At 44.5% G+C, this 576,716-nt stretch overlaps 1 protein-coding gene across 1 annotated transcript; it reads left to right on the forward strand.

Moving 5' to 3' along the window:
* The first annotated feature begins 102,136 nt into the window (after positions 1–102,136).
* PIP5K1B (phosphatidylinositol-4-phosphate 5-kinase type 1 beta) lies at positions 102,137–477,785 on the forward strand. Its single transcript, XM_078675735.1, has 15 exons — positions 102,137–102,589; positions 235,006–235,080; positions 255,261–255,329; positions 291,330–291,460; positions 331,832–331,949; positions 342,742–342,894; positions 345,838–346,137; positions 382,377–382,582; positions 386,339–386,422; positions 388,590–388,638; positions 397,249–397,333; positions 417,490–417,645; positions 426,187–426,325; positions 453,099–453,216; positions 477,010–477,785. The coding sequence occupies exons 3-15, from the start codon at positions 255,261–255,263 to the stop codon at positions 477,010–477,012; spliced, it is 1,611 nt and encodes a 536-aa protein (XP_078531861.1). The 5' UTR covers positions 102,137–102,589; positions 235,006–235,080; the 3' UTR covers positions 477,013–477,785.
* Positions 477,786–576,716: the final 98,931 nt, after the last annotated feature.

Genomic DNA, 576,716 nt, shown 5'->3' on the forward strand with positions numbered 1-576,716 from the left:
TGTGTGGTTGTGTGGTTAGGTGTGGTTGTGTGTGTGTGGTTGTGTGTATGCATGTGGGGTTGTGTGTGTGTGTGTTATGTGTGGTTGTGTGTGTGGTTGTGTGTGTGTGTGTGTGTGTGGTTGTGTGTGTGTGGTTGGGCGTGGTTATGGTTCTGTGTCTGTGTGGTTGTGTGTGTGGTTGGCTGTGATTGTGGTTGTGCGTGTGGTTGGGTGTGGTTGAGTGTGTGTGTGGTTGTGTGTGTGTGGTTGTGTGTGTCTGGTTGTGTGTATGTGTGTGGGGTTGTGTGTGTGTGTTGTTGTATGTGTGGTTGTGTGTGTGTGTGAGGTTGTGGTTGTGTGTGTGGTTCTGTGGTTGTGGTTGTATGTGTGTGGTTGTATGTGTGGTTGTAGGTGTGATTGTGTATGTGTGGTTGTGTGTGTATGTGGGGGTTGTGTGTGGTTGTGTGTGTGTGTGGGGGGGGGTTGTGTGTGTGTGTGTGTGTATGTGTGGTTGTGTGTGTGGTTGTGTGTGGTTGTGGTTGTGTGTGTGGTTGTGTGTGTGGTGTGTGTGTGGTTGTGTGTGTGGTTGTGGTTGTGTGTGTGTGTGTGTGTGTGTGTGGTAGTGTGTGTGCTTGTGTGTGGTTGTGTGTGTGGTTTTGGTGGTTGTGTGTGTGGTTCTGTGGTTGTGTGTGTGGTTGTGGTTGTGGCTGTGTGTGGTTGTGGTTGTGTGTGTGGAGTTGTGTATGGGGTTGTGTGTGTGTGTGGTTCTGTGTGTGGTTGTGGTTGTGTGTGTGGTTGTGTTTGTGGTGTGTGTTTGTGTGTGAGTGTGGTTTTGTGTGTGTGTGTCTGTATGTGTGGTTGTGTGTGTGGTTGTATGTGTGGTTGTGTGTGTGGTTGTGTATGTGGTTGTGTGTGTGGTTGTGTATGTGGTTGTGTGTGTGTGGTTGTGTGTGTGTGGTTGTGTGTGTGTTTGTTTGTGTGGTTGTATGTATGGTTGTAGTTGTGTGTGTGTGGTTGTGTGTGGTTGTTTGTGTGGTTGTGTGTGGTTGTGTGTATGTGTATTTGTGTGTGTGTGGTTGTGTGTGTGTGTGGTTGCGTGTGTGATTGTGGTTGCGTGTGTGATTGTGGATGTGTGTGTGGGTGTGGTTGTGTGTGTGGTTGTGTGTGGTTGTGTGGTTGTGTGGTTGTGTGATTGTGTGTGTGGTTGTGTTGTTGTGGCTGTGTGTGTAGTTGTGTGTGCGGTTGTGGTTGTGTGTGGTTGTGTGTGTGTGGTTGTGTGTGTGGTTGTGTGGTTGTGTGTGGTTGTGTGTGTTTGTGGTTGTGTGTGTGGTGTTGTGTGTGTGGTTGTGTGTGTGTGTAGTTGTGTGTGTGTGGTTGTTTGTGTGTTTGTGTGGTTGTATGTGTGGTTATATGTGTGGTTGTGGCTGTGTGTGGTTGTGGTTGTGTGTGTGGGGTTGTGTGTGTGGTTGTGTGTGTGTGGCTGTGCGTGTGGCTCTGTGTGGTTGGGTGTGGTTGTGGTTGTGTGTGTGGTTGAGTGTGTGGTTGTGTGTGGTGTGTGTTTGTGTGTGCGTGTGGTTTTGTGTGTGTGTGTCTGTATGTGTGGTTGTGTGTGTGGTTGTATGTGTGGTTGTGTGTGTGGTTGTGTATGTGGTTGTGTGTGTGGTTGTATATATGGTTGTGTGTGTGTGGTTGTGTGTGTGCGGTTGTGTGTGTGGTTGTGTGTGTGTGGTTGTGTGTGTGTGGTTGTGTGTGTGTGGTTGTTTGTGTGGTTGTATGTATGGTTGTAGTTGTGTGTGGTTGTGTGTGTGGTTGTGTGTGGTTGTGTGTGTGTGTGTAGTTGTGTGTGTGGTTGCGTGTGTGTGTGTGGTTGCGTGTGTGATTGTGGTTGTGTGTGTGGGTGTGGTTGGCTGTGGTTGTGTGTGTGGTTGTGTGTGGTTGTGTGGTTGTGTGGTTGTGTGTGTGGTTGTGTTGTTGTGGCTGTGTGTGTGGTTGTGCACGCGGTTGTGGTTGTGTGTGGTTGCGTGTGTGTGGTTGTGTGTGTGGTTGTGTGGTTGTGTGTGGTTGTGGTTGTGTGTGTGTGTGGTTGTGTGTGTAGTGTTGTGTGTGTGGTTGTGTGTGTGTAGTTGTGTGTGTGTGGTTGTTTGTGTGTGTGTGTGTGGTTGTATGCAAGGTTATATGTGTGGTTGTGTGTGTGTCTGTGGCTGTGTGTATGTGTGTGGTTGTGTGTGGTTCTGTGTGTGTGTGGTTGTGTGTGTGTGGTTGTTTGTGTGTTTGTATGTATGGTTGTGGTTGTGTGTGGTTGTGTGTGTGGTTGTGTGTGGTTGTGTGTGTGTGGTGTTGTGGGTGTGGTTGTGTGTGTGTAGTTGTGTGTGTGTAGTTGTGTGTGTGGTTGTGTGTGTGTGTGTGTGTATTTGTATGTGTGGTTATATGTGTGGTTGTGTGTGTGATTGTGGTTGTGTGGTTGTGTGTGTGTGATAGTGTGTGTGTGGTTGTGTGTGTGTGGTTGTGTGTGTGTGGTTGTGTGTGTGGTTGTGTGGTTGTGTGTGGTTGGGTGTGGTTGTGTTTGTGTATGTGTGTGTGGTTGTGTGTGTGTGGTGTGTGTTTGTCTGTGGTTCTGTGTGTGTGGTTGTGTGTGTGTGGTTGGTTGTGTTTGTGTGTGTGTGGTTGTATGTGTGGTTATATGTGTGATTGTGTGTGTGGTTGTGTGTGTGTGGTTGTGTGTGTGTGGTTGTGTGTGTGGTTGTGTGTGGTTGTGTGTGTGTGGTTGTGTGTGTGTGTGGTTGTGTGTGTGGTTGTGTGCGGTTGTGTGTGTGGTTGTGCGTGGTTGTGTGTGTGGTTGTGGATGTGTGTGTGGTTGTGTGTGTGGTTGTGTGTGTGTATGTGGTTGTGTGTGGTTGTGTGTGTGGTTGTGGTTGTGTGTGTGTTTGTGGGTGTGGTGGTGTGTGTTGTTGTTTGTGGTACTGGGTGTGGTTGTGTGTGTGTGGTTGTGTGGTTGTGTGTGGTTGTGTGTATGGTTGTGTGTGGTTTTGGTTGTGTGTGTGGTTGTGTGTGTTTGTGTGGTGGGGTGTTGTTGTGTGTGGTTGTGTGTGTGGTTGTGTGTGATTGTGTGGTTGTATGTGGTTGTGTGTGTGTGTGTAGTTGTGTGTGGTTGTGTGTGGTTGTGGTTGTGTGGTTGTGTGTGTGGGTGTGGTTGTGTGTGGGTGTGGTTGTGTGTGTGGTTGTGTGGGCATGTGTGGTTGTGTGTAGGGTTGTGGTTGTGTGTGTGGTTGTGTGTGTGGTTGTGGTTGTATGTATGTGGTCGTGTGTGTGGTTGTGTGGTTGTGTGTGGTTGTGTGTGTGTAGTTGTGGGTGAGGTTGTGTGTATGGTTGTGGGTGTGTGGTTGTGTATGGGGGGTTGTGTGTGTGGTTTAATGTCTGATTGTGTGTGTGGTTGTGTGTGTGTGGTTGTGGTTGTGTGTATGGTTGTGTGTGTGGTCATGTGGTTGGGTGTGTGGTTGTGTGGTTGGGTGTGTGTGTGTGGTTTTGTGTGTGTGGTTTTGTGTGTGTGTGTGTGTGTGTGTGCTTGTGTGTGTGGTTGTGTGTGTGGTTGTGTGTGTGTGGTTGTGTGTGTGTGGTTGTGTGTATGGTTGTGTTTGTGATTGTGTGTGTGGTTGTGTGTATGGTTGTGGTTATGGTTGTGGGTGTGGTTATGGTTGTGCGTGAGTGGTTGTGTGTGTGGTTGTGGTTGTGTGTGTGGTTGTGGTTGTGTGTGAGTGGTTGTGTACGTGTGGTTGTGTGTGGGTATGTGGTTGCATGTGGTTGTGGTTGTGTGTGTGTGTGGTTGTGTGTGTGGTTGTGTGTGTGTGTGTGTGGTTGTGATTGTGTGGGTGTTGGGTTGTGTGATCGTGTGTGTAGTTGTGTGTGTGGTTGTGTGTTTGAGTGGTTATGTGTGGTTGTGTGCGTGTGTGGTTGTGTGTTTGTGTGTGTGGTTGTTTGGTTGGGTGTGTGTGGCTGTGTGTGTGGTTGTGGGTGTGTGTGTGGTTGTGTGGTGCTATAACACATTTGTTGGTCTGACGTAAACCGGGGCAGAGATGGTACTTGTAAAGGCTTAGGAAAACAGAACAACAAATAGCACAAGCACTGCAGAACACTGTGTAACAACCCCAGTTGATTGGAGACGTCTCTTTGGCCGCGCGGCTCACTGAGAACCCCGCGAAAGAGATCGCGGGCGAAAGTGAAAGTGATTGCGGGCACTTAATGGGCATGACGAGGTTTGCCATATGGCGTCCCTACTCCTAAGCACGCGCCCGTGCACAGGCACTGAAGCTCTAGGCCGGCCTTGGTAGCATTTTTTGAGCCCTCACTGAAAGTCTCGCCAGCCCAGCGTATGCGCTGGGTCAGGCGAGACCTAAAAAAGGTCAACGGGAAGATTAAATGGTTCAAACTCATTCAATTAAATACATACATGATTGTGAGAAATACATATATATGTTCTGAACAATAAATGTCAGAGTTACAATTTAAAAGTTTGGCAGTACCTTGCCTCTAAAGCAGCTAAAATGAATAGTTAGTCATGGGTAATCATCAGTACATATTAAAAACCAATATTCTACAACTCAATCTTTTTCAATATGACACCTGTACATTTCACAAACCACTTGTGAGTGGATTGCCTTGCCCACCTATTCAAGGAATTACTACAAAAGCAACGTTTGTTTTGCATAGTCTTGTAACGGAACATTTTAAATACCTCCTTCATATGTTGTTAAGCTTGGGGAAACAATAAATTACATGAATTTTAAACTCTTTGATGTTATCGTAAAATCCACAGCAACCCCCTAGGTGTGGGTTTATGCACACTTGACATTGTTCTTCCTATGATTAAAGCCCAACACCTTAATTCTAAAAGCAAGATAGGAAGCAGATCTTACAAATCTCTACAGCTTACTGTAAGAGTGAGTAGGTGGTAAGCCACAGCTCAGAATGTTTTCTTTCAGCAACCAGTTAGCTCTACTCAGTAGGATTTGTCATTTAGATGTTTTATAAGTATTGTTTTTAAATACACCATATGCCAATCCAATTTGCCATATCTCCTGCATATCTATCAATGTTAGTAACTTAGTATGCAAGTATGAATGTAAACCATGGGGTTATGGGGATGCACTTAAGCTAAGCAGTTAACGTGGCTCTTTGAATTTCTGGTTTGGTGCCAAATCAGGACAAAGCAAGCTTTATTCCCAGGTGTACTTGGTTAGACTGTTCTTATGAGGGGGAGTTAGGTAACCTGAATAATCAGAGCAGATATGGTTCAGTGCCTAACTTGTTTGAGAGTTTCCCCAAGTTAAGCCTCTGCAGCACAGGCCACAGAAATATAACCCTTGCTGCATCTAGGAGTGGCTTTGCTGTTGGGTCTGCAAGGCGAATAAATAAGCATGCAACACATATTTGAAGCCGCCTTCAGGTTTAGCAATGCTCGTTCATAATGATAACTGCCTTTTTCATTCAACCAAACCAAGGTATCTGTAGGCTGGTAATGCAGGACAGACTATTCATACACCACAACCATGGGTTCAAAACTTTTTTGCCAACAACCCAGTTTGTAATTGATGCAGCAACTTCAACATAAAGTAGTGTCATTAGTCAATAGTTCGATAGGTCTGTGCAGGGGCTGTCTTTTTACTGCCTCCCCCATGCATATTAATGGCCCACTCAGCTGTTTTCATGGCCCTTCCATGCTGAGAATCCTAGACAATAACACCTAAAAAACAGTGTTCCAACATATAAGATGTAATAATGCGCACAGGAGGCTACCCTGTATTAGTGAAGTGTCCGAAATATAATTATACACAGATTTTCCTTTCTACGGTTTCACTGAGCTAATGGACACCAACACCAGATCCCATTTATTCCCTCACACCAAGGCCAAACACCGAGGTATCCTAGGTGAGCCCAGGCCATGTCCCCGGTACCACCACTTCCCCACCAAGAGAGACATACCCTCTACCATGCCCCTAAACCTCGGCAGACCACCATTATCTTTTCCCCCTGAAGATTTACTTGCACATCCTCATTCCGCAGCTCGTCGATCAGCACGGCAATGGGGTAAAGCGAGTCGTCTCTGTCAGCACCAGCCATCCTGAGCCCGAGAGAAAAGCACCACTTCCGGCCGCAAAGAAAAAGGCGCGGTGTCTCCGGGACAAGGCGGCAGCAGGGGCGGGGAACCAGTTTGCTGCCTTAGGCTTTCTCTTATTGGGCGCAGATGTGAAACGAGTACTCTTCTGATGTAAAAGTCACCGACGGCGGCCATCTCGAAAGTACAAAGCTGGGGAAACAGCACATGTTTCTGATCTATTGAGGGAAAATAGCTTTGTTAGAAAACTCTTTAAACACTTAACATTATTTAGTATAAGGGGCATAAATTAGGTTGTTTGATTATAAACTAACAATTGTTTCCTTTCATGTTAATCTCACTAACGCAATAACTTGCATTAGTTCGCTAGAGTATCTTCATATCGTTCTTTTACAGCCTTTCAATTATTTTTGCTACTGCTCCCATCTATTGTGCAACTCCAATATGGCCCACTTGTCTCGTACATCATAATAAGGGCTGGTACGAGAGGTGAGGCGTAACTATCCATTTTCAATTATTCCCGACGTTCTGCTAAAATATGAGCAAACAAGCGCGTTCCTTGCGCTAAAATGAGGCAGCAGGGGGAGGGGCGAGAGGAGGGGGCGAGTGAAAGCGTTTCACTTGCAAGAGCGAGCAGCGCCAGGAGTGATAATTGCTGCCATACGGCGCCGCGCGCTCCCGCAAGGGAATCGCCACACCTGCATGCGTTGCCATTGAAGACAATGGAACGCGTGCACGTTTTTGGCAGAAAAGCCAAAGCGATTGCAAAAGGTCTTTTTGCCTAAGCAGCGCATGCGCGCTGCGTAGGTGAGACCTAAAAAGGATTGCTTCATTGAAAAGCAATCAGAATCACAGTGGTTTGCTGAAGCCAGATGGCCACCATCCCTTCGAATTTAGCCAATTGCAGTGCATCGCAATTTGCAACCTACCTCATGCATATTAATAAGGTAGGTCAGATAAGGATCCTCTAGGAATAGTGATTTGCCAATTTAACCTATGTAGATCAGTTTACAAAATCAAAATTGATTTAGCAAAAGTTTGTGCGCAATTTGCAACCACTTTTAATGAATTGATTCCTAGTACATCTGGACCACAATGACCAAAATTTAGTTAGTTACAAATATTGTGTCCTAGTGGTCCACTGAAGTTTATAACAGAAAATCTACACTCAAGGAGGCTATATGCTGCAATATTTATGTCAGATGTTTTTCTTATCAATGTTCTAAAGCATATCTTAGCCTAGCTCTAAGTGTGACTGACTTTGAGATGGATCCCACTGGACCATATATTCATGACCCTAACTTTACAGGCAAAAACACTAATCGATTTCTCAACAATGACTAAAACCCCTTAAAGTGTTGCATTTCAGTGATGCAGACCCAGTTTACATTTTAAATGTTTTACTTCATCTTACAGTCCCTAAGAATTTTATTTTTCCAGATGTATTTCTGGATTTTTTTCATGCAGTGTACCGCTCTTTCATAGCACATGCTGTGCACTGAGTCCCCTTTAAATGTCTGGTTTATTTCATGGCGTGAAAGGGTTTCATGACAGGGTGCAATTGGGAGCTCTGGAGTTGAGGCTAAAGGCAGTGACAGTCTCTCATAGTGCCTGTCAGTGGGCCACAGGGGTGTTCAGACTACATGCTCTTCCAATCCTTGGCCATTGTCAAATATGTGGCAATTTTAATTACTGTTTTGTGAGAACGCATGAAGGAGATGTGCATAGCCCTTCTTCACATGTGCTTACAGGTGAGTGACTGAGTGTGTGTGTATGTGAGAGAGAGCGTGTGTGAAGGTGTAGAGGAAGGGAGGTGATGGCAGGCAGTACAGATAGAAGAAAGAGTAAATAAATAGTGACGAATACGAAGAGATGAAATGTAACAAATATATACAGATAGGAGATTTCAGAATGATGCGAGAGAAAAAAAGGCCTAATTACCTAATAGAGAAAGAGACTGCTGGGGGAAGCGGTGGGAAGGGGTGACAGGAGTGACAAAACACTACAAAGGTCACTACTCTTTCCCTTTGCATTTTGCCCTTCTTCTTCATGGCCTCTTCGCAGCCCTTTTTTCCTGCCGCTGCTGCCCCCGCTGCCCCTCCCTCCTGCTGTTTCCTTCTCCCGCCTCCCAGCTGTGCCTCCCTCCCCTTCCGCTTTTTAATGGCGGCTGCTGCGAAGGTGGCGGAGCAAGACCTCTGACTTCCTGGTCAGAGACCTGCTTTGTCCTCCAGTAGCTCTGCTGTTGTGCCACTGCCCTGTGTAGGCAGGGTTCGCGTCCACTCTCCGCTGGTCTGAATGAATGAATGAACCGATTCTTATCATGCGCAAACTTAGCCCAATGGGCGTCAAGGCGCCTAAGTCAAATATAGCAGCAAGATCCCCCATTCTACAGCCAACTTTCATTGATATGCTCTCTTGAAAAGGCAGGTTTTCAGAGCCTTTTTAAATGTCTCAATTGAGGGACAGGTTTTTATTAGGATAGGGATAGAATTCCAGAGCTTCGGGGCAACCACAGAGAAAGCTCGGGCTCCCCATCTAGCTAATTTAACACGAGGAACGACCAGTTGACAAAGTCCCGAAGAGCGAAAATCTTGTGTGGGGACATAGCGCGTGAGAAGGGAGCCAATGGCGCTCGAGGGGCCTTCTGTCAGAGCTCTGTAGACCAAACACAGAATTTTGAAAGAAATTCTTTGGTGGACAGGGAGCCAATGAAGTTCTTTCCTGGCTGTAGTAGCGGAGGAGGATTTAGGGAGGGCCAGGACAAACCGAGCTGCAGCATTCTGCACTATCTGCAGTCTGTGAACAAGACTTTTATTGGCTTCCATATACAGAGAGTTACAATAATCTAATCTTGATCCTACCAAGGCAACTGCAACCTGTTTACGAGCCTGGGGGGAAAGATACCCACGGATTTTATTGAGTATCCTAATCACACCCCAGCAGGTAGCCACGGTCCTGTTGGCTTGAAGGGTCATAGAGAGCGAGGTATCGAATATTACGCCCAGATTTCTGGCAGATTGGGAGGGGGTGGGGCAGATGCCAAGAGAAGGTGGCCACCACTCATCAGACCAAGCATCTTGGTCCTTCCCAAAAATCAGCACCTCCGTCTTTTCGCCGTTCAGTTTCAGGGAGTTTATAGTCATCCAGTCTGCCACGTACTGCATGCATACCCTGGATCTGGCAGCCGATGACCTGACGGAGGAGTGAGCCAGTGACACCATTATCTGGGTGTCGTCTGCATAGGACACCACCTCCATCCCCTGCGATCTTACTAGTCTTGCCAGGGGAGCCACATAGATGTTAAACAGGGTCGGACTTAAAGCCGACCCTTGTGGCACCCCACACTGCAAAGACTTGGCAGGGGAGAGGTGGTTCCCAAGCATCACTCTCTGCTCTCTTTCCAACAGGAAGGAGTTGAGGAGACTCAAGGCCGACCCCGCGACACCAGCTTCCCTAAGCCGAGATGTAAGAATGGCCGGGGATAAGGTGTCAAACGCGGCCGTGAGGTCCAACAAAACCAAGACCGTGGTAAGACCAGAGTCCACTTTGCGTCGGATATTATCGACGACATAGGTGAGGGTGGACTCGGTGCTATGGTGTTTTCTAAAACCATGTTGCGTGTTGTCGAGGTATCCGGATGACTCAAGGAAAGAGGACAGATGAAGATTAAGATGCGCCTCAAGCATCTTGGCAGGGGCAGGAAGCAAGGAGATCGGCCTAAAGTTTTTCAGAAGGGCCGGATCGAGGGATGGCTTCTTGAGGAGAGGCTTCACAATAGCCTTCTTCCATACCGATGGAAAAGAGCCCTGGATAATAGCCTTATTCATTATCTCAAGCATAGGGGGAAGAAGGCAGTTTCTACACTCTTTAAATTTTTTCAGAGGTAGAGGATCCAGGGGGGAAGCAGATTTAATCTTATCCAGCAACAGATTCAGTCCCTCCAAGGATAGAGAAGGAAATTCTGCCAAGGAACGGGAAGAATCTGTGCCTAAGGAGTCCAGGCTGGAAATGACAGATGGTACAGTTCGGTCCAGCGCTTGGTACTGGGCTTCCAAAGAGGTATGTATATCAAGGATTTTATTGTGAAAGAAGTCGGAGATGTTATTACAGAGTTCTTGCGAACTGACTACGGGATCTGGTAATTGCAGGGAGCATAAGGTGTCAGCGATTTTAAAGAGCTCCCTAGAGGAGGAGAGGGAGCTTGTGAGGTTGGAGAAGTACTCCTGCTTCTCTGTCACCACTCTCCGTTTATATTCCCGCAGTGCAGACTTGTGGGCCTCACGGTCATTCGAGTCCCAATATTTCCTCCAGTTTCTCTCACTGCTCCTACATCCCTGCCTCAAGAGTCGCAACTGATCAGAAAACCAAGGTGCCATAGGTTTCCGGCGAGCAACATAACGCAGAGATGAGGGGGCAAGATGTTCCACTGCATTAGCAATAGAATCCATCAGGTCTTGAGCTGCAGCAGTTGCGTCATTTAGAGATGATGATTCAGAGGTAGAGACAAAAGGAGCAAGGGCCTCATCCGAAATTTTCCTAAAGTTTCGCCTTAAAATAAATGGAGGGGTTTCCATATTGATAGGGCATGTAACAGGAAGAGAAAATTCTAGTGGCACGGCAAAATGACCAGTCCATACCAGAGGAAGTGGGGGGCCAGTAGAAAGCCTGGCATCGTTAGAAAATACCCCATCGAGTATATGCCCAGCCTTGTGGGTGGAACTGTTAACAAGCTGGGCAAGATCGCATGCTCCTAGCGAGTCAACAAGAGATATGGTATCCTTTGAATTAGCCTCATCCAAAGGTGAACTGGCAGTGTGCCGTTTACGGTTGTATTGTTGTGTTTTTCTGTAGCTCTGCTACTGTTGTACTGTGCCTTTTATTGAGTTACTGACACTGTTTTATCTGCTGTCCTTTGCCTGTTGCCTTTGTCCGCTGTGCCCTCTCCACCGCCTTTTTTTCCCACCACTGCTGCCCCCGCGGCCCCTCCCTCTGACGTTTCTCGCTCCCGCCTGCGCTTCCCTCCCCATTTAATGGCGGCTGCTGCAATGGTGGCGGAGCAAGACCTCTGATCTCATGGTCAGTGACCTGCTCTCTCCGCATGCAGCTCAGTTGTTGTGCCGCTGCTGCTGTTGTGCCACTGCCCTGTGTAGGCAGGGATTTCAGTCCGCTCTCCACCGATCTGCTTCTGGCAGTGTGCCTTATACAGTTGTATTGTGCCTTTTTACTTTAGGCTTGCTACTGTTTTACTGTTCCTTTTATTAAGTTACTGTCACTGTTTTCTCTGTTGTCCTTTACTTGTTGCCCTTGTCCTCCTTGCCCTCTTCGTCGCCCTTTTTTCCCCCAACGCAGTTGCCCCTGCGGCCCCTCCCCCCTGCCATTTCCAGGTCCCTCCTCCCAGCTGGGCTTCCCGCCCCCTCCCCTATTTAATGGCGGCCACTCCGAGGGTGGCGGAGCAAGACCACTGACCTCCTTGTCAGAGACTGGCTCTCTTCCCCAGCAGCTCTACTGTTGTGTCACTGCTGCTCTTGTGCTGCTGCCCTGTGTAGGCAGGGTCCGAGTCCCCTCTCCACCGGTCTGCTTCTGGCAGTGTGCCTTTTAACATTGTATTGTGTCTTTTTACTTTAGCGCCGCTACTGTTTTACTGTGCCTTTTATTAAGTTACTGTCACTGTTTTCTCTGTTGCCCTTTGCCTGTTGCCCTTGTCCTCCGTGCCCTCTTCGCTGCCTTTTTTCCCCCACTGCTGCTGCCCCTGCGGCCCCTACCCCCTGCCATTTCCCACTTCCACCTCCCAGCTGCACTTCCCTCCCCGTTCCCCATTTAATGGCGGCCGGTGTGCGGCCGCGCGCAGTGGGCCCGCAGCTGGTATACCAAAGGCAAGCCCGTCTGCGCCCAACCACGATGCAACCAGCACCAGGAGCCCTGGATCTCCGACCCCCTACCGGTACGACTCTGCTACCCTCCTCACACTCAACCCCAGAAGGAACAACAACTGCCAGATGTCAACGCCGAACACCACCCTCGGCTAGTACTCCTGCCGACAATCCTTCTCCATCCACAGCACCCCTACGACTGCCGCACCCATGAGGACGCCCATCCCACCGAAGCCCTGAAGTGCATCCTCCTCAACGTGCACTCCCTGCACAGACACGCTGTAGAGATCTCGGGCCTCCTCGACACCCTCTCGCCGGACATTGCCTTCTTCACGGAAACCTGGCCCAACACCTCCAGAGCCCCCGACATCGCCACTGCCATCCCTGACAGATACAGAATCCAGAGGATGGACCGCCACCACCGCCCAGGAGGAGGATTTGCCATTGCACAAAAGAGCTCCCTCCGACTCTCCACCTCCAGCACAAGCGATTCGTCCTCCGCCATGAACACCTTAATTTCTAGAGCCAGACCAGCCCCGAACCACTCTTTGCGGCACCGTTGCCTACAGACCCACAGGGTCGCGTGCTTCTTTCACCACTACCGATTCAGAAAAGGGGGTGGTGATGAACAGAGTGTCTGAATTAAGCAGACCACTCTTACCCAGTCCAAAGATCAGGGCTTGATCCATCACCGTTATTTAGCTCACTGCCCCATCCCAGCTCAGAACCTGGCTATATGCAAATTAGTCTGTCCCTGGCCCAGTGCATCATGGGAACAGGGCAGACCAAACTACCAAGCCAATTCTTCACCAGAAAGGAGACAAGCTTCCGGGGACCGGTTTCTGGCATTACAGCCGTCGTCGGCCCGGCTTGCTTGAATCCTGATGGAGGAGTGAGCAAGGGACTCATGTCTGAGTATACCCTGCCACACCTATAGTGGCCAAAAACGATTCAGAAAAGGGGGTGGTGATGAACAGAGTGTCTGAATTAAGCAGACCACTCTTACCCAGTCCAAAGATCAGGGCTTGATCCATCACCGTTATTTAGCTCACTGCCCCATCCCAGCTCAGAACCTGGCTATATGCAAATTAGTCTGTCCCTGGCCCAGTGCACCATGGGAACAGGGCAGACCAAACTACCAAGCCAATTCTTCACCAGAAAGGAGACAAGCTTCCTGGGACCGGTTTCTGGCATTACAGCCGTCGTCGGCCCGGCTTGCTTGAATCCTGATGGAGCAGTGAGCAAGGGACTCATGTCTGAGTATACCCTGCCACACCTATAGTGGCCAAAAACGATTCAGAAAAGGGGGTGGTGATGAACAGAGTGTCTGAATTAAGCAGACCACTCTTACCCAGTCCAAAGATCAGGGCTTGATCCATCACCGTTATTTAGCTCACTGCCCCATCCCAGCTCAGAACCTGGCTATATGCAAATTAGTCTGTCCCTGGCCCAGTGCATCATGGGAACAGGGCAGACCAAACTACCAAGCCAATTCTTCACCAGAAAGGAGACAAGCTTCCGGGGACCGGTTTCTGGCATTACAGCCGTCGTCGGCCCGGCTTGCTTGAATCCTGATGGAGCAGTGAGCAAGGGACTCATGTCTGAGTATACCCTGCCACACCTATAGTGGCCAAAAACGATTCAGAAAAGGGGGTGGTGATGAACAGAGTGTCTGAATTAAGCAGACCACTCTTACCCAGTCCAAAGATCAGGGCTTGATCCATCACCGTTATTTAGCTCACTGCCCCATCCCAGCTCAGAACCTGGCTATATGCAAATTAGTCTGTCCCTGGCCCAGTGCATCATGGGAACAGGGCAGACCAAACTACCAAGCCAATTCTTCACCAGAAAGGAGACAAGCTTCCGGGGACCGGTTTCTGGCATTACAGCCGTCGTCGGCCCGGCTTGCTTGAATCCTGATGGAGCAGTGAGCAAGGGACTCATGTCTGAGTATACCCTGCCACACCTATAGTGGCCAAAAACGATTCAGAAAAGGGGGTGGTGATGAACAGAGTGTCTGAAATAAGCAGACCACTCTTACCCAGTCCAAAGATCAGGGCTTGATCCATCACCGTTATTTAGCTCACTGCCCCATCCCAGCTCAGAACCTGTCTATATGCAAATTAGTCTGTCCCTGGCCCAGTGCATCATGGGAACAGGGCAGACCAAACTACCAAGCCAATTCTTCATCAGAAAGGAGACAAGCTTCCGGGGACCGGTTTCTGGCATTACAGCCGCCGTCGGCCCGGCTTGCTTGAATCCTGATGGAGCAGTGAGCAAGGGACTCATGTCTGAGTATACCCTGCCACACCTATAGTGGCCAAAAACGATTCAGAAAAAGGGGTGGTGATGAACAGAGTGTCTGAATTAAGCAGACCACTCTTACCCAGTCCAAAGATCAGGGCTTGATCCATCACCGTTATTTAGCTCACTGCCCCATCCCAGCTCAGAACCTGGCTATATGCAAATTAGTCTTTCCCTGGCCCAGTGCATCATGGGAACAGGGCAGACCAAACTACCAAGCCAATTCTTCACCAGAAAGGAGACAAGCTTCCGGGGACCAGTTTCTGGCATTACAGCCGTCGTCGGCCCGGCTTGCTTGAATCCTGATGGAGCAGTGAGCAAGGGACTCATGTCTGAGTATACCCTGCCACACCTATAGTGGCCAAAAACGATTCAGAAAAGGGGGTGGTGATGAACAGAGTGTCTGAATTAAGCAGACCACTCTTACCCAGTCCAAAGATCAGGGCTTGATCCATCACCGTTATTTAGCTCACTGCCCCATCCCAGCTCAGAACCTGGCTATATGCAAATTAGTCTGTCCCTGGCCCAGTGCATCATGGGAACAGGGCAGACCAAACTACCAAGCCAATTCTTCACCAGAAAGGAGACAAGCTTCCGGGGACCGGTTTCTGGCATTACAGCCGTCGTCGGCCCGGCTTGCTTGAATCCTGATGGAGCTCTGTCCAACACCACCCCTTGTTGTTAAATATTTTGTCCACCCTAAGCGTGGAAGGGTATACTCAGATGTGAGTCCCTTGCTCATTGCACCATCAGGATTCAAGCAAGCCGGGCCGACGACGGCTGAAATGCCAGAAACCGGTCCCCGGAAGCTTGTTTCCTTCCCAGTGTAAGAATTGGCTTGGTAGTTTGGTTTGCCCTGTTCCCATCATGCACTGGGACAGGAACAGACTAATTTGCATATAGCCAGGTTCTGAACTGGGATGGTGCAGTGAGCTAAAAAACGGTGTTGGATCTAGCCCTGATCTCTTGACTGGGTGAGAGTATTCTGCTTAATTCAGAAACTCTGTCCAGCACCACCCCTTGTTGTTAAATATTTTGTCCACCCTAAGCGTGGAAGGGTATACTCAGATGTGAGTCCCTTGCTCATTGCACCATCAGGATTCAAGCAAGCCGGGTCGACGACGGCTGAAATGCCAGAAACCGGTCCCCGGAAGCTTGTTTGCTTCCCAGTGTAAGAATTGGCTTGGTAGTTTGGTTTGCCCTGTTCCCATCATGCACTGGGCCAGGAACAGACTAATTTGCATATAGCCAGGTTCTGAACTGGGATGGTGCAGTGAGCTAAAAAACGGTGTTGGATCTAGCCCTGATCTCTTGACAGGGTGAGAGTATTCTGCTTAATTCAGAAACTCTGTCCAGCACCACCCCTTGTTGTTAAATATTTTGTCCACCCTAAGCGTGGAAGGGTATACTCAGATGTGAGTCCCTTGCTCATTGCACCATCAGGATTCAAGCAAGCCGGGCCGACGACGGCTGAAATGCCAGAAACCGGTCCCCGGAAGCTTGTTTCCTTCCCAGTGTAAGAATTGGCTTGGTAGTTTGGTTTGCCCTGTTCCCATCATGCACTGGGACAGGAACAGACTAATTTGCATATAGCCAGGTTCTGAACTGGGATGGTGCAGTGAGCTAAAAAACGGTGTTGGATCTAGCCCTGATCTCTTGACTGGGTGAGAGTATTCTGCTTAATTCAGAAACTCTGTCCAGCACCACCCCTTGTTGTTAAATATTTTGTCCACCCTAAGCGTGGAAGGGTATACTCAGATGTGAGTCCCTTGCTCATTGCACCATCAGGATTCAAGCAAGCCGGGTCGACGACGGCTGAAATGCCAGAAACCGGTCCCCGGAAGCTTGTTTCCTTCCCAGTGTAAGAATTGGCTTGGTAGTTTGGTTTGCCCTGTTCCCATCATGCACTGGGCCAGGAACAGACTAATTTGCATATAGCCAGGTTCTGAACTGGGATGGTGCAGTGAGCTAAAAAACGGTGTTGGATCTAGCCCTGATCTCTTGACAGGGTGAGAGTATTCTGCTTAATTCAGAAACTCTGTCCAGCACCACCCCTTGTTGTTAAATATTTTGTCCACCCTAAGCGTGGAAGGGTATACTCAGATGTGAGTCCCTTGCTCATTGCACCATCAGGATTCAAGCAAGCCGGGCCGACGACGGCTGAAATGCCAGAAACCGGTCCCCGGAAGCTTGTTTCCTTCCCAGTGTAAGAATTGGCTTGGTAGTTTGGTTTGCCCTGTTCCCATCATGCACTGGGACAGGAACAGACTAATTTGCATATAGCCAGGTTCTGAACTGGGATGGTGCAGTGAGCTAAAAAACGGTGTTGGATCTAGCCCTGATCTCTTGACTGGGTGAGAGTATTCTGCTTAATTCAGAAACTCTGTCCAGCACCACCCCTTGTTGGTAAATATTTTGTCCACCCTAAGCGTGGAAGGGTATACTCAGATGTGAGTCCCTTGCTCATTGCACCATCAGGATTCAAGCAAGCCGGGCCGACGACGGCTGAAATGCCAGAAACCGGTCCCCGGAAGCTTGTTTCCTTCCCAGTGTAAGAATTGGCTTGGTAGTTTGGTTTGCCCTGTTCCCATCATGCACTGGGACAGGAACAGACTAATTTGCATATAGCCAGGTTCTGAACTGGGATGGTGCAGTGAGCTAAAAAACGGTGTTGGATCTAGCCCTGATCTCTTGACAGGGTGAGAGTATTCTGCTTAATTCAGAAACTCTGTCCAGCACCACCCCTTGTTGTTAAATATTTTGTCCACCCTAAGCGTGGAAGGGTATACTCAGATGTGAGTCCCTTGCTCATTGCACCATCAAGATTCAAGCAAGCCGGGCCGACGACGGCTGAAATGCCAGAAACCGGTCCCCGGAAGCTTGTTTCCTTCCCAGTGTAAGAATTGGCTTGGTAGTTTGGTTTGCCCTGTTCCCATCATGCACTGGGACAGGAACAGACTAATTTGCATATAGCCAGGTTCTGAACTGGGATGGTGCAGTGAGCTAAAAAACGGTGTTGGATCTAGCCCTGATCTCTTGACAGGGTGAGAGTATTCTGCTTAATTCAGAAACTCTGTCCAGCACCACCCCTTGTTGTTAAATATTTTGTCCACCCTAAGCGTGGAAGGGTATACTCAGATGTGAGTCCCTTGCTCATTGCACCATCAGGATTCAAGCAAGCCGGGCCGACGACGGCTGAAATGCCAGAAACCGGTCCCCCGAAGCTTGTTTCCTTCCCAGTGTAAGAATTGGCTTGGTAGTTTGGTTTGCCCTGTTCCCATCATGCACTGGGACAGGAACAGACTAATTTGCATATAGCCAGGTTCTGAACTGGGATGGTGCAGTGAGCTAAAAAACGGTGTTGGGTCTAGCCCTGATCTCTTGACTGGGTGAGAGTATTCTGCTTAATTCAGAAACTCTGTCCAGCACCACCCCTTGTTGTTAAATCTTTCACCACTACCATCACTGACCTCATGGCACCCCACACCATTGCCTCCACGGACTACATACTAATCGGAAAACTGAACTTCCACCTCGACAACCGCAGTGACCCCAACTCCACCTACCTCCTGGGCAACCTCGGACTGAAGCAGCTCATCACCTCCCCCACCCACAAGGCAGGACACACCCTCGACCCCATCTTCGCAGGAGGGACCAACATTTGCATCAGCCACACCTCGCAGCCCTTCTGGACAGACCACCACTGCGTACACTTCTCTTTCAATACCACCATCGCTCACAAGCCCACTCCGCGCCTGCCACCAACTAACTGGAGCAAGGTCACAAAGGAGCACCTCAACTCCACCCTCCACCACGACCAACGCCGAATCTTCAGTCAAGGAACTACACCGCTGGATCACCAGCTGCACAGATAAGCTCACACCCCTCCGCAAACCTGACAGACTACGCCCACTAAAGACCACTTGGTTCACCATCGACCTCCAAGAATCCAGACGCTCCTGCAGAAGTCTTGAAAAACAATGGAGAAACAGTCAAGTCAATCACGTCAATCAGCTTTATTTCGATAATAATGAAAATATCATAAAAGCATTACATAAAAACAACAAGATAAAACCATACTACGTAAAATCCAATAGCTGTCAGATAAAAATGATACACTTTCCAATAAATTAGATAAGAGGGTCCAATACATGACCACAATTAAACAAGGAGTTTTAACCTTTTACATCTGATTGACCAAGCCCAGCCTAGGTATTTGGCCATACCACAAACATACAGTGGCCGGGTGTCCGACCTCAAAATTCGCAAAGCGACGGTGTGGTATCTGGTACCCAGCTCCCTGCATACAGGTTTTAGCCACAAAGACCTAGGAGATTTGTAAGCCGGGCATTCAAATAAAAAGTGGGCCACAGACTCCACTCTGGAGGTACAAAATATACAAAAGGGACAAGTTTGCACAGGAATGTTCCAGCGGGCAGACAATGCTCGGTCAAGGGATTTGGAAATCAAGTCCATGTAGGGTTCGCAAAGAGGGACATCCTTGATCCTAAGGAACTCAGTGGATGTCCTGCTGAGCTTGGGGTTTGAATTTAGTTTGTTAACTACCCACTGCCAGTACATGGATTTAAGAACATATTTAGGGGGAGCACTCCTGGATACCCAAGCATCTCCAAGACCCAGATTATGGGGCAGTGTTTTAACATTTGTAAGCCACCCGATTTTTGTCCAGCCGGGCGTTGACAATATTTCCATTAACACCTCCGCATAGCTAGCAAGTTCGGGAGTTCTCCATAAACGTGCCCACAATAAGAGTGGGCGCAGTTTGGCCTGGTCTCTTATCGAGCGACAACCCATATCCAACAGCAAGGGAAGTGTAGGGATGCTATGGGGAAGGGACATTAGGTCCTTTAAAAATTTATTTTCAGATTTTAGGAGATGGTCAGTATTACCTAGTCCCCAGAGTAGAGAAACAGGAAAACCACCAAAGACCAGACCACTTACAAGAACGCCATGACATTATACCCCCAACTCATAAGAGCTACCAAGGGGAACTTCATCCAGAGCAAACGCCTCATCAACTCCAGCAACTCAAAGGAACTCTTCATCCAGCAATTCACCAAACCCCCTAGCGAAGCTACGGACGTCAAACCCTCCCAGAACCTCTGCAACAAGCTTGGCTCCTATTTCCACCTGACAATTATGGCCCTCTACTACAACTTAAATAAATAGACCCCAGAATCCACCCTTCCACCCAGTGATGACAGCCAGCCCAGCATCACCACCTGGACAGCGGTCACCACCAAAGACACCCCCACGACCATGAAGAGCACCCACAGACCCCTGCTTGCCGCCCATCTTCTACAGAGCCACTGCCAGGCCCGGACTGGTCGTTGCGGGCACCGGGCAATCCCCCGGTGCGCCGCAAGGGTGGGGGCCGGTTTTGGGCCCTGGGGGCCGTTTTTGTTACAGGGCCGTTTTTGCAGCATAGCTGCAAAATCGTCCCTGTAACAAAATCGTCTGAAAACCGTCCCCGGCAAAGAGCTCGGTCGCACCCCCAGGGGGCCGGCCGAGCACTTTGCCAGGGCCGGTTTTGGTTCCCAGTCCGGCCCTGGCCACTGCCGGCATAGCATACGAGCTATGCTACATCATCAACGCCAGCTTCGAATCTGGCTTTTTCCCTGACGAATAGAAGCGGGCAGAGGTCAAACCCATCCTCAAGAAATCCTTGGCAGACCCGACGGACCTGAAAAACTACTGTCCCATTTCTTTCCTTCACTTCGCAGCCAAGGTCACTGAGAAAATCGTCAACGCCCAGCTGACGACCTTCATCGAAGAGAAAGCCATCCTTGACTCTTCGCAGCCCGACTTCCGCAGTAACCACCGCACCGAGACCGCCCACCTTGCTGCCACCGACGACATCTGCATGATCCTCGACCAGGGCCACACGCAGCCCTCATCCTGCTAGACCACTCTGCAGGCTTCTACACCATCTCCCACCACACTCTTTCAGCCAGTCTACACAGCGCTGGTATACGGGGAACCGTCCTGGACTGGATCTGCGCCTTTCTCACTGGCAGAACCCAAAGGATCAGTCCCCCACCCTTCCTCTCCGAATACACAGAGATCAACTGCGGAGTACCCCAAGTATCATCGCTCAGCCCCACGCTCTTTAACATCTACCTGACCTCCCTTGCTGCCATCGTCAGACAGCATGGACTCAGCATAGTATTCTACGCAACGACGACAGCCAGCTCATCCTGTCCCTAACGAAGAACCCCGAAGACACCAGATTCAGCTTCCAGAAAGGAATGAAAGACGTTGCAGCCTGGGTGAGCAGCAGTTGCTAAAGCTCAATTCAGAAAAGACAGATGTCCTCATCCTCAGGCCCTCCCCCACCGCCTCCGACAACACCTGGTGGCCCTCGAAACCCCACCCACCGCCAACGGACCACGCCAGAAACCTCTGCATCATTCTCGACTCCTCCCTCACCATGACTTGCCAGATCAACGCCGCTGCCTCCACCTGCTTCAACTCCCTCCGCATCCTCCGCAAGACCTTCAAATGGATCCCCCTCGAAGCCAAGAAGACCATCACCCATGCACTCATAACTAGCAGACTAGACAACGGAAACACCCCTACACCAGAATCAACAAATCCCTGCTACACAAACTCCAGACCATCCAGAACACTGCAGCCAGACTTGTCCTCAGCACCCCACGACACAAGCACATGACCCAACACCTGCGAGACCTCCACTGGCTATTCGCCGAGAAGAGAGTAACCTTCAAGTTACTCGCCCACAAATCTTTCCACAACTTTCGGACCCAAATACCTCAACGAAAGAGTCTCTTTCCACATATCCAAAATAAATCTCCTCTCCGCCAACATCACCCTAGCAAAAAACCCAGCGCATTCTCAGAACCAGAGCAGATGGAAGAGCATTCTCCTACGTCACAGCCAAGGCCTGGAACGAGATCCCATCCAACATGAGTCGATCCCCTACTCTACAAACCTTCATGAAGAGACTCAAGGCCTGGCTTTTCGGCTAACCTGGAGCTGTACCACCCCTCCCGCCCAGCACCTTGAGACCCTCACGGGTGAGTAGCGTGCTTTAAAATCCCCTGATTGATTGATTGTGGTGTGCTGGTGCTGAGGTGGTGCTGTGCTGGTGCTGAAGTGGTGCTGCACTGAGGCTTAGTGATGCTGAGGTGGTGCTGGGGTTCTGGTGGGGCTCTAGTGGTACTGCGTGATAGCCAAGTGGTGCTGCGATGGTGCTGCCGTAGTGGTGATGAGTGACAAAGACTGGTGCTGAAGTGGTGCTGTGCTGATTCTGAGGTAGTGCTGCACTGATGCGGAGGTAGTGCTGCACTGATGCTGTGGTGCTATGCTGGTGGTGATGCAATTAATTAACCTCGTATTGATGACAAGCTAAGTTTGGCATAAGCCAAACTAGTGATCAGCAGGTTACACGCAGATCTATGAGAGAAGAAGCTTAAAACACTGCTAAAAAATGTGTAGTTTGCTTTGGTTTAGATCGTACTCTTCTAAATGGACTTTACAACGTTGTTATGAGCTGCTCTTCACCTTTCCAGGCATTTAAAACTGTTTCCAGCGTACATACCCACCACCCCTTAAACTTAACACTGATCCCCCAAGAAGCCTCCAATACTCGCAGTGGGTTCAGAAGTACATGCTGACTTGCTGTCATTCTTCAATAACTCAGAGGGGAAATGCAATTGGTCTCGTATCTGTTACGGTTAGTGGCAATGTTTTTACTACAGTTTTGTTATTTGCAGTGGAGTGATTATATTTGCATAGCACTATTGCCAGGGCTGATCCACACATGCAGGAATGTTACTGCCAGCAGTAAATCGTGTCTGTGAGCTGCAAGTAATAGATAAAGCGTGGTGCCTGTTTCACAAACTCCGTGCTCATGCTTAAAGTTTGTTTTAGGGGAGCCGTGCCACACACTTTGATGAATTTTCAACATTTACATCATTACAAATGCGAGTAATATCAGAAAAAATAGAAAACATCCAGTAAAAAAGAGCAAAAACTAAATATACCCCAATAAAGGGGAAAACATTATACCAATAAACAATGCTTTTATACATTTTTGTAAAAGGGAAAAAGAGAGGAGAGAGAGGGGAGGGGAAAGGCAGGAAAAAAAATGCAGTAACACGAAAGCTAAAGTTGACAAATACCTATTAAGGGAAAAGATAAAACAACCAAATATTCAGGGAGTATGTCTAGAGAGATAATCAGTTAAGGGAGACCATAGTAAATCTCTTTTGATTAATAAAGGTACAGATGTAGCATGGGCACGATCAAGTCTGTGATGATGGCACAATAAATTCCACCAAGCAGTATAAGCAATGTTTGTTGTATCTTTCCAGTTTGTAGTAATAATTTGAAAAGAAATTGCAATAAAAAAGATCAATAAATTTACGAACATGACAATGAACATTCCATATGGGAGCCAACCCACCCAGAAAAACGTGAGCAATATCAAAAGGAACATCAGTAGATAAAATATTACTAAGTATAGACCAAATACGAGACCAAAGTATGTTAACCCTAGGACAATGAAAAAACATATGTAATAAATCACTGTTATCACATAAACATGACCAGCATTTCTTAGAGTCCAGCAGTCCAAATGTGCACAAATCAGAGGGGGTATAATAAAGCCTATTATAGAAAAAGTAAAAAGTCTGTGTAGTACTAGCTGAGCGAGAAACAGTGTGTATTTTGGACCAAATAGATTCCCAGAGTTGTGGAGAGAAATCATGACCTAAATCCAGCTCCCACAAAAGTTCCAATTTGGACTTGAGCCTATCAGTGGGAGAAGGTGATAGTAGTTTATAAATAGCTGAGGCTCTAAAGGGACTCGTAAAATCTGGCGGGGGGAGAGGGGGGAAGTAACAGAAGAAGAGGGAATGTCCTGTAAAATGATAGAAGATAAGGTATGAGTGAGCGAGTGAAAGTGAGAAGAGTGCTTAGTAGTTATACCAAAGGAATCACATAGATCCTGGAAGGTTCTTAAGGAATCACCGAAGAGGAGGTGGTCATAAGTAATAATGCCTTTATCAATCCATTCCTTCAAAAAAAGTGCTTTGTTATTAATCTTGAGGAATCTGTTGTACCAAATTGGAGTGCACAAGTGGAGGTGAGATGGAGAAGAGAAAGAACGAAAAAGTAAAAGTGAAAGGGCTTTGGAATGCTTAAAAATAGGGGATAGAAATCTTGAAGGAGGCTGAGATAGACGGGTTGCTGTGAGGAAAGAGAAGGGAGCAAGTTGAGCCAATTCTAAAGAGCTCCATGCCGTTGAAGGAAAAGGGAAGGAATCTGTAAGAAAAGGCCAAATTTGTTTAAGAGTAAATGCAGAATGAAAACGTGAAATATTAGGAAAATTGACGCCGCCAAGGTTTTTAGGCAGTTGAAGACGGAAAAGTGAGACCCTAGCTTTGCGATTGTTCCATAAGAATTTCACAAAAAGGCTATTAATGGATTAAAAAAATAATGAGGAAGAGAAATAGGGAGCATGGAGAGATAGAAATTAACAATAGGAAGCAACATCATTTTAATAGTTGATAAGCGGCCTCACCATGAAAGGAAAAGGGGGGACCATCGTTCTATGAGGGATGAGAGTTTCTTAAGGATATCAGAATGATTAATTTTGATGGTTTCTCTAATGGTGTTAGCATAAAGGATACCCAAACACTTGACAGATCTAGGATTCCATTCAAATCCTGAACCCTCGAACATATGAGGAAGGCAAAACTTATTAAGGGGAAGGACCTCTGACTTATCAATATTTAATTTATAGCCAGAGACCAAAGAGTAGTCGTTAAGTAAGGAGAAAAGGGCAGGTAGAGAGGCAGTAGGATTAGAAATGTAAAGTAAAATATCGTCGTCGTAAGCAGTAAATTTGATATCCAAATCTTTGTAAACGAAACCAAAATAGGAGGGAGACCGTCTTGTTTTTTCCAAGAAGGGTTCCAACGCGAGAATGAAGAGGAGAGGGGAGAGAGGGCAAACTTGTCTGGTATCTCTATGAAGGGAGAAGTAATCAGATTGAGTACCATTAATCCAAATAGAGGTTTTAGGGTCAGAATAAAGTAACTGAATATACCAAAGAATGGTGGGGCTAAAACCGTGCCATCGAAGCGCACCAAACATAAAATCCCAATTGATACGATCAAAAGCTTTCTCAGCATCAAGAGTGATCGCAGCAAGAGGGGAATCCAACTTTGCAGCTAAATGAATGATATTTAGAAGGGTTCTCGAGTTATCAGTTATTGACCTATCTTTAACGAAACCTGACTGATAAATGTTTACCAGATCAGGAATAACTGTATTGAGACGAATAGCCAAGATTTTAGCATAAATTTTGCAGTCGGTATTTATAAGGGAGATTGGCCTATAATTTTTACAGAGGGAGGGATCTTTGTCTTTTTTGGGAAGAAGACAGAGCATGGCATGTGTAAAGGAACCTCTAGATTCGCCTGTGGCAAGGAAATGATTAATTAAAGTAAGTAAGTGTGGCACTAAAGCTGTTTTAAAATGGAGGAAAAATTGCACTGTAAATCCATCCGGACCAGGAGTTTTGTCTTTGGGAAGAAAGGAAAGCGCAGCGAGAATTTCTTTTTCTGAAATGAGAACATCGAGGGAAGAAAGATCAACCGGGGTATCAGCGGGTTTAGGGATAGAAAGAAAAAAGGAGTCTATTTGCTTAGAAGAAGGATTGGATTCTGGTGTGTAAAGGGAAGAGTAATAATTAACAAAACAATCAAGAATCTTAGCATCCGAAGTGTGAGGAGAACCCTGAGAATCCTTAATAACAACAATCTTAGATTTCTGCTTTTTAATTTTGAGATAATTCGCAAGCGATTTACCAGCCTTATTACGTCCTCCATTCATTTTAGCATTACATTTAAGAAGCTGGTTAGATGCAGAATCCCTAGAATGCTTGTTATACTTCATCTTAGCTTTGATGAGGGAGGATAGTGAATCAGCTGAATTAGTAGTGAAGTAAAGGTGTTCAAGGTTTTTAATTTGTTTGAGAAAATGAGATGCTTGAGATAGGGCTTTCTTCTTTTTACGGGAAACAAAATCAATAACACAACCGCGAGCAGCGGCCTTGAAAGCATCCCAAAGAAAGTGGAAATCTGAAGTAGTGTCTAAATTATTATGAAAAAACTCGTCCATGAAATGTGTGAAGTGGTCAGTAAATTGTGGATTTAGCAATAGTGAATTATTAAAGCGCCAGCGGCGAGATGCAGGAATGGGGGAGGGATAATCCTTTTCTAAAATAACAGGTGCGTGATCAGAAATGAGAATAGAGCCAATTTCAGAATTAGTCATAAATTGAAAAGCATGGTGAGAAAGAAAAATGTAATCAATTTGTGAGTGTGAAGCATGCACTGGAGAAAAAAAAGAAAATTCTAAGGAGTCAGGATGGGATGTTCTCCAGGAATCAATTAAGCCTCTAGAGGAAATGGATTTATGAAAGGATTTTTGCATTTTATTGGGGACATATCGTGCTTGAGATTTGCGATCCAAAAACGGATCCATTAATTGGTTGCAGTCACCTCCTACAATCAGGTCATCATCCACATTGGAAGAAAGAAGAGAAGAAAACGCATTCCAAAAGGTTAGGTCAACACCATTAGGACCATAAACATTGCAAAGGGAAAGATGAACATTGTTTACAACAGTCTCTAAAAATAACCATCTACCATTAGAATCATGAATTTCATTTTGTATTTGAACAGAGAGCGATTTATGAAATAAAATGACAACACCATTTTTGTTATTAACAGCCGGAGAACAATAAGCTTCTCCGACCCATTGTTTTTTTTTTTTAAAGAACTTTATTCGTGAATGTATACTCAACACAGTGGTGTACAGAATTCACAGCAAATATGTAATACATCACGCTTTTCATTTTTCTCCCATGCTACAGAAAGGGGGGCGGAGCCCCGCCCCCTGGTCCGGTTCCATCCGGATTGGCATACAGCAAGAATGTCTCTGTTTCGATCAGGACGCATTCCTAAACCCTCCCACTCGCTCCCCAACTATCCCACCCCCACCCCACAAACCCTGGTGCTCTCTCTCTCTCCTTTTGGTTTTGTTCGGTCCCCGCTCCCCAGCGCTATCCATCCTCTGCCCGGATTATGTAGCAATAGTTCTTCCGACCCCCTCCATCCCGCCTCGGTGCCCTGTACAACCTACATTGTTCTCTCGGGGCTGTTATATACTCATGTGTCCTGGGACAGGGGCCGATCTATACCCTCCAGCTCTAACAGCATGACCTCCCAGTCTAGTAGCATCGGGGTTTTCCGCCTCCCGCCGTCTTCCTCTTTCCTAAGGGCCACACATTCTATTCTACCCCATTTCACCATGTCCGCCCGCCATGTCTCCATCCTGGGCCCTCTCTGGGATTTCCACCGCATCGTGATGTTCCTAATCGCTAACAGAAGGGCCAGGTCCAAAAACCGTAACTTGGTTTTTAGTGGTTTAGGCCGAGGCCGGGCTCCCACCAGGCAGTACAACGCACGCTCCTCAACCTGAATCTGGGATATCTCTAGTCACGTTTGGCACACCTCGTTCCAGTACCCGCCTAGCCGCGGGCATGACCAGAGCATATGGAGGAAGTCTGCTTCGTCCGCCTTACATCGCGGGCACTGGTGGGAAGCGTCGGGGAACATCTTGTGGATCCGCACCGGGGTGAGGTACGCCCTGTGTAGGATCATGGCCTGAATATATTTGAATTTCACATTTCTAGAAATCCTCCTCGGTGTTCTAAAGCCAATTTCCAAGTCATATCTGTTAATTCTTCCCCTGTGTCCCTCGACCAAGTCGCCCGCAACGTGTCAAGGGAGAGTGCAGCATGTGTCCTAATCCCAGTGTACAGCCAGCGTACTAAGTGGCCGCCAGCACCCATGTAGTGTATCAGATGTACCAGTTCATGCTGCTGTGGGTGGGTGCGTTGTGGAGCCCATGTCGTCCTGATGTAATGGGAAACCGTGGCGTGTAGCAAATAATGTCTGTCTGAAGTCCCCGTTGTATGGACGAAGGTGTGGTGGTCTAACAATTGGTCATCCCCAAAGAAACTGCCCACTCCTTCGATTCCACTTGCCGACCAATTTCTAAGCGCGTATCTGGTAAGTCGCCCTTGCGGGATCGGGATACCCAACAGTGGGATATTATCTGCGTAAGGCAGGGCCGTGGACGTGTAAGCCAGTGCCTTCTTCCAACACAAAAGGGCAGTGTGGAGCAATGGGTGGCATCCACGCGGGATCCTACTCCGGGGTAGCAGCAAAGCGTGCAATTCACCCCGGTCAAGCCGACCCTTCGTCCAACCTATTTCGTGGAGGTTTCTCCCGGCCAGCCAGTAGGACAACCACTGGAGTTGACTTGCATAAAAATAACCTTGAAAGTCAGGGGCACCCAGGCCTCCCTGGGAGGTACTGAGTTGTAATTTCCGCAGGCTAATCCGCCGTCTGCCCGATCCCCATATCAGGGTGATCAACAAGGATTTAAGGGAATCGAAAGTGCGGCGCGGAATACACAGGGGCAGGTTCACAAAATAATAAAGCATGCGTGGCAACATGACCATCTTCGCTATCGCTATGCGGCCCATGACCGATAAGGGGAGTGAGGTCCAAAATCCGATACTGCCCCGGAGACCATTGATGGCCCTAGTGATTGTTGGACACGGCCTCGTGGCGTGGTCCGACCCCGTCCGCCTGGAGGGCCCCGGACGACATCGGCCCTCCATTTACCTACTATCGACCCCCCTGACACGCACATGCACGAACCCTCGGCGCGAGCAGCCTCCCCGGCCACCTACAGCTCTCCCCCTCCCGGGTACCCCAGCCGAACCTGCTCGCCAACGCTGCCAGCCTGGCACCCTGACCAGGCCACCCTTTCCGGGCCGACTCCATCTTGGGACCCTCACGCCCCGAACACGTGGCCACAGCCATCACGGGCCCGGCCCCAACGAAGCCCAGACATTGAGGCACCAGGATCCTCCTAGGTGGTAAAGTGGCCACTCGACCAGATCCCGGAGGAGGAGAGTCTCGATGGGCCTCCCACCGCCCCCGGACGCCTGGTATCGATCGCTCTCCCGGCTCCCTGGGCGCTGGCTCCGCCCCCCTGCTGGGTGTCTGGACCCCTTCATCCCGGCCCCTCTGACCCCCAGGCGCGAGGGTCCGGACATCAAAGCCCTCCAGTCCTATATCTGGGCCAGCCCTGGATTAGGGCGGAAGTTGTATCTTGGAGACGAAGCCCTGCTGACCTTGTCGCGGCTGATCCTGATCCGAACTCTTGCACCTGGAACTATCTTCGAGGCCCTGCTGACGCTGTCGCGGCCTGACCAAGCTGAACCATCTTCGAGGCCCTGCTGACGCTGTCGCGGCCTGACCAAGCTGAACCACCTTCGAGGCCCTGCTGACGCTGTCGCGGCCTGACCAAGCTGAACCACCTTCGAGGCCCTGCTGACGCTGTCGCGGCCTGACCAAGCTGAACCACCTTCAAGGCCCTGCTGACGCTGTCACGGCCTGACCAAGCTGAACTATCTCCGAGGCCCTGCTGACGCGGTCGCGGCCTACACCCTTGAACTATCCACGCACCAGTGGGTGCCAAGACTGTCCCGCTACCCCCTTTCCCCGAGACCACGACATTACGGATCCCTCGATCCTTGCTGCTACCCTGCCAAGAACTTGCGTTGATTACTTATATAAAGATTCTTGTGAATATCCTTCCTGTGTGGTGTCTATCTGTAAGTAGTGGGATTACTCTGCTGGTACGATTGTAGGAGCGGAGCCTCACCAAGGAGGCCTCCCTACGGCGCTCGGCCTATTCCATAGAGAGAGGTGGGACTCAGGCAGACAGTCAGACACCTTCTGTCTTCCCTGGGGTCGCCTTTCCAACATTGGTGGCAAGCGACGGGATCCGAGCCCACGCAAATCGTACAGCAAGTAACACGTCACTACTGACAGAGACCCACAGCCACGATGACTACTAAGGAAGCCGGAACGACCGCAGAATTCCAGAAAAACCTGTTAGAGGAGTATACCCATAAAGAACTTAAACAATTTTGCAAAGACTTGGGTATCGCTACCACCGGACTAAGCACAAAGGACGATTTCAAAGAAGCGCTGCAAACCTGGGTGGAGACCAGAGAGACCCCACCCCAAACGGACGATGACATTGTCCGAGAAGTACCCGTGAGTACCGTCATAGCCCCCATAGAAGAAAGAACCACCAACGGGGACCCGGGCCTCTCCCACGAAGACGCCCGGGAGCGGGAGAGGAGTCGGCTCCATGAACTAGAGCTCGCCCGACTCCGGCTGGACGGAGAACTCCAATTAGCCGAAAAGAAAATGGCCCTCGAACAACTGCGATTAGAGGGAGATCTGGAAGAGAGGCGGCGGCAAAGAGAGTTAGAAGAAAAAAAACTCGCATACGAACACGAGCGTGGCCTCAAAGAACTCGAAATCAAAGCCAAACTCGAAGAGGCTGGCGCCACGGTAGCCCGGAACCCCCCACCTCCTGCCGACACAAAGGTCCACATCCCGAAGGATATCGTCAAGGAGTACTACAAGAATGACGATATCCAGCAATGGTTCAAGGCGTACGAGGTTGCCATGACCGCGCACCGCATTCCGCGAAGGGACTGGGGTGCCGGCTTATGGGGGAGATTCGTCAGCGAAGGAAGAGACACCCTGCTGGAGCTGGCCGACGACGTAATGTCCTCCTATGACCACATGAAGGACGCCCTGCTTGTCCGGTATGGCCTCACCCCGAGATGTACCGGCAGAGATTCAGAGATTGCAAGAAAATCCCCGGTACCACGTGGGTCGAGTACGTGAACTTTTATAGCAGGGCCCTGGAAGGATGGATAAAGGGCAGCAAAGTGTCCACCTACGAGCAGCTGTTCGACCTCATCGTTTGGGAACACCTCTCCAACAACTGCTTTGTCGAGCTCGGACAGCATCTACTCGACAGCAAGCTAACCGAGCCCCGGAAACTCGCCGTCGAGGCGGATCGATGGGTGAACACCCGGGTCCCCCGAACACCGATAGGAGAAACCGGTCCGGGCGGCCGGGGGCACCCCCGCCAGCGGGGAGGCGGAGGAGGACAGAACCAGAGTCGAAGCTTCCCGCCGGCCTCGAGCCGGGGCCCCCTTCCCGGGTCCCCCCCGAGTAACACGTTGCCGTCCCTGAAGAGGGACACCCCGGCCCGGCCGGGGCCCCACCCGAACATTACTTGCCACAGGTGCCAGCGGACCGGTCACTATGCCAGTGACCCCCTCTGCCCCATGAACCAGCGTCCCGGCACCACTGGGCCTCCGACCCGCCAGTTCGCTGCTGCAGCTCTGGGAGAAGAGGGAGAAGAAGACGTAGGGATCTACGAAGAAGATCAAACCGAGTATGAACCGGCCGCCATGGCCCTAGCCTGCCTGGGCAGTAGAGACCTGGTCCCCCAGGCCCCGCTACCGAGCAACACTCGTAAATACCGTCAGTGGGTCCACATCAATGTACGACGGACCGAGGCCCTCCGGGACACGGGAGCCAGTGTGTCGGCCGTCCGCTGCCACTTGGTGACCCCCGAACAGATCATCCCGAACATACGCTGCCCCGTGAGGGCCGCCGACAACTCCGAAACTCTATGCCAGATGGCCCGAATTCCCTTCGAATGGGGGGGAGTGTCGGGCACCCTCAAGGTAACCGTCCGGGACGACGCCCCCGTGGACTGCCTCCTTGGGAACGACCTCGAGAGCTCTCCCTGGGCCCAAGTCGAGCGGAGAGAGCACCTGGGAATGATGGGATTACCAGAGTGGGTCTGTGCAACGACCCGATCTATGGCGGCCCGAGCCCCGGCAGCGACCGAGGCCGCCCCGACCGAAGAACCGGAGTGGCCCGAGCCACCACCCTCTGCCATCCATGAAGAAGGCGACTCCGAGACCAGGCCCTCGGAGCCCGGAAACCACCACGAGCTCAGCGACATCCCCGAACTCGCCCAATGGCGCCAAGAGGGTGGTCCCACCCGAGAACAGTTTCGGCAGGAACAGAAGACCTGCCCTTCCCTCGAGGGGACCCGCCAACAAGCCGCTGCCCAAGCTACCGGGGATACCTCAGGGTCCCACTGGGTCTACTGGGACCACGACCTCCTATATAGTGAACAGAAAATTGCCGAGCTGGGGGCCAGCCGAGTGTTAGTGGTTCCCCTGCGATTCAGAGACTTCCTTTTGAACCTGGCGCACGATGTGCCCCTCGCCGGGCACCTGGGGCAGGACAAAACTTACAGCCGCCTGGTGACCCATTTCTACTGGCCGAAAATGCGCAACGATGTGCATAACCACTGCCGCACCTGCCCGACCTGCCAAGCCAGCGGAAAGAGCGGGGGGAAGGTGAAGGCCCCGCTCCAACCTTTTCCCGTAGTGACCACCCCCTTCGAGCGAGTGGGAATAGACATTGTGGGGCCCCTGGACCCTCAAACCTCGCAAGGGCATCGCTTCATACTTGTCCTGGTGGACCACGCCACCCGCTATCCTGAGGCCATCCCCCTCAGAACCATAACCGCTCCCGTGGTGGGGCGAGCCTTGATGGGGATCTTCTCCCGAGTAGGATTCCCCCGGGAGGTCATGAGCGATCGGGGCACGAACTTTATATCTAAGTATATGCGGTCCCTGTGGCAACAGTGCGGGGTCACATACAAGTTCACCACCCCGTATCATCCCCAAGGGAATGGACTTGTGGAGCGGTTCAACTGGAAACTCAAGGGGATGATCCAGGGTCTAGAAGAGCCACTACGACGCAAATGGGATGTCCTGCTGCCCTGCCTCCTGTTTGCCTATCGGGAGGTACCACAGAAATCCCTGGGGTTCAGCCCCTTTGAACTCTTGTACGGACACCCTGTCCGAGGTCCGCTCAGCCTAGTCAAAGAAGGCTGGGAAACGACCGTCCAAGGCGCACCACCGGATGTCTACCGGTACCTCCTGACCCTCCGAAACCAGACTCGGAAGTTCCGGGCCCTTGCAGAGGCCAACCTGGAGGCCAGTCAGGAGGACATGAAACGCTGGTACGACCAGCACTCCTCCTCCATCGAGTTCGAGCCGGGCCAGCGGGTCTGGGTCATGTCCCCGGTCGAACCATGTGCCCTCCAGGACAAATGGTCGGGGCCCTTCAAGGTGATCGAGCGCAAGAGCCCCGTCACTTACCTCGTGGATATGGAGTCTCCCCGGAACCCCCTCCGGGTTCTGCACGCCAACCGGCTCAAACCTCATTTTGCCCGCACCGAACTAAGCCTGCTACTCGCTACCGACGAGGGGACCGAAGACGACTCCGAGCCCTTGCCCGACCTCCTAAAGTGCACTGAGAAGGACGGCTCTGTCGAAGGGATCTCGCTCTCCCCCGACCTGACCCTCGCCCAGCGCCGAGACTGTCAAGAACTGTTGGGACAATTCACAGATCTGTTCTCCCTCACCCCCGGGGTCACCCAATGGTGTGTCCACGATGTCGACACCGGGGACAGTCAGCCAGTACGACACCGGGCCTACAGGGTCCCCGACCGAGTTCGGGCCTGCATCCAGACGGAAGTCACCAAGATGCTGGCCCTGGGGGTAGTCGAACCCTCCGACAGTCCCTGGGCCAGCCCAGTGGTCCTGGTCCCCAAGGCCGCCGCGCCTGGCACCCCGCCAGAACTCCGGTTTTGCGTCGACTACCGGGGGCTGAATGCTGTTACGAGAACCGACGCACATCCCATCCCCCGGGCCGATGAACTGATCGACCGCCTGGGGGCCGCCAAGTACCTCAGTACCTTCGACCTCACCGCCGTGTATTGGCAGATCGGCCTCACCCCTGGTGCCCAGGAGCGCTCAGCCTTCTCCACGCCCGACGGCCACTTCCAGTTCAAAGTGATGCCCTTCGGCATGAAAAACGCCCCGGCCACCTTCCAGAGACTAGTAAACAAAGTACTGGCGGGGCTAGAAGAGTTCAGTGCCGCCTACCTAGACGACATTGCGGTCTACAGCCTCCACTGGGCTGAGCACCTGAAACACCTCTGGGAAGTCCTGACAGCCCTCCGCCGGGCCGGGCTAACTGTGAAGGCCAGCAAATGCCAGATAGGCCAAGGGTCCGTGACCTATCTGGGACACCAAGTGGGGAGCGGCCAAGTGGCTCCCCTCCAACCCAAGATCGACGCCATCCTAGCCTGGGAACCTCCTGTCAACCAGACCGCCGTCCGAGCCTTCCTGGGGCTCACGGGGTACTATCGGCGTTTTATCAAGGACTATGGGAGCATTGTGGGGCCCCTCACGGAACTGACCTCGAAGAACCGGCCACAGAAAGTGCAGTGGACACCCTCGTGTCAGGTGGCCTTCGAGACCTTGAAAGCAGCCATGTGTACCGCCCCTGTGCTCCAGGCCCCCGACTACAGCCGAGAGTTTGTGGTCCAGACGGACGCCTCAGAACACGGCATCGGGGCGGTCCTATCGCAATTGGACTCCGCGGGAACTGACCATCCTGTGGCCTTCATCAGCCGGCGGCTGCTGGCCCGAGAACAGCGATGGAGCACCATCGAGAGAGAAGCGTTCGCTGTCGTGTGGGCCCTCAAGAAACTCAGGCCCTACCTCTTCGGCACCCACTTCCGGGTGCAGACTGACCACCGGCCCCTCAGATGGCTGATGCACATGCGTGGCGAAAATCCCAAACTGCTGCGATGGTCCATCTCCCTCCAAGGCATGGATTTCACTGTGGAGCATCGCCCTGGCAGTGACCACGCCAACGCGGACGGCCTGTCCCGGTTTTTCCGCCTCGACGAAGAGAGCCCCCAGGAAGATGGGTGACTCTCCCCGCCTTCAGCTGGAGGGGACGTGTGTTGGACACGGCCTCGTGGCGTGGTCCGACCCCGTCCGCCTGGAGGGCCCCGGACGACATCGGCCCTCCATTTACCTACTATCGACCCCCCTGACACGCACATGCATGAACCCTCGGCGCGAGCAGCCTCCCCGGCCACCTACAGCTCTCCCCCTCCCGGGTACCCCGGCCGAACCTGCTCGCCAACGCTGCCAGCCTGGCACCCTGACCAGGCCACCCTTTCCGGGCCGACTCCATCTTGGGACCCTCACGCCCGAACACGTGGCCACAGCCATCCCGGGCCCGGCCCCAACGAAGCCCAGACATTGAGGCACCAGGATCCTCCTAGGTGGTAAAGTGGCCACTCGACCAGATCCCGGAGGAGGAGAGTCTCGATGGGCCTCCCACCGCCCCCGGACGCCTGGTATCGATCGCTCTCCCGGCTCCCTGGGCGCTGGCTCCGCCCCCCTGCTGGGTGTCTGGACCCCTTCATCCCGGCCCCTCTGACCCCCAGGCGCGAGGGTCCGGACATCAAAGCCCTCCAGTCCTATATCTGGGCCAGCCCTGGATTAGGGCGGGAGTTGTATCTTGGAGACGAAGCCCTGCTGACCTCGTCGCGGCTGATCCTGATCCGAACTCTTGCACCTGGAACTATCTTCGAGGCCCTGCTGACGCTGTCGCGGCCTGACCAAGCTGAACCATCTTCGAGGCCCTGCTGACGCTGTCGCGGCCTGACCAAGCTGAACCACCTTCGAGGCCCTGCTGACGCTGTCGCGGCCTGACCAAGCTGAACCACCTTCGAGGCCCTGCTGACGCTGTCGCGGCCTGACCAAGCTGAACCACCTTCAAGGCCCTGCTGACGCTGTCGCGGCCTGACCAAGCTGAACTATCTCCGAGGCCCTGCTGACGCGGTCGCGGCCTACACCCTTGAACTATCCACGCACCAGTGGGTGCCAAGACTGTCCCGCTACCCCCTTTCCCCGAGACCACGACATTACGGATCCCTCGATCCTTGCAGCTACCCTGCCAAGAACTTGCGTTGATTACTTATATAAAGATTCTTGTGAATATCCTTCCTGTGTGGTGTCTATCTGTAAGTAGTGGGATTACTCTGCTGGTACGATTGTAGGAGCGGAGCCTCGCCAAGGAGGCCTCCCTACGGCGCTCGGCCTATTCCATAGAGAGAGGTGGGACTCGGGCAGACAGTCAGACACCTTCTGTCTCCCCTGGGGTCGCCTTTCCAACAGTGATATTACCATCCAGCTGGTCTTCTGGTTTCCTGTATATGCGAATACCCAGGTACTTAAAGCTGGATTGGGCTACCGGGATCTCATAGGCACCAAACGGCATGGAGGGCGGACCAGGTTCCTCACGGAAATAGAATCCCACCAATTTGTCCGGATTAATGGCCAGTCCTGAAATCGTTTCAAAGCGGCGGAAGGTGTCACACAATAGCGTGTGGTCAGCTGACAGGTCTCGGAGGTACAGTAGCATGTCATCCGCGTATACGGATAAAAGATGCGACGTACCCGCCATTGGTATGCCCATTTCCTCCACGTGTTGTCGAAGGGCGATGGCCAAGGGTTCCAGCGCCAGCACGAACCGCAGTGGGGACAGGGGGCAGCCTTGCCTGGTGCCACAATGGATTGTGTATGCGTCCGACACATACCGTCCTGTTCTGGCCCTGGCCGTGGGTTTAGTATACAGCAACCTGATCCACCGCAGCAGCGGGGCCGGAAACCCAAATCGGCTCAAGGCCTCAAACATAAAGGGCCAGGAGAGCGAATCAAACGCTTGTTTGAGGTCCAATGCAATGCATCCCGCCCGCTGTAGCTCAGGTGGTGACGCGGTCATAATTGCGTGGAGGCGTCTCGTGTTGAGGGAAGTGCTGCGCCCCGGGAGGAATCCACACTGGTCACAGTGTATAAGTGTGGTCAGATGGGGTTGGATACGTAGGGCAATAGCTTTATATTCTGTGGCCAGCATGGATAAAGGCCTATAATTCGTCAAGTCCAGGGTGTCTCTATCCGGCTTTGGAATAGATATTACTATGGCCTGCATGGTCGAATGCGGCAGGTGACCTTTCTCGAAGGCCTCCTTATAAATTCGTTCCAGGACCGGTACTAATATTTCAGCATAAGTAGAATAGAACTCGACAGGTAGTCCGTCCATGCCCGGGGTCTTATTTCTGTTCAAGTGTTTGATCGCAACGCGTATTTTGTGTGGGGTGATGGGGCCCTCCATCGATTTTTGTATCTCTGCTGACAGTTGGGGAAAAGGGAGGTCACGCATGAAGTCGGTCATGTATGTAGGGTTGAGTGACTCAGTCCTGGCGTACAGTGCCCGTAAGTGGTCGTGGAATGCCCAGTTAATGTCAGATTGCGTGGCCACTAAGTCTCCCTCCCGGGTGCGGATTTGGGTAATGACCGGGATGTCCGGTTTGTCGTGGATCAAGCGGGCTAATAGCGCCCCAGAGCGGTCCTCTTCCGTGTGCTGTCGGTGTAAGTAGGCTTTGTGATCAATAATGTGCAGTGTCGCAAGTGTCTCAGCGTGCACAATATTTTGTTTCTGTAGGGTCTGTTTTTTACCCGGGTCCTCCCCCGCCTCCCGTTCCAGCTCTGCCAGCCTGCTCTCCCCCACACACAACTTCCGGTGGACCTCCTGCCTGGCACCCACAAGTTTCCCAATCGCCACCCCCCGCACAACCACCTTCATCGCGTCCCAGGCCACCAAATTAGAGGAGGCAGTATCCCAGTTGACTTCCCAGTACTGTGGTAGGGCCTCAGCAAGGGCTGTCTTGAACGGGCCATCCTCCAGGTGTTGGGGGTTGTGACGCCATGTAGGAACCGGAGTCGGGACCCTGCCCCAGGAGATAGTACATTTAAGGGGTCTGTGATCCGAAAAGGTCTTCGCTAAGTATTCCGGGGAGTTCATCAGTGGGACCATCGTGTGGGAGCAGAGGAATCGGTCAATCCGTGTGTGTAGGTTGTGTACGGGGGAGTAGAAAGAGTATTCTTTGTGTGTGGGGTGCCTCTCCTGCCAGACATCCTTTAATCTCCATCCCTCCACCCAGGACTTGAAAATGTCAGTAAGCTTGGTTGCACCAGCCGCCTGCAGGGGTGGGTGTGATCTGTCGAGGGCCAGATCCAGCACAGCGTTCCAGTCCCCACCGAGCACCCAGGGGATACCTGCCCACGGGGAGAGTGCCCTCCCGACCCTTTGTAGGAATAGTTCCTGTTCGTAGTTCGGGCGTATATACAACCCAGGACAACCATTTGGCCATCCAGGTTCCCTTTAACCAGGATATATCTGCCCTGTTCATCCGCTTGCTCCTCTATCGCAGTAAATGGTGTTCCATGGCGCACCCAGATAGTGGCCCCCCTAGAGAACGCCGAATAGGATGTAGAATATATAGTCACCTCTCCATTTCTTCCGGAGCTTCTGAGCCTCGGAGGTTGTGAGGTGTGTCTCCTGTAAAAAGGCTATCTGTGTCTGCTGTCTAAGGAGATAGGAGTGGACCCTGTGTCGTTTCTGCACCGCCCCCAACCCTCGAACATTCCAGGTGGTGACTTTATACACACCTGATTGCTCAGCCATGATCAGCAGGCGGTAAAATCAGGTTTGGAGGTGGTCGTGTGTCTAGGACCCCGGGGAGCCGAACCAAGGAGAGAGCACCTATAAACATTAGCAACATTGCAAAACCAAACTTGGCGCAGCCAGCGTACATAGCCGAGCCCAACCTGAACAATAAAACCATAAGGAACCAAATAGTTGTGCCTACGCCTTGGGGGGGTCGGCCCAGCGCACATGTGTCCATTGTGTAACCATTCTCAGTCTCTACTGGCTCAGCAGTGGCCTGGCAAGGCACTTAATGCTATAGGGGAAGTGAAGTGTGTATACAGACAAATGTGTAAAATCAGCGACAGGTGGCTTCCAGACTCATCCCGAGGCACCCATTACTGTGTTCCTTCCAAGGATGAGGCAGGCATTCAGCCGTGAATCAGTTTTTCCACGGTCCTCTCACCCCCCTCCCGCACATCCCGGATCCCAGTCGGGGTCTATCCCCCGAGATCGAATTAGAACAGAAAAGGATACTCTGCATTAACTGCTGCAAAGAAGTAGGTTTGGGACGTCACTCAGTCAATCAATTGTCCATGAGTTCATCAGCGGCCCTAGGGGTGATTGTAGGAAAAAGCAGCACACTGGTATCAGAGTCTTAGTGCCCAGTGGTATCATCGGAGTCCGTGGTTATTTTCGCCGGGTCCTCCCTGAAGGTGCCGGCAAGGGAGATGGCCTCCCGCCTTTCGTCCCTCTGGTGATTCCGCGATGGTCCGCGCTCAGCATTTCCCTTTCCGGATCCTGACGAGGCGTGGCTGCGTCCTCCCGAGTTCCTATCCATCACTCCCGCTTCTGCCTCCTGGGATGCCTCCTGACTACCGTCTAGCCCCATCACCTCTAGCCACTCCTCAGCGTCTGCAGGGCTCTAGAAGAAATGCGATTTCTTCCCATGAATGACATTCAGGCGGGCAGGAAAGAGCAAAGCGTATTTCAGTTGCGCACTCCGCAGTTTCTTCTTCACCTCCAGATAGGTTGCCCTCTGTTTTTGCACCATATTCGTGAAGTCCGGATAGAGTGACACCCTCTGGTTCTCAAATTGGATGGCGGATTTTTCTTGAGCTTTCCTCAGCAGGGTGTCCCTATCTCGGTAGTTAAGGATACGGACGATAAGAGGGCGAGGAGGGCGCCCCGGCCGGGGCTGTCCCGTCGGGATCCTGTGCACTCGTTCCACACAGAAGTATGGGGAGAGACCATCCGTCCCCACATGCTCTTTAAACCATTGTTCCATGAACTCTTCCGCCCGCGGCTCCTCACATTTTTCCGGCAGGCCAATTACCCTGATGTTATTCCTCCGATTGCGTCCCTCCGCATCCTCAACCCGTTCCATCAGTGCATTCACCTGACCTCTGAGGTCCTGGATAGATTGACCGTGGTCGGCTACCGTGGGCGTAAGGTCCGCTATTGCCAGCCCCTGATCCTTGACCTTATCCGCTAGCTTGCCGTGGTCCGCCTTCAGGAGGGAGAAGTTGTTAGTGAGGTTCCCCAATTGGTGTTCCAGCGCCTGGCGGGAATCACGGATCTCTTGGAGGATTAGGTCCAGTTTGTCCGCCTGTTGAGTGCCCTGTCCTGTCTGGTCAATCGGGCCAGTTTCGTTTCCACCCGCTCCCGCTCCCGTCGGCCCTGTCGATTCTCCCGGCCCCTCTACGTTCCTCTGGCCCTTCCTGACCATATTGCGTCTGGGCTTCTCCCTGGTCAAACCCGGAGTCGGCCCGGCTCCCGGGTTCAGCAGATCAGCCTATAGGGCCAGGCTCTCTGTATGTCTATCGCAGAGGTCTTGCACCGGGCCCCCGGGAAGGAATGGCGACCAGCAGCGCCAACCAGCACCCACCGGGTCGACTCGAGTGGGCTCCAACTCCTCCCAGGAGCCCACTAGGCAGCAAGTTGCACCGCAGCCAGGCCCCTTCCAGCAAACGGCCAGCGCCACAAGCAGGAGTTTTGCCCCGTCCCGGCTCCCTCGTGTGCAAGCCCACGATGTATCTGGAAGTACTGCCCCAGTTCTATGGCGTGCTTCCCGGACTTTACTCTGGCTGCCGGAGGTCCAAGTGGGAGGTGGGGGGGGGAAAGAGCGGCCACTTAGTGCGGGGCGAGTCTGCTCCGGGTCCCCGAAGGTCCGTGCACCACGAGAGCCCGGCCGTCACCACAAGGCCTCCTCTCGGCCGTTTCCCTCAAAATGGCGGCTCTCCCTATTTCGGCTCCTCTCCCCCCGGCCTCCTCACCGTGGTCTATTGGTTACACCGCCTCTCAATGTCCGCCAAGGAGTATGTAGCAGATTCCAGCCTTCGCCGGGGCTCCGGCACCGCCCTCCGATCCGGGCCTCTGCCCTCCAGCTGGTCCCCGGGTCCGGTGTGCCGCGTTCTGATCTCTGCAGCACTCTGCCTCCCGGCTTCCCAGGCCCTGGATCGTAGTCAGCAGCGCGTCCCGCAAAAAGGGCTTTCCCCTGCGTTTCACTCCGCCGTTGCTCGGCGGCTCGTGCTCCGGGTGCAGTGCCGCCTCGGGTCTTCGTCCTTCAGCCAGCTGGTGGTCTCCGTCAGTCCGTATATTCCGGATCAGGCCCGGCCGGGCACGGAGCTCTAGCAGAGACCGTCCGCCATCGTGGCTGTTCGGCCACGCCCGCCCTTCTCCGACCCATTGTTTACGCATCGATGACAAATCTTGTGAAGAAATATGCGTTTCTTGCAAAAAAAGCAACTTGACATTTCAAACGAGCAAGATGAGATAGAATACGTTGTTTTTTAATAGGGTTTCGAAGACCCTTAACATTCCAGGAAATAATACGAAGACCATTCATATTAGGAAGCGATGAGAAAGTAAGAGAAAAAGCATAGAACAATTAAGAAAGAGGAAGGTGGAAGAGAGAAAATTAAAATAGGTAGTGAAGAAGAAAGAAAAGCGTACCATCTTAATGAGATGAATGGATAAGAAAAGTGCCACCACAAAAATGAGAACAAATAAACAAAAAGGAAGAAGCAAAAAGTTACAGCAATAAAGATTGCCAATAAAAGAACAAAAGAACAAAAGAGAAGGGAAGACGAATTAAGACATTATTACCAGGAAGGGAGAGGAGGGAAAGAGACAAAAAGGACAGGAAAATGAATGAATCAATGGGGAGAAAAGAGGAGGAAAAAGGGAGAAACAAGGATAAGGGATGGAGAGAGAAAAAGAGGAGTGGGAGAAAATAACTCCCGAAAAATTGAGTGAGAGAGAGAAGATGACGGAAAGCCAGAAGACTTTAGTCATGAGGGCAGATGTAAGAAGAACAATGAAGTGGAAGTGGGAGCAGCGAGAACAAGACAACCGCACGAGCAGAAGAGCAGAAGAGAAGAACAAATATATGATTACGTAAAGAAATAACAATAGATGAAGAAAAACAGAAAGGTCAAAAAGACCACAAGTAACCAATTAAGACAAATGAAGGGAACTTACCACACAGATGGGGGGGAAGGGCAGCAAAACGAAGGGCATAATACAGACATAATACAGACATCGGAGCAGCACAAAAGTGAGTTGATCAACTAAAACTACAGGGAGGGAACCTATAAAACAAAAGAAAAACAGAAAGTGATAAAGGTAACCGTACAACAGGGGATAAAATACCAGACAGTATGAAACCAACAGACATGAGGACATAAAAGTTAGGATTTGCTGAATTCCATGGATTCCTCTTTATGAGTGTGGATAAATTTCCGAAGGTCAGCCGGATCATCAAAGCTGAAAGTTCTTTCTTTATAAGTCACTTTGAATGAACAAAGATGGATGAGGCCATATCGAGCATTCATTGAGCGAAGAGTAGGTCGCAAATCCAGGAACTCTTTCCGTCGTGCCGCCGTAATTGCCAGAAACCGGTCCTCGGAAGCTTGTTTCCGGTCCAGGAAAGGCATGGCTTGGCAGTTCGGGCTGAACTGTTCCCATGAGGCACAGGGTCAGACTGATTTGTATATAGCCATGTCTGAACTGGGGTGGCACAGTGGGCTAAAGAACGGTGATGGATTCAACCCAGATCTTTTGACTGGGTGTGAGTGTTTGATTGGTTCAGATGCTCCGTCCATCACCAACCCCCTTTTGTACCGCTTTCGGCCGCCATAAGTGTGGCAGGGTATGCTCAGACGTGAGTCTCTTGCTCACTTTGCCACTGGATTCAAGCAAGCCGGGCTGAAGACGGCTGGAATGCCAGAAACCGGTCCTCGGAAGCTTGTTTCCGGTCCAGGGAAGACATGGCTTGGCAGTTCGGGCTGGACTGTTCCCATAAGGCACAGGGTCAGACTGATTTGCATATAGCCATGTCTGAACTGGGGTGGCAGAGTGGGCTAAAGATCGGTGATGGATCAAACCCAGATCTTTTGACTGGGTGTGAGTGTTTGATTGGTTCTGATGCTCCGTCCATCACCTCCCCCTTTTGTACCGCTTTTGGCCGCCATAAGTGTGGCAGGGTATGCTCAGACGTGAGTCCCTTGCTCACTTTGCCACTGGATTCAAGCAAGCCGTGCTGAAGACGGCTGTAATGCCAGAAACCGGTCCTCGGAAGCTTGTTTCCGGTCCAGGGAAGGCATGGCTTGGCAGTTCGGGCTGAACTGTTCCCATGAGGCACAGGGTCAGACTGATTTGTATATAGCCATGTCTGAACTGGGGTGGCAGAGTGGGCTAAAGATCGGTGATGGATTCAACCCAGATCTTTTGACTGGGTGTGAGTGTTTGATTGGGTCAGATGCTCCGTCCATCACCACCCCCTTTTGTACCGCTTTTGGCCGCTATAAGTGTGGCAGGGTATGCTCAGACGTGAGTCCCTTGCTCACTTTGCCTCTGGATTCAAGCAAGCCGGGCTGAAGACGGCTGTAATGCCAGAAACCGGTCCTCGGAAGCTTGTTTCCAGTCCAGGGAAGGCATGGCTTGGCAGTTCGGGCTGAACTGTTCCCATGAAGCACAGGGTCAGACTGATTTGTATATAGCCATGTCTGAACTGGGGTGGCAGAGTGGGCTAAAGAACGGTGATGGATTCAACCCAGATCTTTTGACTGGGTGTGAGTGTTTGATTGGTTCAGATGCTCCGTCCATCACCACCCCCTTTTGTACCGCTTTTGGCCACCATAAGTGTGGCAGGGTATGCTCAGACGTGAGTCCCTTGCTCACTTTGCCACTGGATTCAAGGAAGCCGGGCTGAAGACGGCTGTAATGCCAGAAACCGGTCCTCGGAAGCTTGTTTCCGGTCCGGGGAAGGCATGGCTTGGCAGTTCGGGCTGAACTGTTCCCATGAGGCACAGGGTCAGACTGATTTGTATATAGCCATGTCTGAACTGGGGTGGCAGAGTGGGCTAAAGAACGGTGATGGATTCAACCCAGATCTTTTGACTGTGTGTGAGTGTTTGATTGGTTCAGATGCTCCGTCCATCACCACCCTCTTTTGTACCGCTTTTGGCCGCCATAAGTGTGGCAGGGTATGCTCAGACGTGAGTCCCTTGCTCACTTTGCCACTGGATTCAAGGAAGCCGGGCTGAAGACGGCTGTAATGCCAGAAACCGGTCCTCGGAAGCTTGTTTCCGGTCCGGGGAAGGCATGGCTTGGCAGTTCGGGCTGAACTGTTCCCATGAGGCACAGGGTCAGACTGATTCGTATATAGCCATGTCTGAACTGGGGTGGCAGAGTGGGCTAAAGAACGGTGATGGATTTAACCCAGATCTTTTGACTGGGTGTGAGTGTTTGATTGGTTCAGATGCTCCGTCCATCACTACCCCCTTTTGTACCGCTTTTGGCCACCATAAGTGTGGCAGGGTATGCTCAGACGTGAGTCCCTTGCTCACTTTGCCACTGGATTCAAGCAAGCCGGGCTGAAGACGGCTGTAATGCCAGAAACCGGTCCTCGGAAGCTTGTTTCCGGTCCGGGGAAGGCATGGCTTGGCAGTTCGGGCTGAACTGTTCCCATGAGGCACAGGGTCAGACTGATTCGTATATAGCCATGTCTGAACTGGGGTGGCAGAGTGGGCTAAAGAACGGTGATGGATTCAACCCAGATCTTTTGACTGGGTGTGAGTGTTTGATTGGTTCAGATGCTCCGTGCATCACCACCCCCTTTTGTACCGCTTTTGGCCGCCATAAGTGTGGCAGGGTATGCTCAGACGTGAGTCCCTTGCTCACTTTGCCACTGGATTCAAGCAAGCCGGGCTGAAGACGGCTGTAATGCCAGAAACCGGTCCTCGGAAGCTTGTTTCCGGTCCGGGGAAGGCATGGCTTGGCAGTTGGGCTGAACTGTTCCCATGAGGCACAGGGTCAGACTGATTTGTATATAGCCATGTCTGAACTGGGGTGGCAGAATGGGCTAAAGAACGGTGATGGATTCAACCCAGATCTTTTGACTGTGTGTGAGTGTTTGATTGGTTTAGATGCTCCGTCCATCACCACCCCCTTTTGTACCGCCGTAGGTTTAGAGACATTTTGAGTGATGAACACCTTGTGACCAGACCAAAGCAACTGCTTATGCTGTTTAGCAGAGTGGAGGATAGTCATGAGGTCCGAATAAAGGAGGAAATAAGCAATAATGCCTCTAGGTTTTGAAGCAGAAGAAGGGTTCCTTGGACCAAGACGATGAGCCCTCTGAATGTTTATGTCCAGATGTTTAGGGAAGCCAGTGATGGGAAGGACCTGGGTCTTCAAACATTGGATGAGATCAGACCCCTCAGAACCCTCCGGAATACCATAAATGCGCAAATTATTGCATCGGTTTCGATTTTTCAAATCCTCAGAGGTTTTTTTAAGCAGGTCAACTTCCTTGGTAAGGCTAGCCACCTTGGAGACAACATCCTGAGCGGCACTGATCTTTTCCTCAACATCATTTAATTTCGAATCTGGACTAGACCATTTATCATCCAGTCTCTGAAGGGTAGAAGCAGTTTTAGTCATGAAAGGGCATATGAGACGCAATTCCTCCATAATGTCCTCCAGCGTAACAGGAAGAGGAGACTTAGATGGAGATGGTGGGTCTTTTTTAAGACGTTTAGCGTTAGCTGCAGATTCCTTGCGTGAGGCAGAGGCGGTACCATGAGCCTTAGAGGCGTGCACAGGCTCCATCTTACCTAGTCACAATAATTCCAAAGAGACCAGGCAATAAATAGAAATAGATGAAAAACCACCAGCCTGTAGGACAATGGCAAGAGAACAGAAGCAGCATCAGTTGATGAATGAGGCAATCATGAAAAATTGGGCAGAAAAAGTGTAGAGAGTCAATAAAGTACAATAAGGTACAAAGCCCTGCATGAAAAATGGGTAAAAGTCTCAATTTGGACCAGACATATTATCACTGCGCTTAAGAAGCGAGTCTTACGGTTGGAAGAGGCATTACGCAGGTATGAGCCTGAGGCAAAAAGAATGTCAGTCAGGAAAAAGAGGAGGTACTTGAAAGTTTGCAAAATAAACAGTTTTCCTGTAAATATGTGACAAAAATTCCATCCAGACAGCAGTAGAAATAGCCAGGAAGAAATGAGCAGAGAATGTTAGTTTTGAGGAGGAGGAAAACGCTGCAGTAAAATGCAAAAAAAAAAAATGGCGGACGCTATCGGGCGAAGAGCATTTCGGCCGAAATTGAGCTCAAAAATAGCATTGCAGACTTGAAAAGCATACCCTTGTGAAGGGGGGTACTGCCGATTACATATTCCGGCGTTAGAAGGGCCAAACGCGGCCGAAAAACGAAGCCTTCAGAAACGAGCGCTGCTCGTCATTGTCGCGTTCCCCCTAAAGAAGACACAGGAGCCGTGCTGATAGCAGGAGACACTTCTTTATTCACTGGTGTCTACATCCTAACTGTCCCTCGGTCCTTGTCCCTCCTGTTCCTGTTCCTACTCCCAGCTCCGCCCCCCAACCACTAGACTGCATCACGACACGACATCTCCCCCCTTTCTTAACAAACGAAAATGATTCCCGAAATGTCTATAGTTTCTTGGTCAGCTGTACAGGGCTGCATCCCGTCTGTTTGAGTCGTGAGACACATCTCCATTACAAACTCAAGCTCAGTCTGTTTCTCTTGCGTCAGTAGGGTGCAGTCTGTTGGAGATACTTCGTTGTGTCTTTCCGGCTGTCTTGACAGGAGTATCGCTTCTTGTGATGTGGCTGTCGATGGCTCCGCTAGATGTCGGCTGTCCGTATTCTTTTGTAGTTCTTGTTTGAGTGGCAATTGATCTCTTACATGTGTGGACGTTGTTTTGGTTCTCTTCCGAGCGCCTGCATGCACTTCTATTTCTTGTTGTCTTATTCGGTCAGGGGTAACACTGTCCTCCTGTCCGTGGACAGGCATACCAGACAACATCGGTGCACATTTCCCTTCTAACTGATGATGATGATGACCTCTCTTTCCCAACGTGTTGGCCCTTCTGGGTGGGGTGACTGGGTGGTCCCTTCCCGCCCGGCGGGTACAGTCACCTGCATCTGTGCTTCTTCTGTGCCCCCTTTGCGTAAGCCTTGCTGACCCCTTCAATGGTGTCGGTATATTCTTCACGTCATGATGTTCCTGGGGCTGACATGGCATGTTGTTTTGTGGGGAGTACAGGCATTGCGGGTTGTTGGCCCGAGGTGTGTTACTTTGGATAGGGAAAACGGTCTTTGCTTCCACTGTGTTTTCAGGTAGTGTACACCGTGACCGTTGTCGGTACCAGGATTCTATTGATCTAAGTGATCGTCCGGACATGCTTTCTAAATCGGTCAATGACACACTCCTGGAGTTGATGTTATCAAGGAGACACTCCTCTGGGTGCATCTCTTGAGGTGTCTCTTGTGTTATTGCTGTGACGGGGTTGTTTGCTAGCCACGTATTTATTTCTTTAGTTTGGTCTTGGAACATTCGACTATTTTCTGTTTTCTCCTGATCACGGATGGCTTGAGCGTATGCGTCTTGAGTTGTTCGAGTGCGTGTGTGTATCGGTTTCTGGAGATAGCGTGGCTTGTCCCCTCGCCTGCGTTTGGTCCTTTCCTCATAACCGTTGAGTCGACTGTCGTCGGTCTCCTCTGTGTGGTCTGTGTCTCTGCTTGATGTTTCTCCAGAGTAGTATGTTAGTTCCGGGGATACCGTGACTTGTCCCCTCGCCGGTGTTTGGTGTTTCCATCATAACCGTTGAGTAGACTGTCTTCAGCCTCCTCTGTGTGGTCTGTGTCACTGCTCGATATTTCTCCAGAGTGGTGTGTTGAGTGACTTCTCGACGTTATGTCAATCAGGCTGTCACAATTCCTGGTTGTCCCAGTCTTTCGTATACCCTTATCCATTGTCCTTTGTGTTGGTGACTTATCCATTGTCCTTTGTGTTGGTGACTTAGGGGGTTCCTTGACACTTTGTCTCTCACGATGTCCTGCCTCTAGTCCGCCTTCACTCCCCCTCTCTCGGGTTTTGTTTGTCTTCTGGGTTTTCTTCACGGACCTGGGGGATATCATTTTCCTTTCCTTTGCCCTTTGTATTGTTGACTCAGGGAGTTCCCTGTCACTTTGTCTCTCATGGTATCTTGTCTCTGGTCCGCTGTCACTTCGTCTCTCATGATATCTTGCCTCTAGTCCGCCTTCGCCCTCCCTCTCTCGGGTTTTGTTTGTCTGCCGGGCTTTCCTCGCGGGTGTGGGGGATGTCTCCTTTCTTCTCTTTTTGTTTCCTGCGTCCTGGTGAAATTCTTTGGATGCTTCCCTCGCTGTGACCCGCTCTCCAACTTCAGCTCTCCTGATGATCTCTCTTAGTGAGAACCGCCCTTGAATGATCTTGCGCTTGGTGTCGGGTTTTGAACAGCCTTCAATCACCCGCAGTCGGATTGCATCTTCATTTGTGAAAGTGTCGAAGTGGCAGCATTTCACTAGACGTTGCAGCCGGGTAATGAAGCTTGGTAAGGATTCTAATGGTTCCTGCCGTGCTGCGTTGAAAGCAATGCGTTCATTATCCACGTCTTCCTTTGTGTAGAAATGAGCGAGCAGCGTCTCTCTGAGTTCCCTATATGTCTCTGTCTCTTTTGCTGAAAATGTTTTGATTAGGCGCCGGCCTTCGTGACCCACCAGCTGAAGCAATAGTAGTCGACGTTTGCCCATAATGCACAGCAAGGACATACATCAACACAGCAAGGGGGAGGTACCTGTGCTTCAACAAGTACACTGTCTGAGATAAATAAAAGTGATACAGCAGTGGTAAAAATTGTGATCAATCCAACCAGTGGTGCTATCCCTAAAACTAATATGAAATCAACAACTATGAAATCAAAGCCTCATAGATTGGTTGGCCCTCCAAAGTCTACTAGATCAAACGACCACACGTTACAAGATCGTAGAAAATTTGAAAAGGAGGGGGGCAGCGGCATTAGACGCCTCTCTGCTCAAGGACAACATAGGGATGAGCGTACTCTAACATATGACAATGATAAAGAAGGGGAGGAATTTACTGAAACAGACTTGAGCTCTACCTCGTCTTGTGAATCATTAAGCAGTTCGCAGGAACCGCAGGAATCAGATGACTATCTTTCGCTATCCGAGTTGGAGCAGAAAGGAACTATCAAAAATCATAAACATAGGGGGGGGTCACACCCAAGAGCTAGTAGACAATCGGCTTCGGCACAGAGAGGTCGGTCTATAAAGTTAAATCGGGATAAATTAGCTCCACCACAAAAACAGCAGGATGGAGTAAGACGAGGCGATCCACAAGAAACAATGGTGATTAAGGAACAGGAGCGGGGGCAAGTGCACGGTCATGATCAACAACAAGACTCTCCAGATACAGACATAGATAGATTTGACCTCTTATTCTCTACGCTTAAACAAATGCAAGAAGAAGCCAGAACTGAGAGTAAAAGAGCAAAACGAGCAAATAGGAGAATACAGAGATCTCTTCATAAAGTAAATGAACTGTACACTGAATTTTCTGGTAGACTGACGGAGGTGGAGCAGAGAACTGGTAAAGTAGAAGACGAGGTGGCAAAGTTTCAGGAATTCAGAAAAGGGCAGGAGAAAACTGAGTCTGATATACTGTGGAAAATTGAAGACTTTGAAAACAGGCAGAGGCGAAATAACATAAGACTGCTTGGGGTGGAGGAAGGGAAAGAGGGTGGAGACGTAAGAGCATACGTGGTGGAGCTGTTGAAAGGAGCCTTTCCTGAGATGAATAACTGGGACTGGGATAAAGAGGTCCAACGAGCACACCGATTTCCCCTGTCACAAAAAAAGGGTAATGCGAGTCCAAGAGCAAGAGCTATTCTCATTTATCTTGGGAATTATTTGCTAAGAGAGGAACTAATAACTAAGGCTAAACCGTACAAAAAACGTACATATAAGGACATAACTTTTTTTGCTCTCCCAGACTTCTGTCACACAACAGTTGAGAGAAGATGGCGCATGAGGCAACTTATAGTACCTTTCCAAAATCTAGGGTGCGAGGTTTATCTGCTGTTTCCATCTCGTCTCAAAGTAGGTTGCAATGGTCAGTTTAGAGTTTTCTTCTCTGAAGTAGTAGCACAGGAGTATCTGTCCTATCTCAGGGAAGAGAAAACACATAGGGAACACTCCAATCGGGTTGAAGATACAAGACAAGTAGCTATCATAAAAAAGAAATAAAAACGTTATTGGGATTGCTTAGCTGATCACTATTTGAACAATAGTTATATAATAAGGGAACACTGGAGAGTGGATGAGGGAAAGCCCCCTGGGGGCTCGGCCGTCACATATAGGTCAGGATTGACCTATTTGCCAGTAAGGGAGGGGGGGGAGGGACCTGGGGGGAGCTAGGGGGGAGACAGGATACGGCACGTCATATAAAAGAGAGAAGTACTTCAGTGAATGAAAAAACTGAACTGAGAGAATGGTCAGGGAAACGAAAATATGAAAAGAGAAAGAATAGAAATAATGATGATACAGTACTTATAGGGTGTTGGATAACTAAGATAAACAGGAGTTTAAAACAAAAGAAAGATGGAAAACATTTATTTGGTGAGGGGATAAATATGAGGAAACGGGAAATAAGGTAAAAGGAAACAAATTGTATAATATGTATAATATGTATAATATGTATAACGTGAATCTGTATGGTAACAAAAAAATGAATTATTTATGGGGACTAGATATGTAACGTGGAACGTGTGCGGGCTAAATGATACTCAAAAAAGGTTAAAAATTTCAATGTTATTAAGACAGATGAATGTGGACTTTATCTTTTTACAAGAGACACACGTCATGACTTCACAAGAATTCTATTTAAAACAATTGGGCTATCAGGTACTAGTAAGTTCACAGCAGGGTGTTAAAAAGAGGGGAGTGGCTATACTATCTAGAAATAAAAACCTGCTCCTAAGAAAAAAAGCATCTGATCAATGGGGGAGGTGGGCAATGGTTGAATGTATGATAGATGGGGAATGGACTACGCTAGTAACTGTATATGGATCAACTGAGGATGACCCGGAGATTCTTCAATTTTTAGATGTGGAGCTAGCGACTTGGGCATCCAGAATTATTATGGCAGGGGACCTGAATATTAATGGGGCTGATGGTCTAGGCTTAGGTTCATTCGGTAAATACTCTGGGAGAAAGAGGCGTGTTTGCCAAGCCTTGCAGGGATTAGTGGCAAATAATACTTTATCTGATGTTTGGGGGAAAAAAAATGCTGGAAATAAGGGCTATACATATTATTCGGCCCCACATAAAATCTGCGTACGGTTGGATTATTTTTTTATATCAGATGTACTTATATCAGAATCAACAATAGAAAGACTCCCACGGATCCTGAGTGATCACAATCCCCTAATCCTTACACTACCCAAATCGGCAAATATTCGAGAGCAAAGACAATGGACCTTTGAAAGAGGGTTATTGCCGGAAGAAAAATACGTGAATCACATGAAAGTATGGATTAAAGAGTTTTTTGAGATTAACAGAGATAGCTCTTCTGTAGGGGTAGTATGGGATACTTTTAAAGCGGGGGTCCGGGGAGAAACCTTGAGCTTTAACTCTTATAAGAGAAAACAGGAGCTGACGAGAAATATTGAACTTGCAAAGGCAGTGCTTAAGGCTGAAGAGAAACTAGAGGAATGTATAGTAGGCGGTATCCCTGTAGATAACGTAATCTTGGAACTTGTAAAAGCGAAAGGGGATGCAGAGGGAGAAATCGCTAGAAAGGCTGCAAAATGATATACTGCAAAAAGAGAAAAATGTCATGAATGCAGTGAAACAGTGGGTAGAACTTTAGCTGTCCGAACAAGGCAGCAAGAAGCGTTAGGAACTGTAAGGGAGATTAGGGATACCTCTGGTAGGATTCATACAGAGCCGGGGGAAATAAGGGAAGTGTTTAGAAACTTTTATGAGAAGTTATATGAGGAATCAATAAGGGGAGATGCTACTAAAATTAGAGATTATCTACAGGAAATCCCAGTGACTAGATTTTCGGATGAAGAGGCAGATACTTTAGAGGAAGTCTTTCAGGGTGAAGAAATTAAAAACGCTATTTTGCACCTCCCCTCTGGAAAAGCTACAGGCCCAGACCAGATCCCAATAGAGTTCTATAAAGTATTCTGGGACATCTTAGAAGCTGACATGGTTAGGACACTGCAACAGGCACAAAGTGGAGATTCAATACCTAAGTCATGGGGGGGGGCTGAAATAGTGATAATTTTAAAGAAAGGGAAACCTCCGGAAGAACCGGGGTCATATAGGCCCATTACTTTGATGAACACGGATAACAAAATCTTCTCTAAAGTATTAGCAACAAGATATGCTAAAATAATAGATAGAGTAGTGAGTAATAACCAACATGGTTTTATACCTGGAAGAGGCACCACGCACCATACACGTAAGGTAATAACTTTATTCGATGCCACAGCAGTCTCAGGGGACCCAATGGCGATTATGTTACTAGATGCGGAAAAGGCATTTGACAGGGTCTCCTGGGACTATTTGTGGCATATCCTTGAAAGATCAGGAGTAAAAAAAATTTATATTAAAGCAATCCAGGGGCTATACGTAGATCCTGTGGCCTCTGTGCGTGTGAATGCAGGGACTACAGCACAATTCCAGATTAGAAGAGGTACGAGACAAGGTTGCCCCTGCTCTCCGCTGTTATTCGCAATGTATATGGACCCATTAATTCGGAGAATAGAGATTTGTGATATAATTGAAGCACTGCCCACTCGAACTGGTTATTGTAAAATATTAGCGTATGCTGACGACGTCGCAATAATTACACCAACACCAATGGAGGCTATTGCCCAAGTGGAAATAGAAGCTTTGAAGTTTGGGGAAATCTCGGGCTATAAACTCAACACTAATAAGACCCAGATAATCAAAAACCATAATACCATGTGTACAGATACCCGAGTTGTCCAGGCAGGCACATATCTAGGAGTATCTATCTCAGCTGATTTAGACCATTTAGTGGAAAAGAATTTAGTACCCCTAATTAATAAAGTACGGAGAGATCTAGACAGATTAAATAATCTACATTTATCAATAGTGGGACGAACAAATGTAGTAAAGATGTTGATCTTACCTAAGTTCCTTTATTTTTTTAGAGCAATACCTTTATTATTTGAAGTTAAATTGTTTAAGAAGATAGAAGATATGATCAACAGATTTATATGGGCAAAGGGGAAAACCAGGAGAGCACTTAGATTTATGACACTTCCACGGGAGAGGGGGGGGTGGGCATTGCCAGATTTAAAGTTTTATTACTGGGCAGCAGCCATGCAAAATATGGGTGGGTTAGCAGGGGGTGGAGAATCTGATGGGTGGAATGAGTTGGGATCACTAGCAATTTATGGTTTACTGTTGGGCCCAGAAGCAGAGAATGTTTTTTTAAAATATACTGAAATTAGTTATTACAAAAGGACACGATTTAGAACGCTACTAGCGGCTTATACTGTTTGGAAAGCCTTTACTAAAAGATTTGGGTTGGGGCGGTATAATTTTTACACTAGACTGAGAGGAAATCCAAACTTACCGGCTGAAGTAGTCTCTGATACTATATTTATAGAATGGGAAAGAAAAGGAATTAGAAGGATAGGTGACTTAATGGATCAGCAAGGTGTCTGTCAGTTTTCCGAACTGCAAGCTAAGTATGCAATAGATAAAAGACAATTCTTTAAGTATTTACAAATAAGGAGCTCTTTGCACAACAAACAAGGTGGTGTGGCAGGATTTAGTAAAAATGTAATCATGGAAGTGATCGAAGCAGGTGAGGAATGCACTATAAAGAGATTCTATGCTGAGTTATTAAACTCAAAAGAGGATGATATTGAAAAATGGGCAAATAAATGGAAAGATAGTTTAGAAATCAAGGAAGAAAGCTTCCATATGTCTTTGGAAATGGGGTATACACTGTTATGCTCAGCACCTCTCCAGGCGCAACATTACAAAACACTATACCACCTATACCATACACCGGCAAAGATAGCCCAATGGGGGGGACAGCAGGAACTAATTGCTTTAGATGTGGAAACTCAGAGGTGGATCTAATTCACGTATTTGCAACATGTCCTCACCTGCAGTCACTTATAAAGAACATACAGGGGTTCTTGAACCAAGAATTAGGAATAAATATTCTCCTTACCCCCCCAATTATTCTCTTGGGGATAACGGAGGAGGAGAGACAGCATCAGGATAGATGGGAATCCTTTTTATTCTTAGCTATGGCGGTCATGAGACTTTGTATTGCATCTGCATGGCTGGATCCTTTACCACCATCATTTCACCAATGGCTGGCTAAATTACTATCAATATATAACTTAGAAATCGAGATATATGCAAGGAAAGGGAAAAAGGGTAGAAAAACGGGCAAACAAATCTGGGATCCCATTACCCGCTGGAAAGAATACACTATGGTCTGAAAGGTTTGAAATGCTTGTATAATATATACCTTGTCAAGATGTTTTATTTTTGTTTAAAATATATTTAGATACGTTAATGTTGACCCAACCTGGGGGGAAAAAAAAAACCGTTTGTAATCTTGTTTGGACCGTATTTAATAGTGCACTTACTTATTTACTTTATTTTGATAGAAATATCTATTCTCTTCTTCATTTGCATTTTCCAACACTAACTATTACTTTTTTGCCTTACCCTTCATCTCTTTTAATACACGATATGTTATGTTTTATGTAAATATTGCCGTGCCCTGTATGTATACATGCAAAAAAGAGGGGAGAAAAAAACCTTTCAATAAAAATATTTAAAAAAAAAAAAAAGTAGTCGACGTTTGCTATCCCTTCGCTCGCCGGTCGTTGTGAGGAATTCGTCCAACGACTCCAGCCACCTTGACCATTCGGGACCTAAACAGTGGTCGCTGGTCTGTGCCACTGGAGGAGGTACTCCGATGCAGGGGCTGGGTTTATGCGTGTCTTTCCTCACTGGCATGATGTGTTGCGTTTGATTTGTTCGTGTTTGCTTATGCTTGTTGTTTGCACTCACCACAGCTTGTTCTCTTGTGTTTGCCAATGTATGTTGATGTTTCCTCTCGTCTTTACCACTGTTTGTTTTGTAGCTGCTTGTGCTTGTTTGACTACATTTCACGCGTTTGCTTATGCTAGTTTCACTTGCTTGTGCTTGCTTGGTTACATTTTGCTCTCTTACAGTCGCTCGTGTTTGTTCACTCTACTGTTGTCTTTACTTGTGTTTCTTTTCTTATTCTATCTCTTGTGTTTACGCAGGCTTATTTTATTACCTGTTTGTCGTGCATTTACCAATGCTTGTTGTATGTGTGTTAGTCTTATTCTGTCTCTTGCACTTGCTTATTATTCCTTCTTGCATTTGCCTGTGCTTGTTTCTTTGTTAAGCCTCTTGCATTTACTTGTGTTTTTCTTTTTTTTTTCATTGACTTCAGAGGGTTGCATTTTCTCATGCTTGTTGGCAAATTCCCTAGTTGCCTGATTTTAACATGGCCGCCCTATGTCTTTGATAGGGAATGTCTATGGCAGCCTGACTCCAAGATGGCCGCCCCCCTGAGATCTCGTCTTTCGCGAGATTTAGCTCTTTCCTTATGCTGCAGGCATTCGGCACCCATTCACAACACTCACCAGGTGCGGGGGCCCCTTCCTGAGCGCAGAGGCTGCTAATGTCTCCACGACTGTGGCGAATGGCACAAGGGCATCTGGGGTGAGCTCCCAGCGTCACGTCCGATGACTCACGCCTCAGGGTGAGTTCCTGATTCTTCAGCGCGCGATCGCGCTTCTTCAGCGTTGTACTTGAGAAAAGGTGTGTGCAGAGGCTGATTGTTTGCTGGGTAGGACTTGCCCTCTCATTCACGATCGGTGCAGCCGCTCGTTGTGTGCTTCCCGATTTTCGTGCCGTTTCCACGCTGATTCTCACTTTGGCCACTTCCGATTTTCGCGCCGTTTCCGCGCTGATTTTCACTTTGGCTACTTCACGCCTGGCGTCTTCTTCGCTTAGGCAGGCAGCTTATATCGCTTTGGGCAGCAATCAGAGGCAGCGTGTGAGCCCTTCAATTTTCGCGCTCCACACGCGCCACTCTGACACAGGCTGCAGGCTCTCTGTTTACGGCCGCTTACAGGCGGCAGGGGTTTGAGCGATGTGGGTGTCTGAATGACCATCCCACCCTCGTCGCCAGTGTCGCGTTCCCCCTAAAGAAGACACAGGAGCCGTGCTGATAGCAGGAGACACTTCTTTATTCACTGGTGTCTACATCCTAACTGTCCCTCGGTCCTTGTCCCTCCTGTTCCTGTTCCTACTCCCAGCTCCGCCCCCCAACCACTAGACTGCATCACGACACGACAGTCATCACGGAGCTCTTCAGTGTGCGGCCATCTTGAATCGCCGCGTTGCACGCTCTTAAGCTGTTCCTGCTTTGCTATGGAAATTGATAGTGTGAGAGACGCCGTTCTGTGGCTTGTACCACTGCCAATCATTCAATGACGTGATATTGTTATTCCCTCATGTCTCAGGTTGCACTCAAACCTAAGTGCTTTGCAGTTCCCCCAGAGCCCCATTTGACTGCAAATAAACGAAAGAGGGCAAGAAATTATCTACCCACAAAGACCACCATTTTGTCTAAGTGTTTCCCAACAAAAAGGTGATTAAATCATTGACTGTGTGCTGCAGGCGACTGAAGTGATAATGGATAGGACACTGTTTACCACGCCCCCTGTTTATCAACCCTCAAATCGTTTGCAGCCACAGCAGGTAGCACTTTTACTTCTGCCAATATCATTACAGCCTCTCAAAACTTCTCTCTGGTTCACAAGGCCTCGTCTGGCCTCGAGAAAACGGCACAAGACATAGCTGTCAAGTGGGCTCTTGTCACATGACACATTTAAGCTTTGTTAGCCACAGACACTTAGCATTCTGAAATGAGTTTAATGTTATCATATAAACATGGCCTTAGAACCCCCAGAATGCAACGTGCAAGAGTGACTGGATAAAGTGCCAAGTGAAAAAGAAAGCAGGCAACAGATTACTCCGTATGCATTCAAACAAACTAAAAGTATCTTCAACACTGCCCTGGTGTGCTGAGGCCACCTTCCATGGGTGCGAATTCCCGACACAGTCATCTCGTCCTTGAAACTTTCCAAGGCCGATGCAATTCACACCATTTAAGTTAGACAACAAAACAGACCTGTGGCTTGAAGACAGTGTCGTGGGAGGAGCGGGATAAACTAATATTGGCTTGTACATCCAATGCAGTAGATGTATGAGCCATTACAAGGGACAGTCTATTTTAAACGAGACCCCGTTTGATTGCTTGACGCTGCTGCGGCGTGCTAACTCAACCCATGCCAAATTAATTACAGATTTACCACAACTATGAACAGCAGTCGCTTGTTTGTTTCACAGCAGAAAATAATTATGATTAAGTAGTTTATGTTTTCCTGGAAAGTCTGGCCCCACGACAAAAGGACTTCTCAGGAAAGAAGTAGCGCCCCTCGACTCACTGTGTATTACACACTTTATGTCATTTGTGTTTTGTAAAGGGGTTTTCTTCGAAATCTGACTATCGGAACAGCACCGCATGCTAAAAATCACGGCTCGCGCTGATAGCCTAGCCGATGGAGGCCTGTTAATTCCCATTATCACGACTGTCAAACCCTCCTCGCTCCCTCACCACACATCCGGTATCTATCTCATCAAGTGAATCCCTTCTACAAACATGCAAATGTCACAAAAAGCACACTCCTCCAACTTTCAAATTATACCCCACTCTAGGCTAGGCAGCGAGAGCAGCAATTCCGTGGCCAGCCTCCGCCCACGGTCGAATTGGACTTCCGGCCCGATTTTGTGTAACTGGTGTAGTTTCAGGTGCGAGTCCTGGCGCAAGATAAACAAGCATTGCAAATGCAATAGGTCTCGCCCTCCTTTAAGTTAAAGCAATTCTGTTTATAATTAGGTGGCTTTTTGGCTTTGCTTTTATTAGTGGTTTTCAAACTTATGTACATAACATGCATATGTATGCATATATGTATATGTATGCATGCATTTATATTTGTATTTATATAGATATGCAGATGTATATATATATATATATATGTATGTATGTATATATGCACATACATATATGTAAATACATATGCATAAATAAATATATATATATATATATATATATATATATGTATATATATATATATATATATATATATATGTGTTGTGGTTATATGTTTACGGCTTGGTCCTGCCATTATGGACGCACCGCCTGCAAAGAGCGCCACAATGCCCTGAATCGGACCATTGTTGTGGACATCGAGAGACAGCAGGGGTAATGGCTACCGCCTCAGACCTGCCGAGGTAGGGTTCTGCATCAGCCTTGAAAGTGGGCTGGAACTAATCTGGTAGATAAAGAACTCCTATGGACAGCAAATAGTCAGAAATCACACACTGGAGGGTTTAATTGTATTGAGTTGTATCGGCAACTACAAGTCCCAGAATGCTGCAAATTGACATCCACAAGAGGGGGTCCAATGTGGGCCGAGATTATAAACTGAGCAATTGGGCGTCATGACAATATCAAAATTGGACTATGCTTTTGAGAAAGGTCGCAAAAGACCGAAACGCGTCAGGCTGCCAGTCCTACATTAAAATAAAAAATTAATTACCGGCTTTTGAGTGCGCAGCTCCTTCAAGGGTGAAGGGGGTTGTTATATATATATATATATGTATATATATATATATATATATATATATATATAGATATATACGCGTAAAGAGGTAGAGAGAGGTAGGAAGAGGTAGAGGAGTAGAGAGTGAGTATTAGAGAGTGAGTAGTAGAGAGTATAGAGTGAGTAGTAGAGCGAAGTAGAGAGTAGTATAGAGTGAGTAGTAGAGGGTAGTAGTGAGTAGTAGAGAGTGGGTAGTAGAGAGTGGGTAGTAGAGAGTGAGTAGTAGAGAGTGAGTAGTAGAGGAGTAGTAGAGAGTGAGTAGTAGAGCATGAGTAGTAGCGAGTTAGTAGTAGAGAGAGTAGTAGAAAGTAGTAGAGTGAGTAATAAAGAGCGAGTAGTAGAGAGTAGTAGAGGGTGAGTAGTAGAGTGAGTAGTAGAGCGAGTAGTTAAATAGTGAGTAGTAGAGAGTGAAGAGTAGAGAGTAGTAGAGTGAGTAGAGAGTAGTAGAGAGTGAGTAGTAGAGAGTGAGTAGTAGAGAGCAAGTAGTAAAGAGTGAGTAGTAGAGTAGTAGAGAGTGAGTAGTAGAGAGTAGAGAGTAGTAGAGTGAGTAGAGAGTAGTAGAGAGTGAGTAGTAGAGAGTGAGTAGTAGAGAGCAAGTAGTAAAGAGTGAGTAGTAGAGTAGTAGAGAGTGAGTAGTAGAGAGTGAATAGTAGAGAGTAGGCAGTAGTAGGGAGTGAGTAGTAGAGATTGAGTAGTAGAGAGTATAGAGTGAGTAGTAGAGCATAGTAGAGAGTAGTAGAGAGTGAGTAGTAGAGGGTAGTAGTGAGTAGTAGAGAGTGGTAGAGAGTGAGTAGTAGAGAGTGGTAGAGAGTGGGTAGTAGAGAGTGGGTAGTAGAGAGTGAGTAGTAGAGAGTGAGTAGTAGAGGAGTAGTAGAGAGTGAGTAGTAGAGCATGAGTAGTAGCGAGTTAGTAGTAGAGAGAGTAGTAGAAAGTAGTAGAGTGAGTAATAAAGAGCGAGTAGTAGAGAGTAGTAGAGGGTGAGTAGTAGAGTGAGTAGTAGAGCGAGTAGTTAAATAGTGAGTAGTAGAGAGTGAAGAGTAGAGAGTAGTAGAGTGAGTAGAGAGTAGTAGAGAGTGAGTAGTAGAGAGTGAGTAGTAGAGAGCAAGTAGTAAAGAGTGAGTAGTAGAGTAGTAGAGAGTGAGTAGTAGAGAGTAGAGAGTAGTAGAGTGAGTAGAGAGTAGTAGAGAGTGAGTAGTAGAGAGTGAGTAGTAGAGAGCAAGTAGTAAAGAGTGAGTAGTAGAGTAGTAGAGAGTGAGTAGTAGAGAGTGAATAGTAGAGAGTAGGCAGTAGTAGGGAGTGAGTAGTAGAGAGTGAGTAGTAGAGAGTATAGAGTGAGTAGTAGAGCATAGTAGAGAGTAGTAGAGAGTGAGTAGTAGAGGGTAGTAGTGAGTAGTAGAGAGTGGTAGAGAATGAGTAGTAGAGAGTGGTAGAGAGTGGGTAGTAGAGAGTGGGTAGTAGAGAGTGAGTAGTAGAGGAGTAGTAGAGAGTGAGTAGTAGAGCATGAGTAGTAGCGAGTTAGTAGTAGAGAGAGTAGTAGAAAGTAGTAGAGTGAGTAATAAAGAGTGAGTAGTAGAGAGTAGTAGAGAGTGAGTAGTAGAGAGAGTAGTAGAGTGAGTAGTTAAATAGTGAGTAGTAGAGTGAGTAGTAGAGAGTAGAGAGTAGTAGAGTGAGTAGAGAGTAGTAGAGAGTGAGTAGTAGAGAGTGAGTAGTAGAGAGCAAGTAGTAGAGAGTGAGTAGTAGAGTAGTAGAGAGTGAATAGTAGAGAGTAGGCAGTAGTAGAGAGTGGGAAGTAGAGAGTGAGTAGTAGAGAGTGAGTAGTAGAGAGTGAGTAGAGAGGAGTAGAGAGAAGTAGAGAGTAGTAGAGAGTGAGTAGTAGAGAGAGAGTAGCAGAGAGTAGTAGAGAGTGAGTAGTAGAGAGTAGTAGAGAGTGAGTAGTAGAGATTACACATATACGAAAGACATGCCACACAATTTACATTACATGCCAAGCATAAACACCACACAGGTACATAAACCACTGATTTTTTATTTATTTTTGTTTAAAATTTCTTTATTGAGAGTTTTGTAGGTTTATTTGTACAGTTCATTGGCACTTGGTGCATCAGTATATTTTTGCAGTTCTCATTTTGCGGCAGATGTACATGGGTGCTCCGGCATAGGCATCACATTATAGTACAACTCATACTTAAAACATTTCTCAGTACTGGGAAGTAAAAAAAAAACATCGGTAGTACAGGCTTCAAATCGTAGTTGCACTGACTAAATGTTTAGCCACCTGACCCGTGCTGTATGACCATGTAGGAGAGTTTCCCGAGGGGCTTAGGCTGGTGTATTGCCTCCCACTCCCTTCTGGTGTACCATACCGATTGGTGCCCGTGCTGGTATTGCTGTTATGTAAGTACCTACTCTCTGAAAATGGGGGGCAAACAAAAACCAGTGAACTACAGTAACAGGGGGGGGTGGGAGTGTGGGGGGGTCTGGAAGGGGGTCCCGGGGGGCCGGCTGTCTATATAGTTACGGAGTGATGAGGAACTATTACATAGTGATGTCCAATCGTCTGTGGGGAGATCAGCGGTGTCAGGTTCAAGAGGGCGGGGTAACCTGCCGCGGGCATCGTCCTCGACCGGCGGTCGGGACTCCAACGCGGAGGGGTCCTAGTGCTTGTGTATCCCACCCTCAGGTGTAACTATTGTGTCATAGCGTTCGCTTGTGCTATTGGAGACAGGGGGGAGTGTGGGACTGAGACGGGGTAGCTCCAGGTGAGTTTTCAGGCGCCGTCTCCTGTGTAAATTGGTAAAGGAGTTGTGTCCATTCCAATGATATGGGATGTTTCCGGGTCCCTTTCACCTCTTCCTCCCTTAGTGTTGCCTCCTCTGCCGCTCCCCATTTCTTGAAGGTCCATAAACAACTGATAAAGACAAAAACCTCAAACAGCCAACAAACACACACAGACACATACCACGCCCACAGACAGATAGTTTTACAGGCGGTCCAGACACTGAAAGCAAACTAAAGAGGTGCTCGATGGAACAAAAGTGTATATGGGAGATAATATGCAACATTGGCCATCACAAAAAGTAAAATGCAGCAAACAGCAATACTGGATGGACACTAGCTGGTACCAACAAAATGGAAGGGCGATGGTGCGGTGTAATGTCACAAGGCTTGATGCCCTAACCATGTGCCGTCCTGCTCAGAGTTTCATCGTTCTAGCAGACCCTACATACTTTCCTGCTCAAGTGACCTGACCCCTGAAACAAGTCCCCTGCTAGGTGCTCCGTGTTATGTTTATGTTACTTCAAAGCTGAAATCAACATCCTACTCTAGGCCTCCAAAACTAATGGTCTTCAAACTTTTTACTGTTAAAATAATTTCACCGGGCCCGTCCAGGATTTTAAAAAAACAATTAATTATTCAATAAAATGATATATATTAATGGGTTGGAGAGCACACATTCTGGAAAATATAGACAAAGCTGATTTGGAGCACTGATTTTGAAGCTAGCACACTAGATACATGAAGGGTAGAAGACAACAAGTCAAACATTTCAAGTGAGATTCCTCCCTCCCGGTTAAGGATTAGCCTAGAAATCGGCAAAGGTTGGGCTTGACTACATTACACAACAACTTCTGGATGGATGAGCCATGTACACTTCTCAGGGTGCATCATTTTGCTTTCAGATGCGGTGAATGGACAAGGGATTGACAGTCTGAGAAGGTGGAATCACCTTCATGGTGTTATTAATGCAACGAGGAATAATGGATTCAGAGTAATGAAATCACCCATTATAATGCCATCATTTTCTCTCCTCTTGGCCACTTCCGCATTGTTTTGCATGCTTAGGCTGTGCCCTTCAACTTTCTTCCAAATGGTATGCATTTGTATGTTTTTTTTTCGTGGTTGCCCCATTTGATTTTTTTCTTTGACGTCTGATATTTGTTTACATTTTTACTCATGATCGAATGACTAGAGGAAAGTGCCCTAAGTGAAAAGGAAGAGCTTAATACAGAGCACCTCATGTATTGCCCGCACAAATCCGATGAACGTCATGACAGAGCATTGGTCCGCGTGCATTTGAAGGGACCCATTTACTTACGGGGCTAAAAAAGATTACTAGCATGGCAGACTGTGGCCCTTCTGTGCTCTTGATGGAGCGATGTGAAGAAACAACATTTTGTATACCCCTCGTGACGTCATTTCCTCATAACTGTAACCTTTATTAATTGTGTGGTTTGGTATACTAATCAACGTAGTATAGAATGCACACATAAATACAAGTGGGAATATTAATCTGCTTGCATGAAAAACTATAACTGACTAATTTAGTAATGTTGTCATGGTGTTTACTAATGCAAAGCTTTTATTTAATCAAAAGCGGCATAATTGTTTTTCTGTTTATGTATTTCGTGGCACAAATATGGAGATAGGTGAGTATATCCTGCATACCTCTGCTTTTTAATGTCTATCTCGCTCCCTTGGCTACAGTGGTGGAGTCCTGTGGGGTCAGGGTGGTCTCTTATGCTGACGATACTCAGCTGATATTCTCTTTTAGAGACCACTCGGACTCCACCTTTGCCAACTTCCGCCACTGTTTGGATAACATCTGTGCCTGGATGACCATCAACCACCTTAGGCTTAATACTGATAAGACAGAGGTCTTATTCTTTAACCAGAAAGTTCCAATATCCCCTAGCCTGTGGTGGCCCACCACGCTTAACCCCCCGCCCTCCCCGGTCCAATCAGCACGTAACCTTGGCTTTCAGTTTGATGACTCACTCTCCTGTAAAACGCAAATTAACAAGGTCACCTCAGCCTGCTTCTAGAAACTTCGCATGATTAAAAAGATTTTTCCATACCTCCCTTTAGATGTCCGTAGAACTAGCACTCAGGCCCTCATCACATCTCATTTAGATTATGCCAACAGTCTATACGCTGGTGCCCCTCAATACTTGATTGATCGCATCCAGATCGTGCAGAACGCGGCAGCTAGACGGATTGGAAATATCCCTTACCGTCAGTCGGTTGCTTTTTATTGCAAAGAGCTTCACTGGCTCCCCATTGCAAGCCGCATTCAATTCAAGATTCTCACCCTCGCCTTTCGTGCCATCAACGGTCTAGGGCCAGGATATCTGAAAAAGCGAGTGGTAATATCTCAATCAGTGAGAACTCTGAGATCCAATAATCTACGTCTCCTGACTGCACCTCGCTTTCGGCGATCCAGAATGGGCGGCAGAGGGTTTAACGTGACGACTGCTAAACTATGGAACTGTCTCCCACCTGACCTCAGGTTTTGCCCTTCAGAATCCCTTTTCCGCAGTAAATTAAAAACGTGGCTCTTCTCTAGAATATGATCCTGTCCTCCAATCCTCCTGCCTCCCCTCTTTAGTCGTGAGTTCCTGTTTTAGCGCCGGGACACCCCTTCGGGGGTAGCTGCGCGCTGTATAAGCTACTTAAATAAATAAATAAATAAATATGTGTTGCTTATTTGCTAGGTAACAACTAACAGGGACAACCTTAGTATGGGGGGAGGTAAACAGAAGGGTTATATTTCAATAATTAACATTTATTTGTGTTTGTTTCTATGATAGTTCCCATTCTGGCTCGTGAGGCCTACTTAAAAATTGAGGTTTTCGATTACTGTGACAGTGAAAGATACTGCGCATGTGTGGCTAGAGCCGAGGCTGAATGTGAGCTGCCTGTGCCTGAGCAAGAGAGGTTCAAGGACAGCTTGCCCTGAAAGTCCAGATGACTGCCAACAAAATGTGAACATCTGAATTTAAAAACGTGGAAAGGAACCTCATATAACAAGTTGAGGATGTGACTAGGCTGGACATTCTTTAAACAATTAACTCTTTAATTTCAGCTGATGCTACAGAAAATGAATATTAGAATGATGAGCTGATGCTCATCCACCCTCAAATTGTCCAATCAGGAGTTGAGTTTGTACTGACAGTTACTTTTGTAGATAGATAAAGTTAGTGAAATAGGGTATAAAAAGACGTGACTTTTCTTAAGAAAAAACTCTCTTTTCGATTTCCTCCTGAGATGCTGTCGGAATGCTGATTTTCCTGAGATGTAAGACTTTGAATACATTTTCTATTTTCTTTGAATGAGAAATGAGTTTTAGATGAGGATGTTAGTTAGGGAGCTAGGAGAAAATGAACTTTGGGAACTATTTGTCTTTTGCTAATACTTATGTCCTGAAACCTAAATAATAATGTCTATTTCTGAATCCTTGAAATAAATGAATATAACTGTTTGAGATAAAACTTTACTCTTTTAAGGTTATTTTTTGAATAAAGAATTAAATAAAGCGAATAAACTGTTAGACATGCTAAACTTTGCTTTTAATAAAAATTAGTTAAATGGAGAATTAAGCTGGTCTTCTATTTTCGTTAGCCGAATTTTTACGAGCAGATCCATTGACCATAATGGTGGTGTGTCTGAATAAAATGTCTCATTAATAAAAACAAGCATTGGCATTGCCAATAGGTCTCGCTTGTGGGACCTTATAAGTATTTAGTTATGCAGCACAATATCCTTAGTGCAACAACATCAACTGTTGCATGCCTAAACACTTATAAGGTACAAGGTTTAGCCGTGCAACAGCTGATGTTGTTGCACCAAGGATATTGTGCTGCAAAACTAAATACTTATAAGGTCCCACAAGCGAGACCTATTGGCTATGCCAATGCTTGTTGGGAAGGTGCTGCGGTCTGAGTCATGTGCATTAATGGGGCAGAGAAAGCATTCCATTGACTAGCATGGCACAAACTCTGCCCACAAACAAACCGTAGGCGCCTGTTTTCCAGCCTTACTTGTCTGACTGTGCCAGATGTATCTGCATGCAATTATTTTTTAAGTGTGTTTGTTGAACGGGGGCCTAAGTGGGTGGGCAAATGAGATTTCTCGGTGCTGCGCACCATGCGGTCTTTGTTCCCGAGTAGCGGCCCAAGGCCCTCCGGCACACAAGCCAAAGATGGGCAGCAACGTACTGCTTTCGGACGAACAAAATGTACAACTTCAGCTGAGCAGGAGCAAGAGTGCCTGCGTCTCCGAACACAAATGGCCCACGTTGTTTGTGGCCGGTTGTGTTTTCAAGTGAGCGCACGCTGCTCCTAGGGTACAAGCTATGTTCCATGAATGTGCGGGCTTTTGCCTTTTTTCATAGTTGCAGTCAATTGTACATTTTGCAAATGTGTACGTTATTGTTGCTTGAGATTTGTGTAGGCACAATTGGGCATAAGTATGGCTTTGGAGCGCATGTACTCCGAGCTCAGAGGCTGCCTTCGAAGACTAGAATATGAATAGTTTCGCGGTGGTGTCCTGTTCGTGGGGATAAGGGCATGGCCTGTATTAGGCATAGGGGTTGTAGCGTTGTAACGAGGTCATTGTGTATTTGCCCATTAAATGTGCCATGTGCTGTTCCGCTCCCTCCTGCCTGCTTAACTGGGCGGGGCGTAGTGGTGGGGAGACGACGGGATAGGCATAATTTAAAAAAAAAGAAAATAACAAGAAAGCAAAGCAAATGCCGGATGGGTGCGGGAGAGCCTGGTGGGTGGTGGGAATGCGAGGGAGGAGAAGTGTGGCAGGCGGAATGCCTGAGGGAAGCCGGCGACGGTGAAAGCGAAACCTAACGTGCTGACACGATAAAAAAAAAAACAAGAAAGCAAAGCAAATGCCGGATGGGGGCGGGAGAGCCTGGTGGGGGGGTGGGAATGCGAGGGAGGAGAAGTGTGGCAGGCGGAATGCCTGAGGGAAGCCGGATGGGGGCGGGAGAGCCTGGTGGGGGGTGGGAATGCGAGGGAGGAGAAGTGGTGCGAAAGCGCGATGCGCTTGGAGAGAGGCCGGATGGGGGCGGGAGAAACTGAAAGTACGAGTAGGAGGGAGGCTGATGCGCGTGCTTGTTTGCTCACGTGATTCACGTGAACTTAATGAAAACTGCAGCGCAAGAAGCCCTTGGTTTCACTAGGATTTCGAGCACTTGAATTCTCGCTCCGCTCGATGCGCTTGCGCGCATCGATAGGTCGCGAAACCTAACCATGGTAAAATTCCTTTAAACTGCAGGTGTATATAGTATACATATTTAGTTTTGATTTAGACACTCCGCTATGATCCAGCAGCTCTCCTTTGAATCACACCGATACATGAAGTAGGATGAAAAGTATTTGTGAGTAACTCGCAGTGTTATGGGCCCCACTGATGGGGAATGTATGATTTGGTACTTCAGGGAAAGGTGATATGGTTTTAGGAAACATTTCCGGAGTAGCGCTGCATCAGTAATTACCTTGGTAGCAGAGCATTGGTTGCTATAGAATTAGCTAGGATTATGTATAAAATGAAATATAAGGGTTTTGATGTACAGAATTATGACTAACATCTGTTGAGTTTGTATTACGTATATGTTGTCCTGAAAAGGCTTCCAAGGATTGTGTGAAGCTAGTCACTCTGTCTGCAGGCAGAGGAAGTGTGGCACGTGAAGTCGCACATCGCATAGTCTGTTTCAAAAGTAGTATCGTCGTATACTACAGTGGTATTTGCGCATATCACAAGTTTAGGGACCTTTACGTGTGAAAGGATAAATGCATAGCGAGGTCAGTCTATAAAATGTTATCCTTCAAGTACAGGGATCACTGTGTATCCTGATTTAAAACTTACTGCTGGGAGAGTAATAGAGCTTAACCCGAGCTTGAGAGAAGGGTAAAGTAGAGGAAGTGGTGCTACTTTATCGGCGAGTCTAAAATTCAGTGGTAGAATGAAGTAAGCGCTGTCTACCGGAAATACATAACACTTGTACGATTGAAAATTCTATCACTTTATTTAGCGACACAGACGAATGGAGTTGTCTTGTGTAAGTTACTAACCGATTCAGTTGTATATCTTGTAAATATGGCTTCTCGATAAACCTTGTAAAGGAGGGGTCAGTCGAAGCTGCAAAAGCCGGAGCAGGAGCGGACGTCAAAAGTGTCGCGCAGGGATTGGTCCTTGTGACCAAGACAGAGTAAGGGCTGATTAGTGCATCACGAAAAGCAGCGAAACTATTGTTTAAGCACTAAGGAGGCGTATCTTGTTCTAATTGGTACGCTAGTGTAAACCGTGCCGTGATAGGTTGGTGTTACGGAACAGCAACAGAGGTGTACGGGATCTTTTGAAAGACAGGAAAAAATTATCAAGCAAATGGATTATTATTACAAAGAAGAAAAGGAGAAACCTTCATGGTTTAAGAAATTGAAAAATGTGTTTAAAAAGGACAAGGCGATAGTAACAACAGAGGGAAAATTACTTCCTCTGCCGAAAACGCCTGCTTCCTATATGTTGTCAAAATATGGTTACCATACATGTGTTTGGCTAGAGAATTGGGCTAGGTACACCAGGAATTATGGTGCGTTAGCTTTTCCAGAAGTCGGATCTTTTAATGTGGCAGTTTTGCGAAATTTAAGAGATAGGATGATGAAACTTGAACCAAGACCTAGACCGACTCAATTTGAAGCTCTGGTTGAATGGGAGGATGAGATGCATGAAATGGAGCGAGAGAGGTCGGAAAGACATCTCAGACCAAGAGGTAGATTACGTGGATTAAGGGGAGACACACATGAGAGTAGAATGCGCAGATGGAGAAATGCTGACATGTTTGATGGAATGTGTCCAGTCAGATTAGTGGATGAATATGAAGGGCGGAAATGTACAGAGAAGAGGAAAAATGTGGAAACAGGTAAAGAAGGTTATGGTGATAGTGAATCAGAGGATACCGTGCTGTAAGAAATATTAAATAGGAAACCGCCACCATATCAACCGGGTTCTTTATGGACCACACCTAATGCTCCACCAGTAGAAGATAAAATTAATGAAACTCTAAGACAATTTTCAAATTTTAGAGATATACCAGAAAGAGTAGAAATGAGATATAATCCAAATGCCCCAATGACAGAAACAAGACTTACCGGCACTCCTAAGCAAAATAGCGAAAGAAGAAGTGTAAATGGAGTAGAAAAACGAGTTGAAGAACAACTAAATACTTCTGAATATATACGATCTACATATGAATTGACAGAAAAGATACAAGAGCTTACCAAAAACCCTAGAAGCAGTATCAGTTCCAGTAACAATAGGACCTGTAATCCCAGTGTTTGAAAACCAAAGAATAAAAGAGCCAAGTTTGACAATCCCTTTACAACAAAGTTTGCAAAAGGTAAAAGAAAATATTTATCCAGATTTGTCAGAAATTAGGCGAACAAGTAATGTAAATCCGCCTGACTTAACTTTTAATCAGAGTTTGCCCTAGAAGTATGCAACTGGAGCAGAATCTGATTCTGCTACACCTGAAAAGAGTATAGAGAAAATAGATTTAACACAGACTCCTGTAGGACCATCGGAACAAGAATTAAGTGATTGGCTTAAAACTTTGAAATTGAAAGAACATGAACCTAAAGTACTAGATGTGGCAAGATTAAAAGTCGATATGGAAGAATTAATTATTGGAACAATTGGAGCGGACAGATTAAAAAAGTACCAAGACGATGAACTTATGTTCATGTGTAAAAGTATAACATGGAAAGCAAAGTCTATACATGATCAATTAGAAGGATTAGCGAGTGAATTTGAAATAGAATTCGCAAAGAATAAAACATTGCAGAAATCCTACAGAGTAGACTTTTCAGAAAAGGACATTGAAAATATGAATACTGCAGGAAGGTTGACTCAAGTAAAAGAATTAATTGTACTACTAAGGAGATGGGGAGATGTGAATAAGTGGAGAATAAAATGGGCAAAGAAGAAAGAAGAGGCCAGTGATAAATGTAAATGTGGGATACTTGTAAATACTTGTAAAGCGCACTGTTACTCTACCCGAGTGTCCTGGCGCTGTAGACCGCTGGGGAACCCGTCCTGGTTTTCCCTGTGAGATGGTCCCTTTCTGGGTATTTCCAGGGTGAAACCAGGCATCCCCAGCGTCTGTGGGGGGCCGTTGTAGAGATGAGGCAAGCTTAATGCCCAGACTTACCGAGTGTGTTCCCTGGTTAGAGTAGGCACTGAGGCGAGAATTATCGAGTCCGTTAACCCTGCCGCGTCGGGAATTGAACCCTGGTCCCGGGCCGTTCTCTGCTTACAGGTCTGCCGCTTCTAACCAGTGAGCCACACCTCTCCATTACATTAGCATTCCCTTTGAGAGAAAAAGAGACGGTAGCAAATGAATTCCCTATGCGAGAAATACCTGGAGCAGGATATGTACATGTTCCTTGGAGTAGACAGGATATATTATCATTTACAAATGATTTCCACAGATTGAGAGAAAAACCAGTAGAATGGTTTTGACAGGTAGATCGATTTGTGAAAGTTTCAAAAGTACTATGGGTTGATCTGGATGGATTATTTGACATAGTTGTACCAGCAGATCTGTGGGCTGAGTGCAAGATAACTGTAAATTGGCCGAAGGAGGAATATCCTCAAGACAAAGTAACAGGTGCTCCGTCACCTAAAGTGATGCATAAATATGATCAATTAATAGTGTTTTTGAAGAATAAAATTCCACCAAAAGAAACAGACTGGGTTAAAATAGACAGAACTATACAGGAATCAAAAGAATCTGTGCATGCATTTTATGAAAGACTGTTATTGGTGTTTAAACAATACAGTGGATATGAATAACTGAGCGAAAAAGACATGAGTAATTTTGTGTATCGATTTGTATATAGTTTAAGACCAGAAATTGGAGACATGATTAGACGTAGTTTAATAGGATGGCAATCGAGTACAGTAGATGAAGTGTTGAGACAGGCTAAATATTGTAGTGATGAAATTGAAGCTAAACAAAAGAAACTAAAAGAAAAAGCCATGTGGGCACAAGTGAAGGTAGCAGAACACCAAGTAGCACAATTGGAGAATAAAAATACCAATGCAACTCAAGGAAAATTGAAAGGAAATTTCAACAAAACAAAATTGGTAGGAAATATAGAAGAGCTCAAGAAAAAGTTCCCTTGTCATAATTGCGTCAGAATAGGGCATTGGAGAAAAGAGTGCAAGTATCCACCAAGAGTTAATCCCGACAATACATCATTGAATCCACAGGTGCAGCATGAGGTAATTCAACAACCACCGCAACAGCAGCAGATAGTTACTCAGCAAAGTCAGGTGCCACAACCGCCACTTCCACACAGTGTAAATCTGCAGAGATACAGTTCAGAGACACGATTCAGCGGATGCGAGCAGGTAAACCGATCACCCATAGTGAATGTGAGTCCCCAGTATTGTTTACAATAGGAAGGCGGGAGTGAGTCGGATGAAAGCTTCTGGCGGTGCCTGAGAGAGGGAGAAGAGTGCGTGCTTGGAGCCACTCTTGAGGTAGAACAGTCTGGTCCATTTGTGAATGGAAAGGTGAATGATGTAGAAATAACTTTCCTAGTGGAACCTGGTGCTACCCGTTCTACTGTTAGATCAGTGGAAGTCCAAAATCTTCCTCTCTCGGGAGAGCATATCCAAGTTGTAGGTGTAGCTAATAGACAGATTAAAACCTCCTTAACACAACCAGTTGTAGTAGAAATTGGAAATTTCAAAGACATGTATCGATTTGTAGTGTGTGATAGTAGCCGCGTAAATTTGTTAGGCCAAGATATCTTGTGTAAAATGAACTGCGCAATATATTGTTCACCAGATGGCATAGAACTGCAAACCCCAGATGAAGATAGTTTGTATAAAATTACCATGCTAATGATTGAGGCAGAGAAAAATAAGTTGTTTCCTGTGTTTGATCGAGAAAAGATACCTGATGAATTGAAAAAGGTAGTGAAAGAGCAGGTGTAGGATTTCACAGGAGAGGATATTGGATTAATGAAAGACGTAGAACCTGTAAAAGTCTCTATAAAAGAAGGTGTGAGTTACCCAAACATTCCTCAATATAAAATGAAGCGGAATTAAATGAAGGAATAACTCCAGTAATCAACAAAATGATTGATCAAGGCATTCTGAAAGAGATAGAAAGTAGTCCTTGTAATTCAATGATAATGGGATTGAAAAAGCCAAATGGAACCTTTAGAATTGTACAAGATTTGAAAATTAATAAGATCGTTGTCCCATGTTGCCCAATTGTACCAAATCCAGTAGTGATTTTATATCAAATTCCCCATGATGCAGAATGGTACACTGTGATTGATCTGTGTAATGCGTTCTTTACTGTTCCATTGCACCCAGAAAGCCAGCCAATATTTGCGTTCCGGTTCGGAGATCGTATTTTGGCATGGTGCCGAATTCCTCAGGGGTATACTGAGAGTCCATCTATCTTTAATCAGTTGTTAAAGAAATCACTAGAAAGTTTAAGCATGCCTGGAGAGTCTGTATTGGTTCAGTACATTGATGGATCTCCTAGTGGCATCAAGGACAAAAGATGCATGTGTAACAGATACAGTTGCATTATTGAATCATTTGGCAGAGGAGGGACATAAAGTGTCTCCATCAAAATTACAATTTTGTCAGAAAGACGTGCAATACTTAGGTCATAAGATTGCCAAAGGAATCAGACAAGTCACTGCAGAAAGAATTAAAATGATACAAGGAATGCAGCCACCCAAAACTCAAAGACAAGTAAGAATGTTTCTGGGAATGGCAGGTTACTGTAGACAATGGATTAGTGGATATTCACTGATAGCAAAACCATTACAGAGATTAACCAGAGCAGATATCAGAGACCCTATAGTATTGACCAAGACTGAGATGGAAGCATTTGAACAGCTAAAAACGAGCTTATGTGAAGCACCAGCTTTAGGGATGCCTAACTATGAAAAAGAGTGTGAACTGTATTGCAGTGAACGAGAAGGATGTGCATTGTCAGCGCTAATTCAACTACATGGAAAACTGAGAAAGCCAATTGCATATTTCTCAGCTGTTTTGGTTGCAAAGGCGTTGCCAGGTTGTCTGAAAGCAGTAGCAGCTACAAGCATAAGTCTAGAATAAAGTGAAGGAATAGTGATGGGATTTCCTGTGAGGGTGTATGTACCTCATTCTATGGAAATTCTCCTCACTAGGACAAAGACCCAGTATCTCACCAACAATAGGATGACCAAATACGAGAAGGTAATTCTGGAAGCAGAAAATGTGACAATCACTAGATGTGTCAACATAAATCCTTCTACGTTGTTGTCTGACACCATGGAAACTGAAGTAAGAAATGAGGTTGATCATAAATGCCTAGATGTTCTTGAATACTGTACCAAACCAAGACCAGACATCAGAGATGAGCCATTGCCTGAATCAGATTACGTAATGTTTGTTGATGGTTCATGTCTGAGAACAAATGAAGGTGTTTTGAGTGCTGCTTATGCAGTTTGCACAGTGGCAGATGTACTGGAAGCATCTTGTCTGAAAGGAATTCGTTCTGCTCAAATAGCAGAATTGATTGCTTAGATTTCGGCATGCGAACTGGGAAAGGAAGTCAAGGTTACCATAGTGACTGACAGTCAGTATGGATTTGGGGTTGTCCATGACTACGGACAACTGTGGTCCCAAAGAGGTTATTTAACTTCTGCAGGATTCCACATCGTAATGCCGAATTTGTGAAAATGTTGATTGATGCCATACAATTGCCTGATAAAATAGCAGTTGTTAAATGTGCTGCCCACAAGAAGGGGGATGATTATATCACCCGAGGTAACAGGTATGTAGATTCAATTGCAAAATATTGTGCCAAAAATCTTGCATCCATAAATCGGGACAGAAAAGAAGAACATGTTTCAAGTCCTTTAATGCTAACAACAGTAGTTGAGACATGGCAGGAAGTAAGACAAATGCAGGAAGAAGCTGATGAGGAAGAGAAAAACGTCTGGTTAAAAGCAGGGTGTAGGCAAAGAGAAGACGATGAAATTTGGGTTTACAAAGATGAAAGACCAGTAATGCCTGATAGCATGATCTCAAATATGGCCCAAATGCATCATGGTCAAGCTCATGTTGGAAGGGATGCCATGCTTCGCCTATTTAGACAGACGTGGTACAACCCTACGTTCAAGATGATTGCTGAAAGTCTATGTCAAAGATGCCTTGTGTGTCAGCAGTTTAATCCAAACAGAAAAACAATTGTGAGTCTGGTAACCATAGGACGGGAGGGAGGTCCATTCACACGAATGCAGTTGGATTTTATAGAGCTTCCACCTTGTAATAGACTCAGATATGTTTTGGTGATCATTTGTCTGTTCTCTCGGTGGGTAGAGGCTTTCCCCACTAGGAGAAATGATGGACTAACTGTTGCAAAATTGCTTTTGCGTGAAATCATACCAAGGTATGGATTTCCAGTGATGATCGAAACTGATCGAGGAACACACTTTCAAAACGAACTACTGCAGATGATATGTGAAGCACTGGACATTCATCAGAAATTGCATTGTGCTTACAGACCTGAGGCTTCAGGGGTAGTTGAACAAGTGAATGGGACAATAAAAAACAGAATTGCAAAAATGTGTTTGGCAACAGGACTAAAGTGGCCAGACGCCTTCCCACTTGTTTTGATGACCCTAAGGAGTATCCCTGACAGAAAGACTGGATTGAGTCCACATGAGATTTTAATGGGCAGAGTGATGAGACAAGCATGTGTGCCAGTTGATAAACTGTTTACTATTAATGATGACGTCATACTGGATTACTGAAAAAACCTGACTGACATGGTGACTTCTGTGTTCCATCAGGTGGGAACTGAATCAAACACGAAAGAGAAACATCCAGCTCATGATCTAGTTCATGGAGATTGGGTTTGGCTAAAGGTACACCGCAGAAGAAACTGTTTGGTGCCTCGCTGGCAGAGACCAAGACAAGTTATACTGGTCAGCACCACTGCAGTTAAATGTGCTGGATTGAAGAGATGGGTGCATGCAAGTCACACCATCCGTGTGCCTGAACATGAGAATCCAAACGAGGAAGGTGAAAGCACAACTGATTCTGACTCTGAAGATGAACCAGAGAAAATTCCAGATACTGAAGCTCAACAAGAACGTCAACATCTGGAAGTATCAGATGCGAGCTCTACATCTGAAGGAGAAGGAGAAATTGTTGAAATACCAAATTCTGAAGATCAATCTGAAAATCGAGATTTGGTAGAGACTGACACCAGTAAGGACACTGAGCAATGTGGAGATAAAACTGGTGATCAAGAGAATACTGAAGAACAGTCTGAAAGCTCTGAAAGCAGGAACCGAAATCCTGACACTGGAAAAGAGGAAACAACTCACGACAAGGATGAGATTCCAAGTACAAGGTATGGAGATGTTCCTAACAGAGTGAAAGAACTGTCAAAGGAGAAAGACATTATACATTTTGTCATAAATGAAACTGTTGAAGAGACTGAAAGTGAAACTGATGACAGTGCAGATGAAACTCCATTGAAAAAGAGTTCAAGAAAAAGGGCTAGGGGAGTGGAACATAACACCACGGAGCCCAAAACAAAAAGAGTTTGTAAAGGAGATAATTGGCCTAAAGGAAGTGATGGACTGAAATTCAAACTGATAAACAAAGCAAGAAAACCAGAAGATCAAGTAAATGAAATAACCAGTCAAAAGGAGTTGTTGGGAAAAAGAATAGAAGTTGTTCAAAGGCCAAAAAGAGTAAGAAGACCAAACCAAAAATACAAATCACCTGAATGGTCGTACATTGTTTTACCTCCTATTGAAGAAGTAAACAGTAGCTAAGAGAACTTATACTGCCCAATGTCAATTGGGAAAAGTGAGTAAAGAACTGATTCACAGAAAAAAAGTGATAATTGATCAAAGGTACAAGGTAAAGACAAAACAAAACCTGAAATCCTGACATAAAGAGAACATTGTAAGTGAAAGGTGAAAGCCTATAGATGACAAAGGTCTAAGAGAATCATAAGGCAGATCGCTGTGAGAAAAAAAAATGGCTAATAATGAGCATAAAACGAAATGTTCTATTTTTAGAAAATGGTGTAGAATGTGTTTAATATGTACTGGATTGTTAATTTTGATGTGGATAATTTTTAGCTATTATCATTCCTTTTCATGACAATATAGCAAAGTTGAAACCAAATGTAAGTTCGAATGAACAGAATGTTGCCTCAAAAGCTGATAAGTCACCTGTATATAAACCAGAAAGTCACCAAGATAGATCCATAAGTGATTACACCAGAAACACATTTTCAAGACTGTTATTTGAGTATGTTAGGACCATGGATGCCAGTGATTGTTATGTGTGTGTGAAGTTGCCAGCATCCGTCTCAGAAGGGGTGACCTATCATCACCTTCCACTTACATATGGTGTTACATGTAGTGTGATTGCAAGCTTGTTTTATCAAGCAGGGAAATTAGAATATTAATATTCAAATTCTGATGACATATTTGCAAAATTGAAAGTCATTAATGCAATGAACAAAGTAACGCCTACTAAAGTAATGGGAGAATTTTTCTTAAAAGTGGATGAATTGAGCCATGAATAAGCATTCAGAAATAATTTGACTTGTAAAATGAGAAATGAGGAAAAAGCATTTTTAGATATGGTCGAAGAGAGAAGAAATGCTTATAAATGCAGTGAAAGAATGAACCATGCTAAATCCAAATATTGGACATTTGAAGATGAAATTCTTGATGATAGAGATGTGAAGGTGGCCATAAGTATAAACACTCCATTTTTAGGGAAATTTTGTATCAGAAGAGACAATACTGTGTATGACAATTATTTTGTGGGAGCAAGTCAATGTAAAGACACTTATCAAATAATAGGGGGTTGGGGATTTAAAGGAGGTAAAGATCCAGTTTAGAGGGAAATTAATCCTGGAGAGTTTAATCGAGGCAGATTGTGTTATAGCCAATGGGAGGTTTTCCTCTGACAGCCCTGCTCATCTAACACATAAATCAGGGAATGGTGGTTCGATTTTGGATTACGTGATAGTCGATAGCACATTTTTTAGTTTCTTGAAGGACTTGATAGTGTTAGCTACCGATCTTAGTGATCATAATGTTTTGATTTTGAAGTTGAATGTATCATCTTTTCAAAAAGATCAATGGAAAATCGGGGATGATCTATTGAACTTTGATATTAAAAACAGGAAGTGCTACTGGAATTCCGGGACTATTAAAAATCTGTCCAATTTACTAGAATATGCAGTAGATAACTTAACTTTATGGGAAGGCAGAGAACTAGGCTGCTTTACGTCATTTTTACAAATCTTAAAACTAAAAGCTCAAAAGCCTCTAACAGCTAAGGTAACGCCCAAAATTCCTTCTGATCTTCTTAATTTAAATAAGGAAATAAATAAATTGGTAAGGGCCCAATACCTTTTCCCCACCCCAGACCGTAGACAAAGAATCTTACTTTTGAGGAGGAGAAGAAATAGGTTGAAGGTCAGATTAAAATGTGAGAAGGAAGACGCTCTTTGGTGTAAACTTCGTGAAGCAGCTAAGAGTGGTCGAACTAAGACCTTCTGGTCATTAATCGGGGAGGGTTGTGGGGTAAGATCCAGACCTTTTCCGATATCAATAAATGAGCAGACTTGGGTAGATTTTGTTCAGGGTCTATATAGTAGTAATGGTGAGGAGTTTGACCTCAATAAATTGCAGGAAGATTTATTTCCTTATGATCCTCCTTCCGAATTAGAAATTGAAGCCGCAATTAAAGCTCTCCGCTCGTCCGGTGCCTTAGGCCCAGATGAAATTCCAATTTCAGTATTGAAAACTCATAGTGCCTTATGGGGGAAAATTCTATACCCTGTTTTTAAAGCTTGTTATATTAATGGCATTGTTCCACACTCTTGGAAAGGGAGTTTGTTAATCCCTATCTACAAAAAGGGCGTCAGGGATTCACCTGAAAACTATAGACAAATAGCTCTCCTAGACGCCATAGGCAAGGTTTTCACCAAATGTCTATTGAATTCTATAAATGACTGGGTGACCATGTTCGCAATTCTCCCCCTAGAGCAGACCGGCTTTAGAAAACAACACGGTACCTTAGATAATCTTACCGCTCTCCAAATCTTGATCGAAAAATATGTCACAGTCCGTAGAGGAGGTATCTATGGAGCATTTATTGACTTCTCTACGGCCTTTGATAAGGTGGATAGAGTTTTGCTTTGGAGTAAGCTAATAAAGTTAGGAATGCCCCCGAGCTTATTGAAACTAGTTATCGCACTCCATACAGACACCTGGTGCAGAGTTTTAATGGGTGGTGATAGAGGACTTTCCAGGATAATATCTACCAATAATGGGCTTAAACAGGGCTGCCTGTTGGCGCCCCTGTTATTTTCCCTATATATTGCTGATTTACCTAAAGCCATATTATCTACTAGCAATGGTATTGCCCCTGTATTAGGGGAATCACCCATTGCATGCTTAATGTATGCCGATGATATTCTAATTCTGGATCTCACCCCAAAGGGTTTGAATAGTCGTTTAAAAGGTTTGAACTCCTACTCCGAGGCCCATTTCTTAAAAATTAATACCTCAAAAAGTAAAATAATGTGCTTCTGTGGAAGGAGAAAACCTAAATATAACGATTATTACTGGTCTGTCGGGGGTGAAAGACTAGAAGTAGTTAAATCCTACCCCTTTCTTGGGAAGATAGTCACGAGTAATCTATCAGAAAAAACCCATACAGAGAAAATTGGTAGGAAAGCTCTCGCTCAAGGGAAGAGTCTTATCTCCTTATACAAAGCGACAGGTCGGAGGCATTTTTCCATATTGCTCGAAGTCTATCGGGCAAAAATCCCCGCATCCCTAATCTACGGACTGGAAATAGTGGACATGGCATGCTGGAAATTCTTGGATTCTATTGAAGGAAGAATTCTTCGTAATTTAGCCTCTGTAAATACTGCAAGCTCTACGTCTTCGTTAAGACAAGAATTTGGTTTGCGCAGTGCACGGTCCCAGGCAGTAGCGAGTGTGGTGCGTTGGGTTTTTAATATAGCTGAAGGAAAGCCTGGCTCCCTGAGGTTTCAAATAAAAAATGAGTTGTTGGGTTCCTATAATGTCTACTCCTCTATTGTAAGGAACTTTAGACAGGCAATTTCTTTATTACAGATAGATGAACAAAGTCTTTTTACATTATCAGCTCCCCAACTAAAGTTATCTTTAAAGACTACGTCTTGGGAGTTGAGTTTTAGAGCTGACAGTATGATCCGAAAATCTAAGAGAGGAATGTTCCCCTTCGGTAACTCCTGTGAAATTAAAAAACTTCAGCCATATTTAGGTTGGAATCTTCCTCATGCAGTTAGGCGATTTATTCTTTTGTTGAGATATGATTTACTTCCATTGAATTGTCTATTGTTTAAATGGCATGGTGGTACAGATATCTGTGGTTTTTGTAAACTTTATTCCCAGGATCTATACCATGTTGTTTTTGTTTGCCCAGCCCTTATGGTACACAGACGTAAATGGTTAAAACCTCTGTGTTTTCAGTTGGGTATTTTTACTGCTTATGATTTCATTGTAGCTATGTTTAATCCCCCAAACGAAATGTTTTGCTTTAAACTGTTTTCTTTCTTTAAATGTTTTTTAACATTGTACTGACATTTCTATTTAATTATGTAATTAATGTCGTTTTCTCTTTTTATTGATAAACTGTTATGTGGATCTCGACAGAGTTCCGTTATCATAAATAAATAAAACTTGAAACTCTATCCAGTTTTCCATGGCATATACTTTATATGTGGGAACAAAGCTTATTATAAATTACCAGACCATTGGTACGGGACATGTTATGTAGGTCTGGTCTTTCCTAAAATCTTTCATGTAGATAGAGGTACTAATGGAATACATGAGATAGGTAAACCTTTAAGTCGTAGAAAAAGAGAGAGTGTGATTGAAATAATAGGTGATATTTTTGGAGCACTGATACCAGCAGTGGGAATATCTTTCAATGCAAACCGAATTCGAAAATTATCAACGATAGTAGATCGTTTGTCAATAGACACAGCAGGTGGATTTTTAATGGTAAATACTGAAATGGTTGCTATGAGAGCTATGGTGAAGCAAAATCGTCTTGATCTTTATATAATTTTGGCAAAAGAAGGAGGAGTTTGTGGAATTTTGAAGGTACAACACTGTTGTACCTACATTCCAGGTAAAAGTCAAAACATTGAAAAGTACATTACAAACATTACAGAATTGCATACGGAAATTGAACCACTGGAGGTTGATGGTGTTCTTGAACGACTTGGTAAAGGTTTTTCAGCAGTTAAACATTGGTTTCTTGAAATATGTAGTTCAATAGGTAAGATACAAATCCCAGTAACAATATTAGTATTAATGATTTTGATGTTAAGATTATGTTGTATATATAGAAAAAGAAGGAATGTTAAAAAATCAATAAAGAAAGCAATTCAAGAAAAACGAGAAAGGAAAAGAGAAAACTGAGATATAGAAATGGAGGAATTTCAAGAAAAGGTCTTTAAAGAAACCAGAGAAAAAGATACTAGAGTATACACCATACTATTCTGAAGAACTTGAAACATGTTTGGATAAAAGAATTCAAAATGTTGGGAGTTATTTGGTGATAAGATCACCAAAGGAGGGAGTTGATGGAGCGAGTAGAAGAAGCAAAATTTTGTATACCCCTAGGGAAGTCATTTCCTCATAACTGTAACCTTTATTAATTGTGTGGTTTGGTATACTAATCAACTTAGTATAGAATGCACACATAAATACATGTGGGAATATTAATCTGCTTGCATGAAAAACTACAACTGACTAATTTAGTAATGTTGTCATGGTGTTTACTAATGCAAAGCTTTAATTTAATCAAAAGCGGCATAAATGTGCTTTCTGTTTATGTATTTCGAAGCAAACATATGGAGATAGGTGAGTATATCCTGCATATGTGTTGCTTATTTGCTAGGTAACAACTAACAGGGAAAACCTTAGTATGGGGGGAGGTAAACAGAAGGGTTATATTTCAATAATTAACATTTATTTGTGTTTGTTTCTATGATAGTTCCCATTCTGGCTCGTGAGGCCTACTTAAAAATTGAGGTTTTCGATTACTGTGACAGTGAAAGATACTGCGCATGTGTGGCTAGAGCCGAGGCTGAATGTGAGCTGCCTGTGCCTGAGCAAGAGCGGTTCAAGGACAGCTTGCCCTGAAAGTCCAGATGACTGCCAACAAAATGTGAACATCTGAATTTCAAAACGTGGGAAAGGAACCTCATATAACAAGTTGAGGATGTGACTAGGCTGGACATTCTTTAAACAATGAACTCCTTAATTTCAGCTGATGCTACAGAAAATTAATATTAGAATGATGAGGTGATGCTCATCCACCCTCAAATTGTCCACTCAGGACTTGAGTTTGTACTGACAGTTACTTTTGTAGATAGATAAAGTTAGTGAAATAGGGTATAAAAAGACGTGACGTTTCTTAAGAAAAAACTCTCTTTTCGATTTCCTCCTGAGATGCTGTCGGAATGCTGATTTTCCTGAGATGTAAGACTTTGAATACATTTTCTAGTTTCTTTGAATGAGAAATGAGTTTTAGATGAGGATGTTAGTTAGGGAGCCCGGAGAAAATGAACTTTGGGAACTATTTGTCTTTTGCTAATACTTATGTCCTATAACCTAAATAATAATGTCTATTTCTGAATCCTTGAAATAAATGAATATAACTGTTTAAGATAAAACCTTACTCTTTTTAGGTTATTTTTTGAATAAAGAAATAAATAAAGCGAATAAACTGTTAGACATGCTAAACTTTGCTTTTAATAACAATTAGATAAATGGAGAATTAAGCTGGTCTTGTATTTTCCTTAGCCTAATTTTTACTAGCAGATCCATTGACCATAATGGTGTTGTGTCTGAATAAAATGTCTAATTAATAAAAAACATGGTAAAATTCCTTTAAACTGCAGGTGTATATAGTATAAATATTTAGTTTTGATTTAGACACTCCGCTATGATCCAGCAGCTCTCCTTTGAATCACACCGATCCATGAAGTAGAATGAAAAGTGTTTGTGAGTAATTCGCAATGTATGATTTGGTACTTCAGGGAAAGGTGATATGGATTTAGGAAACATTTCCGGAGTAGCGCGGCATCACTCTCCAAGATGTACAGCTGCATGTCCCTCTGTACCCACTCCTGGTTCCTGGTGCCATCTTCCCTCACTTCACACAGATGGGAAGGAGTGTGACACTGATGCACTCACTCTACACTGACTCCTGACTCCAGATTCACCTGGTTTATGCTTATTCGACAATACTCCCAACACAGAAGGTTTAAAGGGAAATAACAGAGAATCCACCACCTCCTGGTGATAGACACAAGCTCTGCTCAAACCACGGCACCACAAGATAGCCTTTTAATCTTCTTCAAACAGAGCTGGCTCTGCGGCGACGCTGTCACCGTCTCCCACGGTTATCTGGGGCGATTAGATTTACATTTCAAAGGGAACAAGCGCGGCCTGTCATTGGGACGTGAACGGCTTTACAGGGGGGACAGAAGATGTGCACGTGGGGTCTGCCTTTACTGGCGGCGAGAAAAAAAGTCCCCAGTGTATCATGCCGCCAGTAAAGCATCCAATCCTCGTATGCACATCTTTTTCTTGTTTGTCTACCCGCATGCACGCTGGAATCGTATTGATTCCAAAAAGTCCTCTGCATGGCAAAGCAGCGCATGTGCTGCTTTTTGCCAGGCCGAGACCTAATAAAAAAATAAACACGTGATTCACTCAGCCTTTGGGGGCAGGGGCATCATCATTACTGCGGTGCTAGAAGCAGTGAGCTGTGCAAGATTGCACCTTTCAGTTAGCAGACATAGTTAGTCAATGCATGCAGGGAAACTGACTCATAACTCTAAATGTAACTGAGCCGTGCTCTGAGACTCCGGAAACACACATGCAGGAATGGACAAAAGAAATGCGTGCTGCCGCAATACTTAGATGAGGTGGGGCAGCCGCCGTACTGATTATAATTCACATGTTACCTGCAGGCACGGGGCGTCTGGAAGTGGACACCATGGTTAAAGTTGAAAAAAGGTGCAGCAAAGAGCTGGTCAAAACAAGGAAACAGAAAAAGAAGTGCAAGGACGTGATCAAAGAAAACAGAAGAGCAAGTAACAGGGCCAGTCGCCTGGGGCAGGAACCAACTACCAAACGGCGGGACAAAAGTGAGAAACAGCCATTAAAATGAAGGGAATGTCTATAAGCACACAAAGGAGACAACAGGAAAACAGGGGTGTTATGAAAGCCCCTAGAGGAGATACTGGATGTCTCGCAGTGCAGCGCATGCACGCTGACTATAGGCTCGACCTAAAAACAACAAGAGTAACAACCTGGGCCTGGAGCCTTAAGAGGCTTTAGTTTCATGATGGCCGAAATAACGTCTTCTACCACCATAGGTTCATCTAAAGATTGCTGCCACTAATGAGGAATGATGTCTCTGCAGTGAGTCATCAAGTAGCGTGCAATCCATTCTGGGCATGTTGGTTGCTTAGTATATAGATGTTGGTAGAAAAGCCTAAAGAAGTCTGCAATCGCCGTCTCATCCCATATTTCTAGTCCCTCAGAAGACGTTACTGTTTGAACCCTGTCATACTGAGTGCAAGCGAGCAACTGGGACATCAGTAGTTTACTTGCCATGGTAGAGGCAGAGTAATACTTTTGTTTAGTGTGAAGGAAAGCGTACTTCGTCTTGTCCCAATTTAATGCCCAAAGTTGGGCCCTAGTTGCGGTCACTTTACACCAATTATTCTGTGGGATTGATGGTGGTATTCCACTGTCTGCAAGGTCTGTTCTCTGTTTCAATCTTTATTGTTTATATCTAGCCGCTAAGGAACTGAACATGCCTCTAAGAAAAGCCTTTAGTGAGTTCCACAGTACTGTAGGGGCCACATGTTTCGCAGGTACAAATGGATTTCCTTACGCTCTGTTGGCTGGACTGTAAGAGATATTCGTTCATTTGCCAACTGGGGGCCTGGGGCTATGCTCTGTGAAGCCATGAGTTAGCATAAAAGGCGCATGATCGGGCAAGACTATTTGTCCTATTTCTGTGTGTACAAGGGATATTGTCAATCTGTCACATAGCAGGAAGTGATTGAGGAGGGGCGTAAGATTTGTGTATAGCTGATTAAAGGCATATTATTTGCAACCCTTGTGTAAATCTCACCACACATGTCTTAAACCTATATCTTGTAACCAGTCTTTAAGGGGATTAGTAGCTCTGCCCAGAGTGTTATACGGCATTGTGTTCCTATCGACTGAGGCATTCATAACTATGTGTAAATCGTCACCCAAAGATAGTTGTTTTGATGAAGGATTCCTGCTGTGTGTTAGGTGCATAGACCTTTAAGATCGTGCACAAGTGATTTCCCAAACGGGTCACGATGCCTAGCAATCACCTAATTTTGCTGGTGTCACCTCTACGCTTTCCCCGGGAAAGTTCTACTGCAAAGGATCACCACCCCTGCTCACTTTTGCTGGGAAAAGCGAAGAATTTTTGAGGAAAGAAATTAGAGTGGAGCATGTGTGTATCAGTTGATGAAAAGTGAATTTCCTGGAGGAGACAGATGTCTGTCCCCGAGTGTTTCAGTAGGTTAAGAAGGCTAATATCTTACCAGGAGTGTTGGGAACTCTTACATTCAAGCTTATGATTTTGACCATGAGTGCCCAATTCTATGATTATCAGCGGAGACTCCGTAGGTGATAAGTGTCCCTGTGTGTACCCCTCCTCTTCCCTCACCAACCAGGGTGGTATTGGCCACAGCAACCCCATCTTTAATAATATTGCAAAATATATGAATAACAACATAAAACAACAAAGCATGGTAACAACCCATCGTCATTGTGGGTGATCATCTTCAATCAGGAATCTGGATCCTTGTTCCCCACTGAAACCCATACTGCTATTGCACTACAGCTTTCTCATTGTAATGGCAACCTGGACCTTGGGAGGTGGTCGATCAGCACATGGTACTAGGTGATTGGGACTGTGCGGAGTCGTTAAGGTGCCCATTTCATCCGTCACTGTTATGGCAGCTTGTGTTGCTTGAGCTATTTCTGTCAGAGGAGATGGAGAATGTTTGGGGTATTTTTTGCCCAATTGCCAGGCACGGTCTGTGTCTCTTGGAGGTTTAAGTCAGGAACCATCTGGTACTATCTGGTACAGGTGGGTCATCCATGAGAAGTTTTAGGATCTCCCAGGCTTCAGCTGTGGTTTTAATCATATGTTTTTGACTCTTTCAGACAAAAATTAGATGGAAAGTGTGGCCACATTGGTAGGCAGCATCATGAAGGTGAAGGAGATCGGTGACTGTCGTCACAGTTCTAGATCTTTGCAGTGTGGCAGGTGCAATGTCGTTAAATAAGAATAATGTTTGACCTTTAAAAGAGACATGAGGCAAACAACATACAGAGGCCATGATGCTCTCCTTTTCATCAAAGAAAGAACCCCTTGTTAGAATGTCAGGAGGAGCATCTCTGTGCGAGCCATAGGGTTTAGTCCTGTGCATGTGGTCTAACCAATTGGAGGGTTGTGTGGGCGATTGTGTACATGGTGGAGAAGAGGTTGAATAAAGGCATGAATGGCCTGCACTCTGCACCTCGCAGAAGGCCCCGGATCCTAATGTTATTATGATTGGATCTGTTTTCCTAGTCCTCCTGCTTGAGGGTGATGTACTTGTAGTGTTCTTCGAGGGCAAAAAGTAATTATCATGGATTTCTTCTACGCATTTGTCCACTGTGTGTTCCAAGTTATCCATCCTAGATCCAAGTGTGACCAGGTCCTGCTGTATTTCTTTCAAACAGTATTTCAGATCTGTGAGGCGTATACCCACCTCTTCTTTGATTTCTTTCCCCAAAGTATGGTAGAAATGGTTCCGAGATGGGTACATCTGAATCCGTAACAAAACCCTGCTACACGATTGAGTGAGGCTCATGCGATTTTTGTCTTCCTTGTCAACTTCAAAGCCCTGCTGAGATAACATATCTTTGATGAAGGCATCCCATCACTTTCTGTTGGAGGTCATATTGCCACGTAGAAGCTGCCCTGGTAATTGAGATGAAGACGAGGTGCGCTGCTTTAGTGGAGATTGAGCAACTCTCAAGATGAGAGGAAGTTATGTCTTGAGTATCCCTTACCACCCTGAAGATTGCTGCCTGCACCCTCGGCACAGGCAGAAATAGCGGAGTGGGAGCCACCAGATACAGTCCCGTCTCCATCTCCAGACCGTCTAGACAAATTATTTTGAATGCAACATAAGAAGCTGTTCATGTGTGGGATATCTGGGTCATAAATTGCCTGTTCATATAATTAACCTCCCATGAGGTAGTTTCCTGTTCCGGTGTGAGAGGAGGATGGCTGTTTCCTGTTCTATGACCTGACACTGAGGAGAGAGAGGGGGGTGATGGCATAACGGAGCTAGCAGAGCAGCCAGCAAATTGTAGCGGAGCCACAACAGCCACCAAAGGCTACTTCACCCTCCTCCTCTCCAGGGGTTGGCCATAAGATAGCACGAGTGCTTCAGCCATAGTCGGCTGTAGAGAGCCCTGTGACCCCCACGGAGGCAGCTTGGTCAGTACTGGGTGCTGCTTGCGGGGGTGTATCAGTGTGCACTGATCATGCCCCCACCTGGAGACACCGCCATCCCTGTGGCACACCTGAGGTAGCGTGGTGCGTTGTCTTGAGACTGAAGCTGCCAGAGCTTCATTGGCGAACGGGGCCGCCAGCCCTCCGGACCACCGTGGGCCCGCCTAACACTCCGTTGAAGGCGAGGTGAGTTGCACCCCACTCCTGCCTTTCACTTTGACCTCCTGCTTGCCTATCTGTTAATCTGGAGGACGCTCCCGCTAATCAAATTGCTTTCACTATTAAAAAGGCCTTACAAAATTGGAATTTACTTGAGGTTCCCCAAGATGATGGTGGGAGATACTAGACTAGGGGCATAAGTTTGTCTGAGGCCAGTAAACCCTGAAACAAACACAAGGCTGTGTTCTGAACATTGCACGGAGGTGGTTGGCATTCGGCCGGCACAACTTTGCACGCTCCAGAGCCTATTTTGACAAATCATCCCTATATCATTACCAGCCATCTGATTCAATTTTATAATAGTATTTTAAAGTCTCTTCATTAGGGCGGTCGTTATGGCTTTCAAAAAGTTAAGAAATTGTACAATTTTTATGAAAAGACTGGGTACAGCACAATCACTAAGAAAGACTAACATGGGATCAGTACATATTGGTGCTCTTCCAGGGATACCCACAATAACTGAGTTCTTCCCGGCCTCCCCACCATCTGCAAACAGAAGAATAAGATACCAACCCAAAAGGAACATCTGAGCAACTCAGGAGAAAAATTAATAACATTGGGAAAATAGATGTTTTTAGTCAAGAGCGCCATGATGAAGTAAACACAGGACACAATCCGTTAGATCTTTCAACAATAATGGATCAGCAACAGCCTTCCCTCAAGTAGCTTCTACTTATATCCTTAGTAAGGATTTTACACTTCCGGACATAAACTTGAGTCAGGTTTCTCACTCATTAGCTCTCAAACTATTGAAAGAGACTCTTTAATTATTCAACAGTACCTTGAGTAATCCAGTATGTCTCAAACAGAAACTTATATCAATCCCCAGATTTCCTATTACTCTTATCTCCTCACTCCATAAACAAGCAAGAAATGCACTCAGAATCGCTCATTTCCATACAGATGGTATTGGAATCTATAACTGCATTTCTTGAAAAATCCACATTAAACTCAGATCGCACACTGGAAATACAAACTCTTGTATTACGAAATCTGGTGGACCAGGAAAATAAGCAAACTATACCATGTCCATTGCCTGGAAAAGAAGAGCAAAATACCAGTAAACCAGGAAGACGATCACCCAGGCACTCGTCACCAGCCGACTGGACTACGGGAACACCCTCTACGCTGGAACCACAGCCAAACTACAGAAAAGACTCCAGCGCATACAGAACGCCTCCGCACGACTCATCCTGGACATCCCCCACCACAACCACATCTCCGCCCACTTGAGAGACCTGCACTGGCTCCCCATCAGCAAAAGAATCACGTTTAGACTCCTCACCCACGCACACAAGGCTCTCCACGACCTGGGCCCCAAGTACCTCAACAACCGCCTCACTTTCTACATGCCCACCCGCCAGCTGCGATCGACCAGCCTCGCCCTCGCCACCATCCCACGCATCCGCAGAGCCACCGCCGGAGGAAGATCCTTCTCCTACCTGGCGGCCAAGACATGGTACTCCCTCCCCATCCACCTACGGCTGACCCAGGACCATCTCTCCTTCAGGAAGCAACTCAAGACCTGGCTTTTCGAGCAGTAACGGACCCCTCCCCTCCCAGCGCCTTCGGGTGAGTAGTGCGCTTTATAAATCTGTTTGATTGATTGATTGAGGAGGCTGACCAAATACAGGTCAAAAATGTATCGGACAGGAGCATACAATTACAGAAACAAAAACAACAAGAGCTACCCAACCTATCAGAACAAGCAAGAGAGAAGCAGAAAAGATAAGAAGAAAAGGCGACACAATCTACTCACTTCGAAAAATCTTTAGGGATTCAGCGATAGACTGTAAGTCAAATACAACCCCTCCTTGTTATCTATTATTCATCCAAAGAGATGCACCTGAGTCCTTACATCAACCCATGACATCTACTACAGCACTAAATATTACGGGAATAAAATCAACTAACAAAACAAAATTTAAAAAAAAATCCTAACTCAAAAAAGAGAACACAAATGTAAACAACAATGAAGAAAAGTAATAGAAAGAACTGCAACATTTAAAAACGGAAAACCGGCAAAATAAAGCTTGCACAACATGCCTTCTTGCCAATCGAAAAAAAAGGTAGGTGCTTGAAAAACAATCAAATCTTGACTGCACACAAGACAAAGGAATATTTACTACATCACCCAGGAGGGAAGCATACTCACAACTGAATCATCAAGTTCTAAATTGTATAAGTCAAAAACCTCTACAGGTCTACAACTCTCCCACACAATTCACACCGGTAACCAATTATGTTGTTCCAAACACAGTAAAGAGGCATTTGCAGAACCAATTCTGCACTTTAGAGATAGACAACCTTTTTGCTACAGTAAATGATCTTCTAAATCGTCAAAGGATCCTAAATCTCTTACATAATCTTCATCCTCTTCAGTCACTTACATCTCCTGAAATAAAATTTGTATCTTTACCAGCAAAGCCCGATATAGCTATGGCAAGAGTGGAATTCTGGTCATGTGTGATCCCATCAATAGTATTAAATGAAAGCGAAACACTGCATAAAAACGGATGCGATGTAATTGGAGTCAAACCAAAAGCATCTTCCACAGTCTCTGCATTACTCATGGACCTTAATAGGTAAAAGGAACAACACTCTCTAATTAATCATCATAAAGACTATCCACTTCATGCACAGCCTATTCTCCTTCCAAGACAGTTTATGCACTGTGATGTATATGGCTCACTGAGACTTCCGATGCTGGCGTGGCAGCTTCAGAGACTTTTGACCTTCTGCAATAGAGGCCAACATAAATAGTGACAACAAAGATCCCGCAAGTAGGGACTTCCTATTGGGACCTAAAAACATGCTGTTTTTTGTAGGTCCCAGTCCTGATGTCCTTTAAAAGAAACGTCTTTTTTCTCTTCCTGGCACTGAAGCAGATAAATCCTGGTTATCGTCGATAACACAGTAGCCATGTTTTAATCTGAACAAATAAACGCAGTATATAAATATATATAAAAAAAAAAAATCTTTTACTCTTTATCCCTCCACTATCCTTTTTTCAATAAAAATTAACAGACTAACATGTTTCACTTCTCAAATTCCATATTCAACTATACTAATATACTGCCCAAATAACTGAATAACATATCTACTACTCAAATTACTTCATATTTATACTATACTAATTTTCAACACTAATCCTTTATGGGTTCCGGAGTGGCGTGCTACTCGCCAGAAAAGCGCTTCAACGCCCATCAGGGGTAACAAGTGCTATATGAATGCAAATCTTTCTTCCCCTTTTATCCATCCGCTATCCTTCTCACTCCAAGTAACAGACTAATATCCACCACTGAAAATACCTCATATTTCACCATATTAATTCACCACTAATCCTCTATAGGCTCCCTGAATAGCATGCGTCAACAAGCGAGCGATAAATAAATACAAACCTTTGTCCTACTCTATCCTTCTGCTATCATTCCAAATCCAAATAACTGATTAACCTATCCACCACTTAAAATGTACTTGCATGTTTCACTATACTAATTCAACACTAATCCTCTGTGGGTCCCGGAGTAGCGTGCTACCCGCCAAAAAAGCGCTTCGACGCCTCGTCAGGGGTAGTAAGCGCTATATAAATGCAATTACAATACAATACAATACAATACCAGTAGATAAACGTTAAATCTGTATTGGAGTCAGAGACAGAGAGACAGATCTGGAACCACACTCTACCTAATTCAGTAAAAACACCAAAAGACAACCCTTGGTCCTGGCTCTCTGGCAATCTAAATGGCATTAGACAGGAAAGAGGATCTAAACTCCCTTTTTAGCAAGAACATCGATGTTGTCTCTTGGAACACAACAGGGCTGGAACCTATAAAATGATCTCGCTTATTAGAATCTTGTCTTTAAATTGCCTGTATCCAAGAGACTTGGACTCAAAATAAATTCAACCAAAAGGATTAATTTGTTTTCGAAATTACTGCTATAAAGGTTAGGCAAGACCATGTAAAGTGCAGATTAGCAATTCTTCTATCGGAAGAAATTAAGTGGGACTTTGAAATAATCCACGTACCCTGTAAAAATGTACAATGCATTAAGTTAAACACTCCAAATGAAAGATCCTCCTCTGTAGATTATCTACGTTAGACCTGGCCCTGAATTTAACATGCTGCTGGCAAAAAAATTCGACCTGGTAGAATCAACTCCTGCAACACGTAGAAACTTGTAATCTCTATTTATGGGAGATTTAAACGCAGAAATCTCCAAGGCTCTTATAACAGTGGAGTTGGTCTTTACCAACTCCACTAGTCCCTGATTCCATAAAAGCTAACAAACGCTGAAAGATGTTACTAGAACTATCTAACAGAATCAATGGAGTGATCCCGAGTGGTAGAATAGAAGGTGATGTTCCAGCAGCTTTTACAAGAATGGGAGTTTACTTTCTTTCTTTCTATACTAGATTATATTATTTGCAGTTATGATTTCGGATATTTCTGCAATACTGCACCTAAAATAGCATTAAATCTTTAGCCACCATCTTCCTGGTCCCTATGTGAGAGGTGATACTCTTATAGCACATTAACAGTGTAGAATCATATGGAATACCAACATTATGAACAATATGAATGCAGCAATACTTTCACAGCAGTTGCCTCAACCCAATAAAGAAACTAATCCAGTATCAAATTTTGAACAATCTTTCTCTTCAGCACTTCATACACTTCAGAAGCTGAAAGTCCCTAATAATAATTTTTCAATACCAAGAAAATTGAATAGCCCAGCGGACGTCCTCTCAAGAAGGCTGAACAAGCTAATTAGACAGCAGTTTATAGGCTTTTCAGCCTTCAGGAAGAAAGACATTTCTACCTTACAAAAAAGCAGAAGAGAATCAAGAAGATCAGAAAGAGAAACAATGGACAAAAACTGGGTTAATCTGCAGATGACAGTCTTGCAAAATAAAAATCAGCTATTCTGGCGCCTAATTGCTAAAGTAATCGGAAGCAAAAAATCCCTAAATGCCTCTACGGTTCCCCAAAACGAATGGGAAAAGTATATTCTTGAGCTGTACAAAGCAAATCTAGTTGAATCTTGCTACAGAGAACATTTCAATCTAAATTCTTTGAATGAAAATGATCAACAGATAACTGCACCTACTGAGGAACAAATAGAATTATATATATATAAGGAGGGCTTGAGCCTAAGTAGCGAAGGGTCCAGATACGATTCCTGTAAAAGTACTCCAAAGTAGTCCAGTGTTTTTAGCTCCTCTTTTTATCTATAGCTATGCTACTGGCCATATTCCAAAATCATAGACAGGAAGCATTGTTATTCCACTTTTAATGAAAGGCTCCCGTCTCTACCCCAGCAATTTTAGACAAATCGCTCTCCTGGATGCAACTCGCGCCAATTATTTTAGACCTTCTGAAAGACTGGGCTTTCTCCAAGGGAGAGATTCAGCTGGATCAAGCAGGCTTTCATCCTAAGTATTCCATTACCGACAATACTGGACTTTTACAACAATAATTGATATGTATGTAACAACTTAGTCGCAGGTAGATCAGAGTCTTTTTGTAGACGTTTCAACATCTTTTGATAGGGTTGATAGATATAAACTATCGTGGAAATTAAGGAAAATGGGCATTCAGGAAGCTCCCTTAAGGTTAATTGTTGCCCTACACTCATCAACGTAGTGCAGAGTCTCGATGGGGGGGTCAAGGGCTTTGGCCCATACGATCCCTACCTGCGCGCTTCCTAAGAATAAAGAATATTCCCCCTAAAATAGCTTAACACAACTTACACATTTTAAGCTACACTGACAATGTGATCGTTTTTGACCTCGCATCCATAGGTTTACAATGTAACTTAGACGCTCTCTTCAGGTACACCGAAGCAAAACATTTTAAAGTAAATATCTCCAAAATAAAAGTGGTACCATTCAGGGGGAGGAAATATCATATCCACTTTGACTGTAAATTGGGTGGAAAAGCTGTAGAGGTAGTAAAAGCGTATACCTACCTGAGGAGAGTATTTACACAGACATTCGAAAACAATTCCCATCTCCAGCACTTGGAACTAAAGGCTGCAGCCCACATAAGTGCCTTAAACAGATGTTATTCCTCACTCCAGCCAAAATCTACCATTGCAGTGAAAGATTGCCCAGAGAGATTTCAGGTAGTGCCCTTTCTTCTGCAGACTGTTTCCTAGTTATGGAGTAGGACTGTCTACCTATGAAATTCATCAGCTTGATAAACTACTGCAGGAAATAGCAAAGTCTACTACAATTGCCCGTAGGTTGATCTTTGACCAATCAAAAGCACAACAAACGGTAATTTTACATAATAGAATGGCGCTTGATTTAGTCTTGGCTGCCAAAGTTAGTGTCTGTGCATATGTAGGTTCAGAATGATGCACTTTATACTAAATGGAATACATTATCAGATTGTTCAAAAATGTGAAAGTGTAAAGAATGGATGAGTAAGTGGGTGTGTAATAGGTAAATGAGGTACAGATGAGTGGGCATGTAAACTAATGGTGATTGAGTATATTTATTTATTTATTTATTTAGTTATATGTTAAGCGCAACATTCATCCCAAGGGATATCACGGCGCTTTGAGAGTGTTATCCTGAAGAAAGGAATGGCAGATGCTTGAACATTTGAAGACAAAGAGATTGGGGTTGGGAGGCTGCATGTGCCACTACTTATATCCTGGGGAACAACCATGCTTTCAGCTTTTTTCTAAAGGACAGATAGTCTCTTGTAAGGCAAAGATCTAAGAGACGTTCATTCCAGGGATAAGCTGCCAAGTTGAAGAAGGAGCAGCCCCCTGCTCTAACTTTCTTAATACATTTAGTTTTGGCAAGGGCTTGGTAGCGAGATCTCAGTTGTCATGTGGGATGTAAAATTCGAGTTAGTCCTGCAAAATTTGGGGGCCGTAATTTATGTAGTGCTCTGTGTGCATAACACATTAGCTTGAATTTGGCCCTTTGGTGCACCGATAGCCAGTGGAGATAACTCAGGCATTCCGATGCTGAGCTGTATTTGCTTTTGTTACGGATAAGTTTGGCGGCGGCATTCAGGATCACCTGCAGTCGGGAAAAAAGATACTCCGGCATGCCCACATAGAGAGCATTTCCATAATCCAGCTTTCTGGAGAGTAGTGCATGTATAATAGTCTTTCTGCAATTCAAGGGGATCCATGAAAAGAGTTTTCTTAGTAGTTTTAGTGTGGCAAAGCTCTTTCCGCACAGTGCTCGGACTTGGTCTTGCATAGTTAAATCACTGTCAATAAGTATGCCGAGTTTTTTTGCAACTCGTTTGGATTCTGGGGCAGTTCCTAGTGACTGGTGCCACCAGGTGTCATCCCAGATTAGGTGAGCCCCTCCGAAGAGCAGAATTTCAGACCTTTTAGTGTTTTTCTTCAGACAGTGGTCTGCCATCCAGGTTGCCATTGAGAAACAGTTGCCTATGTTTTTTCTGGTATCCTAATGCTTTTCTTCGAAGGCAACAATTAACTGTGTATCGTCTGCATAGGAGCTGATGTTAAAGCCCCATTTAATGACGATTTTGTCCAAGGAGGAGACACAGGCATTAGAAATGTTCGGACTTAAGGATTCTCCCTGTGGAACACCATAGTTGATGTTGTTTTAACTGGAGGGAAGGGGATTTTTTGCGATCTGTTGCATAGAAAGGAATTGAGCCATTGAAGGGCTTTTGAATGTACTCCGTTTTCATGTAGAGGTCTTGAGATACAGTATAAAATGCTGCTGTCAAGTCCAAAAGGATCAAGGCCGCTGCTTTGCCCTGATTAACTAGGGACTGGATGTTATCTGTTACTGCAAGTAGGGTAGCCTCTGTACTGTTGGAGGCTCTGAAACCAGTCTGGGATGGATCCAAAAGTTCACTGGTTTCCAAAATATTAACCAGTGGTTTGTTGACCAGTTTCTCCAAAACCTTAGATAGGTATGGTAGTTGGGAGATTGGTCGGTAGTTAGTGGGATTATGTATTTCCAAGCCGGCTTTTTTTAACAATGGGAATACCGTGATTTCCTTCCAAATGTCCGGGAAAACAGCAGAATCAAGGGATTTGTTAAAAATATGAGTGACTTGCGGGCTGAGGACTGATGCGAGCTGAGAGACAAAATAAAGTTAGGGCAAGGATCAAGCGGGGATCCTGCCTTGACCTTCGGTCCAGGCAGCACTCTCCCCGGCAGCTCCGCCAGTGGTTGCACGCCCTCAGTACTTCTCCAGCAGAGTTTGAGCCTCATGCCCGACTCTGCTTCAGGTGTTTTTTGGTGATTTTCAGTTGTGATATTTTGCGCTATCTGCATTACCGTGTTATTAGGGCTCCTAGCGCTCCTGCCATTGTGCGCCTTATCTGTGTTTTTGGGCATACTGTGTTACCGTGTTAAGCGTGTTAAGCGCTCCTGCCATGGAATCCTTTTCCCGCCGCCGCTCCTGTTCAGTTCACTGCCCCGCCCCCTGACCCAGCCCCACTCCCACCTACGGCTCCACTCCTGCCCCCCTCCCCTACTTAATGGTGACCGCAGCGTGATCAACGCACGCTGCAGGCTCGCAGCTGGAGCGCCAAAGGCGCGCCTAAGACAAGCCTGTCTGCGTCCGTCCTCGACCCAACCGCAACCAGCGCCAGGAACACTGGTCCTCCTGGTCCCCACTGCTACTACTCAGCCACCCTCCACGCTCACAACCCCGGGGGCCATGCCAATGGCACAAGAGCCTCGCCCAACATGACCCAGGGGCTGTTCTTGTACGGACACTGCCGAAGATCTTTCACCACCAACGAGACGCTCGCTGACTCCGGAGGGCCACCGACTGAACAAGCCACTGAAACCCTGACTTGCATCCTTCTCAACGTGCGCTCCCTACATCAACACTCCATGGAGATCTGGGACCTGATTGACACCCTCTTGCCCGACATCGCATTCTTCACGGAAACGTGGACCAACACCACCTACGCCCCGACATCACCACAGCAATCCCCGACGGCTACAAAATACAGAGAAAGGACCGCCCATACTGCCCGGGAGGAGGACTCGCCATCACGCACAAGACCCTCTCCGACTCTCCACATCCAGCACGAGCGACCTCCACTCCAACACGGAACACCTCCACTTCCAGATCCAGACAAACCCCAGGACCACACTACGCGGCACCCTCATCTACAGACCGCCTGGTCTCTGCGCCCATCCCGCAACCATCATCGCCGAGCTCGCCGCACCCCACGCCTTCGCCTCCACGGACTACATTCTGCTTGGGGACCTGAACTTCCACCTTGAACACAGCCAAGAACCCAACTCCACCACACTCCTCGAGAACCTCGCCATCCTAGGACTGAAACAGCTTGTCAGTACCCCCACCCACAGAGCGGGCCACCCCCTCGACCCCATCTGTGGGGAAGGATCCAACATCCGCTTCAGCCACACCACCCAGCCACCCTGGACGGACCACCACTGCATCCATTTCACTTTCAACACCACCACCGCACCCAAGACGCCCGCTGTGACAGAACTGGAGTAAGGTCACCAAGGAGCACCTGAACTCCGCCCTCCTCCTAGACCCCCCCAAAGGCCACGACCGACACCAACTCCACAGCCGGGGAATTCCACCGCTGTGTCTCCTGCTGCGCCAAGTTGGCATCCCTCCACCCCACCGCCAATCAACTCCCGCTGAAGGCCGCCTGGTTCACCACCGAACTCCAAGAAGCCAGACGCTCCTGCAGATGCTTGGAGAAAACCTAGAGAAACCCAAAGACCACAGAAGCGTGGAACAACCACAAGAGTGCCCTCACCACCAGCGTATAAGGGACACCAAAAGGACCTTCATCAGAGACAAAGTCAGGACCAACGCATCCAACGTCAAGGAACTGTTCAACGTCATTCAGCAGTTCGCAAAGCCAACCTGCGAATCATCCGACATCACACCCTGCCAGGAACTCTGCAACAAACTCAGATCCTACTTCCACCTGAAGATCAAAGCCCTCAACAACAACTTCAGCAAGCCAGCAGAAAACAGCACCACACCTCCCACCACCGCCGAGAATCCGACCATCACCTCCAGGAGGCACGGTGTGTCTATGGTCTAGCAGCATTCGAATGTCGTCGGTGGCTGCGAGGAGGGCGGTCTCGGTGGCTTGTCAGAAGAGGGTTGGCTTTTAAAAGAGGAGTAGATTTTAGAGATTTTATCAGTGAAGAAGTAATTATCTAACAATTGTCATGTCCCCCGCCTCTGTCAAACTCATCTCCTCCACCATGAAGAAGATGCACTCAGGAGCCCCAACCGACCCCTGCCCCCCTCACATCTTCCATAGGGCCGCCACTGTCATCGCACCCGAACTAGGACAAACAATCAACTCCTCCTTCATATTAGCCCAGACGACTGGAAGCACGCAAAGGTGAAACCCCTCCTTAAGAAGCCAACGGCTGACCAAACCAAACTGAAGAACTATCGGCCCATCTCTCTCCTCCCCTTCGCAGCCAAAGTCACCGAAAAACTCGTGAACGCCCAGCTGACCGCCTTCATCGAAGAAAACTGGATCCTAGACGCTTCCCAGTCTGGCTTCCGCAGCAACCACCGCACCGAGACCGCCCTCCTCGCAGCCACCGACGACATTCGAATGCTGCTAGACCATAGACACACCGTGCCCTCATCCTCCTAAACCTCTCCACAGCCTTCGACACCCTCTCACATCGCACGCTAGCCGCCAGACTCCACAACGCAGGAATACAGGGATCTGCCCTCAACTGGATCCAATCCTTCCTCTCCAGCAGAACCCCGAGGATCAGACTCCCCCCTTCCTCTCCGACCCCACGGACATCATCTGTGGAGTACCCCAAGGATCTTCACTAAGCCCAATGCTCTTCAACATCTACATGGCCCCCATTGCCGCCATTGTCAGACAGCATGGTCTTAGTATCGTATCTTACGCCGACGACACCCAACTCATCCTCTCCCTCACCAAGAACCCAGAAATCACCAGACTCAGCTTCCAAGGTGGAATGAGAAACGTAGCAACCTGGATGAAGGACAGCTGTCTGAAGCTCCACTCAGAGAAAACCGAGGTCCTCATCCTCAGGCCCTGCCCCTCTGCCTGTGACAACATCTGGTGGCCCTCCGCCCTCGGGAGCCCGTCCACCCCAACTGACCACGCTCGGAACCTCGGCAAAATCCTCGACTCCTCCCTCTCCATGAACCGCCAGATCAACGCCATCGCCTCCACCAGTTTCAACTGCCTCCACATCCACCATAAAACCTTCAAAAGGATCCCCCGCGACTGCAGAAAGATCGTCACCCCGCACTCATTACCAGTAGACTGGACTATGGCAACACCCTCTATGCTGTAATCAACAAGACTCTTCTACGCAAGCTCCAAACTATCCAGAACGCCGCAGCCAAGCTCGTCCTTGGGACACCGCGCCACGAACATATGACCCAACACCTACGAAGCCTCCACTGGCTCCCTGTCGAGAAAAGGGTCACCTTCAAACTCCTCACCCACGCCTATAAATCCCTCAACATCGGACCCAAATTCCTCAACGACCGAGTATGTCTCCACGTACCCACGAAAAACCTCCGCTCCGCCGATCTCGCCCTGGCAGAGGTTTCCCACATCCGCATCCGCAGAGCTGGAGGGAGAGCTCTCTCCTACATCGCAGCGGAAACCTAGAACAAGCTCCTGATTAACATCAGACGCTCCCCAACTCTGCACACGTCCCGGAAGGACCTCAAGGCCTGCCTCTTCAACTGACCCAGAGCTGTTTCACCTCCCCCCCGCCCCACACCTTGAGACCCTCACGGGTGGGTAGCGTGCTCTACAAGTCACTGAATGATTGATTGATTGACTTGACCTCAGTCATAGCTTTCCTAACTTGCTCATCAGAGAGAGGGGCCAAGATGCTTAGGTGAGCCTGTGCTTCGGGTGTGGTGCTAGGTTTTCCCAGACTGGCTTGTCAGAAGAGGGTTGGCTTTTAAAAGAGGAGTAGATTTTAGAGATTTTATCAGTGAAGAAGTAATTATCTAACAATTGTCATGTGAAGGGATCATAGTGTGGGTCATGCTGGTGAATTTACATAGTTCCTTCACTATTTTGTATAGTTCTTTTGGCGAATTGCAGTTATCATCTATACATTTTGCATAGTACTGTTTCTTAGCACTTTTGAGGGCATTGTGCCAGATCTTCAGCTCCCCTTTGAAAATCAGTTGTTTGTTGTTTTCTTTGGACAATCTCCATTTATGTTCTAAGAATTTGCATTTCCTTTTTATCAGTTTCAATTCTGATAAATACCATTTCTCCAATGGTGTTTTCCTATTAGGTTTTCTTTCTAACCTGGGAGCACACTGGTCCAGTGCGTAGGTGATCTCAGAGTATAACAATTCGACCTCTGTCTGGACAGGGAGTGCCTTCGCAGTACTTGGGTTGGTTGGAGAGTAATGGGGAGCAAATGAGTCATAGGTAATGCTGTTTCATATCCTTTTTGCCGCTGGAGACGGTGTGGCAGTATATGTTGGTTTAGTTGGCAAATTAAAAGAAAAGGAGATTAGAAAGTGGTCAGACAAAGACAAAGGTGTGACCTCAGAGACATTAGTGGATTCTTTGTTGGAAAATAGAAGGTCGAGCGTATGCCCCGCAGTGGCATTTATGGATGAGGTAGGGAACAGAAACGGATCCACCCCCTCTGCCTGGGAAGACTCCTGGTGGCCAACCGCACTGGTTACAGCTCCAACACCCACCGACCACACAAGCAACCTAGGGGTCATCCTCGACTCCACCCTCTCCATGACAAAGCAGGTCAATGCCGTCTCTTCCACCTGCTTCAACACCCTCCGCATGCTCCACAAGATCTACAAGTGGACCCCCACTGAAACGAGAAGAACGGTCACCCAAGCCCTCATCAGCAGCAGGTTGGACTATGGAAATGCCCTCTATGCTGGAGCCTCGGCCAAACTCCTGAAACTGCTTCAACGCATCCAGAATGCCTCTGCAAGCCTAATCCTCGACATCCCTCGCTGCAGCCACATCACACCCCACCTGAGAGACCAGCACTGGCTCCCCGTCAACAAGAGGATAACCTTCAAGCTCCTCACCCACGCACACAAGGCTCTCCATAACACCGGACCAGCGTACCTCAACAGACGACTCAGCTGTTACACCCACATCCGCCATCTCCGCTCCACCAACTTCGCCCTCGCCACAGTCCCCCGCATCCGAAAAGTGACATCAGGCAGCAGATCGTTCTCCCACCCCACCACCAAGACCTGAAACACCCTCCCCATAAACCTACGGCAGACCCAAGACCTGCTGACTTTCCGAAGACTTCTCAAGACCTGGCTCTTCGAGCAGTAGCAGCACTCCCTTACCACCCCCCCCCACCCCCCAGCACCTTGAGACCCTCACAGGTGAATAGTGCGCTTTACAAATGCTATGATTGATTGATTGATTGTAAGGGAGCTATGAAAGTACTAACTAAAAGGATGAGATATAGCACTTGGATATTGTGGAGGACCAGACTGTGGTGGCTGGGGCTGAGACACAATGGGAGGGTCTTCCAGGTCATTAGAAGTAATGGGCCAATCAAAAAAATGTGAAAGGGGCTTCTAGGGCAATTTAAGCAGCAGAACAAGAAAAGTAACAATTACTACTAACTACTTTGGTTGTATTTTTCCCATTCCATCAGTTCATACACCTTTTTCGAGGTTTGCGCCTCTGTTTTGTTCTTTCTTCTTTGTGTTTTCCTTCCCTCTTATTAGTAGTTACAAGGATGATGACCCCCTGTGACGGTGTCGAACCATCTTTTGAGTACACCTTCCTTCGGCCAGTAGCCACGCTCGTTTCAACAGCATGTCTTGGTGCTTCAGAACTCGGTAAAATCTCTCAGTACTCTCTGTGTTCATTACCGGCATTCCCAATTGGGGCTTCAGGCAAGGATGCTGTTCTGACTCTGTGAGCATTGTCTCTGTCTCAGAATGTCCCAGAGACGTCAGGATCTTCAGTGTTTCTTCTCTCCCCTCCAGACCCCCCATTTTACCCTCACAAGATTGCACTTGACCAGATTTTCGTTATTTCCCGTGCTACAAATCTCTACTCTTGGTTTGGTGTATTCTGTTCCGAGCACATACTCACAAGCTCCATAATGATTCTAGTGCTCAATGCCAACAAAACGGACGGTAGTGGAAGATGTATTTGGCCTTTGGGGAGGACAAGCTACAGAGAGGTGATTCTAGCAACAGAGATATGAGCGCCCAGAAAAGCCATCAGAAATACTAGTTTGAGATAAGCATCTTTCTAAACCAGTAGTTCCCAAACTGTGCGTCGCGGCACCGCAGTGCGCCGTCAGAAGTCACCAGGGGCGCCGGGCTCTTCTTGGGAATGTGGGAAAGGTACTGCTTTAGTACCGTAAATTTTACCTAATGCTTTTCTTTCATTGGTGATGCAGACTGCCTTGCGTTTGTTTTCCCTGCGATTAATTATTTTTCATACTTTAGCCCCCTTATCGAGTCATGCACTAACCTTCTTTGTAATGTGCATTTGCAGGCCCCGAGTAATTCACAAATAGAGGGAGTCCCAGTCAAGAAAGGGGCTATTAATTCAAGCTAGGCACAAATGTAGAGACTCCGATAGAAATGCTAGTACCACCATATCAGTAAACTGCTATAGACAAAAAACATATCAAAAAGACATATATAAGTTTCTCTTAAAAAATCATCAACATTTTATTAGGTACAATATACAGTTATGTAACACAAATTCATAAAAACAATAAGTTAAAATCACATATTAAAATAGCATTTCATATATACTGATTGTAGTATTCAAGAAGTAGTTGTCGACGCCGCGTTTCGGTTATTTGAGATTAAAAACACCTTCTTCAGGACGATTCTAAATAACAAAAAACATAATTACACACATATACAATGTCATTCATATTATCGCAGTCAACAGGTGGCACTGTATTATACATTTTGATTTCTTTTTTTAAGAAAATTTTTGGGGAATCAGTATATGTACATGGCATCTTAATTCTATCTGAGTAACATTACAGAAACAGTATCATCATTAACTGAGAAAAGTATATCTCTATTCACTAGTCACATTTTATATTTAAACTAATAGTTCTTCCCAAGGGCTGCTGTTGTAACTCCTAGAGATTTAGTGTTGTATTTCATACTTCAAACTAAAACTTTCAAGAGGTACCAGAATATGTGTGAATGCCAGGTGGGGGAGTAACAGAAGCCACACTGATCAGCGTGTGGATTGGTTTAGATGAGGTGTGAAGTGTGACAAAAAGCGCGTGGGCTTAGGCGGGGCCAGGCACAATCAGGACAGTGAGGCCGAGCAAGTGTTATTTCTGCCGTCAGCCACTATTGTAATTCGAAAATCGGGTAAACATGATCATATGAAGCGAAGGCGTCAAATTATGATTAGCTGCAAGTGTTTCTGGAGTTTTGGACGGGTGTTTGAGATTTCTGGTTAACTGTGCTATGTACTTTGTATACTTTCCTGCCACTGAAAATACCATGTTCTCAGTTGCCTTTCCTTATTTTTCAAAGTTAAAAATCCAAACTGCTTATGCTCTATTTATTCAAAATGTTCACCATGCTGTGTGTACTGTAAAACGAAGCACAGCAATGCCGTGGCACACGCACGTTTGAAAACACCCACACATCCATTAAAATGGGCTTATCTAAAAACATGGGTTTTTCAATGTAAGTTTAGAGTAGCTAAAAAACTATTGAATATCGGGCTGCAGCTATTATACTTGAATTTTGTTTATTACAGCCCGGTTTCTCATTTATTACATCTCCTTCTTAATCACTGTACATTCCAGTGCCTGTGGTCAGGCTTACATCATCACCCCACCTAAAAAAAATTGACATGATGGTAGCCGCCACCAATGGCCAAATATGTCAAGGGAGCCACAGGTTGAAAAAGTTTGGGAACCACTGTTCTAAACCCTTCTCTCTCCAGCAAATCACGTAGACCTCATTGTAGCATGACATCATTGATTTGATTAAAATAGGATCATTAAGCCATGTTAGCATGGACCGTATGGCATGATGCATAGAAAAGGAAGCATTCCATTTGGGTATATGAGATTCTGAACATTGGAGAGCATATGGTTAAAAATTGGAATTATACTGATTAAATACAAATACACCTAAAACCAATATATAGCATCAAACAACAACAAAAGCAATTACTGCCATTAGAAAATGTTTCCCTTATATGCAACTTGCATTTGGAATTTTCTCCCAGAATTGCTTGTAGAAAACCATGAAGTACGTTTAAAGTTGCACAAACTATTTCTGAGAAATAACTATTTACTAACTGCCTTATCTTCACTTGAACAATAAATGCATTACCTGCCACAAATGGAAATACGGAATTTATTTTCTTGTTACGTAGCTTTTGGGAGGGGGGGTCGATCCACAGAAGGGGGTGCACTAAATATACATACTGCAGATATCTCTCACTCACATCAATGAATATACGCTTCAATTGTGTACATTTTACATAGGTGTCTGTTCGCTTTCTGGCTCAGAGAATAACGGACATGTAAAAATGACAACTCCAGTTTGCTAAATTGCAATTCTTTCAAGGCAGATGTATGTTTACGAGACCGTCGTGTACATGACGTGCCAGAAATGACAAATAGGGGCGTGGCTGATCATCCTAACGCGTGCGTGGCGCTTGCCACAACCTAGACGTGCCCTCCGTCTGCGTCGTGCGGCCCCAGGCAGGTAAGCTGCCTGCCGGAGCTGCTGCCGCTCCTGCCACGCAGCGTGTGAACGCACCGCACAGTATGTCTCTGTCGTCCGCTCATTGCCTCGGGGGTGGGAGCCTGGTGACGACAAATTACCATCCCGTTTAACCCCCGCCCCTCCCCGCAGGCCACGGGGAGGGAGGAGGCAGTGTGTGTACAGTAGGTGTTGCGTTGAGATACCGGCGCCCCTTGGCTCAAGGAGAGCAGGAGGGAGGAATCTTCCGCAGCCGCCGGGGAGGGCGAAGCGAGAGGCCGGGCGCGCGGTGGATGTGCTGCTGCCCTGCGGTCAGGCTGCGTCTCTGCCAGCAGCAGCAGGAGGACTCCAGACCGGGACGGGAAGGAAGCATCCCCGTGGACAGGTAAGATCCAAGTGAGCTCCGCTGCCCTGCTGCGGCGACTCTCGCCGTGGCCCGAGATCACCGGCTCGGCACTCGGCAACCGCAGCCTAAAATGTGCCCTGATGTTGCACTGCAGGGTCATTCCTTGGTGCAGGTGGCAAGAGGTGCCACGGGGCTTTGGGGGCTGACACCACTGGCCATCACCCACTGCATTGGGTGCTGCCATCGCTGTCTGCAGCCCCATCCTCCCTGCAAGAGGGGGCTGCCACCACCACTGTCCATATGTGACCTCTGCACTGAGTGGCACTGCCACCTACAGCCGGCAACCCTACTAATCCCCTTCCCTCGCCCTGGGTGATTACACTGCTCATTATGCCAAACATGTTCCCTGGGTGCAGACACCACTGCCCATCTTCTACCCCCTGCACAGAATGCCTTCATTGGTGCACACCTACCATGATCGCAGCTATCTTTCCTTATCTTCTACCCCTCACCTGTATACTGTCACTGACCGGCTCCTGTCCAGCAACCCACTGTGCATCTCCTGCACCTTGCCTCGGGAGCTGCCACCCCTCCCCAACTCCCGTCCAGGCCCCATGCCATCCCTCACCCAGTGCACAGCCTCCCCTGTCCACCTCTTGACCCTACGTTGCCATTGATACCTTGACTGCTGACTTCTGTACTTGCCCCCGCCGGCCAGTCCTTACCCCCGCCGTGGGGGCTGCCCCCATTGCCTACACCGACCCTGGGCAGTCACTTCAGCCCCCTTTTATTTATCCCTACGCCCCCGGGTCCAGCCGCCACCCTTGCACCCCCTTCCACCCTGAGTGCATCCACAGCCCCCGTCTTCTGACCCTTCTCCCAGTAACGTCCTTCTTCCCTGCTCCCCCGCCCCACATTTCATCCCAAGGAGTCACTTATTCACTGGAATATTAACCTGCAGGTAGCCTGCAGCGCTTGCCCCCACCAGCCCGCATTCTTCTCCTGCTTCCGGGCATCCGTCCGATAATCAGTGGCGCAGCTGCGGGCAGGGTCCGGGCGTCGGGGTTATTATATCACACATATGTATCGGATCAGCTGTGCCAGCCGCAGAGCCGCGGCGGATTAATGTCTCAATGAGCAGAGTTTAAAACTGCGATGTTTCTCTTGGTAACTGTGGCCAGCGGTGGGAACGGACAGACCGGAAGCCCGTCAAGTCCCGCCTCCCTCGCTGGGTCCTTTTGACTTGCTCCATCCCTCGATTTCTGTCTCTCTGTGGTACGCAGTTTTGGGAATGGACTCTTGCCTGGTTAGTCCCCCACGTTAAATAGAGGAATATATGGGGTAATGAATTTTAACCTAGTAAGACCTAACTTCCACCTCTGAAGTTCCCGTGTACCGACCTATAACCCCGGGGACCCATGGGAAATTCCCCAAACCCCAGAAGACTCCTCATTCAAATTACGGAACACGCCCCTTCTTCAGTAATCAGCTGATGCATGTTTTCACACTGGTTGTTTTGCTGTGTATCTATCTACTGCACGGCTGTTTGTGTCTATCTGTTTATTGCACTCCGTGCACCACCCACCTTCTTCCCCACCAATAATTCTGTCAGCCATGACAATCGTCTGAATAATTTATGGTCAATAGTAATTTTTATCTCCAATGATTGGCGGGTGCAGGGTCCGAGGGAGCTCTCCCCAACTAAAAGAATCAATAGCTACCCGTGGGTGGTCTCTGAGAGGCCAGGGTCACGCGGACTAGACAAGACACGCCCAGCAGAAATAAACCCCCCAAAGCACTGTCTTGTGGCATGTGGATTCGCACAGCGAGCATAGCAACGGCGTCTCCTTCTCGACTGTCGGCTGAGAGAGAATGTGTGTATTGCTGTTGTCTCGGAGACCCAGCGCCAACAGCTGTCTCAATCGGCTCCCAGACCTTCTATTTCTCCTCTCACCTAGAAGGACTTTTAAATGTACGTCTACTAAAAGGACTGGTTTAAAAGGGGTCAAAATACAGATTTCTTCAGCGATCACCAAAAATACACTCTGCTTAGTTTGTGCCGGTGTTTTCAGGTGGTGGGCACCAGTAATCACTTTTGAGGACTTCCTGAGGCATATTTTTCATCATCATACTTTGAGCAAGAGAAAGGCAGTAAATGTGGAAAGAAGGAGGGAGAGAAAGATAGGAAAACAGTGAATGAGGATGGGAGCAGGGAAGAAAAAGAACACAGAGTGATATAAACAGACAAGAAATGCAGGGTACTGCAAGAGAGCGACACAAGGTTAATTCAAGACTATGCAGCCTTGGTATTTAGCAATCCTGGCAGTCGACAGTGCCGGTGGCGGGCTCTTTAAAAACTTTGTTCACCTGCACTTCTATATTTTTGGGCAAATTAAGCACTGGATGCACACTGGCTGCCACTGATTTCATTCATATTAATTCCATATCAACTAGAAGGATGGGCAAGCTTAGTTGGACTAACTTCACAGGGGCACAGCTATTGTTAGAGCTGCCAGTGCAGGGGCACCGGTGGCTAGGGCTTTAAGGGACAAGCTGCAACCCAATTTTGGCTGCCTCACACTATTCACACAGAGGAGAGCACCCACTTTCCTTGCATCCATTAGGACCCATGGCACCCTGTCTGCATGACTAGGAACACCTCCCGAGAATGGGAACGAGTGAATCGTACTAATGTATACCAGGCACAGGTACCAATGATAGATAGATAATATATATGTGTCAGATGAACTGCCCCATCAGCTTCTACAGGGACAACTTTCAGATAATGGCATTCATACAGTGGTAGGAGCATCCTTTGTAGCTAAGTGAGCGCTCAGTGCCCCTGCTGTGTATGTCGTTGAGTTATTTGGAATAGTGATTGCTACTTAAGCACAAGTCTGACTCATTTGTTTAGTATTTGTGACCACATATAGTTTTTTTAGGTCCAGCCTAAGCAGCGCATGCACTGTCGCTCAACATGCTGTATTCAGTCTAGGGCTTACAGCCTGCCTCCAGCTTCTGACTGGCTGTTGTCATTGTCCTTTAGAAAACATTGCTTCTAATTGTATATTGGTTCCTGCTTGTCCCACCTTTTTTCAAATTTTTTGACTTCCATGGATCTCCCCCAGGACTTGCCCTCTTCCACTTGTTTATTTTTTGAATGGTTCAGTCTCTCTGTCTCTTCATGTGAGGGCCAGTTTCCCACCAGTAAATAGGACACGCTGCAAAGGTGGGACTAGCGAGGCATGCCCAGACTCACTTTATAATGTCATCACGTGGTTTCGGGAGGTAGTAGTATGTGAAATAAATGCAGAGACATCAGGGAATGATTCTGATTAGGAGGAATGTGTGTTTTAATATGTGTATGTTGCATTTAATTTACACCTTTGCTACACTGCCGTTGTTGCTCCATATGCCAACAATGACGAAACACAGTTTTCGTACGACAACAGAAACAAAAATAACAGCAGCATCAGGTACCAAACATATGCTCATGATACTGTCCTGCATATTTAGAAATACCGACAGAATAGGGATTGCTCCACTCATGCTGCATTGGATGTAGAGCAACTGGTAGTGCTTAAATGCCTTTGCACCTTGTATACAGAGTAATCAATCCATTCTTATATGTTAAGCACCTTGGGGGCCTCCTGTTCACCTGGCCTTTCTCTCTGGGCGCCCCGCTTCACCTTCACACTCACCCTGCACATATGAGCAGCCTGGCTCCAGCAGCACGCGGCCACCTCTTTTTGGGATGATGTGTGGTTTTGTTGCTACTGCACCAGATAGCCTGGGCCCTCGCAGGTGGCTTCTGACACAGTGACTCTTTCAAGTTGTCATATTCTTGGCCTCCCTGCCAAAATGCTTGAAATCTTATAGCTAGCTGCAGATTTGGACTGAAAACATCTGACCGCATCAAGCACATTTTTACTTGCTCTTATTATCTACTAGTCTGTGATGACAACCTTTCAATGAATGAGCTTGTCAATTCTATCTCTGGGACATGTTTTGATGTGATGTGCATGCTCAGAAAAGCCTTTGATTGGGTTCTCTTGCAAACCAGGAACACCCTAGTCCAGGCATTGATAGTGAGTCGCCTGGACTATGGGAACTCCCTCTTGGTCGCAATGAACAAAGGCCTTTTCTCCAGACTCCAGGTGGTGCAGAAAACGGCGGCCCACCTTGTCAGCAACCTTTGTCCTCTGTCTTCTTCTGAACCTTTATTACACTCCCTTCATTAGCTGCCTATAAAAAAGCGTGCTCTTTTTTAAACTTCTTTGTTTGGTTTTCAAACTTTGCATGGGAATGGTCCATGTTGTCTCAAAAACAAGCTGCAGCCATAAATCGTGACACGCCAATTTAGATCTAGCAAACTACTACCGTTATGTGCTGGTTGTAGTCGTACAGCTAGGTATGGGGGGCGTTCCTTTTCTTTTTTAACCCCCAAACACTGTAACCAGTTACCCCTACAGCTACGTTATTGTTCAGACCTACCTTCATTTAAGAAATCTCTGAAAACATGGTTGTTTAATCTTTATAAGAACATTGGAATGTTGGGAGCTCCATTGTAGACAATGGAGTGCTCCCTGCTTCTACGGACTGGTAAAGAAAGGCCCTCAGAGGAACATTCCAATGTTTTACGAAGGCCTCTCTGAGTTCGAGGGGATTTAAATCCCTTTGAGCTTCGAGGGGCATTGTTTTATTTGTTAGAACATTCTGCCCTCTCGTGGCAGAATGTTCTAATAGCCTTATAGCCCTTTGTAGCAGGGCTATACCGACTATTAAAGCCCTAGTCCCTTATTAAAGTCCCTCACCTTCGGCTCGGGCCTTTAACGCAGGAGCGGGCCTTTAATAGCTGGTATAGCCTGCTTTTGCGGGCTATAAGGCTATAATATTATCATCAAACTCTTACCAGTGTGGACTACTCAAGTATCGAGAGGTCCCCTAGAGAGAGGATGATTCGTGCACTCAGCAAATCTATAAATAAATAAAAGGGTGAAGAGCAAAAACCTGTGTCTTCCATGACCGCACTCCTGTCCTTGAAGCATCTGTCTGCTGGCCCACAAACCAGACTCGCCGTCATTTCACTCACAAGGCTCATCCCTGTAGAACTTCCTCATTCTGGCCCTGCCCTTCAAGGCAGACTTTGGTCTGGATTATGAGTGCTCTGGTTGTTAACAATCCCTTCCCACATGCCTGTTTTTTTATGAAGGGGTCGTAATGGCAAGTGAGTTAGAGTTTACAGTAAGCAGTAATTACCAGGTGCAATAAAGTCCGCACCCCATGCCCCTTAATAAATCTCAGCAGGTCAGACCTGCTGGAATCTAACAGAAGAACATGTCTGGTTAAACCGGGACCTGCTGAGTTTCTGGTGGAAAGCATCAAAAATCCACGTTAGTCCCCTTGTGAACAAGCAAAAGTTGTAATAGGCAAAATTTATGACACCCATTTCATCCCTAGCCCTGGAGCATTTGGTTTTAGTAGTTGTGACAAATATTGCAGCCCACAAGGCCACTCATAACCAAAGCCTTTCTAAAGTTTAAAAAAACTGAAAACCCACCTCTTCTGCCAAGCACTAAGCCCAATCAGTACATCACTTGCCTTTATGTTCTGACTGTTGTCCTGCCCACCAGTCTGCATATCACCCTCCCATTGTAAGCTCTGAGATGGAGCCAATAGGGAGGGTGGGCACTATAAACATGCAGATAAATTAACACGGCAAGCATTAAATGAACACATGTTATTCAACATTCTGTTAAAAACTACAATGCTGCTTGTCAGGTTGCTCTTAAAAGTACCAATGTGAAATGATGTATGGAGTGTTAATCCTGCACAGCACAATTTAGACTAATTTAATGTGCGGGCCACAAAACTGTATTTATACCTCCAAAAGGCACCCACACCCGTATGTCGTCACTCCTTCATAACAAGCAGTGACGCCTGAACAGACCGGATGAGCACTTAGCAAAACCTCCCAACAAAAGAACAAACCAATACATTGTTCCTTTTCACCATGCCAACCTCTATAAACACGACATTGCAAAAGTACAATCAGACTTAAATCAATAGCCACCAGCGGTGACCCACACAAACAGCATGTTCCAGCCAAGGTATATAAATTGTACAATATACAAAGCACATGTAAACATTGTGAACCGAAACCCCACTCCGGCTAATTGAACCTCCTTGGGTGCGATGCTATTAGGATATGAATATGAGCACTCTGTTTGTTGCTAGTGTTCTTTTCCGGTTATTTTTCAGAGCCTTGTGGACTTCTTTTTCTTTTGTTTTATAATTCAGCATAACATAAAAGAGTGGGGCTTTGGTGCACCTGTTCTCGTGTTTGAGGTAGCAACATGTTCAATATCAAGCCAGACCTCGACCTGTTTTGAGGTTGAAGCCTTTGGGTAACTTCAGGAGCAAACACTGGTGGTGTGGCCGGCATGTAATATCCGTCTCCATCTCTTTGTTAAAATCTAGAATTTCTATGCACTTCCTTCCATGTTTTTTAATAATATGTTGATTATCTCTGCATAGGCTAGTACAATCTCTGTTATTGTATAGTGAATTAGTCAACGACACCGTGCCTATTAATGTAGGCACCAACCTCAAATTCAAGCTCTTTCGGTTTTACGCCAAGAAACATGGTCAGGTCAAGAAAATTAAGGCAGAACATTCATGCACTGGTCTCTTCTGTCAGGAGGGTTCATCTGACCTACCCTCCGATGTAGGCAAATTGATACTGTGAACCATGAAAACCTCATCTCTATTTCTGGTTTCACCCCTTGACAACATTTAAATTTCCTGGCAAAAATCACTTAGTTTCCCCACCCTCACTTTACTTAACTGCCAAACCAGATTGACAATCTCTTAGTTCCATCCCTTCTTTGTTCCATCCCTTCTTTGTAACAAGCAATGCACAAATCTGAGCATTGACATTTCATATACTGAGGACTCTCAAAGGGAACCGAGCCATTGGTGACAAACGTGCGTACATTATCTAAATTAATTGCAGATATGTTTGCTTATTTACAGTCCACTGTGATAATATTTGCCACTGCCAACGATATTGAGAGTAAAACTTCTCATAATGTCATGTTGAGACATTGTAAATGTAACATACCACCTAGTGACTAGCTGGTACACAGTTGCACCTGAACAACCCCAGGCTTTCCACCATGCCACCGACACCTGCTGTCGGTCTCTCTGGCCCTTCATCCATCGTACTGGAGCCGGAGGTTGCTCTTTTTCCCACCCCGCTGGCAAGGAATGGAACGACCTCCCCATCCACCTACGAATCTCTACCTCCCTTGCCTAATTCAGGAGTGGCCCCAAGACCTGGCTGTTCAAATACCCTCTCCCCACTCACTGCCTGGATACCCCTCAAGGTGATTAGCGCGCTCTACAAATACTGATTGATTGATACCACCCGATTACTAACCTGCAAGAACCACGACTGGCTGTTTCATTCAGGGAACTATAAAGCACCAGTGCAGCAGTACACATAACCAGCCACTCACAAACGAAGCTCAGATGCACTGTTCAGTACACACAGTGTCACATGCTATTCATGCATGCATGCCCGCGCACTCTGATTGCATGCTTCTAGTCCAACCCTGGGCTATCTGATTGAATGTGCATGCAACCCCACAAAGTCATCACAATGCCGACACGTTAATTAATTCCTATTTAGCACAGTAAAAGAACCATCTTAGTTTTTCTCACAAAACAAGCACAAGCTTCTCACTCTTCAGTGTAGTCCTGCGGTGTGATAGTCATTTGTCTACACAAAAATTGAACTACCCATGTGTTTACTAAACCATATAAGCGCCTTTGCATGCAGACTGGCGGAAATCCGCTTGCACTTGCACTGTACCACACTTTCAGCACCTGCACTGTTGCATAAAAAGCGCTTCGAAACTGAGAATATTAAAGTTGGGCTTCCTCCGGATTCACTTAATTTCCCTCCACAGAGGACTGATGAAGTAAACGTTTTGACTTTTCTTAGAAACTGGAGCCAGCCTTACACGTGTCATTTTGCTTAGTCGTCTTGTTGCCCCCAAGCGCAGTGCCCTGCAGCCATCTGTCGTTCAGCTAGGGCTCCCGGGGCAACCTGTACTCCCACACCCTGGCCTGCTGATAGAGATAAGACGAAGGCCTGTTTATCTTCCCTTTCTTGGAAAGCACGCCCAGGCCTCTGTGACTGAACCTTCTGTCTGCAGCTGCAGAGGGTTTTCCCATGGGGTACAGAGCTGGTAATGGAGATTGTGCCCCTCCTCGTCCTCTTTTTGTACAAGCAGAGCCATTTCGGTATGAACAGGGGTTTCTTGTTTCTCAGAATATTTCATGCAGAGTCCATGATGGCCTGCCTCGAGGTAAAAGGACGGTCTGCTCCTCACAACGTCAGTTATTTTGTTACCCTGGACGAAACCCAAAATGTTCGTGCTTTAGACAAGTCACAGTCCTGAAGGAGGGCCTATATTCATTAACATTGATTCATGTTGGCAAGATTGCTTTTTAACAAGCAGTATATTTTGAACGGTTTTAAAAACCACACTTTACTCTCGCAGAATATCTGCTGATCCAATATATTAAGTTTGTTAAGCTATCATAGAGATTGCACATCACAGTTTTAACTACTAACAAAACAAGACGGCCACATTAAATGACTGTCTGACACTAGAGTGTCTGGCACCTCATAGGTTTGTTAAGAAAACCCTCACACACCAACCTGGTTGGTGTCCTGCTTCATCATCGGGTCCCAGCTGAGTAGCTGAATGCAATCCAGCTGTGCTGCGACACCTGATTACAGTGGAGTTGGTTGAGGTGTAAGTGAATGTGATGAAGTAAGTGTAAATATAAAAATACCTCCAGAATTCTACCTGTCTGACACTCTAGTGTCAGACAGTCATTTAATGTGGCCGTCTTCTTTGGTTAGTAGTTACTTCTAGTGACAAGGACGGCCATCCACCTGTCCTAGCTCTCCCCACTTTGGTTTTTTGAACATCACAGTTTTAGCCAACTTCTGGCATGGTCTCTTAGGGCTGGCTGCAGCCTCTCTGTGGATCATCTCTTCTCCAGGTTGTGTGTTTTTAACCATAATGGGGCTTCATTGGATAAGGGAGAATTTTCCACTTTCCTGATTCTTCCATCAGTGTGATCAGTGTCCATTGAGTTCTGTAACAGTTGCCAGGCACTGTCTTCCAGTCGTCGTAGGTACCCAGACTTACTTTGGTGGGATTTTCCCAGGGGGGGGGGGGGTGCAACAGGGAACAGGATGAGCGTTATTGTGCTCTTCCTTCTCACCCTTCTGCTTGTGATCAATTAATTTTGCAATCGGTGTTGTCCCTTTTTAGATCCGCCCACAGCACCCTTGAGCTGTCAGTAAAAGCTATTTAAAAAAGTTTAAAAGCGGGTTAAGAACCCCCCGTTTACTTACTAATGCTTGCCATTGGTTGGCTTTCACTTCACTCTTGTATCCTTGCTTCCTACTGGTCACACCTCCATCTCCCTGCTGACTTCTCACCTGCTCCTGCATTCTTCCTGGGGCTTGTCCCACGCCATGGAGAATGGACCTGTCACTGCTTCTTGTTTGCAGTCAATGCCCTTCCACTGGCTGCGTGCTGTTCCAGGGATGTTTTTTTACCTGATGCAATGTGCTCTGTAAGAGTGCTGGGTACTATACGGTTTCCTACCCCCACCCTCTGTCATGACACACTTGTGCTCCTTCCCCCTGTCCTTCTCCCCATATTTGTTTTGTTCCACACTCCCTGCCCCATTTGCCCCCTATGTTGCTTGTACCACCACCACCCCAGCGCTGTTTTTACACATATTGCACAGCAGTGCAGGCTACTGTACAACACGGCGTAAAAGGAAAAAACACTATGACATGGTCAATGCTGGCCTGGTCATAGCATTTTTCTTTTCCAAAAAACATTGAAAAGACCAATAGATCTCGCATAGACAAAACCTAGTGGCTTTGCCAATGCTTGTTTAGAGCATACCATGCCTGGTGACAGAGGATGTTCTTCAGCAATTGCCATCTGGCATCGTTTCTAGTGACCTTCCACTATGAAGTTGATCAATAAGTCACTGGTTTCAGTCGAGGTGTGACAGTGTCCCCCTGTCCAACATCACTGTATTCCTGACTCAGTACTGGCCTGATAACCTGTTCCAAAACCTTCCAGTCTTCAGTATGCAGACCACTGTCTTGTAGATTTTGTATTTTTCTAGAAAAAGGGAATTTTGGGACGGATTTTAGTAATTTTGTGGACCTTGCATCTAATTCAAATGCTTTTGAAGAGGGTCTTATTTACTTGGTACTGTGTGCCAATCAACATCTTTTGATACGTGGTGTGCAAACTGCAGGTTGCAGCCTTTTTCCCATTGGGGATTAAAGAGGATTAAGGAGGCCGGATTTGCAACTTCGAACCAAATACTGTTCGAAAGTAATTAGTGTGCCTTGTGTTTCAGTAGCAGGCATAAGTATCCTTGTCTTGTAACTCGTGACTCATACCGGTTGGACTGTTTTGCCATCCCACTTTAAATGTTCTTGTGTGCCAGTACTACTGTATTCTTTGTTCCCGTACGTGTGCCTTTTCTTTCCTGATTTTGGATTCCCCATGAAATGCACTCACTATGTCCAAGCAAGTGTGTTTCCCTTTAGCAGTGTTTGTGTTTTCCTGTTCCAGAATTGGTGTCTCATATTCCCAGTGTCAATATGGTTCCTGTCCACATGTCACTGCCTGGATCCATTGTTAAGTCTCCTCTGTTCCACTATTTGTTACTGTTAAAGTATTTTCTGTCCTGGCATCAGTCCCAGCATCACACTGTGTGTGCCCCCTGTTACAGCATCTGTGTGTTCCCTTTCCTGGTCAACATGATTTTCTACCAGTGTGTGCTTTCCTGCTTTGAGGCATCTATCATGGAACAATTTGAAGGGATTCCAGTTAGTGTATGGATTCTCTAATATTGAGGTACAAATATTGTGTAAAGAATATTGAGGACACAAATATTGCAAAATTAATTTTCTATAGGTTACTATACTTAACTGCAAGTATATGTACCATGAAGATATGCTTAAGGTGTGGAGTTAAGAATAGTAGAGCTATACTTACCTATTTGCAGTTACCTTCTTGATATTTTAGTCCTCGATCTTTTTGACACAATATTCTCTCCACACAATATTTCTAGCAACGATATTACATTAGACAACCCCTTTCCCGGATTTACAGTCTGCATATCAATGTTTGTGTCATCATGTCACAATGAGAGGGTTGCTCGGTCTATATAAGGAGTGGTTTCCAAATTTGTGGTCCTCATTGGCAGTATGCTCCATGGCTGAGTGCCTGTGATGTTTCAAATGAAATACTTTCATTTGCTACTTTGGTGCGTACGATTCCTGTCAGCCTCTACTCTACTCACCAATCGTGGTTCCTTTAGCTGGAATGGCTTTCCCTGTGAGTTGTTCCATTCTAGAGTTTTGCTAGACATTCCTAGTCGCCGCCCTACCTCGCTGGCCATTCGTCACCTGCATTGGCTAAGAGTCAAAAGCCGGATAAAATTTAAGGCATTATGCATCGCCTATAAGGCCATCCATGATTCAGGACCTAGGTTCCTCAAGGATACATTCCGGATCTATTCTCCTCAAAGACCCCTTCGTTCAGCTTGCACCCACCTCCTTCCCGTCCCACGTACCAGAACCACCGGCTGGGGCGACAGACGCTTCTTAGTGGCAACCCCCAGGTTGTGGAATACTCTTCCTTTGTACATCAAAACTAGCCCTACCTTTATCATTTTTCGTAAACTCCTGAAAATCTGGTTATTTAACCAATGATACCGTGGGTAGCCCTCCGCCTCAGCAGTCTGATATGCGCCGAGACACCCTTGGGTAGTTGTGCGCAATAAAAATCTCAAAAACATAAACAAACATAAACATGTATGATGTCCCTCCAGCCAATATCTATGTACTCCTGGGCCCAATATGTACTACCTTCTACCTTTTGTACCAACGTGTGCCTTCAGTGTGTGTCTTATCCTTTTGAAGTTTAGGTCCAACATTGTCCTTTTCTGTTATTTGGTTTGTGTACTGGCCGAGAACCAGTATCTTCTTTGTACTAAGCCTGGTGTACTTTCTGAACCACTGTCTCTTAGCTTCTGCCCTATCTGCCAGTGTGGTTCCCTGTCCCAGTGTGTTTTCAGGTAGCTGCCCAAATGTAATAGATGTAAACTGTCTGAGTGTCAATCTGTTCTTGTCTCACAATCTGCGTTGTCTTCCGGTATTTTCAAAGGCCAAGATCGCAAACCTCTGGAACAGTCTGTATGGTTGATATTTCATCAGGGGTGGTTCATGCCTCATTGCAATCATCTTTGTATGGTAGAGTTCAGAGCCATTCCCTTCTTGAGCGTTCATTTATTTAGTGGCTTACTGCGGATCTTTACTCTGGCTCGTAATGTTGCACTTTGTGTCCCAGTTACATGGTGTTCGTGGTCCCTTTAGGCACTGAAATGAATGGTGGATGTGGACAATGAGTTGAATGAGTGCGAGTCTGGAGTAAAATTGGGGGTAGAGGGGATCAGGGTGGGGTGGAAGCACAGGTTTGCATTGGGGAGAGGTTAACGCAGACCTAATGCAGAAATCAGCTCCTTGTTGCTCCAGCTGATTGTTCATTGATATCCTTCTGGCTTCCCTTTAGTTGAACATGGGATGGCTGTAGTGGGGCCATTCCATGTGAGCTGTCACTTGGAAGAAGCATAGTGTGCTTTGCAGCATGGGGCACCTCTCTGTATCCATAACTAAGGAAAAAGTAAAGTTGGGGTGCATGCTCGAGGGACAGCCTCTGGGACAGTGAGTGTGCCGTACTCCTGCAGGCTGCTCTGTGAATTTATGATGGGTGAGTGACTGTGAGGGAGTAGGGTAATTATATATTTTGAGCTGCCATTGTAGATATTTTGGGGGTGGTGTACTTGATTCAGAGATCCACTGGAAATTAAAAGTGGAGCAGTTGCTTCATTGATTAGTCCTATGCAAGATGCTGATAGGCCAGCTATTTAATCTATTGCCCTGCCAGATTTTTCATGAAAAGAGGTTAGATGCAAGATGGCTGGCGGGTCTCATGCTAAATATTCACAGTTCTATTCATCGACCACCTTCCAGCATAAGACAAAATTAACATGGTATCAAGTTAGAAAGCAGGTGCTATGTGTCTTTGCCCCAATAACTTGGTGAATGAGGAAAACCATAACTTCACGCACAACATTACTTCAAGATATGCATGCAATGTGGGGATTCTTTAGCCACAAATGCTATTGCAGTCTTTCGATTCATAGGGAAGTAGAGATAAAACTAAGACAAGGGCATTCCATAATCTCTGCTCAGTGCAAGAGCTCTCCATATCTGCAGATGTGCTAAACAGCTGCGCCTGGCAGTCGTTACTGGGCGAGCTCAGCTCCAATAACAGCCAAGGGCATTCGTCAGGAATGCTCCTGTAGTCATAGTAGACACCAAGAGCAATCTGTACCCTCATATGAATGAATGAATGAATGAGTCTGCATACAACAGTGTCTGCTTTCCTATAGCCACCACCATGTCTTAATAGTGAGTTATCTGCTCCTTAAACTATCTTCCCGCCGAGCATACCGCTGCCCTCCATCCCACATATTCTGTCTTGCACCTCTCTCCACCCACTTCTTGCACTCCCTTTGTCTCTCCTACTCCCACCTTCATAATCCTTAACCAGCCTTTGTCTGCACTCCTTCATAATCCTTAACCAGCCTTTGCCTGCACTCACCAAGCACAATGCACCCTTCTCGCTCCACTCCTTGCTGCTCTACGCTTCACCCACACCCCTAATACCACACCATGCTTCCTTGTTGCTTACCTTTTGTACACTGTGGATCCAGCATTCGTCCTAATAATCTATTAGGGATCCTCATAGGAGCTGAGCTTCCTCCCATATCTACCCTTTAGCGGAATTAATTTGATGGGATCCTGCAAGTCTGGTGATCCCAGCCTGACTACAATGGCGCATCTTCCAAGTCAAGTCATTCCCTTGACTGCAGGACGTAACAGGAGTCCTGGGCCAAGGGACAAAGCAATGAGGCAGACTATGTGGGGACACATTCAACACAGGTGAGCAGTGGCATCAGTTGACAGGTCTCCTTCTTCAGGATGACCCATTCTTGACCACTGCCCTCCTGGCCAGGCCAAGTGCTTTGGAAGGGACTGCCCCAGGACATGGGGAAGGGTAGGAAGGTTCAAGGTCATTTGGCAAGTGGGAGAGATGAGTCAGATATCTGGCCACATTCAGATCTACACCTACACACCTTAAAGATGCTCCCTACTGATACCCATTATCTACAACCCTGGGGAGTGGCAATTGGAAACAAGCTAATAGTTTGGCATTCCTTTTGGCGGGCAAGTGTAGTCAATGGAACATGAAGTGGGGAAGGATGTTTGAACATTGGGCATGTAGGCAGTGGAATGACTGTTGTAATGCTGTATAATCAGATTTAATTTAGTCCGTGATAGTTTATTGAACCTCTTCAATTTATTCTCACTGGACCGTGATCTCATGATCAACTAGCTATAGTTATTGATCAGAATGAATGAACCTGCTACCAAATTGCATTCAATAACTGAAATCTGCACCAGGATGATGAGGTATAAGAAAATGTGCCGAAGACTGCAACACACTTGTACAACAATGTATGAACCAAAATGAACTTTCCCCGTAATGCACCTGTCATCTTCAACTCAAAGCTTTCATTCATTTAACAAATAGTGTAACTAAGAACATACTTCATCACAATCAACTTTTCTGAGGAGTTCTCCTTCTACAGCCTCCCCTAGGACTGTAAACTCGCAGAAGTCAACTCTTTACTAAAGAACCCATCAGCAGACCCCAGCAACCTCAACAACAACTGACCGATCTCCCTGCAACCACTCCCATATAAAATATTAGAAAACACCATCAACCAAAAGCTCTACTCACAACTGGAACAAAGCCTCCTAATCGACTCCTCCCAAACCAGATTCCGCAGCAAACACAGCACCGAGACCGCCCTCATCGCAGCTAATTGCGACATCCGAGCCCCACTTGACTGAGGCGAGACTGCAGCTCTGATCCTCCTAGGCCTCTCAGCAGCCTTTGATATGGTTCCCAACCACACACTCATCACAAGGCTGCACAACATAGGCCTCCAAAGAGCCGATCTTGGATGGATCGCCTCTTTCCTCACCGAAGAACACAAGAAGTGTGGCTTCCCCTATCATTTCCAAAGGAAATCATCTCAATATATTATCTTCCATAAACACGTATATCCTTTCTATTCAGTCATGTATCTATATATTCTTTACTTTACTCCTACTGTAGAAGAGAGAAAATGTTCACTCTCTCCAATGCACTACTCTGTCTCACCCTATACCTCTCTCAATATATCCTCTACCTCCTCTCTCTGACTCATCACAAACGTCATTCTACTACTGTGATCTCCAAAGTAACATTTTCTTGGCTCTTCCCTCCTCTATCCCCCCTGGTTCACCCCAAACCTCATTTTACTACTATGATCTCTCAAACAACCCTTTCTTTATTCTTCCCTCATGTATCCATCCCTTGACTCAGCCCAAACCTCATTCACTACTATGATCTCCCTAATCTCTTTGCAGAGACTCTTCCATCTCTCCTTTTTACTCATCCCAAACCTCCTCTTACTATGATGATCTCATTACACTTTCTAGATTCTTCCCTCGTCTATCCCTCTATTATCTTATTCAATCCAACTAACAGACTCATTTGATATCCACCACTCAAATTCCCTCTACTAATCCACCACTAACCCTTTTGGGTTCTGGAGTAGCATGCTATGCACCAAAAAGCACTTCAACAGGTAAACATCCTTTACAAATACTGTGTTACAATGCAGTCCATTACCCCACATTTTGTACTCCACAACAACTTTTTCACCGCAGGGCTTTACACAGCAAACCATTACAATGCGTTCCTCATTACAACGCCCCGGCCGAGTTAGAATAGTAAATTGCGGTGTCATGGACAATGCGTTGAAATGGAATGCGTTTTAAAGCACTGCATTGCAAATGATATTGTGGAGTAAAACATTTGGGGTAGTGGCACGCGTTGTAAACACGTGCGGAGTCAAGAGACATATTCGCTTCAACACTTTGTCAGAGGTTGTAGGTGCTATATAAATACAATTACAATCTGTGGAGTACTAAAAGGATCTTCACTCAGCCCCATCTGCCTTCAACACTCATATGACACCTCTAGCCTGCATCACCAAAATCCACGGACTCAACATCATATCCTATGCTGATGACACACAAATCATCCTCTCCCTCTCAGAAGACACCATCAACACCAACTTCAACAACTGCATGACAGATGTCTCCTACTGGATGAAGGACAACTGACTGAAGCACAACACGAACAAGACAGAGGTACTGATTTTCGAAAACAAAAGCTCCCTGTGGGCCGCATTCTGATGGCCCTCAGAACTCGGAGCTTTCCTATCCCTACTGACCACGCTAGGAACCTAGGCATCATTCTGGACAGCAAGCTAGCCATGACGACTCAGGTAAACTCCGCCTCCTCCTTCTGCTTCTGCATCCTCCTCATTCTTCGTAAGATATTCAAATGGCTACCCCAAAACTCAAGATGTGCAACCACCCCGACTCTCAATTCCAGCTGCCTGGACTACAGCAACACTCTCTCACCTCCAACGCCAGCTCACCTCCTCCGATGACCATAGACCATACGGAACGCTGCAGACAGACTAGTCCTGGATCCCCCTAAACTAACCCACATCACCCCCTACCTCAGGGACCTCTACTGTTTTCCTTTACAGAAAAGATGCAAGTTCAAGCTCCTAACCCATGCATACAAGGACCTACACAGCTGCACACCTGCCTAATTGAACCATCGCCTGAACTTCCATCAGACACCTCTGCTCCGCGTCCCTTCCTGTAACCCTCACCCCTGCATCTGACATAGCAGAGGCAGAAGTCGCTCCTTCTCCTACCTAGCAGCGAAGACATGGAACGGGCTACCTTTTCAACTACGGACCTCTCTATCTCTTCCAGAGATCTGAAAGTCCATGAAGGCCTGGCTATTCGGCTAATCAACTGGACCCTGCCAGCGCCTGCATACTCTCATGGGTGACAAGTAGCACTCTACAAATCCACTGATTGGTTGATTACAGCTGAGGCCACCAAATCTCGCCCATTTCTGCCTTACTTGCTTTGGTTGAACTAAAGTAAACTTAGGGCACCACTCCGAAATGGTGGACAAGTTCCAAAGAGTGCAAGGCTTGCTGTCCATCTTCTCTAATATTATGAAAGAATTACATCTGGCCTCCAATTTTGCTTTTTCACTAGTTGCTTGTTATAAACGGTGTGATCTCAGAATCGTTTTCCTCGCCCACAAGATTCTGCACAATACTGCATTTTAACACCGACCTAAGCTGGTCCTTCCTCCCTTTGAAACCAGCAGAATGTGAAAGGTCAGCTTCCCTTCACTATCTTTTCCTGCTTTAAGCAAAATACACTCAGGGCCAGATTTATCATAGTGTTGAGTCGCGGAAGGTAATGCAGCGGCAGCGCAACACTACAATCAGATTTACCAAGCAACGTAAGGCTTGGTAAATCTGTAGTAATGCAGGGCAGTGCAAGTTGCTACCATGCGTTACTCTGCCCTAGGAAGGTGTTCCATGGTTGTATGTGGGTGTTCCCACGTATCCATCCAAGGATTTGGCTCATTTTCAGATTTACCATTGGTGGTAGATCTGGGAATGTGTCGGAATGCTATGCTTTCCCAGGGAGGCATAAAAAGGAGAAATATCTTTATTTCTCCTTGTTTTTTCTCGTTCTATGGGTGCTGCATTCTGCAGCATACGTAGAAAGAGGAAAAGGCTTCAGAGCATTGGTTTTGTGCAGGAAGGCGTCCCTTCCTGTACAAAAACATTCATGCCTGCAATGCAGGCACCCTTGCACCATGGTGCAAGGGTGCCCGCATTGGCTCAAGGCAGCACATTGTGCGCCAGGGCAAATAAAGTACAGAAATCTCACCATATAATGTTGATCATGGTGCATTCCAGCCCTCTCCCTTTCACGCAGCGCAGCAAGGTGTCTCGCTGCGTTGCATGAAATTTTGATAAATTGGGCACTCAGTCTGGGGAAACGCCCCGCACTCTCAGGGCTCTCCTTTTTCGAATTTCATGCCCTTTCCTCTTCGCAGTCAGTCAAACTGTAGCAAACACCCGAGCACCCACCCATTTCATCAAACTTGTGGTCTGAGCTCAGTTTAATTACGACTGTCAATTGTTTTCATCCTAACCCTAATAAGGCAACTGTTTGCTAGTGTAAATGCCAAAAACAGTTTAATAACATAATCTACAAATCCTGTTGTTTCCTGGCAATGTTTTGGATCTAAAGGCAGCTATTTTGGTTTACAGATCTGTGTATGGTTTACGGTTATGCGAGTTACAGACTCAAGTAGCCATTTATCTTTCAGGCCAGTATGCCAACAGTATGCACGGATGCATACAAAGTATCATAAGCTGTGGAACACCTTGATATGTTTAGCTCAGTCAATCATTCTCTTGAAATGGTCTCCATCCGGCAGATGCATTAAGTCAGTTTTACATCTGGTGAATATCATGAAATCCATACAACACTCCTTCAGAAAGTAGTTAAGTCTTTTATCCGTTGACTAAGTGTATAGTGCTCCTGCAAAAAGGTGCATAAAGTGCCTCCTGGTGCATTTGGGCTGGGTCCCTGGAATTTCTCAATGCAAATGACCAAATGGCTCACAGATATGTGCATAGTCGAAGGTCACGGTAGTTACAGTATCAAGTAACCGTTTATCTTTTGGGCGACTGAATCAACAGTATTACATTGTGGCGTTCCTTACTCAGTTCTGGATTTATAAGTGAAATGTTTTGAAAGGTTCATTCAGTCACTGGAATTTGTATTTTACAATGTGTTTTATTGGCCATTCATATACTCCTCCTACAACAAGCTGACATTTCTCTTAGGAATTTGATAATAGGGACTATTTTGCATTATATTTGTATTTTATTTATTTATAAAGTGTTAACCTTGATAAAAGGTAGAACATCAAAGCAGCAGGAAGGCTAGGCAAGAGAGAGCAAATGTGGAATGGCTGAGAGGGGTTGACAGTTACCATGCAAAAAGACTGGGGGGGAAACTGATTCGTTTATGAGGAGCTGAATTAAGATGAGGATAATTTAGCGAGGCTAGACTGGTTGAGTGAGAAGTTCTTTTTCAGTATTGTTGTGAAGTTTGGAGGTTTCTATGCAAGACTTCCCTCATTCCATATTTAGAAAGCAGGAAATCAGTAGTCGGGTATATTGGTGCTTGATGGTGTATTCATTGCTAAATGATTTGTAATTGTTGATATGAAGTTATGGTTGGATAACCAATTCAATGTGTGGAGCAAAAGTGCTAATAAAATATTCCATTTTAAATATTGTCCTCCATACCTATCATATCAAAATGATCAGCAACCACAGTATTATGAAGGTATGTATTTAGAGCTAAAGTATATGTTGGTAAATGTAGATGTACAATCCTTAACGCCACATCTGCGTACCCTAAAAATATAATATTTTCAAGGCTCGTAGAAGTGGAATTGAGAATAGTAAATCTAAACTTACCTTTAAATTGTTACCTTAATGATGGTGTGGTTCTCATTACTCTGCATACAATATTTTCGCAGGATAATATTTTCATTGGAAATATTCTGACATACAATAGTCGAGCGTGAGAGATGCTCATGGGTTTTTTCAGTAGGAAGACATTCCTGTTCTGTTTTAAACAACACCTTGTTTGGACATAAGCTGCTGTGGTGCATTCGGGTAAATTTCTGAACAGTAGGAGTCTGAAAAACATAGTAGCTCGAATGAGCAGGAATTGATGTAAAATGCCCACCATGGCTCAGACTTTGGATAGGTTGTATTAGTGAAAGGGAGCATTTTTGTCACCGCTTATAATTATGGGACATTGGAGCATTCTGTGTAAAATATAAGGCCAAGATTGCGTGCGGTTTTAAGGAGTGCTGGCGGGGGTTTCAATTTAGATACATAATTAAAAGCAAGTTCTGGCAGAACTTAATACAGCTATTTCATGCACCTTGAAAATATCCAAATCTGAGTTGTTTCTGCGGAGGGACGAACCAGTGACTTTGTGGTAACACTCAGCTCTCTGTTTCCCGGGCTTTTTCTTCAATGTTGTTAATAAAGAATGCTATGATATAAATATATACTAGCTTTTCCATAGTGGTGCCTGCCTTAAATTGTACTGTTGTAATATTTAGGGCGATAAATGCACAAAAGGTAAAGGTGATGGCTACAAGAATAAAGTTTTTGGTGTAGTCTAGGGATTGTTTCCTTATATCGTTCATTAGTAACTAATGTTAAGACAGTTGTCCAACCCCTAGCTATTCCTTGATGGATTAAAAAAATATTCAAAAGTCCATTATATATAAAGGTCTGTTGAATCCCCATAATGGTTGTGGTAGGAAATATCAAAGCCAGAATATCAACAGGTCACAGTATCATGACCAGAATGTGGAGGAATAAAATATCTAAGAAGTAAATGCACATAGAAAAGAATGAATTTATTATTCTTAAGTCCACATCTATGTACCATGAACAGATATATATATATATATTTTTTTTTAAGGTCCGTGTATGTGGAGTTAGGTATAGGAAATCTATAAAAACAACTTTACCTTTCGATATTTATTTCCTTGATATTCCTGTAATGATATTTAGACCCATTGATATTCCGGCTTCGATATTCTCGACCCACACCCGCCATTAATGTGTTTCGAATCCCGCAGCCTGCACTGCATTTTGCATTTAACTTGCTGAGCATAAAACCTGTTTCATAAAATGACACTGCTGCTTGATTACCTTTTTCTGAAATAGCAGGTGTTTTTGGAGTGGGTCACAGCTGTGGAAAATGTTCACTATTCCCTTTAGAATTTTTTTTAAACAATGAATATGAATGAGATAAAATGTATTTCGTTGTAGCTAGACATTTTGACAATTGCTCTGGTGTGGTAGACCATCCTTGGACAAGACAGACTTAAAAATCACCTTTGCTTTTTCTGAGAACTGACAACTCCAGCGCAGGCAACTTCTTAGTAGTCGTTTGCTTGATGATATGGGGAGCTGAGTCTTAGCCTCTATATTATAATGTATAATGTATACAATTCGAACTCTCATTCTGTAATGAATTTTTCAGAGATAAATGGAATTCGTATCTGCCTGTAGAATGCCCTAAAGTGCCCTATGGACTCCCAGTAAACTTGTTTTATTTATGTTTTTTTTTGCATGAGCAGTACAGGAAATTAATATTATTTTAATGTGGCTGTGGTCTGCGCCTGAGAGGAGGGCCGATACTGTGGACAGAGGGTGTATTCTATAAACAAAGAGCAAAAGAAACAAAATAGGTACACTGCTCAGTCAAAGCTGATAGAGCTGGCAAGTGCTTCCAAGTAAATTATCTGCAAAACCACACTCGTGCTGTTCTTAGGTTTCCGGTGGGTGACAACTGCTTATTAACTTAATTACAGCAAAATCAGTTAGAACAACCGATCAAGTTACTGCAGTTTGTGCTTCATTAGCACCAGTTCATCTTAGGTTTCAGAAATGTCAGGTCCCTTACTTTGAATGCCTGCCCCAGTTTCCTTTAGGCGTTGCTAACAGTAACACATTAGTGAAGATAAAAAAAACAATGGCTTCCCAAACATAACACAATCGTTTGTAGTATAAAAGGAAAAAGTCAGCGTGGTGGAGTAGGCCCAAGACGACTGCACAGGTGAGAGAGTCTGCAAATACCCACACCAGACACAGAAACAAGCATTGGCAAGGTCAGTATTCCTGGTGTTGTCTGCCTGCCTTTTGGCTTTGTCACTATTTGTTTTGTCGTGGTTTTTGAAAAAACATATTTGCTAGGGGAGCTGCAGGACCCACGCCTATTTAAAATACTTGCCAAAAAAAGTATTTTTTGGGTATCAAAAATTAGACATTGTAGTATGAGTCTCTGAAACTGAAGGGAACTACTTTGAAAGAGCAGGGAGTGTTATGTATAGTGATGTTACCCAACGGCTGAAGTGGGTTGTCCTACAGCCCCAGGCTGTAGTAGGTGGAAATGTCAGTCAAAACGTCACATTTTAAAGACCAACAAAATTACTGAAATTCACCAGTTTTAGTTTACTGAGCTACCTATAATGTGCGCCCCTGCTGTGTCCAGTATGACCTCGCATCACAGGGTAAAGATTGTCTGCAGCATGAGCTTTGTTAATTGTCACAAGAGTTCGGCTGTCTACAAAGTGCTCGGTACAGGGGAACCTTGGTTCACCTAATGGAGCCTGAGCGTGAATGGTAATTTACGGTTTACATGTTGCTGCACCATTTAGTATTTAATTTCATATCAGAAATCTTGTACTGTCATAAACAGCACATCACGGGGTGCATATGACTGATAATTGTAATGTCACTTTAAACTTTCTTTTTTTAGTAAATTTCAAGTTTTTTTAATGTAAAGTTCGATATTATTACCATACCTAACTATAACATCACTTTAACCTTTGTTTAAACAGTGAATTTCCTGGGGGTATTTTAATGAAAAGTACATCTTATTACTTTACCTAACTAACCTCCATGGGTGGCCCACCTTCTGCTGCACAGTACCTTCAGTTCCAACCCTTATTTTATTTTCCTTTTTTTCTAACATTCTTTTTTTTGGGACCCATGCAACTCCTGCAGGTCTACGACAAGTCCCCTAATTTAGGTTGGGGGTGGTCCCTCGGGGACCCCCCACACAAGGGGTTGGGGTTCAGGCGATATCTTCCCTGACCTTTTCTATAGGCTTTTTACAACATTTTCGGGGACTGTTGTTGCGGCCGTAAGGCACATCACGCAGTCCTCCGGCAGGGCCGGACTGGCCACCGGGCAGTTATGTGTGCTGCCGAGCAGGGGGATGATTTCGTTGATGGGGACCTGTGTGTGCAAAACGAAATTCGTTTTGCTTTTTTTATTTCAAAGCGCACGCAGGTCCCCTTCAACGAAATAAGCCCACACCACAGAGAAATTAGCCCCCAGCTCGGCAGCACACACAACTACCCTGTCCTCCGGGACTCCTTCGAACACAATCAGAATACATTTTCTGTTTTTATTTTCTCACAGGAGTCTTACGAAAGCGCTGCGGCCACAGATATCAGGAAATTTTAACTTTAATTTCTCCTTCAAATGTGGTATAGTTCTGTTCAGCTGTGTTTTTTACATCGTTGTCTAATATGCCACATGGAAATTGCATGGGGAAAAAGCATTTTCAGATCCCTCTTTTTCTCGGCCCCCCTCTAGATGGATCACCCTGAAACTTTTCACGAAGGAGCTGAGAGGGAGAAACTCTTTTTTTGTGCACAGTTTTATAAAGATTCGGTAAACAGTTCCAAAGTCATAAGCAAAACAAAAAAACTATTTTCCTACTTAAAGCCTGACCAAACTGTAAGTACACAGTGGTACAGCCACTGTGTTCGTATAAAAGTGTAACCAAGTATGATGTTGGAAACAGTTATATTTCTTTTTACTTAAGGGCGTGCAAGGTTTTTAAGCAGTTTTTCCTGTTTAGTAATAGTTTTAAAATCTAATTCTTTTTTTAATTCCACCCATTGGTGTGAGAGAGAAACTCTTCTCAGGACCGTATTAAAAGTCTTTCTGCCCTTCGTTAAGTTTAAATCTTGCCAGGATTAATCTGAATATGCAACTTGTGATGCATATGTGTCTTTATCACTACTACTAATAGCAGGTGCTGGGCTTGGCCTGATTGACAGTTCAAGTTGCATAATGAAGGTGCGAGGGTGTCTGATGCAAGCACAGAAAATAAGTCCCCGACTGGCTAGGTAGTAAAATACAGCCTTAATTAAAGGTTATTGGGCCTTTTTTAACATTTGACTCCAGTGCCATTGTACCTTCTGCACGATTGATGGCTTTGCCCCTGGATAGCACATTAAGGTGATAGCGGGCCAACCATCACATGGTCCTAGGCTCATCTTTTATCCTATTCTATGTGGGCTCACACACAGGTGATGTGAGCCTGTCCCTGATGAAATGTTGTATGAGCAGCACTGAGCAGCAGGTCAGAAACTGAGAATATGCTGCTGGAAGGGAAACATGTTATTTTTAAAGCAATACTAGATCGTAAAATATTAACTGTAGTGTTAATGTTTTAGAGGAAATGTTATGACCAGAATCATACTGTCCATCACATTGGGTAAGGGGTGACTTACTTTTGTCTAAGTAAGGAAAGGTTGCCCTGAGGAATGTTCTTGAAGTTATTGACACCACCATTGCACGCGCCCTTGCAACAAGTCACCTGTGAAATACTTGAACGGGCGATCAACCAGGAAACTTGCTTTCATATCCCTCCCTGACGGTTCACATCTTGAAGGCGGAAGCTTCGATTTTGATCTCTGGCGTCTGCCATTAGTCTCTTGCTCAATGGCTGACCTGAAGATTATTAACTTTCTGATCTCACAGGAAGTGAAACTAATGTCACATCGTCTATGTCAGTGTGGCTGGTCAAGTTACCACAGCACCTTTCCCTAACAGAGGCTTATCTTCAAACCAGGATGGTGGCAGGGCGCATTACAAAAGCCCATTCCACTTCCTGCAGGCAGGTACGGGTTAGGGACCAGAGCCAAAACTGGTCTTTAACAAGCATTGGTAAATGCATTCGGTTTCACCTATGTGATTTAAAATAATTTTTGTGGGTACGTTTTAAGTTGGTGAGCAGTTGTGCAATACAAGTTAAAAGAACTCCATAAAAGGGTTCTGACTTGGTTTTTGAGAAAGGCAATAATATATTGTACAGTATCTGATGGGACCGAGGGGGAGAGACGAGCGTTAGAATGAGCGGTGGTAAGGGACAGTTTAGAGATTGAGAGAGCTGGAAACAAGTGTATGGAAGTGGAAAAGAAAAGGCAATTGAGAGGGATATAGGTGAGTACAGCTGTGAGAGATGGGAAGGTAACTAAGTGATATAGAGGTGCAAAAGAAAGAGTTTAGACCTGGTGAATGGCTCTTGACAACAAAGGGGCAGCAAGTACTACCTTATTTCTGGAAGAAGACCATAAGATAGGAATTGAAGATTATCAGTAAGTAACTGAGACAGTCCCAGGAGCATAACAAAGACTTACAATGAGTGAGATTTCCAACTGAAGACGGCTAGCTTGCGAAACAAGCCTTGCCACAGGTTTTAGATTAAGCAAATTCCATTTCCATACCAATTTATGGAAATACTTGAATGTTTTTTGTTTTCTTCATATACTGTTACTTAAAATGTAACATATAATTCAGAAACTTTTGGCTTCACGAGAGTTTGAATGAGCGGGATTTTAATAATAAATTAAAAGTGGTATAAAGTGTAACGGAGTGGCAAAATATGTCTTGTCAGAATTAAAAAACATGCTTACGGTGGCCCTGGATCTACAATTATAGTACAATGGATAGAATATGACCAAATGTGTAGTGATATAATATAGCCTGTAAAATATTGTGTAAAAATAATCCCTGCATTCCAATACATGCACCCCAGGCGGAATTATACATTCTACAGCCATCAATCCACCTGTAGTGATAAAGGATTAGTCCTTAGAAAATGTACGACAATACAAGTGGAATACAGTTAACATTGCCTATATATAGACCTAATAAGCCATTTAAATAAAACTAGCAGTGTTGAGGTGACTGAGCAATAATGCAGATAATAAGTTATTTTGACAGTGCGCTTTTTGCTTAGTGCTGCACATAATTATTTTTTATTGTTACTCAATCTGAATTGCCTCTGGTAATGGGACAGTTTCCAGGCTCTGTCCATATAGCCCCATTACTTGTTCCTGCATGTTCTTATATCAAGTACACTGCTGTGGCATTTACCCTGTGATGTGTCTTTTCGTTAACACTGCCTCACCTCCATATGATGCTGCTCTTTTGATGCATGCTCACTTTACCTCATCGCTTCCCCGCACCCTTGAATTCACCTTAGTGCCCTGAAGCCAAGACAAACTGCGCGCTTAGCTGTCAAAATGCTATTCCATCGACCAGTCAGTCATTCATGTTACTTTATACTGGCAATGAAAACAAAATAGAAACGAAAGATAAGAAATACATGCTACATGAATACAGCGTGACCACTGCATGGGTTTATGGGGGGGGGGGGGTCTGACCTGGTTGAGTGCTTCAAGGCGCTGCGATACACTGTCTCACTCGACTCTGAAAGTGGGGTTTGGTGAAACCCAAGCAACCGGCCAGGGTAAACAGAGAAGTTATTAATAAAGACCTGAATTTTCCCTCTGATTCGTCTCCGATGGAAAGGGAACCTAACCGTTCAAGAGAAAGCGCTTAGCGACCCACGCCTCACTGAGAGGAGTGTCCTGGGATCACTGTAGTGTAGGCGCTATTGTTGAAATTGTGCATTTTTTGGGGTTCCCGAAGGGCCTGGCGATATTACTAGAATACGTTTTTCTTAAAAGCTATTTGCTTTAAAAGGTTTTAGGAATAGTCTAGACCCGTGGGGGGAGGGGGGGTGGCGGGTAGCTGAGCAGTTTGCCAGGGCTGGTTTCTGTTCCCAGTTCCGCCCTGAGTGGGGCATGCACAGTGCCCAACATTAGGAGCTGGAACATTTGGAGCATGCACGGTGCAGGGCAGGTGCCTCTTACTGGCTCGTCCGGGACACTCTTCGGAGTAGCTGTGTGCTCTATAAGATTATATAACATAACAAAACATAACATAACGTAGTGCCACAGTCCACCACAGCGTGCATGAGGGGGCGGCATCTGGATAATGAGTGCAGTGGAGTGGCATTGCTAACCCATAACCATGTCCATTATCCCCTCCCAGACATACCTGCATGACGGTGATCACCCCCAGCGGCCAGCCTCCACATCTGCATTGAGAAGAGTAGAAAAAGACCAGAACTCATCATCAGCGCTCCTATGCCACAGGAGCACCACGACACCCCGCACAGGCAGAGCAGCAGTGGGAACGCTTAGCCTAACCACGGCCCCCGGCCCATCATGGCTCCAACTGCTCCAAACTTTCCAGACACTGCCTAAACCCTGCAGCGGGTGTAAGAAACCCTGTGGTCAAATTTGACTCCAATTTATCCTTTGACCCTCCGGAAGAGGATTCATCCGGTCCCGGAGGAGAGCCGTAAATCTATCATTCATGGTCTGGTAACATCAAAACTAGACTTTGCGAATAGGGTTTACTTAGGTTAACCATCCTATCTGCTCCACCTCCTGCAGATCATTCAGAATGCCGCAGTCTGGCTGATCTTGAAGTTACCCACTAGTGCCTCTGTCACGGCTTGCTTGCGCAGCCTTCATTGGCTTCCCATTGTTAGCCGCATCAAATTTAAAGCCCTAATGATCGCCTATAGAGCATGCAAGAATAAAGGCGCCGGCTATCAGAGAATATGATTGCTCCCCTACCATCAGGTGAGAGCACTATTCTTCTCCAATGGACACAAATTCCTATATGTCCCGAGGCTCAGTAAGGCAAGAAGAGTGGTCACTCCTTTTTCTAATTGACCGCCATACTCTGGAACTCTTTGCCTTCAACCCTTCACTTTGCACCCTCTGAATCAGTTTTCCATAAACTCTTGAAAGCATACCTGTTTGACAAGTAGGCACCCACATTGGTTTTGGTTTAATCCTTCAGTGCAACATAAAACAGCTTGCGACGGAACACCTCTTGGGAGGGAGCCACGCGCTTTATAAATCCTATTGTATTGTAATGAAGGGGTTGAGCACCTACAAATAATGTATAGAAACGTTCCTACGTTTATTCTTATTAAAGCGGTTTTCTCCTCACCGGTACAATTCAACCTGATGCATGAGCTGAAAAGCTTTGAAACTTGAAAATGTTGTACTGGCTTCAAGAAATCTTATCATGGCAGCAGGTTGTATATGTGGGCAGTTCTCAAGTAGGTCTATTTCAATTCATTAATGCTCCTCTCTATGGGTTAATAAATTAAAAATTACATTTGTGAGGAATGGCTTCTGGGAATTTGTTGTATAGCTTACACAGGTAGGATACGAGTAGGTAGGTCCAGGGTTGGGCTAAAAAACACATGCTGAAGGAAATACAGAATGAATCGCTGAAATATAGATGTTCCCTGGGAAAACTGTAGCAGCTCCTGTAGAGGAGGGATGTCCCCACCTATTACGTAGATCCTGCTATCATGTGCCTAGCCTAAACTATATTTTAGAGGCCCCTCACCTAACTTTAAAGAGGGCACTATTCTTTTTCCATACGCATATTAATTGTTCTGGCGGTGTTTGGCCCTTTCCAGCGGGCCATTGTTTTGCGATACACAACTTCATTGTTCTACCGCTGTTTGGCTCTTTCCTGTGGGACTTGGTGAACCATTTGAAATGTGTCGACCATGGTTTTGATGGAAATCTTCTGGAACAAGCATTGGCAAAGACAAAGATCTAATTTTTGAGTTTTTCCAATGCAAACCTGTTGGGCTTGTCAGTGGTTTTTGTTGATGCATGTTCAGCAATGGCAAAACCAGAAAAATATGCTTTTTTGCCGATGCTGTGCAGCATCATCAAAAAAGCACAGTGATGCATATACATGTGTGTGTCATCTTGGAACAGTAAATGAAACATTCATATAAAAAGTGTGCCAAAACGCACTCTTTATAGAAAGAAACAGCCCAGGACAGGAAGGAAGTGGAGCAACGATGGAGCGGGAGGGTGTGGGAGTTTTTAAAAAGCGCCAGTGTGCAGCAGGAGTAGCAGTAATGGGTAAAGTAAAAGAGCAGCTAGATGGGCAGTATAACATAATATTTTTTTAAACGGTGCTCAGGACAGAGAGAAGTTGCAGTAGCAACAGATAGGGGTATGGTGAAGAAATAGAAATTGTGGGGATGGGTTTGAGCTTGTAAGCAGCTTATGAGGGAGAGAGCACGGAAACACATGCACTCACCTAGAGTGCTCACTGGAGAAAGAAAAAAATAGTTCCATGAAAATAAACAGTGGAAGGATACAAATTACCCAATGAAAAGCATTGTATTAAAGTTTTGCTCTTGGAAAGGGACATACGCAAGAAGAGGAAGAAGAACCACTAAATAAGAAGTAAGCAAATAAGATTGACAAGGATATCCAGCAAGTGGTAAGCAATGGTCTGTCCCAAAGCCCACTGTAAGTATTGTCCACAGTAGGTCTTTAATAACCCACAGCTAAGAGCTGTCTGTAGTCAAGATCTAAAACTGTGCCCGGCAGCACCATCCAGCCTTGTGGTTCTTCATACATTCAACATATTGGGCATTTTTCCTGTTCTGGGGAAATGTCAGCAGTCCAGTGCATTTTCACGTCCATACACAGGTGTTGATGAGTTGAATCTTGGTAGGGCTTGACTGCCAGTCATTTATGCCTGTGATGTAAAGTGTAGATGTTTTCGTTTAAGAGATAGATCAGGATGGTATGGGTTTTTAGAGTGATTCATTAATCTCCAGATTTTACTGACAGTTTTGGCACAGAATTAACATGGTGAAATCCAGACCTGCCTCATTTTGTTTTAGAATGGGTTTGATTGTGAATTTGAGGCGATGGGAGGTACATGATCTCCACAAAAAATATATATCCTGCCCCCAGGGTGCCTTCAAGTGAGGGTCCGTCCATCTACCCTCTAGGACAGCTGTTCTTAAACTTTTGACATCTGTGGACACCAACTGAACCATTACTGGATTTTGGAGACCCCCCTCCTCCCAATGAGTCATTATTAGAATCCGGGAACCCCTGGCCGAAGCCATTTCAACGATGTGGGCCTCAAAACAAAACACAAAAACAAGTACACACCAAACGCATGTTCAAATATTTTAATATTTTGTGTACTTCAAATTCAAATATAGATTTTTTTCTTAATTATCAATGTTGCTTACCTATGTGTATATCCTTTATTCATTTCAATTGATTACTTGTAATATTATTTAATTTTGTAAAACAGCCGTTTCCCCCCCTGAGTAGGTCACGTGGACCCGCAGGGGTCCTTGATCCACAACCACTTCTCTAGGTGACAGGCGTTTTCTTAGACAAGGACAGATGTGTTGTGTTTCTGAACGTACTGCTTGCTGCCTGAGGTTTCCTCTGTCTAAAGGCACCCGTTGCAGGAAGGAGTTGGCTATAACACCTGCTGGGGAGTCAGCCCAACACATGCATAAGGCACCAGAGAATCGTCAACACCAGAACAGCAGCTCAAAGCAATGCTACTGAACCTTGAAGCTGACGTCGGTGATGCAGGATTTGCCAACATATTATTTACTCACGTGCACAATGCAGTGAATGGCTTCATGATGCCAGCCAGCAGCAATTGTGATTTATCACTGAGGTCATGAGCACAATTTAAACAGAACTGCAAATAAAAACAAGAAGGCTTGCTTAGCTGTATATTAGAGTTCCCTCTTCCTTTCCTGCACTTAGACTCGTGTGTGAAAGGCCAGGTACGTCGCTCGTTTTACAGGGTAGTTTTTTACTAGGAATAAACCAGTTTGGCAAGCTCACATGGTAGGGGCAGACATTTCCTTTTCGACATATGCAAAACTGCCGTGCGTTGGGCGAACTTCTTTCCCCGAGGCATTTGCATGAGGAGAGTTGTCGCGTGAGCAGTTTGTCAACAGCAGTTGGCTCGACATCACTGACACTGCGGTGTCAATAAGCTCTCTATTCAGTAGAGCAGAGTTATGCATTTTTTTTTTGTTTTTGTGCAGTTTTATAGAGCGCGAACTCGACCCGAAGGCATCAGAGCGCTTTACATGAGCACCAGTTGCATTACAGACGGACACATTAATTTTTAGACACGGGGAGATTAGGTGATTTGCCCAGAATCACAGGATGTTTGAGCCTCCCACCAGACTCGAACCTGGTTTACCAGCTTCAAAGTCGACCGCTCTAGCCATTTAGCCACATCCTCTCTGTTTGGGAACATTACGTGATCAAGCTGGGCTGCGCAAGAGCACCAGCCAGATTCCACACTTAAAACACGACTCTATTAAAAACAATTTGTTTTTGCAAGTGTTTGAGTGGGAGGCAGAGATGTTTTAAGGCATGGCCACAGTGGGCTCTGGCCCATGGCCCCAGCTCTTCTGGGGGCCCCCTGATAAACCCATCTCTGTTATGCAAAGAGTTTTGTCCGGATGACCTTAAATAATTCTTAAACAGATTGTTTTGAAAAGATTTTCTGTTAATTTCTTTTTAATGTGGATGGTGTGTGGGAGTCTATTGCAGACATTTTTCAGATATATTTTGTTTGTTTCAAGCAGCATCCATAAAAAAGTTTCTTTTACCTCTAAACAGGACCTGACATATGAGAAATGAGTGTGTGTCACCGAGATAATTTGCTGTAATGTTAGTGAGTTGCTGTTGTGTTACAATATTGAAAATACAAGTCACTATCCCTGAATATTAGATGTAAACACATTTAGAATTTAGAGGAGTTTTCCTGTGCACTGTATGTGAAGTGGTCAAAGAGGGCAGGAAAGATCTGAAATTAGATCATATATTCAAAGTTGTTCTGAACAGGGGGCCCCGAAATGCGTTTGGCCCAAGGCCCCCCAAATCCTTAAGATGTCCCTGGTGGGAGGCGGCCTTACTTTTGCATCTCCTGCTCATTCTCTGTGTTGTTAGTTTAGGAGTCTGCCGTTTATCTGGATTTTGTATTTTTGGAATAATTTTTGTGCCTCATCGTCAACCATAAAAGTTATAAAATATTTTGCTCCTCTGACAAGTCTGTCCACATAGAGCGCCCAAGCTTTTTTTCATGTCCTAAAAATTGTCACGGGTGCCAGCAGAACACCGCATACACAGGAGACTTCCCCTTCGACATTCGTTGGGTTTATCAAGTTTTTAATATCATCCTGACCAAATATAAACAACCACAATATTTTGAAGGTAAGTATGTGTTGGTAAGTATAGATTTACCATTTTTGATTCCGCATCGATGTATCTTGATGAAATATATCTTCAAGGAATGTATATGTGGGGTTAAGAATAGTAAATCAATGTTTACTTGTATACACATACCATTGTGTTTGATATTTTGGCAGCAGGGTCAGACTGGACAACAAGGCAAGCAGACGAAGCCCGAACAGCTGGTTTGACAGGTCAATTTGTGGGCTGGGTTTTTGGCTGCTTGTGTCCAGTTTTATGGTCTACTCAGGCGGTTTTTATTATTAATTTCCCTGATATTAAAACTAACATTGTTTGAAGCAAGCTCAAAACCATGCAGCCTTCCATACCCTGAAAGCACTTAAACAGTGTGTCCTTACAAATGAAAAATTGCCCCAATTCAGGCTTTTTATCTCTCTAATTCACCAATGGGGCCGCTTTTAATTTGGCGCCTAGGCCTATTTTCTGTCCCACTTCAACCCTGTTTGGCAGGAGTATATGTTTTTTTCTCAGAATCCTGAGACAAAGTTCCTTCCCTTTGTCTGTCACCTTTTCGACTGACAAGAGGATCTCATAATGTACTATGGGTCCTAATAATTTGATAATACAGTGTAAACAATTACATTAAGGAATTGTATAGAGGTACTTAAAAGGGCCATAGAATTCATTTAAGGGAAATATGTGTTTTATAGGACTGGGTATATTGATTTTGGTTGTTTTCTTTTGGTGTAATAATAATAATAATAATACTGACATATATAAAGCGCGAACAGCTACCTTTAGCGGAGGTGTCCTGGTGCTGTAGCAACGGGTGGCCCACACAGGTGACACAGCAACACTACCCTCGAGAATTAATTAAGACTGAAGAGCCATGTTTTCACAGATTTCCTGAATACTGGTTCAGAGTCAATGTGACTCATGTGGTTCATCAGAGAGTTCCAGAATGTAGTACCTCCGCCGTGAAAGATCTGCTGCCGAGCTTTCCTAACACAAGGAGTGCAAAGCAGGTTTTGAGTATTCGACCTCAGTAGGCGATTTTGCTTATAAGTCCGAAGCCATTGTTTCAGGTAACTAGAGCAGTTACCGGGGAATGTCTGGAAGGCTAGGGTGAGGGCCTTAAACTCAATTCTTTTTTTCACCGGTAGCCAGTGCAGTTCTTGCATTTTGTACCATCTGTAGTTTCCTGACAAGGTACTCTGCCAGGCCTAAATGATTTGTCTGCTTCAATGTTATGAATTAAACAGTGCTTAATTTGAGAAAAAACAATTAAGTGCCAGTGCCCTTCTTGGAAGGCTACTGCAGCCCGCACCTCCCATACCCTGCCAGTGCTGCCACTGACAATACCAACAAAACACCTTCGCATCGACAACCTACAACTTTGACAATTCACAGTACGGTTAGACATATTCCTTCAAGTGAATACTGGTACCAAAAGACCCTACAATCATGCTTTACCTCTCTGAGATGCCTCAACCCCCTCCTAGGATGGTCCGTCAGAGAGTATGACGCCTAATAAAACCTCTCTTATTTAGTTGTCATCACCTTCCTCTAACAAAAAAGCTATTTATAAAACACACTACACTCGGCAATTAACCTCCAACTGAAGGTCAGTCTGCTGTGGAAGTATGTGTTCTGGAAATTCTGTTCAGATCTGTGTCACAGGTCCAATTCATTTTATGGCAACTGTGAAGAAAGTGGGATCTGCTATGGTAAAGTTTAAGAAACTGTAAGTTATGCTGTGGCTAAAGGTAACGAACAATAGGTTATACTATGACACTACCAGTTGCCCTATTATCGGAAGCCAACATGCAGCACTTTAGATGCATGGACAGATATAAGACTGAGTAAAGAAGTATATTTGCCTTTCCTTTCAACTTAGATTCGCTATGGCCCCAAAGATATCCCTTGTGTTGTCTTCTAGCTCACCATTTAATACACGTAACGTTAAGGACATGAAACGGTGATCAACGAAACGAAACATAAAGAGTTATTGACCAATGGCAGAGCAAGAAGGCAAAAATAACCATGAAACTAATCTTCATTTCATAGTCTTGAGTGCACACTCACATGTCCATCATCTAGTAGAGAGGTGTCACTATCAGTGGAGCATAACAGGGTCCATGTAAACTTAATCTCTGTGTGAAACCATTTGAAACAGCAAGTGGTGCCCAAGTCAAACCCCTCATGTTGTTCTTCTGTTGCTTGCGCAACTTGATCCGTGTGCGTTTCATGGGAGGAGGTCTCCCACAAAGCATTGGTGTGGGTATGACAACGTCAAACAATTATTTGTGTATAATGGCACGTATGTATGTGTTCTTGAAAGAGATAGAGGACATATTAAAAGGTATGGCACCTTTATATAAATATGTATAATACAAGAAGCGATCACATCGGTGCTCCAATGTAGAGCTACAGAATCTCTCCTACTGATCTCACCCTACAATTCCCAGCATTTTTTTGCTGCATATTGACATCCCGGGTCGTGTTAAAATCAGGCCCTGAACTCAGCTGAAACAGTACAAATGTGGCTTGTCAAATGTGGAAATCGACATTTGACAAAAATGTCGAAACGGTAGCCATTTTTCGAGGCAGGGTTGTTTTTCTGATCACTCCATTAGAAAGAAAGCGTGTGTCTTTATAATATCACCATGTTATCATCGGCTGTGTAGCAAGGATGACACCGGACCTGGTGGCAGCAAGGAAACGACCACACTCCCCAAAATCCTCTCGTTGAATAGTAAAAAACAGCTATTGTTAGGGTTCCTGAGACCCATGGGCCTCGGCGCCACTGCACCTGACTCACTATTGATATCTAAGCCCCTGATAAGCGTTGTTGTTTTCTTCATACAGCGATATTGCACAGATGGGTATCAAGAGCACAGCTGGCAGCAATATGAATCAGCTCAACAACAGAAATACTCTGCTTCCCACTCACATCACTTAACAGAAACCTTATTCCATTTACATCAATGCCTGAGTGTATTTCAATTATAGTGCATCATTCATCCGGGGAGTGTGATGTAAAGTTCATCCCTTGTGTTCCCTCAAGAATGGTTTAAAAGGGAAACGTCAATTATTAAAATAGTAATTTCATAGCTTCACAAACCGAAAGGAAGGCTTTATTAATAATAGTCTTGATGAGGTGTTAAAAACTTTTGCAAGTGCTTTGCCGAGAACTAGGGTACCCTAGTGTACTCGGATCCAGCTGTATGATGGAGTCAGCCACCGACAAAAAGTGTGAGGGTGCTGGGAAGCTGTGCTCTCCCCGTTCAACGTTAGTCTGAATCAATTCGTTCTTGTACAATCTTTACCTTAGTTTTGATTCGGAGCAATGTTCAAATGGTGACGCAGCACACGCCACTAACTTGTAGCGGTGAGTTATTTATTTTGGACATAGAGGCAAATGAGAGTGCATTACGCATTGACAGATAGAGCAAAGGCAGAGCATGTAAATAATTTCGAAAAACGGACAGGATGGAGGAAACCAGATTGTTGGAAATGGGATCCCCGGCTGGCCAGGGCTTTCGCCAAAGTCAGTCAGAGACCACCCCTCCCAAGTCAGGGCAAGGGAGTTACACGCCAAGATAACCCCTACTCACCCTCTAGGTAACGTGGCGCGAGCAGCAAGGCTAAACTTGGAGGCGATGTAGGCTAAGTATTTGCACACGCACTGTAAAAGGGTGACACTACCAACCAGAATAGGAGATCCTTAAGTATTGCCCGGCGGTGTCGCCTCTTGAACCCACAAGGTATTTAACTAATGAAGAGGCAGGCGCTGGAGACTGGAAGGCAGGAAACAGGGTTTTATTCTCTCCGGAGGAGAACACAGCAACACCGACAGCGGGTATCGTTCTGGGGTGCTCTACCCGCATCTCTGAGGCCTGGCCTCTTATACACAAGTTAATCACTTTATTGCATGAAACACATCCTCGTTAATACTTTGATGTACGAAAAGACATCCTCGGCATCTCCCCTTCAGGTCCGTTCCCACACATAGTTACAGTTGAAGTCCCCACCCCGGTCACAACAGGTGGTGATCATCGCGCAGTTGGATATTCCGCCGATTCACGGAATGCGTGGGGTTCGATCGGATCTCATGGGGTGGGGGCTTTGATCAACTCGGGGGTCCTTTGATGAGGGAAGCTTCCTACTGTACTGGGGGTAATAAACGGTATCCGCAGAGCCAGATGGCGGCCTGGGAACGGGGAAGACAAATGGGCACACAGGAAAAAGGGTTTGCATCAAAAGGACCTGGGACCATGAAAGGAATGAAGGGAGGTGTCGTGCTGGGAACAGGATGGGATTCCGAGGCAGAGCTGCGCTGGGGAGGGGTTTATGACCCGAGAAATGTGAGGGCGAGGGGGTTGTCAGCATGCGGGGGATGCCCGTGAGGCTAGGGGAGGGAGAGAGACGCGCTGGTTATCAGAAAAGGGCAGGGAAGCCATGGTGTTCAAAATGGCGGCTGTTTACGTGCACGAAAAGGGTTCGAGAAGAGCAAGAGGGCGCCGATAATGTTGACGGTTTCAGCCTAACTTTCAACAGTCCTCCCTTTTCAACATATCTAGCCAACTTGCTCTACTCAATGTCAATTTTCATCAAATTCCTGACCTCGGTATCGTATAATGCTCTCATGTGTTCGCTTTCAAAGTCCACAGTTTTGGGGAAAATACAACTTGCACATAAAGAACACAAAGGTGGCAGACATTGAATTCCTAAGCATAGACCACATATTACAACTACAGGGATCAGGATAATGGTGAGCAGTCTCCAGCCCCAGTTCTTAACGGAGTCCCAGAACCAACCACCGAGTGACCATTCTTCTTGTTCTTGGTGGACTTCCGAAGAGAGTCTGTGAAGATGTTCAATGGCTTTGTACACTGAGGGTGAGTTGTCCGGTATGTATGTACAACAGCTGGACCCAAAAATGCGGCATGCTCCTCCACGGTCCGCCAGAACCACATCTAGAACAAGGCGGTTCTGGAGAGCCACCAGACGGACCGCCTGGAGCTCGGCAGTGTTGTTAGCAAAGATACCAGCGGTGATGTTCATGGTGGTCTCGACTGCCTGAGTCAGGTGTCGGATGGCACGGCTGTTTGCCATCGGGCCCCAGAGGGGGACGAGTCCTTTCATAGCATCGAGGAACTGTGCTCCTGTTGAGTCGGCTTGCTCAATGTCTTTGGCTCGTTTTTGTCTATGGTGATTCGCTGGGGCCACATAAGTCGGAGGAAGGATGAAGGAGATGAAACAAGTGCCCCCCCAGCCTTTGGGGAGCCAGGTGTAGGCCTTGGTGCCGCAGACGAAATACATGTTTGGTGATGACACAAAGGACGGTGGATCCGTGGAATCCAAAGTTCTGGTAAAGCAGCAAGCGCTGCGGCCCACCAGCTGTGTCCCTAATCCTTCTACACACATGTGGCCTGTGACGTTGATGACCGACAAGGCCACAGTCAGAGTGGCAGCCGTTCGTTTCCGCAGATAGGAGAAGGTGGGTCTGGTCGGATCGTTGAACACCTGCATTTCGATCCGCTCTTTAGTCGGGATGTCCATTTGGATTGAATCGTTGGAGGTCTGCGGGCAGAAGTGTATCTTCGTTTTGTTTCGCCGGGCCCCGTGGGAGAAATGCGTTACAGTTCTGCCGGAGGTGGCATTGTCCTTATAGCTTTCTTACAGGAGGATCAGCCAAGCAAGGCAGGAGCCGTGAACAGAGAAGGGTGAAGGGATGAATGGTATTGAATGTCCAGTGGCATGGGGTAGCAACCCACAGATCCAGCAGTTGGTGACATTGGTGGCAAGATTGTGTTGGTGAAGCAGCTGCACGAAAGAGTTATTCCAAAATTCTTTTCGCCTCTCTCTTAGTTGAGGAGAGAGTGAAATCAGATAATGTTCCTTCATGGTGGTAGGCTGAGCAGTGGTTAGGAATGTTTCATGAGCAGGTGCATGTTCTTCCATAATCCAGAGCGTGGTCATGAGGAGAAAGCAGAAGAGGATTGCGATAAAAAGTGCAATTGTCTTTGAGCTATGGAGTCTGTCTGTTCTCGGATCTCTGCAGCGGGTATTTCCTGTTGTCTCCATCGTCTTCTTATTTGGCGCTTCCATCATCTTCTTATCTGGCGCTTCCATCATCTTCGTTTTCAAGGTGCTCGGTAGTGGGCAGAACCACAGACTTAGTTTAGCTTCTCTCCAGGTAACCCTTGGTAGTGTTGGGTCACCGTTCTGAGACCCTTTAACCTAGTCAGTGGCCTACTTAGCCGAAGCTCCCTCCTTTCGACGCAGGAAATACCCTTCTCGAGATGGCACAGTGGGATCAGAATGTTTTGAAAGTTCAAGTGTCTCTGTGTCGGGATAGCAGTTCAATGATGGTCGGTCTTTGTTCAGGAGCTCCTCTTGGGTACTGACGTTGTCTGCTGTGGCCAGGGCTGAGGAGACCTTTTTGCAATGATGGGCGTGCAGCCAGTGCTTCTTCCCCTCCACTCGAAGAGCTGTCCGAGTGGTGATCAACACTTGCCAGGGGCCCGTCCACCGGGGTTCCAAACTCTTCGATCGCTGAAAATTCCGGATCAGCACGAAGTCCCCAGGCTGGATGGTGTGGCCCGGACCCCTGGAAGCATCGGGGATGGCCTGCTGCACCTGCTGATGAATGACAGACAGAGTTTCAGTCAATTTATACAGATAATCAGACATTAGGACGTCCGGGACGTCATGAATGGAGGTTGGTTTTGGGGCAGACCAGACACTCATGGGTCGACCGAAGACAACTTCATAAGGAGTTAAGTGATGTCGGGTGGGGGTAGAGCGCATCGATAGTAATGCCAGTGGGAGGGCGTTTGGCCATTTCAGACCCGTGGTAGCCACTATCTTGGCCAGTTTATGTTTTAGTGTGGCATTGTGTCGCTCAACAAGTCCTGCAGATTGGGGGTGGAAGACTGCGTGGAATTTCTGTTTAATACCCAACCCCTTTAAGATGAGCTGGATAACTTCGGCTATGAAGTGGGGGCCATTATCACTCCATAGAATACGACAGAGGCCGTAACGGGGAAAAAATTCCTTTAACAGCACCTTTGCAGTGGCCATAGCGGTGTTGTCACGGGTTGGATATGCTTCCACCCACTTGCTAAATGCGCACACCACAACAAGTACATATTTTAGGCCTTGGCACCTGTCTAGCTGGATGTAGTCCATCTGCAGGACCTCAAATGGGTGGCTTGGGACCCCAAATCCCCCTCGGGGTACTACAGTTCCTTTCCCGGGGTTGTGTTGCAGGCATATTAGGCATTGTTGGACCAGGCGTTTGGCGGAATCTGGGATCTTATCATTGTGCCAAACTCTGGAGACAAGTTCGATCATGGGGGCTGATCCTATGTGGGCAGGGGAGTGTGCCATGGTCAGTATGGGAATCAGGTATGAATCAGGTAGCAACCATTTGTTCGTGTCTTTTGTCCGCCAGCAGCCTTCATCGTCCTTTAATCCCACCCGTGTCCATTCAGTCAACTCGTGTTGTGTGCTAGCCATTTGAATGTCCCTGATAGTGTCTCTAACGTCAGTCCATTTTTCCGCTTGTGACCTGGTCACGTACATATGTGTCGTCGTCCTATTTTCAGCTGTCGTTCGGGCAGTGATGTCGGCTAGTGCATTTCCCTGTCCAATAATGTCTGTCACCTTCTTGTGTGCCTGGCATTTGATGACGGCAAGCTTGTTGGGGAGCAGGACAGCTTCGATTAAGGCGGAGACTAGATCCCCGTGCAAAATGGGTGCGCCGTGTGAGGTCAAGAATCCCCTTTCCCTCCAGAGGAGCCCAAAATGGTGAACCACCCCGAAGGCATACTGGCTGTCGGTGTAAATGTTCGCTGTGGTTCCGGTGGCCAGGATGCAGGCTCGTGTCAAAGCAATCAGTTCCGCTGCCTGGGCAGATCGCTGGGTGATGCGGGCTGTTTCTACTACGGTTCGAGCCGTGGTGACTGCATAGGCAGCGGAAGTGGTACCGTCGGGGAGTTTGATGCAAGAACCGTCCACCCACAGCTCCCCGTCGGGGTCAGGGAAAGCCGTGTCTCTGAGATCAACCCTACTCCTGGTTTGTTCGTCCGTAAGAGTCACGCAGTCATGTACAGGGTGCACATTGGGATCGTTCTCTGGCAAGGGTAACAGAGTTGCCGGGTTCAGTGTGGTGCATCTTTTCAGGGTGATATGGGGCGCAAGCAAAGTCAGTTCGTATCCAGTCAGTCGTGCACTCGTCAGATGTTGCGTCTTGGTTTGGTTCAGGAGGGTGTCGACTGCATGGGGTACCAGTACCGTGAGGGAATTCGAGAGTACAATCCCCTCACTCTGTCGGATAGAGATTGCAGCAGCAGCTACAGCTCGAAGGCAGGCAGGCAAGGCCCTGGCGACAGGGTCAAGAGTGGCAGAGAAGTAAGCGCATGGTCGTTGCCTAGGGCCAATGGCCTGGGTCAGGACAGATAAAGCGCACCCCTCCCTTTCGTGAGTGTAAAGGGAGAAGGGCTTTTTGTAATCAGGGGTACCTAGGACGGGGGCTGAGCAAAGGGCATCTCGCAGTTCCGTGAAGGAAGTTTGACACTCAGGGGTCCAGGGGAGTGGGAAAGGGACGTCTTTGTTTAGCAGGGAAAGCAGTGGTTTTACAACGAGGCTAAAGTTTGGTAACCATTGTCGGCAGAAGGAGGTGAGGCCTAATAGGGAGCGAACCTGCTTCTGGGTCTTAGGGACAGGGGTGTCTAGAATGGTTTGGATTCGATCAGGAGTGAGTTTTCTTCCATCTTTGGACAAAAGGTGACCTAGGTAAGTGACCTGGGGTTGGCAGAATTGCAACTTCTTCTTGGAGACCTTGTGGCCATTTTCCGCAAGGAAGTGCAGGAGTTGAATGGTGGTGGTAACCGCTAGTGGGGTAGTGTCGGCAGCCAAAAGGATGTCATCGACATATTGTACTAACACCACTCCGTCGGGTAACTGGACTTGATCTAGTTGTCTTTTGAGGGCCTGGCTGTAGATGCTAGGGCTTTCTGTGTAGCCCTGGGGCGCTCGGCAAAACCTATATGAGCGGGCTTTTAGAGTAAAGCCGAAGAGATATCGGCTGTCTGGGTGGATGGGGATGGAAAAGAATGCGTTTTTGAGGTCGATGACGGTGAAGGTGGTGGCAGTAGAAGGAATCAAGGTCAGGATGGCGGTGATGTCTGAGACCACAGGGTACTGGGGTACCACCACTTTGTTGATCTCTCGGAGGTCGATGATAAAACGGTATGCTTTCTCATCTCCCTCTCCCTGTTTCTTGATGATGGGCAAGATAGGGCTGTTGCAAACGTTGCTAACTACTTCCTCTACCACTCCTGCGTCTATCAGTGACTGGATAATCATTACCAATGCCTTCTCGCCCTCGGGCGATATCCGATATTGTGGGAGTTTCGGGAGTGTTGCGCCTGGTCGGACAGTAATGTGTACTGGGTCAATTAACATACGCCCTACGTCCGAATCCGCTTTGGCCCACAGATACGGGGGCAGAGTGTCAAGCAGGGATGCGTCAGCGTCGGTGATGGAAAACATGTGTTGGGGAGAGCAATGTCTAAGCAGAACTGGGTTGTCGTAAAGAAACACTCGAACTCCATCTTGAGAACACCTGATCGTCGCCCGGAAGTGTTTCAGTAAGTCAAGTCCCATAATGGCGTCAGGGCTATTGGAGGAGAGCAAAAACGTGGTGTCAGTGGTGTTGTTTTCTACGTCAAAGAGAATCGGGGCAGACAAAGGGTTGGTGGAGGGCGTTCCATCGAAACCTGTCGATGTTATGAGTGAGCCAGACAAGGGTGCCCTTGGAATCAGTCGTTTAGATAACGCACTACGTGTTGCGCCAGTGTCTACCAGAAATGGTGACTTGGTACCCAGGACCTTAGCAGTGACGTAAGGGCCCTGCTGGTCAACATAGAGCTCGACTGGATCCCTCCCTTGCCCTTGGCTGTCCTATGCGAAGTTGTGGGCGTCTTCATAGTCGGATTGTTGATATTGGTTCTGCCTGGGTCGATCAAACGTATTTGGTCTGCCTGATCTGTCGTTAGTCGTGTCATTTGGGGGCCCTCGCTGTTGTCCCTTATTTCTCAGTCCATTTGCTATGTCCCTGGGGTCTTTGTTTTTGATTATTTCCAGAAGAACTGGGCACTGGGATTTCCAATGGCCAGTCCCTTTGCAGAAAGCACACTGGTTCTCTCTAAGGTCTGTGCGTCCACTGTAGGAAGTCAGAGTGCGGTCCTGGGGAAATGTAGTCTTAGGGACGTTCGTCTGGTAGTTTCCCCGATAGTGGTCTCGTCCTATAGTCACCCCTTGCAGTTTGGCAATCATCACCCTCTCTTTCAAGTCCTTCTTCTTTTTCTCTGTTGCCCTATCGTTTTCATTTTTCTGATGTTCATAATATTGGGCCATTTGGAGAATAGCTGTAGGTTTGGAGGCTGCCCAACTACTCTCGCTGGCCTGTAGTTTCTGGGAGATCTCCGATGACAGGCCCTTAACATAATTCTGGACAAACAGATGGTGTCCGGTTGCAGTGGTCATGTCCTGGCCGCTGTAATCGGAGAACACCGTTTCAAACCGGGAGAAGTATTCCGATACATCCTCCTGGGGTTTCTGGCGACAGGCTGTTACTATCGACCAGTCCACTTTCTTTTCTGGGATCAGGGTTTTTAATTTCTCCACGATTTTATCTGGAAGGTCTAGAATGGATTTCAAAGGCTTTTGTCCTGGTCCCCGTTGTTTATCCAGATCATCGAGTTGTGACCAGGTATGTCCGAACAGCTCAAGGTGGTCGACTTTCCGGATTTGCTTCCACACATCAGCTGGTAGACATAACCCGAAGAACAAGTCGATGTCAGCCAGGGTCATAATCGTTGAACCCAGGGCTGTGCCCAATTCAGTATAAAAGGCAGTGGGGTTTTTACGTAGGTCGGGTAGAGATTTCCGGAATGTCAGAATCTCTTGCCGGTCCCATGGCTGGTAGACCCAGTTGTACACTACCCTTCCCTTCGCATCTTGGTTGTTTGCATCATCGTGAGTCCCTGTACCTCGGGGAGGAACCCAGTAAGGGGCAGCCTCTCGTATCGGCATCATGGTGTTAGATTGCTCGGTTGATGGTTCGGTCACTACGGAGGTCGCGGATTTAGTTCCCGACTCTCGTTCAGTGAGGTGGCGGAAAACCTCAAGCGTACGCGTAAGGAGGTCCGACACATCACACTCGCCCTCATCCCCGATATCGACCTTCCGGTACAGAGTCGTTAGGCTCCCGGGACCGTTGTCTCGATATCGGTCCTCGTATGCATTCAAGACATGATAACACAGTCGTACGGTAAAATGTCGTCTGTGACTCCCTGTATACGAGTTGAACATATCCGTGATGTACTCTTCATCTTCCTTTCTTTCTACCAGTGTCCTTGCTATTTTGTCGATCCCTGCTCGCTCATCTTTGCTTAGTCTGCTTGTTCTTGCAGGGCCAGCCCCTCGAGTCTCACGGTCGTCTAACGTTGTTGTTGATGCAGTATTTAATACAAGGGGTTCGGCTGGCACAGAGGCCATTGGGGCCGAAGCTGTGGCGGTACTTTCGTTTGTACCTGGGGGTGGCGCGTGCTGCGCTAAGGGTTGGGAAGGGGCATATGGAGGGGGCATGTAGATGATAGGAGGGCCTAACAGCAGATCATCGTTGGCTCGTTGTTTTGAGGGTAAATCAGGGTAGAGCATGGAGGGAGTTCTAACCGGACACTGGCTCGGTGTTTCCATTTCTAGTTTCTGTTTAGCTTTCTCTCTTTCCTTTATCTCTTTTTCTAGTTTCTGGGCAGCCAGGTGGGCTGCTTTTCGCAGCTCTTTTCCCAACCTACTCTCAGTTTTCTTTTTACGTTGTTCAGTTTCTTTGCGCCACATGCCGAAACTGTCAAGCATAGTGGGTGTTGTCTTGTTTTTACCAAGGGCTGTTTCTAGCGTTTTTATTTTATCGTCATCGAAGGATCCTATCAGTGGCCTCTGACTTTCTTGATCCCTTTTCGTATATTTATGCCATAGTTTGCTATAGGCTATAGCGGTCAATCCATGCTTCATGAACATGTCCTTATTAGGGGTGCCTTCCAGTGGGGCTGGATGGTCCATCTCTAATAAGCGGTCCGGGCTAAACAGGCTACTAATCAGTGGGGAGAAGACAGACATGACGGCTCGTAACGAGGGACTAAAAGTCAGCACTGCCTATCTTATCACTGGGTGCAAAGACTGGACAGAATATTTCTATTCTACGTTGTTTGCAGGCAGTGAATACCTCATGGATCAAAATAACAAAAGACCAATAAATATTCAATGGGGAGAATGAGTAGGTCCGCAAAGATCTGCGTTACCTACCCTTTTCACTATCTGCAAAAAGGTGGTCTCTTCCCTGTTTGCAGACAGAGAATCTCCAGAAAACAATAGTTTTGCGAACAACAGTTCAGTTTCAAGTAATTATTCAGTGGGGGAGAAAAAAATAGGCACGACTGCTGCCCTACCTATCCTCCACTGTTTGCAAAGAGAGAGCCTGTTGTTTCTCCGTTTGCGGACAGCGAATCTCCAAATAAATAAAAAGAGCAATACTAGTATTTTTTTTTTTAAACAATCAAGCAATCATTTCGCAACTTGTCGTGTTTACACGACCTTACCCGGACCGCATGGACAGTTTCTTGTCTTCCGAATCCAGCGCCCGATCGTCCTCTCTTCTCCGCTATCCTCGCGGCACTCCTGATGGTTCCCAGTCAGGACCGTAGATCACTCGAGAGAGGTCTGTTCGGAACCAGTGAAGTTCGGATGATCGGCTGTCAGACGAGGGTCTATCGGACAGACGCGTTCCCGATCGTTGCAGTCGTTCACTCTGTCGTCAGGACCTCTCCCACTGGATCCACGAGTCGCTGATGGGCCCCACGCTTGGGACGCCAATTGTAAAAGGGTGACACTACCAACCAGAATAGGAGATCCTTAAGTATTGCCCGGCGGTGTCGCCTCTTGAACCCACAAGGTATTTAACTAATGAAGAGGCAGGCGCTGGAGACTGGAAGGCTGGAAACAGGGTTTTATTCTCTCCGGAGGAGAACACAGCAAAACAGACAGCGGGTATCGTTCTGGGGTGCTCTACCCGCATCTCTGAGGCCTGGCCTCTTATACACAAGTTAATCACTTTATTGCATGAAACACATCCTCGTTAATACTTTGATGTACGAAAAGACATCCTCGGCATCTCCCCTTCAGGTCCGTTCCCACACATAGTTACAGTTGAAGTCCCCACCCCGGTCACAACAGGTGGTGATCATCGCGCAGTTGGATATTCCGCCGATTCACGGAATGCGTGGGGTTCGATCGGATCTCATGGGGTGGGGGCTTTGATCAACTCGGGGGTCCTTTGATGAGGGAAGCTTCCTACTGTACTGGGGGTAATAAACGGTATCCGCAGAGCCAGATGGCGGCCTGGGAACGGGGAAGACAAATGGGCACACAGGAAAAAGGGTTTGCATCAAAAGGACCTGGGACCATGAAAGGAATGAAGGGAGGTGTCGTGCTGGGAACAGGATGGGATTCCGAGGCAGAGCTGCGCTGGGGAGGGGTTTATGACCCGAGACATGTGAGGGCGAGGGGGTTGTCAGCATGCGGGGGATGCCCGTGAGGCTAGGGGAGGGAGAGAGACGCGCTGGTTATCAGAAAAGGGCAGGGAAGCCATGGTGTTCAAAATGGCGGCTGTTTACGTGCACGAAAAGGGTTCGAGAAGAGCAAGAGGGCGCCGATAATGTTGACGGTTTCAGCCTAACTTTCAACAGCACCCCAGCAACAACAACCAAAGGCCCACCACAAAGGAAACTCCACACAAGGTTATATAAAAATAGCCTTTGTATTACACCAAAACACATTAGATAAAACACACACTTTACAATGTGCCAGGGGCACGGGCAGAATTTACAGGGGATATGTACAAGACAGGGCCACCTGGACCACTGTCAGGAATCAGAAGTAGCACTTTCAGAAATAGCACTTAGTACATAGAATATAGCACAAAATAGCACACAACCAGTAATTACTGGTAACCAGGACCTCACTAGCACCACCTGTACTAGGGAGAAAACAACCACCTATGTATCACAATACCTGTAGGGGTGTAAGAGGAAAACACATGATGCAATGCATGACATTCATTCAGAGGTGTAAAGGCACATGACGCATAAACAATACATTCAGAGGTGCAGCAATAACATTGCGCAAAACTTAGATCAGTCACCACCTGTGACAGTCCCTGTGTCCCAATGTCAGGGCCTAAACGTAGCAGTTGCCCACAAAGTGCTGGGCAACTGGTTCAGGGAAAGTTAGGGCAACGTTGGAGCCTCTCTGGGCTCAAGAACCACCACTGTGGCACTGTGGGGCCTCACTGGGCTCCAGACAAGAACTGGTGCCCTGAGCCTCTCTCAGGCTCTTCACAAGAAATGGGCACTCGAGCCTCTCAGGGCTCGCAAAGCAAAAGGCAGGCTGGAGCCTCTCAGGGCTCCAGCAACAAAGGTGCAGCCTCGCTGGGCTGTGGGGTCCTTCTCTGGGGACCGAGGAACACTTAGGGCGCTCTGAGCCTCTCTGGCTCCCCAAACCACTGCGGCGCTTTGGAGCCTCTCGTTGCTCCAACACTAAGGTGCCCCCTGAGCCCTCAGGCTCAAAACAAAGAGATGCTCTCTTGAAGCCCTCGTGGCTTCACTCCGCACTGTAGCGCTATCTCGCGCTACGAGAAAGAGGGGGGGGGGCGGACACCGACAATGTGTCCCGGCGCCCCTCCCTCCAGCACTGCCACACTCACCGGCTTCGCGCTGGGTTCCAGCGAAGGCGGGTCTCTCCCTCTGGTCCCGGGGCTCTCCTCTCCACTCGGGGAGCCTCGGGGATCCGGCCGGCAGCTTCTCTCTTCCCGGCTCGGTAATGGAGGCGGGACTTCCGGTCGGCCTCTCCTGGGCCGCGCTAGGATTGGACGGACTCCCAACCACTTCCGGGTCGCCGCGGGCAGCGCGGCGGCTCGCTTCTTAGGCAGGCAGGCGGGCTCCTATGATCCGAGGAGTGGGCTCCCTCGTGAATCAAAACAAAACGGGCAAAACAAAGCGGCAATGAGCGGGGTGGCACCCGCGCCGCCAAATCGCCACACGGGGCAATTTGATGCCGGGTGGGCACCGGCTGTGCACACCTAGCGCTAGCAGCGCTAGAAACGAAGGGTAGGCGCTCCCAAGCGCCTACAGGACAAAACACAGCGCTCACAGCGCTATGGCCAAAATCAAGCGCTTTCAAGCGCTAGGCAGGCGATTTCAGCGCTCCACAGCGCTAAAGGGCAGAGAGCAGCGCTCTCAGGCTGCAGGCAAGGAGTCCTCAGTGCTCCCCAGCACTGGAGGACAGGACAAGGCTCCAGCAGGGGCTGGAGGCAGGCAGGGGGGCAAGGCTGGGCCAGAGCCAGCACACTGGGTCTCCAGGCAGGGAGACACCCCAAGTGGCGGTCCTCCTGGCCCCAGCAGCAGCAACAGCCCCCTCTGGCAGGATCCAAAAGCAGAACAACTTCAGTGGGGACACAGCCCCATTTTTATACAGTGCATTCCTTTGTTCAAGGGTACAGAGTGGGGGCGGAACCAGTCGCAGCTGGTTCTTGAGTACTCGGTTTACCTCAACCACCCTCTCTATTCACTGGCAAGGCTTGGGTCATTAGACACACCACAGGGGGGCGGAGCCAGCATTGTGTGGGGGAAACCCAGCCCATCCAGGACACAGGTACACTCCTCCCACACATCACTCATGCTAATCTCCCACTCACCACCGGGCAGACCCATCCAGACTTCCTGGAGCCTGGCATGCCAGCCAGCTCCAGCCAATCACACGCCAGCACCCTCACAGCACACGTACAGCCATGTCTAGAAATGGCGCTTCGCTACTAGACACATACATGCTGCATACACCGTTGCGCAGCATTCACTCACACGAGTTCACACATACCAGACTCAAGCCTGCACACCCCACGCATCAGGAACTACCAGGGACACATACATTCCCCATGCATTCCTATGGGCGGGCAGGCCTAGCTCAGCACATGCACTCAGAGTGCGCACACACTTTCCACTGGGACACAGTGAAAGTGCGCAGAATCCAAAAATCACCATCTCCAGGTCACCATTTCAAGCAAAAAGTCTCGGGGTGAACCTGCCCTAAGGGCCAAAGTCCAACACAGATTATACACTCAGAGTTGTAACCAGCAATAAATCACCAAAAATGTGTTGTCCCTAAAACACTCTCAGAAAACAATGAGCTTATTATATGTGTTATGGGGATTCTCAGGCTATGTTTTAGAAAATGTAGGCTGGATCTCCCACAGAGACCTGCTTGAAGAAGAGCCATCATACATCAAACCCAGGATCACCAAACACACTGTCCAGATTACTCCGTACCCCTTGATCCCCACGATTCTGATGGCAGAGGAGGGGTGTTGGAAGATTCACATTCCAGGTTCATGTGCATGCTCACTCTGCCTAAATCCGTCTGAAATAAACATTATCCTGTCAGGTTCAGAGTCTCAAGATTTTCGGTTCAATTCCCTCTGCGTCTCTACATCTGTATCACTGCCCCCTCCGCACCACGCTTTCCAGCAGGCGTCTTCAACTCGAACCTTAGGCCCACCCACCTTGTACCGCCCACATACTCAAGGCTGCAGCTTCTATCTACACGAGAGTCCTATAAAAGACCGATAAATAAATGCATACCTAATCAAATGTCTGTTGTTGGGAAGGAATTCCTTTAGATTCTGTAGAAAGTGACTAAAAGGAAATTCAAGTGAAGATATCAGCGTCCAAAAGATAGTGACTGATCGTGTTACAGGAAGAGGGGTTACCAGAAGCCTTGCTTGGGCAATCTTGTTTGCACATGGTCATGATCCTAAACCCTGAGGAAGGGCTAATCCGGAAAGACAGACTTCCTCTTTAAAGTCTTGCTGACATCTGAAAACAAAGGTGTCCTTGAAAGGACTCTTGGGAGATGCTGTCCTCAGCAGGGTCGCACTGGGAGGAAAAATACACCCAGGCAACAAAATAAAAGTGGCCACCATTTGTGAAGCAGACAGCTGATAAATTGGTAATATCAGGGAAATCAACAGTAAAAACCGTCCCACAACTGCTAAAAAAACGGCCCAGACTCCGATCTGTCAGACCAGCCCATCGGGCACTGCTTTATTGCCTATAGACTAGTCCAAACCTCCCTGCTCTTGAGGTCTCTTGTTACAGCTTGTGTACTTTTTAACAAAATCCAGTTCATTACATATATTCCCTCTGTTTACAGAGCTTTGCAAGTACAGCACCTGTCACTCAAGGGCCCGGGTGGGGCGATGGAGACGAAAGTTCCAAAAGTGCACTGAGATCCTTTAACCATTTCTATTATTTTTCTATTTCCTTCCAAAGAGACCCAGCCCTCGGGGGTGTGTGTGAGAGAAGAACTATGCCAGGTCAGATTGTATTACACATATTTAAAATGGCGTCATTCTGTAATGGGTTTTCTGCACTAATGGAGTCTGGTCAGTCATACTTTTGAGGATTCCATCACAGTCTCGTTTCTGCTTTTGAGTTGTAGATTGCAAGCATCAGTGTATTGCGGTTCTGTTATTGTTCATCTTTGATTTATTTTATCATTGATTATTAGATGGGTTATAAAGTTTAGTGGGTATGGCCGAAGTTCTTACCAAGGTGTTAGGTGTGTGAGTTATTTGGCCTGACGTCGCCCAGCATGTAGGCATGTGAGTGCTTAAGCTGGAAGTAGAGGTTGATGTTGACTAGCCGTGATCTCCGTATCCTGGCCTACCTAGACCGTGTTTGGTGGATATCATGTGCTCTACTGAAAGTCATATGTCCTTCCTTTTCCTGTAGGCCAGATAAAGCGATGCATGTGGAAGAGTGGCCATTTCCACATCATTCGCCAGTGGTTAAGGGCAGACCATTTTTAACATGCCATAGCCTGATTCAAACACTTTCAACCTGTGGTTGAGTGTGTGCAGTGGAATGCAGGAATAGAGGAAGAACAAACAGGCACTTGTACAGCACACTGAGGCCTTTCTAGAGCAGTTGCGCTAAGCACGCTCTTACTCATTCAATAGGGAAAAATACCTCAAAGAGTGTCAACTTCTTGAGAAAAGAATGGCACAAAACATATAAACAAATTCATCTTGTGATTTACACTGGAACATTCTCCTTTTGCAAATTTCCTTCATACGCCTGCCATTCTTTGAATATGTCTGTGTCTCGTTGGACAATTTGCAGGGCTGCTAGGCACTGCCATTTAAATGTGTCAATTTTCACTGTGCTTCATGCACCTTCCACCGTAAGGTATTCCTCTGCCTACAATATTAGTGCCCTGAGGATAAGTTTACAGGAGAGTGTGTTGAGCATGTGTCTTTAAAGCAACAGCCATCTTGCTTTTTTGTGACCGGTATAGTGTGCAACATGGACGTGTTTAGGAGACGACACATATCACATTGAAATCCGTTTCATTCCTTACCAAAGACTGCTATGCTCGTGAGTCTCTCAGCTTTCAGATGGACTGCCGTTGGAGTCTCCACCACTGATACCTGTGAGCCTCTCAGCTTAAAGATGAGAAGCCTCACGAGTCTCTTTCACCCATGCGCACAGACTTCTCAGGTTTCCGATGAGCTGCCTCCTGAGCCTCTTCCACACATGCTCGTGCAGTGCCATAGGAAGGGGTTGCGATGGGTGCGGGCCGCCCAGGGTCCTATTGCTGAGGGAGGTGAGAAAATGGCAAAAATATATGTTTTGAACACATTTTTTGCCATTTTGTCAAGCCAGAGGTGACAAGAAATTTTCCGCACCAGGTACCACCTGACACTGTGCTCGTGAACATTTCAGGTTTCAGATGAGCTGCTGCAACGCACACAGAAGAGGAGAGAGGTACATCTCCTTTCCCATCCTCCCTTTATGTGAACACTTTTATTCAGAAGAAGAGGAAAAGGAGGAAATGTGAATGTTCTGTAGAAACAGAATCGTCACATTGGAAAAATGCAAGGTGTCTTAAAAATGCCCTCACCCACTGATAGTGGCATGCTTCATCAAAGGGCTGCTACAACATCCCTGCTCAGGCCAACGTCTGGGATGGGGCAAAGGATTATGGGGAAGGAAATACAAACATGTATATTGGGATCTACTCAGCAGAACAAAAAGACAACGAAGATATGGAATAAAACGTAACTATCTCAGGGATGGCATAAGCTGTCTTTATTCTTGAACTCACTGGATAGATTGAAAAATATTCCAAATGGGGGATGACCCGATGGTAATTAGTGCCGCTTCTTCCCTTCTTACTGCTCATTTTGTCGACGTGTTTCAGCCGTTACCAATCGCCCTCACAGGGTCGTTCAGCCTTCCTCAAGACTGGAGATCCCACTTACTTCCTTACTCTTAAAGACTAAATGAAATTTAAGGGAATGGGGATATATTTATCTGTGTTAAATGACTTTACTTGTCACTTTCTATGTACACACACACAGATTTCCAAGATTCACCAAGCATGTCCCTGAAACGGGAGTGCAGCTGCCCCATGGGATGCCTCTTAATAGTGCCTCTTGGGGCAGCGATAGGCATTATTAAGTGGCGCCCTTCCCTTGAAGAAAGTGTGACTAAAGGGAGACGCTCCCGCTTGCACTCTAGTTTCAGAGACACGCTTGATGAAACTTGGAAATCTGGATCACAAGCACTGCAGCTGAAGTGTGGAGTACCATAGAGGTTTATTCTACCTCGAACACGTTTTTTAGGTCTCGCCCTGCGATTGCAGGCCAAGGGCCTGCTGTCGCAGAGCGAGTCTTTTGTAATCGTTTCAGGCTTTTTTACTTTCAAGGACTAGGCAGAGCGGACAAGAGGCGGTTACGCGCACGCAGCCGGCCGCAATCGGATCAGGTCGCGCGCTCACCCTCTCCTGTCTCTTCTTTCTCTCCTTGGAAGCCTCATGCATACACACACACAGCCACATCCCCTGCTTTTCGCACAAACACACACACACAGACACACACACGAGCACACACCGAGGCACACGAGCGCACATACACGCACACACACGCACACATACAGACACCTCCCCCCCCCAACCCCCCCCGCCGCCTCCACCCGCCAAGGGTGAGATGTTCCCCCCCTCTTTCCTCGCACTCACCTGAGAGGTTGGCGCGGGCCCCGCCGAGCAGCAGGAGGCAGGCGGTGAGCAGCAGCGGCAGCTCCATGGCGCTCGGTCCGTCCGTCTGTTTGACTGCCGGCACGTGCCCCCTTTCGGCCTCCTATACAGATGCGTAAGAGAACAAGGACCAGTGCGTCCCTCCTACGCACTGAGCGAGCGCGCGCGTACCCGCCCGCCACAGAAAGAGAGTACGGACAAGGACCCGGGTCTAATATCTGCTGCGCACGACCCGAGCCCGAGGACAGGGGGCAGACCAGGGCCATGGAAGTATAAGAAGGACAAGGGCCGCGTGAGCACAGAGGCAGTCTACGCTGCCAGGTAACAGTGAGTATTCCCAATATTCGGCGTTGCTTTGGGGGTGCCCAGACACTCGTCTCCCAAGCTCGGGTGTCTTTTCGCCGCAGCTCAGGGCACTGCTTACACTTTTTATTTTCAGTGCGCACTTTGATTTTTTTCAGCAGCCCTGCATCCCTGTGCTATGGCAGTAGCCGCCGCATACACCGTGACATGTGCAGAGACGGCGCCAAGTCCACACTCACGAAACTCCTCACTGCAATGGGTATCATTTTTTATTTAGTTATTTAATGAATGTGTTTTTATATAGCGCGGACTTTACCCGAAGGCGTCAGAATGCTTCACAATAGGAACAGAACTGATACTTGTTTAATTTACACAGAGAACAGTTAAACCTTCGGATTACACAATATGTTTGTACAGTGTATTCAGGTGCTCGTTATTTCTGTATTCTCCACTGAGTTTTGCACTTTCTTTGCTTCTGACAGATTCCCCGAACGCCCTGTTTTATACTTTGGTGCAGGCATGTTTGAATGCCCTGCTCTGCTTCCCACAATGCCCCTGCTCTCCTGGTGTGCCTCTTTGGGAAAAAACCTGAACCTTCACAGATGTTACATACTCATGCCTGTTCACAAGCCTTGCTTCCTTTACCATGCTACGTTAGTATTGAGATGCACTCGCCAGTGCAAACAACACAAAGATTGACCTCGCCACCCATGATATTTTTGGAAACGGGTTTCTTTAAAGAGGACAGAAGAAGTTCAGACTAACTGGGACATTGAACTTCCAGCAGGCTGCTGTTTACCTTTTTTTTATATTCATAAGTTAATAATATTTAAATAAACTAGTCACCAAGTGACTAATATAGCAAATCTAACGAGTCATCTCCCACTGTAAAGACGACAGGAGCACCTTGCAAGAAATGTTTTGTGCAATTGGTTCAAGCATTTTGCACCACAGTCTACCATATATGAGAAGTAAAAAGAACTAACCTTTTAGAGTGCATTCCGCTGCAGAACCATGATAATGGCATATGTTCCATTCACAATCAAGCTGTAATTGCCAATAAAAATCATTTTTGGATAGTTGGAAACAGATTCTAAACTAGTAGACATGCATGTCCCTGGTGGAAACCATAGATGAATGTGATGAGGGAAACCTTGCTTTAGTGACTTCCATGGGTACATTCTTCAAGAGGGCGTCTTTCTTTGCAGATCGAGCATTGCCTAAAGCTGCTGTGGTTTCCGGAATTGTCACATATGCTCCTCCCAGCACGTGCATACTTAAGGAGGAAGGCATGGGTCCTGAAACTACACCACAAGAGGTGTTTCTCCTATGCTGCTGCCTCTTCAGCTTCATGGCAGTCACTAAGGGGCTTATTTACAAGCCCCTTTCGCGTCACTTTTAACATGGGAAAAGTGACACAAAAGTGGCGCAAGCAGCTTGTAAATATGCCCCTAAGTTTGTAAGCTAATTGGATACAGAGGCAAAGCCACAGTTTTGCGGGTAGAATTTGGGATTTTTCTTTTAGCCCTTAACCATTATCCATTAAATGGATGCTGTTTCTGGCTTCCCATTCTTTAAAGATTCTGTTGCAGAACCTCTGTTGAAACAATTGCCACATAGGACTCTCCAGCTTTCATTTCACTTTGCATATTTCTCTATTTTATTACCTGCTCACTCTCTTTATTCTTTGATACTGGGAAAGATTTTTTTAAGAACTTCAGCCCATTGGTCAAAGATGTAAGCTACCTTAACCATGATTCTAATGTTTTAGGGGTTAGTCGGATAAACATAAAGGACTTTGGGAGAAGCTGTTTATTCAGGTTTAAATGAATGCATTTCCATCTAAAGAAGGCCAGACTTAATGACTTTGTCAATGCTTGTTTTAGGTCAAGCCCAGTGAAATCATGCGCTGCTCTGTGAGGCATGCTGTATTGAGGTAGGGACTTGATGCTCCGCCCTCTCTCCGCCCACATTTTTAATTGGCTTGTCTCATTGTCCTCTGTCAAATATGGCTATTCATTGGTCAAAAGGCTTAGTAGTCCCTCCTTACTACTGCCATGTCTCATTTTGTAGCCTTCCATGGCAATATACCCCGTTAAGTGTGTTGTTGCCGGGTAGGCTTTAACTACATCCTCCGAACACTATTTTCTCAAATAGATTTGTCCTGCCGGCTGTTGCAGGCAGGACACGCTGTCTCCTGAGGCTTTTTAATTTTTTTTATAGTAAGCATTTGCAATGCAATAGGTCTCACATTTGCGAGAGTTTAGGAGCGGTTTGGAGAACCCTGGTTTAAGCTATTAGCATTATAAATAATAATGCCTTTTATTTATCTGTTTTAAAAGCAACACATAAAAAAAGGCATTGGCATTTACAATGACAATAGCTCAAACTCTCATAAATGCAAGACCTATTGCATTGAAAATGCTTGTTATGTATATGTGGAGCTGGTGGGTTCCCCAATATTGGGTAATCGAGGAGTTACTAAGCATCAGCATGCTGACAGATGGCAGTGAGCCATACCTCCGAGTTTACTCAATGAATTATATCAGACAGCTGCAAATCTTCTTCTTCGACATCAAACAGTGGGAGGCAGCATTTGCTCTTAAACTGAACTCAAAGCAAAAATCAATTTATTCTCCTGCACCAATAGACTCCCAACCTGCACATCCTGACATGGCTGGAGTTAAAAAATTTCTTGAAATCACAGCAAACCTCATCACGGCTGCTGAATCCTTGAAATTCGTCATTGTCAGCAACCTACAAAAGCAAACACATATCACAGAGCAGAATTTCACCTACTTTGAAAGATTAAACCATTCATCTTTAAAAACATTTCCAACACATAGTTCAATCCTTTGTACTATCAAACCAGGGTGTAGGTAATGCCTCTCTAGAGGGCCTACCAACATCCAAGGTAACACCTCTCAAGGAGAACCTATAGTAGGCAAGGAAAACTAGTCATTAGATAAAAAAAACACCCATTATACTCCTATCATCCTACGCTAGTCCCACAGAATCAATAATCTAACTTTAGGACCTCCACATTCAAGATGGATCAGTAAAAAAAAAATATGAAAATGAATAGCGCAAAAGAGCTTTTATTTCTTAAGCCACAGTGCCTGCAGCAATTTGCTTCCTGGCCCTCCAAAAAACAAAAAAAAAATGTTTTTAAAGTACCCCAAGTGGATGGAGAAGGGCCTAACAGACGAGTGGGTTGGGTGGCATGCAGGAAATGAAGGGAAAAGAAGTACATAAGGGAGGGAGCAAAAGAATGGTGGGGCAGACGCATATTAAGGAGAAACAACATGGAAAGAAAGAGAGAAACAATCGGGTGAGAGCAACTTCAACTGTTGGGGGAGAAGCACTCTAGCGAAAGTGAGCAACATAAAGCATGAGGGGAGAGAACACATGGACGAGAGAGAGCAACATGCAAGTCAAGGGAAGAGAAGCATACAAAAGAGACAACTGGAAAACAAATACTCTCTCACAGACTGCTTAAGCAGAAGAAAGAAGTATATCCCTTAAGGTGAGTTCATGGCACAAGTAAAGTGGCTGTGCTCCAGTGACGGGACTAACGCAAGATGAACAAGGCAAGTCATTGGATAAGAAGCAAGCAAATTAGAGTGACAATACCGCAATGGGCAGGTTTAAGCCCACTGTAAATTCTTGGTAAGCTGACAGTAGGTATTTTGCAACCACACGGACTGGCGCTACATTGGAGGCTTTGTCTAAGAAGCATCTGCAATAAATTAGGTCTCACATGTACGCGTGTTTGAGCTATTGGCTTTGTAAATGACATTGCCTTTAATTTATGTTTGGTTTTTAAAACATAAATCAAAGCCATTGTCATTTACAATGCCAATAGCTTAAAGTCTCGCAAATGCGAGACCTATTGCATTGCAAATGCTTGAAGGCATCGCTGAGTTGCCCCCTTCTGTCTCCTATGGCCCCTGAAGAGCTCCCCGTTTGCTATGAGTTAAATAAACAAGCCGGTGGTTACAACTACGCACGAGAGACACTCATGCCTTCGTGCACTAAGGGAAACTCATTAAAGAAAATAGTGCTTACAGATTAATGAAGATGTACCGTGTAACAATCGAGGTAAAAGGGCCATGTCGTGTTCCTAATGGAATGAGGACAGACACCTGTATATGTTTAGGAGCTTTATTATACACGTCTTCTCCTATCCCTGTCCCTACTCTAACTGCCCCCTTGTCCTGTCTATACTCCTCCTCTTCCCCTCATTCTCAGCTAGCTCCACCCACCCAACTACTGGACTGCTGACTGCATAACATCTCCCCCTTTCTTAACAAAATGAAATTAACTTCTACCAAGTTCGCACTTGACCACTCAGCCCCATGAATTAGCAGACAGTCTGTTTGGGCCACAGAAAGATGTCCCCATGCATGAGTTCAGATCCAATCCGGTCTTCCAGCAGCAGTAGAGTCGAATCAGTGATGGGCCTGTCCTTGGTCGATCCTTCTGTTGTCTCAGCACAAACATCTTCGACCTCAGGAGCGCTTTCTTGAAAGTGTGAGACATTGTGCGTTAACTGCTTGTTCTCAGAGTCCACAGTTGTCACGATTTCTTTTTGCTGTGTGACTACTGATGTCTCGGCTTGGCAGTGGCGGTCTGTTCTCTATTGTGGTATTTGTTTTTCTCAGCATCCGTTTGTGAGTTCACTTCTTTTGTCCATTCGGTCAAGGGCATCAATGCTCTCGTGCTCACGACCCTGCATATTGGACAATAGAGCACGGAGTGTCCTGTTTCGGTTTTGTGACTCATATGCAGGCTCTATTGGTCCTATCTGCTCCCACTCGCGTTTGTCAGTGTTGAACTCCTTGAGCATTGGAGCATGGGCACGTTCCGTTCTCGTCCCCTCTTGTCTTCGTGATGCTGACCCATTTTTGCCAACACACCTTGTCTTCTTGACGGAGTGATGAGACGGTCCTTTTTCCCACCAATGTACAATGTCCCATATGGTTGTCTTTCTTCCGAAAGCCCTTGGAGTCAGCCTCGCAAACCCCGTCAGGGGCGACGGTACCCTCCTCGGGTCCGGATATGACGGCAACGGACTGGACAAGTTGCTTGACGAGGTGATCGATTGTTCCGAGCTATCGGCGTGAGATGTGTTGCTTTGGAGGGGTGGGACAGTCTCTGAGTCCAATGTCCGCTCAGGTGATCGATACCATGGGGTTCGTCGTGAGCTCGAGTCCGTTGATCCGAGTGATCGTACCGGTATGTCTTTTGACTCAGGGAAGTCTCTTGCTGATTTTCTTCGGGGCCCTTCTTTCAAGTGTGACTTGACTGATACACTTCTTGAACCGGTAGACTGTGACAAACTGCTTTTAGAGTCAGAACTATCTTTGGGACATTTCTTGGGATATGTCTCTCGATATGTCTTCCGCGCTGTTTCCGTGGAGAGACTGTCTGACAACCAAGCGTTTATTTCTTTTGTTCGATTCCAAGGCCTTTTGTCGCTGCCCCTCTCGTATGATGTTATTTGTCTCTTCGCAGTTTCCTCAATTTCACTAGTGTCATGAGTGTGCTTGCCTATCACTTTCGGGTGTCGGAGTGAATCGCCCAGTTTTGTGAGGTCTCTTTCTTCTTCTCGCTTGTTGGGGGCCCTGGTGTCTGTATCCTGAGAGTGGTGTTTTCGTCGGCTACATTGTTCTTCTGACTTGTCTGTGAATATTGGTGACCCGGGCGTGCTTGTGTAGCGGCTCCCAGAGTTGACATGACTGGTCCGGTGTTCTGTGGCTTGTCTTTCCTTCATACTTGTTGAGCAGGCTGACATCGGTTCTGTCCATGTGATCCGTCCCACTTGACTCTTTTTCAGAATAGTTTGTACCATTTGTTGAGTGACTCCTTGAAGTTGAATAACTCCCTGAGGTTATGTCGGTGGGGCTGTCATAATCCTGGATCATCTCAGTCTTTTGTCTTCGCGTTGTTGACTCAGAGTATTTCATGTCACTTTGTCTTTCCCGCTGTCTTGTCGCTGGTCTGCCTTCATCCTCCCTCTTTCTGGTTTCGTTTGCCTCATGGATTTGATGTTCTGACACGAGGGATGTCTCCTTACACTTATCTTCCTTTCTTGCATTGACATGCAATTCCCTTGACAGCCCTCTTGTTTCGGCTCGCTCTCCAGCTTTAGCCCTCCTGATGATTTCCTTTAACGAGAATTGCCTTCGAAGTATCTTGCGCTGTGCGTCTGGTTTTAGACAGCTCTCAATTGCCCGGAGACGGACCGCTTCCTCATTTGTGAATGTATTGAATTGACAGTACCGTACTAACTTTTGTAACCTCGTTATAAAGTTTGATAGTGATTCCCTTGGTTCCCGCCGTACTGCATTGAAAACGATGCGTTCATGATAGACATATTCCTTTGTGATGAAATGAGCACGTATCGTTCTTTTGAGTGTTCTATATGTTTTGCAGCGTGAATCTTTCTGGATTCACTATGCTGTGCATTATTCCGCGGTCTTGTGGTTGGGTCCGGATTCGTAGTCTTTTCTTTGGTTTTTTTTTTTTTTTCTTTGCCCAGGTGGGCGTCGGCGTCACACCCCCTTTGGGTGTATTTCCGGTGACGTCGGCATGCTTCCTGCGGAAGCTCCCACTCTTGGGCGCCATCTTCAGATTCTTTTTTTCCGCGGTCGGGTCTGGATCGTTCCCGTTTGGGCTCCAGACATTTTTGGAGAAAGAAGAAAGAAAATACAGAAAAGACGAGGAGAAGTCATCTGAAGACTCCAGGGGACTTCACCGACGAAAGACAAGCAAAGATAAGGCGTTTTCCATCCAGATCTTCGACGAACGTCGACGAACACGCGACCAGAGAGGCCCTGGACGCTCGAGGATGGACAACACGCCGTTCAAGTTCTGCCGGAACTGCCACCACAAGTACGCGCAGAAAGACCAGCACCCGGTATGCAACCTTTGCCTACCGGTGGACCACGAAAGCGGAGACTGCAACGCCTGTTCCGCCTTCACCCCGAAGACCCTTCGTGTGAGAGAGAGGCAGAGGGTAGCACACGCCACCCTGCAGGGGAAGGCCCCGACCCCGTCGCTCTACGAGCTGGGGATGTCCTCCGAGGAAGAAGACAACGCTGCCGCCGAAGACGACTGCTACACGGTCGTAGAGACCGATTACACGAAAACTTCTGACAAGGTAGGAGACTCTTCGGCCCCCAAGAACCCGAGAGACTCTGAGTCTCGAAAAATCGAGGGCAAGACCCCGAAAGCGCCGACGCCAAAAAAGGCGGCGTCCGCGACTACTCCCAGGCCCAGCGGATCCTCAGAGAAGGAGTCCCCGGCGCCGAGAGCTGCTGATCAGCAGAAGACGTCGAAAATCGTCCCCGAAAAGGATCGATCGACGAGGGAGAAAGACCCGAAACTGTCGACGACGACCAGAGACCCGATATCCGGTTCGACGTCGAAAACTTCGACTCCGAGAGGCACGGCGACGAGCCATCCGTCGAAGAGACCGGCGGAACCATCCGACGCGGAACACGCGGCCGAGATGGAAAAGAAAAGAAGGCGCCTCGAGGCAGAAATGGAGAACTTCATGCAGCGGAAAAAAGATTTCGACGCAAGGATGAAGGCCTTCACGATCCCTCAGAAGACCAAGCCACCAGTGCTGGAGGCGGTCGAGGAGGAAGAAGAGGAGGTCGCCGAAGTCACCGAGCAAGACCGGGACGTCGAGGTGTTCGACGACCAGGAGGAGTACGAGAATCCCCACGAGAGCTACAGCTATGGGGAGGAAGATGAGGGCAGGACAGACACAGAGTCGGCGCCCTATGACCTTCAGGATGTGGATTACATCGATGTCGAGACCGACAGCCCGGAGGAGGTGGTCGACACCTACCCCTCGAGGCCCTCGCCGCCGGACGACATCGGGGCCTACAACGCGGTGATACAATCTGCCGCAGCAGCTTTCAAGCTCAAGCTCGACGAAGAGAAGCAGAAAGCAGACTTTCTTCTGGAAACATTGCTCCCAACACAAACGAGGAGCCAGTTCCTCCCGATGCTCGAGAGCGTCTTGGCTCAGGGGAAGGAAGCTTTCAGGGAGCCCGCAACATGCAAGGCAGTGACTCCCAGAACTGAGAAGAAGTACAAGCATGCCGCAAAGGACCCGGCCTACATTCAGGGCACGGTCTCCGCAGACTCCATTATCACGGCCACAGCAAGGAGGAGGGCTAACGTACCCACTACCTCGGGCCCGCCACCGGATAAAGAGAGCAAAAGGATGGATCTGGTGGGCAGAAGGATCGAACGGAATGCCGCGACCCACTGGCGCATGGCTAATTCCAACGCCCTGGTGAACAGACACATGTACCAAATCATGGAGGGACTGGGACAGTTGGTGAAGGACTTGCCCCAGGATGCCAAGCAGAAAGCCGAAAAGCTAATTGAAGAGGGGAAGAATGCTGCAAATTCTTGCCTTAAGACGGCTCTGGATGGGGCAGACACGGCCAGCAGGCTCATGATGATGGGCGTCACGGAAAGGAGACACGCCTGGCTCAGGATATCCGGTTTCAAACCGGAGGTGCAACACAGCATCCTGAACACCCCGTTCAACGGCAGTACGCTTTTCGGACAAACAGTTGATGAGCAACTCAGCCAACTTAAGAAGGATAACGAAACAGCAAGATCCATGGGAGCATTGCAGTTCAGAGGGAACAAGAGGGGCACCCCGTCACGGAGGCCTGGCGGGAGAGGTGGAAACCAGCCAGGTACTTCACACCAGGCTTTCCAGCAAACGCACCAGGCAGACTCGCAGGGTCAGCAGGGCCATCAGAAACAGCCCTGGCAGTACCAACAAAGAGGCCAGTCCTTTCGAGGGAGAAATGGACGAGGACAAAATAGAAGAGGGGGCCAGCAGCCCACCTCCAAGTGACTTCGAAAAAACCCGTGTGCCCACCCACAAAAAAGATCCCAGGGGGCAGCACGTACAGATGGGTCAAGACAAACTAGACACCCACGACCACAGGACACCAGTGGGAGGGAGATTAAGATTCCACCTCCAGGAGTGGAGAGGAATCACATCAGACAAATGGATCCTCAACATTATCCAATTCGGATACTGCATAGAGTTGGAGGCGAGGCCAACAAGCAGAAAACCAAGAAGAAAGCCGCTAGCAAGCAAGCAGCTGCAGTGCCTTCAGGAAGAAGCAAAAGAACTCCTGCGGAAGCAGGCCATAGAAAGGGTACCCTTCAAAGAAAGAAACACAGGAGTATACTCAACATACTTCCTGGTACCAAAAGTAGACGAGACAATGAGGCCCATTCTCGATTTACGGTTCGTGAACCGATTCATAAGAACGCAAAAATTCAAAATGACCTCCCTGCAAGAGGTGCTCCCACAGTTGCAGACCGGGGACTTCATGGTCACTATAGACCTCAAAGACGCATACCTGCACATCCCAATGAACAGGAAGCACAAGCACATGCTCAGGTTCACCGTCGGAGAAAGCCACTACCAGTTCACGACACTGGCCTTCGGTCTAAAATCGGCACCAAGAGTTTTCACAAAGTGCCTCGCAGCAGTCGCGGCGCACCTAAGAAGGCAGGGGATACATGTATACCCTTACCTGGACGACTGGCTGGTGAAAGCAAACTCATACCAGAAATGCAAGCTGCACGCACATACAGTGACCAGCACGCTCATAAACCTGGGGTTCTCCATCCATTGGAAGAAATCATCAATGGAGCCGGAACAAGTGAAGATCTTCCTGGGAGCACAGATCAACACCTTACAGGGCAAGGTGTTCCCCAGCGAGAAGAGGGCGAGGGCGCTGGTGAAGGAAACTCGCCTCTACCGGAAGGGACAAGCTCGGACAGTGAGGACGGCGAGCAAGATCATGGGGATGATGGCATCATGCATCCACCTGGTACCGAATGTACGACTCCACATGAGACCCATTCAAGAATGGCTACAGGAGCAATGGTCACAAGCTACAGGCAGTTGGGAGGATCTAGTGGTTGTAACGCACGCAGTGCAGAAGGAGATGACATGGTGGACCATGGAGAACATAGCAAGGGGAAAGCCTCTAACGCCCCCAACGCCAACAGTGACCATCACCACAGACGCATCCCTGAAGGGATGGGGCGCTCACATGGAGGAGCTCAAGGTGAGGGGACTGTGGACACCGACGGATGCCACAAAGCACATCAATTACTTAGAATTGAAGACAATCTTCCTTGCACTGAAGGCCTTTCAAACAAGACTGTACAAGCACAAGGTATTGATACAAACAGACAACACCACTGCGATGTTCTACATCAACAAGCAGGGGGGCACACAGTCCGCACCGCTTTCAACGCTGGCGCAGGAGATATGGAGATGGGCCATCCCTCTCAAGATAGACCTGCTAGCCATACACCTACCAGGGAAGGACAACATACAAGCCGATTGGCTCAGCAGGCAGACATCGGCATCCCACGAGTGGGAGCTCAATGCTCAGGAGACAAGATACCTGTTCGACAGGTGGGGGACACCATCGGTGGACCTGTTTGCCACACGCCAGAATGCAAAATGCCAAAACTTCGCATCCAGGCAGCCCGAGGAGGGGACACTGGGGAATGCCCTATGGATAGATTGGTCAAGGACATTTGCCTACGCCTTTCCCCCGATACCACTGATGCACAGAGTACTGAGCAAATGCAGAGCGAGCAACATGACACTGATACTGGTCGCACCGCAGTGGGCGAGGCAGACCTGGTACTCGCAGATCATGGAGATGACACAGTGTGCACCCCACAGATTCAGCAGGAGGAAAGATCTACTGTCCATGCAGAAAGGAGAGGTACTGCATCCAGAGCCAGAGAGCATGAGCCTAGTAGCGTGGCTCCTGAGGACATAGAGTTCGCACATTTGAGACTACCAGAAAGCACCCTGAGGGTACTTCGGGAGGCACGAAGGCCCAGCACTCGAAAGTGCTACGTTGCGAAATGGAAAAGATTCACAATATGGTGCAGACAGGAAAGACTCCACAATAAGATGAAGAGGGACTCCACAGTGCTAAGGTACCTGACGCACTTACTGGAGAAGAACCTTAGCTCATCCTCGTTAAGAGTTCACTTGGCAGCGATAGTAGCCTACACAAGGGGAGAAACGTGCAGGAGCTTCTTCACATCACAGGTGGTGAAGAGATTCCTAGAAGGAGCGAAAAGGATCGCACCACCCAAGCGGGTGCCGCCACCTGCATGGAACTTGAACACAGTCCTAACGGAACTCATGAAAGAGCCCTTTGAACCACTTCACAAGGCCTCCCTAAAGATGCTAACTATGAAAACAGCCTTCCTGGTTGCGATAACGTCCTTACGCAGAGTAAGCGAGCTTCAAGCGCTGACGCTACAAGAACCATACATACAAATACACAACGATAGAGTTGTGATGAGGACTGACCCACACTTCATGCCGAAGGTGGTATCCAATTTTCACATGAACCAGTCGATACAGATACCGAGTTTTTTCCAAAAACCCACAACCAGCGCAGAGAGAGAGCTCTGCACACCCTGGACGCCAGAAGGGCAGTCATGCACTACATTGAAAGGACAAAGGGGCACAGGAAAACGAAACAGTTTTTTGTGTCCTTCGCAAACAGCTTCATGGGCAAAGCAGTAACCAAAAGGACCATTGCACGATGGATCGCACAAACAATCCAACTCTGCCACAAACGGGCAGGACAGGAACTGGCTGAGGGGACGCGTGCCCACTCCACCAGGAAGAAGGGCGCTACAATAGCCTTCCTGGCTAACACACCCATAGAGGACATATGCCTGGCGGCAACATGGGCTTCGGTGCACACGTTCACGAAGCACTACTGTGTGGACATACAAATGAACAAGGAAGCTCAAGTGGGACAGAAGGTGCTACGGCACATATTCAACACCCAACGCTCATCTTCCACCCAGCCGCCACAGAGATGAGAAACCGCTACAAAATCTATGCACAGCATAGTGAATCCAGAAAGATTCACGCTGCAAAACGAATAGTTTTCTTACCTGTCGGTGTAGTTTTGCAGCTTGAAGATCTTTCTGGATTCACTAGCGAACCCACCCACCTCCGCCAGAAAGATGAGGCTGGAGAGAGAAGAGGTGGTTAACTAAAGAATAGACTTTGAAAGTACAAAGCGGTAAATACAAACTAAGATGAACATTGCCATTACTTCGGAAACGAAAGAAACACGGAAAAAAAGAACCCGAAGATGGCGCCCAAGAGTGGGAGCTTCCGCAGGAAGCATGCCGACGTCACCGGAAATACACCCAAAGGGGGTGTGACGCCGACGCCCACCTGGGCAAAGGAAAAAAAAAAAAAAAAACAAAGAAAAGACTACGAATCCGGACCCAACCACAAGACCGCGGAATAATGCACAGCATAGTGAATCCAGAAAGATCTTCAAGCTGCAAAACTACACCGACAGGTAAGAAAACTATTCGTTCCTGTATCCTTTGCTGAAAAGGTTCTGATCAGGCGTCGGCCTTCGTGACCCACCAATTGGAGTAGTAGTAGTAGACGTTTGCTATCTCTTCGCTCTCCGGTAACGTCAAGAAATGCATCCAGTGATTCCAGCCACCGGTTCCATTCTGGACCCAGACTCTGGTTGCCGGTCTGTGTCACTGGGGGTGGCACTCCAATGCAGGGGCTCGATGTATGTGTTTCTTCTCTCACCGACATGATGGTGGAATGTGCCGGCATGGCAATGTCCCAGGATTGTTCCCTTACTCTTCTTCTTGTCTTCTTTTGCTGACCCTTCCCGGCGGCTAGTCTTTGTTTGGTGGTTTCCTTTGAATTCTGGTAGGGTTCCCCGCTCCCAGGTGACTATTGTATGTTGTCTGCTCCTGGCACGACCGTCTCTGTACGCTTCAGTGAGTTAAGCTTGACTCGCCTGACGTCAAATGGTCACCATTCAGCTGCGCCATGTGTGACTCGTGGCTCTGCGATTTTCCACTCTCTTTGGTGCTGTGTGCTAACTGCAGGTACTTTGGAGTTCTTCCGCGATGATATGCGACACCATTGACGTCTCGTTCTTGCGTTTCTTTTCGGCCTAGCACAAGTTATCCAGTGGTTTCAAGAATGAGGGACAGCTTTCTTGATGTTCGTTTACTCGTGCTTCAGGATCATTTGATTTCTTAGTACTTCCTACTGTTGACTATTTATCTTTGCGTGGTGCTGGAAGTTTACTTCGGTACTGGTCCTTGCTCGTGTTTGCTTCACTTGTATTTCTTGCATTTGCTTGTTTATATATTGCACTTCTTGCATTTACTCGTGCTTGGTTTGTTTCTCATTTTACCTTGTGCATTTGCTCGTGCTTATTTATTGACTTAGCCTCTTGCGTTGGCTCTTGCTTGTTGTGTTGCTGTGGCTTTATGCTTGTTTACTTATAGCTACCAGTGCTTGTTTCGTCGCAATTCTTGCATGTTCTAATGTGCGTTCCTGTGCATTTGCCAAGGCTTGTTCCTCTACATTCATCAATGCTTGTTCACCCTTTGGTTTGCCAAAGCTTGTTTCCACACCTTGCTTGCCTGACTCAGCAATGGCTGCTCACATTGGGGATGTCTGTGGCTGCCTGACTCAAAGATGGCCACCCATGCACTTCACAGGGGTGTCCTTCTCACCCGCCTGACTCTAAGATGGCCGCCACAAAGTAGTTCTCAGCACCCACGAGGTCTCATTCACTGCCGGCTCACTCGGTCTCACAGGGCACTCACCGAGCGTTCCTCCTTCGGATAGCAGCACTTGCACAGCCTCCGCTTCAGGATCCAGGCTGCTCTCAGCCTCAGGTAGGCTAGGAACGAGCTCCGGTCTCTCCTTCCCGTCGCGTGCCGTTCCTCACGCATCGGGGGTGAGACCCGATGTTGGCAGAATCGGCGCTTTCACTCCGGCGCCTCCGCAGGGGTCCCTCGCCCTCTCGGACTCTCCCCGCTCCTCGAGGCAGTTCAGAAGGGCTGAGGTGGGCTCTCAGTTCCTTCTTGGCCACCGCAATCTCCTGGTTGCACTCGCGACTTTTGGCGCTAAAATCGCGTCGGGTGTCCGAGTGGCGGCGCTGCACTCCCACAGCTCTTGCAGGGGCTCTACACGATCGCCTGATCGTGGAGCAGGTCATTTACCGCTGGCCTATGGCTGTAGGCGGCGGCTTCGTGGGGCACATGGGTCGCGACAGCGACTACGTCCTTGCTCTAGTGCCCGGGACAGGGCTTCTTTCTTGTTCTGCAGGGGATGGCAGGTCACCTCATCCCACCCTCGTCGCCAGTTGTCGTGTCCCTAATGGAATGAGGACAGACACATGTATATGTTTAGGAGCTTTATTATACACGTCTTCTCCTATCCCTGTCCCTACTCTAACTGCCCCCTTGTCCTGTCTATACTCTTCCTCTTCCCCTCATTCTCAGCTAGCTCCACCCACCCAACTACTGGACTGCTGACTGCATAACAGGCTAGTCCTCTTGGGAGGTTACAAATGAAGACAAGGCGGGACTAAGGAGTGACTAACAAGCTTATTAAAGGATCAGAAGCCAGCATTTACAAAGTACAGAGACACAAGCCAATGACAAATATGGGCGGAGAGTGGGCGGGGATTCAAGTGCATACTCCAATACAGCATGCCTCGCAGCGCACGCGCTACCCAGACTCGACCTAATAACTATGGTATAATTGTTTTTCAGTGATGGGAAAGTGAAAGTAGGGTTGTAGGATACATAGATGCACCGTAAGGAGCACACTTTGCCCTATAGATCAAAACCAGAGAAAGATATCTCACATCAAATGTACTCCATGTACCGGCACACCAGTGGCCATACATTTGAGTTTGCATTACAGAACCCTAGGTTTATGTTTTACAGATGTGTGTGTTAAAGAAAAACATACTGAAATATGGAAGAGTAGAAAGGGGAGCGGCCGCGTGAGGTAGCCTTTAAATATAATCTTGGGATACAGGTTTCCTAGAATGACAACGGTAACATTTCTATCAATGCCCAAATAACACCGTTTTTCAGACTCACCGATGCTTCGACCAGTTTTCTCCTTAAAACGAGGTCATTTGGCGGTCTAGTCGTTTCTCAGCTCCCCAATCGATGGTTCCAGTGCGCAATTGGGCAGAGTGTTTGTTGTTCTGCACTGAGATTCTACTGTGCAGAGAAAGACAAATTCAAATAAATGTGCCATGCCTCTTGTCTAGCAGCAAATGTAACAAAGACAAATGGTTGTGCAACCGCTGAGAGATTTCTTATTGAGTTTAGAAATGTTTCCAGTCAAGTCGTGCTTGAGGCCTGGACAATGAACATGATGATGGGATTTTTTTTACCAGACTTTTTGTGTTCATTTTTTTTCTCTCACAAAGTAGGGCAGTCAAAGGCGGCCAATATGAACACAGCCCAATTGTGATCAAAACAAGCTTCTCACTAATTCTTTAATAGTAAATTAATACTACACTTCATTAGGTTTAAATGGACCCAGATAATACTGTGAATTCTGTTTACACTCTGCGGATACCCTCGTGCATCATTTCATTTTTTTATCAGAGGTAAAAATAGCTTTTAAAAAAGCTTTTAAAAGCTTTATACACACTTGACTCCTTCCAGGACGACAGGAAAACGGCCCCATCGAAATGGCTTTGAGAAGTGTTTCCGTCCAGTGCTGATCATGAGTTTTTGTGTGTCCTGGGAACTAAACATTTGTTTAAGAGGGTTCAGCCGTGAGCAACCTTCAGAGCAAGAATTCTCCCAGAAAACCTTTGGTAACCTAGGGTGTACATGCATTTTCATCCCATTCACGTCCGCCACTGTCCACTGATCTCCTCTGCACCTGGGCATAATAATAATGACTATAGTCATGATAATGACTATAGTGAAACTACTATGGGCAGATTTATTTTCCAAAAATGATTCCTCTATCAGGTTCTCTCTGACTATACTAATTGGTAAAGGATGCACACACAGTAAAACCAGAAAGCACTATGATAGGAGAAAGATAAAGAGACAGGGATAATTTGTACATATACATGATGAGAAAATGTAGAGATCCGTCACACATAGTCAGTCGCTTGAAAACTGTGGATTGACAAGAACTGCCTTTACGTATTTGTATCCACACATATACATAAAGAGCCGCAGGCAAAGATCTCCCGTAAACACACACTCACGCACAGGGACACTTCAGAAAGGGAAAAAGCAAACAAAAATAGATTAACATATATACATAGAGTCTTCAGCACACATGCATGTGCCCACACAAAGACACACACAAACGCATAATAAATAAACACACAAAAATCAACATTGCAGCCCCAGTGAAAGAAGTTAAAAAAAAAAGAATCTCAAAATCACATACATATATCATTAGAAAACACAACTATAGGAACCTCTCCTCTTATCCCCGGCATGTATGTTGTAGTTGTTTATTCTTTAAGAAATACATTTTCCACACAGTCTAGTTTAAACAATGGCACTGTTTTTGGCCACTGTTTATCAGAGGTTCCTATATACAGCGACAGCAGCACACATGATGCAGTTGTAGGGAAGTCCTTTCTTTTTTGTATCTGGTTGAACAAAACAAATGTTTTTTTTCTACATGTATAGGTATGATCATAAAACCGGCACATGTTTTGTTCCCCAAGCAATCAAGGAATCTTCAAGGCTTCAAGAATGCACTTACGGTTTACACAAACGTGAGCTCTTTATACAACATCATCCACAAGCACTTCTCAAATTACAATTGGTTGTTACCAATACTAAAAGAAAGTGTTCCTTGGATGAAGGGACTCAAATAGTATAAAAACAAAAATGAAAGTAAAAATAAATTAAAAATACAAAGCAAAGCCAACACAGTATGTGAGAAGTTCAGCCGATCACATATGGTAAAATAGGACTTTTAAAAACCAACATAGAAAGTTGTCCAACAAACGTGTGTACTGTGGAAAACATTGATAAGTGTGTAGTTTATGATATCCTGACACGTAGTTTAAGAAATATTTATAAATACAACACCGATCTGGATAGCAGATCATGTTGTATACCCATAAGGTTTGGCTCCTAATTCCTATTCACCCCTATATTTTCCTTGTAGCAGGGAGTTCTGCTTAAAATAGGTTTGATTGATGTTTCAACCAAATTGATCACTTTTACATTTATGTTTCGTTAATGTGGTGTAAGAAATAATCTACCATAATTTTGTGCTTGATAAAGTTCCATTTATTATAAAATAAGTAAAATTGCCTTGTGGTAATAAAACTCTTACACTGTTCACTAGTGTATCAAGTTGGTACAGTTGGTACAGTTCTCACAGGTTCTGTGTGAAAATACATTAACTGCAAACATCAACTTCAGTTTTGTCTCACCCTGTGAAATGTACATTAATTGTAAGTGAATAAATAGAATCTGTTCTAGTTCAATGTATAAAAGCTTCATAACAACAGTATAATCACAAACAGTATAGCAGAGTTTTCCTCCCATACTTCTGAACCTGGGGTTTGTCAGGGTCTTTTGAGAATTAGCAAATTGATTGCAAATTGCATTTCAGTTAAGCTAATAAAATTGCTTTGAAATCCGCAAATAGTCAAGATCATTGACCTGAATTCCAAGGGTATGCAAAGCATCAGATATTAACACAAATATAAAGTTGCTAGCACAAACATGCTTATTTGCTCAAATACTTGGTGCAAATTAATAACACAGGCATTAAGGTAACATCTGTAAATTACATTAAAGTAAATGTTTATTTGGTTTATATTGTACATAATGCACATTTTAATTCTTCCTGTTATGCAAGTTCTAAAAGGCACATATGTTAAATACAAGAATCAGTCCATTTATGTAGCCCATATACATTTCTCTATGGTCTTTGGTAGGTCCACTCTCTCCTTGACTTAAAAATACTATTGGAAGCCTAAGACTTTTGATTGCATGGCACTCTGACACTTACAGCAGTGTACTTATGAAGCAAGACACCTGTCTAACAAAAATGCTAGAAACTGTAAAAATGGCCTAAAGCATGGATACCTATTGATACCTCTAATTCTTCTCTGTAAATGTAGTGTTGCTAATTTTAAAACATATTAGAAAAATTCCAACAAGTTTAGGTTCTTGCCCTTTAAGTACACGAATGCATGCTGATGATGTGGTCGTTTTTTGCCTGACCCCAATAGGATTAGAGCCTGGGCTAGATGCATCATATACATATTCAAGAAAATCACTCTTGATATTACTTATTATAAAGGTTTAGGTGCTATAATTCAATGGAAGTATTGTATGGATTCTGCACAGTACTCAAGTCAAGTCAAGTCAAAATATATGTTTATTATGACCGTAGTCTTTAAACAATGCAATTAGAATAGCACAGAATGGAGTATGACTTATTATTTTTAAAACTTTGTCCATATGCGAGGTTCGTACACATCATTACTCAGTACTCATTTTACTTACTTACTTACTTTGTAGGATTGCTCAATAATGAATTGTACTGTTTGTTTACCTCATCTGTTAGTTTTTTATTCAAACAATGCAGTATTGAACTACAAAACTGACAGAAGCACTCTGTGTTTGATAAGTACCGGATAGATTTTCGTTTTAGCATGCAACTCCAGTTGTAATGCTTTGGAACAATATCCGGGAGGACTTCTTGACCAGAGAAGCCATCAAAGTCTTTTGAATCTTTTGTTGCAAAATAGTTTTTTCAGTGAACAAGCCTTATACGAGGATAGTCCATGAAAAACATAAAAATGAACTGTACAGTGTTTAACATGTGAACACTATCTTATTAGAATAAAATTATATATATGTGTGTGGTTGTGTGTGTGTGTGTGTGTGTGTGTGTGTATATATATATATATATATATATATGTGGATAGATAGATATTTTGTGTTAAGGTTGATAAGTAATTTAGTAAATTTAAAATGTGCATATGGCTAAATATCGATTTGAGATGAACATTAATAGATTGTGGATTGTTTAACGAAATTATACTAAGATTTATGCTATATGCTAGTTCATGATTTCTGTAATCTTTACCTTACCTAATATAAAGAGTAATTGGGGAGGTAGAAGGCAACAGAGAATATGGCTGTGAATAGTAGTGGGTACGTTAAATAATGTTTGTTGTGGGATATCTTTCCAAATCTTTGTAAAATGTCTTTGTTGCCTTTCTTCTAGGTGTCATAATGCAAGTCTTTGTATTTGATACAATATGGTACAAATAATATTGATTTTTTCCAAAAGAAATTATGTGAATTAGGAGTGTTTGTACCTAATAATACAATTACGCTCTACGTGACAGGGACTCTCAAACATAATCCAGGGGCCAAAAAGTTTGGAATGTGATGTGACTGAGGGCCACATTAGTGCCAATGGGGTGGCAGTAAATTAGGTGTAGAGGCAGCAAAGCATATATATCTAATGGCTGAATTGAACAATGTGAAACTAGAAAATCTGATATTCATTCCAGCTTCCCAACATTACCAAATGTTGCAATACCAGGCAATTGATCGCTCCTTTTTCTTCATTATCACATATAAGAAGACCTTGAAATACATGACTTCAGTATGTGCATTGTACAAAACCTTCTCCTGTGTTTGATTTACTAAACTATAATGTTGTTCAAAGAGGGCATATAACAACTGACTTGCCTCTAAGTTTCTATTGGCTTTGATGTCGGGGTGGGAGGGAAATAATTAATATTTATATATGTATGTATGAAATCTATCACTGTTCTGCATGATAATTAACTTCACTTTCTGAATTTTGAAGAAATGTCATATTTTCACACTTTTGCTGCAAAATGTCTTTGAAAATGAAGGTGTTCTTAACTTGAGCTGTGCAGGACTACCTAGTTACTTCCTTTATTTAACACCAATTAACCTTTGAATAAATCCTTGCTGTTTATTTAACATGTTTGTATTGTTAGTGCTGAGTCGGGTAAACAGCAGCCCAATGCTACTGTTGACCAGGGGGGCCCACATGCATAGGTCAGGAGGGCCGCATGCGGCCTCCGGCAGTACTTTGAGCATCAATGCTCTACATTGTAACACTGGCCCACAAGTTCTGAAACTCTCAAAGCCCAAACGTTTTGTTGTGTTTCATCTGGAGAATACCTGTACACTGTAGAATCAGGAAATATCTAAGAGTGACCTTTTTATATGTCATTATTTCTTTGAATTATTTTATCTCAAGATACCATCAAATTTCAGGATAAGAATGTATAAGGGAATTTTGAATATACATTTTTATCCGGTTACTATTAAATATTTCAGACATATTGGAGCATAAAAATCTCCTTACCACCGTACACGTTTGTGCCTAATCTGTCAGCCTGATGATAATGTTTGCACCACCTAAACCACATCCTGAAGTCAGACTTCTTGTACCAATGTTTTATTGTAGTAGACAACATGTTGCAATTGTACATCATGTTGATATTATTATAAATGAATGAAGTAAGCTGTAAGTGGGCTTCTTAACATTGTATAATATCAAAACTTAAATCTGATGGGCTAGCACCGTAAGCTTTTATTTTGTCTTTTATCATGTGATTTCAGGATTGTTAATGGTAACACAATGCCCTGAACCTAAACCAAGGCAATGACACCTGTGTGGGTGACTTTTCAAATACCATTTCATTATAGAGGATGTTTAACATCTTGTGCGTCATAAGAAGGCTGGTAAATATATGTTCATGGGTTTATTTACAGTGACTAGTCAGACACATTTGTTGCGGGGAAAGCTATACATCTGGGTTATTTGGAGAGTACCTTGCCCTGAAATAGTGTTTATTTTAATGCTACTTTATATTTAAAGAAATGATGAACGTCCTAACTTTCTACCATCTATCCCTTGCTCGAAATAACTACATTTAAAATGAAAAATGCATTTATCATGACTTGATTGTAGCAGTGTTGGTAATTTTGTTTACTTATCTTTGTTTAAAGAGTGCAACCTTCTCAGTTTGCAGCCACGTGCCATACTTCTAGGAGAAAAATTAAAAAACTGTGTCTGGATGTGCTGTGTAATTGGGTTCCGTTAGGTATGGTTGGGATGAGGGGATGGACGAACACCCATAAGAAGTTAATTGGAAAGTTTAAGTCTTGCTTCAAGGTATTAGTAATCTCACCAAAAGGGCTTTTCGGGTAACCTAAAAAAACAGGTTACCAAAAGGGAATATATTGTTTGGGTGAACACGGGTGGTGCTCGGGTGATCTTAGGTAACTGGTGCCGGCTTAAAGCATGGAGAATGCAAACCTAATGGGATAAAGGGGTCTGGCTACAGACGAGATTCCTTTGAACCTGTGTACAGTTTGTCTTTCAGTCGCACAATGGTGACGTCTTTGCGCTGCAAAACTGAAAATTGCCATTTTGAAAAAAAGGGGCTTGCAATGGAGAGTAATTGCGATGAACTAATTTATGAAGTGTACAACATGTTTTTTTATTAAAAAAAGGTCTTCTACTTATATGTCAGAATAACACCTTGTTGCTTCATGTTGTCACTGAATAGTTATTAAGTGACTGTGTATCACGAACTATGGTGCAATTAACATTCTCTTACATGATGAGTTTAGAACAGGCTCTCGGACTTTAGTCCAGTGAAATTGTCCTCTATGAACTGTCATAGGTTCACAGTTAAAGAAGGCAGAGTGGAACCTGTGAGGAATTATATAAATTGAATACGATTTTATTCATATTGCATAGACAAGACTATGTAAGGATTTTCTGTCTCACATTCACATTTGCTTAAAAATGATTTTAAGACTATAATTAAAAGTTGTTTTATAAAATGGAGAATTTGTGGTTAGTGTAGGCATTAGGATTAAGATATAATTGCTTTTAAATAAGTTACCATACATGAAAGTAATTTTAAATTAGTTAAATAGTTGGGGGAAAAAGTTTAATATAATTTTGACTTTCTATCTATGCGCTTAAAAGTTTAGAACGTTTTGGATGTATGCGTTTCTCATTTCATCATTGTGTGCTATGTTCATTGCCACTGGGTCAGGAGTTAACTTTATTCTCAGAGCGTATTTCGTACTAAATTCTTCTTGTCTGTACGTTTTAGACGTGTTTGCAAAAACAGTTTAAATGAAGCCAGAAGTCCTGTCAGGTAGTACCATAGAGAGAGTTGCATTTATTTAAATGTGCAAGCGGCTAACAGGTGTTAGTTGGTTTGCCCATTCAGTGTGCAGTGTTCCCAGGGCCAATACATTTTGGAAGCATTTGCTTCCCTAATTTCAGGGTTTCGAACACAAGATACTGTGAGATGCTTGCATGTGTATTAATTGCTGTAATTTAAGGGCTCTAATAATAGTAAATAACGTAGGGATATGCTTAAATCTAAGGTGATTAGACTTGTAAAGGTATTTATGGAGACATTTGCTGTGCGGCTAATAAACATTAAAACGTTGCAATTATTATCCACTGTGGTGTGTTTATTGACTATCTAGGTGAAGCCCTGTGAGCACACTCCATGGGGTTGGATGTGGTGACCAAATTTCTGGACCCTATACTTTTGCTAATATATAAAGCACAAACAGTGTAGGCTCATGTGCAGAATGAGATATTTCTGATGACTTCGCAGTGTCTATTTACAGCAACTGAGCTATGCAAATGGCTTAGTTTACAAATCTGAATTCACGTTAGGTAAACATGAAACGTGAATTGACACCTGCAAACTGTGTATGATGTAATGTCATGCATAAAGCAAATCTTCTCAGGGTGATAGGTAGGGAGGGTATGGATATGTGCAACGATTTGGTAGGAATATTCTCACTTGGAAGAGATCTGTCTAGGTTAGGAGTAATTCCCTATCCTGGGAGAGAAAGTAGTACACTCAGAATTGTGGAAGCGGAAGGGCAAGAGGTCTCGCCATGAGGAATACTATTTTCCCTGTCTAGAAAAACAGGAAAAGTTCTACATTAAAAATGCACTTTTTCTAATAATTTATGCATGTATAAATGCACACCTGCTGCGTGTACTCATGCCTATGTGCTTACACATGTGATTACTCCTGTTAAGTTGCCACAGGTGTACATTTCCATGAGTTCTAGATTAATTTAAGAATTTTAAAAAGCGTAAACCGACTTCAAACATAATAGTAAACTGATGGGAGTAAAATACAAATGACATTTTTTGTGAATGAGGTCGACCATGATTTGTTGTTTGTATTTTGCTTTTTTATCGGCTATTTTTACTGTATGTCAAATTAACTCAATGTATATTGTATCCTATACATGTTTTTTTTACAATTTATTGTAACTGTAATTGAATTTATGTAGCGCTTTCTACCCCTGACGAGGCATCTAAATGCTTTTTGGCGAGTAGCACGCTACTCCGGAACCCAAAAAGGATTAGTGGTAGATTAGTATTGAGAAATATAAGTTGTTTATTTGAGCGGTGGACATGTGAGTCTATTAGATTGATTAAATAGGTTAATAGAGCGATAAAAGATGGAAGAGTCTAGCAAGTGTTATTTGAGAGATCATAGTAAGAAAAGGTCCGAGATGAGTCAAGGGGGAGAGGTGTGGCGCACCTACCAGAGGGGCTGACTCTGGAGCACCGAGCTCGCGGTTCGATCCCGGTGCCGGCGGCAGCTCAGCTCAGCACCATCTGACTCTGGGCAGTAGCTGACTTAATCTCCCCAACGGCCACCAGCGTCTTGAAACCCCTGAGGGGTGATATATTGGCGCTTTACAAAAACTGAATTATTACGGAATTATTAATCATACACATTTTGTTACATTTTGCTACTGGATATTTATTTGCGGTTGGAAGACTCCGATAATTGCTTCAGGTCATTCCGCCATGGAGAAGGCTAAGGAAGATTCATAGTTATTAAAGAAAAGAGCAAATGCTAATGACTTGAGGTCTCGAAAGCATGTCGATCTTCTATTAATGTACGCATCTCCCTGGAAAGCCATGTTAACTTTCCTCTAATAAAGGCAAGGTTTAACTGTTAGATTCAGCCTTTTGCTGGTGATACATCATGCTTTTCCAAACAGTTCTAGAAGAATGAATTGCCAGCTAATCTAGAATATATCACCAATGTTTCGATATAAATGATATTTGTCTTAAGAGGGCAGTTTATTTTAGTTACAGTTTAACCATGTCATTTCATGTGTTCAGTACAGAGTATAATGAGAAGCACTTCTTCATTTACGGCGTAGATTCCTGTATAGTAATAAGCAGCTGTGTGGTACATATTAAATATTACCTTTAATCAGCTTCAATGTGAACTTATATCAGCCGCCAATCAGATGGTAACCGTAGCCTTAACATTTATGCCATGCAGAAGTGCAGCATGATGCACCATCATACGGCTGGCAAGGCAGGCTGAATGCAACCCACTAGACCTCCCCATGCGAGTTACGAGGCTTTTGAAGGCCACTTAAGTCACTCAGTTCCTACCTTAGGCGTTGTATCATGCCCCTCTTTTCCGGTCCCCATTTCCATCTCTCATCTCCCTTGCCAACACTTTGACGAGACCCTAAGGGCCTCTTAAAGTACTATACAAAGAATCAACATGACATTGATCGACGTAACCTTGCACAGCTCAAGCCCTAATGGAAGATTAACTTGTTGCGCTTTCAGCAAGATGAACCTTTTTAACAACACTATGCCATGGAAATAGTAAATACATCTTAGTGGTAAGGGATTGGCTTACTCGCCTGATCTTCACCATACATTGCTCAGGCTTTCATTCTCTGTTTTTAATCGTGGATCAATGAGTGGTAAATAACGATCATAAACAAGAAAGGTATGCTGTTCCCACAAGGCAGACAAAAAGAAGGGATAGAGGATGGGAGGATCCTCCTAGTCGGAACTAGAGTCCTCACACACCCAGCACGCTAGGTGTCATGCTTCATCATATGGACTTGCTCCTCGTCGGGCCGGCGCTGCAATGCCCGACTGGCACCCGAAACGGGGCTCTTTATTGGAGATCTTTAGTTCCTGCCGTTAGGTGTGTGTCCTAAAAAACAGTGTAGATGTGGTGCAAGTGAGTGCTGTGTGGGAACAGCATACATTTCTTGTTGATGACTGTTTTAGGGCACGTATGCTGGACCCCTTATAAAGCCCTGGAGTCCCCCTATTTTGTTTGGTAAATAATGATGTCACTCTGCCATAGCACGCCGTTTCTCATCTTTCAGAATATGTAGGACTGATATTGTAGCTTATGGGTCATATAGTTGCCTTAAAAGAAAAAAAATTGCTTATATTCAAATTTTGGTCAACTAGAGCAGAAGAAAGTTCTGCATAGCCTTATGCTTTGAAATTCAATGTAAAGTATGTTTTCCTTGCAGCCTTTGTTAATTTCTAGTAAAAACTTTGCAATGCAAATGAAGGTACAAGGTTTTATGCTTTCACATATCTGCAGTAAAATGTGCATTTTTGCAACAACAAATGTACTAGGGGGTAAACTGTCCCGAAAAACAAAGTCGGCATGCATTTTACACAATGGACAGAAAAAAAATGCAAAAGATATAATTGCAGAGTAATTGCCCGCATTCTTTTTTTGATCTGGCTGAGTTTTAGTACAATGGTAATTATGTGCAGTTTTGTGAAAATGATCATGCAATAAGCAGCAAAAGGTTGCACAGGCAAAGAAAAACGAAAGTTGGGAAACTTCACGAATTGCAAAGAAACGGGCATTTGCAACCTTTGCTCAAAACAAATATGCGCCCATCCCTATTTCGGTCTTGCTTTCGATTGAAGTCTAAGATGCGTCATCTTTCATTCGCTCTGTCACTTTGGTTCTCGGCCTGACACGAGAGACGATAGGGAGCGATGCGAGCCGCGGCGTAGGACTTTGAACCCGGAGCCCAGTGAGGCTGCCAGTCACAGCCTGGCACTGCACACCTTCTGTGCCTTTGTTTCATTTCCTTCTGAACGCGTTTTCTTGTGAAGTATGCACAGACGCAGCTTAATCGGGCGAAGTATGCACATGTGCCCCAGATAATGTGTGGTTTGACCGCCCGGAGATTGGTAGGCCGCACTTTCAACACATTCTTATTAAAAGGGGAAATGCGGTCCAAAAAGCATAGTGGGTTATCTGCTGGAAGTAAATATCCTTGTACTGAAGTTAGGCATAGAGCTGTACTAGAGAAAAAGGCAAAGAGGCTGCTTTAGTCGGGCCCTGTCGCCAAGGATTGTTTCTCTCTCAGACAACACATACACCTGTGTTGTCTGTGTCTCTGCACGAGCCAGAGAAGGCAGGGGTAATGTCATAACCTGCACATAAGGCTTCTGTCTGACTGAGGAGGCTCCCATGATGGACGCCGTGACACAGACCGGGCAGCGTTCCAACCACAGTTGCTTCTTTTATGCCTCTTCTTTGAATGTCATGTAGAAGAGTACTTTTCAGGGAATATAAGAAATCTTGAAACATGCAAGAGCCAAATGCCATCTTCTGGTGCAGCAACAACGGTGAGGCCTACGTCTCGAGGCTAGTCAGTGCCCAGCGGGTGTATAGCAGCCACCCCTTTTCGGTCTTCTGAAGCATCAACAGCACTGAGGCCTACCACTTGCACCTTTATCAGTCCCCAGTAGGTGCCTGTATATTTTATGTTACTCTTGTGTTGTGCATAAAGGTGGATGTTTGGACTTTGTGCTCATTGCTTCACTTATAGGTCCAGGAAACGCGTGAAATATGCCATGTTTTTCTGGGAAACTAATGTGACGAATGAGGTAGAAGAAAAAGGAAATTGTCCAGGGATCGTCAAACTGATACTTTGCGAAGTGTGTTGGAATCACTGTCCAAGCCAATAAAAAAGTCAGATAAACATTGGTTACATGGCTCGAATGCCCATATCCTGGGTCTGTGTCGACAAAATAACCAGAACAGTAGGACTGGGCATCATATTGGCAGGTTTTCTCCAAACCAGCATAGCCCATGCGTGACCGCTTGGTCTGTTCACACAAACCACATGGCGACCATTCCTGCTGCCAATAAAGCACATGGATTCGCTAGTCATTTGGGTCATACCAGCAATGGCCTGCAAGACGTTCAGGTGCTCCTGCCTCTCAATCGCTTCCCAAAGGCCATTCAGCTTGCAGCCCTCATGACCACTGGCACTTCTGGCTCAATAAAGCAGCAGCAGTGTCCTATATGGCACACCAGACATGTCACTCACTAGAGCAACACCCAGGGTATCTTTGCTTCAACCAATAGAATGGTTCTTCCTCTACCTAAACCCTATCTGCTCCGTCAAAGTATGAAGTCAACAAAATAAAACGGTTGGGCTGTTAGACCATATTTCAAACCAGGACAATCTCTATCACGCAAAAACCCAATTGATGGCTTCATCCCCCAGTCACCCTGCTCTTCTATAAACAACCATGCCACAGAGTGAAAATGTAATGCCAGCCCTAGACTATGGGGTGCTCTAGCTAATTGCGCTGTCACTATGGTGACAAAAAAAGTCTGCATTTTCATGGAGAACAGGTTAAGTCTCAAAGCACTATCTCAGTTTCCAGCACAGAACCAGCAATATAGGAGTAAAGGAGTAAAAAAACATGGCACAAAATCATCAGTATGGGTTGGCTACGAGCAGAGCCTGGAGCAGGGAGGGGAAATCAAGCTCGCCTGGCAGTCAACAATTCAGTAGGACATACCATAAATTCATACCTGCCCCAAGTATGCCAAGAAATACCCCAATGCTCGAAAAACGATTGGGTAGGTGGACTCTTTACATGATGTTCACTTACAGATATAAGGATATAGCAACTAATGGGTACATTGAAGGTAATGCTGGGTGCATACATGCATTCTGTGCATGTGCCCCATGTTTGTCTTTGTGAATGTAATTATTATTTTATGATGCATTAATCAATTGTTTTTTAATGTTACCATTATATGAATATTTTACATATACATTTTTACTACCTGTGATTTTTACATGTTTTTTTCTTTTCCATGATGTGTAGTCTTCTAATGACCTTGACAGAATGGTAATCACTCCGTTGTTTACCTGTCTTATCTGGAACATATTAATGCTTCTTTATGGTAGCAATTCCTGGAATTCCCTATTCCCCATTCTTTCTTGAGCAAACAAGTGAACAAATGCAGTAGCTAGCAGGAAGTCAGATGTAAGGTGAAACAGGTGCAGGAAGTCAAAGTTATCCATTTGCCCTCCCCTGGATCTCAGCGGTGTTCATTAACCCAACTGTGCCGTTTCTGCAGGGTTGTACCACCAAAGGTGTGGCCAGTCTGTGTCAAAAGCAGAGTGGAGTGGCGTTTCGGCTGTGGATTTTATGTTTTAGTGCAGTTTTTCTTAACCTTTTGACTTCTTTGGGCCCTCACTTAATCATTACTGGAGACTGGTACCACCACTGAATCATCATTGGAATCTGGGCACCCCCAATGAGTCATTACTGGATGCCGGTGATACTGACCTAAGAATTTTCAATTATTTGAACCCTAAAACAATAAACAAAAAATAAACAAAAAATACAGAAACAAGCAATCATCAAACAAGTACACCAATGATTGAATATTTAATTCACAAACAAACATTAAAAAAATCAACATTTTAATTATCATAGGAAGGTTGGAGCTTCTTTGAATTCAATTGAGGCCACTCATCACCCACACTATTATGTTTGATGCACTTGCACTGCTCCCACAAATCAATCTGAGGATTGTAACTTAAATGTTACCCTCCAATTTCAAACTCCTTCATGTTTGCAGAACATTTTAAAATGTTCACTTACAAATGTTGCTTCTTTATTTATATACACTTTATTCATTTGTTAATAGTATTCAATTTTCTAAGCAGTTACAAAACCCCTAAGTAGGACTTGCGAAACCCCGGTGTTTTTTTTTCAGTGAATGCAGTGGAAATGGATCAATATTGAAGTAATACCTGAGGTGGTATCATCCTATGCCAATGTTAACAGCGAGTCCGTAATGAAACATGAGGATTCCCAACCCAACTCATGGCAGTATATGTAACTAGGCAAACTTTTATAAGGACCCAAATTTACCACATACATCCCTCGTGGCACACCCATTTAGCCTCACCTTTTTGATATCTGTATCCAAATCCATAAGAGATTTTTCATAGATGCAGTATTTTCTGGGTATATGATAAGTGCACTTATTTCTATTGGCTAACAAAGTACAAAGATAAATGAAATTTTAGATTTTGCAGAATTTGATTTTATACATACAACACATTGTTAATAACAAGGTCATACATATGGAGACCCTTTTTATTTTGTTCCAGACCACTCTCCATTGGTCTTCCTCTTTTTAGCATTTTGGGTTTCATGTGGCAAATCAAGGTAACTAACTGTTGAAGGTAGAACTGAAGGGATGGGAAATGTTATTTACATTAGAGAATTTTTATACAAGGTTATGCTTTACTACTTCTGGGAATAGAACCCTACAATTAGAAATTCCTGGTTCACGTAATGTGCCTGTTTGTTTTTTCTGCAGTAAAATGATTGTTGGACAAGATCAGGGCAAACCAACTCTGAATCTAAATAGATAAACTCACAATATTGAAGCTTGATGTCCAAAGTATTTTTCTGGTTCAATGTTTAAGATTGTGAGATTCAATATCTCAATCCCGAATCCTAAAATACCCACATGTTTCTCTCATATTCAACCTACTGCTCTTTATCAAAACATGAACTTTTGGTAAATCCATAAACTTGACTTGCTGTGGTGAACTCTCCAAACCTAGGCAGAGAACCATCCATTGGGACATAGTAGAAGTAAGTACTTATAAACCTCGAGGTGTTGTAGCTGATCACAAATGCTTCAGGCTTCTCCACTGAGGTTATGAAAATCCTGCTTCGTGTTCCTTATTCTTCCTTTGGCCTTTCAAGGTGTCAGATTTGTGATATTGTGAGATATTCTATCTATTTCATGAGTTTCTTTCTGATTTTAATGTAATATAGATTTTTTATATCATTTGTGGGCTGTTGTGTGGCTAAATAGCTGCTGACCAATATGCTCTGGAAATAGTATTTCTTTGTCGTTTGAGTATAAATTCTGTAACTAGGAGTGTCCTGGCTTATCAAGGCACTAATCTGAAACTTAAACATGATAAAATAGTAATAACTTATTCCACATAAGTCACTAATATTAATAAATTTCAGACTGACTTACTGCTGCCCATTCAGATAATGTTTTTTTGTGTGCAATTTTATATAGTGCAAACTCGACCCAAAGGTATTGGATCGCTTTACCTGAACACCAGTTACATTACACAAGGACACATTCATTTTTGGTGGGCATCGGTAGATTTCGTGATTTACCAAGAATCACTGGCTGTTGAGCAGTGATACTCAAAGTTACTCCACTTTCGGTGAGCTTGTATCCTATACCAACCTTTGCAGTCATAGACCAGGTTAAGCAATATAAACATGTTACTTCACTAATATTTCCCAGTTCCGGTTTGCTGAATGCAGATAACACCAAAAAAACATCTTGAGGGTAGTTTGGTCGCCAATACTAAATTCTGCATTCATTTTAGACCTAGGATATATAATGTTTAACCTAGCTACAGAGGCATAATGTAGATGGCTCTTAACAACTTGAGCAGCAGCAGCAGCATCACCCGCATCTACCGAACAACCACAGCAAAAGAAACGCAACCACAAAACAACACAATAACACAATCCAAATTAAGACAACTCAGTATAATACTACCACAAAAAATACATGAACATACCACAAAAAATAAAGACACATAGCACACCATTACAACCTAACACACTACAAATGTGCTGATGTGCTGTATCTACTCCTCTCATCCCCTTTCTGATTCGAGCGCCTTGCAGTCTAGAAACGGCCTGGAAAAGATGTAACTCTTTAGGCATTATATTGCATAACATTTTTGTCAATGATTGCAAAAGCATTATTGATGTTTTCTTTTGCTTATGTCTGGATCTCGAATTGTATAGAGAATACATGTTTTTGAAGCTATTGTGCTTTTCTTGTGCACAACATAGACGTCAAATCCCTTAAAATGGCAGCTCCTACATTGGCTGGACTGATACCCAGAACATGGTTGAGTTTGAAACACATCTAATTGCCTAATCTAGTAACATGTTTTTTTACCATTGCGTGTTAAGAAAGCAACAGCTGTTTAGATCCAGCATTCATCACGTACTTCTCATCAGGGTTAAAACTAAGATTTATTTTAATCCATCCAAATAAAAGCTTTTGGCAGACACAGCAGTGATTCTGAAGCAAAAAACATATAGATTTGTAATTCGCCACCTTGGTGATATCGGATAATAGTCCTAGCAGCTTAACAGTTAAATTGAATCGGATCGGAGACCACATAGTCTTGAAGCATCTTACAAGGGGTTTTGTCCAGAGGTGACAAAGGGGGACCAGTGGTTTCCATTGGATTCCCATTTTTGAGGCATGGTGGCATCTGGGGAAAGAGAGAGCCCCAATTTGACTTTGATCTACAGCACAACCCACTTACTCATTTTTGATCCAGATGAGTGTAATGTTGCACACCTAGAAAAGGTAGCCTTTTCCAAGGCTAGAATGCTGCTGCACTCATAACAAGGATGGAACAACCAATGAACACCACAAATTAGTGTTTGTTAACAAAGCGGCTTACCATTCCCTCACAGCCAACTGCTGTTCACGCTTTCCTTTTGGATTTTATCTCACCTGGTACAATTTCAGCATCGGCAAACAACTTGTTTACCGTTTCATTGATAAGATAAGTTACGCAGTTACAAAATGTAAACAATATATAGTTTGCAAAACGTAAAAATGTAATGGATTAGAAAGAAATTATGTAGAAGTTATGTTGACAAAACGTGCTAAAATCACATCCACTTTTTTTTAAATTGGTTGTAATTTAGGATTTTTTGTTTTTTAACTAACTGGAAAAAAAGAGGGTTCAGGGGAATCTTCCAGCTGGTGTGCATTGCATGACGATTAAGAGCAACATTGATAAATCAACTGCAAAATAAAAGATTGGATGATCTCCACAGTTTACATTTTTTAAACGTTATTAATCACTTGGGTCACATTTGTTATGATAAGTGTCATACGTAGATATAAGACTTTAAAAATATGTGTACTTGCTGCAACTAGCCATTCAAAAATGAAACCAACCTAATCGTATCCCTCCCAGGGTGTCCAAGCAATACCTCTCCACCATAAGTAGTTTATTGGAACTCTGCAGGCACATAACGTAAGAGCACTCTGATATGATCTCTGAGTCAAACAGGAATGCCCTGCAAGGTGCCCATGTATTGGGTGGCCTGACCAAAAATGATGCTACCTGTAGGCCATTGCATTTGGCCAGATCTAAAAGCATTCATTAACAGTTGGCTTTGCGGTCCTCAATGCAATCTTTCCAATCGTCTATGCGCTTTGGTAATATTTTTTGTCATGTCTTCCAACGCCAGGAGTTCTTTAGGAATGCTGGTATAATGATAATGTTAATGAGATTTCCAACTTCACACCAGTACTAGAGTATTTTTGAATCTCCTCAAGCAAGGTGTATAAAATCCTCCCCAGCATCACTATATCTGATACTCCCCCATATTTTTGGTGTACATCTGGTTCAGTCTTTTGGAGGTACTGTACCTAGTGTAGGAGTTTAATAGTAGCCATTAACCTCTTTCGTTATAGGAGTCCAGCCTCATCTGATAGCATATGCATGGCCAAGCTTCATATATAATGTCTACTGCGGTTTCTTTACATGAAGTCTACTGAAGTATCTTCTACCCGGGGACGTCCATCGAGATTTTGCAGGCCCAAAGCAAAGCTTCTCATAAAAACCCCATCATACTTCCCAATTCCAGGAACAACATTTTCAAATATATGGGATGTTACAATGGTGATCACACATGAAACACACACCTTTCACTGTCACTGAGTAAAGAAATATACTTCTTGTATGTCTTATTAAAATCGTAATGATTTTGTGAGTTAAACTTAAGGGACGGCTCCGAAAAACATTACCCTTAAAAGATATATAAGCATTGCATTTCATTCGCACAATTACACCACATTGAAGGTTGTTGTCGGGACTCGTACATGAGTCTCAATTGCAGCCTTTACATCTTGGTAATATAAAGTTGTGATGAAATAGTTTCCTTGGGTGAGATTTTACTCCTGCCTATATCCTGCTCTTCAGACAAATGTCTGTGTACGGCAGGTTATGGAGGCAGTCCTCTTTCCACTTAACTCTAAGGTCTGCCATAGCTATACCATTAATGGCTTCCTTGTAAAGTGATTAGAACAACCCATCCTTTGGATTCACATACATAACAGTATCTAACATCGAGAACATTTCAGTGTGACCAGGAAACCCCGGTCCTATGTTAGCCATTTCAAGACTAATCCAATAGCAGAGACACACCTCCCCAACTTTCAGCACCACCCCATTCTTGCACACCTCCAGGGTCAAAACATTTTTGTCCAGGAAAAAGCCACCTAAGGTGCTAATTTTCTATTTATTCAGAAGCCACTTGTAGCCTTTTATTAAACTCATATGTAAGGCCATCTGTCCCAGTGCTTTACACTCTGCACAATATGACATGACTCTACATATCTTATCAGGGAACAATGGCATATTCAAGGGTTATCAGTATTCTCCCTCTATCTAGGGAAACAACACATACTGCAAATAGACCTACAAAGGGTCCAGGTTAGATGGAATATAGCTATTTATAATACCTGGCAAAAAAAGTTGATATCTGCCTTTTGTACAAGTAACCTTCCTTTTTCATCTCTGAATGCAGTGATGTCAGTCAGGTGATCTTCCTTGTTCAAGACCTCAGTAAGGGTCTGGCTGGTCTTTCACCCTTACCATTATGTTAGGCAAGAGCCTGATGATGATGTAGTTAATGACTTCTCGGTAACTACCCTCTAAACTCTGGGAGCCTGGCTTTACATTCTCTCAGGACCTATTTTTCACTGGATTCCTCAATTTGGCAGTTTGTCTTTGAGGGTAAATCTCAAGTGTTGCTAGCTTAGTCCCCTGGGCCATGCATATGACCCTGATGTAGGCCTTAAAGATATCCTTTATCTTTGCCTATTCTTGGACATATACATTCGAGCTATAACTGAACACAGTCACCAGTTCCATGGCAGAAAACCAAATTTGTTACGGTCACATTCTTAAATCACCCAATCCATGGTCAATTAAAGCATGACTTATGCTCTGGTCTCAATATTACCACTGAGTGATCAGACACAATTCTAAGGCTCTATTTTTGGATGGCATTATCAAATCAGATAACACCAGTACTCAAAAAATCCACGAGGAAGCATTGTGCAGCATAGAATTTAATGTATAGTCTTTCTCCAACCGATGCATCAGTCATCAAGCTTTTCTTAAATTAAACAGATCCTGGTATTTTAGCAGCCATCGACATACAACTAACTATAATCTTTTCTAAATCTGTGAAGCTATTGAACACGATGGGAGCCAAGGAACTCAAAGTATTTCCACATAACTTCTTCATAAAAGCTGGGATCATCATAATAATAATAGTGAGATTTCTAAAGCACTCGGTTATACTATATGGTATATCCCTACGCTAGGACCTTACCGACCTTAGCTGCAGAGCAGAAACAATCTAAATCAGATGATCAACATCTCAAGCTAAGGTGAAGTAAACAGTCAAGTTTTAAGTTTGTTCCTGAACATCAGTTCAGAAGATTCCACTCTCAACTGGGCCAGTAAGGAGTTCCAGGCCTTGCTGCCAGAAAGGAGGAAGAGCAAGCCCCTAATCTGGCCCTAAAATCCCGGGGTACTAACACTAGGTTGGCCTTAGAGGATCTCAGATTGTGCAAGGGAAGATATGGTTGTATCATAGTGCACAGATGTTTGGGACCCTTCTGGGAGAGAATCCTGTGGCATAAACACATGGCTTTCAAACAAATTATTTTCTCCAGTGGGAGCCCTCCGAAGGGTGGCGAGGACTGCCGATGCCGTTCTGGGGAGATTGAGAACCAAGCAAGCTGCCATGTTCTGAACTCTTTGGAGTATTTTTCAGACTCCCTTTGGCTTCTCCAAGATAAAGGACATTACAGTAATCTGACTGTGACGGCTACGTGTGCATGTACAGTAGTTTTGTGTGACTCTGTCGGGAGACGGTCCTGGTTCTTTCTTAAAATTCTGAGTGTTCCAAAGCATTTCCCGGCCGCATTGCTGATCTGGTTGTCAAAAGACAGTTTGGAGTCAAACCATACCCCTAAATTCTTGACTTTGGACTTGGATTCTGGAATCTGACTTAGAGCATCAGGACACAAGGCCGATGTCCAGATGGAAGAGGATTTACCCAGAATAAAGGCTCTCTAATTTATTGGTATTAAGCTTATTAGCTATTAGCCATTCACAAGGCCAGTTCCCCAAACAGGATTTGAACTGCTTCGCTGGCTCGTCTCCTGCCTGGGAGAGTGCCACAATCAGTTGAGTGCCATCGGCATATGACACTAGTTTTACCTTGTGTCTCTCAATTATCTCTTCTAGTGGGCGAATTGAAATGTTGAACAAGATAGGGATCAAAATAGAGCCGTGGTGTACTCCTTGTGTTAAAGACAGGGTCTCTGACACAAAAGGTCTCTGGGTGACTTGGAAAGGGTGGTCTAGTAAGAAAGAGGCTAGCCAGCGTCGCCCACTGCCTCCGCCACCGCACTCCTCCAGCCTCTGAATCAGAAGGCCATGGGATACGGTGTCGAAGGCTGCACTAAGATCTAGCAGGCTCAAAGCTGCGGTTTGACCTTCATCTGCACTTTGCCTCACTGTTTCAGTCGCAAGTAGTAATGCTGACTCAGTGGAGTGTGCTGCCTTAAATCCCGATTGGGAGGGCTGAAGCAAATCATTCAGTTCGATGAAGCACATTAGTTGTCTATTAACGTGATTTCAAGAATTTTAGTAAAGAAAGGCAGGAGTGCGATGGGTCTCAGGTTTTCCAGGAGCATGGGATCTAGCGTAAGTTTGTGTGCTTCCAATTATATGGAAAACGTCCTGAGTAAAGTGACATTGTAATCAGCTGCCTAAGGTGGGCTAGGATAGAGATCATGCCTAGCTGCAGTATTCTGGGTGGGGCTGGATCAAGAGGAGATCCTGATTAGATTTGCAAAAAGAGTCTTTGTAACTCATTAGTCATTGGCCATCAGTGTTCATACCATACACAGATCATCTTTCGACAATCAGCTTTACTGCCATGCACAATGATGTACCTCTCTTCTAATATCCCTTAGGATTCAGTCTACTCTGAATCCCACCATGTGACATATCAATGTGATGATTCCACTAGAGCGTGTGCTATACGAGGAGTAATACCGGTGACTAGCCATTTACTGTCAAAAGCAACGTAATCTTGATGTGTCCGAAAAGTTCTTGGATCATGTCATGGTTAATGTCATGCCTGTCTAAATATATAAATACTCTTGTTGCCTTAGTAGAGCCATTCAAACCTCTCACATTCCAGGTGTAGTTTGGGTTTGTACTTTATTTTAAGCTCCGTTTTCTGCTGTACACTTCAAAAAGTAGAGGTCCACACAGCATTATTAGAAAGCATCATTGATGTCCAAAGGCAATGTTCAATCAATCAAACAAAATTTGTAAAGCACAACACTGTCACCCCTAGGACTATCTGATGCGCTGTGTCCATTGAAGAGCCAAGTCTTGAGTCTCTTTCTGAAGTCTGCCAGCGAGGGGGCTGTATGGAGCTGGAGGGGAAGGTCATTCTAGGTCTTGGTAGGAATGTAGGCGAAGAAGCGGCCACCAATGTGGCTGCGACACATGCAGGGGTTGTGTGCGAGGGTGAGTAAAGAGGAGCGCAAGTATCTAGAGGGTTGTTGGAAGTTTAGTTGATGTACACAGGTCCTAGGTCGTTGAGGGTTCTGTAGGCGTGCATGAGGATAGTTGAATTGCATGATCATTTATATTACATTTAAAAAAAATATTAAACATTTGTTAGAGCTAGGGCTACCTTGAAGGGCAATAATTGAAAATAATTTAAAGTAACTTCAAACAATGTACTAAATCAAAAATAATGTTCTTATTTACAAACAATACATAGGTGCAAAGTCAGAACAAAGGGTTAGGATCATGTTATAGACAAAAATCAGTAACTAATTTGAAATGTATTTAAACAAATTAAATAGCACAGTGCTTGCCTATATAAAAAGAAAAATATATGGTTACATTAAGGGTTATTATTAAAGGTTAAGTTCACATGACCTTCATTTATCGCAACAACAAAAAAGTATGCATTAAGATAAAGTTTATGCATAGACAATGTGGAAATAGCTACATTGAGCAGAAGGTTTGACATGGTAGTAGTTAAATAATGGTTATCCATGCTCGGAGGAGAAAATGGCAGTGAAGAAAAAAAATCAAGGACATGTTAGTAGAAAAAAAGGCATGAAATCTACCAGTATTTGTTCGTTAATTGAGCTAGAATATGTTACTGCTGGGCTCCTGGCCAACAATTAGTAAAACTGTACTCAGATTATCACGATACGTACAAGGAGTATGTATCATGAAAATGTAATAAAAAATAATTTAATTGGAGATTATTTGCTTATAGTTTGTTAACTGAGAAAATCTCAACTGGGTTTTGCAATTTCATAGGTCGACTAGACCACCCTTCACATGCAAAAGTTTCTTCATGCCAGTTTGAGAAGCTAACGGAGAGAAAACAGGAGCAAGCAATATTTTACTTGCGTGAGTTGCTTTTGTAAATGTTTGTGTGCAGGTGGTAACCTGTCCCTTCTAGCTGCAGTAACTCTCTACAGGTTAATTGAAATATCCTATGGTGCAGCGAACCGAACCCTCTGCCATCTGTTTCTTTAATTGAGATGGGCAGGTTGTCATCTTCCCAGGGTGCTTGACTACTCAGACGTGTTTTATATCGTTAATTAGTAATCATGTTCTATTAATAAAAGAGCTGTAGTTGAGTTGCAAACGCCTGTCACCACCAGACGGGCTGCCAACTCCTGTTACTGGGCATGAACGTTTGGCTAAAAGAGCTTTTTAACGCCAGCCTCCTGGTTGTTAGCTGTGATTATATAAAGGCATGCCAAGCATACATTTGTTTGTGTCAAATAGTTGTGTTCATAGGGAATTACGTCATGTGTTACACTTCATTGTTACAGAAAATAAAGTTTCCCTTTAGAATTAACACAAATAAAAAGTGTAAAGACTTTGGGGCACATGCATCAAGGTAAATTGCATTCGCAAACGGTGCGAATCGCAAAATTCGGCCGTTTGCGAATGCAATTTCCTTTTTTGGGATGCATCATGTTTTTTTATTTTTTCGCAATTTAAGGAATTGCAATTATGTTGCGATTTCTTAAATTGCGATTGCATTTAAGAAATCGCAATTTGCTATTTCTTAAATGCAATGCATCACACTTTAGAAATTGCGAATTCGCAAATAGGGAGAGGTAAATTACCATGAAGTTCACCTTCATGGTAATTTGCGAAAACTTTGAAAAATGCACAAAAAGTGCATTTTTCAAAGTTTCATTTCATACACACACATGCCCTTGGGGCATGTGTGTGTGAAAAATGTTCTTAAAGTTAAATTTCAGGGGTGCAGGGGGTGGTCCTCTAGGCCCATAGGAATCAATGGGAAGGGATTCCTTAATTGCGATTCGCAAATTGTGAATCGCAATTAAGGAAATTTAAGAAATCGCAAATAAAATTGCGATTTCTTGATGCATAGCCGTTTGCGATTTCTTAATTGCGATTCCTTAATTTTCGCAATTAAGAAATCGCAAACGGCAACAATGATGCATGTGGCCGTTTACGTCTATAACTCATTGTGTCACATAACTGTTGTGTTTGCTCAGTGCTGCCGCACACAATCTTTGCATCCGACTTTTGGCATTTTTTAACATTATAGGAAATGGCTGTGAGATTCCCAGCCTGTAAAAAAGCATAAAATGATTCAATCCAAGCAGCAAATGCTTTACTTGTGCTTGTTTTGGCAGGGTTGCTTACCCAGATCGATTTGTCTTGCTTCCCGGGGAGGTGATCTGGTTTGTAGTGCAATGAGTTCTTGTGTAAACGTGAAATACCAAAAAGGTTCAAGCACCCGCAACACTTAAGACATCAGTAACACGAGCGCCATGTTATCCTGTACCAAGAGTATAGCAACACATCCATCAAGAAACTCGCACCGCGGTTGGCATTGAGGGTTTGACCCCTTGCCCCATCCGTAGTCTGTCAATAACTTCCTTCCTCTTTGGTGCTGAGAGGCTCGAGGAAGGGCAAAGAGGTGCGCAGGGTTCCTGTTTATTTTGTACCAGAAGTAAGAACGTCAGTGTCAGAGGTACCAAAAGTTAAGAGAAGGGTCGCAGCTACCCTTGACTAGTCTAATTTATGTTCATGATCAACAAGGTGTGTCTATTGGTCTCATCTAAAAAGGAGGGGTTGGTCACCCTCACCGCCTCCTTTCAGTGGTAGATCCAAAGCTACAGAACAGTTTGGGCTTATTCTTACAGCCCTGCCAGTTTTAGCAGGTCCGTAACTGATGTGCCGCTCCATTTCAAGTTTTTTTTTCTTTGAATTCTGGGACTTGTAGTCTTGTGTATTCCATTATAAAATAGGTCTAGAAGTCCCAGAATTCAAAGAAAAAATCCTGGTGTGGAGCAACGCGTCACGCATGGACTTTCATTTGGCCATCCTTAAGCGGTGGGATTTTACAGGAGGTGAAAGTGGTGAGATCATGGAGGTCAGATCTCTTTTAAACCAAGAGGGAAGAGCAGTGCATAGCGTGTGTCCTTTGCAGTTTCCCCATCGTTTTGGCAGGAAAGGTCTGCAGAGATGGTTGCAGTGGTAGCAGAGCGGTGGTACTGCCCCTTTCCATCCCTTAAACTCATGGCTGTCGATTCATCACAGAAACATTGTGATTCTGCTGGGTTTCGTTGACAAGTCTGGTTCCCCTCATGAACCTCACTCATCTTGCGTACAACTCCACAAGATTCTGCCGAGGGATTGCTATTTAATTCAGCTAGCCCGCAGGGCGTAGCTTCAGGATGGGTGTTTGGGGTGTTACACCCCCTTAAGAAATGTATTCTCTAATAACTTGTTCGGTGCAGGTGCTTAAAGTCGGGTATAGTGAGCTTGTCAGATTTCACTTCGGATTTTTCGAATTTCTACATACACATATAAGCTCACTTTTTTGTGTCTGTTTTGAATGACTTAAAACGCTTATTTTACAAAATATTAAGTTTGAAGTGCCATTAACAATCCACAATCCCTTTCTTTTCACTGCACCTTCGTCAACCTCCCCCCTCCGAATTTTGTATTTTAACAGGTTTTCCAACAATCACACAGGCATATCTTAAGTCTCACACCCCCACAGTCTTACTGACCAGTACGACACGGGTAAATTGCCTGCTTACGTCTTTTACTGTAGGAGAGGCCTGGTGTGTTCTATGTTTAGAAAGGCCATTGTTTGTTTTAGGGAACAACTAGGGGTGATTAGAGGAGAAGGGGGAGTGTCCACCACCTCTTGCGTCATCCAGAGCACAATTTGCATACACAGGACCCGTTTCCCACCGGTTGCAGAGAACATTACTGATGCAAAGCTTTTCAACATGTGGGCCCATTAATACACAGCGCGTTCCTTGGCCTGAGTGACTCATCAGCCAATCACCGCCATTGAATGGGCATCAGAAGCGTGGCTCGCGCGAGCTGTTAGATGACTCACTTTATTGACATACGTGAAGCAGGAGAGCAATTATTAACGCACAAACTACAATTACCTCGTCAAAGCTGCCTGTGTGTGTGGCCCAGTGCAAGCAGGTGCAGCGCTCGCAATGCAGGCCTCTTGGCGCTACAAATTAATGGCAGTCTGCTACGCAGTGTTTAAATATCGCACTGCATGGGCTGGTAAAGCATCTCTGGGAGCTTCAGGGAGATAGTAAAGTGTTGTCAGTTTTGTGTATACATTTTAAAATTCTTTTTCTGCAGTATGTTGCCATCTTCTCAGTCTATCTCACCATATGTCCTACTGTTTATTTTTCGGTTTCAGTGTCTGTCAACATGCATGTCTATCGACTCACTCACTCACCCATCAGAACTTTCACCAATATTTTGTACACAACTAATTTGTGTCGATTGTACCTGATTAAAAGTAGGCAGGGTAGATGCTCATAGGCACAATGGCTGCGAGATACTTATGTTACATGGGTTCAAAGAATGCATAAGAAATTGCTAAGCAGGGTATAAAGTTGCATTCCAAAGGTTTGCCAGTTACTTACCTTTACTTACACTTTCGAAAGACAACTATGTTGTGAGTGTGTAGCAGTACGGAGATTGAGAAACTCCATGAAATATGTGTGGACCACTAATCAAGAACTCCGCGAGACTACCGTCGCCTATTTAAAGCTATTTATGTATTTGTATCAATGGTCGCTCTTTATTCAAAATCTGAAATAAAACTGATACATTAATAATCTTCCTAAATAGAAGTCAGAAAAATGAAAGAACATTAATTTCAGGGCTTGCAGGACAACCAGCAGATGGCCTGTCTTTGTAGACAAACTTAAGTGCCTAGAATAATCCACTGTATTGCAAATCCCACTTGCTTGGTGGCAAGAACCAGTCTAACTCTGGATTAGTGCATGGTTTTGGAGAGGGGGAGGGATTAGGAGAGCCAGTGTGAACATTAGCCGCAGCCTGGGGACAAACTCCTGAACAAGCCTTGATAGCTCTGCAACCGGAAGTCACAGAGTTTACTGCTTTGAAAAAGGCGTGTTTTCCCTCCTGTTGACAGGTGTATATTTATCACAATGAAACATTCAGCTCAATCTGAATTCTAGAGCTGATAATATACGTTGTCATCATCTAATATACATTTTAATCAGGGTAATTACACAGAAGCAGGAGAGAAATATTGTCCATGTGGAAAATGTCAGCCATTATACAACAACAATTATCCAGCATGCAAAAATTTTTCTTGAGTAAGTGTGACAGATTCAGTGCAATGTTAGAAATACATAAGACGCAAAAAAGAAAACAAAACATATTTTAACATCCTCAAAGTTGGAACTTGGCCAGGTCTGCCTAGTGAATATACATGATATCTGGCTGCTTTCTCACCATCACATGAGCATGGCCTGTGCCTTTCTAGAGTTCTAGGCCTCCAAGTACTGATGGCACTTATGAAAGAAGTGTGCCTTCATTTGATGCACACAATTTGAGTGTAAGAGCAAGATGGATAGATTCACACCTTTATTGCGTTCCTTTTTCAGTGGTTTCCCTACCACACGTGCCAGTGAAGTACTGTGTAAATGGAAGCCTGTCATTCCCTCAACCACCATGTCTTCTCAGCAGAAAACTTAAAACACACATACTGGATACACCGCATGGGCTGGGAACCAACTTCTGGCTCATATCCCAGATCTTCCCATTTCTTAGCAGCATGCCCATGTTTGGCAACTCCAGTGGGCCAACATCAACAACCCAGAACTTGCTCTTTCTTCCAGCTCTCCTCGCATGGGCAAACCAACATATCTTTCTGTCCAGAGAGTCTCTGTGTGAAAGAGACTTTAGTATCAGCCAGAAAAAATCACCCATGGAAGCCCCCACAACATTTTGCTCAATTCTACACAGCAGCAAAATACCTCCTCTTAGAATGTCTAGGCTGTGACTCTTCAACAGACATCTAATCCTCCAAGCAGGGAAGAAATCCAGTGGAACATTCAGCCAGCCGAATTGTCTGTTGACAAATTGTTGATCCCTGCCGCTGGCCTTATTTGCAGCAGCTGTTTTCTAAATGCCACAGACTTAGAATATGAAGCCTCACTTCTGGTAGAGGATGAGCTACTCCTGAACAGAAGCATGAGCCTGCTGGTCGTTCTCGACTGGAGTTGTGAACTTCCTGTTCCCTCCAGGGAACGACCAAGTGTGGAGGGCTTACTGTGGCCCTGCTCTTGTCTGCCTGGAAATTCTCACAAATTGGCACCCGGAGGCTGCTGGCTTACCTCACCTCATCAGAGCACCTACTCTGAATATAAATATGTAACAGCTTCAATTCGAAGATGGATTGTTTATTGAGCTCTCTCAATTTGTACAAATGCATTCAGAAAGATTCTGCATATTGTTTTTTGCATAAGATACTTTTCGTCTCCTTTCCATAAAAGTGAGTTCTTCATATTTTTTAGGTCGAGAAATAGCCAAGACCTTTTGATTTAATTAAAAGTATCTTTATTATATACTTACTGGGGCTCTCAGTTAACCCGCTTTATCCATTGGCCTGTTATTGTGCCATTCACATTGTTTGCTTGCCTATGACAGCACGCAGCAGGAGGCGGTGGGTCAGCCCACTTGAGCAATTGGCTACTTCCCTGAAAGTACTGGCATTCTTCCCTTTCACAATAGGCACCTCCACACACAAAGTAGCTCCCTTAAATGTCAGGGTGGCTTAGGCAATGTGTGCTTTGGGAAACCAAAAAGAATTTTACATTTAGCCAATGTTATTTTTTTTCTTAGGCTAATGAGGGTCAAGGCGCTTCACCAACAAAAAAGTTTGCCAAAGACATGGGAAAACAAAGCAAACCAAGACAAACGGCTGGTGGCCAACGCCAGTCCGACGTGCTTTGCCAATGCTTGTTTATACTTTTATTTGTTCTTTTTCTACCTTTTGTCTTTTGTTTTGAATATCTAACTTTCTCCACACACCAATTGCACATGATTTTGTGTGTGGCTTGAGTGGCTGAGAACCACTAGTGGATTACATGATTATTCTCTATTATAGTGAGAGTTTCTGGAGCACAACTTCTGCCTTTGCCCTAACTATAGAGTGAGCCTCCTCTTTGGGGCAGCTCCTTCGCAATGACGGAGGAGTGTCGCCCCACAACCCGCCCCAGCCGGTGATGAATAAAATGACGATAACTGTGTTATTGACAATTTATTTTGTCAGAGCCCTGCAATACAACAACTATAGGGTGTGCCGGGCAATCTAATACCCCTTACAATAAATGTAAGGGGTATTGGACCATGATTCACAATTATTGCCTGTTTGTCTCCACATGAGCACCAGAATATATTGCACATTTTTTTTACGCTCGGGGAGATAAACTGATTTGCCTAGACCCACAAGATGTTGAGCCATGGCTGGGATTTGAACCTGGTTTCCCAGGTTCAAAGTCGGCAGTGCTAGCCCCAACGCCACATCACACCCACATGTTCTCCTTCCTGACTGTGACTTGGCATTACCACTATTTCACTCTTAAAAACAATGGCACATAATGTACAACCCATCACACTGGGAAGACAGTTATATCCGGGAGGGACCTGTTTTCTTGTATATTTTTCATCAGAGAAGGTACAGGCTTGGCTTGATTTGGGATTTAAGATCACAGGAATACCCTGAACTGATCCAGAGCCAGGCATAGCCCACTTTTAAGTTGTACCCATTTCAATACCAGTTTGGGAATCAGGCCAATAATGAGGCTCATGGGCTTCCTATAATTACGTCCCGCTGTGCAGTGCGCATGTGTGCACACTCAGCGTGCAATTACATGTATATGCCTTTAACTGGTCTGCAGAAATATAGCTGTGATAGGAGAGGGCCCGCGGGAAGAGTGCTGAAAACGAGATCTATAAATAATCACAGTGCGCGCGGGCTTTCACAGGAACGGCGAACAATTGAGCCTAGCCCACTGCAGGCATCTGCAGCGGCACAGTATGTTTGTACTGTGTCTGTTGTTACTTACTATGAAACCTTAGAGGAAGACGGCAAGCCCCTTTTAATTTTCTTTTAAGAAACTTCTGTTCCACTGACCAGGACTCAACGCCTCAAACCTTCCTGTCTGTCAAAGCTTCACATATGAGTTGTCTGAAATATGTGACACCCGTGAAACATCATAGCAAAGGCACCTGTGCCAATAGATACTATGCAAACTTCACTGAGACTCTTCCCAGAATGGTGAAGCCCACATTCAGGTACGCACGGTCCAACGAATACACAAGTCTTCCATGCTCTAAGTGAGGGCACAAGCCAAACCTGAAATTGGGGTGATCTTCACTCCTGGAAAGGGCACAGCAGAAGCTTCAGGCATCATACAACACCAAATACTTGATGCAGACAGCTATAACAGCTATGCAATCTGTTGAATCAATTTCTTTGGCTAATTTCCTCAAATAAGACCCAGTAGAAAACAGACATGGCTCCTTCTCTTGGACCTATCTTTCTACTAGCTTGACCAGTGCTTCCACTTTTGATTCTTGAAAACTTTGTATTGTTCGTCTAGGCATATGTTTGTAAGATTAAAGAAAGAAAAACGCTTTTAATATCAAAATTTGTAGAGACCTGGAATGCGCTGCTACTTTTTTTTTTTTTAGAACACGTGCACAACGGGGAATGAGGACGGACCTCCCCACCAAGTCAAAGTATGTTTGGGGCTGTCATTCCTAAATCATAATTTTAAGATTCCTTCAATGATTGATGTTCCCCCCTGGTGACAGCTCCAGCATTTTGTGACCATTAAGTAATTTTAGAAATTACCTGTGTGCTGCTAGATTGGTCTGTAAAATGTAGATTCAGAGTGGGTCGGATTCCAACCAATCTCATGGATTAAAATTAAGTGAGTCACGATTTGCAACTCCAATTGGAGACCATCGGAAGGATGGTGGCCTGCTAGGGTCAACAGACCACCATGTCTGATATTTCTTTTCAATACAGTAAAACATTTTTAATGCAGTCCATTTTCCCCTTATTAATTTTAAGTTTGTTTGAGAGTTGGCAGTGATCACCTGGACCAATTACCCCACAAATGTTTATTGCTAGTCACAAAGGGGAAGTGTTCCTAAATGGACACTTCCCCTTTTGGGAGTGAGCTACCACTCCAACTCCGTATGTCATTTTTCACTGTTTTGCTACCTATTGTCGGTAGCTAAGCACTGTTACACTGCATATCGCATCAGTATTTAGATGGGACGCCTACAACAATCCCTTTCCAAATAGTGATTTGGAATGGGATATAAGTCCCTTTTTTAACGCCTTAACCGCAGTTGAAATTCTGCCGCGATGCGGGGCGTTCCATTGAGTGGGCGGGGCCGCGTCGGCCAACGGATGTGCGCAGCGCTACGGAGGTAGTGCTCGCGACGGCCGTTGGCCGATGGGCGCAGGGAAAGGGTTAAGAGTCAGTAACAATATAATGACATCTTATACTTAATTTGCACACTCTAGAAAGCGTTTTTGCGGTCTCAAACTCCGGATTAAAACGTTTGTGACCATAAAAATGCATCATGCATCTGGCCCATAGGTCTGTCAGTCAAAATATTAAGGATGTTGGAAATGATTGACTATTTGGTGGCAGAAATGTAGTTTCTGTGAGTGATGACAACCGTTCAAGAGGCAGAAATTCACTATCCATAGGACTCAGGGGCGGCTCCTCCATGTGGGCAGAGGAGCGTCGCCCCACTGCTTTCTCGCAGTGCGAGAAGCAAAAACATAAAATGGTATTATAAATACCATTTTGTGTTTCTGCTCCTCGTGCTGAGAGAAAACAGAAGGGTTTGGTTGGGGGTGGGCAGGTGGGGAGGAGTAGCTAGCCCAATGTTGCAGGCCCTGACTGTTGAAACCAGTCATGCGCACTCTCCCTTTTCTCCAAGTAGGCTACATGCAGCCTACATTGAGAAAATGGCCTCCCTATAGATGCCGGTGTGGTCAGCATTCCAATCAATCACAACGCTGCCATTGCAGCGTTGTGATTGGCTTAGGGGAGGGAGGCTGCCTGTTCCTGCGGAGGCAGGAAAGTATGAGCAGACCCAGCAGTGAAGACGTGGGACCTGTTAAGGTAAGTTGTAAAAAAAAAAAAATATTATTTAAACACCCCTCTCCCCAGGTGACCCCACCCGTGAGCCATGCCGGCCGCGACCGATATGACTGGGAGAGAAAAATAGAAAGTAAACAGGCAAGATGCGACATTTCTAGTAAATCACAGAGCTTAGCCTTAGCGCATATAGTAGATAATAGATTTAGCGCGCACTCCAAAAGGGGACGCTCCTTAACACATCAGGGCCTCGCGGTGGTAGCTTTGAATGTTCAATAAAGCACAAGTGATCAGAAAGGGTCCAGCTCAGAATTCTGTAGTGATAAATCGCCTTATTCGCCACTGATCTTTGTTCTGATTTCCTGATAGGACAAGGCCATTGCAATTTCCAGCCAGTGTCCCACTTGCTTTTCGCTAGGCAATTGTTACTTAAATCTAACATTTTCTTAGAAACATGGCATAGACTTTTGTGTTCTTTGATCTCTCTCCTGCTCGTCTCCAAAAAGATTACAGTTCAGTCTCCGAAGTGAAAGGTGTTATCTTCTCTATCTCAAAATATCTCATAACCGTCTCCTGTTTCAAGCATTCCTGTTGTGTAACTTCAGCTTGTTTTTCTTCACATAACAATGAAAGGAAAAACACCAAATGCAAAACACGCCAGGCCCGCATTCTTGTTAATGCTGCCGTAAAATGAGCCGAGAAGACTGGTCCTTCGCCCACAGGTGAACTCCATTCTGCTGAAGGCCTACTTTCCATCATCATGAGCAGGCGTTCAACACTATTTCTCTGATGGCCATCTTTAAACCCATTCATCAACTTCCGGCTGGCCTTCGACTTGCCACGTCCTGGTCTTTTATGGGATAAACTTGGTGTCCAGAATATCCCTGTGCAACCTGCTGGCTGTAGTCCACTGAGCGCTAGTAGAGTTGGATAAAAAAGGTAAACTAAATGCAAGAAATTCATTCAGCTGTTTAACGGCCTCAGGCAGGGCTGTGTACTGGCCCCTTATTAGGGCTGTTCTTGGCAGATCTACCGCAAACGTTAGAAACGCATTGTTCTTTTTCTCCAAAAGTGAGTAGAGTTCATATTCATATTCGTAACCTGCTCATTGCTGGCCATCGTTTAATGATAGTTTAAGCACCTATAGGTCTGCAGCATAAAAGAGGCGCGCTTCAAAGCTGCTATGGTTGCGACACACTGACGGTTCACGTCTATAAAACAAAGTTTGGGTTTTTAATAGTAAAAAGATGAATTCCTCGTGGTGCTGCAGGTTGTAAAAACGATAAATATTATGAACGATAATCACAAGTACATTGGTTTAAAATGAACCTTGGGATTATACTAAAACTAGATTTTTATCAGCTGTGGGTGGTGTTATGAGATTTGATGTCCCTTATGGTGTTTTTTTTTTGTTCAACGTCTATTTAAGGTTTACCAGGGGAAAAAGTTCCATGGTTTGCTATCTTAGGAAGAGAGAAGGAATGGTATTATACTAGAGGTGAAATGTTTAAAAATGAGATTACATCTTCTAACTAGTGCCAGGGCACAAACTGTAAGATTATAACTAGGAATGACACAACTCCTAGTCTAAATCTAGGCTACCGAAATATTTTGAGCTATGAAAAATAATACATCTGAGACCCTTTCTTTCTTATGTTGGTGGGAAGAGTTTGAATAGAAATATAAATAAACCATCAAAGTATTAGTGGGGGAGTGGGAGGCCACTGACCATTATTTTGATAGCTTCCATTCTCCTGAAGGACGCTTGCAACAAAGAAATCTACCTACAACGCAGTTAGATTGAACCATAAGCCTTATAAAAGATCATGGTAACTTTCAAACCAAGATAGCTGACATTTTAACTAGAAACTCATTGTGACATCAAAATGCATAATCTCTCTAGAGTGCACCTTTTATGTGAAGATACAGAATAAATTGTTGATGTTTCCTGTTGGTATTAATACAGGTTGGCAGATTGTATGCCTTATGACATTTATAAACAAGCACTGGGAAAGACAATAGGTCTTGCATTGGCTGCCAGACTTTTGGCAGTGTCAGTACTTGTTTTCCCAGTATTTTTTGTAAAAACATTTTTGTTGTGGGGGAGCTGCCGGGCTTTCCCTAATATACAAAAAAAAGTACATTAGTTAATGGAAAAAATATTTTTGGTACCACAATTCTACATTGCCATAGCAGTGACCGGCACTGAAGGGAACTAATTTGAGTGTGTTTGTGCTCCATGCGAAAGAGTGGGATGCCATTACTCACAGTGAAGTTAAACAACAGTTTTAGTATAGGTATGTATATAATATGAATTACATTTTCAATAAAAACAAAAGGTCTTGGCTAATGCCAGAACTAAAACCAATAATGGGAAATGTATTTGTTCTATCAATATTGCTGTTAGATAGGTGGATTTTTCTCAAAACTAGTTGTATGCATATTTGACAGTTTTTTTTAAAGGATTGCAAACAAGATTTACCAAGGTCTGATCAACGCTTTGAAACCTGAAGCTTTGTGTTGCATGAATGGGACAAATAATGTATTTTGTCACACAAGCAGCAAATATGTTATACCTGGCAATAGCAGACATTATTTAACGTTGAGCCATTGTGCAAAGGTGAACAAGCAGTGTCTTATTTATGAATATTAATGAGGCGACCTTGAAGTGAGCATCAGGCTGTCTCTTTAAGGAGCACATAATGTACACCCCATCACAACGGGAAGACACCGTTGTATCCTGGAGGGAATGAAGGGTCGCATCAGCAGCCTCCTTCTCTTAACCCTCTGTTCAGTGAAGGATGTTGTCCCCCCATTAGAGGGACAAAAAATGTTTTTTTAAAGGCTGCTATATATATATATATATATATATATATATATATATATATATATATATATATATATATATATATATATATATATATTTATATTTATTTATCTATTTCAATAGCGGAGGGCTTATGGTTAGAGCAAGAAATAGCTTACAATCTGGCCTTGTAGAGGTCTGGGGGCCCAGAGTCTGGTCTGCTATGCCTTTGTTGCTTTTCTAGTCGTCCTGTTTCAGTGAAAGTTTTTAATTTGTTTATTTTTTTAGTTCAGGAACTTAAATATATAAAGTGACTGGTTTACCAAAAAAAGTAGTACATTTGCACCCATGTCATTACTCCTTGAATGTATGCAAATTTACTACTTTTTAGAATTCACAAACTTTGACAGTAAAAGGCTTGGAAAGCTGTGCCAGTCTCAGGTTCCCAGGCATACTACTGGCAATCAAACACCCAAACATTGATGGTAGGACTTCTTACAAATAGTCTAATCACTGGCAATTACTCGAGGTCGCATTCCAACCCATCGCTTTCCACCCAAAGGGCCACTCTAGAGAGGGCCTGATTTAGTGTTTGGCGGAAAAAGTGAAGACAAAGCGGTGGAGGACTTTTCATCTGCTATCCTGCCTTTACTCTGCCTGCCAAATTTAGAGATGTCAGCCAGCCCCACTGACATATGAATACATTGGCAGAACCAGCCTTCATGACCGTTCCTGTCAATGTAGGAAAAGTCTGATGGACCGCTCCATCAGAGATGACGGCTGGCCATCAAGCTTTTGCAATTTTTTTATTTTTGAAAAAGTAAATCCTAAAACAGAATTTGTTTTTGAAAAATAAAAAATGAATGACACCCCACATCTCAGGAGTCTTTTCCCACTGATTGAGGGTTATTTTTTTTCTTTTTTCTTGATCCCTCACCTGGATGTAACAGAGGTAAAAAAAAAAAAAAAAGTTATTCGATCATCCACTCTTAGGGTGAACAGTTGGATGGCTTACCTCCAACGGCACATACTCCGTTGGACTGTCGATGGAAGTTTTATTTTGGTGGCAAAAAAGTTGTGGTCCGCCTGAATCAAAATCAGTTGGGCCCAACTTGTCTTTCGCAGACAGGGTACTCCGTCGCCGTTGCAATGGAGTAACAGTGAGCGAATACCATGTCTGCCAAATTCTAATTCAGCCCCAGAGTCCCATCTAATAGAAATCAGAACTGACCCTTCTCCTCATGAGAACAATGGATGCCAAACCTTGGTCATCTCACCCATTCACCCTGCGGCCCACTGCTTGTTTAATTGGAAAATTTGAGATTCACACCTCCGGACTTTCACTAACTAAGCCAGACCCCTGAATGCCCTATCCCCTCTGCCCGACTGGTCACCTCTGGCCATAGAGTTGAATACCTTTGTGCTTCTGCCGACCTGAACTGGGAGTGAACTGTTGACCCACGCAGGCAAGAAAGACTGTGTTGATTTACACGGCCGTCCCAATGCTCCCTCCTTGTATACACATTTCTAGAACTCACCCTCATGCACTGTTTTTGTTTTCCAGTTTCTATTCATCAGCATTGCTTTGCAGCTGTATAATCCTGCCCTCCCATGCAGTGATGTGTAAAGCGCGCCATTGTTCCATTCTAAGCTGCTTTGGTATTCAAATGCCTTGTCGCCGGAGCTGTAAAACAGGCCTCTCAGCTGTTGTGTGTGTGTGTACTCTCTGCTGTACAGCACAAAAGCTGGCTCGTGCTTATCAGTTTATGCCACAACACAAGCAACAGAACCACATGCCCTCTCTTCCTACTAAGTGTATGCTTTTTATATCATCCGATATCTTCTGAATTGGTGGATTATGCAGAAACAGCGAACACCATGTCAGTATTTATTTATACTGTTATTTTATATAGCACCCATGTCACTTCATGGGGACTTCAAAGCACCAAGACAACCAAAGCCAAAAAAGCGCTATAACCGACCATAATGAACAGGGTACTTTCAGAGGTATATTTTTCATAGATCAAGGGAAATAAGTGAGTTATCAGCACTTAGCAGCATTTACAGGCTTCAAATTTCAAGTTTCTACAAACTGAATACCTAGGAAAAATCTGAAATGTTGTTAGAAGACTGGCGAGGCAGCTGAAAAGATTTGTGTCTTTCAGTCTTAACACAGTGACCCTAAGGTACACAAGAAAAGGATTCCGTTGCCAGCTCTGACCGTTTCATTAGTAGGTTAAGGGTTCCTTCTGGCCATGTCTTGTGTTTGCTTTGCAGTGGCCGTGAGGACGCAAAAGCGTGACTGTATGTTTCCAATATTTGATTATGATTACAGCAGGGACACCTCTGTCGGGACTTACAAAACGTTAGTAGCATTTTTTTAAGTTTATAGCATTTTTTTCCTACTGCAACAGTGAAGGCTGGAAATGAACTCCCTGTGTGTTATTGATCTGTGACCATACAGTGTCCCAATTTTAGATTTGTTGATTCTTCAGCTCCTGAAAGAGGGTACATGACGATGGGATATCCCCGTTGGCCTCCTCTTCGGCTACATGGCTTAGCTCATTGCTCCTGGCGGCATGCCTGGTGGCAGCCCATCACTGGCACTCACCATACCCAGTCACTTTAGATATGTGGTGGTCAAAGGTTTGGGCTATCCATGCAATGGAGAAGCTGGCGGCATTGGTGCGTGACACGATGCTGCGATATGAGAGAAGATGGACCTTCTTCCATACCTACGTATGGGGGCTTACCCGTACCCCTGAGCTGGTACGCTTGGTGGCGGAGTGGGCCACGGGTGTGGAACAGGAGGGTCTCTAGATGGTGAGATGTATTTAGACTCTGCCTTTACTATTAGGATTCAGTGCACAAGGGATGCGTGACTACCCAATGGACCGTGGACTGCGGGGGGGGGGGGGGGGGAGTAATGGGAACGGTTATTCTGCAGGGATAACGTGTTTATTCTTTCGTAGTTCCTTTAAAGAACTCAGTACATAGAGATTCAAAATGTTAAATAAAGTTGTAAAAACAAAAGGGGGGGGGGGGACATGTCAGAGTCCCACTATAATGGCATCTGTTGAGTGCAGGGGCAGTGGCATTCTGCATCATTGTGTTTCCCCTGCAACAAATGTAGCCTTGGCTGCTTCTTATGTACAGGTGGAAAAGTCAGGAAATTATTAGGGAGAAATGAGCCAAGGGCAGTAGCGGCTGCTATGGGGCCGTGGTGGTGAGGCAGGCGGTCAGCCTGGGGGTGGGGCGTTTAAAAAAAGAAAAATGGACTTACCTGACCGCGCCGCCTCTCCTCTGGTCTTACTTCGACGAGGCAGGTGCAGGAAGGAAGCACCCAGGCTCCCTATTCAATCACAAGGCCGCTGATTGAGGTGTTGTGATTGGTCTGAGCACTGTGGTCCGGCGCTCAGAGAGAAGTGGGAGCCTGGGCATGTTCTCCACTCAGGCTGTAATGCAGCCTGGGCAGAGAACATGTAAAGTGCGCATGATTGTTTGGCCGGTGCAAGGCGGCCGGCCAAATCGTCATACGCACTTAAGTGCACATACCACTCCTCCCCCTGCTGGCTGAGAGCCCAGGCCAGCCCTGCTCCTTAATCAAAACTGTGCCAGCCCAGTACCTTAAAAATAAAATGATAATAACGTAATGTTATTCTTTTATTTTTTATGTGGGGCAAAGCTAATCCGCCTGAGCGGAGTAGTCGCCACCAGCCAAAGGTGTGACTTGGCTCGAAAAACCTTAACAGTCAGAGCCTTTAACATATCAGCCGTATAAATCGTGCAACAAACATAGTGTAAACGTATGATAAAGACTTCAAAGTCCAAACGTATATTTCTTTCACTTGAGTACATTAGATTGAAGGTTTGCATTGAGTTGCATTTGTTAGAAGTAATACTACTAGCAATGCTTTTTAAATTGAACTTACAAACATTTATGCCACCCTGATGACGCGAGTAAATCAAGTTGCAAGTCGAGTACAGATTCTACACACGGTCGATTAGATATGTGTCCAGTACCGTATTTATCCTGGAGTTTCAGCCTTCTAAGTGTTCCTGCTTAGGCAGGGTCAAGAACAACCTCAAAAAAGATAACCATAGTCACCCCGGATCACTCGAATATGGCGAAAATCTAAATCAAGTGGAGAATTGCTCTCCCTGTTTCCTAGTAAATGTTGGTCACGTGACGTTAGAGCAGGGTGTGTATGTTACTGGAGGAATCTAAAACTGTAAAATTAAAGAAAATGTGATGCTCGTCGAGTGTGCTTTTTGTTTATCCACGTTCCTTGTGAAAGCCCAGATTATCGTCCCCCCCCCCCCCCCCCCCCCCGCTTGCACAGCTGGAGGCGCACAGAGCCTGGTTTCCCTTTAGTTACTGAAGCGCTTTGCGGGCGCAGGCCAAGGTCGGGCGCTCTTTGTGGTGAAGTGAGGCGGAGACTGACGCAATATGCGGGGGTGAGCCATTGCTCTCTCTTCTCACTGCTCCAAGGACACTCGCCCGTCCCCACTTCAGGGCATTATCATTAAAGATGACAAACCAACTATGGTACGTCAGCAGCCAAATAAAGAGAGAGTTAAGGCGCTTCGATGTACGTCACCGCCAAAGCGATGGAAGAGGAAAAAGCAGTGAAAAAAGATGTACTGTTTGGAAGGTGTCGGCGTTATCACATTAGTTCGAACACCTGTTGCTTGTCATCTCACACCTTTACTGGGACAAAGTGCACTTATATTAGTTACTTTCAGCCCGGCACAAATTCTTTCAGTTCCTCCTTCCTGGCTCTGAGAACAGCATTTTTGGTCCCATGAGTCATTTTAAAAAAATCTCTTAATTCGTTCCTATACTGTGAAGTAAAATCTTTTCTTCAAAAAATATAGGACAACTTTTTCAAAAAGTTTTAATAATTTATAAATGCTTTGTTTGCAAATCCCTGGAACTAGTGTGTAGTTTCTGTGGAGTATGTATCTTCAATGTCAAGTGAAAGCTCCGTTGTGGTCAACTTTGCCTTTGCACCCCTGTTGACATAGGATTTTTGTCTGCACTGTGAATTCACTAGGCCTGCTACGATACTGCATGACCGTCCCTGATACTAGACCGGCCCAGCATGTAGAATTCCGTCGTTATTATCGACTTCCCCTGCAGTGTGCCTTTATTGTCGGATACTTGAGTTTGGGCCCTATAATGAAAGATTGTATTGTTATTGCATTTATATAGTGCTTACTACCCCAACAAGGCGTCAAAGCACGTTTATGGTGTGTAGCCTGCTGCTCTGGAACCCAACAAGGGTTAGTGGTGAATTACTATAGTGAAAAACGAAAGTAATTTGAGTGGTGGATATGTTAGTCAGTTATTTGGATTGAGGAGTATAGTGGAGGGATAGAAGAGGTAAAAAGGTTTGCATTTATATAGTGTTTGCTTCCCCTGATGAGGTGTTTAAGCACTTTTTCGGCAAGTAGGACGCTACTCTGAAACCCATAAAAGGGATAGTTGTGAATTAGCATACTGAAATATGAAATTAATTTGAGCGGTGGACATCTTAGTCTGTTATTTAGATTGAAAAGGACAGTGAAGGGATGTTTTGGAGCTCATATCAGTAGGAGGAGACTTGGGATGAGTAAAAGGGAGGGGGAGGGGGAAGAGTCAGAGGTAAGGGTTTAGAAAGGCTTGTTTTGGGGGATTAGAATAATATGAGGTATGAGATGATGCAAAGAGAGGTAGAGTATGGAAGAGTCTAGAAAAGGTTATTGGGGGCTCATAGTAGTCGTATGGGGTTTGGGGTGAATGAGAGAGTGGAGGCAGAGGATATATCCATGGAAGTTTAGGGTGAGAAATAGGGTAGTGCTTCGGATATGCTGAATTAGAACAAAAGTTTTAAACATATACATCCATATGTGCATGGAAGGTATATAGATGCATAAAGGAAGGTAGTATATGTAGGTTAAAGATGCATTAAAAAAGCTCTGGTTGTCAAGTGTTGTACTTTAAATTAATTTATATTTTTTGTAATTCAATAGTGAAGCAATTGTAGATAAATAGTTATGAGAAGATTTACTTATTTATGCAGTCACATATATACATGTTATTAACATAGAATAATGTAACTATCAGTAATCTGTACATTTGTTAAACAGAACTAATAAACAGCTATATTATTTACAAACATAATTATTCATCATGTTTATACAAAGAAACACACATATATAGGTACATTTCTATAGTACAAATAAATGCTTTTATACAGAGGGATATGCTGTAAATTTCTGTTTGCATATGGTGGTTAAGTGGGGAAGAGCCAATTCTTGAGGAGTTTTCTGAAGATAAGGTGGTTATCTGTGGATCTTCTGTTGGGGAGTAAAGAGTTCCATAGTTAGGCTGCTTGAACAGAGCAGGATGTGCCAACCAGGGGTTTTTTCTTGTACGTTGGGATTTTGAGTCAAGGTGATTCTCTAGAGTGGAGGTTCCTTTGTTGAATGTGTTTGGTGATTTTATTCCTGATAAAGAGCGGTCCTGTTACATGTATTGCTTTGTGGGTGGTACAAAGCAGCTTGAACGTGGATCTTCGAGCAACTGGTAACCAATGCAGAACTTTCAAGGCAGGGTAAATGCAGTCTTGCGGTTTTATATGTAAGAGTAGTCTGGCAGCTGAGTCCTCAATCCGTTGTAGTCTTTTCATAGTGTTTAAAGGTGATCCGTGGTGGAGGCTATTGGCGTAATCAAGTTTGGACAGAACAAGGGAGATGGTAGCCTGGACCTTGTATGGAAATCCCAAATGGGAAAAGGTTCTTCGCAGAGTTTTTATAGTAACAAAGCTTGATCTTGTTAATTTGTTCACTTTGGCATTCATTGATAGCTTGGAGTCCATGGTCATTCTGAGGTTTCTTTCTTCCTTCAATACTTTAGGCGGTGTTCCCAGGTTATCAGGCCACGCAGCAAGCGGGTGATAATGTTTCCAATCACCACACGTGCGTATTTCCGTTTTGGAAGCATTCATTTTGAGATAGCTCCACATCATCCATTGATCCACGGGTCTGAGACAAGTGAAAATTGGCGAGTTTCCAGAGTCTTTGGGGCATTCTAGTTGAAGGAGTATTTGCGTGTCATCTGCATAGTTATAGCAAGTGAGGTCAAATGAATTGATCAGTGCCGGTAATTACTTTATGTAGATGTTGAAAAGCATGGGCGAGATAATAGAGCCTTTAGGTACCCCTGCTTTTGTGAAGTACAGTTTGGACAAGAAAGGAGGGGTATGGATGACATTAGTCCTGTTGTGAAGCTAGGATGTGATCCAGTCTAGAGCAGTACCCTCTATGCCGGCTTCATAGTGTTTTTGTATTAGTGTGTCATGGTCAACCGTATCAAAGGCAGCCGAGAGGTTCAAAAGAAGTAGCACAGCAACCTTGTTGCGGTCAACTTTGTTCTTCAGGTTATCCCATATAGATAGCAAAGAGGGCAGATTCCGAGCCTCTTACTGGATAGAATCCAGTTTGGAAGTCTGAAAGTGGCATCATCTTCAATGAATTGTGACATCTGGGCGAAAGTTGCTCTTTCTATCAGTTTGCCCAGGAAAGGTCCATTTGTAATCAGTCTGTAGTTGCCAGGGTTCAGCAGGACCAAGTTTGTTTTCTTCAGTAATGGGCATATGTCTGACTGTTTGGGTTCTCCTGGAAATATTCCAGTAGTTAAGGAATTGTTGAGGATTTATCTTACTGGAGTGGCAGCAGATATTGTTAGAAGAATTGTCTTGAAGATTTACGGTGGGCCCAGGACCAAAGGGCTGCCGCAGACCTGCACTGGCCAGTTTCATAAATTCATTGTGTGAAATGTCTTGGAAGGAACAGAGAGGCTGGGGTTAGAGTTTCCTTGGATTGTTGTTTTGGAAACGGGTCCCCGCTGGTGCTTTGTCTTTGTTTTAAGTATGAGTCCAACATGTCTGCTTTGGCCGTGTAATGATTTGCCAGTTTGTTTGTGAAATCTTGATTAACGGGATGAGCTCTTTCTAGGCAATTTGGTTTACGAAATTCATTGAGAATTTGATAGGATTCTTTATTTGCACATTTAGCGTTTTGAATTGTTTCTGAATAGTATTTGTTCTTAATTTTCTTGATAGCTGACTTGTATAATCTGTTAATTTTCTGTAGGCGAAGTTTGTCTTGAGCCAGACATGTTGCACCTTTCTAATTTGCTGTTTTATCTCTGTATTTCTCCAAGGTGCTTGTTTAGCAAGACTATATTATGTAAGTAATGCATGTGTCTATAAATCCTGTGCAAACTGGAGAAGGGGTGAATTGAGTAGTCAAAGGGGTTCTGAGATTATGCCAGCCTCTTTCTTAAATGGGGATTTAAGGTTATGCCAAAGGCGTGTTTTCAAAATGAAGATAAAAGTAATCTAATGGGAATGAATGGGGTAGAATGGAAAAGGCCGCTGTCCTCAATTCCTAAAGCTCATATTGAAATAATTGGAAGATAATCAAAAAAAAGTTTTTTTTAGGTTACTCTGGACACCAGAGAAAATGAATGGATCGAACGTACTTGAATATGACGTTTTTGGATGTGTAAGAAGGAAATTGGTACTTGCTAATATAAATTTGACAATTGGCAGCTGATCAAAAAACACTAAAGTATGAGCACATATAAAGATTCAACTCTTAGTCTGTTAGACTTGGGCCTTAGGGCAGGTTCACCCCTAATCTTTTTGCCTTTATTTGTGACCCTGTGTAGTGATTTTTGGGTCTTGGCGCACTTTTTCCCTGTGTCCCAGAGTGAAAGTGCGTGCGTGTAGTATGGCTGGCCTGCCCTCCCATAGGAATGCATGGGGAATGTGTGTGCCCTGGTAGTTCCTGATGTGTGGGGAGTGCAGGCTCGAGTTTAGTATGTATGAACTCGTGAGAGTGAATGCTGCGCAATGGTATGTGCGGCTTGTATGTGTCTAGAAGGGAAGTGCTACTTCTGGACATTGATGTATGTGTGCAGTGAGGATACTGGGGCGTGATTGGCTGGAGCTGGCTGGCATGCCAGGCTCCAGGAAGTCTGGATGGGTCTGCCCGGTGGTGAGTGAGAGATCAGCATGAGTGATGTGTGGGAGGAGTAGATCTGTGTCCTGGATGGGCTGGGTTTTTCCCCACACAATGCTGGCTCCGCCCCCCTGTGGTTTGTCTAATGACCCAAGCCTCCCCAGTGAATGAAAGGGGTGGTTGGGCCATCAAGGGTACTCCCAAGCCAGCTGCAACTGGTTTCCCCCCACCCTGCACCTCCTAACAAAGGATTTCTCTGTATAAATATGGGGCTGTGTCCCCACAGAAATGGTTCTACTTGTGGATCCTTGCCAGAGGGGGCTGTTGCTGCTGCTGGGGCCAAGAGGACCGCCACTTGGCTTGTCTCCCTGCCTGGAGACCCAGTGTGCTGGCTCTGGCCCTGCCCTGCCCCTCTGCCTGCTTCCAGACCCTGCTGGAGCTTTCCTGTGCCTGGAGGCACCCTGATTTTGATTTGTAGCGCTAGGAGCGCTTTCCTTATGCCCCAGCGCTCAATAGCGCTTTGCTTGTCTTCCTAAGCGCTGAGCGCGCCTCTCCTGTGCCCCTGAGCGCTTGGGAGCGCTTTATTGACCTTGCCGGTGCCCACCCGGCATTGCAGCTGAATTGCCGATTTATTGGCGTAGCGAGTGCCACCTCGCTTTATCTTATTAATTGAAGGCCGGTGCCACCCGGCATTGCCCCGTGGTATTTATTTGTTTACGAGCCGGTGCCCACCCGGCATTGTCCCGTGTTCACCGCCGCAGCCCAGGAGCATTGGAATCCGTTGCCGGGCCGCTGCCTGTTGCGACCCGGAAGTCCCGCCTCCTGACCTCCAGGGCCGCGCTGCCATTGGCGGCCCCGGCGGAAGTCAGGCGGAGGGAAAGGAGACGAGGCCAGGCGGGAGACCGAGGACGTCTGCTCCCGTGTCTGCGAGGCTCCCGAGTGAGGTGAGGAGCCCCGCGCTGCTCCAGCAGCGAGACACCCGGTGAGTGCCTGAAAGGAGGGAGAGGGGCCGCGGGACACATTGCCGGTGTCCGCCCCTCCCCCATAGCGCGATCTAGCGCTTGTAACTGTTTGGAGCCCCGAGGCTCCTGGGGGCATTACTGATTCCTGAGTCCCCCGTGAGGGACTCCAACTAGAGGGGCCATCCTTTGTTCCTTGAGCCCTGAGAGGCTCTCGTGCCCTATTTGTTTATGAGCCCCAGAAAGGCTCTTCATTGCCCACATCGTTTAGAGCCCTGAGAGAGGCTCTGGGGGCATATTCATTATTTAGAGCGCTGAGCTCTATTGGCACATTTTGCTTGGTGAGCCCCTGAGAGGCTCCTTGCCCATTTGGTCCTTGAGCCCTCCTGGCTCCAACGTTTGCCCAGTGCATATTTACAACTGTCCAGCACTTAGTGGACAGTTGCTACGTTTAGGCTTTTGTGACTGTGCTGCCTGCGCAGACTTCCCTGACTTTGAGACTCAGGGCATTCAGCCCCTTTCGAGGCCAGTTGGCCTGAGGGACATTTTGAGTGTTGTGCTACATGCACCCTGCGCATTGTGATTTCTTTGCTATATGATTCTTGCGCAAAAGTTCTAACCTGCACCTCTGAATGTGTTTTAATGTTACATGTGCAATTCTTGTTTATTATTACCTTTGCTAAAAGTGACCTGCTTAGGTAATTCTTTATGTGTTTATCCCCTTTGCTAAAAGTGACCTGCTTAGAGGATTGGTTGTGTCATTACCTTTGCTAAAAGTGACCTGCTTAGGTAATGCCTTGTTCTTTTATTTCCCTTTGCTAAAAGTAACCTGCTTAGAGGAATGTTGATGTTTGATTGCCTTTGCTAAATGTTACTTGCCTAGGTGATTATCTTGGGTTTCCTTCCCCCTGCGTGATTTCCCTACAGAGACTAGGGTGGCGTAGGAGGTGATAGGTTTTCCTTCCATAGGTCCTGATGATAAGGTCCTAGCTCCCTGCGTGATTTCCCTACAGAGACTAGGGTGGCGTAGTAGGTGATAGGTTTTCCTTCCATAGGTCCTAGCTCCCTGCGTGATTTCCCTACAGAGACTAGGGTGGCGTAGGAGGTATTTTCCCTTTACCAGTAGTTACTGGTTGTATGCTACATTTACTATTTCTGTGTTACAGTCATTATATGTTTATGTGCTAAGTGTTATACCTACAAGTGTTATTTATAAAAAGTGCATACCCCTGACAGTGGTCCAGGTGGCCCTGTCCTGTACATAATCCCTTGTAAATCTTGCCCGTGCCTGTTGGCACATTGTAAAGTGTGTGTGTTATCTAATGTGTTCTTATTATTATAATACAAAGACTATTTTTGATATAACCTTGTGTGGAGTTTCCTTTGTGGTGGGCCTTTGGTTGTTGTCGCTGGGGTGCGCGCGCAAACGCTTTACACATCGCCTCTGAGATTAGCCTTGCTGCTCGCGCCACGTTACCTAGAGGGTGAGCGGGGGTTATCTTGGTGTGTGACTCCCTAGCCCTGACCTTGGAAATGGTGATCCCTGACTGACCTCGACGCAAGCCTTGGCCAGCCAGAGGTCCCGTTTCTAACATAGTCCATAATAGTTTCTTCTTGTTTTATTCCAAGGTCATACATCCAAATCCCAATCTTCTTAACATTTGTTGTCTAAGCCACAAACCATGCCAACACGTGTTTCGTCTATGCGGCAGGAAGCCATAGACTTCATCAGGGCACTTGGGAAAATTTAGCATAGAAACTATAGTCTTAAAATCAAGATAAAGTCACAATAATCCAATATCCCTTATATTCAAATTCCAACGTAGAAAATGGTATCAATCATAAAATGTCGTCGTCCTCAGTGGCGTGCGATATTTCTCTTTACCTCTTAGCTGGAATAAGGACTCTTGGTCTACTGTGACCTTCTTTTATCATATGGCTCTACTTACGACGAAATTTTATGATTGATACCACTTTCTACCTTGAAAGGGACTTTAACAGCCATTATAGCCCAAGGCAGAAAGGATATAAGAACATTCCACCTATTAAGGGCAGAATGTTCTAAATTAAAAAGGGAGAAACATGAAGACAAACATTGGAATGTTGGAGTTCAGGGCTTATACCAGCCATTAGAAGCAAGGAGCTACTCCATTGTCTTCAATGGAGCTCTCAACATTCCCATGTTCTAATCTCATTTATAAAGCAAAGTTTATTTTATGTTAACTATTTACATTCTGTTTAATCTCTAAACTATGGTATAAGGTTATTTTGGGTAACTGAAATGTAGTAAATATTTAAGTTCTTTAAGTAATGTTTTGAATCTGGATTGTATTACAGAAATGAATAACTTGAATTAAAAAACAATCATTAAACTCATTCAGTAACGGTGCTTGTACTGTAGGTGTAGCAAAAACGCCACTGGTATGATCATTGACTGCTGGGCTAGTGTGTCAGGAAATTGCAGTTGTGCCTTTTTTTTGATGGGCTCCGGTGGGCTAAGAAAGGGGAATGCAGTTCCCAGCATTTTTCCTTCCTTATATGGGGCAGATTTTACACAAAAAAATTAGATCCTCGTAAAGGGTGATGTTAATCTTTCAAGAGAAAATTACATACAATCTGGTAGGGTAAAGAAGGGCTGATGGTAAGAAGAGTATCGGTGAATGTAGGGTGTGGGTTAGGACAAAAGCACAGGCAGTGCTTGATTTCTGGAAGAATAAGTGCAGGGGCCATCTCATGTAGCCTTAATCAACCACCAGTCTTTCACAGACCCTTTATCTCAGTCTTGCATTTTTCCTGTCTTTCTCTTCCTCCTTCTTTCCTCTTGTGTGAAAATCTGATGAAAAATAAATGTAGATCCCAAAAAATGAGTGTCGGTGGACCCCCATCTGCAACCACCAGCTCGAATTATGCACTGATAACAGAAGTAAAGGGATAGGCGAAAGACTTAAAGGAAATTATGTGGAGTAAAAGAAAACAAATGAAAGCAATGGAGTGAGATATACATGGACTCCAAGCTGCAACCAACCTGGGAGTTTCTTTAGGAGCCTTTCAATGATGGCATTGATGAGCTACATTTGAAGGTGCATAGCACTGGATAACATTCATGTTGATCCTCTTTTTCTTTGTGCTGACAGCTGCTGTGATGATTCTGGAACCGTGGGCCTCCCATCCAATCAGAGCTCTGTTGGCTGCTGGCGTTAGAAACCGTGTTACTCCCTGAGTATGTAAGGCGTTCTCTTCCTCGTGTCTAGAATACAGCAGCATTCTTCCTGGACCCAGTCTTTTCTGTCTAGACTGTGTCGATCTGGTCTCGCTGATGCCAAGCAGGCCAAGGTTTTATTTTTTAATCTCCGCTGCCACTTGGACTATCTTGCCTGTCTCGTACATGGTCCCGATGGTGATGGTCTAGGTCAAAAGCAGGTAGATCGGCCTGGTGGCTTCCAGGGTACTCTGGCTTTCACCACAAGGCATCTATGCTCTCCGTGAAGGAGATTCCTTTTCCCCAAGACCGGGACATCTTTTGATCGACGTTTCTGTAGCTAGGATTTTTTTTACATGGTGGGGTAGCTAGGCCCACACATAACCCTCCTCCTTTCTCTGCGGGGCTTGGTACCAGACATGGCAGAGTTAAAACTCCACTACCATGCACTGACTCTCAGTGCACAGGGCTTTATTTAGTACAGAACAAAGCTCCACACATTTTTTTAAAACATATTTTGTTGATTTTATATAACCACACATTTTTTTAAGGGACCATGTGCATTTTACTTTTAGTGAAATAAGATTCATGCATTAATTGCTTAACATACAGAAGAGCCAGCCAGTTTGTGATTCCTGAAACTAGGTGAGGTAGGAATTCAAGGAAGACTAATTTTCCCCTCTGGGTGAACCCAAGGGTCATGTGTTTCAATGTCGTTCCAATTGTGAAGGCTCTTTGTTTTAAATGACAAGGAACTGCTGAGAGAAGAACAGGAAGTTTTTTTTTTTCATATGGTATAGATGTGGTGTTATCTAGAGTGCAGGTGGTGGTGTAGTAGCGGCTGGGTCTGGGGGCTCTTATTCACCTGGTTACAGGTTCAGATTCCTGTGGGTCAGCTCAGACTTTCATCCTTCCGTGGTCAATAAAATGAGTACTATTGGTGTGGATACAATTGGACATCTTGCCACTGAATAACAGATGTTTAAAGGGCTAAAATGTGCTCCAGAAATACAAATCATGAGTAAACATTAGGTTCTGGTGGGAGTGATTTAGGGTAGATATGCTGTAAAAGTGTTAGAGAATGTAGTTGGTAAGCATGGTGCAGCGTGTTGCATAAGAATTGTAAGATTTAAGTGGCGTAGCGTGTTTTTCTGCGTAGGTGATGTTATTTACTAGTATAAAATGTAGTGTATATCAACACGTGGGTGTATCTGGTAGCATAGGTGGTGCACAGTGCAGGTGATGGAATACAATGGTGTTGAAGGGCCTAGTTTATGGACTAAGGTCTAGGGTGCAGATGGTGGCACACACAGCAGATGGTGTATACTGTGGAATAGGGTTTAGTAGGTGGTGGTTTAGTTGGTGAGTTGTGGACGGTACAAGATGTAGGTTGTCATGTATAAAACAATAGTGTAATGTGTAGATTGTTGGTGGTTTGAGGTGTGGTAGTAGTGTAAAAAGTGTCTGCCTGATTGAGTAAAGGGGAGACAGCAACATGGGCTCAGGTAGTAACAGCACATAGCTCTGGAAAGACTGCTGCCAGTTCCTAATAGGTTACAGCATCCTGGTAGGTGAGAGATTAGTGTATTGGGGATGCATGGTGTAGATGGTACAGTGTGGTTGGTGATGTGGGTGTTGACTTGGGGAAATGAAGGAAGAAAAAGAAATGTCCTGCATATAGGGTTACCAGGTGACTCCATGTCACTGAAACACCTGGATTCCAATGGTGGGCTTCAATTTAGCAAGTCAGTGTAGTCTTTCATCCCCTTAGCTGTACCAAGTGGACTACCCGACCTGAAAACAAGGATTTGCAAAAGGACCGGAGTCTTTGTGCCCTGGTCACATGGAGCTTTCTGGTAACCCTAGCTGCAGAAGTTACAGCAAAGATGGCGAAGACGTGCTTCCGCCAGCTCCTTTCCTGCAGAAATCTAGTAGCTTGAAGGAATGAAGTGGAAAAAGCAAAATGTGATATGGCAGTAGACTCTGTCCTTCTTAATATCCCTGCCCACCAGTGGAAGGCACCTTTGAGCCTGACAGCTGAAGAAGAATACACCTGCGTTATTCTACAGACACTGCTGTAATATCCACACAGTCAGGTTCAACTACTGAGTTTGTGTGGTGACATCCCCTCTTAGCCGGAGCTACGCAAAAGTTGAGCACTTCTTTGTAATGCTTTTGAAAATGGCCATACCTTTCTGTAATTGACAGGACGAAGAGGCAGCGCAGAGGTGGAAGATTGTGAGTTAAATGTTGATGATGCAGGGAAGCTTAAAGGGCTGCATTGAGGAGTGGTGACAATGAAAAATAGAACAGGCATTAAGAAAGAGATTGTGTAAATAGGAAATAATCTCAACAGCAAACTTTTCACAGACAATTAGTACCTCCTGGATATCAAAGTAGCTACATGGTGTGATTTTCCCAATTGAGGGTCCAGTGGTTGTTTGTAATTGAGCATGTTAGGTCTCTCCTAGGCAGAGCATGCGCTGTTTCTTCGAGACATGTTGTATCTACAATGTGTCCTTCGAGCACCTCTTATCTTTTTAATTGGTTCCTGTTATTGCCCTTTGTAAAGCCTGCTTTTGTTTAGTGAAAGTTCCTAATAGTCCCTCTTTTGTAACCCCCCCATGAGGACTGCCCCTGTTACATGTACTCTTACTGTTATTTATGATACTCAATGAGCACTTTTTTATGTTTGGGTGGCACGCCGCTGCTCGTTCCACACGCTTCACAATTATCTTGTTTAGTATTCACGGCTTTATCTCGTGCTCTCTGCAAACACGCGCAGCTGATGTTTACAACCAGTGTTACTGCTTTCCCCTCCTACCAATCATTTCTGCATTAGCTGTCCCCTTCCTACCACCCCTACCCCGTGCTTGTTATTAACGCCTTAACGGCGGCCGCGATTTTGTGGAAGTGCGGCACTTCTACAAAACGGGCGGGGCCGTGTTGGCCATTGGCCGACGGCAGCACTGGGGAGGTAGTGCTGCCGTCGGCCAATGGCCGACGGCAGCACGGAACGGGTTAAATAATGGTTGTCTCTGTTTTGTTATCATGGTTGGGCTTCTTTTAGTAGAATATGACTATTTGGGCTTGGATTGTTCTCTCATTGATGTTGATTATCTTTAGAAGGAAGGGCGAGGTAGTCGGCTATTTGAGGTCTTCTGCCTAGGGACGGAAGGTAAGTCTAGCATTTGGAATTATTATAATTTTAATTCAGGAGGTTTTGCAGGTAATCATCCAAGGAGGACTAAAGTAATAAAGTACTCCCAAGAAGTTGCCTTTAGGTGCTGATATGAGGAGTGGGTTCTTAATCACGAGAACGGTGGTGTAGCACAGCCGCATGTAAGAGCGGGGGGGGGGGGGAGTTCTGCGATTCCGGTACTCGTGGTGCCTGGGGCAGACCGCACCCACCCCTTGCTACGCCATTGCACGAGAAGCAGTGTCAGCACCCCTACTGCGATTCCGGTACTCGTGGTGCCTGGGGCAGACCGCACCCACCCCTTGCTACGCCATTGCACGAGAAGCAGTGTCAGCACCCCTACTAACTGCCGTTACATATTCAGTATTTTAAAAAAACTCTTCTCCTGAAGACTTTGAGATCAAGGAGAAGGGCCATATTAAAGGTGTACTGTTTTTATTTGTAATCGTTCTAAACACACAAGACCGCTACTTAAGGGTAGTGCAGTGTGGGGTTAATGCAGCAGCCTCTGAGGTCATTTTGTATGCGGCAAAGATCATGCTATAATATTGTCAAGATAGCTTAACTGGTTAAATACTTGCTATGCATGGTTGTGGGTAAATTGCTCACAGCTTAAAATCATATTGACCCAGAGCGTTTTAATGTTGTCTGCAGCACATCGCTTGTGATGTGCAGATTTGTGTAAGATGGTTCAGTGGATTAATGTATTTATTTAGTGAAGGGCACACAATCATATGCTTGTAAAATAGCATATTGTGTTATGTTCCCACTGCAACCATTTGCGTGATATCTGTAAGGCATACGGTTGAAACCTACTATGCGCACACATTCACACACACACACATGCTACCTCGCACTCTTTCTCCTTGATTTGTTAAATTGCAGATTTGCTTTGACACATGTATTGGTCTGTTTATTTCATATAAAATAGAATTCAGTGGCTAGGAAAATAGGTAATCTCCTTTTCTGTCCTTGAAGGAAGGGAATTATTACCAGATTTCACTGTATTATAATGCAAAGGACTGACATATTTATCCATTTAACAGGTGAGTTTATTTTCTAAGCTGGATTTCTGTCTTCGCATCGCATACGGATCTTCAAGTTCTTTGTTTGGCGTTTATGTAGGTTTACATTTTTCTACAGCAAATATTCAGGAATAGAAATGGCGCACTTGAAAGAATCCTCTCCAGGGGAAGTTGCACTAATACCGAGGAATGACCTGCATAGTTTCTGTGTAGAAAGTGGAAGGCGCATTCCTCTTTCATTCCCTAGACTCCATTGTCATTCCTGCTGTCCTTGAATGGTAAAACTTTAAGTGCCGATGGACACCGGGCATTTCCTATCATGTTCCATCTTTAGACTGCAACAGTCGGTGAGCCGGTAGTTGTAGAGATGAGAGGGATGGTAGGGATAACAGGAGCTATGGTAACATATTTATGTAACCTTTTTTTTTTTTTTAAACTGTTTTTATGAGAAAGAAACTGCAGCAATAATGACATTACATTTGCATCTTTGGCAGTGTACATACAATTACAGCATTACATTGCCAGACACCAAACCAGCAAGAGCCAAGTGGAATACACTCAGGAAACATCTTAACATACTTTATGATGGTTGCTTCTACGTCCCCAGGTCAGGAAACATACCCTAATCATTGATTGCCCTTGTTATTAGCCATCTTCTCTTCATCTTCCCCCTCAAACACCAAAAGCCTCTCCCTCCTCAGTTCCACCGTAGGAGAAACACATATATCCCCCCCCTATATTTATTCCATCGATTAGATGTCAGTCAGATGACAATTCCACTGTATCACTCAAATATTCTGAAGCCGATTGCAGTCCGGTTAGCACGAAGTCCTCCACGCCATGCAGACCTAATAGCTCTATGCTGATCCAGATGACACAGCAGTGATGTAGTATCTGCGTAAAATATAGAGAACGATGTTCAAAACTCATATTAGAGGCTCAAAAGGTTTTGGGTTGGTATAATCACACCAATTCATCTGATGGTCTTGCAGAAGAGCATGCCAGATGTTGAAGTAGGCATCTCCTTGAAGAGCACGGACAAGTGGATGCTCAGCATTCTTCCCACTGCACAAGTGATAAATGCTGAGCATGTGTGTCCAGGGTTAAGAGCCAACATCAAGGAGAATGGGTTATTTCATTGGCTGGTCTAGATCATATATCTGCCTTTTCTCCATTTCTTGTCCTTCCTTAAAGTAATCGTCAAGTAGTTACAATGTAAAACAAGGATGATCCTTTATTGCTCCTGACTACCCAAACCAATGGTGTTGTCCAAGTCTTGCACATCTTATTTGAAAACAGTTCCAGATGTGAGTTCAGATTATAGGTTGCACAAAAATAACACTCTAAAAAAGGACTTCTCAGTGCGTTGCTTTAATGTGCCTATTAGTGTCAAAGCTTCCACGTTAAAGAATAGTGTGCTTCATGGCTAAATACTTATACGGTCCCAAAGGCGAGAACTATTGGCTATGCCAATGCCTGTTATTTATCACAAGCACTAAGGGCCTATCTGCGGGTGGCCATGGTTCCAAGTACCTTCTGCTGACCAATTATTTAAAATGTTCATATTTCTCTCTCACCTCACTTGGCTCTTAGGTGTATCATTCCACCTTCTGTGGTTTGCTTGCATTGCAATGCACAAAGGACTATTTAATATCTGAACTGTACACTGAATCATCAGACAAGAAATTCGTTATCTCCTAAATACATTAGTTAAAGTAAATCATTTTTTTTGTTTTATGTTTCACAACATCGGGTGTTTTAAAATATTTTAGTCAGGACTTAAAATGCAAGCCAGGCATATTAGCCTTATCATTAATTCTTGTATCTGTACACTGTGAGAGAATACACTTCAGTGAATTGATGCAAGGCGAGATAAAAGACATTTAAATACCTTCAAACTCCACTCAGGGAGACTTCGAGAGTATGCCACCGAGATTTTATCTCCCAATATCATGCATTGGGAGTCTTTTATGTTTAATCAGACAAAGTTAAACACACATTGGTAATGCTAATATTATATGTCGGGCATTGGCTGCCAGCTTTTTGTTTCTTTAGTTTTGTCAATATTTTTGTAAAACTTTGTTTCCTTTAAGGCATAGTGCTGCTGGCACCTCTGCTACATTCTCCATCTCTGCAGGTTAATTTACAGAGTGCACAGTGGGACCTCTAAAAAAAAAAAAATATATATATGTATATATATATATATATATCAATGCTCAAAGGTGTCCACCTTTGAGTAGCACGCGAACAGCAGCTTGGTTTATGTATAGGTGAGGACGGGGATCCACTCGTAGACGCCGCTCCGTACGGGATCTGCCCGACGCGTTTCGAAGCTCCATATGCTTCTCTTCAGGGGCTTTAACGGAAGCGGTGTGCACAACCGCCGACCCACTCCCCATTTTATATATAACACACCCACCGATGGGAGGCTCAAATGAGACTGTGCATTCTGGGAAGTGTGGTCCGGGAAGCACACAATCAAGTCCTGTATGGACTTCACAAGTGGGCCCGTCCTCGATTCCAAGTACGACTGCTGCTTCACTTTCGTGACCCCCAGGGTACCGGGGTGGTGCATACTCCACGGCTGGACGGCCGCGTATAAATCAATGTTCGAAGGTGTCCACCTTTGAGTAGCACGCGAACAGCAGCTTGGTTTATGTATAGGTGAGGACGGGGATCCACTCGTAGACGCCGCTCCGTACGGGATCTGCCCGACGCGTTTCGAAGCTCCATATGCTTCTCTTCAGGGGCTTTAACGGAAGCGGTGTGCGCAACCGCCGACCCACTTCCCCATTTTATATATAACACACCCACCGATGGGAGGCTCAAAAGCACCTGAAGAGAAGCATATGGAGCTTCGAAACGCGTCGGGCAGATCCCGTACGGAGCGGCGTCTACGAGTGGATCCCCGTAGCACTCCAGTCCGGCATTCTACCGACTGTTGAAACTGTAACGTCAGAGTCTGACGCAACGGAGAACGAATCTGGCGATGAACACCAAAACGCAAGAGCTGCGACTATGTCGCGACAAAGAACAAATATGAGCACTCTCCATGGTAGCGACAAAACCCCTTTTCACCAAGAATTCGACGTCCTCAAACGGGCTTGGCTACGAGGCGGCAAGACAAAACCACCAGAGACGGATCAACAACATACAAGAAAACAAGGCGCACAAGGAGATCAGGCGGGGGCAAGCGGAGGCGGAAGGGGCAGAGGCAGAGCGAAGCCCAACAACTGGGGCAATCGAACCCGCAGCAACAAAAAGTAAACTCCGATCAGGACACTAACAACAGCCATAATTTAACGGTGGTCAACCTGACGGACAGAGTTTTAACAGACTGCGAAGAGAATCTACTCAGCCTCGGCCTCACTTTTTGCCCCAACTCCCCCCTGGAATATACCCAAACTCGGATCGATCTTTTCCGATTTACACGCAAGCTCAAACTACATAAACATTTCAAGTTACGACCCCATCTGAAAGCAACTGGAACTATGGGCACAAGACTCACAGCCACGGAGGCCCTCACGGGCAGTGAAATGGAAGCCATCGAGACACTTGAGGAACTCGGCGAAGAAAGACCCACACATAGTATTCCAGTAACCAGTAGTAGAGCATCGAGGGCACAGGCACTTGGAATTGAGCAAGACCGTGAAGAGAGCGGGTACAAACCTCCTTCTACATTCATCCCCCAGATGCCGTGGGATGCAATTGACGCCTTTTCCGAGGCCATGACACAAGAACTAATGCAATATAGAAAGGTTAACCATTCCATGAAACACAACATCTCCGAGCAACAGAAATTGGCCCTAAAAAACTTGATGGAGGATAAGAACATTATAATCAAACCATCGGATAAAGGGGGGAACGTGGTGCTGTTAACAAGAAATTACTACAAAAATGAAGCGCTACGCCAGTTTTCCAACACCTGTTTCTATACGAAATGTACCAATTTAATATATCAGGAAAGTATTCGGAGCTACGACAAACTAATAGGGAAATGGCATGAATGTAACATGTTGAGTAAAGATGAATTTCTCTTTCTCCGAAACAGCCAACCACTTACACCAACATTCTATCATCTACCCAAATTACATAAAGACAATAAGCGTCCACCAGGCCGCCCCATCGTATCATCCATTGGCAGCCTCACAGAAAATATGTCACGATTCATCGATAAGTTTCTATTCCCTTTGGTATTAACTTTATCCTCCTACGTGCGGGATACCAAAGACTTTCTGGACAAAATCCGGAATGTAAAATGGGACGATGAATGCCAATTAATTGTGTTAGACATCACCAGTCTGTACACGGTAATAGAACACCAACATGGCTTGGAAGCAGTACAGCATTTCTTGAATTCTCGCCAATTGAGATTTACCCAACATAACACGATGATTCTCGAATTTATTGAGTTCTGCTTGTGCAATAATATTTTTCTATTTGAGGATCAATTGTACAGGCAGGTGTCTGGGACGGCGATGGGTACTTGCTTCGCTCCCAGCTACGCGAATTTATTCGTTGGCTGGTGGGAGGAGCAAGTGCCCAGGAGCTGTATGGTGGACGGTGCAGAGGGTAGCGCAATAGGTTGGTTCAGGTACATCGATGACCTGTTCATCGTGTGGCGTGGCACGTCTGATACAGCACGAGCCTATATCAAACTTTTGAATGAGAATGATTACAATCTACACTTTTCAGGAACAGTGAGTCCGGTGGCAGCGGAATATCTCGACCTCAAAGTGTTCTTAGAAAACTGCCACATCCATACAGCCCTTCACAGAAAAACCACGGCTGGCAATTCAACACTTTTTGCCAGCAGCAGTCATCCTCCACAGCTCATTAGGAGCATTCCTTATGGGGAGCTACTCCGTATTCAGAGAAATTGCTCAAGATCGGAAGATTTTGAAATAGAGGCCAACAAATGTATCAGTAGGTTTGTCGCCAGACGGTACGGAGAAGTCTTGCTTAATAACACCTTAAAAAGAGTGAGGGCTATCCCGAGAGATTCCCTACTGACACCTAGATCCACCATAAGTAAGGATCCTAAGAAATCAACTATAGACAGTGGAAAATTTAGACTAATAACCCCTTTCTCCGCTGGAGCTGAGGATCTGAGGGCCATGCTTCGCAGGAACTGGCACATTCTCAAAACTGACACTACACTTAAGGACGACTTACCCACCCATCCGCTCATCACCTTTAGCAAAGCCAGATCCCTTGGTGATCATTTGGTGACTAGCCATCCAGAGAAAGCCCCCCCGAAGAGCAATACCCTGAGAACCATGAGTGGGTTCTATCCCTGCGGCAAATGCAAGGCCTGCGCAGGAAGCAAGAGGGTGCTCTTTATTGAGGTACCCGAAACTGGCAAGAAGCTGCGGATCAAACAGTTCATTACTTGCAGTACACCTCTGGCAGTATACTGTTTAACCTGCCCGTGTGGCCTCCGCTACATAGGGAGTACTGTGAATATGTTAAAACTAAGGATCCTGGAACACCTAAGGGCGATCGATAAAGCTGACCCTTCTTACCCAGTAGCTCGGCATTTTGCTGAAAAGCATAATAGAGACCGTAGCAAGCTACAATATTTTGGCCTTGACACTATCAAATATAATGTAAGGGGAGGAGATAGCCTGCGACGACTACGCAGGCTGGAGTCACGTTATATAATAGATCTCTCCACGAAATGGCCTAAGGGTATGAATAGCGGAGAAGAGATGATAGTGCACCTCGGCAAATGATATGGGTATTATTGATCTCTCCGTATAGGACCAATCCAAATCTGTTGTATATAGAATTGTATATAGATTGGACCAACTGTATGATTGGCACACACTGTATATATTACATGCACTATAGACAATTGACTGATTAGACTGGAGAACTGTGGCAACACTGAATCTGGGAACAAGAACGATGACTCTGGTTTAATGCAATTGGTATGTCAATCTGTAGGTTCAAAGGGCTCTTTGATCCGTAATATAATTGTGCATGTTTGGTCTATCTAATGATGGCGCTTTTAATACTCCCTTCCTTTTTTGCTAACTTTCCCCTAGTCTACACACGAGAACATAGATCCTTTCTCTTATTATTTTCTTTAATACATTCCTGTATATGTATGAGTTGAATTTACCCCTTATGAGTTAGAATAATTTCGGAGGACAATTGCCGATCCACGGCTTGATTTCGTAAAATGCATTTATAGCATTTGATGTATTTACTTCTCCTCTAAAGTGCACTCACCTATCTACAGGTTTGATAGTGTTTCATCGTAACCACTGTGTATGGTGTATGGGGTCGATTTTGACCACTATAAGATGGAGTCCGGACTAGAGGGGAAGAATGTAGTCCTCTGTCTATGCTCTTGGTGGGGTGTACACGTCATACAATGTGAATGTTTGATGGAATATAAATGTATCCGGTTGGGTGTGTGCATTAACACACTGATGAAGGCAGATTGCCGAAACGCGTCTGTGGTGTAGCTAAACAGTAAATAAACATACTCCGTGTGAAGGAACCTCCCGATTGCTGTTATCCTTCCTGAGGATTTTTTGCCGGGATTTGATGATATATATATATATATATATATATATATATATATATATTTTTTTTTTTTTCCAGGGCTGTGATTGCTTCCCAGTCTGGCTCTGCTATCCATTGTGTCTGTTACCAAGGGACTTCTGTTGACATTGCTTTGCAGCGCCAGCATGTGACAGGCAGACAGGAGTAGGTCTGGCTTGATTGTGCTGCTGTCTGCTGACCTACTGTTACTAATTAAGTAAAATCACAAAGTGTCGACTTTGGCTTCAAGCATGCATGAGGGACGAAATTGAATCTCAAAAATGCATTGAATCAACATATACTCAGTCCTTTATCTCATAACTGCATTATACCAAAACAATATAGATATATTATTTTTTACTGGAGCAGCAAGCTTTTTTACAATAGTTTATTCAGGAATCAAATGCAAGTGAGACCTATTGGCTTTGCCCAGGCTTGTTTACTTCAACCAGTTGTGTACAGATAAATAGGGCTCCCTATGGCCCTCATTCAATATCCACTTTTCGCTTTGCCAGACCTTGGGCGTGGCAGGTCCTGGTCCACTTAGAGCATTCATATCAACCAAGAGCATGTTCCCAGTTAAATATTTCTTGCAGCACTCAGTCTTCTCTTTATATGAGTCTCTCTGACCACAGTCGTCAGGTGAGCTCCAAGCCTTCCATTTAGTGGCCTTGCTGTGTTGCGCACCAACCATGCCACATCCCTGAATAGACAAGGCGTGTAGAAAGGACATTGCCTGTTGTCCCAATACAGAAGAATAAACGAGAAAATATCTGAATGGCTTCAAACAAAAGATACAATAAACCAATGAAAAACAGTTAAATGTATCTTCTGGTAAGTCCTATATTTTAGAACACAAGCACATCTAGAAATTTAGCCTGAAAAAAGATACTAATCTTCAATGACTTTTCCGTTTCTAACCTCATCCACTGATGTGTGGAAACTGAGTCACTTTGTTGTGATCACCCTATATATGTGTTTATTGTATGAGGAAGTTTCCTAAGAATGGACCTGAACCTGAAGGCCAAAGGAGCACTTTACGTAACAACGGGAGCACGTCATCCCGTCGCGTGGGAGTGTGGTGCCCGCTGGGACATTTATAGAGCTTCAGGGAAAACCGCTGCCCGCGCAAGGTTGGGGGGGGGGGGGGGGTCAAGGCGTTGGAACTTGAGTAGCAGGTGGATGCAAAATTATGAGCTTTTTGGATTTTTCTTCAATATCACAAAGGGATAGTTACCAGAAGGGTAATTCTTCAAGGCCAATACACACAAACAGCTATTTGTTCAACAGCCTCTCATGCAGTGTATCTGATTCTGCAGGAGTGGTTGATAGGAGCTCTCAATGCCACCAGATATTCACATTATTTCTCTTCCATGCTGTAAGGGCCGTGGGTTGATGCACATATTCAGCAGATGTTTTATGTAACTAATGCTGGAGGCGTCGGAACATCCACTGCTCATGGCCCTGCTTCCTGTGCATGCAGCCCCCAACACTTGTCACGCCTCCTCCCCCGCCCCCCACACATTTGTATCAGCTGCCTGTCTGCATCCCCCTCCTCCCGGTTTGTGGTTCCGGCGCCACAGTTTCCGCTCATAGTCCACCTGTCTGCTGTGCTGGGTGTTGCTGTTAGAGGTTTTCAAAGGAGTATTATATTTTTGAAATAAAATATATTTACAACGACAAGAGCAATCAAGTTATTGTAAATACTTATGTATTGCTTCGACTTACTGCAGAAAAGAAAAATTAACTGTGGTATGTTAATTATGTTTGAGGCAGGGTTAAAAAAAACTTATAAAATGAGATTTTATGCTGATTTTATATCACAGTTGCTGTTAGTGGCGGTAAGTGAAAGGTCGTGTTTACCATACTTGGAAGGCAACGAAACTACAAAAAAATGAACAGTAGAAAAAGATAAGCTCACAGCTTGAGTGTGGGGCTCAGTGTCTGTGCTGTTACAGTGATCTGCCTGCACTGAATTGAGTTAGATCCCTCCACAGCTGCAGGCTGATGAAAAACCGCCACCTCAGCAGGGGTGTAAGATATATGCATGGCAAGGGCATAAGAGAAAGCTATTCTAAACTCAGCAGGAGGAAGGAAGTCTCGAATGCGCCTTGTTTGCAGTTCCATCACACAATCCCTGCACTATTGTTTTTCTCCTATTTTTATCACCTTTTGCAGTCTCTAAATGATTCTTAGAAGGGTGCCTTTACGCAAGGAACCAAAAAGGAACTAATCAACGGCGTAGATTACTTATTTATAGATCTTGTACAGTTAACCTTAATATTCAAACATGTTGACAATAGCACTACATGCATATAATTGCGAAATATGCTTGTTTTTTCTTGAATTTATTAGCATTCCATTGTTTGTTTATTTAGTGTATATATGTGTATGTATATATATATATATATATATAATAAAATGTATGAAATGCCAGGTATCTGCACATTTACAGGATTCGCAACCAGCTAACTGTGTGAAAGGGTATGTTATAGTGTGACCAGTGTCGTAGCTAGGGTGGTTAATAGGGTGAGCACAAGGTAAGCCTTCTTTTTTTATTCTGACTCGTCGTCTGTCGTCTCCCCCCTGCTCGTCATCGTCTGTCGCCAGCACCCCCGCTCGTCATCGGCATCTGTTAATAGCAGTTGACTTACCTGCTCTGGATGTCACTGGGCGGTAAACAGAGGGATTGCCCTGGGCGGCAAAGCTCTAGCTATGCCTCTGAGTGACATCTTTTTGTTCACTGGATCGCAGAAGCATGTGGCTTCAATCAAAACAGTAGAAACTGACCCTTCGCTGCTGGCTATTTGCCTCACGCAGTAGTGTAGGGAGGACCCCATGAGATTTCACCTGCCTAACCCCGCCCTACTTACCATGTATAAGTCTATGCCGGTGCATCATCAGCCAAGCTAGTTTATGATCGTACACTCTGTCTTTGGGGTGACTTGGCCTACCTGAAGGATCAATCTTTGAGCGCATGCCATGCTTAATATATTATATAATCAAAAGACTAGTTGGTACCAATTATGGCCTATTTACACATTCTGATAATATGCTATGTAATTGCTTATAGTACATGTGGCTTTTTTTCTTCAAAAAGATGCAGTTACTTTCCCAAACTGGTTAATATATACTTTCTTGTTGCTCATCTTTGAAATGATGAAACCCAATTGAAGGGCTGTTTATCAGAGTCCACTCCATAAGGTGCCACCTTGCCTTCTGTGAAACCGACACAGGTACCCTTGGCAGGGGAGTAACAATAAGTTGCAGTTCCCTTCAATGTCACCCAACGAGTGATATGACCTTTAGTCAACTCTTGAGACACCATGCTTCGCGGCGGAGACGTCCCCTTGCGGAATAATGGAGGACACGTATTGGTCTAGTCTGTATTACAGTCCTATGATGACTTTGTGGGGTCCTTCGAGACATAAAAAACCCCAGGCTAAAAGTCAAGTGATTTCGACCAGAACCATGGGGCCGTCCTTCATGACTTCTGTTCTGTACCTTTTATCCATCAAGAGGGGTTTGAGTCCACAATACTGTCTGACGTCATTCTGCTGACCTGCGTCCTTTGACACCGTTGTGAAATCAAAAACATGCCTCAATAATATTATCTCGTAGACCTATAAAGTACATCACTTCATGGAAATCCTATATTACAGCAAAACATGCTGCCATATTATCTCTGTTCAAATGGGCACCTTTACTAGAAAGAAGGTAGAAAGACGCGTCTATGCTTTGCAAGAGAACTTTTGAAAGGCTAATCTGCAAAAAATCTAACGTTTACCCCTGCTGGCCTGCTTTTTTAGGTACAAATCGAAAAAGACATTGTTTTTCATGATGGGAGCTTTTTTGTGTTTTTTCTTTTTGTTGTCAAAACGATAATCGCCTATAATTGTATTCACTTGGGCAAATTCGTTTTATTTTCTAATAAGTTTTTGAAATAGTAGTTGTTTTCGTGAGGATTTTGTAAATTTTATCAAAATATCACCACAGCACTGAACAAAAAGCGTATTCTTGACAGATATTTTAACGACCTAATTTATAACACTCTAATGTGAGAATCCTACAGTGCACAAATTGAACCTGTAAGTGGTTGTCTTGCATTTGGTGATAAATTATGCAGCAGGAACACTGAATTGTGACAGCTTTAGTTGTCATCTGAGGGAGTCTCAGGTTTCATAGCCTGTTACCTTAATCAGTGTGAATAATTTACGCCGGCAGCTGAGTAAAGCCATTGCGTCGCGTTCAGTTGTGATGTGCTCACAACAATGCAGCATTTGTTAACAAATCTTGTACACAATATGCCAGGGATTTAGAGTCTGTTACACGTGTGCATCTGTACTTCAACCCTGTGTGCGCCATTTCTCGTATCCTCATAATATTTCCACAGCCGACATAGTGTGCCTTTCCTTCCAGTCTGTCGATTGTTCTCCATTTAAGACCTCCCAAGGATACATTGGCATCTATCACTGTGTATTGTGCCTCGCGTTCAAAGCAAACAGTACACTATGAAGCATGTAGGAAAACGTACGCTGATATGTCGCAAGTCCACACCTTAGTTTGCTCAACCTCTGAGGCACTCAAAGGATCCCTCTTCTAGCTCAGACATCCACAGTCTTGCCGCAATGTCACTGCATCATCCACAGTCCACCGTAGGCTCCATTTCTTCCCTCTGATATGGCTGGCATACACATGATCATTGGCTCCGTCCTTCATGACCATAGCCTACGTCACTCTTGCATCAGTCTGCTCCACTTTCCCTTATTCCAGGTTCTTGTCTGTCAACTTAGTCTTTTCACACACTCTACTGCCTGCTCACCTGAAAATATCTGTGTCAAATGCTATGATCTTTCCCATCACCCCATATCATTGTATCATTCAGCCTGAATTTTAAGAAGTGCTTCAATCTTCAAACAGAACTGAAAAGCCATATAGAAAATGTAACATCTGGCATAGTGTTCATAGAAGCTCATTACCTTTATTTCTGCTGTTCTGGGTCTTTCAGGTGACTGCCTCAAACCCCTCAAGCCATCTGACCCTTTCTTCCACACTAATATATTAATCGCTAACCACCTCACATACATACATATTTACGTTGGACACATCATACAGATGGTTCTCCGTGTCTGCGTTCAACCATCCTATTAACAAATGCCCCTGTAACTCTGGAGACTGGAGTGCCTGAGACTATCGCTCCTTTAACCAAGTCCTGCCACTAACTACTGGTATGTTACAGCAAACCCAACCACATCTGCGAAGCTTCCTGGTCCCAAAACGTCCACATCCAACAGACAATTGTCATTCACTATCAATACATTTGCAATAAGATGACTTCACTCTTAAAAATTCACGTTTTGGATATGTTATTTTCTTCTACTGCCTTTAAATTCTGAAGTTAACCCAGAGAAGGAATGCAGATGTCTAAGAACTCAGACGTAGAGCTGCAATCCTCATCACCTTCTCTATACTCACAGCAAAATTAAACCTACACTCAAGGAGGAAAAACAAACCATTGTGCCCTCAGCACATATAAAGGTTGTAGGTTGAATTCAGGCAGGACTAGTTTAGCTTTTCATAATTCTGAGGTTAATAACTTGCCTACCTTTAACTTATGGAATGATAATAGCTTTCATTTGCAGTACTATGGAATTGTAATATATACTGTAGCACTGTAGAAAAAACAGGACATTTTGTAAATATTATATGTTATTCCCTAAGGAGGATTTTTTTAATTTGGTCACACCTTTTATTATTCTAAAAAGCACACAGCTGATGTCAAGGCTCAATAACTATTGAGCAAATGAGTGACTAGATCACAATGTGCATATTAAATGCACTTGGTGGTCTTAATGTACTTCTAAGTCTGCGTCGATATTTTAGGTGCATAGATTCTTGCCTCATGAAGTTGGATTTCTTTCACAGGTTCTTCAAAACAATTGCAATCAAATATCCTTGTCTAGAAAATGAGGAATAAGCAATTTATTGAAATTTTCAAATGCATTTGATGTTATTCCATATGTTCTGTCACATATTGGAACAACGGAAGCCGAGAAATAAAAAGTCCTGATCAATATAAATAGTAATCTAAATTGTTTAATTAGATGACTATGGGAGATCTTTTAAATGTATTTGTGAATTATTTCATCTTGGATGTACCCCTGGCTTACCCTTGCTCATGCACCCATCAGCAGGTTAAGAAAGTAATCAGTAAGCAGACAGAAGACAATTGAAGGGCAAAAGAAGGGACAAGGGGTCAGCCTTGTGTATCTTCAGGATCAAACAATGCGTTGTATCTTTTCCATCACCTCTGGAATTCTAGAGAATCAGGTTCCATGCACAAGACATCTGTCTGAAATCAAAATGTTGTTGCTTGGCTTAAAACGGGGCTATTCGCTGTAGAGGGTTTGAGTGAAAATGTGTTGGTAGTTTTCCTGACAATTTTGGAAAGACCTAACTATTCGTGTCTCTTTATTTTAGGTCCTGATACCAGACCGCATCAATGAATGAGCTAAGTGTCGTCATTGGCGCCAGATGATTTCTGATTGAAGAAAGGTAATATATTTTAATATTTGTTATGAGCTGCTCATAGCCATTGTAGTTTAAACAGGCATAAATAATAAATATATATAATCACACTAGTGGAAACGATTGATTTGTATGCACTTGTTGTACAGTTGGACATTGTCGCACAATCCGGTAAGGCCAAGAATCATTCCGGCTGCCCTTAATGGGGATCAGACATTTTTTGCAGTGGTGGCACTGAAGTAATCCAAAAGTTGACGAACTATCAATGGCATGCCAGAAGCAACAAATGTTTCAGGATCATGTTATGTTATGTTATATTATGTTGTATTATGTTAGGTTGGCTTTGCTAAAGCATTTTTTCACCCAAGTGAGTTTCTTGCTGCTAGCTAAGTAACAGATCACATATTTAAAGTCCTGGAATACGTCTAATGACAGTCATTGTTGTACCTGACCCCTCTCCAAAGCATGCCGTTGTTTTGCTCTAAGATCTACAGAGGGAGTTTCCAAGAGTACTTACCTATGTTACCTATGTGAATAACTCTTTCCAATGTCCAAAATGATTGTCCCTTTTGGGTAATGGTGCAAAACAAGCGTGGGATTCAGAGAGGAAAGAGTGGTGCTGGAATCAAGAGAGGGCTGGAGCAACGCAGGGTCATGTGTGCAGTGCTGGGTAGAGAGCCAGTGCAAGGTTAAGGGGTGGGCAGTAGCTCAAGGAACTTCACAAACAGCAACAATGCAATGCATCTGGAGGAAGGGAGCTGTGCATAGTCAATGTGGGTGCATACCACGGTCCGGGGGATGGGGGGGCTGCACTACTTCCATTCTAACAGATCTCTGCCTCATCCACCTTAGGTGATGGTCCAGCTGCCATTATTATAACATGGCAAATGAGCCATTTGCATAAAGGGTAACTGTTAGACCTGCACCATTGGCGTGGGTCTCCCTTCCATTTTTTGCTGTTGCCTCTAATGTTTTTGCTGGTTTTAGATGCTTTGGGCACTGTGGCACTGCTATTCAGTGCCACTGTGTACGTGCTCCCTATGGTAAATTGATGTATGGATTAGTGACTCCGTCATTGGCTTATTTGGTTTACTTGTCCGACCCTAGTACAGTGCACTGCGTGTGCCCAGGGCTTGTAAATCAAATGCTGCCGGTGGGCTTGCAGCACTGCTTGTGCCACCCACAGGAGCAGCTTGTAAAGTGTGTCTCAGGCCTGCCATTGCAGAGCCTGTGTGCAGTCTGGTACTGCCATGTTGACTAGGCACGTGCACCCGCTTGCCAGTCCCTAAACCTTCCCTTTTCTACATATTAGTCACCCCTATGGTAGGCCCAAGGGTAGGGTTTATTGTATGTAAGAGGTAGGACAAGCCCGGATGTGTGTGGCATGTCCTGATCGTGAATTACACTATTGCAAGGCAACCTGTTCCCATAGGCCAGAATTGGCAGTTTGATTATAACATCTTATAATCCTAACTGACTCGGGGAACTAGGTAGAAATTCGAGTTTAGCTAGCCTGAACTCAGAATGATAACATACATCTTTTAGTGAAGTTGGTTTTAACATTGTGTTTGAAAATACCACTTTTAGAAAGTAGGTATTTTCTTGCCTAACTATCCAAGCCTGCCTCTGCTATGTTGTGTATTCCTAGTCTGGTTTTTGAGTAACAGGGGATGGGTGGCCCCAGGAGACAAGTGAGTCAGCACAGGGCTGAATAGACCCATCTGCATGTAGAGTGGTGGGAGGGGAGCACCTGGGACCTGAATAGGGCTGTGCCTGCCTCCCACAATGCTGGCTCCACCTCCTGTGGTGTGGCCCACACTGTCAAAGGAAAAGAAGGTGTCCTGTAAACAAAGTGCTCCAGGACTGACCAGAACTGGTTTGGACTAGGTACAGACACTCTCTGCATTCAGAGACAAAGGATTTTGGTGTATAAAAGGGGGGACCCAGACCCCAGAACTTTGGATCACTTCTTGGAATCAAGACAAACCTTTGCTGAGGAGAAGAACCAGGAAGCTGAAAGAGGAGACTACCCAAGTGCTGTGTGTTTGGGGGTTGGCCTGCAATGGTTGCTTCATTGCCAAAGAAAGGAGAAGAGGACTGAGTGTGCTTTTCATCAACTTAAAGAAGAATCACCAAGGGATTGAACCTGAGCTTGCCTCCTGCCTGAAGTCTCAGGGATACAAGACTTCACCAACCAGCTCCCCCTGAATTCCCTTGCTGGGAATTGAAGTGCCTGCTGTTGTGCTGGACCTTCTGAAAGACTGTGTGTTGCTGGAAGCTAGAAGCGTGACTCAACGATGAGAAGAGTGTCGCTGCCACAGCAGTTGTCGTTGCATCGCCAAAGAAGCAAGCCGCCGCTGTCGCCAACGCATCGCCGAAGCGCGTCGCATCACCGTAGAAGTGTGCTGCCGTTGCATCACCGGAGAAGCATGTCGAAGGGCCTGTCGCGGCTCCAAAGATCATCGAGTCGCTTCACTACCGTCTGGCGTGCACGCATCGCATCAACGTTATCGCATCTTAACTAAGACGCCATTTTGTTGCATCGCACCTGGAGAAGTATCGCATCAAGGTGCAATTTTGTCGCATCTGGGAGCAGTAAGAAACTGACGCATCACCTCCCCACACAGTAAGGAAGCGAGCATCAACTCCCGTGCGCAGCAGTAAGGAACCGAAGCATCCACTCCTCTGAGTGTAAGGAACAGACTCATCGCCTTCCCTGCGACCCTTTTTGGTTTTTTTGCGTTGCGCATCCAAGGTACTGTGAGTAAAGTGTCACATTTACAACTTGAGAGAACTGAGCTATTTTCTTCCACTTTAAAGTCCATTTTTGAGTACAGTATTGTGATTTTTGTAGTTTGGTCTTGTGTTAAGTCTATATAAAAATACTTATTTTTATAATACAACCTGGGTGGTTTCCATCTGTAGTGTTGTCACTGTATTACTGTATGTGTTCACAAATGCTTTACACAATGCCTCTGAGATAAGCCAGCCTGCTCATGCCAGGCTACCAAGGGGGTGAGCACGGGGCTATTTTAGGAGTGTAGCCCCTTACCCTGACTAGACGCAAGGGTCCCTATTTGGTCAAAGGTACCTACTTTTGCCCAATAGAGACTCCTAAATCTAACAGTAACAAACAGCACAACACTTTTTCTCCAACTAAACATTTTACCATCCATTTATTGCAATTTGTTTGGCAGTTTAAGGAAATGTGATGGAATGAATGTAAGGGATGTGCTGGAATGAATGTAAGGAAATGTGATGGAATGAATATAAGGCATGAGCTGGAATGCATGTAAGGAAATGTGATGGAATGAATGTAAGGAAATGTGATGAAATGAAGGTAAGGCATGTGATGGAATGAATGTAAGGCATGAGCTGGAATGAATGTACGAAAATGTGATGGAATGAATGTAAGGCATGTAATGGAATGAATGTAAGGTATGTGATAGAATGAATATAAGGAAATGTGATGGAATGAATGTAAGGAAATGTGATGGAATGAATGTAAGGAAATGTGATGGAATGAATGTAAGGCATGTGATGGAATGAATGTAAGTCATCTGATGGAATGAGTGTAAGGCATGTGATGGAATAAATGTAAGGCATGGGTCATGAATACAGCGGCTACTTCCTATCTAGCAGTGCATTTCTTAAAACAAACACTCCCAATAGTTAATGCCAAATGGCCTTTACTCCCATCTGGGTTAGCCATCCAGAACAAACTTGACTTTGGGACGCTGCAATTTTTTGATCCGTCTGCACTCAACAGCAAAGATCATGCATTAATCAGCTTGACATAGTAATGAATTATCACTCCTGGAGTGTTTTTACGGTCTGGGCTACCCAGCCCCCAATATTGTCACTTGGTCGTCAAGGCTGAGAGATCCACCTGTGATAAAATACAGGATAACTTGCCCCCAGTAACAACCACTCTAAAAAGGGAACACTACATTGTACTTTACACTTGTCCTTTTTCATTAAGATTCTGATCTGTAGTGTCAGTTTGTTCACTAGAGAAAGCGAATTTCCACCAAGTCCCCATCCTTTTTGCATCACTGCCAGCAGTATCCCGAAGTTCCTTAGAGGCACCGAACACAAAACCAAGTGGTCTCTGAGGTAGCAGAGATACCGATCTATTTGAGATGGCTGCACCGAGCACCACCCATGAAGCCGGGCTTAACCAGAACTCAGCGCCCTTACCACATGACATTTCTTTGGGGGCATGCCCAGCACCCTCTATTTTAATAGTCTAAGCAGTTTACATGTAACCCTGCCAAAGAAATACACGAGTAGAAGTTTGAATAGAAGTTATCCTTGTAAAAGCTTGAGTCTGAACATTTCTCTGTGAACCTGTTAAGTTTTTCTTCTGAGCTGAATTTGTCAAAATAAATGGGCTAGATAGGCACTAGGATACTTAATTACCTTCTGCAATATTCCTAGTTATAAAGTCGCCCCCTACTCAACTATTGCACTATATGGTAGGTTCAGGCGCTCTTGGGTAAAAATACTCTATGAAATCTGCTTTGGTCGGTCTGCCTCTTAAAAGTTATCAAGGCGGATTTATTTGGATGCAGAAAACCTAGCCCACTTCGTTTCTATAGGTATAACCCACTTTAAATATTTGAACCATAGTGACCTCCGTGATAACCGTCCAGGGAGCTATTGCTAATAAACAAACATTCTACCTCAGTCCAGCCATGGACAACTCAGTCAACCGGTCTTGTCAAAAGGGGGGCCCTGCTCAGCTTTTATCTATTTAGTGTCTCAATCCTACAAGTTGTGACCAGCATGTCCGCATGCTCTTAATTAATACTGGAAGGAGTGTTCAAAGTACTTCCTCAAAGCTCACCTTCCACCTTTCAAGAAGTAAGTCCAATGAAGTTAGTGAAATCTTACTGCCTGCTTTGCTGCATGGCATAGTTAAGACTACATTTCTGGCAATAACTTGGCCGTGTATTATTATTGCTTTTATTATTTGTACTATATGCTTTCCATTCTTTTAGGTAAGAATCATGTTACCTGCTAACCAGCTCAGGGGACACTTGGGTGTGCATGACCTTTAAAGCTTTCTTTTTACGCCCCTCGGTTAGACCCGAGTGTTGTACCACCACCCAGAAGATCACCTGACCATGTACTAGCAGCTTTATCAATATGTGAATATTCTTTTGTTTAGAAATGGATCTGCCTTTTGGGCTGAACAGTGCCATGCATCCTAAGCAAAAGTTCTAGGTCCCAGGAAAAGGAGGGGTGGATGGGCTTAGCCGTATAACTATCCAACCGGTCGTTGACGTTTCTTGTGCATCCTACACGCCCCATTGCCTCTATTTGCAAGTAGCCCTGTAAAATGTGAATACAATTGGAGCAAACAAAGCCCAACCACCACATTTGTGAGTAAGCCTTACAAAGCGGAGCTAGCTCTTTATAAAATTCTATGACAGGAAGCGTCTAAAAGTCAAACTTGCAAGGGCATGCATATCTGTTCCTGTTGAAGTTTGCTTCCATACTGTGGACTCTGACCTCATTATTGCTAGTCAAGCAAAACCCATAACCTTAAAGCCCCATGCAAATGATTGTCTGGCAGTGAACCCATGGTTGTTTTTCATTGGCATGGGAAACCACCACTAAGGTGCTGCCCAATCACTTTAGGCCCTCTAGGCGATGCCGTCAGCATTTTTTGGAGAAATGACCACCTTATGCATCGATATGTTCCTGCAAATGATGCACCAACACTGCTTAGATACCACACCAGTGTAATCCTTGTAATCCTTTGCCTGGACTATTGATTTATCAGTAGATTGATAACACACAACACCTCATAGCTTAAAGAAGTAGCATAAACTGTATGTATCTGGATTTCGCAGATGCAACGGCTATGATCACAAATGAGAACTGGGCATGTTTTGGTGTAGAACTAGCAGAATTGATGGTGACCAGTTTCCACTTGAAATCTAGACCCATAAGTAAATGTCAAATAACTCCCTCTTTGCAATCCACCTTCCATTTTTGAGTACCCGTTTATCACGTCCTTGGCTGTGGGTGTCTCTTCATCGTTGCATACAATAAAGATTTGCGGACTCTGTAAGCTCTGTTTCATTCCTTCCTTACTACATGGCCTCTATTTCATGTCCACCATATTTGAGTTTGTGAGATCATATTTGTTCTCACACTAGACATGTTTACCAGAGCAGCACCTTTGAGTGTTCTGTGGCGTGCAGACAGGGCAGGACGTTGTTATACCTTCTGAAGGGTTTCAGGAGCAGACAATATACCATCCGTCAAGCTATAGCATTTTAATCCACTCTCTAATAAAAGCAGCAGCTCTCAAAGTGCTTTACTAGGCGGTCTTGTTGCTTTGTTCTTGAAGAGGACACAGTGTACTTTATGTTCTCTTTAAAATGTACCCTGTATGATCCCATTGAGCCGCCCGCGCACTATCTCTTCTCAGAGACGTTGGCACACTGCGGCGAGTGGATGTTTTCAATAGTCTCTCGTTCCACTTTATCTGCCCTGTGACTGAGCCACCAGGGTGAGATAAGGGTGCGTTTTACAGGCCTGCTTTTAGGGATTAGTTACTGCATGGAAGCCAAGTCCTGCACTATCGGAGAGACATGACGCTTCTCGCCTTTAAAATGCACAGCTATTGAGTGTTTTTTATTCTACCCTATACAGTATCATGCAGTCACTCCTATTGTAATGTAATGCGTTATAATACTTGTTATTTGTCAATGTTATCCTCCTCAGATACAAATGTACGATCATTGTGCTGAAAAGCAAATTAGATAACATTTAGAGATAGCTCTCCCCAAAGGCAGGGCCCTTCACAAATCCCCTCCTGAATACTGCGCTCCAGGGCAGTGAGCCCACACCATCTCCTACATGGTACTAATCAGATAAAATGACGGACATCTCAAAGACAAGTCACTTTGTCAGGTTGGACCTGTGTTGGGCACCTGCTCTTAATTTAGGGGAGAGGGACTTATTTTTCACCGTCATTCAGGGCTTTGAGTGGGATGAAAAAACTTGGGGGTCTCTCAAGGGGGCGTGACCAATGTAATTAAGGGCGTTGCTTAAAAACAGTACGTTAAAAATCTGTGCTTAGTATAGTGTCCCGCCTGACTTGTATTTTGCTGTTCCTGTCATTGCGTCCAGATATGTTACAACAAGTAACATCACACCTACAAGTCAGGACTATTGGCTTTGTCAATGGTTGTTAGTTGCATAAGATAAATAAGCAGCAATTATGGCTTGTATAGAATATTGAAAAATCTTACTCTTAAAGCCCTGGTGACACCAATACAATGCTTTTGCTGCTGAGTTTCAAAAAGAGAAGGGAAATCCAGAGAGAAAATGACTCTTTAAAGGATTTCCCTTTCCCCTACAACGCTTTACCTGGCATGACGTCATGCCGTAACTTCTCTACTTGTGAGTAGTATGAGCAGGTTACAATGAAGTTCCTGCTGTCTCGAATCGGGTCTCTATCGTGCTCTGTTTTGTGCCCTGGCACTTTTTTCTGGACTGCAGTGACAGCAGATTGCTGTCACTGCAGTCCGGGATAAAACGGACCGTCTGTTCCAAGGCACAAAACAGAGCCCGATAGAGACCTGTTCTGAGGCCCCCTTAAACAAGCATTGGCATAGCCAATAGGTCTCGCTTTTGGGACCTTATAAGTGTTTAGTTATCCAGCACAATATCCTTAGTGAAACAACATCAACTGTTGAAGGGCTAAACACTTATAAGGTCCCAAAGGCGAGACCTATTAGCTATGCTATTGCTTGTTCAAATGACGGTTGTTTGGTTTTTGCCGTTATCCCAGCCACAGAATCACTGAAATTCTTCTTCTTTACTTTTGCAGCCCTCTACAGATCACATGCCTGTTTTCAACATTTCTGTCTAGAAGTAGTTTATACCGTAGTTCATGCGATGCAACGTCATCCTGTTCTATCAGACATAATCATACTCTTGCAAGTCAGCCAAAATCACAGTCACTTTACTATAGAACGGACATGTACACCATACTACTAGCCAAATAAGCCTCCGGTCTGCAATAGAATAATCAGAAAAAAATGTGGAACGCATGCAAATCACTGATGGCAGTCAAGTCTCACTCCATAGCAATACGGAAGATAGTTCTAGCCCTATGCCCTCAGGTGACAATCTCAAACATGGTGGAGGTTGCAGTCTTGGTGTGATGAGGGGGCCATGCGTGTCCCTTATCCCACAGGTAGTAATTGGTCTTGGACTCAATGGGGGGTCCGAAGGGATGGGGCCCCCTGCACAGCAGAGGCTGCAGGGGCATGTGTTACGCCCTTGCATTGTAATTTCGGGTGTCATTTCATTTACCACTGACCTAGAAGGCGGATTTTTTGAAGGTAAGAAACCGCCCGAAAGGGAGGGGAGGCGTCATTTCATGTACTCCATCGATTTACTTTTGCAGCAGGTGTCTGAGCTGTCATGCCGGAAGTGCTATGGATTGTTTATATGTTTGTATACCTGCTGGAGGGGGTTAAAGCGGAGGGATTCTAAAGAGAGAGCTGGCAGAACTCCTTTCTATGCCTACCTGAAGAAGATGGCGGCTGGCCGATAAGCGGGAATAAACCAGTACATGAAGTAATTACAGCCAGCGAGAGACATAAATCAAGCAGGGTTCAGTGCAGGGAGCAAGGATTGTGCAGGCCCTGGAAGCCGAACAGAACTGGGGAACAGGCTTCTTTCCAAGAAGCCTTGGGGGGGAAACGCTCGCCCCCTCGCTCTCGGGAGGCATTTTGATGTCAGAAATGGTTTTAATTAGTGTTCACTTTGAGCTGCAGTGTTGAACCTGTATTTTGGGAAATAAAAACGGTATAGCAGGAAAATGTGTGGGAGGCGAGGGGAGATTAAACAGAGGACACCGGAATACGCTGCAGCGCGAGTTCATGGTCGGGGTCACAGGGAAGGACGAGTGCGCAAGCCAGGGGAGAATGAACAATTAGAGCTAGAGGAGGGGGGAGGAGACAGGCCTGTCAGTAGGTAAAGCTGGCTGAGAGGATCCAAGGCTGGCTCACGTGCAAAACGTTTGCAATATTAGTACATCTGTTGAATGCGCCAATAACCCATTATCTCCATCTTGATACTGCGAGGACTTGTGGTGTTGTTTACTGTCGAGCTGACGCGTTGAACCTACATTTTGGGAAACAAAAGCGTATAGCAGGAAAATGTGTGGGAGGTGAGGGGAGGTTTAACAGAGGACACCGGGATACGCGGCAGCGGAAGGGGTCACAGGGAAAGATGAGAGCGCGAGCCGGGTGAGAATGAACAATCAGAGCTAGAGGAGGGGGAAGGATATAGGCCCGTTAGCCGTGAAAGAAAGAGAAAAGTAAAAGTGATCGCAGGATACGCTGCAGCGCAAGCTCATGGACGGGGTCACAGGGAAGGACGAGTGCGCGAGCCGGGGGGGAATGAACAATCAGAGCTAGAGGGGAGGAGACAGGCCTGTCAGTCGTGAAAGAAAGAGAAAAGTGAAAGTGATCGAGCATTGAAGCGCGAGCAAGACAGAGAGGCAGAGCGAGGCGTGCACAGTTGGAGGTGCGAGAGGAGAGACAGATGGCGCCTCTGCTCGTAACTGTATGCCTAACCGCACGCTCTATGCCACCCAAAAAGCTGTGGTCGGCTTTTTAAAGCCCACCCACTAAATGTCTCGCCAGAGCAGCGCATGCGCTGGCTCAGGCGAGACCTAAAAAACTGGCGGTGATCAGACCCGGTGAGACCCGGTCCACTTAAAGCCATGCCGTCATACTTTGACCGTGAACAAGAGAGAGAAAAGCAGGAAAGTGAGAAAGAAGGAGGTAAAGAAAGACAGGAATTCAGTGAGAAAGGGACAAGATCCTGCAAATCAAAGGTGAAAAGGCAGGAAATTAAGGGTTTTGGACGAAAGAGGCAGGAGGTTAAATCAACATTTGGCCACCTTGGTATTCAGCACCCTCTGCATTCCAAAGAACTGGAGCAGGCTCCTAGGAAACTCAGTGGAGCCGTTCACTTATATTTTTCAAATTAACCACTGGTTGGGGTGGGTAATTCGGATGTGTCAACGGAACATATAACTAACTCATGAACATAACTAGTGAAACAAGGTAAGTAACCGATTGATATGTGTTGAGTTGCTCTCTATGAACATTTTTAATAGTTTTCCATGCAGTACACAAATCAAGATGGGTTATCTAGGAAAAACTACTTGCTGATAAACGAGGTTCTGAGTAGTTGCATGACCAAACGGGAATTATTAGCCTTGGGAACAAATGCCATGTAGTGGAATTGCCAACACCAAAGCACCTACAAAGAGATTTTTAAACCTAAGCAGGAGCCTGGTGAGTTCATGGAACTAGAGACTTTGTTTATGTAAAATCAAAACTCCAACTTGATTTATTATTTTAAAACAAAACTCCTACCTACTCTCTCACCAAGGTTTGTGAATTCCTGTGGCATTGTGTGTCCTATGATTCCTGCTGAGGCCAGGAAGTCAGACTGCATCACAGGAAAGTACATGCACAGCCAGGATTGGAAAATATTGACATTGCTGCGTTAACAAAATAATTGAGGATGAGTCTACACTTTGATGAGGCCGAATAGGCAGGTACTTGCTTTTTTTTTTTTTTTGTGCCCCATAAGTACTTTCGGGTGGCTGACGGACCGCTTCCTGCCAGTGTAGGTACCCCTTCGGGTCGTGCCGTGTCGTGCATTGTCCATGTTGTGATGTGATGTATAGTGTTGAGTCAAGTCAAAAACCTGTAAAACCAAACCAGTCACAGAAGTAAATTCCCCCCCTCTCCCAACTACCCCCCTCCCTGCTTCCCTGCTGTTCGGACATGAACCTGCCCGCCTCCCCAACTTAGCAGAGTGCATCACCCCAAACCCAATCAAAGTACTTGCGCGCTGGGGTGAAGGAGTCTCCGAGATCAGCGGCCTCTCAATCTTCTCCCCGGAGGCCCCTCGCCCAGTGTCCAATAGCGCGCCTCAGGTGCAGAGCACAGTAAGTCCAAACAACTGTTATCAGGCCGGCAATTATTGTTCCCCATTGTGTTCCTCGGCCACAGCCTCGCCGTGAGGTGAGTCTTCGCTCAGTCCACTACTTCTCGGAGTTTGGGAAGCCGGGACGCTGTCGGCCGTACGATCCTTCTGCTGCCGATGGAGTCGTCGAGGGTGGGCGTTCGTTCTCCAGCCGTCTAGCCAATCCCTTGCGGATTCGGGGTTGTCGAAGAACCAGGTCTTGTTCTCGGCGACCACTCGTAGTCGTGCGGGGAAGAGCATGGAGTACGGGATCTCTCTCGCCCGGAGCTCTTTCTTAACCTCGAGGAACGTCCGGCGTCTGCGAGCCACCTCCGCCGTGTAGTCAGGGAAGAAGGCCACCGTAGAGTTCTGGATCTTTATCGGAGGGGACGTTCGGGCAGCCTGTAGAGTGACATCCCTGTCTCTGAAATTGAACAGCCGGGCCACAATGGGTCTCGGAGGCGCTCCAGGTTTGGGCTGGCCGCCCGGCACGCGGTGCGCCCTCTCCACCGAGAAGAAGGCGGACAGCCCCTTGGGTCGCAGTTCATTGGTGATCAGGTCCTCTACGTACAGATCCATGGCTCTCACCCCTTCCGTCTCCGGCACGCCGAGTATGCGGACGTTGTTCCGCCTGGAGCGCCCCTCCTGGTCGTCGAGCTTCTCACGTAGCACCTTATTGTCCGTGGCCAGCTTTTCGACCGCCGATTGGAGCTCGGAGACGTCCTCCACCAAGGACTTCGTCACTACTTCCATGGCATTGACCTTTTCCGTCATCTTGTGGAAGTCGGCTGTGATCAGCGTAATGTCTGTGGAAATCGTGCCCACTGTCGTTTGCAGATGTGCCAGGGCCTGCATCACGTCGTCCAGCGTCGCTTTCTTTGGCCCCTGCGCTTCCACGGATCTACCAGCCGTCTCCTTCCCGGCCGTCGGGGACACCGCAGGCCTGTCGCAAGCATAACGGTCTATTCGGGTCTGCGTAGGCCCACTTTTCAAGCCCCTTCCCGACATGTCGCCAGAATCCACGGTCCCTGGGCAGGCCAGCGGCGGGGGACCGCGTTTACCCCTCCTGCGGCGTATGGTGTCTGCCGGTGTGGTGGGTTAAGTTCGTGGCAGGCAGGGCGTGGTAGCTGGCCCAGGGGGTCTGCTGCTGGGAGGGGGGACCGTTGCACGATGTCCAGCCGGGAGTGCGTGCGTAGAGGAGAATGACCCAGGCCCCACTCCTCTGGGGGCTGCTGTCTCCGCACTGTTCCCTCCTCAACAGGGGGGGGGGGCGAGAGCCGGTGTCCAGGGGTCCGCCCGGCGCAGGCGGGGAGTGATGGGACGTAGGCGAGGGACGCGCCTGTACCCCGCGGAGCGCCGAGCCAGGCAGCGCCGGGCTCTTCAGGATCAGTCGCCCGAACCCTGGGCAGGCAGCAGGAAAAGGCCCCTCAGTCTTTGCGGGCAATGAGGCGGAGGTCGCCGCCCACAGTGCGGCAGAGAAAGGCAGGAGTGTGGCCGGGTTCGGCAAAGTCGCGCCGGCGCACCACAATATGACGGCCCTCCGCTGTGTTACACTGTCGGGCTGCTGCCCACCGGTCGGGCTCGGGGAGGGGGGCGCACCCACCCGACTTCGTGTCAGTGCTGCTGGTCCAGGCCGCACTCACCCCCGGCCCCGGTGTCCACCCACCGAGTGGAGAGGTGGCGGCACTTCCGGTGCAGGTTCCCCCCGGCAGCCGCACTTCCTGTCAGGTCCGAGAATGACGGCAGTCCCCGGCTGCGCCGCGTCTCTGAGGCCTCACCGTCTCCGCGGTTGAAGTCCGCACTCAGCCGTCGGATCAATACCGCTCTTGCTGCCTTCGGCACCGCTCGGTCCCGGGCTCCGGGTCCTCCTGTAGGGGCCAAATAAAGAACGGATGAAGGACAGGATCGCTGGAGAGGCCGCTTTCACTGCGGAGCTACTCCTTTATGCTGCCGCCATCGTCGGCTGCAAGCCACGCCCCCCCAGGTACTTGCTTTTTAAAACAATATTGAATTGGTTAGAGAGCGCTTTGAGTGTCAAGGTAATGATGTTAATAGAACGCGTAAACAGAAGACTATAGGGATTATTTAGAGTTTGACAGACAAGATACTCCACCACAAATGTGGCACAATACCATCTCCGCCAAACTGAAGGCCCGTCCTCCATATATGAAGTCAGGTGATCCATCATGTTTCTGCCAGTGGTGCCCCTGCAGGTTCTGCCATCAGAAACCATGGACCAACGCCTGACAGAATTTGGGGCCAGATGTACGACCATTAAATTTTGCGACTCGCAAAATTCAGTATACAAGTGTGTCTCAGACACTGTTTTCGATTCCCAATGGGGTCGCAAAATGATGCCTCATTAATATTAATGAGGCTGTCGCAATTTGCGACCCCTTCTGGAGTGGCTAGCACTCCCAGGGATGGTGTCCTGCTGAGGTCAGCAGACCACCATGCCTGGGACTGCTTTGTCAAGAAAGCTGTTTAAAAAAATTTATCTTTTCAGTTTCATTTTTAAAGGGCAGGCAGTGGTCCCTGTGACCACTGCCTGCTCTTGAAAAATATTTGCGCACCCATTCACAAAGGGGAAGGCCCCCCCTGGGGACCCCCTTCACGTTTGCGAATGGTTTACCACCTGCTTGAAGTAGGTGGTAAACTGCGAATATTTTGCCACTGCAAATATGGTTGCCAAACACTCATACATGGCATTTACACTCGCTATTAGGAAGGGATGCCCTTGGCACACCCGGTCTTAATAGGGAGTCGCTAGCCTTATTTTGGGAGTCCCTAAAAGATTAGTGATTCGCAAAATAGGGTTAGTACATTGTGCATCCGGTTTTTGCTGTTGCAAATCTACCAAATGCTCCTTTGCAACCGCAAAAAATGGTTATACATCTGGCCCTTGGACCATCAGTCTAAGAATCTCAGCCCATCCTCCCTATTTAAAGCAGACAGTCTGATGCAATGTTTTACCTGTTTGGGACCCTTGGGAAAAGCCTGGGGTAATGGCCAGACAAAAATAAAAAAATAACCGGGGAGAAAAGTCCTGAGGAGTCAGTCATTAGACTTTTCTTTTTCAAAAACAAACTCCAGCTTTGGGAGTGTTTTTCTTTTTTAAATATATATATTTTTTTCAACACATCAACCATGCAGCGAACTTACAATACCTCCAGTTCATACACGTGATGGTGACTCCACTGAAGGCATGGAGATCTCATCCAGGCAGTCAAGCGCAGGTGGAGAACTCTAAATATTGCAGACTGTAGTTCCCACTTTCCCTTGCGAAATGAAGTACATCCAACCAAGCTCTAAACGAGGCCTCATGTTTCGTCTCTCCGGTACTCTACCAGTGGATCATATGTATAATAAATGCTACCGGAACAGCCGTGCTTCAAATAGGCTAAGCCCTTAGGCGTTCTTGCCACATCATAACACCCGAGGTAGAGGCTTATAGCTCTGTGTCTGATTAACCCAAGCCACAAACAATGATTAATTCCCCCTGAAAATGTTATTCTGATGTACAGTGTTAAAACCCTCTTGACATAAAACATTCACCTTAGTTTTGTAAGGGTTGGCACAATGCTTATGTAATTGGGCATGTGATACTAATTATAAGTACACGCTTCAGGAGATGTAGATGATGTAGGAGTGATAAAGTCCCAGTGACCACCAATTTATATAGCACTATAGAGATTGGAACACATTTTTGCAGTTTGGCCCTCACCCTGAGTTCCACTTCAAGGAAGTAGAAATTGACAAAATCAAGTAATTACTAAAACGAATAGATCCACATGCTATGAGTATGACACTTTCCCTGGACTAGTAGCCAGTAAAATGGCGTCTGTTATAGCACAGTGCATCACAAAGGTAGTGAATTGCTCATTACAGGTTGGTGAGTGTGTAGATAGCTTAAATAACTCAGTATTGACCCCACTGCTATAAAAACGTTTATCCAGACATCTTGCAGGAGTATCTCCCTATCACAGCCTCACTTTGGCTGTAGAAAAGTAGAGCGAGGATAGTTGCATCAACGTCAAGATTTTCCAAGTCCTCATCTGTGGCTAGATATCTATCAGTCTGGGACAGAGAAAGACGGTACCAGTGGCACAGCTCAGTGATGTACCAGCAACTGCAGATGAGGCTGAAATGTCCCTGTCCATATAGTTCGATCAGTGTGCGGTTTTTAACACATTAGACGTTGTCCCAATGCATCCAATTCAGGGATCCTAGGCAGCCTTGTCCAATGTGAAACTTAGATGGTTTCAATCACTTTTGTTTGGAGGCACACAAAGTGGCAAACTTTTCAGTTATCAGCATTATTCGGTGAAATGTAGTGTGCCTCAAGGTTCCACAGTCCTTATCGACATATTTTTCAATTTTATGTTTGTCACGGGTCTGACTGTCAAGAGACCTCTGAATATAAAGACTGGTGGTGCGCCACCCACCTTTCACCTTGCGTCTTGTCTCAACAGCCGCAGACATCTACGTGGCGTGAGGAAGAAGGAGACCCCGACACGGAATGGCCATCAGGCGTGAATGTATACGGCTCCTTTAAGGCCGACGGCTGGGATTGTGGAGTCACGCCCCTAGTGACGACAAAAGCAGGAAGCACGGCATCGAGGACGAACGGCGTTTCCCCCGCGGAGGAGATCGAGGAGGAGAGCAGCGCGGAACCAAGTCCAGGAAGAGAAGCAGACGGAAACGACAAGCCAGGAGGCCAACGGTCGGACGAGTCGCCCTGCCACGCGCCCACGGGAGGAGCGTGGCTTAAAGAGGTACGGGGCCGGGTCGCGGGTTGGGTTGGGAGGCGGAGACAGCCCCCGGTGTAACACTTCCTGCAACCAAACCCTTCCCTGAGCACGAGCACCTTCCGTCACTCCCGTTGTTAACTGGAGCACTTCACGGGGTTTGCGTGTCCCTCACTCCCGGTCCTTGTGTGTGTCCAACCAGAGTGCAGGCAGTAATTCGCCTTCTCTTGATTTCCTTTGTCTTTCCGGTACCACGTGGAATCCTGTTGTTGAGACGTATCAAGATAAAGACTTCCACGACCAGAAGGCACCGCGGCATTCAGCGATACCCAGAGACTAAAGACTACTTACCTGTTCATGAAGAAAACGTATATAACAATAAAGCCCTCCTTAAAACCTTTAATCAAAGCCCCAGTGTTTCTCTTTGAGCCTGCCCCTCCCACTCCAGTGGTCGAACCTCCAATCCTTCCTGAGCCCCCGGGACAATGTTTTTGACCATCAGGCTAAGGGGATGCTTTAAGACTACTATGCAGATGATGTGCATCAACCGCGCTGATTTTGCTACATTCAGTGGACAAAATACTGCCAGACATAGCCTTATGAATGAAAAACAGTAGGATTAAACATTAAGGGGCAAAAGCAGAGGTTCCCCTCATGGGCCGAAGTCATAATTCCCCAACATCCGGAAGGATTTGGTCTTTCAACTATAAACAGGTGTTGCTTCTGGATAATATACATCAATCATAGACTCCCTTACAAACTCAAAACTGGACTACTACAATGATATATTAGGAGGTCTACCCCAAAAAACAGATTGAATGATTACTATTAATTTATAACATGGCAGGCATGTTAATCTATATCATGGGCAAGTTTGATAGCATTAGGGATTGCCGTTCTCTTCATTGGCTACCAGTAGCCACATGTATCCAGATTAAAACTGGTATGCATGATAGAAAAACACAGCCCTCTGGACAGTCTATAAAGTCTAAAATGCTTTAAATTCAAATTAGCCAGTAAGAAAGCACAATAAAGCAAGGGATTTGCTGTTTTAATGTACCAGAGCTTCACCCTTAATCAGTTGGAGCATTTAAACCTAAAATCTATATTTTGTTGTTGTTACATTCATACCGTTTTCTCCATACAAAAGAATGGGAGCAGAAAAGTGTGACCGAAAATTAAACAAACTGATTCCTGCTAAGGAGCAGGTGCCAGGATCTTTCTTGTTGGATGCACTACGGCAACCCGAGAAACACAGACAGGAGCTGTCTTGACAATTTTTTTAAATACTAACTTTGTTCTGACAAACTTAGTGGGAAGGTACACTTTACTGCATATACAGTAAATGTTCAATTATACAGCTTAAAATTAAATACATTTAAAATGTGTGTAACTGAGCATGAATACTAAGATTTTAGTGGTCTTTCAGCTAGTATAAAAATCAAATAGTAATTCAGTAATAACATATAAAGATGCACGTTAAGTCACACAAAAGCAAGGGCGTTTTTGTAGTGCACAAAAATATATTAAGGCACAGATATAGGTAAATCCACTTTCTCAGGCCCGCTTTTTTGCTAGGAGGAATAACCTCTACAGCTATTCGTTTACATACAGTCTAATTATTTCAGTTTTCATTTCTTCATTGTCACTGTGATCACCATTCTCAAGTGTATGAAGAAGATAGTTTGAGACTGAGCCTTTATTAATGCTAGCATGTTGGATGATGCTCATCATTAGTTTAATCAGCACATGTAAGGACAGCACAATCAAAATAATTGCAATCACGAGTTCAAAGATGTTCATTCCCCAATTTCTGAATATCCCTGACAACCAAGACGATGCCACTCAAGCTGAAATCAAGACCATTTTGGATTCCATTTAGTTTCTTACCATTATCCTAAATATAGTCTATCTGTCCATGTCTGGCAAATGAGGTGTTGGGGTGATATATCCAACACTCAGAACCTAGTATTACACAGACCACCCCTTTTGGTTGTCCGGAGATAATCGAAAGCCATTCTGTTCTATACGAGCAGGGTTTTTAGGGGGGTGTCTAACTGACCTGTAATCACCCTTAAAGATATGGCAGTCACGTTTGCTACCTCTTGAAATACTTCAGCATTGTGTCTCTTGAATAGCCTGCCCTACACAATACAGGAGCAATACAACTGAAAAGATTCTGTTAGTTTCCAAGACCTAGTAATAGAAGCAGAAGAGGGTGGGACCAGGAGCCAATGTTTAAACAGGTCCTGCAATCATGACTCCAAGAGGAACATGTACAGCAAGGGAGAGCAGTTCCTAGGGAAGGGATGGGAAAGACAATTCTTTTGTCTTGTTGCCCTCACACACCCCGAGAGGTGTCATGCTTCATCATTGGGCCTTGCTCCTCATCGGGCCGGCGCTGCAATGCTCGATGGGCTCACCGTTTCCGGGGCACTTTATCGGAGATCTTTTTTGTGGAAGCCGTTTGGTGCGTGAGGGTAAGGGGCCAGAGTGGGAGATAGTGCACATGGAAAAGTGGTCTAAAAAGGTCCGGGTCAGTCCTATATCAAGGATATTGTCGTAAACACAAGACCCAAAACGTCTAGCGCTCAGATTAAAAGCTCCTTGCCAATGCTGGGAAAATACTTGCTGTTGATGCTGAACAATATCATCTAAAGAAAAGGCAAAAATCTAGCCTCAACTTGATGTGTGCTTGCATATTCTTTAATACACGGGCCTGCCCATATGTCATACCGTTCAGAACGGTAGTTGCTCACGATTGTCTTCTAGACGTAACACGTTGGTTGTATGTGTTTTTCACATTTATATTACAAGACAGGAATAAAGAATATCAATCTGACTACACATGAGTATGTGTTTATTTGGAGTATTGACTAATTGTCTTGGACTTAATATATATGAAATATTTGATTTCATCTTGAACAGTTTGAGGGTTGAATAGCCCTTTCTCTATTTATTCAGCTTGTGCTACAATGATGGACTCTAGTGCAAGGGCCACCTGGGTAACGTGCTCTCCAAGATTACTAATCAAGCAGTCAATCATATAAAACAAGCTGTTATTGCTCTCCTTAGCATAAGGGGATGCATCCACGCTCCTCTCTGTTGACAAAATTAGTAGCGGGTGACTATTCTTGGGATGATAATCCTTTAGTCTTGGCACACATCACATGGGTCCGTTCACACTGTGCCACTAGAATCAAGCTAACCCTGGCTGATGAGCCCTAAGAAGGGCAAAATCAGTTCTGGGTTGCTCAGGTTTCTTTTCAGGGAGGACCTGGTCTAGCAGTTCGGGCTGAACTGTTCCCATTGGAGCAGGGTCAAGGCTGATTTGCATATGGCTGGGTTCAAACTGAGGTGGTATGGTGTGCAAACCAACAATGGACTGGGATGCAGCCTGACTAATTACCAGTGGCTGAGATTAATTCAAGTATTCCATGAGTCACTTTTTTGGATACTTCAAAATCCAAGAAGGTCACCCCAAAAGAAAGACTGACATTGTGCATTTCTTAACATGTTGAGTGTAGTGGACATTAAGAAAATCAAATCACTTTCAACTTCATTTAAAATATTTGCCTTCACTGAAGGCGCTGATGTCCAAGAAGTCTGTCTTGTGCATCTATTTGTCGAATAGGGTTTCTTATAATATCAAAAGAAAAAACACCCACCTTTTGTCATTTGTTTGTAGCGAGGAGACAACTTATGATTGTAAAATACTTGTGCTTGCTTAATTACCTGTCTTTTAATTACATTACTTTGTACTGTATGTCAGGTGTAATGAAGTTTGCGCCTTAAAACCATAACGAACCTACTTACCTTAAAACCTCATTGTTTTTATGACGCTCCAATTAAACTACAGATGAGGACTTGCCTATGTGTTGTACAAATAATCAGCCCCCCATTAGGTTAAAATGTCTAGGGGATATCTCAGGCACCTTCCAGCACTGATCGTGGGTGGTTTACGGTAGTACGGATGCTGAGTGGTATAAAAAAATCTTGGCTCATTCCCCATGGTTAAATATAATATGTACATGACACATGCACAAATGAATTTGTTTTCAATTAAAATGCCCTGCTATTTTTTGGAATGCTTAAATAATTCTCCGGGCGTTCTCGCATAGATTGCAGCATCTCCGAGAGGTAAACAGAGTACATGATCATCTCTTCCCAAGAACAGGAAGTCTTTTTGTACAATAACATGAATTAAAACAATTACTCGTGCCAAGAACACAGGACCTGAGGGTACAATAATCTCTGTAGGGCAATTTAATAAAACTATCGTAAACATGTCTAGCTTGAAACGTTTAAAAAAACACAAGCGCCTCGCAGGGATTGCTTTAATTTCTTTCATTATCGAGTAAATGTGTTTGTTTCAAGTATTATGTCATGGAAAGCGAGCTAAAGACATGCATTGTGTACCCTCCATGTCTGTTTCTGTAGATGTCTTCCTCGACTGAAAATGGAGATGCAACAGCTGTGAAACCAAATGGGGAGAAAACATATAAAAAGGTAAGCCTAACCTGTTATATTCCAGTTGGAGGTATGACTATCTTAAACCAAGATGTTAATGTTTCTAAACTAGTTCAGATCTGAAATACATAAAGTTGCACAAGGTGGAGCCAATCAAGATAGAAGATATTCCCACCTACCTGTTCAGCAGCCTGCCACATCCAGGCACCAGTCTAGGGAGTATATTATGTCAAAGGCATAGAAAGACAGCTGCTGATCCTTCTCCTGCTCATCGCCTACAGATTCATTCTTCCAATGCCACTTGTGGTCCTCCTGGCCTCACATCATCAAGCATCTTGCCTCTTTTTCGTCTCTCATTCATCTGCTCGCCCTCTCTTGTTTCCAGGATTTTACCACATTGCTTTGTTTAAGCTTTTGTACTATTACTACTGACCTAAACAAAAGCTCCTTCACCCTCTCCATCTGCCAGCCACTCTTTGCCCTTTCTTCTTTAAAGTTCGTGCAGGCCTTAACAAGCTTGCCCATTACTTCTCCAACAACAACCTATTCGATGGCTTGGGTCTGGCTCCCAGATGCTCCACTCCGTGGTTCTTGACCTACTCCGAGTCTCTAGCCTTGTAACCGCAGCTAAAACCTATTCCCAGTCATCCATGCTTATTCTGCTAGATAAGTCAGATGTGTTTGATACTGTTTGATACTCGAATCTGATGATTAACCGGCTTCTCTCAGTATTGCTAACACAAACCACTACACTAAAAGCTTGAATCCTACTCAACAACCTACTCATTGTCCATCTATTTGTGTTCATTGCTGTCCTCATCCACCCCACTGCAGGTTGATGTTCTCCCAGCATCAGTCCTGTGTACCCTATTTTTCTCGATTTCTTAATATTTCCTGGGTGGTACTTTCATCCTAAACTTCCAGAAGAGAAATAATCTAAGTCCCTGCTTTGTCCTTGTTTACTTCACTGCTGATATGTTTCCCACCCCTTTAGTTTAAGAAATCTCGGCAGGCTCTTCTGATTGGACATGCAGCTATCACTAGAATGGGCTCAGTGATCAGATACCATCTAACGAACATCAGAAGGATCCCCTCTTGCGCCCTGCTCAATTCTTGTAAGTCCTTCATTGGTTTCTGAAGTATGAGCAGATTCTTCTAGCAACTCTCTCCCAGTAGGACTTCCAAGGAACTGTTTTTCACCCACAGAAAAATGAATCCATTTTGCAGCTTTCATACTTTTCTGTCCCCTACACTGGAGGAATATCCCTTCACCCCGTGCAGGCTGGCTGGCTAAATCTCCTATCAGTGGAGCATAGTTTGTTCTTCTCGTGTGCATTAGCGACCGAGCCCTTGTACATGGCCGTGATCTTACTGAGAGACACCTCCAAATGATCTCTAGGGTCTGCTCACCCTTTTCCAGTACATAAAGTCTCATTTTCCCAATGTCTGTGGAAGAGCGCTTTGCGTATAGTACCTATGCTATTTGCGTTACCTGTGCTGTTAAAGGTCAGGCTACCAACCAGATTAAAAGATCCTTAAGTATTGCCCGGCGGTGTCGCCTCCTAAACCCACAAGATATTAATCAATGAAGAGGCAGGCGCTGGAGACTGGAAGGCAGGAAACAAGGGTTTTTATTCCGGATCTCTCCGGAGGAGAACACGTCAGTTCGGACAGCAAGTATCGTCACGAGGTGCTCTAACCGCATCTCTGAGGCCTGGCCTCTTATACACAGCTTTATTGCTTTATTACATATAACATATTCATGGCAATGCTTTGATGTACGGAAAGACATTCTCCGAATCTCCCCTTCAGGCCCGTTCCCACACACAGTTACAGTTGAAGTCCCCACCCCGGTCACAACAGGTGATGATTATCGCGCAGCGGGACATTCCGCCGATTCACGGAATGTGGGGGGGTTTTGATCGGATCTCATAGGGTGGGGGCTTTGATCAACTCGAGGGTCCTTTAATGAGGGAAGCTTCCTACTGTACGGGGGGGGGGGGCAATAAACAGTACCCGCAGAGCTTAGGTGGTGGCCTGGGAACGATGAAGACAAACGGGCACACAGGAAAAGAGGGTTTGCATCAAAGGGCCTGGGACCATGAAAGGAACGAAGGGAAGTGTCGCGCTGGGAACAGGATGGGGTTCCGAGGCAGAGCCGCGCTGAAGAGGGGTTTATGACCCAAGACATGTGAGAGGGGGGGGGGGTGAGAGGGGGGGGGGGGTTGTCAGCGCGCGGGGGATTGCCTGCGAGGTCGGGAGAGAGAGAGAGACGCTGGCTATCGGCGAGGGGCAGGGAGGCCATGGTGTACAAAATGGCTGCCGCTTACGCGCACGAATGGGCCCAAGGAGAGCAAGATGGTGCCGATAATGTTGACAGTCTCAATCTAACTTTTAACAGTCCTCCCTTTTCAACATATCTAGCCAACTTGCCTACTCAATGTCAATCTTCATCAAATTCCCAACCTCGGCATCATATAATGCTCCCATGCGTTCGTTTCCAAAGTCCACAGCCTTAGGGCAAATACAGTTTGCACATAATGAACACAGGGGTGGCAGACATTGAATTCCTAAGCATAGGCCACATATTACTACTACAGGAATTAGGATAATGGTGAACAGTCTCCAGCCCCAGTTCTTAACGGCGTTCCAGAACCAACCACCAAGCGACCATTCTTCCTGTTCCTGGTGAACTTCCGAAGAGAGTCTGTGAAGATGTTCGATGGCTTTGTACACTGAGGGCGAGTTGTCCGGTATGTATGTACAGCAGCTGGACCCAATAATGCGGCATGCTCCACCACGGTCCGCAAGAACCACATCTAGGACAAGGCGGTTCTGTAGGGCCACCAAGCGGACCGCTTGGAGTTCGGCGGTGTTGTTGGCAAAGATACCAGCTGTGATATTCATTGTTGTCTCAACTGCCTGAGCCAAATGTCGGATGGCCCGACTGTTTGCCATCGGGCCCCAAAGAGGAACAAGTCCCTTCATAGCATCGAGGAACTGTGCTCCTGTTGAGTCGGCTTGCTCGATGTCCTTGGCTCGTTTTTGTCTATGATGATTCGCTGGGGCCACATAAGTCGGAGGAAGGATGAAGGAGATGAAACAAGTGCCCCCCCAGCCTTTGGGGAGCCAGGTGTAGGCCTTTGTGCCGCAGACGAAATACATGTTTGGGGACGACACAAAGGAAGGTGGATCCATAGTGTCCAAAGTTCGGGTAAATCGGCACGCGCTGCGGCCCACCAGCTGTGTCCCATGTCCTTCTATGCACATGTGGCCTGTGACGTTGATGACTGATAGGGCCACAGTCAGAGTGGCAGCCGTTCGTTTCCGCAGGTAGGAGAAGGTGGGTCTGGTTGGATTGTTGAACACCTGCATTTCAATTCGTTCTTTAGCAGGGATGTCCATGTGGATGGAGTCGTTGGAGGTCTGTGGGCAGAAGTGTGTCTTTGTTTTGTTTCGCCGGACCCCGTGGGAAAAAGGCGTTACGGTTTTGCTGGAGGTGGCATTGTCCTTATAGCTTTCTTGCAGGAGGATCAGCCAAGCAAGGCAGGAGCCATGAACCGAGAAGGGTGAGGGGATGAAGGGTATCGAGTGTCCAGTGGCGTGGGGTAGCAACCCACAGATCCAACAGTTGGTGGCATTGGTGGCGAGATTGTGCTGGTGAAGGAGCTGTACGAAAGAGTTGTTCCAAAACTCCTTTCGCCTCTCTCTTAGTTGGGGAGAGAGCGAAATCAGATAATGTTCCTTCGCGGTGATAGGCTGAGCAGTGGTCAGGAATGTCTCATGAGCAGGTGCATTTTCTTCCACAATCCAGAGTGTGGTCATGAGGAGAAAGCAAACAAGCATTGAAAATGCAATAGGTCTCGCAGCATTAGAGTTAGTGCTTTTAGAATTGTTTATGGGTTTTTTTTGTAAATCTTTAGCATTTTTGTTTCCTGTAGCCAATGCTAAAGAATTTCAAAAAAAAAAAGCCATAAACATTTCTAAAAGCTCTGAAATGCAGCTCTTGAAATACGATTAGAACCCAAAAGTGCAAGAGTGCACAGCTATCTAAATAGAAAGTCTTGATCTGCTGGTGTACTGTGTTTGACACTGACCTGGTAACATTACATTCCCAGTCTGAGGGTTCACTGAAGGAAGGATGGACTAGCAAACACAGCCATAAAACATCGACTCCTGGCTCATTTATGGGAAAAAGCAACTTAGCAAAGACGCACAGCTCGGCAGGCGCTCATGTGAGAAAATAGCCGTTGCGTGTGAAAAGTGTGGCAAAGCAGAAAGAATACATAGCAGCGGGACAGCATGCCAGGTCCGTCATTAGGGGGACGTACACAGAGCAGAGAGGCACACAGGTGAGCGGGCCATAAAAACACAGTTGTGGGGGAAAGAGCCAACAGGAGGAAGACGGCTGAAACAGCCCTGCCAATGCACCTTGGGGTTAAACTAACGGCAATTAAGTCATTTCCGCCGCATTCCAACAAAAAACAAGACCAAGTGAAGCATGTGAAATGTAAGCAGAAACTGCAAGCTCTTTACAGGGAACCAATTTAGCTCCTTGGATAGTTTCAGAGCATAAAACAATTCACGATTAAAGCGATCAAGCTACTGTTTGTTCACCGCTAAGAAGATGGTTGCAACACTGGAGTAGATTTAAAGGAAATTAAACGTTTTCCAAACAGTCCAGTAACTCTGAAAGGGTTAAGAACATAAGGAAGAGTCAGTGAAAAGAAGATTCAAGAATGCAGGGGTGGAAGACTGAATACCTAGGTAGGCAATTGGTTTGCCCCTTAATTCCAGTGTTGTATTTACCTCATGTCCAGCTACCGTCCTCTTGGTTAACATCGCCTCCTTAAGAAGGACAGCTTTGCTCAAGTCTCTTGTTGCCTATTCACCATATCACGAGGCCGACACTGAGTGCCAATTCTGGTGACACCTACAAGTTGATTCAGGAAGAATGTGAAAGCATTTCTTTGCGGCTCTGGCAGTTCACATACTAAAGTCCACGCACTTCAATATTTATTTACCTGTAGTGACCGAGCATTTACAAACTGCAAATGCGTACACACGCTACTCTTTTGAAAATACAAATGCTACAGCTGCGAAGCCCGAATGGAAATGCTTTTACACAAGCTGCTGCTTTTTAAAAATACAAATGCCGCTGTGGAGCTCCTACTTTGTAGGCGCCCGCTGGACCTGTGCAGGAGGGGTGTAGGGAGTGAGGGAGGGGTCGGGCAGACATGGGAATGGCTGCGGGAGGAGGAATAAGGAAGTATTGACACTTGCTTAAGAAAGGCACTGTTTGTGCTCAGAGGGTGGGGAGGGCTGGTAATGCGAAGCAGGAGAGGGGAAGCTAAATTATAATGCCGAAGCGGAGGTCACAATTCACGGTCACAATTCACGGTCATTATCTTTGTCCGTACCGCATTGATGTGGACTACGGACCGGTTCGAGTCTCCCTTTCTACCAGTGCCTATTAAAAAAATAAAAACTGTGGTGAATGGGAAACAAAATAATAAATGTGCCTATCGCAGTCTCGCAAATGGATGAACTCCCGAAGGGTGAATGCAAGGGTTTGCTTCAACAAACAACAACAAACAAGACGGAGGGAAGAGAGGGGAGGGGGGAGGAGAAATGCGACACGGCGGGAAGGGGAGGGGGCGGAGCGGAGAGTTGAGGCAGGAAGAATTAAGTGAGAGAAATGTGTGGAGAACAGATGAGCACGAAGAGAAGTGGGGGCGAGAGGGTAGAAAGAAAAGAGAAAGATGTGAGAGTAGGCGGGAGAAACGAGGAGCTAAGGAAACAGAGGTAAAGGGAGGCAAACGTGTGGGGAGACGAGGAAAGCAGACGTGGCAAATGTTGGAGAAAAGAAAGGAACAGGAGATGGGCATAGAAGGAGGTTCAGAGAGGGAATCGAAAGGAAGGGATAGAAGTAAGGGGCAAAGAGTGACAAGTGAGCAAGAAGAACAAGACGGAGGGAAGAGAGGGGAGGGGGGAGGAGAAATGCGACACGGCGGGAAGGGGCAGGCAGGATGACTCAGGGGAGGGGGCGGAGCGGGGCAGAGCGGCATGTGGGTGTGAACAAGCCGGGCCTTTGAAGTGAAGCTAAGCTTCACTTCAAAGGTGTCGGAGGAATGCGGGCGGCTGTGCACGCGCTTTTAAGCTCAATGCACATGCGCATTGAGCTTAAAAGTCACGGGCACTGCAAGGAATCGCCACGATTCCTTGCAAGTTAGATAAAGTCTGGATGAGCCCCTATAGTCTCGCTTGCTCGATGCGCATGCGCATCGACAGGCGAGACCTAAAAAGGATTGCGATGAAGAGTGCAATTGTCTTTGAGCTGTGGAGTCTGTCTGTTCTTGGGTTTCTGTGGTGGGTATTTCCTGTTGTCCCCATCATCTTCTTATTTGGCGCTTCCATCATCTTCTTATCTGGCGCTTCCATCATCTTCATTTTCAAGGTGCTCGGTAGTGGGCAGAACCACAGACTTAGTTTAGCCTCTCTCTAGGCAACCCTTGATTGCTTTGGGTCACCGTTTTGAGATTCAACTTAGTTTGTGGTCTACTTAGCCGAAGCTCCCTCCTTTCGACGCAGGAAATACCCTTCTCTGGATGGCACAGTGGGATCAGAGAATTTGGAAAGTTCAAGTGCTTCGGTATCAGGATAGCAGGTTAGTGACGGTCGGTCCTTGTTCAGGAGCTCTTCTTGGTCGCCGATGTTTTCTGCCGTGGCCAGGGTCGGGGAGACCTTCTTACAGTGGTGCGCGTGCAGCCAATGCCTTTTCCCCTCCACACGAAGAGCCGCCCGGGTGGTGATTAACACTTGCCAGGGGCCCGTCCACCGGGGTTCCAAACTTTTCGTCCGCTGAAAGTTTCGGATCAGCACGAAATCCCCGGGTTGGATGGCGTGACCCGGACCCCTGGAAGCATCGGGGATGGCCTGCTGCACCTGCTGATGAATGACAGACAGAGTTTCAGTCAATATATACAGATAATCAGACATTAGGACGTCCGGGACGTCATGAATGGAAGTTGGCTTCGGTGCAGACCAGATACTCATGGGTCGGCCGAAAACAACTTCATAAGGGGTTAAGTGATGTCTGGTGGGGGTGGAACGCATCGATAGCAGTGCGAGTGGGAGGGCGTCTGGCCATTTCAGACCCGTGGTAGCTACTATTTTGGCCAGTTTAAGCTTTAGTGTGGCATTGTGTCGCTCAACAAGTCCAGCGGACTGGGGGTGAAAGACTGCATGAAACTTCTGCTTGATGCCCAACCCCTTTAAGATGAACTGGATGACTTCGGCTATGAAGTGGGGGCCATTATCGCTCCATAAAATACGACAAAGGCCGTAACGGGGGAAAAACTCCTTTAACAGTACCTTTGCGGTGGCCATAGCAGTGTTGTCACGGGTTGGGTATGCTTCCACCCATTTGCTAAAGGCGCACACCACGACAAGTACATATTTCAGGCCTTGGCACCTGTCCAGCTGGATGTAGTCCATTTGCAGGACCTCAAATGGGTGGTTTGGGACCCCAAATCCTCCCCGTGGCACTACAGTTCCTTTCCCGGGGTTGTGTTGCAGGCATATCAAGCATTGTTGGACCAGACGTTTGGCGGAATCTGTGATTTTATCATTGTGCCAAACTCTGGAGACAAGTTCAATCATGGGGGCTGATCCTATGTGGGCAGGGGAGTGTGCCATAGCCAGTATGGGAATCCGGTATGAATCGGGTAGAAACCATTTGTTTGTGTCTCTTGTCCGCCAGCAGCCTTCATCGTCTTTTAATCCCACCCGTGTCCATTCAGTCAACTCGTGTTGTGTGCTAGCCGTTTGAATGTCTCTAATAGTGTCTCTAGCGTCAGTCCATTTTTCTGCTTGTGACCTGGTCACGTACATATGTGTTGTCGTCCTATTTTCAGCTGTCGTTCGGGCAGTGATGTCGGCTAGCGCATTTCCCTGCCCAATGATGTCTGTCACCTTTTTGTGGGCCTGGCATTTGACGACTGCAAGCTTGTTTGGGAGAAGGACGGCCTCGATCAAGGCGGAGACTAGATCCCCGTGCAAAATGGGGGTGCCGTGTGAGGTCAAGAATCCCCTTTCCCTCCAAAGGAGCCCAAAATGGTGAACCACCCCAAAGGCATACTGGCTGTCGGTGTAAATGTTCGCTGTAGTTCCTGTTGCCAGGATGCAGGCTCGGGTCAGGGCAATCAGTTCCGCCGCCTGGGCAGATCGTTGCGTGATACGGGCTGTCTCAACTACAGTTTGGGCCGTGGTGACTGCATAGGCAGTGGAAGTGGTGCCATCGGGGAGTTTGATGCAAGAACCGTCCACCCACAGCTCTCCGTCAGGGTCAGGGAAAGCCGTGTCTCTGAGGTCAACCCTACTTCTAGTCTGTTTGTCCGTAAGTGTCACGCAGTCATGTACAGGGTGCACGTTGGGATCGTTCTCTGGCAAGGGTAACAGAGTTGCCGGGTTCAGTGTGGTGCATCTTTTCAGGGCGATATGGGGTGCAAGCAAAGTCAGTTCGTATCCAGTCAGTCGTGCACTCGTCAGATGTTGCGTCTTGGTTTGGTTCAGGAGGGTGTCGACTGCATGGGGTACCAGTACCGTGAGGGAATTCGAGAGTACGATCCCCTCACTCTGTCGGATAGAGATCGCAGCAGCAGCTACGGCTCGAAGGCAGGCAGGCAAGGCTCTGGCTACAGGGTCAAGAGTGGCAGAGAAGTAAGCGCACGGTCGTTGCTTAGGGCCAATGGCCTGGGTCAGGACAGATAAAGCGCACCCCTCCCTTTCGTGAGTGTAAAGGGAGAAGGGCTTTTTGTAATCAGGGGTACCTAGGACGGGGGCTGAACAAAGGGCATCTCGTAGTTCCGTGAAGGAGGTTTGACACTCAGGGGTCCAAGGGAGTGGGAAAGGGATGTCTTTACCTAGCAGAGAAAGCAGTGGTTTCACAACGAGGCTAAAGTTTGGTAACCACTGTCGGCAGAAGGAGGTGAGGCCTAATAGGGAGCGAACCTGCTTCTGGGTCTTAGGGACAGGAGTATCTAGAATGGTTTGGATTCGATCAGGAGTGAGTTTTCTTCCTTCTTTGGACAAAAGGTGGCCTAGGTAAGTGACCTGGGGTTGGCAGAATTGCAACTTCTTCTTGGAGACCTTGTGGCCATTTTCCGCAAGGAAGTGCAGGAGTTGAATGGTGGCTGTGACTGCTAATGGAGTGGTGTCGGCCGCTAAGAGGATGTCATCGACATATTGCACTAACACCACTCCGTCGGGTAACTGGACTTGATCTAGTTGTCTCTTGAGGGCCTGGCTGTAGATGCTAGGGCTTTCTGTGTAGCCCTGGGGTGCTCGGCAGAACCTATATGAGCGGTTTTTTAGGGTGAAGCCGAAGAGGTATCGGCTGTCTGGGTGGATGGGGATGGAAAAGAATGCATTTTTGAGGTCAATGACAGTGAAGGTGGTGGCAGTAGAAGGAATCAAAGTCAGGATGGTGGTGATATCCGAGACCACAGGGTACTGGGGTACCACCACTTTGTTGATCTCTCGAAGGTCAATGATAAAACGGTATGCTTTCTCATCTCCCTCTCCCTGTTTCTTGATGATGGGCAAGATAGGGCTGTTACAAACGTTGCTGACTACTTCCTCCACCACTGCGGCGTCGACTAGCGACTGAATAATTTTTACCAATGCCTTCTCGCCCTCGGGCGATATCCGATATTGTGGAAGTTTTGGGAGAGTTGCGTCTGGTCGGACAGTAATGTGCACTGGGTCGATCAACATGCGCCCTACGTCCGAATCCGTCTTGGCCCATAGATATGGGGGCAGAGTGTCAAGTAGGGATGTGTCAGTGTCGGTGATGGAAAACAGGCGTCGGGGAGGGCAATGTCTAAGCAGGACAGGGTTGTCGTAAAGAAAAACTCGAACTCCGTCTTGAGAACATCTAATCGTCGCTCTGAAGTGTTTCAATAGGTCAAGTCCCATAATGGCGTCAGGGCTATTGGAGGAAAGCAAAAACGTGGTGTCAGTGGTGTTGTTTTCTACGTCAAAGAGGATCGGGGCGGACAAAGGGTTAGTGGAGGGCGTTCCATCGAAACCTGTCGATGTTATAAGTGAGCCAGACAAGGGTGCCCCCGGAATCAGTCGTTTAGATAACGCACTACGTGTTGCGCCAGTGTCTACCAGAAATGGAGACTTGGTACCCAGGACCTTAGCAGTGACGTAAGGGCCTTGCTGGTCAACATAGAGCTCGACTGGATCCCTCCCTTGCCCTTGGCAGTCCTATGCAAAGTTGTGGGTGTCATCATAGTCAGATTGCTGGTATTGGTTCTGCCTGGGTCGATCAAATGTATTCGGTCTACCTGATCTGTCGTTAGTCGTGTCATTTGGGGGGCCTCGCTGTTGTCCCTTATTTCTCAGCCCATTTGCTATGTCCTTGGGGTCTTTGTTTCTGACCATGTCCAGAAGAACTGGGCACTGGGATTTCCAATGGCCAGTCCCTTTACAGAAAGCACACTGGTCCTCTCTAATGTCTGTACGTCCACTGTGGGGAGTCGAAGTACGGTCTTGGGACTTAGGGGCATTCGTCTGATAGTTTCCCCGGTATTGGTCTCGTCCTATAGTCACCCCTTGCAGCTGGGCTATCATCACCCTCTCTTTCAAATCCTTCTTCTTTCTCTCGGTTGCCCTATCGTTTTCATTTTTCTGATGTTCATAATATTGGGCCATCTGAAGGATAGCCGTAGGTTTGGAGGCTGCCCAACTACTCTCGCTAGCCTGCAGTTTCTGGGAGACCTCGGATGACAGACCCTTAACATAATTCTGGACAAACAGATGGTGTCCGGTTGCAGTGGTCAAGTCCTGGCCGCTGTAATCGGAGAACACTGCTTCGAACCGAGAGAAGTATTCTGATACATCCTCCTGGGGTTTCTGGCGACAGGCCGTTACTATCGACCAGTCCACTTTCTTTTCTGGAATCAGGGTTTTCAATTTCTGCACGATTTTATCTGGGAGGTCTAAAATGGATTTCAAAGGCTTTTGTCCCGGTCCTCGTTGTTTGTCAATTTCCTCGAATTGTGTCCAGGTATGTCCGAGCAGCTCATGGTGGTCGACTTTCCGGATTTGCTTCCACACATCAGCTGGTAGACATAACCCAAAAAACAAGTCGATGTCAGCCAGGGTCATAATCGTTGAACCTAGGGCTGTACCCAATTCAGTATAGAAGGCAGTGGGGTTTTTACGTAGGTCAGGCAGAGATTTTCGGAATGTCAGAATCTCTTGTCGGTCCCATGGCTGGTAGACCCAGTTGTACACTACTCTTCCTTTTGCATCGTGAGTCCCTGCACCTCGTGGGGGCACCCAGTAAGGGGCAGCCTCTCGTATTGGCATCATGGCGCTAGGTTGCTCAGTTTGTGGTTCGGTCGCCACGGATGTCGTGGGTTTAGTTCCCGATTCTCGTTCAGTGAGGTGGCGGAAAACCTCAAGCGTGCGCGTAAGGAGGTCCGTCACATCACACTCGCCCTCATCCCCGATATCGACCTTCCGGTACAGAGTCGTTAGGCTCTCGGGACCTTGGTCTCGATATCGGTCCTCGTATGCGTTCAAGACATGGTAACACAGTCGTACAGTAAAGTGTCGTCTGTGACTCCCTGTATATGATTTAAACATATCCGTGATGTACTCTTCACCTTCCTTCCTTTCTACCAGGGTTTTTACTATCTTGTCGATCCCTGTTCGCTCATCTTTGCTTAGTCTGTTTATTCTTGCGGAACCGGTCCCTCGGGTCTCAGGGTCGCCCAACGTTGCCATTTGCAGAGTATTTGGTACAAGAGGTTCGGCCGGCACAGAGACCATGGTGGCCGAAGCTGTGGCACTACCCTCATTTGCACCTGGGGGTGGTGGGTGTTGTGCTAAGGGTTGGGAAGGGGCATATGGAGGAGGCATGTAGATGGTCGGAGGGCCTAACAGCAGATCATCGCTCGCTCGTTTTTGTCTCGAGGATAAATCAGGGTAGAGCATGGAGGGCGTTCTAACCGGGCACTGGCTTGATGTTTCCATTTCTAGTTTCTGTTTGGCTTTCTCTCTTTCCTTTATCTCTCCTTCTAGCTTTTGAGCAGCTAGGTGGGCTGCTTTTCGCAGCTCTTTTTCCAACCTACTCTCAATTTTTCTTTTATGTTGTTCAGTTTCTTTGCGCCACATGCCGAAACTATCAAGCATAGTGGGCGTTGTCTTATTTTTACCTAGGGCTGTTTCTAGCGCGTTTATTTTGTTATCATCGAAGGATCCTATCAGTGGCCACTGACTTTCTCCATTCTTTTTCGTATATTTATGCCACAGTTTGTTATAGGCTATAGCGATCAATCCATGCTTCATGAACATGTCCTTATTAGGGGTGCCTTCCGGTGGAGCCGGATGGTTCATCTCTAATAAGCGGTCCGGGCTAAACAGGCTACCGATCAGTGGGGAGAAGACAGACATGACGGCTCGCAACGAGGGACAAAAAGTCAGCACTGCCTATCTTATCACTGTGTGCAAAGACTAGACAGAATATTTCTATTCTACATTGTTTGCAAGCAGTGAATACCTCATGAACCAATATAAAAATAAAAAAACAATTCAGTGGGGAGAATAAGTAGGCTCGCAAAGGTCTGCGTTACCTACCCTTTCACTATCTGTAAAAAGGGTGGGGAGAGGGGCTCTTTCCTGTTTGCAGACAGAGAATCTCCAGAAAAACAGTCTGTGAACAATAGTTCAGTTTCAAGTAATTTAATCAGTGGGGGAGAAAGATAGACACGACAGTTGTATTACCTATCCTCCACCGTTTGCAAAGGGAGAGCCTGTTGTTTCTCCGTTTGCAGACAGAGGATCTCCAAATAAATTAACAAAGAGTAATACTAGTATTTTCTGGACAATTCAAATAACCATTTCGCAATTCGTCGTGTTTACACGACCTTACCCGGACCGCATGGACAGTTTCTTGTCTTCCGAATCCAGCGCCCGATCGTCCTCTTTTCTTCGTAATCCTCGCGGCACTCCTGATGGTTCCCAGTCAGGACCGTAGATCACTCGAGAGAGGTCTGTTCGGAACCAGTGAAGTTCGGATGATCGGCTGTCAGACGAGGGTCTATCGGACAGGCGCGCTCCCGATCGTTGCAGTCGTTCACTCTGTCGTCAGGACCTCTCCCACTGGATCCACGAGTCACTGATGGGCCCCACGTTTGGGACGCCAATTGTTAAAGGTCAGGCTACCAACCAGATTAAAAGATCCTTAAGTATTGCCCGGCGGTGTCGCCTCCTAAACCCACAAGATATTAATCAATGAAGAGGCAGGCGCTGGAGACTGGAAGGCAGGAAACAAGGGTTTTTATTCAGGATCTCTCCGGAGGAGAACACGTCAGTTCGGACAGCAAGTATCGTCACGAGGTGCTCTAACCGCATCTCTGAGGCCTGGCCTCTTATACACAGCTTTATTGCTTTATTACATATAACATATTCATGGCAATGCTTTGATGTACGGAAAGACATTCTCCGAATCTCCCCTTCAGGCCCGTTCCCACACACAGTTACAGTTGAAGTCCCCACCCCGGTCACAACAGGTGATGATTATCGCGCAGCGGGACATTCCGCCGATTCACGGAATGTGGGGGGGTTTTGATCGGATCTCATAGGGTGGGGGCTTTGATCAACTCGAGGGTCCTTTAATGAGGGAAGCTTCCTACTGTACGGGGGGGGGGGGCAATAAACAGTACCCGCAGAGCTTAGGTGGTGGCCTGGGAACGATGAAGACAAACGGGCACACAGGAAAAGGGGGTTTGCATCAAAGGGCCTGGGACCATGAAAGGAACGAAGGGAAGTGTCGCGCTGGGAACAAGATGGGGTTCCGAGGCAGAGCCGCGCTGAAGAGGGGTTTATGACCCAAGACATGTGAGAGGGGGGGGGGGTTGTCAGCGCGCGGGGGATTGCCTGCGAGGTCGGGAGAGAGAGAGAGACGCTGGCTATCGGCGAGGGGCAGGGAGGCCATGGTGTACAAAATGGCTGCCGCTTACGCGCACGAATGGGCCCAAGGAGAGCAAGATGGTGCCGATAATGTTGACAGTCTCAATCTAACTTTTAACAGTGCTACCTCTGGGCGTTTGAATCTGTGCCATGGCACTTGTGGCAATAGACTCATATTTAAAGGTATATCGGTGGATAAGTGTTGGCCCTTGCCATGTGCAACTGTTCCTTGGCATGTCTGACTGTGACTTTAATGCTGGGCTCGGGCATTTGAAGCTGTAAGTGGGCATTAAAGGAGTCTTTGAGCATGTGAGGAGTTAAATGAGCTGGTAATTGGGCATTTTAAGTAGTACTAGGACGTGTGAAGGTACACTTTGTCATTTGAAGATATTCTGTTTGTACTGTACTGGGTGTTTCATACATTACTTCGACATGTGGTTCTTGTGCGGGAGTATGACATGATTGCTACACCTGGGTATGGGGTCCTGCGGACCTAGCATATAATGGCTTCACCATGGTCGTATCTGGCAGCGCACTACTATTATACGGTTGAGAATCCATATAGTGTTTTTAGCACCTGCCGGAACGGTGATGTCACTTTGTGGTGCCACTTACTATCAACCCTTCTGAGTCAAACGTCGTACTTTGTCTATCTCTCTAACCTCGTCACTCTGCTGTATTGACGTCCTTGACTGACGAAAATGTGTGTTAACATTTTGTGACTAGAGGCAATTTTATTTTAAATACCAACCACAACATACAAACTTTTTTAGGCTTCTTCCAGGGCTTGAGGGGGGTGAGGGCATTTTCCCCAGGGCCTAGCCAATGGTTCGGTTCTTGTTAGCAACATATTAAATGAATAAACCAAGTGACCTTAGGGGCACAAATTGTGTTATTTTCTCTTAGCTGCTCGGTGTGGTAGAGAATCGCCTGTGGAACCAATGTGGTGTGAGGAAAAGGGGCTTGACTGCCTGTGTAATCAAGGGTCATCTTTCACAAGAATGATCTTTGCTACTAACTCCAAAGCAAGTCAATGCCGCCTGCACCCGCTCGCACCCCTGTAACTTGTATGCATTACAAACATGGCACACTCATTTTCGACTGGACCGGATTCCATGTCAGTAAAATGTCAACGCTGGCAGCGAACAGAAGTTAAACTGGAAACCTTAGTTTATACAATTAGCTTCTATACGTCAAGGAAACGTGAGGTGTTGCAACAAAGAGCTTACAAAACATTAACCAAGACCTTTGACAAGGGAGTTTGACAGGACGATGGTGTCGTGTATGGCTGGTTTTAGATTTCTGAGATTTGTTCAGTTTTGTTTTTGTTTGCTGCTGGGGATGGGCGTCTTGGTTTTCTCAGCCTTCGGTTTCAGGAGATTGGAACTGATCCAAGTTGAAATGTCAGTGAGTCTGACATGAGTCAGGTTGAACAAGAACAGTAAGCTGGCGCTGTAAGAACAGTCAGCAGGCAGAGCTTGCAAGAAAGCAGAGCAGGTTCATGAGCGCAGAGCACTGAATTGCGCGCTGCCTGCAGGGCACAGACTGGAGTTCCAGCAGTCCTGCTTGGGCCTTCCATCTATGGTAGTGGGAGTACTGCAGTTTGGTAACAGTAATGACCAACTTAACAAGAAAGAGACGCTTCAAGGCTAAGGACCTGATTTAGATTTCGGCGGACGGGTTACTTCATCAACAACGGTGACAGATAGCCCGTCCGCCGAAATAGAATTCCCATAGGATATAATGGGATTTATATTTCGGTGGACGGGGTATTCTTCACCATTGTGATAGAGTAAACCGTCCGCCAAGATCTAAATCAGGCCGTAAGTCAATTGATTAAAAAATTGGTCACTATTTTAACTGTAACTTCTGCCATCAGAAATGTGTCTTCATAAGGTTTGTAGCAGCAGACGACAGTAACATCAGTTTGTCAATGCATATAGTTAGATTAAGAAATTTGACCAGAGTCACAACATCTTGAGCCAACGTAAGGACTCTTAGCTGGTTCCCAAGTTCCAAAGCTGGCAGTTGTGGCCGATAGGCCAGCTCTATCCCCCCCCCCCCCACTCCCGCCCCCCTCCTTATTCAGGTAATGAACCAAAACACTTCAAATCAATCCATTTCTCTGCTTCAAATTTATGCAGAGCAACCTTTGCTTGAAGGACAAGGTCAGATCTCTTTAAACCTTTAACAATCCTGCCTACAACATTCTGAGACATCCAAAGCTTGCGAAGCAGCTCCTTAGCAGTCCCTTAGTGTAGGGAATTGCTGTTGTCTAAAAATGAGTTATGCTGTTTTGAATAACAAAAGTGTGCTCAATCCATGAATATGCTATAAGACGTTTCACGTGACCCTAACCATTGGAGCCCAGGTTCTTGGCTTATATTTTGTCTGATTAAAGTGACCCCTGGCTTTTTTGCCTGACCTAAGTGGCCCTATTAGATGAGGAGTGGATAGTTGCTCTTTTGTTGCTGATGGCATCACCTCTGTCTTATTGCCAATAGGCTGCAGAAAACTGTTATGCATCCAAGCCCGAATCTCCAACAAGCAAGCATGCACTCTTCCATGGTGAGCAGTGGTTCCATCAATCCCTACAATGATCTGAGCATCAGCAGTACAGGTCTGCAAGGACACATCCCACTCTTGTGTGATGGCGAGGAAAGGATGCAAATCGATATTTAAAAGATGGCAACAGATATGGGCAGTTCGAAGTTTAGATCATTGGATTCTCACATAAAATACTTTAATTCAACAGTAATGGAGGGCTGAAACCTTCTCAGAGGGGCACCAATAACTGCTACGATAGTAAGCCTCTGAAGCACAAGTTGCTGGTCCTCCAATTTGAGTGCTACTTACTGCACCAAAAATGAACCATATCTGATATATGGCAAAGCTAGCAGCCTATATCTCATGACATGGATGGGAGATTGTCTTGCATGCAGGAGTTTATCATTGACCAAAGGAGACTGCAGTTGCTTGGTAGCCATCTTTTCTAGGAACTTGCTCAAACTGGGATGCCTGTGATACAGTGGTTACAGATCATAGTCCTCCAGATCGATTCTGGGTATAGTTAACAATCATGTCCAGTTGTTACAGTGAAACATGAACATGCACTTCTTCCAGTATCACACTTATGATAGTTTGAATTGTCTCAGAGAAATTGTTTTAAAAAAGAGGAACACACCATCCTGGGGAAATCATACATGCAATCAGTGAGTTTTAACTTCAAAAGGAGCTCTTCCTCTTCATCACTGGAGAGGAGTACATTTGTATTGTGGCAGGGTAGGATTATTCGCAAATGGCTCTGTATAACATCTTGTTTAGCAGTCACAGTTATGTTATCTTGTACAGTAGCAACTGGAGCATTATGAAGTTCTGTGATTTTAGATACATTTAGGTTCCTAGTTTGGGGTATCAGTCGAGTTCTTAAAAAGCGAAGCCACAGCACATTGTTTCTGATTGCCCAAGCTGTGTATGATTGTTATCCAAAGTTGTGATGCTGCCCATTATTGATTTTGTTTATTTATTTCTTTATTTTCCTGAATTGAGATAGAATATACTGATGATAGTAAACCTGCAGTTTACATTAAAACAAAGTGGGTAGAAAAGTAGAACAAGCCATGGTGTACCCGTTTGCCTACCTTGGGAAATCCCAAATATGAAGTTGTTGATTTAACATCTTGTGGAGGACTTTAGCTACTGTGTGTGTCTATATTTCAATTAGGAATAAAAGTGGCGTTTGCATTACAGAAGAAGTTTTATATTGTAATTGAGAGTGGATGGTTCAGGACCCTGCAAATGAGGGAGGAGCCACAACAATCTCATTTGAAGATTCAACGTAGCAATTCGAATTCTGCAAAGCACATTTTTTTTGCAAACCATTTAGTTTTGTCACAGTTCTTGATGCAAAACTGTTTTGCAAAACTGTAGTTGTGGTGTGGATTGTGAAATATGCCCCAAACTTACCTATGTATATTTTGTCCACTCATTTTTGCATCTGTATAGTAAGGATTCAGCAGTTTTTCTGAGGAACATGCATGTATTTTGAGTTATCATTGCTATTCTCTCAAGAACTCTCGGGAACTGCCTACAGCAGGTGGCTGGCTTGAGGGAAATTGCATTTCCCTTCCTTACTATTCTTAAGCAGAGTTTAAGGAAGGGTGGACAATTGTGTACCTTGTGTAGTTGGTGTTAACTTTGATCATCTCAGAAGTTCATGTCTCTCTCCTGATGTTTTATTTTTATCTTCCTTTTGTTACTCACAAAAACAAGGGGCCACAAAAAAGGGGTGTTTCTCATAGAAATAGGTGCTTGCATGTTGTCTACCGACTGGAGTGGGGCGATAAACCAACGGCACAATTTAAAAAGTCCTAGGACAGACAAAGGGATCAGTCCTATTGTAAGTCCAGAGGCCAGATGCACACTAGACAGAGATGAGGGTGTCGCTGCTGGAAGTCAAGTGAGTGGTGTAGATGAGCCTATGCCTCTATGAGTGGAAATATGTTAAGGGTATCTGAAGTGGCTTTGTAAGACCAGCACAACTTGCTAATAGCATTTAACCAGTGATAACTAAATACGGAGGACATGTTTTTTTCATCTACTCTTCGTCTATGTAATTCCTATCCTCAGTTCTGGAAGATGCTGAAGACCTGGTTCTTTAGGCAAGAATGCTTATGTATCTGTTTTAGAACTGTTAGCAGTGGGAAACCCCAGTAGAGTAGTTGTGTGCTTTATACATTGTATTGTATTGATCTGTTTGGAGTTGGGTGAAGAAAGCACCGAAAACCATGCGTTGCTTTTTTTCTCTTTTAATAAGGAAAAGAAAACTTTGACAGATTTTTCATGGAATTGGTGATAAAAGAATCTCAAGTGAACCATTTTTAAAAACCACAACCTGGCAGTTTAAGAGGATCAGTCAGGAGGCGGTACAGTCAAGGAGCTCAGTGCATGTGCATGACACAACTTATGGATAGCCAGCTCTTTTCTACTCTGCTCGATGCACCTTCCGATACCTTAATGATAATGTATCTATCCAGTTCGCAGGGGCTAGAATCAGCTAATAATAGCTCCGAGAGGGTGGAAGAGCCACTGCCACCTCTGACCACTCCTGATATCTCATCCAGATATTTACACTTTATACATTTTTTGCAGCGGACTCTTGCTTCATAAACAATTTTTTTCAGCACCAATGCTCAAACTCCATTTTTCACTGGTCAGAGCATCAGTGCTCCCCACCACCTCGCCACGTCTTGACGCACACCCCAGAGACCTGAGTCAAAAACAGCTTAGTTTATTTTGAGGGGGTCAGTTCACCTCAAATGCCCAGTAACAAGACTTGCAATCTACCATCTAAAGGTATCTCTTTAATTGCAGACAAAGCACGGTCAGTCCTCTAGCAGAATACGAGTATCTCTGGGCCATGTCCCAAGCGTGTGGCAAAAGTCTCCTACCTGCCCACGTCCCTTCAAACACAACTCACTGCCAGCCCTGATAAACCTAAAAAGGGCATGCCCTATTGATAAAATCTGGTATAAACAAGGAGATACTTTGGGGACATTTATCAAGAGACTGGGAATTTTCTTGAACACAGGGACAACCTGAAAGTGGACAGCAACTTGTAAGGTTTGTTGAAAGCACGGGGCATTGGAAAATATGATGGTAACCTTGTATTATTTGCAAGGTGAATTACAAGTAAATCCCCACTCCCCCCCGAAATATTTAATTTTAATGTTAAATTATAAATACTTAGTACCTATAGCAGAACAGTGAATGACATGATGGGAAAGCAGCCTGGCGCAAGAATGGCATGGTTACTTAACGGGTCAGTATATACATTTGAGGGTAAAAAGACGATGGACATTAACGTAAATGAAAGTGTTTAATTCTGTGAGGTGTATTCACATACAGTTTACTTTGGACGCGGTCCAACTGCAGCTTCGAACCCTCGTCCTTCTGCTTCCCAAGTAGGGCTGAGCAGAACCCTGCTGTCCGCAGTGTTTACCGAAGATAAATTGCATTTCTGGAGTGCGGGCCAATTTGGAATTGGACGTATGGAAAATGCCCACCTACCATGTACGTTTCAAGATGCCCAGGAGGCAAAATCTAAACGGAAAAGGTGACAGGGCAGGTATTTTCCATTTACCGTGACGAAAGCATGAGTCAGTTAAAGAGGACAAAACTAAAATGTCAACACCTTTGCTGTACGTGCAAGTGAGAAAAAGACCAATTTACTCAGGAATCTTCGAATATTCTGCATTGTTAGAAAATCCTTATATGAATAAATAATGGCGCTGCTGAGAGGTTCCTTGGTGGCCACCGTTGCTGATTTCACCCTTAAAATAAGCCTTTCAGACCCAACTTTCTTTAATCGTTTAAATGTTCAATGCACCATTGTTTCTATTTTTTTTGCTGACACTTGTGCCTGCTTCGTGAAGCGCTGTGTTCAAAAGTCGGAAAAGTATTGTACTAGGTATCACTCTATGTCTGTAGTTGATTTCTGGCTTGTTGGTGATTTACAGATAGTCAGGAGTACAGCACAAATGCTACAAGAGTGTTTCACATTTTACCGTCTGTGGAAAGGTGCATTTGCACATTTCAGACCAGATTCAAAAAGGTAGTTTACACCTTTTGAGTAATTTACACTTTTGAATAAGATTACTACTTTTGGCTTTTAACAAAATCTGAGTGTAAATCAGTGGTAACCAGCATGACTTGCGGGTGGCACGGCAGGGGTGGTTTGGGGTGGGGGGTCGGAAGGACAGGAAGAGCAGCCAGGCTCCCCTGACCAATCACAGTGCTGCAGTTCAGTGCTGTGATTGGTTTTAAGCGTCCTGGTTTGACGCTCAACAAGGGAATGGGAGGCACGTTCTTCATGCAAGCTGTAATGCAGCCTTCCTGGAGAACAGGGAAAGTGTGCATGACTTTTTTGGGCAGCACGGGAGAGCTGAACAACCTGTCATTGCGCACTTAGGAGTGGGCAACCCACTCCTCCCCTGTCCTGCTCCGAGATCAGAGCAGCCCGCCCACCCGCATAGGGAACATAAAATGATGATAACTCAAATTTATTATAATTTTACATTTGCTTTACTTTGCACTGCTCAAAAGCAGTGGGCGACGCTTCTTCTCTATAGCAGAGGAGCCGCCACCGGTGAAAATTACTACAAAAAAAAGAATAGTATGTCCAGCACCACTCATGGCCAACTACTGGTACTGCAGTACCCTCTCGTTGAAAATAATGGAGGTAGGGGATTAAACTAAAACCCCGTAGGAGATCATGCTAATTAAAGATAATTTATTTAAAATAGTAAAAATGTAAATAATTATAATTTAACGCTAAAAATATACAACAAATATTACATATTTATCACTTTTAAAAAATATTTTAAAAACCTATTTTCAATTTAAAAATGAATGTAACAATAATTTTTATTATAACATAAGTAAATTAATTTGAATTAATTCTATACATAACTTTTAATAATTATTAATGCATAGTAAAATATTTTGTTTCTTTAAATGGGAATTTATTTTTAATGTAAAATTCTGAAAAATGTTGATCTACTTTTAAAAAACTTATATAACATGCATTTACATTAATGGTGAAGCACAGACAAATGTAAATATATTATTTAACTTGAAAATTAATATTGAAAGCATTTTATATTAAATATTAGTATTAACTCCCACTCGGATTTTGTGAATAGCTAAAAGTGCAAAGTTAGTCAAAAATGGAAGTCCCCTTTGTGAATTAGGCCCTGTCATTTTTTTCTCCACAAAGAAAATATTCTATTGTAATGGGAAACCCCTTGGCCTACACTACCATAAAAAGTGAGATGTACCTTTTAATTTCCAATCCTGGGAAATCACTTAATCCTCCCTTCAACAAGAATAGTTTTGTGTGCATTTGCAAGGTGACAATATTAGAAATGACAACCTAAATGCATGTCACTCAAGTACTCCAGGATGTTTCCGCAAAAACCAGCTTTAAAGGTTTTTACAAATCTAACTCCCTTTTGAGTGAACTTTTAATTTTAATATTTCCACCATTTTGCAAGAATTGGCAAAAACATTAGGTTTGATGTATGTACACTGTGCCACTGAATTTGACAATGCTTGTTACCATACTGGTGAGCGAGCCCCGCATCTGAAAAACGTATGCTAAAGAAAACAAGCGTTGGCATAGCAAATAGGTCTCGCCTTTGGTACCTTATAAGTGTTTAGTTATCCAGCACAATATCCTTGGTGCAACAACATCAAGTGTTGTATAGCTAAACACTTATAAGGTCCCAAAGGCGAGACCTATTGGCTATGCCAATGCTTGTTTTTAATTGAAACTACCTGGTTCGTGCTGAAGACTACAGTGATTGTTTGAGGGACATAATAGCACCAGCTCATGCTAGATAAACATTTTGTTACGCCACTAACTTTTAGCCTTCCTGAACAGCCGCCACCCTGGTGTACAACACGTATAAAGCAAATTGGCAAAATCAATAGCTCTCGCATGATAGGCGAGATCTATTGGCTTTGCCAGGGTTTGTTTCCAACTGTTCTTTCTGCCCGATCAAAAGATTCTCTCAGCAGCACCATTTAAGGGTCATACAAGGGTTTCGGCACTGTGAACAGTTCAATATAAACAAAGTCTAAGTTGTGTCACACCAATTCATTGAAAGCATTATTGATTTGGATAATGAGAACTAGCTATAATGACGACAGAAAAAAACCTATAGCTGTATCAGTTATTCCCAAGCAAAATAAAAACAGGACTAACAACTTCGGCGAGGGACTACAGAAATGAATCGACATAGAAAAGGAGACAACTTGGAAGTCGGCCATCCTAGAGGAACTAGACAATCTTGTGTCATAATGCCGAGTGTGCGATTGCCATCTTGGAGTGGAGGTACTTTCCCCAAACTCACCAACAAATAACTGTTGTATTTCCTTAAATGGATACACATTTCTATAGATTACTGACAATGGAAGAAATCGAATTATCTTAATTGATTCACTCCACCATCATGTGGCCCCAAAGTTGTACACAGGTTCAGGGGCACTCTTCGTGGTTAATTTCCTCTGACTGGAATGCACAGTGGGCGTACCTAATTTGTATTGTATGGTATTAGTGTTACAATACCTAATTTGGTCTATTTTGTGAAAACAACTTGTTGGCGTTTCCTGTTTCTTATTATCCAAGAAGAGCATTTGTAACAAACGCAGAGATTGTGAATTCACAACAGGGAACTCCACCTCCTATGATGCACTCTTGTTTTGATGTAGAAACTCTCATCCGCAGCATTGGGCTCTTTAAACTGAAACTGACATGGAGTTGACCTGGAATAGGCACATCAGAGCCGAGCTGCAGAGGAGGGACAGGAACCAGAAGGAGGGCTTCGAGGGGCTGCTGGAGACATGTAACTAAATCCCACTTACTGCGCCACGAGGGTTACTGAAAGTATTGTGGGAAAGTTAGTTGTTACTGGAGATATGTAAACGTTGGCTTCCGATCCAGCTGTGTTCTGGCAGATATTAAGGTATGTTTGGAAATCGGGTGCCCACGGCAGGCTGCGGAAATGTGAACCCCCTGTCCAGCTTGGTTAAGTAAATCATGCTAGAAAGCAAAACCAGGGGATGTTTGAGACTACTAACCCCCTCCACGCTGTAATGTGGGATGTCTGAGGCATGCTGGGAATTTGAGAATGAGCGTTATTGGTATGTTTGTAGACCGTATAAAAATGTTCATAGTGTGATCCTTTAGCAAAAGGTGTGTGTGCTGGGGGGAGTGGTGTCGGTATGAGCTAAGTTGCTTCCGCAAGTGAATCTCCTGACGTGCACGCGTTGCCATTGAAGGCATTGGAACACGTGCAGGTGTTGGCTGAAAAGCCAAAGCGATCCCAAAAGGTATTTTTGACTTTGTAGCGCATGCGCGCTGCATAGTTGAGACCTAAAAAGGATGGTTTTATTTTCTGTAGCATCCATTTCTCATATGCTTCTGTCAGTGTTTGCTCCTAAAGTGTTGCTGCACTGCTGTCTGTCTGATTATAAACATGGTTGCAATCTTGGAATGGTAAACCAATAATAGTGTATGTAGAATATGAATATCATTCCTACTTAGTCAACATGTTTATTATCGATCAGTCAGAGGGTTCCACAGCAAAGGGGAGTGAGCCCTGACAAAAACATCTTTTAAATTGATCCTACAGAAGATAAAACAACCCTTTTTAGGTCGAGCTTGGGCAGCGCTGGCGCTGCTCTGCGAGGCGTGCTGTACTGAAGTAGGGACTTTAAGCTCCTCCCATGTCCCCCCCCATCTTTTCAATTGGTTCCTGTTACCACCCTTATGGAATCGTTGCTTTTCATTCCTGAATAGGCTTGTTAGTCCTTCGTTGGTACTGCCTTGTCTGCATTTGTAACCTCCCATAACGACTGGACCTTTTACTTGTCTTGTTACACGGTCTGCTTTATCTTGGCTGTGAGTGCTATTTTGTTCAATGATTTGCCCCTATACCACCCAGTATGTTGCAGCACACCGCTCGCTTTTATTTTAATTACTAATGGGGTTCCGCTTTAACTATAGCGGCCACGTTTCTTACTTTTTTTATTTAAGCATCGCTGTGCCCTTTAAATATAGCAGCCGCGCTTATTTATTTTTGTTTACTAGCGACCATGCAGTTCTTTCACATTAATGGAGGCTGTGCCCCTTTCTTTAGACAAGCCGCGTTTAAAGAAAAGTATGCGATCGCTATTAAAGTGAAAGGGCGGCATGGGGTGCTTTTACAAAAAGAAAGCATTTGTCAGCTTGACAAACAGATGCTTTTTTTTGTCAAAGCCCCCAGGCCGCAGTTTCACTTTAATGTCGTCCAAACCCCTTTCTTTAGACTTGTCTTGTCTAAAGAAAGGGGCGCGGCCGCTGTTAACGTAAAAGCGCAGCATGAGGCACTTTGACACAAACAATATTTGCAATGCAATAGGTCTCGCATTTGCAAGAGTTTAAGCTATGGCTTTGTAAATGCCAATAGCTCAAACTCTCGTGAATACAAGACCTGTTGCATTGCAAATGTTTGTTAGGGTTTGACTACAGGTGGCTCGAGCTGTCTCTAGGGAGATCTACTGTTTTCAATACATAACATTAATTTACTGTGGACTTTAGGGTAGCCAATTTCTCATGACTGGATGACTTTGCTGTCTATCTCAGTTATTTCTTCTTGATACAATAGCTTTCCTCCCTATTTGTTTGTTTGTGGTGCCCAGGAGCATTTCAGTCTCACAGTATTCTGATTGGATGAGTTCTATCCTTCCACTGCATCCTTGAGGGGACACTTTTTGTTTTATTTTCAGCATTCCAATGGATGGCATGTGTTATCTTGCTTTCCTCCCCCATTTTCCTGTCATTTCCCTTTCAATCCCACTTACCCTTCTCTCCAATTTCCTCTACCATGCTCCCTAACCCACTTCCATGTAAATATATATATTTATAAGGGTCCAGCAGCTGCAAATTGCTGCCATGCTGCTAACATGCTTTTTGCGCATAAAGCCACTTAGTTTTTCATCTTTTTGACATTTATCATTTACCATTCTTACATTGTAATTCGTGTCCATCAGTGACCTGTAAAATAATCCCTCTGAAGGACACGCATAACAGTTCATAGACAAACTGTGATGCCAAAATTCTCCTGTGGGCTTGATCTAAGATGTGATTGTCAGTGTTGCAAGCCAATCTCTGAAGGATTCTAGACAAAAGAAGGCAATGGCTGAAGGAGGTCGATATAAAGCCCCTTACAGTCATTATAGAATACAATATATTTGACATAAATGAATTGCACAAGCTTCATTCCAGGTCAACCTTAAAAGGCATGAATATCTCCTAATTTATACCCCATTGGTTCACTAATTATTACAGCCACATTAACATTGGCATCTATGAAAATTTAATGTATTTTCTCGCAAAAGGTTTCTCCAGCTTTATTGTAACAATACTGATTCTAAAACGTTTTTAATATCTGCGGATTGTAGGTGTAAATGGCTACTCATTTAACAAATATAAAATCATTTAGAATACCTGAGAGTATTGTACTTATCTAGTAGGAAACCTTTCTGCTATAACTGCTGCATTGAAATTACTTCACTGTGAATTGATTTCATGTCAATGATATTTGACTAATAGAATGTCTGTGGTCATTCAGTTTTTGGCTAATTGATGCCCTTGGTTTGGCATCGTTTTATATGCTATGTTTATATTATGTAGCGAATTAATGCCACAAAATGACCTCTTACAAGACATAATTTGGCCGAATGTTAAGGCCACTTGAATATGACTTGACTGTCTTGTTGCTCTTATGCAGTGGCTAATCCATTGTTCAGGATCTTCTTGAACTGAAAATGGTCAGTCATAGAACAAAAGGATCCAGTTCACAAATGTTTGTTAATCATAACCTAAGGGTATGTTTTAAGACCGACCTCAGTAGCACACAGGCTTGATACAATGACCAAGTTAGTCCTGGTCAGAAGTTTTACCTTCGGACTTAGGGCCTGATTACGACTTTTGGCGGAGGGGGAGCAGGTGGCACGCCACTGCCTTGCTCCTGCACCACCAAGAGTCGCTGCTGCATGCCTGCCAGATTCCAATTAGTTTTGTAGTCTGGCGGACGGGCAGCATGGCCGTCCCTCAGCAGTGCTGTGTAAAGGCTCATTGTTAAACAGCACCGCTGCGGAATGCACCATGTTGTACATTCCTTCTCGTGCAGGAACTCGGGGGCAAAACTACAGGGGGGCACAGCATGTGCCCCCCTGCATGCACCGTGCACAGGGGTGAGAGCTAGCCCTGTAGGACCGCCTTTCTTTTTTCACCGCCAGCAGTTAAATGGAGGAAGAACTTCCATGTAACTGCTGGCTGTGAGAAAAGTTGTAATATGCTTGCCGGTGCCTCGGAGCACCGCCAAGCATATTGCAGCCCTCAGACCACTGCGGGACTGCCAGGAAATGCGCATCACTGCAAGTTGTGGCAGTGCAATGGCGGTCTGACCACCAAAGTCATAATAGGGCAGTTGTACCACTGGTAGCTGGACAGCCACAGCCACGCCATCACAAGTGTGGGAGTCCTCAGTCCGACAGACTTGTAACCAGTCCTTTAGTCTTTGAAATGGAAGTTGAATATCCTCTGCGGGTCAAGGCATTAGATTGTGACCAAGCTGGATAGCCGTGGGAACATGTGCAGGTGAATCTGTTCATTTTTGGTGGGAAAGCTCTGACCTGTAGAAATTCAGAACTTGTGCCCAATGAACTCCTTCACTGGCAGGGTATTTCTGGTGAAGAGTTCTACCTTTAGACTTAGTCACTTCTTTAGAGCTCGGATTCCTACAGCGGAGTACGCCTGAAAGGTGTAGCCAAACAGGACTCCACAAGGCTGAATGCCTTTACTGTAGAGTTCCCCTGAACTAGATTTGCTGCAGTGGAAAAGCACTGAGCAATCTGAATCTTTGGTACAGCGGCAACATACCTTAGTTGGATTGACTTGTTGGATTGGTCCTGGTCTTCTGTTGGTTCTCCAGGCAAAAATCCTTTAAAAATGTTCTATATCCCAGGTTTTAGGGTTACGCAGGAGGAGTACGCTCTAACACTTATGAAATGTCCCAGGGCCTTAGGGACACCACTCCGGGGTCAGAGCTAACTCCAGTAGATGTCACTAGGGTCCAGGGCAAGTCCAGTTGTAACTCTTCAGCTGGACACTCTCTGAAAAGTGGGCTTCTGGTAGCTTTTGTCTCCCAGAAGCTTAACAGGAGGTCAGCAAACTAACCCTTGAAGTCCTCTTTTCAGTCCTGGGTACAAGTGGGAGCAGGTCAAGCTCTTAGAGTTCCCCTTGCATGTCACGACAGCAAGCACAGTCCTTCTGTCTAACACAAGTTTAGAGATGTTATGTAGAGGGTACAAGTGGTGCAACATTTATGGCCAGCGACAGCCTGTGTGTGGGTGGGGGAAACTCCTGGCCACTCCCTAACCAATGGGGTAAAAGTTCCCAGGGTTTATCATTCCCACTGTTGCAGCACGTTCTGTGTGTTTCACTGTGAACTATCCCACAGTGCCTCTCTCTACCTAAACCCAACACAACAGAACTTTTCTTCCCTGCACAGAGTTCCCTGTGCCCACCCAGAGATGTGGCTATGGTAATGGACAACCCCTCCCTTATGGTCACTCCAAACCAAATCTGGGGTAGCTCTCCCTCCCACTGGTATTGTAGACAAGCTGGCTATGAAGACAAAAGACAAAATAGAGCCAGACCCAGGTGTGAGTTGCATCTGCCATTGACAGTAGACATTCTCTGAATTTAATTAAGTTCATGGGCACAGCCCAGATGGCCATCTGTCTGGGGAAGGTTAACCCCTCTCTATTTATCTCACTTCTAGGAGCCACTTCACATTAAATCAAGGAGCCAGTCCTTTCCAGAGTGATAGTGAACACTGGCAGAAAAGCATCATTGGCTCAAGCAGAAAAATAACAACTTTCTAAAAGTGTAATTTTCAAAATAATAATATAAAATCTGGTCTTGTCATGAAGTGGAATTTTAAATTACTGATAAAAGAGCCCTCGAACCATTTTTTTTAGCTGCTCCCAAATTGAAGTTAAGCATTCTACGGTGTTATACTGTAACCCTGTGCTTTCCTATGGGAGAGGCAACCTTCCCACACTGAGAAATGACTTCAGAGGTCTTCCACTGCCAGGTTATGTATAACATAAAATATACATGTCTTATGTTTTCTTAATACCATGCACCGTGCTCTATGGTCTTTTAGGGCCTATCCAATGAAGGTTTAATCCTGTAAAAAGGGTTATATGTGGGGGCGAATTGGCAGTTTTAAAGCTGCATACCCAGGCTGATGAAGGAGGCTTCATGAAATGTTTTGCATTGTCAGTTTAGTGGTGGCCCAAAATTGCTGCAGTCCACTGGTGGCATTTAGTTTACTGGCCCAGGGTACACTTTTGTTCATATGCTAAGGACTTACAGGCTAGTTAAATATGCTAATCAGGACTATAGCCAATTCAACATTGTTGTTGCAGGAAAGCAATTCCAATTCACTTGTGTCAGCTGCAACTGTTGTGGTACAATTTTGATGGCATGAGTTGCTAGGCCCTGGATGTGCTCTGCCCTTGGAGTTCTGCATATCTCATGAATGTGTGTTGTACACCTTATTTTGCTTACTGTTCTTTGTGAGCGAGCTAGCTTCTCATTCGCTAAAACATCCCCGACGATGGCAACTTCTTTAGCAAAGCTCTACAAATCATGTTGTTTGCTTGGGCTTATAGCACAGACTTTCATCCGAGAAGCAGCAGTAAAGGGAACACGGGAGGCCTCACTTGTCAGTGCAGCAGTCTGTAGATTTAAACTTGCCAATTCTTTAAACTAAACATCAAGTGGGCTTTTGCTCCACCCTAAGGAATAGTCATCTCTCTCCTCATTCCATTGGGTGTTTGGTGTATTAGTGCCCTTTCCAGGAAGTGCATGTGGAACTACTTTGCATCTGAAAAGTACACTCAATCTCTCTCGCTGGTTGTCGCATTCAATTCTTTATTTATTTTATGTATTCTATACCAAAAAACAGTCTTTTTTTGTACTTTTTCCAGCGCTTTTGCAATTCCAGTCAGGCTGGCTACAATGTGATAAACAGCATTCATGCATGAAATGCATATAAATAGCATTTGTGAATGCCTGTGTTTTCATGCATTGACACATTAAAACCAGGCCTCTTGGCTTTGCCAATACTTGCTGGGGCTTCTTGAGCATGGGTTGCTGTACGTAGAACAGTATGGTATCCAAGGCCATGCTGATGCTGAGATGGAATCACAGGGACCGGGATGGTGTATGAGGCTGAGGTAGTGTAAATAGCACAGTGCCTGACGCTACATAGTTGATTTTTACATTGACTATATCTACGGTTCAAGACACGGGCGGATAAAGTAATTTGACAACAGTCACATATATTTTTGTGTTCTCACCGGGATTAGAACCCAGGTCCACCTGGTTCCACAATCGGTACCTTTGTCACTAGACCACATCCCCTCCCAGAAGCCTAAGAAATGCATAGACTTGAGCAAGTTACATAATGGTGAGTGGGCCATGGAATACAATGGACAAAGCCTTAGCATGTCCAGACATCCTTAGCCAATTGAAATCATATGACGTCCTTGGCATCAAAAACATACCTGCCCTCCACTGAGCGCATTAACATTCCTTCAGCTTTCTTAGAAAAGAGTCAGTGTTCTGCTGTCTAAATCCAGTGGATTGTTTTCCCTTTGGCTAATGGGAACTTTGCGTTCCCGTTAGGCATTTGCTCCCTCGCTATGACATACTTTCTATGGAAAAGTAGTGTAAAAACTACTCCGATAATGCGATGGGCATTATTTATCCAAAACCAAAGACCCATGACAAGTCCTAGCTTTTGCTAAATCCTTTAAGCCAAAGCAACTTGAGTGTATGCAGCATTTCATAAGAGTGTTTATTGAGGAATGGCCGTAGCGCAGTTCCCCTTTCTAGTAATCGGCATTGGTATAGCATCAGTAGAGGACTAATGCTATATATTAGTAAAATTAGTACACACAGTCGCGGCTGGTGTCGGGGCAAAGTGGTGAGGAAGGGGACACAAAACAAAAAAAGCAACAACAAAAAAAAACTTACCTGAATGCCCACCACATTGCCACTCTTCTGGCTCCACTGCAGGCCCAGGCTCCCAGACTGTCATACGACCAATCCTAACGTCACTCTCATGCATGAGAGCAGCGTCAGGATTTGCATGAGCAGCCTGGATTTGCGCTACCAGAGAAACTGGGACCCTGTGACTGCTGTCTCAAACCCGGCAACACAGCTTGGGTGGAGATGGCTTCAGTGCGCATGGCAGTCCTGAGACAGCTGGCAAAACCTACATGCGCACTAATAGCAGTGCACCTACCACTCCCACTATTGCCTGTCATCTCCATGGTCCACTCCCTAGACTTGACGATATGGAGGAAAATAGACCTATAATAAATCTGCTTTATTATTGGGGGGTTTTCCAAGTTTTTCAGCTGCAGCTGATGGCGGTGGGTGTGGGGGGCGGGGGGCGCGACGCCGCTGAATACAAATAGAAAAGGCTGCGCTGTCATTGCATTGTTCCCAATAGACAATTCGAGGTTTCAGGCCAATTCACAAACACATGGAAGAGTTCGTAAAAGAGTACTCCTGTTGCACATCCCAGACCTATAAATGATTTTATGAATCAGCCAAATTATCTCCTATAAAGTTGATTTTTGATTTTAGTGGCAGACAGTTCTCACATCTCATATATAAGAAGTAGTGTGGATTTAGTGTCAGAACCTGAGTTTAAGGAATACTTTTCAATTTCACCCAGATCCATTGATCATGCAGCTGAATTGCTTGCTTTCGCTTCAGGCATGATGGATGGTTGGCATCTTTGACCTTCACAACGATCTTCAAGGGCAGCACCAGGCAGGGGAAGACTGGGACACCATCAACTGCCCTGGCAAGCTGCAGCCAAATTTAAAAAATGATGCCGCACGATCCATAGCCAAATCTAACCAAGTACATGCCAATATATTCCATTCCTAAACCATGCATAAATTCCCACCAACTCTGCTGGCCACTATCGACTGTAACTCACGTGGAAACAACAGTAAATACAACCAAACACAATGTCCACAGACCATCTTGATTCTGGTCCTTGGTAATCCTACAACTGTAGAAGGTAACCAGAGTTTGAAAGTGCTGTGGTACCATACAAATGAAGGTAATGCGCGATACAAATGGACTTAACATAACATACACCACCATGATATGGCACTACCAGGGTTGGTGCAGAAAGTAGATCTATTTAGCCCCTTTTCTAACAAGCACAGGCCAATCCAACAGGTGTTCTCCGTGGGAACTAATGGCTTTGCCAGTGCCTTTTGGTGAAGCTCTACAACGCTTGGCTATTTCCAGACGCAATGCAGCATCGTAAAAAATAAATAAAGGAATGATGGCGCGAACGCTGCTGGCATATGCGGTATTCCACTGGAGCACCCATGCGTGATGACAAATGCGTGGGCATGAGTCAGAACGCATGCCTATGCCAACAGTATGATGCAGGTTCCATTTTTTATTTACTGATCCAAAATGACAAGATGGCACTTGAATTGTTAAATAAAAAAAATAAACATTATCTTAACATGAAAGTGCAATTTTAAATAAAAAGGCCTGCGGGTGTGGGTAACGGAACAGCAATTGAGATAAGCGGGTGGGAGCAAGGAGGGGAAACTCCTCAAACGAGGGAGAAAGCAACATGAGGGCAGAAGGAGAAAGAGATCAGCAGAGCATGAAGACAGGGGACTGAAGAACACAAAGTGAGGTGAGGGAGCGAAGAACACAAACCACAGGGTTAGAGGGGAGAAACACACAAGAGAGCAAGAATCACAGAAAAGTGGCAGCAACTCGGAGTAGGGAGAAGCGCATGAGGGTGAGACCAACACAAAGGGTGGGACCTAGGCAGAAGCCCACAAGAGAGAAACCGAGATCCAGGGGTGGGGGATATTTTAGGGAAACTCACAGGGGAGAGCATGAGAGAGCTGCAAAACACATGCACTCTCATGGAGTGCTTAACCAAAAAGAAAAAAATTCCGTAATATTTAGCAGTGGATTGGCAGAAACCAACCAATCAGAGGGATGGTAAAGAAGTTAGCTCCAGGATAGGAACAAACACAAGATGTACACAGTGGGAAAAGCAAAGTCATTGAGGAAGAAGCAAGTAAATGAGAATGACCAAAAAAAAGCCAAATACTGTAAGCCATGTATGTTCTTTGTAAGCCCCCAGTAGCCATTCTGCAAGCAGACATCTGGGATCGACCTAAAAAGTCTAGCATCTCCATTAGACAAATCCATGCATTTGTCTGCATATTCAGTTTTGTTAATCATAATGATTTCAGTTTAGGAGTTCGCCTCGTGCCCCTTGCCCAGCGGTGCTTACTGTGAACACGACGTGCCTAAAAGCGCCCGGGAACCGTCGGCAGTAGTTGCCGTGTTTGTGGGTGCAAGGTGCTGCAGTCCCGAAGGTCTCACGCACAGTCCGCTTCAGCAGAATTTTATTTTTTGACTTGCTAATAAGGTATTTACATATTTTCTCTTCTGAGGGAATGAATGCCTTGGTGGGGGGAAGAGCGCTTGCAACGAGGCGGCTCTAAACCAGCAGGGATCTTAGGGAAGGTAGGTGAGTTGGCCTGAAGACTTACCGTGCAGTCTGGTCACTACCAGGTCTCGCTCACGATAAGTGAATGTCAAAATAAAGCCAGATTCAGGGGCTTTGTATGTACATCTCTTTTAATATCCTGTGTTAAAAAACAAACGCGCAATGCCGACCTGGTTTGGCGCCTTGAGGAGTGCGAACGAGTACACCCCCTCACACAGCAGGGGCGGCTCTAGGCTCATGGTGGCCCTGGGCAGGGAGTGTAGGTAGGGGGCCCCGGAAGAGTGGGTCCGGGCGGGACGGAGCGCGGAGGCCAGTAAAGAGGAGGGGGGGTCAGGGTGTTTGGAAGTGGAACAGAGCCGGAGGCCGCCAAATCCCTGTCAGGGGTCGCCAGGAAAATATGTATCCATCCTCAGAGGATTATTATATTAAGGATATATATTGGCGTGGGGGCCCCTGGGGTTTCGTGGCCCTGTGCAGGTGCACAGCTTGCACATGCCTAAGGCCGGCCCTGCACGCAGTGGACAAACGAAACTTGAGGGGTCCCCCTGCAAAGCACATGGAGGGTCCCCACTTCGGACTCACCCAGGAACTCTTGGGCCGGGGTACTGTGCGGGCAACCCCCCCCCCCCCCTTCCTGCAGGGGCTTTAATTACTCCACTGCCCTCACGAGTAAAGACTGCCCGGGTGTCAGCTGCCGTGGTCTCGGTGTTTGGGCTTTCTTTTGGTTGCGCATGTCTCGCTTTTGAAGTGGTTTTCTTTTTTTTGTTCTGTATAATTATTTTCTTTTTAGCTCCTTGTTGGTTTTTGTTGACTGAAGTCAAACCATACAGTAGGAGCAGTTTATGAATATGTCTTGACTAACCAGTCAGTCAGTGTGCTGCTGCGCCTGGGCAGAGGCGTTTTAAGGCATGGGCAAAGTGGGCTCTGGCCCAGGGCCCCCAGCCTTTCAGGACCCCTTCCCCCTCATAGAGTCAGCTATGTTCTGCAGAGTCTTGACCTGATTACCTTGAATAATTTTTCAACAGAATGCTGCTCATTGCATTTATTTTTATTGTCTGAGGGTCTATTACAGACATTTTGCAGACAAAATGTGTTTGTTTCATGCAGCATCCATATAAAAGTTTCTTTTAGATCAATACACGACCTCACATATGAGAGATGGGAGGGTGTGACAGAGATTTGCAGTAACATAAGTGAGCTTCTGCTGTATTACAATATTGAAAATATACATCACTATCTCTGAATATCAGATGTACACACATTTAGAATTTGACCAAAGAGTGCATGAAAGAGCTGAAACTGTATCATCAAATCAAAGCTGTTCCGAATACTGGCCCCCAAAATACATTTGGCCCAGGGCCCTCAAAATCCTTAAATTGTCCCTGCGTTGAATGTGGCGCAGTAAAATAACAAAAATGTTAACACAGTCACAAAAACTATACATGCGCAGAGACCGGGGCTGGTGGTCTGTCGACTAGTGCAGCTATTAAAAGGGTTCTGCTTGCACCCCATGGCCACAGGTTCTGAGTCTGGTTGGTCCACTCTGCCTTTCATCCTTGTGAGGTCGATAAAATGAATACCGCTGAGTTGGGTAAAAGTAAACGTATTATTCAGTTCCAGATCAGGCAGGGTGAACGTGTGCTTTAGAAATGCACATCATATGTTCTGGCATAAGTAACATTTGTGATAGTTTGTTAAATGTTTCTATGGAAGTGTAGTGTGGTACGATCCACGGGACGCCTCTGTCCATGTGGCAGGTCAGAAGAGCTTTAATAGCAGAAACACATTCCTGCTACCCAACTTAATGGCTCCCTTGTTTATCGATCCTAGAAGGTTGAAGGGCTCCCTCTTAAGGATGTCAATAGTGAGTGCTTAAGTAAGAGTTATGTAAAAGGTACACGTAAAACCCCTCTATCTGGAATATAAAAGTACAAGCAATATTTGTCCCTAACCATATGTCACTGTGATACATGGAATGGAAAATAATGCAGGAATATGAAAATAAACCGAGAGGAAAGGAGTCTTTTTAGTCGGGCGCCATTAGTGTCACAGCGACACCACTATTTGGAAAAGCTCCACAGTTACTAAATGAGAACCTTGTGTGCTATACCCCTGACTAGACCCTGTACCTACTAGTACCACTGCACTGACTGTCACACATATCTTAAGAAGTGACTTTTTAAACCATTTCCTTGTTCTCTTCTTCACTTCGTGTTCTGCAGCCAGCCACTCTTAGCGCCAAGAACCCCGCTGGTGTGCACATGCACGTCACAAATAACATTTAAGATAACATAACAGCCCTCGTAGCTAAGCCTCTGCTCCCCCTGCCTGAAGCACAGAGGGACCCACCCATTCACTAAGGAAGTAGTACTACAAGGGTTGGGTACTCTTTCACTCTTTTGCGCCGCTGCCCCTGCATATAAGAGCGGGGTGGGGGTAAAAGTGCAAAGAGAACATTTCCCATCCTTTTTGTGCAAACTGTATATGAATATTCCCATTTTACATGCTTGGGGGTCAATTCACAAATGCAGTAAATCTACGTAAAAGAGTCTTACGTGAGTGCTTACATACTCCAAAATACCTTTGTGAATATGCCCCCGAGTCTTGATTATCGCTGCCCTTGAGCTTCGAAGCTCATTCCTACGCGCACTTTAATTTTAGATGGTCTGTGTGTCTGCACTAAACCACGCAAAGCAGAGCTTGTCCGGTCTAATCAACTTAACATCTGAAACGTGGAGCTGGCTGAAGCCACTAAAGAAAATTGCTCTGCATAAAGCTGCCTTGTAGTGAGAACAAGCACTGCCTGTGTGGAGGCCTGCCCTGGAAGTAATCCTCTCTTCCCTCCTTTCAGACAGCATCCTCGGCCATTAGAGGGACCATTCAGCTGGGTATAGGATACACAGTGGGAAACATCACCTCCAAGCCAGACAGAGACGTCCTTATGCAAGATTTCTATGTTGTGGAAAGTGTCTTTTTACCCAGGTAAGTCCAGTTTCTGTCAAGAGTGATGTGATCTGTTATGAGAATTTGTTTTAGGGGGATTTTCCTTGTATGTGCTATATGGTGTTAGGGGTTGTTATGAATGTATATTTTTGTGCATCATTAACAACATGCAGAATGTAGTTTTACACTCGTTTACACATTGATATTGTGCTATTATTTTGTAAACACATTTTCTATGACACGTAGAGGTGTATTTACCAGACACTGCTGAACAAGGCCTCAATTTAGGCCTAGCAGCCATGTTTCCATAAAAGGAGGTCTTTCGGTCTTCCCCTGCACATTTCACTGTTTGTTATTTCTGCTGCACACAGTAAAGCAAAGTAATTTTTTTTGTTTATTTCCTCTGGCATTGTTCTTGCTGTTCCTGTAGCAATCTTCCTAGCTTGGTGTCTAAATTGCATCTTGTGTCAAGATTCTTTGTTAGCTCACTGTACCCTGTTAATTCAAAATAGTTTGCTTTTGTATATGAATCTACTTTGTTCCGCCATCTGGAGATGGCGGAACAGGCACAGAGTGGTCAGAATGAATATTCATGTAGTGGGGTAGGGCTTAGGTGCTAAGGCAATATGACGTTTAATCAAACTGTGGTAATGTGGCAATGTCATACCACAATGATTTAGCTATATATAATACGAAAATAGTGCACATAAACTCTCGATTTTAGGGGGTAACCAAAAGATTTTCCCATTGTATTAGGGATGCTGTTTGTTTCTTTATTGCTTTTGCTGCCCACTTGGTACTTAGAATGTTTTTGATTTCTCACTTTTCTGTAATGCTCCGTTTGCTGAATGCCTTCATGCCAGTTATTGTACTGCATATTTTGAATTTTTCAATGAAACCCTGACATTTAGTTCACTGATGTAGCACACAAAGTTTGAATGGGCCCTTCAACGAACTGTATTTCTGATACTTTGATGTGTTGGGGGATGTTATACCTCGGGAACACCTTGGCTCGTGAAATTGAGGTTTAACACTGTCTCGATTCATCAGTCCGTGGGTGTTCTGTTGAGGTAAAGTTTTGGTGTCAAGAATTGCGGGGGACTCCATGCCCACATGGCAAGGATTTAAAAGTTTCCCGAATAGGATGCATTGGTATCCCACCCACTGCTTCACTCAGTAGGAATTGTCACCAATTTCAGTAGCGCTCTTGCTTGTGGCAGGTATAGCATTCCTAAAGGCCACTCAGAATCTATTTCTTTCAGAGTAAAGTCACTGACAGCATTATCAGATCCTGCCATAACTAGGACTGCGGACATCCGGTGGACGTTGCCCCACTAGAGTGGTATTGCAATTTAAGGGTATGCGAGGTATCGGATAGCCGAGAGTTGAATTGTGATGTGAATCTTGGAATGAAACTCGGAGAGGAGGGGTTGGAATATGGTGGTACAGAAAGTGTTTACACCAGCTCTTGGAAGGTAATGAAACAGGAAGAATTTACACCAGGCCTGGGTGGGGACGTGAAGACAGAAGAATTATATACCAAAGTCTTATTTACACCAGGCCTGCTTTGGAAAGTAATGGCACACAAGATATTTACACCTGGCCTGGGTGGAGCCCGGGATGGTATATGATGCCACAGGAGATTTTTAGACCAGGTCCGGGTTGGAAAGTGATGTCACAGGAAGTATTTACCGGTCCCAGTTCGGAAAGTAATGGCATAGGAGGTATTTACACCAGGTCTGAGTAGGAAAGTGGGGGCAAAGGAAGTATTTACACCAGCCTTGGGTTGTCAAGTGAAACCACAGGAGGTATTTACACCAGGCCCAGGAAAGTGATGGCACAGAAACTATTTACACCAGGCCTGGGTTGGAAAGTGATGGCACAGGAATTATAAACACTATGGGTCGTATTATTATCTCAATCTTTGTGCTGTGCCAAAGCAAGCTTCTTTTTCCATCTACAGTACATACATTACTTTTTGACAAATCTCAAGTGTTACTGCATGTGTTTCGGAGCTCTGCTGCCTGCATTCCATACACTAACTCTGAACATTTCACCATTAGTGTGTGCACTAAACACAGGAACAAAAAATGTGTTGGAGTAGTGCAAAGAACAGGACCATGATAAGAATAATATAAATTGGTAACCAGTATCACACACAGGCGCTCATGCAAGTCAGGGTAATGTAGTCAATTCACAGTATCCTTAAACGGTGCTTCCAGGAAGATACAGGGTCGATTACCATAACCCCCACTGCACCCCACAAGTGGAGTATCAAAAGCAAAATGAATTGTCCTTCCGAGCACTCAAAGTCAATATTAGTTGTATATCCAAAAATGGTCTCCTCTATCAGTTGTTCTGCTGGTACTGTATCCAAAGTGTATTCAATTCCACAAACATATGTACAGCCAACACGTGTTTCGTCTTGCCTGTCCAAGGCATCAGACTTCTTCAGGGCTGCAACCCAAAACCAAAATACAAAATAAATAGATACACCTATTGTAAATCCAATTTAAGATCAGAAAAGTAGAATAAGATAGATACAAAATCACCAAACAACCCATGTGTTTGTAGTAGCATAGAAGGAAAAGAGCCAGATACTCATAACCAGCACCCAAGTTGTGCAGAAAGAAGGTTGCACCACTAAAAGCCATAAGTATCAAAGAAAATTAGTACACTAACCTTATCGGTTAAGTACTCACAATGTTTATCCACATTGCAACAACGAATCTAATTATTCTCTCCTAATTACGATATCTGAAACAAAAACCAAGTATAACCATCCCAAAATAAAGTATAGACATAATCCAATATGTCAAGCTATCTCCTCAACACCAGTTTCGAAGGCACACCCTGCAATTTTTGGATCTACTACTGTAATATTGACTTTGAGTGCTCGGAAGGACAATTCATAGGACCATGATAAGCCCTTGATGTTTTTTTTAGGCCACAGCTGGACCTGACCATCTCCGCAGGGCCCCTAAACCTTTTGCCTTCTCCCTCCTATTTTTCTGAAATTTCTTTTTGTTGATTTTTGCACCCTGTACACTATATCACTGCTAACCAGTACAAAAGTGCTTGTGCTCACTCCCTAAAACATCGTAACTATGGCTTACACCAGATTGGTAGATTTAATTTATTTACAAAGTCTCTAGTAAACTGGTATATAATATACCCAGGGCTGGGAAATGCAAATGCTACTAGTGAGCCTGCTGCACATATTGTGCCAACCACTTAAGTAGTCCCTAAAACCCTGTCTCAGGTCGGCCATTGCAGCCTGTATGCAGTTTTAAACTTCAAATTCGACTTGGAAAATAACCCCCTTGGCAAGCCTAAAACTCCCCTTTTATTACATCTAAGCAGTGGTGTAGCAAGGCAGGGGCGGTCTGCCCTGGCTGCATGAGTTTTAGGGGCAAGGGCGCCCTCCCCTTACTTGCGGCCATCGCCGGAATCACCAGCACCCCCAAACCCCCTCTTATCTTTGGTCAAACCAGGAATCTCCAGCACACCTCCCATGCTGCTCCGGGCAACAAAAGCATGCGCCACAGCATCTAATGCAAAAAAAACAATTGATGGACGGAACGCTGAAGAATGCAAACATTCAAACCCAGTCACAAGGATCTGGGATTAATCCATCGATCTTTTGCTCACCAGTCTTGATCCTGTTCCTTAATGATCTAAGTCACCCCTGAGGTAGGCCCTAAACAACCCGTATAGCAGGGTGCATTGTTATTAAAAAGTTGGACATGTACTTTCAAGTTTGACTGTTCCTGTTAGTGAAAAACTCCCAAATTAGTTTTTCACTGCTGTGAAGACTACCGCTCCCATATGATAACATTAGGTTATTACATTTAATTAGTGCTACTGTGTGATTGGGAGCAGGTAGTAAAGTCATTTTTGGTATCTGAAAAATTGTAATTTACCCCAGTAATGGTAAAGTCGGATTTTAAGTCATAGTTCTGAAAATGCCACTTTTATAAAGTTAGTATTTTCTTGTCCCAACCATTTGGTGTCGGCAGCCGGTTCCTGGAACACACAGCCATGTGTGAGTGGCAGTTGGCCTTTGTATATTCCTCCCAGACAGCAGCACACTAGGTGTACCTGAATGGGCCATCACTGGCAGCATGCGGGGTAGAGCTGGCCACAGCCCACTCACACATCCATAGGCTGGATCCTGCTCACACACAAAGAACTTCACACTAGCCGTTTGTACCTTTAGCCAGACTTGAGGCAAGAAATTCCAGGCACATCTGTAGTGGGGGAGACTCCAGAAGTTTCTCCCACTTCATAGAAGGCACCAGGGATAAAAAGGGGACCCACTTAACCACTCTTCAGTTCACCCCTGTACCTGCAGAAGGACTATCAAAGGACTGCATACTCCTGTGGCTTGCTGTGTACTTCAGAGGGACTGATTTGCAGCACCAAGAAGGACTGCTCTACTTTCTGAAGTCTGTTCTGAGCCCCGAGGTCTACCCTGATTCTTGAGCTCTGCTCTTCTCCTTGAACCCATTGCTCCCAAAAGTCACTCCAAGGGAACATTGACTGCCCTCCTGATCAGAGCCTCAGCACAGTTCTTTGCCCTTGGAAGTGGTGTTAAAGGTGCCCAGATAGCCCAAATCTTTTGAGTTAGAAATAGTTTAGCTGAAAAGTGCTCTGAGAACCGAGAGCAGACAGGGACCTACCTGCTCATCGATCTGCCCAAAGTGCATTGGTGGTCAGCCTGACATTGCGGCAGCTCCTGCTACGTTCTTCTCCGCAGGAGCAAATCCTGTTCAGCGGCTCCTTGCTCAAGGGGAATCCGGCCTCATGGAGCCCTTGACGGCTGCCAGCCCACAGCGTAGTTCCGATGGAGATTTTCAACTTCCAAAAAAGAAGCATAGTCCGAATGAAGGAATCTTTACAGCAACCTTGTCCTGTGTCTCCCCGATGACGATGCCACCTCCTCTAACACTTCCAGCTGTCTTGCTCTGCTGAAATGTACCTTCTCAGACATTTTCCTCTAAATATTTTCTATGTCTGTAGCTAAGCGTAGACCAGGCCCAATCCACTTTGTGTATCCAAACCGCAGTCAGCCATAACTTTCTACTTTGCCTCGGTCTCACCCTACTAGATCTCCACAGTTGGTGCTTTGATCTCGTGGGCTCTAGTTTTCACTTTAAACGTTAAAAATTCATAACTCCTATTTTACTGATTGGACTTTTGTGGTTTTAGTGTCAAATAATGTATTCTATTTTTCTAAATTGGTTTGGAATTTTTCTTGTGTTGTGTTTTCACTTTATTTCTGTTTGTGTGCAGCATAAATACTTTCCACATTGCCTCTAAGTTGAGCCTGACTGCTTTTGTGTGAAGCTACTAGAGGGTTAAGCACAAGTTAATTTAGTGACTTTAGTGGTTCACTCTGAAAGGGATTGTGGCTGTTACTTAAGAGGGGCTCACACCCTCCTCAACCAGCAAACCAATTTCTCACAGCCATGCTTTTCGATTAGTGGGAATGTAATAAACAAAATTCCCATGGGACCTGCTTTCTGCAACCCTAGAGCACTTCAGTTTTAAAGAAGGGGCCACAGATACTTATGTGGTTACTTCCAGATTGTGCCAGCGTACATATAGCACCAGCGGAAACCTAAGGGATAGCTCCCTTATTCGCAGGGAGGCATGGGCTCGTGTAAATGAGGGGAACACTTTTCTGTACTATGGACCCAGGTGCAGAGACAAAGAGGTCATCAGGAGTCGTACTAACTTTGCACAGCAAAAGGTGGCGTACAGTCGGTATCCCCCCCCTACCCCCCCGAGGTAATTCTTGTAAGCGAGGGAAAGGGTCCCATGGACCCCCAAAACTCATTGCACCCTCTTGCAAGGGGATCTCAGTCCAAAGAAAGCTGGGTGACACATCGTGAAAGACAGGGGAAGAAAGCAGCTACCTTCAACAGCTGCTACACCTTTCACTAATATACTACCTCCAGGGCTGTGCGATTTCACTTCTGTCCTGGGGGCATCGTGTCATTTGAAACATAGTTCAGCACACCTAGGTGAAGGTAATCTGTAATAGGCCCCAGAGCACCTATATAAAGGCATGCCACGGTGCAGACAGGGACCGTGCGCACTTTACATAATGCTAGATCTGTAATTGGGGCTGGTGGTTCCATAAGGCAAGTAAAGGAAGCAAATTTAGATCACCGGCAAGTAGTGGCACCAAATGACCTAAAAACAGGTCTGAAAGTTGCTGTTCTTTAGTATGTTGATAACTCTTCGGCAGGGCAAAGTGTACGGAGTACAGAAATCTGCACACTGTTCTGGTAGTGTGGATAGAAGGGAAGCTATAACTGAGGATCTGATCACACTAAAAGGTTACTGCAAAGTCACCTCACCGTCACGGGTCAGGGCTTTACAAAACTAGGAAATTAAAAATAAGAAATAATTATATAGTTACAGTATGATACGTTGAAGGAGCCTGATTGGCGAGTGGCTCAGTAAAAAGGGAAAAAAAAACATTATTATCTGGGGAGCACTTTGAGAGGGGTCGTGAGCATTGATGTAAGAAGAGGCAATGGATCTAGCCCTCTGGGCCAGGGCTTGTCCAGCAGCACTGCTGGTGTGCCTTGCACTTCCAGGACCGGACTGGTAACCCATAGCAGCCCTGGCAATATTCTCACGGCAGCACCTGGGGAAGTCATGCCTGGTCTTTGGAGGATAGAAATGCTTGCCTGCTTCTTTTGTTACTGGGGGCTGATATTGCAGCACCTCTGCAAAACCGGCCCCCACCCTTCCAGCCTCCCAGGGAAACGCCCGATGGCCCGTACGGCCAGTCCGGCCCTGTGCACTTCACACTACCACCGATCCGCTGACTACTACACTCCGGCAGCATGGAGCTTGCGTATCACTGTACCGTTGCAGTACGGTGTGTAACCCAGCTGCCATTTCCATTAACTCTGTCATTTCTTCACCTCCAGTGCTTTGTCATGTTCATTCAGCCCCCACTGTGGATTTATCCGGGAGCTGATCTTACAGGCCAATTTATATGAATAAACAGCAGTCATGTGTCTGCTCAGCCATAAGTTGCATTGCATTTTTCTCGATCTTGTCGCTTTTAATAGCTGTGACAAAAGCTGCAACACAGACTTCCATGTGCACGTTCATCAACACAGAGATATGTACATGGAAGTATTACTTCTCCTGCTGAATGTTTAGGTCTGGCATTAGTCAAGGCCTTTTGAGCTTATTAAAATCATGTGTCTAATATACTTACTTATAGGGGCTTGCAGTCAGCCCTCTTAATCCATTGTTATGTTAATGTGTCATTCACATTTTCTTCTGCCCACTGAAGCATGGGGCAACTGTTTCAGCCCACTCCAATCACTGGCTAACTTCACTGTGAGTAATGGCATTCTACTGTTTCACAAGGTGCACATCCACACAGAAGGTAGCTCCTGCAGCACCAGGGGATACCATGGCAAAATGTGCTTTTTAGGACCAAAATATATTTTTGCTTATAGCCGGTGTTTTTTTAGTTATTTTTATGAGAAGGCTCCGGCTGCTTTTTTAACAATAAAAGTTTGCTTAAACCATGAAAAAAGCAATCCTTGACAAAATAAAAAGGGTTTCCGTCAATGTAGACCTATTGACTTTACCAGTGCTTGTTTGAGCATTGCATTCAAGTCGCCACAGTGGGCTGGAGACTCACTAGTGGGGCTCCGCAGCTGCAGGATCTTTGGAAAGTGAGAACAAATAGCTTACATGTTTGCAACCGATATTGGAAGCCCCAGGCCTTCAGTTGACACGGTTTCTCCTTCCTTTCTGTTGTACCACGCCATTGCTTGCTGCCATTGGGACATGCCTGTCTCTGAAGAGGATGGCAAACAAGGTCATTAGGACCCATCTGAGCTTAGCGATGCAGATTTCGTTTGATGTGGGCAGCTATTGTGTTTTCTAAATGTACTTGTATTAGTTAATCAGTGACCTCATTATAATTTGTTGGCCCTTTTGCGGCTCTATGCCTGACAGTCAGCAGAAACAACCATTTCAATTAACCATCTTTCTGTCTTTCAATCTGATTTCAGTGCTTAATTTGAGCAGGTGGTTACTGGTGCTCGGCACCCACACTTCTATGTCAACACGGTGCTTGTGACAGTCTGCCACAAGGTGGCACTGTCTGACTAATTTAGAGATGACCACAACAACAGATAATTATTAATTCAATATACATTAAAAAGGACTATTACCTGCCAACCAAGCATTCTTATAGCTTTGGGGGCCTGAAAAAGTACGAATTGTCACACTAGTAGGAGTGGGCTGGTTAGTAGTTGTGTTGGTACTATCATTGGCAGCATGGCAGGGGCAATGTGTTTGGTAACTGCAGTGGCCTCCTGACGAGAACCCTGGCACTTATTTTTTTCTCCAAATTAAGCACTGTCTGATATCTGACCATTCGGGAACTGCTCACTAGTTATAGTGTATGGGATGAGGCAACACGCTTTTCCAAAGGAATATGTTATGTATGATCGTTGAAGACGAGTAAAAGTATGAATATTTGGAAGAGAATAGTTCTAGAATTCGACTGCTTATTAATCATTCAGATAACATGAATAACTTTCAGTATAGTGCCAAATTGATTACTGTATTCAAGAACTTTTACATAAAAGACGATAATAGTCACATAAGAGATGTTATGTTATACACATAAATACGGTGTGCGTTTTTCCATTGCTTCATTATTTTGCCTTAGCTGGAACAATACTCTCCAGTGCATTTTTGCCATAATTTTTTAAAGAGTCCATTTTGTTTGGGAGTCATAGGTGTAAATGGAGTTGATGGGGTTTAGTTTTAAATTCGATGTGTTCTCGCTTTTCTAGGTGAGGCTAAAATATAATCTATGCACTGTATAATCGTTGTCATTCACAGACCTGCCACCGTCTGCCACACTGTGTCAGTCCTTTCACACAGTCATATAGTGAGGAGCCAGTTTAACACTGTGGCAGAAATGTGAGCTGGAACCACCTGCGGAGAGCAGGCTTCCAACACACTGCGTGGAGGCTGAGCACAGCGGATATGCCCCCTGGCTAGTACATCCGGGGCAGCCTTGGAAGCCTATTCGTGTTTTTACAGGGGTTTGAGTGGCTCTCGAGCAGTGACGTGCACAAAGCCCCCACCTCACCAGTGGTCCAGTACTTCATGGCTGGAGGTGTAATGGACTCAAGGCTCCACCCCTGAGTTCCCTCCTCTACAATGAGTGTTTTTAGAGGTTGACAGGTCTGAACTAATATATAAGAAATGTGTCTGTTGCCGGTTTAAAAGGTAGATCCAGAGCCTTCTTCGGCGAAAATCACTGGTTTGGGACACAAGGGAAGGGAAACTAAATGAGATGGGAGTAGAAGTGATTCACTTCTCATCAACTTTATTAATTGCATCCCAGAAACTGTTTTAGCCCTTCTGGTTATAGATGAAAACTGCATGGCTGTCACAGCGCGCTGTACTGTCACCTCTTATGGCGTCCGGTAATAGTGAGAATCGGCGGTGACGTTTTTGTACCTCAGTTCTGAGCCCCACTTTTTCACAGCCAAACTTGTCTCTGCTACCCTCTTGCATTCACCACATGCCTTTCTGTCCTTACTGCCTCATTGGTAGACTGCTACCACAGCAACACACTGTCCATGTGCTGGTACCCTCCCCTCCACCCAATCACTGCATCCTAAACTAATCTGCTCCCAGTCCTTGCCCCATTTTTCATCGCCTTCATCAGTCCTTAATTTTTAAAAGAATAAGCTTCAAAGTCCATAGGTTTGGTCAGAATTCCACATCCAGCACTACTGAATATCACCATGCCGAATAACAAGGATGCTTACTAGTCTTGATTCTACCCCGTGCCTCTTTAACCAATCACCAGACACTCCCTGCCCTTTAACTTACTCCTACAGGTTCCTACTTTAACCCTTCCTCATGGTTTTTCCAGATTTCTCCTCCTTTCTCCCTTGTGTATTTTTCACTCTTTTGTCAAAGTCTAATGAGGAAAATTAAGTGCCCATCACCAAAAATGAGTGCCAGAGGGCACCACCTTCAACCACCCTCTCAAAATAAGCATTGGCCTTCCTGCATCCATTCTGCTCATTACAACCTCCCCTTCATCCATTGGCAATCCACCAATGAACTCCTGCATCTGGCTCTCGTCTCCTCTCAGCATCCGCTGATTAGTCCATGTTTCGCAACTGACCAGTAGCAACCCCAGGCTGACTCTTGTATATCTCTTGTATTGTGAGGACTCCAAGGTTGTGTCAGTATAAAAAGTGAATAGGACTCTGAGAGCATATAGTTTTATGGAGTCCACACTATTCTCCCCCCCCCCCCCCACCCCCCACCCCTCTCCCCCAAAAAAGCTGTTCATCAACAAATAGGAAGCTATAAAAGGACTAAAGCAGAGCTCTCAAGTTTACAAGATCCATGCATGAGTAGTTTATCCAGTCCAGGTTTTTGCTTTTCATTCTAAGACTTGTAGTCCTGATTTTATAATGGGGTAATCGGGGCTGCAAGTCTCTGAATGCATAATTAAAACCTGGACTGGATGAAGTACTCCGGCATAGTCATGAGACACGTCCTAGCGCTGCTAAAGGTGTGACAAGGAGTCAACCCTGGAGCAAAAGGTGCTTGATGTCACCTCTGCTGCCCTCAGCATTTTGTTGAACTGTTGTCGATTTTTAAGGTTTCCTTTACTTGAGTGGTCTGCTGTAGTGTTGCATTCCAGTTTGCTGGACACGTTTTATTATATTTTTGCAGATCCATTAAATGTTGTCTGCATTTTATGTTGCAATGCATGTATTACATTTTAATGAAGATTGTAAAGTTATGATGTAACAAATAGGAAATTGATACTAAAGGTGAAATTAAAAAATACATGCAGTCCAAGGATTCTGCCTGTGTCTTGGAGTCCTGTATACATATGTATGAATTCATTCATTAAGGTGAATTACATTGTTGCGTGGTACCTTGCTTTAGTATATATGTGTGTTATTTTTTTTCTTCCATCCCAACACTGCCTCTTCCATATTTCACCTCCTTGGTAATGCTGAGGTCCAAGCAGAGCTTTAAGTGGGATGAAAAAACTGGGGTGGTCTCTAAAAAGGGATGGGACCTGTGTAGATAAGGGCGTGGCTTAAACATCTAAACTAAAACGTTGCATAGTGTGGTGCCAAACTGGTATTTTTCTGCTTCTCTGTGTTTTCTTTTATTGCATCCAGATACATAACACAACACATGACATACCTAAAACAAGCCAGGACTATTGGCTTTGTCAATGGTTGTTAGCTGTAGCAGATAAATGAGTAACAACGATTTTGTTGTAAATAATATTGAAAATGTTTCCATTTTGAAATTGTGAAACTGAATTAAACGTTACTGTGGTCTGTTGAAGGAATGATGCTCTTCAGACTGTCTTGATCACTCCTGTTCTTCCCTTCACACCACATGCCTTTGCAGTCCACGTTTGACACTCATACCCTTTTTCTCTTCACATTTTTTCAAAAAATCCTCCATCTGCATATCTCACACCTCATCTCTTTCCACTTCAGCACCATCCTTTTTCTCTCCCCTGCATGTACGACCTCATGTCTCTCACTTCATCACCCCCAAACACTCAACACACCCATTCACATGTAAGCAGTGCATTTTCTTTTACTTGTGCCTTGCCAATATTTTGGCCACTGTTTATCTCCTTTACGCACATTTGCATCATTTCACAGTTGCAACTGGCATACATGACAATTTCTCTGCGGCCAAGGATTGGGTGACCATGTATTCAGAACACGTTTGACCCGGTGACGGCCACTGTGAGAAACTCTCACTGTCGTCAGCCTTAACTACAAAAGGCTCAAACGTATTCAGTATAAACGCGTGGGGCCTGATTCACAAAGGGCCTCCGCCACAAGTGCGGGATGAGGTGGCTGATGATGAAGCATGCCACTTTGCTTGGGTGAGACCACCTCATCCAGTTTGTTAAAACGCTGAGTTAGAGTGATCACCTAGGGTAGCAACACTGGAGCAAAGGGGAAGTACAAGTGACCCTTCTTCCTCTCTAAATAGGTCACCGTGTTTCTTTGTGGGGTTGTATTTTCTAAAGAGGCGAATACAGGGTCTGATGCCTCCTCTTCTCTCTGTACATTGAGCCCTCACATTCATTCTGTGCGCCCTGCCGAGTACTGTAGCCTTTCTGTATTGTGCCATGGTGTGGTATTTGCAAATACACATACTGCCAGTTCACACATTCATCATGCACGCACTGCACAAGACTTCACCCTTCATGGATTGTACTTCTTGCAAGCACACATACACTCAGCACATGCTCCTGCTGCACAACCACTGCACAGCATCACATCTCTTATATAATGTATCCCTCTCAGGTATACATCTACCCAGAACACACACTCCCCATGCATGCTCTATCCTTGTGCTGTACCCTTCCCAGGCACACACACAAACACATCCAGCGCAGAATCACAATTTGTGAGCTGTGCAGCACTTTACATTTAACTGATGTAGGCCAAGTGTGAGTTAAGCACACAGCGGAGGAACTTAAAAAAAGGTGAGTGAACCTGTAGGCCTCTCTCTAGTGACACAGGGTAGAAAGGACCTGCTCACTCCTACTGATCACTACACAGTATGCCGCCACCACTGTGCTTGGGCTGCTTAAATCCTTGTGAAGGTGGCAGCCTTCACCAGTATGAGGGTACTGCTTTGGCTGCACCTCCTTGTCTAACAAGACCGCAATCTGTGAGACAGGCCTATGTCATGGCATACATGCATGATCCGCACTTTCCTATGACCACACAAATCCGCATTAAGGATGGAGACAACAGTACAGTGGGGCACTCAGGGCATGGGGTACTCATCCCTTAGCAGGCAGAGGACTTTTCCATCCCAACATCCACTTTATGAGTTGATTACAGGAAGAGGGTCTTATGGGTCGTGGCATGGTAACAGGCAGGTAAATAAGGAGGGGAGAGACAGAGAAATTAACTGGATGGTCTGTGTTACAGTTAGCATCTATTGGATTGTGATGATGGGCTGTCGGATGCTTGATCACAATTTTGGATGATCGGGACCTGCAGTAATCTCTCTCATGGTGATAGATGCAAGATGGAGATATGTGTGGTCTTTGTACTGTTGTTGTGTCCTGTCCGCCTCTATTGCGGGTTCAGCCTGAATGATGGCTCCCCTCAGAAGTCTGAACTTGACATTCTTTGCTGATGGAGTCAGTGTCTTCAGTTGGAGTACGAGGCTCAGAAGAGCAAGCCTGCTGCTAGCAAGTCATTCATTTACAACATATAATATCAACGTTCATTACCTAGCCCAATATAGAAGATGCCTACCTGATACTCGGAGTTGAGCACTTCGTTATTGAACTTTACACCCTCACGATAAGCTGCTACAGTGAGCCTGGTATCGTGAGTATGCGCTAGGATCTCAAGTTGAAAACAGAAAACAATGAAGACCTAAGACCTACAAGAGGGAGATAAAACGTACCCTGGTACAGTTGTATTCCTCGCACATAGCAGAAGTGGGACTTTCCTCTCCATAGATGTTTAAAATATTGTGAGAGTTCTCATATTTCTAGAGTGTACTAACTTTCCTGACACACTGTGAATCTTTGCCTGCCTTTTTAAGGATAAACGTTACTTTTTTATGGCGCTTTAGATTCAAGTGGCCTTTATAGTTCATATGTCCAGTTGCCAGATGGTTCTGATAGCATCTCACTACCAGGGATTCTGTTAACTGAATGTAAGCCTTTGTCTTTTGACTGTATCACTCATCCAGTTAAGTCAGTTAAATCTGGCCCTCTGCACAGCCCTTAGACCACTAGAGTATGTCATGTGGTGGCTACTGTTATGGCACCAGTGTAATGGGCACTGATTAACTCCTCTTTTGAAGCAGCTATAGTTTCCCAAGACTGGGAAAAAGCTCTGCTAAAGAATTCTGCTTTGGTTTCTGCTATCTTAAGCAATTATTGACCCACCCATTAGTGCCTGCTTCCTTTATGTGCCCAGAGAGAAGAAAGATAAATCAATGTCCAAATCTTTTTGTTCACTTCACAAATTTCATTCACTGTTGGACTTTGTTCATGTGGGTTCTCGACCATTTCACAGAACTGAAGTTGTGACACAGATTATATTTAAAATCCATGACGCAATCAAATGCAGAGGGCAGTTATTTTTGCATGATTGCCTCAAAAAGGTAAATGAGTGGATGTGTAGGAACAAATTAAAGTTGAAGGGGAGCAAAGCTGAAATGTTGTCCTACCCTTAAGCCCTGAGCAGTTTGGGATCTGCCTTTCTGGCAATCCTTTATTGGAGAAAAACCAGCCCCAAGGAACATTCAACTCAGATTCGATGTAGATCTAACCCTCCAATACCAGATCAAATCTGTAGTCGGCTTCTGTATGTATCAGTTATGCACACCGAAACGTATTCTCTATTTGTTCATATTTTGACATAAAGTCCAAATTTGGAATGCTTTCACTGCAGTCTGATTGGAATATTGTTAAGCCATGTATTTGGATTCCCCTGACAAGGTTTGGCATTTTTTAAATTTGCGTGAAGTGCATCACCTAGGCTGGTTTTAAATCTCAAAAGAACTGAATCCATCTCCCCAGTTTTGGTTTTGCATTATTGACTTCCAATCAACCAGACAATTTTGTTTGGATCTCTCTGCTTAGTTTATAAGGCCTTATTTGGTCCTCAGCAAAATCCTTTTTCACAGACATTTGTGCATTATATGCTCAGCCAAAAGCTTAGATCTTGGAGAGCTTTTCTTCAAAGTTTTGGCGTTACACCCTCCGGGGAAGTACATTCACTGTGACAGCATTTCAGAAATCAAATTCATTGAAGTTATTCCTTCACTCGCAGGAATTTTTGTTACTGTTTAGGAAATCATTGAAAATGTGGCTTTTTAAATTGACCAGTAATTTTGCTTGATTATTGCACCTCCATTTAAACATAAAAGTATCTGCGGATGAACTTTAAATTGCTAAAAAATATATATATAGATAAAAATACCACATAAAACAGTGCTTGGTCCTATAATGTGAATCAGAAACTGTTGGAACTGGCACATTCTGGTTGGCTGAGGGGAGGCCGTAGTCATCAGAACCTACTACTCCCATCAGGGATGGGTGATTACACTCACTGTATAACCTGAGCTCACCCTTAGGTATCTTGGCACTGAGCATTCAGGCTTATCACAGAGGCAATGTGTAAAATTGTCACTCACCCACTCACAATAAGTACGCTGAGAATCACAAAAGAGACTTCACACATGATGAATGTAAATAATATTTGTATTCAACACACACAATAATCAACACAACATTAACATCAGGTATTTCTGGGCATAATTCATACTTGGAAATATTACTAGCAGTACTAGACCCAACCGTATTGAAATTACATCAGTAATATGCACACATCCTATTCCAAACCCCTCCATCACCCTTATGCGGTGAAACACGTTGTCAACCCTAGGCCCACCGTAGCAATTCTTATAATTCAACACCCCAGGTCACAACGATATCAGAAATATGTACATACAAAGAATGATAACACTTTTTAGCAGCACCGCAGGCCGAGGTCACATGGGTAAAACCAATGTCGTACGTAGTGTTTTTCTGGCAAGAAATTAACATGTAAGGCAGTGCCACCGGACATCATTGTGAATCACAGGCGTTCCGCAGACTGTCACTCTCTCACACACACTCACTATGCACCGATATGTGGTGCAATGTATATCAGGCAGATCCATATGGAATGCGCTCACATACATAAGCACACAGCACCGTAATGCGACGCAACTGATACCAAGAAGGCCAATTGATAGCACACTGCAGACCCAGTGGCCCAAGCCTCATCCCCTCCCCCCTCCCCCCAGCTCACCCCGACTATCCTACACCAACAGATTGGAGATAACCAGTCCTACCTCCGAATACTAGGCCACACGTGGCTGAAGTTACACTTAGTCAGGGTCCCAGGGTTAGCAGGTGGGTGTTGGTAGCAGGACTAATTGGGGGGCAGTCATTAAATGGAGGTTTAGCCCCCACTCAGGAAGTTCTGCCACAGGATGCGCAGCAGAAGCGGGCTAAGGGCAATAGTCAGTCACTCAAAAAGGGCTTCTTTTACCAGCCCAGTTTTGCAAAGCACAGGGTAATCACGCAGTCTCGTTACCCGCTTCCGATCGCTCTCGGAAGTGTTACTTCAGCCCAGTCAATCACTCTCACAACCCAAGCTGGGCAATACTATCTGGCAACACAATGTAATCCGGGGCTGGTTGAGGAGAGGGTAGTTGGTCCACCACACTGAGGGCCAAGAAGGGAACAATCGATGAATGGGGAACAAAGCAGGGGAGCCTCTCGGAAAAAAAAAAGAGGCATCACATCAGGTACACATAGTTCAGAGTCACACCCAGGCACAATGTCTGGTGCACTGTGATATTAGATGCACCAGACAATTCATGCTACCCACAATGAGGAGTCACACTCTCAATACCTTCCTGGAAAGGAGGCACAATGCCTGGTTTGCGTTAATACGGGAAACACCAGACCATTTCGGGCTCGCACAACAAAGAGTTGAAAATTCCATACCTCCCTGGAAATGAGGCACAACATTCGTTGCGAGTTGATATGGGTTGCACCAGACAACCCCTGTCAAACACAGCGAAGAGTCGCAAAGTCTGTATCTCCCTGGAAATGAGACACAAGGCCTGGTGCCTATTGATACTGGTCACACCAGGCAATTCCAGTCACACATACAGGCACAAGTTTAGCAATGCCACACAAGGTAGAATGAGGCACCACTAAGCTTATGCCCCCACCTCCAGGGGTCGCCACCTGTGAATTGGACACCACACGCAATGAGCATGCAGTTGGTGTGTCACAAGAGAGAGATGCATCACAATCAATTAAGCGGGCCACGCTGAATCCGGAAACCGGTGAATCCGCTCACCACCAAGACGCTTATGTGTGTTGAGGTGCCCCCGATAAAGGGGCCACACGACTCAGATGCGGGCAAGATTTCTGGGGCTCCGCACAATTCTTAGTTCCACATTACCAGTTGTGATCTAAAGAGGCCAACCTGAGCGCAAGTGTAATTGCGCACTCACAAGCCTGCAATGGCAGGCTTGTGACTTGTTTAAAAACATCAGGTAAGCACGACTTCTAATGTGTGTAGAAAGTGCGCACAAACTTTCAGACGGCATTAACATTGGGAAAGTGCACAGAGCCCTAAGGCAACTACAAAAGAATCAGCAAAACCCATGAGGAAAAAGTAAAATGTTTAGGGAAACACTACCTGAAGAGTATCAGGTCTGCAGAAACAGAAAAAAATAAGTGCATTAAAAAAACCTTTACAAAGTCAGGTAACCATGGCAAGTGTGAAGTGTATTAGAAGCAGCTTAAAAAACAGGGACGGGAACAACTTGACCGCAATTTTGAAAAAAAATGAAAGCTGAACAATCGCATGTATTGTGTAAGGCATAATAGCGCCACTCGTTAGTTCCCAAAATGTACTGCAAGATTAACATGCCTAGTAAAAATAATTCATCTGAAAGAGCAAAGGGACCTCGATATTTGAAGAAGGTACACAGAAGCTGAAGTATCTAGCAAGTTTCAGCTGCAGGGTGCAAGAAAGGACCAATGGAAGGAGAACACTCTACATTTAAATGTTCTAAATAGGTTTGCAGTTTAATGGTGCTAGGAAAAATAATTAATTTGGAGATGACAATCCATTTGTAGGTCTACATTAGAGAGAACCTGACAGATTTCATCTTGGAAACTATTTGATCTGATCTTAAATCAATATTTGCAAAAATACTAGTGTTTTCTATGGATCCTGGAAGTGTTGGACTGCTCACTAAGTGGCATTCGGTCCAAGTGCAGAAGGAAGCATTCTCCTCGTCTACTTTGCATGATTCTACTTTTGCCCTGCCTCAGCCTGAGGAAGGAAAGCACAGAAGAATAGCTAGGGGAACACCTCTCACTAAAGGCTGGTGGTATTATGAAGTGGACCAGTCAATTTACATGGCTCCTCTTTCATAATAAATTTCGAGGAAAGATTCTGTGAAAATAGAACTCAACTAGCACAGCCAACTCACAAATAATCCCACATGCTGTATTTTAAGCAGCTAAAATAGTAAAAGGCGTTCTACTGGAGGAGGAAATGCAAACTAATTGTTTATATTTCTGTTTGTGGATCCAGGAAGCACAGTATGAATAATGTCAAAATCTAGAGAAAACAAAGTATTATAAGTTCGCAAAAGTAAGCAGTATGACGCCATATCAAAATATTAATAATGTACATGAAGTCAGAATAAGGTGTATTATCACATAATCAGCTTGGAATAAGAATGTGATTGAACGTATCAAGTTCAATGATGCAGTCCAGCCTACATCACACATGAAAAGTTTCAGCCAAATAGAGCAAGTGAAATATGGCACATACTATTTGTCAAGTTTCTAACAGGGTGCATTGTGGATCATGTTGTTTTGGCTAAAGACAATTTTCATATTTTGCAGAGTCAGTACTAGAGTCTCAGGTGGTTACAGTCGAGCAGTGCTCTGAAGGTTGGCAAGCCACTTGGGTCATTTCAACCTGAAAAAAGGTGGTGTTTTCTTTCTAGGGAACTGGGATTATTTAACTTTCTAAGTAGGCAGGTCAAAGATTGGGCATGCTCTACATGGTGCTCTGGTTGGAGGCAATCACTTGGTTCATAGGGAGAGGGTTTGGCAAGATACTAGAGGCCTTCACCTACACCAGTTAAGTGTAAGTTATAGCACTCTCATATACTGATCAGACGTAGTAACAGAATGGGTTGAAAGTGGCGAGAAGAGAGGACCTCTCTACAGGTTTAGTGTCCAGGAGAACTAGGACATTTTGGAAATTGACCAACACTCATCCAAGTTTTAATCCAAGATGCCATGGTTTTCCTACACCCATTTGTTCAGCCTTGCATCTGGTTCTACAAAGTGATGGCGAACGGAAAGCATAATATGGAAAAAGAATGAGCATTATAGCAAACAGCCAACATGAGACCTGGTTAGATATACCTCTTATGCACAATGGCGACAAGCCAAGCATCCCAATGTGGTACTTAGTATGAGCATCTCATGGGTGATCATTGGCGTTTTCAAGTTATGCAGTAGCAGGTACCTAGTTGTGAAAGAAAGTAAGTAGATTGGACTTGAATGTAGTACATGTAGACACAAGATTGGCAGAGGTTCTCAGAACTCTACATGCAGAGTAGGGCTGTTGATCTGATTAGACTTGAGACTAACCTGTAAGATACTTCTTGGAATTTTGGAAGGACATGTTAAAGAACCCACCTGATTTCTGGTGAGAGAATTCCAGATTCCTGAAGCATTGCTTGAGGGTTTGAAGGCTGCGTAAGAGAAGGATTTCCTCGTTGTTGGGTAGGGCACAGGATCCTGTAGAGATAGAAACCTTGAAAGCCAAGGGCAATCTCTGGAGGAAACTATAAATCTGGATTAGAATCCACTTACAGAATTCCAAAAACTACAATGATACCTTTGTGGAAGAAGTTATGGTGGTGATTTCTTCTCTGTGATTTGAGATTCGTTCAGACATTGGAGGATTTTCAATTAATTGTTTACTCTAAATTGGGTTCTAAGTATCTGGGAGTTTGTATGCTGCTTCGGCTGTTCAGATCATGTAACGTTCTTTATTTGGGACCCATTGCATTCAGATTAGGAACTGGATGATCTGGTCAAAGCGACCTGTCCTCAAGATCACCCTGGGTATTGCATAATGCATTGCTTTCAACAATTAAATACAGTTGTCTGGAGGGTTCTCAATAAGGTGCTGCCTTACTTCAATATTGAAACTACTGATGCATGCACAACAAAAGTAATGGGCTTGCTAGGGAGCTACTTTTCTAAGCCCCTCAAAAATTGCAGCAGTTGGTGGTCTCCTCTAAAAAGTTGAGTAAGTAGGTTGACAATCATTGATATTTGGGATGATGCCCAGACGTTTTCCATAGATTATAAACTTAGAACTTTTGTATGAACAACGTGGAGACTTTATTCAACATCTTGTATGTTTTGTTATTTCAAAGACACATTAGTCACCGTTCACTTGAAATGTGCTAGGCTTACAGGTTCAGACATTACAAAACAAGCGATCAATACCTTGACAAACAAAATATGCATGTGTCAATTGCATGTATGAACAATGAACAACATCTATATAATGTTATACAAAATGCCCCCCCCCTCAAAAAAAAAGCATAGCAGTATAATCCTGACATGTAAAAATCAACATAAACGATTCTTAAAAAGGAAGAGTTTCATGAGCTATGAATTACATGTCATTGAATTTGCTGCCGTCTCAGGATATTCTGTAGTTTCAAGAATAACTCGATTTCTGTCTGCATTTGAGCACTTGACAGTAATGTTCATACATGAGTTTCACTGACCTTTGCTGCCTGTTTTAAGCATGCTTTTATGCCACAAGGAGTGGTAGGAGATACATAAAATCAATGGAGAACCAGGAGAATTTACCACTATTACATCAAAAGCATTTGTCAGTTGGAACTATTCACTCGAAGAAGAAATAGAAGGAAGCTGGAGATTTTCAGTCTGCTGCCATGCTTAATTTGTAAAAAGAATAAGTGCCAGCCCTCCTCGGGAGGCCACTGCAGCTTGCATCCTGCCAGCCATGCCAATGACCGTACCAACACAACTTCTAACCATCACACTAAAGTGACAATCAGACTATTCCAGGCCCCCAAAGCTGTGAGAATGGCTTGGGCAGAAGCTCTTAGTCCTTTTAAAGGTGTATTTAATTAATAAACTACTGTTGTGTGCTCATCTTTAACTTAGACAAACAGCACCACCATGTGGCAGACTTTCATAAGTACCAGTGTAGGCAATTGAGTGATGGTGCCGAGCACTGGAAACCATTGGCTCAAATTAAGCACTGATCTGAGGATTACTTTTGGAGGAAGTGAAAAGAGATGCTTTGAAAATTCTAACCTGTAGTCACAAGGAGCACTTGCTGACCGTGCTCACATTTCTTTTCACCAGCGCATGGTCCATATAGGCAGAATACTGTATCAGAAAGCATCCTTTATTTATTCCCTCTTCAGAAAGGTACACCATTTGAATTTGTTGGATTTGGGTAGGCAATGTTGGTTGCTTTACTCCTACAGAACCATCCAACACAAACACTGTTATACGGGAAACATCTTTTACTCTGCAGTGCCTTTACCCCTCAGTTTTGACACCGCAAAGTCTTTTACAACACAGGGCTTTACACTGCAAACTATTACAACGCATTCCCCATTACTACGCCACAGTGGAGTTAGAATAGTAATTTGTGTTGTAAATGGGAATGTGTTGTAATAGTTTGTGGTATAAAGCCTTACGTTGTAAAAGATTTTGCGGTGTAAAAACTGCGGGGTAATGGCACGCAGAGTAAAAATGTGAGGGATAAAGTGTCTTATTCCTCTTATACATATTGCTTCATTTTATTTAGTCCGATATCAAAATCACTGCTCTTTATATCATCAGAAAAGAAGCAGCTTAGTGGTAGACCTACTTTTTGAGACTTTAACCATGTAAAGAAGACAGTACGAGGAGAAAAATACATAAGGTATTCTTCTGCGAGATGACTAAAGCATTATGTAAGTGGGTGGGTCATATTAATAAGACGTGAAACATGAATTTGTGTTTGGTCTCTACTCTCCCTCCCCCAAATAAAGACAGTGCAATAGACATCAGAGCATAAATGTATCAAGCTCACTTTCTGAGTCATAAGAATGAGAGTTTGGCAAAAACCCCTATCAATTAATACTGTGGAAAGCCACTCTTAGAGAATGTAGAAATATTGATATCCAAATTCATCCTAGCTTAGTAGAGTTGTTTAGTCTGTAGTATTGCCTCCCAGGGTAATGATGGTTTCGAGAGAGTGAGGGAGTATATTTACAACATTCTGAAAAGGCTGTTTCCAAATGGTTGGGAATCTGTAGCTGTAAGAGGGAATGTGGCAGAAACAGACAAAGTATGTTTTGGAGTCTGTGAGATAGCTACACTTTTCATCTATCTCTGCTTGTCGTCCAAGAGGCCTGCTATTCCTTACATGTCAAGAGCCTAGTTACTACATGCCTATTTTACCCAGCAGCACAGACCTTGTCTCCAAGGTGTTGTTTTACAAAGAACAATATGTTGTGGATTACTAAATGTACTAAGTTTGACTTTTTTTAAAAGTGATTAAATTCAGATGCCAACTTTATGTGAAACAATTCCTTTTTCGGATAGTCATTATGTGATTGCTTTATAATTATACAAAGAATGCACATTTTAGTCTCAAGGACTGTGAACATTTGTGCTGAACTCTTTCAACGCATTCAAAAGATTACTTTTCCATTTTTCGTTTAACGGAAGAAAATACACACTGTTACAAACAGAAGGATACATTATTGTTGTTAAATGTAAAACATGAATACATTCGTTCAAAAAGAAATGTTGATGAATACAGAGTGTTCTCCTTTTTAATAGTCGAAACAGTTTAAGTTCAATTAACAAGAGAAGTCATACAAAAAGAAAAAAGAATAAAAAGGGTATGTGGAAAGAACGAGCAAGCCAGTACCGTCATGCACAGGGCAAAGAAATGTGTTAGGAGAACATGCCCATACTTCAAAACAAAAAGGAAAGACTGTAGTCCACATTTGCCATAGAATTTAGTTAACTCTTCATCATCAAAATAAATAATGTGCTCTGTGGTTCAGCACACTTTTTTCAGTATTTAGATTGTCCATTCCAGTGAGGCATAATACATAACTCTTACCAGCAGTTCATTAATTGAAGAGCATAATCTTATAAAGATTTAAGTTACATTAATGTGAACATCAATAGTAAAATTAATTGGACCAAAAAGCTTGCCAAATATCTTTTGATTATCCCTTCATCTAAGTTGCAAAGCCAACCTGAAGCTATCTATAAAATGACTTTCCTCCATAGGATGTAGTGCACTTGTAATAAGTGGGAGGGGACATCCGTCACGTTTGGGATGAAGTAAACCATCTGCCAAACTCAAATCAGGCCTTTAGTTTTTAGTGTAAATACACTTAACCGCTGTAATATTGTAGACCCAAAAAGAGTTTAATAGTGAAGCTCAGCATCATGTTTTATTTATGAAGACACACAATGATGCCAGAAAAGGGTTCAGTCACAATAAATTAGTGTTGAGTTTCAAAGACAAAGCCTGAAATTCAAACATATGTCAGCAAAATTATTACTTTTAGTAAATAAATTATGGAAATGAGGTTATGGTAGTCACTTCACAAGTGAGATCTTGCTTTACGTTTTTTCTATAATTTTACAAAATAACTGTCAACAGGCCCTTAAAATAAAGGGACATTTCCACCACTGTATACAAAATGTGTCCTCATTTGTTCTTTTGAACCATTTTTATCTAATGTTTGTTAGTCTTCTCAATACTCACTTTTAGGTCAGTGACCTTTGACCATTGCCTATGTAATGTCGAGAAATGATCATTCTGCACTGCATGCAATTTTCGCATTCAATTTATGATAGCTAAAAAAACAACTAACAAAAGAAGGCATTCAGCACAAACCTGTTGTCAATTGTAGAATCAAGCATGGTCGCAAACATTTATAATTCAAACTATTTGTAACGTAGGCAATACCCCTCCTTACAAAGCAATTTGAGAGTTCACAACTAGGACTGACTTACGTTCCTAAACGATACAGAATTCATGAAGACGAGTAAACAGCCTATTTTCCTTTTTCAGCCTCGTAAATGCTTAACCATTGTTTGTCAATTCCATTTGGTGAATGGTTTAATATTCAAACAGATGGTGCTTTCACCAGGGTGATTTAAGTTTACAATTAACGTAGGATAGACTGCTAGGTGTGTACCAGCCATAACCTCGAGGCAAGGTAATATCAATAACAGACCTAAGAGTGTGATTGCAACTGGTCAGTCATTCCTCCACTAATTCACTAATTGGTTGGCACTGAGGGTAGACTGTTCAAAATTCAGTTTATACTGGCCTTTTTTCCTGGCTATTGTAGCTGTACGAGTAGAACTCCATACCCAGCATAGAAAAAAGTACTACAAAACTGTCCCACCAGCAGCGAAAAGACATAAACAGCTAAAGAGATTTATTGATATTTATTTATTTATAAAGTTTTATACAGCGCAAGCATGACCAGTGAGGGTATCCGAGCGCTTTACAGAAGATTGGGGCAAAGGAAAAGTGAATAAATAAGAAAGCAAGCATCAACATAATCGTAAATTCACAAACGGGGAATATCACCAGGACAAGTCGATTAGATAATGGATAAGTTCCGAAAGTAATAATCATAGGTGCAGAACATGTCACGTTTTGAGACCTATGGCAGAAATTTGCTCATAAGTAGTGAATAAAACTGTTTGTGGATCAGGGAAACAAATCGTGTTTAAAAGTAAAATTGATCAACAATATTAGTGAGGGTGGAAGTCTATCCACCTGGCCAAGAACAGCACAATGTTGAAAAAAAAAAGTACAAGGGGCTGGTAGTTACTGCACTCCTACTTTCTTTCTGCAAATGCCTCCTAATACCCTAACCGAAACTGCAATAAGGAGCTGCCCGTGGCTCCCTAGAAACCCACACATACTGCAGCTTATTCATAACCCCCACAACAGATTGTCAATAGTCTTAGGGTTTCTTTTGTCACATTTACTTTAATGATTTAATTTTATTAATTTGTAATGCACTGGTTGGTGACAAGAAGTTACTTTGTAGCACTGAAACATTTAAAAGTGACTATTGAACCTCATTCAGAATTTAAAGATAACTAGGCAAAAACTGTACATTCCAGGTAGGTAGTCTGATTATTGGTTTCAATTCATCACTAGGTGCAAAAGAGATAATTCAAACACTCATTCCTTCGTTCAAGACATGGCCTAGCCACATTGGATTTGTGGGAAGCTACACTAGTTGCTAGCTGCACTTGGGTAGCTTCTGTCACCAAAATATCTCGATTTCAGTCCATGTTTCTTGCAACTCCATTTGTCCACTGGTCAATGTTAGAGAAGAGAGTGGGCCATAGGAAATCTGCATTTTGTACTCTCTCGTAGCAAATGTATAGCGCAGTTGCAGGGAAGATTGTCTTGGTGGCAATCGTTGCTCTGAAATCTAGGCTGAATACTGATCTACAGGCCACAACCCTTCATTTGAGGGAAACCCATTCGAAATAAATTCTGGATAAATATATCGACCAAGATTTCCCAGCTCTGAGCAGCTACTTGAGAGGGTATGTAAAAACAGAGAAAGGACATAGGCACCGTGGATCGGGATTCTGGAGTGGGGCCGCAGGATTCCACACATGTAGGAGCTACATTGCAAGTAGCCCATATATTTCCCTTCCCACCTTTATAATAAGAGCAGAAGCAAATTTTTCTTGTGAAAGAATGAAATTAATATAGTTACACTGATTGCGTAGCCATTTTGAAAAGTCAGCCTCGCCTCTGGTCATGAAGAAACATTACTGAACTACTATTAGCACTCCCACCTTATATAAAACAATATAAATAAATAAATAAATAAATGGTGTGGGTTGTAGAGATATTCTGAGGGTTTTATTCCATACTGCCCTCTGAGTCAAGTTCCGTGTGCCTAGAAGTCGTAGGTGTGACCATTAGATTCAGCATGTTAGACTAATGTTTTGATTTGTTACCTTTGCCTCAAAGTGTAAAGCGCTCTGATATCCTTCGGGATCAAATATAAAGTTTATAAGTAATCTAAGAAAGCAGCTAGCCAGTGCATATTGTAAATAACATATTTTAATCTTTCCCATCTCAACAGTACTTAATTTTTCGATCTCCAAGAAAAAGAATGACAGGCTGAGTTAGCCCTGGAACTTGCAGGATGCATGAAGCTCTCTTCTCTGACCTCTTAAGCATTAGTAAACCTTTGTTATTTTAGTTTGTAGGAGAATGGATATAATGGTTTATACGGATTTGTGTGTCTTCTTGTCTTGCATTTTTATTTTTATTTCAACATGCTTTTATGTCTCGAGATTGCCCACAAGTAAGATGCACATGGCACGTGGCACATCAATAACACTTACAGAATAGTAAAAGCAGCCATGGGGGTCTTTGAGAGCTTACTTAATGTTCTGATGTTATCATTTGTCTGCTAATCCTAGCAAGTCCAATAATACAACCCCTCAGCCTCTGCTGGTGATATAAATGTGTGTTTCACACTCTCTCCTGAGAGTACGGATCTGGCAAAAAAAAGCCTGATTAAATAGCTTTATTAAAAGGCATTGCCTAATTTGCTCACGCTGAGCGATGGGAAAAGACTTCATAAACCAATAAACATAATTAGTATAAAATGAGCACATGTATTGTTCATGGCCCTTGTCCATGTTCTTCATGTTCTTACTGACGGATTTGCAACATCCATACTTTTTCAAACGTTTGTCCCAATAGTCAAACATCTGTTTTTTCTCACGGTTTTCATGCATTAACTATGAAGGGTGGGGGTGTTAATAACAGGAATGTATGACATTAGAACACATAGTTTTACAACGCATACCTGTACAACACATTTTTTACAACGCAACATCCATTACAACGCATGCCATTACAACAAATTTTTAAAAACTACCTTTACAACGCATTCCATTACAACGCATACTACCTTTAAAACGCATACCATTACAATGCATAACATTATATTGCATGTATGGTAAGTATTGGATAGTGTAGGGGAAAAATTACTATTCCCACTCCAGAGAGTGCAACAGTAGGGTAAGTGTTGGATAGTGTAGGGGTAAAAATTACTATTCTAACTCCAGGGGGTGCAACAGTCGAGTAAGTGTTGGATAGTGTAAGGGTACTATGCGTTGTGATGGTATGCATGGTAATGGTATGCGTTGTAATGACTGCGTTGTAATGACATGCCTTGTAGTGGTATGCGTTGTAGTGTCATGCCTTGTAATGGTTGCGTTGTAATGGCATGCGATGTAATGGATGTTGCGTTGTAAAAGTTTCATTGTAATGGTAGTGGGTTGTAAAAGTTGCATTGTAAAGGTTGTTTCCTTATCAACAGTGCAAATAGTGAACTATGCTCTTGCTATTGCAAACAAATAAGTTTAGTGTGATCATATACATGTCTGATCAATCCTGTTTTGCTGTGCTTAGTGTGTAAAAATGCAATAATAATAAATGAATGTAACTGCAGATGACGTAACTTTGAGCCTACTGCTGGTGCTGTCAAATGGTGGAGTTGCCCAATACCAAACCTGCCTCACATTTATTCCACCACCCTGCACTTACTGTGCCATCATCTCACTCTTATAGGTTCATATAATCTCTACTTTTTATCTTTTGTCACCGATTTCTTGTCATTCTCTTTCTTTCTCCCTTTCTCTGTCTTGCTTTGGGTCAATGTATGAACAAAAGTCCCGGTATCCAAAAATATTGACAGTGCCCACCACCTTCCCAAAATAAGTGCTGTCTGGAAAAATATCAATGATTAAATGGTCATACAGAAGACAAAACGAAAAGCACTGCCCGGCACAAACATTGCTACAGACAATCTCTTTGTTTCGTATTTTTTTAATAGATTCTGTCCAAGTGAACTCTTTAATTGAAAGGTTGGTGTGGCATAGAATTATTACACCAAACTTGGTCTTTGCATGGTGTGGACCCTTTCGGTTTTTTGTATATCCTTTTTGATATTCTCCAAAACGAGGGGTCACTGTTCCTAAAAAATGAAAAGAGGAGGAGAGAAACAGTCTAGGGTGTAGATAGGAGAGTCCGCGAGACTTGTTGCTCTCACACATCCCAAGCGGGGCCGGATTTAGCGCCGGTGGCGCCCGGTGCGGCAATCATTTTTGGTGCCCCCACACCCCAAGACTGCTTCCTCTGATTCTGTCACTACCACAGGGCAAAAGTGCCCCTCATCTCTCCAATAATAAGTTATTGCTAAACACAGTGCCCACCCTGAGGTCAACTCCCCCTCCACAGGTCAGCGCCCAGTGCGGCCGCACTGCCCTAAAGCCGGCCCTGAATTCCCAAGGGATGTCATGCTTCATCATACAGCGGCTTCTCCTCGTCGGGCCTGTGCTGCAATGCCCTGCGGGTTCCCTTAAGAGCCACTTTTGTGGAGATCTTTTGGAGAATTCTCACCGTTTGATGCGTGTGAGGAAGTGTTCACAAAAATGTGAATGAGTATAAAATTGACTAGAGGATATTGATGCTATGTCAATTCAATGAGTGGATTCCTCTGTCAAATGTAAAAAAACAAAAGATTGTGGATACTAGGGGGTTGTAATGGCCCTAGGTGGGCAGGTGTAGATATGAGTGAGGACAGTTTTATATTTATTGGGTCAACCTGTTTCGTGCCCCTGTTGGTCTCTGACAAAGATCCTTGGGGCTTCTACAGGACCGGAAAAATGAGTAAATAAGTGAGTGGAAGTACACAGGGGCCCTCCCTCTAGTAGGGTGGTGCCAGAGAGAGAGAGAGAGAAATATTTAAATGTGGATTGTTAAATGTGTTCCACTGGCAAAAAACAGACTCTACAATTGTGTAGACTGGTGAATTTAAACGCATAAAGAATAGCCTTTGTCTTCACCCAGAGGAGTATTACTCTCTCACCTTTTTAGTGTGTCCTTCCACCTTCTGTGGAATACTTAGATTGTAATGCTGGAACGATATTTTGCATCTAAAACGTCCTTTGAATCATCACACACTAAAGCTCTATGCTACAGATGCACTATATATAGAAAGTAAATAGATATGTGGTATACATACATAGCAAAATAAGTATGTGGCACAGACATAGCCAAAACGGCAGAGGAGCTCTGTGGAAGGTCAAAGGCAAGCATACAGTCAGGGTTTCGTTTGAACCTGTGGTTGGAGGTGGGTCCCACCTGCAGCATTTTTGGGAACCAGCACTTATTAGGTCGAGCCTAGCACAGCGAGCATGCGAGCGCTGCTCTATGGGGGAGGCTTCTTGTAAGCACTCCAAACTTTCTCGAGACTTCTCCGTATGGGTCTGGCAACTCCCACACATTCCATTTGCCTTTGCATGTGGCTTTCAATAATGAAAGCACGCAATTGGCCAAAGACGGGGAATGTCCCACCTTCTCTCTAAACATTCACTTCCTGGCGTTTGGGTCTCGGGAGCGAGCAGCGGCACGCAGGGTGCCAGCTGCATTCCCGGATCGTGTTACTAATGAACGCGGCCGCACCTGAGCTCCACTGCTCCTGGAGCGCTGTGGCCTGCAAGCCTGTTCCCGCGCTCGCTGGGGTTTGGTACGCTCCTGCGCGGGCAAATATTCCCAAAAGCGGGCGAGTGATGTGACATCCAGGCTGAGTGCACAGGATCTTGACCTGGTCTTCCCATTCTATTGGTGCAGGCTGAAGATGACATTGCTCAGTTTAGCTGGCTGCTCCTGGTGTCCGTTTAGCCTCCCACGCTAGCGCAAGCCCCCTTCTAAGTGCTGGAGCAACCCTTATACTGCCCAACACTTATATCTCCGTGACTTCCTTACCCCCGGCTTCGCCACCGCCCCTGCACGGAGACATATTTCCAGAGCTCTCATGCAGGTTTGGAATCCGGTGATTACAGAATGTCGGGCGGAACCTCGGCCCAATATCCGACCCAGGAACAGTCTGTTTTTCTTTCCTCGTGATATACGCCTCACATAGTACACAGGAGCGAGTACACATGGCCCTTCCTGAGGGATATGTTAGCTTCCAAGGCAATGCAATGCGTCTGTAACTGTGGTCATTAATGTATAGTTAAGGGCTCAATTTGTATACATGGCTTGCTTATTATAATAACAATGCACTTCTAGATTGTAGAAATGCTGAAGATGCGCTCTGCGCCACTTTGGCCATTTCCCTGCGTCCTTTGCGTTGTTCGCCACCCGTATACTTTCTTTGTTGACCTTTTCTGTGTTTATTTGCACCAGAGCAGCCCATTTTTCTTGGGCATTCCACCACTGGGACTCCCGCCCACTCCTGACACGGCCACCTGTTCCTGTCTTGCCGGCACTGTCCTGTGATGTGCACTTCGGTGGCCTTCTTCCTTCGCGGGCTGCACAGCTATGACCACACTCCTTGGGCTGTGCACCACTGCATCACTGTGGCCTCCTCCCCCGCACACTGTGATGCAGTCCCTTTCTCACACATTCCTGCGGGTTTCCCCTCATCCTCGGAAGCACTGCTGCCCTTTCTGTTTTTTCTTTGAGCCCCTGCAGCCTTCACCCCTGTCCAATACTTCAGCGGGCCACTTTTCTCTGGCCTTGCACTTAATTATATTTATTTGTTTTCACATAGCGCTTCATACCCCACATCTGACGCCTCTATGAGCTATAACCAAGACCATTACCTAGCCCCCCTTTCGTTCCACCGGACAGAGCCCCCTTGCCCGCCCCTTACACCAGAGAGTGGCCCTGACCGTGGCACATTAGGGGCAATGCTTCGCAGTGTGTTTGAGGTGTGAGCGACGGCTATCACATCCCATTACAGTAAACAGTCACTAACACAAGCAGATCATTCGAGGCCAGCAGGAGGTGTCACTCAATACGAGTCTTGCTGACACCGCAGCATCCCGTGGGCCGAACTCCTAATTAAGTGGGAACCCGGGTGCCCAGAGCCTTCCCGTGGGGTGGAGGTAACTCCTGAACTCACTCGTACTCCCTGTTGAACAGAATAGGACAATCCAATGATGCCATCAGGTCCTTTGTTATCTGCTATATAGAAGGATATGGGCCATAGACGGCAGCCAACACACCGCACATCTTGAAATACGCATTTACTTCGGTTCCAGTTTAGTACTTGCAGGTCACCTCTTACCATAACCAGTGATGGGTTCAATGAACATCCCCCCAAGACCAATACGACCCACCTGTCAGCAGCACAACATACCCCAGCCGAGAAATCTGAGACGCACAGAGGCAGACCACATACTCAGATGTGCAGAGACCACAAAACAACACACGCCTCCCTCCTTAAATAACAAACCGATGTGAAATATCCCAGCACAGTAAACAATGGCATCATAAGGTCAGGTAACTGTGACTGAAATGACTAAAAATAAAACAGAAGATGACATAAGATAACAATTCTCTTTATCCCACTCTTGTCACTGTCCCTGTCACTCATAACTCAAGCAAAACTCAAGCAATGAAGATGAGGGAAACATATACATATTGGTGATTACACCAATTTGAGCAATGAGAAACTCTAAGAAAACTTTAAAACAGGGGCAAACGCCTGTGGCAGCGGACTCATAATTGCAACAAAATTATGAAAATATCACACATAGCAATATGAAACCTTGGCAGCTATGCACTTAAAGGCTTCTCTTTACCAACTATGTTGAAACTATTCAAAACAACAATGTATAGTAGGACCCTGCTTACTGTGTATCATCCATGAATTGCCCATCGCCAATAGGTCTCGCTTTTGGGACCATATAAGTATTTAGTTATGCAGCACAATATCCTTGGTACAACAACACCTACCGTTGCATGGTATAAGGTCCCAACGGCTAGACCTATTGGCTATGCCAATGCTTGTTTTGATTTGTCAGCATTTGACCTAGAGCAAGAGATAGAAAAGGAGGAAGAAGAGAAAGCTGGAAAAACAGTGACAAAGAAAGAAGGTACCTGCAAGAGTGACATAAAGATTCAGGGAGTGTCTGGTGGCGGATTAAAGAGGCATGAGGTGGAATTAAGACTGCGCAGGCTTGGTATTCTGCACGCGGATATTCAGCAGCGCCAGCTGCAGGCCTCTTAGCAAAATGTCATACAGAGGCAGTTATTCTTTTACAAATTAAGCACTGCATACAGTCAACAGGTGATAGGGGAGGTAGCTGGTTATTGGATTGTTAATGCACTACTGGATTGTTATTGCAAACCTTTTGGTTTTTTTCTCACTTCATTAGACTTTTGATATTTTATTTAGGATGCAAAATATGAGCCAGGAATGTTGACTTTGCCAATGCTTGTATTTGCTTAGGATCCTACTCGATTGGTGCTGCAGTAGGACCACCTGTCGAGCCGCAGTCTCTCTAAACGAGCGAAGAGTAAATATTTTTGCAGGCTGATGAAGCAGCAGGCAGCCAGTAACATAGTTTACTTCTTGGTTTTATTCCCTGCTCATGAAGTTTATTGCTCTGTGCCAGAACAGAGACCACTAATAACAATGTAACTGCCAAGCTGCATTGAAAACACTATAAAAGATGGCTGGTGGCAGGCGCAGGCCATTTTAAATTGAATTTATGGCAGTGTGCTGATGTGCAGGTGGAATCTCGGGCGCTCGCATGTATTCTTTCTGTTCTCCCCAACGTGCGTAACAAAACTTGAGGGGACTCCCCTGCAAGGTACACGGAGGGGCCCCCGCTCCGGATTTAATACAGAGCTCTCAGGCCAGAGTACTGTACTGAAGGCGGCCCCTGCAACCTGGGGGCCCCGCGCACCGCTGGGGCTGCGGGGACCTGTGTTACGCCACTGCCCTCCCCCCAACCACTTTTGCAGTGTAAGCTGCCTTAAAGGTGAAAACATGCTATCCAAACCCCCCACCCACACCACTGAGACTCCTATCCCATGCTTCTACAACAGAGTCCTCCATTGGTCTCTATGCAATTACCCTCCATCCCTTTAACTGTTCTGTCGCTCTCCTGCTTCTGAAACGACGTAGGTGACACCCGCGACAGCCAGATTTTTCTTGTTTTTGTTATTAGTTTTTCATATGTCGGCATCTGTGATTCCCCTTTTTCCCCACTACTGGGACTCCGTCTTCCCGCATATGAGACTTGGAAGGACTGGGCAATAACTCTCAACACGTTGTATAGTTTGGGTTTTAAGCCGCACATGTGATGAGAAAAGACAGGGGGAACGAGGTGGACGTCATCTCACGGTGTTGATTTATACACTGAGCCTTTGTACTGTATTACATCTCTGCCACCCAAAAATGTAAGATATTTGCGTTTATATCCTCTAAATGTATACTTGAAGGACTGCTTATAAAACAAGTTCTTCGAAGTGTTATCTTACAAATAAAGATGTCTAGGCAAGAGTGTAATAACTGTCTTAAAAACCCAATAAAAGAAAAAACTGATGACATGGTGGCAATGGAAATGCCACTCTTGTTTGGCTCTCAAAGACATGCTCGGAGCCAGTGTGCCAAGACTGGGATCTTGGTGCAAAGACTTCAGAAAACAAGCATTTTCAATGCAATCGGTGTCGCATTTGTGAGCGTTTCAGCTATTGGCATTGAAAATGACAATGCCTTTTATTCATATGTTTTTAAAAGGAACACATATATAAAAGGCATTGTTGTTTTTAATGCCAAGAGGTCAAACTCTCGCAAGTGCAAGACCACTATAATGGTGGCCACGCCTCTTTTTTTAGACGCTGTTCGCATATTCAGGTTACCGTGAGCAGCACCTAACCCAAGGGGACTGGCCACCATTATAGGGAAAGCGCGTATGGTGCTTTCACCCACAGTTTACAAAAAATGTAATTCCAAAAACTATGTAGCGTGGCCGCAAAGTGAAAGCGGCCCGCGCTGATAATTAGATAGACATGGCCGCAAAAGTGAATGCTTACTGCGCCTTATATTAAATCATTAAAGAAGCGAGGCCACTATAAAGCGGACCACGCTGTAATTTGAATAAAATTATATTACTATTTAAAACAAAGCAGGCGTATGCTCCGATGCTGTTGGTGGAATAATGGAAGAGCATTAAAGAAAATAGTGCTCACCAACTTATAAAGCAGACCGTGTAACAACCGAAGTACAGGGTCCAGTCCTCGTGGGAGGTTACAAGTGAAGACAAGGTGGTACTAAGGAGGGACTAACAAGCCTATGTAGGAATCAGAAGCCAATGACAAAGAAGAGCAGAGAGTGGGTGGGGCTTCAAGAGCATACTCCAATACAACATGCCTCACAGAGTGAGCAGCGCATGTGCGCTGCCCTTAGGCTCGACCTAAAAAGGAGATAACAAAAAGGCGAAAGAAATAAGCTTGTGAGATTATAGAAGAGCAGAAGGAAGTCGTGGGGCTGTGGTTGGATGTCTGTGCAAGCAGATCTCCAACGTGTGCATCTTTCATGTGGTTTCTAGCAAAGCATTCAGGGCCTGCTTCACAAAGGTAAACTTACACTTTTGTGCAAGTGCACAATTGTTTGCTGCTCACAAATATATTTTGCTTGTAATATCTTTACAACAGCTGAGTCTCTGCACATAAACAGATAGGACAGTTCCAAAGTTTACCTTTGTGAGTCAGCCCCTGTATGTACAACCAGGGTGCTTTGGATGTCCCAGATTCTTGATCAAAGCAATCCCTTTTTCAACAACATGCTCAGTGTTATCTCTGTGGTCACAGTGCTACCATGCTTTGGTAATCTCTCAGTAGCAGGTGCTACCGGGCAGTAGTGATGGGGTGGGGATGGAGGTTAAAAAAAGGACAGCAAAATTTCACTTACCTTTTCGGCGGCCGCCTCTCCTCCGCCCTCTTCGGTTGACGAGGCGGGAAGCCCCCAGGCTCCACTAGCCAATCACAACGGTCTGTTACAGTAGCGTTATGAGTGGTCAGAGTGCCGTGGTTCGGCGCTGAGAGAGGGACTGGGAGGCTGTGCATCTTTTCCACCCAAACAGTGCAATACAGCCGGTGGAGAATATGCAAAGTGCGCATGGCGGTTTGGCCAGCCCAAGATGGCCGGCCAAACCGTCATGTACACTTAAGAGAGTGCCCACCCCTCCTGCCCCTGTACTGTGGGCCCACAGCCCGTCCGCACCTTTACAGAGGCAATGGTGAAAAATAAAATAATGATGCCATTGTTATTATAATTTATTTTTCCTGTGGGGCGACGCTGCTCCTCTTCCTTAACGGAGTAGCCGCCGCTGGTGTCTCTGCAATGTCTGATTGTTTATTATCCTGGTCCCTGCAGCAATGTCAACAATTATTCATGAAGCCTTCTTTGGAGCCTTGCCGCCTGCTCAAAAAAACAAATAAATTAAGATTCACGCTACTATGATCACCCGTCACTTTGACCTCAGGAAACCCTATAATCTTATAATCTTTACGCACATGCTTATTCTTGAGCCACAGGTTTACTCAACACACTGCTCCAGGATGTCTCATCCAACCCCAAAACTGAATGTATTTCCTCATATTGCTTCCCTTATAAACCCAAGCATCTCTGCCACTGAACCAGAGCTAGGGGGCGGCAGCCACAACCTGACTAGAGAAAATAGGCAATTGTGACTCTGGAAAAAGATTTCATATTCTTATACCAAATTGCTAAAAGCTTAGAAAATAAATCAGTACTACCAGTCTGCAATCATTGAAACACAACACACACTAGCATGCCATGACTACGTCAGAAGGACGAGTCTGGTGGGCTAACAAGAACTCCATCTCAGTAGTGTGTGGCTAAGTGCAGTGTCCCATGCGGAGTAAATGACAACTGCACCCGCACAGCACCAACTCCTGGAAACTCTTGGGCATAGAGTATTCATGTGGGGACCTTAGAGTATTATAAGGTGCTGAGCTAGTTTGCAAACCTGACACCATATTCTATGTACAGCAATTTACAAGTAGGTGCTAATATGTGAAAAACAGCGCTAAACACCAGGTCTAACAATGACTAAAGGAAGATCCTTTCCCTAGTAAATAATCATTCAAACAGTTTAATAACAGAACTGCAGTGGCATCAATCACCAAGTCCACCAACTTGGCTTTACGCCTGCTTTGAGAAAATAAATTGATTTAACGATTTGTTACCTCCCGAGATTAAATCGTCAGGGACACTTTCCCAGGGACTAATATATGCCTGAAGGCTTTATCAATTAGCCTATGGTGATTTGTATTTCTATCATGTGAGTCACAGAGCTTTTAAAAGAACACTTGATTTGTTTTATTATTCCGTACATCTGTTTTATATTCATTCACGTTCCCCCACACACATTTCACAAAACACACATACAAATAGGTAGGCGATACACAGTTTGCATTTTCTGGTGTATGCTGCCAGGCAGCTTGCTGCGTCACGAGGTTTCGATTCCGTTGACACTGAAGGCACATGTTCATGTCTTGTGATCACCGATGATGACAGTGGCAGCCATCACTGTGTACTTAGCAGCAGCATGCTGCTCGCCTGTTACTTATAATGTTTTCAAAACTATGCGAGAACCCCTTGCCCCCCCCCAAAAAAATTGTGCGCCGGTTTCTTTTTTTTTCCAAGGCAAACTTGTTGACAGTAGTGGCTGGCATGCATTTAGAGTGGTGAGCCGAGTGGTAAGAAAATAAAAAATACAAAAAATTACACTTAGCTTCTAGAACTGCTGCACAATGTCCTCCTCTCCTCGAACCGCCAACGCGGGACTCAGGAAGCTGTACTACCCAATCCTAGCGCTGCTCACAGCGTGAGACAAGCGTCGGGATTGGTGGGAGCGGCCTCAATCAGTGCTCACAAGAGCACTGGAGGTCTGCGCTTTCTCTAACCCAGTTGTCTTAGACAGTTAGACAGCTTGGTTAGAGAAGTTTAAAATGTGCATGTCTGGCTGGCGTCACAAGACGGCCGACCAGCAGGACAGGCGGATTTGAGTGCACTCCGAGTGGAAGAGGTGTGGCGCCGCGGCCAGGGCGACTGACGCTGGAATCTGGGGACCACGGTTCGATCCCCGGCTACGGCGGCAGGTCAGCCCAGCACCATGTGACTCTGGGCAATAGCTCGCTTAATCTTCCCGACGGCCCCCCAGCGCCTAGAGACCCTTACGGGTGATTGTGCGCTTTACAAATGTGGACTTTTTTTTATTATTATTTTTACTCCACATATTTTCAAACAAATCCGTCCTATTGTGCCAGAGCCTCACGTCAGGAACAATTTCAATTTACACAAACCATAATAATACCCAGAGTCATCCATCATAAAAAAGGGTTACTCATCTCATTGAACTATCATATTTTCGCTCTACTTCCTGCTGTAGCCAAAATCTTGGGAATCGTGTGGTAGCTCAATTATTTCTATTCCTCAAACTCTGGAACTGATGGTTCGACCCCTACGCTTGCTTCCACTCTGGGCATAGCATATAGCGAATCATTTCAACGGTCCTGGAATACTTGTACATGGTAAATGACGCAGGAGCTGTTAATGCCCTGATCTTACAAAATCTGCTGTGGCATTTGAGACCTGCAATCACCAGATCTTCATCAGGGCATAACATATTGGTATTAATGAAACATGTGTTGTCGAATATGGTCCCATTGATGGTGAGGGGACACCAAAATATTGTATTGCCTTGCACACAAGAAAGTCCTGCACAACCACTTCCTAAATCTGAGATAGCTAGGAAGACAAAGTAGGCTTGTGACAGAATTTTAAACCAGGGTGAGCATTAAGGCACATTAGGTCATTGCTACAATGTCTTAAATCCTCAGGCACTGCTGGATAAACCTCGTGACAAGAGCAGTAATTCCAGCCTGAGCCATGTAGTTCCCAATTCACTTCTAAACAATACACACCACTGATTCAGCAGCTATGTCTGCTCATGTCTGTTGGACCTAACAACCCTGCTGCAGGTCAAGAAAGGAACTTTCTATTGGTTTATATTCAGTGTCCGAATTATTGCATTATTAGAAGAACCTTTATCAAAACTTCACTACATTAGACTTATCTGCAAATATTTTTTTGACGAAAATAAGATAGAACAAAATAAAAGGCAGATAGGTCAATATTCTCTGACAAAACAGAGGGAGGGATCACTGAAAATGTCATCATGTGCACCAGCCCCTGATTACCATGACAAGAAGTAGCATCTCTTGGTGTGTAGCTTGAGAAGGCGATTTCTTTTCTGCCAAGTAGGGTGGTGTTTCGGTTTTCACTGTCTTTTATATGACACAGCAGAGTCTACAGCAGCCACTTCAGCTCTGTATGGATCGCAGTGAAGTGTTGTGGTAATGTCTAATTTTTAGTCCTTTGATTAGATGAGCAGCAGTATTTACAATACTCTTTAAGGGAGACAGCTGAGGGTCAAGATACAGGTGCAGGTTCCTTGTATTAAGACTGCAAGAAAACAATGCTGACAATATTCTCATGGTAAAAAGACCCAGATACTAAATCCTTTATTGAACACGTGGTAGGAAATTAGAATATGGTAAACAAAAATATCAGCTTTATTAAACCTTATGAACACACACTTTTTAAAAATAGATAGAGACCTGAGACTCAAACCAAATGCACCAACACAGTAACATTAATTAAATATTAACTGCTTTTCAAAAAAGAGCTTGGCAATACAAATTACAGTGGAACCCTGTGGGACAATGCTAGGTCTGCTTTGAATTACTTGCTACTTACCGTATTACAATTCAGATAATGAACACTAAAATTGTCTTACTTTAAGGAGCTACTTCATTTAGTAGAAAGCCATATGGCCTGGTGATAGTCTTAACATGTCTCCAGCCAAAAAAAGAAAAATACCAAATGCCATTACTTTTTGTTCCCTCCAAATGCCATTACTTAGGAGGACGCCACCAAAGTCTTGCGTTTAAGCCACTGAAACAAATTTTAAACACAGAATATGCTTATAGCTCACCATATAGGAAACCACCAAGCTGAAAAATGAAGCCAATTTCGAATATATCAATAGGTAGAATAGAATATCCAATCTTCTGTTTGAGGAAAGCAACTAGTAAAATTGTGAAAAATCTGTAAAAGCAACCACAAACATCCTTCATTTCAGCTCTGCCTCTTGAATATTTCAAGTCTACCTGCATGCAAAAGATCCCAAAAAATGATTTAAAATCATATTGTATTGTGATTTATTTTCTAAGTAGCCTAAAACCTTTTTATACTACCTTATTGCATGTCACCATAGCGGTTGGCGTGTTGTCAGTGTCCAGGTGGAACTGTGTCCATGGCTTGGACTGTGTTTCTAATATTGTCTCAGCAAAGTATTGTTATGTGCTCCAGGGAGCGCTTGTATCAGGCAGTCAGGCAGCTTTGTTGAGGTGTGGGAGCTAAAGGAGAGGTTACGGCTGATTGTTAATGCAAGGGATTCTGTCATTTGGGCGCATTGGATCAGTCCACCTTTATAAAATAACCAGTTCTGAATCTGAACATCTTGGGTGCTTATACTCAAGAGATGACATTCAATCTCTATTTGGGTCACTTTGAGGTGCGCACTTGACCTTTACTGTATTTATTTTGGCCAGGGGAGGTGTGCAGGTTTAGTCTTTGAGCTAGTGGCTGGACTTAATTGTTGAGGCTTTCAGCTAAAAGCAGTGCGTCATCACCGTACTGGTAAATCTTGATTTTGAGGTTTGACTGGAAACCTTTGGAATGATCCACGGTTAGGTTCAAGACAGCAAATTAGAGAATTGACCCTGAGGGAACCCTGCATGTCAACATGCCGCTGGTTGAGTCATTTGGATGAGCTGACGTGGGCTGCAGAGTTAGGATGATAACCAGTGCAGTGTGGTGTTTTGAAATCCCAGATATGTTGTCCGTGGTGTTGTAGACACCTGAGAGATCAAAGGGGGGCAAGAGGGAGGGATCGCAAATGTTTGTATAAAAAGGGCTCTATCCATGAGCCAGAAAATGTCTGCCTCCGAGGCGCTCCAGGTAATGATACGACTTAACAGTTGTTTGCACTGTGAGGATTCCTGAGGGTCTTGCAGATAAGGGGAAAGTGGCCAATTGCATGACTCGACTAGCAAAGATGACTATCTGCTCAACATTTTTTCTAATCACTTACTAACACCTGGACCACTAAAAGTTCTCCATTAGTACAATAACGTGCCCATCATAATGGCCCCACAGACCCTTGGACTGAAATGCATGTACTCAGAGATAGGAGAAGACATTTGTCAGCTCAGGCTGACAGGACACTACAGAAGACAATAGTATAGATTTTTTAAACTGGTTGTCCCTTGAAACCAATTGTTTAGAGCTATTGTTTGCAGAACTGACTGAAAGTGATAGTCTACCAGGTGGGGTTCAAAGACATGTCAAGGTTAGTTGCAGACTTTTCAATCATTTGAGGCCTGGTTCGCATGCTGTGTTGCATAAGTAGATGTAAAGTAGGACTGGAAACTCTGGAATAATTCAAGTGTAACTCATAACAACTCACAGTCTGTAAGCCATGCCTACTCATCTTAAACATTTAGCAGCAGCGTCAGTCCCAGTGTATGAAAATGTACGGATGTATACAGATGGTTGTGCTTTTTTTTAGCAATGCTGGTCTTTTCGTGACTTTGGTGCATCTGGTTATGTTGTACTCTGGAAAAATGTATGAATGAGCTTCATAGACAATCGTTTTTTGTTGACTTTCTAAAAGATAAACTTAACATTCTCACTTGTTCTTTTGTCTCCTGTTTTTGTGTTTTTTAGTGAAGGCAGCAATCTAACTCCTGCTCATCACTATCCAGACTTTAGGTTTAAAACCTACGCACCACTAGCATTCCGCTATTTCAGAGAACTCTTTGGGATCAAGCCGGACGATTACTTGGTAAGGAGTTGTGTTCCTCTGGCAGAGACTGCTTTCACAGAACCTACAGGGGAATCGAAGATTTTGTCCTTTGAAAACATCAGGGCTAAAAATAGGGTTCAGTTTTTAAGTTTCACTGAAGTTTCAGAAACATACTCTTCCTGGGTTCAGTTAACTCCAATTTGAGTATATTTCTAACTTTTTGGGTATTCACAAAATCCCAAGAAGAAATCATGAAACTCAACACAAGTTAAACATCCCTGGGAGTAAATAACCTACTTTATGCTTATCCATACAAATTGCCTACAGTGCGGACGGTCCACAGAAGTAGCAAGCATTTGCAATGCAATAGGTCTCGCATTTTGAGAGTTCTAGCTACGGCGTAGTAAATAACAATGTGTTTTACCTTGCATTTTTCCCCAGAATTGGCAATTCCAGTAGGTTTGGCTCTCATGTAACAAACACATGAAAACAGCATTTTTTAATGCTTGTGTTCACATGCTCTGGCACAAAGATAGACCAGTTGGGTTTCCCAATACTTGTTCAAGTCTGTCTGAGGAATAGGTGATCTAGGGTTGGGGAGCAGTGGTGGCGACCAGTGGATGGGGTTCTATAGGTCAGCATCGAGGTCATGGAAGAGGGAGTCTCGAGTGAGGCGTTAGTGTGATGGTACAGAGTATGTGTTTGGGCTTGTGCTTCATCTTTAGTGCATGTGTGCAGTACCTTGCCTCAGAGCGCATATACCATGAATGAGAGCACATAGGGAGTCTGTGCCACAGATTACTTCGATAACGAGAGTGCTTTAACATGGTCACTCAAAAACAAAGAACACCACAGATCCAACTGCAGTGTTAAAAATATATTTTACTGTCACGCTGATAATCTGCAAAAGCATCCCCAAAAACAGTCTGCTGGTACTGGAGTGCACAGCAAGGGCCTCTGACCTACAGCGCTCTGGACACTAGCAGAGGTGACAAATTAATGAAAAGAACCGCCTCAGCCCAGTGTGTGTGGTCAAGTTGCTGCTGCACTCCAGAGCGCCCAATTTGAGAGCCTTGGTATAGAGGAGGCCTCTGCAGTAGGCGCAGTGAAACAGCTGGGTGTTAGCAGCTAGCTCACATCAGCCTAGTTCTGACAAGAAGGAGCAGAGGAGAACAGCAAGAGAGCGAGCGAGAGAGAACCATGAGCGAGCCCACTGCCTCTGGTCTTCCTTTTGTGTATGGCTCATGCTCTATAACACTGGTGTGTGAGGTGTTGAAGGCACTGCGGGTTGCGAGCAGTGTCTGTTGAACGCCTCAGAAGTCCCAGACAAGGTGATCAATAAGTGAGCGAAGTAGTTTCTCATGACTGTCTCCAAAGCGTATAAAAATACAGGCTTTCGGTGTAAAGTCCACGACGGGCGGAAAACATTCATTTTAACAAAACCTCGAGCTGAGCCAGCAAATTAACGTGCATACATACTAAAGGGTGCTACAGTTTCTTGAATTATTTCATGCCCCTAAACCACTGGTATAAGAGGACTTCAGCACTCACCGTCTGATGATACGAACTGTCCTAAAGGGCTAAGGAGCCACTCCCAGTCTCCAAAATGTGGGAGGGAGGGAAAGTGAAATCACGTCATGAGCTCATTGTGCTGACAGGCTGCGACCCGTAAACATACTCATGCACATCTCCTGTCCGTATGCGTGCACATCTCTTGTGCCCCTTATGAAGAAAAAGTGACGAAAATAGATCTTGTCAAGCGATCAGCGCATGCACTGCATCGCTAGGCGAGGCTTAAAAATGGTGGATTCGTGCTTTGGAAAAAAAATGCAGTTCTCTTATTTTTTTTCTTCAGGTGGAAAATATGCTTTCCTGTGAAGAAACCCTTTTCCCGCAACCTGTTGAAATGTTGGCAGCGGGATTCCCGACTTTTCTATACAGAAGAAACACTTAATTCTCGTTTTTTTTTTAACCAGGGCATATATGCTTGTATCCTCTTTAGGGGTGGAGATGCAAATTATTTGTGAATGCCCACAAAAGTATGGGGTTGGCCACCTCTCTGGCGCACCCCTCTTTTTTGGCTTCCTACTCCAAATTTCTGACAAGGATTAAATGCATACTTGTGGATTTTCCAAAAATAATAAAGTTCCATGCACTCGAGTAAATCACTGCAAAGCCTAGCGTTGTGAGTCGGGGTCTGCTGAATTACGCCAACAAATGTTTCCCCTTTGTGCACCAGAGGCAACCTTATGTGTACTATTCGTGAATCTGGCCCGACGTTTGTAAAGCGGCATAAACTTGGTCTTGTCAGACCTTTTATTTCATTAGATTTTAAGTGACGGCTGCTGGGATAATTGATATTTTAGTAACCATAATATCACTGCTGGTTATGGCAATTATTTCTGCAGAGTGTGATAATTAGATTTAAAAGCCCATGTGAATCCCGCTGATTGCGATTCAAATGAGAGCTCTTGTGTGGTAATTGACCAATTTATGGACTGTGGGGAGAACGTGTTATTTCGAGCAAACCTTCTACTAACCTTGACCTGGAAATACAGTAGTGGAACAATAACAAGAAGGGATCAGAACATTTATAAATGTGATGCTGAAGGCCTGCAAGGAATGTATTTGGCCAGGCAGTGGACACCTATCTCAGCAGGACGTTCTTCCGGTCCGGCTCTTTGAATAAGGTCTTGTTTTTCCTGGTCGCTACCAGAGAGCAGCGGTGAGAGATAGCTTGGGAAAGAGCAGGTCACCATTTCAGGACGCCCCATTCTGCATCTGATGATTAGGTCCAAAAATCTGAAAGTCCACATAAGCACTTCTAGTTTTACAAAACAGATAAAAAAACATTTGATTTTCTGTAGCTTTCGCTAGCTCAACAACATCCTCTTAACTGTGCCGGTGCAGCTCTTACTTCAAAACAGATTACGATGGGAGAGTGGTATGTAAATACTTAAGTTACCTACGTACAGTTGCCACGGAGACCTAATGGTGGCGCTACTCAAAACTGGCAGAGGACAGGGCTTGCCAGTACACGGTTGGATTGGGCTGAATAACAAGGAAGGTAAATGAGCCCCAACACCTCTTCTGGATAGTACAAGACATAATAGGGTGCAATAGGCCCTCCAGTCTCTGAACTGTGGTGATACTGCACCAGTTGCACTAATGATAGATAACTAGGACCCTGATGTTTCTCCTCCTCTCATAAGTTTCCCATTTCCTCCTAGCAGACATCACAATGAGGGGGGTTCATTGGGGATCTGTGCTTTGCAATAATACCCTGTATGTGCAAGAGACTGAACACATTAGGTTTTTAATCAGGTGCAAATCTCTCTCTCTAACTTTGTCACTCTGCTGATTTACAAAGCTTATGCTTCTCCAAATGTACCTACAATGCACAAAAGTTCATCCAGGTCTGTATTACAGAAGTGTCCCGGGGATGCAACGGGCTTTTAGCCCACTTTGTGCACCCATGGGGCACCTATGTATTACAAAATGGGGCCGCAGACGCTTGTGCTGCCCCTTGTGTAATACAGATAGCACTAGTGCATATGTAGCGCCAGCGCTATCTCAAGAGGGCGTTCCCTCAGTGCACCAGTGTAAACTTATTCCTGTTCCGCAAACACCTAAAAACCTTCCTTTTTAAGAAATTTGTATAAAATCTCTTGTTAGCAGTTTTACCTGAAAGCACCGCTCATTTTAGCGCTAGGACGCCTCAGGGCAGCTACCACGCTTTATAAATTCTCTTTTCATTTCATTTCATTCACCACCTGATGGCAGCCCACTGGTGGGGTCCAAGCAAGGGGGGTCCCATGGACCCCCCCCACCCCCACATCACATTGCAGGTGGGTGCAGTCACTCACTGCCCCCCGCCTGCAAGGGGATCTCTCTCTCCCCTCTTAAAAGTGCAGGCGGGTTGCCTCTTGCACAGTGAAACATGGAGCAGCTACTTCAAAGCTGCTCCGTATTTCACTTGAATGTGCTGCCCTGGGGGCAGCACAAGCTGGCAGCTGCCCTGGGTCATCTCATTCATTCTGATGAGACACACTTTCCATGTGCACCGTGGCGCAAACAAAGAAAGAGCGCTGTTTTTAAAATACGGCCCCTGATAGGTCCAGCGTTGGGGAGATTTCCTTCTTTTTATTTCTGTGAATAAAGAGGGCATTTATGAAATGGATTGGTGATGCAAATTAATTGTGTGCTTTACTTTTTTGAAATACACTAAATCTTTTTTAGAATAATACCAAAGTATTTTCACAACTCATTTGCACATCTACAATGAGAAGCAAACATTCTTGGATTAAGCATGCATATATGTAAAACGTTTACTAGCCGCTGTATTTTCAGAGTCTGTAGGTGAAAGGAATTTGCCAACGACCAAATTAATCTATTTGAGAAAAGATAAAAGATAATTTTGGTATTTTTACACAGGCAAAAATTCAGTCAGTTTGGTGTTAAGCTTATACACTGAAAACTACATAGACACAAACTTCAGTGCACAGCCTTGAGGACTCCGTGACTCCCAAAAAGACTGTATGTCACAATATTATTAGCAAAAATATCACCTGACGGTAATAATGTGTCTTACATATCTCGTACAAAAATATTGCCCTATTGGTTGTAGATTTTATGTCATTAAATCCAATTAGGTTTGTAAATGGTGTTTACAACTCACAATTTCTGTAGGAAAAAATATTTTGGTCACAATGTTTTGGTACCCAGAGCCCCCAAAAGCTAGTAACTCTAAAGAACTTTTAAAATCTTTACTCTTTATCTTTTTTAGTAGACAGGGAAAGGTAGGATATAGAGTAAAGATTGTATTTCACTAGCCACATCTGTAAAGAGAATGAACACTAAGTTACCTTAAAAATTGAGGTCCAAACTACTTGATAACTTATCTATACCATGCTATTCCCCTATGAATCCCATGCAGGGGGTCGGTCTTGGGGCACGTCAACTCGCAGTTCCTCGGTTCCTCATTGTGGGTGCAACTCGGATGCCTTGGCTAGAAAAATAGAAATGTATACTCATAGGTTCATGCCACAATTTGTGCAAATTTCTCTCTCTCCTGTGGGATTCGTGCAAAGCCTCTACTGTTGTGGCTCCGCAGGAGTACTTTCAATCATATTTTTTTTTCTCTTACATGGAAATGCATATGTATTTTTCCTAATGCAGCAATGTAAAGCATATGTTCATTCGTACATACATTTTGTAAATTTTTTCCTCTAGAGTAATATTTGTCCCCATCGATAACTTCTTTCCTCTACACCCATCACAGTTGGGGATACTACTCACTCATACACACCTTGACAATATTAAATAACCAACTGTATGCATGGTGAGAATGTGTTTGACAAATGACGATGAATACCCACATACTTATAGTTTGTAATTGTTCACCTACAAACTGACAGGTGATATAGACTCAAATGCCCAATATCCAACACTGTGAGCTGATTTACCCGTAAGGAAGCTTTTGCTTTTGAAATTATGGCACTTGCGCACCACAGTGTCACCTCGGTATGTAAAACCTTTGTGAATTCGGTCTTGTTGTTGCTGTACCTCTTCTGTGCGAGAAGGAAGCTGCAAGGGAAACTTATGCACAGACTTTGTGTATCCGCACTGCACTGAACCACACACCAAGCATTGCAGATGGTTCTGGTTCTGTTTTGTTAGCTTAGCACAACAACAAATACATGAGAAAATATTGGACTAGAAATATGCATGAATAATGTAATTATGCAACAAAGGAATCTATGCAACCTATCAAATTCCTATGTACGGTCTCTTATTTTTTCTCATGCTGGTACACTTTTCATTTTTTTAAACACTGCCAAGATAACCTCATTTTCTCTCCCCAGTTAGACTCCTCTAGGCTCCCACAAAGAAGGTTATTACATTTTCTTAATGCCTGGGCAATGATTCCCTCTTCCTCGCTCCTCAAGCACCCCATCACCATTCAAACTCTAATTGCGATCACAGCCACACCAGAAACACACCTGCGTACCACTTACCTCTGATATAATAATCCTCAGCACTAGTCTTATAGAGGCGATCGAGAAGGAAAAAGGGATTAAATAAATCAGCAGCAGCTTGGAAGTGAAAAACAGTCTTTCCCTGCCAATTTGCGTTGAAGGGGCACAGCTGTGGTGCGGCATAGCGTGGACATTGGCCTTGGGCCCAGAGGGAAAAATCTAAAAGACAGAGGATGGACGGCATTTTCAAAGTTCAACAACTTAACACAGATAGATTGAAGGAAGAAATAATGGCTACATTCAGAAATAGTGGCTTACAGATAATACCTTTAAAATGTTTTTAATGTTGGACAAACAAAACAAAGCAGATCACCTAGCCATGAAGCGGACATATGTGGTACCATTAAAAGTAAGGCAATAAATGTATTTTGCATACCAAATGTATGTCACTGGACAATGTGTGAGGTCCAATTTAAGCCTTCATTATTCTCAAACCATGTTTGAAACCCTTCAATCAACATTAAGAGCAGTTGATTCCTAGCATTTTATGTCCTTCTGACTTGAGAAGGGCAGGTGTGTAGAAATCTGTTCTCTCAAAAGACAAAAATAAGTGTTTCTGTTTTTAATTGGAGAGGGAAGAAAATTGGTTCTAAGAGTGTTGCAGCTATCATGAAACTTGACAGCCTCTGGCTTTGGAGAGATGCCCACTACTGTTTCTCTTCATGAGCCACTAATGCCTCAGGTCACATTCTGGACAAATCTAATCACAGGAGAGCTGTAGACTTTCTGTTGACAGTGAGCATTTGTCCAGGCCTGTAAGCTTCCCTTTCATAGTCCACATTGCAGGAGTAAATATTGTGAAGTCCGACGGGCCCTATAGGCACCTATTTGCACCATAAAAAAAGGTAATTGAACATAAAATTACTGCAGTGGATCAATTTCAACAAGACTACACTCGTTATCGGGAGCAACAAGTTCTGATGATCCTTTAATGTTTCTTCATAGACAAGGTGTGGTGGCTCCCAATGGAACCCGTTTATCAGGAACCGTCCAGGGGAGTTCCTGTATGTGTTGCATCGCCTACCAGAGATCCACAGAGTACCTGATTATCCCAGCCCTTACTTGTGCATGCCAATACAGGCTCCCAGACCCCACTTTTTACCCACACATGGTATCATCTCCTTCTCTAGAAGAATCATTTCTTGTGTTGCAGGAGAAGAATCTACTCCTGTATGTCACTTCCTAACGTACTTGTGAGTTCTTGAAGAATTACATTTCTGCCATGTGCATCAATGATTCTTTAGTATTAAGATTCTAGTGGTACCCGGTAAGGATTCTTACCTGTATTGTTACTGAAGTAAACATATAATACATTCTTACTGTTCCATAGTGAAAAATAATTATTCTCACATTCATTGTCCATGATTTGATAGATGTGATAATTGTATTGCATAAAATGAAGGTCTGCATGAGAAGCTCAGACAATAGTTTTGCTCTACATTATATATCTGAAAGGGCATTCAAATAGACTAATGCTCGCTCATGTGTGGCTACTCAATACACATTGAGATTAATTGGGTCGGAATGTAATTCTGAGTTATCGCTTTCAATCTATGGATTACATTCAACTAAGGTTTATAATGTGGAGGAAATCTTTGACCGTTACTGTTACTCAGCCAGAAAAGTAAGTAAACAAACAGGTTAGATCCGGATGCCGTTTTTTTATTGAAAGATTGTAACCCTGCATGCTCATCTATACTTTTATGCAAACCAAAATTTAACCAAGAAATCATTTTCCTGGAATGCACTGAAGTTCCACTGTGAAACTCTTCCTATCTAAGTCTGTGAGTCAAGCTCTAAATTTCCAGACACATATGCTTCACATATTTATCACATAGGGTGGAAATGTTCCGTCTAGTTAAGCCATCAATCAATCAATCAATCAGAGCATTTGTATAGCGCACTACTCACCCGGAGGGTCTCAAGGCGCTGGGGGGGGGGGGGGGTTCGCTACTGCTCGAATAGCCAGGTCTTGAGCTGCTTCCTGAAGGCGAGGTGGTCCTGGGTCAGGCGGAGGTGGGTGGGAAGGGAGTTCCAAGTCTTGGCGGCCAGGTAGGAGAAGGACCTTCCTCCTGTGGTGGCTCTTCGGATGCGGGGGACGGCGGCGAGGGCGTGGCTGGTCGATCGAAGCTGGCGCGTGGGAGCGTAGAAGTTGAGGCGGCTGTTGAGGTATCCTGGTCCTTGGTTGTGTAAGGCTTTGTGTGCGTGGGTGAGGAGCCGGAAGGTGATTCTCTTGTTGACCGGGAGCCAGTGCAGGTCTCTCAGGTGTCCGGAGATGTGGCTGCGGCGGGGGATGTCCAGGATGAGTCGTGCTGAGGTGTTCTGGATCCGCTGGAGTCTCTTCTGGAGTTTGGCGGTGGTTCCGGTGTAGAGGGAGTTGCCGTAGTCCAGACGGCTGGTGACGAGGACCTGGGTGACCGTCTTCCTGGTCTCGGTGGGGATCCATCGGAAGATCTTGCGTAGCATTCGCAGGATGTGGAAGCACGACGAGGAGACGGCGTTGACTTGTCTGGTCATGGAGAGGGAGGAGTCCAGGATGAAGCCCAGGTTGCGTGCGTGGTCAGTTGGTTTGGGTGCGCTGCCCAGGGCGGGGGGCCACCAGGAGTCGTCCCAGGCGGAGGGTGAGGATCCCAGGATGAGGACTTCGTCTTGTCTGAGTTCAGTTTCAGGCGGCTGTTCGACATCCATTTGGCTACTTCTGTCATCCCTTCGTGCAGGTTGGCTCTGGCGGTGGCGGGGTCGTCAGTGAGGGAGAGGATCAGCTGGGTGTCGTCGGCGTAGGAGATGATGTTCAGGTTGTGCTGGCGTGCGATGGCTGCGAGGGGGCTCATGTAGACGTTGAAGAGAGTTGGGCTGAGCGAGGAGCCTTGAGGAACGCCGCAGATGACTTCGGTGGCCTCCGATCTGAACGGGGGGAGGCGGACTCTCTGTGTCCTTCCGATGAGGAAGGAGGTGATCCACTCCAGTGCCTTCTCCTGGATTCCGACGTTGCTGAGGCGCTGTACTAGGGTGTGGTGGCAGACAGTGTCGAAGGCCGCGGAGAGGTCCAGGAGGATGAGGGCCGCTGTTTCTCCGTTGTCGAGCAGGGCTCGGATGTCGTCTGTGGCTGCGATCAGGGCGGTCTCGGTGCTGTGGTTGGCCCGGAAGCCAGACTGCGAGAGGTCGAGGGAGCCGTTTGTCTCAAGGAAGGCGGCCAGTTGCTTGTTGACGGTCTTCTCGATGACTTTGGCCGGAAACGGGAGCAGCGAGATGGGGCGGTAATTCTTGAGGTCGGTAGGGTCTGCTGATGGTTTCTTGAGTAGAGCGCTGAGTTCGGCGTGCTTCCAGCTCTTCGGGAAGGTGGCGATGTCGAAGGAGGTGTTGATGATGTCCCGCAGGTGGGGTGCGATGACCGCGTCGGCCTTGTTGAAGACGTGGTGAGGGCAGGGGTCTGTCGGAGATCCGGAGTGGATGGAGTTCATCGTGTTGTGGAAGTAGGAGGCGAGGGAGTTGCAGAGGTCTTGCGAAGGGGTGATGTCGTTGTTTCCGGCGTTGGGGTTGGAGAGCTCTTTCACGATGTTGAAGAGTTCCTTGCTGTTGTGTGCGTTGTTGTCCAGTCGTTCCTTGAATGCAGTTTTCTTGGTGGCGCGGATCAGCTGGTGGTGTTTTCGGGTGGCGAGCTTGAGGGCAGTCATGTTGTCCGGTGTTGGGTCTGTGCGCCAGGTTTTCTCGAGTGCTCTGCAGTTCTTCTTGGAGCTCTTGAGTTCGTCGTTCGTCTATCTCTCATAAAAGATGGATCATGTTTTACAACTCTCACTGATATGAAACATAAAGGTTTCCCTTTTCAGTGAAGTTCCTTATCCATCTTGCTGGATCTAAAATAGCAGTGTTGAGCCTACTGAGAAAGGTCCCTCGTTGGAAGGCATGTAAGACGACACTTCTTTACATGTATTTTGTGAGTGTTACTTTTTGGCCATCACTTCAAAGTGATAGGCTGTCATTTACTACCTGTTAGTCAAAGCTTCTTCTACTCCTAAAACATTCTGTAGGTTTATGCTGTAACTACGGCCTACTCCTAGTGCAAGACCAACTCCCTACATTCCTTTGTTATTATTGGTCTTGGGATGAAAGGAAGAGGGGGGCAGGGCGAGATCTAAGCCAAACGGATACTAAGGTATGGTGCCAGACTTCAATTACAGACAGCAATTGTGGGATCAAAATATCTCCTTGTCTAGGGCGGTAGAAACACTGGACCAGCCCTGCCAGACCATTCAGTAGCGCTCCACTAAAGCAGAGATCTCCCGCAGAACTAAACTGTTGCTCCCGGCTCAAAGAAATGTGACAGGTAGAAATAGATTACACTCTTGTGCCCTTCCACATTTTATATTCAGTCTAGGTTATGGAACACAGCACCACAAATGACAGGTAAAGAACAATAAAAATTATCTGAGAGCAATTTTAGTATGTTCCCTTCAATAGTGCATAGAACACAATCTTAATCTTAACTATCTGTCAATAAATATTGTACAGGACCTGACTGTCCACCTGGAAAACAGCGTATCAGATGGCAACGCTGTGTCTGACATGAGTAATTCACTGATAGATGTGCACATCCAAGAGCACCTCTCAAGGGTAGCTTACAAGCTGCCTGAAAACTGCCACTTCCCTTTTAAATCTCAAATGCCAGTGGATCTTCTATTGTTCAGTACATATTTTAGGACCAGAGGGAAGCTTTGGCTCCCACATAAAATGTGTGCTTAATTTACATCCGACTCCCAACTACACTTAAATGTTGTCTTCTGTCCTTATTTCAGTACTCCATCTGCAACGAGCCTCTCATAGAACTATCCAACCCTGGTGCCAGCGGATCCATATTTTTTGTAACCAGCGACGATGAGTTCATCATCAAGACGGTTCAGCACAAAGAGGCCGAATTCCTCCAGAAGCTGCTCCCAGGCTACTACATGGTGAGTACCCACCCAGCATGTTGAGCTCTGCCCAAACTAGATGGGAAGGTATTTTAATCAGTTCTATGATTTTGTACATGAGTACTTTGGGTGTAGTTGGGGAGACATGTTTTTTTTTTGTTTTATATAGCGCTAACTCGACCCAAAGATATCAACTATCAGAGCGTTTTAACCCCTTGGGCGCGGCCGCGATTCTGCGCCTGTGCAGCAGTTTTATTGAGTGGGCGGGTTCATGACGGCCCCCAGCCGTCATCAGCACACGCCCACCGTGATGCATGACGGCCCCGGGGCCGTCATCAGCATGGAAGGGGTTAAATGAGCACCAGTTTCGTTACAGAGGGACACATTCAATTTTTGTTAGGCATAGGGAGATTAAGTGATTTTCCAAGAATCACAAGATGTTGAGCATCATTGCTGAGACTCGAACCACGTTCCCCAGCTTCGCAGTCGACCGCTCTAGCCTTAAGGCCACATCCTCTCCCCAAACAGTGTGCTGCCTTCATGTATTCACCCATCACTGAAATGCTCCTACAGGCAAGGGGAACAATAGAAACAGCAAACAATACCCAAGATGAGTAGAGTGCTCCCAACAAAGGGAAGACAACCGTTCACTCCCTAAAACGGAGAAAAGAAAAGTGAATAACCAATTAAGATGCAAACGTTGTGATTTTGTTTGTTAACTGCATAGTGCAGCTGTCAACTCCACCTTCTTTTGTTGTATAGAGCAGGCACTGTCACCACAGCAACATTCGTTCCTACTGATTAGAAGCAAGTGTTTAATACAGGCCAATGATGTAATGCCAGGGTATATTCAGCAGCCGAGTTCATGAGAAATAAAAAAATATCTCTATTCGGGAGTCTTGCTTGTCTGTATGTGAAATGGTATCCCAGATGTACAACGAAGCATATTTAAAGGCATCAGCCAATTTTACACGCACACTGTGCAAGTTTAGACTGCAATACTAAGCAGGTCTGAAGTACTGGCCTCACGAACATAAAATCGCAGTGGACAGGTACAAAAGTAAAATAGCAGAGCTTTGATTTACAGCAATATAATGTACTCATGCAGTTGGCTGTACCTGCAGAATGGCACAGTGAAAGAGGCTTGTCTTACGACGTCACCCAGTGGAATCCTACCTCGGTTGGGTGTGTGGTACAGTCATTTCTTTGTTAGATGATATGTGGCATGTTAGGGAGTCTGAGCTTTCATTGCAGGCTCTGATTGACTGTGTTGATATCACCAGAACCATTCATATGTACATGACATATAGAACCATTCATATGTACATGACAGTGTATGGAAAGTACTGATCTTTGGCAACAGCAGCAATACATGGATTGACTCCTGGTGGCCATCAGACCTAGGACCCGCAACCACCCACTCCCTCCAGCCACACCAGAAACCTTGGAATCATCAGTGACCACACGCTCACAATGAAATCATAGATTAACGCTGTGTCCTCCGCCAGCTTCCTCATTCTGTCCATGCTACTTAAGATCTTCAAGTGGCTACCCCTACACACGAGACCTACCATGACACAAGCTCTCATCACCAGCTGGCTGGACTACGGCAATGCCCTCTACAAAGGAATCGCTGCACACCTTCAACAGAGACTTCAGACCAAACAGAATGCCGCAGCCAGATTCATCCTCAGCCTTCCCCGATGAACCCACATCACACCCCACCTCCGGTAATGCCGCTGGTTCCCTGTACAGAAGAGATACCAGTTCAAGATGGTGACCCACGCACAAAACGCTCTACACAACCAAGGACCCACCAACATTAACCACAACCTGAACTTCCACCAACCATCAAGAAGACTATGTTCTGCCTCCCTTTTACTTACCCATACTCCCTGCTTCTAAGCAGAAGTGGAGGATGCTCCTTCTCCCACCTCGCAGCAAAGACCGGGAACAGCCTCCCCATGTACCTCTGGACCATCACCTCACTTCCGGAATTCCAAGTGGCCCTCAAGACTTGGCTGTTCAAATAAGCCTCAGGGGCATGCAAGCGCCTGGATACCCTATCGGGTGATTAGCCACACTTTATAAATCCTAAATGATTGAATGATAGTGCCATCTAAGAGTGTCAACTTCTTCCACCCCTTGAAACTCTAAAGTGGGTTTTGCAATATACCTTTCAGACAGATGACCTGGAATTGTGCCTCTTCCTTTCAAAGCCAACCCTGTTCACTTGAGGAATCTCCAGGGCCCACCCTGTACATTTTACTCTTAAACCACTTACTACCAGGGACTACCCCTTTCGCCCTCCTCTTTATACTTCACCTGCTCCCTCTAACGAGAATGTATTGCGGCCCGGGATTCATCTTCCACTTCTCTACTGATGACACACAAACGTATCTCCTTTATAATAGCTCCTGTGAGAATATCTTCTCATTGGGTGATAATCTGCGAGTCTGTACCTCCTGAAAGGTGGATGTCCACAAATTATGACCAAAGGCAACCCAGGAGATATTAATCAAATTGTAGGCATGCCCAGGTCCACACACACACACACACATAACATACGTAGGCATGATGTGGAACATTACCTGCAATATAAACATACTAAGCATTAAAAGGAATACAAAGAAAATACTAATAGGCAATACGTGGAATAGAAACAAAAACGTACACATATAGGACATAAAATTCCATTATGGAACGCCTTGCGAGCTGACCATAATTCGTAGGTAAATACTTTTGCTGCTAAAGTTAAGTGAAGAGATCTTTAAATACACAGTTGAAAAAAAGTATTTGAGCACTTTATCTTGTCACCACATTTTCAAAATTGTGTAAGGTTTACAATTTCACAAAGTATATTTGTATAGACCCTGCAGCAGACGTGATACAGTTCCTAATTATTAGGTTATCCTTTTGGCATAGCTTGCGGGGTCCTTCTCATAGAAGACAGCTGATTGGATGTCACGTTTTCTCTTTCAGAATCTGAACCAGAACCCCAGGACCCTCTTGCCAAAGTTCTATGGACTTTACTGTCTCCACTCCGGGGGCATAAACATTCGGCTTGTGGTGATGAACAATGTCTTGCCACGCGCCATGCGGATGCACTACAAATACGACCTGAAAGGGTCAACCTACAAGCGCAGGGCCTCGAGGAAAGAGCGGGAAAAGTCATGCCCGACATATAAGGACCTGGATTTCTTGCAAGACATGCATGAAGGATTGTACTTTGATTCGGAAACCTACAGTGCCCTGGTAAAAACGTTGCAGAGAGATTGTCGGGTGAGTACACTTGAGGAATGCACCCAAACAGGAAGTGATGTTGGGCCACCAGGCTTATTTCGGCATGTCTCATTGAACTCTCGGGCGAAACGATGATCGTTATGACTGCAAGCACTTTTGTTGGCAAAAGAACAGTTGGTGAATTTTCTGCAAATGCTCAGCTTCTTAACAAAAATAAACCAACCTCTCAAAGCAGGTTATGTAAAAGGAAAGCATTTGTTTGAGGTAATCTGGTCATATTGTAATACCATTTATAGTAACAAGTAGCAGGCAAGTCCTATGAAGCAGAACAATTAATACAATTTTAAGTGACTTGGAAGGTGCTTCAGCCTGATGAAACCACACCCTTACCGCCTGCAGGACTTGTTTGAAAGGGTGCAGAATCAGGCACAGGGAGTGGGCGAAGGTCTCTGCCCAGTACTACAGCCTTGGTTGTTCTTCTGACCTGAGGCCACGCATGTGCTTTGGGTACTGCCAGCAACTGATATATCTATACACATTTGATGATACAACTGGAATAGGCTTATACAGCCATACACTTTCCCTGATGCCATCTAAGGCGTGTGCATAAAACAGTTCTAAACCACTTTCTGCTGTAATTTTGTTTGGCCTTAGCTTGCCTTTCCAACTACGGTCACGGGACACAGAAATGTATTTAAAATAGCTGAAAACAGTTTAAGGCACTTGTTATTATTTATTGTGTCGCGTTTCTGACTGAATTGTCGGCCTACACTATTATTATGCATCAAGTCATGTGCCACTTTGAAACAGTGCATTCTGTGTGCCACAGTCTGACCACCCAAACGCTTCCAGTGTGCCATGTGTGAGTGTTACTGTATAGGAAGTATTGTTAAAGGACACAGATTGTATAGAAAGGAGACTACAGCGATTAGCATTTTGTGCTGCTTGGTGCTGCCTCTGAGGCCCGTGGACACTAAATAGGACCCTTTGTCCGGCACGGGGCGATTGGCTTGCGTTGGGCTTTTTGCGCCGCTGATCTCATGTGCAGCTGCACTGTGCGAGGAAGATAGGGGTCGTGTTGAAGACATTGTCTGCTTTCCAGTTCTTCTGCATGTTTTCAAGCAAAAAAGAGAAACTTATACCACTCGCCACTTGACAGTGGCAACTTTACGTTGGCAGAATCAAAGCTTATGAGGACAGTGGAGCAAGCATAAGATAGAGAAGGGACAGAAGAAGAAATGAAGGCAATCACAAACAGAAAAGCAAGAAAGATTCACACAAATAGCAAGACCACAAAAATGCATTTGGCATTTGGGTGTACGGTGTGTTGCTAGCCATCCCTTTATGAGAACCTAATTGTTTGTACTTTTCTATATATTTTTTTTTTTTATTGGGTTTAACGTGATCAAGTTAGATCATGCTAAGTTTAAATCCACTCACGCGTATAGTCACGCCACAGTATAAATAAATATTAGTACAGACATGTTCCATTACGTTATTTTGAAATACAGTGTGTAGCTAATGTAGTTGTCTCTCAACAGTTCTTAACGCTGTGGGAAACAGGACAAACACATCAGGAAGCTGCAGTATGTTTGTGTTGGGATATTGATCTTCTTTCATCGTCCATTTCCCACCGCACTAGTGCATTCTGTTCCTCGGTTTCTATATCTGGAATATGCCCTGTGCCTGTGAACTGACCAGACAGCAGGCAGCTTGCTTGCTCTTTGGCAACTTAACGTTGATCCATTGCATGCAATGGGAGAATGAGTGTTTTTTGGAGTTGTCGTGTGTGTGTCTCAGGGCAGACTAGCATCCCCAAGCCATGGATGCATAAACTATCCAAGGATGATTCATGGCATCCTTGAGCCACCCCATGTCAAACGTGAGTCATTCCGGACCTATAGCAAGTCATGGGTTAATTATAGCACCTTTTGGGTATCCCAAGCCCTTTAGGAGGCAAGGCATTCTTGATTTATCCCACGCCACGAGCGATACAGCTATTTCTTGAGTTACTTGAGTGAGTCTGGTCACCACTGAGCCATTACATGTCACAGGTTAGTGAGGGCAATCTTCAGGTATACTAAGGTGTAGGTGAGCCTGGTTATTCATGAACTATTGCAAGTCGTGTGAATTATAGCACCCTTCATGTTTCCCCAGCCCCGTATATAGCATTCTTTATTTATCACACGTCATGAGCGATACAGGCCATTACTGAGCTACCTGAGTGACTCTGGTCACCACCGAGACATTGCAAGTCAAGGGTTAGGGAGGGCACTCTTCAGGTACACTAAGATATAGGTGAGGCTAGTTATTCATTAGATATCACACATCAGGGCACTGTTGAGGTTCCCACGTAATGGGTAAGTCGGGGCGCCCTACTAGTACTCTACCTGCAGTGAGTGTTATTCCATCAAGGAAATAAGGGGGTGCTGAGAATGGGAATGTGTAGCAGCTTTTAGATTCATGGGAAAGATGACAGTACTTGTGCAAGTGTAATTGGATTTCCACATTTGCAAATGTAAGCTGTCTGAAAGCAACAAATATGTGAATTAATCTAAAGCTTTCTGTGCGGAATGATGATGCGGGAGCCATTGCCACATTTCAGGGGCAGCGGGGCTTAATGCAATATGTACCTTCACTGCACAAGGTTTCTATTACATTTTCACACACAGCCAGATTATCACTTAGTGTGATTTATGTTGAGCCCTTTATGTTGTGCCCATGCTACTATGGTTATTTACCTTTTTCTGATTTGCTTACACAGTGAACAGGAAATATAGTGTGACCCTTGAAGGCTGGTCCTGACTGTATTGCAGTAGAGGGCACATATGAACTTCTGTATTCTTCTGGAGATCTGTTTTTTGGCTATCAAGTATACATAAGTCAAACAAAAGAGAAGAAACAAGATATTATCTGCACAGATGAACTTCCCTAAGAAATCACTGTGCTCACCAACTCACAGGACAACTTATGAACCCCTTTAAATGGTCCTGCTCTGGCACTGTAAGTCCAAGACCTGGGCTGGGCTGTCGTATTCTGTTCGAAGTGCATCTTCCATGTCAATGCAGTTGTCAAAAACATCAATTTCCAACTATCCAGGCTCCGAGAAATTTCAACCACTCGGTTTAAATTGATATGTAGCTTTAGTTAACCACTGTAGGCCCGAGAATAAATCTGACGTGAGCGGATAAGAGTGCAAACCATAAGCATATAACCTAAAAAACACACTAAATCAAGTATTTCCTAAAAACACTTCAATGGCTCTACTTCCATCTAGCATCAAGATCAAGGGCCTTCGTGCCGTGCACAGAACATTCTGGAGCAGGACCCCTGCAGAAGCTAAGACCTCGCTGTATGCTGAACAGGACAGCGTCCCCCAACCAGGACACTGATTATAGCTAAGAAAATTCACCAACAAACATTACACCTGCTACGATATGGTAGCAGGGCACTGGGTGCTGCATGAGGCCCAGAGCTATGGGTCACCATTATCTGTCCCTGACAGCCTTACCCATCTACCTCGTTGTTTAGGTCGAGCCTGGGCAGTGTATGCGCTGCTCTGCGAGGCATGCTGTTTTCGAGTATTGGCTTGAATCTCTGCCCATATTTTTCATTGGCTTGTGTCATTGTCCTTCGTTAATAGGCTTGTTAGTCCCTCCTTAGTCCCGCCTTGTCTTCATTTGTAACCTCCCATGAGGACTGGCACTTTTACTTCAGTTGTTAAACGGTATGTCTTATTTAGTCTGTAAGCACTAGTTGCTATAATGCGTTTCCCCTACTGCAGGCATGACATACGTTCCTGCAACTTTCAGCGCCTAATGTGCGCTTTCACTTTCCAAGCAGCCAGGGACAATGGCGGCTGAGGTCTCGCATTTACAAGAGTTTGAGCTATTGGTGTTGTATATGACAATGTATTTTATTTATGTGTTAATTATCAAAACTGATAAATAAAAGGCATTGTCATTTACAATGCCAAAAGCTTAAACTCTCGCAAATGTGAGACCTGTTGCATTGCAAATACTTGTATGAAGATGCTGAAAGGCGAACTTGCCCTCCTTCATTTCCAAAACCCCGTCCTATTACTAACCTGGAGTACTTTCCTCAAATAACTCACTACCCCAGAAAAACTGGACCTGCTAGACCTGAGTTAATTTCATTAACAGCTCATTAAAGTCATTTTTGTGCACATATTCACTTATGTTTTCTTTTCCTCTGCGTATGTACCCATTAAAGAAATTCCTGGAAGCATCTGCATGGCTACCAGTAAATTTGGTGCTGTGGAACACACCACATATTAATAAAGTACTAATGAATTCAAGTGCGAGCCTTATAAATCTGTTACTTGAACTTTTTGCTGGAAGTCCTAAAATATGTGCTATGCAAATGTGCACAGGGCACAGCTCCAACTAAATGTGCCTCTTCATGTGGTGTATTACAGAACAGTGAGGTGTCCATCTTGAAAAGAGGTGAAATTACTAGCTGCTGGCAGAAATATGCAACGAGACTGGGCAGATATCAGGCAGCTGCAGGGTTTTTCTGTTTCGGCTTCCACTGCGACCCATTCAGTGGTCTGCAGTCGGATATCTGGCCCAGGGAAATTGGGCTTCAAGAGCGATGAGTCTTTCTTTTGCTCTGAAAACACTTAGGAACTGGGGCGCAAAGACAGATGCGCTATCAAGGAGGGTACTTAATTAACCCATTGACTGCTTCTACTTTTTTGCGGCAGTGCGGCCGTTTTAAAAAACGGGCGCGGTCGCGTCGGTCATTGGCCGACGGCAGCACCAGCGAGGTAGTGCTGCCGTCGGCCAATGGCCGACGGCAGCAGCCAACGGGTTAAATGTGAAGGTTGGCAAATCTGTAAACGACTTCACAACCTCTCTCAAAGAAGCTGGTATTCAATGGTGTAGCAAGAGTGTCATGAACCCTACTGCAAGCAAGGAAAATAGGCCTGCGGCCAAAACTAGGTAGTTAAATGCAACCATAATTTGGGTGCAGAGGGCCCCTCGCCACTGGGCCCCTGTGCCTGCTGTGCCACTGACACTTTCACTTTTGCCGGTATTGCTTGCTATCCTCCTTAAATTCTTGGACTTAGAACTTTGCAAAGAGACGTACAGAAAAGTATAGTGTTCACCACTTTTTGCGAAACCAACCGGGAGTGGCCCCAGCTCCTAGCTAATGGGACAAGTGCAAGCTTCCGGCTCTACTTGCCCTGCTGCAGGTTTACAAAAGAGATCTGTTTCATTTGCCTTCGCCCCAGGACTTTTCCCGGGGGACTTGAGGCCCCTCCCAGACCGTTCCCTGCTTGTTAGTGGCACAGTAGGTTTAGTTCACTGCTGGGTCGATCTTGTCACACTCTCCGATGAGATCAGCGTCCAGCCCCTGCCTGCCCACTGAAAGCAAACATGTGACCTGTGCAGTTTTATGGTGAGATAAGGGTAGCCTGCTGTTTGTGTTTTCACGGGCTCCATAGCAGTTGCAGGGAGTGTGTCTGTATGCGGAGTGTTGATTTGTTACCATGGATTTCTTTGCAGCACACTCTTACTTTGTTGTGGAATTCCATTTGGGTGTTGATGTTGGCAGAATGTTCAGAGATCTTGAATTGTGAAGCACAGTAAAGCAGATTTCTGTTGCTAAAACTCTGATATGTCTTCCATTTTTTCCTAAGACCCAGCCCTCTGCAGGCATTTAATTCTTGAATATCAAGACCTCTGAGAGTACTGTTGAATCCATAATAACTTTTTTCCAGCAGTAATAATTACAGATAGCCCAATTGCAGTGGTATAGCTGACTTGGCATGCTGTCCACCAAATGTTTAAAGCCCGTGAGGAGGAGCAGCAAGAAAGTATAGACAAATAAAATGAAAAAATCACATCAGCCATTGTGAGTTAGAATTTGGCTCCTTCTAACTGAATGCACAAAAGTCACTGTTGGTGCAAGATTTAAATAAGTAGAAATTTGCTGACATCCGAAAATATAATAAATAGACCTCTGATAAGTGGCTGGCTTTGGGTACAATTCTTTGATGCAAGGGTTGTTACTACCGGTCAAGGGGAGTGGTGTTCAGCTACTGCTTAATTTGAGCCTGTGGTTTCAAGTGTTCGGCGCCAGCACTTAATTCTTAGCACCGCCGCTTGTTACAATCTGCCATATGGTGATGCTTTCTACCACATTTGGGTATGAGCACAACAACAGCTGTTTATTAATTTTATATACATTAGCCGTCACTAATACGTGCCACCCAAACCATTCTTTGGGGGCCTTGAATAGAATGAATTGTCGCAAAATGTATTAGTGCGATGGTTGGTAGTTGTGTAGGTACTGTAATTGGCAGAGCTTGTAGGTGCAATGGATGGTGCAAGCTGCGGAGTCCTCCTGACGAGGATCCTGGCAGTTATTGTTTTATAAATTAACCACTGTTCAGTGAAGCAATTACTATCGAAAGTAGCTAGGACGCTGCTTGTGCCTCCATAATACCATGTGTGGCCTCCAAAGAGATGGACTACTTTTGAGCCAACAACCTGTGCTAGATGAAACCACAGTAGCCTTCCTATGGCTTACGGTAGCCTTCATATGGCTTACCAATCCTAAAAAACGTTATTGCTGTTATTCATAACCGTAAAAGCACATTCAATTTAAACAATTTAAACAATTACAGATCCAGGGTGGGATAGAAGTGAGAGTTACGTAGATTAGGAATTTGGGCATAATGCAACAGTACAATTATGTATAAATCATTTAAAAGAAAAATTCTCAGTTTAAAAATACATTAAAACATTAAGTTATATGTACAATTCTTAAAAATTTTAAATTCTTATTGATCTAATCTCATTTTTAAAAGGTTTCTACGAATTTGCCACATCATATGGCTTACAGTAGCCTTCATATGGCTTATGGTATTAATATTTGGACCAGGATCTGCATTTGCTTGACTGTAGCAAAAAAACTAGTTTCCTTTAAATTCAAAACAGGATGTAGGCAGCATGAGCAGAGACTTGTCATGGCCTGTGCAACTTTTTAAATTATGGCTGATCCTAGCTAAGATCCTCCCCTTTCCTGAACTGGCCGACCAATGGCAGCCTGCACATGGACTAATACACAGCTCCCCCCACTGGAAGGAGACTCCCGGTGCACTGCTGAATAGGACAATGTTGTCTTGTGAATATCATTCAACTCATCCAAAGCGTAATCACAGCGAAGGCTTAGAATGGTTCATAAACGATTTAATCCATAAATCCCATTTTTTCAGGAAAATCATAAATCTTTCCAGATGCCTGGACTCGACATCATTCAGAAAATATATTTGGCAATTGACATGACTCCCAGCATAACTCCCAATGCATTTCGGGCTGAAATAAAGCCCTTCCTCAGGGGATTGCTCTAGAAACATGAAGGAAAGCAAAACAGTATCAGTATCATGAGATACTATCACGTACCCATAGCCATAGCCTCACGCGTGAGCTATTAATAAAAATATCCAACATGTAAAAGGTCAAAAGTGCTCAAAAACATAAAAGCAAACTTGTGTCCAAAAATGTGTAAAACTTATGACAGGCCACCAAGTGCAATCAAATGACGAGTTATCGAGTGTGCACACCCAAGTTTGAAAAAACGCTGCCAATAATCTCCCATAGCCGAGAGAATATGAGCCTGTGGGTCGCGCTCTGTGAATACAGAGTTACAGCTATCATACACACAAACTAACGAAAAACGCGTGAACATGCAGGTCAACAAAGAAATTATACCGCTATCAGAGTCCTCAAACCGAGGTACTTACATGCCACAGAGTGCAAAGACCAGCTCGGTAAATGCAAAGCAGGCGGCCTAGAGTGACGGGGCGGCCGGCAACATTAAAGTGGTGCACCGCGAAGACGAACACCCAAGTGTAAAAATAAAGATAGGACAAAACTCCACATATCCCCCAGTGAACAACGCATGAGCGCCATCTTGGAGTGGTGAAAAACGACTACCACCAGGTTTTGCACCAATAATAAACAAAACAAACCATGCATGATTGCGATAATGATAATAATGATAACAAGAAATTATTTACAGTAACAAATTTCAGAAAATCCTAATAGAGGAAAATACATGAAAATGTATGGAATATAAAAAGAAACAAGGCTATGACAATAGTTCATTCAAATATAACACAAAAATTCCATACGATCATTGAGACCGTGCGGCTGCATCGTCGCCATGTAGCGGATCCAGAAGTTCTCTCTCTTGAGTAGAGTGTTTTTGTTGTTATGGGTGACTTTCACTTGCTCCAATATCAGAAATTTTAACTGGGCTACTGTGTGTTTCTGTTCAACAAAGTGAGCTGCCACGGATGACTTCATGTTGCCTGTCCTGATATTACTCTTGTGTTCCAACAGTCGTACTTTAACTTTTCTTTCAGTGTGTCCCACATAGCTTTTGCCACAGGGACATTTCAACATATAGATCACGTTTGCTGAATTGCACGTGGCATTCACTCGCAATTTGATCGGGTGACCCCGCATGGGGTGGTTGGTGACATTCCCCTGTATGCAATTATTGCAGTTGCTGCAGTTATAGCATGGTCTCAAACCTTTGTAGATTGTGGGTTGATCCTGTTCCTTGGGTTTGGACAAAATCTCTTTGAGATTCCGTCCCCTGGTGAAGGCAAACAATGGTGGCCTAGCAAAAGATCCTTGAAAGTCAGGCTCCATACTCAATAAAGACCAATGGTTCACAATGATTCTCCTAAATAAACCACTCAGAACAGAATATTTGGACACTACTACCATCCGTGTGTTTTCTGCTTTTGATCGGACCTGTAAAAGGTCTTCACGTTTCATGTTGTTACAGGATGCGATGGCTTTGTCCAATGTCTCCTGCGGGTAACCACGGTCACGGAACCTGCTGATCATGTTTGCCATCTCTTGTTGACACTCATCCTCGGAAGATACTATGCGTTTGACACGCATCAACTGTGAGCGAGGTAAGTTTTGTTTCAACCGAGGTTGATGAAAGCTCTGATAATGCAGAGTGGAATTGCGGTCCGTTGTTTTTCGGAATATAGTTGTAGTGACTATACCTGATTTTCTTTCAATTTTTACATCCAGAAAGTGCATACATTCTCTATCATAGTTCCACGTGAACTGTACTCTGTTGTTCACCATATTCCAAGAGTTCAAGAATTCTAGGAGCTCACTTTCAGTCCCTGCCCAAAGCATGAAAATATCATCGATGAATCTCAGATAGAGTTTTCCTTTTGTACGCCACAAGGGCTGATTCAAAACGTTGGTCTCCTCGAAAGATTTCATGAAGAGGTTAGCATACGCAGGAGCTGCGCAATTTCCCATGGCTGTCCCACACAGCTGATGGAACCATTCATCAAACACCGTAAAATAACTGTGATATAGCGTAAATACCAACAATTCTAAAAGAAAAACTTTTAGGTCCTCATCCAGATCAGATTCAAGTAGTTCATGTTCAACAGCCTGTATGCCCTGTTCATGAGGTATACATGTGTACAATGAACACACGTGTGACGTGACGTGTGATCCTGTCTTCAATACAAAAGTCTGAAGGTATTTATCCAGTGTAGGCGGTCTGTACATGTTGCCTAAGGTGCACAAGCACCCGACGAAACCACCCATGAGACCGATAGTCTCCACAAAAGGGAGCATGCATGAAACACCAGGCAAGTTTCTGGATAAATACCTTCAGACTTTTGTATTGAAGACAGGATCACACGTCAGGGATACCACAGATTTCCTTATCAAACTTCAACAAGCAGTGGAACCTTTAGACAACCAGGAATTGATACTGTGTACGGTGGACGTGTGTTCATTGTACACATGTATACCTCATGAACAGGGCATACAGGCTGTTGAACATGAACTACTTGAATCTGATCTGGATGAGGACCTAAAAGTTTTTCTTTTAGAATTGTTGGTATTTACGCTATATCACAGTTATTTTACGGTGTTTGATGAATGGTTCCATCAGCTGTGTGGGACAGCCATGGGAAATTGCGCAGCTCCTGCGTATGCTAACCTCTTCATGAAATCTTTCGAGGAGACCAACGTTTTGAATCAGCCCTTGTGGCGTACAAAAGGAAAACTCTATCTGAGATTCATCGATGATATTTTCATGCTTTGGGCAGGGACTGAAAGTGAGCTCCTAGAATTCTTGAACTCTTGGAATATGGTGAACAACAGAGTACAGTTCACGTGGAACTATGATAGAGAATGTATGCACTTTCTGGATGTAAAAATTGAAAGAAAATCAGGTATAGTCACTACAACTATATTCCGAAAAACAACGGACCGCAATTCCACTCTGCATTATCAGAGCTTTCATCAACCTCGGTTGAAACAAAACTTACCTCGCTCACAGTTGATGCGTGTCAAACGCATAGTATCTTCCGAGGATGAGTGTCAACAAGAGATGGCAAACATGATCAGCAGGTTCCGTGACCGTGGTTACCCGCAGGAGACATTGGACAAAGCCATCGCATCCTGTAACAACATGAAACGTGAAGACCTTTTACAGGTCCGATCAAAAGCAGAAAACACACGGATGGTAGTAGTGTCCAAATATTCTGTTCTGAGTGGTTTATTTAGGAGAATCATTGTGAACCATTGGTCTTTATTGAGTATGGAGCCTGACTTTCAAGGATCTTTTGCTAGGCCACCATTGTTTGCCTTCACCAGGGGACGGAATCTCAAAGAGATTTTGTCCAAACCCAAGGAACAGGATCAACCCACAATCTACAAAGGTTTGAGACCATGCTATAACTGCAGCAACTGCAATAATTGCATACAGGGGAATGTCACCAACCACCCCATGCGGGGTCACCCGATCAAATTGCGAGTGAATGCCACGTGCAATTCAGCAAACGTGATCTATATGTTGAAATGTCCCTGTGGCAAAAGCTATGTGGGACACACTGAAAGAAAAGTTAAAGTACGACTGTTGGAACACAAGAGTAATATCAGGACAGGCAACATGAAGTCATCCGTGGCAGCTCACTTTGTTGAACAGAAACACACAGTAGCCCAGTTAAAATTTCTGATATTGGAGCAAGTGAAATTCACCCATAACAACAAAAACACTCTACTCAAGAGAGAGAACTTCTGGATCCGCTACATGGCGACGATGCAGCCGCACGGTCTCAATGATCGTATGGAATTTTTGTGTTATATTTGAATGAACTATTGTCATAGCCTTGTTTCTTTTTATATTCCATACATTTTCATGTATTTTCCTCTATTAGGATTTTCTGAAATTTGTTACTGTAAATAATTTCTTGTTATCATTATTATCATTATCGCAATCATGCATGGTTTGTTTTGTTTATTATTGGTGCAAAACCTGGTGGTAGTCGTTTTTCACCACTCCAAGATGGCGCTCATGCGTTGTTTACTGGGGGATATGTGGAGTTTTGTCCTATCTTTATTTTTACACTTGGGTGTTCGTCTTCGCGGTGCACCACTTTAATGTTGCCGGCCGCCCCGTCACTCGAGGCCGCCTGCTTTGCATTTACCGAGCTGGTCTTTGCACTCTGTGGCATGTAAGTACCTCGGTTTGAGGACTCTGATAGCGGTATAATTTCTTTGTTGACCTGCATGTTCACGCGTTTTTCGTTAGTTTGTGTGTATGATAGCTGTAACTCTGTATTCACAGAGCGCGACCCACAGGCTCATATTCTCTCGGCTATGGGAGATTATTGGCAGCGTTTTTTCAAACTTGGGTGTGCACACTCGATAACTCGTCATTTGATTGCACTTGGTGGCCTGTCATAAGTTTTACACATTTTTGGACACAAGTTTGCTTTTATGTTTTTGAGCACTTTTGACCTTTTACATGTTGGATATTTTTATTAATAGCTCACGCGTGAGGCTATGGCTATGGGTACGTGATAGTATCTCATGATACTGATACTGTTTTGCTTTCCTTCATGTTTCTAGAGCAATCCCCTGAGGAAGGGCTTTATTTCAGCCCGAAATGCATTGGGAGTTATGCTGGGAGTCATGTCATTTGCCAAATATATTTTCTGAATGATGTCGAGTCCAGGCATCTGGAAAGATTTATGATTTTCCTGAAAAAATGGGATTTATGGATTAAATCGTTTATGAACCATTCTAAGCCTTCGCTGTGATTACGCTTTGGATGAGTTGAATGATATTCACAAGACAACATTGTCCTATTCAGCAGTGCACCGGGAGTATCCTTCCAGTGGGGGGAGCTGTGTATTAGTCCTTTAACCTACGCTGAAGGGCCAGTCGGCGTTATCCTGGCAGCACGCTACAAACTTGTTATTGGTTTACTGTAGAACTATCAAGCTGTGCAAGTCTGCTCATATTTTTAGCCTGCACATGGAGCCTACATGGGTACCTCTTCCGTTAAAGAGAGGTAGAGCCGGCCACATTTCAAGCATCCCACTTTGCCCACATCTGGAAGATTTGTCATCCTACTTTGCCAACCTAATAGGCGTCATCATTGTGTTAGTCAATGAAGAGGAGATAGAAGGTTTTGATGTTTGGTTTAGTGGTATGAACTATGCACAAGGTTGCGTGAGCTATAGGGCTTTGCTATTTGATGGAAATATACTTTGGCTTTGCTATTTGCTGTTTGAGGATGGTTGTCCCTTGTCTGGCCGGAAGTTGCAGTAGTGTTAAACAGACCTGTTCGCTAGCCATCTAGTCTCAGAATTGTGCTGCTTGTTGGTGTTCCATCAGTGTGATCCATCAGCCGCCATTTTGCTCTTCCGCATTCCCCACCCATGACTGCTTCACACTCTTTAACAGTAGAGCTGTCTCATCACGTGCAAACTTTAGAGAAACTCTTCTCGCACTTTGGTTGACTAATGACACATTAACATCTTAAAAACAATCTAAATTTATTCACGCGCAGACCCCATTTTGTAAGCTGCTGTGGTGTGGGTGTACACATGGGAGAGAGGGTGGTAAACTTGACACATACATAGCAATTTACGAGTGGCAATTGCTTCTATGAACAGGCAGCTAGCCCTGCTGAAAAGAAAAAACGCGGCCGGGGCGTAATTACACCTATTGCCTCGTTGTCGCTGTTCAAATGCTAATACAATTCAAGTAGCATTTTAACACAGATTAGAAGCTATTGCTTTGGCACAGCTACAGTAGGCACGGAGCAATTACCCCACGCTGCGCTGCCCGCTGCAGTGCCCACCACGGGCTGCATCTGACTGTTATTGCATTAGCAAGGAACATTGTGAACTTGCCGGAGGAAACACCGCGATAACCTTTTGAGCAGGCCCATTTTCCCACAAATATGATAGAGTGGTTTCCAGCCAGGCCTAGCAGCTCTCTATATAAATAGGTTTTCACTAATAAAAGAGAAAGCCTTTTCAATCTCGGCGGCTGACTCACGGCCGCATCACTGCACAGCGAGGGGCGCTGGGCTGTCATTTAAAGGGCCCGTGGCTTTACACGTGCTTGTTGTGTGCAGCTTTCAGTGTTCCGTGTGTGTGGGTCATGTTACAATTCTTCCCTGCGGCTTTAAAGTGGACAGTCGCTCTGAAGAAAAGCCTGTCAGCACTTTGGCATTCTGGGATGTGGGGGTCAATGGCATAAGACGGAGTTTAGTTGCATCGGTGCACCTTATCGATTGGCGCGTTGTATAATAAAGATCAGATTACGCCCCAAGATTAATTCTGCATTTTAATTAAAACGCGCAGTGATTCAGCATCCTGTAGAAACCAGAGATGCTAAAAGAGCCTCTGTGGCTGAGCTCCAAAAAGAAAGTTACAGAGGAATCACTAGACTAATTTCTCTTTCTCAAAGCCTTCGATTCACCGCTCCCACCGCCGAGCTTCAAATACTATGATTGTTATTGGCCTTTGAGGCCTTCTGACTGCATGGATGTATGGCGTTACAACGCAGGCTATTACAACACCTGCCTTTACAACGCGGTTTTTACATCGCAAACCTTTACAACGCATAGTGCTTTTAGGCGCTGTATAGTGATTTATTTAATTTACTATTCCAACTCCAGTCCCCGTGGATAGTAGGGAAGGTGTTGGATAGTAAATTAAATATATTCCCTATCCTAGAGCGCCCCCCAGCGCAATGCGTTGTAATGGTTTGCGTTGTAATGACCGCGTTGTAATGGTAGTGCGTTGTAAAAGTTTCGTTGTAAGTGAAGTTTACCATATGGCTGCATGTTATGTTATCAGAGTGTTTATTGTGTGCTATTCACCAGTGAGGGTATCCAGGCACTCTGTAGTAGGTGTCTGAGACCAGCCCTGGGAGTTTACTTGTAAAGCTAGGTCTTCGGCTTCGTGCTAAAGTCAAAAAAAGCGCAGGAGGATGTGATGGTGTGGGCCAGGTTGTTCCAGGCTTCAGGTGTCAGGTATGAGAATTCGCAGCTTCGCCCCTTCTGAAGTCTCACCCCTAGCCGAGGTCATTGGAACCAGAGGGACAATGAGGTTAGAAACTGTTAAACTTTCTATCCCGATGGTTTGCCACAGCCTTCTGGTCACCTTGCGCCACAGCCATGAGAATAAGGGCCCCAGGAAAGATGGAGCAGTGTGGTTGACTTTTTGTGGGTGAGAGGGGGGATCGCCCATTCTTGAACCAGTATCACCCTTCTTGTGTTTATGGGAGGATGCTTGTCTGACTGCCGCCCTTTTGGTATAATCGTGGCACCCGCGCTTTACTTTTAATGTTAAAAGTAAAGCGCGGGTGCTGCGAATATACCAAAAGTAAAGAAATAGATTTTTTTTCTATTTCTTTACTTTTGGTTTAATCGTGGCACCCGCGCTTTACTTCTAACATTAAAAGTAAAGCGCGGGTGGCCATGTGTTCCTGCCCCATCGGATTGTAAATTGAGGTGTTTCATCTGGAGGGCTCAGCTGCTAAAAGGAAGCTCTCTTGGTGAAATACTAAGTTTAAGTTTAAGCATGCGGGATCTCACGCAAAACAGAGCTGAAGACACAACGTGTGTGGAGCAAGCAGTGTACCGAGCCCGGGAGGCAGCAGAGCTCGGGTGGGCAGGGGAGGAGATGGGGCAGGCGGTGACCTCACTGCAGCGGCTCGGAGGGAGGTGAGACAGCGTGCCGTTCTCTCTCCTCATAAACAGAGGCGTGTGATCCGTCCCTTCAGGCCCAAAGAGAGAGCCGGAGTGGCGCGTGTTCCAGCCACAAAGGCAGCATGATGGAGCCTCTGATAACAAATCTTTTACGACAAAAGGAAAGCAGGCCATCGTGTCCGGAGGGGCGGTCCAAAAAGCGGACATGGCGGCATCTAAAAACCTTCCTTTTCAATGGGAAGCCAGCGTTTACCATAAACGCTGGCGCTACCCAATGAAAAGGAGGGGCGGGGCGTACAGTACCCTTTTTCTAACAATATCTCTCGAAGAGGCGGGGCAGCTTCGCTGCCACACACACGTGACACCTGAAAAGGAACCGGGCAGTGATACATTGCAGGAGGTTGGAGCTCCGGTTTTAGGGGACTGTGATAGAGACTTGGCTAGGCATTGAATTTGGACAAAGTAAAGAGTGGACATTGGAGGAGAAAAATGACATGTTAGTGGATACATTTATATAGTGCTCTTGACATGTCTTTAGGTGCTTGGAACCACATTGTTAGGCAATAGCCCAGGAGGTAAGATTGTATGTGAACAAATGAGTATTCAGGGCTGATTTGGAGCTGAATAGGATTCTGTGCAATCTGAAATGGGTGGATCAGTTTCATTAGCACATCTAAGTAAAATGAGTTGGTGCAGTCCTGGTAGAAATTGACCAAATTGAGAAGGTGCCACACATTCACCAGACAAGAAAGCAGTGGCGGTTGATAGGGAACGGGGGTAAGGGAGTGGGGGGATGTAAAACAAAAAAATTTACCTTTTGCGCATCTCTCATCCGTTTCTCTGCTCCAGAGGAAGCTAAGAAGCTGCAGGAAGCACCCGGGACACAGGCACCCCTGAGCCAATCCCAATGCTGCAATGCAGCCTTGTGATTGGTCTGAGCGCCGTAAATCGGCGCTCAGATGGCGACAGGGAGCCTGTGTATATTCCCCACTAAGCTGTCCATTGAAGCCTGGTGAGGAATATGCAAAGTGCGCCAGACTGCTTGGCTGGCCAAAAGCGGCCGGCCAAGCAGTTATGCTCACTTAGTGTGCACAGTTCTCTCCTCCCCCCACCCAGATCCCCCAGCCCCGCCCTGCCATAACCCAGCCCACGGGTATATGAACAAGGGGGGTTGACCCATATAAGTCACTGGGACCTGGGTTGAATAGATACTGAGAGGAGAGGGTCCCAGTGTGTTGTGGAAATGATTACATACAATTTATCAATGGAATTACTCAACAACAAATGATTTTATCCACACAGTTTAATTCACAGTGGGATAAAGTATATTTGATATACATCATTTCAAAAACAATCAACTGTATTAAACGTCATACAGTGCCCCGAGGAGGGAAAGGAGCGTGATGGTGAGGAGATAGTGCAGTGGTGGGATTAAGTGACAGTAAAATCAATCTTTAAAGCACTTATTTATGCTATCAACAAAGTAGCAACAACTTGCATGCCGCATAGTATTATTAATCAAAAGAAGGCATACGACAAAGAGTACAGTGTATATACAATTTCTGGCGTGAAGTTGCCACAGTAAAAACAAACAGTCGACGTTTCGACCCTCTAGTGGTTGCAGGATCGATTAACCTTGCTGTGGGGTCTTCATCAGGACCATAAGGGAAGGGTTGGGGCAAAGGACCAAAGGTCCGCGTGCAGTGGTGGACTGGTCGGGCCGATAAATCAGGTAGAATCCAGTGGCGTGGTGCTGTATCGACTAATAGAAGCTCTAACCAGGAAGCGCGTCTTTGAACATCGCAACCCGCGCTCGGAGTTTTGCGAGTCACTCGGATCGAACTCATCTCGATTCCGGAATAAGCCAGAAGCCATGAACCGTCGAAAGAACTGACCGTTCATCTTTATGCCATTAGTCGATACAGCACCACGCCACTGGATTCTACCTGATTTATCGGCCCGACCAGTCCACCACTGCACGCGGACCTTTGGTCCTTTGCCCCAACCCTTCCCTTATGGTCCTGATGAAGACCCCACAGCAAGGTTAATCGATCCTGCAACCACTAGAGGGTCGAAACGTCGACTGTTTGTTTTTACTGTGGCAACTTCACGCCAGAAATTGTATATACACTGTACTCTTTGTCGTATGCCTTCTTTTGATTAATAATACTATGCGGCATGCAAGTTGTTGCTACTTTGTTGATAGCATAAATAAGTGCTTTAAAGATTGATTTTACTGTCACTTAATCCCACCACTGCACTATCTCCTCACCATCACGCTCCTTTCCCTCCTCGGGGCACTGTATGACGTTTAATACAGTTGATTGTTTTTGAAATGATGTATATCAAATATACTTTATCCCACTGTGAATTAAACTGTGTGGATAAAATCATTTGTTGTTGAGTAATTCCATTGATAAATTGTATGTAATCATTTCCACAACACACTGGGACCCTCTCCTCTCAGTATCTATATAACCCAGCCCACAGCAACCAAAAAAAAAATTATAGTAACCTTGTTATTATCGTTTTATTTTATTCCTTTTTCACTGTTCCATGAGCAGTGGGGCGATGCTCCCCCGCCTTAGTGGAGGATCCGCCACTGCAAGAAGGATGACATATGTTTTGGCAACAAGCTCAAAATGAGATTTTCATCAAGAGATTGTCATTTAGGAAAAAATTTAAAGTTTTATAGTCAACGTGAGTCCAGTAAACCGGCCAAATATGCATGGAAACCAAACGTATCCAGTGTAAATTCCTAAGGTGCCGCTTTGATTCAAAGAAGTTGCACTCCGTTCTATTCAGGCTAGCTATAACTTGCTGTTGTGCATGCAGGCCTTGATATCCTTGAGGTGAGACAGCAGAGGACATATATTTATTGGGATTTTATCTAAATTGATGATGATATGGGTAGTATCATCTGTATAGAAATGTACGTATAAATTCGAGCCCTGAATGAGACAGGAGAGGACCTTCAACCTGTCAACCATAGACCACTCCCGAACTACTGCAGGAAAAAGAAGGAGCTCAAAAGTGCCTCCTTCTACATAAGGAAAGAAGCACTTTTGGAGGTGACTACCAGGTTGGTGGCAGGATGATTCACACTGTGAGTACAGCCTTTTGCTCTGTCTCATTCCTGGAGTCAACCGACCTTCCCGATGTCGATGCATTGCAGTTCCTAGTAATGTGAGGCCTTTTACTGCTAACGTAGTTGTATGATAATTAAATTGTATGCAGATGTTGCCCCAGATCTTGGGTGTGTAAATGGAGAAGGTTCTCGAATTTTTGTCTACTAGCACTTCTCCACACTGCTGGTGTCCTCACTGTGGGTGTCCTAAGAACCACTGGCAAATTTTCAGATAGATAGGGTGCCAGTGCTTATGGCTTTGTGGATAATGCAGCTTGCCTTGAAGGTGCTGCGGGGTGTTGAGGACAGCCAGGGTGATATGGTCATAAAGAAAATTGGATATGGAGGCCAAATTCGACATCTCTTCTGGAAACTTCTATTTTGGGTCAGTGCTTGGAGCTTTGAGTCAGCCTTGTAAACCCCCCAAAAAATCCCACCATTCGATCATTTTCTTAATAAATAGTGGATAATAAGCAAGTGTCTTCCAGTGGCTACCAGGATATCCTTCGTTCATAATCTAGAATTAAACTGCCCATTCAGTTCTTGAATTGACTTCCAAGGCACTCACCTTGTACTGAATGCAGACCAAAATCGATAGGGAGATGGTGTTATCCATGTGTACCCTTTTTCAAGGCACTTGCGGCCACATGCATCATTGTTGCCGTTTGCGATTTCTTAATTGCGAAAATTAAGGAATCGCAATTAAGAAATCACAAAAGGCTATGCATTAAGAAATCGCATTTTTTTTTAATTCCTTAATTGCGATTCACAATTTGCGAATCGCAATTAAGGAATCCCTTCCCATTGATTCCTATGGGCCTAGAGGCCCATAGGAATGAATGGGAAGTCATTCTCCATTTGCGATTAGCAATTTGCGAATCGCAAATTGAGAATGCAATTTCAAGGGTGCAGGGGGGGTCCAAAGGACCTCCCCCTGCACCCCTGAAATATACCTTTAAGTGCATTTTTCACACACACATGCCCCAAGGGCATGTGTGTGTGTAAAATGAAACTTTCAAACATGCACTTTTGTGCACTTTTTAAAATTTTCGCAAATTACCATGAAGGTCAACTTCATGGTAATTTACCTCTCCCTATTTGCGAATTCGCAAATTTAAAATGTTCATGCATTGCATTTAAGAAATCTCAAATTGCGATTTCTTAAATGCAATCGCAATTCTAGAAATCGCAACATGATTGCGATTTCTAAAATTGCGAAAAACATGATGCATCCCAATTTTGTCAATTGCATTCGCAAACGGCCGAAAATTGCGATTCGCACCGTTTGCAAATGCAATTGACAATGATGCATGTGCCCGTAAGTGCTAAATTTAATGGCCGTTTCAATTCTTGCTAATCTGTTGCTCGTCTTCAAGCAAGAAGAACGTGCCTGCCTTAATGTATTCTGAGCAAGAGCTTACTGCGAGAAAATCAATCAAAATGAAATTTGTGATTCTCCTTGTCCATCCATCTTTTGAAATTCTGACTCTATACACTTGCCTTGTTGACCAAATCCAGTTTCATAGCCAAACATGTGTACGTGTTTTTTTTAATAGAAGGTCTGCGCTTTTTTGTTCATGGCACAGTTCCTCTCTGATATGCTGGCATCTCAAGGTATTTATTCTGGTTCTTAGTTTTTTCCATATTTGGTTTGATTTAGTCTGATCCACAGGGCAGGCTTTCCAGGTGGACACCATTGAGAAGCGCTGTATATGGCCCTTACCAGTAGTACAATACATTGGGCTGAGTACAGGTCACTCTTACTTATTTACTGCCTGTTTATCAGTAGCGGGTGTTGGTGAATGGACTAGCTGTGCCCCGAACTGGTTAATCTGAGTCATAGAACACCTTCTATTAGAAACTGCTTTAAATAGACTATCCTTAGATTTATCTTATAGTGATGAAGCTGGTCTGTAAACAATGTGAGCAGCTTGTGATCAGGTGTATTCGCGTTGCTTAGCATCATATTTATTAGCATGGCTTTTATTCCTCTTTTATTTACACCATTTGTTTGGTCCAGCATGGCTCACCAGCTCTTCGCTGTGTTTATCTGTTATTTCTTCCATTTGCACAGTCCTGCATTACCCAGTGTATTTTCATTCCTGGTACTACCATTTGAATGATCAAGCGCACTATCCTGTGTGAACTATCATTTGTTTCTGGAGTCTTTCACGTGCTTGATCCAATATGTTTCTCCATCTACAGTGATTTTTGTGATTCCTCGTAACACTTTTTAGTGTCCTTTCTCTTCAATTTGATGGTTCTTGGAGATTTACTTTTCTATCTTCTGTTTGATGGTTCTAGGTGACTGACTCTTGTTTCTTACTTCTTTCTTCCATATGCATATTTTTTTGTGGGACAGATTTAGTATAGGCCAAGTCTTTTTGCCCTTATTGCTGCTCTATGCTTGGTCTAGAATTGTTTTTATCTTTTTTGAGCATTGCTCTTTGATTTACATTGTCCAGTCTGATATACAGTTTTTTCCTTATTTCTTCCATTTGGTCTCTTCTGCCTGCTGGCTGGGTATTCTCTCTTATTTCATTATTCCTTCCATCTGCTTGGCCCAGAGTGTTTTAGTTGTTGCTTTCTCTTCTGCCATTCTAGCAGTGCTGAAATATTGATAGAGCGAAGAGTCAGTTTCAATTTGGGAATATGCATGTACGTCCCTAAAGACATAAAGTGTGATTCACAGAGAATATGCTGTGGCTTACTCATGAATGCCCAGGAATAAGTCACCCTTACTCAGTGCTTAATTTGTAAAATATGAGGTCCAGGTGCTCTAATTTTTGTCAGAGGCCATACCCACGTTCCCCGGCTCCACCAACTTATTCCACTCGCTCCACCCACATACTCAACTTGCACTGCTGAAAGTCAGATGTAATGCCCAATCTGAATTTCAAAGGGAGCCTTCTGACGCTGAAGCAAATACGTGAATAACATCTGAGCCTATACATTTATCTAACAAATGCAAAAAGAACCATTGATGGACAGAATGCAGCATATAGCTATGTCTGAAGAACATATAGCTATGTCTGAACTGGGTTGGCAAAGTGAGCTAATACCGCATTCCACACAAGGCTGTGAGCGGGCCTCAGAGCCTGAGGCAGTGCGGGTATGCTGGGGTATGGTGGCAAAGCAGTGAATGTGTGTGCATTGCTGAAAAAATCTGCACACGCTGCTTTCTGCTCACAGCCCCAACCTGTTGCCTTTTGAAGCGCAAAAGTACAGGAATAAACAGTACAACCACGCTTGCTCATCTGGTAAGGAAATCGAGGGGAGGTTGTAGTTGCAGGAGGCAAATGGGATAAGGAAGGAACAAAAGAAGGAAGGAGGGAGGGAGGAGGAAGGGGATACACGGTTACACATCAGCCCTTGGTGTTATAAAGTTGATAAGGCATATCTCGACTCAACCACAATGCTTACAGAGCACAAGTACCAGCAAAGTGTGCTCAACCCCAGTACAGTAACGTGAAGAGACATGTTGCGCGGAGTAACAACATCAGGAGAGTATGCGCGTGTGTCAATGCGTGTGTAGGCGGCGGCGCTAAACATTCGGCGGACACCACATAAGAAGAGGTGGGGACGTGATGACGTCCAGTCCAGCAGGCATGGACTGCTCCGAAACACTTCCATCTGTCGAGAGCACACTGGCAACTGTCCCCAAAATGTGTATTGTTGTTCCTGGCAGTTTGCAATGTCCTGTAGCCAGGCCACATTAGTGTTAATGGGTTGCCCGCCCTCACCCCAATGATTTGGCTACTCTATGTCTGGACACAAGTAAGAGCATAGCAGGTGTTAAATTGACAATCCGGGCCGATATGTCCTTGATGTAGCTCAAGACTCAAGAGACACACACCACAGAAGTTTGCAGCGGGGCATGCCCAGTAATTTTTCTATAGTGGAGAATAGCCCCTCTCAAAATCGTATCATTCACCCCGGGGCATGCGAGATGTAGAAATGTGGCCTCTGGTGAACCGTCCCAGCACAACGGGCCACGCCGGCCGCCCCACCACGAGTTCCATCTTAAGGAACTGCTGCAGGTTACGATACAGGCGATGGTGATGCAGAAACTTCAAGTGTATCATCCTCAATGTGTATTTAGTTAGGTGAAAGGAGTTTGAAAGCCCTTCACTCCCCTCCCACCATGCTTAACCTCAGTGCAGTACCTCATTCCACACAAGGCTGTGAGTGAGCCTCAGAGCCCGAGGCAGTGCGGGTATGCTGGGGTATGGTAGCAAAGCAGTGAATGGGCGTGCATTGCTGAAAAAATCTGCGCACGCTGCTTGCCGCTCACAGCCCCAACCCAGTCCCCCACAGATTTGATGAGTCAGCCTTCCCTGAACCGAAACTGAATCCATCCCAGGGCCAGTACTGATCCATGCAGGCAGCCCGGGCCGGCCCGCAACTGCGCAATGATAGCCACTGCACTACTGTAGAAAGTGAAAGTCGCTGATCGTGCATCTTTATGTTTATGTGAACTATGATCTTAACACAGGGCGTTATTTATCTCATTCTCAGATCTATTAATTTCACATGCTTTGAATATCTTGGTTCTCTGTTTATGATGGGCTTTCAGGCTATGTTTCAGATCATGATTAGGCTCTGAATGTCTTTTTAAACATTACCCTTGTTGGCTTTTGAAGCGCAAAAGTACAGGAATAAACTGTTAAATCATGATCATTTTGCCGCGCCGCCAGCCTACCCCAGGCCATCATGAGTCACGGTCACCACACCAGACCAATAAACAGAATGATTTTATAAAATCACGGCGCCTGCGGCCTGCTAGGCCCTGCCCTGCCTCACCTGCGCACCTTTATTTATAACTACACCAGGCCATGCCTCGCTCGCACACCCTCACCTGTGTACTGCAGCAGTAGTAGTCTGTCTCAACGTCGTCCAATGCGACCTTTGAACGGCGGCGTTGAAGGAGATCATCAACCTCCAGTGGATATGGTGCTGGTGGTCGGTCGGGGTGCGGGTATTCAGGGGCGGGCGTACCGTGGCAAAATTAAAGCAGAGTGCGCAATGCGCATGCATTCAACTGCAAAAGTCGCTGCCTCTGCCGCGCACAGCCCCAAGCCCCACAGAAGACCAGCCCTCCCAGGCAAAGGCAAAGCCCTGCTGCTGCCCAACTCAGTGTCCCGCCCACCGGGCCGGCGGCGGCAATACTAATCCACATCCGGAAGTCTTGAATTGAAAAGACAAGTGAGGAGAAATTGAGAATCAGTCACGTGACGTCACGTCGTCACCAAAGACATACAGTAAGTGTTTTACATGATCAGAACAACCACAATGGTAGGGGATAACTTAAACACAGCACACGCTCTCTCTGTGCCAGTGTCATTTTAAATAAATCTATTAACTGTGCACTTAATCTTAATGCCTGACTCACTGTAGACCCGGCCCTGATAATTAGGTGCCGGTGCTAAGCACCGGCAAGCTCCGGCTCAAATTAAGCACTGCCCTTACTGTTGGAAAAAAGCTTTGGTATGATTCATCGCCGCCTTTGCTTCTAACTCTTTCACTGTTTACAGATGGGTAGTGTGTCTGACACGGGCACTTCTGTACATACATAAAGGGACTGACCCCAATTTTTGACACGGGGCGTGTTAGATTCATGTTCTGCCCTGACCAAGAGGGCTGAGGTGCAGCAAGGACACTGAGACCCTTCCCTGGACCTTTTGGGCAGACGGTGCTGGTGCACACAGGGCACCGCTTGCTATGCGACCACTTTTGGTTTACCCTTTTGTTAGAGTGCCATCCAAAACTGCTCTCTTAAGGTCTGTTAGGGGTTTGTCATAGTATATTTGTATTCGTGGAGGTGCGAACTGAACGGGCAGAACAAGTAACACCATTTCTCTTTTTATCGGGGGTGTTTGTTGAGTCAGACCCGCATAGTGCGGTGGTAGTTTGTTTCAGTTTGGTAGTTCATGCTGTTTGCTGCTGGTTAAACTGGTAAACCAAGTTAATTTGTTGCAGTGAGTACATGTGGCTTCAAGAGTGGTTACTTGAAGATTTTAGGATAATTTATCTGGTATTGGCAGGAATGATAAATTGGCCTCATTCCCATGTGGCCTGGCCCACTGAAGAGACATCAAATTCAGAACTAAGGCGATAGAAAGTCAGTGCCATGAAGGCTCTCAGTAAGTGGAGAAATACAAAAACAAAAATTAGGTAGCACAAGTACACAGCTAGTTAGAGGTCCAGTACTACTGAGGGGGCTACGAGACATAGAAAGTGGGAGGTCGTAATGGGAATGGTGGAGCACCAGTAGGTACGATAGGTGAATGTCTACATAAGAAAGGCTTATAAAACTGGTAGGTTGTGTTCTGTGAACAGGCAGTACAGGGGGCCGCACGGCGAGTCCTACAGGAGAAAGTTCTGTTTTGTCCAAGTAGGTGAGGGAAACAGTGGATGAGGAATAGTTGATTTGTGATCCTATTTTGGTTAGCTTCAGTCTATATTAGGCATTGGATTTTTGTTGTAATTTACAGACCTCCCTTATTAACCCCTTAGCTGCGGCGGCTATTCCGCCGCAGCGCTAAGGGGGAGGCGGGGCCGCGTGGCGCTCCCGTACTCATGACGGAACCGCTCCGTCACGGCCCTTGGGTGAGCTGTGCTTGTGACGGAACGGTTCCGTCACAGCCCCGCCCGCTCTTTAGAACGCTCAGCGCAGGTGTGGAATTCACGCCGCGCAGGTGCGGAATTCATGCCGCGCAGGCGCGGCGAGCGGGCCGTGACTGAACCGTTCCGTCACCAGCACAGTCCACCCGAGGCTCGTGACGGCACGATTTATGCGTTGTGGTGTGGTGTAGGCTGCTCAACACACCCTGAACGTGTGAACCTTTTGTCTAAGAACTCTTTCCATCATGCCTCCATGCTTCTTAGATATGTTGGCTCTAATTCTAAGGCAATGCTGCCATAGAGTGACCTTTCATTGGTCTCGGTCGAGCACCGTACCTGGCTATGTGTGCGTGACTAATGAAAGGTGGGGCCTGGTCGGCATTGCATGGAACTCGGAAAATAAACAAAGTGTGTGGGATGGGCTGTGAAGGCCTCATTGGGCTGGAATGCACTTCATTAGCTGCCGACAAAACATAATAAAACAATAATGCGTTTTTGCCTGAATTTCTGAGCGCAGGAAAGCGTGTTTATTTAACTTCGAGGCTTTTGTTTCATTTTTTGCGATTCTTACTGATGTTTAAATATAGTGTATTTCAAGATGAAAGTGAAGTGGCTTATTTTTCTGGCCCTCTGCTGAGACCGCTGGCGAGCTGACTGTTTTTTATTATTTTACTTGTTGTGTTTTATTTGGCTGAGGAAAGGAAAAGCAGCTGGAGGTGCGCGTAGCCCCAAACCCTGCTTTCTCTTTGCATAGGCCGCACCGTTTTGAATGGCAAATGCTCCACAAAGGCGCCGGTGTCCTTTCCCTTTCACGCACAGTTTACTTTGGGTCTCTCTGGCTCACCTGACAGTCAAATTCTTGCAAGGATGAACTCTTGATGTTCTAGGAAGGTCCAACATTCTATTTCTGTGCACTAGTTGACATAAGAAGGTCGTTGTATTAGGGTGTGCCGCACTCTAACCTTTCACTAAGGGCTGTACACAACTCTTTTAGCAAATGTTATCAATGCACAATAAATATGTGGGTAACATTGTTTTTAAAGCTAGCCAATTAGTTGTAAAATCTCGTCGCCACTTTAAGCAAGCCTTGTTCCATCGCAAAAAAAGAGCTAATATTATTTGCAACAAATCGTGTGCTGTTTGACCATAGTGCAAACAAATGTTGTGTGATATGGAGTGGAAAACCAGTTTACCGGAGCACCAGTTGTGAAAGCAGTGTACGTAATGTAACCTGGATTTGCACCTTTTTTGCAAGGAGGCACACAATAATATTGCCCAGGTCTTTGACACGCAGAGTTCACACCAGACATCATAGCACTGAAGATTTATGGGAATCCACTCTTAGTAAAAGACATTTTCTTTCATAATAGTCTAACGTCATGCACAAAGGGAATGCCACGTCTGACCGAGCCTTTATCTAGGACAAATAAAGTCCTTTTAAATCCGAGCCGTTTGTAAACATCAGTATTTTCCTTAATCTTGCAGCGGTTTCATTTAAGGCTGCGCTTTGTTGTTCTAGTGTGGTTTAAACAGCTTTGTGCTTGTGCCCCTGGCTTTGCAATTCAGTATATACCAAAGCTATATTACATTATGCAACATTGGCAGTGACATAGAATTACAAATTAAGGTGAATACAGTAGCGTCTGCCCTAGCCCGTTAGTAGGTAACAGACCATGCCACACGTGGAGCTCTGGTTTGCACGTATTTATTCTTCAGCATGCAACCATTAACCGAACTCACTGCATCACCAACTTTATTAACCACACTCAGTTAAATAAAAAGTACAAACATATATACAAAATATATATCATAACTCCACGATGAGTGGTCGAGGGGCTCGCACCAGTCGTCTAGATCTAGTTGTTCGGGGTAGAGGAGGGGCACCTTATTCTGGCATCTCTGAAGAATCGAATGCTTGACTCAGGTGGACTTACCTGACTTGTGAGGTCTTGAGCTCATGAACATCGACCTGTCAGAAATAGGAGCTTAGAGGGAAAATACGGACCGGGCTGCCCTCCACTCAAACACTAGTCATCAACAAAGGCTCTATCCAAATGACGTAGATTATGTCAGTTATTTGAATAACAGCACAGTCTCTGAGTCCTGATAGCTGCTATCTTCCCCTATATACTTTCTTTCTAATAAGGGGATATATCATTGCAATACGACCTGAGTTCCTTAAAAACAAAACCAATAAGCCAACCCCTCTTTGACATTTACACAGAACACACCCATACAAAGATTGTCTGACACCATTAGTCAATATCAAAGGTCCACCTCATCAGTTTGGACAAATTCTGTGTAGAAAAAATGTGACAGATCCGAATGACACCTCACGGAAACACCACCAACGGGGTAACTGGTATGCAATCTCCAGACAGGACCCCTGTCTCATCATCGGTTGTCATCCGGTTCATAAAAGAAATAGAAAATGCGTGTCCAAAACAACAAACCAAGACAGTGTGTAAAAGAGTGGAAGCAGAAAAAGTCTGCTAGTGACAATCAAAAAGTGCATTAAAAGCAACAAACACTTCTCTTCACAGTTTTATTCGTAGAGAATAGGTTTCTGCTGTAGGAATAAAAAGGCTGGTAGCTATTCATGCACACCATTACCTATTACCAACATGTTTCACTGTCATGTCATTTTCGGCAGATTCATCAGGGCCGCACAGATTACTGACACACCACTGTTGGACACTTGTTCTATGTTAACTGTCAAAGAAAGAGGAATGGGCAGGAAGTTAAAAACATATACTCTCACCCTAAAATCCTATATGTGTGCGTGTGATACTGTATTGGCATAATATACCTATATGCAGCCTGTTTGCTCTGAGATATAGACATTGCTGATACCATGTCTCTGTGCTGCTTTTGCTTCTAGATTGATATGCACAATTTATGTGACGCCGAATTCTCACTGTAGGAGTATCCTTTTATCCCCCTTTTGTGGATTTCATAGCAGCTGGTATGAGCAAACAGGCTGCATATTTGTATATTATGCCAATACAGTATCACACGCACACATATAGTATTTTAGGGTGAGAGTATATGTTTTTAACTTCCTGCCCATTCCTCTTTCTTTGACAGTTAACATAGAACAAGTGTCCAACAGTGGTGTGGCAGTAATCTGTGCGGCCCTGATGAATCTGCCGAAATTGACATGGCAGTGAAACATGTTGGTAATAGGTAATGGTGTGCATGAATAGCTACCAGCCTTTTTATTCCTACAGCAGACACCTATTCTCTACGAATAAAACTGTGAAGAGAAGTGTTTGTTGCTTTTAATGCACTTTTTGATTGTCACTAGCAGACTTTTTCTGCTTCCACTCTTTCACACATTGTCTTGGTTTGTTGTTTTGGACACGCATTTTCTATTTCTTTTATGAACCGGATGACAACCGATGATGAGACAGGGGTCCTGTCTGGAGATTGCATACCAGTTACCCCGTTGGTGGTGTTTCCGTGAGGTGTCATTCGGATCTGTCACATTTTTTCTACACAGAATTTGTCCAAACTGATGAGGTGGACCTTTGATATTGACTAATGGTGTCAGACAATCTTTGTATGGGTGTGTTCTGTGTAACTGTCAAAGAGGGGTTGGCTTATTGGTTTTGTTTTTAAGGAACTCAGGACGTATTGCAGTGATATATCCCCTTATTAGAAAGAAAGTATATAGGGGAAGATAGCAGCTATAGCAGCTATCAGGACTCAGAGACTGTTCTGTTATTCAAGTAACTGACATAATCTACGTCATTTGGATAGGGCCTTTGTTGATGACTCATGAACATCGAGACAAATGCTTGAAGTGCGACTATTCTCTGGTTATGGACTTGCCAGGTCTTTGGGCAGTTACCATATGTCCTTTGCTCGCCGTAACTCTTAGCAGTTTAGCATCCAACATAGCATCAGACTTGCAGATCTGCTTTTGCTTGACAATAACTTGGTCTCCTTCCTCAAGAACCGTATCTCGAGCACCTTGGCGCTTATCGGCATATGCCTTCATTTTGCATTTCTGAGAGGTGCCAATGGCACAAATCTCATCAGGATCTATTGACTGACTGATGGTCCATTGTGTTACCTTCATTGCTGGGGCTCTCCTGCACAGCAAGGTGGCAGGACTTTCTCCTGTCGTGAAATGAGGATTGGAGCGGTAGGCACAGAAGGCTGGGCGTAAAGCTGACTTGAGGTCAATTCCTTCCAGCGCAGCATACTGAACCACCCTTTTCAATGTACTCATAAATCATTCAACAACGCCATTTGCCTGTGGCCAGAGAGGTGTACTTTTCTGATGTTTGATATTCAAACTATTAAGAAAGGTCCTTGAACGCTCTGCTGCTGAAAGGCGTACCGTTGTCAGATTTGAGAATGGAAGGAAAACCCCAGGCTACGAAAATGTAATCCAACCTCTTGATAACGTTGTCATGTGTGGTTGATGACAAGTCTTCCACTAGAGGAAAACTTGGGTACTCATTGACAACTACCATGAGATGATGTCCATTACTGAGGGGTCTGAAGAAGTCAACCGCAATTCTCTCCCAGGCCTGTTTAGACAAATCAGACATATTCAGTGGGTGCCGAGTCATTTTGGGAGATAGACAGTTGCACAGATGGCATTTTCAGTTCCCTTTAAACTCGTTCATCAAGGCGCGGGAACCACACTCGATCCCTGAGGGCTCTTTTAGTGGCCGCAATGCCACAATGTGTTTCATGTGCCAGCTCAAAAACTTGCTGCCTCAGGCTTTCCGGGATAACTATTCTGGCTCCTCTCAGGATGACACCATCATGGGTAACAGAAAGTTCTTCCTGAACATTCTTGAATTTCTGATACTCAACATCATCAGTAAGAGGTCAAGTCTGTTTCCTCCATGACTGCTTCACAATGATTTCTTTAAGTTTTAGCATGTCTTTGTCAGTACTAGTAGCTGCCAAAATCTGATCAATAGAAAGAACTGTAGGCACACTTGACTTCGCTATCAAGATATAGACTTCAGCCACTGTGGACATTGCACTATGAAGTGGCAGCAGCATTTGTTAAAAGTAGTCTGCAGGTTTTTGATCCTTCCCCATGTTGTGCACAATAGTGCAATCATATTCCTGAAAACGCAACCCCCCTCGATGCAAGGGTGCATCTTGGCTTTCAGATTTCCAAAAATGGTGAGCAACGCCTGATGATCTGTGACAAGGGTAAAAGTCTTTCTGTACAGAAACACATGGAAGTGTTAACACACCCCTACTACAGCTAATCTTTCTTCCTCAGACTGAGAATAAGCACGCTCAGTCTGAGATAGACTCCAACTAGCATAGGCCACAATGTGTCTCTGAGCTTCGAACTGTCCATTGTGTTGGGCAAGGATCGCACCCACCCTACCAGGCTTGCATCTACCACAATTTCTGTGTGCAATTTCGGATCAAAGTAAGCCATTTCAGTTGCATTTTCAATTGCGTGCTTTATTTGCTTGAAACTTCTTTCACATTATAATGACCATTCAAACAGAACAATTTGCTTTGTTAGTTCTCTAGAGGGGCACTCAAAGTTGCAAAATCACAAATGTACCTGGAGCAGTAGCGGGCATTGCCAAGAAAGATCGCAGCATGGTCACATCTTCTGGAGGGCAAGTAGACGACAATGCTTGTACCTTTTCTGGGTCAGGAGCCCTCCCTTTTTCAGAGAAAATATGCCCAAAAATGTCTAATCCATTTTGTGAAACTCACACTTCCCTGCATTTAGTGTGAGGCCTGCATCAGCAAGCAGGTGACATACTTGTGTGACTGATTTATCATGTTCTTTTCGTGTAGCCCCAAACACCAATATATCTTCACCGTAGTTAAAAGCATGTGTGACAGGCTGAATTATTTGTTGAATGGCATCTTGAATGATTTCTGCTGCTGATGACACACCAAAACTAAATCTTTTATATCAGAACAAACCAACATGAGTTGAAAAAGTAGTACTGTACCTACATTTTTTCCCAGTTCAAGTTGATGGTAGCCTTTGTTCAAGTCAAGGCAAGAAAAGCTTGGCGCCTTTCAGCTACCTAATCATATCTGCAATGTGCGGACCTGGATGTATTTCAATTTTGATTGCTTTGTTGACCTGTCGCATATCAACACAAATGTGCACTGAACCTCCACTGTATTTTTTTTAGTACCACCACAATGGGTGAAACCCATGGTGTCAGACCAGTAGAGCACTTGATGATGTCATGCATTAGCAGTGTCTCTAGTTCTTTCTCAACAGCTTCCTGTAAGTGAAAAGCAATGCAAAGGAGTCGCTGGGCAACAGGGTGAATTTCTTCATTAATGTGAAGCTGCACCTTCATGGTCTTAAGTTTCCCAAGTCCCTGAAACAATGTCATGAATTGACTCACTATTTCAGAATGAGCATTCAAGTTGTAGTTGATAATGAACAGTTCCATGTGAGGGGCAATATTGAAACTTAACAAACATGTACTCAATGACGTACCCTGGAGGACATGAATTGGTGCTTGCACTGTCATTTTATTGTGCTGCATAGTCGCTACAAAGGATCCATAACTCTGCAAAGACATTGAGGGTGCCTAGGTGTACACCTTGGTTCTCGGTGTGAGACGTGGTACCGGAGATAGGTTGTTTTACTTTTCTGCCAGCATGATGTTTATCGATGCACCACTGTCTATAATAAGTCATAGGGCAACCATTCACCTTCAGCATATTTTTAGGACAATGTCCAAATGTCCTTTGTTGCTTCGTGTGGCAATTTCTTTTTATATTTGGGTTCTTCTTTGCAAGAGGCCAATCATACATGTACACGTCAGTCTGTGGTTGCCACCATCACCGCACATCCATCTTCCTTACTGTCACTCAATGATGCGGTTAACAAACCTTTGGAAGATGAATTTGAGAACGATCAACTTCATTTTGTTATCACCTGCCTCAGTCGATGTTGACTTTTGGCCTTGTGGGAGTGGCCAGAGTGCTTCTGGAACTTTCTGGCTTCCATCTTATCATCCCTCTGTGACTTATTTAGTTTCTCTTTCGCTTTAAATTTTGTTTTGAAATGGTGTTCTTTCCTGCTGCCTTTTTATACCTGTCCCATGGCGGAACATATACCTACTTGCGGAAAGAGAATCCATAGCGAAAAAGCAGTTTGTTTTTCTTCAGATACATCACTCTGTGGGCCTTCACCTTCTGTTTCTGCTTACTTTTCATATTCAATGCTGATTTATTTTGGGTTATTCTAGTTTCCATATCAGCAGCCTGTCGATCAGCACATCCCTCCACTCTTGCAGCCATGAGCACTTTCTCCAAACTGAGCGTTTCCCGCGGCATCAGAAGGAATCAGAGAGGCAACCATCAATAACTCTAAGACTCATGGCTTCTTCATCACTGAATTCACTGAATGGACAGTGCTTTATGAGCGTATCAAATCTCTCAATAAACTCATCCATCATCTCACCAGGTTGCTGTCTTGATTGGTTGAAGGTTACCTTTCATAGTCGACAGCCAACATTAGATTAAACTTGGCATCCAACGTCTTCTTGATTTGAGGGTATGATACTTCATCAGCTTGTGATATTTTCTTTATCACTTCTTTTACTCCGCACCTGCCAGGTTCTTTAAGTATTTGATGATCTTTTTGTCATCTGATTCTTGTATAGCTTCTATGAAGTCATCAAACTTTTTTATCCAGGCAGTCCATCTGGAGTCAATATTCTTTTTGGCGGCATCAAAGGAGGTGGTGGTTTCACGAACACAGCAGCATCATGTTTTGTGCTTTTTTCGACCACCTTCGAGAGTATATGCTGTTCAGGCAGCATTTGATCTTCAGCTTCTCATAGCTTGATGGCACCTCTGAAAGCATGAACCAGCTCACTAGTGCTTGGGTCATCGCACCCGAGCTGAGGTCAGCAGGTGCCATCTTCCTTCTTCACTGTGAGTAATGGTTTCACATGCTCTTCATCGCCCTCGACTTTATGCATTATACTTGGCTGTCACTGTCTTCAGTGTTTCTGCTTTGTACCGATGATGACTCTGATATGATGTGGCAAAGTATCTCTCCTTTTGGCCTCACCAGTTGACTTCTTGCAGGCTTAGTGACTGTGCTCCTCCGTAGGACCTTCACCTTCATCAAGAGCTTCTCAAAAGCTGGAGTTACCCTTTGACTCCACATACGCCAACTGTAGACTGCTTCTTGGGGCGCACATGGTACGCATGAGCAGTTTGCTGGACCATGGCAAACTATCTGGGAGTGCACTCTCTATTCTTCGGGTTACAGATCCCCTATCTCGTCACCAGTTGTAGCATCCTCCCCAGTCCAGGAGCAGGTAACAGACCACGCCACACACGGAGCTCTGGTTTGCACATCTTTATTCTTAAGCATGCAACCATTCACTGAAAGCACTGCAACTCAACCTTTATTAACCACACCCAGTCACACTCATCCGATTACATAATACTTGTAAGGAGTCCGTCTAGGACCACTAGTGGCCTCATATATACAAACACAAGACACGACAAATACCACTAGTGGTAAATATTCTGTTGGTAAAATCACCCCTAATCCAAAAAATTTCCTGCAGCTAAACCAATGCTCCCAGGATTAGAAATACACCACCAGCAACAAAATACAGCACTTACTAATCTATTCATGGATATGATATAGTGCCCGGCTGCACAAACCACTCCTCTAGCATCACAAGACACACATAACCCACACTTAACATGAAAGGGCTCCTCCTTTTGTTAGTCCCCCGCAGACCTTTCCTTATCTTAAGATCTATTTTACAGGATGTTCAGGTTGTCTTTTATTTTGTAATGGAATTATTGGCGGTAATGTTATCACCAGCAGTAACAAAAGTAGTGATTGGATATAATGTCAGACTTTCCTTGTGATGGAGGGGATTTTGCCAGGGCCACTCTGTGATGAGGCACTGCCCATGACACAAAATAAAGCTAACCAAATAAATAAATCTTTTGTGGCTATTTGTAGCCAATAGCAAAGCAGTACATGTTCCGGAGCTCTTTCTTCAGATGTGAACACTTGCAAGCAAGGTATGGCTAGGCATCTCTACAGGCCCCTGAGAATGGGATCCTGTGCTGCGCCTGTACTGGCAGAAAGTCTCAGCTGCCTTCAGTTCACCTGCACTTTTTATCACGATCATCTCTCTTCTATGTGAACGCTGACTGTCGTCCCACGCCGTGTGACGTCGACAAGCCGCACCATGCCAAGAGCGACTGCGGTGAAACATTCTGTGCTAAATAATAGGCCCAAAGGTACTTGCTTCTAAGAAAAATGCCACTGTTTATCGAGGTGTTCCTGTTCTGAGTCCAAGAAAAAGTGAATAAACAGCTTTTATTTTTGGTAATGCTTCAGGGTGTTATGCGCCTGCCGTCAGCTGAATAGAATCTCAACAAATGTGAGGCAGCAGCTTGAACTCTCAGTCATCTCATTTAATGCATCATTATGCAAGGTGTACGTTTCGCAGCCATAAGGGGGCAAATATATCACCTCCCATGAACCCACCTGTAAAAAAACAGTAATGACTGGGTTGGCAATAAATAGCATTATTGACGACCGTAAGCACCATGGCCACCTTTCATTGAGGCGCTTCCCGGTTTCTCCCATATTCTGTTCATGAGCCCACTCTTGAATCATACAGACATCAGAGCCGTCGCAGTTTTGTTTTGCTTTTTTCGTTTTCACCTTGAACATTTGCAGTCATCCTATTGCAATATGTGTTTCCATGGACACCTGATTGATTCTATGCCAAGCTGTTTTTTTCTAAACCAGTGCCTCTTGTTCAATTGTCGCTTCATGCTACATGTCACATTGCTGCCTGAACATCTTACAAATCCTGAAATATGTCTTTGGAAGACTCTATTATAAAGTTAAATCCTTTTGCTAGATGCTAGTATAGGTGTCTATTTATTTATTCATTTTTGGGTCTCAGCTGCAGATAGCTTGCATATAGTTTGTTTTCTATGCATAACATACATTTAGAATGGGCTTTGGACTGCCCCATTCATCCTCCTGATTGGATGGTACTGTTGTCTGTCTCAGGTGTTTGCTTTTGGTTCGATGGCTTGCTTCACCACTCAGTATAACAGTGTTCCGATTTGATGAGCTGTATCCTTCCACTGCTGGCTTGAGTGAACTCCTTTTTTTGTTCATGATTCAACACTAAATCTGAGTGTACTGGTTTCCCTGCGCATGCTTCTCCTGCTGCATACACTTTGCTCATCCCTACCCTCTACCTTTTGCTCTCCAACCCTCTCCCGTTTTATTTATTTATTTAGTCGTTTTTTTTTTACGATGGCCCACCAGATGCAAAGTGCTTACTACCTGGTGTTTGTGGTGGTGTGTTCTTAGTTTTTCACTTTTTAAGATTTTAATTTACTGTTCTAAGAAGGCTATCCACAGTTTTAGAAAGGCAAATAAAAAATGACAAAATGGTTAAAGTGCATCCAAATGCATACACATGATGGTATGAATGCCGGCTATGCATGCGCACGTCATAACACCTTCTGTTCAAATGCGATTGGCAAACACTAAAAGGCAAATTGAACAGGTTGCCCTTTTAAAGCGGAGTCTTGATGGGGGTGCCAAAGCTTTTTTTAAATTTGTGCTAAGCAAGAGAATTTAGAAGTAAATATTTTTATTAAATAATGATTTGTGTTGAGTACAAATGCGGCTATCACTGTTTGGGACCACAAAACTATTTTGTACATCAGTCCCTAAATGATGTAAACAGCAACTCTTGAGTTATTACTGTATGTGGCCAATCTGTTCTTTATAGCTTATTCATTTGAAGTCAGGTTTAAATTGATGCCTCTTAACTTAGTTATGTCTGCTTGGGAATCCCTTCCCACCAATTAGGCGTTTGAGGCCACCAGAAGCAAGTGAAAGAAATGGTTAGTAAATGTTCTTAGCTCTTAATGGTCTTGAAGTTATTAAGAGCACTGTGACATACACAGACCATTACTGTTAACTTTTGTCATATCAAATATAGTCTGACAAAAATATTGTTTACAAAAATATCACACCTTTCGATGTAGATTTTCCTTTTTTTTCTTCTAACTCCAGTGGGGCAATATTTTTGTAAATTATATTCAGGACACAATACCGATGTCAGATTATATTTATTCAACAATATTCTGGTACCACATGCCAGGGCCTCCACTGGCCTTTTCCATCACTGCCCTGTGGTAGAGACATACAAGCTGGGATGGGACAGATAAGCCTAGCACACATGCGCTGAAGTGTGTCATGTGACTCATTTTTAATAATCGATTAGGCAAATTAGTCACTCTGCTGGCCTGGCGGATCTAAATGTCATGTTTATTGGTATCCTGAAAGTGAGATATCTTAGACTGAGAGTACCCATGTCACTATGCTAAGTAATGCGTTCTTTTCTATAGTAGCCTTTCACCTTCCAGTGTTGCTTCTTTATAATTCTAGAATTTGTTTCAATACGTTTCTAACATGTTTTTTTAAACAATTATTTAATAGGTTTTGGAAAGTTTTAAAATCATGGACTATAGTCTTTTGTTGGGAGTACACGTATTGGACCCTTCCTCAAGAGAAAATAATGGCGAGAGCTCCCAAAATCCAACTGACAGACGCCCTGCGGGGCAGAGAGTATTGTACTCTACAGCCTTGGAATCCATACAGGGTCCTGGGAAGTCTGTGGACGCTGCTGTCATCACTGAGAGCACGTAAGTGGTTAATCATCACTTGGAAATCATTTATTGGGATTGTCTCCGTATGTAGGTTCTGAACCAGCTATCTCTCTACTCATGTGCTATGTTTGTCTAGGGGATTGGGCAAGGGACCCTGCAATTTTTGGCACACTAATGTTTAACTCATCAGGACTCCCACAGGTTTGATGAATCAGAGATGGTGTTAATCCTCAAATAAGGTACATTCCCACACATTGAAAATATGAGAATACTGTCAATTAAGTAAAATCGCTCAGTCAATAGCTTAGTTCTAGATCAGCAGAATGGTAAAAGGGTTTTATTATTAATTTTACAAATAAGGTGATAAAAAGTCAGTGCCATGAAGGCTCTCAGTAAGTAGGTCAATACTACAGAGAAATGCAAAAACAAAAATTAGTCTATATCCCAAATGGGTAGCAAAATCAGGAAAAAAAACATAAAGCTTCCCGAGTAGAACAGGAAAGTCCCTGGCTCACCCCACAAATCGAGGGGTTTTATACATTATCTTCATATATGAAATTAACAAAACTGCATAATCCTAGTGATGTGAGCAAATGTATAATTTCATTAGCAAATCAGAACACAGAAATATTTAACATTATATTGCCTTAGCATCTAAGCACTATCCCATTACATGAATAATTATTTTGCCCCCTCTATGCTTATGTCATCCGGAGATGCTAGAATAAACTAGACACATCAACAACAGCGTTTTATATGTATGCATAGGGCACAGTGATATAGTGGAAGACCTTGGAGAAATAGTTGCAGTTTTGTGACTAAGCCAGGGAAAGTTCACCAAAGACCTCCTGACAAATGGCAACGAGAATAATTAAAAAACATTCTACTTGACTATGGGCTGCAGAAACGATAGGCAGTGAGATGTGCAGGGGGAGAACAGGAGTGATAAAGGGGACATCAATTTTAATAATCATGCCGATTAGGCCTAAATTGAGGCCTAGTTACAAGAATAAGAGAAACACACTTTTGCATATTATAAGAATATTTTTTTAAAACAATCGTTCTAGATTAGTGTGCAGATTTGTAATAGAGTGTGAAAATATATTCGGAGTGTTATTAATGAAGCACAACAATACAAGAGCACAAAAAAAACCTTAAGAGGGCAATGCTCTCAGAGTGCTTTCTTCCATTTTCAGCTGCACAAACATGTTTTTGGTATATTGAGCACCACTAAGTCAATTAATGAACTGCTCCTTGACAAAAGACAGTAGTTTCAAGCTTGGCCTTGAAAGGCCTGCTTCAGCTCACACTGACACTCTCCAGTACATTTTGGTGGAAACTGTATATAGTAATTGTGACAGAAACACACAGGCTGTACACCCACTAATAAAGTAATTGTGTGTTGTGTCAATCTTAGTTGCTAGTGTTCCACAAGGCAAAGATATTAGAGTGTGATCATTGAAATGATGTATGCAGACAATCCTCCATTTTGGCAACTCTTTCATAGAATAAACACTTCATGGCTCAATTAATTACACCTGCATTTTCTCATACCTACATTTTTACTTTGGACATATTTAAAGAAAATCAGGCGGATAAAGCTGCATTCCCCACTTATAAAGAGAGAGTTGATAGATATGGTTATTCAATAGAAAACAGACTCCCTAAAATAGGGTCACCTTAAACAGAACCTCCATATGCATAATGGCACATGTACTTTTGGACTTTTATGTACCACCAAGAGCAGCAAGACACCGTCTTATGCACTGGCTTTAACAAGGCTGAAGAATGGATCACTGTAGCAAGGCTTGCCAGTCAGAAACACAATTGGTTGCTTTTAATTGTTACGTTGGACTCGTGCAATAGATAAAGGTCGACTGGCTTAGTGAGCCTAATTTAAGACATCATTCCTCTATACTTTGAAAAATACCATTGCACAATGTGTATGTTTCCAGCAGCTCACTGCTACGGATGTGCAATGCAAGTCGGCTCTGTAATGGCTGCAAGGTAGTAATTAGCGTCGCCTTAATGACCCGCTGAGTTCTCTCCTCTGAGACGTAATGCTGGCGTTTTTTTTCCACTCTTCATTGTGTTTGTGCAGCAACATTTTGAAATGTGACATAAACAATTTTCCTTTGAGATCGCGTGACCTGTGGAGAATTCCCACGACTGCCTGAGGGTGAAGCGGGGCCTATCTACCTCATGCTGGTGGTACAAAGTATAAAAATCAGATGTCTAAGTAGTTTTTGTCAATCGCTTTACTTATATACACCCTTTTGAAAAATATATATATATTTATTTATTTATTTATAAAGTTTTATATTGCGAACTTGTATGTGTGTATATATATATATATATATATATATATATATATATATATATATATATATATATATATATATATATATATATATATATATATATATATATATATATATATATATATATATATATATATATACTTGCTTCACAGAAATGTACTTTGCCAGGGTTCAAAATAGAGGCAAAAAACAGAATGTAAGACCTGTCACCACTAAATGTCTCGCTCGGACTGTACTTCTAAAGTCCCTTATTACTTTGTGGAGACAAGCGGCAAACTGGGTTTCAATTTTCAGCTCACATGGCTAGACTTGCTACTATTTCTTTGGGGCATGGTAGGAGATGCATAAGCCTAAGGCCTTATTTATTGTTGAGCAAAGGTGAATCGATCCACCATTGCACGTGATTTACATCCTCTGTCAAGGCACCAGGGGAATATTCACCTTATTCTGAATTTTCATCGTTTTGGTCCCTGGTTTCTCAGCCAAAGTTCCCTTTAGCAGAGAAATCTCTGATGGAAAATCTATCATTTCCTGTATTTGATGGTGGATTCTCTGCAACAGCGAGGGGGTACGGGAAATGTACCCCGCCAGTGGCATCGTATCCAGTCTTCTTGAAACGCAGCATGTAAAAGGCACTGTACTTAACTTTCTGCAGTGGTCTTTCTTGTAGGTAACTGCACCAGACATGGTGGTGGATCGGTCAATTTTAATCGGATGCCTGATCAATCAGCATTTTTTTGGGAGTTAGCTCCTAACCGTAGTGGGTTGGATGGGAATTACCACCAGTGGAATATTTGCCATTTACTGAACCTGAAATCAGTGGCCCTACTGCCTCAGGAGGTAATTGTAAATATACCGGATTTCAAAAGACTCAAACTTACAACCCTCTTCTAAATCAAGGTGTTAAATGTTATTTCACTGGCCCAATCTTTGAAAATTTGCATTGGAACAGGTCTGGAGATGACCCTATGCCTTACAGATGCTTGTGTGCAAATAGAATACAGCGAGCTTCTTAGTATCTTCTTCATGAGCCCCTGCAACCCCTGCGGTGCAGGGAGGTCCCCAGCCCTCTGGACCCCAATCCTTCAAGGAGGCCCCCATTCAGTTCAAGGGCAAGAAATACATGTAAGATATGGGAGACTCGGGGGTCCTCATCACCTTCTGTGGGGGGGAGGGGGCACCGTTTTGCATTATGCCACTGCTTTGTAGCATGTGCTTACATAATAGAACCTGCTCTGCATAGGTTTGAGTATGACCACCAGTTAGTAAAGTGTAGTAGACGGGACACACCTGATAGGGTCCGAGAATCACCCCAGGTACACCAGAGAAAACCGCAGTAAATAATGTCCAGATAATTTAATTCCTATAATTACATTATTTGTTTTTCTTTCTAATGCGTAACATTGTGTTCTCCCGCTCAGAACATTGACATTTAATGACGTTGTTTCTGCTTGTTTTTTTAACTCACTAGAATGGGAGGCATTCCAGCTAAAAGCCATAGAGGAGAAAACCTGCTTCTGTTCATGGGCATTATCGATATTCTTCAGTCTTACAGGTAAATTTATTGTCTCCTCGCCAGTCTCAATTTAATATCTGCATGGTTGGAAGGACATGTATAGGTAAGTTGAGAACATCTGTATCTGTTTGACTATCTCCGGGGTGTACCTGACCAACACAAGACGTGCTCTTGAACCAGTGGTAGACAACTGACCTGCACTGCACACGACACGGTGTCCGCTATGGTAGAACTACTCTTGAAGCAAGGTTGAGCTTATGGCCAGACCCGGCTTGAAGTCTGGAGCCCCAAAGACAGACAAGATAGAATCAGCTAAGAGCTGAATACACAATCACAGTCCGTGTGGCAGATCTGGTTTTCGCTTTCTGATACAGTCAGGAGTTTAGCAGGCCCTCATTGTTTATTAGGTGTATCAAAAGAATTTCTACAAAAATCCTGTACATAAAAAGGAACACAATACCTAGGGCCAATTACAACTTGACATGCTTCAGAAAGCTTTTTTTTTAGTGGGTAAATGACTTACTCATGGATATTAAGAAGTAAGTCAAGAGAGAAAAAAAAGAGTAAGTCACCTACTGCTCATAGTCATATTTGTGTCAATTGAGCCCAAAGAATATGCAATATTTTACAAGGCGTATGAATGCGGAGTGTCAGTACATAGATGATATATATTATGACATTACTGCCCACTGCTGAGGGTTCTACCAGTCATTATAGACCCTTACTAGAGCTATAGGCTCAAGCTGCAGGCGGGGGCCTATGATGAGAAAGAGCACATCTAAGGTCTGGTATAGCCTGGGATAGAACGGATGTAATGACTATTAGAACAACCCACCCAGTGAGGGTTGAATGTTTTAAATCGAATAGGGTGTAACAGAAAGACACCCATTGGAATGTTGAAACTGTTTGTCCCAGGTGTTATTGGTCCTCTGGCAATTGTTGTCTTCAGTGGAGCTCCCAATGTTTTAAATATATACATTCTTACTTCAATAGAGGTTAAGGGAGAATATGGTATGAGAGAGTTGATAAAGAATGTTACTTCCATCTGCTCTCTAAACTGAAAAGGTGGGTCTAAAGGCAGATTTGGGGAGTGAGGAGAGAGGGAACCGTTCTGCTGGAACCAACTTACAGTGATGTGCTCCTAATAGAATGAATGAAAGAAACCATAAGGCTGTGCAGGCAAGGAGGAACAGGAAGCTATGGGTTTGTAAACTGAAGGTTGAGTTGGGAACATGCCTAGTAAAGTTGGGAAGGACCAGCAATAGTCTGTCACTGAGGTAAACCTGACCAGACATAATACTAGAGTCACTATTTTGAAGCTATGGCACACTATTAAGGGTTCATTCTCCATGGGAGTTCTGTTGTATCAGAAATCTATCCAGAGATGTGACCTGTAGGCCTGAGTTTGGTTCATATTGAAGCATGACTTTCAACCAAAGTTAGAAAGTAATCATATTGGATAGCAGGTCGGGAATATGGATATGTGATGCCTGAAACCGCATACCCAAATGGACGATGATGATTCCACAACTGCACATTTAGAGCCACGTATGTATGAATGTATGTATTTATGTGTTATTTGTGCTACTTGAACCTAGGCGAAAGTAGAGTAGCACTTTATGGGCATGGTGTGATGGTCCTTCCTGCAAAAGTAGATAAATGTACACAAACTATAAGGTAGGAATCTGGAGAGGTCACCTCCATATTTAATTTCATGCGGGTGTAGCGTAAGGCCTTTTTCAATGGGGGGAAATTATTTTCCCCATGAAGAAAAAAACAGTTAACTATGCAACTACACACTTTTGTAACATTTCAGCATGAATATTTGCACTCTAATAGAAATTATACTTGCATATGTCGTATTCTTATCTGTATTCCTCGAAATGTATAGCTGGCATAGACTGCTAAGAGTATTCTTTGATAATCCCAAATAACTCAGAAATTTGTGTGAGTCTGCTGAAGCAAATTTCCAACTTTTAAGCAGTGACCTTTTGTATAGAGCCATTTGTTTTGTTTAAGTATTTACTTCTGCACATTTGGACAAATAGAAGATGAATGCCTTGTGGGCCACTTCCCTAAAACCTAAAATCAGCATAGTAGTGCTAATATCAATGCTGATATTTATAAAAACTAGAAACACATACTTTTGTGCAGGGATTTTCATTTTTTGACGCATTAATGATATTGTTTGTTATTTTTTTGTTAGGTTAATGAAGAAAATAGAACATTCCTGGAAAGCACTCGTGTATGATGGGGTAAGTCACCTTGGTGGTGTTTATTTTTAAAATAGTTTTTTACCTTTCTCATAAAATAATGCTCATAGAACAGATGCACATAGTGCCATCAACAGAAACACAATAATAATAGGTAATAAAATACAACAAATGCAATAAATCCAGAAGTCTTATGGTATATTTTTGAAGTGGTGAATGCATATATGTCAACATTTTAGAAGAGGAAAGCGGGACACTTAGAAAAAATAATCGGGAAACTGTATTTCTCCCCTTGACTTCCATTAAGGGTGAGGCCTTAATCAACTCCATTGCCTGGGACTTGCAAGTGTGCTGCTGAAAGGTCGGATAATAGAACAGCAAGAATATATTTGTTTTCTTAACTGCACGGAGCATGGAGAAAGTGCTATAACATGCAGAGAGAGCGTGACAAAAATGTCGTGCATTGGCCTGCGGGAACAGGTTACTGGGGGTCCATACTCCTAGTCCCGCAAGACCAGTCCCTGTCGGAAGAAGGCCATCAAAGAATCGGGTTTGTGGTTGCCGGAATCTGGAGGCGGGAGACTAGCCTTGAAATCGGTAGTCACCCGCCTGAATCGGGAGGGTTGCCATATATGGGAAGGTCTGAGCTCCAGGGCATTCTCATTCTCGAATAAATACTGAGTGTCCTTCAAACAGTGTGTGAGTTTTTACTAGCCCCATAAAACCTCTAGGACACATTTCTATATTTCATCCATGGAGCCCATGCATTATCTTGCTTCTCGGGACAGCCCTTTTCTTGGTACACATATTTCTCAGCAACCATACACCAGTTCGTAATAGAAAACCACCCCACCAGGTTCAATCAATCACTCCAGGTTCTGGATCTCAAACCGAACCCAAAGCCTGGCAATATCTCTATGAGCCCAGTTAGCCCCTGGTTAAAGAGCACTTTTTTCCTATCATGGTGATAGGTCAATATTCCACATTCCCAGCACAAATCTATCTTTCGCAATCCATATGTTCTCGAAAAACGAATCAAGGCAACTACAGATTCCTATCCAGAGCTCATGCAGTAGGGGGCAAATCCGTATTGTGTGAAAGAAATCCCCAGTGTGGCCATACCGTTTAAGACAAGTGCCTGGTTTACCTTTACATTTTTACCACACTATCTCTGCAAGCATATATATCTTTACATCTGGAGTCACACCCACTGCTCAAAAATTCTTGCCTATACAAAATACTCCCCTCTCGGGTGCTGAACACCATAAGGATTTTACACTGGCAATTTTACTGCAGTATATACAGGACTCCCTTTTGTCTTGCTTTCCATTCTGCACTAGGATTGTCTGTAAACGTCAATGCCTCAGGGTGTCATGAACATTTCCTAAAGTTAATTTAACTTTATATTAGCTTCAGACACAATAAATATGAATTGGTCTTACATATGTTACTGTAAAGGAGAGGGGCCCCTTCAATCATGAGAGGTGGTCAGCCTTGACCAGGATGATCCCATAACTAGAAGTACCGCTACAGCTGCCTCCCAGCCTTAGAGAGACCAAGGCCACACCAGCGCAGTAATATCGCGACGGCAACAAATAGGACCCGGGCTGGGTTTTTTGTAAATCAAATCTTTGTGTAACCAAACCTGCTCATGCTATCATGGGCCCACGTATAGGTGGGCACCATGGATCTAAACTTCTAAAAAGCTTTAACATATATAAATGACCCATTCAAATGAATGTTGTAATTATGCATACACTAACCTCCTAGGACACTTAACTGATCAAATATGTGTTTCTAATGATGTACAACCACTCTGTTTTATATCCTTATAATTTTACATATGAGCTAGAAACTTGTACAGGTACTAAATGTTGATGTTTCAATGTCTGTTTTGATGCTATTCCACTATAGTTTATGCTTACAATATGGTCTTAATGGCAAGAATACAACACTTAAAATAAAAATATTGGGATTCTTTGAACAGGGAAGACAATGGCATATTATTAAGTGATCCCAAATCCAAAGTATGCATCAGATCCTGTCAAAAACACTAAAACTCAGATTCTTGAACTTTCCATTCTAGGAACATCAGATGACGCAAATGCTGTATTGCTGGCTAGAAGCATGATCGCCTTTATCCATTTCTTTAAGACATTTGATGGTTGTGAATGATCTTGTCCCAATGGAATAAACAATTATAAAAGCTGTGATAGGGCACTCGTATGTTCAGAGAAAGTACGTATGTTGTTGAAAAGCTAGTTTTTACGGATTACAAATTCTACAGGGCCTTACCTTAATCAGCTCCAACCACTGCACAGCCTTATGAACTGTCAGTCAGAATTTCCCACAATCCCTGCTGTGGTCTGTTCCTCTGGGGATGAGTCGCCTTTGGATTAGATAGAGAGCATACCTTGTGGTCTCTGCAGTGCCTAATTTGAGCTGGTGGTTTCCGGTGCTCAGCACCGGCACTTAATCATCAACACCAGCACTTTACATGAGCACCAGTTAAGGACACATTCATTTATTACTGTGTTTTGTCCAGAATCACAAGAAGTAGAGCCGACGTCAAACTCAAATCTGGTTCTTCTGCTCCGAAGTCAGCAGCTCTGGCTATTTTCCACATCCTCTCCCCTCACCTGTTTGCCATGCAGGGTACATTCCATCCTGAAAGTCGTATGACAATGACATTTTTGTAAAAATATTAAAATGTCCAGGGTGCTGTTTAGAGGTTACTAATTCAGTCAACATCACACTGACTATACAAATGATAGACCGAGACAAAGTTCTTTATCCATTTTTGATCAAGATCGACCAGGTCAAAGGTTTCGCTGAATTTCTGCCCTACTTGCTAAAACTTAAAGTTTCATACTGTGTTGTGATGACCTTAAAATTGAGAAAGCAGTCTTCTCTAAATTGCTTAAACTTATGAAATAAAAAAAATATATCTCTTATAAGATAAATGTTAGGACATAAGAGAGATATATTCAGCCGACAACCTTTGGATTCAGAGCAGGCTACTACAGAAGGTAAATATTTTCCCTGAGAGAATATCGGCAGAGAGTGCACAGAACATCTCTAACACAGAAAGCACAACTCAGTAGTTTCTTTTGTGAGCCAGAGCTGCCTTCATAACATCTGATAGCCGCTCAAAAAGAGGACAAACCAGTCACCAAAGGAGCCAGCCATTTTAGTTTTCTTGGTTTGGACAGCTAGTTGCATTCCTATTGTAAAAATCTCCTGCAGGCGAAATGCCTACGTTCTTGTACCAGGATCTACTTTTCTGTGAACAAGTGGAGTATTGCTGTAATTGTTTAGTTTCCAAGTGTCCTCGAGGCAGTTCAGTATGCCCTCGAAGAGAGCCCTTCTTAGCCAAAGGCACAGGTGCTAACTGAGGGGGAAGATCCCCAATTTACTGATGAAAACAGGAGGAATGGCCATTTTGAACTATTAACATGCCTCTTAAGTCGCCTCCTCCATTGTTTCTCACATTCACCTCCAGAGCAGACTTGCATGACACCGAGTACTTGTCATGTTGGTCTTTGGGTTTGCTCCAGCTGTGCAAAGGGTCGGCTGCAGTCTTTGCACCAAAAAAACTGCCCCAATTTGTTGGCTTAATATGAAGAACTATTAATCAGTCAGTATTTTTCCAAACAGTAGTTAGATTAATTAATTTTCTAATAAAAAAAATAAACAGCTGTAGGAATACCAAAAACATAGGCATATATTTTATATTCGTTCTTCTTATATCAGGGAGATATGGCACACACACACATGTTTACCTTAGAGTGCAAGTAGAGGTCTATAGAATTTACACTAAAGTGACCCAGAAGGTATGTGTCGCCCTTGAAACATGCTTCCCAAGCAGACTAATATGTGTTGACGAGTTGCACGCTAATCACAGATTTATTGAACTCTTTATTTATTTCACCATGCTTTTGTACGAGGAGAAAATCAGCTCTGCACTTATTGCGCCTTACTGCTTCTGCACTAATACCATGCAATGTAATATTCCGACTGTGTATAACTTTGCTTCCCTTTTTGTGGTCCAATATGTCTACAAGCACTTCCATGTAGTGAACCAAAAGCCAATGCTCACCACACAGATTTCAGTATGTGTGCAGAGGTGCCTGTTTTAACACCAGTGCCTTTTCGAAATCAGAATAAATTATTGCAAATTGTTGGCATGGGCACTTAACACTTGACTGTACCAAGGAGTCATTTTTCATGTAAAATTTTGCATAAGGGGAATTCATGAGAATTTTGTTTGGGTAAAACCATTTGCTGCTAAGTATCTCTCATCATTTAGTTCACAAGTATTAATTAAATGCAAAGAGACATCCAGTACCATACTGCACAGGTCTAAATACTGGCATTATTGTTTATCTGACAGTTCCAAATTGTAGCTAAGTCTGTATGGCAATAGGTTGTGTTAAAATGTTTTAGTTTAGCCAATCACTCAAAATAACCCCCAGTTTGCACATTTTTTTTTAGGAAAGGTGGTCTTTTGGCCTAACAATGTGGGGCGTGTTTTTATTTTCAGTGAGGACTGTTGTGTGCCTCCTAGCAGCACTAGATTTTCTCACTGTTGAGGTTGAGCCTATTGTAATATATCCACTTTGCTACCCACTCAACACCAGTAGCGGCTGTGTGGTGTGGCGGGCGGGAGGGGGTGGGGGTGGTCGGGGAGTTGAGGAAAACAGACAATACACATAAAAAAAAAATTAAATGCAAAGAACTTACCTGCCCCCGACGCTCATTTCCTTGTCCTGGCAGGCTCTGGATGCGGTCTCCCACTCCTTCCTCCCAGCGCTCTCCTGGGTGGAAAGGGAAGGACTTCCGCCTTAAGACAAAGTGAAAACAGCCAATCCTGATACAGGCTAACCCAGCACTCATTTTGAGGCTGGGGGCATGCGGCTGCAATCCCTCTGCTGTTTCTCAGCCCTGGGATTGCAGGCTCTGAAGTACACAGCTCAGGTTAGTCTGCTGTAGGCAGCCGGCCAGTCTGACCTGCGCTCTGGCAGGGGACTACATTACTATTGCAATTGCAGTGATTAGCCCCACCCCCTGCCAGCTGCGCTGTAACAGCGCGAGCCTTGGACTCATTAATACAATTGTATTTATTACCATTTTATTAATGTGTGTGCCTGCAGGCGGGGCGACGCTTCTCCGCCATAATGGAGGAGCCGCCGCTGCTCAACACCCTCCAGCAGTATAGAGGACTTCTCTGTATGCACACTGACACACTTTTTAGTTTCAACAATGCAGGAATGAATCTGAAGCCCTGAGCAGTGCTATCCTTGATATTAAAAATAAGCTGGGACAATGGAAACCTTTGGGGAACCCTGCAGTCTCAATGTGTAAATGATGGTGCAACGACTGTGGGCAGTTCAAGATGGTACAAAGAGTGTGGGCAGGCCAAGATTGACACGAAAGGTTATTGCCCGCCTCATCTGCTGTGGCTAGGATGCCTTACATTTTTACTAATAATACGGTCTCATTCCGGTGTGTCAGGTGAAAACCAGACTGGCAGTCATCAAGGCAACGCCACTTCTCCGTAAGGCCCTGCAGATAATCCACAGCAACCTTATCCGACTGACTGGAGGCTCAACTCTCACAACTAGGGAGGCGTGAGGCCCAGTCGTGTGGGGCGTCAACATCAAACATGGCTTTTTAGGAGTCAGGTTTGGGGTTGAGGCCCCACACGATTGAGCGGAGAAATCCTAAGCAAAGGTAATTTTGACGCACTACCCAGTTCCTTAACTAAGATTGTCCATTTCTAGTCTTTCTGCTGTAAAGTAAGTGACTGAACATATGAACGTTTTTAAAGACTTACACAAATATGACGCAGTGGTGTACGTTTTGGTGTCTGGTAATTAGATTCAGAAAAAGAATGAATGATCCAACTGCTTTGGTAACCTATTTGACGTTGCCAATCTGAAATTCTTTCCAGGCCATTAAAATTTACATTTTAAACATCCACAGGGTAATTTTAGTACCTGTGATAATCAGCAGGGCTGCAGCCTGATGTGTAAATACACCTTGGTATACCTCTATGATTCAGTCACAGTTCCAGATAGTTTTGCATAATCCGAGTGCTGAGTGCCACTACCATCAGTATTCTTATTATATGCAATTTGATGGGCAGTATATTTTAATGCTCGGTTTGTTAAATTGAACTGCAATGACATATCAAGACCTGTTCAGGAGCTTTAAAACTTAAAGTTCCGAAGCAGCCAAAAGTGGCGGTCTCATTCTGCTGCCAAATTGTAAATTGTAAGGGGAGTCTAGATTCTAAGACCTAAAATTCTCAATTTTTTATATATTTTCCTCTCTATTCTTATTTAAAATCTCTTCTGCTCAATGCACTACATTAAGAAAGCTAAGATGACAAATTGTCCACAGGGCTCTTTCTCTCTTGAGCTGGCTATCTTTTCTGATCTAATGTTGTATAGTATGGTGCCCAAGGTGAGCTTGACCTGGCTCGGCTCTTGCAAAAAGGAAAATAATGCATTGTCACAGGATTTTTCTTCCATGTTATCACCTACGCACTCGGTCACCAATCAGAAGCTTCCATCCACTGGGAGCTTGAACCATTACGATTTGTCTTCCACTCAGCGATAACTCACCTCTGTTGCTAGCTACTGTTTCAGCAAATCCAAACCCTCTGTTCAGTGCCCACATGTCTTAACGTGTGACACGAGAATTCTGACCTAGTTCCATTTGCCCATCAGGGATATTTCTTTCACCCATTTAGTGTGAAGCTCTTATGCAGCTCTTAAAGTAGACACTTTTAACAAATTAACAAATGGAGGAACCTGTCAAATAAGTTATACTATCACCTCAACCTAAATTTACATCTTCCAAATATGAAACAGTTAGTCCTTTGCAGCACTTTTACCTTTTGTGCGGCAAACCCTCCCTCCTATAACCCAAGATGTCTAGAATGACTAAAATGAGGTGAAATACTTATTCTAACACTCATACGTGTGAGTGTCCTTTTACCTTAAGATCCCCTTTAACCTTCGTGTTTCCAGTGAGAGCCAGACACCTAAGTTCACAGCTACCTATCTCATATTCACATGAAAGGCATGAGGCAAGCAAGGTGCAGGACAAAATGGCTAGACACCTTTGTGTTATAACAAAGGTAAGTAACAGATATACCACAGCTGCACAGTGGCAGCAGGGCCGCCCCTTTGAAACATCGAGAGACGCGCTTCCATCAAGAATGAGGCCTATCACAATTCCATTTGGCACAAAGGCGTTTAATTAAAGGTTGGTATGACTAGTAGACATCATGACCTTTTCTCTACATGACCTTCAAACAAGACCAGTCCCTAAGTAGAAGCAGTGGCAAAGTTGTCCATGCCAACGCAGATCCATGATGTCTAAAGGATGAAACAGTATGTAGTTTCAAGTCCACAGTACCCCTTCTGACTTTCCTGTGCCTTGCAGGGACCACTAACCACCTGTTGTTTGCAACTCCAGTTTCTTTCAGAGGTGTCCAGGGTGCCCAAAGCACAAGAAACATTTCCAAGGCAATAGGTTGACGGATCATGCACTGTGCAAAAGTGAATCCCGGACACTCTGTAAGAGTATGTTGCACTCTTACCAGCTCCAGCATACCCTCACAGCTAAAAAACACTGTCCTAAGGCGTCCTTATGAAGTGTACTACCCCAAATACGATAAAATGCCCTCTTGAGACTTTTGAAGGATTTGCGTAACTACAGGAAGAAACTTAAAACATGGCTCTTTTCTTGATTGCGAACTAGAAAACCTCTATATGGACCTATATTCATTTACATCTAGGCATTGATGCTCATTTGCAATTTACATCCTGACATGACTATCACAACAAACACAGCGTACGCACCAGAGACCCTCATATAAACCATAAAACATAACTGTGGAGAAAGAAAGAAATAGAATGCGAAAGACTATTAATCCCTAATACTAAATCAACACCTTGAGGAGTCTACAAAAGGACACAATATATGTTTTCACCTTGTCCACTGTGTTTGTTGTGATAGTCATGTCAGGATAGTGAATATGAGAGATTGAGTATGTATGAGTGATGGTATGAAAGAGAGAAACAATGTTTTGGGGTTCTAGATAAGAAAAGAATGAATTTTGTAATTTTATAGCTATTTGTATACATGTCACTTTTGTTACTGTATAAAAAATAATTTTGAAAAGATTGTTACTAAAAAATGGAAAAACAAAAAAGAAATAAGAATGATATAAAATAAAAGAAATGAAGTACTTAAAATACCAAATCTAATTGAATGATTTCAGAGTTATGTTTGCATCCTATGTAAATTGCAAATGAGCATCAATGCCTAGTTGTAAATGAATATAGGTCCATATAGAGGTTTTCTAGTTCGCTGTTGGTTTGCCACTCCTTCCTCTAGACCTGAAAGCATTACTAGGAGTACCCTTGTTACTTACGTTCTTTCCTTGATTGCCCCTCCACATCGTTGCGTCACACTCTCTGCATCCAGGCGCTCTACAAATCACATAAACAAAAGAAATACTGAATTCTATATTTGTGTGCTAACTTCTTAAAAGTATGTGTTTTTAAAGTATTTCTGGAATTAGACTAGAACACTTTTTTGGTCGATTTTAACCAATAGTTTTTTTGTGCTTTTCAGGACACTGTCTCCGTTCACAGACCGAGCTTCTATGCAGACAGATTTCTAAAGTTCATGAACACCAGAGTCTTCAAAAAAGTGCAAGGTACAATTACTGTGGATCAATTGACTAAAGGACAATGAAACTCTATTACGTTTTGACTTGAAATGATTGGGCATCATGCTATCAAAAACATGATGTTAATTTCCATAGAAATTGCAATTAAATGCTCACCCCATGGAAATATTAATATATTTAATTTTAGGATTTAAGGGGGAAGAAATTGATCAATTTTATTGTAGCTGATTATATATAGATTGTACATAGAATGCACATTATAGATTTTGAATCTATGCCAACATTGTGAATTTGATTGTTGCAGTGTAGCCATAATTTGTGTGCTAAGACCAAGACTGTGAACTTGACAATGGATGTCACTGTATTTCCAAAAGTGATTTGGCATTGTGTACTAATTTCGAATTTGCACCTCAGGTCTCCTTGTTACTTTTGGTTGAGCATAGACATTTTTCTATGTTCCTTTATCAACTCTGCCTTCATATCATTCTGTCTTTTTGTCTGTCCTTATGTTTCTTATAGTACAATTTGCTTGTTGCCCTGCTGATGTTTGTTCTTATCGCCAAATGTATCATACATGATGGAGTTTAACTGTGTATTTCTACTTCTTCCTATACCCTCTTCCTCATTTATTTATTTATTTATTATTTATTTATTTAGAGGTTTATATAGCGCTGGCTGGACCCAGGGGTATCAGAGCGCTTTACATTTTTGAGACAAGAAGGTCAGTAAGACATGGGTCATACATAGCATAAATGAGTATAAACAACATATAAGTCTCCGCCAGACATATTTCAAAATGATAAATATAGGAAATAAGAACACCGAAAAGTGGGAGATGTTATAATCAAAAATAACCAGGCATACATTGAAAAGAGAGCCGGAAAATTGCAGAGGAGGATAGGGAGGTTGGTGGTCAGATTGGGTTTGTAAGGACGAGAGCAGGAGGGGCAGAAATGAGGGCATACGGAGGACAAGGGAAGGGGGGGTGCAGGGAGGAGTGAAGGTGGTAAACAGGGAGGTGGAAGTGACGAGGAGGAAGGGTGAAGTAAGGCTGAAAAGAAGGGTGGGCGGATGTATCTGAGGTCGGACAGAAGTGGCCAGTGGAAGATAGCAGATATGGATTATGGTCCCCAATATTTATTGAGAAGATGTAGTTTGAGTTCTTTTTGGAAGCAAGGGTAGGAAGGGTTGCAACGAAGGCCAGTTGGAAGGGCATTCCAAATGCATGGAGCGTTGCCGGAAAAGGACCGAGACTGGGTGGTTTTCTTTTTTTGAAGGGGGGGGATTAGAAGGAAGGTGTTTGTGCTTCTCAAGGAACGGGAGCAACCGGCTTTTGTGAGTTTGTTAGCGAGGTAGGTCGGTGTATTCTGATGGAGAATTTTGTGTGTAATGCAGGCTGTTTTGTACGTGGATCTACCTTCAATGGGGAGCCATTGAAGGATTTTAAGGGTAGGGGAGATGTGGTCGAATCGCTTGCAGTCTGAGGTAAGCCTAGCTGCAAGGTACAGCACAGATTTAAGCGGTGCGAGGTGGATCTTGGGAATTCCGGTGAGAATGGCATTGCCATAGTCGATGCGAGAAAGAACAAGGGATTGGACTGCTAGTTTGAAATCATCGATAGGGATGAAGGGCTTGATTTTCTTAAGGTGGCGTAGAGTGAAGAGGGCTCCTTTGGCAGAATTATTGATGTGTGCCTTGAGGGTTAGGAGGTCGTCAAGTGAGATACCTAGTGTTTTGACTGAGGAGGACAAAGATAAGGAGCAGTTGAGGGCATTAAGGTCAGAGATCCAATTCTGAATAGGGAGCTGGTTGTTTTTAGGGGGAAAAATAATTATTTCAGTTTTTTCAGGGTTGAGTTTGAGGTGGTTAGTGTGGAACCAGGCTTGAATCGTGATGATCCTCATGCCCTCCTCTCCCCGATTTCTCCTCTTCCGTCCCCTTTCCCACCCCACACCCTCACTTGCATCACTATGCTGTTATATGTATTTTTCTATTGGCAACTGGTAAACTCGCATATGACCTGTTGACCTTTTGCACTCTTATATTTGTACATCTGATTGTTCTCTGTAAAGCGCCTTAATGTCAATTTGGTGGAAAGAGCACTATTTAAACTCATTAAATGAATAACTAAATAAATACCAATGCATTACTGCAACATTTACCACTAATATGCCCACTTATAATGTTGACTCCACATACAGTAGAGCATTAACTTCTACTGAGATTCTTGCCGTCATTTTGAAGAACTACAATGTGGAATGCGTGCGCCTGGATAACAAGAAGTGTATATTTTTGTGATAATATTTGAGATGCGGAATGCTTTTAGTTAAACAGGCGCTTAGCCATGGACCTGCCAAAGAAAAAAAGAGTATGAGGGAAAGAGTCCCATGGTCACCCTCAAGTCAAATAAACCATAGCAATGCGCATATGGTGGGACGACGCAAACCAGCAATAGTTGTCAGTTTGAAAGCCATAGCCTATCATAAGGAGTGGATGGTACCAGCGGCATAACATAAGCCTCCGAGCTCCAGGAGTCCTCCTCAGCAAAAGTGCTAGGTGGTGGGAAAGGGATGGGACCCCCCTCCGTGTACCTTGCAGGGGGTCCTCCTCAAGTTTTGTTATGCCACTGGATGGTTAAAAAACACAAAGGATTATCAATTGAACTACAAACTGAGGTGTCATAACCATGGGCACAAACTCAATAAAGTAAGGATCGATCAGCTCTATAGAAGTGTGAAATTGAGAGAGACACTTTTGTTGAACTCCAGTGGGGGTCTAAGTTGCAGTTTGGAACATCAACTAGGCTTCATATACGGTGTGTACAATGAGCTACCAAGATGGAGAGGGGAAGGAAAACTTTACTTATAGCTAAGTCTTAATGCTCACCCTGCCTACTAAAAGGCTGGTGCACCTCAATACTGACCCTATAGGATATGCAATTGCCAGTGGGGACTCTGAGGGAAGGGAAGTTAAAAAATAATTGAGCTTGTGGGTGAATATACCATATAATATGTTGCTAGTATGGCAGCACAGGTTAAAAGTAAATGAAATTACATCACTAAACTATTCATTGAAACTGGATATGTTTCACTGCTATGTAAAAAATTTGCACAGACTCAGATGTATATTAAAACCAGCAAAGGGTCAAAAGACTGGATCTTAATAGATTAACGGCCCCATAGTGCATCATGGCGCCTCTGGAGACAGAATATTTCTCAAAGGAGCCAAAACAGGATTAAACAATATCAAAAGGGAAATCTAATCTTGCTTTTGCTTACTATGTCACTGGGAAGTAGCCCAAGAAAAAAAAAAAGTATTCTGTTTGTGTTTCATCAAACCATTTAACACAAAGGCATACAGACGAGTTCCGGTGAAATTCACTAAGTGACAGGACACTTCCTTTGATGCATTTGGTGTTCACTGTGGGAATGAGGGTGGCCAGTAGTCAGAGACAGTGATAAGTGTTTATGGCCATCCTATGTAATGTGTTTAACAATGAATTAAAAGAAGAAAAGGCAGGCCTCTGCAGATGGCATCAAAAACATGTGTATGAAAAAAACGTGGAAAAAGTTAAAGGAGTAAAGGAAAATATTTAGAGTGGTCATACAAGTCACAGCTAAGATTTAGTGTATCTTGTTGTATGGTCTTGCTGTTGGGGCTGACCAATTAACACCTTGACCGCAGCGCCGAAGCCGCGCCCTGTGCTGGACATTCCAGAACAGGGCGCGGTCGTGACGGAACCGTTCCGTCATCAGCACAGCTCAGCCGTGACTGATGACGGAACGGTTCCGTCACCAGCATGGAAGGGGTTAAAGGAATTAAGGAGCCAGGGAGGTTAATGGCATCCCACATAAACTGAGTGGACATGTTGCGAGTGTCCTACCCAATCCCTAAATTGTGTGGCACTGTATCACAAAGAGCCAGGAAAATTTTGCGATTCAGAGAGAGAGAGATGTCACTACGAAGAAAAAAAAGCAAGTTCTGTTATCACTCTATGCCTTGTTGCCCTCTCCTCATCTAACACTTGACTATCTAAGCCCATACCAGTTCTAAAAGCTACATCATCAAGTGGATAACCACAGATTTTGTTAGCTTCAAGGGAGAGAAACAGTGATGCTGAAATGTCATCATAGAAAATGTTATGTTTTAGTAAGGAGTTAAACCGGTATAGCCTGGTGAAGGGGTGGCCTGTGCACACTCCAGCACGTGCAACCCCTATACATTGCAGCTGAGAGTCTCCCACTACACCGGATAGGTAGTCTGTCTGTGCAGATGATTGATTTGCATTGTCTCCTTGGGTAAACCTCAGTGCAAGAAAACAGGCAAGAATTAATAAATACTTTCAAAAGTGACTGACATTTTGCACCCAAATCAGACATTTCCATAAGACAGTACCTGGCTAGTTTCAGGGTGTTGCTTGTGGCATAACAGTCTTTTCGAATAATTTCAGATTTGCAGCAGTCGACATTGACCAGGATTATTAACCTAAATAAAGTTGCCTGAACCTGCCCATGGCACATCAGCAGATGAGATGGAATGTTGTTGTAAAGCTTCCCTGCAAATTCAAGATTGATATTTTCAACCACCCAAGAAAGACCCGAAAGTGTCATTGCAGTCAGCGAGCAGGGTTCACTCTGCATAAAGCCTGGTACAAGGTTCAACCAGCTCACTACCGTTCCACTACACCCCATAATTCTCACGCTTCTAGTTTTGTCCTCGAACAGGCATTCAGAGGATTTTCTGTAGCCTCCTCTGCAATATCTCTCCTTGACAGCTTCATGGTACTAAGCCACTTGGGTCTTATAAGACAGAAAGAGTAATGATGCTTGCATAATTTTGGCCAGTCTCCTAACAGCAGAGATGAGTTTAATGGAGGTATTTAAATACCCTAGTGCTTAAATACACTCAGCAAAGTGAAAAGATTTTTATTAGAAACGCGCCTGTAAAACAACAAGTCCTGGGAGGCTCAGTTTAACATAAGGAGTATCTTCATTTTAGAAAGGGTAGTAAATTCATGAAATGATAACGCGAAATAAACATGGCCATTTCTAAAGGTGTAGTGTAGTCAGAGAGGAATAATTCTAATGGAAGTGCAGAGACAATGCTGGAAACAAAGTAGTGTCCGCAGCAGTAAAAAACGCAGGATAAAAGATACTTGTGGTTCTTATGTGTGCTAATATTTATATGTTTAATGCTTTATCTGAGATGAGGTTAGCACATATTCTTTTTCATCTGGTTTCTTGCTTCCTAGTATGTTTTTCCTTCATGTCATTAAATTAATTTGAGAAAGTCATAAATGTATTGCTGGTTGTTTCAAATGCACTTCGTAATTTGATTTGCATCCAGACCACTCAGACTCTTGTTGATGCTCTGCTCAAACAATCAAACAAATGACTAAACAAACATATAGTTGCTAAAGGCGCATGCGGTTCCACTGGACCGCTTTACTGTATGAATGAGATTCCAACACTAAAATGTCTGCTGTGATTCATGCTTTAATGGTCACCAACACTTCAAGTGTTAAAATAACATTTTCACTGAGGCACAGGACTGCTGACATTTCGGTATCTAATGAATGAATGAATGAATGGCTACACATTTGTATAGCGCATGGCTACCCGTGAGCATCCCAGCGCTTCAGACAAACCCAGTCAATCCTCACCGGCTCATGAAAACAAAAATGTTTTTAGCAGTTTTCTGAACTTCAGATGGTTGGCTTCCAGCCGTAAGGAGTCAGGGAGCTGGTTCCAGAATTTGGCTGCTTGTAGGGAGAATCGTCTGCCACGTGAACGAGTTCTTTTTATCTTAGGCACCATAAGAAGATTCCTAGTGCTGGACCATAAGGTCCTCAGGGTCTGATAGGATTGGAACAGGGGTTGCAACACGAAAGGTCCAGATGCTGTCATCGCTTTGTGTGCAATCGTCATTGCCTTGAACCATATCCTTTGTTGCACCGGTAGCCAATGCTGTTGACGTACTGCAGGTTTAGCTGAACTCCTCCGGGGCAAGTCCAACAGCAGCCTAGCCGCACAGTTTTGAACCGTCTGCAGGATCTTGATCGTTCCCTGTGGAGCTCCCAGATAGATTGCATTTGCATAATCTAGCCGGGATAAAATCAAAGCCTGCACCAGAAGGCGCCTGGCTTCGAATGGGAGGCGCTTGAGGATCTTCCTTATCACCCTCATTAAGGCGTAGCAGGTGGCTGCTACATTACGTGCTTGCACCCGAAAGCTGAGGGTGGGGTCCAGCCAGACTCCCAAGCTCTTGATTCGTTCCTTGGGCAGAGGGGGCTGGCCAAGATTGTTAGGCCACCAGGCGTCGACTGACAAGGGGGGGTTGTGTCCCAGCATCATGACCTCCTGTTTTTGTGCCATTCAGCTTCAAGAAGGAGGTGTTCATCCAGTTAAATACCTCCTCTAATCAGGAGGAGAGATGTTCACTGGTGGATTCCTGACCCGAGAATGACATTATTAACTGGGAGTCATCGGGGTAGGTGATCAGTTGTATCCCCCAGGGCAACACCACCTCAGCCAAAGGTCTCATGTAGATGTTAAACATGGTAGGGCTGAGGGAGGAGCCCTGGGGGATGCCGCACTGCAGAGGGACTTGGGTTGAAATAGCCTCCTCCTCAAAGACAGCAAAAGTTCTGCCAGTGATAAAGGAGTCCAGCCATCTGAGTGCCACCCCGGCCACACCTACATCACTCAGCCTTTGCCTCAGGATGGAATGATTGACAGTGTCGAAGGCTGCGCTCAGGTCGAATAGAACGATAGCAGCACAGCTTCCTCCATCCACTATTTTCCTAGCCTCTTCGATCACTGCAATCAGGGCGGTCTCTGTACCCTGTTACGGTATTTACATGTTTCTCCGCTACCTTACTAATTCCTGGTAGCAAGGAGATTGGCCGATAATTTGCCCAGTCCTCCGGATCCAGGTTCGTTTTTTAGGTTTCGACTGGAGCACGGAGCTTTAGCTCCGCCTCCAGAGAAATCTGTAGTCTTCAGTAAGGGACACTTGAATACGCCCTCTGTTCCATTGGCTAGCTCCATAAATGGAGGCTAGCCATTGGAACAGAGATCTGTCCGTCATGGCCGGACCAGATTCGTGGGCGTTCCTGCATTTTTTTCCCTCTCCACCCTTTTTGCATCGTCATTGGGCGGTGGGCGGAGTTTCGTCTTTTTTTTTTTTGGGTGTTTGTTTTCGTCATTATGCCGACCACGGCCACCGGAAGAAGTCCAGGTGAGTGCCCGTTCCCGCTGGTCATGTTCGCCCCCCCCCCCCCTCCCGCTGTCCGTGTCCCCTTAGGTGTTTGTTTTTTTGTTATGCTCATTTCTTTAGAGAGGTAGGGGAGGCGCCCAATCTGTGCTTTCCGAGATCTTCCCACGCGCCTGTTTTAAACACGTACGCGAGGGAAAGCTGCTCTGCACCGTCCGTAATTGCTCTTTATTCACTTCCCTGGTTCACGCGCTGATGGCGGGGTGGGGTCGGAACAGGGAAACCAACCCGTAGATCATAGCACAGGCCGCCTGCTTCCCCGATCCGATGTCTGCATCCAGAACCTCCCATGTAGCCGCCCGCCCCCCTCCCGTGTCCGTGTAGCCGCCCGCCCCCCTCCCGTGTCCGTGTAGCCGCCCGCCCCCCTCCCGTGTCCGTGTAGCCGCCCGCCCCCCTCCCGCTGTCCGCGTGTGTCCGTTCTTTAACTCTTTGCATGAGCGGCGGAAGAAGGGAGGATATTGCCAGAAGGCTGTAAAGTCCCTTGTTGTGAGGTGTTAGAGACCAGAGTTAACAGGCCACATTTATGATGCCCTCCTCTGGAAACTTCCGCAAGGGTGTGGATTGAGAGAAACCCAACTAAATAGGTATCTTTTGACCTGGTTAGTGAAGCTGCGCTCACACCAAAGCTACCACGGTGGGGAGCAGGAGGCGCGGGGAGTCATAGCGTGCGCTTAAAGTCTTCTAAGCGCTGCCAGAACAACCTGATTACATTTTGATGTCTCTTTCGCTACTAGACCAAGCATAGGCGGTGGCCCAAAGACCCTTCTCCACATCTTGAGCCTTTAGCATTTGAGGTCAGGCTTCCTACTTCCTGACTGTCACTGGACGCGCAAAACCTACATCATGTCACAGGGCAGCATGCTGTAATAATCGATGGTTCTTGAACCCTTCAACTTTATTGGCCAGGTAACCTTGCATCTTCCACGTCAAGCTGGACAACGGTTCCTTCGGGCTTTTTGTTTTTAATAAAGGGAAGATAACAGCTATCTCTCTATAAACGGACTTTATACTACAGTTATGTATGCAGTATCAGCTCATTGGAGTAGTCTCTTACCCCAGTGAATACGGTAGTGCCTGCCCACTAGGTGCGTTTCCTCACACAATAAATAGTGTAGTATCGGTTGGTAAGGCCACATTTTATTCCAAGTGGGTGGCACAGTATCTGCCCAGCAAGCGGCCCTTCACCGCAGTTGAAAGTGCAGCAAATGAGCGGGGAGATGGATACATATGTATAACAAAAAAATGATAAACCAAACAAGCACATTGGGTTCACTTAACCTACAGCGCCCTCTAGAGGTCGAAAAGGCGGGGTGATAAGACCCATCTGCGCTGGGCTGCTGAAGTAAGCAACGCGAGATAGCAGCAAATCTTTGCATTAGGGCCACGTGCCCTGGATTGAGGATCCATTCTATATGTACTGCAGCGATTAAATGCAGCAGCAGCCCCTCCTGCTGAGATACGGGCATCTGGTACACATGATGGGTTACCCGTCGCAGGGCTCGCCTCCCCGAGAAGCCAGTGATAAGCGACGTGAGCGAGCGAGCGCTTAACGACTAGGGACTTTAAAACACCAGACTCGTCTTTTATTATTTTATAAAGGGATGTTTCTGGTTACCAAAAATGAATTCAGTTTAAACGTTATCGTTCTATGTTGACAGCAAATAACTGATTGAGTTGTTGAAGTTGCAGTACTGGCTGAGAACTTTGGTCTGATGTGGGTATGTATATTACACAGTTCTATACAGAGCACTCTCATCAAAAACTTTTACTCGAAGACATATGCGTAATTCATGGTACAGTCAGTGGCCAGCCCATGCTCCAAAGTATAAGGCTAGCACTGACGGGGAGAACCGAATGGCAATATCGGTGGCTGTATTATAGAAAGTGCCCTGGGGCATTAGCGCCTGCTCTGCACGCCCCCCTCCGGGTCACTTTAGTATTACAGAAGGGGCCGCAGATGCTTGTGTGGCCCTTTCTGTAATACAGATAGCGCTGGCCTGGCACACATATTGCGCCAGCGCTATCACCAGAGGGTGTATGCTCATTGCATGTATGGACCCCCCCAGACATTCCCTTGCAGGTGGGTAATGTCACACACTGCACCTGTCAGCAAGGGGATCTCTAAACCCTCTTAAAAGTATAGGTAGGTTGCCGCCTGCACAGTGAAACACAGAGCAGCTCACTTGAATGTGCTGCTACCCCAACCTCAGGAAAGCTGCTGGGCAGCGCCTTCAATGTAATAAGGCCCACTCTCCTTGCTTGCTCAGAGAGCACATTTTGAAAGGTGCGCCCAATGCTAACAAGAACAAGAAAAATGCCCTACATTTCATAATACGGACCCGGGAAAGCCGATTTACTCTTGCACTGCTAAGGCAGCAGCCTACCAATCACTTCGTCTCTCGCTGCAGAATGTGAAGGATGCCCGTCTGGCTAGGCTTGGAGCCATAAGGTAACAAGCATTTGCAATGCACTCAGTCTCACATTTGTGAAAGTTATAGCTATTGTCGTAGAAGACAATGTTTTTTAGGTTTCGCCTGGCGTCCGCTGCGCAGCAGCGTTCGCGCAGGCAAAATCTGTTGATCTACACTATGTGGCTATGTCCCGCCTCAGTCTACCATTGGCTAGCTCCATAAATGGAGGCTAGCAATTGGAAGACATTGTTGTCCGTCACTCTTTCCCCGTCAGGACGCGAATCGGGGGCGTTCCCGTGCGTTTTTTTAAGTCCCGCCCCCTTTTTTCGTCACCCGCCCCTTTTTTCGTCACGGCATTTTGTCTCGCCGAGGAGTTATCCCGCCGTCAGCGATCCATTTGTTTATCATCCCCGTCCCTCACGTTGGCCGTGCCTTCTCCTTCCCTCCAGCCCGCCCACTGTCTGTGCCGACAAAGGCGGAGACCCAGAGGCGGTGCCGGAAACCCAGCGCAAGCTGTTCAAGGATCCGGGGCTGGTGGACCGACTGCTGCAGGCTGACGGGGTCTGGAGGCGGAGTGACGGGGTCTGCGGACGGTGTGGCGCTGCTAGAAGATCCCAGTTCCACCGCGTGCTCAATGGCTGCTCTGGGGCATGCCTGCAGGCTCTGTGGACCCTGCAGGCTGGCAGAACTCTGGCATAGGCACGCTTCTATGTACAGGAGGGCTAGGCACCGTGTTTTGCTATTACCCCCCTGTCTGGTCTCTTGACACTGGTCAGCCTGTCCTCAGTGCCCGATACACACGCACACACACTTTGCTTTCCTTGCACTGCCCCCCTTTATCATCTACCCCTCCACACACAACCGCACTCAATCACTGCCCTACACTGCACGCCAGTCACTATTCCATACCATACCCTGTCCCTACAAACTACCATGGATAAAGAGATGCACTATGGTTTGCATACCTACCACTGCCCCTACACTCGACCTCCAACTCTACAACCATCTCTACACTCTACCACCGTCCCTACACTCGACGACCGTCTCTACACTCGAACACCGCAAGCACTCTACAATCGTCTCTACACTAGACCTCCGTCCGGCACTCTACCACCATCCCTACACTCAACCACCATCTCTACACTCTACCACCGCCACGCACTCTACAACTGTCTCTACACTCAACCTCCGTCCGGCACTCTACAACCGTCCCTACACTCGACCACTGTCTCTACACTCTACCATCGCCCCGCACTCTACAACCGTCTCTACTCTACCATCATTCTGCACTCTACCATCGTCCCTACACCCTACCACATCCCTACACTCGACGACTGTCCCTACACTCTGTTTCTATTCCTAAACTCAACCCCGTCCATGCCCTTTACCCCTGTTCTCTCAGTCCAGTTTCCCCTACACAGCCCCCTTTTCTGCCGAAGCGCTTCCTGCCAGGGCACATCTCCGGGGCCGCTGCCTCACCCCCTCCCAAACCCCCCCCCCCCCGCTGAATGTATATCTACCCCACGAGAGTCAGTGCATGGTACCTCTGCCTGCCTGTATAAAATGTGTCCATATAACGCCTGCTTAAAATGGGACTGCGGTGCATGTGTAACACGGGTGCCTGCCCCGCGAGGGTCAGGTCTGTGCACTTGCCATCTGGGTAAAATGCATTTCTAACCTACCCTCGTGAATTACACACCTATTCTGCTTGTTTGGCATGCACACACCCGCCGTGCTTGTGTGAAATGTACCTCAAACCTGTATGTGTGACGTGACATTCTGTCCTGTCTGTGTGAAGTGCACCTCTTCCCTGCCTCTGTAAAGTGCACTTCTGCCTTGTCTGTGATGTGCACCTCTGCCCTGCCTGTGATGTGCACCTCTGCCCTGCCTGTGATCTGCACCTCATCCCTGCATGTGTGAAGTTCACCTTTTCCTGTTTGACGTGCATCTCTGCCCAGACTGTGTAACGTTTACCTCATCCCTGCATGTGTGAAGTGTCCCTCTACCCTGTCTATATGGAATGTATCTGTGTGAAGTGCACCTCTGCCCTGTCTGTGAAGTGCACCCCTGCCCTGGCTCCCTTTCTGTGTGAAGTGCACCTCTGCCCTGCCTCTGTGTGAAGTGCACCTCTGCCCTGTCTGTGAAGTGCATCTCTACCCTGCCTGTGTGAAGTGCACTGTCTGTATAAAATGTGCCTCAGTGCTGCCTGTGTGAAATTAATCTATGTCCTGTCTCTTGAATGTACCTCAGCCCTGCCATGTGAAATGTTTTTTTAAACATTTGTCTGTGAAATATACCCCACCTTACCTGTCTGAAGTGCACCTCTGCCCTGACTGTGTGAAGTTCACTTCTGCATGTCTGTATCAAATGTGCCCAGCCTGTGTTTAGTGCGTCTATGCCCTGTCTGTTAAATGCACCTCTGGCTTGTCTGTGTGAAATGCACCCGAGCCCTGTCTGTGGGAAGTAAACCTTTGTCCTGTCTGTTAAATGTCCCGCAGCCCTGCCTTGTGAAAATGTTCTATGTCCCATGTGAAATATACCTCAGCCCTGCCTGTGTGAAATGTACCTCTGCCCATTTCAAGTGTACCTCAGCCCTTTCATAGGCCATTGTACAGCAAAAGAATGTACAGCGCCAGACTTCATCCTCAGCTTTCTCATGGGAACGCGTAAAGAAAACTCAACTGGTGGGTGCGCCCTTGCACTGCGAAGTTGGAGAGATCACCTCGGGATCTCCGTTTATTGCGATTTCTCTTGGTTTTGATTCAGGTGACCTCTGCTGTACATCGTCTTGAACGTATAGAGGTGTAAAGCAACCACAAATAGCTGCCAATTTTAAAATGTGCTCAGTATGACATTGCTGTGCCTGCAGAGAGCTTTGTGGCTCTGTGTGTGGCTCTGTGTGTGTGTGTGGCTCTGTGTGTGTGTGTGTGTGTGTATGTGTGGCTCTGTGTGTGTGGCTCTGTGTGTAGCTCTGTGTGTGTGTGTGTGCAAATGCAATAGGTCTCACATTTGCGAGAGATTAAGCTATTGGCATTGTAAATAACAATGCCATTTATTTATCTGTTTTCAAAACCAACATATAAATAAAAAGTTTGTCATTTACAATGCCAATAGCTCTAACTTTTGCAAAGGCGAAACCGTTGCATTGTAAATGCTTGTTTCAATAAGGCTTTCACTCTCGCTTGTTTCCAGGAAGGAGGAACAATACCTGATAATAGGGAAGAGTTAATTAACTCCTTGATAACTGGGGTCACTGTCTCTGATACCTTCATAAGGATGGTGGGAGGGGCAGGGTCGGCAGGGGAACTGGACTTAATACCACCGAGGAGTTGCTGCACCATCTGGCAGTCAAGGGGATTAAACTCCTCGAGCCTGGCGCTCCCTACCGGCCGAGACGAGGATGGTGGTATATTGGTCTGTTGAAAAAGGGAGTAAATATCTAAGACTTTAGACAAGTCATTGTAACAACTAGCAATATCTTTCTCATGTCTAGGACCATTTTTTCGACCAACCAAGATTCTTATGTTTTATTTGCTTCCTTAAATCTCATCTTCAAGGTTGAGGTGGTATTTATCCATTAGGAACCTTCTCTGTTCTCTTTGGGGTCTGGTTGGTATCTTTCGTCTGTATTCTTCAGCAACTACATCTTTGGTTATGGTTTGAGGCTCCTTCTCACAACAGTGTTTCTACTTGGCCCTGCATCAACCTTTCCCTTCACCACCCCTTTAGATGAAGCAACTGAGCGTTTGTCTCATCCTAACCTTCTTTAATTTTATCGAGGTTCTCTCCTACATAGGTGTCTTTTCAGGCTTTTCCCATCTTACATTCTCATGCCACCTTCTGCTCATTTTTTCATCAGCGAAACTTTTTTTTTCCTTCTTCGGAATAACACTCTATATAGGCTTTCGTATAACAAACTCCCCAGATATACAATAGAAGTATTTATCTTTTATTAACTACTTTAAAGATGGGGGGATCATGTGGTGTTTGACTATCATTTGATAACCTCTTTCTTGGACCAATGTGATTGTCAAATGACCCTCACTTTCGTGTCACTTTCTCTTCCTCTGTCCTTCCACTTTAACATAGAGCTGATTCCAGTGATATGATCCCTTTCCTTGCAGTTGCATTGGTGGGTCACACATAGTTCAAGGATATGCAACTTTCACAGGTTTGCTGCTCCATAGAATCCTCTATTTGTTTGCAATCGAGTTGGCATTATTCGTGTATCAAAATAGCCACAATATCCCTCTACCGTCATCAAGAAAGTAAAGTATCATTCTTTCATGTAGCGCTGCTATGACACCTTGATGTCACTGACTCTTACATCAAGAAACAGAGTGAAAGGGGTATTCTAGTTGCAGAGTAATGGGGGTGGGGGGAATGAACTGTTCAGTCAAAATAGACCACATGGTTATAATTTCAAGTTTTGGACCCATTTAAGGCTAGTAGGCTGGCCTTTGCCTAAGGCTGAATCGGCTGAATGCATTGATAGATGGATTTGTGGAACCTACTCTTTGGAGTTTCATGAACAGTTATATATAATCAGCATACACTTGAAAGTTGTGGGTGACTTTCTTGATCAGAGAGGAATTAAAGGTTGGAAAAGAGAGTGGTAGGAAGGGAGCCCTGAAAAGTGCCTGAGTGGATGTCAGATGAATAAGACCCAATCCAATGAACACTTACTTCCTGCGATTGGCCTGAGAGGACGTTTGCAAGATCTTTTCTGATGACTCTTGTGTAGCCTCTTTGTCAATCCAGAGGGAGCTACAATGATCTTGTCTGCTGCCGACCCATGGTTGAGTCGGCTGAGACCTTGAGGTGAGAGATGACCTTGGTGTCTATGATACAGTGTAGTCTGAAATAGCAAATGCACATTTTATGGCACAATTTGAGTAAGTTAAGGAAGAGGAACATTGGAGGTAGAGGGGACAAATTCTCGCAGTCTTGTTCGGTTAGTAGAAAGCTCATCAGAGGTGCCTCATCTTTCCACCATTTGGATATTGATATTGACAGAAAATATTTTGCCTTCTACATTGTATGGAAAAGTCAGTTTTCTAAAAGATGTTCAGAGGTCAAGGTGATTTAAAATGGAAAGTGCTCAACAAAATTTCCTTTGTTCTGAATAGTAATTCAGAATATCCTGCTAAACGTTTGGCTTTTCTCTCTACTGTCTCCCAACATTCTTCATGAACAAGGCAGACCAAAGACCTCTTGCTTCTTAGGAATAATAGTTTATTCAATTTTGATTGCCAACATGGATTTAATCCGTATCTTTCTGTGGGATCATTATCTTTTATTATCATTTTTCAATATGAGATACAAATGTCAACAATATATATATAGGCCTTTAGCTCCTTTGTGTGGGATATGTTACTGTAATGATTCTGTAACAGCATCGTCTGTGCTATTACTTTTCTGTGAAAGTAGTGAGATTCCATAAGCTCTTGTTACTAAACATGGCTTCCAGAATTGTGATGTCATAGTGGCCCAAAAGGTTAGTGATGACAAATTTACAGAACCTTGTTCAGTGGAGCGTTGGTTGTCAGATCTACCTGCAGCATTTTGGGTTTGCTTTTCTGAAATAGTTCCATGAAAGTAACCAGGAATAATATGTATCAAACAGAAATATTCATTGTGTCTGAGTAATGTTTGATCTCTTGCAATTTTTTTTGTTGTTGCTCGCATCCACTGTATTCCTCTTGTATTATATAGTTTTCATTTTAGATGATGCTGAGCGGCATGGAGCCTTGTTCCAAGTGATACAATGCTTAGGTTGATTTGATAGAATGTTTGCTGATTTTGGGTTCATATCCAATACCTGTGGCTTGGTGAAATTAAATGGGGACGTATTACAGATAGGGCGCACTTTCCCACTCAGCGCTATTTCATTCCGCTGAATGTGTGCGCTGGGCACAGCCTGGGAAAGTGTGCCCTATCACAGTAAATGCTCTGTTACAGTGATGGTGTGAAACTCTCGCCCACACTCTGAACAGCAAATTAACGAAAGGCGACTGTTGTTTAAAGAGGCCGGGTCACCGTTTCATGCATTGAGTGGCACAGCCTCAGTTTCAAAGGAGGGTAGGATTCCCACTGCAGTTGGGTGCCCAAAGGGACTGCACCCTCCTGCAAGAGGATATCAAAGCTTTCCCTGGAACCCCTCACAAGGCGTACCCTTGGGTGGCACACTGACTGTGCACTGCCTCTATTTGGCACAGTTAGTGTGCCTGCTGATCACCTCTTTGCCTCTGCATCTGTACCAAGGTGGGGGGCAAATACAAAGGATTCTCTCATTTGCATGGGGATACACTCCAGGAAAAGGAGGGACAGTCATCTTAAGATTGTATCAGTGCACATTTAGTATCTGCATGACCCATGTTACTGAAGGGGCAGTAATACTTACGATCCCCTGGGCACAAAAAGCCAGTGGCGGTTGCTTCCCAATGGTATTGTTGTATAGCGTTTTAGGACCCTAGTGTAATTTTCCCGATTCATGCCTGTATATAGATATAAAGTACCATATCCTTATATAGGCATAGAAATCATAACCATATTAAGACATAGCTCAAGTAGACCTAATACGGCTTGGCTACTTCCACCAGTTCCGAAAATCTACAATGATTTCTTGGAAAAACCCGCCTTCAGCAGTCAGGGACTTCCCCCTGCATGAATATTAAGTTATCCAAGAAATCATGGAGTTTTAAGAGATGGGAGGGTTTAAAAAGAAACACTTACCTGCCAGCTGGCCTGCTGGCTGGCCATCGCCTCTCCTCGGTCCTCTGCGTCCTCGCTTCCTTCCTTCTGCTTAGTAGGCAGGATCAGGAAGCATCCCCCCATGCTCCCTTGACCAAACACAACTCAGCCAGGGAATGGGAGCCTGGGGCATGTTCTCCACACAGGCTGTAATGCAACCTGGATGGAGAACACGCAAGGTGCGCATGAGGGCCGGACAAAAATTCATGCTCCCTTCGAGTGGCCAAACCACTCCTTCCCTGCTCAGGGCAGCCCGCCCACAAAGCTGCCTGAGCACGGAAAAGTAAAATGATAATAACATTGCATTATTATCATTTCATTTTTCCTTTTTTGCAGTGCTGCAAGCAGTGAGGCGACTCTCCTCCTCCTTAGCAGAGGAGCCGCCCCTGCAAAAAGTAGGTGCACATCCCTGTTGCGCCCCCAGGGCACGTTGTCTAGTATGGCAGCAAGAGTGTCCAACAACCTCATACCAAGTACTGTGCTCATTTTAAAATAGGATGCCTGGTTTGTAAATCATGAGTTTTGCGCAGTTTATGCTTTGTTCCAATTCTTTTGCAGGTTAAATTTTCTCCAGGTACAAGTAGGTTCAAGAGAATACCAAGATGATAAACTTGAAACTGGGTGCAAAAATCAACAGCATCTGGTGCCCCAACGGTATTTCTCTGGGCAGTCTTGGTGCCCGCTTTTTGCACCGCCCTGTGCTTGAGGACTCCAGTGCGGAAACTGAGAAGCATTGAACAGAGAGCAATAGTACATTTTGAATCAATATTTTGGATATCTAGCAAAAGTTGGATTCGCCATTTATTTCTTAAAATACAAATTGGGATGAGCAGACTGATTTGACTGAATTCCGTATCAAGTTCAGTTAATAAACATATATGAACGACTGTAAGTTGGGAGTTGCAGGCGGTCACCAGTGTTTCAAAAAGGAAGCACAGACTGAGGGCCGGTTTTGAGCATAGGTCCTGTTTACGCACCTGAAAAATAACAAAACCAGGGGGTACCAGTGACACAACGAAACTTGAAGGCCCCCCATGCTAAGTACATGGAGACCCCCCCCGCACGCTCTGGACCCAGTCAGGAGCTTTCAGGCAAGTGGGGGTCCCCTGCACAGTGCCACAGGGGACCACCAGGAGCCCTGGAATGACTAAAAGTGTGACTTATACTGACAAGAAAACCACCCTCAAAATTGAGAAAAAAATAACACTTTTCTTAGTTTCCCCTCAAATGGCCACCATTTTCCTTAACATTCCATTAAATGGATAGATACCGAAACAATGTCCCTTATATTTTGTTGCAGTTGAATATACCATCTCACACTACCATGATGGGCGCATATGTTTGATGGAGATCTTGATTTCACCTCCATGTATCACGTGCTCCCTGAAATCCATTTCTGAAGCATCTATTGTTTGCACACATTATAAACAGTGTCCAAAATTTGGCTGTGCCGTAGCCAATTGTCTTATAGTGCTATTTGTGGCAATACAGCAAGCGCTGACCCTATGAAACAGTTCACCTGTGACAAGACAAAATCCGCAGCAATAACAAAAGCAGTGCAGCAGAATTCAGCCAGTAAACCTTGGGTAAAGTAGATTTCAAGCCTTGGTATCCAAAATGACCACAATTAGCAAAGGAAGAGCGACAGCTAGACTAGAACGGAGCAAGGCGGTGCCCCGTCATACCTATGTTTAGTCGGGTTATAGTGGTAGAAAGGAAGAAGCTGAGACACAGTGAGCAATTATTTGCCTTACTTCCATGATCTGTACTCTGCCCTGCATTCCCTATTGGAATATTAGCACTCTATTACAGTGATATCTCCTATTGGTCCACTGAAAAATCAACTTGAGTGCTAAAGTATGGTGTTTGTGGGTAATATACATGTTAACAGCAGTGCTTAATTTGAGCCTGTGGTTTCCGGTGCTCTGCACCGGCACTTCATCATCAACATCGGCGCTTTTCATGAACACTAGTAAGGACACATTCACATTTATTTATGGTAGGCATGGGGAGAATAAGTGATTTGCCCTGAATCACAGAATGTTAAGCCAACGCCGAGAATAGAACCTGGTTTCCCAGCCCCGTAGTGTGCAGCTCTGGCCATTAAACCACATTCACTCCCCACTTTCATGGTTAGTAGTTGGCTCTATTTTAGGCGATGCTAACGGGAGAAATGGCTTGGTGCAAGCTGCCTCCTGACGAGAGCCCCAACTCGTATGTTTTTTTACAAATTCACCACTGGCTAACTGTAATTGGGGGCATAGAGTATCTTGTGATGAGTAGCAAGATAGCTCCTTCTCTTTAATATCCGGTATTTGCTGCTGAGAGGAAGACTAGCACCGGAAACAGAGGAGCTGGTAAAGCAAGGAGTGATAGCTCTCCAGCGAGTGTCCCTCTCTCATACTACCATACCGGGGTGACTGTCTGGCTGTTGGACAGCCAGGACATTATCGCCTACTACACATCTGTCTTCAGTGCGCCTATTCATAACCAGAGGAGTATTTCACTAGCATGGACCGGTACCTAACTTCAAAGATAAATTCTAGGTTTATTTGTACTTTGGCAACAACAGATATTACTATCTAAGGAAGAATGGCGACCAGTATAGACTATAGCCGTACTCCTGAAAAGGAACCGCATAAATTAACACCGTCCGCTAATTAGAGAACATGGGTGTGACCCATAGAAAGCAATTCTGCACTTGGGCACGAATAGGCTGTCCCACAATATATAAACCGTGCAAATATACTGTATTTCCAGAAGAGAGGTATAAGTTTGTGACTTCAAAGGTGGCCTGAAGATTATTGCGTTGAACATATATGCAGGGTTCTTTAGCCACCTGTTGGCATGCAGTGACTTCTGGAAGAGGGGTTGCAAAGCCCTATTGAGAAAGATTGCTATGAAAGGTGCTCTTAGTGCTGTTAAGAGCAGCTACACTTTTTTTCCTGAGGTGCCCGAGTACCCTCCATCCTACTTCCCACCACTGCCATCTTTGACCCGGAGGACGGAAAGTCACCCCATGTGCCAGACACTTATACATTATTCAATGTGAAAAGAAAAATTTATCCTAGAGCACCAGTCACGGCTCCTTTGATCTGTATGCACTCGGTATGCCTGTTTTCGCAGCGTATCATAAGCAGTGTAATGCTGGATGGATTTCTCCAATTGTTGGGGAACTGGCATTCTATCCCCTCACACAGGAATAATCCCCACCACTTCATCCACTGGTAGCCATTCCATGTTGTACTCTGGTATAGTTCCTTTGAGCCTATGGCTGGTATGTGTACTTCACTTACATCCATGTACTACAAATACCCACCAATCTACCGTCAACACACGTATACTTGTGTCTATCATACGGTGCTCTGAAATGACCAAAAGACAGCATTGTGGCCACCTATAATCCACGAAAATAAATAAAACACTACTTGAGGACTATTCTTGGCTCAATGTGTAGAGCTTTTCATGCTCAGGTGAAGACTAAGGACCTGCTGTGAGGTCACATTCCTGTCAGTGGAGCTCCCTATCATTTTATTTTATTTATATTTATTTTTATGATGTTCTGAGGTTTTGCTCATGAGATGTGAAACATGGTGCGTCACAGGTGTGCAACTCATTTACCGTTTTCTGCTCTGAACTGGGTTTGGGGAAGGGGGATGGTTGTGGCCTTTGCTTTTAAAAATGCACATAAAGTAACAAATCACAGACCAAAACTAATATTTCCAGCTGGATTTGTTTCAACAGCTTTAAAATCCTCTCCCTCCAAGAGAAGATGCAACTCCATTCCCGCCCTAAGGTTCACGTCGCAGGAAAAACTTTCTGCAAGCAACCAGGAGTGGAGAGACGAGAAGAACGAGAGGTTAATCGAAGGACAGAGCTTCGCCAGCCTCGACGAAGAAGGTAATTCGGAACTAGTTGTCTAAAATATGCAATTTATCTGTAGGAAACAAGATACTTTGAATATCACCTATAACTAGTCCCACATACAACTGTATTTTAGCCCCCCACTTTACCATATTTATTTATTATTTTGGGGGTTTTGTAATGGTAGTATCAGCCTCACCTTTCAACCACTGAGGATATCCTTGCCTACTAAGAGTGGGAAAGGGTGAACAATATATTTAGTTTACGTGGTGCTAAATATTGGTGTTAGTGTTTTCCAGTTAATTACTTGGCTATGGTTGACAGTCAGTGACCGGTTTGAAGTCGATGTGCAAGGTACATGATGGGGGTACAGGAGAAGCCACATATGTCCATGGTCACTTTTTGTAATAACATGAACAGCAGTGGTATTTATTTATTTATAAAGTTATATATAGCGCGAACTAGACCCAAGAGGGTATCGGAGCACTTTACATTTAGGATCGTTGCGTTACAGGTTACATCAGATACAAGAGCATAGTAAGGTACAGTACATATAAACAATTTTTCAATAATTCAATGGCAGAAGGTGCTGTTAGTTGCTAATTCAGCTTGTCTTGGATCTTAGTCACAAAAGAGCTCTGTTTACAAAGAACGGTTAGACCATGTGGCATGGGAAGGCCTATGTAACTGGATGCACAGCCCGGTGGCAAGCAGTATCCCCTAGTTGTATATGGCCACATGCCATACAGTAACTTTGTGGTTAATTGCTCTGCGGGGAGACCAACACTCCAGTGCAAAGGACGATGACCTGTAAGTCTGGTAACTTTTATATATTTCTAATTGGGCTCCACCAGCATGCTTAGAAAAAATGTGTGCGTTAAATGTCATGGGCCCCACAAATGTTATTTAGGCTGGCTACTTGACAGGCATTATAAGGCCTCTTCATAGTACTATCCTTATCTATAAACAAAGCTTTGGCAATTTTTTGGTTCTGCTACAGTGGAAATCCTTTTGCCAAGCTGGACTTCCACTCTATGCGTACCTAACATGAGCAGCAGCAGTGCGTCTTCACTGATTCAAAGCAGAGCAGGTGGCACCAACAGCAGTGCTCGACGCACACACAAACACTCTTCTTCACATCACAATTTTAGAAGTGTCAGCTCAGCTTCCCTGGGAGATGAGTGGGATTATATGTGGCTCCCTTCTCCTTCTCTTTGCCTCCTCCTTCCTGGTACATTGACAAAGAATTCGCAAAATGCAAAAAACAGGGCCAATGTTATGCCTCTTTCTGATGCTTGCCGCTATCCTATAAGTGTACCAGAGTGACTGCCTGTACATAGCAGCATTAATGGGATAGGGATGGAGACCTGGATTGAGATAGAAAATAAAGGGTACACAGTTAAAGAACACAGGACAAATAAATATGGGTGTCTAGATGAATCACAGCACCAGCAAGCTCTATTTTACCTTCCCTGTACTGTCAGTGTTTCAAATGTGGGTGGTGAAACTCGAGAGTTCTGAAATCAGTGGAAGTACTACAACAATAGCTACTTCAGCTCTCATTATGTAATTTGAGCAAATGCCTTTCAAAGATGGCCTACAGGCTTTAGAACAGAAGGTATCAATGCATCTCCATTGCATCGAATATATGTTTTTCCTCCTTGCATTTCAAAGGAAGCATCAGGTTCCTTTTGATTAGTAACAATAATCAAAAAAAGTTAACCATAATGTCTAGACATCAAGGGCCCATTGAGAATTAACTTGAAGACCCTCATCAACGTATTCACCCCCAACAGTATATACTATCTCTATTGGGGTGATGTTGTGGATAGCATCAGCATAGGGTCTTTTTCACTTGAGTGTCTCGTTCTCCAAGTGAACCATTCTCCTACCAGGAGAGGAACTGTCTAGGTGAAGACAATAGTGACATGTGGTTTTAAAGTTATCTCCTATCCTTGAGAAAATCGATAAATAGGGATAAGGTTAAAAGTAAAACGATGTTGTTAGGATAAATTATTGGTCCTACACATCTGGTGATGAGGACAACATGTTTCAGCCATGAACAGACAGTGCATGTCTAAGGCTTTCATCAGGACCATGTGAAATGGAGTATCTACTATTTTTAGGTGACCCCTCAAGTACGATAACTTACAAATCCTTTTTCAGGTTGCAGTGACCCTCTGGACGCACAATTTGTAGCCTTATTGTGAGATCGAATGATGCCTCATGGGGTTAGGGGAGGACCTGGAACAGTTCATTTACAGTTGAGCTAACAGTATTGCCCAGCCGCAACAAAAACTGAATCTGCCACTCCAAACTAACCAGCATTATTGGTCAGAACACAGTGTGTGTGTAGGAACCCTCTTAAGATTGGACAAGCTATTAGAGGACAACAGAGCAGCTGCAGGTCTGCCTGAACTGTTCCCACGTCCACATGATGGCATTCTCAGTGAGTTATATGCTTGCACTCACATCTGCAGGGTGCAAGCGCGAATTAGACCATCTATAATTTTCATTCTTCCCCGGTGGTGAAGTGAAAACTATTAGGAGTGATCTTCCCATCTTTTATAGTTCTTAGAACTTCTTAATGACTCGCTATATAACATCACGTTGTTGATATAATTACAAGGGGGGCAGGGTGCCTGGCCTGGTCCTTCTTTCTTGGGACTAAGGTTTTTATTTGCAGGGGCGTAGAAGGTTGCTGTGCCTGTCAGGCCCTCCCTTGCAGCATATGGGAATCTTTTTGCCACAAAATGTCCTAAGTGCTGAGCATGCTTGAGCTGCCTAAAACCTAATAAAAATGATATCACAGAAAGTCTGTAGGATCTGCTTCAGGGAACTGAATCACACCATGGTTATTATACTCAGCAGGTACTAATGGTGGCCAGGTACTGGCACGACAGGCCTAACTTGAATCGGTCACTGTACTGGCCAACACATTACTAACATGACTCATGTCGCACCAGTCGCAAATGGTACCAGAAAAGCTACTTTCTTTACAAAGATCAAAGTAAATCGAGCTGTTGTGCATACACTATTTTGTTTTTCTGTACAAATGCATGCAAATCAGGAAACATCCTTTACAACGCATGCGTTACAACGCGTGTCAATCCAACAAATGTTTTACAATGCGAAATCCATTACAACGCATGTCATTATATCGCATAATCCATTACAACGCATTCTCCAATGTAACGCCCAGCGGAGTTAGAATAGTGATTGCGTTGTAATGGATGATGCGTTGTAACGACATGCATTGTAATGGAGTTTGCGATGTAAAAATGCATTGTAATGACACGCATTGTAACGCGTGCGTTGTAAAGTGTCATATTCACGCAAATCTTGGTAGATGCCAAAAACAGTATTCTATGTTTACAGTTTTCATACTTTTTTAAACGTTTTCACATGCACAACTTTCAAACCCAGAACTAAAAGTAAGTTGAGAACCTTCTGGATGGGTAGCCCTTTGGACTCTGGGTCTCCAGTGACGCATGAAACAGAACGGATCAACTGCGTTGAGAGACTGAATCTTGCGGCTCACAGCATGGCTACTTCTGAGACCCAAATGAAGTCCAAAATAAATAATACGCCATTCAGAGCAGCAGGCAGAATACCTCGTGCCAAGTAGACAAACTTCTGTTCCCAGGCAAACTTGCATTTGGACTGTGCTTTTTAATAGTCTGCAAACATACATGAAAGAAAATTATGCAAGTTCAGGTCTTCACGTTCAAGGGATTTATAGCAAAAAATAGGAACGATCAGAGATAGCTGTGGCGCCCAGGTTTATTTTAACAAAACAGACTTGCTATTTGTTGAGGCACAGGGTCAAATTTAGACTGAAAGGAGAAAACTGTTTGATAAAGCAGCCCACGGGGTCAATATGCACTGGATGCAAATTAATTCCTGGTCAAAAATGTCTATATTTGACATCTGGCAAGTTAAGTCAAGTGTGTTAAAGCTTGCTAAAGATGTTTGCATTGATGTGGATAACACAAATGTGAATGTTTATAAGGTCGCCTCCACCTTCCATTCTTTTGAACTTGGTAGATTGAGTATCCCTAAACCGGCTAATAGTAAAAGCTGTTATTTCCAGTGCTTAGAAGTAGGTATTTGCAGAACGAGGTGCTGCAATAAAAACAAGTTTTTTACTTTTTATGAGTGAACATGTTTTCAGGCTCTTCTCTTGGGATGAAAATGGCATCCTCTTGCTAATATTATATATCTTGAGAGGCTAAAAGATTAACCCCCAGATGCATCAACAACCCAATTTGCGATTCCTTAATAGCGAAAAATACTGATTTGCTTTTAAGGAATAGCAAAATGGAATGCATCAAGAAATCACTTAAAAAATAACGATTTCTTAAATTCCTTAATTGCGACTCGCAAATTGCGAGTCGCAATTAAGGAATACCTCCCCATTCATTCCTATGGGCCTAAAGGCCCATAGGAATGAATGGGAAGACAACCTCAATTTGCGAATCGCAATTAGCGATTCGCAAATTGAGATTGCGATTTCAAGGGTGCAGGGGTGTCCAAAGGACACCCTGTTGCACCCCTGAAATTTATATGTGCACATATGTTGCGCACACACATGCCCTTAGGGCATGTGTGTGCGCAACATGAAACTTTGAAAAATGCACTTTAGTGCATTTTTCAAAGTTTTTGTAAATTACCATGAAGTTGTACTTCATGGTAATTTGCGTGCCCTATTAGCGAATTCGCTATTTTAAAAACTTTCATGCATTGCATTTAAGGAATCTCAATTAGAGATTCCTTAAATGCAAATAATCGCAATTTAGCGATTTCTAAAATTGCGATTTTTGCATTTGGGATGATGCAGCCCAAATGCAAAAATACCGCTCGCAAAGGGGCAGATTCTGGGAATCTGCCCCTTTGCGAGCGGATTTTAGTTTGATGAATCTGGGCCTTAAACTCCAATAAAAGTTGTGTAAGAGGCCGCTTGTGTGGGAGATATTCGCACTATGATTCCTTCACAGACCCACTTGCTGCAGTCTAATGCTCTCACGGGTATTTGAACAAAAATGGGGCTTTGCCAGATCATTTTTATCAGTCGCGGCCGCTGCAGGTAAGAGCTGTGAGGCAGAGTGGGAGGGGATTTTGAGAAAAGACCACGAGGGAAAGTTAATTATTTATTTAATTTTCCCTTGTGGTCATCTCTCAAAATCTTCCCCCACCCGGCCTCACCGCTCTTACCTGCAGCGGTCGCCGCTACTTTTTATGTTGGCCTCCTGCGTCAAGGTGAAAATATTAGCATGTGTCACTCGGGTCCAAACGGATGTTACTTTTTTATGTATTAGTATAGGGGCACTTTACCTAAAATGTTTACTTGTATATGTAATTTGTTTGTAGATACTCCTGGGTTAGAGATCCCTATGCAATTCTCTGACGGGTCCTGAAGAAGGTGGTTGTCAATATCGCTATTCCACCGAAACGCATTGACCAAGTCTATTATTGAATCCTACGGAATGTAGTGAATCTATTGTGATCTATAGACAAACAACTGTAATGTGCCAACTCGTGCAGATTGAGTGTGTTGTGTGTGCATGTAGTATGTATGTATGAGGCTGTTTGCATGTTTTCTCTACCCAGGTATGGATGCTAATTGTTAAAGGTTTCATGTGCAAATAACTTTGAAATATTGTAAATTTTGTAAAGGAATTATATCTGATTTGTAAGAACAATTGTCTTTTGAAAGAAAATAGTGTTTTAAAAAATAGGAAAAAGAGTTTACAAAAACCATAAAGGATGAACAAATAAAATGAAAGAATAAAGTAAAAAGAAATAATTGGTCTTTTTGGTGATTTGTAGTGCCCTAGATGGAATCTTTCACATAGATCCTTAAAATAAATGGGTCGTGAGGGAGAGTTCTTATAGGTTTGGTTGTCATTTTCACCTCTTCTCCCTGACCCAGAAAATAAGTGTTTCCGAGGGGGTCCCCCATTTTTCCTTCAAAGAAAATATTAGCATGCCCTTGTGTTACCTTCTCCATCACAGAAGAACAGCAGAGCTTTGCTGGCACCTTGGTTCTTTCTGTCACCCTTTGCTTGTACATTTTAGACTCCATTTGTTTCAGGATATGTTCGATAGTTCATCCAAAATTAATTCGGAGTCGGTGGTATTATTTTTCATAGTGGTACATATAAGTACCCTGCCACTGCAATGGTTAGGCAGACCAAGAAGTTAACACACTAAATGCACGCAGTTCAACTCTATCTAGTTTCCACCAGAAAGGTGGCCTTTCTGAGTCAAACCCATCTAGAGGTCAGTGTCTTCATAACTGTAAAAACATACATGTATGTATTCTGTGGTTGCAGCAGCTATCCCTCTCAAAATGTTAAGCTATATTCAACTTTCAATGAAACAGGTGTATATGGTAATATTGTGGCGAGATTATATTCCTAAATGATACTGTAGTAGAGGTTAAATACTGTGTCCTTAAATTCTGTAAGTCTGCCAGCTACAATGCACAGAATGTAAGCTAAACTCACTTCAATAGAGACAGATGATAATTAATGAACCAGCTTAGAAGCTGTGTCTGGAATGTCACCCCTGGCTTAATCCTCAAGAAGAGGTGAAAATCCCAGACACTCATCAGCTTTATAATTTGTCAATGTGGTGGAGTTATCAAGACCAAAGGGAGCAGCGCAGAAAGGTGGATCAAAGCCAGGAGGCAGAAATTCTTCTGTGATTCAGCAGTATCATTTCCTTTGCGGTAGAACCGGATCAATGGACATAGAGAGACCTTGCTAGCACTTGCTCTTGATAACAAATAACTGATCCCTGCCGGGAGGACAGATCACTGATGCTATTTTTTAAAAGAAGCCGTGACAAAAAAAAGAAAAAGGTCTCACTTTGCCCATTCTTTGCGGCTGCTGCCTTTGGCTTTGTCACCACGCAGATGCTTTTTAAATGCTCCAGAATTGGCAAAGCCGATAGCTGCAATCATACATGCTGAAAGTATGTCAACATGACAGAGAAGCATGGTGTCCATCTTCAAAGTGTAGAAATTATTGTTTTCTATACTTTCTATATTCTCAAGATGGACGCCGCATTATGTCATGAGTGACACAATTTGGTGGACATCTTGAAAGTATAGAAAACAATGTTTTCCATATTTTAGCACAGCAGGTCACTGCTGTTGGCTTTGCCAATGCCTGCGCACTATAAAAACATCCAGGATTGGCACACCGAATTGCAGTGGCCAGCATGGAGTAAGAGAGAGTAGCAGTAGCGGGAGCACTTATCAAGGAGAAGCTGGGGAGCAACGGAGGAGCTGCGGGGGCGAACAGTAAATAAAAAGTGGAGCCCAGCGTGGAAGGAAGCAAAAGAGGTGCGGGTATGTGGGTAGTAACTAAACACAGACGGTGAGCTGGAGCAGAAAGGGGGAGAAGAGCAGTGATGGGGGGGTTGTTAAAAAAATCTGAGCAGGAGGAGAAGGGGTGGAGGCGTTACAGGTCACAATATTTTTCTGGTAAGCCAAGCTCTTATTTTAAGAATAAAACAATAATTAATTATTCTGTATTCAAATAGTATTGGTTCTGTTTGTTGATGATAGGGATGCTACTGAAAATGTAAACAAAACTGGACAGAATGTTCCTTTAATTCTATAACTTTTGGTCAAAAGCCTGAGTTCATAAATGGCCATCACACCATGTTTGATAGATCAAGGAATTCCAAGAAAATCAGTCAATTTGACCAAAGGTCTGTTGATTAAAGTCTATTTTGTGACATACTCTTGAGGTTTTGGTATTCACGTTGTGTTTTTTTACAAAACTATAAGGTGTATCATGTTAACTTATTGTTTGGCGTTTTTCTGTTGGCTCTTACCTAATATCACCCTTTATAATATAACGTTTTGCTAAAACCTATTGAACCTGAAAGCATTCTCCACAGCTCCAGTGTCACTATTGGCAGGATATAACCAACACAAATAAATGAATGCCTGAAAGAATAGGTGAAATCTAGAGTTTGAGAAAATATAACATATAGTTGAAAATCAAAAGGTTTTTTTTCTGACCAAAGCAAACGTTTGCAGATGAAACAGCCTCACACAGTGGGTACAATCACATGGGGGGGGTTCAATTCTTAGTAACTTGTTTGTAATAAATGTAATGTTTGCTTAAATTATTCCTTGCATGGTTTCTTTATGAACCAATGAGCAAACTTAAACTTGAATTGGTTAAGATGATGCATTGTTGAACTGGTAGACAACTGAGAGTTTTTAATCAAACTGCTCCTTCCATTTTGGAATTAGTAGAATGAAATCATCCACATAAAATTGTGTTGTTTTCTTCATCATGTATTGTCTTTTTCATAACCACATCTGCTGGGTCTAGCTGATGGCTATGCACGTAAATGTTTTATCACGTAGTTAAAAGAGGGACAGTCTAAGTTTGAAGCTATATTACATTAATATTAATTATATTTAATTATGAATTCTAATTACTAATAATTAATGATTAATTCTATATACAACTAACTAGTGTACACTCTGCCTTTCACTTTTTGAAATTCAGTTTAAGAATTACACTCTATTCATCTGCCTTTCCTATGCAGCATTAAACTTACGACACCGGCCCGATCTTGTGCCAAGCACTACGTCTTTGTTTGAAGCTGCTTCCTTAGCAACCACCATTTCTTCGTCCTCTCTGTATGGAGACGAGCAATATCACAATGATGGAACTTTGCCTTACAGGTAATCAATCCTTAACATTGTATTTTGAAGAAACCATCCCAGATCCGGAATTGACTATGTTATGTGTATCAACGTTAATGATCAAAGTGATTCTCCTCGTCCTGACAGAGCAATGTTAAGTCTTAATTAATTATGTTTTCTTTGTAATAATATGTATTTGCACAAGCTATGTTATGGGTTTAAGTAAGTGTGAAAAATGAACTCTATTGGGCTGTTTCACTTTAGGACTGAGCAGGCACAATTCACACTAAAAACATAGCTATATTCAGCACAGTCTTGTACATAATTAATTTGCGTGTATGTGTACGTATCTTTGAATATTCCGAAAAAAAGAGTCTCTGCTGCTGCAGACTTCCATGCATTTTCTTCTGAACAGCTCGTACTCCTGAAGATTGCCTGCAGTGCAGCTCAGTAATTCAGTTTACAGTGTGCATTTTATGAATAGTCCTAATAGGTTGCTAATTTTAAAAAAAATAAAAAATCAAGGCAATGTTCAAAGCCGAACATATCAAAATCAACATTCTAAACTAGTATTTTGGTTGATATTTGAAACCAATATTTGATCTTTCAAATATGTAGAGGACTGTTTACTTATCATGTAGCTTTGTCTATAGTCTACATATGACAGACCAGGAAGTTCTCTTCAATAAATTATTACAATGGTTCTTTCGCCCTGGCTTCACAAGGTGCTTTTTAATAACCTCCTCCCTTTACCTTCCGAGAAAAGAAATTTGATTGTTGGCTTTTATCTTTTCACATTACCACACCCAGCTGGCTTCTGGCCCCTTGTCAAGTGTGACACATTCAGGCAGGCGTGGCTTTTTAGCCAAAATCATTTTCCATGCTGTGACTTTAAACCCAAGTCTACAGTGTTAAACATGTAATTACAAATCCCCAAATAAATGTTCTCCTGGCTAAAATAGCAGCACTGGCTGAAGATGTTGCATGTGACTTGGGGACACTTAGCCACAGAACATATTTAACATTTCTAGCAATGCATGTATGATCAGTAATCCTCTTCAACATGCACTCCAATACATGATTGCCAACATGCCATAGCATACATGTGTACCTAAAGTCTCTATGCTGTGATTCTTTATTAGAAATGAGACTGCAGGATATAGCAGTAACATGGAGATCAACCAGGATAAGAATACCAAAAGAAGTCACTGACCGCCCGCTATGGAGGAACTGCTCAAGGCCTCTCTTTTCTTTCACAGTATCTCAGCACTCATTTCTTTAGGGGCAGGCTGGTGCTTCTCCCTGCTAGAGATTGAGCATTGCTGTATTCAGAAAAAAAGATGTTACAATATCTCTCCAGTGGGTTGAGATAGACACTTTTAGGCTTTGACAAGAGCTGAAAACAATTCCAGGAGCAAGCAAATGCATTACAAGTTCAATGGCTCCTTCATTTGTAAGAATGTAAATGGGATTCTTATATAGCATTTTAATCTAAAGCAATTTATATAACATATGTACTATTTTGTATGCAATTAATATTACCCTGTCCCACCAGGGGTTCGCTTCATTGATACTGAAAGGAGAAAGGGCGTACTTAACCATGGCATGATCTGAAAGTTAGAGTTGCATGTCCTATTCAGATCTCAGCAACCAGTGTCTAATTAATTTATAAAAACATGCATGTAGGGTTATAATGCTAGGACCTTTGAAATAAGGAAACACAGAAAACGGGATATTTGCTGTATAAGCATATTTGTCTCTAGGTGACTAAACAGACTGTTCCCTAGATAAGAACATAGAATAGGGAAGGCCCACTCCAGTTAAAGTTAGAGGTATGATATGGATGTGATGTCACTTCCTATGACAACTCTTTCTGTGAGATCATTTGCTATGCTACTTAGCCTCACCATTTGTTATGTGGGCTGTACCTTCGATTAGAACGATAACTTGGTTCATATGATAGAAAATTCCCATAAGGAACTTAAGAAGCTGATGAAGAATATGCAGGGTCTTAATTGGTAACAAAAGAACATATAGTTAAATCTCAGAGCAAAACTACAAGAAATCGAGTCCATGGTGGTATATTCCATAAGCTGATTTCTGTGGTTCTTTTTTGTGTGAGAGAATCAAAGAAGTCTTTGGAAATCCGAACTTGTTGGTCTCTTGTTAAATTTGGGTGGTTTCGTCCTACTGCTTGGAACACCAAAGTATCAAACCTGGCAGTGTTAAGAACCGGGTACTAGTACAATTTCAAATCATAAAGCCTCTTTTCCAAGTCCTGTAATACTCCCCCTTGTTTTGGAGACTCCATGAATAATTCTGTGATGTGACAATACCAAATCACCACAGGCTCACCCTATAGGCCACATAGAAAATGGGTAGTGTCATAGTAAATTGGTGTTACTGTGCCAATTTCCACGTTGTAGTGCACCTTTTTCCTGGGATAAACTCCTCAAGGTGTAATCTGGAGGATTTGTCCATAAAATCAAATTATATCTATTTCAGCAGAAACTCCTATTTCAATCCAAGTTGATATTATTATCACTCTAATTGGAACATAAGTGAAAATCATCACCTTATTGTTTGAACCCAAAACTGATATAAGCTAGTTAAACAAATGAATTTTGAGCTGAGAGAAGCATAGCAGAATAAGAAGAATCTACAAATCAAGGGGCGTGACCCGCAGCCTCAGCCACAAGCGTATAATTTGAAATCATCCAGTATATTTCGTAAAATATCATACCATCATCAAGCCATAACAATGCAGGCAAAGCACTGTCTCTGGAGGCGGTCTTCAGGTCCATCGTGTTTATATTCTGCCCAAACTTTAAAGATATACATAATAAAGCATCTGCTCTAACATTTGCAGCATCTCCTTCTCATGGTTAGCATTATTTACTTATAGATCTTCTCACATTGCTATGGTCATGTGGTTATTACTTCCTTCGAGTGCAGTCTATACCTCACAATATTTCCCTAAATATGCAGCCAGCCATCACGTTACACTTCTAACCTCTGACTAGGTCAGCTGTCCTGGCTGAAGTGGTGGCTTAGCAGTAACCTAGCAGCTGACGGAGTTCAGAGGACACTGATTCTAGTGCTTACCGAAAGTACCAAATACACCAGTATCTCCATGAAAATGTTTCTTTATACAGTTTTGCATGATATCTTAAAAAGACTCCACAATATTCCTTAAAAACCTGCAGGAATAACTGACTTTGACTTAAATCTCCAAATTGTTGACTTTCCTCTCTTTTAATAATGACTCTCTCCTTCCTTACCATCCTCTGCATGCCTGTCCAATATGAGCAAAGCATAATTTAAGTCGTATGCATGTTTGCCTTAATCCCTATTCCTGTATCTCAAAGCTCAGAACCCCTCCTTTAAAAGGCATACCACCACAGCCTAACAATGTTTAATCTCTTGTAGCTGATTGTTGAACCTTGCCCTCTCTGCAGGGTCACCCGCAAACTTTTTTGCATTCCTCCTCCTACTTTTTTCTGAATTTGTTTTTGTTAGCTTTTGAATTGTGTGCCCTTTACTACTGCTAACCAGTACTAAAGTGATCTTGCTCTCTCCCCAAAATATGGTTACATTGGTTTATACACAATTGACATATTTAATTTACTTGTAAGTCCATTGTAGAAGGGTATACTATATACCCAGAGCCGGTAAATTAAAAGCTACTAGTGGGCCTGCAACACGTATTATGCCACCCACTTAAGTAGCCCTTTAAAACATGTCCCAGGCTTGCCATTGCATCCTGAATACTGTAGCCCACTACATGTCGTCATGGCATTTAAATCCCCTTGCTAAGCCTTAAACTCCCCTTTTATTACATATAAGTCACCCCTAAAGTTGGCCTTAGATAACCCACAGGGCAGGGTGCTGTGTAATTAAAAGGTTGGACATGTACTTTTACGTTTTACACGTCCTGGTAGTGAAAAGCTCCCAAATTCGTTTTTTAACTACAGTGAGGTCTATCTCTACCATAGAATAACATTGGAGTTGCTTTATTATATGTTATAAGTGTAATTACCAAATGGGAGGAGCTGATCGGTGTCTCTGGAATTGGAATTTAAAATCCTAACTTATGGTGAAGCTAGATTTTAAATTACAATTTTGAAAATGCCAATTTTAGAAACTTGGGCATTTCACTGCCCTTAGCTCTTTTGTGCCTGTAGCCTTTCGTGGTTCACATGACTAGGTGTAACTGACAGTTAGATTTTGTGAATTCCTCACAGATAGTCACACAATAGAGGGATTACAGGATGGGGCAGAGCTGAGCACAGCCCTACTTACAATTAAATAGCCTGTACTCTGCCTTCACACTAAGGGCCAAATGACCATGCACTGTCACTTCAGCCAACTTGGAGCCAGGGCGAAGGAAGCAGGGATTTCCATGCACTTCAAAGCCCCTGTCTAGAAGCTTCTCTCATCTTCTAGAACCAGGGCACCAGGGTTTAAAAGAAGGACCTCAGACACCAACTCTTCAGTACACTTCTGGAAAGGTGGATACTGTACCTGGAAGAAGGACTGCTGTGCTGCTACAAGGACGGTCACTTTGCTGAACTGCTCTAAAGGCACTGCTGCTCTGCTCTTCTGACCTGCTGCCTTGTTGCCTGGGGAAGACGAACTGCACCTACAACACCATCCTGAACCCAGGACCCAAAAGTGACTCAAAGTACTAGTCTGCTGGCCTCCTGATTTGAGCCTCCAGGAACACAAACTGCTTCCCAACAGTTCCTGGACCCATCTTCAGCGAGTTAATGACCCCCGACTGGTCCCTCCCAGGTCCTGGGACCTTGGTGTGGCAGACAAGGTATTCAAATCAAGCTTTTAGGCTCTTCGCAACCGCAAACAGGCCCATTTGCACCAGAACTGGGTCTCTTGCAGCAAAAATTAGCGTGAGCCACCGTTAGCCCATCTCTGTGCACAGCAACAGCAGCAGCAACAGCAACAGCCCATGGTGGACCACCAACTGGATGCTCCAGCCCACTCGTCCATGACGCCTGTGCTGCTCTCTGTGCCATGCTGACCACCTCCTGCAACGCTCTCCTTGCTCCTGGTGACCCTTTTCATCACAAATGGGACTCTTGGCACAAAACTTCAGAAGGTAAAACTTAAGCGGGACTAACCTTGGACTGCATCCGACCCGCGCTCCCTCGTGGTCAGCCTGATCTTTTGACTGTGACCAGATAGCCACAGTTGGCGCTTTCTGCTTGTAGGCATTATTTTTCAGTTTATTCTTCAAAAATTCATAACACTGGTTCTAGTGATTGGATTTTTGTCGTTTTGCTGTCAATTAATTTATCAAAGTCAATTTATTTTCTAAATTGGTTTGGGATTTTTCTTGTGCTGTGTTTTCACAATACTATGGTTTGTGTGCTGCAGGACTACTTTACACAATCCCTCTAAGTTAAGCCTTACTGCTTTTTGTGCCAAGCTACCCAGGGTTAAGCTTAGGTTAATTTAGTGACTTTTTTGTGTTCACACTCGAAGGTATTGTGGCTGTTGCTTGACCAGGGACAACACCCCAATCAACCAACGACCCAATTTCTCACAGTCATATATTAATACCAACAACAGTTGTCTGAATTCACACACCCCTTTGCCAAATACAGATGACAGTTAACTCTTATTAATGTAATCTACCACATAGAAACGTTAGTAAATACATGGAACGGTATCCTTATGAGCACAAGAATAATCTGAATAACCAGTAATAAACACAAAAAGAACACTAACCCTGGGTTCCGGAGCAGCATGCTGCCTGGCATACAGCTCTACAAATCCTCTTCAGGGCTAGTAAATGCTATATAGATGAAATTACAATACAATATATAACCCTCTTGTCCCACACTATTACTAATACAATAACATTCAGATTCCGGGCAGTTGATTGTAGTTCATAGACTGCAAATGAATTCTCATTTACTGCTGGACAGTCTTATACTCACATAAGACGAAACTGCTATGGGTCATGTCCATCACCCAGTATTGTACTAGTCCACAGCAAATAAAGACCCATCCCCAACTGACAAGGTATGGATTAACTGAAGAGATCCACCACATGCGCTGGCCAATAGAGTACTTTAATTTAGTCCACCACTGCAGGTCCTAATAAAAGTACATACTACGGCAGCTTCTTGACATCTCACAATGACTATCAGATATGAGGTGATCTGTCAACCATTTCTTCCTCTAACCTATGCCTCCTCAGGATCACTCCCTTTAAATAAAATATCTCAAAATCAACAACCTAGTGCAGTAACCACCTAAGTGGACTATGATCATAATGAATACCACAAAGGACCTGCAGAACTCAAAGCTGCCACCTTACCGAAAACCATAAAATGTGCAGCTTTATCTCACACCTCTTCATCCTCCACACTTCTAAGCTATGTGTTCCATACACAATAACTGCACCTCGAAGGTCATCATGCACAACATGGAAATAACTCCCACACAGGATCAAAACAAAGATAACACACTTCTAACCACATAAGAATAAAGAACAGGACAACCTGACCAAGGTTAAGCACAACCAAAACAATAGTGTTAATCAAAATTATTGTTGTGGTGCTGCACACTCCCAGTGCCTGTTGTCCTAAGGCACAAGTCCGAACAAGTAGATATTTAAGCAAAAGGTAGGAGGCGCACTCAAAAAGATCAAGGAGGCGATGTTATTATTCCAAAGGTTCTCTTCTTTATTTCGGTAACTATACCAGATAAAGCAGCCAACGCGTTTCGTTACAGTATGTAACTTCGTCAGGGCTGAAAATGACCATAAAAACACAAATTACATACATATAAAGATCATGACAGACAAAAATAAAAAACAACATTTCTCAAAGTATTTACAACATAGGATGGAAGTTTAAACACAAACAACATTATTTTGTTAAAAAAGAAGGACAACATACAAAGGATGTGTGCCTATTTACCAACCAAATCACACTAGTCCTTACACAATATATATCTATGTATACAATTTAAAAACGTATTTACAATTAACCACATACCCTGCACGGTGGAGGGTGCTGCCCATGTAGGCAAGCACTTCAGCTCCCTATAGCGGTGTAGTACATGCTATATAGATGTGGCAGTACAATACAATACAAAACCTACATTATCTTCTCTTGCTAGCAGCAGAGGGCCACAATGTTTATAACTCAGCCTTGGGCAGGTGCAACGGGTAGGGCAGAGATTGTGATTAAGTGTAGGCTAATGAGGCGTCTTTCAGGACAAACCTGTTATCGACTTTCTACACAAATTTGCTTTTCACTGCCTAAAGGCAGCCGTCAAACATACAGATTAGTATGTCGTGTAAAAGCCGCCACATACTATGATGGTGATGTGCCCGACCCCTAGCTCAACTGTCTGCAAGAACTGAACCAGCGTTTTTACTTGCATTCGTTAAAATTGGAAGGTGGGTTTTACCACTGACTTTTACGGCATATGGGTGTCAAATCCATATTTTCAAACACTTGGGACAAGATCACCCAGAATACACTTGTGTGGGATAGAGGTGTGTGGGTGCAAGATTGCACCATCCTTTGCATTATCCAGCTGTTGCAGAAACAATATTTGCACCAACTAACCAGTGCAAAATTGACGTTTTCACCTATCGGCAAGTGCAAATATAATTTTTGCACTAATCAGGCTGTGAAAATACAAACGCAAAATTGTACCGCACAAAATTTCGTGAGGACGGTGCAATTCATTTAATCAGCCATCGGCGAAAAAAACCAGCACTGCATCTGTGGACGTTGCATATTTTAAAAGGCATTTTATAATTTTAAAGCAAAGCTGGAAATAAGCAACTGTAATTATATATCACGCCACCAATATTAAATTTCTAGAAAGAACTTAAGGACTGTTTATTTAGCTTTCCCATACTTGAAACTAGGGATGTTTTTAGACACTCCTTAGTTCTGCCAATCATGTCACAAGCAATGAGCTCCACTGACGTCAATGGGAGTGTATAAAAAAGAAAGATAAATAAAAGCACGCTTGTTCCCATATTAACAATATCCGTCAGCCATTCGAGTGTGACAGGCATGCTTGCAAGCAGTGGCTGCTGGGAAGGCGCTTTATGTCTCGGTGTGGCGCACTAGGCTGCCAGCCTTATCGGTTCTCTTAAAGTAAAGCAAACATACAGTAAGCCGTTTCCTTTTATAGCCTGGGAGCTGGGACAGCAGGCGCTTTATAACGGAGGGAACCGGCAGTGTGGAGATGCATTCTCCTCAGACTCCGTCGGTACGTCTGTCCCGCCAGGATGTCTCCATTGGATTTCTGCCTGGCCTCGCCTCGCTTTTCACTTCTCCAATTACTCCGTAAATGTGTTGAATTAGCGAATTTCGAGGAAAAGTCACAGGAGAGCTGGGTCTGTTTTCAGAATTCTATTCTGGGCCTAGTCTGTTTTAAAGCTGATTGCTACTGGCGCTGAGAGGGCCGGATTAGTGACATCACCACTGTTGAATTACATGGATATCAAACGCTTTACTCCAGGCGAAATTTCATCCGGAATATTACATAACAACAAAATGTGCTTACCATTGTTGAGCAAGATGGCCGGCAGCTGCCACTGCTAAAAGCATATGAGGTGGGCGGGTTTTGGAACAAACATGCGACCTTTAGACTCAAGTTGTAAGTAAGAGGCTGGAACGGGGAGTCCAGCTTATGAAAGAAGCCATTTTGTGCCCACGCGGGAAAGGGAATGGGCCAATGTAGAGGGAGTTGGTCAGATGTGTTGGTGCAAACACACTAGGTACAAGTGTACAGAATTCATCTATTGGTATGATATGTGCTGCGCGAGCTGCACAGCCCACGTTGGAGCTCTCGGAAAGTATACAATTCTTGCATTACTGTGTGGCTTGAGGCAGTCTTCAGCGCACTCCCTCCACCCCTGGAGGGATATATAGGCTGGACGCCAGAGCCGGTGCTTTCATAAGTGAAATGTTGGCAGGAAATCAAGTCTGCACAGCTCCTGGGTGGTGCAATACTGACTAAATCCCCTCTCCACAAAGTATAAAGATGGGCCACTGCCCCCAAGTAATGTGACTACACACCATAAGAAGTGTATACAAAGGCATTAAGCGGTGTGCTTGGGAAAGGGGCTATGGAGAAGCATTCATAGTAAGTTAGGCCCCTGTGACGTCGAAGTGAAATTAATGACCACGTTTGGGTTAAGTACATAGGTCAGAACCCTCTACCCAGAGGCATGATGCCCTCTCTTTACATTTACATCGCACTAGGCACGGACTAAAGATGTCTACATTATACGAGATAAGCACCCCCAGAGGGCGAACAGAATGTGTGTTTTGAGGTAGTGTTTCATTTGCTTTCCAGGAATGAGCCAACAGCGAACACAATATCATTCGTTTTTGCAAACTCAGAGCACTATTATAGATATGCATTGCATTCCAAATTTGAGCACCTGTCTCTCCCTCTCCCATGTTTTCCTTTTTAGGTCGAAGCCTACCAGACCGCTCAGCCGTCTGGTTTGCTTAAGACATCTTGGGTCATTCAGAAAGCTGCCCTGGGAATGCATTTGGCCCGTTGCTTACCATTGGCTTTGTGATTAGTAACTCTAATTTTTTGGTTTCTATTTGCAGGATTTATTTGTTTTAGGCTGGGCACTGCGAGTTTGTCCCTCCCAAGGAGCAAAGTCTTTTCACACCAACTCCCCTTGTATTCTTCCAGGAGTGCTCATTTCTGTAAACAGGCCTGTAAATCTTGTTTTTATCTTGTCACATTTGCTGTACATTCAAAGACCAAGATCACATGTCCGGCTGTGTCTTCCTAGGGAGCTTGGTGTTTACTTTTCTTTCTCTGACTTCAAAGTGAGACGATATATGTAGTAATCTTGCTGGATACTGAGGTTAGGAAAGTTTTTTTTAATGAACTGTGCAAGTATTTCAGAATATATCAGAATTAGGAACACAAACAAAGTAAATGTTTTGTTAAATCTGAAGTGTGCTCGAAACAAAGACATTAATATGGTCAATACACCAGGTAATTATCACTTCGCACATTATCACTTGTGTGCTGTATAGTTTTATTAGTAAAACTATATCTGTGCAAATGTAATGGTCATTTTAATTGAAAATGTTTTTTTTTGTGTAGTGGCAGTGTGCTACCACATCGTGCACACTCCACTCTACACCACTCCACTCCACTCCACTCTACTCCACTCCACTCTACTCCACTCTACTCTGCACCACTCCATGTCACTACACTCTTCTCCGCTCTGCACTACTACACTCTATGCTACTTTACTCTATGTCTCTCTACTCTGTACCTCGCTACTCTATACCAATGCATCTATGCCACTCTACAACACTGGATTCTTCCCCACTACACTCTGCACCACTCCAGGCAAAGCCACTCCAATCTAGTCTGCATACCTCCACTTTATGGCAATCTAATCTACGCCACTCTGTAACACTGTACTCTACGCCCCTCCACTCTATGCCATTACACTATATGCCCCTCTACTCTATGCCACTGCACTCTGCACCACTCCACGCCATTTCACTCTACTTTATGCCCCTGCACTCTACACCACTCTTCTCTAAACCATTGCACACAACACCACAGCAATCTACACAACTGCACTTTGTGTCACTGGACTCTACGCCACTGCTCTCTATGACACTATACTATCCGCCACTGACCTCTATGCCACTCTACTCTGCCCTACTGCACTCTATGCCAATGTACTCTAAGCCACTCTATACCACTGCACTCCATGCTACTCTACGTCACTGCCCTCTACTCCACTACTGCAATCTATGACACTCTACTTTACAACACTGAACTATCTGCCACTGAAGTCTGACACTTTCCTCTGCCTTACTGCACTCTAAGCTACTATACTCTGTGTCAATACACTCCATGCCACTGCACTCTGCATCACTCCTCTATGCCACTGCACTCTATGCCTCTCCACCAGTTTATGCCACTGAACTCTCTGCGACTCTGTTCTACACCACTGCACTTTACTATGCATCACTCTAATCTACGCCACTGCAGTCTAAGACGCTGCATTGTACGCCGCTGAATTCTAAGCCACTGTTTTCTGTCACTGCACTCTACTTCACTATACTGTGCAACAATTCAGTTAACACCAGTCCATTCTACTCTGCAGCACTGTACTCTACACCACTGCACTCTTTTTCACTGTACTCTACACCACTGCATCTATTCCACTCATCTCACACCACTCTACCCCACTACACTCTACACCTCTGTACTCTACGCCACTCTACTCTTCACTACTGCATTCCATGCCAATGCACTCTATGCCACTGCACCCTATGCTACTCTTCTCTGCATCACTCCACTCTAAGCCAATGCACTCTGTCATTGCACTCTACAGCTCTTTATTCTACTCTGCACCATTCTATGCCACTCTATTCGACACAACTGGACTCTGTGCCACTCTACCATACTCAGCCCCACTGCACTCTACGCCACTCTACACTACTCCACTCTGCACCACTGCACTATACACTGCTGCACTCTACCATGCAAGACTGTAATCTATGCCACTGCATTCTACTACACTGCATTGTATGCTGGTGAAGTCAATGGCACTGCACTCTTCACCACTATACTCTGCAAACTCTATGCCAATGTCCTCTACACCAGTCCACTCTTCGCGACTCCAGTCTATGGCACTCCAGTACACAACACTCTCTGCATCTCCACTCTACAACACTCTACTCCACTCTTCGCCATTCCACTCTACGACACTCCACACCACTCTCCTCTAAACCACTAACTTTTAGCAATGTGAAGAGTAGCCGTGCTGCTGTACAACATGACTAAAACATATTGGCAAAGCCAATAACTCTTGCATAGGCGAGAACTATTGGCTTTGCCAATGCCTGTTCTGCTATAGCCATCCTTCTAAATGCCTTTCCGGAGTGTGGTGTCTTGGGTGTTAAAGCAAGTGTTTTCATTGCATGGACAGGTTTACCAGCTATTCTGCAGGATATCCATTCCCTGACTTGGGAAGTCCATGGTTTACTTGTTGAATCCAGCATCAGGGCTTAGTCATTGCATACTTTTGCTTCTCCCCCTTAATGGTTGTGACGTTAGGAGCTATGGTGTACACCACAGTAACTAGGAGAAGATGTGGCCTTGTGTTGCCTATCTTGGAACTGGGGAGCTAGGCTTTGATTTCCGGCCTCAGCTCAACATCCTGCGATTCTGTGAAAATCTCCCCGATCCTAAAAGTAATCATTATGGCAACATGCATATGGAAGAGATGTTGTCGACTGAGAAGAAATTAAGTCAGATAGATAAGAGTGGGGGTTAGTGGCATGGACAGTAGTCATGCAGCTTTTTTAAAGGCAAGAATACTGTCTAGAACAGTACAAATACACTTTATTAGTGAGGATAGAAATGGAAGAGCAATCCAGGGTTGCAGCCTGAGCAGAAACTACTCAATCTTTCAAAAGGATAATTCCATCTACTCCTGCAGGGTTGAAGTAGGCCAAAACGTAGAGCAGGTGTTTCTGCCCCAAACCACATTCTTAGTCCTGAAGGCTTCCAAAGGTGGGTGAGCCCTAGTCGGGTCTGACAGATTTCAGGCTGAAAAAAGAGACAATGTGGTGAAGGAAGTGCTTTCCACTGTTATGGCCAGGGGCAGCTCTTTCGCTATGGCGGAGGAGCATCGCCCTATTAAATAAAATGGTGATAAAACCATTTTATTATAATTTTCGTTTTCTTACCTTATTGCCAGTCCAGCTGAGGTTAGGGCAGGGGTGGGACCATGCTGACGAGCGTCACATCAGCAGTAGGGAGGAGTGGTAGGAACCTATAAGTGCGTATGTCAGTTTGGCTGGTTGCCTTAGGCCGGCCAAACAGACATGCGCAGTTTTCCCCAACCCAACTGTGTTGTACACCCGGGTTAGAAAAAGCTGCAGGCTCCCTGTGCTTGAACGAGAATTAAACCAGCCCGCTCAGGCTAATCCAGGCACTGACCTCATGCGAGGTATAGGGGAGTCTGGATTGGGTGGGGAGCCCATGCAGTGAAGCCCATCCACTTTCAGGACGAGAGAAGCAATGAGGGGGAGAGCAGAGCGGCAGGTAAGTCTTTTTATTTTATTTCTAAAATCGAAACCAAGCTCCCTCCTCCTCCCGCCCAACTACTTCACTATAGCGGCAGCCGCTACTGGTTGTGGCTAAGACAGCAGCATTATGTCACTCTTAGCTTTTTTCCGAACTGTGAACCCTGCTATAAGCGGCTTTTATATGTCTCCACATGAAGCAACTCACCTCGATTCACTCACTGTGGACGTTCATACTGGCCTATCTAACACAGGTAAATTCAGTTTGACATGATCCTGTGTATCCCAAATGTGACTTTACCATCATTAGTGCAACTCAGGATCACAGAAATTGTAAAGAGGCGGGCCCTTAGTGGGTCCTGCGATGGATGTGGGAGGCCGAGCCAATGGGTCTGCGCTTACCATGGGGGGGAGGGGGAAACCAACAACAGAGTGAGATACAAAGCAAAGTCAATACAAAAGGAAGTGTTTAAACAGGTTACACTGGCGGCTGCCTTTAAAAGGATACCATTGTGTCCTAAATAAATAAGTTGGCCAAGGACTGCGTACACTGCTTTTTGTTATTTCACTGCTAGCAAACAGGCATCAGCCAATAGCAGCTCAGTTCACTGAGATACACAGAGGCAGCCCAGGCTTTTCATGAGTGATGGATGCTTGAGGAAGGCTTCATGCCCTGCTACTAGCCCTGCACATTAGCCTCTGGTGGCTCTCTCTCTCACACGCCTACCGAGCACAGCATCCACCTCCTTCAGGAAGTGATGTCTACATCCACAAATGAGACAACATGGAGGGGGCAGTCTGGCATACCTTGCCCAAGGCTTTTGATTAGTCTGACGTTCCAACACAAGGCCGACAGTGAGGGGTCTCTTGCTGGTCTGAGGTCAGATACATTCTAATCATTTTTGCACACAGACCTGAGCCGGCTGGTATTTCTAAATCCCTTTGTGCCCTGTTTGTTTAATTTCCTGTCTAACAAAAAATGTATTTGTCAGCAACATTTTAAAGCTACTGGCAGTCTCCTTGACAGTGCGCCAATACTGAGCCTCCCCCCAACCCTGGCAGCTGGCAATGTTTCACTGGGGGTCGTGACTTTACTCAGTTAATCTCCCACCCCTTCCCCCGCACCTGCATGCACAAGGTTAACTATCATATCCAAACTCCATATCGTGAGCGGACAGGTCTCTATTTACAAACTTCTTTTGATGGGATTTTCAAAGTATTTGCCCTCACAAAACCGAAGAGAGTTTATAAGATCTTCGTCTGCTACTCAGAGAGAGCATACAGTAGTGAGCATTGGAAATGCTTTGGAAGTGCTTATCTAAAACAGGATTCTGTATACGTTTTGGGCTGACTGATGTCCTAAATGGTTGAAAAACTGGTATTTTACCACCTCGAACAGTGGTAAGTAGTTGCTTGGCACTGGAAATATAAAAGGAGGCGCTGCTCTTGTCTGAAAGTGGAGCAGACTTTATTAAAATCCCCTAAGTACACAGAAAACAAATTACACAACAACACAGCTAACACAAAAAGGGAAAATCACAACAAAAAATAAAAAACAGAATGCAAAGTAACAACAGTACAGTACAACAAAAACACCATTTAACAATGCAGCACAAAAATGCACAAGCACAAACAACATAACGCATCACCACCAGAACAAAATGGAACACAGCACATACGTACAAAAATACTTGTGATACATTCTCCCCTACATCAATCTTTATTTTTTTTAGGAAAAGTGGTAAATGTTTTCACCAATCACTGCTTTAATTACCTCCAAAAACATGTAACAGTGCCAGACGAAAAGGTTTTGTGATCCATCCACATGACTTAACCTCATCGATGCTGGTGACGGAACCACTCCGTCGCCAGCCACGGACGCGCTGTGCTGGTGACGGAGTGGATCCGTCACGGCCGGGCCGCTGCGCCTGCGTGCGCGTTCTATTGAGCGGGCGGGGCCGTGACGGAACCACTCCATCACAAGCACAGCGCGCCCGAGGCTCGTGACGGAGTGGTTCCGTCACGAGCATGGTGGCCCCCCCCCCTCCCCCTAGCGCTGCGGCGGAATTACCGCCGCAGCCAAGGGGTTAAAAGAGATAGGCCCTAGAAAAACTGGATGTTAAATGTGAGGAGTACAAGAAATGTCCAATAATCAGGTTACCACAGCACCCAAGTATGAAAACATCCAAGCAGTGAGAATACCAGGAGCTAGGTCTGCAGTACCTTCCACCTCGTGGTAATTTATAGCAATGTCTCCAGCAGATTTTGCTGCTACAGAAAGCTCACAGAATTACATGGGGAAACAATGTCTTACCAAGTTATTTGCCAGTTACTGGATTGACTAGTAGATTCCGCAGAAAAAGATCTGCTTGTAATAGTAGTATCGGCGCAGTTTACACAAAAAAGGCTACCTAGACCCGGTAACAGCCACCCTATTGGGTGACCACAGCTGGGATACTGGCACACTTCTCCTAGAAGAAGCTGGAAACAGAACACGGAAAGCACAATTGAGCATTTAAAGCTAATGCATTAGCGTGATCACCACTTAAAGAACCTCAGTGAACTTAGTGAGTGATGGAACACTGTGTCTGGCAGTCAGAGGTTTTAAGGCTGTTCTGTTCTCTCTTAGACTGCTTTGTTCTTAGACCTTGAAATCAGATGGGAATTCAAATGTTCCATCCCTTGGTGCCTTTGTGAAATTCAGGCTTCTCTTCCAATAGATTCTGGGCAATTGCCAATGCTTTTTAAAGAATAACTTATTCTTCTTGTTACTGCAGCAGTATTACTTACCCTATTTCTCAGAGGGAAGGGAATTAGATATTGACTTCTTTGGAAATGGATATGACATTGGTGTGGCATTTCAAGGAAACTGCAGCCATTATTGACTCTGCTCCCAAAAAAAAAACAATAAACCGAAGCATAAGTAAAACAAGCATTGGTAATGCATCAGCTTCACCTATGTAATGACTAAAGAGCTGTTTTCATCAATCATCGACCAGGAGAAGGAAAGAACTCCTTCACAGATAACACAGGAGTGGAGAGGATGTGGTGCAGCAGCCAGAGCTGCTGACTTGTATCGTATCGACATTTATAAAGCGCGCTGTAACCATCCGGGCATCCTGGCGCTAAGATTCAAGTAAGATGCTGGCGGGTAAACGGTGGGGCTAAACCAAATGATTATGCTCTAGGGAAAAGCCAAGTCTTGACTTTCTTTCGAAACAACAGTAGGTCCTGTATTTGCCTCAGTTCCAAGGGAAGACTATTCCAGAGGCGGGCAGCTGCCACACCGAACGCTCTGCCTCCGATTGTAGATCTCTTTATCCTGGGGACAATTGCAAGATTAGCTGATGAGGACGTAGGCTGCGTACCGGAGCATACCATCCAAATCTACCCTGAAGCGGTTTAGGCCTAAGTCCATTTAGTGCTTTAAATACAATGCACAGAGACTTGAACAGTATCCTTTGGGTCACCGGAAGCCAATACAGCTCCGCTAACGCCTGGGATGTTGATGACCGACGTGGTCTTGTCAATGCAAGCTTCGCTGCTGCCACCTGAATTCTCTGGAGCCTCGTGATCAAATATCTCGGGACTCCAGTAGCAAGGCATAAAAAAAATCCAGGTGTCTCAAGATGACACTCCTAACCACTGTAGCTCTGTCCTGAGAAGGAAGCAATGGCGGCACCTTCCGGAGACCTCTAATGAGAGTATAGCTTCTTCCAACCAACTTATTGACATGAGATTCCGGGTTCAGCTTATCAGTAAAATCTGACCCCCAGATTGCGTACCGTGCTCACGGGTACCAAGGGGCCGTCTGTGGGGATAGGCCAGAAGTCAATTGGTAGAACTGGCGGCACTCTGCCCACTCCGCAGTGCAGAATCTCCGCTTTGTCGTTGTTAAATTGTAGTGAGTTGTTTCTCAACCAGCTCACCATTTCCCGCACACATTTATGGAATGTTTCTTGGGAGTCAGCGTGATCACCTTCCATGGACACTATAAGCTGGGTGTCATCGGCATAGTTAATCACACTAATATTATGAGCTTTACTGACTTCCAGTAGCGGCCGCATGTAGGCATTGAATAAAATGGGGCTAATTGAAGACCCCTTGGGTACCCCATGCTCATTATTGACAAATTCTGATTGAAAAGGGGGAGGGCTACTTCCTGTCGTCTTTCAGCCAGATAGGATTGAACCCAACTCAAAGACATGTCCACCAACCCCATTTCTTCCAGCCGTGCAAGCAGGATGGCATGGTTCATTGTGTCAAATGCGGCGGACAAGTCCAGAAGAATTAAGATCGCTGATTGTCCCCTGTCCGCACGCATTAGAAGATTATCCAACACAGTTACCAGCGCTGTCTCCGTCCCATGACCTGGGCGAAATCCAAGCTGCTCATTCTCCAACTTGTTGTTGGGCTCCAGAAAAAGGGAAAGTGCCTTTCACTATCTTTACTGGGTGTGGTAAGAGGGAGATTGGTCTATAATTACTAGGGCAGTTTGGGTCCAATTAAGGTTTTTTCAGGAGGTGTGTTATCGCCTGTTTCCAGCAGGGTGGTACTGCCCCACTACTGAGGGACTGGCCACACAACGGACGTAGGACTGGAAAGACCTCGGGCCTAGCTCTTTCCACAGTTTTTGGGGAATGGGGTCCAATGGTGAGCCTGAGGAGACTCCCAAGGCCACCCTGACTAACTCTTCTTCCGAGGGCAGCTCGAAGTGGTCCAGGGTGGTCTCCTGTTTCAAAGCTGGGTATCCCGGTTTGAGTATTGGCGGCGGCGCAGGAATGTGATTCTATGCAAATCACGTAATCTTTCCAGGTGATAAACAGTTATATAAATCTGATGCAATAGTAAAAGTCAAAACTTTATGAAAATAAAGTTCCACCAAAGCAGATGTTAGCAGTATTTCGGTGGCAGGAAACTGATAAGAGAAGCAGACAAGGAACAAGCATTGGTAAATGCAGGAAAATATGCTACAGCCAATAGAAATGGAGGAAAGGTAAGTGGCACACATGGAAACCAATGGAAGCCATGAAAGAGAGGAAGCAGGATGTAAGTTCCTTTTAAGTTTATATTAAAAACAATACATTTCTCAAGCAAAGTGCAAGCGCTGTGCAGGCAAAACCTAAAAAGAAACCCCATTTGTTAATTTTTATTATATGCTAAATGTTTAGAAAACTAATATAGCAGTGCAGGTACAAAGTAGGAAGTGTACAAAGCTGGTACTCCTAAAAAGGAAATTCTGCCTGTTCTGAGGCATAATTATATACCAAATATCTCAAAAATTCCCTTTAGTAAAATTAAATCATACAATTCCTTTACAGCTCACCCATGAGAATCACATCTGAATAACTCTCACACACACACATAATCATGTAAATAACATAGCCGAATATTACAAAAAGTTCACAAAATAGATATGGCCTTAATCATATTATATACTTTGAAAAATAATGTGTTAAAACACTCTCTGCAGGAGTTAAATAATTCAAAGACAAAGAGACCTTCAAAGATTTGGAACAATTTAGTAATAATCCATTGGAGTAAACAATCCCAACAAAGGTGTTCAGGGCTGCTTCAGTTGATTAAAGAAAATCCATATTTTCCATGCAAGAGGAACAGGTGATTAAAACTGATTCATTCAAGTTCCTTTATTTTTTATTATGCTTTCAGTGGTCTTAAATAAACATGTTTTAAACATGATACGTTGGTCCCCAGAGTCTTTTCTTTTGGAAGCAAAGTGATGGTGAAATTGAGCTATATTAGGCAGCATACTGTAATGAATGCACTGGTCATATTGGATAGCGTTGAAAGTAAAGCTCCTGACATGCACCTATATTATCAGGCCGCGTATCTCCTTGTTTTAAATGATTGGTGGTTTGAGGGGTTTTATGACCCAGTGTACCCTGATGAGGGATGGGCCATGGGCCGTAACACTCTTCTGCGCCTGCCATACGGAGGCGGGTCCCGGCTCCCCTCCCGCTGCCACGGGTGTGGTGCTGTTTGTGTGGTTGGCTGCTTTGACATCCACTGGATGGTCAGGCAAATTAACTTTGGGACCCCGTTAGGGAGGGAGAAGCGTCTCACAGTGGTCACTGCGCTTCAGGGTTTTTCTGCTTGGGACATGATAGGTGTCTCTGGGCTGGTAGACGTGATGCGCAGTGGGTCGGTGAGGTCACTTCATTCCTCCATGCCTGCTGTGTTTAATGACTTCTGCCAGGCTGTATTGATCAGGCCCATTTTAGAATCGGCAGCTGCGCTGATATATGACCTTCATGCACTTGCCTTAATTGAACTTTTGCAATGGATTGGCTTTGAGAGTGGACTTTTGAAGGGGTCTTCTTGGCAATTACTTCTCTTTTCTAGAACACTAATTAGGAAAACAACAAATAAACATAAATAAACTCGGGAAGTTCATTAGTGCTCAAAAGCATTAGGTTTTAGGGTTAACAGCGATACTCATGACAAAACAGTGAAAGCGGAAAGGCACTTCTGTGTAGCCCCTCCTCGCCTAAAGGCTGACCTTGTGGGATCTCAGAGGTACAATAATGCACCAGGGCACATGCTTTTGGCACTAAGTACTAACATGCTAGACATTCCTCAGGCTGCAAAAATACAGTGATACATAAACATCTCAAATACAGACAATACTGCAGTGAGAATGTACCAGATGCACTGTAATAGCAGAGTTATTTGTGCAGAGAAGAAATACAGGGGTATCCAAGCTGTTTATATTCAGTAAGTCAATGTTGCTAGAGGAGCTATTCTATGGAGGGGAAATATGCGGTAATCCTGCCCTACTTCCAAAGAAACCCTGTGTCCTGTTAAGAGCACCGTACAAGAAGTAATGATGTTGTGCCATAAATGTAACCCTATATGCGAGAGTACTATAATATATATATATATATATATATATATATATATATATAATAATATTATATAATATATAATAATATAGGTGAAGAACCTTTACAACGCAACTTTTACCACGCAGTGCCTTTACGACGCAACTTTTACAACGCAAACCATTACAACGCATTGCGCTGGGGGGCGCTCTAGGATAGGGAATAGATTTAATTTACTATCCAACACCTTACCTACTATCCACGGGGACTGGAGTTGGAATAGTAAATTAAATAATTCACTATCCAACACCCAAAAGCACTATGCGTTGTAATGGTATTCGTTGTAAATACCGCGTTGTAAAGGCATGCAATGTAAAAGTATGCGTTGTAACGTCATACATCCAATAATATAATAATATATATTATAAACGTAGCCTTGCGCATTGTAGTGCCTGGATGCTGCTATAAGAGCACGGCCCTGGCTGCACCATCACGGTGTCATATGTGTTCTTTCATGCATTAAGACTGTAGTCTTCCCCTGAGACTCATCCCCTGAGTGTGACAGATTGGAAAACTCCTCTTGACTGGTGTTGTGTAGCTGAAAAGGCGGGGTGTCAAAGTCGGGGATGTCCTCCAAAATGGGAAAAGGTTTGGGGTCTGTGGGAGGCCTACAGGGGTTACTGAATATGTATTATGGGAGGAGCTGACATGACATTCGTGTGAGCCTTTTTTTCTTGTGTATTATGTAAAAAGATAAGTGTTGTGGAAAGAGGTATTGATTGCTTACCCGAAAGCTATGAGCACTGAACATGTGGTCTATTGTAATTGTAATTTATTGTACTTACTGTCACCAATCTTCCAGTGTAAACGAGTAAGCTGAGCAGATGTTCAATAAAAGAAGTTAAAAAAGACTGCAGTGCTATCACAATAATTCATTATAGAACGAGATTAGTCCTCTTGAAGAAGCTCCATCGAGGAGAATTGTAATGGAATTAGTTGAGTTACTGCATGTGCCTTTTTGAAGCATTCCTGCTTTCCGCGACACTAGGGCCAGTGAATGGCAACCTAGTTGACTTATTCTTGACAGCCATGAAAAAAGCCCCAGCCATGTGCCCCGCGCACAGGGCGAAACACATGTTGGTAAAAAAAAAAGAAAGAACTGCTCAAAAAGTAATCTTCATGGAACGCGAATAAAAAACTTTAATTTATTTTCTCATATCAATTGTACTCTTTTGTGTGATATGATTTCCTGTCAATTGAAGCTTGAATCCCAACTATCTGAATGTAAATCAGTGACTATTACAGCCCTTATTGCTTGGTGGTGTTTCCATCATATTATTCAAAAAGATAATAGAAAGCAGGCCTGACCTATTCCTTCACATAACTCAGTAACACCTCTAGGTAATTGCAATTGCCTTTATATAACGCTTACTACACAGGAGGAGGCGTTGAAGCACGACTCTGGAACCCAAAAAGGATTAGTGGTGAATTAGTACAGGGAGATATGAAATTAATTTGAGTGGTGGACATGTGAGTTTGTTATTTAGATTGAAAAGGGATAGCAGAGGGATAGAAAAGGAAAGGGTTTGCATTTATATAGCGCTTGCTACCACTGATAAGGTGTTGAAGCCCTTTTCGGTGGGTAGCACGCTACTCCAGGACCCAAACAGGATTAGTTGTGAATTAGTATAGGGAAATATACAATTAATTTGAGCAGTGGACATGTTAGTCTGTTAGTTGGATTGAAAAGGATAGTGGAGGGATAGAAGAGGGAAGAGTCTAGAAAGTGGTTTTTGTTTGTTTGTTTTTTAAGCTCATAGCAGTAGAGGAGGTTTGAGCCTAGTTCTGCATTTTCCCTTTTCCCAGTGTACGTTTCCTAAATTCCTACATACATGCTGGATCAGCAACCAAAGATAGGGCTTGCAAAATGTTTGACATGCATATCCACAGACAGAAAAATGTGGGTGTTCGTGGGGCAGGGGTTGCCATCGGCAGGATCAGTGGAGTGCATGGAGGGCATGGTTTATATATTTTTTGTTTTATTAAATTGTATATAGCGGTTAGCATTGCGTCAAGTTCCAAGGCGACGAAGACATTGCAAAGTAAAATAAATATATAGGAGTCAGCATATTATTGATCAGCTAACACCAAAAAGTAAAGTTAGAGTTAAATGAATTCATCAGCAGATACTGCTTCCAGAATCTATTAAATCTATAGATAGATTGTTCCTTCCATGGCTTTTTTGGAGCTGTCCACAATATGTCCCACTAAACTATCAGCGTCGTTCCATCAATTCGCTGCTCTCGGTATTCTGAGATGTTTGAGATCAGTGTTCGCACTAGGAGCGAGACGGTGGTGAGGAGGACCAGGAGATATAATCCATGAGATATTTAGGTCAGTCATGGAGGACAATTTTCCATACAAAACACTTTGCACAGTTGGGACTTCTCTGGTAGCCATTTCTCTTTCTCACAGTCAACGGGTGATCTCATTTCAGTAAGTCAAAAGTGACTCAAACACTTCATTTTTTGATCGGACCGAGACGAAAAATAAGTTTGCTTGAACGACCCTCACTAAATGTAGAAAATGACCTCACACAGTACATTTTTGACACCAATGCGACTTGTACCACAATATGTTTTTATTCGTTTGTGTGCATGAGTTGTAAGTAGCAAACTATTATTTCCCCAAACTTATCTTTAACGCACAAAAAAATAGAAATTAAAAGCAACATTCAAAGTGTAAAAGACGGGCTAACATTTGTGGAAGGTTAATGAATGCCCATAGCAAGCTGCATGTCACAACATGGATGTCACCAATCCAGGTCATGAATGCACCACTTCTATGCCCGGCGATACTTGTGCTTGGCAGTCATCTTCTGAGCTGCAAGCCTCTAAACATGTGCCAAGCATACAAAACAAGAATAATCTACAAGGCCCTCAAAAAGCGTCTACCTATCCAAAAACAACAGTCATGCATGCCAGGCACCCACGGCACTGCTGAGAAACACAATAACCAGACAGATATTATATCACAGCTATTATAAACGTTAATAGCTCTGCTATTCGGCAGATGAAGGGGAAAATGCCATCTGGCGACCATGTCTCATTCCACTTTGTCTGCAGTTATCTCTTTAGTGTCTTGCGTTCTCGCTGCATGATGTGCAGTGTCAGTTTAATTACAGTGTGTTTGGAATGTGGCATAACGCACATTTTTGGCCATATTGGATCTGCTGATCACTTGTGACTCAGAATTCCCACTCGTATATTACTTGCTTATTTAAGTTAATTGAGGTTCATCTACACTTTTTGACAGGTTTTAATTTGAACACAGTGGACCGTATTCATGAAAAAAGTAGGAAAGTATGGATGGCGATCTCCGTGTCTTCAGGAACATATGTGTCCTAGTTTTGGCTGTTATTTAAACAAGACAAGGGAACCCAGGGCGCAATATGCTAAGGACCTTGGGTAGGTACTTAATTTTTAAAGACAGTGGTCCTTAGACAAGAAGGAGATTTTTAAGGAAATGAATATAGATCAAATGGAACTATATTTTTAAGAAATGTCCAGCCGGACAATTTATTATCTTGATGAAAATAATCAAAGAGCAATGAAACACAGAGTGTGATAAAAGTGGGACACCAGCCGATGTCCGACTAACACACTAGGGGGACACAAACAGAAGGGAATAGTAGTAGGCAATATCGGGTCATCTGAGTATCATAAATCATAAAACAGATAATCCACAATATACACATATGCATGAAAGATTTGTGTCAGCTATGCCTTTAGTGCATTTAGGTCGACGACGTTTCGAACCTTACACAATATCGGTTCATCCTCAGGACAGAAAATAGTTGCCTAAAGAGTTAACAATCACAGTTGCACCCACGGTGGGGTGAGGCTGAAAAGAGTTCAGCACAAAACTCAATATAGAGCAATAATCAATGGGTGGGTCCAAGGCTATTATTGAATTAATCAGCGGGAAAATGCCCTCGTTCAAAATTCTGACGATATGCAAAGCAGGTCCTCAATGGGGGTCCTTGCGAGCGTGAGGATTCTTCATGAAGTGGGTCCAAGGCTATTATTGAATTAATCAACGGGAAAATGCCCTCGTTCAAAATTCTGACGATATGCAAAGCAGGTCCTCAATGGGGGTCCTTGCGAGCGTGAGGATTCTTCATGAAGAATCCTCACGCTCGCAAGGACCCCCATTGAGGACCTGCTTTGCATATCGTTAGAATTTTGAACGAGGACATTTTCCCGCTGATTAATTCAATAATAGCCTTGGACCCACCCATTGATTATTGCTCTATATTGAGTTTTGTGCTGAACTCTTTTCAGCCTCACCCCACCGTGGGTGCAACTGTGATTGTTAACTCTTTAGGCAACTATCTTCTGTCCTGAGGATGAACCGATATTGTGTAAGGTTCGAAACGTCGTCGACCTAAATGCACTAAATGCATAGCTGACACAAATCTTTCATGCATATGTGTATATTGTGGATTATCTGTTTTATGATTTATGATACTCAGATGACCCGATATTGCATACTACTTTTCCCTTCTGTTTGTGTCCCCCTAGTGTGTTAGTCGGACATCGGCTGGTGTCCCACTTTTATCACACTCTGTGTTTTATTGCTCTTTGATTATTTTCATCAAGATAATAAATTGTCCGGCTGGACATTTCTTAAAAATATAGTTCCATTTGGTCTATATTCATTTCCTTAAAAATCTCCTTCTTATCTAAGGACCACTGTCTTTAAAAATCTCGTTTTGGATGTTGACCAACATTCCCGGGAGTACCTCTAGAAAGCCACAGGCGCAGCTTTCCGGGTGTATTCCTGGGATGGTAAGGTGACTTTTCCCTCGTGCCGCCAGTCCCACAGTGCTGAAATCCCATAGCAGAGAACTCTGCACAAACGGAATAGGATGCCTTATGCAAACACACGTTGCCCCACAAGAAATATATTTTTCTGAATGGAGAAAGTCCTTCCCCTGCATCCCCAGCCAACTTGAGGGTGATGAGTTCCCCTTCCCACCCCTGTGGTAGTGTGAGTTAAGTCTCCCACCATTTCCAGTGTGGGAAAGGGTCAGATAGTAGCTTCGGAATGCCTAATAATATGCTTGTTTATGGGTGTTTCCAAACTTTCAAGGCAGACAGCACCTTGGACTGCCCATATCTTACCTGTTGAGTGGCATTTATAAGTGCAGCGTTCTCTGCATTTGTGGCGGAGATTCCGTCCTCGTAAACACCGGCCAGAATTCTCTATTTATTTATTTATTTTTATTTATTTTTTTTGCCTCCCTGATCCTTATTGTATTGTATTGTCTTGTACTTTGTTTTTATTTTTGATTTGAAAAATAAAAATGATTTGAAATAAAAAAAAAAAAAGAATTCTCTTAGTGAATTCTTGGGAGACTTGAAAAATGTAAATTCAGTTGTAAACCTACATTTAAGCCCACATTTTACTTTTGGGACTAGGGCCCATCATTCTGAAACGTCACAACTAGTTGTTGCATCCTAGGCTCTTGAAATGCCCCAAATCCACACCTTTTTTTCAATTTAAAATGAAGGTAATCAGATTCGAGAGTGCCAAGTGTAAGTGAACAGATGCCAGAGTGTGATTGTCAGCCCTTCCACATGTCACTCAAAATAAACCCAATAAATATAGTATTGGCACCATTTTGCCTGTATTTCTTTCTTCGGCAGTACTACTTAGCAATTTAACATTCCGAGGGTCTGTTTTTTTGAGTAAAGCAGTCAGAAAATCCATTCTTGGTGTGGCAAAATGAGTGGTCCATTGCTTGAAGGTTTGTCCCCATGGCAGTGTGTTTTCACCTGGAAGCCTTTCTGCCGGTATGTTGGGAGCTGCCAACATCACAGCAATTCTTCCAGGCCCACGTAATATAACTGAATTGCCATTACAAGTATAAGTGATGTTGCCCACAGTGGAAAACTTCTCTAGACAGTACAGCTCTCAGCTTTTGAACATGTATCCCCCAAATTGGTGGTATATTTATGCCTGGCCAAGTCTGTGTGTAACCCGAAACACGTTGATTCGTTCACTTTGGAGTGCAAGATAAGCAGAATTGGAGGGCTTTGTGAGTGTGGTTCTTCTTGCAACACTAGCGAGAGGCTTTGTGGATATATTTATTTATGTATTTATTTATTTGTCCGTTTTATATAGCGCAAACCACACTCATCACGGTATTCCACTTTTGCATTGTTTAATTGAGGTATACCTAGACACATGAGGTACAAAATGTAATACGTGGGATAAGAATGGTCGGGAAGTAGTACATTCGTGGTAGAAGCAAATGTATGGTGGCCCCAAAGACTCATTTTACCTTCCTAATCCTTGCTTCACTTCAACAGAGAACCTCTCCTCCAATAACTTCCCTGGGGCATCGGATTCTCAAAATTACAAACGTTTTTCCTAGCATGTCAGGGACATTTGCAGGGCTCTCCTTACAAGACAAATATGTCTTTCTTCATGGCCTTGCACGGAACTGATGCTGACAAACATTTGCCATTTTGAGCATGGTCATGACTGACCTGATGGAGCTCCCACAGTATGAGATAGTGGTGGCTTGGTCATTGGAAACACCACCTTTGCCTTCTCTAGGTGGTCAATGGGATTGCTGCTATTTGTTGGCAGATATCCCATAGCTATCTATGTCTAAATCAGACCGTAACTGTGGTGAGACACCTTTTACTGTATTTTTTCTGACAGTATATTCATTTTTGCTGTTCGCCAATTACCAGCCTAAACTTTGACAGCATACATTAGCGGCAAATAATCAATATTCTGTCTTGTTAGTAATTCTATTCTATACCATTTTAAGCCTTCAGTTACTCATTCCGGTTGGATCTTCTCTTGCAGCAAACGTTTACCTTCCAGTTCAACATTCACCTTAGAAGATAGCGCCATCTACTTGACGTCAGAGCAAAGCACACCAGAAATGGACAACGATAACGCCTCAGTTCTGGATGTCTACTTAGTAAGTTCTCCATTTTGTCTGCTCTTGGTCGGTGTTCAATCCAAGCATGGGTTCAGTTTTTCTCACTCTACTTGGTCATGACTTAAGTGTTAGGTCCTTAAAACATGACTATCTATGCCGGTGATGCCGTATAACATGACCATCTATGCTGGTGATGTTGTATAACATGACCATCTATGCCGGTGATGTCGTATAACATGACCATCTATGCTGGTGATGCCTTATAACATGACCTTCTATGCCGGTGATGCCTTATAACATGACCATCTATGCTGGTGATGCCTTATAACATGACCTTCTATGCTGGTGATGCCTTATAACATGACTATCTATGCCGGTGATGCCTTATAATATGACCATCTATGCTGGTGATGCCTTATAACATGACTATCTATGCCGGTGATGCCGTATAGCATGACCATATATGCTGGTGATGCTGTTTCATGTCCAGGATGATGCGTCAAAGCACAGAGGTTCCTGTGTATCTGCTACAACATTGTTTTCTAGTCAGTACTCTAGTGTGCTTTAACAATAAGGTCAATATATATGTTGACCCCTTAGAATATGCCTATGAGATCCTTAGAGGTGCAAATTAAATATCTAATGTAAGCATCTTACAACCACAGAATACAAAATTGGAAAGTTAAACTAGAGACAGTAATACCGAGGATATCACAACTGTAGCCAATCAATTGTTTGTAATACAACTAACATTTGAATTTAGTTTTCCCTCTAATCACAAACGCTAATCTAGATTAAAACACTTTTGTTGTTTGAGAACACATGATTTGTCCTGTTTCTTCTGCTTAACTTGATGGTGAACTTCAGATGCAAGCCTTTGTCGCTGTCAGTCATACAGTAAAATGAATGCAGGGCTCAATTTTACTGCCAAAGCAAATGCTAGAATTTATAATTCAACGTCCTGGAGAGGGTAGCCACTTATTTTATTCCCAAAAGCCTCCCTTACTAATCTAGTAGGGGCATCCCTATTTAGTTAGAAGGACCCCCACACACAAGAGTTAGTTTGTGGCATGCTTCATCATCGGGTTCTCACCCAGATTACCTTATGTGCTGCACAGATAGGCCAGTGGCAATGGCAATTTTGAACACTGGATAAACTGAAATTGTTGAGAAAAAAAAATATTCACATGTATAAAACATGGCCAGACTGTGAACCAAAAGCAGCCCTGGGAAAAATTCAAATTCACCCATGTTGCATTTAGCAAGCCTTATCTTCCTTAGGTTTTTCGAAGTGCACCCCGACCACGCCTAGAAATATTTCCGAAAGATAGCACTAACCAGTGCAATAGCACTAACAAGTACATTATATAGCACAGTGTCTTACTATATTGACAAAAAATTGAGGCGCGTATTTACAAGCCCCTTGCACCGCTGTGAGTCATTTTTTTTAAGCAGGTGCGACGTCATCTGTGCACCACACTGCTCCATATCTACAAACTGGCACATTTGGTCCAGCGATGCGCCACTTTTCGCTAACAGACGATTCTGACGCATCTGTTAAAGCCTTGCACTATGGAGCCCTGTATTGTAAATACAGTGCATCCATGGTGTTGCGAGAACATTTGGCGCAGGTAAAAAAAAAAAACACATCGATACGTCAGTTTCTTGTAAATGATGCCCAAGGAGATGAATGACACATTACAACAGTTCATTGTCCCCCAGTAGCCATAGACCACGTTTCCAAAGCATTAAATCATACACTGTGAGAAAATTGTGTGTTATATAAAAAGGTAAAGAACTGTATGCACGGCAGGCAAATATTTGTACCACATAAAGCAGTGCCTGTTTCGTAATGTACCCATTTTGTATGCTCATTGAAATTCCTCTGTCAGAATTAATGATACCAGTTTGAAAAACGTTGCCCAGATACAATGTCCATCACTGTTCATCTGCCATTTAATAGTCCTTTACAATTTCAGTCTGAGAAATAAATGGAATCAAATTTGATATGATTATTTGTGACGGTGCGGCCATCAAATGCTAGGATGCATCTAATTCACACTTGAGTGTTGCACACATATTTCAGCATTCTGTATAAGTTATCAGCGTGTCGCACATGATTAAAATGGACAGGGCGCATCATTGCGTCAGATGGCTGCATTATGTGACTGCTCCATATATTATATAGATATGCATAAATTGATTTTGCGTAATTATGCAAAGCTTTGGAAACATTTGGCAAAAACCAGTATTTATAGTTAGTGTGTAAGGTGTCCTTGCACCCATTTTAAATGCATTTTGTGTTAAAAAAACAGCGCAAAAACACAAATGCCACAAACAGCAGAAGCTAGAATTTTGGTCTTTTTGCTGTTCCTGTGCACGCGCGTAAATAGTTTGCTACGAATGCTGCATAATTACGTGACGTGGTGTAACAGTGTAATTCCAGGGAAAGCGTGTAGCAAGCATAATTCCAAATTATTAAAACTAGGCTAGATTACGCCTGCATAATAGACGTTTTGCCTATAACTAGTATTAGGAATGCTGCTGCAAGAGCTATGACTGGTAAAGTGTACATATTACCCCAGACTACTGACCCCTACATCTCATACCGTAGACATTATCCATTAGGTTACTGACACTGCCAACATGCTAGTGTCCACATTTTCCCATTAAGAAACACAGGCACTGCGAAACCGGTTTCTATACTGCTTCCAGGTTGGTAAAGCACCACTGTCATAGCAGATTCACACGGAAAACAGCAATTACAACGTAGTCTGAACCATGCATGCCATGATAACGAAAGCTTAACAACTCTTGCGTCTTTACCACGCGTAATTTTATCACGCAGTTTTTTACCATGACCTGCCTTTATACAACGCATGCCATTACCAAGCAAAATGTAACTATAAAGGTAAGTGGATTGTATGTTAACTCATGTGAGTGTGTGTGTATATATATATATATATTTTAGGGGAACAGCATTCTTAGGGTTTTGGGTGGATATTTGTTTTTTGTTGAAATGGGAATTTTGGGGGTTTAGGGTGGGTATGGGTTTTTGTGTGGCAAGGGCATTTTTAGGGTTATGGGTGGGTATGTGTTTTTCAGTGGCAAGGGAAGTTTTAGGGCTTAGGGTGGGTTTTTATGTTAGGAGAAGGACGTATTTAGTGTTTACGGTGGGGGGTTGTTTTCTGTTGAGATGGAATTTTTTGGGGTTTAGGGTGGGTATATGTTTTTGAGTGGTAGGGTATTTTTTAGGGTTTCAGTGGGTACGTGTTTTTTGGTGGCAAGGGAATTTTTAGGGTTCAGGGTGGGTATGGGTTTTTTGGGTGGCAAGGGCATTTTGGCATTTAGTGTTGGTATGGTATTTTAGGTGCCAAGGGAATTTCTAGGGTTTAGGGTGGGTATGGGTTTTTTGGGTGGCAAGGGATTTTTTAATGTTTAGGGTGGGCATAGGTTTAGAGTGGGTATGGGTTTTTGGGTGGGAAGGACATTTTTAGGATAAAGGGCGGGTATGGGTTTTTATGGGTGGCAAGGGAATATTTAGGGTGGGTATGAGTTTTGGGTGGTAAGGGAATCTTAAGGAGTTACTGTGGGTAGTTTTTGGGTGGCAATGGAATTTTTAAGGTTCAGGGTGGGTATGTGTTTTTGGGTGGCAAGGGAATTTTTGGGGTTCAGGGTGGGTATGTGTTTTTGGGTGGCAAGGGAATTTTAGGGTTTAGGGTGGGTATTGGTTTTTGGGAGGCAAAGTTGTTTTTAAGGTTTAGGGTGGGTATGGGGTTTTGGACAGCAATTGCATTTTTAGGGTTTATGGTGAGTATGTTGATCAAGGCTGCATTAATCTTGCCTGGTTCTGAGAGTGCACATTATTCAAATGTTGGTGACATTATATATGTATATATATATTTAAAAATTAAAAGGCTTTATCCTTACCTGCTAACTTCTTTACTTTTTCGTAGTAAAGCATATGCTTGGTAAAGGCATTTGTGGTAAATACCCGACCATTGAAATGACCTCGTTGTTAAGGCATGCGTTGTAATACCATGCATGGTTCCGTCCGACAACTGCTTCAGCCCATCCAAGAATATATAAAGTACACTTGCTATGCCAGGTTTCATATTGCCTCAGTACGTAATGTAGCGTTGTATAACAGTAACATTTGTAGAGTGTATGTTCGACTCCAAGGAGTCCCTTGATCCTTCCTATAGGGATGTTTATTGTTATCCAACTCGATGGTACAAACACAGAAAGCCTGTGTAACTTGTATTGGTATTAGTGTGGAGGTGAAAAAACACCTGTGTTGAAAACAAAGGAGCAGTCTGTGCCTTTTGTCTCTGTGCTACTGTACCCGCATTTGTACTTTACTTTTGTTTCAGGTTTTACTTGTTTGTGGTTTTGGTTCTCTGCCAAGCCTCCCAGGTGTAGGCCAGGCCAGCCCCACATTAATCTGTCTGGTGTGGTCCTTCTGATCAAACCATATCGTTTCCCCTTTCATTTTCTGCCGACCGCTACCATAGCCCCCTCGACCAGGACATCCATCCCATCACTCCCACATAGACTCCACTTATATTGATTGTGTAACCAGGGCCAGACTGGGAACCGAAATCGGCCCTGGCAAAGTGCTCAGCCGGCCCCCCCTCTACCCTGGGGGTGCGACCGCACTCTTTGCCAGGGCCGGTTTTCGGCCGATTTTGTTACAGGGCCGTTTTTGCAGCTATGCTGCAAAAACGGCCCTGTAACAAAAACGGCCCCCTGGGGCCCAAAACCGGCCCCCACCCATGCGGCCGACCGGGGCATTGCCCGGTGCCTACAACGGCCAGTCCGGGCCAGTGTGTAACTGTGCTTTTCATGGCTGTACTCTAAAGCTCATCTCCAAACCTCGCCCTCCATCTTTACGCCTTGCATATGGGCCACACCTCTAAGTTTGCATTTTATTTGCTGACATTTGACTGAACTCACCTGCGAAAGGGTCTGAACTGTGCGGATTTGAAACCTGAGTATAGGAACTTGGGGCCAGATGTACAAACGTTTTTATTACATTTGCAAATAGCCCGTTTCGCGGAATCGGGCCGTCTGCAACTAAAAAAGGCCTTTTTCAAGGTACAAAGGCCCAATTTGCAATTCGGTATCCTATTACTGAATTGCAAATCGGATTTGTGATTCGATATTACGAAGGGGCATGTTCAGGGCGTGCCTTCCCAATACTGAATCGCAGTGGTATGTGTGAATGTTTTGCGACTAAATGCAATTGCAAAAAAATTTGCATTTTACCACATACTTCAAGTAGGTAGTAACCCATTTGCAAATGAGAAGGGTCACCAAGGGACCCTTTCCCCTTTGTGAATTTTTTTGAAAATTTTTTCAAGAGCAGGCAGTGGTCCCACAGACCACTGCATGCTCTTAAAAAATTAAATGAAAACTTTTTTATTTTATTTTCGAAAACATTCCGTTTTCCTTAAAGGAAAACAGGCTGCATTTCTTTTTAGAAACATTGCTTTATTGAAAAGCAATCACAGACATGGTGACTTCTGACCTCAGCAGGTCTCCATCCCTGTGATTTTTGCTGTTTCCAATGAGTAGCAAACCAAGACCTACCACATGAATATTAATGAGGTAAGTCTATTTACGACCCACTGGGAATCGCTAAATGTGCCAAAGATACATTTGTACATTGGTGTTTGGGATTACTAAATAGCCAATAGCAAAAATGTGATATTTGGTCATCGCAAACCATACATGGTGTTCATCTGGCCAATGGTACTATGTGTGGGGTTGATTGTGACGAGGGAGAGAAGGGGCAATATCAGATGGGAGTGGTGGACCTATGCTATAAATTGCTGGCACAGAAAGAGAGTCCCAGTCTACTAGACGTGTCCCTCCTTATCGGGCAATGTTCTGAATCACCTAGTTCGTGCAGTGCATGAAACGGGTGGAGCACTAAAGAGTGGGTCAGTTCATATTTTGATGCTGTGCTCATACCTATGCTGATTGCTGATTGGGTAAGCAGCTAAATAGAAGACAGATTTAAATGGAGGAAAGTGTGCAGTCTAAGTATTTAGAGTGTAGAGGGCAGAGGGTAGGTGAAAATTTAGGGCAAATTTTGAAACAAATTAAATGTGCCTTTTTTTATTAGTGCAGATTGACTGATCCGTGGGATGAAAGAAGGATTGCTTTTAGAAGCACTGTGACCGGCTGGGCAATGCACTCACCTCAGTTCTTCCAGCACTGGGGTAAATAAAGTGCCCAGGCACATGACAGTGCACTTCAAAGCAACTTCTCCAGCATAGAAGTTTCTGTGCCACACCTGGCTGCAGGGTCCTCTTTGCTCTCTATCATGCAGGTGTCCCACTCACGCTCCCCTGCAGAAAAAGTTACTCTGAAAAGCCCTGTACTTTGCAGGGCTGAACGGCCCAAGAATTCCTTGGTCCATGAGTTCCTCATAGTGAGGAATGGAGAATTCTTGTTCTTCAGGACATTTCACCTACAGTTCAGCTTTATTCTTCAATCTGGGTCAGGTGGGTGCAGAGGCTGCAGAATTGCTCGTTATTTTTTGCCCAGTTTTGGTGAACAACCTTTACAACGAAACTTTTACAACGCACTACCATTACAACGCGGTCATTACAACGCAAACCATTACAACGCATTGCGCTGGGGGGCGCTCTAGGATAGGGAATAAGTTTAATTTTCTATCCAACACCTTCCCTAGTGTCCACGGGGACTGGAGTTGGAATAGAAAATTAAACTTATCACTATCCAGCACCTCTAAGCGCTATGCGTTGTAAAGGTTTGCGATTTAAAAACCGCGTTGTAAAGGCAGGCGTTGTAATAGCCTGCGTTGTAACGTCATACATCCCCCAGTTTTGTATCCAATTACCATGGATTTGAAAAAAAAATGTTTTTTGCCACCCCTCCCCCTGTGGTGAGTGCAGCATTCCCCCTTCAGAGTACCCAGGGACTGGGGGTTGCATGTGAGAGACGAAGATTGGAAGATGGTGACTTCATATGAAGCAGTCTTGAATTTATTTGTGTGTGTTCTGGTAGAGTGTGTTAACAGGAGTAAGTGGTAACAGTCAGACGGAATGCTCTCAGGTTTGCTGGAGTTAAGTCAGTCTGCAATGTCTGGTTGAAGCTTGCCTTGTTTAAGCATATGAACTAAGTTCTGGTTGGAATCAACTTCAAGTAGACTGAAGGCATCTAAGACTAGGTGGTACCCAGGAAGTGTCTTGAGTGCTAGATGCCAGCTGGCAATGACACCCTAAGGTACAGCTGCATATTTTCTGCATACCTGTCGGTGGACTGCAGTGTCCTGCCCAGCCAACTACGTGCCTTTGACACTCCATGTACGGCTTAAATATGTTTGGCACAAGGAGGGAGCTTTGGAGGAACTTATATTTACCTGAGAGGCAGAACATTTTATTATAATGTCATCTACTTGCATGCAAAGAAGTGACCAAATATGGGATTCTGTTGCAGCAGTCATGTGAGTGTAGAGGGTGTTAAGTGGAGCTTTAAATCCAGTGGTGTTAAATGCTGTTGAGTGTTCGAGTGAAGGTAAAGTTCACCTTTGCCAGTGATTTGCAGGGTGTTTCTATGATTTGCAGTGTTCTGGTACCACAACAAAAGCCAGAGCCACTACTGTAGACCTGTAAGAGGTTATGGCACTCTGTGATATTGGTGTTGACCCATCACAACTCTTGCCAGGAACTTGTCATGTAAGGGGGAAACTTTGGTGGAATTGTATTTGATCAAGTCATCTGGGTCTAAAATAGGTTTCTTGATGTAGGGGAAAATCAGGTTTTCATGAAGGTTGGGAAGGTGTTGTTGGTGCGTAATTGGGCACTAGTGATCCCTAGGTAGGAGGTCATGGTAACTGAGAAGGGTCTTCATTAAGGACGGTGGAAGTATGCCACTGCCATCTGGTGTAGTTTGAAGGATTGTGGAATAATATGTAACTCAATGGTGGTGAGGGGTTGGAAAGAGCGCAAGGTGGGTTGTTGTGTTGCAGAATGCAGAAAGTGTGCTGTGTAGGTTGGTGAGGATTATATTGTGCATGGTGTACATTTTTATGATGGAGAACAGGATCCTGGCGGCTGATATTCCAATGGAGCCTGTGGTGTAGTCTGTTCTTGATGTTTTTGTTTACTTTGCACAGTGTTTTACTCTAATTATCAGTTTCTGAGATATTTTGCTACAACACTCCGTGTCTGGTGGACTAATGCATGCACTTCACACATCTTCGTTTAGCCTCATGATCAGAAGTTCGAATCCTGGAGGGTCCACTCATGCTTTCACCCTCGCGAGGGTCATCCAATGAATGAATGAGTTTGGTAACAATAAACGTCTGTTATTTACACGCCAAGACAGGCAAGGGTCAATGTGTGCTCTACAAAATACGTTACGCTGCTTCCGCCTAGCAAATAGAGAATTTTCAGACCTGACCTGCAGTTTTGAGGTTTGGATGGCTTTGAGAAACACTGGGTCTTCTGTAATGTTCTGCTTGTGCATGTGGTGTACTGAAGGTTTTGGGAGTAACACAGGGAGTTGTGTGGGGTCTGATGTTCTTGGCATGGCTTGGTGTGAGTGTGTCTATGTGGGTTCTGAGAGTAGAGGCACAAAGCTCAGGTTATATGAGGGAGGTATGTGCATTCTTACTTGCCTCTTAGCTCCATGCAGTCTTTAATACTGTAAGCCAGTCCTGCTTTTTTAGCGGTTTGCATGCTGACACTTCAATGGGAAAAGTAGAACTGCTGGTCCCAGCATGCAACATTCTGTTGCCTAAAAGGATTGGCTGTGGTGTCATACATGAACATTGGGCCTCTTCGAAACTATAATGGCACCGCATACAAAATAGTGAGTCGCGGAGGGAAGGGAGAGGGGTGAACTTTTATTCAGTTGCACTTAGACCTCACTGAAAATCTGCATCTTGACTTTTTTCTTTACAATCTACTTACAGGGAAATGTAATTCATATTGGATTTAAGATTAAGGGAGTGGCACAGCCAAGATACAATGCAATGCACTAAGAGCTCATAAAGCCCGGTAGCCAGAGGAGCCGCCGCAGAACGCATTATAGGGTGACCAGGCATCCCCGTTTTGCCAGGACGGTCCCTGTTTTTAACCAGCTGTCCTAGCAAATTTCAAGAAATTTAGCTCACGTCCCGGTTTTAAGAGAGGGTCAACTGAAAACGGTGGGAGGTGTTTTTGATGTGTTACAGAGCAGGGATAGTTAGCAGTTGTTTCAAGAAAGCAATTTAATTAAGAGGCAAGCTACTGGGCTTAAAAATTGCATTGTATGTATGTTCTTTCATTCTCTGCTGAGGAGCGCTCTCATCGCTTGAAGTAAAATTGTAGTCCTTCTATTTTTATGAAATGTCCCGGTTTTTGGCTTTAAAATTCTGGTCACCCTAGAACACAAGGTTAGTCAGAGAGCATCGACCGTGTCCGGGGCGCTCCTTCGTGAATCACATCCATTTAAGAAGTAGTTTTAGTTGAGTTCAGTTGGACCAATTGGACTAAGGCTTCTGATTACAGTGGTTCGTGGAAGGAAAGTTCAAGATTGGACACCTTGTGCCCTGGTTGACATTGTGGTGGCATGGAAACACCTACACGCTCTGGAAACTGCGGATTTCACCAGTGACACCGAATATCATCTTAAACAGTATGCATTCCGTGTTACACGATGTTACAGTAACAAGTGACATACTCCTCTGTGCAGAGAAATGGCAGCATTGGCCATTCCTATGTGCAATGTGGCGCCCTTTGCCGCCCCCTGCTGGGGGACTCGAGCCTCTGCCTTCCCTCACCCGATGGGCCTGGAGAGCAGGCAGTACGACTGCCCAGCCTCTGCCCTTCGCCTAACACTGCTCGATGCAATAACATGTTTTCCGATATCCACAGCCTGGCACTCACTGTTGTTTAGTTCCAGGTCAAGGTGAATGTGCACAACAGAAAACAATCTGTCCTGCTCAGCTGCAGAGCAGCAGACTCAGGCTCCGGGAAGCAGGTGACTTCTCCCAGTCGGCGCCTCGTGCAGGAAAGTCAAGATAAGGAAACCAGCCGTGCTGCCGCGGCCAGAGCACACTGCGGGGACTTCTTATTCAGGTCTCTTGTTTCCCCTGTACATTGGGCTGATAAAGCCTTGCTGACCGTCAGCATCACTCGAGTTTGAAATGAGTCGACTGCGGATACAGGAAGATCGGCGCGATGCCTTTAAATCTAAAAACATCTCTTTAAAATGCTGCGACTGTGCAAGTTTCTTACTTGGACGAGGACCTCCCGGGTAGTTCACTTTTTTTTTTTTTGGTGCAGTTTTATATAGCGCGAATTTGACCCGACGGTATTGGAGCACCTTTACATTATGTTAAAACACATTTTTTTTTTTTAGGCACTGGGAGACAGGGTCGGATTGGGATCACAATTTGGCCTGGGCACTGACGACAAAAGTGGCCCACATTCGCGGGGTGTGGCCCACGTTCAAAGGGGTGTGGCCCACATTCAAAGGGCGTGCTCTTTCATGAAACACCATTTGGTTACTCTAATTTGTAGAGAAATATTTCGTAAAATAGGCCCTTTAAAGCTTACAGAGCCAGTAACATTGGTAAAGACTAGGAGCACTGCAGTTCTGAAATCTGAATACTTACTTGCAGTCTTAACGCCCTGCACAATGTCGTTGATACTCTTTCCCAACCAGCTAGACTTTAGACCAACCTAGACTTAAATCATCACATAAATCAGAAAACCACAACATAAGAAAACCAGACAAGGAGGCACTAAGGGGAACTAAATTAAAATGTTGCATCAGAAAAGCTGTGTTAAAAAATATGGACGTGTTTTTATAAAGTGTCATCTTTAATTATCATGTTCCCTTTGCAGAATCATAAAGCATGGACAAATGGTTATTTTTTATATTTGTTTTTCCATTTGACGGTTTTATATAGTCTGAATTCAGCCCAAGACAAAGGCTATTTGAGTTCTATTCATGAGCACCAATCCCAGTACACATGATCCAATTTTATATTTAAGGGCCTGGGGGATGAAGTGATCTGCCCAGAATCACAGGGTGTTGAGCAGGCACTGGGACTCAAACCTGATTCCCCATCTCTGCAACTCTGGCGTCAAGCCACATAGGCCTATGCACACACAAGGAATGAAAGTGGGAGTATACTGTTCTTGGGAAGGACACAGGGCGAAGGTGACCAAGGCCTACAAGCTGAGCAACTAAAAAAACAGCAAGGCTCCTTTCTGTTACAAAATTATTCGAGCTCTCCAGCGCAGGAGAACCTGAAAAGCAGCAAGGCCCCTGCTGTTAGTAAATTAATAAGCCCTCCACGGCCTCAGGGCAAAGTCCTGGCAGGGGAGCACAAAACACAGCTGCTGGGTCATCCATGGTAGCCAGGGGGAGGCTGAGGTGAAGATGGTGCGAGTTCCAAACATCGAGAGTGAGACCCATTCTTCCTCGCCGACTATGCCCTGAATGTGAAGGGCTGTGGGCGAGGTGTTAAGACAAATACTGTTTCTGGGTTGCATGGGCCCCAGGGAGGCCCGAGGTGAAAATGGCTCAAAGGCCTAAGCAACACCTGGCCCCCAGGGAGGCCGATTCTTGCACACAATCACCCCATCCCAGCCCACCCTCAGCGTGATTGCTTTGCAGGGCAGGGGGTGAAGGAGAGGCCACAGCTGATAAACGCTGTACAGCCGCCCAGGGAAGCTGCTTTCCTTTCTCTCTCTCAGTGCTCTCCGTGGGCCGTTTTTTTCCTCCCCTTTCCCAGCTCTCTGTGAACTGGGAAAGGGGAGAAAAAAAAATGGCCCACAGAGGGCACTGAGACACCGGCCCTTCGGCCAATGCCCGAGTGCCCGCAGTGCCAATCCGCCCCTGCTGGGAGAGTAAAACAGGATGCTGCACTCAAGGTAAGCAGGAGAGGGCCCGCCTTGAATCCTGGTCGACTCTAAAAACCCGTCAACGTTGGCATTCAACCGTCCTACCTTGATATGCTTTGATATTAGAAGTGGGCGAGCCAACAAATTAATGGGGAGTGTGGAGCAAAGGTTCTGGCTCGGATCACAGACACTGTGAATGACCCGAGCCCTGTAAATGTTTGCTATGTAATTCATAGACCAAACATCACATAAAATATGTTACATTGTGCAAGATCACCTGTCCTTTTTTATAGGGATGGGGAGATGAAGTAATTTGCCCATGATCACAGGATGTTGAGCCGATGCTGAGACTTGAAGCTGGATTCCCAATTCCAAAGTCCACAGCTCTGGCCCCAAAGCCACATTCAGGGTGCAGGGAGGGAGGCCGGAGAAGCTCCTTGAAAGCTTGGCTCCTTATCGGCTCGAGGTTCCATGAGGACCTCAAGCTGAGCCAGAGTCAGGCTTCAGGCTGGAGCCCGGCTCCAGCTTGAAGTGGCTAGCCCACCTCTACTTGATATGCTAAACTTGTAGCTCCTAGCTGCGTCAAAGCACTTTTAAAAAAACTTTTAACCATGCTGCATTGCAGCCACGCTGCTGAATAACATTGCTAAAAACAGTTTTAAAGCCAATAGCTCTCGTAGACTAGACGTGTTGGCTTTGCCAATGCTCTTTTTAAGCCATGCTGCATGACAGCCACTCTGCTGTACAACGTGGCTAAACACTGACAAAGTCAATAGCTCTCGTCTCATAGGAGAGACCTATTCGCTTAGCCAATGATTGTTTTTCATCTGATGCCCTTTCAATGATAAGCCCCCTCCTCCATGGACATCAGCGCAAACTCCAACTTCTGCGCTCACATGTTTATTTATGCCTAGCCATTACCTGAAAATGTCTATCCAGCATATTATTTCAAACTGAAGAGTTGTTTTTACCGTTTATCCATAATAATGTGTATTATTTAAAGTGGTCAATGTCTAATAATAGGGCTATTAGGCCCATAAAGCTTGCCTGGTACAACACTGTAAACTCCCTCTCAAACTCCATTGTTTTCATACATGAGTACTACACTCTAGTGTTTGTCCTGGGCCTTTATGAAGTTTGTTGCTCATCCCGCTCCCACACTACTCCGGTAGGAAATTAAAGAGAGAAAGAATAAACAAGCCAATGAAAAATATGGACGGAGAGTGGGCGGAGCTTCAGGTCCATACTTGAATACAGCATGCCTCCCAGTGCAGCGCACGTGCTGCCCAGGCTTGACCTAAAAAGAGGGGCAGCCTCTCTGCTATGTTCACAAGGGCTTTGATATTATTGAGCATTCATATCCGTTATCACAGGATGAATTGTCTCAGAAAAAGTTTGAAGAAAAACACTATTACCGAATGAATGGTACACAATGTCTCGACAGCTAAAAGATTAAAGGATGTCCAGCTTCAACTGCAACTTGTGACACAAAGATACAATAGCTCACTAATCTATCACATTAAAGCGGGGGGGAAGCTCCCTTGGATGTAACGAACGAGGCAGAGGGTGGGGGGGATCAGCCCTTCAAAAAACCAAGCTGGACTCACATCACCACCTCTCATCTTACCAAGGCCAGTAAAAAGGGTACTGTGTCAATAGGTAATAACTAACGTTACTATTCAAAGTTCTTTGAAGCCCACGCCACAGTATTAAGTGCTATAAAATGAAAGGCAATAAATGACTAATCAGACACTTGGATTGGAGCGAGTGACTTGTAAGCAGCTGAGATTAATTCAAGCATTACCCCCTCACGTTTTCTCTGGATCTACTTTTGTACCACTGCATGCCCCCTCCTCTCTCTACTGTCCCAAAGTGTGTATCTCGTGATGCAATGTTTACCAAACCCCTCATCTCCCCTTTCCTCCGTATTTTGCCCTGTATGTGTATGAAAAATAGGATCATTCCCATATGCTCTTCGATTTATTTTGAGGAAACAAAAAATACGAGGCTCATAAAATCAGATACATTACACCATCTGCAGATTTGCATTTTGAAATAAGACCTGTCACATACACCATTTCTACATGTCTTCGGAAAAAGTTCATAAAATGATGAGTAACCATTGTTCACCATTGCTTAAAATGTCAATATTTTCCCAGTAATATTCAAAGGAGGGAGGGTGATCAATTGATCAATAAGGCACTCATTACCACTTAGAAAAGTGGAAGGTCCAGTATCAACTAGTGCCCTAGACAAGCATACGTAAACAAAACTAGGTTGCTGAACCGTTCCTTAGTGAAGGAATTGTGTGTATCTGGCGTGACCGAGGGTGTTAATATGACACCTTTGGGCATCCATTTTGTTGGATGTATTTGCCTCACACACCCATATGGGTGTCATGCTTCATCATTGGCGTTGCTCCTCGTCGGGGAGGCGGTGCAATCCCCAACGGGCTCACCTCTAGGAGGGGCTCTTTAGCGGAGATCTTTTAAATCCAACTGCCTTATGGTGAAGTGTGGGTAGTAAAGCAAGTAGCCTAGGGGGTGATTAAAATGTAGAGGGGGGTACCGGAAACAACTTTATTCTGGGGGTCTCCCGCTACAGTTAAAAGCGTGAATCTAACTCGCTAGGTGCCAACCAATTAGGTATATTGGCCCTAGATAAGAGTAGGATGGAAATTAGTCAACATGTTTCTCGCATAAGGCTATTGCCCGCGATTCATCAGGACCTATCAAGTATAGAAAGTATAGAAAATACATTCATTCAACAACATGCTAGTGTCATGTGTATAATACCAATACTGTGGGTGTTGGTTACCTCTGTGGTATTTTCCTATGCCTAAAATGGAAATAAGAATAATAATACAGGGTTAATAGCATTGAGTTCTTTCTAGAACACAGATATGGTCAGTGCCACAAATACACACAGTGTGTCATGCTAGTGATAATGAAGTTCGGCTAGCTTCAATCAAACGTGAACGTGTTGTAGCACCGAGCAGTGTAAACCACACACCAACACTATGTGCGTGAAATGGTGCTACATGTTAAAACAAATATGTAGGTGCAAGGGTATTAAAAACCACAGCAGACTCACAAGAGAGACAATACACTTCTTCTCCGGTAAAAACATGATGTTAAAGTGCTCGCTCGATAAGCAGAATGACACTACATGCACCCGCCCGACTCACCTACAGGTCAGGGAAGAAATGCCACATGGGCGTTCGGCGGGTTTGAAACAGCGGGGTTGAACCTTCAGGTATGGCTGAGGGAGGAGGAGACGTATATATCGTCAGGTCAGGGCTTAAATCAGTTGCACAGAGCACTCTGCGAGGTGGAGATAGATCAGGTGCTAGCGTGGGGTAAAGGGATCTCCAAGCGTATTAACGGAGTCCACCTTACCTCATGCTTCCCGTGTCCTCGTGGATTCACCTACCCATCGCCCCGAGCTCGGATAGATGGTAATGCTCGGCGGCGGGTGCCATATCAATGCGGGGGTGCCAGGTTACGGCGTCAAGCCCCGCCTCCTACGTAGGGTCAGGTGGTTCGCCTGGTTAACGCGGCCGCCATCATAGAATGGGTTAATATAAGAGATAAAATGGGTTAATATAAATTGGCGTGAAGCAGGATCAGGTATAAACGGCTGAGGTATATACATTCAATTATGATAATGTAGTCTGCCGTTCAGTTGTCAACTATATCAATGTATCTATCGTAGATATATTGTTATATTGTTTACCAATATTTTCCCAGTGTCACTGTTGAGAAAGAAAACAAAGCCAAAAATGCAGCTCATGTCCTAACCAAAATGCCTGCAATATATTGGAGTTTCTAACCATACACAGACAACAGGTACGTGATATGGTTGCCTTCCTCAATCAGAGCACACTCCCCACCGCTGTGATACCCTTCATTTCTGAAGGAATATGCAGACACTTTAAAAATGTGTCCGATGAAGAGCTACATAACCAACAGTGTTTCTACCTGCGAAAATGGCAATCAGTGCACTTTACCGTGCACGTGCTGCACTTTTTTATAACTGAGGTGATAATGAGATGCATATTCACCATTACCAAATCTGCACTTTTATAAGCAGGCGTCATCTTTCCCACCCTAAAGTCATATTTTTAGGACCTTCCCTTAAACATCAGCAGTGAGAGTCCTGCAGGCACGCAACTTCAAATGATAGAGCAATATGACTGAGGAAGAGGGAATTTTTTTTTCCATCGGTCGTCTTGCCGCCACGGGAGCAGGAGGCTCCCGATAGTCCCAGGAGAGCTTTGATTGGCTGGGCGCAACATGAGGAGAAATGTTGCACCCACCCTTTCAGAACACGGGACCCAGTGCCAGAGTCCTGGAAATTAAGTAAAAATAAAGTGTAAGTAGCAGGGTATGGGTATCCTGACTCCCTGGACCTTATTGGGGGGATTGCAGAAGCATCCATCCTGGGTCCAAATTGAAAAAAACATTTGGATTAACGCAATCCTGTTGGACTCTCACCGGAGGCCGCCCGCGGAGTGGGCACAGGGCCTGACCAAATATGAATGTCACGTCTACTTTTTGAAACATAAATTGGATGTACCTTTAGTTCTTCCTTAGTTTTGGTTACCCCAACATTTTTTCTTTTAATATTTAGCAATATTTGGGGTCAGGAGGACATCTAGGTTGCTCTTCTTTTGAAGATGACTGTATGAGGTTCCTTTGCTGCCATCATCATCACGACTCAGGTGTTGTCCATATTCTGGCAATAAACAGAGTAGATTCAGGGTCTTCTTTCAACTTAACTAGCGATGTAACTGTATAACTGTGCAACCATGGTGCAACCACTCTACATGTGCAGGAAGCAGTCCTAGTGCACTGTGTGAGAGTACAAACACACTGGCATGCACGCACACATGCCACAAAAGCACAAACATGCTTACACAAACAAAGACTTAGAGGCTTAGACACATGCACACAAGGGTAAACACACCCAAATGCATGCTCATATGCAAGGACACACAGATACACGTGTGCAGGTCCACAAAGGTGCACACGCCCACATGCATGCATGCATACACACACACAATTAAGGTGACATCCAATATTGTGACCATTAAGATTGTGTATAAATACTCCCCAATAAATAAGAATTTGAGGCTCCGTGGTTCAAGTACCACAATACATGACCAACGGAAACTTGGCGCAATCAATCACTCCACTTAGACATAATGTATCCGATAACTAGGCCCGGAAGGCAGAATATTGTCTATTTAATTTATCACACGTCTACTCATCACATATAAAGATATAAACGACAGCACGTCAGCGCCTTCCTGAGGTTGCGCTGCACCACTGCTGCCCTTCAAACCCCCACAAGCACCTTCCTAAAACCCAAGTTTGTTTTGTTGACTCTAGGATTTGGTGCACATGCTGACTGAAAACTTACATACAGGGCAATTGTTGTACACAATACAGAGGGTATTTTTAGCAGGCGCATTCCACTTGCCACTCTGCAGCATCCCTCTAAGCCGGACACACTGTCCTTCTCATCTCTGATGACTGACCGCTGAATGCCAGGGCTAAAGCTAATTGCTACCCATGACCTGGCTGCCAGCTCCTCACTTATTAAGCCCCACTAGCCGTCCCACAGGTGCCTCCATCTGGGTGATTAACACAAGAATGTCACATCTATTCAAAGAACGGCCCCCGTGGTGACGGACACACACATATGCAGCTCGCATTTACACGGCAATATGTCATTCCCACCACACCACGTTGCACCCGCCCTACCTTTAAACAAGGACGGCACGGCGCCCGCCAGCAAGATCATCTCCATGGGCTACGGCCGGCAGAGGCGGCGCCCCACGCCTGCACGGCTCCCCGGGCCCTGGGCGCAGCCCATCCATCCGGGGCCTCCGGGGCAGGCGCCAGGACCCGGCGAGCAGGCTGAACAGGAGGGCGCGGCGGTAGAAGCTGCTGCCCTGGGGGGCGCCATAATGAGCTGAAGCAGCGGCTGTCTGGGCAGGCAAATAAACGAGTGGTGCGCCCGCCCATATGCTTTCAATTATCGCGCTCGTGTCTGGGCACGATAATTGAAACCATATGGCAGGAAAGGCGCGTAATAGACACCAACAGGCCAGGGGCGGAGCTATGCGCCCGCCTCTGGCCTATTGTGTGCTATTTTACAAAGGCACACGCAGGGATGGGCCAATAGCAGGCTGCAAAGCTAAAATCAGACGCACGAGCATGTGCATTTTCCAGGTCCATTTTCAAAACCCGGAAAAAAGGACTCTCGCTGTGCAGTGTATCGCTAGGTGCGAGACCTAAAAACAAGGTGCTCAAATCTTAAAAGGAGTCATTTGTTTCACTGTGGTTTATAGATCCTTTTGTCTCCCTTCATGTCACATAAAATGATGTATTTATAGGTCCCTTTTCTGCAGTGAAATGTAAACACTGGGGATGAAAGGGCAAGAGGCAAGAAGAGTACACATATTAGAATATTTTCAAAGTGTACTGTAGAATATCCTCTAAAGCAAGAAAACAAAACCAAACCAAATTGTCAACATCATAGGTATTTTAATATAGAACATACATTAAACTTGCTAAAGTGTGCTTTTGTAGAACCTAGTCATACATTTAGACCGGAGAGAAAGATGGATGGGTGGATAGATGGATGAATGGGCCACAGTTACTAAAAGGCTAGATTGGACCCTTTGGTCCACATAATATCCAACACATTGCTGTGTGCAGAGAAGAAGAGCTGAGGGTAATTAATTATGTTCAGACCTTCATCAAGATCGCCTCCTTCCTTGGATTTTCTTTAAGGAATGCTGAATAACAACAGTATACGAATTGCAAAGACTTGAACTTTTAGACTGTGAGGACTTGTCAAATAATAATTCAAGTTTTTTAATTCTGTGCCAAAAAACAATAAACGGCAGAGGCAAAAACTATGTACTTTCATGCTTTGGTGTTTATCTTTTTTTCTTCCCAATGCAAGTTTTTCTATATCTGATGGGCTGTCACTCGCCCAGGCATTTATTGGATATCCCTGGCTTGCACCGCAGCTGCTTTTCTTTAGAAGCACATTTGCTAAGAACGACGTCAGGAGCCTTTGTTACTTCCGTCTTACCTTTGTATGGAGGCAAACAATATGTTATATGAATCCTAAACAAACAGGGCGCTGACGTCTTTGTCGCATCGCTGACATATTTCTCCACCTTCTTTTGTTCTCTTAATAGGAACTAGACGATTGTAGCTTGATGTAAAATAAATATCACAGTGCTACGAATTTGCTGGTCCCTCCTGCTGTTAATTCGCCCATAAGCGATCTCTGTGTGGCGCATATAAGCAAAGACAGGCGCATTAGTGGCTGAATTTTTGCCAGCACAGCGAAAGTTAAAAATGAAGAAACATCAGACAAGTTCTCCAGTGCACAAATATTGCTGGTCTAAAAGAGTATTATGGTAAAGCGCGATTATTTCTTAACTGTGCCTGCCGAGCACTTGCACACAGAAATTTTTTCCTTTAGAATAGATAGTGAATGTGCACAACACTGCCACCTAGTGTCTTATATTTAAAATGTTAGTCTTCGTGGAGCCGATTCACAAACAAATATGGGAAAGAAAGTTCGTGTGTTTGGTGTTTGCATTGAACATTATGTACAGAAAGAGGCCTATGCACAAGGGCAGACCAAGCAAAAAAGAAGCACGCAACTACGCATGCACAAACAGACACGTGGCACAAGCACAACACACATGCAGGCACGTCTCTTCTTTTTCAGAACTTCTTTTGTCTATATAAACTGTATTGTATTTTGGATTTTATGTAAACATTTTATATTGTATGATTTTTGTCAAATAATAGATTTGTCAATATGATTATGCCGCAAATAATATGACTGCGCCCCACAACACTATTTATATACACTAACACATACATACTTGCACAGCTGGCAATGCTCTCAAGTGTGACACTTTCACAACATTCCACTTACTAGGATTTTTAAGCCAATTTTAATCGGTGCTTGAAATGGTAAAAAAATAAGTGCAGGTACTCTGAACCAAAGTACCTGTTTGTTTCTTAGAACCGGTACTCTCCAATTAAACTTATTACGTCACTCTTTTGAAAGTGTCGGTACTCAGTACCGACCCATTTAAAGCTCTGATCCTAATAGTGATCCAATCAAAACTGTAAACCCCAAGCCACAAGGGCCGATCTGCAACTGAGTTCTTGGATAAAGAAGCTTATCTATCTATGGATGGATGAAAAAGTAAAAAACATTCCCTTTGTGTTACTGACGTGCTTCGTTTCATAAAAAATACCACAGATGCTTCAACTCATATCATTTACTACACGAATGCTGCTTTGGCCGTCTTACTGCGGTTCAGGTATATTCATATTTACATCTTTGTAAATAAGCACAGAGATATAGGAGTTCTTACAGTGGTCAAGAAAGTTCATTTATACACCTAACAGCATTTGTTTTCGACTAGCACCAGAACAATGATAACAGCAGCAGCTGCTAAAGAATGTGGCGCGAAGCAAAAAGCTGTTTCTGAAGCTGACCCTGGGAGCTCAAACAGTTGCGAATTTAGTCCTACTTATAATACTGGTGTTTACGTCTCCAAATAGATTTGGAATATAAACACAGTGGAGTTCCTAAACCCAAACCTAAACATACATTGGCAAAGCTAATAGGTCTCCCTTTGGGACCTTTTGTCTTCGCCAGTGCTTGTTGCCGATGCTGTACAACATCGGCTAAAAGCATTTCTTGCCGGTGCTGTGCAGCATAGTCAAAAGGAAAAATAAAAGGCATGATGATGCGGCTTCCAGTGACCATGTCATCTTGTAGACGTGTGCATGCGTGATGATGTATGCGTGCATGCAACATCGAGCATGCGTCACCATGCTTGCGCACACCTACGACATGACGTGGGCGCCATTTTATTTCATATACGGATCCGAGATGGACGCAGTTGGCTCTTATAATGCAGTAACCAGCAAATAGGCATGAAGTGCTTTGTAATAAACTTCCATACACGTGTCGGATCTCATCTTTCCACAGTACTGCAAATCTTTGCTCTTCCAACGTTCCAGCTACAACTTAGTAGATAATTCATCCATTAGGTAAATTTTTACAGAAGGCAAAAGGGCTCGGTTAGGTGTGTTTCACTCTGGTATATTATGTACCTCTGTGTTTACCAGGCATGCTCAGAAATCCGAAAAAGTGTTTATTCTAAAAATATTTTGATATAATGAACATTAAATCTCCCGTTGTTTCTCCACTCTATATGTTTTTCCTGCTTTTCTTGTCCACACGTCTTTGTCAGGCACTTTGATGCTTTAGCCCCATGTTACGCCGTATGAATACTGTAGAATAAAAACTAAAGTAATAAAAATTGACCTGGTTGTAATATGTGATATGTCACACTTTAGCCAGACAAAGGATCCAGTAGGCTTTGTGCTTCACAAAAGGTTGATAAAGGCCTGTCTTGAGTCTCTTCTTTTTCAGAACTTCTTTTGTCTATATAAACTGTATTGTATTTTGGATTTTATGTAAACATTTTATATTGTATGATTTTTGTCAAATAATAGATTTGTCAATATGATTATGCCGCAAATAATATGACAGGACCCTTCCTTAATACAAAGATGAGGTATGCTGCTCATTATTCAGCATCTTGATTAGGTACCCATAGTAATAAAGTCATGACGTAACTACTGCCACTACCAAAGCATTCTGATGTGATGTCAATAACAAGGGGAGGGTACTGCACAGCAGTATTAAATGTTAAACAGTAGGCTTGGTTGTTGCAATCACTCACAGCATTAGGAAAAGTTTGGTTTTGAAAGTGACACACAGGCTGTAGATTTGGGGGCGTATTATACATGCAGCGCATTTTGTAGGTGCACCTTTTAAAAATTGCTTCTGGCGCAATTAAGGAAAATACGCCGTATTATGATGAATGCACCGCCCCTACGACAGCCGCAAACTCACGCTGCCCTAGGGGCAGCACATTCATGTGAAAAACTGAGTGGCTGCTTTGAAGCCGCTCCATGTTTTCACAGTGCAGGCGGCAACCCGCCTCCACTTTGAAGGGGCAATGGAGATCCCTTGCAGGCGGGTGCAGTGAGTGACGGCACCCGCATGCAAGGGGATGTCGGGGTGTCCATAGAATCCCCTTTCCCCCTCCAGAGGGCTGCCATCAAGGAGGCATACTAACAGTGCGCCACCTGAGAGCTTCGTGGCCTCTGCGCCCGCATCTGTAATACGGCACAGAGGCAAAAGAATACCCTCATTTGCTTGGGGCTTTACCCCATGCAAATGATGGAACGCCCTCTGAAGATAGCGCTGGTGCCTCATGTGCGCCAGCGCTATCAGTATTACAGAAGAAACCGCACAGGCATCTGCTTCCTCTTCTGTAATACCAAAGTGCCCAGAGGGTGCGCAAAGCGGGCTCAAACCCTTGTTGCGCCTCCGGGGTACTTGTATAATATGGCCCCTGATGCTTTGGACACGAGGACGAGCCCAGTAATGAATGTTGTTTAAATGGGAATAGAGCTGTGTCTTGCTGTTCCAAAAACAAGATCTCAATCTTAGAGGCAGTTTTACTCATCAAGTAATGAGGTGCATGCAGCAGTCAGGATCTGTTGGCAGCCACCGACTCTTTCATTCAGTAGAGCCATGCCTTTAGTGCCCATTTAATCCCTCAAGGAGCGAATCATGATGTTGTGGTCAATTGTGTCGAAGCTGCCAATAAATGAAGCATATTGACACACACACACACACACATTAAGCTATTTCCACTAGCCAATAGTAACTCCTTTCTGATGTCCATAAATAAGTTTTCATTGATAGAATTAAGTCAGAAGACAGATTGGTAATCACTTAGTCGACCCTTTCTTTAAACGTAGGAATCTTTTATTGGGATAACCAGGCGGCATTAAAAAAAAAAAATGTTTACTTGATTTAAATTTGCTGAGACATGGTGGTCTACGGAAGCAAGCAAGCCACCATTCCTGTGATGGTATCAAGTTGAAGAAATTTGCAATTTATGACCCACCTTATAATTCTATATGAGGTGAGGCTGATGGCAACCCAAGGCGAATGGTGATTTTGCAAAACTACCTAATAGTACTTAAGTTGGTTCAGAAAATCTCACTTGAATTGCAAAAAGCCAGTAAGCAATTTTCAACCACTTTTTGTGAATTTCATGTTAGTACATCTGGACCAAGGTTGCCTAGCTGTGAATATAAAAAGGAAAGCTGACTTATGATTTTCGGAATTCATATAAATATCAAGGCTTTATGTAGCGAATCAAGATCATGTTTTCTAACATATAGAACAGCAGGTTAACAAGAGCAAGGATATATTAATACTAACCTGTGGCCAGCTCAAAACCATTGTCATTGTCATTAAATCATAAGATAGGGAAACTGACATAAAAGTGAATCAGATGTCACCTGCTACATTGCACCATCATTAATTTCGTAGAGTAAGTCAGGCCATAGTCATGGTTCATTTATCTCATAGTCTGAGATACAACTTTGATATCAGCTTGTTTATAGCACTATCAGTTAAGAAGCAAATGTAGTAATGGCGGATGCTTCATGGCTTGAGAACAGATGTCCATTTGGGACACTGTTCTCAAGTAGAAGAGAGTCAGAGCAACAGTCAGTCACCTATATTCACTGATTGATCTTTAGGCGGAGTATATGAAGAATTGTCCAAAGTTGAGGAAACGCTAGAATTGATTCTTCAAAGGTTAAAGTTGTGAATAATTTGAATTGATACTTCAAAGGATAATATTAATAATAATTTATAAGAAACATATTCAGTAATCTGTAAATTGTGTTCTTTACAGAGTCAGTTTAAGAAAGAGAAGCATATGTAAAATCACTGCATTGTTTGAAGTAACAAAAAAATGTGAATGCCAGTTTATGAAAACTGATCTAACGGGCACTATTTTCTGTTTTAGTGAAGGAAAGAAGAAACAAGTCAATGGTGGGCATGAATGAACCATGGTGGAAGGAGCCCCTTAGGAACAAGGGGAGTTCTCTGAGCCTTATATACAAAGAGTAATAATGGAGAGACCTTAGTCTTGCCTTCGAAAATATTGCAAGCTCCTCTGATCACGGACAGGAGATGGAGTTAGAAGATGTTACTGGATAACCTTGCAGACTTCACTGTTGTTTGCTGCTGCTTGCTGGACTATGAAGAACTGCAGAGATTGTTATTTATGCTGCTTTCTATGCTTCAGCCAATCACTTTTTTTCAGGGACAAAGGGGACTTGAAAGTGATATTTTCCAATAGAGTCTTTAGCTATTTCCTGCGCATGTCTTACTGATCGTGCCACACGCGACACCAGTCATCGGCTTGCCTTTGAATGAAGAGGAGGACATACACTGAAACAGTTGTGAATGAAATTCCCACTCACTCATCCGTTTTGAGAATAATAATCACTTGAAGTCATGCTCTTGGAGGTGCACACTGATTTCATGCAAAGATTCGCATACTATGTCTGCACATTCATTATGGGTGGGACCTTCTGTGAAAATATTTTCTAACTGTTTACCAGTGAAATGAAGAAAAAAGCTATTTATAACAAGGCCTTATGTTGTGTACATACATTGTCTGAAATATTTGTGATTTAGTTTATTGCTTGTAAAAGAGAAATTATATAATTTATTTAGTAAAGACTACTGTACACTATAGTTTTATTGACAGCAGAAATAAACTATTTTGTTCCCAAACGTCTCTTTGCTTTTCTGTACTTGAAGTATTTGTGTTTTTAGTTGTAGTGCTTTTGAGCTATACACCTGTTTATCCATTAGTACATGATGTGCTTCTACAGAAAATTAATATCAAGTTTAGAATAATATTTTTAATCAACAGAGTTCTCCCAGATGGCTCACATTGCAGCAAATTCCCTAATATTATCCTCAATATAGGATGACAAGAATTGCAATTCTTTTACGTCACAGTTGGTTCTGTTTATAAATAGACCAAATGTCTTGTTGCCTGAGATGTTGAACCTTGTTGAATAGTTACCATCGTCATCTGTATATTTTTTAAATGGGAATAAAACAAAATTATTTCCAATTTTCTAAAACATGTAATATGGATCAGATACCTGATGCTGACTGAAATGACATAGTAATGGAATACAATTTAAAGCTTTTGAATTAGATGCCACCATTGATGATACAATGACGGTGGCCACTGCAATATAATAAAATGAATTGAAAAGAAGTATGAGGCGGCAGTACTTCACTTAGTGAATCGGCGGAGAAGCATAGCCACAATAAAACCATTTGCAGAAACAATAATCTTGTGCCAACTCTCACTGCTCTGTTCCCCATGTCTATCCATTTGAGGTTAAGTGACTGACTATATGCCTACCTTATGTTATTCAATTCAAGAATCATGAAGAATTAATGAGCTATTGTACGTTTAGAAATATCAGGATGCAATCAGCTGATCATACATGGTAAACTAAAGTCATTTGATCAGACATTTAGAATTGGACTTGCAGAATATTGGCCAAGGACATCATAAACATGTGGTGAAAGTTGTCTTTTCCCTCTCATACGCAACAAAGATGGTCATAGGTGGTATGGTAACTTAAAAACCTATGTGATTAGTATATCATTAAATGAGGATGCTTTATATCTGAGCAAAGTCCTATGTGATTTGGAATCCGAAAGATAAGTTCAAGGCGAATAGTGTAACAACATCCTTGTAATGTTTTATGACTATGTTTCTGTGGTTCCACAAAACTGTGAAAAGTGAGAATTGGGGAATTAATATTGGCTGTGCAGTCTTGACTAATGCTTATACAAACATAGCACTTTGATTGTTTAAAGGTCAAGCTGTTGTAACACAAAACATGAAAGACAATTAAAATGATCTAGTTTAAAATTATATCAAAATTTGAAGATTGTGTTTTTTAGGAACTGGGACAAAGAACAAAACCCAGAACAGCCTATGACTTGTTGAACAATAAATACAATACTAGATATGGTATACATTAAACATTGCTTCTTGGAGAGGTACAGCAAACGTTTTCTTCTGTGTCTTAACTCTCTGCTTACCAATCGCCCCCTTACCCATTCCCATGGAAGTCTCAAGGGAACTCGAGCTGAAAGTCTTTTCACCTCACAGAGATCAGACCACATCCTGAAGTAGAGAAACTCCCCACAATGTGTGGTTAAAGCAGAGTTAAATTATTGTATTTCAACACTGAGCTGAAAATTGACTACTGAGGATTACTAATCTGGCAGCAAGCAGTAATTCAAACACTTGAATCTATAAAATATCAGAGCTAGAGATCTTTGTCCAATTCTTATACAGACATACAAGCACGGTCCAGTGGTATTCTATGCATAGCAAAACATATTGTAGTCAGTAGTCTTATCCTCAAACTAGACAAATTCACAACTGATTCATTTCAATGCTTTCCTTTCAGTATCAAAGAATTATGTGTATTCTCATCTGCATGTCAATTTGAAGTAATCTTCCTATGTAATATATTTACTAGTTACTTTAATATAGTGTTTGTAATTTACATAATTTAATAATGTTACTTCCCTTCCTACAACATTGTCTATGCAGGTTTATGTCCTTTATACATTCTGTCTCATAAATAAAATTGATTGTTTAACATATATATATATATATATATATATATATCTCAGCATAATTTTCTTCCAAACCTCCACAATGGCGAAAAGAAGAAGCGGACCCCACGGCTTGAGGCAGGGAATGATTTATTTAATCCAACCTTCTTTGTTGACGCGTTTCGAGCATCAAGTGCTCTTGTTCACACACTGAGCACCGCATCAGCCATCTTTTTATAATCATGCAATGTGAGTAAAACACCCTCTGTGAATCACATGACTATCAACATGGACATAGAAAGAGTACTTCTTGAACATCCGTCATATTGTGAGTACTTTTTGCCTGTTACCAATTGTATTTCATTACTAACAGCATGCATAAATACTTGTTGGTATTTGTAATCATAAATGAACAGCACAACTCTTAATTATCAACAGCATAAATGCTGGAATACAAGCACAACATTGTAAAGTGGCATAGTGCAATAAATAACTTGATATGGAATATAAACATCGAGCTATAAGAACCAATGTATACATATAACAAATATACAAAATATATAAATCTATAAAAAATGTTTTTTTACCATAAAAATATATATATATAAAAATATTTTGCACACAAATAAATACATTTATATAAAAGAATTCCTGCATAATGCAATGGTTCTTGCTACTTAATCCAATATACACATACCCACTGTAGTGCAATTAGTAACTGTTCACATCAATATGATAATACCAACAACTTTCTTCTGAATATCAATAGTACCATGTAATTGATTAAACTACGTGTGTAAAAATCCTAATATGTGCTATACCAAATAAAAACCCCTAAAAAAAGGGTTAATCCTATCTTCTAAACTCAACACTCAAGTTAGAAATTTACATATTAAACTATACACTCTTCAACCAATTGATTCCCCAGAGGTGTATATACAATTATAACCATAAAGTGACGTTAAAAATAGACTGGTGACGGAAAAATACCTATGTCATAGGATAATAACATTACTAGATAGCCAATTAATCTAACTTACTAAAACTGATGTCTAATTCATAATGACATGATCGTTAATGGATAGGAAATCAAGCACATAACTTTTTTTTTTTTGTTTAGGAAATTTTTATTTATCATTTGAAAGATAATACAACAGACATGTCGTAAATAGTGGGAAGAAATACATAAGCATAAATATTCCATGACATGCGTAATCATAAAGAAATGTATAAGTAAGAGGGAAAGAGAGAAAGAGGATAGGAAAAGTTAAGGGAAAAGGAAAGAAAGAAGGAGAAGAATAAAAGAAAGAGAAAATAGAAATATACTACGTGGGACTATTAGCAAGAGATGAAGTGGGAGATTTGGAAGAAAGATAAGAGGTGAAAGGAAGCCAAAGGAGATCAGATTTAATTTTCAGGGGGACAGAGGTGGAAGATGCGATAGAAATTCTGTGTTCATCACAGATAAACTTCCACCAGGTATGCATAGAGAGCTTAGAATTATCTTTCCAACACAGTAGAATAACTTTAAATGCAAGAGCAATAAACAGGTCCAATAACTTTGCAGAAGATACAATGGTGATATCATCAGATAAAGAACCTAAAAAAACATTCAATAAGGATAAAGGGGCGGAGCAAGAAAACATTGGCATGCAGATATTCCAAACTTCATTCCAAAATGATCAAACATATGAACATTTGTACAATTGATGTTTAAGAGTCCCAGTTTCCTTGGAGCATGACCAACATAAGGATGAGGAAGTTTGGGAAAACGTCTGGACACTAACCAGGGTAAGAACAACTCAATGATAAATAAAGAATAAAGATTGAGTAATACGTGCAGCAATAGATACTTTAAAAAGTTTGGACCATATACGATCCCACAACAGGCAGGGAGACAGCAAGGTCAGTCTCCCATGCAGTCTCAACATTTGATTTAGAACGTTCTAAAACATTAGATAACAAAATTGAATAAACAAGAGCAGCTTTTGGTTGTTGAGTAGAAAATAGGGAATATAACGGAGTGGAAGGGATGAAAGAAGGAAAAACATCAGGCAGGGAGAGGAAAGACAAATGTGACTGAATGGCAGACGTTATAATGGTATATTCAGTAAGAAACGATAAAGGCAAATGAAATAAATTCTGCATTACTGAAAAGGAAAGGAGAGATGGACCATCAAAAAACTGATGTACAAAGCAAATATCCTTCTCTTTCCAGTGTTTAAAGTAAAATGATTTGCCTTTATATCTAAGGAATTTGTTGTACCACACAATGGAGGATAAAAAACATTGAAGAGGAGAAAAAGTAGAAGAGAAAACAGTATGCAATAATAATTGGGAGTACTTCAAATGGGATATTTGGATAGAAAAGAACAATTTGACATGAAAACAGTATGTTGGAATGAGAAGTCTTTCAAAAGGGAGCGCTCCAGAATAACCCATTTAGGTACGGGGATATCTGTGAAGCCATAAGCCAAGGAAAAGGACTGTTTAATCAAAAAGGCAGAGTGGTATGTTTTAAAATCAGGAAATCTAACGCCACCATCAGGCTTAGGCCGAATTAACTTGTGCAACGCAATTCGAGGGTGTTTGTTGTTCCACAAAAATTTAGTACAAATAGGATTAATACGTGAAAAATAGGATTTGGGAATTTTGAAAGGGAGCATGGAAACAGTATAAAGAACATGTGGAGTAATCATCATTTTGATGGTATCTAGTCTACCCCACCAAGAAAGGAATAAGGGGGACCAAATTTGAAGAAGGGATTGAATTTTCTTAATAAGTGAGTCAAAAGTTAATTCAAGGGTGGTTGTTAGTGAAGAAGAAAACCAAATACCCAGGTATTTGATTTTGGTGGGACACCATGTAAAATCCGTATTGTTAAACATATACTGAAAACAGATCGAATTGAGGGGTAGAACTTCCGTTTTAGATAAATTTAGTTTGTAACCTGAAATAGAGGAGTACAAACGCACCTCATTCAGAAAGTGTGGGAGGGAAGATTCAGGATCGGACATGTATATCAGGACATCATCTGCATAAGCAGAGAGTTTAGTTTCAGTAGAAGAGAGTTTAAGGCCAGTAATATTAGGATTAGAGCGAATGCGTTCTAAGAAAGGTTCAAGACAGAGAATAAATAATAAGGGGGAAAGGGGACAGCCTTGTCTCGTGCCCCTAGACAATGAAAAAAACCTAGAAAATTGGTTATTTACAAAAATACTAGCACGGGTAGAGGAGTTTAACCAAGGATATAAAGGAGGGACCAAAACCAAACCATTTGAGGGTATGGAACATGAATTGCCAATTGATACGGTCAAAAGCTTTTTCAGCATCCAAGGACAGAGCCGCCAACGGGACTTTAATGTTCTTACTGCATGAAATGACATTGGAAAACAGGCGGGCATTGTCAGCAGCAAGTCTACCTTTGGCAAACCCTACCTGGTCAGTATTAATTAAACAGGGAATAATAGAATCAAGACGAGAAGCGAGGATTTTAGCAAAAACTTTACAGTCGTAATTAATTAAAGAAATGGGGCGATCATTTTTACACTGTGAGTGATCCTTGTCTGGTTTGGGAATAATGACAATTAGAGCATCCAAAAAGGACCCAGAAGCCTTGGCATCAAAAATAAAGGAATTGAATAATTGAAGGAGTTTTGGTGTAAAAAAGGAGTGAAAAGAAGAGTAAAATTCAACAGGTAAACCATCTGGACCAGGGGCCTTAGACTTTTTGAGAGAATTAATGGCATTAGTAACTTCTTGAAGAGTGATTTCCCGTTCCAAGTGAGCAAAGTCCACCGGAAGAGAAGGAGGGGGAGGGAGGCCTTCAAAAAGTGACGTTAAGTTTGCTTCAGAGGGGTGGGTGTCATCAGTATATAATGCTTGGTAGTAATTATGAAATACTTCCGCAATGTCCTCATCAGACTTAACCAATTGATTTGTGAAATCATTAAAGATGGGGCCAACAGTTTTACGTTCGGATTTGATTTTTAAATAATTCGCCAACATTTTCCCTGCTTTGTTTTGGCCACCATGGAATTTAGATTTGATTTTAAGAAGGGTGTTACAGGCTTCATTGGTGATAATTTTGTTAAGGTCTGTTCTGGCAGAAATTAATTCCAGAAGGGCGGAGGAGGATTTGGAGAAAAAATAGGAATGTTCGAGGCGCTTAATCACCTGAAGCTGGTCTTCGTACTTGTGTCTATTAAGTTTCTTCTTTTTGGAAACGTAGGATATAGTGAATGCACGGAAAGGGGCCTTAAAGGCATCCCAAGTGTTGGAAATAGAGGTGTCAGAGGGATTATTAAAGGAGAAAAACTCAGTAAAGAACTCCACACTCTCTTTCATAAAACCGGCATCAGACAAAAGAAAGGAATTACATTTCCAACGACTAAATTTAGAAGAAACAAGGGAAAGATCTAGGGTAATATAAACAGGAGCATGGTCAGAAATGAATATAGAACCAATAACAGATTTTGAATGGAGGGCAAAAGAGACTTACTAATCATAATGTAATCAATTCTCGAGCGTGTATGATGTACATTGGAAAAAAAAGTATATTCAAGCAAATCCGGATTACACATTTTCCAAGAATCATATAAAGGACGAGAGGCAATAGCAGATTGAAAACTCTTATGAGATTTATCAAGTTGAAATTTACTAGAGGATAATCTGTCTGAAATGGGGTCTAGCCATTGGTTAAAATCACCTCCTATAACAAAGTCAGGACAATCTATGGACGAAATCAGGACTTTGATGTCTTTCCAAAATTTTGGATCAGGGCGTACCGGACCATATATGTTGAGTAATACCAACGTCTTATTTTGTATAACAACCTTAGCCATTGCCCAACGTCCTTCATCATCATTTTGAGAAGAAATAATCTGAACATTTATAGATTTGTGAAACAAAATAGCAACCCCTCCCTTTTTATTAACAGCAGGGGAGAACACAACTTGCCCCACCCACTGCCGCTTCAGCGTAACCGATTCAGAATCCGTACAATGCGTTTCCTGAAGAAAAACAGCCTGTGAATTAAATTTAGATAAATGAGACAATACCTTTTGACGCTTGACAGGATGACCAAGACCACGTACGTTCCAAGAAACAAAGTTACACATGCTGGTGGGTAGAGAGAATGGGCGACAAATGGAGCAGACACATGGCAAGGAGTGAACTACAAAAGGGGAGACAAAAATACATGAGTAGGTGCTGAAGAGAACTCCCAGAACAGTCACAATACTGAGACCAAACAAACCAATAAATACAAGAAACAACGGCATAAAGAACAAAAATAGAAGTGGAGACCGCTTAGGAATAGAACCGAACTGAGAAAGGGAAAAAAAGAGTTGAAGCAAAAAGGAAGGAGGAAAAAAGAAGAAGGAGGAAAAGGAGAAAGAGACAAGGAAAAAAGGAAAAAGATTGGACAGATCAAGGCACAAAGGCCTGATCGGAGAAAAAGAGAGTAACCAAAACATACAAGGCAAGGATAAACCCCATGAGCTACCAAAGAAAAAGGACAAATACAGAATATACAGTAATAAGAGGGTGAGAGCAAAACCTCAAGAAGAGGATCAAGATAAAGGAAAGGTTCAAAAGAGGTCAAAAAAGAAAAGAAGAAGAGTTACAGCGAAGAGTACAAAAGAGGAAAGACATTATATATTAGTGTCCATATTGGAAGAAGAAACACTCTGAAGATAAGCATGGAGCTTCTGCGGGTCATCAAAGGATCTGGTACGGCCATTATGTGTGATCTTGCAAAAACATGGATGTAGGATTCCATATTGAAGGTTCAGTTGTCTCATTAGAGGACGAAGATTCAAGAATTCTTTGCGCCAGGCATTCGTAGCAGATGACAGATCTTGCGAGATAAAAATGTTATGCCCAGACCATTGGAGACGACGTTTAATCCTGGCGGCCTTTAGAACAGACATCAATTCTGTAAATTCCAGGAAAAGCATAATGATGCCACGAGGTTTGGTAGAGTTGGAATTAATACGACCAAGACGATGGGCTCTCTGGATGTTTAGAGGATGTAACGTTGGTTGAAGATCCAAGAGTTCCTGTAGAAATTTCCGTATGAAAGACACCATGTCAGAACCATCCAAATTTTCCGGAACACCATAAACGCGTAGATTGTTCCTTCGATTGCAATTTTCCAAATCCTCTGTGTGGAGTTTTAGCTTGTGGATCTCCTGCTCCAATAATGGGATTTTAGATGAAGCTACACAACCGAGAAAGGAGACCAGGTCAATTGGTGGTGTGCTGTCCTGAGTGGAGGGCAGGAATCACAAGGACAACCGTGTGGATAAATGTATTGGGTCACACTGGGCTGGAAAAGTCCCATCAGACCACCCTCTTGGCGGCATATCATCATTTGGGGATGGGCAGTTATTCCATATACCGCCCATGTGGTGATGCGGAAAAGGAAACCAGCATATTCTGCCACAGTAGTGCCCAAAGTAAAGTGAACATTCTTTTCCTGTCTTCAGAGGACATAGAGGTTCCGAGTTTTGGGTGACACTTTTTCCTTTGTAAAGTATTTTGATGCAACTTTTGCTGTCTTATATCTGTACACCCTTCAGAGTATGTTGCAGTAGCGTATCATCTCCAAGGTCCTGATGAAAGCTGGAGCACTACTCCATCTAGCTGAAACTAGTCGACCATTCTACGCAGCGCCATAATATAGCTTTACTCATTTGCTACTAGGCGTGTTTTTAATCTTGACACCTACACTTATTTTGACAAGTTTTTTCTTTAGTCTAGGTAGTCATTTTTAAGTATCACTTTCTCCATAGCACTGCATTCTTCTTTTTTACACTTTACTTTGGGCACTACTGTGGCAGAATATGCTGGTTTCCTTTTCTGCATCACCACATGGGCGGTATATGGAATAACTGCCCATCCCCAAATGATGATATGCCGCCAAGAGGGTGGTCTGATGGGACTTTTCCAGCCCAGTGTGACCCAATACATTTATCCACACGGTTGTCCTTGTGATTCCTGCCCTCCACTCAGGACAGCACACCACCAATTGACCTGGTCTCCTTTCTCGGTTGTGTATCTATAGTATTGGGGCATGAGTTGACAGGTCATTAAATTATTTCCCCTTTGACCCTCCTCATATTTGTTTTTTAGTATTTAGAGCAACTTCTTGTTGCGGGTCTTTTCCAGATGCAAACTTATTCGCTGTTTGCATCATATAAGCTCACCTAATTTAATTGTGTGCGACTCCACCTGCCCACATGCCGTGATTCCTGTCTTAAGTCTGACCCTGGATTTGCTGGAATCTTCCTGTCCAGGCACTTAGATTATTTTCCAGAGCCGTGGTTTTTCACCCTGCCAGTTTATTGTACCTAAACAGCCTCTTTGGCTAGAACATTTTTACAGACAAACCGGGCATTGTTTTTCTTGCCCCATATTACATAAAATACTAAGAACCTTTGCTATTCCTAGCTGTCTGCTTTACTATACATACTGTGTGCAGCATTTTAACCTGAGACTGTTCGTCTGGACACGAGCGATTTTTTCCAAATTCTGTGCTAATCCGTGGTGATTCAATTTTTTGGTGTTTAATGATAAGGGGCTCATCGAGCCCATACATCTCAGCACAGATGCAGGCCAGTGTTTACCCTTCCGTTATTAGAAACTTTCTAGAGTTCTAATTAGTGATACTCCTGCTGTTCTTAAACAGCTTCACGCATGCGCGATAATATAGTGCTCTCTGAATATGAGCTGAGCACTTCTGCGCATGCGCGTTAAGACCAGTCAACCCCGGGCTCACTACCTTACTAACGCAGGTGAGCTTCTTCCTTTGTTCAAGCCACACCGAGCTATTAGTCCCAGCATCGGCCGCAATTGGCTGACCAAATAGGAAGCCTTGACATTTAAAATTGAACGGGCGGTTCCGTCGGTGCCTTCCCTTCCGCTCGATTCCGAGCACAGGCACCGACGGACAGGTCAGTTCAGAGAGGGTGGGTCGAGTTTATAGAGGTTGTTAGGCTAGGTTCCTAACATCTAGTATGTGCGGAGGCAGTGCTGGGAGTGAACAGGTTTTATTACTTTGATGAATAGTATCTGTAATTCATGTACAAATGTTTGTGATTGTGTTTATCCCGGTCGTTTATCTTTTGCACTAGTATGTGCACCCAGGACTTTTGCTTGAGGTTTGGGCATTTTTCGGATTGGTAGCATTCCCTTGCTGCTACTCTGCAGTGCTATTTATAACATGAGTAAAGGTGTGATATATGGTCACCACTGGCATCACTATCACCCTAGTTTTAGGGGTATTTACATATTCATCACAAACAATCGATGTTGGCTCAGTGGCAGGGCCAGATAATGTTTGGGTAGCCAGGAGTCTACCACACGTCTATTGGGTTTTTGTGTATAGCGATTGGGCTGGACACTTTTGAACTGTGCGCTAACTGTGTCCTTCTTTTACACATTAGAGCGGGGCCTCAATTTCCCGAGCGGTTGCCGGGCAAGGTGAGGTTTTCACCCACACAAAGCTGGGTAAGTATCACTGTGAGGAAATGCCTCTTCGTGATAAAGCTAATATGCTTATTTGTAATGCAGAACGCAAAATGTTCATGCAGGTGTGGCTTTGTCTTGATGGTGTTTGTGGGGTTATGTGGATTCCTGTGTGGTAATACATACATGGTATCTTTTGTTTCCTTGACAGGTAGAACATTCTTTTCCTGTCTTCAGAGGACATAGAGGTTCCAAGTTTTGGGTGACACTTTTTCCTTTGTAAAGTATTTTGATGCAACTTTTGCTGTCTTATATCTGTACACCCTTCAGAGTATGTTGCAGTAGCGTATCATCTCCAAGGTCCTGATGAAAGCTGGAGCACTACTCCATCTAGCTGAAACTAGTCGACCATTCTACGCAGCGCCATAATGTAGCTTTACTCATTTGCTACTAGGCGTGTTTTTAATCTTGACACCTACACTTATTTTGACAAGTTTTTTCTTTAGTCTAGGTAGTCATTTTTAAGTATCACTTTCTCCATAGCACTGCATTCTTCTTTTTTACACTTTACTTTGGGCACTACTGTGGCAGAATATGCTGGTTTCCTTTTCCGCATCACCACATGGGCGGTATATGGAATTACTGCCCATCCCCAAATGATGATATGCCGCCAAGAGGGTGGTCTGATGGGACTTTTCCAGCCCAGTGTGACCCAATACATTTATCCACACGGTTGTCCTTGTGATTCCTGCCCTCCACTCAGGACAGCACACCACCAATTGACCTGGTCTCCTTTCTCGGTTGTGTATCTATAGTATTGGGGCATGAGTTGACAGGTCATTAAATTATTTCCCCTTTGACCCTCCTCATATTTGTTTTTTAATTTTAGATGAAGCGTCTTGAATATCGCTCACACGTTGTTCCAGATTTAAAACCTTGCCCTCCATGATAACCCAGCGCTCCTCAATCTGCTGAAGCTTCGCATTAGTGGCAATCATGAAAGGTTGGAGGCCACGCACTTCCTCAAGAATAGTATCCAAGACAGGATTAGAGGATGACTTAATGGGAGAAGGTGGGTCGTTTTTAGGCCTCTTAGGTTTGGTGCCAGTTTGTGAGAATTTTGGAGGAATAGAGTCATTCGCCATGATGATGAAATCCTGCCAAAGAGCGCTCAACAGGACAGTAGGACAAAGGTGAGCACTACAGAGAGCAGCAGGAACCTATGTAGGTGAGGAAATTGCACTGGCTCAGAGATGTTAAAGTAGCAATAGAGGCATACAAAAGTGGCGAGATGCGGCAACAAAAAAGGGCAGGCAGAGGAATGAACGTCACTTAAGAGCTTAGTCACTCACATTGGTGAGAATGGCAAAAAGACCTGCTATACTGTGTAAGTAAAAACCAGAAATAATATAGGAAGCAACCGCAAAAGCCAGCACAGATATGTTGAAATATAATGTGGAAGCGTTATCACTTTAAAGTTCTTTGTGACATGAAAAAGCAAGAAAAGAGGCAACGATATTCCAAATCCAATGAGGCTAAAATGGCGGCCGTTGGATCTTCACAAAACAAATGTATGACATTACCAATGCAGGAGCAATGGGTCAGAGGACAAAAACAACGAAAGTGCTGCGCACAAGGAAAAAATAGTATCAGGCATGACCTCCAATTAAGGTGCGAGAGAGGAAAACCATCGGTAAAGGAGGAAAAGAGAGCACTTAAATATCGGCAGTTTTTAAAATGGCGGCCGGGTTTCCTCACAGGAGATCAAATGTAGGGCATTAAGAGCAGAGAGGAAAGAAGCATGTGGCAGAGAGCTTCAGGAGACTTGTAGAAAAAGCAAACAATATGTCCAGGCGTCACCTTCAGAGTTAGATAACATTCATGAAGGAAAGCAGCGTATTAGAATAGGTGCATAGGTGCATGAGTGAGATCGGCATACAAAATGGCGGCCGCCCGTGTTACGGGAGAAGTTGAAATTACCGGAACAGATATTAGCCGGTCCGCCGCATGTAGACGCCGCACAGCTGCATCCTCTTGTTCCAAGCACCTTCCGCCGACACTGCAGCCCAGACAGCTGTTAAAAAAAAACGGCGAAAGAGGCTCTCACGGCATCCGCGTAATTGTCCACAGCGGAGCTCACGGAGAAGACATCCTGTCCCGATGGCGCGCAAGCCATGCCCCCCATCAAGCACATAACTGACCACACAGAAAATACTACTACTACTAATGCCTTATTTACAGGAAATTGTGCAAATCTTCTGTAGTGTTCAATCCGTTTGGATATTTACTATCCAGCTCCACCATATAACTTGTTTCCTTTCTTCTCAGCATTTTGTCCCTATTGCCACCTCTCCTCAGAGGTGCAATAGCATCGATCACAAAGTAAGATAAGCATGATAGGTCATTATTGTGTCTTGCTCTAAAATGACGTGCAACCGGATAATTGTTGTCATTGTTAACGATTGCCCTCAAATGCTGTAAGATCCTGGCGTGCACCTGTAGCTTCGTGCTGCCCACGTATCACAAGCCACAGGAGCACACCAGGACATACACCGCATACTCTGTGCGGCAACAGTAATTTCCTCTGATCGCGATCTTAACTGTGGAGAATGGGGTCTCATAATGGGTGTTGTGTATATATATATATATATTGTGGAAAAACAGCCCCCTTTCAAGACCCCCGATGCTGTTCGACGTAAAGACACCTTTAATCCAATTGTAATCTATTAACATAACGAGGCAGGCGCTGGAGATTGGAAGGCAAGAAATAGGTTTATTTCTCGAGAAAAGAACCACGTCAACTGCAGACACCGGGATGTCAGAGGGAAGTGTTCTAATAACATCTCCGTGGCCCGGACTTTTAAACCCATTTCGTACACTTTATTATATGTAAAACATCCCTGGAATTCCTGCCCCCGGAACATTCCCACACAAGCCCAATGATGATTGACCCGCGCCCAGATGTAACAGATTGATGTTATCGTGCAGCTGGACATTCCGACGGGATCTAAGAATGTGTGGGATCAGTCAGATCTAAGGGTTCGCGCCATTGATTAGATCAGCCCTTTTGTTGGTAAATACAAGTCCTGCCGGGTGTGGGTAATAAACCAGGCCCACAAGGGTCGATTAGTGCCTGGGGTTGGAGTGAGAGGGCAGGAGCAAGGAAGGAGGGTATCAGGAGGACTCGCTGCGCAGGGTGGATGAAAGGGTTGAACAAGCTTGAGGGCGGGAAGTGGCACCGGGGCATTGTCGGAAGGATAAGGTTTTATGACCCCAGTGCATCTGTTCAGGCTTGGTCGCAGTGTTGGGGGATGATTACAAGGCCGGGGTGAAACACAGGTGACCAGTGGTGTATGAAATGACCGTGGTATCTAAAATGGTTGCCGCTTACGTGCTCGCAGAGGCCTGTGTCGAGAAAGATGGCACCGGCAATGTTCACATTATCGATTTTATTTTCCACAGTTCCCCCTTTGAACATTCGAGCCAGCTTGTTAGTTTACATTAATGTCCATAATTTCCTGTATCTCTTGGTCATATATTGCTCTCATGTTTTCGAATCGAGTGTCCAAAGTCTTGGGGCATAAACAGTTAGAACAAAGGGAACACAAGAGCGGCAATCATTGTATCCCCAAACAGCAGCCACATATTATCAAAATTGGCACTAGGACGATCGTGAGTAGTTTCCAGCCCCATTCTTTCAGAATGCCCCAAAGCCAGCTTCCAAGTGTCCAAGTTCCTGTTTCCTGCTGGATTTCTGAAGTCAGTCTTTGGAGATGTTCGATAGCCTTGTATACTGAAGATGATGTGTCCGGGATGTACATGCAACAGCTGGCACCGATGATGCGACAAGCTCCTCCACGGTCCGCCAGCACCACGTCCAGGATCATGCGATTTTGCAGAGCTACAAGGCGGATGGCCTGAAGCTCGGCAGTATTGTTGGTGAGGATGCCGGTTGTGATGTTCAGGGCAGTTTCAACCGCTTGAGTGAGGTGTCTGATAGCTTGGCTGTTTGCCATAGGTCCCCAGAACGGGACGAGACCTTTCACTGCGTCGATGAACTGAGCTCCTACAGAGTCTGCCTGATCGATATCTTCAGATCGTTTTTCCCCGATGATGGTCTGCAGGAGCTGTGTAGGTTGGTGGCAAGACGAAGGCAATGTAGCATGAGCCCCCCCAGTTTCTTGGGAGCCAGGTGTAGGCTTTATTTCCACTGACAAAGTACATGTTGGGTGATGCCACAAATGCTGGATGGTCGGCAGTGTTTAGAGTTCTGGTGATCAAGTACTGTGACCCACGGTCTTAGTCCCCAGGCCCTTGATGCAGACAAGGCCAGGGATGTTGACCACAAATAAGGCCACTGTCATGGTGGCGACAGTCCGTTTCTTTATATAGGAAAAGGTGAGTCTGGACGGGTTGTTGAACACTTGCATTTCTACTCGTTCTTTTGCGGGGATGTTCAGCGGGAAAGTTGCATTTGAAGTGAGAGGGCAAAAGGGAGCAGTCATTCCTTTAGTTCCGGTGAGCCAGAACTCTTGGTAGAACTGTTTGATAGTTTCATCAGATGTGGCATTGTCTTTATAGCTCTCTTGCAGGAGCATTAACCAGGCAAGGCAGGACCCATGAACAGAGAAAGGTGAAGGGATGAAAGGAATAGATAGTTCAGTTGCATGTGGTAACAGTCCACATACCCAGCAGTTGGTGGCATTTGTGGCAAGGCTGTGCTGGTGTAACAGTTGTACAAACCAATTGTTCCAGAATTCTTGGCGCCGCTCTCGGAGGCGAGGTGACAAAGAGATGAAGAGGTGCTCCTTCTGAGTGACAGGCTGCACGGTGGGGAACATTGTTCGGTGTGCAGGAGCATTCTCCTCGATGATCCAGACTGCGACCATCAGTAGGAGACAGGCGAGAAATGTTGCTAAGAGTACAATTGTCTTTGTGCTGTGCAAGTTGGTGATCTTGGAGGCTGTACGGTTTTTCTTCCTATGTTCGGTATCTTCCATCATCTTCAAAGAGGCTCGGTGACTGGCAGGACCACAAACTTTGTCTAGCGTTTAGACCCTGGTAGCGTTGGCTGTGCTTCCGATCTGAGGTTTACGACTCAGTAAGTGGCCCGTTGGGAAAGCCCCCCCCCCTTTCGTCGAACTTAAGTTGTACCTCTCCTTGGATGGCACTGTGGGGTCAGGAACTTCTGTGATGTGCAATGTCTCTTTTTGGGGATGGTTATTCAGAGCCGGTCAATCTTTTGTCAGGATTTCCTCGTGCAGTTCCAATTCTTCGCAGGTTGCCAGCGTCGGAGGGATTTTTCGGCAGTGGTTGGCGTGGAGCCGATTCTTCTTTCCTTCCACTCGAAGGGCAGTTCGGGTGGTGATCAAGCCTGCCAGGGGCCCGTCCACCTTGGCTCCAGACTCTTGGACCGCTGGAAATTCTTTACGAGGACATGATCGCCAGGCTTGATCTCGTGTCCTGGGCCCCTGGATACATCTGGCAAGGCCCGCTGCACCTGTTGGTGGATAAGTGTTAGCTCGGTAGTTAACTTGTGCAAATAGCCAGACATTAGTATATCCGGGACATCATTAATGGAAGCTGGTTTTGGAGCCGCCCAAATACTCATGGGCCTGCCAAAGACTACCTCATAAGGAGTCAGTCTCTGTTTGGTTGGGGTGGAGTGCATTGACAGCAATGCTAATGGGAGAGCGTTGGGCCATGTTAACCTTGTGGTGGCAACTATTTTGTCCAGTTTCAGTTTCAGGGTAGCATTGTGTCTTTCTACCAGGCCCGCTGACTGGGGGTGGAAAACGGCATGGAATCTCTGTTTTACCCCCAACCCTTTCAGGACGTTCTGTATCACTTCGGCTATGAAATGGGGGCCGTTATCACTCCATAAAATTCTACAAAGGCCATATCTGGGGAAGTATTCTTTGAGCAAGACCTTTGCAGTGGCTGGGGCGGTGTTGTCGCGAGTGGGGTACGCCTCCACCCATTTGCTAAAAGCGCACACAACCACCAGAACATATTTTAGACCATGGCACCTTTCTAACTGGATGTAATCCATCTGGAGGACTTCAAAAGGGTGATCGGGGACCCCAACCCCTCCCCGTGGTACTACTGTCCCTTTCCCCGGGTTGTGTTGCAGGCAGACTATACATTGCTGTACTAGGTGTTTGGCAGATTCGGCTATCTTGGCATTGTGCCACACTCTGGTGATTAGTTCAATCATGGGGGCGGAGCCTATGTGTGCGGGTAAGTGTGCCATGGTCATTATAGGAATTAAGTAAGCGTTTGGCAATAGCCATTTATTCCCATCTGTAGTTCTCCAACAATTTTCATTGTCCTTCAGTACTACCTTTTCCCACTCCGTCAGTTCGTCTTGTGTACCTGTCGTTTATATGTCTCTTACGGTAGCTCTAGCATCTATCCATTGTTCAATCTTCGACCTGGTCACGTACATTCGTGTCGTAGTCATATTTTCTGCTGTGGCTCGGGCAGTGGCATCAGCTAGCGCATTTCCCTGTCCAATGAGGTCGGTCACTTTCTTATGCGCTTGGCATTTTATCACAGCTAGTTTCTTGGGAAGGAGAACTGCTTCTGTCAGTGCGGAGACTAGATCTCCATGTAGGATGGGTGTACCATGTGACGTCAGGAACCCTCTTTCCTTCCATAAGACCCCAAAATGGTGAACCACCCCGAAGGCATACTGGTTGTCGGTGTAGATGTTAACTGTCGTGCCTGCTGCTAAGATACAAGCTCAGGTGAGGGCAATGAGTTCCGCTGCCTGGGCAGAACGTTGAGCGATGCGGGCTGTCTCTAAAATGGTTTGGGCTGTGGTGACAGCGTATGCGGCTGAGGTGGTGCCGTCAGGGAGTTTGATGCATGAACCATCCACCCACAGTTCCCCGTCTGGTTCCATAAAGGCGGTGTCTCTTAGGTCTACTCTGCTCTTTGTCTGTTCATCTGTCAGCGTCACACAGTCATGTATAGGAATCACACCCGGATCATTTTCGGGCAGAGGTAACAGTGTGGCCGGGTTATGGGTGGTGCATCGTTTCAAGGTAATGTGTGGTGCTAGCAGGGTCAGTTCATAACCTGTCTGTCGGGCGCTAGTCAAGTGTTGGGTCTTAGTCTGGTTCAGGAGGGTGTCAACTGCATGAGGTACTAACACAGTGATCGGGTTGGAGAGTACTATTCCTTCGCTTTGTCGTATCAATACTGCGGCAGCTGCCACAGCATGCAAGCACACTGGTAAGGCTCTGGCTACTGGGTCGAGAGTGGCAGAGAAATACGCACAAGGGCGTTGCTTGTGACCAATTGCTTGTGTTAGGACGGATAATGCACATCCCTCCTTCTCGTGTGTGTAAAGGGAGAAAGGTTTGGAATAGTCGGGGGTTCCAAGGACAGGGGCAGAACAAAGGGCATCACGTAATTGTTTAAAAGCTGTCTGACATTCAGGAGTCCAGGGGAGAGGTGTGAGGATATCCTTAGCTAGGAGGGATAGAAGAGGTTTAACAATGAGACTGAAGTTTGGCAACCACTGTCTGCAAAAGGAGGTGAGACCTATCAGAGAGCAGACTTACTTCTGACTTCTAGGGACAGGAGTGTCTAGAATTGTCTGTATTCTGTCGGGTGTAAGCTTCCTTCCTTCCTTCCTTTGATAAAAGGTGACCTAGGTATGTTACTTGTGATTTGCAAAACTGCAGATTCTTCCGGGAAACCTTGTGGCCATTCTCGCCAAGAAAATGGAGTAGTTTGATGGTGGCTGTGATGGCTAGCGGTGTGGTGTCTGCTGCTAGGAGGATGTCATCTACGTACTGTATCAGTGCCACACCGTCTGGTAATTGTACAGCATCCAACTGTCTCTTGAGTGCTTGGCTATAGATGCTCGGACTCTCTGTGTACCCCTGAGGTGCTCTACAGAATCTAAATGAGCGAGACTTTAGGGTAAATCCGAATAGATAGCGGCTGTCCTGATGGATGGGTATAGAGAAATATGCGTTTTTTAGGTCAATTACGGAAAAAGTGGTAGCAGTGGAGGGAATTAAAGTCAGAATGGTGGTAATGTCGGAAACTACTGGGTACTGTGGAACTACGATTTTGTTTACTTCTCGCAGATCAATGATGAAGCGGTAGGCCTTTCCATCTCCCTCTCCCTGTCTCTTTACTATCGGTAGTATAGGGCTGTTACAAATGTTGCTCACTACCTCCTCGACCACCCCTGCCTCCATCAAAGAGTGTATAATATCTGTTAGTGCCTTCTCACCCTCTGGTGAGATTCTGTACTGCGGTACCTTCGGTAGGACTGCGTCTTGTCGTATGGTCACGTGTACTGGGTCAATCATCATTCGTCCTACGTCCGAGTCAGCCTTAGCCCACAAGTATGATGGCAAAGTGTCAAGTAGGGATGTGTCGGTCTCCGAGATGGCGTACATGTGCTGGGAAGGGCTATCTCTATTGTGCTGGTGGTTGTCATGTAAGATGACACGCACTCCGTCTGGGGAACACCTGATTGTCGCATAGAAGTGTTTGAAAAGGTCGAGACCCATAATGGCGTCTGGGGTGTTGGAAGAGAGGAGGAATGTCGTTTCAACAACATTGTTGTCGAGGTTGAAAGGGATCGGTTTGGACAAAGGGTTGGTGGAGGGCGTACCATCAAATCCTATTGAGGTCACATGTGAGCCAGACAAGGGTGCCCTTGGAATCAATCGTTTGGATAGTGCACTCCGTGTTGCTCCTGTGTCTACCAGAAATGGTGACTCTGTGCCCAGAACCTTTGCGGTAACATAAGGGCCTTGCTGATCAACATTGAGCTCGACTGTATCCCTCCCTTGCCCTTGGCTGTCCTATGCATAGTCGTACATGTTGTCGTAATCTGTCTGCTGATACTGGCTCTGTCTAGGATGGTCAAATGCGTTCACTCTTCCTGGTCTCTCTTCACTTGCTCCGCCTGCATACCCTCTCCCACGTCCTCTTCCTCTCTGTTCACTTGTTATTTCTCTCGTCCCTCTGCCCCTACCGGCTCCCAATAGAGCCGGGCATTGGGATTTCCAGTGTCCGTATTCCTTGCAAAATGCGCATTCATCCTGTCCTAAGTCATGGCATCGTACGTAAGGTGTCTGAGTCATTTCTAGGTGGCTGTACTCTAGGGACATTCTGTTGGTATCCCCCCTTATATTGTTCCCTCCCTGTAGTCACCCCTTGGAGTTGGGCCATCATTACTCTCTCCTTCAAGTCTTTCTTTTTCTTTTTGGTGGCCCTGTCATTCTCGTTTTTCTGGCGCTCGTAATACTGAGCCATTTGGAGAATGGCCGCCGGTTTGGATGCTGCCCAACTACTCTCACTAGCTTGCAATTTCTGGGATACCTCCGGTAACAGTCCTTTAACATAATTTTGTACGAATAAGTGGTGTCCGGTCGCAGTGGACATGTCCTGTCCGCTGTAATCTGAGAACACTGTTTCGAACCTTGAAAAATACTCGGAGACGTCCTCTTGTGGTTTCTGGCGGCAGGCAGTTACTATGGACCAATCTATCTTTTTCTCCGGTATTAGTGTTTTAACTTTCTGCACTATTTTGTCAGGAAGATCCAATATGGCTTTAACTGGTTTCTGTCCAGGATTCCGTTGCTTGTCTAATGTGCCGAGTTGTTCCCAGGTATGGCCGAGCAGTTCTGTGTGGTCTATCCTCCTAATCTGTTTTCCACACATCGGCTGGTAAACATAACCCAAAGAACAAGTCGATGTCGGTTAGCGTCATTATGGTGGACCCTAGAGCGGTACCTAGTTCTGTGTAGAAGGCGGTGGGATTCTTTCACAAATCCGGTAGGGATTTACGGAACGTCAGGATCTACTGCCTGTCCCATGGTTGGTACACCCAGTTGTAGACCACCCTCCCTTTAGCGTCCTGATGGTTATATCGTTGTTATTCCCTTGTCCCCTAGGGGGAACCCAATACGGAGCAGCTTTCTTAATTGGCATCATGTTATCTGGCTTTTCCGTTGGAGGTTTCACCATTTTCGATGCCCTGTCTGTGTCTATCTGCCCTTGTACTACAAGGTGGCGGAGTACTTCTAGCGTGTATGAAAAAAGTTCAGCCACATCGTTGCTGCTTTCATCTCCGATGTCAACTTTTCTATAGAGAGCCCCTAATCTCTCGGGCCCTATATTCTGGTGCTTTTCTTCATAGGCTTTCAGTGTGTGGTAACAAAGGCGCACAATAAAATGTCGTTTGTGGTTGTTGACATAGGGATTGCATATGTCTGTTATATATTCTTCTGTTTCTCTTCTATCTACAAGAGTTTTAACTATTTTATCAATGCTTGCCCGTTCATGCGTACTTTATCGCGGAACCCTGGGCAACCCCTTTTCTAACGATCCTGTTTCTAATAATATGTTTGGGGAAGAGGCACTTGGTGTAAATGGCTCAACTGGGGCGGAAACGTTTGTGGTGTGTCCGCTTGAATCTTTTGGTTCTTGGCATATTACTATGGGATGGGTAGGTGCGTAAAGGGGTGGCATGTAGATGATCGGAGGGCCTAACAAGAGATGATCATCTATTCTCTGTTTCGCTGGTAACTCGGGGTAAAGAGTTGAGGGCGCTCTAACAGGGTATTGCCCTGACATTTTTGATTCTTTTTCATTTCTATCTGTTTCCTTCTCTTTTATCTCGTCTTCTAGCCTTTTACAGGCCTGGTAAGACGATTTTCGTATCTCCTTATCCTGTCTAGCTTAGTCTCTTTTCTTATGCTGAGTTGCTTCTTTTCGCCAGTGGCCAAAGCTGTCAAGCATGGCTGGTGTAGTTTTCTTTTTGTGGAGAGCTATTTCAAGCGCTTCTATTTTATCGAGATCAAAAGATCCCGTCAGCGGCCACTGATTTGCCCGGTCTTTCTTAGTATACTTGTGCCATAGTTTGCTATAAGCAACGATGGCTACTCCATATTTAAAGTACATGTCCTTGTTAGGGGTGCCTTTCCTGCGGGGCCGGATGACTGACCTCTAACAAACGGTCCGGTCCCAAACAATCAAACAATTTTGAGAAGACAGGCATGCTATATAATCGGTCAAAATGAATATCTCAATAGGTCGTGGACAAAGGTCCGCACTACGTGTCCTTCGCTACCTGCAAAGAGTGAATTTTTACTAACCTACGATTGTTTGCAGGTAGGGAATGTCTCAATTTCAATCAAATAAGCCTAAGAGCGGAATACTAGTATCCTAACAATCAATCAAACAAGCAGTTATGTCGTGTAGCACGACCTTACCCAGACCGTATGGACAGTTCTTCGTCTTCCCCTTCCAGCGCCTGGTTGTCCTCTCACTCCGACATAAATACGGCACTCCACTAGGTTCCCAGTCAGGACCACAGGTCACTCGAGAGAGAGAGGTCCGCTCGGAACTGGTGAAGTTCGGGTTGATCAGCAGCCAGACGAGGGTCTTCTCAAGGCAGGAATACCCCAATCGGTTTGTTGTTCACTCCGTCGTTGGGACCTCTCTTACTTGGACCGGCGAGTCGCTGATGGGCCCCACGTTTGGGACGCCAAATTGTGGAAAAACAGCCCCCTTTCGAGACCCCCGATGCTGTTCGGCGTAAAGACACCTTTAATCCAATTGTAATCTATTAAAATAACGAGGCAGGCGCTGGAGATTGGAAGGCAAGAAATAGGTTTATTTCTCGAGAAGAGAACCACGTCAACTGCAGACACTGGGATGTCAGAGGGAAGTGTTCTAACAACATCTCCATGGCCTGGACTTTTATACCCATTTCATACACTTTATTATATGTAAAACATCCCTGGAATTCCTGCCCCCGGAACATTCCCACACACGCCCAATGATGATTGACGTTGTCACGCAGCTGGACATTCCGACGGGATCTAAGAATGTGTGGGATCAGTCAGATCTAAGGGTTCGCGCCATTGATTAGATCAGCCCTTTTGTTGGTAAATACAAGTCCTGCCGGGTGTGGGTAATAAACCAGGCCCACAAGGGTCGATTAGTGCCTGGGGTCGGAGTGAGAGGGCAGGTGCAAGGAAGGAGGTTATTAGGAGGACTCGCTGCGCAGGGTGGATGAAAGGGTTGAACAAGCTTGAGGGCGGGAAGTGGCACCGGGGCACTGTCAGAAGGATAAGGTTTTATGACCCCAGTGCATCTGTTCAGGCTTGGTCGCAGCGTTGGGGGATGATAACAAGGCCGGGGTGAAACACGGGTGACCAGTGGTGTATGAAATGGCCCTGGTATCTAAAATGGTTGCCGCTTACGCGCTCGCAGAGGCCTGTGTCGAGCAAGATGGCGCCCGCAATGTTCACATTATCGGTTTTATTTTCCACAATATAAATGTTACAATAATTAAATATAAAATATATATATTGTGGGGGTTTTAACAAGTGCTACCTGGAACACTACTACACCCTATATTAGAGTGCTTATATAGCAGACAAGGTAAGCCATACCATTGTTAAATAACAGAATGACTGTTCATTTATTTTAGGGTAAGGCGGTTCAAATGGTGAGCCTAGCAAGAGGCTATACTACAAGCATACTTTATACATTTGTCAAGGTTGGAGGGACCCATGCTAAAGCCCTTTCTGTGAAATATGCATTATGTGGTAAATTAACTCTTTTGCATCTGCCTGCCTGACTCACTGAAATGGTGCTGTTGATGCAATAGTTAATATCACACAATAGTTGGCATTAATATCCTGAAGAGCGCAGGCAGGTACTCTGGGAGAGAACTACGTGCAACCTGGTGTGAGGGCTGTAGTCTTCAGCCATACACCCATCAACGTCGCCCTGCTGCCTGTGAAAGAAAAGATGTCACCCTTCATACAGGCTTATGTCTTATGTACATTATGTACATTGGCTGTGCAACGCAAAGAGACACAGAAGGGTGTTTCAGCCATTGCACTAATTAATCAACTTTGCACAAATAAAAAAACGGATTTTCTGAGTTTACTTTAGTGTGTCTTTTGTATTGCAAACCTTCAGGCCTCACAGCTTCTTGGGGTGTTTTCCGCATGATTTCCTATAACTTAAAATTAAGTAAGGATAATTAGAAAAGAAAACCAGCACTGTCTTGTACTGCTTCTTGCACCTAGGTTTAGTATTATGTTCTGCTGTTTTCACTGCAACTTACCTTTGAAACTCAACAGAAAAGGCTCAGTATACACAGGAGGATGATTGAAGGGCATGTTGGCAAATTACAATATGAGAAAAGATGGAAATAATGTTACACATAAATGGTTGTTTCAGAAATTTAACAGCAGAGATAGTGCATTTGCCATTTCAGAAATGCTACCTAAAACAGGCACTGCGCCTATTGTAATGACATTTTCAGGTTGGTGATTTTTAAATTGGTAGATATTGTAGTGACCTTCTGGTCATTGTTCTAGTCTTTCTTTGTACCAGCCACTCCAGAAGGCTGGCTCATACTCCCGCCCCCCCAACACCCATTCAACACAGGCGTCACAGGATAAGTGACCATGCTAATAAAAGAGGCCAGGTGCACGTGCCCTGGTGCATGAGGGCCTAGGTCCCCACCACATTACATTGGCAACGAGCGGGTTGGACCTGCATGTGCTGCTGCCTTGTGTGTGGAAATGGGGGAAAGCATTGCCTGTGTCAAGGGCCCCCCTGCCAATACCGGGGCTGAAGGTGAGCCGGTGTCGGCGCACTGAGTTTGCCCCCAGAAACATGTAGGGGCAAGCTGGCCGCGTGGTCTGCGCGTCACGACCTCTTCGGCGAACAGGTGACTCGACGGGCATGAGGGGAGCCCGAGAGCTTGAGGAACTGAAGCCGGCCATCTGCAGAGCCCGTGTGAGGAGAAAGGAGATGGCACAAGATGCCTGCAGTGAGGCGGAACCCCACTCGGAACCGATGAAGGTCTGGAAGGAAAGTGCAGGGGGAGATACGAGGCTGACGATGCCCGAGAAATAAAGGCCATGCAGCCTCTGTTTTGATGACCGACCAAGCAGGAGAAAGCCGTGTGGAGTAAGCTGGTGCCCCATGGTGAGTGGCGTGGCTGGTGTCGCTGTGTCATGCAAGCAAGGGGAACGAGAGCGGGACACCTGAAGCGTGAGCCACGGTGCCCCAACCCCGAATAAGTGAAGAAGACTGCCGGCGAGAAGAGGTGGTGTCGGTCTGGGACTCAGACCACTTCCTGACTAGAAGCAAGGCAGCGGACTGTTCGTCTGCAGCTCCGGCCCCCGTGCAGCCCGTGAGGTGAGAGAGGCTACTGCGGAGGTGAGGAGTAATTCAGGGACAGTGTGCGCCCGGCAGCCCCTCAGAAATAATAAAAAAAAAAACAAGAGCTGGAAGTAGTACCCGCCCTAAGTCTATGCAGGCTGTGCCCTGCTGCACAGCCAGAGTGAAAATAAAGTTACAGTGCTGAGGAGGAAGTGCAGCTGTCCTGCAGGAGTCATCCCGCCGGTTGGAGTCAAGTTGCGGCTGTTGCAATGGTGCCCTGACCCTGGCTTCAGTAGGCGCCTGGCCGGCAGGACTGAGGAAGCAGCCCTAGATGGGCCACGCTCTTGGGCAGTAATGGATGCGACCAGCGAGGGAGAGGCCTGGTGGTGCCCATGCTGCAATGTGCCGGCAGAAGCAGGCCTAGATCCCAGTGATTGGTGAAGGCCCAACAAGGAGAGAGTAAAAGGAACCAGGGCAAGGCTGCAGAGCCAATAAAAGGAAGCGCCTGTGTGTACACAGTGACAAGCAGCATCATAGGAAGCCGAATCAATGAAAAGTGAGGCCGTGGACCACAATGCAAAGAGCGGCTGAGCCATCTAGTTGCCATTTTGCGGTGCCACACCACTGGAAAACAAAAGGACAATCGGTGCCCAGAAGAATGGCCCACAGCACAGGGAAGGCTGGGGGGGGGGGCCCTATAATTACTGAGAGAGAGAATGATCAGCAGTGTCTTGGACTGGAAGCAGCTGGAGCACAGCAGTGTCTACAGCAGAGGTCTTCACACTTTTGAAGGTTGAGCCCCCCCAGCTGAATTTTTTTAAATGTCGGGCCCCCCCACCACCTGGCAGAAATTTCTGGAATCTGGTACACTACATATTCGACCACCACCCGCATATCGCGGGCCATATCCGGCAAATAATGTTCAAAACAATGAGTGTTTCCTCCTCCATGAATACCCTCACTACCACCCACCAACAATGCACCTCATCCCTCTAGAGCACCTTTCTGGCAAACATATAATTTTTTTATAGTGCTACTCATAGTTTCATCATACTTAGGGGCATATGTACAAGCCCCTATAGACACAACACCGTCACTTTTTACGACGTTGTTGTGGCGATAGGGGCATTGCCGTATTTACAAGTCAGAGTTAAGCCACTTAACTTGGCTTAACGCTGCCTTATAAATAAGGCCCCCTTTCATGCTATGCTTAGCGTGAAATGGTGGACAGTGGGTGTTGCCGTGGGCGTTCCACTGCAACAGGCACTGATTTTGATGTTGCGCCCTATTTACAAATGCAGCGTAAAAGTGAGGCAGCGTTAAAATTAAGAACAGGGAAAACCTGGTCTAAAGCTGGCAAAACTAGGAGAAATGAATTATTTCTCCTCATTTTTGCTTCATCCATGTTGGCTGCCTTGTGCAGCACACATGGAAAAAGCAAAATGCCTTGTATTTGTAATGTTTTAAAAAAAATCCATTTTGTGATTTCTGTGTGTGCTCCATTAAGCAGCACACATGGAAGTGGGACAAATGACATTTAAAGATTGTTTATGTACAGGAAGGTCCCCCTCCTGTACATAAAAAATCTTTTCCCTGTACCCAGATGCCCTTGCAGTATGGTGCAATGGTGTCTGCATTGGCACTACACTGCTAAGTGTAGCGCCAGCGCAGGGGAAACGCAAGGCTGCAGCATATTGTTGTAAATATGGTGCAGCCTTCTTTTTCTGAAGTGGCGGAGAGAGGCCTTAACCCATGACTGCTAACGCCTCACTCCGCAACTTCCTTGAACATATGCCCCTCAGTTCTTTGATCTGCATGGTACACCTTCTTTGTAGCAGGCACATTAACCCTCTGTGCTGTGAGGGTGGCAGGAGTGCTCATGTGAGTGCACAGTGAGGTATGCGACAGTGTGAGAGTATGGTAAGTGGAGTGACTTCAGGGTGAGTGAGGTGACCATATGAATTTGGGTGTGCATCTTAGTGCAGAGTGGGACTAATGAATGTATGGTTAGTGATGGGCTTGTTTAAGTGAGATTGCAGATTGAGCAGTGAGGGGGACAGGTGAGTGAAGTGTCACATGAGTTCAGGGTTGGTAGTGTGCTTGCAGGTTGAGGTTCAGGGAAAACCGCGCAAGTGCATTGTGAGATCAGAGTGATCACTGAGTCCAGGGTGAATGGTGTGAGTGCATGGGGGTCAGTGAGAGGGAATTGTGATCGCTGTGAGTGCAGGGTGAGCATGAAAGTGAAGGGCGAGAATGAGGAGCAAGTTGTCTGAATGCAGGGTGCATTCCCAGACACTTGCAGTAACTCAGCATGCTATTGAAGGCAGCACAGGGTTTTAGATATGTTAAACTAGGCCCTGCGCAACTTTTAGAGTCGTCAGTGAATGTATTTAGGAATATTTGAGGCATACGGTGCGTGCACTCTATATGGTCTACACCTCAGACATGCCCTGTCTATCCGCCCTCCCTGGGGCCCAGGAGCTAAGTTATTGGCCTCGCCGCCTGCCGTGAATTATTTCCGAGCAGCTGGCCTTCTCAAGGCCACTGGGAGAGGGGGACTGCACTGCTGCATCATGCAGCCAGGACACCGCAGAGAGAGGGCCGGTTGTCAATGGAGGAGAGTCACGCTGTTATCAACTTGGGGGCAAAAGAAAGAACAAAGTTTGTAAATCAGGACAGCTGAATTGGTGAGGTGGAGCCGCGCTTGCAAAGGTCGGTGTGTTAACTGTTGTGCGCTTTTCGGCTGTTATGAAGTAGGTGTTCACTTTCCTGTAAGAGAGCATGTTTCACAATGTAATATTTGTTCCCTATGTACGATGTTGCTGTTCGTGGGCATGTGTTTAAAAAAGCACAGTGTTGTACAAATTACGATGAGATAAGTGGTAGAACTAAATATACGTTTGAATGCATATATAATATATTGCATACTTTGGTTGTACCCACTGCTCACAGATAAACAGACACAATACCATGCTGTTGAAATTGAAAGGCACTCTGGGCCATCACGACAATGCACAGTGTATCTGTCAGCCTGCGCCCCAGCCCGGGCCACCAGTAATTATTGCTATGGCCTGGCAACGCTAGAACTCCGCATGAACACGTGCCATAAGTCCGGGAGAGGCTGAGCAGACGGTGTTTAGGGTAGGAACACCTCTCACATTAGCCGAGCAGTGCCAGTTAAGAATTGAGAGCTCTTGGGGGCTCCTCACCATGGTCGTGATTTGGGACAGACTGACTTTGCTACTGTACAGCAGCTGAGTGTATGCAGTGGGCTGAGCCAGAGAGTGTGACACAGACAGACTCATAGGGACACTTCTCAACGACATCGGCAGCTGCATTTGTTTTTATTTTGCCCCACCTCGATGCAGCAATGTAGTGTTGTGACTTTATTAGAGACAATGTATTATTAAATTAAGGCTATACCAGTAACAGTTTACAAAAGCACTAGGTTAGTGCCCTTCCATTTTTGGTGATTTGCAGCAGTTTTAAGACTTTCTTAGTTTCTTGTTGCTAAAATGGGTGTAATCTCTGATATTTAGCCCCGTGTGTGGCAGCCTGATGTGACAGCTTCCCAGTGCGCACACAGCCGCACCGATTATTTCACAGGTCATTAAAAGACCTTTTTTCGCGTTAATGAGGCTTTGATGGCTTTCACCCCTTCTTAGGGCCCCTGCAGCTCCACTCTGCCGTTTGCTCGAATAAGTAGAGGACAAAGCTGAGATTTTAGCGTGGAGTTCACGCCCCCCCCTGAGACGGTGTCTCGCCCCCCCAGGGGGGCGCGCCCCACAGATTGAAGAACTCTGGTCTACAGAGAGGAACTGTGCGCACCAAGGAGTAAAAGAGTTCCCAGTACTGCAAAGGTGGAAGCGCCAAGCGGGCATGAACTGGCAAGAATAGGCAAGGCTGCCCACGTGAGGTAAGTGGACTGCAGTACAGGAACGACTGCTGCGACCCTCATTTAAAGTGAGAAGGATGCTAGCAAGAAGGGAACCTTGAGGACAAGGGCTGGTGAGGAGATCTGCGCTGATGCCTACTGGCCATGGGTGGTCACTGCAGGACCAAGGATACAGGTGGTTAATGCACCAGAATGGCATGCTGTGTACAAGGCAACAGCCCCAGGCAGCAAGTCTATGCAAGACTGAAAAAAGAGCGCAGCAAGTGCGTCCAGTGATGTAAGGAAGGTCACCGCAGGAGGAAGAACCGGGTGCTCAAGGCACCAGAAGTAGGAGTACCCTCAAGTGACCAACAAAGGGTGCTCATTCGGAAGCCCACCGAAGACAGACACAGAGAGGATAATTTTCTGAGCTGGAGCCCGAAAGGGACCGCCCTGCCAGGAAGAGGGCCAAGGTGATCACAAGGGGTGACAAATCCTGTGAAGCCGGCCCGAGTGGAGGCTGCAAAGAGAGAGCCAATTTGGCGTAGTATTGAGGGGCCTGGAGCACATTCTCAGGCGAAGATGACCTACGAGAGGTCAGCGAAGATGACATGCGAGAGGTCAGCGAAGATGAAATGCGAGAGGTCAGAGAAGATGAGTTGCGAGAGGTCAGAGAAGATGACCTGCGAGAGGTCAAAGAAGATGAGCGAGGAGAGCTCAAAAAAGGTGACCTGTGAGAGGTCAGCGAAGTTTGACCTGCGAAAAGTCCGAGAAGACTGGCCTGAAGTCGAAGGATGAAGACCTAGGTGAGGTCAGGAGAGGTAGAAGGTCACGACGAGTAGTCTTGACACTGAATGCAGAGAAAGCATTGCCCTAGGGGTAGGACATGGCCAGGGAGACCTGTGTGAAGTGCACGTCACAAGTGAAAGAACAAGGAAAGGAAGTCGCGCGGCATAAGGCTACTGCAGAAGGAGTCTAAAGAAAGAAGTGAAACGAAAGAAAGAAGAGAGTAGTGTGTGATTAGACATCTGGCACACCACAAGATACAGAAGACGACTGAATGCAAGAACATCGGGAGTGAAGCACAGTACCTAGGTAACATCGGTGGCACCATGAGCGGCTAGCTGGCCAGAAGTCTTGGGTAACACCAAGCAAACCTGGCGACTGCAGATGTAAGCAACTTGGACAATTTGTGACCTCCACCTTTGGGGTCGCACGGGATACTGGATTGGGTAATTGCTCACACGTCCTGAGTGACCTCGGACGTGGGTCTAGAAGAGGATCCGACCACTCCACACCAGACTGTGGTGGTCCAGGGGCAAAGGCCTCAGGAACGGCTGGTGAGAGCGAGCCCCGACAAGAGAGATGAGTCTACAGCCGCTCCCCCGCAGGTCCCAGGAAGACGCAGATCTTGTTTCGTAAGCTGGTTCTTTCAAACGTCCATCCTATCAATGCCGGTGCACGAGAGTCTGAATGGCAGGCGCAATCCTACCCAGAAACAACTAACCTCCGAGTGTAGCAAGGAACTTGAAGGTGGGACTCGTAGCGCTTCCTCTACAGGCCTAGAGTATGGCGTTGGAGTGACACGGCGAAGTACACCCAGACCCGTAGAAGCCTGGTGTGGAGAACCTCAAGGACATCCCATGAGAGGGGAATACCTGTGAGAGGGACATCCTAGTGAGAGACGGATGTTTGTAACTACTCCACCAGCTAGAAGCACTGCTGCCTCTGCGAAGACGCAACAACCACCAGGACGCATTTGTGAAAACGTAATATCTGCTAGATTCACTATCACTCCACCTGCACCTCAACAGTGAACTGTGTATATAGAGACTTTGGTTGGCAACTTCCACGCCTTAAGTCCAGGGAGGACGAAATCAGCAGTGCACAACTGAACTGTGCCAAGCAGAACTGGTGATCCTAGCTGCAGGTGTACGACTGTCTTGTTCTGAAAGCAGCTGAATAGACTCAGTGGAAGTTTTCTATTTGTTTATTTCTCTCCGCAGGTTGGACTTAGTAATCCCAGTTTAAATAAAGTTTGAGAGAGATGTAGTGACCTGCTGGTCACTGTTCTAGTCTTTCCTTGTACCAGCCACTCCCCAAGGGCTGGCTCACACTCCACCCCACACCCATATAACACAAGCGTCACAGGACATGTGACCCTGCTAATAAAAGGGGCCAGTTCTGCTTGGTATCCAGTGTCAGTGTCATCCATGTATACGCATGGGGGCCTGGGGCCCCACCACATTACAAATATGTCAGCCAATTTCAGTAGCAGCTGGCATTGCTCGTTGGAGTCACACGGGGGTCGCACGGGGGGGGGGGTTCATAATTAAATAAACAACAACATTTAAACCTACCTTTCTGCCGGGTACCACGACTTCTCTGCTCCTGCTCTCCTGCCTCCGACAGGAACAAGAAGCAAGCAGCCAGGTGCCCTCCCCTAAGCCAATCACAACGCTGCATGCCGCATTGTGATTGGTCTGGTGCGCCGTGACACGGCGCTCAGCCAGGGGCTACAGGGGTAAGCAAGTTCTATATGCAGGCTGCAAGGCAGCTTGCATGGAGATGGGCAAAGTGTGCATGATTGTTTTGGGTGGCCCAAGAGGGGTGCCCAAACAGTCTTTACACACTCAAGAGTGGGCTAACCACTCCTCCCCTGCCCTGCTCGGAAAGTAGAGCAGCCCCCCCCCACGCGCAAAGCAAACATAAAATGGTAATCACTAAAAGTTATTACCATTGTATGTTTTGGCTTTTTGCACAGCGAGAAAGCAGTGGGGCGACACTACCCCGCCATAGTGGAGGAGCCGCCCCTGGCCAATTTATTAGATTGGGTAGTCGAAATTTGTAAATATTGAATTCCAGAATAAGGGCCTGAGTTGGTCATGACAGAATTTATGGAAAACTCAGTAGAACCTGTCAGACTGGACTCGAGGCAGTGACATATCGAGATGGAATGATAAAGGTTTCTGAGGGAAAAACATACATATTTCAGCATTCTGTATGAAAATTGAAAGTGCATAAGGAACGATTTATTTTGTACTTGTTATCTAAACATGTATCTAGTTCCAAAAAGATTGAATGAGACTATAAAAAATGATAAAAAGATGAAACTTCAAGCAGGTAAGTTGAACTCTTTATTACTCTTTATGTGGAGAAGTGTGGCTCACTGGTTAGAAGCGGCAGACCCTGAAGCAGAGATCGGCCCGGGACCAGGGTTCAATTCCAGACGCAGCAGGGTCTTGGGTCAATGTCCGCAGACTCGATAATTCTCGCCGAGGTGCCTACGCTAACCATGGGTCCCACTCTGCAACTCTGGGCAATAGCTTGCTTAATCTCCACAACGGCCCCATCAGCGCTGGGGATGCCTGGCTTCACCTTGGAGGTGCCCAGGAGGGACCATCTCACAGGGAAAGCCAGGACGGGTTCCCCAGCGGTATACAGCCCCAGGACACTCCGAGATGGAGTAACAGTGCGCTTTACAAGTATACTTACCTACCTACCTACCGGTCTCCTCTCTCCACCACCAGTACAGCAACTGACTAATTCTTTTAAAATGTACTGTTAATCAATTGTGATTCTACTCTTTTATGATATTTTACATATCGAAATAAAGCTTTGATAACTCACATGAACATTCTAAGGCAGCCTTCCTGAGACAGAAGGGAGATACCAACATACAAGGAAAGGAGGGGGGGAACCAGGAACATTCCAATGTAAACATTATACAAAATGAAATGAAAATGTAACACATCTTCCTCCCTAAACAATATGAAATAAAATGTAAATATAACGCATCTTACTTCCAAGCGTGTACCTTGCGGATCCTCTGATTTACAGGGTATGTGTGGGGATTGATGGTGGGAGATCTGTGATTGGATACCTCATCAGTTATAGGAATAGATTTAGGCAATCTGTCCATGCTCCATGTCTGGCCATTACTCATAATGGCTATATTTCTTTTGATCGCTGTGATTTGCACGCGTTTGGAAAATTTGGAGTCAAAATTATCTTTCCTGGGATTCTTGACACACACCCAATCTCCTACAACCCATTGCAGAATTTTAGTTACATGCTTGTGACCATAATGTGATTTGTACTTAGCTTGATGTGCATTGGTGTTATCTCGGTGGCCTGTATATTGCGCATAACACTGGCACTACTTCCCAACCAGTTAGGGAAGAATTTCATGCAGGGTTTTCTTCCTTTAAGGGCAGTGAAAGGGGAAATGCCCGTAACTTGGTTCGGAGTGGTGTGGTATGACCATATCATTTCTTGTACAGCTCGTTCCATTGGAATCCTGTTAGCGCATGCTAATTGTATGCATTCTTTAATCATGCAGTTCGTCCTTTGTACTAGTCTGTTGGCTCTAGGACAATAACGGGGTGTTTTGAAGTTTACAATATTTAAGTTTTTGAGAAATTCTGTCATGATAAACAAAATAAATTGAACACCATTGTCCATGACAATGGTGGAAGGAATACCTTTCGTGACAAAGGTGTCTTTGAGAAACTGGATGACAGAATCTGTGGTGATTTGATTGACTATTCTCATTACAGTCCGGTGGGATTGGTAGTCTATTAAGACAAAGGCGAAACATTTAAACACCCCTTTTTGATTCATGGGACCAATTTTGTCTAGGGTAATCTTCTCTCATGGTTTATCTGGGACTGATACAAGAGAGATTGTGGCTTTGCGAGTTATTTTTGATTTATCGCTGTTGGCTCAAATTAGGCAGTTTTTAACTTTGTCTTGTACAATTGAATCCATGTTAGGGAACCAATAACGTTCACGTAGTCTAGCTTTGGTTAAACTTCTGCTGTGGTGACCCTCATGTACAAGGTCTACAATTCTACATCTACATCAGGTGGTATTATTTTGTCATTCCTAAAAAGAACATTCTGATTAATGTTGAGTTCATGACGGACTTCCCAGAATTTCCTGGCATCATCACTTATTGACCTAATGGAACTAGGCCAACCTTGTTAGGTGTATGTAAAGAGTTGATTCATTGTTCATACACTGTGACCATCCTTGAGATGTGGTGGTAGAGTAATTAAGTTGTAAGATAGGATATTCAGTGGTCTCAAATTGTTCCACCTTGTTGAGAGGAGTTCCGGAAAGAAAATGTGCTGCAGAATTAAGATTGCGAGGGATGTATTCTACCCTGACCAGAAGCTCTCTAAACCTAGGATCCATCTAGCTATATGGGGAGTGCTGCAAGATGTTCTCTTGGGATTGAACATGAAAATTAGAGGTTTGTGATTTGTGCGTATGTAGAATTGTATGCCCCATAGCAAGAACTTGAAATGTTTGATAGCCCAGAAACAGGCTAGGGCTTTCCTTTCTGCTACTGAGTAGTTAATTTCAGATTTTGTGAGGATGCTTGAGGCAAAAGCGACAATTTTCTCCTTGCGGTCAATTATTTGGGATAGGGTAGCTCCTAAACCCTTGTAGCTTGCATTGGGTGTAATGATGGTTTTACGATTGTGTTCAAAATTGCACAAATATGGCGCTGAAAGAATGGCATCTTTTATTTTCAAGAATGAAGCTTGGTGTTCATCTGACCATTTGTAGTGTGTGTGGTTCTTTATAAGTTCTCTAAGGTTAGAAACTAAATCTGCAAAATGAGGTGCATATTTTGCCATATATTCAGCTAACCCTAAGAACGATTTGAGTTCCTCCTTGTTTGCTGGTGCAAGAGCGTCTTTTATTGCTTCTAGTAAGCAGTATTTGGGTTTAAAACCTTCCTTAGAAATGCTGTGTCCCAGATATTCTACTGCTTCTACACAAGTTAGCATTTTTCTTTTTTTAAGGTAGCCCTGCATACTTGAATTTAGAAAGGACCTCCCTCAATATCTTCTTATGTTCCTCAATGGTAGCCCCGTAAATGAATACATCATCTTGAAAACACAATGTCTTGGGTACACTATCTAAAACATGTTGCATAATCCTTTGGAAAGCTACTGCTGCAGAAGCCAGCCCAAAAGGCATGCAGCGGAACATATATGTGCCCATAGGTGTTGTATATGCAGTAAGACATCTGGAATCTGGGTGTAACTCGGCCTGATAAGCCATGGAGAGATCCAGGACACTAAAACCTGTGGCGTCACCCATCTTACCTAACATCTCTTGGATGCGAGGTAGAGGATGTCTTTCTACCCAGATGTTACTGTTCGGGTCATGCAGGTCAGTGCATAGTCTCATTTCTTTGCTGTGTTTTTTTGTGATAACAATGGGAGCAACCAAGTCTGAGCAATCAATAGGTTGTATAATACCTAACTTTTCTAATCTTGACAACTCATTCCTTAGAGGTTCCCACATAAGGTGGGGTATAGGTCTTGTTTTGTGTACAACTGGTTTGGCATCATGTTTCAATTGAATTTTGTGCTGGAAATCTTTAAGGATGCCTGAATTTTCCTATAAAAAACTTAAGGAAATTCATTAGTAATGTGCTCACTATTGCCTGAACTGTTTATGGCTAAAACCTGATCTGTATTGTTAGGATCAAGTTTGATGCCCAGTTCTCTTTGATGTTGCCATCCTAGTAAGTGTGATCCTTCTTCTACAACGTAGACTTTGCCCACCATTGAGCAATCTTTAAAGGACATGAGGGGATGGAAATAAACAGAAATAAGGCTTGGTATGGCAGAAGGTTTACAGGAACAGCTCAAGAGGTCTTGCTGTCGGAAATGAAGGAGCAGGACACTCTTCAGGAAGATGAAGTCGGGCCTGAGGTACGAAGTGAGCCACACAGGAACACATGAACCGAGGGTGTAAAAGCAGTACCTTAATCCATGTTGAAATAGTAGAAGGTGAATCACGAAGAAGAGCTGGTGGAGTAGCACGCCAAAAGGGGAGGAGCCGTTGTCGTCTGTCCCCTTCCACAGATTGTCGCCAGTGATAAAAAGATGAAACTTCAAGCAGCTAAGTTGAACTCTTTATTACCGGTCTCCTCTGTACACCACCAGTTCAGCAACTGCCTCACATGAACATTCTAAGGCAGCCTCCCTCAGATAGAATGGAGATAACCACATGTAAGGAAAGGAGGGTGGGGTACCAGGAACATTCCAATGTAAACATTATACAAAATGAAATGAAAATGTAACACATATTGGGTCGTCGAATTTTGTAAATATTGAATTACAGACTAAGGACCTGAGTTGGTTATGACAGAATTCATGGAAAACTCAGTAGAACCTGTCAGAATGGACTCGAGGCAGTTAAAAAAAAAAAAGAAGAGAGTAAAGAAATTGTTGATATTGAAATAAATGAAAAAGAAGCTAAATAAATTCCCATAGAACTATTATGTCTTTTCTTGAAACGTTGATGTTGTTCAGACACATTTGTGTAAGCCCATGTTGAGAATAACTCACAGATTTGATATAGAAAGATAGGTCATGCGAGAGCTTCCTTATATTGTGGACTCGAGGTAGTGACATATCGATATAGCATGATAAAGGTTTCTGAGGGAAAAAATACATGTTTCAACATTCTACATGAAAATTGAAAGTGCATAAAGAACGATTTATGTTGTACTTGCCATCTAAACATGTATCAGATTACAAAAAGATTGAATGAAACCATAAAAATACTATCCAGGGCATGGTGGGATAGGGAGGTCAGAAAAAACAAAATACTGTCACAATGTCATGCCTTAATATGAACCAATAATAGGCAAAATGTGAACAAGACTTCCCAAAAACTTTTACATGGAAAGACCTTTGCATGTCCCATTGAATGCACTTATAAGGAAATATTAAATGCTCAATAATCGAAGAGAAAGGCAGATGCTTGTTACACAATATGGTCAAAAAACGTTATTTGCTGGCAGCCTTACCTATGAATTATGTCATGATCATATAGTGAAAAGAAAACGATCCCCTTATCAGCTTCTGATCGCATGCTTTTTGCAAAATGTCTGATGTGTAAGCCGTCAGCATGGGCCACCAACAAGAGTTTACTAACATTTACTCAAACTAGTTTTTATGCTAGTTGTTTTACTCTAGATAATATCATGCCTCTAAACCTGTTTACTTCCTGAGCTCTGTCTAGGTCTCGTAATAAGTTATTTGTTTTCTTTGTAGATTATTTTATAGCCAAAGTAGAAAGAAACTGCTTCTTTGGCCAAACTTCATTTGGTAATGACAGCACCTTAGTGCATTTTGCTGTTGAATTAAATTCGGACACATGATTTCAAGTTGAGTGATCTAAAAAGGCTTTTCCCACAAAACATTCACACCTAACTAGAATTAGTAATCGGCTCATGCTGAAAATGTGGTTATTTTACTGATGACTCAGTTCAGCTAACAACATCAACTAAATTATCTGCAAGAATATAACAGATTGAACAGTTTAAAAATGATGCTTTCCGAAACCTAGATTATCTTTTGGATTCTAAAACCCAATGTTTCATTGGTAAATACATTCACTTTTTTTAATCATGTATTAAGTTATCTGTTGTTAGGAATTACTATTTATTGTAAGGTGCAGTTGTACACATACTTAGCAAACCTGGTATTCGGAGGCAAAGATATAGTTAATGCAAATAAGGGTTTTGCTAACAAACAGGGTGATTAGAATATTGAAATCTCTGTTTTACAGCTAAATTGTATTACCTTTGAGTAGGTGTTCCAATATTGACGTATGCAAAAAAACGTGGTCTATATTAAACTTTCATCTCCCCACTGCAAATCACTCCTGGAATGACATCTTACATCTTGGTTTTCGTAGATGGCATTCAACTGATCAATTATTTTTCATCTGTGCGCAATTATGTGATTTTGAAGACTATGATTTTTAAATAAATTGATTTTGGCAACCATGCTAATAACTTCCATTTGAAAATCACATACAGATGCCTTAATTTAGTTACAGATGAAACTTTTAAGATCTATTCAGGTTTTAGGACAGTTCATAGCACTGCCAGATATTATTTTAACACTAATAATAATAATGACATTGGGATTGTTGTTAATTATTTTAGATTTGCTGGAACAAAATTAGAGTGAGGAAAGCTTGGTTCTGATGCAGCAGATTAGCTTTATTGAACTGTGACTATAAATGTATTTTGTTTACTATTGTTAATCTTTTAACTTCTCCATCCATTTAGCTCCTTGTCTTGCCCTTATGTTTTGATGGATTATATTGGTAATTTATTTTTTATTTTAAGGTTCTGTAACATTTTTTAGCTTCTGTATAAACAAGGCCATTTGTTTTATGATTGCATTATATTGCAAATTATTTTTAATCTATAAAATAAGAGTATAACATACTATACTGCTAGACTGATAGGACTATACATAGGGGCTCATTATGATGGCGGAGGGACCGCTAGCCGTGCGGTGGTGGGCCCTCCGCCATCTGACAGCATTTCTCCCGCCTGATTATGATGGCGGGGGGAATCCTCAGGGAAGCATTGTGGCAGTGCCTTGCAGTCACTGTCTTTTCATGGTGGTCATCCCACCACCAAAAGACAGGCGGAAACTGATTTTGGGCCCGTAGTGGGCCCCCCTTGTGTTGGGGGGAGGTAGCTTTGCACTGGGGGGTACCCATGGTACCCCCCCCTGTATTTCCCTGCACTGCGTGGCAGGCACCACATGGTGCCTGCCACATAGTGCAGGGAGATGCTCAGCATGACATTTTGACATTGCGTACGGTGCTGCAGCCACCAGAACCGTTTGCAATGTTAAATGCCCTGGATGCACCCGCCAGTATGGCAGGCGCATCGTAATTGCAGTGGTGGAACAGGCGCATGTCTGGCGGGTGGTCCCAAACACCGCAACGATGGCGGGTGGACTCAGGTCCACCCGCCATCGCAATGAGCCCCATAGTGAGAACTCTAAATAACTTTTATAGGTCTTGAGTGTATAACATATTTACAAAAAACAATTAAAAAAAATCAGTTAATTGCAGCTAATCCTGTAGTTTGCAACTGTTACTGAGCCAGAGCAAACCCAGAGATTACAGTCATTTTCTTAATTCAGATTTTTCAATATGACAGGCACTGGACCTTCCAAAGAAGCGACTAGCTGTGCATTCTTGAGCAAACTGGAGTGTAAGTATGACTAGGGAGAATTGATTTTGTGAGTGCATATTGTAATATGAGTTTGTGAAATGGATTTGTTTCTGTTGTGAGTTGTTTGGGTATGCGATGATGATTGAGGGTTCAATTGGTGGACTAATCAATGCGGTGCTGATGTATTATTGATATTTGTAAAGTACTCCAGGTACACATATAGTGTCCAATCTCTTTCATCATCACATAGGCTGGTGTTGCTTCCACAGGTAATTTCTGACCTTCTCTAGGTACCACAGTAACCTTAAGCTTTACTTATAAACTTCTCATTTCTTTTTGCTTAAAAAAGCCTACAAAATCAGCTGAAAATCAAAACAAAGAAACTTGTGAACAACAACCAGTTGCAGCAAGGCTCTGCCAAAGGTCAACCTATCACAGCATGACAATGCCAGCACCAACCAATCAGAGCATTGCTTTGTGGTGACGACTCACAAATCTCAGAGTGGCTTCCTGGCTGAGCAACCAATCACTGCTTGATGAACAGAAAAACAACTACAACGCCTTTTTTGAACCAAATAACTGAATAACCCATGTCTGCCTGTCCTAGAAAGAAAGGAAAAGTCATTAGATCAAGTAAATAATTCAATCACAAACAATGAAACTTCAAGAATGAAAACTCAATTCAGAATCAAGTGCGAGAAACTAAATCAAGTATAGATTCACAAAACACTTCAATTCATGCTAAACAGACTCCAATGGTAACCTGCCCCCATTTACTCAAGATCAAGAATCACAAGCCTGATTAAACACACAACCTAGAAAAAGAATGTGTTAGTTCAGAGTCCCTATCAATGTGCAAGTGATGCCTCGCTCTACACACCACAATTACAGAAAAGTACTATCAATGTATCTCAAGGTCTTGGATTTCAATGAATCTGTTAACCAAACCAACCAATAAACCGGTAAAACCTTAAATAGGTTCACACATATGAATAATACATCAGCACAACAGCGATCAATCCACCAACTGAACCCAAAATCATAATCGCATACCCAAACAAGTCACAACAGAAACAGATTTCACAAACTCATACTTCAATATGCACTCAAAAAACAATTCTCCCTATTCATACCTAAACTCCACCTCAGGAACATACAGCTTGTTAATTCTTGGGAAGGTCCAATGCCAGAAATGTTGGCAGATTTCCAAACACTGCTCAGAAGGCCATTAAAGACTCAAACATCATGAGAAAATCTTTTGGACCCCCTGCTAAAAGGGAGGGTCTCTTACACAACCATCTGCCTGATTTTAATGTGTCATTAGAGAATTTGGATGTTAGAAAAGATAATAGAAAAATTAAATATGGTAGGTTTTTGCGAGTGATTGCAAAACACAGGTACATTACTAACTGGGTTAAAAGTTATGGGTGTCTTCTAAGTGGAGAGGAACATGATTTCATTATAGACTATAATGAGAGAGAAGTAAAATTGGTGAGAAACTAGGAAGGAAATAAAGTAGCATTAAAAGATATAAAGAAGAAGACAAATTTAGATTGTCAGGTTTGCATCCTAGATTGAGAATGGAGCAAGGAAGTAGAGGTGAGTTGTGTATGGTAAGGCAAAGCTCCTCAAAAGAAAGTAAGGTAGAATTTTTAGGAAGTTAGTAGAGGTCATTTGCTTGGTGAAGAACCTCTTTTGCTGGGAATGTATTCTGTTTGTGTGAGGATTGCTTATTTCAATTTGCTAAGAAATTGGGTTGTTTCATGTTTTTTGGCTTAAATGTTTCCTAGGGTTTATCATATGGGTGAAGATAATGATGAACATAGTTTGAGAATAGCGAGACATAGCTGTGAACACATAGTTTTAGATATATTAGGTGCTTTTATCCTTCTGTTGGAGTGGCAATGAATGCTGTGAAATTTTTTTTGCAGTGGGAGATAGATTGCTGTAGCTAAGGCAAGAACTTTTAAGCTTGTGAATTTAGAATTGGTAGCAATTACGTCTATGGTTATGCAAAATTGTCTTGCTTTAGGTAATCTTATGGCAAAAGAGGGCGGTGTTTGTAAAGTGATTAAGGCAAAGAGGTGTTGTACATTTATGCCTGATAATAGTAAGGCTATTTATTCTTTTATTACTAATATGACTAACTTAACTCATGAGATTTAGTTTCTGGAAGAACCAGGTTTATGGGAAGCTGTCGGAGAGATAGGGAAGAGTTCTGGTAAGGCTAGTGAGTGGTTAGGCAATATAGGTGGTGGTGTTTTCTAGTCAATTCTAACTCCAGTAATAATCATAATTATTTGCACAATGTTTTTTTCCTTTTACTAAAATGTCTAGAGTGTGTGATTAGTAGATGTAAGATTAAAGATGAGAATAGATTGAGGAAAAGAAAAATATCAATAGAAATGGAGGATTTTAAGGATCATGTCTACAACCAGTGGAGGCAAATGCTGAACAACCGAAGAAGACGAAGACGTCCACTAACTGATGGCTGATTAATAAAGTTTATTCATGGGTTTAAGTGATTATTTAAAAATTGTTATTTTCCAATGTGCAATTTTGCATGATAAACAATTTGTGCATATTAACGTTTTTTATGATGAACATGGTCGTAACCATTGACTTAATGATGTTGCACTAATAACAAATTAATTATAATGTTTAGAAGAGTGATTAATAATTTTGTATGGTTATGCAACATTTTTGTAAGGACACCATGTTTTTAAGATGGATGCAGTTTCTAGTACTTTGCTCATATTGCTACTGCTCATTACGTAATTGAGTCTTTCCTTTAGAGGGCACGTATTCTGAATCAAACTTACCATTTTGTTTCTGATGTATCTTTCCGAAGGATACTTCGGTTGGAAGTTCTTATGCAGGCTTGTTAGCACAATAGTGTATTAGTTTTATTTTGAGAATGTTTCATATTGTATTTTACATCTCTGGGCTGCTGTTGCGGGGAAAGTTAATCGAAGATTCCTGATTATCTTTGATGTAGATTAGTTTTATAAAATTGTAATGACAATCTTGCTTCTCATTTGTCCAACATGTGCTATTGCTAGTCAGGCCATGACGAATCTACAGTTTTGCTAACTGTTTATGCATAAAGTGTGCATACAAACCCCTGATTTTAGGGATGAGTATGGAGACTTTCCATTTTCATCTTGAGACTCTGTCCGATTACTGAGAGACTTCCCTTCCCTACTAGAAACGCTGTTGGTGTCTTTACGATTCTGACAGTTAAATTTAAAAGTCTTTTGCTTTCTCCTTAGGAATACCGATTGTTCTGTTTATTGGGATTTGATTCAAGTTCTGACTTTCTGACTTTGTACTCTGTATTTGAGCCTTCGTGCTATTTATTGTATTATTCTATATTGCCTATTTTGAGATTTTCTGAAAAAAGACTCTTAACTTTTTGTTGAACTAGAACTCAGTCACTGATTTACCCTGCTAAGTTTACTGTGCATTGATGCTGTATAAGTTGGTGTCTCTTATTGCAAGATATGGGGTGGTGGAGCCTAACTGCCAGCGGTAAATTTTGGGGATACCCAAAATATTGGGATTTGGAGAATTATTGGGGTTCAGGCTCTCGCATGACCATTCTTATTGCAATAAAAACAAAGGCCTTTTACTTAAGCAAGACTAGAGATGCATTGATTAGTTTAACATATGGTGACTTAGAGATATGTTTACCATTAAATTAATAGTTATATAACCTGAATAAAAATATTAATCATGATTTAGTGATCCTGAAAAGGAGCAATAATTTCCAATTTGCTACACTTTCATATTTGTTGTATATGTCAGAAATACTGTTATCGCAGTGGAACAGAATTTTATTTGTTGCATTTTCTAGATAAATGGATATTTTTAAATAAATTTGCTGGAAAATGATTATGCTGCACTACTGAGACAACAAATCAAAGGAAATATGAAAAATTCAATTATAAGCCAAATATGGATAAACAGAGTTGTCTTTACTGACACCGGCACGGGTACTTGGTGATGTTCTGAAGAGGCCCAGCTCTAATTGTTTTGTTGAAATTGCTAAACATATTTTGGACCCTGTTTTTCTTCTTGTTGAAGCCTTAATCCCTTTAATAGTGCTTTCCTGAAATCCGTGGTTAACAAACATTAGGTTAAGGACCAAGGAGAAGATTTTTATTTCAAATCAGAATCCCAGTGCATTATTCCTGAACTAACATCTTCCTTTTAAATCCACAAATTGTATCTTTGGTGCAGTTAGAGTGGATATTTCAGGAAGAACAACTCTCTAGATTCTAAATCATATCAAGCAAAAACATGTAGAAAGTCTATTTAACTCCAATTATCTTTTGTTATACCAACCTTCCTTATGTAGTCTAAATCCTGCTAATGAGTTTTCCATAAAATAAACACATAGCACAAAGTCTAAGTATAGTAGGTCTTAGAAGCCAAACTGTTGTGCTTAAAGTAAACATATTTACAGTATGGTCCAGCAGTATTTTGCTCTAAGAAAAGACCTGTTCTTTACTGTGGGGCATTTTATTATGGCTTTTAAAAGAACGCATGTGACATTAGTCTGCTTGAGTAAAAAAATGCAAGTTTGAGAACTTACTCTAAATTAAAATTAGTTGTGTATCCTTAATAACTTTGTGCGTCCTTGACAATTGTACATCAATCTCAGGAAATTAACATTTTAAGATTTGTGATTTCATATAATCAGATTTGGTGCAAATTTGCAAAAGGATTCAAAAGTTATGAAGGGGTCCTAAGGCAAGATTACTTTTACATATTCATATGAATCCCCCAAGATAACTTCACAAGACATTTAGCAAAACTGCCTGCACAATTCTGCTTCCAAGACCAGCAATGCTAATTGGTATATTTTAGAATTTCCTTTACTTTGCATTTACATGGCACTTACTACCCATGATGAGGTGTTTCAATTCAATTTCAAAGCTTTTATTCGACTTGTAAATACAAATCATACAAGCAAAATTTATAAAACATTACATAACATTAAAATTATTGTAAAGTGCAAGGTTATACATGGGAAATACAAAAGAGATCCGGAATATTTCATATGGGCAGGCAACATATGCGAGCAAGCATTAGGCATCAAATCATGAGTAAAGATGTAAGAGTAAACTAGAGGGTGCGAGGGTCATACACGTACTGACAGACATAAGTAAACTATCACATAAAGTACTTATGAGGTGTTTCATTTTCCCCTTAAGGTCAAATATACTATATTATGTTACGCCATATTTTTACATTTGGAAAATGTGACTTTTAAGCTGACATAATATTTCTGTAAATGTCTTTTACTTTCAAGGTTCAGCAATGAAAAAATTCATAACCTACTTCCCCTTGTCATATCTATATGATTTAGTACAAACACACACTCTGCTTTAAAACACTGCACTTTAAAATTATCTTTTAATGCTGACCTAAAAATAAATAAGGCAACCTGAATTATATGTATTTGAAAAAAGAAAAATACATATATTATTCAGTGTTAACAATAGTAACTTTTTACATTAACATGACTTATATTTCATATATTGAAACTACTTGTAAATGCACATCTCTGACAAAAGTCATCTTGCTTCTACAGGGTGATATTTTCAAAGGCACAAAATATGACAGATGCCTCCATTGCGAAGCCTTCTGAAAAGGATTACAAGAACCTAAATGTAAAGTAGACACTGACCCAGATAATAATCAACAAGAATATAAACTTAAGCGATGAAAGAATAGTCAGAAATGCTACATATCTCGGCGTTAATATCACCTCTAATTTGGACGAACTTGTCAAAATCAATACAGATCCCCTCCTAAAACAATCATCGGGCAGCTTGAGCAGACTAAACAATTTACATTTAACTCTTATAGGGAGATGCAATGTAATTAAAATGATTTATTTACCGAAGTTTTTATATTTTTTTCGCACTATATGTTTAAATTTCGATACACTAATATTCAAACAAATCGAAACGCTTTTTTCTCGATTCATATGGGGATATCAAAAGACACGGCGAGCATATAAGCTCATCTCACTTCCAAGAATGAGAGGGGGTCTTGCAGCCCCAAATCTTAAAATATATTGGTGGGCTTCATTGTTGAGCTACAGCAAAGGCTTATTTATGTCGGATGATTCTCCGATTATTGAAGGGGACGTCCCTTCTCCTTGCAGACTTATTCTGGGAGCAGAAACTAGTGACCATTTATGGCGACTAACATACGACAATCACTTCAAAAAAGTCCGATTTAAAACACTGTTAGGTATCTACAGCGCTTGGTCTAACATCCGTAAATTACTAGGAATAGGCAGATACTCTCATTACACTAGTCTCATCCGAAATCATAACCTTCCAGGAATATTTCATGATACATGCACGATCAGATGGATCAATACTGGAATTACACATTTGGGGGTATTTTTTTCACCATTGGCCATTAAATCTTTTGAGGAACTAAAGATGGAATTTGGGCTTGAACATAGGGATTTTTTTAAATACCTCCAAATTTGAGATTTCATAATAAAAAAAGGGGGAGGCAGGGCAGAGTTTCATAAAGTCCCGATTTTAGAAGATATTATAGGCAAGACTCCGATTAAAATAGGAGATATTTATAAAACTTTAATCTCACTGCTACCAGATGATCTGGATAGACAGTCTCAAATGGCAAAATAAACTAAATATCACTATAGACGGCGTACAATCAGCATTTCAACTCTCTCAAACATCACTAATATCTACGAAATTACAGGCTCAATATTATAAGACTTTCTTTCAACTATATTACACACCGTCTCAGATTGCCAAATGGAGTATGGGTAAAGGTACGAATTGTCCAAAATGTGCTACACATGCCGCTGATATAGTACATATATTTGCCACATGCCACTCACTAACTATTATCAGATCAGAAATTTCTAAATTTCTTTCTGAAATTTTTCAAAGTCCAATCGTTATCACGACAACAGAAATAATGTTGGGATTAGAACAAGGTCTAAGATCCAGGGAAACACAGGGCTTGATATCCATATCTATGGCCATCTTTAGGATCTGTCTGGCAACTGGATGGCTCGATCCAACGCCTCCGCTATTCCAACAGTGGTGGTCAAGACTTCTACCTAGCTATAGCCTAGAAATAGCTATATACAGGAGGAAGGGGATACATAAGAAAAAAAGGGGTCTCGAGATCTGGGGCCCCCTAATTAATTGGCTGCAAAATAACGAATAACGATAGGCAGCAAGTAACTTATAAATCGTGTGAAAATAACATGACTTAATAACTTGCAAACGAATGGACGAATGAGTATGGAAATAGAATATAAATATCCCTAACTTTTATAATTTATTGATCTAATAATCTAGCAACTTTTTTTTTCTTTTTTTTTCTTTTTTTTTTTCTTCTTTTCCTCTCCCTTTTTCTTTAACAATGTGCTAGTATGTCATTCATCATATGTCATCATATTTAGCAAGAACTAGTGAAATAAGTGTATATATTTATGTTTTCGTAATGAAATTCTTGATCAAAAAATGTATAAGCTGGCTGGGCATGGGTGGGGAGGGACTAAAGTTGGGAAGGGACTAATGCAAAAATGTACTAAATAAAGAACTGTATAAAAAAAAAGTAAAGTAGACACTGACCAATGGCTAGTCTTGTTGCATTGATATAAGGAAGCCAACAAATGCATACAGGAGTCTTAGATGAGAGGCAAGAAAGAAACCCATGAGAGACTCAAATATCAAACTTTCCATTTGAGGGATAGGATTATGGCTAGAACCCCTACCAATTTCTTGCTCTGCACTCCACTTAGCCAATTCTAGACATCAGGCTGGGAGGGTGTGCAGCCCTATTATAACCCATGTTAACCCGAGGTGCACCATTGCCAGAAGAGTGAGAGAAATTGAAAAAAATCCCTTCATCCAGTTAAAAAGATAGTGATGATCCGCCGGATGCCTCACTCAGTAAAAGGGGGTCCCAGAACAATACATTTAGTCACAGAAATATATATATACATATGACCGTAGTTACTTGAGGCAAAAATGAAAGAAGGAACACTGTTGTTTATTCACAATGTTCTTGAAAAACATTCATTCCATCATATTGTATTAAAAAAACACATTTGTGCCCCGGAAAAGGCGTGGGGGAAGGGCGAAACACACACGGGGTCGAAACGTCGACTTTTTTTTCTCCCCTGACCAGCTTGCGCATAATTGTTTCAATAACCACTTAGGCGTTGTTAGCATGGTTTTATGAATTTCTGAAAATCGTAGAGTATGTACTGTATTACATTGTACTGTTCATTCTGGCTGAACTAGAGCCAGTTTACAAGTTCTATAGCACTGTGTAATATATGATTGATGCACGTGTCTACTTTTTAACTCTTTCCTTGACTTTTTGCACACAACTTCTGCACCCTTTTGTTTCGCCCTTCCCCCACGCCTTTTCCGGGGCACAAATGTGTTTTTTGAATACAATATGATGGAATGAATGTTTTTCAAGAACATTGTGAATAAACAACAGTGTTCCTTCTTTCATTTTTGCCTCAAGTAACTACGGTCATATGTATATATATTTCTGTGACTAAATATATTGTTCTGGGACCCCCTTTTACTTTACCACTGTCAACCCAGGTCCCAGCGACTTACATGGGTATACCTCGTTTTTCTGTAACGGATGCCTCACTCAAGCCATCTGATTCCCTCTCTCCTTTACAAGAGCCCCCACACTGAAGGGTAGGAAGCCAAGTTACCTCTCATGTCTTGTGGTACCCTGCACACCTAATTAAGTTTAAGAAGCAGTTTCCTAATAGCTATATAAAAATCCCATGAAATTCTGAGAAGAGCTGCAAACTGTTTTTGAATGCTACAAATTGTTTTTGAATGCTACAAACCTAATCGAACTGACGTGAGTCAACTGTGGTGTCTTGTTATGATGAATGAAGTTAGGGATCATTTGATGGAAAAGACTACCTTGCCTCGATAGGCACCTAAATACGTGGCTGCAGCTGTGAAGGAGGTGTTGGTAAATACCATAAAGAAGGTATGTACATAACAGTCATGGCTGAATGGACTAAGATTTCAAATCCTAAACAGAAGAGAATGAAGGAAGTCCCCTCCTGATTATCTCAGTCACTTAAAAGAGGCCTTTAGGGGGGCGTGGCCAAGATGGCGGCGAGGTAGGAAGCAACTAACGGAGCTTCTTCTCGCTGTCCACCAATATCAGCCTCAATCAGCTTCTTCGGGAGCCCTGTCGACATTTCCCCGCACAGAGATCCCCCTGTGTCTGCTCCGATCTGCTCCCGGTGGCGTGCGGACACAGCAAACCCCGGCGACATCAATCGGAGCAGAGCGCAGCCTACAGGACACGTGCCAAGTTGCGGCAGTGGCCTCGCGCAAGGGGTGGCCCCTGACGGGGGTTGCCAAGGCCGGCTCCTGAGGTAGAAGCCTGCATTGCGGGACCGGAAATCGCGCAGGCCGCGCTCCGCCACCCCATCGCTGCGGGCTGCCTGCTCCAGGGCTGCACAGAGCAATTTCGCACGGCGGACTGCCTGAGGCAAAGAGAAGGGCAGAGGACGTCTGGAAGCCTGGGATCCGGCGGAGCAGTACGGGTCCGCGACGGGGACAGAGGTGAGCTCCCCTCCTGCCACTGCGGATTGAGGCGGCGGCCTACGGCCAGCAGAGGCTGCCTGCGCCCAGACACCAGAGAAGACAGAGCCGGTGGTGCTTTGGGTGGCCTGGCGGAGACCGGACACCCTGGGAGGGCTGATAGCGGTGACTCTTTGTCTGCCACTCTGCGCAGCGCCACAGCACTAACGCCCGTCCAGAGCGGAGCAGAGAGTCCACACCGGAGTCCTGTGCTTCGGAGTGGTCTGGGGGCTGGGTGACATCACAGAGATGTGTGGCGCGCATCTACCCCCCCCCCTGCTGCTGTGGAGTGCCCCCGGCCCTCTTAGAGCTGCACAGCCTGCACCCTTCCTCATGGGTGGTGAGGTATGTGAGCGGCTGCATACTGCATAGTGACGAATGCCAGAGCCTAGCAATACTAGCGAGAGACGTAACCACTGCACATGGTTTCTTTGGGTGTCCATCCTTCCCCCCAAGGCCTGAGCCCATGGATGCATCGCTTCCCTGACCGGCGGGAGACGGGCTGAGTGGATTGAAGGGGTACGGCCGTGCTTCCATCAGGTGCTTCTGGATCTAAGGTTGCCCTGTCGAACAGGCCTCAGGAAGAACCCCTGCGACCAGAGCCCGCCCATAACACTGGCTACTGCAGACATCAAGTACTCCAGCCTGCGCGCACGTATCCGTGAGTCACTCAATCGATGGAAATCCTGCACGCTGTCCTGGCTCGGTCGGATTGCGGCTCTTAAGATGACAATCCTCCCTCAGATCCTTTATTTATTTCATACCCTTCCCCTTCGACCTCCCCGAGGTTGGATTCAACAAACCCAAGCGGACCTATCGCGCTTTATATGGCATGGGCGTAAGCCGTGTTTCGGACACCAAATTGCTGTATTGCCGCCAGAGAGGAGGGGGAGGGTGTCCCGGACATCCAGCTCTACTTCCATGCTGCCCAACTCCGTTACCTGGTAGAGTGGCACCGCCTGGAATCAGAAAAGCACTGGCTGTTCCAAGACTAGGCGGTGGCAGGCAGGCCACTACATGGGGTGCCCTTTCTTAATAAGTCCCATAGATCTCCTAATTTATACGCCTCATACATCACGAGCACAATACTGGCCTCTGGGACCATACAAACGTTTCCAACCAATTGACCACTTTTCCGTCCCCTCTTACAGCACTCTTTGATAATCCAGAATTTCTCCCTGGCACTGTTGCATCTGCCTTTGGGACATGGCGCTCCTCTCCCTTTAGATCTTTGGGCCACCTCTTTGACACGGATGGCATCCTCTCCTTCTCGCGACTCGGAGAGGAATATGGTCTTCTGGAGCTGGAGCGGTTGCCATATTTACAGATCCGGCACTGGGCACTGCACCCAACAGTTAAGCCACAAGCGCAGCGCCTATGACACCATACGAAAAGTGGCTAGTGACGCGCACCTCCGCTAAGAAACTTGTCTCTGACATCTACAAAATGTTGCTGGCCACTACCACACACACATACAATGCAGGTCAATCCAGGTGGGAGAGAGACTTGGGGAGGGCGCTGAGCCATAAGGAGTTGGAGGGTATCTACCACAGGGCGAGACACTCAGCGTACCACATGGGCCTCACAGAGACTCTGACTAAAGTTGCCACCTATTGGTATTACACGCCTGAGCGTATCCACCGCTTTGCCTAGCGCAGGAGCAACTGGTGTTGGAGGGAGTGTGGGGAGGTGGGTACCTTGGAACCCATCCTCTGGGGCTGCCCAGCTATACAACCATACTGGACCCAGGTCCTCGATGAGGTAGACCTGCATCTGGATACACAGCTCCTGCGCTTTCCCTCGTACATCCTCTTGGGCCTGCCCAATCCGCTAACATACCCTCTTAAGTCACGAAAGGGCCCACTGATTGCTAGTGCTCTAGGAGCAGCGATACAGAACATCTTAATTCACTGGCGCTCTACCCAGCTTCCGTCGCACACCGGTTGGCTCCAACGATTGTGGTCAGTGCTGGGTATGGAGAAACTAACTTTGATGGTAGCTGGCAGAGGGTCTGAATTCCCTGAGTTGTGGCGTCCTTTCCTCACTTTGCTGGTGTCGGAATTTCGAGAACTCACATGCCCTCGATACCTGCGACTCCTTCGTCTTCCAGACACGCAAATTCCAGACGCTGCTCCTAAAGGGACTCACAAATCCAAGCGATGAGCACTAGTCTACACCCTTTACTTGCCTCCTTCCCCTTTATTTTCCCCTTTCCCCATTTCCCTTTCTTTGGTTGTTTATGGTGGATGTGGGAGGGGTGGGTTGGGAGGGGGGAGGGTTTGTGAATGTTTTTTTCCTTCTGTTTGGGGGCCTGCTCCATGCTTATTACCTTTGGTAAAGATATCTTTGCGACCCCATGGTCCTAAATGCACATTTTTACGGAGTCAAGAGCCTTGTTTCTTCTATCTGTTTGTCTTCAATCAATCAATAAAAAAAAGATTTACCCTTAAAAGAGGCCTTTAAATGTTACTCGGTATTGATCAACGTGCTGAAAGTGCACAGGCAGCTGCTGATGCTTTTGTTCGAGGTCTGCTACCAAAGGGACCGGAGTAGGTCCGCACCATTTGTTATTGAGTGGCAGACCAGTGCCTAGCTGACCTGCTACCTGTTACTAAGCATTGTCTGAAAATACAAAAAAGGAAAAAGAATCCAATTAATCCAGCCTGATGTCTCTACAAATTAAATCCTTAAAAAACTTGAAAAGGAGTGAACAGGGAGGAATAGAGAGTTAAAATGAAAAGTTAAGGCAAGAAGATGAAGATCAGGATTGCTCTTCATTCTTCAGTTGTGTACAATTGAGTCACTGGAAACAGGAGTGTCCCCATTTAATCCCTAACACACCTCTCCAACCCGATACAACCTGAGTTTATCCAAGTGTCCTAGAGTCAATACCCTATTTTTTTCACCAAACAGACTGAGAGGTGCCAAATACTCCACAAACACCTTAATCCCGGTAGACCAATGGTCCTTATGTGAAATGTTTAATTAACAGGAAACTCACGCCATGCTATATTGATACTGGTGTTAGTCGACCTGCTATAAGAAAACTCTGAATTCTCCTTCCTACCTCTCTTGGTCCATTGATGTCGTTTTCATTTAAATACCTGTGCCTCCCTCCATATTACTGATTCCATCTCCATAACTCTAGGTCCCATTGCTGATCAGCTCGTCTGCCTATTGAGGCTAACATGTCCCTCGAACCTATTGGTAATGGACTTTTTGTGTACATTTAACTGAAGTGTCTGTTATTCTAGTAATAATGTATCTGAAAGTGCCGAAAAGCTATCTAGCTATCTTAAGGGAGACCACTGATTGTAATGATAATGCTGAATGTAAAAATAGTGTACCGAAATCCTTCTCTGACATACTTAATCAGGGGCTCCTACTTTATGGCCTGAACTCTTAAATAATATTGGATGCATTCTGTGTGCAAAGTCTGTAAAAAAGACGGAAAATCAAATGCACAAATTGCTCAGCATTTCCCAATACCAGTTTAAACCTGAAGTGAAAACAGGAATCAGACCTGTTATTAGCACTTTTCTCAAACAAGGAGCCTCCTGTAAGTGTATACTGTAGCACCCCTATATTACAGATCAAAAAGTCAGGTAAAAGCACATACAGATTAGTGAAAAGGCTGTGAGCTATTAATGCTGTGGTTAGATCCAGTTTTCCTGTTGTTCTTAACCCAGTTACTATACTGTCTTTTATTGCAGCAACTGCCAAATGGTTTAGTAGATCTTTGATCAGCCCTTCTTCTCTATCCCTGTACACCCCGAGAGTCAGTAGCTTTTCATGTCATCATTCGCGGGTGTCAAGCTGACATTGTGCCGGCTCCTTAAAGGGTTTACAGAGTCATCATCTATCTTCTCTCAAGCGCTTTTGAAAAATCTGGGCAATCACTTCTTCCCGGGAGGATCTACTCCAGTTCATTAGGTAGATAATTTGTTTCTTGCATCTTACACCTTGGTCCAATGCAAGACTGTTTCCCTGTTATTCTTTACTGCTTTAGCTAAGAAAAGGCCCAAAACATCTAGAGAAAAGAGACAGTTCTGCCATTCCAGTGTTTTCTATCTAGGTCCACACCTCTCAGTAGGCGAGAGGTGTCTGTAGGCAGACAGCATTGAAACTATCCATAGGTTACCCAAATCAGTCACCATCACTGAGAAAAACACACTTGAGAATGGCAGGTCAATGAGGACAATGCATATTGGGATATGCAACTTATGTTAAAACCCTCCACTTATATAGGCTGCATGATAATAGCCCATAAATCTTGCACTGGAACGTGGAGCCAGAACAGGCTTTTCTGCCTTTACATTAGGGCTACCTCACTTTGTAATGTCATGAAACGATAGGTTTGCATCAAGATCACAGAGATCAGAAGACACCTGTTGCATTCTACTTCTTCGCCCTCTATGCAGTTTTCTTTAGTTTATTAGCTGGGGTGGCGTCACCCATCTAATAAAAGCTTCTGAACATTTTGTCCTGGGCTCCAACCTCATAGTAGGTCTAGCCCATGCCATAAATGTCAATTTGCTCTCCACTAACACCTAACATTTGTCCACAACAAAATCATAATGGTACAAAAATCTTTTGTTGTCCTCTTCTCACATTACTCAAGTTCAATATCCTACATTGTCCCTACCTCCCTGCTGCACATTACTCAGGATAGTGAACCGCATGACGTGCCTCAATGTGACGGGCCAGCGGAAAAAGACCTTTATCAATCTCTCTGATGCATCAATACACAATTGTCGTCTTCTATGTTATGTTTATGGATCATATCTTAGAAATAATTGTGGTTTATTAGTAGATGGTTATGCCACATATACACTCTATGAACTTGTCAAATGTTGTTTCCCTCAAGTGCACTCTGCTGAAATCGCTGAATTGGGTGCTCTTCCTACCCGCAAAGTGGGTATTATATTTACTTCGTCAAAAATATACATTTGGAGTAGACCATGATACTGTGCATTGAAAATAGGACCTATGTTAAAGGATTATTTGATGCTCTTATGCTACCATCTAAACTTGTGATTGTACAGTTCACCACACATCAGTTCTCTCAAGATGCAGGGTCTAGAAGACACACTTTTGCTGATCTAACTGCCAACAAAGTCTGCTTTTTCTCCAAAATTTTAAGTCAGTTTTTCAGACTGTAGTGTTTCTTATGACAACTCTAACATATTTGTCTGAATTACAGGAATATGTCTCTGAGGTGTGAAGCAGGCTTGGATGAAACAGGACTATAAAAAAGGATCCAGATGAAGTGTTGAGAGACTGCACCGGGATACCATGATAATGCCCATGTCATTAGAGATGGCAGGATTTGTGCCATCAGTACCTACTCTTTTGTTTCATTCTGCTGTTCTGTTGCTAAACAATACTGGCCCTCCTATGGCACCTGTTAATCCTACACCGAAACCACTCCAGCTGGACTTTTGTCTAAATGCCTAAATGCAGCACAGGAAATCCTGGTCTGGCTTCTGTTTACTGGTTGGATCAAAACATATCCTATCAACTGACATAATTACAGTTGTGAAAAGGCTAACAAGGGATTTTGTTCCTAGGTTTAGGGCCCACCTTTGGATATTTACTAACAAGGCCATTATTTTTGTGTTCACCATAGTGCAAGAGCTGGGCAAGCCTTTAGGCACCCAGCAACACTTTCACTGCTCCTACCACTGAAAATCATTGAGGGTTAAGGAAGGTGGAGCATTTAAACACCATTTAGAAAAGTAAAATAGCTAAGATTTGTAATAAGATGGATCTCAAGTGGGTGAGACATTGGTTCCTTACTGTGTCAGGGAGGTGACGTCATGGTGGCGGCGAGGCGGCAGTTACTTACAATGGTGCGGTGTCAATGGATTCGGGAGTAACCCACGTCGAGTATCAGCTCTGCGTTGATGAAGCACCGGCGTCGGTGAAGTTGGAGCTGTGGTGCGAGTCGGGACGGTGTATCATGGACGTCACGAGCGGTGTCCTCGGCTCCGGTGCAGGCAGTGGCCTCAGTGATGGCTTCGGAGTTGATGCGGCACCGCATCAGCAGGCGTCGGGCCTATGGAGCAGGCTCTTCACGAGCGGTGCCCACGGCTTCAGTGTAGGTTACGGCATTGTTCGCCGGCGTCAGTGTTGTAATCTCCTTCTGTGGCAGCTGAAACGGCAGTTCCAGATGCAGAAAGACCGAAGAAATGAAGTCTTTGTGTCCCTGAGACTTCAGAACAGGAGGCAATCTCTATCTCAAGCCCTTGGAGATCTTCCTCAAGCAGGGGACACAGCAAACAGCAAAGTCCTTCTCCTATCCTTGGCAGCAAGTAGCCACTGCAGGCCAACCCCAGAAAGCAAAACAGCACCGGGGTAGCATTCCTCCTTAGCTTCTCCTGCTCTTCTCCTTGGCAAAGGTTCCTCCTGATTACCAGAAGTGATCTTAAGTTCTGGGGTCTTTATGCTCCAAAATCTTACATAGGCGGCACAATGCGTGCTGCAAGCATACTAGCAGTAAAAAACACCAAAGGGCCTTGACTCAACTCAGTAAGGCTGAGTCCATATAACATCAAAACAAAACAATTGCCAGTACTGAGTAACAATCGTAGAAAATAATTCTCTCAAGGCTATATGAATGAAACATATACGTCCATCTAGAAATTAATCCAGCCTTTGTTTTATTTTATAGATTCATTTAAAGCACATTGTAGCAAAAATATTTCAAAATCATGTGTAATAAACCATATATCAAAAACAAAACAGAAAAAAAGCTATATACAATTCTCTACATTCAAATGTGACACCCACAGACACTCCAGATTCACACTCCACCACTCTTTCCCACACTCACTTCACAAACACTACTCACTAACACACATATCATTCATACAACACACCAATGCTAATGAAAAGCCGGTGAACCAATTCGTAAATCCCTGCGTCAAACGAAAAAATCACAATCCTTGATAATAAATATGTAGGGATGTTTTCAAATTACCATACTTCCATACATCAAACAAAAATTAATTCATTCTGTTGTCAATCTAATCAACATATCCAATTTGTTTGGCAAGGACAAACAGATAGGGTCGACGCGTTTCAAACCCAACCCTTTGTCGGGCTCTCATCAGCACAAAGAAATTCTGATTTTTTGTAAAGAGACTTCAAAGGAGACTTTTCTGAAGAATGACTTGTGCAGGTGTAAACACATCAGTTTAGTCCCAGTTGCAGTAAAATCAATCCGTAGAGTTGTGGTCAGTTATTTTCTGTTCCCGGACCGCTTTGTTGCGTGACCGGAAAACTTGCAGTTTGAATCTGAAACTGCTTTTCTTTTCAATTCAATCTTGCCCACGTCGCCTGGCAGTCTGGCATGTTGCAAGTCCTTCCCACAATTGTCCTTGGGATTGTATATAGCTTTTTTTCTGTTTTGGTTTTAATATATGGTTTATTACACATGATTTTGAAATATTTTTGCTATAATGTGCTTTAAATGAATCTATAAAATAAAACAAAGGATGGATTAATTTCTAGATGGACGTATATGTTTCATTCATATGGCCTTAAGAGAATTATTATCTACGGTCCAGATGTTAAGTCAAATGTATTGAGGTACTGGGCAGCTCCTAACCGATCTATGAGCTCATCAACTCTGGGGATGGGGTGCGCATCAGTCCTGGTGACCGAATTGAGCCCTCGGTAATCCACACAGAACCAGAAGTTCTGGCATGGCACTGGGTGCAGCAGCCTTTGGGACCAAGACAACTGGGCTGGCCCAAGGGCTGTTTTAGGGCTAAATCACCCCTAGAGCTAACATCTTGGAGAACTCCCCCTTGATGCAAGCCTTGACCCTGTCAGTCACTCTGTATATTTTATGCTTCACATGAGGACTGTCCCCAGTGTCCACCTCATGGACACACCACTGAGTGACACCAGGGGTCAGGGAGAACAGAGCAGCAAACTTCCCCAACAGTTGGCGGCAGTCACTCTGCTGTTCAGGAGTTAGGGTGGGAGAGAAGGTTACACAGTCCACTGACCCATTGTGTCCTTTTGCAGGCAGGAAGTCAGGAAGAGGCTCACTCTCCTCCTCCATTCCAGTATCTGTTGCTAAGAGCATGCCCACTTTGGACGTCTCCAAGTGAGACTTAAGGCTGTTCACATGCAGGACCTGCAAAGGGTTCCTTGGAGACTGCAAGTCCACCAAGTAGGTGACTTTACTCTTGCGCTCCACCACCTCAAGCGGTCTGGTCCACTTGTCCTGGTGAGCACAAGGCTTCACTGGGGCCATGACCCATACTTTCTGTCCAGGCTGAAACTTGATCAGATAGCTTTTTTTCTGTTTTGGTTTTAATATATGGTTTATTACACATGATTTTGAAATATTTTTGCTATAATGTGCTTTAAATGAATCTATAAAATAAAACAAAGGATGGATTAATTTCTAGATGGACGTATATGTTTCATTCATATGGCCTTAAGAGAATTATTATCTACGATTGTTAATCAGTACTGGCAATTGTTTTGTTTTGATGCAAGCTTACTAGCAGCATTTGATTTACAGGCCATGGGCACACCCAGTGCACTGTACTAGGGACTGATTAGTAAATCAAATATGCCAGTCATGGAAACACCAATCCATAACAATCATTTACAAAGGGAGCACTTGCACTTTGGCACTGAAAAGTAGTTGCAAAGTGCCCAAAGCATCTAGACCAGCAAAGTGGAGTCCAACACACAGCAAAAAACACAGGAGGTCAAGACAAAAAAATACAGGGGAAACCCACACCAATGATGCCAGGTCTAACAGCGCCGAGACGCCCAAGGGCCATTGTTCGCGCTCTAGAAATTTCATTAATAAATAAATAAATAAATAACAAGTGTCCCCTCCAGCTGAAATGTGGGGAGAACTACCCACCCTCTTGGGAGTTCGCTTCACTAAGGCAGAGAAATCTGGACACACCATCTTACTTTGTGTGCTCTGCACCAGGGCAGTGTTCCGCCGTGAAGTCCATCCCCTGTAGGGAAATGGACTACCTAAACAGCTTTGGATTCTCACCTCCCAAACAAGTATGGCCTCAGCTTCTTCAGTGCCCACACCACAGCAACTGCCTCACACTCAATCGCACCCCACCTCTGTTCCTGTGGAAGTAACCTCCTACTAATGAAGGCTACAGGTTGGTCTAGGCCCTCCTCATTTAGCTCTGAGAGAACAACCCCCACACCACGCTCTGAAGCATCTCTTATCCAACACACCAATGCTACTGTGTCGGCCAGTCACTTTCTCATCAAAAAATTAGGAAGATTCTTCCATACATTCCGATAGGATCTAGAAAAACGGTAGTGACAGCCTTAATCCAGTCTAAGCTGGACTATTGCAACGGATTATTGGGAAATGCACAGAAACAATGCTTAAAGTGTTCAGAATTCAGCGGCACGACTTCTACTCAACACCCCTAGAAACAACTCAGTCACCGCCGAAATTCGAAAGCTGCATTGGCTCCCAGTGGAGCAACGCATCAAATTCAAGGCACTGTCTTTAGCCTACAAAGCCCTGAACAATAAAGGGCCGATCTTTCTTCAGAAACTGTTTTCTTGGTACGAACCTTCCACACACCTCCATCCTCTGGCACAAAACTTCTGCAAGTACCAAAAATCCCCACTGTGCAATGGGGCGGGCGCAGTTTCCACTTCTATACCTCCAAGCTCTGGAACTCTCTTCCTTTCGAGCTCAGAAATGCCTCCACTCTCATCGCCTTTAGGAAGGGCCTGAAGACCTGGCTATTCCAGAACTAGCTGCCAGTGTAGACCGCCCGCTGTCCATAGCGCTAAGACACCTACGGGTATACGCGCGCTCTATAAATTAAAATAACATAACATAACATAACATCTGTCTGTACAATGAATAACCTTGAGAAATTGGGCGCCTTAAGCACAGGCGCCATGCACATGACAGATTTCAGGGCATCAAAAGCTTTCTGGCAGGCATCCATCCAGTTCATCTTCCTGGAAGTCAGGTCTGTCAAGGGGGCAACAATGGTGCCATAAACCTTGACAAATCTCCAGTAATACCCGGTGAGTCCTAAGAAGGCTCTCACCTTTGTCTGGATCTTGGGGTGTTCCCAAGCCAGAATGGTATCAATCTTGGGCTGTAGGGGCGCCACCTGGCCTCTCTCCACCTGGTATCCCAAGTACACCACATAACCCTGCCCGATCAGGCACTTGCTTGCCTTGATCGTGAGGCCTTCCCTCTGCAGAGCATTCAACACTTTCCAGAGGTGGTGCAGATGTTCCTCCCAAGTGGCACTAAACACTGCGATATCATCCAGGTAGGCAGCACTGAAATCCTCCAGTCCAGCCAATACCTGGTTGACCAATCTCTGAAAGGTGACAGGGGCATACTTCAACCCAAAGGGCATCACTCGGAAATGGTTGTGCACCTCTGGTGTTCAGAATGCTGACCTCTCCTTTTCCCCATCAGTTAAGGCAATCTGGCAGTATCCAGATGTTAAGTCAAATGTATTGAGGTACTGGGCAGCTCCTAACCGATCTATGAGCTCATCAACTCTGGGGATGGGGTGCGCATCAGTCCTGGTGACCGAATTGAGCCCTCGGTAATCCACACAGAACCAGAAGTTCTGGCATGGCACTGGGTGAAGCAGCCTTTGGGACCAAGACAACTGGGCTGGCCCAAGGGCTGTTTTAGGGCTGAATCACCCCTAGAGCTAACATCTTGGAGAACTCCCCCTTGATGCAAGCCTTGACCCTGTCAGTCACTCTGTATATTTTATGCTTCACATGAGGACTGTCCCCAGTGTCCACCTCATGGACACACCACTGAGTGACACCAGGGGTCAGGGAGAACAGAGCAGCAAACTTCCCCAACAGTTGGCGGCAGTCACTCTGCTGTTCAGGAGTTAGGGTGGGAGAGAAGGTTACACAGTCCACTGACCCATTGTGTCCTTTTGCAGGCAGGAAGTCAGGAAGAGGCTCACTCTCCTCCTCCATTCCAGTATCTGTTGCTAAGAGCATGCCCACTTTGGACGTCTCCAAGTGAGACTTAAGGCTGTTCACATGCAGGACCTGCAAAGGGTTCCTTGGAGACTGCAAGTCCACCAAGTAGGTGACTTTACTCTTGCGCTCCACCACCTCAAGCGGTCCGGTCCACTTATCCTGGTGAGCACAAGGCTTCACTGGGGCCATGACCCATACTTTCTGTCCAGGCTGAAACTTGATCAGAGTGGCATTCCGATCATACCAACGTTTCATCTCCTCCTGGCTGGCTTCCAGATTCGCCTGTGCGAGTTTTTCTGAAGCGCTTAGTCAGGTTCCCGAAGACCAGCACGTAGCTATATACATCCTGGGGAGGTTTACTGGGAGCTTTCTCTGAGCCTTCTTTGACCAGACCTAGAGGTCCTCTCACAGCATGCCAATACAACAGTTCAAAGGGACTAAATACTAAAGACTTTTGCGGTACCTCCCTGTAAGCAAACAGCAAGCAGGGTAAGAGGACGTTCCACTTAAGCTTCATGGGTTCACCAAGACCCATAATCATGCCCTTCAGGGTCCGGTTGAATCTCTCAACCAGCCCATTACCTTGGGGGTGGAGTGGTGAGCTTGTAGGTAACACCTCACTCCTACCATAGGGACTTCATATACTTAGATATGAAGTTGGTACTCCAGTCGGACACCACCTCTCTGGGGAACCCCACACGGGAGAAAATCCCCATCAATGAATGACCCACCACGGGCAGTCACAGTATAGAGAGGGATGGCTTCCGGGTACTGGGTGGCATGGTCCACCAAGACCAGGATAAATCTGTTGCCCATGGCTGTCTTGGGATCCAGAGGCCCCACAATGTCAATACCCACCCTCTCAAAGGGTGGGTATTGACATCTGTGGGCCCGCGGCCCCTCCCCCCCCAGCACGACCGGCCCAATCCAGCTCCTCTCCCCGCTCCCGCCTCCCAGCTGTCCAGCCCTCCCTGACCCCTACTTAATGGCGGCCACTGCGGGGACAGACGAGCAAGACCACTGACTCATTGTCGCGTCTTGATCAACCTGCTGAAAGTGCACAGGCAGCTGCTGATGCTGTTGTTGTTCAAGGTCTGTTGCCTAAGGGACCGGAGTAGGTCCGCACCATTTGTTATTGAGTGGCAGACCAGTGCCTAGCTGACCTGCTACCTGTTACTAAGCATTGTCTGAAAATACAATAAAAGGAAAAAGAATCCAATTAATCCAGCCTGATGTGTCCACAAATGGAATCCTTAAAAAAATTGAAAAGGAGTGAACAGGGAGGAATAGAGAGTTAAAATAAAAAGTTTAGGCAAGAAGATGAAGATCAGGATGGCTTTTAATTCTTCAGTTGTGTACAATTGAGTCACTGGAAACAGGAGTGTCCCCATTTAATCCCTAACACACCTCTCCAACCCGATACAACCTGAGTTTATCCAAGTGTCCTAGAGTCAATACCCTATTTTTTTTTCAAACAGCCTGAGAGGTGCCAAATACTCCATAAACACCTTAATCCCGGTAGACCAATATGGTCCTTATGTGAAATGTTTAATTAACAGGAAACTCACGCCATGCTTTATTGATACTGGTGTTAGTCGACCTGCTATAAGAAAACTCTGAATTCTCCTTCCTACCTCTCTTGGTCCATTGATGTTGTTTTCATTTAAATACCTGTGCCTCCCTCCATATTACTGATTCCATCTCCATAACTCTAGGTCCCATTGCTGATCAGCTCGTCTGCCTATTGAGGCTAACCTACCCTGCGCACCTATTGGTAAGAGACTTTTTGTGTAAATTTAACTGAAGTGTCTATTATTCTAGTAATAATTTATCTGAAAGTGCCGAAAAGCAATGTAAATAAACTTCCAGCTATCTTATATGATACCACTGATTGTAATGATGATGCTGAATATAAAAATAGTGTCCCGAAATCTTTCTCTGACATACTTAACCAGGGGCTTCCTACTTTATGGGCTGAACTTTCAAACAATTTTGGATGCATTCTGTCCGCAAAGTCTGTAAAAAATGAAGGAAAATCCAATGCAGAAATTGCCCAGCATTTCCCAATACCAGTTTGAACCTGAAGTGAAAGCAGGAATCAGACCTGTTATTAGCACTTTTCTCAAACAAGGAGCCTACTGTAAGTGTATACTGTAGCACCCCTATATTACAGATCAAAAAGTCAGGTAAAAGCACATACAGATTAGTGAAAAGGCTGTGAGCTATTAATGCTGTGGTTAGATCCAGTTTTCCTGTTGTTCTTAACCCAGTTACTATACTGTCTTTTATTGCAGCAACTGCCAAATGGTTTAGTAGATCTTTGATCAGCCCTTCTTCTCTATCCCTTCCCCCCCTAGAGCCAGTAGCTTTTCATGTCATCATTCGCGGGTGTCAAGCTGACATTGTGCCGGCTCCTTAAAGGGTTTACAGAGTCATCATCTATCTTCACTCAAGCGCTTTTGAAAAATCTGGGCAATCACTTCTTCCCATGAGGATCTACTCCAGTTCATTAGGTAGATAATTTGTTGGTTGCATCTTATGCCTTGGTCCAATGCAAGACTGTTTCCCTGTTGCTCTTTACTGAGTTGGCTAAGAAAAGGCCCAAAACATCTAGGGAAAAAATGAGAATTCTGCCATACCAGTGTTTTCTATCTCGGTCCCGACCTCTCAGTAGGCGAGAGGTATCTGTAGGCAGACGGCATTGAAGCTATCCATAGTTTACCCAAATCAGTCACCATCACTGAGAAAAACACACTTGTGAATGGCAGGTCAATGTAGACAATGCATATTGGGATATGCAACTAATGTGAAAACCCTCCACTTATATAGGCTGCATAATAATAGCCCATAAATCTTGCACTGGAACGTGGAGCCAGAACAGGCTTTTCTGCCTTTACATTAGGGCTACCTCACTTTGTAATGTCATGAAACGATAGGTTTGCATCAAGATCACAGAGATCAGAAGACACCTGTTGCATTCTACTTCTCCGCCCTCTATGCAGTTGCGGCAGGACATTTGTTTTGTTTATTAGCTGGGGTGGCGTCTCCCATCTAATAAAAGCTTCTGAACATTTTGTCCTGGGCTCCAACCTCATAGTAGGTCTAGCCCATGCCATAGATGTCCATTTGCTCTCCACTAACACCTAACATTTGTCCACAATAAAATCATAATGGTACAAAATTCTTTTGTTGTCCTCTTCTCACATTACTCAAGTTCAATATCCTACATTGTCCCTACCTCCCTGCTGCACATTACTCAGGATAGTGAACCGCATGACGTGCCTCAATGTGACGGCCCAGCGGAAAAAGCCCTTTATCTGTTCTCTCTGATGCATCAATACGCAATTGTCGTCGTCTATGTTATGTTTATGGATCATATCTTAGAAATAATTGTGGTTTATTAGTGGATGGTTATGCCACATATACACTGTATGAAATTGTCAAATGTTGTTTCCCTCAAGTGTACTCTGCTGCAATCGCTGAATTGGGTGCTCTTCCTACCCGAAAAGTGGGTATTATATTTACTTAGTCAAAAAAAACATTTGGAGTACACCATGATAGTGTGCATTGAAAATAGGACCTATGTTAAAGGATTATTTGATGCTCTTATGCTACCATCTAAACTTGTGATTGTACCGTTCACCACACATCAGTTCTCTCAAGATGCAGGGTCTAGAAGACACTCTTTTGCTGATCTAACTGCCAAAAAAGTCTGCTTTTTCTCCAAGATTTTAAGTCAGTTTTTCAGACTGTAGTGTTTCTTATGACAACTCTAACATATTTGTCTGAATTACAGGAATATGTCTCTGAGGTGGAGAAGCAGGCTTGGATGAAACAGGACTATAAAAAAGGATCCCGATGAAGTGTTGAGAGACTTCACCGGGATACCATGATAATGCCCATGTCAATAGAGATGGCAGGATTTGTGCCGTCAGTACCTACTCTTTTGTTTCATTCTGCTGTTCTGTTGCTAAACAATACTGACACTCCTATGGCACCTGTTAATCCTACACCGAAACCACTCCAGCTGGACTTGATCTAAATGCCTAAATGCAGCACAGGAAATCCTGGTCTGCCTTCTGTTTGCTATCTGTTATCCTATCAACTGACACAATTACAGTTGTGAAAAGGCTGACAAGGGATTTTGTTCCTAGGTTTAGGGCCCACCTTTGGATATTTACTAACAAGGCCATTCTTTTTGTGTTCACCATAGTACAAGAGCTGGGCAAGCCTTTAGGCACCCAGCAACACTTTCACTGCACCTACCACTGCTGAAAATCATTGAGGGTTAAGGAAGATGGAGCATTTAAACACCATTTAGAAAAGTAAACTAGCTAAGATTTGTAATAAGATGGATCTCAAGTGGGTGAGACGTTGGTTCCTTACTGTGTCAGGGAGGTGAAGTCATGGTGGCGGCGAGGCGGCAGTTACTTACGATGGTGCGGTGTCAATGGATTCGGGAGTAAGCCACGTCGAGTACTTGAGTGATTCTTGGTATCGGTATCTTCTTGAATATGTTTATAGTGAAATCACAAGTCAAATGGAAACCGATAATTTCTTGCATCACCATTTGTTGCCTCATGTACTGTAATTATCAATTGAATGTTCTTTTATATATATTATATATTGTTTTCTAGAACATCTTGGTGCTCTCCTGAAGAAGGCGGTTCAATGCCGGAACACGCGTAGAGACTGTCACCGTTTCTACTTGTATTGTTGAAAATCTCTGTCAGACTTTTGTTTATGTACATTTATGTGTTTAAAAAAAAAAAAAAAATCAGAATCATATTGTGGCTGGTTTAAGTTGTAATTCTTACACTGCCTTTTTATACAATTATTTTCCTTCTTTTTATGTAACTTTTAATAATAAAAATAAATATATTTTTACTACAATTGCATTGTTTGTTAGTATATTGAGGCTGTTGTTTATCCATCTTTAAGTGCAACCTGATTTCAGGCAGGTTTTTTGTGGCCTAGGAACAATTCTTATTTATACTGTTGTTACCCTGTCCTAGGAACTGTATCTAGACTCAGGGGGTCCCTTTCTTATATTGAATTGTGCAGGTGTACACACATCAGTTTAGTCCCAGTTGCAGTGAAATCAATCCGTAGAGTTGTGGTCAGTTATTTTCTGTTCCCGGACCGCTTTGTTGCGTGACTGGAAAACTTGCAGATTCGAATCTGAAACTACTTTTATTTTCAATTCAATCTTGCCCACGTCGCCTGGCAGTCTGGTGTGTAGCAAGTCCTTCCCGCAATCGTGCTTGGGATTGTATATAGCTTTTTTTCTGTTTTGGATTTGATATATGGTTTATTACACATGATTTTGAAATATTTTTGCTACAATGTGCTTTAAATGAATCTATAAAATAAAACAAAGGATGAATTAATTTCTAGATGGACATATATGTTTAATTCATATAGCCTTGAGAGAATTATTTTCTACGATTGTTACTCAGTACTGGCAATTGCTTTGTTTTGATGCAAGCTTACTAGCAGCATTTGATTTACAGGCCCTGGGCAGACACAGTGCACTGTACTAGGGACTGACTGGTAAATCAAATATGCCAGTCATGGAAACACCAATCCATAACAATAATTTAAAAAGGGAGCTCTTGCACTTTGGCACTGAAAAGTAGTGGCAAAGTGCCCAAAGCATCTAGACCAGCAAAGTAGAGTCCAACACACAGCAAAAAACACAGGAGGTCCATGCAAAAAATACAGGGAAAACCCACACCAATGATGCCAGGTCTAACACGTGTCCCCTCCAGCTCAAATGTGGGGAGAACTACTCACCCTCTTGGGAGTTCTCTTCACTAAGGCAGAGAAATCTGGACAGACCATCTGCCTTTGCATGTTCTGCACCAGGGCACTGTTTTCCACCGTGAAGTCCATCCCCTGTAGGGAAATGGACTACCTAACAGCTTTGGATTCTCACCTCCCAAACAAGTATGGCCTCAGCTTCTTCAGTGCTCACACCACAGCAACTGCATCACACTCAATAGCACCCCACCTCTGTTCCTGTGGAAGTAAGCCAGGCGGTCGTAATCCGTCTCGGCTCCCGGCTCCAGCGCTGCTCGGGAGCTTAATTTGGCGGTTCCCCAGTGGCCCGGGGGCTGTTTCCAGCACGCCTCGGAAGCGGAAGGTGCGGCGCTCAGCTGGAGAGCGCTTAGATGCTTCTGGAGATGCAGGATCGTCCCTGGCGCGACCTCGGGGGGATCTCGTGCTTGTGAGGCGAAATGGCGGCTGCCGGGTGGCTTTGTTCACCGGATCCTGTCGTGCCAGCGGAGGTTGCCACCTGAAGACCTTGGCCTCCCATGTTACACCAGCACTAGAGGTGAGCCGGGCCCCACCGCAACTAACGGGGCGCCCTTGCTGCTCTCCTCAGAGAAGCGCTCCAGTCTGCTCTGCCTCGGGGCTTGCCTGACCCCAAAATGGCAGCGCCTTAGGGACATCGGTGCCAATGACTCCCCGGACAGACTTTCAAGCTCGCGATCGGCTGCTGCCTAAACATAGCCTGAAGAGCTCTCCTCCTGATCCCTCCTCCTGTGCCTCCTCCTGTGCCCATCCAGCGTCGGCGTTGCTGAGGCTCCTCCAGTTGGCCCCAGATGATGTGGGTCGGCTTTGTGGCGTGTTCTCCCCTCCTCCCGGGACTGCCTACCATTCTGCAAACAGCTGTTTTGGCGCCTGTGGTCTTTCTTCCCTGACTCCTGGTATCCGGATCGAACTCCTCTGCCCCAGCTCCACATGGACGATGAGGCTGTGACTTTGCCGCAGACTGCCTTTCTCCCCCCAGACTTGCTGGCTATGGCAGCCCTCTTCCTGGACTTTCGGACCTGGACCTCTGAGTTACCCGCCATTTTCTTTTTATGACTCGCTTCTTCTTCTACCTTTCTCCTCCGCCACTTCAGCGATCTCTGACCTCCCCCTCTGTCCTAACGACCTTTCTATTGTCTCTCCTGCTGCCTCTGACACACTCCTCGCTGTCTTACTCGTTACTATCTGCTTCCCTCTCTGGTTTGTCTCACTTTCCTGCCCTTTTCTGTCCCTCCCTTGGTGCTGTGACTGCATCCCCCCTCCAACCCCACCTAATGGAACTCTGCTTTTCTGTATATAGAGATAACTCCAATCACTAGTATATGCAGTAGACCTTTGTACTCTCTACCATTCCTATGTGACTCTTAGAGTATATCTAGTCATATCCCTTCCCTATGTATATAGAGATAACTCTAATCACTAGTATATGCAGTAGACCGTTGTGCTCTCTACCATTCCTATGTGACTCTTAGAGTATATCCAGTCATATCCCTTCCCTATGTATATAGGGATAACTCTAATCACTAGTATATGCAGTAGACCGTTGTGCTCTCTACCATTCCTATGTGACTCTTAGAGTATATCCATCCGTATCCCTCCTTATGTATATAGAGAACTCTAATCACTAGTATATGCAGTAGACCGTTGTGCTCTCTACCATTCCTATGTGACTGAGTATATCCATTTGTATCTCCTCCTTGTGTGACTTTACATCTTGTACATTTGCAATTTTTTCCTGTTTGTAGCCTTTATGTAACGCATGTAATCCTAAGTCCTTATGTTTTTCAACTGGTTCTTATGTAAAGCGGTCTGACACCTTCGGGTAAAGTTTGCGCTACATAAAATCGCATAAATAAAATAAATAAATAAATACTAATGAAGGCTACAGCTTGTTCTAGGCCCTCCTCATTTAGCTGTGAGAGAACAACCCCCACACCATGCTCTGAAGCATCTCTTATCCAACACACCAATGCTACTGTGTCGGCCAGTCACTTTCTCATCAAAAAGATTAGGAAGATTCTTCCATACATTCCGGTAGGATCTAGAAAAACGGTAGTGACAGCCTTAATCCAGTCTAAGCTGGACTATTGCAACGGATTATTGGGAAATGCACAGAAACAATGCTTTAGGAAGGGCCTGAAGACCTGGCTATTCCAGATATAGCTGCCAGTGTGGACCCCCCGCTATCCATAGCGCCAAAGCACCTACGGGTATACGCACACTCTATAAATTAAAATAACATAACATAACATCTGTCTGTACAATGAATAACCTTGAGAAATCGGGTGCCTTAAGCACAAGCGCCGTGCACATGACAGATTTCAGGGCATCAAAAGCTTTCTGGCAGGCATCCATCCAGTTCATCTTCCTGGGCTGCTTCCTAGAAGTCAGCTCTGTCAAGGGGCAACAATGGTGCCATACCCCTTGACAAATCTCCGGTAATACCCGGTGAGTCCTAAGAAGGCTCTCACCTTTATCTGGGTCTTGGGGTGTTCCCAAGCCAGAATGGTATCAATCGTGGGCTGTAGGGGCGCCACCTGGCCTCTCCCCACCTGGTGTCCCAAGTACACCACATAACCCTGCCCGATCTGGCACTTGCTTGCCTTGATCGTGAGGCCTTCCCTCTGCAGAGCCTTCAACACTTTCCAGAGTTGGTGCAGATGTTCCTCCCAAGTGGCACTAAACACTGCGATGCCATCCAGGTAAGCACTGAAATCCTCCAGTCCAGCCAATACCTGGTTGACCAATCTCTGAAAGGTGACAGGGGCATACTTCAACCCAAAGGGCATCACTCGGAATTGGTTATGCACCTCTGGTGTTGAGAATGCTGACCTCTTCTTTTCCCCATCAGTTAAGGCAATCTGGCAGTACCCAGACGTTAAGTCAAATGTATTGAGGTACTGGGCAGCTCCCAACCGATCTATGAGCTCATCAACTCTGGGGATGGGGTGCGCATCAGTCCTGGTGACCGAATTGAGCCCTCGGTAATCCACACAGAACCAGAAGTTCTGGCGTGGAACTGGGTTCAGCAGCCTTTGGGACCAAGACAACTGGGCTGGCCCAAGGGCTGTTTTAGGGCTCAATCACCCCTAGAGCTAACATCTTGGAGACCTCCTCCTTGATGCAAGCCTTGACCCTGTCAGTCACTCTGTACATTTTATGCTTCACAGGAGGACTGTCCCCAGTGTCCACCTCATGGACACACCACTGAGTGACACCAGGCGCAGGGAGAACAGAGCAGCAAACTTCCCCAACAGTTGGCGGCAGTCACTCTGCTGTTCAGGAGTTAGGGTGGGAGAGAGGGTTACACAGTCCACTGACCCATTGTGTCCTTTTGCAGGCAGGAAGTCAGGAAGAGGCTCACTCTCCTCCTCCATTCCAGTATCTGTTGCTAGGAGCATGCTCACTTTGGACCTCTCCAAGTGAGTCTTAAGGCTGTTCACATGCAGGACCTGCAAAGGGTTCCTTGGAGACTGCAAGTCCACCAAGTAGGTGACTTTACTCTTGCGCTCCACCACCTCAAATGGTCCGGTCCACTTATCCTGGTGAGCACAAGGCTCCACTGGGGCATAACCCACACTTTCTGTCCAGGCTGAAACTCGATCAGAGTGGCATTCCGATCATACCAACATTTCATCTCCTCCTGGCTGGCTTCCAGATTCGCCTGAGCGAGTTTTTCTGAAGCGCTTAGTCAGGTTCCCGAAGACCAGCACGTAGCTATATACATCCTGGGGAGGTTTACTGGGAGCTTTCACTGAGCCTTCTTTGACCAGACCTAGAGGTCCTGTCACAGCATGCCAATACAAGAGACTAAATACTAAGGACTTTTGCGGTACCTCCCTGTAAGCAAACAGCAAGTAGGGTAAGAGGACGTTCCACTTAAGCTTCATGGGTTCACCAAGACCCATAATCATGCCCTTCAGGGTCCGGTTGAATCTCTCAACCAGCCCATTACCTTGGGGGTGGAGTGGTGAGCTTGTAGTTAACACCGCACTTCTACCATAGGGACTTCATATACTTAGATATGAAGTTGGTACTCCAGTCGGACACCACCTCTCTGGGGAACCCCACATGGGAGAAAATCCCCATCAACGCACGACCCACCACGGGCAGTCACAGGACAGAGAGGGATGGCTTCCGGGTACCGGGTGGCATGGTCCACCAAGACCAGGATAAACCTGTTGCTCATGGCTGTCTTGGGATCCAGAGGCCCCACAATGTCAATACCCACCCTCTCAAAGGGGTGCTGACCACAAGGAAATGTTGGAGAGGAGCCTTACAGTTCCTCCCACTCTTACCCCTTGCCTGGCAAGTCTGGCATGACCTACAATAAGTATCAGAACTCTTACGTTTATGGGCCAGTAAAAGTGGGTGACAACCCTTTTAAATGTCTTGACTTGCCCCAAATGTCCTGCCAAAGGCACACCATGAGCCAGACCCAGAAGGAAGTCTCTGAAGCGCTGGGGTACCACCAGCTCACAGGCTGACCCAGGTTCAGCAACCTTAGGCTTGCTATACAGGAGACCATTCTCCCAGTAAATCCAATGTGTTCCAGACTGATCGCCTGCTGCCTGGTTTGCATCCTTCTGTCGCAAACCAACAAGAGAAGGGCATTTCTGCTGCTCCTTGCAGAATTCCTCCCTGGAGGGGCCTCCTTCCTGCTGCCAATGGGTCAGCTCAGGCAGGTCCCCCAGTTCAGCCACTTGTTGCCCTGTAAGCTCAAGGGCATCCCCCTCAAAGTCCGTGGGAACTTCAGGGGGCGGTTTGCCGCATCCCCTGCCTCTTCTCTTTCTGGCAGGCACCTGGACCATTCTTTCAGGCTCCAGGTCCTCTTGAATGCCCTTACCAGCTGCCATAGACCAAGTGGTCACACACGCCCACTCAGGCAGACCCAACATCTCTAAATAAGAACTCCGCTGCACCTTTGCCAAAGGGGAGCTCTACAAATCATTGCCTAGCAGACAGTCAACAGGCATGGCTGGCCTCACAGTTACTTTCAAGGTACCTAAACACCCCCCACCTCCAATTAAAGGAAACCTGTGCCACTTTACAGATGCACTTTGACTTGTCAGCTGCAACGGCAGGGTAGAATATTTGGGGGACCACCTTCTCCTCAGACACCAGCTGACAACTGACAGCTGTCACACTGGCTTCGGTGTCTCTCAGAGCCTCCACACTTTGGTCATTGATAGTCACCCACTGCCTGTACTTCTTAGTGTTATCAGGCAGATGAGCTCTTGGGACCATCTCACTGTCTCCTAAAGAGACCAGGGACATTTCTGCAGGACACCAACCTTCTTGGGCTCCCAACTCCTCCCCCAATGCTAGCCATTTTCCAGGATGGTGCACCAGTGGGACACCTAGGATCCCCTTAAAAGTGGCCCACCTGACCACAACCATAACATGCCTGGCACCCCAATGATCAGGCTTTCCTGTCGGGACCCATAGCTTCTTTTCACTGGGAAGCTGGGGATCCTTACCTTGGTTCGCTTGGGAATTACCATGGGTCCGTTTTTGGAACTCCTTCTGTTTATACTTGTCCCCCCCCCCCCACTCTTCTGCTGGGGACCCTGCCCACCTTTGGCAGAGTCTCCCACACAACCTTTTTTGACCCTGGAACTGACCCAGCGGTCTGCCTCCACATCAAGCTTCCTGGGGTCAGTCAGCTTACTGTCAATCAAGTGCTGGCGTAGCTCTGGAAAACAATTATCTGACAAGTGCTCCCATTCAACCAATCATAGAGCCCCGGCAAATCATTCACCTTGCTACCCTTCACCCAACCATACAGTGATCTACAAAAATAGGACACATACTCAGCCCAGGTACTTGACTCCAGCTTTTTACAGTTTATACATTTCTGCCTGTACAGCGCCGGGGTCAACCCATACCTTGCTACTAAGGCTTCCTTCATGGGGGCATATGACATTTGAGCCTCAGTGTGCAATGCTGGCAATGTTTCCTTTCCTTCATTGAGAAAGCAGCCTCACAACCCCGCTCCCCAATGTCTTTCAAGGACTCAATGGGACCTCATGCTACCTCATAGGCCTTGAACCACTGACCAATGTCCTCATGTTTCACGAATTCCTTAATAGCCTACTAGGGGATGTATACCCTCCCTTCTCCAGGCACTGATGGGGCGCTGCCACCATTGGGATAGGCTCTAGACTTTTGGCTTTCAGATCCAACTCCCTCAACCCTCTTTCATGCTCTAAGAGCATCTTCTTCTCTTCCATGGCAAATTTCTGCTTCTCCAACTCCAATTTCTTACTATTAATGTCACACACCTTCCCCTGCCTGAGCCTAGTAAGCTCCAACTCATGCCTCTGATTCTCTACCTGTCCTCCAACTCCTTTGGAGACAGACCCTTTGAAGACACACTGCTGCCCCGCCTGGAAGGCAACTTCCCTCAAGCCAGGCCCAATAGCCCATCCTGCTGCTCATCTAAATTCTCTCCCTCCACCATAGGCTCCTCGGTATGCTCACTAGCATTCTTTGATTCCGACCAGGCCCTCAGCGCCTTTTGGTATTCCTCCTTTCTGCTGAGGCCTCTTACTGAGATTTTACATTTTTTGCAGACAGCTTTAAGTTGAGGCACATTGTAGGTATCAACCCTCTCCTCTTCAAATTAAAAATCCACAGATGCAAGTGATGCTGGTTTACTCATTGTGAACAGTGGCAGTTCTCAAAATGGGAAAAAAACTAAGGAAAAAGTTCTAACAAATACATGTAGTTGTGTAATGGTCTGCACTCTACTTGCAGTGTATACCAATCACTGTATGCAAGTCACAAACGCAAGTTCAGATCCTCACCGCTGACCACCAATTTTAGAAATGGGGGTCTCTAGTTGGCAGAGGTAGGTACCTGTGTCCAAATAGAGGACCCTTCTTTCTAGTCAGGATAAGGGGGATACACTTCTAAAATAACCCCCTACTCATCCCCTTGGAAGCTTCGCACGAACAGACAGGCTTATCTCACAGGCAGTGTGTAAAGCATTTGTGAACACATGCAGTAATACAGTGACAAAACTACAAATGGACAGCACACCAATTCAGAACAATAAGTAATTTTTATCTAAACCAAAACAAGACCAAGTGACAAAGATTCACAGTACTAGTATCAAGATATCCTTAAAAATAGGTTATTCACTCAAATAAAGACTGTAGCAACAAATAACTCGACCTGGAGTTATTACAACGCGAGACAGATGAAAAATCGCAAAGTATGGCGCCGACCGCAAAGTGTGCATCATCAGGCGTGGAGTCAAGCAGACCCCCAAAGAACAGTGCCTTGGAAGCAATAAAAAGAAAGACAGTGCACCGCATCGGGGAGGTGATGCTTTGTTGGTGCTGGGCGGTGTTAGTTCCTTACGACCCAGGTTGAGGTGAAGCCTCGGTTCCTTACTGCGTTGGGGAGGTGACATCATAGTGGCCACGCGGCATCGGTTTCTTATGATGGTGTAGTGTCAATGGATTTGGGAGTCACCCACGTCGAGTAACGGCTCCGTGTTGATGAAGCACCGGCGTTGGTGAAGTCGGGGCTGCAGTGCGAGTCAGGACGGTGCGTCGTGCACGTCATGAGCGGTGTCCTTGTCTCCAGTGCATGCAGTAGCCTCGGTGATGGTTTTGGAGTCGATGCAGCAAGGCGTCAGCAGGCGTCGGACCTATGGTGCAGGTCGGGCAGTGCGTTGTGCTCTTCACAAGCGGTGCCGACGGCTTCAGTGCAGGTTATAGCGTAGGTCGCCGGCGTTGGTGTTGCAATTTTCTTCTGTGGCAGCTGAAACAGCAGTTCAAGATGCAGAAAGACAGAAGAAATTAAGTATTCAGAACAGGAGGCAAGCTCTATCTCATGCCCTTGGAGATCTTCCTCAAGCAGGGTACAAAGCAAACAGCAAAGTGCTTCTGCTTTCCTTGGCAGCAAGTAGCCACTGCAGGCCGACCCTATACAGCAAAACAGCAGAACCTACGCCAATGATGCCAGGTCTAACAATATTAAACTCCAGTTTTGCAAACAACGTATTTGCTGTCTCTACAACTTCTGTTGGCAGGTCTTTCTTACATTTTTTAGTTTGAGCTATGTACACCGAAGCCTGCCACAATCTGTAACCAAGGAATTGGGTCCATGTGCAAATCTACCATCGAAAATTCTCCCTTTGGCCAAGTTGGCATGGCCCTTTCTAAATCCTGCTCACCCTGAACACTGCTGTAAATTGTCACAGAAAAAGAGTCTGAGGGCATGTCATTCAATGCAAGAGATCCCAAAACCCAGTGGCTCCAACCCTGTAGTTGCCTCTGTGCCCATGACCCAAGCCTCCCCTAAGCATCCAGTTCCTGCTGCAACAAACAACTATTGGCGTTATTTTTAGGTTTAAATAATATTTGCTTAGTACTATGAATATTTTGCAATTGGAACAACAGTGCTATGATGGACAGAACTGCGATTTCTTATCATAGGCCAAAATAGGCCTCTGTTCCATTTTGGTTTTAGATGTAGCCAAGTTTTTTTCAAAACAAATGTATTTCTCATTGATACCGCACACAGTAAAATGTGCACTGATGCTTTGGTGTGCCACGCTGTTCTTGGAGAGCCTCAGGGGAAGTTCTTTATTTAAATTGTTGCTCTCTACGGTATTTCCGTGCTCTGTTGAGTTCAATCATTCACAAGACTTCCATTGTTTATGCAACCAGATTTGCGCTAACAAGTTCAATGACATTAGGTTAGAAGAAACTCATTATTATTCATTTAGGGGTTAGTTCTAGGATGGTTGTGTTTAATAACATCGCTATAATGATGTGTTCTCATCTGTCAATATGTAATATGTTTGCTCAAACTATGCTGATTCTGCATTCTCCATTGGTTTCCATTATGAATGTGGTGATAAAAAGATTTTGAGGCTCTGTAAGGCCCTTCCTCTGAGTCTCTAGGGATGGTGCCCAATTTTCTATTGATTTGTTGCATATTCTGGACTTAAATTACCTTCCAAATTTTGCTCATACTGCTAATTCCCAAGGACTGATTTATTATGCATTTGATGCTTACTAAATGTTTGCCTTCTGTATTGCACTTCAGTATTTTTAATAACCCTTCATGGTTTCTAACTTACTAATCTCGAGCTTTTTTGAGTCTCAAAACTTTGCTGATTGCCATTGAATTGCTATTTTGAATATCAGCTTTAAGGACATATTTTCTCATCTATTCTTGAAGACAAAACCGTCCCGGACTTCGCATTGGGCATTCTATTTCTAAGATGTCAGATTATAAGCAGTAGCACCTACACAATTGTAGTCATCGTCTCAGGGAGGAGCTTTTGCTGTCAACTTCCATTAACCTTACCCTCACCAGGATGCAGCCCCTCTTCCTTCCAAGAGACACACCCACCAGACTAGGTAGTTGGAAGTCTCCTAAGTACTTGAGTCTTGATGGGTCTGGATGGCCTCCTTTGCTACAAGCCTTGTTTTTGGGACTTTTGTTTGGCACCCAGCGATCGAGAGCATTCTTCCTTCCACTCACCCTTGAAAAGCCCATACATTGACAGTGAGAACACCTTTTTAGAGCAATACCGAAAGTGTGAGAGGTTAGACGTCTGGAATGATGTATGGGTAGATCCCCTCCAATATTGCTTATTGTTCCCATGACACCCACCTGGACCAGTTCAGGTCTATTTCACAGGAATTATGAAATGTCAAGGCTTTCTCCTCTGTCCTTAGCTATTTAATGAATATATGGATCAGCTAGGTAAGTTAATCACCATCCATTTTCATCACTGTACATAGGCAACACACAGCTGCTTGAAGACTTACATGAGTATTCTCAGGGTAGTCCATCAACCATTGAGTGTCTACAGCATATGAATGGATGTCTCTAAATCATCTCTGACTCAAGCCCCCTTCAATAAGTTTCCCACCTCCAGTGATACCGTTAGTATAAACTCTTGGTGTATTTTGATTTGCAAGTACATGTAATCTCTAAACAGCCCATTACCTTCAATATTGTATATAGAATAAATTAGCCTTTTGTGAATACAGCCTTTTTTATGTTGCTGCTTAAATTACTTGAGTTTTCCAAGCTTTAGTTTTGCTCCACAAGATATATATAAATCATGCCATTTGAATTGCCTTTGGACTCAAGAAACACGCTCATATCATGTTATCATGTGTAATTGGAACGTCTTTAGATCAAGTATCGGATCCATTTCAGAATTTTATGAATTGTCTGGAAAATAATGATCCCCCCCAACCCAACCCCACCCCACCGCACCCCCTCACCCCAGGGACATCTTAAGGATTTAGGGGGCCCGGGGCCAAGTGTATTAAGTGGCCCCCTGTACATACAGCTTTGAATTTATGATCCAGTTTAAGCTCTTTGGCCAAGTCACAGACAGTGCACAGGCACACTGGTCCACATTATAAATGTGTTTACATGTAATATTCAGGGATAGCGTTGTGTGTTTTCAACATTATAACACAGCAGCACCTCACTAATTTTGCAAATAATCTAGATAACACCCTCCCTTTTCTCATATGTGAGGTCCTATTTTGATCTAAAAGATCCTTTTTATGGATGTTGGATGAAACAAACACAGAATTTCTCTGCAAAATGTCTATAATAGACTGACACATCATCCACATTAACAATATATTAAAGGGAAAACAGTATTTAAAATAATCTGTATAAGAATTACTCAAGGTCATCAGGGCAATACTCTCCGTGGAACAAAGCTGGCTCTATCAGGGGCCCACATGAAAGGCGGGTGCCCTGGGCCAGAGCCCACTTTGCCCATGCCTTAAAACGTCTCTGCCTCCCCCACCCGGCATTACCCCTCAATATCTGAAGAGGTATTTCCAGTTTCATCAGCATGAAATAATCTTAAAGTTTGCTGCTGATCCAAAATTACTAATTCCAATGTGGCAAAGTGTTAAATTGCTCCAGCATATTAACGCCATTTTACAAGATGCCAGATTTTTACATTTGTTTAAACAACATTTATAGTTAGTTTTCATTTATGTTTGTAAGTTTTACAGTTACCTGTTTCATCTGTTGGCTGTTGGTGCATGTATGTGTTAAGCTGTTTATAATACATGGAAGCCTGTATTCTATTTAAAAACACATCTCTAATTGCCTTAATAAAGTCGATTTGCAAAATCTCTAGACACCTGCAATAATGAATTTATAAGCAGCTCAACTGTAATAATTATTACCGCTGAGTTTTGATGTCATCCTGCGGCCAGTGCCAGCATCCAAGGTGAAAGGCAGGTCACTGAGCATAATTACAGCTACAGTTTATACAAGGAAAACAGGAACTGGCTTTTCCATCTTCTGATCTGTTTTTCTAAAAAGATAAAGTGATCAGTACAAAGGAGATATTTCTGGCAACATATTTATGTTATCCTTTTGCCATACTATACACTCCATGAGCCATGGCATTTTTACCTGATTTACATTCAACTGATTCTAATCTCTTTTTAAAAAAAACATTGACTGTTTTTTATTGTCTTTAATTTTGCAGTCACATTCTGCTTTTATTCTTCCTGTATGCAATGAAAGCCAAGGATTTATATAGTTTGCGAGAAGGGTGATGCTGTGAGAATGTATTACGAGGAATAAAATACACTCTGCCGTACATTAAAAGGACATTGCAAGTCACTTCGGAGTTCCATGAACTTTGAAAGAAACTCGGCTTTCACCTCCTTGGTTACTTGCAATATACATATAATGTACGGTAGCGGTACTTTATCTCATACGTATATTGTTTATTGCTGCAAGTGTTATAAGTGTGTGGTATTAAATAATAGAGAATGCACACACCTTACAACATTTCTTTGGCCTGCAAACCAAATGGTGAAGATTACCTTCAATGAATATCTACATGGGCTACATTAGACGTTTTCATATCTACCCCAAAACTGTAAAGAAAATATAAAACATCCAGGAGTCTATAAAATAACACTTAAAAACTATTGGCACTAATCAATGAAAACCAAAAACAGTATGTCAATGACATGTTGGATAAAGTAAAATGAAGAAGCATTACAACTATTAAAAGAACACAATCCATGATAGTAAGCTCTGCCAATCACTAGAAGACACTCCTTTCTTTTAGTGTAAAGAGTATCAGATTAGAGGTGTCCCACACACCTATGATATTGTGGAAAATGCAGCTACGGCATTTTGAAATCAATTCAGATTCCTTTATTTCAATACTCATTCTGAAATATATCACCAGTGATATTCTTTGCATCACATCAATATGTGCAAGAAAAGGTAGACAACACAAATGTACTACACCCGTAGATATTGCTACACAAATTATGTACTATATTATTTTAAAGAAGGACACGCTAATATTCTCTTATCGGTAGTAACACATGTCATGGTAACTCCGAAAAGAATACAAACTCTAAGTACAAACAGGAATTAAGATATATCACTTAATATAATGCAGTAATTGTCAGCCTATGGAACACTAATAGAGATGTTCAGTTTGTCGCTGGTAGTTAACAGCTGTAGCACATAGTGATGCAGCCTACAATACAAACTCTGCAAAAGAATTAAAAAAATATTTTGATACTCGTTCAGCAAAAATGACTCTTGAACAAAAAAGATATAGATTAGGATTACAAATGTTAACACCCAAAGACTGTGGATTACACTGTCAGTGTGCACAATATTTTGTATTTGTACCCACTATTCGCCTATGGCCTAACGCAGTGATTGCCTTTCATTGAATACTAATTAATTTTTATGCATGTAACAATATAATATAGTAGTACTTATGTTAAGGTTTAAAAGCTATGATAGTGTGCTTTTTAGGTAGAGAGAGAGAGTGTGTGCAGTATCACTTTCAAGATATTTTGTTAGCTTACATGGGTGCTTAGAGCCCACCCATTGCTTTCCATTGTTTGGCTTCATCATTTCCTCACTTCTGTTTTGTCAGGGTGTGCCAGCTTCACCTCCCCTTCGTGTGTTTGTCCCTCTCCTGGAGCTTGGCCCAAGTACTGCTTCCTTGTCCCAATGTGTGTCCTTCCAGTTTGTTTGCGTGCCCGTCCTTGTTACTTGTGCATTGTCATTGTCCCCTTTGGCGGCCTTGGTGGAGGCATACGGGGCCCAGATCGTCTCTTATGCCGACGATACGCAACTCCTCTTCACATGCGGGAAAAATCAAGAGTTTGATGGAGAGAGAATTCGGGACTGCCTTGCTTTGGTCTTCGACTGGTTCCAGCGGAACAGTCTGAGGGCCAACTCAAGCAAGTCTGAGGTTCTATTCTTTGGTTGCGACGCCGATCCGGAGTGGCAGCAATGGTGGCCGTCCGACATGAGCCCTCCGGCACAGTCCTCCTTGGTGGCCAAAAATCTGGGCGTCAAGCTTGACAATCAGCTGTCGCTCAGATCTCATATCCTTGGTCTGGCTGGCGCTTGTTACGGAATCTTGAAAATGCTCCGTAAATTCCTGCCTCTGTTGTCTGAGGAGCACAGGAGGATTACTGTGCAGGCTCTTGTCGGCTCAAGGTTAGACTATGCCAACGCCCTCTTTCTTGGCCTCCCTGACTACCTGGTACAGCGCCTCCAGGTGGTGCAGAACTCTGCCGCCCGGGCTATCTTTGGCCTACGCAGACGAGCCCGAGCTTCCGGGTTGTTACAGGCGCTACACTGGCTGCCTATCCGGAAGCGGATCCAGTTTAAATCCCTGACTTTGATGCACAAAGCCCTGTTTGGATCAGGGGCTGGATATCTGCGGCGGAGACTGGTTTTCTATCGACCACTCCGTTCCCTACGTTCGGAATCCCTTTTTAAAGCAGTGGTCCCGCGGGTGAGGAAGACCCGCGTGGGAGGGCGTTCTTTTAGCTGCAGAGCTCCCCAGCTGTGGAATTTGCTTCCTCTTTCGCTTCGCAGCACTGCCAATTTACTTCAGTTCAGGAAGAGCCTGAAGACCTGGCTTTTTAACCTTTAGTCCTTTTTTATTGCTTACTGTTGTCATTGTTTTCCTTTTTCATTTTCGCTGTGTTGTGTTATTTTTACTCTGAGCTGCAGGTGGAAAGCGCCGGGACACTCAGCTTGAGTAGCCGTGCGCTATATAAAAAGTCATATAACATAACATAACAAGTCATATAACATTGCTTGCCCCGTTTTGTTTCTTCCTCCCTCACTGTTGCAGTTGCCCTTTTACCCCCACCCCTTCCTGCATTGTGTTGTTTCTCCCTTTCCCGCCCACGCCTCTCCCAAATGAAAATATTAACTGTAAAAAACGGTGCTGTGAAATGCTTTGCTTGCTTGAGGATGGGGGCAAACAGAAGCTCAAAATAAATTATTAAAACATTCTCATATTAGGCCTGTCATCCCACGCAATCCATTGTAACCTGGGCTTCAATAAACAAGCCCCGATTAATTAACCAGCAGTCAACCACGTGTATAGCAACGGTCATAAAATTGTTTCCGGAGTGATGTACAAATGCTTAACGGAGGACCTGTATGCTCCTGCCTTCTACCTGCCACTGAGAAAACATGCCTTCACCACTGTATTTAGTTTTTAAAGTCTTATTCAGAGTCACACGAAAACACAGATTCAGTGATAAATTGGGATTCTAACGAGTGTGGTTATTAACGCACGTGCAGGTCTTTAGCTGCAGATTTTGTTGTGAGGGACTACCTGACGACATAGTGCAAGGAAACCCCAATCATTTTGAGTTTTGCACATTCAAACAGGGGGAAAACATTATATTGCTGCATTCTCCCCCATTCTGAGGTGCCTTGTGCTGCTTACCACATCCCCCTTCTGTGTTGTGTTGCTAGCCTCGCCCCTACTGCTACAAACAAGCTATATGACACAGCGGCCAGTATTTACCATTTACTAGCACATTTTTCCTATCTTTCAGCCATGCTGCACAGAAGCTGCACTGCTGAATAACATGGGTAAAACACATTGACATAACCATAGGTGAGACCTATTGGCTTTGCAAATGCTTGTTGTTTATATAGTCACACATGGTATAGTGTGTTGCTTAGGCCAAGTAATTTTCACATATATATTCACATATCATACTGTAAGAATTTCCAGGATATTCTTCACTCATGCTCTAGATGTCATGACAACACAGTTTCTCGACATGACAAGGCACATCGGGCACCTTGCGCTCTATAGGGCAGTGGCGCACGCGTGCTTCGGTCCAAGGATTTTGTTTCTTCAGTGACACTAATTGATAAGCAGCCTCTCAAAGATAAGGGCTGGCTTCGTGAGCATAGGGCAATCCGCCCTTACCAAAGAGAATTAAATAAAGTATTCCATGTCTCATGATTTCAAATTATTAGATGCTAATTCTTGTCAGCATAGTCTCAGTAGGTAAGAAAATTCTTGAGGATAACGTGTTATCGCTTTACATAATCTTTATGTTCTCCAAATTCTGTACTGCTACCATGGCTGTGAGATTTAATTTTTATTGTTTTTATTTTAGTGTTTATTGTTTTTATTAAACCAATAGGAACAGCATACATCATGGCCAGTTGTTACAGATATAGCATACAGTATATGAAACTGCTCATACATTGATTGGATGTGAGGCAGTAGATCCCTATCTGGAGCACCATGGTCATTGAGTTTGGCATATTATACAGCAAGGTCAGTAGCAAGTACATATCGATAGTATGGTGGCCCCTAGTGAGCCCTCCTTTTACCATACTAATTCACGGATAACATGTACCTTCGTCCATGTGCAAAATGACCTCCGTCTCTTGGTCCTGTATATCCCATTTATCATTCATCATGATCTGAATTGCTATTTTCATCACCTGTCTCTTTGCCTATTAGTAGGTCAGTAGATTTTGGGCCGGTTATTTGAGGAAGTAACTCATTATATGCATCAGACTGGGTATCACAGTAAAGCATATCTGTATGCCAGTCTTCTATTGTAGGAACTGGTACTCACGCCCACCTCACAGCCACTCGTGACTTGGCCAACAAGAGGCCAATGGATATCAATGGTCGGGTAGGTTTTTCTATTCCTAAGTCATACCCTATAACTCCATCTTCGGGTCTGGTTCTAATTCTGCACCCATTATGAACCCCAACTCTTGAACTATCTTAACCCCAGTACTCATACACCCCGGGACCCTGCCAGGCAGTGTGCATAAACCCGCCATCTTCCTCACCACATTTCCGGCACTTCAAATCCTCCCGTAACCCATACCGATATTGCCTCTCGGGTGTGTAATAAGCCCTATGGAGATACTTGAAGTGTATGAGTCTATGATGCCCGTCCATGGAAATCGTTTTGGTCCTAGCACAGCAATATTGCTACTCATCACTAAGAGGGCCTCCCAAATCTCGCTGTTATTCTAACCTGACCTTTGACCAACATTGCCGGCCTGCGCGCCTCTTGCGTACGAGTATAACATTTTGTTATTAGCTTGAATGATATTTCAGACTGTATTAGCGTCGAGAGTAAGATATGTTGGAGCCTGTGGTTCCAACATATCTTCCCCTAATAAATCTTACAATGTGTTTCTGGCCCGTTAATAACGGTGTCTAGATATTGCCGACTGCTCACTGTCTGTCAGTGAAAAAATCACCCATGGTACATATCCCCAGAGTTGGGAGGGCCTGCTTTGCCCCTCCCTCCTGACCCATCGGGAACCATAAAAACCAACCTAGGGTGATATCTGGAGAATATAAAAGCGCCCCACATGTCTATTTTACAATGCGTGCCATGCCTGCATCATGACTGCCAGGGAAACAAAGATCATGTGCCGTCTCGATGGGGTGTGAAAGAGGGTCTGTGGTAAAGTAATCGGATCAGCCACATCCCTCTCTAGATATAGATGAGGCATGGTTTGTGGGCCGTGAATCCAATAATGTGCAAATGTACTCTGAGCAGCTCTATAATACAGCTCCAGATCTGGAGCATTAAGACCTCCCGAGTCATAAGGTAGGGTAAGTGAGTTCAACGACACTCTAGGCTGCCTCGCCGTTCAAGCCAGTCTGATCACTAATGGGCGCAATTGTTGAAACACTGTGCGCTGTAGCAGTAGTCTGTATATTCTGAAACATAAAAACGAATCTGGGCAGGACAACCATTTTCATCAATGCTACCCGCCCCACTAAAGACAATGGGAGTCTGATCCATCTGTCCACGTCCTCTGTTAGTTTCTGTATGGCCACCTCGTAAGTAACACCACTGAGGTGTCCATGTGAACCTGGATGCCCACATAACATACTGTAGAAGAGTGTCCATGTAGAGAGGACTGAGCCAATCACAGGAGCATCAGGACACCCTCACTGTAATTCTGGCGTTGTAGCACACCAAAGAGACATTCGGTCTCTTTGGTGGGGCCCGATGATGAAGCATGTCATCACTAGGTGGTGAGTGAGGGCCTTCTTTAACATCCCAGTGAGGGTGTCCTGATGCTCCTGTGATTGGCTCAGTCCTCTCTACATGGACACTCTTCTTTTGTTTATGAAATACTGACCGGGGAACAAGAGTGTCCCCATACTCTCCCTGTCTCTCTTTTTGTAATACGCACATAACATACTGTGTCAGTGGTCGACTGTAAGGGATACTCCAGAGCAGGGGGGGCCGTGGCGGTATTGAGGGGAAAAATAATTGACTTATCTCAATTGATCCAGAGGCCTGAGTGTCCCCTAAAGCGCACCACCTCTCTGAGCATAGGGGAGAGATTGATATTAGTGTTGCGGACATACATTAGAGTGTCATCAGCCAACGCTGTTATTATAAGAATATAATCAAGGAATGGTAGACCCCTATGACTGTGATATTCACGGAGGGCACAGGCCAGTGCTTCCGCCACCAATGCATATAACAATGGTGACAGTGGGCACCCCTACGTGGTTCCCTTGTGAGGCTAAACACATCAGAAACTAGATTTCCGACCACCAATAGGGCCGTCCGTTCTTTGCATAGTATTGAGACAAGCCAAATGAAGATCTCACCTGCTCCGATTCTATGGAGCACCGCGAACATGAATCCCCACTCAACTGAATCAAAGGCCTTCTCTGCATCTAGGAACACGGCCACCGCTTTGACTTCCGGGTCTACCCACTGTATAACTCCAAAGAGCATTCTTAAATTGTGAGTCAGGCTCTGGCCTGGGACGAACCTCGCTTCCTCCGGGCGCACAATCCCTGGCAACAAGGACGCCAGTCTGTTGGCTAATATTTTTGAATATATTTTGGCATCAACATTCAGTAAAGACAGTGGCCTGCATGATGAACATAGGATGGGCTGCTTTCCCGGTTGTAATAATGGCTTGTCAAAGCCTCTCTCAATGTGGTCGGGCATCGTCCCCGTTTCAGCCATCTTCTCATATAACTTTTTTAGGTGCGGTACTAATGTCTCTTGGAATGCCTTATAAAATGCCACTGTCAAGCCATCAGATACCGGCGCTTACCCAGATGGTATGTTCTGCAATGCAGCTCTAATTTCAGCCAGTTGTAGTGCACCATCAAATGTTCCCTATGTCCAGGAGTCAACCAGGGTATTTTAATGTGGGTCAGGTAATCCGTCAGCGCTTCTTTGTACGCCGGGATTTGTGAACAGTATAATGTTGTGTAATAATTGCAAAACTGCTTTACGATGTCCCCTGGGGCATGTAAGGTCCGCCTTTCATCATCTAAAATATCAGTAATCATGTCATCATGTTCTCCAGGCCTCAGAATACTGCTCTCCATAGGAGCTTGCAGTTGCATATTTACCCATATATTTACTCTCGTCGTTCGCTTTCTCCTGAAACTCTACTAGCTACTGTTTAATATCCACGATGATATGGGGGGCCCCATCATTCTGGAATGCACCCTCCATATTAGCTATTTCTCCCTTGAGGGTATCCAACCTACCCTTTAGGGAGTGAAGCACTCCTGCATGTTTTGAGATCGTAATCCACTGAATATAAGCTTTAAAGGCCCCCACACCATGGCGAATGTTGTAACTGAGCCAGCATTGCGCACAAAATATTGCTCTATGGCCTACGTCAGCTCGTCCGCGAAGACAAAATCTAGCAGACAGTACAATGAGAAATGCCAAGTGAAAGCTGGAATTCTGCATGCTCGATACTCTAATGCTAGCTGCACTGGGGAATGGTCGGAATAAGTTCTAGGGAGGGGACACAGTCTGTGACACGGGCTTGTAACCCATTAGAAATCAGCCAGTAGTCTATGCGAGTGTGCGTGTCGTACACGGAGGAGTAATGTGTGTATCCCACATTGGCTGGAGATCTATGTCTGTGTTATCGCATTACACTTTATCACTGCCAATTTCGCAGGGAGTGCCAGAGATGACACGAGTCTATGGATCAAGGGACCATTCTGTATCTTTAAACCGTGTGATGTTATAAATCCCCTCTCTGCCCAAAGCTGCCCAAAGTTGTGAGCCACACCAGAGGCATACTGACTGTCGGTGTAGATGTTCACAGCCAATCTCTCGCTCAGTTCAAAGACCTGAATAAGGGCCACTAACTCCGCTGCTTGTGATGACTTGTAAGGAACCCGTGATGTCTCAACTACAGTGCATAGGGTTGTAATAGCATAAGCCGCTGTTGTCGTACCATCTGGTAATTTAAAGCAGTAGCCATCGACCTATAGTTCCCCTTGGGGTTCAGATAAGGGAACATCAGTCAAGTGTACCTATCCCTTCGTCTCTTCCTCCAGACAGAAAATGCAATCATGCACATCCACCTCGTCTCTATCTGAAGGGAGGGGTAGTAACGTGGCAGGATTCAGAGTGGTATATCTTTTGATGGTGACATTTGTTGCAAACAGGGTCAGTTCACCGGCGGTCAGATGTGCACTGGTAAGGTGCTGCGTCTTTGTTGTGTTCAGAAGTGTGTCCACGGCATGCAGGACCATATCTGTGAGATCAGTATCAAGGACGAGCCCTGCAGATTGCCTTATAGAAAAAACCACGGCCACAGCAGCTCTCAGGCAGCTCAGGACAGCTCTGGTGACGTTATCAAGCAAAGCAGAGAAGTACGCATATGGCCTGTGCTTACCAACAAAAGCCTGTGTTAAGACAGAAAGCACACAACCAGCTGTTTCGTGTATGACCAACACGAACAGCTTCTGGTAATCAGGAGTACCAAGCACAGGTGCAGAGCAAAGAGCTGTCTTTAACTGTTCGAAAGCAAGCTGGCGATCATGCGTCCAAGGGAGGGGTTTGTGCACATCTTTAGTGGTTAGAAACAGCAGGGGCTTTGTTAGTAAAGCAAAGTTGGGGATCCAGTGGTGACAGAAGGAGGTAGTGCCTATAAAAGCTTGCACATCCCACTGCGACTTGGGGACGGGCATCTTACTAATAGCCGCAATGCGCTCAGGTGTTAGTCTTCTTCTCTCCTTCGACAGTAGGTGACCTAAATAGGTGACCTCTTGTCGACAATATTGACATTTTGAAAGGGACACCTTATGTCATTTGTTGGCCAAACGCATCAGTTATTTAACCGTGGCAATTTTGCAGCCCTCTTTCATATCAGAATCTATTAGCAGATCGTCCACGTATTGCAGTAGGACATTCCCTGAGGGAAGGACTAGAGACTCCAGTAGTGCCTTTAGAGCTTTGGTGTAGATGCTGGGACTTTCAGTTTAGCCCTGAGTAGCCCAACAGAATCTAAAGCTTCTGCCCGCTAAGGAGAATCCAAAAAGGTACCTGATCTGGGGGTGTATTGGAATGCTGAGGAAACCGTTTTTTAAGTCAATGACAGAAAAATAAGTGGTGGACGGCGGGATCATTGTCAAAAGGGCAGTGATATCTGGAACAACCGGAAACTGGGGAACCACGATCTTATTCACCTCGTGCAGGTCGATAAAAAAATGGTAGACATCAAGGTGATTATCGGGGGAGCCTGAGGGTGCCCTCTTCAATATGGGGAGAACAGGGCCGCTGCACACATTCGCAGTTGTCTCTTCCACCACTCCAGACGCAATCAAATCCTGTATAATCTGCAACAGCACCTGCTCTCCTGCCTTAGGTATCTTATACTGAGAAAGACGGGGTAGAACTGCATTCATTTTTACTCTAATGGAGACTGGGGAAATCTGCAACAAACCCACACCTGTATCACCAGTGGCCCATAATGTCGAAGGCACCTCCCCAAACTCTGCAGGTAGAGGCTCGTCATTCAAAAAACATTGCTTGGTATTCACTACTCTGGGTCCAATTGTCTTATAGACACCGTCCGCGGAGCAAGAGATGGTGGCGTGCTACCTCTTTAACAAGTCCAAAACCCATCAAATTCTCCCCACAATTTGAGGTCAATAGGAAGGGTGAATTCACTGTGAAAGGACCTATAGTCAGATCCATTGGCTTGGAGATGGGGCTCACAACTGGTATGCCTGAGAAGCCTACTGAGACATTATTTTGGCCAGACAGAGCTGCCCCGGGGACCAGTGAACGAGAAAGAGAGCTATTCATTGCGCCTGTATCCATCAAAAATCTCTTTGTTGAACCGTGTAGATCAGCAGTAACATTTGGTTCCTGCTGATCCACAGGGATCTGAACTGGTCCCACACCCTGCTCTTGGCTGTCTTAGCCATGTGAAAATCCTGTCACCTCGTCCAGATCATATTCGTCATGATAATACTGTCGCCCCCTCGCGTCATCAAAATAATTCTGGCTGGACTGTCTTGATCGCTCACCCTCTTCTTGCCTGTCACTGCCTGTCCCTCTTTGCGCTCGCCCACGCCCTCGGTGTCCCCTTCCACGTGCCTCAGTAGTACCGGACACTCTCTACACCAATGCCCCTCCTCCTTACAATACACATATTGGTTCGGCCCTACAGGCCCGGTATTCCCGCTAGTATGGGGTAACTGCCGGGCCGGAACCGTTCCCCTACCCCATCCGGTTCCGTTCCTCCTAGCCGCCTGCTGCATCAACACTTTTGTCTTCAGGTCCTTATTATTCTTCTCTACTTTCTCTTTGTCCTCATTCTCCTTGTGCTCATAATACTGGGTCATACTTAGTATGACCGATGGGGAGGAAGTCGTCCATGTGCTCTTCGAAGCCTGCAATCGAATCGCGATCTCAGGAAGCAGGTTTGTGACAAACCTATTAACAAATAGCCGAATTCCTCACTCCACCGATAAGTCCTGCCCACTAAAATCCCAAAACACTCCTTCAAATCTCGTGAAAAAGTCAGACACACTTTCATCTTTCTTCTGGCGACATGCCGTTTACTTGCCCCAATCCCCCTCCGAGGAGGGATCAAAGAGTGCATATACGTTATTATTCTGCCCGGTAAGGCTAGTATCTCAGCCTTAGGCTTCTCTCCCGGTTTTCGCTCTTTTTTTCCATGCCCTTATCTGATCCCAGGTACCCCCACGTTCTCCTGCATGGTCCTGCAGATGCACCTGCCGCCAGACATCAACAGGGACTAACAGTCCAAAAAACATCTCGATGTCGGCAAGAGTCATCACAGTCGAAGACGCTGCCTTAGTCAATTCCTTATAATACGCCATCAGATTCTTCCTAGGGTCAGGTATTTGCAGTCCTGCCAAGTACCACGCATCAGGCATTAGCGTAACACATTTCAGTATGGTGATCCACATCACCGCACTGAAATGCATTGTCACACATTATAGCGCCTTCTCAGCTGCTAAGTGGAGGGCTGCTATAATACATGTGATGGTCTGAGCTGAAGTGCCTGTTGTGGTGTGCACTGCTCCCGGCAGTCTGAGGTTAAGGGAAGCTGGCTAGATCTGTTCACAGCTCTACGCGTTAGTACTGCTACAATGTAATTGTAGTATTCAAGTTAGACACACTTCCAGGTCGGGCTGACGCACGTGGCACTGAACTTAAAGTGTCAACGTCACTGCAGTTAGTCCCCTGTGATGAAGTAGGCTCAATAGGCTATGTGCGTCACGTCTGACGGTCCTCCTACTGCCACCCGCATTTCTTTAACTTAAAATGCACAGTTCCTGCTCCTCCTGAACTCTCCCCTCTGACCGCTGCAGGGTGGAGGTGAGCGATTTCTGGCAGTAACTAACACCAGCTGTGCTGATTTTCACCGTTGTCAATGCAGGGCAAGTCAGGCTGAAAGCTGCTGACACGCACCGCCGACCGTCTGTGGTAAAGATCATGGCTCCTGGTTCCAATGTGGTATCGGATCCCACCTGCACCAGTCAGCCAAAGACAGGGCCAGAGAGGCTTGCTCATGAGTCAAAGTCGCTGAGGCAGCGCCGGGGGAGCCAGTCGCAGTGAGAGTGGTTGCAGCAAGCTGCTGTGCTCACTGGTTGCAGCATGACTGATGGAACACCTGTGGCGGTAATATATAATTCGAAAAGGACCAAGCCTACTGGACTGCAGCCAGGCTCAGCTGACCAGTGACGATCATGAATAATTATTAAGTGCCTGAGAGAGCAGGTAATCTATTAACTAAACTGTAATTATCAATTACATCTTTTTAAACACTTCTCCGCAGCTGCAATTTATAGATTGCTGTTACAGTTTTGCGCTATGTGACTAGGTTAGTTTAGTACGAGGTACTGTACTTCCGATTCTTATTTCCTCCATCAGCCTGTGCCCCAGCCCGGGCCCTCACTAATTGTTGCTGTTGACACGGCTGGCAACTCTAGAACTCTGCTCTGAGTCCGGGGGAGGCTGATCTGGTGGTGTTTAGGGCAGGCACTTCTCACATTGGCAGAGCTGTGCCGCTGTGACCAGTTTTACATTCAGAGCTCCTCACCAGCGTCGTGACTTGGGGAAGAATAACTTTAATACTTGCTGTAGCAGTGAGTGTAACAGATAGAGACACTTCTCAAGGACAGTGGCAGCTGCACTATTTACTTTTTTCCCCCACCTAGGTGCACCAGTGTAGTGTTGTGACTTTACTAGAGACAGAAGCATGTCTTATAAAATTAACACTACCACAGTGATTTCACACATAGAGGTTAAATGTCCCTGTTGAAAGCACTTGGCTGTACCAATAATGCACTGCATATTCCCAAAAGAAACTACGATCAGTTTACAGGTTAGTGCCCTTTCATTTCTGTGATTTGGAGCAGTTTTATGATTTTCTTAGAGTTTCTTGTTGCTCAAATGGGTGTTATTTCTAATGCTTATATACGTCATTACTGCTTGATTTTGCTCGCAAGAAAAGTGTCACTCATAGTGGTTGAAATGTCACTCATAATTACACTGAAATTATAAAACTGTCACACATAGCAATCTGAAACCTGGGCAGCTATGTAACTGAGTCTTAAGGGTCAGGACCTCACTTCTTTACCATGGCGTATATACCCGTTGCTCTTGAAAACGGGCCTCTACTCTCTGTATGAAAACATTGTTCCCACCTCGGAGTTCTGGTATCTCTGGGTGGTAGATGGGATGCACTTCCCTCATTGGGAATTGGGAAACAGCAATCGGACTCCATTACATCAACCTACCTCGGTATCCAACCAGGGTGGCAACATTACTAAAGATCTCATTAGGAGCCAACTACATACACTCTCTCTAGGATATCATAAATAATTTGTGGGGCCACAGCATTGAAACACTGCTCTCACAATCCAATTAAGGTGGACAACATGTGTTTAAGGGCATGCTGCTGCACAAACAGCCCATAAACTTTCAAAACACTCCACACATCTTCCACACTATAAATCGAGTTGCGGGCCCACTAAGAAGCCTGGTCAGCTACCACTCACATCAGAGTACTCACCCCAATTTTTCCCGAGCCACCTCCCGATCCCCTCCCACCGGACCCCTCACCGGTGTCCCATCTTATGGCAGATGTGAGAGAGGAGATTGGGCGGGGCGGTGCACTCAGGGATGCCCCGGTGCTGGGAAATGTAGACAACAGCGATTGGGAGGTAGGGGTGTCAGTATGGGACTAGGAGGAACCGGGGGCAACCGTTCCCGCAACCACTGCTGGTGGGGCTGAGGAGAAGAGAGAAACTGCTCCTTCTGGAGCGGTCGAACTAGTGGCAGGGGAAACATAGGAGGCAGGGCCGGGGGCAGGTGGTGCCGCTGCATATGCACTTTGCGGGGCGTATGGAGGTGGTGGTCGTACATCTAACAAATCCTTCACAAATGGGTCACCATCTTCACGGGTGACATAACACTTGTCGCATTGCAACCTGAAACTTCGATCAGCATATTCAATGCCCTTCTCTACCTTCTCTTTCTCATACGCTATAGCCTTTTGAATGACTGTCTGCATCTTGCTTCTCCTCGCCTCTTTCTCCGCTCTGATCCGGCTTTGCTTACTTTCCTTCTGCCATATTTGGAGATTGTCAAACATCGACTGTTGACTTCTTTTTGCAAACAATTTGTCCTGCAGGAAGTTAAATTTTTGTTTATCAAAAGTGCCCGTCAAAGGCCACAGCAGCTCAGCATTGTCCCGTGTATATTTGTGCCACAATGTACTAAACATAATAAGGCCAAGGCCATGCTTAACGTACATGTCAAAATTAGGAGTGCCTTATGGAGGTGCAGGCTGTCTCTCCTCTAAGCGAGCATCAGCAGCGCAACACCAGCATCCAAAACAGCAGATCTTACTAAAGCACGGCATTTCTTTATTTTATTTTTATCTTTTAAAACAGAAAGGAACAAGACAGATTCTCTTTCCCTATTCAACAAGTCAAAGGAACAACAAACAACTGGTCCACAGACCACTCCAATCCTTCTAATCAGACTCAACACCACAAGTCCAAAACACCACCCAAAACTTCAGACTTTTTCAAAGAACAACAAATCTAATTACCAAATTGCCTGGCCCGGCACCGACAGACACCCTATATTCCCCAAAACGGTCTGCAGACCCAACAAGTTCACAAACAACACAAAGTCAGGGTGGCCGCTAGACGAGGAACCACCCGATCAGACAGCTGTGAGAACTAAGCTTGATCGTGTGGGGATCTCCGATCCGCCTATCCGACCTGACGCACCCCTCGCACCTGATTACGGACAGGGATGGGACACCGGGTTGATGGATTTCCTGTTCAGGAGCCAAATGAAGGAAATGACCCAAAAAGCGGGTCACTCGGGTCACTCAGGACCACCGCTATGCCTTCCCAAAATTAAGAGTCGGTCAGACAGAGGAGAATACAAACCATACATTTTTTATAATATCGTTGTAACGGAGCCCAATCTGACCAGTCTCCTGAGAGGACAGCCAAGGGACTGACTTCCCCCGATTCGGGGTTAACAATTATACCAAACCTGGACCTTCAAGGGTCCGCCCAGGCAGGAAAATTCAAGTGCAGGCCAGGATGAACAAAGGAGGCACACAAGGATGAGTCATGTTACAGAGCCGAGTACAGGCTATCTCGACCCCAAGGCCGCTCAGCTGAGGCCTGCCATTGAAAGATGTGGGAACAAACATATTCAACAGCAAAGGTATGCAAGACAGATAATACATTCGCCAGGGTAGCAAGATTTCAGCCTTAAGAACAGGAGGTGGGGGGGCGCAGCAGGAGCAGCAGCTCTGCTGAGGCAAGCACCATCAGACAGAAAGCTCGATCTTCAGTCATAGTACAGTATGGCTAGAATAAAAATGGCGCCTTCAATGCTAACATAAGAAAGTACATGGCTTATTAGTGCAAAGGATAAGAATTTCGAGCCTTAGCAACACAAGAATGGAATTTCAAATCTAACACACATCAGAAGCATATATAGGCAGTCAGTCTTGATATAGGCAGAGACAAAGTTAGATATAGAGGACCCTCCTCCCTAAATCTTAAATGAACTAACTTCCAAGTGGCAATATAAATGTACAAGGAGGTAGGAAACAACCTAAATGTCATGGAGCTCAGAGACCCTTCCTCTCTGGAAAAGAAACAAATGGATACTAAAGTATAAAATACATGTAGTGCTGTCTGTGTGGCACAACTTCCTCCAAGATTGTGCTTCTCCTTCAGACGATGCTGAGTTGTGGCAATAGCATCCAAAGAGGGGTTTAGGAGGCAGCTGACTGAAGGAAGATTGGGAGGCTGAAGCAGTCCAATGCCATTTTGTGTTGGGCTCTATATTAGCCCAAAAGTAGCCCAACTTATATTTAGGGGTATAGTTCGGGCTACCAGCCACTATTTTAGGTTCATGTGACCTGGTGGCTGGTAGCTGTTGTCAGTGGTAATCCTTGTCTGTCAAAGGTATCTTTTAACTTATTGGCGAGCTTTGTCTAGCTGCGATTGTCATACATTTAGCACTTACCATGGGCGATAGCAACAAGATTGTGGCAGAGCCTTTTGAAGGAGGCCGGGAGGATGGACCTTGTGGTGAGGGAAGCATTTCCCACCACAGCTCGCCTGCCTCACTGGGCCACTGCGGGGGGGCGGCAGCGGTGTTTGCCTTTTCCCCGCCGCGATCAGGCGGGCGCCTGGGGCAGTATGGCAGGAGGTGAGCAATCGCATCAAATCCACACCCTGTGGAGAGGCCGCATTGGGGACAGGGGCTGGGCACCATGTGGCACGGTCTGCCGCGGTGGTGGGGGCCATATATGCCAGGAAGGAGAGAGTACTGGTAGGACGGTGTGCTTCGGTGGGGCCAACCAGCATGCTTCTGGAAGAGACAGAAGGAGTAGCCGAGCCCGGTAGGGCGGGACAGAGACAGGCGGCCCATTGTGATTGAGATGCATTTACAGGGCTGCTGTCCAAGGCAAAGGCACGAAGCAGGTGGTATCAGAGGAGCCGCTCGTCTTCGAGGCAGAGACTGAAGGAAGGGGCTCATGGAGGGACACGGCCTCTGTGGATACTTTTTTAGAGAGCTTTGCCGACGGGAGCCTAGAGGTGGGAGGGCCGATGGGGGAGGGGCTAGTGGAGGTCAAGGCAGCCGGCCGAATGCAGAGGTGGGCAGGGTGGAGGACTGAGGGGACTCCTGGTGCTCCTGGAGTGGGAGGGGGTTCCCCAAACTGGACAGGGAGGAGGGAAGTACAGGGGCAGAATGGGACAGCTCAAATTGGGCTGGGTTAGATATATTTGCCCACTGGGAGGAGGCGGCAGCAGGGAGGGAAGGAGATTGGTGTCATACCTGAATGATTATTTGAGTAAGGGTGGATCTCTGCAATGGGGGGGTCGGTTCAGCCCCCCGTGCACTGGGCATCACATAGCCCCAGTAAAGTTTGGAGTGTGTAAGGCACTGAAGGTCTTCTAACGAAGTGTCTAGTGTGTTTCAGGTACATAAAGACCAGGCCAACACAGAAGGTTAAGAACGGACTAGACACAAAGAAATTGAAAATTAAAAATGGCCTTATATCGGTGTAACAAAACTGTTGGGTGCACATTTGATGTTGGCCAAGAAGGAGCGCATTTGGAAAGGGGAGTACGTGGAGATGTTAAAGCTCCTGCATAGAGAGATGCAGTTGAAAGAAGGTTCTAAAGAGGAGGGATATGAACTGGCCAAGCAGCCGAAAGTTCCTCTTATGATCGAAAATTGGACGGCTTCATTTTTTATAATGTAGTGCCAGAGGCACTCCCATGTATTGGGACTACGTGATGACCTTTGACTCCCATTGTTTTAATTGACTTTAGGTGTTTTCTTGAATGTACAACATCATGTTTCCTGCATGTGCCTTTTTCCTTGAAGATTTCTTTCATATCTTCTTGTAGTTTCAGAGGGGGAGTGTTTGCTTCTTACAGCCTTGCCAGGAACAGAATGTGTGATATGTGCATTCGAAACCATGTGAGAGAGAGAGGTATGAAATGTACTTCTCCATCTCAGAGTGTAGTGTCATATGTAGGGGTACTCAAATGTGAATTATGTTGTACATTAGGAAGTGAAGTGTGTGATGCTATTGGCAGTGGTGCACAAATGTGCATTGTGTTGTACATTGGGAAGTATTATGAAGTTCTTACTATTGGCTTTGACATGCCTTCATGCCGTCTTGAATTCTGACTCTGTCTAGCTTGAGCTTTGCGCACACAGGCAGGCCCCCCAGATCACTCAAGTTGTTTAGGCTATTCACGTTCAAGGTTGTTTTCTGTACTTTTGGAGACTTTCGTAAGCTTCACTAAGAGAATGTGTGGGATGCGTGCTTGGTACCTTTCAGAGCATTGATTGTTGTTTCCAGATAAATGTGTGAAATGTACAGCTCTGTCTCGGAGTCAAAATACCGTGGCATGGCCAGCTTCTGTCTTGACCTTGACACAGACCAGTACGGTCAGCTCGGTTTTTCATCACAGAAGAAAGGGGGCGAGGTTTCTAGAACCTTCTCCTCAGGTTGAGTAAAAGGTGGGAAATCTTGGTGCCCAGATGGGAGCTCGTTCTGGAATAGACGTGTTGCTGCAGGTAACTTTAAGGGTCTTGATCGAGACTTCTGCCTGGCTGTCAAGGGCTCCTCCAGCTGAGTTGGCAAGAATGTTGGATACTCGATCAGTGATTTCTTTTATTAGCATTGCAATGTGTGAGAGTGTCTGTGTGCACATTCAAGTCTCCAGTGGTTATAATCATCTGATGTATTTAGTGTATATATTTGTCTGATTTCTTGCAGTGGACATCTAGTATTATTATCTGCTTGTATTTTATTCCATGTTCTTTATTCCATACATTTAAAAGTTGCATTTGTCTACTTATAAGTGGGATATTATTGCTTGCTTATTGCTTGCACATATATATATATTTGTGAATTTTTACACAGCCCATCCACTAAGCTCGCTTAGAGTTTGGAAGACACATTATGTGTACTGTACTTTGAATGTTGGAATTCATGGAATCATGTGTCCCACAATAGTTGATGGCCATCTATTTTGACATGTGATAAAATATATTGCCAGGTGAGACATGGCACAGTGGTATATTTCAAAAAATTTCATGCACTTTGATACAGAACTCTGCACTTTATTACGTATTTTATTTTATTCTATTTTTTAATCACTGTTTTTGTAAGTATTTCTTCAGTGTTTACACTGAGGTGTGATAACCTAAGAGGGATTTAAATGAAAAGAAAATGGCGGCTGCACTATGTGAACAAGGTGAGAGTCACCACCGAAATACGTCAACGTGTCATCCTGTCGTATTGTCTGCTGTGGATCAATAAATATACTTCATCATCCCATGGTGCTGGTGCCTCCTTTCAGAGATGAGAATGGCAGGAATGCCACTGGCTTTCCCAGATGTCAAATGAACTATATATATATATATATATATATATATACATATATATATATATATATATATATATATATATATATATATATATATATATATATATATATATATATATATATATATATATATATATACTCACAATGCCGAAATGCATTCGTCCTAGTGGAATGGACAATTAAAGGCCTCCTAAACCTGCTCCCGTGTTGGTCTCCGCCTTTTCATTTGTTGGGAAGGACTTTGGTGCATTTACTTACATGTTTGCCAGTGACGTGTTGGGAGACCCCCGCACTCAAAGTGGTCAGATCTTTTGCTGGCAATACTTCGGCTTTTGTTTTCGTCATGAATTGACGTTGATCAGGCCCACCACAACATCCGGATGGAGTCAAACGCGACGGCGAGGATACTGCTCCTTGTGTGGAGTTAGCGGCATCTCTGCGAGCCCCCGCGAATGTGACATCTGGACAGAGTGGGTGTGCGGAGGGAACGGGAGGGGGGCCTTTTCAGTCTAATATTGGGGAACATTGAATCTACAGCACACACCGTCCTGTGAAACGGCGGATCCTATCGTCATCACCGCCATGGGACTCTGAGTCAGACTGCTGAATTCTGGGTCCTGTAGTTTCTGGTACCTACAGTATCAACTACATTCGGCGGAGCCCAGTTGGGGGAGGAGTAGCCGCAGCCAATCATACAGCGGCAGGACATTTTAAAGTGTGGACTGTTTCCTTGTTCTTCATTTTCCACGGCGCTGACGAAGGCTCACAATGCCGAAATGCATTCGCCTTGGTGGAATGGACATTTAAAGGCCTCCTAAACCTGCTCCCGTGTTGGTCTCCGCCTTTTCATTTGTTGGGAAGGACTTTGGTGCATATATATATATATATATATATATATATATATATATATATATATATATATATATATATATATATATATATATATATATATATATATATATATATATATATATATATATATATATATATATACCCAAACTCGGATCGATCTTTTTCGATTCACACGCAAGCTCAAACTACATAAACATTTCAAGTTACGACCTCATCTGAAAGCCACTGGAAATATGGGCACAAGACTTACAGCCACGGATGCCCTAACAGGCAGAGAAATTGAAGCCCTTGAGACACTTGAGGATCTACGTGAAGAAAGATCTACACATGACTGTCCAGTGACCACTGACAGAGCATCGAGGGCACAGGTACTTTGAATTGAGCAAGATCGTGAAGAGAGTGGGTATAAACCTCCTTCAACATTTATCCCCCAGATGCCGTGGGATGCAATTGACGCCTTCTCCGAGGCCATGACTCAAGAACTAATGCAATATAGAAAGGCTAACCATCCTATGAAACATAACATCACTGAGCAACAGAAACTGGCCCTACACAATCTTATGGAGGATAAGAACATCATAATCAAACCCTCGGATAAAGGGGGGAACGTGGTGCTGTTAACAAGAGACTACTACAGAAATGAAGCGCTACGCCAGCTTTCCAACACGAATTTCTATACGAAATGCACCAATGCTTTATATCAGGACAGCATTCGGAGTTACGACAAACTAATAGGGAAATGGCATGAATGCGAAATGTTGAGCAAAGATGAATTTCTCTTTCTCCGAAATAGCCAACCACTTACACCGACATTTTACCATCTACCCAAATTACACAAAGACAACGAACGTCCACCAGGCCGCCCCATCGTATCATCAATTGGCAGCCTCACAGAAAACATGTCACGATTCATCGACAAGTTTCTATTTCCTTTGGTACTAACTTTATCCTCCTATGTTCAGGATACCAAAGATTTTCTGGACAAAATCCGGAATGTAAAATGGGATGATGAATGCCAATTAATTGTGTTAGACATCACTAGTCTGTACACAGTAATAGAACACCAGCATGGCTTGGAAGCGATACAGCATTTCCTGAACTCCAGACAATTGAGATTTACTCAACACAATATTATGATCCTCGAATTCATCGAGTTCTGCTTGTGTAATAACATTTTTCTATTTGAGGATCAATTGTACAGGCAGGTGTCTGGGACGGCGATGGGTACCTGCTTCGCTCCCAGCTACGCGAATCTTTTCGTCGGCTGGTGGGAGAAGCAGGTACCCAGGAGCTGCACAGTGGACGGTTCAGAGGGTAGCACAATAGGTTGGTTCAGGTACATCGATGACCTGTTCATCGTGTGGCGTGGCACGTCTGATACAGCACACGCTTATATCAAACTTATGAATGAGAATGATTACAATCTACACTTTTCAGGAACAGTGAGTCCGGTGGCAGCGGAATATCTCGACCTAAAAGTGTTCTCAGAAAACTGCCACATCCATACAGCCCTTCATAGAAAAACCACGGCTGGCAATTCAACACTTTTCGCCAGCAGCAGCCATCCTCCGCAGCCCATTAGGAGCATTCCTTATGGGGAGCTACTCCGCATCCGGAGAAACTGCTCAAGATCGGAAGATTTTGAAGTAGAGGCCACCAAATGTATTGGTAGATTTGTTGCCAGAGGGTATGGGGAAGTCTTGCTTAATGATACCTTAAAAAGAGTGAGGGCTATCCCTAGAGATTCCCTACTGACACCTAGATCTACCATGAGTAAGGACCCCAAGAAATTAACCATTGACAGTGGAAAATTCAGACTAATAACCCCTTTTTCCGCTGGAGCTGAGGATTTGAGGGCCATGCTTCGCAGGAACTGGCACATTCTCAAAACAGATACCATCCTTAAGGATGATTTACCCACCCATCCGCTTGTCACCTTCAGTAAAGCTAGATCCCTTGGGGATCACTTGGTGACCAGTCATCTAGAGAAACCTCCTCCGAAGAGCAACACCTTAAGAACCATGAGTGGGTTTTATCCCTGTGGTAAATGCAAGGCCTGCGCAGGAAGTAAGAGGGTGCTTTTTATTGAGGTGCCCGAAACTGGTAAGAGGTTGCGGATCAAACAGTTCATTACTTGCAGTACACCTTTGGCAGTATATTGTCTGACCTGCCCGTGTGGCCTTCGCTACATAGGGAGCACTGTAAATATGTTAAAACTAAGGATCCTGGAACATCTAAGGGCGATCGATAAAGCTGACCCATCTTACCCAGTAGCTCGGCATTTTGCCGAAAGGCATAATAGAGATCGCAGCAAGCTACAATATTTTAGCCTTGACACTATCAAATATAACGTGAGGGGAGGAGATAGCCTACGACGACTACGCAGGCTCGAATCACGCTATATTATAGATCTTTCCACAAAATGGCCTAAAGGCATGAATAGCGGAGAGGAGATGATAGTGCATCTAGGTAAATGATGTGGGTATTGTGAATAATTCTCCGTATAGGACCAATTTAAATCTGTTGTATATAATATCTGTATATATGATTGGATCAACTGTATGATTTGAATACACTGTATATATTACATGCACTATAGACAATTGATAATTTAGACTGGAGAACTGTGGCCACACTGAATCGAGGCACATGAACAAGGACTCTGGTCTATAGCAATTGGAATGTTAACTTGTAGGTTCAAAGGGCTCTTTGATCCCCAATATAATTGTGCATTTTTGGTCAATCCAGTTATGACGCTTTGGATATTTCTCTTTCTTTTTCTGCTAACTTTCTCCTAGTCTACACATGCGGACATAGATCCCTTTCTTTTACTATTTGGTTATTCATTCTTGCAAATGTATGAGTTGAATTCACCCCTATGAGCTAGAATTATTTTGGAGGACAATTTGAATGCTTAACATAATAAATGTATCTGGTTGGTTGTGTGCATTCACACACTGATGAAGGCAAACTGCCGAAACGCGTCTGTGGTGTAGCTAGCTAGCAGGTGAATAAATTACCCCGTGTGAAGGAACCTCCCGAGTGCTGTTTTCTTTCCTGGGGATTGTTGCCGGGATCTGACGAGCGCAATATATATATATATATATATATATATATATATATATATATATATATATATATATATATATATACATTTGAATGTTGTTCATTTGACATATTACCTACTGGCAGTCGCCAG

The sequence above is a fragment of the Lissotriton helveticus genome, chromosome 2_1, assembly GCF_964261635.1.
Source record: "Lissotriton helveticus chromosome 2_1, aLisHel1.1, whole genome shotgun sequence".
Lineage (NCBI taxonomy): Eukaryota > Metazoa > Chordata > Amphibia > Caudata > Salamandridae > Lissotriton > Lissotriton helveticus.

What these genes read in the sequence shown, in the direction of transcription:
- PIP5K1B (XM_078675735.1), top strand. Translation starts at nt 255,261, where the DNA reads ATGTCTTCCTCGACTGAAAATGGAGATGCAACAGCTGTGAAACCAAAT. An exon ending in TCAAGCCGGACGATTACTTG is followed by an intron (nt 331,950 to 342,741) that starts GTAAGGAGTTGT and finishes TCCTTATTTCAG; the next exon opens with TACTCCATCTGCAACGAGCC. An exon ending in GATGGAACTTTGCCTTACAG is followed by an intron (nt 426,326 to 453,098) that starts GTAATCAATCCT and finishes CTTCTCTTGCAG; the next exon opens with CAAACGTTTACCTTCCAGTT.